At 43.6% G+C, this 565,937-nt stretch overlaps 2 protein-coding genes across 7 annotated transcripts; both read right to left on the reverse strand.

Moving 5' to 3' along the window:
* Positions 1–78,834: 78,834 nt before the first annotated feature.
* LOC141127179 (cyclin-dependent kinase 8-like) lies at positions 78,835–393,649 on the reverse strand. 6 transcript variants are annotated; one of them, XM_073613405.1, is made up of 16 exons: positions 282,692–282,871; positions 275,398–275,477; positions 213,015–213,097; positions 209,045–209,225; positions 206,269–206,344; positions 199,950–200,060; positions 191,454–191,594; positions 139,856–139,913; positions 134,367–134,498; positions 132,281–132,424; positions 121,015–121,084; positions 111,943–112,015; positions 110,239–110,336; positions 97,313–97,391; positions 95,963–96,121; positions 78,835–82,785 (listed from the first exon to the last, which is right to left on the reverse strand). In XM_073613405.1, exons 5-16 carry the CDS (start codon positions 206,290–206,292, stop codon positions 82,660–82,662), a joined length of 1,215 nt encoding a protein of 404 aa, XP_073469506.1. In that variant the 5' UTR covers positions 206,293–206,344; positions 209,045–209,225; positions 213,015–213,097; positions 275,398–275,477; positions 282,692–282,871; the 3' UTR covers positions 78,835–82,659. The 6 variants fall into 6 exon arrangements, with proteins under 6 accessions (XP_073469506.1, XP_073469508.1, XP_073469511.1 ...); XM_073613407.1 differs by lacking the exons at positions 275,398–275,477; positions 282,692–282,871 and adding an exon at positions 393,539–393,649; XM_073613410.1 differs by lacking the exon at positions 275,398–275,477 and having other exon boundaries at positions 206,307–206,344.
* On the reverse strand, positions 293,441–439,138 carry LOC141127178 (cyclin-dependent kinase 8). The gene is made up of 13 exons (XM_073613403.1): positions 438,854–439,138; positions 399,169–399,244; positions 393,539–393,649; positions 385,744–385,884; positions 348,157–348,214; positions 342,859–342,990; positions 340,765–340,908; positions 329,496–329,565; positions 320,719–320,791; positions 319,024–319,121; positions 306,262–306,340; positions 304,901–305,059; positions 293,441–297,392 (listed from the first exon to the last, which is right to left on the reverse strand). Exons 1-13 carry the CDS (start codon positions 438,979–438,981, stop codon positions 297,267–297,269), a joined length of 1,395 nt encoding a protein of 464 aa, XP_073469504.1. The 5' UTR covers positions 438,982–439,138; the 3' UTR covers positions 293,441–297,266.
* Positions 439,139–565,937: the final 126,799 nt, after the last annotated feature.

Here is a 565,937-nt window from a genome sequence, read left to right on the forward strand (position 1 = left end):
TTTTGACTGACATTCTTTGAACCATTAAAATTAAATGCAACTTAACTAATACACTGCCCAACAAGAATTCTCTTGCCTTTGTAGCTGTGTGTGGTGAAGAGTCTAAGGATGAGCTTGGGCGTGTTATTTATCCGCGTATAACACACACCTTCACTTTAAGAGGGAAGTATCAGGAGAAAACTTCAATTTTAAATAAAGAACTGTGAAGCAAAATAAGGGTCAGTGCCCATTAATGCAGCCTAATCAGTGCCCATCTACAGCCTCACCATTGCCATGAATGCAGCCTCTCCATTGCCATGAATGAAGCCTCTGAATGCAGCCTCACCATTGCCATCAGTGCAGCCTCGGAGGGGACAGGGAGGGGTGGGATGAGTGCCAACAGATTGCATACAGGGGGATTTCCTCGGCGGCCTCTTTAATACAAAGTCCCGCCTCCTATGATAGACAGAACAGTCATCCAATGCCAGCCCAGGAGACGGGACTTCCTATTACAGAGGCTGTCGAGTAAACAGGAGATTCTCCTGTAGGGGTGCAACGGATCGTTACTGATCCGTGATCCGTACGGGTCAACCTCCGTGGATCGGCACACCCGCGATCCGTGGAGCGCTCGGCGGCCTCGGCCATAGGAAAGGCGGCCATCTTGGTACACCCGGCGGCGGCTGCTGTATCGTCAGGAAGTGACGTTTCGTCGCCGCCATTTTGCTACACCCCACACTCCCTTGCACAGTACTGTAATGATAGAGTGAGAAGGGGGCAAGCGGACATCTTGTTACACCCACCGGAGTTTTAGATTTAAAAGCTATTTTCCACACAAAACGGAGCTTATATGCATAAATACAGTATTTGTAGATCGGACGGACTGTTTAGATGTTAAATTTTAAAAGCAGCAGCAAACCTGCTGACCTTACATGGTTGCTAATGTGACAGAACACCTCTGATTTTCACATTTAACATTAAATTCTGTCACTGCACTCATCCCGCCTCCTCCCTGTCCCCTCTGAGGAACGATAAATACAGTATATATCAGTACAGTATATATCTTTTGTGGCCTCCCAACAAATCATTGGAGGTCACAAAAGATATATATATCCAAATTTCCAGTGGGGCCTTATGAAACCGGAATACTTTGGACATGCCTGACTTAGAATAACTAGATTATTCTAAAGATTCTATCTAGAGGATAAAAATATAGCAATCCATCTATGGAACAGGTTGAATGATAAGAAGCTGACACCAGTAAGAACATTTTACCAAAGCTCTGCTATTGTTTAACAGCTGTAACAGTGACAACCACTTGCCCACTGGGCACTTAAACCCCCTTCCTAACCAGATCAATTTTCAGCTTTCAGTACTGTCACATTTTGAATGACAATTAGATTCTGTTATAAAATTTTGCAAATTACAGGGGGTCCCCTACTTACAAACATCCAACTTACAAACGACTCCTACTTACAAACGGAGGGAGACAACAGGAAGTGAGAGGAAATCTACCACTAGGAAGGGAAATTCACTCCTGTAAGAGTTAATATGGGTAAAAGGTGTCTCCACTGATGCTTTATCACCAATCCTTGTTTCCCTATTAACCCCAAATTTTCAAAATCCAATTGTCATTGGGACAGAAAGTGAGGTGAAATCTTCTGAACAGGGGCACAGACAGCAAAACAAATGTTACAAGGGTGATAACCCTTCCCTATGCTATCTACAAAACTTAAAAATAGATTTTTTGGCTGGAGCTACACTTAAAAAATTTACCTGTTCCGACTTACAAACAGATTCAACTTAAGAACAAACCTACAGTCCCTATCTTGTTTGTAACCCGGGGACCCCCTGTAGTAATTTTTCTTCATAAATTTTGGCCAAAATTTATACTGCTACATTTCTTTGGTAAAAATAACCCAAATCGGTGTATATTATTTGGTCTTTGTGAAAGTTATAGAGTCCACAAGCTATGGTGCCAATCTCTGAAAATTGATCACATCTGATGTACTGAAGGCCTATTTCTTGAGACCCTAACAAGCCAGGAAAGTACAAATACCCCCCCCCCCAATGACCCCTTTTTGGAAAGTAGACAATCCAATATATTTAGTAAGAGGCATGGTGAGTTTTTTAAAGTTGTCATTGTTTCCCACAATTCTTTGCAAAATAACAATTTTTTTTCCGCACAGAATTGTCATATTATCAGGTTATTTCTCACACAGCATATGCATACCACAAGTTACACCCCAAAACACATTCTACTACTCCTCCCGAGTACAGCGATACCACATGTGTGAGACTTTTACACAACCTGGCCACACAGAGAGGCCCAACATGCAGGGAGCACCATCAGGCATTCTAGGGACATCAATTACACATTACATTTTTTGACTACATCTTACACTTTTGAAGGCCCTGGAGCACCAGGATAATGGAAATGTCCACAAAATGTCCCCATTTTGAAAAATAAACACCCCAACATATATTCTTTGAGGCATAATGAGTCTTTTGAACATTATGGAAAACGTGGAAAGAAAATGAAAACGCATTTTTTTTAACACAAAATTGTATTTATAAGATATTTCCAACACATAGTATGTACATAGCAAAAATTACACCCCAAAATACATTCTGCTACTCCACCTGAGTATGGCGATACCACATGTGTGAGACTTTTACACAGCCTGGCCACATAGCGAGGCTCAACATGCAGGGAGCACCATCAGGGACATACATTTCAAATCTAATTTGGCTACCTTTTACACTTTTGTGAGACACTGATGGGCACTGTAGTGGCAAGGGTGCGGCATGGATGAGAACTGAAGTGGCATGGATGTGGCACAGATGAGCACTGATGTGGCACGGATGAGAACTGATGAGCCATGGATGGAGAACGGATGGAGCATGGATGAGCATGGATGGCGCATGGATGGCGCATGGATGAGCCAGGGATGGAGCACGGGTTGAGCATGGATGAATATGGATGAGCCAAGGATAGATGGAGCATGAATGGAGCATGGATGGAGCATGGATGAATATGGATGGAGTATGGATGGGCCAGGGATGGATGGAGAATGAATGAGCCAGGGATGGATGGAGCATGGATGAGCCAGGGGTGGATGGAGTGTGGATGGAGTATGGATGGGCACGGATGGAGCATGGATGAGCCAGGGATGGATGGATGTTACATAGATGGGCACAGATCAGCACTGTGGGCACTCCAAAGACAGCCCACAGCGCTGCTTCCCCCCGGCTCCCCCCTCTCCTCGCACACTGTAGCGATCACTGCTGGAAGAGGGGAGGAGCTGCACCGGACAAGCTCCGGTTTGTTGACAAGTGATCGCTGTCATTGGACGGAGCGATCGCGTGGTAAAATGCGTTACCCCGTTCCGTGACGTGCCGGGTCCAGAGGACCCGACGGTCACAGACATTCCAGGGTGCGTGCCCCATGGGGCGCGCGGGAGCGCGATTCTGGGAGGACGTCCATGGACGCCCTCCCAGAATAATCCGACCGCGATCTAGCCGTCTTTCGGCTATGGCCCGGTCGGCATGTGGTTTTACAGCAAGACATCCAGCACAATGAGCCAAACACATGGTACGTGTAAATAAGAAGTAAAACCTGACAGCCCAAGTCTCAGCTTAATTGGTGCATGACAACGAAATACACGCTGAGCTCTGCACACAATCCAGCAGATGAATGGTGACACTTCAGAATTAAAGACAGCAACTCATTTATTCCACATATTACTATTATACAATGTCACATGCTTATCTAACTGGCTTTATTTAAAGCTGCCAAAGCACATTAGGATCTGAACACAAGATTCTCACAGCACAGGAAAAATTAAGAAGAAATATGATCAGATTTAACTCCTAAGGGCTTGTTTAGACTAGCTGTAGCTCTCTAAAGAGCAATCTGCAGTGGATCACTTTTCAGAGGGAGTTTCAACAGGCAGTGAGGTAGTGTTATGTCTCCTCCTCGCCGCCTGTTTTAAGCCTATAACAGCGCAGCTCCATTCTCATTAAAGTGGTTGTAAACTCTGCAAAAACAAAAAAACCTGCAAGACAAAGACATAATGAGCTAGTATGTATCGCATACTAGCTCATTAAAAAATACTTACCTTAGAACTATGCTGTTGCAGCGGTCCCCATACATCACTGTGAGTGGCGACATGTCTCCGGAATGTTGCTTCCGGGTTCGTGGGCTCCGGCGTGTGATTGGCCGGAGCCGCAGGGAACGCTCGCAGGGAACGCTCGCAGGGAACGGAGCTCGGCACTGTGATTCATCGAGCGGAGACACGGCTCGCACACACAGCAGGGAGACATCGCAGGATCCTGGGGACAGGGTAAGTAACTGTACCTGGATCCTGCGATGCAATCCCGAGTGTGGCTTGGGGTTACCGCTTTTGGTACTGAAAATTCACCCCTACCCACACTCGGAAATACTGGAGGTGGAAAACCTCAACACTTTACAACCCCTTTAATGAAGATATTCCGTCACTCTAACAGTTTAGTGCCATTTTCATTTTTTGACCTTGTTGCTGGGTACTAGCTCTGATGATTGATTCTACATTCAGAGGCCTACTTACCGCTGTCTGTAGTTCATATGGGAGGGTGACAAGACTACGGTAGCAAAGTACCATAGATAATGTAAAAAGTGGCAGTTATACATTAGGTTCCCCCATCATACTGCCCCATACAGTATATCAGCTGCCCCATCAGAGTGCCCCCTTACATATGGTGTCCCCATCAGAGTGCCCCCTTACATATGGTGTCCCCATCAGAGTGGCCCCATACATCAGGTTTCCCCATCATTGTGCCCAGTCCGGATCTGGACCACGGTCCGCCATTTAGTGAAGGGTGATGTAGATTAAAGTGGTGGCAGGTTAATTTTTTTAATCTAACACAATAATTGCACTACTGTTTATTAAATCTATATTTTTAATAAAAAAATAAACTTTTGTTTTAAATATATTTCTTTTAAAATATAAAAGATGAGGTTGCACTAAAGAGATCAAATACCAAATATGTCAAGCTTCAAAATTGTCCATTGGCAACACACGTAAAGCCTTTAGCGTTCATCAGTTCAGAGTGATCAGTGAACGAAGGCCCTAAAATGATTGCCATTAATCAAATGTGCACAGCAATGCCTAATGGGTGTCGTTTTCATATGCATGTGTACCTTACTCACACATTTGAATTTGGATGTACGTGTATGTGGGGGTAAAATTTTTAGTTTTTTTTGTTTAAAAAAATTTAAACTTTAATAGTTAAAATTGAAGTAATAAAACTATAAGCCCTTTTGAAATTGTTTGCAAAGCACAGAACGCGAGTTCCAGGGGGCACTAGTTTTATAAATGTCATCAATGTTTGCAAAAAAAAGGTTGATTTCTCTCCACACATAAGGCTGAATCCACCATATATTCAGTACCTAATTATAACGATTGTTACTTGCCAAAGTTACCATTATTTTCAGCAGTGACACCAGATAGGCTCAGTTCACTGATCTATGATGCATGTAATATTTGCTATAATGATCGTTATGTTATAATCAACTCTTGTTGGTTTTTATTGCTAAAAATGGTTGTTTTGGCTGAAAATAGCAATCATTATGGAAATTATACTTACATGCATTATAGATTAAAGCAGAACTAGACCCTCCAATCCTTTACAGCCAAAGAAACTGCCATCTTAGCCTCAGTTTGGTCTGCAGTTGCCATGGTGCTGCACACGTGATCAATTCGTTTTTGAAAGCACACACAACCTTTAACAGTTATGTTACTGCTTAGGTAAGCAGTAAAAATCGATGGCTTTAGTTCTGTTTAATAAATGGACCCACTGAGCCTATATAGAAATGTGGTGTATTTAGACCCTAATTTTTAAATTGAACCCCTTCCCGCCAACCATACACACATATGCAGCCTCAGGGAAGTGGGTCCTTATTCATGGGGGCCGTGTAAATGCATATCTGTCTTTGTGCTAGGAGTGCACCACACAGCACACTCCCAGCATAGAGCTCTCCGGGAGCCCCCCGAATCCCATACTGATGATCGGGACACAGGACTCCCGCTTCCCGATCACCTGATCACTGTGATAGCCTCTGATTTGCTACCTCAGTGATCAATCACTGTGAAGCCCGCCCACGTGTTTTCTTTCTCTCTGATTGGAGAGGGAGATACATTGTATCTTTCTCTCCTTACAAGGAGAAAGATGTAAAACAAAGGCTCAGTATATTTTGGGTAGTTTTTTTTTTTTTTGTAAAAAAGCCTTTTTTTTAATTAGTATCAGTATCGGTGTGTTTTAGGTAGGATAAAAAAAAAAAAAAAAAAAAAAAGCAAAATGCGTTCCATTGTATTTGGCCTGTGCTACGGGTACAAATCAACAGCTAATATGCACATATGTGGTTCATCTGTGATCGTCGGGAGCAGGAGAATAATGATTTTTGGTGGTAAATTATTGTATTAGCAGAAAATATATAGCTAAACTTAAAAAAAAAAAATTTTTTTTTTTTTTACTATCTTGGGCCGGTATTCCTTTGCTAATAAAAAAAAAAAATCAGGAGATATCTGTTACCATTTACCACCAGAAGAAAGCCCAATCAGTCCTGAAAAAAAACAAGGTATAATTTACCTGGATACACAAAGCAGTTGCAATGATATGTACAGTTTTACTACAGTAATACATGTCAAAGCTGCAGAATTGTGTTCAGGCATGAAGGAGTTAAATTTTTGAATGATGTCAGTTGGTGATGTCATCATGTTGTCATGGCGATATGGAGATATTATAGCAGGCTGCAGGAGATCTCTGGTCAGTCCTTGTGTGACAGTGGAGGAGAGTAGACACACAAAGAGCCAGCTCGCGAGCATAGTCCAGATTTCTCTTCGAATTTTGGATTTTTGCATAGCTTAGCTATATATTTGGATTTTTTCTATATTTCCCTCAATCTTTAACATTGTTTAAAGAGCACAGGAGGGAAATGAGTGGGTTTAGTGGTGAAACCCAGCCTTTAGGGCTTGTAGACCAGATCTCACAGCCCTCTTATGTACTATTAAGACCAGTACTACATAACCACCCAGACATGGATATGCAATGGTCTCCTTCTGATATTGATGTTGGTTTCTATGCATTTCCATGGGAACAGTATGACCCAGCGAACGACAGCAACTGGGACATGCTATCTGAACTTGTGAATTTCCACGAGTCTCAGTTTACCCAGGCCAATCAAGAAACATCTTATTGGTTTGGGAGCAACATCTGCAACCTGGTAGGAGATCAGAACATCCCAGATGTGGAAGATAATACCAACACCCAATCTCCACAGCCAAGCCCAGCAAAAACAGCGCTGGAGCTACCTCCTACCCAATATGATTGTTCACCGGCACAGTTTGCCCCAGTGAACAATGAAGATCTCTGGGATGATATTTCTGAGCTTGTGAATGGCTATGAGTCAACTAGCCAGCCAACTAGCTCAGAAAAGGAGCAGGTCCCAGCTGATTGGATGCATAGATCCTTCTTAGACCTGCTAGGAGATAACAACATTAGCAATGTGGAAGTTGGAAGCAACAACCCATCTCCACAGCCCGGCCCAGCAAACCATCAGCCAACAGCAAACCCAGTGCTGGAGCCACTTGTGAATTTCCACGAGTCTCAGTTTGCCCAGGCCAATCAAGAAACAGCTTATTGGTTTGAGAGCAACATCTGCAACCTGGTAGGAGATCAGAACATCCCAGATGTGGAAGATAATACCACCCAATCTCCACAGCCAAGCCCAGCAAAAACAGCGCTGGAGCTACCTCCTACCCAATATGATTGTTCACCGGCACAGTTTGCCACAGTGAACATTGAAGATCTCTGGGATGATATTTCTGAGCTTGTGAATGGCTATGAGTCAACTAGCCAGCCAACTAGCTCAGAAAAGGAGCAGGTCCCAGCTGATTGGATGCATAGATCCTTCTTAGACCTGCTACTAGATAACGACATTAGCAATGTGGAAGTTGGAAGCAACAACCCATCTCCACAGCCCGGCCCAGCAAACCATCAGCCAACAGCAAACCCAGTGCTGGAGCCACTTTCTACTGGACATCAGAATCTACCAGCAGATATCAACAATGTCCAACACATACCTCTGAGTATTTCTCCATCACAAGCAGGTAAAAATCAGGATTTATTATGACAGTAAATTTAGCAAGTGACATGCAGAGTTTCCTAGGTAAATGCAGGCTAACTCCAGGACCTGCCAGTCCCTACTGCCATTCACCGTCATTCACAACATAAGACCTAAGTCTAGCCAATAGTGCCCAGGCTAGATAGGAAATGATATAGAAAAATCTTTTTTTTTCCTGTTTTATTGCTGGGCGCTACCGTTTGTTAATATTAATAGTGTCACATTAAAAAAGGTGAAATGGTAGGTTCATAGGGAAGCCCAAAATGCTTTTTAAAAAAAAATTAAAAATTAAATTTAAAAATAAAATAAACATAAAAATAAAAGTAAAAATGAAAATAAAAATGCAATGTCAATTAGGCATTAGGGCCTGTTCACATATGTGCATAGTAAAACTTGATATGCATTTTTTTTAAACACATATTGCATTTTTAACATGTTTTTGATGCACTGCATTTTTTTGAACCATGGCATTTTTTTAGTGCAGTGCATTTTTGGTGCGCTACCATAGACTTCATTGGAAGGTGTGTTTTTGGTGTGCTGTTCAAACCGGACACTAAAGATGCTGCAATCAGGACATTTCAAACAAAAGTGCAGCCCATTGGGTCACAAAACACACAGCACAGATTTAAACACTTACCGTATATACTCGAGTATAAGTCGAGTTTTTCAGCACTTTTTTTTGTGCTGAAAGTGCCCCCCTCGACTTATACTTGAGTCAAGCACTTTTCTGCAGCAAAAAATGTCATTTTTCGAACCGAATTTGGGGCCCCGTATCTCAGGACCACTTTGTGCTAGGAACCCCAAATTTGGTCTGCAAACCCAGTGGAACTAGCACCATAAAATATCCAAAGCTGGGGTTCCTAGCACTAAGTGGCCCTGAGATACGGGCCCCCAAAATCGGTTAGGAAAATGTCATTCTCTGCTGCAGAAAAGTGCTTGACATTTTCTGAACCGAATTTGGGGCCCCGTATCTCAGGGCCACTTGGTGCTAGGAACCCCATATTTGGTGTGCAAACCCAGTGAAACTGGTACCACCACATATCCAAAGCTGGGGTTCCTAGGACCAAGTGGCCCCAAGATACGGGGCCCCAAACCCAGTTCGGAAAATGTCATTCTCTGCTGCAGAAAAGTGCTTGACATTTTCTGAACTGATTTTTGGGGCCCTGTATCTCGGGGACACTTGGTGCTAGAAACCCCAGCTTTGGATATTTTATGGTGCTAGTTCCACTGGGTTTGCACACCAAATTTGGGGTTCCTAACGCTAAGTGGCCCAAGATACGGGGCCCCAAATTCGGTCAACTGTGTCCATCCGCAGCAATGTTATTTCGGGACCCTTTGGGCTCAGAGACCCCAAATTTTGCCTGCAGCTAGGGGGCATCTAGGAACCCTTAACTACCGAGTTTGAAGTTGGGGGGACCTATGGCTGCAAATGGGCACAGTGAGGCTGCAAATGGGCATTGTTGACCCTCTTTTCCACTTACAGTAGCTGTGCATTTCTCCATTGTCCATTTTTTTGTGGTAAATTAGGGCCTCGACTTATACTTGAGTATATACTATACGGTAGATAAGATTTAAAGGGGACTATTCTTCTTTTCTTTCTTTTTTTTTAAATATTAACAATTTTTATCATTTTTTCTTAAGAAATGAGAAAGAAAGAGCATTTCATAGGGCATTCGCCATGAGTAATATAAGACCCGGGTATAGCAACGAATCAATATTATAAAGCATACAATCAGAACAACTGTATAATAGAGGCACAGGTCTTCCCAGCTATAGATGCAGTAACAAACTGTATCTATAGCTAATAGCTAGCCCCCAGGACAGGGACAAGATGGCATCAATTTCTTTAGAGATGAAGCGTCTCCTTCTAGAATGAAGGGGACAATTTTTATGGGCTTTTGACGCACTGGGAAGGTGAATTTTAGCACAGGTGTGAACATGGCCTTAGTTTTTGCTGCTCAGGCACAGTACATTATTATCAACAGAACAGTACCTGCTGATCTTGTCCTTGTAATGTCCTGTGCAATGAATGAATATATCAAACAATGGTGTCAGCCTCCCCAGTTATCTTCTATGAACTGCATAAGAATGCCTCCTTATGTAATGGAGATGAGGTGGAGGGGGGAAGTCTGTAGGACAGCCTAGGGTGGCAATCCATGCCCCCTCCATATATACAGGAGGAGTGTTGTCACCCTCAGGACAGGAAGTGTGTTACTGGTGGGATCAGAAGGTGAAAATAAAAGAAAGAAAGGCCAGAGAAAAGGAACTAATGCAGTCACTACATCTAAAGACTGATAGGATGCAAAATATGTTTTTTTATTTTTAGCTTTAGATAGACTTTAAGTATTAATATCTTTATAAGATAGTCTGTAAGTGACTACCCCAGGTATAACCCCGTTCTTCTCTTTTCTAGGACTATCTGATGTGGCTTTCTCCGAGAACAAGAAAGGAAAAGTGAAACGCCCAATGAATGCCTACATGATCTGGGCCCGAATTCACCGTCCAGTTCTGAACAAAGCCAATCCTGACACCAAATTTGCCGTCATAAGTTCCATGCTTGGTGAGGAATGGAGCAAAATGTCCGAGGAGCAGAAACAGCCCTATTATGATGAGGCGGAGCGGATTAGAAAACAACACGCCGAAGAGTTTCCAAGTAAGTGGTCCAGACACAATTCTCAGGGTCCTAAGCCCCTCATTACAGGATTCATATTCCTATGGATGAAATCTACTTTAGTATTAGTACAGAAAAGTCAGTTCATTTATCTGATGGATTGGCCCTTGCATGACATATTACATATCTAAACCCCAGAATGGAATATGTCATCCTTATAATAGCACAGTACAGTGTTACCACCTTTGTACAATCATTTTTATGTCTCACTATGACATTTGTACATTTCCCTCTGTGATGAACTAACAAGAAAAAGCATCTTAAAGCAAATCTTCATCTAAAACACATTTTACTACTTTTAGCATAGCAGGACAGGGCCTGTTCACCTGAGGGGTGTTTAGGGGTTCCATGTGGGGTGATCACCCCCTTCATTGGCAGAGGTATAAGGCTGCTTACACTGGTGGCTGGGCTCAGTAAAAACACACAGCTGAGCTGCAAATGCACCAGCTATGGGTGTACACATAATGGTGGTGCCGGTTTTTAGGGGCTAAAACATGTGGTGGGGAAGCAACAAAATGCCTTACCTCCTGTCAAACACCCCCTAAAATGAGATCCACTGTGAATCGCCCTTCAGAGGGCAAAACTCATGTAAACGAGCCCCAACAGTTGCTACTAGAGTTTTAGTTGAGCCTCAGGAGTCATCAGATAAGTCCTCAATATATATGTATTGAGAATCCAATGCTTCGATATAGTTTTATGTGCTCTGCACCCTCTAAATATATATGGAGACGTCTCTTCTGCTGGTGACACAAAAGGCTTAGCTGAAAGGCAGAGTTCAGTCATGTGTAAGGTGGAATAAAATTCCCAATGTGGAATCCAAACCTGCTTCATTTCACACAAAACAGAAAATAAAGTGTTTTCTAAGTACGTCTCCTTTAAAGTGAATGTAAAGGCTCAAGGTATTTCACCTTAATGCATTCTAAGCATGAAGGTAAAAACCTTCTTTGTGCAGCAGCCCCCCCTAAAACTTACCTGAGCCCGATCTTCCTCCAGTGCTCTGCACGAGGGCCTTGGCTCTCTGGGGACCATCCCTCCTCATTGGCTGAGATAGCAGCAGGAGTGATTGGCTCGCGCTGCTGTCAATCATAACCAGTGAGCCAATGAGGAGAAAGAGAGGCGGGGCCGAGCCGTGGTTGTGTGTGTGAATAGACACGCAGAGCAGCGGCTCGGGAGTGAGCCTGCCTGGGTGCCCCATAGAAAGCTGCTTGCTGTGGGGGCACTCAGCAGGAGGGAGAGGCCAGGAGCGCCATCAGGGCACCCGAGAAGAGGAGGATTGGAGCTACTCTGTGCAAAACCACTACACAGAGCAGGCAAGTATAACTAACATGTTTATTATTTTAATGTAAAAAAATCCAAAGCTTTAATATCACTTTAAATATGTCCATACATGCAGCAAGTAAAGCTGTAGATGGAGCCATTTTACTACCAATCTACAGATTGCTACCTACATGTACGTTCCAATGTGCATTGTACAATAATGGCAAATCTATAGATCTTCACATCTGCAGATATAGGTATTACCCGACATAATTCATAGTCAAGAGTATTGGATAATCCCAATTCATCTGTACAAAGTACAATGCAAACCCAATCTGTAGGGTGTTCTGATTGTATCTGACTGATAATAGATGATTCTGCTTTTCCACACCAGTGTTTTCTCCATCTGTATTATACACGATAATAATCATTTGCCTCTTTCTTTAGATTGGGAATATCGACCTGATATCAAGAAAAGGAAGATATCCTATTCAGCACATGACACCATGCCAAGCTCTTCCAGGGATCCACCAGTGACCTCAGCCTATTCAACGCCACAAAATTGGTCATCACATTCAGGAATTGTTCCTCAACCCAACCCACCAACAGGTAAGTCATAAGTGTGTACTGAGTGAATGGAGCCTGACACTACACAATCGTATCATACTATACCAGCAATTAAAGAGAACCTATCCTAGTTCAAAGTGCCTAGGATAACAATGCCGAAGTGCAGACAATCTGCGATAGCAGCAGTTGTGTTGATCTTTAAATTGGTTCCTTAACCAGGCTTTAGCTGGCCATACATTATACTTACATTCTAACTAAGCCTAAACCTACTTCCACCCCCAATCTAAGATTATTCTTTCTACCCTGTAAAAGAAAAGAGGTCTATACTTACCTATTCTGAAGTCCCCCCGGTCCAGTCACATGATCGGGTCCCAGCATGGGCTTCAGTGTAGAGGAGAGGCAGAGACAATGGCTGCAGAGCCTGCATGATGACGTCACCCATAGGCTTACTATGGGGCATCCATTGTCAGCTGTCCCTCCTCTACAAAGAAGCCAGCGATGGGACCCGATCATGTGACCAGACCAGAGCGGCTTTGGAATAAGTAAGTATAGACATCTTTTCCTTTACAGGGTAGATAGAATAGTCTTATAAGACGCTGTACTAATGATCTGACATCAGTACAGTGATCTCCCCCCCGCTGAGCTGTTGTGTTCTGACAGGGGGACCCCCCCCCCGCCAGAACACTCATATTAGCGCTCTCTGCCATGAGCTGAGAGCGCTGATTGGGAGTCCGTCGGCTGTTGGTTTTCCAGAATGCACGTCCAACAGACCGTCATACACATGGGCCAAATGTTGGACTTTTTTTTTTTAACTAGCTGATGTCTCCCGACATTCGGCCCGTGTGTACCCGGCTTAAAGGGGTTGTAAACCCTCATGGTCTTTCACCTCAATGCATTCTATGCATTAGGGTGAAAAACCTTCTGTAGTGCTGCAGCCCCCCGTTTTACTTACCTGAACGCTGTCATCCTTTGTCCGGGAACGTGCACACCAGATGTAGCTGGTGTCTCGTGTCCTGATTGGATAGATTGATAGCAGCGCAGCCATTGGCTCCCGCTGATGTCAATCAAATCCAAAGACACGGCGCCAGGGGGCGGGGCCGAGTCCTGTATTTTGTGTGAATGGACACAGATGCGGGACTTGGGAGCACACCCGCATGGGTGTCTATCAAGGAGAGCACTTCTCCAACGTGGACACTCGATGCAGGGAGGAGCCACCAGCGCCACTGAGGGACCCCAGAAGAGGAGGACCGGGGCCACTCTGTGCAAAACAAACTGCACAGTGGAGGTAAGTATGACATGTTTGTTATTTTAATAAAAAAAAAAACGAGGGTTTTTAACCCCTTTAAAGTTAGAAATTGACTGGAATTTCACTTTAAGGCTGGGTTCACACTGGAGAACACAGTGGTTCACAGCAAGAGTCCTGTGCATCGACATTCACCATTTCAGGTCTGATTTCAGCACAAATTTTTGTCTGAATTTGGACCTGAAACGGACCAAAAGACACACAGGGTCCTGTGCAAATTCGCACTGGAGCCGCTGCGGAGATGAGTGAACCGGCACCATAGAGAGCCGGTCACAATCGCCTGCTATGCGAATTGGATGCAGGGAAACCTGCATCCAATCCGCAATACTGTGAACCCAGCCTAAAGGCCAGCCTTGGGCATTTTTTTTTGGGCAGATAGGGGTGTACACATCCTGGTGGTGTCAGTTTCTAGGGGCCTAAACAGGTGGTGGAGAGGCAACCAAATGCCTCCTCACCTCCTATCAAACGTCCTCTGAAAAGTGATTCACTGAGGATTGCACTACAGTGGGCAAAACCCATTTAAAAAAGCACTAAAATTTGCTGCTGACTTTTAAGCTGTGCATTGTACAATAATGGCAAATCTATAGATCACATCTGCAGATATAGGTATTACCCGAGATAATTCATAGTCATGAGTATTGGATAATCCCAATTCATCTGTACAAAGTACAATGCAAACCCAATCTGTAGGGTGTTCTGATTGTATATGACTGATAATAGATGATTCTGCTTTTCCACACCAGTGTTTTCTCCATCTGCATTATACACGATAATAATCATTTGCCTTTTTGTTTAGATTGGGAATATCGACCTGATATCAAGAAAAGGAAGACCTCCTCTTTGGCACATGACACCATGCCAAGCTCTTCCAGGGATCCACCAGTGACCTCAGCCTATTCAATGCCACAAAATTGGCCATTACATTCAGGAATGGTTCCTCAACCCAACCCACCAACAGGTAAGTCATAAGTGTGTACTGAGTGAATGGAGCCTGACACTACACAATTGTATCATACTATACCAGCAATTAAAGAGAACCTATCCTAGTTCAAAGTGCCTAGGATAACAATGCTGAAGTGCAGACAATCTGCGATAGCTGCAGTTGTGTTGATCTTTAAATTGGTTCCTTAACCACCTCCCTACTGGCCCCTGTATATACACGTCCTGGTAGGAAGGTGGTTATACCGGGATCATGGTTGAGGCTACAACCACGACACACTGTAATGCCCCGTACATACGAGCGGAATTTCCGACAGAAAAAGTCAGACGGGAGCTTTTCATCGTATATTCCGAACGTGTGTATGCCCCATCGTACTTTTTACGTCGAAAATTCTGACGGACCTAGAAAAAGAACATATTCTATATTTTTCCGACTGAACCAATTCCTATCGGGAAAACAGCTCGTCTGTATGCTATTCCGACATACCAAAAACGACGCATGCTCTGAAGCAAGTACGAGACGGAAGCTATTGACTACTGGCTATTAAACTTCTGTTTTCTAGTCCCGTCCTACGTGTTGTACATCACCGCGTTCTTGACGGTCGGAATTTGGTGTGATTGTGTGTAGGCAAGACAGCTTGAGCGGAATTCCGTCGGGAAAACCAGTCGTGTGTACAGGGCATAAGGGCTCATTTTAGCGTGACAAAAGTGCACAGGTGTGAACAGGGCCTTAGTTTTTGCTTTCAGGCACAGTACATTTTTATCAACAGAACAGCACCTGCTGATCTTGTCCTTGTAATGTCCTGTGCAATGAATGAATATATCAAACAATGGTGTCAGCCTCCCCAGTTATCTTCTATGAACTGCATAAGAATGCCTCCTTATGTAATGGAGATGAGGTGGAGGGGGGAAGTCTGTAGGACAGCCTAGGGTGGCAATCCATGCCCCCTCCATATATACAGGAGGAGTGTTGTCACCCTCAGGACAGGAAGTGTGTTACTGGTGGGATCAGAAGGTGAAAATAAAAGAAAGAAAGGCCAGAGAAAAGGAACTAATGCAGTCACTACATCTAAAGACTGATAGGATGCAAAATATATGTTTTTTTTATTTTTAGCTTTAGATAGACTTTATGTATTAATATCTTTATAAGACAGTCTGTAAGTGACTACCCCAGGTATAACCCCGTTCTTCTCTTTTCTAGGACTATCTGATGTGGCTTTCTCCGAGAACAAGAAAGGAAAAGTGAAACGCCCAATGAATGCCTACATGATCTGGGCCCGAATTCACCGTCCACTTCTGAACAAAGCCAATCCTGACACCAAATTTGCCGTCATAAGTTCCATGCTTGGTGAGGAATGGAGCAAAATGTCCGAGGAGCAGAAACAGCCCTATTATGATGAGGCGGAGCAGATTAAAAGAAAACACGCCGAAGAGTTTCCAAGTAAGTGGTCCAGACACAATTCTCAGGGTCCTAAGCCCCTCATTACAGGATTCATATTCCTATGGATGAAATCTACTTTACTATTAGTACAGAAAAGTCAGTTCATTTATCTGATGGATTGGCCCTTGCATGACATATTACATATCTAAACCCCAGAATGGAATATGTCATCCTTATAATAGCACAGTACAGTGTTACCACCTTTGTACAATCATTTTTATGTCTCACTATGACATTTGTACATTTCCCTCTGTGATGAACTAACAAGAAAAAGCATCTTAAAGCAAATCTTCATCTAAAACACATTTTACTACTTTTAGCATAGCAGGACAGGGCCTGTTCACCTGAGGGGTGTTTAGGGGTTCCATGTGGGGTGATCACCCCCTTCATTGGCAGAGGTATAAGGCTGCTTACACTGGTGGCTGGGCTCAGTAAAAACACACAGCTGAGCTGCAAATGCACCAGCTATGGGTGTACACATAATGGTGGTGCCGGTTTTTAGGGGCTAAAACATGTGGTGGGGAAGCAACAAAATACCTCACCTCCTGTCAAACACCCCCTGAAAAGTGATCCACTGTGTATCACCCTTCAGAGAGCAAAACTCATGTAAATGGGCCCCAACAGTTGCTACTAGAGTTTTAGTTGAGCCTCAGGTGTCATCAGATAAGTCCTCAATATATATGTATTGAGAATCCAATGCTTCGATATAGTTTTATGTGCTCTGCACCCTCTAAATATATATGGAGACGTCTCTTCTGCTGGTGACACAAAAGGCTTAGCTGAAAGGCAGAGTTCAGTCATGTGTAAGGTGGAATAAAATTCCCAATGTGGAATCCAAACCTGCTTCATTTCACACAAAACAGAAAATAAAGTGTTTTCTAAATACGTCTCCTTTAAAGTGGTTGTAAGAGCTCAAGGTATTTCACCTTAATGCATTCTAAGCATGAAGGTAAAAACCTTCTCTGTGCAGCAGCCCCCCTAAGAGCCCTTTCACACTGGGGCGGTTTGCAGGCGCTATTGCGCTAATAATAGCGCCTACAAACCGACTGGAAAGTGCTGCTGCTTTGTCTCCAGTGTGAAAGTCCCGAGGACTTTCACACTGGAGCTGTGCGCTGGCAGGACGGGAAAAAAAGTCCTGCTAGCAGCATCTTTGAAGCGGTGAAGGAGCGGAGTATATACTGCTCCTGCCCATTGAAATCAATGGGACAGCGCGGCTATACCGCCGGCAAAGCACCTCTGCAGAGGCGCTTTGCAGTGGTTTTTAACCCTTTCTCGTCCGCTAGTGGGGGGTAAAACCGCCCCGCTAGCGGACGAATACCGACGGTAAAAAGCGCCGCTTACAATAGCGGCGCTTTACCGTCGACGCCATCCCCGCCCCAGTGTGAAAGGGCCCTAATACTTACCTGAGCCTGATCTTCCTCCAGTGCTTTGCACGAGGGCCTTGGCACTCTGGGGACCATCCCTCCTCATTAGCTGAGATAGCAGCAGGAGTCATTGGCTCCCGCTGCTGTCAATCATAACCAGTGAGCCAATGAGGAGAGAGAGAGGCGGGGCCGAGCCGTGGCTGTGTGTGTGAATAGACACGCAGAGCAGCGGCTCGGGAGTGAGCCTGCCTGGGTGCCCCATAGCAAGCTGCTTTCTGTGGGGGCACTCGGCAGGAGTAAGGGGCCAGGAGCGCCATCGGGGCACCCGAGAAGAGGAGGATTGGAGCTACTCTGTGCAAAACCACTACACAGAGCAGGCAAGTATAACTAACATGTTTATTATTTTAATGTAAAAAAATCCAAAGCTTTAATATCACTTTAAATATTTCCATACATGCAGCAAGTAAGGCTGTAGATGGAGCCATTTTACTACCAATCTGCAGATTGCTACCTACATGTACGTTCCAATGTGCATTGTACAATAATGCCAAATCTATAGATCTTCACATCTGCAGATATAGGTATTACCCGACATAATTCATAGTCAAGAGTATTGGATAATCCCAATTCATCTGTACAAAGTACAATGCAAACCCAATCTGTAGGGTGTTCTGATTGTATCTGACTGATAATAGATGATTCTGCTTTTCCACACCAGTGTTTTCTCCATCTGTATTATACACGATAATAATCATTTGCCTCTTTGTTTAGATTGGGAATATCGACCTGATATCAAGAAAAAGAAGATATCCTATTCAGCACATGACACCATGCCAAGCTCTTCCAGGGATCCACCAGTGACCTCAGCCTATTCAACGCCACAAAATTGGTCATCACATTAAGGGATGGTTCCTCAACCCAACCCACCAACAGGTAAGTCATAAGTGTGTACTGAGTGAATGGAGCCTGACACTACACAATTGTATCATACTACACCAGCAATTAAAGAGAACCTATCCTAGTTCAAAGTGCCTAGGATAACAATGCTGAAGTGCAAACAATCTGCAATAGCTGCAGTTGTGTTGATCTTTAAATTGGTTCCTTAACCAGGCTTTAGCTGGCCATACATTATACTTACATTCTAACTAAGCCTAAACCTACTTCCACCCCCAATCTAAGATTATTCTTTCTACCCTGTAAAAGAAAAGAGGTCTATACTTACCTATTCTGAAGTCGCCCCGGTCCGGTCACATGATCGGGTCCCAGCATGGGCTTCAGTGTAGAGGAGAGGCAGAGACAATGGCTGCAGAGCCTGCATGATGACGTCACCCATAGGCTTACTATGGGGCATCCATTGTCAGCTGTCCCTCCTCTACAAAGAAGCCAGTTGTGGGAACTGTGTGTTTCCCAGAACACGGGGGGGGGGGGGGGGGCATTTGCAGCTAGCTATTCCCAGAAGTGGGCGCAGATACCTGTATTATACAGGTATCTGCACCCCCCTCCCCCCTGAAAGGTGCCAATTGAGGCACTGGAGGGGGGGAGGAATCCGATGAGCGGAAGTTCCACTTTAGGGTGGAACTCCGCTTTAACTCAGAATACTGAGAACATACTATAAAATTAGGGGGGTGGGCATGGCCATGTTTGTTGAGGGATGTCACCCTGATGCCCTATATTTATAGGGTATTTGTTCTGCCCACTGCTGGAGAAGATTGGGAGAAAAAGAAAAGTCTGCATGTCACGCCAGACGACTTCAGAAAAAGTATACTTAAAAAAAAAAAACACTGACAGCTTTTGGGGAGCCAGGATGGAAGGGGGCACACCCGGAGGGAAAGCCTGAAGTTAGACTTTAAAGAGAAACTTTATTTTTACTAGAAATTAATAGAATAATCAATCCCAGCATAGATCATACCTCTGTACCATGTTGCTGTGTTGTCTGCAGATCCCCTGATATTCTGGGTTTAGCTGTGGCTTTGTACCATGTGACAGTCTCTATATCTTGCTGATAGATTCTGTCACTTCCACAGCCACTTCCTGCAGCAACTAGAGCTTATAACACTCCCCTCTGTAGTCTTTCACTCTTCAAATGATGTAACTTCCTTCACAGCTCTGATGGTGGGTGGGATTGAATACATCTTAATTAGCATAACTAACTGCACAGAAAACGCATAAGTGTTCAAAGACTAAATGATTCCAGTGCGATTTCTAGCAGGCTATAGTGTATTTTTAGAGCTGATTTCCAGAGAGAGAGAATCGTAGCTGTATCCAAATCACATTGGAATTATACCTGAACCCGCATGAAGCGGGACTGGACATTATCCTTGAAATTGCACTAAAAACCTCAGTCAAATCGCACCACATAAGTGTGAACCTAGGCTAAGGGTTTGTTCACACAAGCAGTGTTGAACAACATAGTTTAAATACAGGCACAAGGAAAATAGCCTTGTTTCCTATAGTTTTAGTTCACACCAATGCCCTCCGTTGGTTTGCGCTGAAAAAAATAGGACATGGTGGATTATTTTCTTCAATGTATATTAATAGCATACAGTACAAAAAAGAGAAAGGGATAACAAAATGCACTGGAACACCTGAAAACAATGCATTCCAGTGCAACTTAAAAACACATGCCAGCATGCACGGGTACAACCATAACTTACACTGTTTTTTAATATTTTGCAGGCACACCCAGACATCCCAGCAGATGCCGTCATTCCTTAGCTCCATAGGAGCAAGAAGCATTCAAGTTTTGTACCCCGTTATGCAGAGACTTTTTATAGAAACCAGCAACGTCAAGCCTGTTTGTCAGAAGAGTTAGTAGACCGGAAAGCGGGCACATCAGGCTGGAAAGCGGGCATCGAGACATCAGGCTGAAAGGCAAACACCGGGACATCAGGCTGAAAGGCAAACACCGAGACATCAGGCTGAAAGGCAGACACCGGGACATCAGGCTGAAAGGCAGGCACCGAGACATCAGGCTGAAAGGCAGAACCGAGACATCAGGCTGAAAGGCAGGCACCGAGACATCAGGCTGAAAGGCAGACACCGAGACATCAGGCTGAAAGGCAGACACCGAGACATCAGGCTGAAAGGCAGACACCGGGACATCAGGCTGAAAGGCAGACACCGAGACATCAGGCTGAAAGGCAGACACCGAGACATCAGGCTGAAAGGCAGACACCGAGACATCAGGCTGAAAGGCAGACACCGAGACATCAGGCTGAAAGGCAGACACCGAGACATCAGGCTGAAAGGCAGACACCGAGACATCAGGCTGAAAGGCAGACACCGAGACATCAGGCTGAAAGGCAGACACCGAGACATCAGGCTGAAAGGCAGACACCGGGACATCAGGCTGAAAGGCAGAACTGAGACATCAGGCTGAAAGGCAGACACCGAGACATCAGGCTGAAAGGCAGACACCGAGACAACAGGCTGAAAGGCAGACACCGGGACATCAGGCTGAAAGGCAGACACCGGGACATCAGGCTGAAAGGCAGAACTGAGACATCAGGCTGAAAGGCAGACACCGAGACATCAGGCTGAAAGGCAGACACCGAGACAACAGGCTGGAAGGCAGGCACCGAGACATCAGGCTGAAAGGCAGACACCGAGACAACCATGTGAGCCGTCCAACTCAGGAGCATTTGTAACGCCATGGCGAACTGATCCATGCAGTGATCCAGTTCATCCAATCTGGAAAAAATATTAAAAACAAGTGGATTGACTGCATCTTCTGAATTCATGGCCTTCGCCTACTGTCAGAAATTATGAAATCAGGCCGAGACAGAAGTACACTTAAATCACACTTGTACTCGGAGTCAATCTGTGGATAGTGTAGGAAAGGAACAAAGAGCAACAGAGAACATAGACCTGAAGTGTGACTGGGTTATGTGGTCAGTATGCCTAAAAGGGGGCAAAAATAAACCCAGTAGGATGAAAGCTTTAACAGCCAGACTTATTACCCACTGAATAAACGTACAATCTGCCAAATTGACAACCGCTTGTGGCATCTCAGAAGTGGCTCTGGGACATACCCAGAGAAACAAGACGACCTCCACCTACCCAAATAAGGCCGGGGCCCCCAGCACGAATTCACAGAAGCTGCTCCTATCTTGAATGAATGCCAAAGTATGCCTTAGGGTCCAGACCCCGACAGATACGACACGAAAATATGACCCAAAGCGAGAAGTCTGTTGAGCACAGCAGGAGGGCTACTCTTCAGGATCCCTGAGGACAGCTTAATAGAGTGCGTAGAAAATAAAGAAAGGCCTGTCGGGGTCTACCAACAAGATGAAATGCTGAGTCCCAGCCAGATACGCCCTGATAGGGCTGTAGGCTGATATGAGTTGAAAGAGGCAAAAGCAAGTAGGAACTGGATGTTAACCATCAGGACTGGGAAATTCTGACTGGAAAACATCCCAAGCAGTGTCATGAGCCTTCCTGGTAATCAAAATAAAGACTTAACGATCAAGGCTGTTGAGACAGCCCAAATAGAAACCCCAATCCAACACAAATGCTGGAACCGAAGAGAAGGCGTGACGCCAGCATCTGCGTCCGAGACCTGAGCCTACTGGTACTGGCCTAGGCACTGAGAAGGTTCCGGAATCCACTAACGCCCCTGAGCCCGTAGAAGCTGCTGTAGCTGCCATAGGCAAAAACATGGGAAAAACAACAAATTGCATAAGAAAGCGTAAATTTCATGAGAAACTGTAACCTACATGAGAAAAAACTGCATGGAAAAAACAATAAAACTGCATGGAAAAACCCTAAAACTGCATGAGAAATCGTAAACACGAGAAATCGTAATTAACATGAGAAAACGTAAATTGCATGAGAAATCGTAAATTGCACGAGAACATAAATAGCATGAGAACATAAATAGCATGAGAACGTAAATAGCATGAGAACGTAAATAGCATGAGAAACCGTAAAATTGCACGAGAAACCGTAATTGACATGAGAAATCGTAACTGACATGAGAAACTGTAAAATTGTATGAGAAATAGTAACCTGCATGAGGAATCGTAAATTGCCTGAGAACATAAATTGCATGAGAAAAAACAAATATGAGAAAAGCGTAAAAACGCATGAGAATGTAAATTGCATGAGAAAGTAAATTGCATGATAAACCGTAAATCACACGAAAAAAGCGAAAAAACGTCATAAGAAAGCGTAAAATTGCATGAGATACCGTAACTACATAAGAAAGTCGTAAAATTGCACGAGAAAGCCCTAAAACTGCATGGAAAAAAAAGTAAAATTGCATGACAAAACCGTAAAATTGCATGAGAAATCGTAAATTGCCTGAGAACGTAACTTGCATGAGAAACATAAATTGCACGAGAAAACCGTAAAATTGCATAAGAAAGTAAATTGCATCAGAAACCGTAAATCGCATGAAAAAAGCGAAAAATTTCATAAGAAAGCGTAAAATTGCATGAGAAACTATATGAGAAAGCCGAAAATTGCATGGGAAACTATATAAGAAAGCCGAAAATTGCATGAGAAAACTGTAAAATTGCATGAGGAAACCGTAAACTTTGCATGAGAAATCGCAAATTACCTGAGAACGTAAATTGCATGAGAAAATCGTAAACGTAAATTGCATGAGAACGTAAAATTGCATGAGAACTGTAATTTGCCAAGTACCCTCGAAGAACATAATGCGATGACAGGCGACGAGCAAGTGCCATGTCTACAGTCTGAATAACCCCTGAAGACCCACACTGTTGACCACGTGGAGCTCGGGGGGGGAGGGAGACCCACTATGTGGAGCTCAGGGGAGGGGGGGGGGGACCCACTATGTGGAGCTCAGGGGAGGGGGGGGGGACCCACTATGTGGAGCTCAGGGGAGGGGGGGGGGGGACCCACTATGTGGAGCTCAGGAGGGGGGAGGGGGGGGACCCACTATGTGGAGCTCAGGAGGGGGGAGGGGGGGGGACCCACTATGTGGAGCTCAGGAGGGGGGAGGGGGGGGGACCCACTATGTGGAGCTCAGGAGGGGGGAGGGGGGGGAACCCACCGTGAGGAGCTAAGGAGGGAGGAGGCCCTGCCCAAACATAACTATGCTGCAACCTAACCAAGGCATCCCTGAACCTGCCAACAGATATATTTCTGATACATACAGTACACCATAACAAAACAACAAAGATGATGTTTTCCTATTTCCATGCTCCGTAATCAGTGGTAACAGTGGTTGTCCAGTAAGCTTAAAGAGCACCGTGTGGTAAAGACTATAAACTGTGGTGAACAGCATGGCTTAAAGAGTGTCAACTGATTTGTACTGATGAAAAAATGCTATCTGAAAGCACAGTGGGTGGAATATCCTGTGCTTCCACTCTGTAACACAGCTTCCACCCACCGCCGCTGCCTACCGCCGTCATCGCTAGTGGTTGGTTGCTAGGACTGTCCAGTGTCAAAACAACCAATCGCACGCTAGCCCCATCCCTAGGAGAGATCTGATGAAAAATGGCGGGAAGACAAACTTCCCTCTTACCAGCGCCCGCAGCGCACGAGACCCTCCGAGAAGACTGCCGTAGCCCTCGGTAAGCCGGGCCAGAAACGAGGCAGGGGGAACAAGCGTCCGTACATCTTCCACACAGCACCTGCAACCCGGAAGTGACCGAAGAGTCGCGCCGGAAATGACGTCACACGAGATCCTACGACCACAAGGAAGGAGGCAAAGGAGGGCAGGCTTTATGCAGCCTGACTCCTCCTACAATTACAGGCTGACCTGCGGTCAGCCTTACACTTGTTTAACCACTTGCCGGCCGCCTAACGCAGATATACTGCGTCAGAATGGCACGGGCAGGCAAAATCACGTATCTGATACGTGATTTTCCTCCCGGTGCCCGAGGTGGTCGGCTTCGTTCCAGGAGCAATCCGTGCTGAGGGGGAGGCCATTGATTCATGGCCACCCCCTCGTGATCGCTCCCGGCGAATGAAGATCTTCCTCTGCTGCTGTAATGTAAACAGCGGCAGAGGAAGTGATGTCATCTCTCCTCGTGTCTGTCTTTTTGTTCCGGCGCCGAGGAGAGAAGACATCAAGTAAGTCTGCACAACACTACACTTACAGTAGAACACTCTAGGCACACTTTTCACCCCCCAATCACCCCCCGATCACCCCCCTGCACCCCCTGTCACAGTAAAACCTATAGCAGTTTTTTGGTTTTTTACTGATTATTGCATTGATGTCATTTGTGACAGTTATAAGTGGTAGGGCAGTTAGTGGTAGGCCCCTTTAGGTCTAGGGTACCCCCCTAACCCCCCCAATAAAGGTTTAACCCCTTGATCATCCCCCGTCTCCAGTGTCGCTAAGCGTTCGTTTTTCTGATCGCTGTATTAGTGTCACAGGTGACGCTAGTTAGACAGGTAAGTATTTAGGTTCGCCGTCAGCTTTTTATAGCGTCAGGTACCCCAATATACTACCTAATAAAGGTTTTAACCCCCTGATTGCTCCCTAGTTAACCCTTTCACCAGTGATCACAGTATAACTGTTATAACTGGGTGATATAAGTTAGGTTTTAGGGTCAGATCGGGTCTGCATCGCACCAGGCAGCGTCAGGTTAGTGCCAGATTAGGCCGTCGTGCCCATAGTGCCCTTTCTGCTGCATTCGCCAATCCTAAATGGGAACCCACCACTTCTTCAGCACCCATACTTCCCCCATTCACTGGCCAACCCGGCATTCAGGTGGAAACAGTTGATTTTACGTCACTTGATCTTTATTCGCTGTTTTTCACCGAAGATCTTTATAGATCTATTGTGGACCAAAGCAATTTATACGCTGGTCAACACATCGCCACTTTTCCCCCTTGCCAGAGATTGGAGACCAATTATGGTTTCCGAATTTAACCACTTGACGACCGCCGCACGACGATATACGTCCACAGAGCGGCACGGGTAGGCAAAAGGACATACATATACGTCCTTGCCTTCCCCTGATCGGACCCCCCCCCCCGGTGCCAGCGGCGGTCGCCTTTGGTCTGGCAGCGATCAGAGATGAGGGGGAGGCCATCCGATCGTGGCCCCCCCCTCGCGATCTCTCCCAGCCAATGAGATTCTTCCCCTGCCTCTATGTAGTACACAGAGGCAGGGGATGTGATGTCATCTCTCCTCGTCTCGGCAGTTTCCGTTCCGGCGCCGAGTAGAGAAGACTTCAATGTGAGTGCACCAAACACACACACACAGTAGAACATGCCAGGCACACATTACACCCCCCTTTACCCCCCGATCCCCCCCCCCCCGTCACACTGACACCAAGCAGTTTTTTTTTTTTTTCTGATTACTGCATGGTGTCAGTTTGTGACAGTTAGTGTGGTAGGGCAGTTAGTGTTAGCCCCCTGTAGGTCTAGGGTACCCCCTAACCCCCCCTAATAAAGTTTTAACCCCTTGATCACCCCCTGTCGCCAGTGTCACTAAGCGATCATTTTTCTGATCGCTGTATTAGTGTCACTGGTGACACTAGTTAGGGACGTAAATATTTAGGTTCGCCGTCAGAGTTTTATAGCGACAGGGACCCCCATATACTATCTAATAAATGTTTTAACCCCTTGATTGCCCCCTAGTTAACCCTTTCACCACCGATCACCGTATAACTGTTACGGGTGACGCTGGTTAGTTCGTTTATTTTTTATAGTGTCAGGGCACCCGCCGTTTATTACCGAATAAAGGTTTAGCCCCCTGATCACCCGGAGGTGATATGCGTCGCCCCAGGCAGCGTCAGATTAGCGCCAGTACTGCTAACACCCACGCACGCAGCATACGCCTCCCTTAGTGGTATAGTATCTGAACGGATCAATATTTGATCCGATCAGATCTATACTAGCGTCCCCAGCAGTTTAGGGTTCCCAAAAACACAGTGTTAGCGGGATCAGCCCAGATACCTGCTAGCACCTGCGCTTTGCCCCTCCGTCCGGCCCAGCCCACCCAAGTGCAGTATCGATCGATCACTGTCACTTACAATACACTAAACGCATAACTGCAGCATTCGCAAAGTCAGGCCTGATCCCTGCGATCGCTAACAGTTTTTTTGGTAGCATTTTGGTGAACTGGCAGGCACCAGCCCCAGGCAGCGTCAGATTAGCGCCAGTACCGCTAACACCCACGCACGCACCGTACACCTCCCTTAGTGGTGTAGTATCTGAACGGATCAATATCTGATCCGATCAGATCTATACTAGCGTCCCCAGCAGTTTAGGGTTCCCAAAAACGCAGTGTTAGCGGGATCAGCCCAGATACCTGCTAGCACCTGCGTTTTGCCCCTTCGCCCGGCCCAGCCCAGCCCACCCAAGTGCAGTATCGATCGATCACTGTCACTTACAAAACACTAAACACATAACTGCAGCGTTCGCAAAGTCAGGCCTGATCCCTGCGATCGCTAACAGTTTTTTTGGTAGCGTTTTGGTGAACTGGCAAGCACCAGCCCCAGGCAGCGTCAGGTTAGCGCCAGTACCGCTAACACCCATGCACGCAGCATACGCCTCCCTTAGTGGTATAGTATCTGAACGGATCAATGTCTGATCCGATCAGATCTATACTAGCGTCCCCAGCAGTTTAGGGTTCCCAAAAATGCAGTGTTAGCGGGATCAGCCCAGATACCTGCTAGCACCTGCGTTTTGCCCCTCCGCCCGGCCCAGCCCACCCAAGTGCAGTATCGATCGATCACTGTCACTTTCAAAACACTAAACGCATAACTGCAGCGTTCGCAGAGTCAGGCCTGATCCTTGCGAGTTTTTTTGGTAGCGTTTTGGTGAACTGGCAAGCACCAGCGGCCTAGTACACCCCGGTCGTAGTCAAACCAGCACTGCAGTAACACTTGGTGACGTGGCGAGTCCCATAAGTGCAGTTCAAGCTGGTGAGGTGGCAAGCACAAGTAGTGTCCCGCTGCCACCAAGAAGAAGACAAACAGGCCCGTCGTGCCCATAATGCCCTTCCTGCTGCATTCCCCAATCCTAATTGGGAACCCACCACTTCTGCAGCGCCCGTATTTCCCCCATTCACATCCCCAACCAAATGCAGTCGGCTGCATGAGAGGCATTTTTATGTCCTCCCGAGTACCCCTACCCAGCGAACCCCCCCAAAAAAGATGTTGTGTCTGCAGCAAGCGCGGATATAGGCGTGACCCCCGCTATTATTGTCCCTCCTGTCCTGACAATCCTGGTCTTTGCATTGGTGAATGTTTTGAACGCTACCATTCACTAGTTGAGTATTAGCGTAGGGTACAACATTCCACAGACTAGGCACACTTTCACAGGGTCTCCCAAGATGCCATCCCATTTTGAGAGACCCGAACCTGGAACCGGTTACAGTTATAAAAGTTACTTACAAAAAAAAGTGTAAAAAAAAAAAAAATATATATAAAATAAAAAAAAAATAGTTGTCGTTTTATTGTTCTCTCTCTATTCTCTCTCTATTGTTCTGCTCTTTTTTACTGTATTCTATTCAGAAATGTTTTATTGTTATTATGTTTTATCATGTTTACTTTTCAGGTATGCAATTTTTTATACTTTACCGTTCACTGTGTTTTATTGTTAACCATTTTTTTGTCTTCAGGTACGCCATTCACGACTTTGAGTGGTTATACCAGAATGATGCCTGCAGGTTTAGGTATCATCTTGGTATCATTCTTTTCAGGCAGCGGTCAGCTTTCATGTAAAAGCAATCCTAGTGGCTAATTAGCCTCTAGACTGCTTTTACAAGCAGTGGGAGGGAATGCCCCCCCCCCCCCCCACCGTCTTCCGTGTTTTTCTCTGGCTCTCCTGTCTCAACAGGGAACCTGAGAAAGCAGCCGGTGATTCAGCCAGCTGACCATAGAGCTGATCAGAGACCAGAGTGGCTCCAAACATCTCTATGACCTAAGAAACCGTAAGCTACGAGCATTTCATGACTTAGATTTCGCCGGATGTAAACAGCGCCATTGGGAAATTGGGAAAGCATTTTATCACACTGATCTTGGTGTGGTCAGATGCTTTGAGGGCAGAGGAGAGATCTAGGGTCTAATAGACACCAATTTTTTCAAAAAAGAGTACCTGTCACTACCTATTGCTGTCATAGGGGGTATTTACATTCCCTGAGATAACAATAAAAATGATTAAAAAAAAAAAAAAAAATGAAAGGAACAGTTTAAAAATAAGATAAAAAAGCAAAAAAATAATAAAGAAAAAAAAAAAAAAAAGCACCCCTGTCCCCCCCTGCTCTCACGCAAAGGCGAACGCAAGCGTCGGTCTGGCGTCAAATGTAAACAGCAATTGCACCATGCATGTGAGGTGTCACCGCGAACGTCAGATCGAGGGCAGTAATTTTAGCAGTAGACCTCCTCTATAAATTTAAAGTGGTAACCTGTAAAGGCTTTTAAAAATGTATTTAGTTTGTCGCCACTGCACGTTTGTGCGCAATTTTAAAGCATGTCATGTTTGGTATCCATGTACTCGGCCTAAGATCATCTTTTTTATGTCATCAAACATTTGGGCAATATAGTGTGTTTTAGTGCATTAAAATTTTAAAAAGTGTGTTTTTTCCCCAAAAAATGCGTTTGAAAAATCTGTTGCTTCTCCTGAGTACGGGGATACCACATGTGTGAGACTTTTTGGGAGCCTAGCCGCGTACGGGACCCCGAAAACCAAGCACTGCCTTCAGGCTTTCTAAGGGCGTAAATTTTTGATTTCACTCTTCACTGCCTGTCACAGTTTCGGAGGCCATGGAATGCCCAGGTGGCACAAAACCCCCCCAAATGACCCCATTTTGGAAAGTAGACACCCCAAGCTATTTGCTGAGAGGTATAGTGAGTATTTTGCAGACCTCACTTTTTGTCACAAAGTTTTGAAAATTGAAAAAAGAAAAAAAAAATGTTTTTTCTTGTCTTTCTTCATTTTCAAAAACAAATGAGAGCTGCAAAATACTCACCATGCCTCTCAGCAAATAGCTTGGGGTGTCTACTTTCCAAAATGGGGTCATTTGGGGGGGGTTTGTGCCACCTGGGCATTCCATGGCCTTCGAAACTGTGATAGGCAGTGAAGAGTGAAATAAAAAATTTACACCCTTAGAAATCCTGAAGGCGGTGATTGGTTTTCGGGGCCCCGTACGCAGCTAGGCTCCCAAAAAGTCCCACACATGTGGTATACCCATACTCAGGAGAAGCAGCTAAATGTATTTTGGGGTGCAATTCCACATATGCCCATGGCCGCGTGAGCAATATATCATTTAGTGACAACTTTGTGCAAAAAAAAAAAAAAAAATTTGTCACTTTCCTGCAACTTGTGTCAAAATATAAAATATTCCATGGACTCAACATGCCTCTCAGCAAATAGCTTGGGGTGTCTACTTTCCAAAATGGGGTCATTTGGGGGGGGGGGGGTTTGTACTGCCCTGCCATTTTAGCACCTCAAGAAATGACATAGGCAGTCATAAACTAAAAGCTGTGCAAATTCCAGAAAATGTACCCTAGTCTGTAGACGCTATAACTTTTGCGCAAACCAATAAATATACGCTTATTGACTTTTTTTTTACCAAAGACATGTGGCCGAATACATTTTGGCCTAAATGTATGACTAAAATTGAGTTTATTGGATTTTTTTATAACAAAAAGTAGAAAATATCATTTTTTTTCAAAATTTTCAATCTTTTTCCGTTTATAGCGCAAAAAATAAAAACGGCAGAGGTGATCAAATACCATCAAAAGAAAGCTGTATTTGTGGGAAGAAAAGAACGCAAATTTCATTTGGGTACAGCATTGCATGACCACGCAATTAGCAGTTAAAGCGACGCAGTGCCAAATTGGAAAAAGTCCTCTGGTCCTTATGCAGCATAATGGTCCGGGGCTAAAGTGGTTAAGCTCTTTCTGGGCCTATCCCTCAACATGGGCATAACTAAAAAGAGTGAATTGCGGTCATATTGGTCCACTGACCCAATTCACCATATGCCGTGTTCTCTGCTACCATGGACAGAGCACGATACGAGTAGATCTTGCGGTTCATTCATTTTAACACTAATGAACTCTGTCGTCCTCGTGGAGAACCTGGATACGATCGGCTCTACAAAATTCGGCCCCTCGTAAACCACTTCAACCAACGTTTTGCAGACTTGTTTACTCCCCATCAAGTTGTCTGCATTGATGAGTCCCTGATTAAGTTTTCTGGACGCTTGTCATTCAAATAGTACCTTCCCAGCAAGCGTGCCAGATACGGGGTCAAGATGTATAAGCTCTGTGACAGGGTAACAGGCTATACATATAGTTTTATGGTTTACGAGGGCAAAGATAGTCACGTAGAGCCGACAAACTGCCCTGACTACATAGGAAGTGCTGGCAAGATTGTGTGGGACTTGGTGTCACCCTTATTCGGAAAGGGGTACCACTTGTACATGGACAAAAATTACACGAGCGTGCCACTTTTTAGTCACTTGTTTGATCATCAGATTGGAGCATGTGGCACCGTGCGATTTAATTGCCGGGGCTTTCCCCAGCGGCTTGTAGATTCCTGTCTTAGGCTGGGGGAGAGAGCCTGCTTGAAGTGTAATAACTTGCTCGCTATGAAGTGGAGGGATAATAAGAATGTTTTCATTCTTACCTCCCTTCATGCAGACACGACGGTCCAAATTACTATGGCGACTGTTGTTGTGGAGCAAACCCTCTGTGTCCACCACCATATAACCAAAATATGGGAGGGGTTGACCTCAACGACAGGTTGTTGGCGCCGTAGCTAGTTGCCCATAAGGCCAGACGCTGGTACAAGAAAGTGTCTGTTTATTTATTTAAATTGGCTTTGCTGAACGCTCATGTGCTATACAGAGCTTCAGGATGGACTGGATCCTTCCTTAAATTCCAGGAAGAGATCGTCAGAGCCCTTCTGTTTCCAGACGGTGCTCCACCTCACCTTCCCCAACCAAATGCAGTAAGCCGGCTGCATGAGAGGCATTTTCTTTATGTCCTCCTGAGTACCCCTACCCAACGAACCCCCCCCCCCAAAAAAGATGTTGTGTCTGCAGCAAGTGCGGATATAGGCGTGACACCCGCTATTATTGTCTCTCCTGTCCTGACAATCCTGGTCTTTGCATTGGTGAATGTTTTGAACGCTACCATACACTAGTTGAGTATTAGCGTAGGGTACAGGACTGCACAGACTAGGACACACTTTCACAGGGTCTCCCAAGATGCAACTGCATTTTGAGAGACCCGAACCTGGAACCGGTTACAGTTACAAAAGTTACAGTTACAAAAAAAACTGTAAGAAAAAAAAAAAAAAACCACCAAAAATATATATAAAAAAAAATAGTTGTCGTTTTATTGTTCTCTGTCTCTCTATTCTCTCTCTATTGTTCTGCTCTTTTTTTACTGTATTCTATTCTGCAATGTTTTATTGTTATTATGTTTTTTCATGTTTGCTTTTCAGGTATGCAATTTTTTATACTTGACTGTTTACTGTGTTTTATTGTTAACCATTTTTTTTGTTTTCAGGTACGCCATTCAGCTGCAGCACGGATTTATTTATCTTGACAGCAACAGCGTTTGCTCCCACGATTCGTAAAGTCGTGACTCCAGCGCTGTCGGAGGTGATTTCACCACCACAGTTAAAAAAAGAGCATATATGCCGAAGCATGGGGGCAGCAGGGGTGGAGCAGCGATTTGCTCCTACCTTTTGTGGGCACATGCCCCCATGCTTTGGCATATATATATTTTAGGCACAGATTGCGTTAAAAAATGTTTTATTTTTTACTATTTTTTTTGTATTTGCTTTGCAGGTATGGTATGTCTTACTGTTATACTGTAATGTTACTTTGTTTTATTGTTAACCATCATTTGCTTAGCAGGTACGCCATTCAGTTGCAGCGCTGATTTATTTATCTTGACAGCAACAGCGTTTTGCACCCACAATACATAAAGCCACGACTCCAGCACTGTCGGAGGTGATTTCACCACCACAGTTAAAAAAAAGAGCATATATGCCGAAGCATGAGGGCAGCAGGGGCGGAGGAGCGATTTGCTCCAAACTTTTGGGGCGGATGCCCCCATGCTTCGGCATATATAAATGGTGCAAGTATGTCCATCATTAAAAGTGGGTGGATGAAGGGAGGTATTCTATTGGTGGGCATACCCACCGATCAATCTCTTTTTTTCGTTCAGCCCACATGCTGGATGAAAAAAAAGATTACAATATATACCCAACAAGGACCAGCAACATACTGGTATGTTGCTGGACTTTGAGTGGTTATACCAAAATGATGCCTGCAGGTTTAGGTATCATCTTGGTATCATTCTTTTCAGCCAGTGGTCGGCTTTCATATAAAAGCAATCCTATCGGCTAATTAGCCGTTAGACTGCTTTTACAAGCAGTGGGAGGGAATGCCCCCCCCCCACCGTCTTCCATGTTTTTCTCTGGCTGGAACCTGAGAATGCACCCAGTGATTCGGCCAGCTGACCATAGAGCTGATCAGAGACCAGAATGGCTCCAATCATCTCTATGGCCTAAGAAACCGGGAGCTACGAGCATGACTTAGATTTCGCCGGATGTAAACAGCGCCATTGGGAAATTGGGAAAGCATTTTATCACACCGATTTTGGTGTGGTCAGATTCTTTGAGGGCAGAGGAGAGATCTAGGGTCTAATAGACCCCAATTTTTTCAAAAAAGAGTACCTGTCACTACCTATCATAGGGGATATTTACATTCCCTGAGATAACAATAAAAATGATTTAAAAAAATGAAAGGAACAGTTTAAAAATAATATAAAAAAGCAAAAAAATAATAAAGAAAAAATAAATAAATAAATAAATAAATAAGCACCCCTGTCCCCCCCTGCTCTCGCGCAAAGGTGAACGCAAGCGTCGGTCTGGCGTCAAATGCAAACAGCAATTGCACCATGCATGTGAGGTATCACCGTGAAGGTCAAATCGAGGGCAGTAATTTTAGCAGTAGACCTCCTCTGTAAATCTAAAGTGGTAACCTGTAAAGGCTTTTAAAGGCTTCTAAAAATGTATGTAGTTTGTCACCACTGCACGTTTGTGCGCAATTTTAAAGCATGTCGTGTTTGGTATCCATGGACTCGGCCTAAGATCATCTTTTTTATTTCATCAAACATTTGGGCAATATAGTGTGTTTTAGTGCATTAAAATTTTAAAAAGTGTGTTTTTTCCCCAAAAAATGAATGAATGCTGCACAAATACTGTGTGAAAAAAAAATGAAACACCCACCATTTTAATCTGTAGGGCCTTTGCTTTAAAAAAATATATAATGTTTGGGGGTTCAAAGTAATTTTCTTGCAAAAAAAAATATGTTTTCATGTAAACAAATAGTGTCAGAAAGGGCTTTGTCTTCAAGTGGTTAGAAGAGTGGGTGATGTGTGACATAAGCTTCTAAATGTTGTGCATAAAGTGCCAGGACAGTTCAAAACCCCCCCAAATGACCCCATTTTGAAAAGTAGACACCCAAAGCTATTTGCTGAGAGGCATGTTGAGCCCATGGAATAGTTTATATTGTGACACAAGTTGCGGGAAAAAGACAATTTTTTTTTTTTTTCACAAAGTTGTCACTAAATGATATATTGCTTAAACATGCCATGAGCATATGTGAAATTACACCCCAAAATACATTCTTTTGCTTCTCCTGAGTACGGGGACACCACATGTGTGAGACTTTTTGGGAGCCTAGCCGCGTACGGAATCCAAGCACTGCCTTCAGGGTTTCTAAGTGTGTAAATTTTTGATTTCATTCCTCACTGCCTATCACAGTTTCGGAGGCCATGGAATGCCCAGATGGCACAACCCCCCCCCCCCCAAATGACCCCATTTTGGAAAGTAGGACACCTCAAGCTATTTGCTGAGAGGTATAGTGAGTATTTTGCAGACCTCGCTTTTTGTCACAAAGTTTTGAAAATTGAAAAAAGAAAAAAAAAAAAACATTTTCCTTTTCTTTCTTCATTTTCAAAAACAAATGAGAGCTGCAAAATAATCCCCATGCCTCTCAGCAAATAGCTTGGGGTGTCTACTTTCCAAAATGGGGTCATTTGCGGGGGTTTTGTGCCATCTGGGCATTTCATGGCCTTCAAAACAGTGATAGGTAGTGAGGAGTGAAATCAAAAATTTACGCCCTTAGAAATCCTGAAGGCGGTGATTGGTTTTCGGGGCCCCGTATGCAGCTAGGCTCCCAAAAAGTCCCACACATGTGGTATCCCCATACTCAGGAGAAGCATCCGAATGTATTTTGGGGTGTAATTCCACATATGCCCATGGCATGTTCGAGCAATATATCATTTAGTGACAACTTTTTGTAAATTTTTTTAATTTTTTTTTGTCATTATTCAATCACTTGGGACAAAAAATAAATATTCAATGGGCTCAACATGCCTCTCACCAATTTCCTTGGGGTGTCTACTTTTCAAAATGGGGTCATTTGGGGGGGGGGTTGTGCTGCCCTGCCATTTTAGCACCTCAAGAAATGAGATAGGCAGTCATAAACTAAAAGCTGTGTAAATTCCAGAAAATGTACCCTAGTTTGTAGACGCTATAACTTTTGCGCAAACCAATAAATATACGCTTATTGACATTTTTTTTTACCAAAGACATGTGGCTGAATACATTTGTATGACTAAAATTGAGTTTATTGGATTTTTTTTATAACAAAAAGTAGAAAATATCATGTTTTCAACATTTTCGGTCTTTTTCCGTTTATATCGCAAAAAATAAAACCCGCAGAGGTGATCAAATACCATCAAAAGAAAGCTCTATTTGTGGGAAAAAAAGGACACAAATCTCGTTTGGGTACAGCATTGCATGACCGCGCAATTAGCAGTTAAAGCGATGCAGTGCCAAATTGTAAAAATTGCTCTGGTCAGGAAGGGGGTAAAACTTTCCGGGGCTGAAGTGGTTAATAATAAAAGTAAAAGGAACAAACGTAGTCAAAACATAGCCAAAGTTCAGTAACCAGAACAGATAGTCAGCCAAGCCAGAAGTCAGGGATCAATGTAGTGGAACAGCAAGCAGGACCTGGAGCCAGAAGGGATGTCAGATCGTTTCTGTGATGTTGACCAAGGCGAGAAGGGAGAGCTCCTCTGGACTGGACAGCTTAAGTAGGTAGGACTGACGAGCAGGATATCATCAACAGCTCAGTAACTGTGGAGAGAGATGGGAGATGGCATTGCAGAGAATTTTGATAGAAACCGCCAAGTCAAGCCTTTTTCCCTGTTCCGCAGAGACTTTTTATAGAAACCGCCAACAACAAGCCTGTTACCCAGCTTCGCAGAGAATTTTTATAGAAACCGGAAACGTCAAGCCTGTTACCCTGCTCTGTAGAGAATTTTGATAATAACGGCCAGCATCAAGCCTGTTACCCTGCTCTGTAGAGAATTTTGATAATAACGGCCAGCATCAAGCCTGTTACCCTGCTCTGTAGAGAATTTTTATAGAAACTGCCAACAACAAGCCTGTTTCCCCGCTCCGCAGAGAATTTTGATGGAAACCGCAAACGTCAAGCTTGTTACCCTGCTCTGCAGAAGCTTTTCATAGAAAATGCCAATGACAAGCCTGTTACCCAGCTCCAGAGAATTTTGATAGAAACCGCCAACATCAAGCCTGTTACCCTGCTCCGCAGAGAATTTTGATAGAAGCCGCTGTAAAATACATAGTTTAGTTAGTTAGGTTTTCTTCAATGTTCTTACTTCCACCTATTAGGTTCACATTTTGCATAGTACTGCGCAGAGAGCTGATTTAGATATTTTGGTATTCAGGTGGTCACACCTCTTTGTATATAACCCTTATTGGTATATACACTCACCGCCCGCTTAATTAGGTACACCTGTTCAATTGCTTGGTAACACAAATTGCTAATCAGCCAATCACATGGCAACAACTCAATGCATTTAGGCATCTAGATGTGGTGAAGGCGACTTGCTACAATTCAAACCGAGCATCAGAATGTGGAAAAAATCGGATTTAAGTGACTTTGAACGTGGCATAGTTGTTGGTGCCAGACGGGGTGCTCTGAGTATTTCAAAAGCTGCTGATCTACTGTGATTTTCACGCACAAACATCTCTAGGGTTTTTAGATAATTGTCGAAGAAAGAGAAAATATCTAGTGAGCGGCAGTTGTGGGGATGAAAATGCCTTGTTGATGTCAGAGGAGAATGGGCAGGTTTGAGATGATAGAAAGGCAACAGTACGTCAAATAACCACTCGTTACAACCAAGGTATGCAGAATACCATCTCTGAATACACAACACATTGAACCTTGAAGCAGATGGGCTACAGCAGCAAAAGACCACACCGGGTGCCACTCCTGTCAGCTAAAAACAGGAAACTGAGGCTACAATTCACACAGATTCACCAAAATTGGACAATAGAAGATTGGAAAACATTGCCTGGTCTGATGAGCTGTGACATTCAGATGGTGGGGTCAGAATTCGGCGTAAACAACATGAAAACATGGATCCATCCTGTCTTGTATGAACGGTTCAGGCTGGTGGTGTAATAATGTGGGCAATATTTTCTTGGCACACTTTGGGCCCCTTCGTACCAATTGAGCATCCAGGCCATTTCTGACACTTCGCTCCTACATGTCAAAAATCATCATTTCTTTGCTATAAAATTAGATAGAACCCCCAAACATTATATATGTTTTTTTAGCAGAGACCCTAGAGAATACAATGGCAGTCATTGCAACTTTTTATCTTGCACGGTATTTGCGCAGCAATTTTTCAAACGCGTTTTTTTTTTAAAAAAAACAGTTTCATGCTTTAAAAAAAAACAAAACAGCAAAGTTAGCCAAATTTTTTTGCATTGTGTGAAAGATGAAGTTACGCCGAGTAAATAGATACCTAACATGTCACGCTTCAAAATTGCACACGCTCGTGGAATGGCGCCAAACTTTGGTACTTAAAAATCCCCATAGGCGACGCTTTAACATTTTTTACTGGTTACATGTTTTGAGTTACAGAGGAGGTCTAGGGCCAAAATTATTGCTCTCGCTCTAACGTTCGCGGCGATACCTCACATGTGTGGTTTGAACACCGTTTTCATATGTGGGCGGGACTTACGTATGCGTTCGCTTCTGCGTGCGAGCTCACGGGGACAGGGGCGCTTTAAAAATTTTTTTTTTTTTTTATTGTTAATTTTACTTAAAAATTTTTATTTTTACACTTTAAAAAATTTTTTTTTTTTTTTTGATCACTTTTATTCCTATTACAAGGAATGTAAACATCCCTTGTAATAGGAATATGACACGATCAGTCCTCTTTACAGTGAGATATGGGGTCAATAAGACCCCACATCTCACCTCTAGGCTGGGAAGCCTAAAATCAAAAAAAAAAAATAAAACGATCGCCGCTTCACAGCCGAAGCGGCGCCGTTTTTTTGAATGCAGAGGCCGGGCGTGATGTCATAACATCGCGCCCGGCCTCCGAACGATCATAGAGACTCCGGCGACCATCTGGTCCGCCGGAAATCTCTATTGTGAACATCCGGCGCCGGCGGATCCGCTATCCGACTCACCGATCACTGAGGTGAGTCGGTAGTAGTACCGGAGGGCGGCGGGAGGGGGGGGACGTCCCCTCCCGCCGCCCGTAAGAACGATCAAGCGGCGGAACAGCCGCTATGATCGTTCTTATGGTGTACGGAATTGCTGGCTGAAAATGCCGGTATCTGAATGATGTCTGTAGCCTCAGACATCATTCAGATATAAGCCCTGAAAGTCGAGGACGTCATATGACGTCCTCCGGATGTCAAGCTGTTAAATGCCTCGGCCTACCTGAGTATTGTTGCTGACCATGTCCATCCCTTTATGACTACAGTGTACACATCTTCTGATGGCTACTTCCAGCAGGATAATGCACCATGTCACAAAGCTCAGATCATCTCACCACTGGTTTCTTGAACATGACAATGAGATCACTGTACTCCAATGGCCTCCACAGTCACCAGATCTCATTCCAATAGAATACCTTTGGGATGTGGTGGAGGATAGAGAGATTTACATCATGGATGTGCAGCTGAAAAATCTGCAGCAACTGCTTGATGCTATCATGTCAATATGGATCAAAATCTCTGCACAATGTTTCCAACATCTTGTTGAATCTATGCCACCAAGAATGAAGGCAAAAGGGGGTCCAAACCGGTACTAGCAGGTGTACCTAATAAAGTGGCCGGTGAGTGTACACTGTATGTAAAGCTATTTGGATTGGGCAGAGACATATCTTAAATCCCATAGCAAATAAGTGGCATAGAGTAGAGTAGTGTGTAGAGTAGTGTGTAGAGTAGTGTGTAGAGTAGTGTGTAGAGTAGTGTGTAGAGTAGTGTGTAGAGTAGTGTAGGGACTGGCCAGAAAGGGATTACTTTGACGCAGTTGGCCAGCTTAAACATGTCTTGCAACGCATGTAAACCAAAAATCCCTGTTTTTATGCAGTTTCCAAGAAATGTGTAACCGTGTATAGCAATGTGCAGAGGGTTATGCCTAAAAGTATATGTAAAGCAATTTGGATTTGAGCACAGACATTCCTATTTCTGTTCTACAGAGAAGTTAGTTTGATGAAAACCACCAAGCGCTATTTATCCTGTTCTACAGAGAATGTTAATTATTCTAATAAAAAATTAATTTGACCATTTATTAGTGAGAAAAAAAACTGGGGGACAGCCTGGTTATTTCACCTGTCAAAAACACATGACCAGCTCACCTCCAATCACAGAGCAGCTCTGCGAACTACCATGCTGCTTTTCACATGTATTATTTATTTATTTCAGGTACTTATATAGCGCCGTCAATTTACACAGCGCTTTACATATACATTGTACATTCACATCAGTCCCTACCCTCAAGGAGCTTACAATCTAAGGTCCCTAACTCACATTCATACATACTAGGGACAATTTAGACAGGATCCAATTAACCTACCAGCATATCTTTGGAGTGTGGGAGGAAACCGGAGTACCCGGAGGAAACCCACGCAGGCACAGGGAGAACATGCAAACTCCAGGCAGGTAGTGTCGTGGTTGGGATTCGAACCAGCGACCCTTCTTACTGCTAGGCGAGAGTGCTACCACTACACCACTGTGCCGCATACCAAGCTTTTACCTGTGGATATCTGAGCCTGGATCAAGGCTCGGACATTTGCAGCTAAACAAGCAGTATGTGGCTATATGAGAATAGTCGTGGCCACTGTTAGCCTGTCATTTGGTTAAAGAGGCTGACTGGCCACTGCTATTCGCATTACCTGGTCATGGTACTGGCAAGAATCTGCCGCTGGAATCCACAGAATGTTAGGGACACAGGGCTACCCAAGTGTCCCCATAGGACTTGTCAACCTCTATTACCATACCTCCCTTTCCTTCCTGTATTGAACTTCCATGGTTCAGAACTTTAATTGAATTAGCACAATAAAAAGGTACAGAATGGGGTAATGTCTGCCCACATTGGTGGGTGGACAGTGTTTATGGTGGTACCTGGTGGTTAGTACAGATTTTGGGTGCTGGAGTCCTGAAAGACTGAGCGGGTGGTTTGGTGAAAGTTTTAATGGTGGTATTGGTCTGTTTAGTGTTAACGGTCTGGTAAAATTAAAGGTTCAAGATTATTCATATTATGTTTTAAAACCCAAATGAAGGGCCGCGGTCATAATTGTCCACACACCAATCACAGCTCCAGTGTAACCACTGATAGGGTAATACAAAGTTTTGCATGCACGGGTACATCACTTTGCCTGTGCGGGCCACCCATCCACAGTACAATGCAGACAGGCGCCCCACAAGTGGTTATAGAAAGGGATGTACTCCAATTTAAAAACTAGATTTTAGATAACCAGGTAAATTGTTTAGAAAGGCCTAACAAATCCCATAAGTGAGATAAGCAAAGTGCCTAATAAAGTCAGCTGGCCCCTAACTTCTATTAGCCTTTTACTGGATATATAAACTATTATTCAAAGTTTGGAGTCTTCCAGAAATCTTCATGGGTCTGATAGAAATGGATACCAAAGCGGAACTAAACTCAATCAACATTAATTACCGTATTTATCGGCTTATAACACGCACCCCCCCCCCCCCCAAAAAAAAAATCAGGGGGAAATTGTGTGTGCGTGTTATACGCCGATTCCTGCTGTCTCTGAGTGGAAGGAGGGGGCGGGCGCTGCCAAATGACACAGATCAGCGATCTCCTGTGTACCCGGCACTCAGTCACACACAGTCCCCCTTTCTGGCCCAGGACTGGACCACTGTTCTGTCTATCACCAGGCAGGACTGATCGCCGGGTACACAGGAGATTGTGACGCTGTGTAATCCGGCACTGGAGAGGCTGCAGATGAGCAGGCTGAATTAATTGGCAATGGTGAGGCTGCAGATGGGCATTGGAGAGGCTGCTGATAGGCACTGGGCAGGTTGCATTAGTTTGCAGTGGTGAGGCTGCATTAATGGGCAATGGTGAGGTTGCTGATGGGCAATGTGCAGGCAGCATTAATGGGTAATGGTGAGGCTGCTGATGGGCAATGTGAAGGCAGCATTCATTAGCAATGGTGAGGCTGCATTGATGGGCACTGGTGATTCTGCAGATGGGCGCTGATCAGGCTGCATTGATGGACTGTGACCCTTATTTTACTTCAAAGTTCCTTATTTAAAATTTTTGTTTTTTTTCATGAAACTTCCCTCTTAAAATGGAGGTGCGTGTTATATGCCTGTGCATGTTATACGTCGATAAATATGGTATTTTTAATCCTTTTGATGCTACCCTTTTAAAATAGATAGTAAAGTATATTTACTTATTCTCATTTTTTTGTACATTTCTTCATTTAGTCCCCTTTTACACTGTAGCGCGGCCTCGTTAGCGGTAAAGCGCCGCTAGTTTTAGCGACGCTTTCAGGCCGCTAGCGGGGCGCTTTTAACCCCCGTTAGCAGCCGAGGAAAGGGTTAAAAGCGCCCGAAAAGCTCCGCTGCCAAAGAGCTTTGCAAGCGGTTCGGCAGAGCTGTCCACTGATTTCAATGACAGGGGCAGTTTAGGAGCGGTGTATACACCGCTCCCGCACTGCCCCAAAGATGCTACTTGCAGGACTTTTTTCCTGTCCCGCAAGTGGACTGCCCCAGTGTGAAAGCACTCAGAATTTCACACTGGGGTGGCTTGAGGGGCGCTTTTCAGGCACTTTACAGGCACTATTTTTAGTGCTAAAACTCCTGAAAAGCTCCTTCAGTGTGAAAGGGGTCTTACGTCTTGGTTTCCGGCCTAGGCCCAAAGGATGTCATACATCTCAGGAGTCTTATGAGCATTTTTCTTTCTCTTTTATCTGAAGGGGGAGGGGGGCTTCCTTCTGCCTGCATGTCTGAGCTAAGGGCAGATAGATTCCAGGAAGTAATTGCTACATGAATCATTTTCCCTTACCCATGCGAGTGAGGGGGGAGGTTTGTTTTCTGCCCCCCCCCCCTAAAATATTGAACACCAGCCGCCACTGCCCCCGAAGCATAAGACTCCAGTTGTTTAGCTGCGGGTTGGAGAGGGGCTGGGTGGTGCACCTAGTAGTGTGTACAATGCTGAGCACCACACAGCCCCATCCTGCCACAGCAGCTGTCAGCCACACATAATTCCAGAGCCTCATGTACGAGAGATAAATGCCCAGTGTGCATGAGGCCTATAAAGGAACAGCATTTTTTTTTAACCACAATGGGATGAATTATGTAATTACAGTAAAGTATTATCAGAATCACTAAGCACCCATGCTAAAAATTCCTAGCAATGACCTATCTCAATACAACATGAATATTGCTAAAATCATTACAATGTACATGGCTGATCTAAAGGGGATTTTTTCCTCCCAGTAACTAAAGGTTCACTTTAATCCTCACTTCAAGAGAGTGTATGGTTTGAAATACTGAAATTGCTACGAACACTGAATTATTTACAACCACGGTGAAAAATAATTCATGAGCCATCCGGAAGTCTTACAATTCAAAAATCAATCACAGCTTTTTTCGGAAAAGGGAGGAACTCTTATGCCGCGTACACACGGTCGGACTTTTCGTCTACAAAAGTCCAACGGACGCTGACGGACTAAAGCTGGCTGGTAATCCGATCGTGTGTGGGCTTCTCCGGACTTTCAACGGACTTTTTTAGCCTAAAATCCGACGGACTTTAGATTTGAAGCATGCTTCAAATCTTTACGTCGTAAGTACGACGGACCCCGAAGTCCGCTCGTCTGTATGCTAGTCCGACGGACAAAAACCCATGCTAGGGCAGCTATTGGCTACCGGCTATGAACTTCCTTATTTTAGTCCGGTGTACGTCATCACGTACGAATCCGTCGGACTTTTGTGTGGTCGTGTGTAGGCAAGTCCGTTCGTTAGAAAGTCTGCTGCAAGTCCGCTGAAAGTCCGCCGGAAGTCTGTCGGACAGGCTGTCGGACTTTTGTAGACGAAAAGTCCGACCGTGTGTACGCGGCATTACTGGTTTGCCACAAACAGCTGAGACTCTCACACTGTCAGTATCTGGAAAACCATCCTACATCCTTCAATGCAAAACAAATGAGATATGAATTGTTCTAAAATGACACCCTGCTGGGTAAAAGGCTGAAATAATAAACAGTTAAATTGTGTGCAATGCACAACCTCAATTCCATATGGAAAAAAAAACATGGAAAATTTCAGACATAAAAACATACTTTGTCAGTACAATAAAAACAAACACGTTCTTTAAAGTTTCCATTAATGCTCAAATACAGGTGGGCATTTATAAAACCATATTTACATTTTTTTTTTTTCACACATATATATATATATATATATATATATACACACACAGTATCTCACAAAAGTGAGTACACCCCTCACATTTTTATAAATATTGTATTATATCTTTTCATGTGACAACACTGAAGAAATGACACTTTGCTACAATGTAAAGTAGTGAGTGTACAGCTTGTATAACAGTGTAAATTTGTTAAAAATAACTCAACACACAGCCATTAATGTCTAAACCACTGGCAACAAAAGTGAGTACACACCTAAGTGAAAATGTCCAAATTGGGCCCAATTAGCCATTTTCCTTTCCCGGTGTCATGTGACTCATTAGTGTTACAAGGTCTCAGGTGTGAATGGGGAGCAGGTGTGTTAAATTTGGTGTTATCGCTCTCACTCTCTCATACTGGTCACTGGAAGTTCAACATGGCACCTCATGGCAAAGAACTCTCTGAGGATATGAAAAAAAGAATTGTTGCTCTACATAAAGATGACCTAGGCTATAAGAAGATTGTCAAGACCCTGAAACTGAGCTGCAGCACAGTGGCCAAGACCATACAGCGGTTTAACAGGACAGGTTCCACTCAAAACAGGCCTCGCCATGGTTGACCAAAGAAGTTGAGTGCACGTGCTCAGCGTCATATGCAGAGGTCGTCTTTGGGAAATAGACGTATGAGTGCTGCCAGCATTGCTGAAGAAGTTGAAGGGGTGGGGGGTCAGCCTGTCAGTGCTCAGACCATACACCGCACACTGCATCAAATTGGTCTGCATGCTGTCGTCCCAGAAGGAATCTCTTCTAAAGATGATGCACAAGAAAGCCCGCAAAAAGGTTTGCTGAAGACAAGCAGACTAAGGACACGGATTACAGGAACCATGTCCTGTGGTTTGATGAGACCAAGATAAACTTATTTGGTTCGGTTGGTGTCAAGCGTGTGTGGTGGCAACCAGGTGAAGAGTACAAAGAAAAGTGTGTCCTGCCTACAGTCAAGCATGGTGGTGGGAGTGTCATGGTCTGGGGCTGCATGAGTGCTGCTGGCACTGGGGATCTACAGTTCATTGAAGGAACCATGAATGCCAACATGTACTGTGAACCAGAGCATGATCCTCTCCCTTCGGAGACTGGGCCGCAGGGCAGTATTTCAACAGGATAACGACCCCAAACACACCTCCAGGACGACCACTGCCTTGCTAAAGAAGCTGAGGGTAAAGGTCATGGATGGGCCCAAGCATGTCTCCAGACCTAAACCCTATTGAGCATCTGTGGGGCATCCTCAAATGGAAGGTGGAGGAGCGCAAGGTCTCTAACATCTACCAGCTCCGTGATGTTCTCATGGAGGAGTGGAAGAGGACTTCAGTGGCAACTTGTGAAGCTCTGGTGAACTCCATGCCCAACAGGGTTAGGGCAGTGCTGGAAAATAATGGTGGCCACACAAAATATTGACACTTTGGGCCCAATTTGGACATTTTCACTTAGGGGTGTACTCACTTTTGTTGCCAGGGGTTTAGACATTATTGGCTGTGTGTTGAGTTATTTTGAGGGGACAGCAAATTTACACTGTTATACAAGCTGTACACTTAATACTTTACATTGTAGGAAAGTGTCATTTCTTCAGTGTTGTCACATGAAAAGATATAATAAAATAATTACAAAAATGTGAAGGGTGTACTCACTTTTGTGAGATACTGTATATACACAGACACACTATATTGCCAAAAGTATTGGGAGGCCTGCCTTTACATGCACATAAACTTTAACGCCACCCCAGTCTTAGTCCATAGGGTTCAATATAGAGTTGGCCCATCCTTTGCAGCTATAACAGCTTCAACTCTTCTGGGAAGGCTGTCCACAAGGTTTAGGAGTGTGTCTATGTGTAATTCATCCCAAAGTTGTTCTATTGGGTTAAGGTCAGGACTCTCTACAGGCCAGCCGTTTCTCCAACCCAAACTTGCTCATCCATGTCTTTATGGACCTTGCTTTGTGCACTGGTCCAAATCATTTGGTGGAGGGGGAATTATGGTGTGGGGTTGTTTTTCAGGGGTTGGACTTGGCCCCCTAGTTCCCGTGAAGGGAACTCTTAAGGCGTCAGCATACCAAGACATTTTGGACAATTTCATGTTCCCAACTTTGTATGGGGATGGCCCCTTCCTGTTTCAACATGACTGTGCACCAGTGCAGAAAGCAAGGTCCATAAAGACATGGATAAGCAAGTTTAGGGTGGCCTGCACAGAGTCCTGACCTCAACCTGATAGAACACCTTTGGGATGAATTAAAGCAGAGACTGTGAGCCAGGCCTTCTCGTCCACATCAGTGCCAGACCTCACAAATGCGCTTCTGGAAGAATGGTCAAACATTCCCACAGACACACTCCTAAACCTTGTGGACAGCCTTCTCAGATGAGTTGAAACTGTTAAAGCTGCAAAGGGTGGGCCAACTCAATATTGAACCTTACGGACTAAGACTGGAGTGCCATTAAAGTTCATGTGTGTGTGTAAAGGCAGGCGTCCCAAGACTTTTGGTAATATAGTGTATATATGTGCTGCGTGAATAGACCGCGCTATATAACCCCTTCACGTCGACCGTACGCAAATTTGCATTCATGACTTGAAGGGGTTATACCGGGGTGATGCCTGCAGCTATAGGCATCACCCAGGTACCGTTTTTTAGAGCGGGCTGTTGGCTCTTTAGTGATAACAACCAATGTGGCAAAAAGCTGCTCAGCGTTATCCTAAAGCAGCGGGAGGGGACATCCCCCCCTCCCACCGCCTTCCGCCGCTCTTTCCGGGCCTCTTATCCCACTGGGAGACCCGAACCACTAGCCGGGATGTCTGTCGGCTGTGTGGAGACCCGTACAAAGCCGGATTCCACTCTGATCGGGTCTCCAAAGTAAAATCCCGGAAGCGACATCACAACGTCACTTCCGGTTTACACGGCTGCCAATGCCGCCGATTTAAAAAAAAAAAATTACAGTATTCAGAATTGCCGGTTTTGGCAATCTAAATACTTTTAAGTGCAAAGGAGGAATTGGGGGTTTTTAGACCCCGATCCCTTCATAAAGAGTACCTGTAATCACCTATTACTGACACAAGGGATGTTTACATCCCTTGTGACAGCAATAAAAGTGATCAGATTTTTTTTTAAAAGGGACAATGTTAATTAATTAATTAATTAATCAATGTGAGGTGTTACCGCGATCATCAGAGTGAGAGCAATAATTCTAACAAAAGACCTCCTCTGTAACTCTATCCAGGTACCCATTTTTTTAAATGTCGTCTATGGAAATTTTTAGGTACCGTAGTTTGTTGCCATTTCATGAGTGTGTGCAATTTCAAAGCATGACATGATACATATCTATTTACTCAGCATTACATCATCTTTCACATTATACAAAAAAAATTGGGCTAACCTTACTGTTCATTGTTTCCACAAAAAAATGTGTTTGAAAAACCGCTGCGCAAATACCGTGTGACATAAAATATTGCAACGATGACCATTTTATTCCCTAGGGTTTTTGCTAAAAAAAAAATATTTATTTATATATATATATATAATGTTTGGGGGTTCTAAGTAATTTAAAATACTGATTATAACTTGTAAGCAACAAATGTCAGAAATAGGCGTTAAAGGGTTATGTACCTATAATAAATAAATAAAATATATATGTTTCAATTGTGTGGTTGTCAGATTGCCTAAAGTTCAGCTTTAAGATTCAACAGTCGTCAGGAAAACTATCACAACAAAGGAACCTCCAGGATTCAAACAAAAACTTAGGAGCTCTCCAATACCAACCCAGTTTAAAAAAGAAAAAAAGTAATAATTTATAAAGCTCGCCTCCAAAAAACCAAGAAGCTGGAATTTTAGAATAGCTATAATAAGCTTCAGATTTCTGTCAAGCAATGCTCACTTTGATCTGGTCAGCGTGCGGCATTTCAATTCTGCTGCTAAGGATTTTTGCAGTTTAGGCATACAATTACCATTTCAGTCAAGTATGAAAAAAGCTACATTTAAACCGACACGAGGAACGCGGCTTTCAGGTTGAAATTCTGTCACTTTCATCTTGGTAGTACCTGTAGTAATAATAATAATAATAATAATAATAATAATAATAATACTCACTTCACCCACCTGGCCGCCCACTGAAGCTTTGCTTTCGAATTCTAACCATAAGAGGAAGGTTGCACAGAATAAAGTAGTTGTAAAGGCACAAGGTTTTTTACCTTTATGTATTCTATGCATGAAGGTTAAAAAAGCCTTCTGTGGGCAGCAGACCCCTTCCAGCCCCCCTAATACTTAACTGAGTCCCCACTCGATCCAGAAATGTCTATGAGAGCCTTGGCTCTCTGGGGACTCGCACTCCTGATTGGCTGTCAATCACAGCCAGTGAGCTAATCAGGAGACGGAGGGGGTGGGGCCGAGCCGTGGCTCTGTGTGTGAGTGGACACACAGAGCTGTGGCTCGGGAGCACGCCTGCTTGGGTGCAGGAGCCTGGCAGGAGGGAGGGGCCAGGAGCGCCAGCATGGGACCTGAAAAAAGGAGGACGGGGCTGCTCTGTGCAAAACAACTGAACTGAGCAGGTAAGTATAACATGTTTGTTATTTTAGAAAAAAAAAAAAAACTTTAATATCGCTTTAAAGCAATAAGAGCACACAGCCTCAGCTACAAGTAGTGAAAGAAATCTTGATAAAGTACAACTAAAGGCAAAACTTTTTTCCCATGCTGGACGGAGTAAGGGAGGGTTATACCCGTCAGGATTTTTTTTTTTTTGCCATCCTTGTCCCTAACCCTTCACTTTCTGTCCTATGCAAAACCATTAAACAGCACGCATACCTCCTAACATTTTGAGATGAGGGACACCTACTAACAAACGTATGTAGGCATAGGACACGCCCCTTGCCACACCCCCTTAAAGGAGAATCAACAAAAAGTTAATGCTCGTCCTGCTTGTCTGCCACTTCCCCCTCTCCTCTACCATATTTGGAACTTCATTTTTGCGGGGGGAAGTTGACAGGTACTTGCTCCCACTTCGGTCAGATGGGACATTCGTTTTATTTTCAGGGTGAAGCCATTTTAAGTACACCCAATTTTTTAAAACATTCTATGGGCTCATTCATACGGATGGCCAGGGGGGCAGTAAAAGCAGGCTGTACACATGCTGCGGAAAAAAACTAAACAACACATTTGTCACATTTGATGGGCTGAATAGGACCCAATCAAAGTGTTCTTTGAAAACTTTTTTTTAAAGGATCCTTCCTTGTAAAAAGTTTGAGAAGGGTGGAGCTAGACTTTTCAGAGGGAGGTGTCTTTCCTGAATGTTGTCTGATCTCCGAAGGCCGCGCGTTCACCAGCCCTGGGTTGTTTTCTAACATTCAGACGTTTCTTTTGTCTGCTTATTTTGCCAAGGCCATGCTACGATCAAACTCTTCCAACTTTAACATCTCCGATCTAAACAATCTCCCATTACTTCTTTACACCAGGCACTTAGAAGCACAGATGTAATGGTTTTACTATGAAATATTTATGGCGAGTGCTGATTTCTGCATCATGATGTGAAGTCACAAATTGGCAGATTTATCTGTAGTGCTCGGTTCTCAATTCCCCAGACTTCTGAGGCTGCGGCGGCGATGATACTCGGTGGGAGGGATCAATCCCTAAACCGCACGCTGCACCTGCTCCACCACATCCATACACTTAAAAGGATTTCAGCTTGCTTCGCAATTTGCCTGCACACATGAAGTCATGCAGAACCCTTTCTATGCCAGACTTCCCACAATCCCATGCAAAGCCTTGCTGCCCTGTCTAGCCCCCCCCCCCCCTATTAACAGGCCATGTGCTGGACAAATGTGAAGCCAGATGACAAAGGAAGGCAGCCTGGCATTGGCCTCCTGCTCATTTACAAATAAGTCACGTGGGCGACATACATCCAGGACTCAGCATGTCATCAGGCACAGACCTCTAGGACAGCTGGTCAGCTAGCGAGAGCTACTAGCTCTAAACATGGCCAGTGCCTGGAAGCATAGGGGGGGGACAGGAATTCCTGAGGACACACTGGGGGGGAACATGAACCCCGGCCAGATGAATCTATTAGAATCTTCACACACGGCCATCACATCACATTGTTATTTACACCTCATTAGACTGAACAATGTAACAATGTGCTCCAGAGTATTATTCTATGCACACTCCTCTATAATACCCCACCGGTCATTTATTAACACTGAACAGATGTGGGGCTTATTTCATAACATGATACAAATAGAAATGGCCTCAGATTTTATACCCATGAGCTGCCCACAACTAGAGAGGATGTTTTAGTGCCCCAATGCCTGCAATTGTAATTCACCAAACTGAATTCTGACATTTAAATCACAGCTGAAAATGTTAAACAAAATCAAATACAGTTGGCTAAAGCATTGTAGATCATAAACTGCCATGTAAAAAAAAAAATAAAAAAATATTGGCTTCACCGTTGTGCATCTTTTGTTGCATCCTGCAGCCTCTTTGCTTCCACTTCCTATCTATAAGCACTCTAGCCATGGTGACTAGTGATGCGCTCGGGCATGCTCAGACCAGGATCCGAACCAAGGTGTGCAAGCCCACCGGAAGCTGCATTCCTCCTAACTGTCCCTGATTTGGAGGGACTGTCCCTGATTTGGAGGGATTGTCCCTGATTTGGAGCAATGGCCCTGATTTGGATGGATTGTCTCTGATTTGGAGGGACTGTCCCTGATTTGGAGCAATGGCCCTGATTTGGAGGGTCCCTCTGTCCCTCTTTCCTCCTCATTTGTTCCTCATTTTTTCTAATCTATATAGTTGTATATAAAATGCGCTTTTTATCTTTCAAAAAGTGTTTCTCAGTGCTAAACCTTTCATCCAATTTCTAAATTGCTGCATGTGCAAATGCCAAAAGCCAATATAAAGGAATAGTAGTGGTAAAAAAAGCACTTGTGCGTTTAAATAATCTTTTTTTTTAGTAAAATTCTCCTTTAAGAGGGCGTGACAAGGGGTGTGTCCTATGCCTACATACTTTTGGTAATAGGTGTCCTTCATTCCCATTTCAGAAAGTTGGGAGGTATGGTGACCTGTTCTGCGGCAGGGGCATACCCTGCCCTGGGGCTGCACATATACAAGGAGTGAAGTATACATGTGGCTGCTGGGCAGGAAATGTCCCACCCACAAATGATTGGCCTGCGCAGCTGACAGCTTCCTGGCAGACTTGAACACATGGGATCAGATCCTGGTCTAAACACGACACAAGCTCATCTCTAGTGACAATGTCCGGTCATGCCTGTGCAACGTGTGTCACCCCAATGGCTTCCAGCCTCCACCAAGGGTGTATGTGACAATGGAGGGGCACATCAGCTGTCACCCTATAACAGGAAATGCCTGAACAAGGACCATCATGGTAGGATGACCAGGTATTATTTAACCACTTTAATACCAGACACCTTCACCCCCTTCCTGCCCAGGCCAATTTTCAGCTTCAAGCACTGTCGCACTTTGAATGACAATTGCGCGGTCATGCAACACTGTACCCAACTACATTTTTTATCATTTTTGTGAGACAGATAAATCTTTCATTTGGTGATATTTAATCAGCACTGAGTTTTTATTTTTTTGCTAACATACACTATATTGTGAAAAGTATTGGGACACCTGCCTTTACACGCACATGAACTTTATTGGCATCCCTGTCTTAAGCCTCGTACACACGATCAGATTTTCCACAGACAAAGCCTCAGACTTTTGTCGGAAGGGCGTTGGCCAAAAACTTGTCTTGCATACAAACATGAACGTAGTGGCGTACTACGAGCTGATAAAGAGGAAGTTCCATTGTCATGCGCCACCCTTTGGGCTCCGTCAATTCGATATTCCAGTCGTACACATTCCCGGACAAATGGCAATAGAACATTAACGGGTGCTGTAATGATTACCAGTTGGGTTCTGGAAGCATCAAACAGAAGTACATCTTCGCCAGCACACGTGATTGCCTGACGAAGGGGTCCTGCACGGCCCCGAAACGTTGCACCTCCCCTGTGATGTGACCGTTTTCGATTTAAAACCTTTTTTTGGACAATCTTGCTTGCTGATCCATGGTGTGCTGGCGAAGATGTACTACCCTTTGGTCTCCTTCTGCTAATTTCGTGTTAGTAGAAGTTTGGTGAGCGTTGATTTGCGCTTTTCATTTCATGCTTTTCAGTTCGTCAACCTAGATGATTTTTGGAATTATCTCTGGATGACGGACCCCTGCTTTCACCAACTCTTGGTATTGGTGACCCCCTATATTAAGAAGCAGGACACATGCATGAGGCTTTTATTTTATTTTTGGGTTGAATAATAATGATTTGATTTGGTATATTTTCTATATTTTTGGATGCATATAATGCACTTTTTGGTTAAGTTCTATTGGCAGATAGCATGTCTAATTTTATTGGTTTTCTTTTTTTAATGCACAATAAAAAAAATTGTGGAGAATAATACTTGGCTATGTGTTTTACTTCAAATGACAGTTTGGGAGTAGGCAGTTACATTTAAAAAATACAATGTAAAATTGACAAGGGACATCAACATAGTTGTATCTTTGATCTTAAAAACTAGGAGATAATGGTGTTGTGGTAACTTGCCCAAACAAAAAAAAAAGCATAATAATATTATTCTTGATATCACTAGAAAATAAAAGCCTTTTAAAATACGTTTGCAATAACTCCATCAGTATCACCAGCAAAGCAGCTTCATTATTATCCCATTAAAAAAAAGAGAATTGTGCGCTGCATTTCGAGATTTCATAATTTGCCACGTCACAAATGTTAATTCTCCATTACAGACGCTAGTTTACAAGACCGATCGCTTCTGGCTCGTCCTTGCTTCCGAGCATGCGTGTTTGTACATTGGATTTTTGTCTGATGGACTTGTGTACACACGCTCGGAAAATCTGACAACACACATTTGTCCACGGAAAATTTTAAAGCCTGCCATCCAACATTTGTCTGGTGGAGCGTACAAACGGTCGGATTTTCTGACAACAGCCTGTCATCGCATATTTCCCGTCGGAAAATCCGATCGCGTGTACGAGGCGTTAGTGCGTAGAGTTCAATATTGAGTTGGCCCACCCTTTGCAGCTATAACAGCTTCAACTCTTCTGGGAAGACTGTCCACAAGGTATAGGAGTGTGTCTATGGGAATGTTTGACCATTCTTCCAGAAGTGCTTTTATGAGGTCAGGCACTGATTTTGGACGAGAAGGCCTGGCTCACAGTCTCCACTCTAATTCATCCCAAAGGTGTTCTATCGGGTTGAGGTCAGGACTCTGTGCAGGCCAGTCAAGTTCCTCCACCCAAACTCGCTTATCCACGAATGCACTTCTGGAAGAATGAGTAAACATTAGAGGTCGACCGATATGGGTTTTTCTCTGGCCGATGCCGATATTTAGAAATCGCGGTGGCCGATGGGCGATATAAGATGCCGATTTTTTTGGGCCAATATATTAGGCCGATTTTTTTTTTATTTTTTTTTTCCCTTCATCTCATAAAATCTAACAGTTAGACCCCTTTCACACTGGGGCGTTTTTCAGGCGCTTTTGAGCTAAAAATAGCGCCTGTAAAGTGCCTGTAAAACGGCTCCCCTGCAGTCTCAGTGTGAAAGCTCGAGTGCTTTCACACTGAGGCGATGTGCTGGCAGGATGTTTAAAAAAAGTCCTGCAAGCGGCATCTTTGGAGCAGTGTATACCTCTCCTCCACCACTCCTGCCCATTGAAATGAATGCGCACCGCTGCGAAGCGCCTGCAAAGCGTTTCGGCAGCAGCGCTTCAGGGGCGCATTTAACCGCTTCCTCAGCCGCTAGCTGGGTTATAAGCGCCCCGCTAGCAGCCGAATAGCGCCGCTAAAATGACGGTAAAGCGCCGCTAAAACTAACAGCGCTTCACCGTCAACGCATGCCCGCTCCAGTGTGACAGCAGCCTTAAGTAATACAGAAAATTTTTTACATTTAAACATTTACTAAACAAAACAAACCTCCAATCAGTTCACTTGTATGTAGAATTTAGATTAAAAAAAAAAACGATATCTTAAATATTAAATACACAAAAACAGGTAATCAAAACTTTTGGACGAAAAAAAATGGGCTAACTTTACTGCTTATTTTTTTTTTTTTATTTCATTAGTGTATTTTAAAAAAAAAAAAAAATTGGGTTTGAAAGACCGCTGCGCAAATACCGTGTGACATAAAATATTGCAACAACCGCTATTTTATTCCCTAGGGTCTCTGCTAAAAAAAAATATATATATAATGTTTGGGGGTTCTAAGTGATTTTCTAGCAGAAAATACAGGATTTTTACTTGTAAGCTACAAGTGTCAGAAAAGGTTTAGTCTTTAAATGGTTAAACTGAGAGCTTCTACACACAGAGTTCAGCTCATTGATAAAAGAACCTGAAAAGATACAATGTATCTTCTTATCAGACTTGGCAGGCTGCCCAGAGGAGGGGATTAGGCAACTTGCATTGACTTCTATTACAGAAGTCATTTGCAAGTCCCCCTGAAGTTATAATCGGCTTTTTTTATCAGCACAATCCACCGATTAAAGTGGGGTTCCACCCAAAAAACAAAAATACCTGTAAAAATTCTAAAAAAAAAAAAAACAAAAAAACATTTGGATATTTTATTTTTTTTCACTTACCTCTAAATGCCTGTTGCTAGGTGGTCCCTCGTAGTCTGCCTGTTCCTTTGCCTGGGCTGGTGACATCACTTCCCCCCAGGCACAGGAAGGTCTCCGCTCTGCTCCCTCCCTCCTGTCAATCATCTGGGACCCAATACAGGTCCCAGGTGATTGAGCGGCCAATCACGGCGCGCGGCGCCACTCGCGCATGCGCAGTGGGTGCCAGGCTGTGAAGCCACAGCCCGGCGCCCACAGTTGAAATGCCGGCGCCGACGAGCGGAGGGGGGGTACGAGGGGGGCTTCAATCCCCCGCATCGCTGGACCCAGGGACAGGTAAGTGTCCAATTAAAAGTCAGCAGCTGCAGTATTTGTAGCTGCTGACTTTTAATTTTTTTTTTTTTTGACGGCCCCCCTGGATGGAACTCCTCTTTAAGTAAAAAAAGCCAAATATCGTCCGATATATCGGTCGACCTCTAGTAAACATTCCCATAGACACACTCCTAAACCTTGTGGACAGCCTTCCCAGAAGAGTTGAAGCTGTTATAGCTGCAAAGGGTGGGCCAGTTCAATATTGAACTCTATGCACTAAGGCTGGCCATACATTATATAATTTTCTTGTATATTTTTCCTTTAGATTTACCAAAACCATATAATATGAGGTCAAACCTAAACACTTTCAATTTGCATGCAATCAGGAAAGCCCTTGTACTACATAGTTGAAGGTAAATCTAAAGAAAATTGAATAAGAAAATTGTATAATGTACCGTATGGCCAGCCTAAGACTGAGATGCCATTAAAGTTCATGTAAGGGCAGGCGTCCCAATACGTTTGACAATATAGTGTATGAAAAAGACCAAATCTTTTGAAAAATAAAGTGTTTTTCTTCGTTTGTTATAAAACTTTGCAAACAAATATTTTTTCTCCTTCACTGATGAGGAGCTACTGTTAGGCAGCACTGATGACCAGTGCCTTGATTCTGTGTAAATGTCCCCTACCACGCTTGCCAGTTAGTGGCTCTCCTCTCCTGACAGGGCGTGAGGAAAGGAATGCTGATAACCAGCAAGTTTGTTTACATGTCATCAACTGTGATTGGACACAGCTGATCACATGGTAAAGGGCCACTGTGATTGGCCCTTTACTGCACTCACAGGAGCGCTCCAGATGCCGCAGGGGGCATGGTTCTAGGAGGAAGTCCATGGACGCCCTCCCAAAACTATACAGCCGCACTGTAGCCGTCTTTCAACTATTGAGTGGTAATGAGATGGTTAATGAAGGTTGCAGATTTAAAATGATTGTCACAATTTCTAAAATGACGTTAACATGTTAAAGTAATGTATATCTAAAGCTAAAATTGTCCTTTTAAATAGAGCACTGATGGGTAAAAACTGCTGTCAGTTTTTCTTTTCTTCTTTTTTTTTTGGATAGGAGATTTCCCTTCACTACCTGTCCAGGAGATACAATGGGAAGTGAGGGGATCTCTTTCCAATTTGAGGGAAATCTATTTGTTGTCATTGGAACAAATGGCCCCTATTGGAAGATTTTCCTTCTATTCCTCTTCGGGTGACAATTCTATATTTTGGTTTCCCTTCACCTTCATTTCTGGGGACACTGGTGATCAGGACAATTAGAGAGGGAGTCTTCAGCACAGACAGTAAAAAAAAAACCCTTACCCCTCTATCCGAATCTAAAAAACAAGTGTTTTGCCTTCAGTTATCTTTTCCAGCTCCCATAAGGCAGTGATTGGGTTTACATCAATTTTAAAGGGTAAGTTCACCTTTTCAGAAAAAATGAAGAGGTGAAAAGACCCTCCGCTGGTCCCAGCTGCACTTACCTCCATGTGTGATTAGTGGGCCAGAGATTTGAAATCCCCATTCTTCTTCCCTTTCTTTCTATACGGCTTCTGGGACGGATCACAGTACTTCCAATTAGTTAAAGAATATGTAAACCCAACATTTCATATTCCTGATATGTGCCTGTTGTACCATGTACAAGAATCCTGTTCTCTTTGTATTACTTCCTTTATGTGAAATCCCTGGTGTTCCTGCCAGTCCCTCTGCTTTCCTATTAGACACTGACCACACTAAGCAGGAGAGCACAGTGTGGTCAGTCCTCTACCTGTGCTGAGAACTCAGTCTACTCTCTTCCAATGATCAGAATTGTCCTGACATGCCTCCCCTGCACAGCCATTCACTGGGAAGACCAGAGCTGCTGTTTCTCCTTCCCCAGCTCTCTGAGCTCCTTATGTAGCTGAGAATAGAGGGAATGTGATCACTTATTCAAAGGGGAAAAAATGTATTTATAATGTTTTTTTTATATCTATACACAAATGTTTTGCCTTTCGTTTCTATTTTAAGCTAAATGGGTTGTTTTACAAGGTGAGGGTTTACATATACTTTAAAAGTGGTCAGTTGCCAGCACTGTCCAATCAGAATCACTCTGATCCATCCCAGAAGCCCTACAAGAGGAAGGGGAAGTAGAGCGGGAATTTCAATTTCCTGAACTGCTACACTGGGCTGGGTGGGCAATGACAGCTCATCACCCACAAAGGACCGGGGACCGGGGGATGGGTTGGAAGAGTGTAGGTTGTAAGTTTACCTTTACATTTTTTTCCAAAAAGGTGAGCATAAAATTCTCCACTTCTATCAGTGCCTGGTTAACCACTTACCATCCGGGCCACTTCTGACACTTTACTCCTACATGTAAAAATCTACTTTTTTTTTGCTAGAAAACTACTTAGAACTTAGAACTACTTTTTTTTTTTAGCAGAGACCCTATAGATAAAAATGGTGAGTGTTGCAATTTTTGTCACACGCTATTTGATTTGCACAGCGGTTTTTCAAACGCAATTTTTTTGAAAAAAAGACACTTTCATGAATTAAAAAAAAAAAAACACTAAAATTAGCCCCTTTTTTTGTATAATGTGAAAGATGATGTTACGCTGAGTAAATAGATACATATCACGCTTTAAAACTGCATCTGCCCGTGCAATGGTGGCAAACTACGGCGCCAAAAATTCTCCATCGGCGATGCTTTAAATGCCTTTACAGGTTACCAGTTTAGAGTTGCATAGGGGGTCTGGTGCTGGAATTATTGCTCTCGCTTTGATGTTCGCGACAATACCTCACGTGTGGTTCGATCGCCTTTTACATATACGCGCGGGAGTAACGTATGAGTTCGCATTTGCGCGTAAGCATGGTGGGATGAGGGCGCGTTAAAACATTTTTTATTATTATTTATTTATTTTATACAAAATGTTTTTTTTTTTATACTTTTTTTTGTACTAACTTTATTGCTATCACAAGGGATGAACAACATCCCTTGTGTTAGCATGGGCCGTGACAGGTTTTCTTTATGGAGAGAGTTGGGGTCTATAAGACCCCAAATCTCTCCTCTGGCCTCCCACACAGCCGATCAGACCCAGATCGGTCTGATCAGCTGCTTATCTGACCGCTGGTGGCCAGATAAACAAAGAGGTGGAACTGGAAGTGACAAACTACCGTTCCTCCCGGTTCCCAGGGTTACTGAGGGAGGGGAAGGACGTCAGTTCCTCTCTCTCTGTACAGGGCAGCCACCGGCCTCATCGCTCCCGACCTCCGTGATGGGAAAGGAAAGCCCAGGAGAGGAAGCAGCGTGAGGGGTGTGGAACCCCCTTCCCCCACCCGCAGAAATGATCGAATGGTTAATTATCCACTCAGATCACTTCTGCCTTACTCAGAATCACCGGCTGAAAAGAATGATACCGGGGTGATGTCTGTGGGTGCGGGCGTTATCCGGGTATAACCACTGAAACCCAAGGATGTCCATTTATGTACCTTGGGCAACAAGTGGTTAAAGCTTGTAGGAGGAGTTTTCATTCTCCCCTGATTGTCCTATGAGGCTGTCTGGACAGTGCTGATTGGCCCTGTGCTGATCACATGCACCCTCCAAGGAAAAAAAAAAAACGCTCTAGCAATACACACCAAACTGAGCATGAGCAGAGTGCCCCCAATGCTCTGTTCTATCAGGGCATGGATTGGGGACTGTGGAAGAAGGGGAGGATCAGAGAAGACAGGATTACACAGGATTTTTTAAACAATGCAGGGAGTTAACCCCTTAGGCTCCACAATGAATATAACAAGCATGCTTCACTGCATATGCAGACTGCTTTTACTGTTGTGGGTTTAGTAACACTTTAACTGGAGTTCGGCTTCAATATTTGTTAGTCAAGACTAGTAAATATACTAGTGCATCTAACACTACACTTGTCCAAAGGTGTCTCCATTGCTCCTCCATACATAGAGGAGACACTACAGTACAGGAAGTCTTTTACTGGCTGCATCTCCAGGAGAAAATAAGGGGAAAAAAAGCTTAACCACTTAATGACTGGCTGCCCACAATGTACTGCTGTAGGCAAAGCGATGTACCCGTATGCTGCTGCCTAATTGGTATCGGGCGGCACCCCCTGTGATTGTACACAGCAGGAGCCTTTTAGCAAGTCCCAAACCAAGGATTCACAGCTGGGACCTGCTGATTGGTTGTGTACAATCACAGCCCAGAGCTCTGTGTTGACATTCAGAGGGAACGATCTCTATGTTTCTCATCCCTGCAAAGCAAGGCTGGGAAGCTAAAAGATCTATTAGTAAAAGCAGCACACTTTACACATATTACACATTGTTAGGCACACATTTAACCCCTTGATTGCCTTAGATGTTAACCCCTTCCCAGCCAGTGTCATTAGTCAGTGTATAGTATTATCACTGATCACTGTATTAATGTCACTGGTCATGTCAGTGGTCAGTTAGGCCCCTTTCACACTGAGGCGGTTTGCAGGCGGTATTGCGCTAAAAATACTGCCTGCAAACCGCCCCTAAACAGCCTCCGCTGTTTGTTCAGTGTGAAAGCCCGAGGGCTTTCACACTGAAGCGGTGCGCTGGCAGGACGGTGAAAAAAGTCCTGCAAACCGCTTCTTTGGAGCGGTGAAGGAGCGGTGTATTCACCGCTCCTACCCATTGAAATCAATGGGACAGCGCGGCTATACCGCGGCAATAGCCGCGCTGTACGAGGGATTTTAACCCTTTTCGGCCGCCAGCGGGGGTTAAAACCGCACCGCTAGCGGCCGAATACAGCTGCAAGAACGACGGTACAGCAGCGCTAAAAATAGTGCTGTTGTACCGCCGACGCCCCCACCGCTCCAGTGTGAAAGGGGCCTTAGTCAGTTCCCCCCCAGTGTCAGTTACTATCAGATTGCCCACCGCCAGTGTTCATTTTGGCAGCAAATTTCGATTCAGTTTTAGTCTTATGCCCTGTACACACGGGCGGACTTTTCAGCAACAAAGGTCTGACAGTCTTCCCGACGGACTTCCGAACGGACTTGCCACAATCACACCAAAGTCCTACGGATTCGTAGGTGATGACGTACGACCGGACTAAAATAGGGAAGTTGATAGCCAGTAGCCAATAGCTGCTCTAGCGTCGTTTTTCGTCCGCCAGACTAGCATACAGACGAGCGGATTTCTCGATAGGAACTGGGTCCGGCGGAGTTCTGACGTAAAGATTTGAAACATGTTCCAAATCTAAAGTCCGTCAGATTTTCGACAGAAACAGTCCGATGAAGCCCACACACGGTCGGATTGTCCGCTGGATTCGGTCCGTCGGACCAGTCCGGTCGAAAAGTCCGCTCGTATGTACAGGGCATTAGTATTAGGACTAAAATGGCATTTTAGTTTTAGTCCCATTTTAGTCTTCTGCAATTGTTTTAGTTTTAGTCATATTTAGTCGATTAAATCTCCAGTACATTTTATTCGACTAAAACTCATTTTAGTCGTCTAAAATCGAATGGGTGTAATTAAATTGTAATGTATTAGTTAACATTTCTCTACAATTTCCAAACTTATTATATACTGCTGGAGTGAAAAATCGAATATTATTATTATTATACAGGATTTATATAGCGCCAACAGTTTGCGAAGCGCTTTACAACATGAGAGCAGACCGTACACTTACAATACAAATGAATTACAGGAGGGATCAGAGGGCATGCTATTATTTAGGGTATTGCGGTATGAACATGACCAGTCTTCATTTGAAAGTCAAACTTAAATTTAGTTTTAGTCTTAGTTTTTTGACTAAAATGCCATTTTAGTTTTAGGCGTATTTTAGTCATCTCAATTGTTTTAGTTTTAGGCCCCATTCACACCTGAGCGTAGCATTTTCAAGCAGAAAGTCGCACGATTTTTGCTGTGTTTTTACTGTGGTTTGCCGCAGTTTTGACGCATTTTTGTACAGGTCAAAAGGTCACCAATGTAAAATGCAGAAAAACAACCAAATCTGCCTAAAAACAAAGTTCCAGAACTTGTTTGAGCTTCAGGCGTTTTGGAGCTTCAGGCGTTTTGGAGCTTCAGGCGTTTTGGAGTGGAGATGTGAACCATCTCCATAGAGAATAATTGATTTTTTTCCCCTCCAGCGTTTTTGTAGCTTCAGGCTTCAAGATACAAAACACTCAGGTGTGAATGGGGCCTTAGTCGTATTTTAGTTGACTAAAATAGTATTGACTGTCGACTAAAATGTTTTAGTTGACAAAATTAACACTGCCCACCGCACTATCGCAGTCTGTTATAAGTCGCTGATCGTCGCCATCAGTAGTATAAAAAAAATAAAAATTCTAGTATATATTCTATAGTTTGTAGGCGCTATAACATTCATGGAAACCAATCAATATACAATTGTTGGGATTTTCTTTTACCAAAACTATGTAGCAGAATACATATTGGCCTAAATTGATGAAGAAATTGGATTTTTACATTTTTTATTGGATATTTTATAGCAGAATTTTTTTTTTTTTCATTTTCTGGATTTTTGGTTTATATCGCCAAAAATAAAAAATCCAGAGGTGATCAAATACCACCAAAAGAAAGCTCTATTTGTGGGGAAAAATGATATCATTTTTATTTGGGTACAGCGTTGCACGACCGCGCCATTCTCAGTTAAAGTAATGAAGTGCCGAATAGCAAAAAGTGGCCTGGTCATGGAAGGGGAGCTGAAGTGATTAAAGAAAGAAAAGGAATGGAGCCACCACATCTGAGGACTGACAGGCTGCAATATAATACATGTCTGTTTTATGGGGGTGTAACATCAATTGAGGGGAAATAGAAATAAGACAAAGGAGACGATTTACTAAAACTGGAGAGAGTGTAAAATCTGGTGCTGCTTCAAACTTTTCTTGTTCTATTAAAGCTTTGACAAGAATAAACCTGGAAGCTGATTGGTTTCTATGGGGAGCGGCACCAGATTTCACACTCTCCAGTTTTAGTAAATCAGCCCCAAAATGTCTGGTTGTCACAACAATGTTTTCTCCAGGAAGAGCAAATCAAGGCAACAAATTCCTGCACTGGAATCACAGCAATGAAGAAAAGAAAGGAGCATAGAGGTGTCAGCCGGAGCATTAAACTGACCATACACTATACAATCTGATTGTACAATTTCCCTTAGATTGACCAAAACAATGTAATAGAAGATAAACCTAAACAACCCGTACAGTTTGTATCCAGGAAGACGATGGATTGTACAATCAGATTGATGGTGTATGATCACCATTACAGGACCTTCTCCCAGTACAGGATGGATGCTTCCATTTGTAATCGGAATTTCTAAGAACAAATACCAACAGCTCAGAATAAAACAAATCAACAACTGAATGATAAGAGGGAAATCTAAGATCTCTAATCATCCCATCTACTAAATGGAGCTCTATCAATCCAATGGAAGTAGTGAGAAGTCTGGGAATGATGGGGGGTGAGAAGGGGGATGATGAGGAGGTGATGATGGTGATGTCGGGTGATGATGATGATGGTGATGTCGGATGATGACGGGGGTGATGATGGGGGATGATGGGGGGTGAGATGGGGGATGATGATGATGATGATGATGATGGTGATGGGGGGTGATGGTGATGATGGGGGATGATGATGGTGATGGGGGATGATGATGATGATGGTGATGATGATGATGGTGATGATGATGATGATGATGATGATGATGGTGATGATGATGATGGTGATGGGGGGTGATGATGATGATGATGATGATGATGATGATGGTGATGATGATGATGGTGATGGGGGGTGATGATGATGATGATGATGGGGGGTGATGATGGTGAACACGGACTGCATGCAGATTGGACGGTTGGAGCCATCACTGGTAACCCCCATCCCCCCTCCCCCCCATGTATATGAATAGAGGGGCTCCCTTCACACACACTGAAGGAGAAGACATAAGAAGACGCACCGTACTGGCCGGCTCCTCGCTCCTCCGTCTCCCGGGAAGGTCAGCGGTCCCGGTGTCGGTAGACTGTCCTCTCCTCCCCCCCGGTAATCCTCTTCTCCATCACTGTCCTCCGCACGGCTCACTGATCACACACACAAGGATGTCGGGGCGGAGCTCACACTACATCGGCCAATTAGAAAGCGAGGAGGACACACAAGAGGACACGCCCTCTAGCTGAGATTGGTTGACGTTTGTGGGAGCCAATGCAAAAAGGAGAGGAACGCCTGTCAGCCAATAGGATGGTACAATGGAAGAGACGTAGAATCAATATTGTGTACGAGGAGGATTAGCGGTTTTAGTCCATTTCTGCTGAGGGAATGATGGAGAGGGAATGATGGGGGTGAATGTTCACATTCCATCATTCACACCTCAACATTCACATCTCATTATTCAAACTTCATCACTCACACCTCATTACTTACTCTGCAAAATTCACACTCTGACATTCACACCCCATCATTTACTTTCCATCATTCACACTTCATCACCCACACCCCATCATTCTCACTTCATTATTCACACTTCATCACCCACACCCCATCATTCACACCCCATCATTCACACCAGGGGCGGATCCAGAGTCTAGTCTCGGGAGGGGCACTGCCAGAAAATACTTTTTTGGGGGTAAATTTATCGGGGAAATGGTTGGTGTTAGCGCTTTAATCATCACGGCGCCATGGTTGTTATGGTGTCAGGATGATTGAAGCGCATTATTACTATAATTACATTGTTATAAAAAATGAAATGGTTCAACTCACCATAATGCAGAATCAGTGGGAGCCCCGAGCGTGTCACTTGCCACTGTCACCTGCCACACATTGCGGATTGTCACTTGCCACGTCGCCTGTCACAAGATGCAGATTGTCACTTGCCACGTCCCATACCACACGTTGCGGATTGTCACTTGCCACGTCACTTGCCATGTCCCATGCCACACGTTGCGGATTGTCACTTGCCACCAGATGCAGATTGTCACTTGCCACGTCACTTGCCACACGTTGCAGATTGTCACTTGCCACGTCCCATGCCACACGTTGCGGATTGTCACTTGCCTGCTATAATTGTCTCTGTCTTGCTGTGTCCCAGTGTCAGGCAGCAGATTACCAGTCAAGCAGCAGAGAGGTGATGTAATCTCTGCTGCCGCGGCTGCCTGCACACTGCACAGCGAGAGTGGAACTGCAGGGATGCAGAGCGTGCGCCGGGCGGTGAGAGATGATGTCATCTCTCTGCTCCCCCGCCCGCCGTATCCCTGATTGGCCAGCAGCCCGCTCACAGTCAAACACTGTCACGAGCCGCACAGCTGTTCACCTGTCTGTCGCTGTCTCTCACCAACAGAGCCGCCCGTGCTCTCAGCCGCGGAGCCGTCCGCCGGCTCTCTCACCCGGGCGGTGCCTGCCGGCCCACTCACTCACCCGAATTCTCGGAGGGGGCAATTGCCCCGTTGCCCCCCCCCCCCCCTGGATCCGCCCCTGCTCCTGCAGCACCGACAAAACCGAATTTAAGTCCCAAGGGCACAGAGGTGATTTAACGGGAGGCAAGAAGTGAGTCACTCCCTGAAGAAAAGTCCGGACCAGGGAATGTGAAGCCAAAGGCTTCTGGAAGCACAGTCTGAAACCCGTCCTTTAATTGTTGTCAAGGCTAATCCTTTATCTAAGCATGACTGAAGAAAAGAGAGAATTCTCTCTACCAAATATCTGTGAGGATGCCAACTTCTGGCCTCACACCACGCAATGTAAGCCTTCCAAAACCCTGTGATAAACCTTCCTGATGACTGCCTTCCTGGCATTCACCAATGTAGTTAGCACTGGTCCTGAGACACCATGATTTCCTAGCACCCTGGCTTCAATGGCCACAACGTCAAATTCAGCGAGTGTAAATTCGGGTGGAATGTAAGCCCCTGTGACAGTAGATTGAGCCGGAGTGGAAGCGTCCAAGGCTTGCCTACTGCTAATCTCACTACCTCCGGATACCAAGCCCTCCTGGTCCAGGCCGGAACTACCAGAATGACTGATGTCATCTCTTCTCGGATCCTGCGCAAAAGATGTGGCAAGAGGAATCAGGGGGAATGCATAAATCAAAGAGAACTGAGTCTAGGGAACTACCAGAGAATCTATACTGATCGCAAGTGGATCTCTTGCTCTGGATACAAACTGCTGAATCTTGCAGTTGAACCTGGATGCCAGCAGGTCTACATCTGGTGTACCCCACTGCTGGCAAATCAGCATAAACACCTGTGGGTGCAGAGACCATTCTCCTGGATGTATCTGTTGGCGGCTGAGATAGTCCGCTTTCCAGTTCTCTACCCTTGGAATGTGGATGGCAGACAGCACTGGCACATGCCTTTCTGCCCATGATAACACATGACTGACCTCCATGTGGGCCAGACGACTCTTGGTGCCACCTTACAGGTTGACATAGGCCACAGCCATGGCATTGTAGGTTTGCACCCTTACCGGGTGACCCTCTAACTTTGACATCCAATAATTCAGCATGAGGCATATTGCCCGAAGAGTCCATTTCCCCTGGACTGTGGAACTTTCCATGACTGCGCCCCAGCTGGAAATACTGGCATCTGTGGTCACTACCTTCCACGGTAGTGGAAGAAAAGACCTTCCCTGTACCAGATTCTGTTCTACTAACCACCAGATGAGACTTCCTTGGGCCTTGGGGGTTATGATCATGCAGGAATCCAAAGCCTGCATCTTCCTGCTCCATGCAGACAGAATGTTCTGCTGCAATGCCCTGGAATGGAACTGGGCATACAGAATTGCCTCAAATGAGGAAACCATCCTTCCCAGAAGGCTCATACAGAGTTGGACAGACGGGCGTCTCTTTCGGCTTACCTGCCGAACCTGATCCTTTAGGGCCTCGACCATTCTTGGAGGTAAGAACACTCTTGCCTGGACTGTGTTCATGATAAGGCCTAAGTATTCCAGACTTTGAACCGGTTTTAAGGCCGATTTCTTGGAATTTATGATCCATCTGAGATGTTCCAGGAATTGGACCGTAAAGGTCACATTTCTTATCAAAACCTGCAGTGATTGATCCCTGGGTAGGAGATAGTCTAAGTAGCCTGCAATCAAGATCCCTCGAGATCTTAGAACACCGGGTACGGGTGCCAGAATCTTTGTGAAGACCTGGGGTGCGGTTGCGAGCCCAAAGGGCAGAGCCACAAACTGAAAATATTGTTCCTCTGACAAAGCGCAAAAGCCTTTGATGAGGTTGAAAAATTGGCATGTGCAGGTATGCATCACTGATGTCTATGGATGCCAGAAAATCACTTTCTTGGAGAGAGGTCACGACAGAGCGGACTGATTCCATTCGAAAGGGCCATAGTCAGAGATAACGGTTCAGTGCTCTTAGATCCGAAATTGGTCTTATGTCGCCATTTGGCTTTGGAACCTTGAACAGAGATTAAAATAAAAGAAGAGATCAACCAGGAGAACGAAGCGGAGGAACTGCTACACAGTGGCAAAAACTGTGACCGTGCAATACCCTTGTAGGGGTGATGGGATTCGGTGAGTGTTTGCACAGTAGGAGCATTAATAAGCAGCACTGTCACTAAGGAACACTGGAATAAGAAGATTGATTTGAGCAATATTGTTTTACCAAGAGGAACAATTTTTCAAGCACAGCACCATTTGTGCACCCAATAAGATTATTTAAAACAATATTGTTTTTCTAACCAGCAACAACTAACTTGTTGTTCTGAGCACAAGTCACTTTATTATCAATACATTTTCTCTCCCCCTCAATCCCCCCCCCCCCCATTATTTCACTTCAGCAATTTTTTTATGCACTCTAGTAATGCACGATATGATGTAATGGACATATTTGTCATGATTGTATACTTGTATAATGTTAATATCACGCGGTAGATGTGAGTTGCATGGGGCCAATCACCTTTTGAAGAATCTGTCCCCTTATATATTGTCACTATTTTTGTGTGTAAAACCATTTATACGGGATACAGCTTTTAGGAAATCAATTATTCTACATATTTGCACCTCCTCCTACTCACTAGAGGCTACAACACCATGTAATTACATTGTCACAATACACTGCCAAATTACCAGAACAGCGTCACACCCACACCCAACCTTTTCTCTATCCCAGCATTTTCCACTCTAGTGGTGATTGCATCTGTGGAGGCAGCAGTTCTGAACCATAGTTGTACCTATCTCCATTGTGTGGATTTATTATCTTTTTATCCTTTTATTAGAGATTAGAATAAAACCTTGTTCCCCTTTCATGAACTAGGACCTCCATGATCACCCCCTGCCAACTTAAACGGTCTAGTGCTTGGAGTAATGAGCCCTTTCTTGAAAGGTCCGAGGGAACGCTTGACCTCACAAATCTTTGAGGAGGGTATCAGTCTAATTCCAGCCTGTACACCTGAGACACTGTGGAGATGACCCACCTGTCCTGAATTAGCGTTTCCCACAATCCCGCAAACTGCAGCAACCTTCTCCCCACCCACAGGAGTGGGGGCGTCCCTTTCCAAGGAAGGTTTGGTGCCAGTATTAGCAGACTTTCGAACCCACGGCCTCTTTTGGCCCTGGCCCTGCTGTTTACCTTTGGCAGCAGATCCCTGGTGCCGTCGGAACTGCCTAGGGCCTGAAAAACCTGAGAAATTAGCATGTGGCACCTTCAAAGAGGGCTGTGTAGCTACCTTTTTCACAGGAAGGAGGGGGAACTCTTTCCTCTAGATATCTTTTGGATGTACTTATCAAGATCATCCCCAATGTTCGCCATGAAAAGGAAAACCAGCTAGCATCCTCTTACAAGGGAGCTCTGCTGACCAGCTTTTTAGCCATAAAATTCTGCGCATGTGCACAGACAAAAGAGCCATGCGGGAGATTTGCTGCATGGAGTCTTTAAGGGCATCTATAGCAAGGCAAAGAGCCTGATGCAGATCTGCTCCATCCTGAACAGAATCTTCCGGTCTATTGGGCCGCCTAGCCTGGTCCTTCAAGGCTTGACAGACCCCCAATTGCTGCTACTGTGGATTGAATAGCGGAACCTGCCAGGGATGCCTTTAACAAGGCTTCCAGCTACTTATCCGCAGGATCCTTAAAGACCTGTGCATTATCCACTTGACAAGTAAAGGTCTTGCTCAGGGAGGAACCGCTGCATCCGCAACAGGTACACTCCACTTCTTGGTAAAGCTTTCCTCCATAGGATAGAACAGAGAAAACCTCCTAGGAGGCACAAATATCCTGTCTGGGTGCTCCCAGTCGGAATATACCACCTGCTTCAAGAGTGGGTGAAAGGGAAACACCTGTGTACCCTGCTGTGGTTTCAAAGAAGACAAGGAGGAACAAGGTGTTTCAGGGACCTCCACTGGAGGTAACTTAAAAGCTGTATGAACCATCTGTACAAGAGAATGGACGAGAAGCTTTTGTGATTGAGAGGCTGATATAAACTGAGCTCTGAATCATTTGAGGGAGATTCCTCTGTCTGGATATCAATTGCCTGACCCGCCATTACCTCTTCTACCTTGTCAACCCAATCCTGCTCCAATATAGGAGGAATAGGGGAAGGGGACCTGTCATGCTTCCTACCACTTTGTGTGACAGAAGCGATCATTTCGGCAATCTTGCCCTTTAACCACTTCAATATAGGACATTTATACACCCTTTATAGCCTAGATACACCTGTTGCAGGTGCATAAATAATAATTGGACCCTGGGTTTTCACAGGGCCACTTACCACTCCTGCCGCAGGACAATAGCCTAAGCCAGAAGTCCAGCCTTCACCCATCGCGCAGGTTCTGTCACACGGACCTTCAAGGACAGGGTAACAATTTTAGCATGAAGGTCCACTCCCTTGGACCTGTACAGCACTCTGCAGGAATGCCTTAGTGCTGTGGTGTCCAGGATTCCAATACGCAGGATCCAGCACCCGAAGGTTGCATTACAGGCAAAACCTTGTTGTTGATTCTTTAATCTTCTTTAGGAAATGGATCTTCTTTTTTTTAAATGGATCCAATCTAGAAATGCTGTCCCTTGATATTTAAGAACCTGTAAACTCACAAAGAGCTCAACAAATGACCGTCCACCATCCATCATTTTAGACACTGGTGAAAAAACTGGAATACTTCCTGTATGTGAAGGGTTATATAGGGGATCACTTCCTGTTTTTGGTTATTCTACCAGTGTCCATTCACCTAAAGGTGGCGCATAACCCAGGTAATAATGTATATGGCTGCTCTGTGTCCCGTGATATAGAAGAAAGAAATAACATTTTCTGATCCAAAAACTTTTGCTTGGGATTTGTCCAGGACCAGATACACGTCATCCAGGTGAACGGAAGGCTGGAGAGCAGATTTGTTGAAACTGATCATCTAGCCAAAATGCCTTGAGTATCCTAATTGTCGTGGATGTTTTCTGACAAGCTGAGGTGCTAAAAACTTTGTGAACACAAAGGATAGGCCAAGTACTACAAGCTGGAAGTAGTTGTCTTTCAATGTGAATTGTAGGGATGAGCTCGATGTTCGAGTCGAACGTAATTTCGACTTGAACATCGGGTGTTAGCCCGTTCGCCGAACAGCGAACATTATGGGGCGTTTGCAGCAAATTTGAGCACCGCGGAACGCCCCATAATGCACTGCGAGATCACAGTGCATTGCTGTATGATGATTGGCCAAAGCATGCACCTGACCTACACTTCAGGCGGTGTACACAGTATATAATACAGGGTGTTCAGTTTCTAATACACTTCTGGTGGTGCACACAGTATATAATACAGTGCAGCCGTTGTAATTTCTAATACAGTGCAGGCGGTGTACACAGTATATAATACAGTGGGGTAGATTTACTAAAGGGAAATCCACTCTGCACTTACAAGTGCACTGCAGTAGCTGTAGATCGCTGTAGATCAGAGGGGAAGCTCTGCTGATTTTATCATCCAATCATGTGCAAGCACAAATGCTGTTTTTTGTTTTCCCTGCATGTCCCTCTCAGATCTACAGTGACTACAATTGAAAGGGCACTTGCAGTGCAGGGTGGATTTCCCTTTAGTAAATCAATCCCACTGTATTATATACTGTGTACACCGCCTGAAGTGTAGGTCAGGTGCCTTTCGTAAATAACCCCAGTGTGTACAGTTTCTAATACACTTCAGGTGGTGTACACAGTATATAATACAGTGTAGCCTGTGTACAGTTTCTAATACAGCGCAGGCGGTGTACACAGTATATAATACAGTGTATGCAGTTTCTAATACACTTCAGGCAGTGTATTGAAATATATATATATATATATATATATATATTCTAATATAAATATATATATGTACAAGCTCTGCATTCAGTGTAATATATATATATATATATATATATATATATATATATATACACATACACACACACACACACAGTGCATTCTGTGGTGTACTGTTTCTAATACACTTCAGGTAGTGTACATAGTATATAATACAGTGTAGTGTGGTGTTACAAAAAAACATTATGTCCGGAAGGCCACCAAGGAGAGGCAGACACTCACAGGCCACTAAAAGAGGGCAAGCAGCCTCTGTGTCTACAGTCAACAATGGTGGTCATGGACATGGTGCATCCTCTGCAGGTGGTCGTGGTGCACGCTTGTCCTTTTTTTCTGCTGCTGGCCGTGTTAATGAGCCACAACATGCAGAAGAGTTGATGGAGTGGATAATGAAGCCATCCTCATCCTCTGTCAACCAGGCTCAGAGTAGTTTGCCTTCCAACGCAGCTGCCAAAGCGGCCTATTCCACGGTCACTCCTTCCGTAGCCCCATCATCATGCACGGAGTCCCCAGAATTATTCGACCACAGTGTCGGTTACATGCTGCTGGAGGATGCGCAGCGATTTGAAGGCTCCGATGTTGGTTCCCAAGTACAGGAAGGGAGTAACGTGAGGCTAGAGAGAGGGGGTGCCACAGAAGGACAAGAAACTGGCAGTCATGTTCCCCCAGCTGAAGCATACTGCCAAGTTTGCTCCAGTGACGAGCAGGGAGGGGATGATGAGGTCACTAACTGTACTTGTGCCTGAGAGAAGAGAGGAGGAAAGTGAGGAGGCACAATTCCAATGAGGCAGGATGTCCTTCAGGGGCAGCTACCCTATTGCATCACACCGCAGAGCTCCACAGGTGTGGGGCGCTGCTGACTCCCCACTGACTTTTAAAAGTTCCTTGGTGTGGGCCTTTTTTGACACGTGTGACCCATGTTCCATGATTGGCACACGTCCTGAATTTGGTGGTGCAGCGTTTCTTGACCAGGTAACCAGGCTTACAAGTCTTATTCCTGAGGTAGGCCAGAAAAGTTTGGTCATTTACGCCGGTCATACAATGCCAGTGCTCGGCTGGCTGACATTCAAAGGGAATGCAACCTACCCACCAACCGCCTCATTTGTGACATGCCCACCAGGTGGAACTCAGCGTTAGCAATGCTGCAGCGGCTGCACACACAGCAGAGGGCCATCAATGAGTACATGTGCGAGTATGGCACCAGGACAGGGTCAGGGGAGCTTGGCTTCTTTTCGCCATGCCAGTGGCTACTGATCAAGGATGCATGCACTGTCCTGTCACCATTTGAGGAGGCCACAAGGATGGTGAGCAGCAACAATGCATGCATCAGTGACACTGTCCCTCTAGTCTTCCTGCTGGAGTACACGCTTCATGGAATCATGGACAGGGCACTTGAGGCAGAAAGAACAGCGGGCGGAAGAAGACTTCCTTTCCTCTCAAGGTCCCCTTTATCCAGATAGCATTCCTGTGGGGCTGCCAAACACACAGGAAGGAGAGGAGGAGGAGGATTGTGTCAGCATGGATGTAGAGGATGACACACAGCAGTCTTCAAGGGATGGTTTTCAGTCCCCAGAAACCCAAGGAGTTGTACATGGCTGGGAGGAGGTAGTTACGGATAATGTGATCCTTAGTGACCCAGAATCGAACGCTTCTGCAAACCTACGCTGCATGGCCTCCCTGATTCTGCAAAGCCTGCAAAAGGACCCTAGGATTCATGGTATCAAGGAGAGGGATCAAAACAGCATGGGTCCCCCCCAGTCCAAACCAGGCACTTTGGGTCTAGTATAGATTTTAAAGGGGAATTCCACGGCGAAAAAAAATAAATAAAAAGCACACAGCGTGGGGTGTCCCCCCCAATCCATACCAGGCCTTTTGTGTCTGGCATAGATGTTAAGGGGAACTCCATGCCAAAATGAAAAATAAATTGGCGTGGGGTCCCCCCCAAAATCCATTCCAGACCCTTATCCGAGCATGCAACCTGGCAGGGTGCAGAAAAAGGGGGGGCGAGAGAGTTCCCCCCTCCTGAACTGTACCAGACCACATAACCTCCGGATGGGGAGGGTGCTTTGGGGTCACCCCCAAAGCATCTATTTCCCATGTTGATGGGGACAAGGGCCTCATCCCCATAACCCTTGCCCGTGGTTGTGGGGTCTGCAGGCGGGGGCTTATCGGAATCTGGAAGCCCCCTTTAACAAGGGAGCCCCAGATCCTGCCCCCACAATGTGAATGGTTAGGGGTACAATGTACCCGTTACCCAGTCACCAAAAAAAGCGTCAAAAAGTAAAAACCACAATACAGTTTTTGACAAGTCCTTTAATTAAAAAAAAAAGTGTCCCGTGATGTCCATCCATCTTCATGGCACAGACGGACCCAAAAAATTGGGAATAAAGAACAAAAAAACCTCCACCTCGATGGGAGGTGTATTGCCGACTGCTGTCTCTTGGCTGTGACAGCTGTTATACAGGCAAGGGCGGGGCCGCTCGGTGATGTAACTGAGTTACCCCGCCCCTTCTGATGACATGTGCCATGGGGTCATCCGGCTATGTCGGCGGGTGGCCCTGCCCTTGCCTATATAACAGCTGTCACAGCGATAAAACAGCAGTCGGCAGGACACCTCCCATGGAGGCGGAGTATTTGTTTTTTTTTTTTCTTCTGTTTTTCGGGTTCATCTGTGCCGTGATTGAAGATAGACATCGTGGGACACATATATATACATTTTTTTTTAAATACAGGAATTGTTAAAAATGGTTTCCAAGCGTTTTTACTTTGACACTTTTTTTGAATAAGTAGGGGTACAATGTACCCGATACCCATTCACATAGCGAGGGCCGGGATCTGGGGGCCACCTTGTTAAAGGTGGCTTCCAGATTCCGATAAGCCCCCACCCGCAGACCCCCACAACCACCGGGAAAAGGTTGTGGGGATGAGGCCCTTGTGTCCCTATCAACATAGGGAAAGATTCTTTGTTCCCCCTAAAGCCCATGTTGAGATTATGTGGTCTGTTACGGGTCGGGGGGGGGGCGCTCTCGTTCCCCCGCCTCTTTTCCTGGGGTCTGCGAGGTTGCATGCTCAGATAAGGGTCTGGACCCCCACGGCTTTTTTATTTTGGCGTGGGGTTCCCATTAAAATCCATACCAGACCTGAATGGCCTGGTATGAACTGAGGGGGGGGGGGGGGGGGGAACCCGCACTGTTTTTTTCAATGATTTTTTAACGTATATTGCCGGGATCCAGCGATACAAGGGGTTATCTGATGTGGGGAGGCACGAGAGCTACCGGGGGACCCCAGAAGACGAGGTTCAGGGCCACTGTGAAAAACAAGCTGTACAGTGGAGGCAAGTATGATATGCTTGTTATTTAAAAAAAAAAAAAAAAAAAGAAACCCTTACAATCACTTTAACATCAATGTTCAGTGACTGTAAAAGTGAGAGCTGTCACAGAGAGTCAGCCATTAAAATCAATACCAAGCTCACTGCTGCAGTAGTGAGCTTATTTTAACTCATTGAATACCAGGACATTTATAAACAAGGGGTTAAGGATACAACAGAGCATTTTGAGTTGACGTTAAGTCCAATTCCTCTGCAAGTAAGATTTCAAGACCCTTACATAGTTGCTAAGGTTGAATAAAATGCGCCTGTCCATCCAGTTGAATGTGTATGTGTGTATTATTGTCTTGACATATCTCTGTATATCGTGTTCAATAAGATGCCCATCTGAGAGTTAAATTGGCAACATTTACCATTGAAACCACCGATTGTGGAAGGGAATTCCACACCCTTACCATTCTAACAGTAAAAATCACCTTACGCAGTTTAAGGTTGAAACACTTCTTGTCCCGATTCATTGCTTGGCTACGTGTCTTCTTAGGTGGCCTGAGACTGAATAGTTTCCTCTCAATGCTGGAATCACCATGGTTTCTCCTCTACCCAAGGAGAGGCACATTTGCCATCATAATGTTCTCAAAAAGGACATCTGGTCCATGGCACATACTGTACGAACACAAATTGGAAAACAAAATATAATGAACTTTCTAGGTAGCCAGAATCTCAACTTCCACTCATGCTTATAATTACCCTGCTGGGGGCGCGGCTTGCGGCTGATGGAGTAGGTAGCATGGTGTGCTAGTTCCACTGAAAATCTGGGCCTTTCTCTATCCTAAGACTCCTGATTTACCCCTCATCTGCTCTGTGGAGACCCAAATCATTGGTGCTCGCGATCCCGAGGCGGACATGTCACGGAAAGGAGGAAAAGATTCACAGCCTGCAGCAGACTATGCGGGGCAAGATGGTGCCCGGGCCCAGCATTCAGCTAAAGAAGCAGCCATTAAGCTCTTTGCCAAGTCGCTAGGGAAAGACAACTACCCTAAAACACCATCCCTCACCCTGGAATCTGCTGACCAAGAACCCCTTGCATGAGGATCCGGCTGCTGCCTGGCCTGAGGACTCAGCCTGCATCCTTGTGGGACACTGAGTACTCCAGCCCCTGCTGACACAGCCAGCGATTCAGAAGGCCAAGAGTTGAATACTCTTGAACCTACCCTCAGAGACATATTTACTGCGGTCACCTCTTGTAAACATGTCCATTACCACCCTTACCTCTGAGATCAAAGGGGTAAAACTAGAGCTGAACCTAGTCAGACAGGACATGCAGAAGCTGCGAGACCACACTGGAGCCCTGGAAGATAGAATGAGCAATGTGGAGGACAAGGTAGTGTCCTTACAGAGAGAGGTTCACCATATGCAAATTTATCATAACAGGCCATGCTGCCCATTTGGAAGGCATGGAGAACAGACGCGATAACGTTTGTGCAGTAGGCATACCGGAGAAGGGGAAAAACCCTGTGGTGTTTATGGAAAATTGGCTCCTTGACACGTTTGGCAAAGAATCCTTCTCCCCCCTGTTTGCTGTAGAGAGGGCTCATAGAGTCCCACCCAGGCCGCCAAAACCTGGTGAACCTCCTAGAATATTCCTCTTCAAAATGCTCAATTTCAAGGATTGAGATACTATACTCTTTCAGGCCAGAACGAGGCTATAATAGTAATCCCTAAAGCAGGAAAAAAGACCCTTTACAACCTGAATCCTATAGGCCCATCTCTTTGCTCAATAAGCATGTTAAATTACTGGCACAGGTGTTGGCCACTAGACTGTCGGGCGTTGTTGCAGATCTGGTGCATTTGGATCAATCTGGCTTCTTCCCCGCCCAATCCACTGCATTAAATATCCATAGGCTCCTCTTAAATATTCAGGTCCCTTTGGATAAGCTGGGCAATTGGGCTATTTTTTCCCTCGACACTGCCATAGCTTAGAGTGGAATAATCTCGGGATGGTATTTTATCTATATGGCCTGGGCGAGGGATTCATTTCTTGGATACAACTCTTATATACTGCACCTACGGCAAGAATAAGGATTAATGACACCTTGTCAGAATCCTTTCGCGGTACACAACAGGGGTGCCCACTGTCGCCCCTGTTTGCCCTTGCATTGGAACCCCTGTCAGCTATGGTACGGGCCTCCCCAAATATTGTGGGCTTTCTAAGGGGACAGAGGGAAGATAAAATCTCACTGTATGCAGACGACACTCTGTTGTATCTGGGGGATACTGAGGACTTTCTGAAAGCAGTGATGCAGCCAATTGATCAGTTTGGGCAACTATCAGGCTTTCCCATAAATTGGCACAAATCAGTTCTTCTCCCTCTAGATCCTCTGCTGGCATCTTTGCCGAAGAGTGTATCCCAGATACAGGTAGTCACTTCATTCAGGTACCTGGGTATAGTGGTAATTGGAGACCCGTGGGAGTACATATCTCTAAATCTAAAACCGATACTTCAAAAATTGAAACAAACACGCCAGCTGGTGTAAACTACCGCTGACAGTACCCGGATGTGTAAATCTCATTATGATCTGGGCCCCGCAATTGTTGTATATTTTACATAATGCCCCAGTATGGATACCGAATTACTGGTTCCAGCGTATAGATTCGCAGTTCAGGGCTCTTGTATGGAGGGGAGGGGGGGAGGGGTCTCGCATTAAACTTGCCACTCTGCAGTTTCCTAAGGATCAGGGCGGCAAGGCTGTCCCACATTCACTTACTATTTTGCAGCCCAATTACAATTTGCAGGCTGGGATCTGAATACAACTGCAGAATATTCCAGGGGTCTACTAAATCAGTCCCAACACAAATTACACAGCCTTATCCCATATGGTTTACCTGGAGTCCCATCTCAGTGTCCCACAGTTCAGCTGCTGATGAAGATCTGGAAAGGTGTCAAGCATAGATTGGGATTGACTGGGTATCTACGTCAGACACCTATTTGGCATAACTGCTTTTACAAAGATTTGGCTAAGGTTGACAAACATCCAGAGTGGGAGAGAGTGTAGATCAAATAGATCAAGTGTTAAATAATTGTGTCTTGAAACCATATGACCAGCTAATACGGGAGTTTGAGGTTGAAAGGCCATCACTATATACAACTACATTATGCTATGAGGTGCCAGAGCAAACATTGTTTTGATCATCTGATCATCTCTCGAATCTACACACATCTCTTATCTCATATACTAGCCTCTGATCTTTTACCCTGGCGGGAGGTATGGGAGGGAGATGTCGGCCTCATTGATGGAGAACAGTGGGATCAGACTCTTGAAGTGGGACCCCTGGTGTCGGTATCCGCGGAGCAGAAACAGTCACACCTGTTTATACTGCATTGGGTATAATCGTACACTAGTGCAGCTACATAAATGGGGTAGGAGGGAATCTCCCAAACGTCCTAAATGTCAGGCTCATCCAGGTGAACTTATCCACATGCTCTGGAGATGTCCCAAGCTTGTGAGGTATTGGCATCACAACAATTAAAATATATCAAGTTCAACTGGCTAGGGACCCACTGATGTGTCTGTTGGGAGGTCTTGATGAGGAGTTGTACCCCCTTCCGGTGTATATTTCCCTCACGAGGATTCTATACCTGCCCAGGAATTGGATTGCCCGGCTTTGGCTTTCAGCACAATCCACGACGGAGGCACAGTGGATCAAAGTGGTTAATAGTACCCTTGTACAAGAAAGAAAGACCTATTACCATATCAACTCACCAACGAAATTCATAAATATATGGCAGAGCTGGCTAAATGCCCCAGAGGTAGCACCATCGCAGTTGGTCCTGGAAAGATTGTTGGGCTAGATGGCCATCTGCAATGGTCCCTGTAGAGTGACCATATGGGACTATTTGCAACCTAAACATGATGTTTTACTTTAACTGGTTCCCGACCGTCTCGTGTACATTTACTGCGGCACAATGGCACCGCTGTGAGAAACCCCATATACCCCATATACATTCAGGGTTCCTTTAAGAGCAACCCGAGGGCGCGCCCCGCTGCGCGAGGCCGGCGATCGTGTGCACAAGCGCCAGCACGGGGATTTGTGTGTGTAAACACACACACACAAATCCCTGTGCTGTCAGAGGAGACATGTCGTTTGGCCCTAGTAAGTAGGAACAGCAAAATGTCTCCTCTCCTACTCAGTCATATCCCCATACAGTTAGAACACACCTAGAGAACACACATTTAACCCCTTGATCGCCGCCTAGTGTTAACCCCTAGTGTTAACCAGTGTCAGTTACATAGTAATCAGTGCATTTTTATAGCACTGATCGCTGTATAAAATGTCAATGGCCCCAATAATGTGTCAGAAGTGTCCGATCTGTCCGCTAATACTGCTAAAAATCGTAGCTCACTGCCATTACTAGTAAAAAAAAAAAATTCCATAAATCTTTTCCATAGTTTGTAGACACTATAACTTTTGCGCAAACCAATCAATATACGCTTATTGCAATTTTTTTTACCAAAAATATGTAGAAGAATATATATTGGCCTAAGCTGATGAAGAAATTTGTATTTTAAAAACTTTTTGGGGATATTATAGCAAAAAGTAAAACATTGTTTTTTTCAAAATTGTTGCCCCTTTTTTGTGTATAGCGCAAAAAAAAAAAAAAAAAAAAAAAAAATGCAGAGGTGATCAAAAAGCACCAAAAGAAAGCTCTATTTGTGAGGAACAAAAAAAGGATGCAAATTTCGTTTGGGTACAGCATTGCATGACCGCGCAATTACCAGTTAAAGCGTTGCAGTGCCAAATTGTAAAAAGTGCTCTGGTCAGGAAGGGGGTAAAACCTTCAGGGGCTGAAGTGGTTAAGATCTATCTGACATGCTGGACTTAAGATTTCTTTAAAACAAAGTAACTGATGCCAGCTTGCAGTTGTTTTTCTTTTTTTTCTTCTTTAACTGTTTACCTTTCTTTAATAGTACATTAAACATTACATACATTAAAAGGTATTATGCAATGTCTATTCCACTTATGATAGGCTTGTTGGCTCTGCAGTCATTGCAGATCATTTTGCGACATGATTACATCTCTTTTTTTTTTTATGGACTGTATATGCCTACACGTTTGTACCATGTATTTGTGTTCTACTCAATAGAATTCAACTTTGTTGATTTAAAAAAAAAAATACCCTGCTGATAGCACATCAGTGTTTTTAAGTCAGCAAATCCACCATATAGCACCCTGTACATGTTTCAATTATGAAACGAATGGCAGGCAGGATCTTTAGCACACAGTACTGAACAGGAGGTAACTGGGTGAGAGTGTGGATTCCTGCACCTAACCTCACTTTCTACAAAGTTGTTTGCAACGGGAACCTCATAAACTGCTGTTGTAACAATGCCAACATTATATGGAGGAGATGATAAAAATATGAATGTTTATGCTATTTCGTTCAGTTGACAAACTGGCCCATCTACACCAGCACAAGCAGGTCCTCTAGTCATTCTTTTTCTGAAAACTGTATTAGCATGAATTTTTCCTGTAAAGTTTCAGTGATTGTTCAGACCATGTTGGAGACAGTATAGCTAGTATACACTTAGCCTGCCCTAGAGCTTCCTCCCAGCTGAGGGTATCTGGTATAGCTCCAGAATTCGCCTTCTGCACAAATAAACCTGGAACCTTGGTTCGAATTCTGGACAGGACATCTTCATGGAGATTGCATGTTCTCCCTTTGTAGTGAGGGAGGAAACCCACACAAGCAAAGACATGCAGGATGTTATTTGGCTCCTGTCTGAGATGGCCCTAGTGTGTGTATGTATGCATATGACATAGGGACAATAGATTGTAAGCTCCTTGAGGGCAGGGACTAATGTGAACTAACAGTATAATAAATATTCTTGATTACACTAGGAACAAATACACACAAAGTAACCTTTTCTTTTATGAAAAATAAATTTATTACTTAACACCTTGCTTTAACAATGTTGAATTAATTTGTAATCAGAATACTTGTCATTCATGTAAAATAGTTTGATACAGTACATTTTATGTTACAGCTTCTGTCTTTCCTTGAAAATCCTAAGGCTTTCCTACCCCTTATTCTCCACTGTAACAGGAGCCACCCTAAAATAAGGTGCCGACCAAATAAAAACAAATAGTTACTGATTTGAAATCCACTACACCAAGCCAGCTTTATAAGAATATCTGAACAGATGCTTTTTCTGGTGAGCAGCAGCTATCATGCTGGTTATTTCGGCATTGATACAACTCCATAGCATGCTCACAATTCAGCAACACCAAAAAGAAAAAAAAAATTCAATCAGTTTTACGGGTTTGCTGCAGCAAACGGATTCAAATCAGTTTCAGACTTATTAACTATCAAATAGCAGCTTTAATACCAGTCAAGTTAAGAATAGAAGCAAAATTAATATTTAAAGAAGGTTTGGATAAAGGAACATGGCAGTAATAGTTACAGGTTTGCTGCACAGTGGTTGCATCCGCATGGTTCCCCATGGTGTGTGCATGGTTTAGTATATATTAAAGCTTCTGATAACACACACCAACATCTGTAACGTATAACTTGACCTGTTAAAAGCTTTGATAGATATCCCCCTTTTGCCTGTGAAAATACACACCCGACTCTTATAATAATGTCATTCTGAGATGTTGGTGCATGTGTGTTAAAATGGCAATAAAATTGGACACTTTCTAAAATATTTAAAGTGTAAGTTAGGCTTAAAAGGTTTTTCCAGTTTTGGATAGAGCACAGAAGGATTACAAACCCTTTGTGTTGTGTTTTCTACTGCTGTCTGGGGCTCCGTCTTGCAACAGTAAAATCTGCAACAGGGACTCTGACAGGGGTTCTAGCATTCAAGCTGCTGTCAAAGTGTTATTAAACCAAGGACCCTGCATTTACAATATCTGGTCTCCCACAGTACACAGAACATGGAAATACAATTATTTTAGTAAATATAAACTGCTAATTACCTTTTCTCAGCAGTATATAGCAGTCTTGTGACTTCTATCAGTGTGTGGCCGAGCACTGGTTAAAGCTTGTAGGAGGAGTTTCCATTCTACTCTAACTGTCCTATGAGGCTGCAGGATCCCTGACCCTGTCTGGACAGTGCTAATTGGCCCTGTGTTGATCACAAGCACCCTCTCAAGAAAAAAAAAAACAAAAAAACCCCAAAACTCTAGCAATACACATCAAACAGAGTTTCTCCAAAGGCTCTGTCTTATGAGGAGATGGATTGGGGACAGTGAAAGAAGGGTGGATCAAAGACAGGATCAAACAGCATGTTTACATAATGCTGAGGATTAACCCCATAGGTTTATACAGTGAGTATAACAAGCATGCTTTACTGCATATATACAGACTGATTTTACAATTGTGGGTTTAGTGACACTTTAAGAGTTCCCTTCTCACTTTGGTAAATTGTCAGTAGGACAGAAAGTGAGGGCTAAATCTTACAGAACACTGGACAGCATAAAACCATGTCAAGGGTTCTAACCTTTCCCCACTTTATCCAAAACTAAATAAAAAAAAATTGGCCGAATAAATACTTTAAATGTGAATTTTTAAATATATAAAAAGCTTGCCAAAATTTCTAGTTTGCATACATGGACACCAATAATAGGAGCCAACCACTGATTTTATTAGACTACCTGAGGACTCAACTTTTATAAAAAAAAAAAAATAATAATAATAATAATTCTAATGTATGTGGTTAACATATGTAATATTTGGAATATAAATTACTTTTTATATTTCCACATTTGTCCCTTTTTTTTTGTCTACATTCAGACCAGCCTGTTCAGCAAAATTGTGAGCAACAGGGGTGAGGGAAAATGACCCACTGTCTGGGGGCTTACAACTGTCACCTGTAATTCACATGGTATAAACCAGGGATATGCAATTAGCGGACCTCCAGCTGTTGCAGAACTACAAGTCCCATGAGGCATAGCAAGACTAACAGCCACAAGCATGACAGCCAGAGGCAGAGGCATGATGGGACTAGTAGTTTTGCAACAGCTGGAGGTCCACTAATTGCATATCCCTGGTATAAACCTTCATTTAAAAAACAAAAAACATAAGAAAATCTGTTCCTGCAGCTGCTTAAGCACCCCAGCAATGTTTGGCCTCATGGCCAGACGTTTGCAGGCATTTTATATGCCAAATGAAAATTTCTGGCACTTTCCCGCACCCAGGGAATTGCAGCTAGTGCGTACAGACTGCCATACAAGTGAATAGCTGTATGCGGCCATAGTCTTGTAAACGCTGATGCTTCTGTGCATCAGGGGTTTACCTGCGCATGCTTGTGCAATGCATTTCCAAAACGTGAAAAATTCACTTTTCTGAACACAGCCTTGTATTCACTTGTATGAAAGCTGTATGCACCAGATGTGGCTCCCTGGGTGAGGGAACATGCCAAAAAATTACTCTAAGCATATAAAATGCCTCCAAACATCTGTGTGCATGATTGTCCCAAACCCCGTCACTTTTACTGGACAGCTTGGTTTGTATGTAAAAAGGAGAATAAAAATAAAAATCAAGACATGTGACAAACAAGCAATTCATGTGCTGAATAACAAACACATGCAATAACCACATACTTTTCTAAGAATACAATATTCATTTGAGTTTTTTTATAACGCAGTACCCAACAAAATTTTTTTTTTTTTTTTTTTTTTAAGGACAAGAGCTCCCACTCAACCATCTTTATTTTTTTGTAAAACATAATTCCATTGAAGATATTGAGGTCCCTTTGTGACAGCTATGACAACTTGGCGGAGCAGCCATTACTGCCAGAGGACTAGAAAAAGTTTAGGATGGTAGGTAAATCATCTTGCCAGCTTCCACTTAAAACTGCAATGGCACTGTTGAGCAGACTAAAGCTCTTAACAGCTCAAATTTTGGACAAACAGTGCCTGCATCCCATCAGCTTGCAATGAAGATTCTTCCATCCATACCCTAAGCAAGGATGGGGAAATTGATGCGGACTAAAAAGAGAAAGTCATGTATGGTCAGCTTCTTTCATACACACTAAAAAAAAATGCACTCACCGGGAGATTACCTGAATGTAGCTCATCGTGCAGCTATCGCATCCAATTATCAACTGAATGGCAGACTCTGTGTCCATCTATATTAACCCTTAAAATCTTTGGGAGGACCATACAAGAAAGGTTTTATAACAGGGATAAAATGTAACAAATTTTCTGGTCAACAAAAATACTGATCGTGATAATTCTTTGCTATCACCTAAGCATTAAAATGAAAGAAAGGAAAAAAAAAAAAAAAAAAAAAAAAAAAAAAGCTTATCTGACTAGGATTAGCCTTGAGCTTTGTGCGATGTTTATGAGCCATTACTTGAACATAGGGAAAAAAAAAAATATCAAGGTATTATTGGTCAGATAATATACTAATAGTCACCACATACAATAACGAAAAACAGTTTGTTCCAAGCATACTTCACAGCTTTAACTGTTAGCATCACTGAAAGAAATGCATTGGTCGCATTGAACCATTTTCAAGTATACTATGGAAGTAGCAAATTCACAATATGGACTGTGCTAGAACTTGCGCTCTCTTGAAACCTCCCCGTGGGATTCTACATTCTGAGAAATGTGTGACTTGGCTGCTGGACATTGTCAAGGTGTGGTTGTACAGTACATTCCAAAGCCAGGCTCCAGGCAGGCGGCTACAAGCTCAGTCCTGCAGCCCAAGCAACAGTGCATTTACGTTTTTCCTGGTACACACTCTAGTACCGATGTGTCTGATGGGAGTACTGTGGAGGCTGCTGGGAGGTAGTCGAATATCCCATGCTGCTCTGAGGTTGTGATGTGCTTGGTCCAGGGTTTGGATAGGCAGCATGTGGATTGGAACGCTGGAAAAAAAGAGAAAGAAAGAAAGAAAAAGATAAAACCGTGTTTGGTACTGAATATATGAAAAAAAAAAATACACAAAAAGGTTCAATTTACAAGGTTTACACTATTCTGTTCAGCCAGGTGACCAACTTTGATAATTATCACACTTGTGTAGAAAGAAAAAAAAAAAAACACTATTCTGTTCAGCCAGGTGACCAACGTTGATAATTATCACACTTGTGTAGAAAGAAAAAAAAAGAAAAAAAAAAAAAAAAAAAATCAGCAATAATTGAGGGCTTGTTTAATACATAAAAATTTTGAGTCCAGAAAAAAAAAAATCCACTGAATATGAAAATGAAATGTTTTGAAACAGATTACAGCAAACATACATTTTATTGGCCAACCAATGGTTTTGTCAAGAATTTTATGTCATGGAGAGCCCTGACAAAGCATAGAGTTGGAATTTGAAGGCTTCTACCCCTGTGAATAATGAAAGCTACAATGAGAGCATGTAAAGACCACAGATCCATTTCTTTTCCAGTTGCCAGTTAAAGCATTGCAGTGCCATATCGCAAAAAATGCTCTAGTCACGAGGGGGTGAAACCTTTTAGGGCTGAAAAAGTTAATAGTCCCAAAAGACTTTATTTTGCACTGACATGCATTTTTACAACAATTTTTGAGCATTGTCACTTTTGTGCCTTAAAGTGATACTAAAGTCAGTTTTTTCATGTAAAAATAACAAACGTGTCATACTTACCTGCTCTGTGCAGTGGTTTTGCACAGAGCAGCCCAGATCTTCCTCTTCTCGGGTCTGAAAGGTGAAGGCTTCTACCCCTCTGAATAATAAAAGCCACAATGAGAGCATGTAAGGACCATGGATCCCTTTCTTTTTGGATCCCTGACATAATCTGCATTTACACAACACTGGAAACACTGGAGCATTTCATCTTTTTGCCTGAGGGTTTTGTCATGTAGTCATAATTCACCTGTCATGATAGGCATATCCTTGAAAACGGTTTTTAGGGTCTGGGCTCCACAGGGATGGACCATGATGCTGGACCTGTAGAACACACCGCTGCTAGCTACAGATGTTGCACCAAGTGGGATGGATGCCCACATAGGATCTAGTTCACAAACCAACATTAACCACTTCAATACCAGACACATATACACCTTCCTGCCCAAGACAATATTCAGCTTTCAGCGCTGTCACAAATTGAATGACAATTGCGCGGTCATGCTACACTGTACCCAAACAAATTTTTTATCATTTTGTTCCCACAAGTAGAGCTTTCTTTTGGTGGTATTTGATCACCTTGTTTTAAAGAGAATTTTTATTGTGCACAGAAAAAAGGAAACATACATTACATCAGATAGGGGTTACATCATTAATTTTAGAGCAGAAATCACACACCCATTATAACAGTGCAGATATCCATCTATCCTAAATGAGCCATTTGGGTCTCTGACCCTACTCTACTTTGCAATATATATGTGTTTTTTTTTTCTTTTTTTTATTAAAACAGCAAAGTAATAAAAATAGATATCTCATAACAAAAAGATAACCCACCCCCCAACCAGGCAGGGGTGTCCAACCAGTGGACACCCCCACCTGGTGCCCCGGAATATAGGGAAGGGGGTCTGAAAGAATGCCATTAACCCTCAGTCTAATCAGCGGATCTGTGTACAAGAGCCGTACCCAGGAAATGAAAACAGGGCCAAAGCCATAGGACTCCAATAGGTGGAACAAATATGACCACTCCACGGAGTCAAAGGCCTTCTTTGTATCTAAGGAGGCTACTATTCTAGTCCCGGAGTTGTCATGGGCAGTTTGAAGATTCACAAAGAGTCTCCTGATGTTCATCTGTGCGCACCCTCCCTGAATAAATCCCGTTAGATCCGCATCTACCAATTTTGGGATAACTGTTTGTAACCTGCCTGCAAGTATTTTGGCCAGGATTTTTGTGTCAACGTTCATCAGCGAGATCGGACGATAGGAGTCACATTCTCGGGGGTCCTTCCCCCCCTTAGGGATCAGGACAACCAAGGCCTCCCTCATAGATGGAGGCAATCTACCGTCCAATCTAGCCGCATTGAACACCTTAAACAAGCGAGGAGCCAGACCATACCGAAAAGTGCAATACCATTCCGAGGGGAGGCCATCTAGACCAGGGGACTTCCTAGGGGGAAAAGAGGCAATCGCCTCCTCCACCTCCCCCACCGTAATTCCAGATTCCAAAGCAGTACTGTCGTCTTCCGTCAACTTAGGTAGATCAATGTCTGTCATGTAAGTCAGCAATTCCTTCGTCCCCAGAGGAGCCCGAGACTTATATAGTTCTTCATAGAATTGAACAAAAGTTTTTAAGATATCAGCTGAGTCGCAGACTTCCAGCCTGTCACCTCTGCGATTTTTAATTTTTGCGCAACAAATAAAAAAAGCCAGAAAATTTTGAAAAAAAAAGTTTTTGTTTGTTAAAATTTTTTGTAAATAAGTACGTTTTCTTCTTCAATGACAGGCACTGATATGGCTGCACTGACGGGCGCTGATATGGCTGCACTGACGGGCGCTGATATGGCTGCACTGACGGGCGCTGATATGGCTGCACTGATATGGCTGCACTGATATGGCTGCACTGATATGGCTGCACTGATATGGCTGCACTGACGGGCGCTGATATGGCTGCACTGACGGGCGCTGATATGGCTGCACTGACGGGCGCTGATATGGCTGCACTGACGGGCGCTGATATGGCTGCACTGATATGGCTGCGCTGATATGGCTGCACTGATATGGCTGCACTGACGGGCACTGATATGGCTGCACTGACGGGCACTGATATGGCTGCACTGACGGGCACTGATATGGCTGCACTGACGGGCACTGATATGGCTGCACTGACGGGCACTGATATGGCGGCACTGACGGGCACTGACATGGCGGCACTGACGGGCACTGACATGGCGGCACGGATGGGCATCACTGTTTTTATTGTGCCACAGAGGTGCCAGTCAGTGCCCATTTGTGGGCACTGATTGGCATATGATGGGCATCAATTTTCACATGTGGATAGCCATGGGGGATGTACCTGGCCATCCACATGTTAGGTGCTTCCCTGGTGGCTTCCCTGGTGGTCCAGTGTGGGCATCCGAGGGGGGGGGGGCAGCGCTGATAAACAATCATCGCAGACCCCCCGTCAGGAGAGACGCCGATTGGCTCTCCTCTACTCGTGTCTGTCAGACGCGAGTGAGGAAAAGCCGATCAAAGGCTCTTTCTATTTACATCGTGATCAGCCGTGATTGGACACAGCTGATCACGTGGTAAAGAGCCTCTACCGTGATCGGTGTAGAGGTGTGTCAGACTGACGGCATATGACGCCCAGTCAGGATAACTGAACCAACGCCCGCCCGTCATTCTGCTATAGGCCGGGCGGGAAGTGGTTAAAAGGCTTTCCCTGCAGTGTGCAGCACCCAAGGCTTTACGGATGTTGTGCGGATCCAGATGCAAAGCTTCTATTGTGGCTTTAAGACACAGTGAAGAGTTCATTGAAGAACTGATTTAAAGTGGAACTTCGCCCTCTCAATCAACATGGACTATTTTTAATCCTTATGCTGCTAGCATTAGTAAATAGGAAAGTATCTCATATTTACTTGTTTTAAACTTTTTTCTCTTTACATTTCTTCAGTTACTTGGTTTCCAGACCTAGGTAAATGATGTCATACATCCCAGGAGTCTTCCAGAGGGGAGGAGGGGTTTTCTCAGCTAAAACACACCCTTCTGCCTACATGCCTGAGCTAAAGGCAGACGGATTCCTGGAAGTAAATGCTACATAAATCATCTGCCCTTTCTCAAGATAGCCACGGACAGAAATGCTAGGGGAGTGGTTTTTCAAAGTGATTTCTCAGCAAAATAAAGCATGGAGGCATGGATGGATGGGAGAGTTTGCTTTGTATGTTAAAAATAAATTAAATCACATTTTTGGTTAGTGGGGCTCAGATGCAGTGTAGTTCTGCTTTCACAATCCAAAGTAAAATAATAAACTAGTCAAGAGCCATTTCTTCATAAGGGAGAAGAGGTCCCTCACCTTAGAACACTACCAAAAAAGTGAATGGGATAAGGTTATAGAGATGGTGCTTAGTGGGTGTGACCAGAAAGGTTTGCCAGTGCCCAAACACCCAAACAGGTACCAGGTCTGTAAATTATCAAGCCTTCTACTGTTCTTTATGAATAAAATTTTTTTTAACCTATCGGACCCCCCCCCGGTGCCATCGGCGGTCGGCATCTGACTGGGAGCGTCGGGAGGCGAGGGGGAGACCATCCGATCGTGGCCCCCCCCTCACGATCGCTCCCAGCCAATGGGAATCCTCCTCTGCCTGTGTGTAGTTTCACACAGGCAGAGGATGTGATGTCATCTCTCCTCGGTCTGGCAGTTTCCGTCCAGCGCCGAGGAGAGAAGACATGTAAGTCCACACAACACAAACACACACAGTAGAACATGCCAGGCATACTTTACACCCCCGATCCCCCCCCGATCGCCCCCCGATCCCCCCCCAATCACCCCCCCCCCTGTCACAAACTGACATTAGCAGTATTTTTTTTTTTTTTTTTTTCTGATTACTGCATAGTGTCAGTTTGTGACAGTTACAGTGTTAGGGCAGTTAGTATTACCCCCCTTTAGGTCTAGGATACCCCCCTAACCCCCCCTAATAAAGTTTTAACCCCTTGATCACCCCCCGTCACCAGTGTCACTAAGCGATCATTTTTCTGATCGCTGTATTAGTGTCGCTGGTGACGCTAGTTAGAGACGTAAATATTTAGGTTCGCCGTCAGCGTTTTATAGCGACAGGGACCCCCATATACTATCTAATAAAGGTTTTAACCCCTTGATTGCCCCCTAGTTAACCCTTTCACCACTGATCACCGTATAACTGTTACGAGTGACGCTGGTTAGTTCGTTTATTTTTTATAGTGTCAGGGCACCCGCCGTTTATTACCGAATAAAGGTTTAGCCCCCTGATCGCCCGGCGGTGATATGCGTCGCCCCAGGCAGCGTCAGATTAGCGCCAGTACCGCTAACACCCACGCACGCAGCATACGCCTCCCTTAGTGGTATAGTATCTGTACGGATCAATATCTGATCCAATCAGATCTATACTAGCGTCCCCAGCAGTTTATTGTTCCCGAAAACGCAGTGTTAGCGGGATCAGCCCAGATACCCGCTAGCACCTGCGTTTTGCCCCTCTGCCCGGCCCACCCAAGTGCAGTATCGATCGATCACTGTCACTTACAAAACACTAAACGCATAACTGCAGCGTTCGCATAGTCAGGCCTGATCCCTGCGATCGCTAACAGTTTTTTTGGTAGCGTTTTGGTGAACTGGCAAGCACCAGCCCCAGGCAGCGTCAGATTAGCGCCAGTACCGCTAACACCCACGCACGCACCGTACACCTCCCTTAGTGGTATAGTATCTGATCGGATCAATATCTGATCTGATCAGATCTATACTAGCGTCCCCAGCAGTTTAGGGTTCCCACAAACGCAGTGTTAGCGGGATCAGCCCAGATACCTGCTAGCACCTGCGTTTTGGCCCTCCGCCCGGCCCAGCCCAGCCCACCCAAGTGCAGTATCGATCGATCACTGACACTTACAAAACACTAAACGCATAACTGCAGCGTTCGCAGAGTCAGGCCTGATTCCTGCGATCGCTAACAGTTTTTCTGGTAGCGTTTTGGTGAACTGGCAAGCACCAGCCCCAGGCAGCGTCAGGTTAGCGCCAGTACCGCTAACACCCACGCACGCAGCATACGCCTCCCTTAGTGGTATAGTATCTGATCGGATCAATATCTGATCCGATCAGATCTATACTAGCGTCCCCAGCAGTTTAGGGTTCCCACAAACGCAGTGTTAGCGGGATCAGCCCAGATACCTGCTAGCACCTGCGTTTTGCCCCTCCGCCCGGCCCAGCCCAGCCCACCCAAGTGCAGTATCGATCGATCACTGTCACTTACAAAACACTAAACACATAACTGCAGCGTTCGCAGAGTCAGGCCTGATCCTTGCGATCGCTAACAGTTTTTTTGGTAGCGTTTTGGTGAACTGGCAAGCACCAGCGGCCTAGTACACCCCGGTCGTAGTCAAACCAGCACTGCAGTAACACTTGGTGACGTGGCGAGTCCCATAAGTGCAGTTCAAGCTGGTGAGGTGGCAAGCACAAGTAGTGTCCCGCTGCCACCAAGAAGACGAACACAGGCCCGTCGTGCCCATAGTGCCCTTCCTGCTGCATTCGCCAATCCTAATTGGGAACCCACCGCTTCTGCAGCGCCCGTACTTCCCCCATTCACATCCCCAATCAAATGCAGTCGGCTGCATGAGAGGCATTTTCTTTATGTCCTCCCGAGTACCCCTACCCAACAAACCCCCCCAAAAAAGATGTTGTGTCTGCAGCAAGCGCGGATATAGGCGTGACACCTGCTATTATTGTCCCTCCTGTCCTGACAATCCTGGTCTTTGCATTGGTGAATGTTTTGAACGCTACCATTCATTAGTTGAGTATTAGCGTAGGGTACAGCATTCCACAGACTAGGACACACTTTCACAGGGTCTCCCAAGATGCCATCGCATTTTGAGACACCCGAACCTGGAACCGGTTACAGTTATAAAAGTTAGTTACAAAAAAAAGTGTAAAAAAAAAAAAAAACACATACAAAAATATAAAATAAAAAAAAAATAGTTGTCGTTTTATTGTTCTTTCTCTCTCTATTCTCTCTCTCTATTGTTCTGTTCTTTTTTACTGTATTCTATTCTGCAATGTTTTATTGTTATTATGTTTTATCATGTTTGCTTTTCAGGTATGCAATTTTTTATACCTTACCGTTTACTGTGCTTTATTGTTAACCATTTTTTTGTCTTCAGGTACGCCATTCACGACTTTGAGTGGTTATACCAGAATGATGCCTGCAGGTTTAGGTATCATCTTGGTATCATTCTTTTCAGCCAGCGGTCGGCTTTCATGTAAAAGCAATCCTAGCGGCTAATTAGCCTCTAGACTGCTTTTACAAGCAGTGGGAGGGAATGCCCCTCCCCCCCCAACGTCTTCCGTGTTTTTCTCTGGCTCTCCTGTCTCAACAGGGAACCTGAAAATGCAGCCGGTGATTCAGCCAGCTGACCATAGAGCTGATCAGAGACCAGAGTGGCTCCAAACATCTCTATGGCCTAAGAAACCGGAAGCTACGAGCATTTTATGACTTAGATTTCGCCGGATGTAAACAGCGCCATTGGGAAATTGGGAAAGCATTTTATCACACCGATCTTGGTGTGGTCAGATGCTTTGAGGGCAGAGGAGAAATCTAGGGTCTAATAGACCCCAATTTTTGCAAAAAAGAGTACCTGTCACTACCTATTGCTATGATAGGGGATATTTACATTCCCTGAGATAACAATAAAAATGATTAAAAAAAAAAAAAAAATGAAAGGAACAGTTTAAAAATAAGATAAAAAAATAATAATAATAAAGAAAAAAAAAAAAAAAAAAAAAAAAAAAGCACCCCTGTCCCCCCTGCTCTCGCGCTAAGGCGAACGCAAGCGTCGGTCTGGCGTCAAATGTAAACAGCAATTGCACCATGCATGTGAGGTATCGCCGCGAAGGTCAGATCGAGGGCAGTAAGTTTAGCAGTAGACCTCCTCTGTAAATCTAAAGTGGTAACCTGTAAAGGCTTTTAAAGGCTTTTAAAAATGTATTTAGTTTGTCGCCACTGCACGTTTGTGCGCAATTTTAAAGCATGTCATGTTTGGTATCCATGTACTCGGCCTAAGATCATCTTTTTTATTTCATCAAACATTTGGGCAATATAGTGTGTTTTAGTGCATTAAAATGTAAAAAAGTGTGTTTTTTCCCCAAAAAATGCGTTTGAAAAATCGCTGCGCAAATACTGTGTGAAAAAAAAAAATGAAACACCCACCATTTTAATCTGTAGGGCATTTGCTTTAAAAAAAATATATAATGTTTGGGGGTTCAAAGTAATTTTCTTGCAAAAAAAAATTATTTTTTTATGTAAACAATAAGTGTCAGAAAGGGCTTTGTCTTCAAGTGGTTAGAAGTGTGGGTGATGTGTGACATAAGCTTCTAGATGTTGTGCATAAAATGCCAGGACAGTTCAAAACCCCCCCAAATGACCCCATTTTGGAAAGTAGACACCCCAAGCTATTTGCTGAGAGTCATGTTGAGTCCATGGAATAATTTATATTGTGACACAAGTTGCGGGAAAGAGACAATTTTTTATTTTTTTTATTTTTTTTTGCGCAAAGTTGTCACTAAATGATATATTGCTCAAACATGCCATGGGAATATGTGAAATTACACCCCAAAATACATTCTGCTGCTTCTCCTGAGTACGGGGATACCACATGTGTGGGACTTTTTGGGAGCCTAGCCGCGTACGGGACCCCGAAAACCAAGCACCGCCTTCAGGCTTTCTAAGGCCGTAAATTTTTGATTTCACTCTTCACTGCCTATCACAGTTTCGGAGGCCATGGAATGCCCAGGTGGCAAAAAAACCCCCCAAATGACCCCATTTTGGAAAGTAGACACCCCAAGCTATTTGATGAGAGGTATAGTGAGTATTTTGCAGACCTCACTTTTTGTCACAAAGTTTTGAAAATTGAAAAAAGAAAAAAAAAAATTTTTTTTCTCGTCTTTCTTTATTTTCAAAAACAAATGAGAGCTGCAAAATACTCACCATGCCTCTCAGCAAATAGCTTGGGGTGTCTACTTTCCAAAATGGGGTCATTTGGGGGGGGGTTTGTGCCACCTGGGCATTCCATGGCCTCCGAAACTGTGATAGGCAGTGAGGAGTAAAATCAAAAATGTACGCCCTTAGAAATCCTGAAGGCAGTGATTGGTTTTCGGGGTCCCGTACGCGGCTAGGCTCCCAAAAAGTCCCACACATGTGGTATCCCCATACTCAGGAGAAGCAGCTAAATGTATTTTGGGGTGCAATTCCACATATGCCCATGGCCTGTGTGAGCAATATATCATTTAGTGACAACTTTGTGCAAAAAAAAAAAAAAAAAAAAAAATTTGTCACTTTCCCGCAACTTGTGTCAAAATATAAAACATTCCATGGACTCAACATGCCTCAAAGCAAATAGCTTGGGGTGTCTACTTTCCAAAATGGGGTCATTTGGGGGGGTTTTATGTCATCTGGGCATTTTATGGCCTTCAAAACTGTGATAGGTAGTGAGGAGTAAAATCAAAAATGTACGCCCTTAGAAATCCTGAAGGCAGTGATTGGTTTTCGGGGCCCCGTACGCGGCTAGGCTCCCAAAAAGTCTCACACATGTGGTATCCCCATACTCAGGAGAAGCAGCTAAATGTATTTTGGGGTGCAATTCCACATATGCCCATGGCCTGTGTGAGCAATATATCATTTAGTGACAACTTTTTGTAATTTTTTTTTTTTTTTGTCATTGTTCAATCACTTGGGACAAAAAAAATGAATATTCAATGGGCTCAACATGCCTCTCAGCAAATTCCTTGGGGTGTCTACTTTCCAAAATGGGGTCATTTGTGGGGGTTTTGTACTGCCCTGCCATTTTAGCACCTCAAGAAACGACATAGGCAGTCATAAATTAAAGGCTGTGTAAATTCCAGAAAATGTACCCTAGTTTGTAGACGCTATAACTTTTGCGCAAACCAATAAATATACACTTATTGACATTTTTTTTACCAAAGACATGTGGCCGAATACATTTTGGCCTAAATGTATGACTAAAATTGAGTTTATTGGATTTTTTTTAGAACAAAAAGTAGAAAATATCATTTTTTTTCAAAATTTTCGGTCTTTTTCCGTGTATAGCGCAAAAAATAAAAACGGCAGAGGTGATCAAATACTATCAAAAGAAAGCTCTATTTGTGGGAAGAAAAGGACGCAAATTTCGTTTGGGTACAGCATTGCATGACCGCGCAATTAGCAGTTAAAGCGACGCAGTGCCAAATTGTAAAAAGTGCTCTGGTCAGGAAGGGGGTAAAACCTTCCGGGGCTGAAGTGGTTAATATATAACAGGACACAAAGAAACAGAAATCTTTAAACACATGGAAGGTGGTTCCCTGGTCATATGAGACTAAAAATGAATTGTTTTGGCCACCTTGGGAAATGCTATGTTTTTTTTAAAGGATACATTTTATTCATATTTCAAAAATAATGTATAATTACTCTATGCTTATTCATATGAAGTACAACATTAACGGTAATCAGTCATAGCCTTGTAGCATATGACCAGAATATGTGCATCATGTCATACATCTGCATCATCTTATTAACAGCTCTCAAAAATTCCACTCGCCTGCTCACATTTTGCTAGTGGAATTTAGTGAATGTCGAGTGAGGAGCAGGGGCGGACCAGGCTGACAGTTTCCTGGCTGATCGCTTCTGGTAGAAGTTGTGCGGCAATCAGAGCAGCCGGGGGGGGGGCTTGTAAAAAAGCCTGCACCACTACTGCCAGAAGGTTTTAGCTGGGAAACTGTCAGCCAGAGGCTGGACCGGATTGCCCTGGGGCCGCTTTAAGCTAAGCTGAGGCTGCAGCGCTCCCCTCTCTCTCTCCTCCTGCTCTTGTGTATCGCACACACAGCGGGCATCTCCCGCTGTGTGTCACGGAGCTGGGTCTGTGTTCGGCGGCGCTGTGATAGTAGATTGAACACTGATTGAATCAGTGTTCCGCCTATCACACGAGCCGGTCCAGGGGGGACGGGACCTTGTTACAGCGCCGCCGAACACAGACCCAGCTTCGTGACACACAGCGGGAGACGCCCGCTGTGTGTGTGTGATCCATCATCCATAGCAAGTCAGTATTCATGGGCACAGTGAAGCTGCATTCATGAGCACCAGAAGGCTGCATTCATGGGCATGAAAGGCTAGAAAAACAAAAAAACAAAAAGAACTTTGATCCAGAACAAAGGATCCCAAAACCCAGCCCCTCCACCCTGCCCTTAGCCCCAAACATTCCATAGGCTTTCACCCCGAACATTGAATAACAGTCACCCTAGAGGGGGGAAGTCTTCCTAGTCCAGCCAGACAGGAAGATTAAGGGGGAGTATGTTTTCAGCAGAGCATTAAATGAACCGCATTGCTTGAAGATCAATCTATAGTAGCCCGACAGTACTTAAAACAGTTAAGGATTTCTTAATCTGAAATAGCAGGAACTCCTCAGGACGTTTGCCTTCTGATCCTTCCGGGAATCCCAGGAATCAGAGGTTATTCCGGCGGAGCCATTCCTCAATATCTCCCAGTTTAGCCTCCTGTGACTTGTGGTCTGCCGTTACATCCCTCATCTGCACCATCAGTGGATTGAGGTCATCCTTTACCTCGCTAATGCGCTGTTCAGCATTAGTGACCCCGTGTCTAATTTTGTGCCCGTCATCCTTCAGGAGAGCAAAGTCCACCCTTACAGTTTCAATCTGTGTGAATAGCGAAGCGTGGTAGCTCTTAATATTGTCCATTATCTGCGTTCGTGTCGGATCTCTTACCTGTGCACCAGAGCCACCCCTCCCCTGGTTCAGGTGAGGGAGAGGGCAGGGGAATCGCCAATGAATCAGCTGGGTCCAACCATTCCGTGTCCCACTCGGGTCCACAGGCGGCTATCAGGGGCTGGAGAGCTGCATTGTTCTTCTGCTGATCATGCGCAATCTTGGCTTGCCTTGTGGGTGAACCGAGCGAGCCTCTAGCCGTATTTTACAATTTTCAGGTGCTTGACGTGTTCCCAAGTGAGGTCTGGTAGATGGGTAGCAAAATATCAAGACTGGGGCTTAGCAGGATAGTTGAAGGATCTTAGCGCGGTCCGGAGCTCTAAGAAAAGGCTCCACACATACTGGAAGTCGAACACGCCGCGCCCCCCCCGAAAATGCTATATGTAGTGGAACCCTATAACCTCCTATTACCCTAAGAACACAGTTTCCACAATGAAGCATGGTGGTTACAGAATCGTGCTGTGGGAATTTCTTTTCATCGACAGAGACTGAAAAAATGCTCAGGATTAAAAGTGATGGAAAAGAGACTGGGACTGGGAAGGAGGTTCACCTTTCAGCAGTAGAATGACCCCAAATATACTGCTAAAGCTAAACTGGAGTGGTTAAATAGGAAACACAATTATTTACATTGGCTCAGTGAAAGCCCAGTCCTCAATCCAACTGAGAACCTGTGGCATAACTTGAAGATTGCTGTACAGCAACACAACCCATCTAACTTGGAGATGGAGCAGTTTTGCCCTTAAGAATGAGCATTGGCTAGATGTGGCAAGCCAATAGTAATATACTGTACCCAGTGGCATAACTAGAACCTTCAGGGCCCCACTGACAGGACCCTTTCCTCTGAACCCGGTGGCGGAACAACAGGGTCCGGTCGCAAGTGGGTGGCTGCATATAAAGAAACGATTTCTCCATTTCCCCCCGCTTCTCCTCCTCTCCCTCCCACAGGCATTCAGGGGCTGCAGGAGGAAAATGGAGGGATTGGTTCCTCTATGCCAGAGTTTCTCAATCTTTTTGCATTCAGGGCACCCTTGAAGTATACCCCTAAGTAAATGGGGCTGCACTGCAACCACTCTGCAACTGTGTGCATTGCATGCAGTTGCAGCATAGTAATGCATTTAAGGGGTTAAAACAGGCGGTCAGGAGGCAGTGTTCAGGCAGTGTAAAATTCGGCAGTGCTTTACCTTACCTCTTCCTGCCGGGTACTACATTGTAGGGGGAGACGGATCGGGGAGCTAGGTTACAGCCACCCCTGCCGCTCCTCTTATCGAGGTATAGAGGGGGCCCTCAAGGGCCCCCTGCAGCATGGGGCCCACTATCGACCACTATACTTCCACCACTGACTGTACTCCAAGAGACTTGCGGCTGTAATTGCAGCAAATGGTGGCTCTACAAAATGTAGATTTTTGGGGGAGGGGTGAATACTTATGCATGATAAAGATTCTTCTTATGTTTTTTTTTTTCTGGGCTTAACTATTTTTTTAAAAGGTGCAAAATATTATTGTGACACAAAATCATAGGAATGCTGTATACATCACATGGTACAAACCCCCAGAAAATTCCATTTTAAGTCCAGATATTAAAGCAACAGTGTCAGTTCAAAGTAGAGATATACTATTCATGCTGTTACTCCAATGTGATGTAAAGAATTAGATTACAGTCCCAGTTTGCTAACTTGTACCTGATAATCTGAGGTCATGATGAGTCCACCTGAGGTAGTGGTAGGGGGGACAACTCTCACTTTCTTCAGCGGCGGTCCTTGTGCGTGGCTGTTGTCTTGGTTTCCTGGGTGCCCGGTCCCATTGGTATGATTATTGCCTTGCTGCTGCTGTTGGTTTTTCTTTATGGATTAAAAAAAAACAATAAAACAATGTCATGAATGGAATAATGCAATATCGATAGTCTGCAGCTGTACAGCATTTGCAGAACGTCAAAACATTGACGGCAGCAGCTGACAAAAAGGGTAAGAAAGCTTTAAGAAGGTGGTGTGAAGGAAAGACAAATTATAAAAAAACAAGTCCCCTTTTTTTCAATTTGAACCAGCAAACGGACAAGGGAAATCTGGATTCTATAGACAATACTTTAACCCTCCCACATTTTTTTAAAATATGGATGATGGCTTAAAGTGTTACTAGACCCAGAACCCTGCATTCACTATATCTGGTCTCCCACAGTAAACATGGAAAATGCAATTATTTTAGTAAATATAAACTGCTAAACACCTTTTCTCAAAACCAGTTAGAGCAGTCTTGTGAATGCTATCAGTATCTGGTTAAAGCTTGTAGCAGGAGTTTTCATTCTACTCTGACCATCCTATGAGGCTGCAGGACCACTGAGCCTCTGTCTGGACAGTGCTGATTGGCCCTGTGCTGATCACATGCACTCTCCCAAGAAAAAAACACTCAAGCGAGACACACACCAAACTGAGCATGTGCAGAGTAACTCCAAAGGCTCGGTCTTATCAGGAGATGGATTGGGGACAGTGGAAGGGGAGGATCAGAGAAGACAGGATCACACAGCCTTTTTACACAATGTGGAGGATTAACCCCTTAGATTCCACATTGAGCATAACAAGCATGTTTTACTACATCTACAGACCAATATTACTGTTGTGGGTTTAGTAACACTTTAAGCCTATCTCAATACAATGCAAAAAAGAGACATACCTTGCTCATGCTGGGCCAGCTATGAGCCAAGGGAGAGTATTAGTAGGTTTCATTATAGACATGTAAATATTACAAGTATAGCTAACAGATTCAGTTCCGCCTGATGTTAATGGATTGTGAATATTCTGTTTATAAACCTCAGGAGAGTAAAAAGTGTCAATTTTCTAATGAAGATTGCCCAAAAACACATGCAAGAAGGACTGTTTCATTATTATGATAAACTATTTACATATAAAAAGTAATCTGAAGCCACTGACTGGCACTGAGGAATACGCCACTTAATTTTAAGAATGCAATGCAAATATCTGGGATTTGTATACATGTAATGTATAAAAAAAAAAAAAGGAGCAATGCGTGACACATACTTTGTCTCCCTTATCCTCAGGCTCCTCTTCTGTCAAGAACTCCCGTTTAGGGTATGGTATCTGACAGCCTGCAAACACACTACAAAGAAAGCACTTGTTATAACAGGTTTTCACTCATACAGAAAACAGCACTAAAGTGTGCATACACTGGGGACAGTGGCTGACACTTCAGTACGTGGGCTGACTGGTGCTAAAAGTACACTTATAGCATGCTGTCCAAAGGGAATAATGAAAGTACCACCAGAAGAATATCTTTCACTTCACGGTCAGAGCTTTTAGACCAGAGATCTTCAAACTACAGCCCTCCAGCTGTTGCGGAACTACACATCCCATGAGGCATTGTCAAACTGAGATTCACAGACATGGCTAGGCATGATGGGAATTGTAGTTGCAGAACAGCTGGAGGGCCATAGTTTGATGACCCCTGTTTTAGACACTGAGATGTGTGACCCATTTCAATCCATTGCAGAAGTGTGAACTGATCATTGTACACCATATCAGCCAAATAGTGCCTTAGAATGGCCCGACAAAAAATAAGGTTCAGATAATGCCCAACTAAATTACTAACTAGTAGATACAAAGTTTAAATACATATGCATTATGTAAACTGTTTAACCTGGTATTTAACATGGTACTACTGTTTAACATGGTATTTGTGATTCTGTTCAGGTAGTCTTGTAATCCATACAATTATGCCACTCTGATGATGCAGACTAGGACCCAAATAATCTGGCTCTGCTTTCCTTTCGCTTCTCTGCCTCCAATATACTAAAAGGACAATTAAATCATCATTCTGCCAAATCCAATAAGCAGAACATAGTAGGCTGTAAAACTCCACTGGATGATCATATTGTCATCTCTCAGACTGAGTGTGACCGAGGTGTGTGAACACACAAGAGTGGCTGAAAATCTTACTAATCTTTTGGCACACTATACAATTTTCTGTAGATTTTTTCCTTCAGATTTACCAAAACCATATAATATGAGGTCAAACCTTAAGAGTTTCAATTTGTATTTGTATCAGGCAGGCCCTTGCACTACATGGTTTTGGTAAATCTAAAAGAAAATCAGACAAAAGTTGTAGTGTGTATGGGGTCTAACACAGATTACATACACATTTAAACTGGTTAAATTATGCTCAGATTTAAAAGGGCAAAGTAACAGGTTTGCTAGAACCCCTCATCCCTAGTAGAAAATATGTCCCTTTCCTTGTCCGCTTTTAACCACTTGCCGACCGCCTAACGACGATATACGTCGGCAGAATGGCACGGGCAGGCAAAATCACGTACCTGGTACATGATTGCCTTCCCGGGGGGTCCAATCGGACCCCCCCCCGGCGCACGAGGCGGTCGGCTTTGGTCTGGGACCGTTCAGAGATGAGGGGGAAGCCAAACATTCGTGGCCCCCCCCTCGCGATCGCTCCCAGCCAATGAGAATCCTCCCCTGCCTATGTGTAGTACACATAGGCAGGGGATGTGATGTCATCTCTCCTCGGCTCGGCAGTTTCCGTTCCGGTGCCGAGGAGAGAAGACATCTGAGTGAGTGCACACACAGTAGAACATGCCAGGCACACTTTACACCCCCGATCACCCCCCCCCCCCCCGTCACACTGACACCAAGCAGTTTTTTTTTTTTCTGATTACTGCATGGTGTCAGTTTGTGACAGTGAGATAGTGTTTGTTACTGTGTTAGGGCAGTTAGTATTAGCCCCCTTTAGGTCTAGGGTACCCCCCTAATAAAGTTTTAACCCCTTGATCACCCCCCGTCGCCAGTGTCGCTAAGCGATCATTATTCTGATCACTGTATTAGTGTCGCTGGTGACGCTAGTTAGGGACGTAAATATTTTGGTTCGCCGTCAGCGTTTTATATTGACAGGGACCCCCATATACTATCTAATAAAGGTTTTAACCCCTTGATTGCCCCCTAGTTAACCCTTTCACCACTGATCACCGTATAACCGTTACGGTTGACGCTGGTTAGTTCGTTTATTTTTTATAGTGTCAGGTCACCCGCCGTTTATTACCGAATAAAGGTTTAGCCCCCTGATCGCCCGGCGGTGATATGCGTCGCCCCAGGCAGCGTCAGATTAGCGCCAGTACCGCTAACACCCACGCACGCAGCATACGCCTCCCTTAGTGGTATAGTATCTGAACGGATCAATATCTGATCCGATCAGATCTATACTAGCGTTCCCAGCAGTTTAGAGTTCCCAAAAATGCAGTGTTAGCGGGATCAGCCCAGATACCTGCTGGCACCTGCGTTTTGCCCCTCCGCCTGGCCCACCCAAGTGCAGTATTGATCACTGTCACTTACAAAACACTAAACGCATAACTGCAGCGTTCGCAGAGTCAGGCCTGATCCCTGCGATCGCTAACAGTTTTTTGGTAGCATTTTGGTGAACTGGCAAGCAGCAGCCCCAGGCAGCGTCAGATTAGCGCCAGTACCGCTAACACCCACGCACGCACCGTACGGCCTAGTACACCCCGGTCGTAGTCAAACCAGCACTGCAGTAACACTTGGTGACGTGGCGAGTCCCATAAGTGCAGTTCAAGCTGGTGAGGTGGCAAGCACAAGTAGTGTCCCGCTGCCAACAAGAAGACAAACACAGGCCCGTCGTGCCCATAATGCCCTTCCTGCTGCATTCGCCAATCCTAATTGGGAACCCACCACTTTTGCAGCACCCGTAATTCCCCCATTCACATCCCCAACCAAATGCAGTCGGCTGCATGAGAGGCATTTTCTTTATGTCCTCCCGAGTACCCCTACCCAGCGAACCCCCCCAAAAAAGATGTTGTGTCTGTAGCAAGCGCGGATATAGGCGTGTCACCCGCTATTATTGTCCCTCCTGTCCTGACGATCCTGGTCTTTGCATTGGTGAATGTTTTGAACGCTACCATACACTAGTTGAGTATTAGCGTAGGGTACAGCATTCCACAGACTAGGCGCCATTTCACAGGGTCTCCCAAGATGCCATCGCATTTTGAGAGACCCGAACCTGGAACCGGTTACAGTTATAAAAGTTACAGTTACAAAAAAAAGTGTAATAAAAAAAAAAAAAAACACAAATAAAATATAAAATAAAAAAAATAGTTGTTGTTTCATTGTTCTCTCTCTCTATTGTTCTGCTCTTTTTTACTGTATTCTATTCTGCAATGTTTTATTGTTATTATGTTTTATCATGTTTGCTTTTCAGATATGCAATTTTTTATACTTTACCGTTTACTGTGCTTTATTATTAACCATTTTTTTGTCTTCAGGTACGCCATTCACGACTTTGAGTGGTTATACCAGAATGATGCCTGCAGGTTTAGGTATCATCTTGGTATCATTCTTTTCAGCCAGCGGTCAGCTTTCATGTAAAAGCAATCCTAGCGGCTAATTAGCCTCTAGACTGCTTTTACAAGCAGTGGGAGGGAATGCCCCCCCACCGTCTTCCGTGTTTTTCTCTGGCTCTCCTGTCTCAACAGGGAACCTGAGAATGCAGCCGGTGAATCAGCCAGCTGACCATAGAGCTGATCAGAGACCAGAGTGGCTCCAAACATCTCTATGGCCTAAGAAACCGGAAGCTACGAGCATTTTATGACTTAGATTTCGCCGGATGTAAACAGCGCCATTGGGAAATTGGGAAAGCATTTTATCACACCGATCTTGGTGTGGTCAGATGCTTTGAGGGCAGAGGAGAAATCTAGGGTCTAATAGACCCCAATTTTTTCAAAAAAAGAGTACCTGTCACTACCTATTGCTATCATAGGTGATAGCAATTCCCTGAGATAACAATAAAAATGATTTAAAAAAAAAAAAAAAAAAAAAAAAAAAAAAAAAAATGAAAGGAACAGTTTAAAAATAAGATAAAAAAGCAAAAAAATAATAAAGAAAAAAAAAAAAAAAAAAAAAAAAAGCACCCCTGTCCCCCCTGCTCTCGCGCTAAGGCAAGCGTCAAATGTAAACAGCAATTGCACCATGCATGTGAGGTATCACCGCGAAGGTCAGATCGAGGGCAGTAATTTTAGCAGTAGACCTCCTCTGTAAATCTAAAGTGATAACCTGTAAAGGCTTTTAAAGGCTTTTAAAAATGTATTAATTTTGTTGCCACTGCACATTTGTGCGCAGTTTTAAAGCATGTCATGTTTGGTATCCATGTACTTGGCCTAAGATCATCTTTTTTATTCCATCAAACATTTGGGCAATATAGTGTGTTTTAGTGCATTAAAATTTAAAAAAGTGTGTTTTTTCCCCAAAAAATGCGTTTGAAAAATCGCTGCGCAAATACCGTGTGAAAAAAAAAAATGAAACACCCACCATTTTAATCTGTAGGGCATTTGCTTTAAAAAAATATATAATAATGTTTGGGGGTTCAAAGTAATTTTCTTGCAAAAAAAAATAATTTTTTCATGTAATCAAAAAGTGTCAGAAAGGGCTTTGTCTTCAAGTGGTTAGAAGAGTGGGTGATGTATGACATAAGCTTCTAAATGTTGTGCATAAAATGCCAGGACAGTTCAAAACCCCCCCAAATGACCCCATTTTGGAAAGTAGACACCCCAAGCTATTTGCTGAGAGGCATGTCGAGTCCATGGAATATTTTATATTGTGACAAGTTGCGGGAAAGAGACAAATGTTTTTTTTTTGCACAAAGTTGTCACTAAATGATATATTGCTCAAACATGCCATGGGAATATGTGAAATTACACCCCAAAATACATTCTGTTGCTTCTCCTGAGTATGTGGGACTTTTTGGGAGCCTAGCCGCGCACGGGACCCTGAAAACCAAGCACCGCCTTCAGGCTTTCTAAGGGCGTACATTTTTGATTTCACTCTTCACTGCCTATCACAGTTTCGGAGGCCATGGAATGCCCAGGTGGCAAACCCCCCCCCCCCCCAAATGACCCCATTTTGGAAAGTAGACACCCCAAGCTATTTGCTGAGAGGTATAGTGAGTATTTTGTAAACCTCACTTTTTGTCACAAAGTTTTGAAAATTGAAAAAAAAATAAAAAATTTTTTCTTGTCTTTCTTCATTTTCAAAAACAAATGAGCTGCAAAATACTCACCATGCCTCTCAGCAAATAGCTTGGGGTGTCTACTTTCCAAAATGGGGGGGGTTTGTGCCACCTGGGCATTCCATGGCTTCCGAAACTGTGATAGGCAGTGAAGAGTGAAATCAAAAATTTACACCCTTCGAAATCCTGAAGGCGGTGATTGGTTTTCGGGGCCCCGTACGCGGCTAGGCTCCTAAAAAGTCCCACACATGTGGTATCCCCATACTCAGGAGAAGCAGCTAAATGTATTTTGGGGTGCAATTCCACATATGCCCATGGCCTGTGTATGCAATATATCATTTAGTGACAACTTTGTGCAAAAAAAAAAAAAAAAATTTGTCACTTTCCCGCAACTTGTGTCAAAATATAAAATATTCCATGGACTCAACATGCCTCAAAGCAAATAGCTTCGGGTGTCTACTTTCCAAAATGGGGTCATTTGGGGGGGGAGGGGGGGGGTTATGCCATCTGGGCATTTTATGGCCTTTAAAACTGTGATTTAAAACTGTAAGCACATTGTTTCCCTGGAAGCCCAGGTTCTGAATCTGGGGAAGCAACTGTCAGCACTGAGAAGTCCCTCCATACTAAAGGTGAGCCAGGAACGTACACGGCAGGTGCCGGCAGGGGCCAGCACAGAGGCGGGTGGAGACAAAGAGGTGCAGGCACTAGCAAAGAATAGATGGGTGACAGTCAGGAGGGGTAGAGGGGGAAGTGCCAGGGAGGCCGATCTAGGACTGGAGCATCCCAATAAGTACGCTACTTTGAGTGACATTGGTGAAACCAGTCAGGGACCAGCACTGCTGGAGATGAGGGACTCTCCTAGCTGCCGGGGGAAGAACTCCTCCAGTGAGAGTGGGGGGGCAGCAAAGGGAAAGGAAAGACAGATTCTGGTGGTAGGGGACTCAATTCTAAGAAGGACAGAGAGGGCAATCTGTAACCAAGACCTAAAGCGCCGAACAGTATGTTGTCTACCGGGCGCTCGGGTTCGGCACATCACGGATCTTGTGGACAGATTACTGGGAGGGGCTGGGGAAGACCCGGCTGTCATGGTGCACGTTGGCACCAATGACAAAGTCAGAGGCAGATGGAGTGTCCTAAAGAACGATTTTAGGGACTTAGGAGCTAAATTGAGGAAAAGGACCTCCAAGGTAGTATTCTCAGGAATATTATCGGTACATCGAGCCACACCAGAAAGGAAAGGGAGATTAGGGAAGTAAACAAGTGGCTGAAGAGCTGGTGTAGTAAGGAGGGGTTTGGGTTCCTGGAGGACTGGGCCGACTTCTCAGTCGGTAACCGGTACTATAGAAGGGACGGACTGCACCTAAATGAGGAGGGTTCAGATCTGCTGGGAATGAAGATGGCCAAAAAGTTAGAGGGGTTTTTAAACTAGGCGATGGGGGGGAGGGTCCAGAGGCAGAGATAGCCAGCGCGGAAGATATTCCAGAGGGTAGTATTGGGGGCATTAGTGTTAGGTTAACCAAAGCACAAAAACACAAGGTGAGTATAGTAGCAAGTCCTAGTTGCAATCTCGAAACACCCAATACGAGGACAATATGCGACCGGTCTAAACTATGTGGCATGTTCACCAATGCCAGGAGCATGGCAGACAAGATGGGTGAACTAGAGATACTGTTGTACAAGGAGGATTTGGATTTTGTGGGAATTTCAGAGACCTGGTTCAACAGCTCTCATGATTGGCTGGCAAACATTCAAGGGTATACCCTTTACCGCAAGGATAGGGAGGGTAAAAAAAGGGGAGGGGTATGCCTATATATCAAGAATAATGTACAAGTGAATGTGAGAGATGACATCACTAAGGGAGCTAGGGAGGAGGTGGAATCCTTATGGGTAGAGCTCCAAAGGGATGAAGCTAAGGGGAAAATAATACTGGGAGTATGCTATAGGCCCCCTAACCTGAGGGAGGAAGTGGAGACGGATCTCCTATCACAAATTGGATTAGCAGCAAGGATGGGAAGTGTTATCATAATGGGGGATTTTAATTATCCAGACATAGACTGGGTGGAGGGAACCGCGCATTCATTTAAGGCTCGCCAATTCCTTAATGTCTTGCAGGACAATTTTATGGGTCAGATGGTAGACACACCAACTAGAAATAAATCATTACTGGATCTACTGATTACCAACAATATAGACCTGATCACGGATGTGGAAATACGGGGCAATTTAGGTAACAGCGATCACAGGTCAATTCGTTTCAGTATAAATCACACAAATAGGAAACATAAAGGGAATACAAAGACACTGAATTTCAAAAGAGCCAACTTCCCTAAACTACAAACCTTGCTAAAAGGCATTAACTGGGATAAATATTAGGAACAAAGAATATGGAGGAGAGATGGGTTTGCTTTAAGAGCATATTAAATAAGGGCATTAGCCAATGTATCCCATTGGGTAATAAATTTAAAAGAGCGAACAAAAGTCCTGGATGGCTTGACTCCAATGTAAAAATGCATATAAAAGCAAAGCAGAAGGCCTTCAAAAAATACAAGGTTGAGGGATCATCCTCAGCATTCAGACTTTATAAAGAATGCAACAGGAAATGTAAGGGTGCAATTAGGACGGCTAAGATAGAACATGAAAGACACATAGCGGAGGAGAGCAAAAAAAATCCCAAGAAATTCTTTAAGTATGTAAACAGTAAAAAAGGGAGGACAGACCATATTGGCCCCATAAAGAATGAGGAAGGACATCTGGTTACAAAGGATGGGGAGATGGCAAAGGTATTGAATTTATTCTTCTCCTCAGTCTTCACGAGTGAATCAGGGGGCTTCAGTAACCAAAACTGCAGTGTTTATCCTCATGACACAACACAGGAAGCACCTCCATGGTTAACAGAGGACGGAATTAAAATTAGACTTGAGAAACTTAACATTAATAAATCACCGGGACCAGATGGCTTGCATCCAAGGGTACTTAGGGAACTCAGTCAAGTGATTGCCAGACCGTTGTTCCTAATTTTTACAGATAGTCTACTGACTGGAATGGTACCAGCTGATTGGAGAAAAGCCAATGTAGCACCAATATTTAAAAAGGGCCCAAAATACATCCCTGGGAATTACAGACCAGTTAGCCTAACATCAATAGTATGTAAACTCTTGGAGGGGATGATAAGGGACTATATACAAGATTTTAGTAATAAGAACGGTATCATTAGCAGTAATCAGCATGGATTCATGAAGAATCGTTCTTGCCAAACCAATCTATTAACCTTCTATAAGGAGGTGAGTTGCCATCTAGATAAAGGAAGGCCCGTAGACGTGGTGTATCTGGATTTTGCAAAAGCATTTGACACAGTTCCCCATAAACGTTTACTGTACAAGATAAGGTGCATTGCCATGGACCATAGGGTGAGTACATGGATTGAAAACTGGCTACAAGGGCGAGTTCAGAGGGTGGTGATAAATGGGGAGTACTCGGAATGGTCAGGGGTGGGTAGTGGGGTTCCGCAGGGTTCTGTGCTGGGACCAATCCTATTGAATTTGTTCATAAACGATCTAGAGGATGGGATAAACAGTTCAATCTCTGTATTTGCAGACGATACTAAGCTAAGCAGGGCAATAACTTCTCCGCAGGACGTGGAAACCTTGCAAAAAGACCTGAACAAATTAATGGGGTGGGCGACTACATGGCAAATGAGGTTCAATGTAGAAAAATGTAAAATAATGCATTTGGGTGGCAAAAATATGAATGCAATCTATACACTGGGGGGAGAACCTCTGGGGGAATCTAGGATGGAAAAGGACCTGGGGGTCCTAGTAGATGGCATGCAATGCCAAGCTGCTGCTAACAAAGCAAACAGAATATTGGCATGCATTAAAAGGGGGATCAACTCCAGAGATAAAACGATAATTCTCCCGCTCTACAAGACTCTGGTCCGGCCGCACCTGGAGTATGCGGTCCAGTTCTGGGCACCAGTCCTCAGGAAGGATGTACTGGAAATGGAGCGAGTACAAAGAAGGGCAACAAAGCTAATAAAGGGTCTGGAGGATCTTAGTTATGAGGAAAGGTTGCAAGCACTGAACTTATTCTCTCTGGAGAAGAGACGCTTGAGAGGGGATATGATTTCAATTTACAAATACTGGACTGGTGACCCCACAATAGGGTTAAAACTTTTTCGCAGAAGAGAGTTTAACAAGACTCGTGGCCACTCATTAAAATTAGAAGAAAAGAGGTTTAACCTTAAACTACGTAGAGGGTTCTTTACTGTAAGAGCGGCAAGGATGTGGAATTCCCTTCCACAGGCGGTGGTCTCAGCGGGGAGCATTGATAGCTTCAAGAAACTATTAGATAAGCACCTGAATGAACCTGAATGACCGCAACATACAGGGATATACAATGTAATACTGACACATAATCACACACATAGGTTGGACTTGATGGACTTGTGTCTTTTTTCAACCTCACCTACTATGTGATAGGTAGTGAGGAGTAAAATCAAAAATTTACGCCCTTAGAAATCCTGAAGGCGGTGATTTGGTTTTCGGGGCCCCGTACGCGGCTAGGCCCCATACTCAGGAGGAGCAGCTAAATGTATTTTGGGGTGCAATTCCACATATGCCCATGGCCTGTGTGAGCAATATATATCATTTAGTGACAACTTTTTGTAATTTTTTTTGTCATTATTCAATCACTTGGGACAAAAAAAAAAATGAATATTCAATGGGCTCAACATGCCTCTCAGCAATTTCCTTTGGGTGTCTACTTTCAAAAATGGGGTCGTTTGTGGGGGTTTTGTATTGCCCTGCCATTTTAGCACCTCAAGAAACGACATAGGCAGTCATAAATTAAAGGCTGTGTAAATTCCAGAAAATGTACCCTAGTTTGTAGGCGCTATAACTTTTGCGCAAACCAATATACACAATAAAAAATCGCAAGCAGCGTATATTGATTGGTTTTTGCGCAAAATTTATAGCGTCTACAAAATAGGGCATAGTTTTATGGCATTTTTATTATTATTTTTTTTTTTTACTAGTAATGGTGATTGATCTGCAATTTTTATCATGACTGCGACATTATGGCGGACAATTTTGACACATTTTTGGGACCATTGGCAATAATACAGTGATCGATGCTATAAAAATGCATTGATTACTGTAAAAATGTCACGGGCAGTGAAGGGTTAACTCTAGGGGGCGATCTAGGGGTTAACTGTGTTCCCTGGCGCCTGCTCCCAGCGAGCCGACGTATAACTGTGGCAGTTGGTCAGGAAGCGGTTAATCTCAAAAGTGATTTTCAATTTATTTAAAAAGAGAGTATATATATATATATATATATATATATATATATATATATATATATATATATATATATATATATATATATATATATATATATACATACATACATACATACATACATACATATATATATATACACATATATATATATATATATATATATGCACACATACATACACATACATACATACATATATATATATATATATATATATATATATATATATATATATATATATATACACATACATACATACATACACACACACACACACACAATGTAAAGTAGTGAGTGTACAGCTTGCATAACAGTGTAAATTTGTTGTCCCCTCAAAATAACTCAACACACAGCCATTAATGTCTAAATCGCTGGCAACAAGAGTACACCCCTAAGTGAAATAGTACAAATTGGGCCCAAAGTGTCAATATTTTGTGTGGCCACCATTATTTTCCAGCACTGCCTCAACCCTCTTGGGCATGGAGTTCACCAGAGCTTCACAGGTTGCCACTGGAGTCCTCTTCCACTCCTCCATGATGACATCACAGAGCTGGTGGATGTTAGAGACCTTGCACTCTTCCACCTTCCGTTTGAGGATGCCCCACAGATGCTCAATAGGGTTTAGGTCTGGCGACACGCTTGGCAAATCCATCACCTTTACCCTCAGCTTCTTTAGCAAGGCAGTGGTAGTCTTGGAGGTGTGTTTGGGGTCGTTATGTTGGAATACACTTCAGACGGGTGGGGCCACCTACATATCGGCGCCATGTTTCTGCACCCATCAGGTGACGTCTGTAGTAGCGGCGTCATCCATTTGGGTGTAGCACGTCATCACGGGCGGCCGGGAGATGACTGCGTATCTACACTCCCTTTTGACGGCTGCCTTTGGCGTCGGCGTGTCTCGCAATCCTCACATGGCGTTTGGGGTGGAGCCTGCCCTGCCCCTCCGGGGGTTCCAAATTGGGAGGTGGACATGGCTGGCATTTCCCCTCTCACTAGCTCACACTCTACAGTGGACTCTGCTGTTGTCAAGCCATTCATCCTGCAAAAGGTACATATATCACCTTTACTCAAGCACTGATCTTGTGCTGGACATCAATTATTTTTTTTCACCAATACACTTTTCCCTTTTTCTAGGGATCGCATCCCTAGATATTGTTTGGCATTTTGCACACTTACCCTTGGTCTCTACGTCCGTTCCATTATTGGATCAGGTCAGTCTTTATATGCTTTTCATATATACAAATATACAACCTCTGTCTACTTTGCCAATTTAGCTACTACTGACACATACAATTGTGTTATAGTGTATATGCTTTCGCATGTACAACTATACTATATCTTTGTCTACTCTGCTACTCCTGGGCATTCACTGACAAGCTGTAATGGTGGTATCAGGATGATGCGGGTGTCCTCCTCAGTGCACAAGATGCCTGCCATGCCGTCCTGACCCCTCCCCAACGCGTATCGATGCAGGGATTACTTCAGGGGAAATAGTGACCACCATTGGTATACAAACTGTACTTGCTCTATCGAGTTTTTCCTTTTTGATATTCCGGTTGGTGTATGCTGAGGAATTCAGGAGCCTAATACCATCATAGAGCCCAGAGGCGGTTCACATGCGTATTTTGACTTAGCTTAATCGCAAAGTCACACGTTCCAAGGTGAGAATTTATTACCTAAGGGGGGCACCTGAGTGATGACGCCTTAGCACCACTTGAATCACAGATCTTGGATTACACAGACCTTTATCAATACTGGATTAGTGACGCAATTGGTCGCTACTTGCATGCACATGAGCACTTTGTTATATGATTTAAATCACTTATAGGATCGTTTTTCAGCACAGTCATTATTGACATGTTTTGACACTGTATGAAAGCACGGTCATTATTCACTTATTTGGACACTATATGAAAGCACAGAAGCACTTTGATATATTGCTGCTTTTTTAATATATACGGTATATTTTTATTTTTTGGCTTGTAAAACACAGTTATGCACTAGGCACTTAACTATATCCATAGTATGATATATGTGTATTAACATTTATAATTCACTGGTTCATTATTTATTTAATTTGAGATTTACTGTGCACGTCTTATACATGCCTTTTAGCGCAGCGTATATATATTTATAATTGTTTTTGCACAATATATGTGACGTGTAACGCTAGCAGCTTTAGGTATTTTATTTACGTTTTAGCATCTATTATTATTATACAGGATTTATATAGTGCCAACAGTTTACGCAGCACTTTACAATATAAAGCATCTAGGAATTGGTTGCTCACAGGATTGTCTGTTTTTAACACTAACGAGTCACATGACACCGGGGAGGGAAAATGGCTAATTGGGCCCAGTTTGGACATTTTCACTTAGGGGTGTACTCACTTTTGTTGCCAGCGGTTTAGGCATTAATAGCTGTGTGTTGAGTTATTTTGAGGGGACAGCAAATTTACACTGTTATACAAGCTGTACACTCACTACTTAACATTGTAGCAAAGTGTCATTTCTTCAGTGTTGTCACATGAAAAGATATAGGACACAATTTGGGTGACAATGCTTATTAAGATATTAGGGTTACTCATATAAACAGGCTGATGAGAATACTTTTGCTAGGTAAACTGGTAACTCACTCTGACGTAGGAAGTGGATCTTCAAGGAAATACGGATCTTGCATAGCTTGCTCAGATGAAATTCTCTTTATTGGGTCCATTGTGAGGAGTTTCTGAAGCTTTATAAAACACGTTAGTTGCATTTCAATAAGGGTTAAAAATCTCATTAGACTTTAGGCTGAGTTTTAGCCCTGAATTTAAAAGTGTAAATATACCTTTGGCACAATTACACTTACATTGTGGCTCTCTCTGGCCCTTAGGTTGTGAAGACCAGTAAGACACAGGAAGGAGTTCACCCGCTGACCTCTAAGACACATACCCTGTATTTTCCCTTCCTCCCTCTGTGCACACATACAATGTCAAGGAACAACATTCTCACTGAATACGCAGCCTTAGATCTACCATCTATGTAGTGCAAAGGTATGTCTGATTGCATAGATGGTGTGTTCCCCTATTATATAGTTTGGTAAATCTAAATGAGATTGTATACTGTATGGCCACCTTTATGCACTGTGCTTTCGGTGCCATTATGTGTTAGTCACCCGAAATGCAGAAACAAAATACACATTTTGCCACGTAAAAAACCGAGTGACAAATTTGCAAAGGGCCACACGCCAAAATGTGCCATGAGCTACTTTGCCAAGTCTACACAAGTCCACTGAAATCAATGAGCTGCCCTGTGTGTCACAAGAAAAACAAGCCAAAAAAACACATGCACTCCCACTATGCTAGGTGTGAATGGGACACACCTAATAGTGAAATTGGTGTGTTTACACAAGAATAATGAGGCTCCATTCACATCTGTGCATTTACAAACTGCAAAGAAAATGTGTACTTTGCCTCAATGGCACCCCCCCAAGCGCGGATAGCAGGCATGCGTTTGCTGTGCAACAAACGCACCAACAAGTGTGGTAAAAATGCACCACGCTCCGCTCCTAAAAAATTCTGGAGCTTCTTTGGGGCAATTGTTGCAGGTAGGTCAGCCAATTCAAGTGAATAGGTTGCCCCTTATGTGTGATGAGAGAAAGCGCTCCAAAATGCCCCCAAAAAAATGTGAGTTCACGCTATGCAGAGATGTGAACAGGTCTTGACAGCCGAGTGTCTCTAGCAACTCTCCCCTATGTACGTGTGTAAAGCTGGCCATACGCAATCTGATTGTACAATCTCTGTAGATTTACCAGAACCTATGGAAAAGGACGACACACGTAAACAATCCATTCAATTTGTATCAAATCAGGCAGGCCCATGTACTACATAGGTGATGGTAGATCTGAAGGAGATTGTGCAATCAGATTTTATAGAAAGTGGGTGGAAGGTGACATAGTAATCAGGGAGGAGTGGAACACGCCACACTTTTCTGTGATTCAGTAAGGCAGTGCATGCTTTCAAAGCTTCCTGTATGCTGCTGATCTACAGGAAGTGATGGAATCAAAAAGCATTTTTAAAAATCCAAATAGACAGATGAAAAATGAACGCTTCTATAGTTAATTACAAAAATTTTATGAAAAGTGCAATTCTGCCTTAAAAGGTGAACTTATCCTTTAAGTTTAGGACAGCGGGAAAGAAGTTTTTATTGTGGCATGTGTCACCATTGGACTTATTTGCGCTTTTTTTCAGCAAAGCAATGCTGACAGAAACAGTTGTGGTCCTTTAGCAAGAATCTGACCTGACCCCAAATGACCTTAAAGTTATGCTATAAAAATCAGAACAAGAGGAAAAACTTACCAAGTGGAATGTTTTGCTGTCTGGTTTTACTTTATGCTTTTCCATGTATTTAATAAGGCTGCAGTTGGTATACCTAAAAAAAAAAAAAAAAAAAAAAAAAAAAAAAAGAGGAAATCACGTTTATACTTTGAGATTGGTCTAACAGCACAGTAAGGACTTTTTACACACAAATTGCACTATACAATATCTTATACATGTGATCTTTGGGTCTCATTCTCACTGAATACACTGGGGTGCATTTTACATCTGCAGCAAAATGTAAAAAATGTGGAAAATTGTTTTTAATCTTTCCTGCTTCTAAGACACCTTTTTATTAAAATCGCATTGTAAAAAATGTAGCTGCTCACAGCTTAAAATTTAAGAAAAATAAAGCAGGAAAAAAATACTAATACAACACATGCCAATGCCCACTTATGAATGTGATGCAGTTTATTTTGATTTACAGAGAGAATATGCATTTGTGATGAGTGGTTCCAGTGCTCTTCCAAACACACTGAGCAAAGAGTGTGCAGCCAAACCAAAACGCTCAGCATGACCACTGAAGCATTCACCAGTATTCATGTCATGTATAACCAAGGTGCTCCGTGTATGTGTACCGGTACTGGTGCAGATGTAAGTTGTTACTGCTTACCTTTGCTCCTTGGGATTGTTGTGACTAAACCACCTTAAGGCCCCTTTCACACTGGGGCGGTGGGGGCGTCGGCGGTACAACAGCGCTATTTTTAGCGCTGCTGTACCGTCGTTCTTGCAGCGGTATTCGGCCGCAAGCGGTTCGGTTTTAACCCCCGCTGGCGGCCGAAAAAGGGTTAAATCCGCTCGTACAGCGCGGCTATAGCCGCGCTGTCCCATTGATTTCAATGGGCAGGAGCGGTTTAGGAGCGGTGAATACACCGCTCCTTCCCCGCTCCAAAGAAGCGGCTCGCAGGACTTTTTCTACCGTCCTGCCAGCGCACCGCTTTAGTGTGAAAGCCCTCGGGTATTTTCAAGCGGTATTTTTAGCGCAATACCGCCTGAAAACCGCTCCAGTGTGAAAGGGGCCTAAAACAAAGGCATTATCTTCCCAAAATAGCCACACAAAAGCACCAATGAAACCACTAGAGCACTATATGAGAAAATGCAAATTAAAGTGGTTGTAAAGTCAGAAGGTTTTTGATCTTAATGCATTAAGATCTAAAACCTTCTGTGTGCAGCAGCTCCCCTCAGCCCCCCCCCCCCCCCCCCAATACTTACCTAAGCCCATCTCGATCCAGAGATGTTACAGGAGAGTTTTGGCTGCCCGGGATTCTCCCTCCTCATTGGCTAAGACAGCAGCACAGTGTCATTGGCTCCCGCTGTTGTCAAAGTCAGTGAGTCAATGAGGAGAGGGAGAGGGTGGGGAAGAACCGCGGCTCAGTGTCTGAATGGACACATAGAGCCACGGCTCAGCTGCCCCCATAGCAAGCTGCTTATTGTGGGGGCACTCGGCAGGAGCCAGGAGCGCTGGCGAGAGACCAGAGAAGAGGAAGATCTGGGCTGCTCTATGCAAAACCACTGCACAGAGCAGGTAAGTATGACATGTTTGTTATTTACATGAAAAAACTGACTTTAGTATCACTTTAAGGCACAAAAGTGGCAATGTTCAAAAATCGCTGTAAAAATGTATGGCGGTGCAAAACAGTCTTTTAGAACTATTAACCATTTGAGCCCTAAAAGGTTTCACCCCCTCCTGACCAGAGAATTTTTGGCGATACGGCACTTCGATGCTTTAACTGACAACTGAAAAAGAAAGGGATCTGTGGTCCTTACATGCTCTCATTGTGGCTTTCATTATTCACAGCGGTAGAAACCTTCCAACTGTATGCTTTGTCAGGGGTCTCCATGACATGAAATTCATGACAAAACCATTGGTTGGCCAATAAAATGTATGTTTGCTGTAATCAGTTTCAAAACATTTCATTTTCACATTCTGAGGATTTTCTATGTTTTGTTTTTTTCTGGACGCTGAACATGTAATCATTAACCACTTCAGCCCCGGAAGGATTTACCCCCTTCCTAACCAGGTCATTTTTTGCGATACGGCACTGCCTTACTTTAACTGACAATTGCGCAGTCGTGCGACACTGTACCCAAACATTTCTTTTGGTGGTATTTGATCACCTCTGTGGTTTTTATTTTTTGAGCTATAAACAAAAAAAGCGACAATTCTGAAAATACAATACTTTTTATTGCTGTAAAACATATCCAATTAAAAAAAAAAAAAAAAAATCAAAATTTGGGCCAATATGTATTCTGCTATATGTTTTTGGTAAAAAAAAAAATTCCCAATAAGCGTATATTGATTGGTTAGCGCAAAAGTTATCTAGTATACAAACTTTGGGATAGGTTTATGGACTTTTTTAAAATTTATATCTTTTACTAGTAATGGCGGCAATCAGCAATTTTTAGCAGGACTGCGGTGGACAAATCTGACAATCTTTTTTGGGGACCAGTACAGTGACACCAATACAGTGATCAGTGCTAAAAAAATGCACTGTCACAGAATAAATGACACTGGCAGGGAAAGGGTTAACATCAGGGGCGATCAAAAGGTATAAATGTGTGCCTAGGGGGTGTTTGCCAATTGTGTGGGGAATGGTTTGACTGGAGGAAGAGAGATCTGTATTTCTGCTTAGCAGGAACACAAGACCTCCCTCACTGAGAGAACGGCGATCTCCTTGTTTACATAGGCAGACCGCCGTTCTGTCTCTCTGCAAATGATCGCCGGGTTTTCAGCAGACATCGCGTCCATCGGACCCGCTGCGTCGCCGGCGGCGCACGCCCCAGTCCTGGAAGAAGCAAATAACGTACAAATACGTAGTTTCGCGCAGCTGCCCTGCCACAGTATATGTGCGGTCCGAAAGCGGTTATAAACCCCCCAAAAATAAGATTTTTTCATCATACTTACCTGAAAAATCTTTTTCTTTGCGTACATCACAGGACACAGAGACAGTTTTTATAACTACTTGGGTGATACGCCACCTATAGGTTAATCGGCACTGGTAGATCAAAACAAAGAGGAAGTCCTCCCCTATATAACCCCTCCTACACAGGAAGCACTTCAGTTTTGTACCAAGCAATAAATTCCCAAAAGAGGGGAGGGACCTCTGTGTCCTGTGATGTACTCAACGAAAAGGATTTTACAAGTATGACCTAAAAAAAATCCTATTTGCTTTATCATACATCACAGGACACAGAGCTGGTTATTATAACAACTACTTGGGACATCCCAAAGCAATATCCTTGAGGGGAGGGAGACACCATCATAGAAACTGCCACCAGAGAAGGACCTACTCTGCTATTTGTAATACGCTGAGGCCAAAGGCAGTATCCTCCACATTGACATCCACCTGGTAAAAATCCTGTAGATGTATAATCCAAAGACCAAATAGTGGTCTTGCACACTTGGGCCACTGACAGCTGATGGCGGATGGCCCAAGATACTCCCACACACCTGGTAGAGAATCTCTGCCAGGTGTGCAAAAATGCATTTATAGAACATGTATTTATGCACACACGTGCTCATGCAAAGGTGTTTATGCTAGTAAGCATGAATGTGTTTATTCAACATTTATGCAAATATAAGCATGTGTTTATGCAAAACATACATTTATGTGTAAATATATATATATATATATATATATATATATATATATATATATATATATATATACACAAAATGTGTCTCATGTAGTCATGTGTCTATGCGCCTTACGCAAACACAAGTCTATGCGACACGTGCCATACGCAGACACGAGTCTATGCGACGTGTCATACATTGTTCATTTTAGTCTTAGGACTAAAATGGCATTTTAGCTTTAGTTCCATTTTAGTCTTCTGCAATTGTTTTAGTTTTAGTCGTATTTAGTGGACTAAATCTCCAGTGCATTTTAGTAGACTAAAATGTCCTACGTTTTAGTCGACTAAAATCTCCAGTACATTTCAGTAATTGCAATTTAGTTTTAGGCATAGTCTTTTGACTAAAATGTCATTTTAATTTTAGTCTCATTTTAGTCTTAGGACTAAAATGGCTTTAAGTTTTAGTCGACTAAAATAGTATTCATTTAGCCGACTAAATTAACACTGGTGTCATGTGCCTTACGCAGACATGGGTTGAGTCTATGCGACACGAGAGAGTCTATTCGCCTTATGCAGACATGTTTTTAGCAACCTTGTGTTATTAGCAAACATAAGCCTTTTAGTAAACATAAGCTTCTCATCAAACATAAGCTTTTAGCCCAGTTTGCAAGTATGTACCTGTTCAACTGCACCAGGCCCCATACTGGTTTTGTGTCAAATGCACATTATTCTAGAGACACACCACTTTAAAGTGCACTGCTAGGGGTGTATCGACTTACAGTTATACAGGCCCCATGGAATAAGCAGTAAGTACGCAGTATATAATCATGACTTGTCTGGCCACACCGTTCTCCCATAGTAAATACTCGCACTTCACTTGTATCCATGGGCTGCTGTTATGTCTTAAGAAGCCCAGCTGAATCTGCCGAGCACATGGCCAATATGACCACCCCTCCACTTCCTGCCTATATAGAAATAGGCCCCTGTGCCCTCTAGTGACTGGAGGAGAAACAGCAGCCCATACCCCTAAGAAGTACACAGAGCAAGTTTCAAACAACACACTGCCCCTAGGGGCAACAGATAACACCAGACAGTCAGATCTTTTTAATAAAGAGAAACTGCAAACAAATGCAGACTTACCATTCCTGCTGCAGGACTCTGAACATAACAGGGGTCCAATCTTCACCCATCACGGCGAGCTGTCATAAAAGACCTTCGGGGGACTGGGTCCCCCTTAATGTGGGGTCCACTCCCCTGGACCTGTATAGCACCCTGCAGGAAAGCACCTTGGTCAGAACACTCACTGCACAGGGCTCCATTACACAGGGTCCGGCGCCATAAGGTTGCATTACAGAGAAAACCTCAAGGAATCTTCTATCCTTCCAATGAGGCTCAGGTACCATCCATTTTGGCTGACAGCCCTTTCGAATGGATCCGAATGAAGTCCATGATTCTAAATATTACCACCTGGACCTCCAAGTATACTCCAAGAGCACATGCATCCCACAACAGTGACCACCACCTTACAGACACTGGCAAAAAATTGAAGTGCTTCCTGTGTAGGAGGGGTTATATAGGGGAGGACTTCCTGTTTGATCTACCAGTGCCCATTCACTTAGGGGGTGGCGTATAATCCAAGTAGTTATAACAACCGACTCTGTGTCCTGTAATGTACAATAAAGAAAACAAATATACTACAGGGCTATAAAAGCGCTGTGTCCCCCCCCCCCCCCCCCCCCATTTGTGAGAATGAAGACTAAAATCAACCTGGTCTCCTGGAGGGATTGATACGTTAAAATCTGTACACCCCTTCTCCCATTTTAATAAAATGATTATTCAGACATCTCAGAAAGAGGCTGGATCACGCTGGGCATCATCCAAGCAAAAACTGTGATGGCAGCAGTAGAATCATTGATCACTAAGCTGATAAGTAACGTGGATAGGCAAGTATTAAACAGAGGAGCATATTTAAAAGGAGAAGTATGGACAAAGATTTTTTTGTCCTACTACTCCGGTGGATCACAAGAGTGCAGTTTGTTCTGCACTCCTGTGACCCGTTTTCAGCCAAACAGCGCGCTAACGCCTGTCAGTCTATGTCACTCAGCCAGTTCAGTCTCGTAAATTATCCCAACCATATGGCCGGGATTCGCGCAGATACCTGAACTGCCACCTGACTCTGCCTCTTAGCGATTCACCGAGAGCCTGAGCCAGCCCCTCCTGCCCCCTCCACAGCCCAGTGCTCCAGTGAGCGCTGGAGGGGAGAGAAAAGAATGGCTCACTGACAGTCCCAGCTCTCTGCTCGAAGGAGGGTTCTCACTACAGAGACGGCTGGGGATCGATGCTGCATCCGCCTATGTGAGTAGAATTGTTTTTTTTTTTTTTTTTTTTAACAATCCCAAACTTCTATTTTAAAGACAAGATCTTGGCAAGGGCCTCGTAGTAGTAATTATTAAAAAAACAAAGTATAACTAAAGGCAAACTTTTTTTTTGTTTTGTATAGAGTGGAGAGGGATTGGAACCCTTGTCATGTTTTTATCGCTGTCTGTGCCCCTGTTAAGGTGGTTCAGCCTCTCTATTTGTCCTGTTTACCATTAATATTGAAAAGGAAAGTAAAAGAAACCCCCAATTTTGGGTTGTCCCCAGAAAAGTAATAGAGGGGAAACTTCCGATGGGGAAACTAGTTCTGGTGACCTGGGGGTCTCCAAGGAATTCCCTCAATTTGCAGGGATTTCCCCTCACTTCCTGTTTGGCTATGGGACAGGAAGTGAAGGTATTTGCAATGGTACACAGATGGTGGGGAAAAAAAAAAAACTGATAGGGGTTATAACCTTCCCTTGCTCTATCCACAATGAAAAAAAAAAAAAAAAAAAAAAGGTTTTGCCCATAGTTCTACTTTAACCACTTCAATACCGGGCCAATTCTGACATTTCTCTCCTACATGTAAAAATCATTTTTTTGCTAGAAAATTACATAGAACCCCCAAACATTATATATGTTTTTTTAGCAAAGACCCTAGAGAATACAATGGCGGTTGTTGCAACTTTTTATCTCACACAGTATTTGCGCAGGAATTTTTCTAACGCGTTTTTTTGGGGAAAAAAACTGTTTTGTGTTTAAAAAAAAACCAAAACAGTAAAGTTAGCCCAATGTTTTTGCATTTTGTGAAAGATGAAGTTACGCCGAGTAAATAGATACCTAACATGTCACGCTTCAAAATTGCACACGCTCGTGGAATGGCGCCAATGTTCGGTACTTAAAAATCCCCATAGGCGACGCTTGAAATTTTTTTATTGGTTACATGTTTTGAGTTACAGAGGAGGTCTAGGGCCAAAATTATTGCTCTCGCTCCAACGTTCGCGGCGATACCTCACATGTATGGTTTGAACACCGTTTTCATATGTGGGCGGGACTTACGTATGCGTTGCTTCTGCGTGCGAGCACACGGGGACAGCGGCGCTTTAAAAATTTTTTTTTTTTTTTTATTGTTAATTATATTTTATTTTTTTTATTTTTTTATTTTGACACTTTTTTGAAAAATGTAAATGTAAAGAATGTAAACATCCCTTGTAATAGCAATATGACATGTCAGGTGCTCTTAATAGTGAGATATGGGGTCAATAAGACCCCATATCTCACCACTAGGCTGGGAAGCCTGAAATAAAAAAAAAAAAAAATAAAAACGATCGCCGCTTCCCAGCCGAAGCGGCGCCGTTTTTTTGAATGGAGAGGCCGGGTGTGACGTCATAACATCGCGCCCGGCCTCCGACGATCATAGAGACTCCGGGGACCATCTGGTCCGCCGGAAATCTCTATGATCTACATCCGGCGCCGGCGGATCCACTCTCCGCCTCACCGATCGTAACAGTGAGTCGGAGCAAGCACCGGAGGGCGGCGGGAGGGGGGGGGACGTCCCCTCTCGCCTCCCATAGGAACGATCAAGCAGTGGAACGGCCGCTATGGTCATTCCTATGGTGTAGAGATTCGCCGGCTGAAACCTGCAATATCTGAATGATGTCTGTAACTACAGGCATCATTCAGATATACCCGCCCAAAGCCCAGGACGTCATATGACGTCCGTGGGCTGGAAGTGGTTAAGAGATGGGCTTTAGGAAACAACATAATTCATAGCTCTTACATAGGGATTACTGGATAGGACGTTAGCTGTGTTTGATTTAAATTAATTTTATTCTGATAACTTTGTTAAAGTGGTTATTAAGCCACGCAATAACCTTGCAACAATGTCCACTGGGGAAATTTTTTAATATAGCAGAGGGGATTGTTGCAAGGTTATTGTGTTGTTATGATAGCAGCAGGAGGAGAGAGCTGGGGAGTAGACAGAGCTGACAGGCAGAGAGGGGAGAGGACAGGGAGAGGAGAGCTGCGTTTGATGGAGGCATGTAAACTGACCACGGTTGTCAGGGATCAACAGCTATGACAAACTGTGGTCAGTTTACAGGGGGAGGTCATAGCCAGGCAGGATCAGCCAAGTTTTTTTAGGTTATACAGGGGGCCAAATTACACAAACACTGTGCTGTACAACATGCTTTAAGGAAACAGGATCCTGTTTCTTGTTAGGGTAACAAACACTTTAAATGTTGTATACACATTTATCCCTAATGTAACAAACTTATTTTTTATCGCCTGGCTGATAAAAATGTCTCCATCATAACCTTTTAATTTATGCAGTAACAGCAAGGAAAGCTCAAGTGATAACTATAGTAAATAATATGTGGTATGGAGGTGAGGACACAAAACACTTGGGAAAAATCTTTTATATGCTGCACGCCAGACTGCTAAATGATAATTAGAAAGCACAGCCCGCTTCACACATGCGTAGTAGGGTACCCTCACCAGGAATGGCGGCGGCAGCACCCCACAGCCGATCCAAACATCGGCTGGGTTGCCGAAATCGCAGGAACCCTGGATAAGTAAGTGTCCTAATATTAAAAGTCAGCAGCTACAGTATTTGTAGCTGCTGACTTTTTTTTCGTGAGGGGGCCAGAACACCTCTATAACTAACAGTTCTTAGGGCTTTTTGCATGTGTGTGTGTGTGTACACATTAATAAATGCCCATGGTGAGCAAAGACCTCATTAGAAAAAAGGGAAAATTATGAAAAGGCATTTATCCTGACCACTCCTGAATTTGTTTAGCAGTCATTGGGGGTTGAAGGCATCCTCTGGCATGGCACAAATTTATTTCCATCAAAGAAGTTGGGTAAAAGCCACCTATTTAGACTATATTCTTTTACTCGCATTGCTCAATTGACCTCAGATAGACGGTTTCTGAATAGCATAAATTTGAGCAGCTCACTATGTAGACTTTATTTGGATAACATGGTGTGCTAGGAACGGTACAAAGTTCTAATATTTCAAGGCTAACAGCTCCACAGATACCCAAGCCTAGGTAGTATGTTCAGAATATCTTCTGCACAAACATTTTCAGACATCTAATGGGGTAGACTCATTAGATCACTTACGTGTTTCTGCGGAAATCCTTCATTAATGTAGAGTGTTCAGGCATCTTTTTGATGTCCTCCCAATCTTTTTCTAAACAAAGGAACAGAGAAAAGTCAGATACATTGGACCCTCATTTATGAAACAGATTGATAAACCTATCTGTAGGACGAATTGTTCTCATTACCCACACCAGCAATCCTGCCCTTTTTCCCCTTACAGTGCACTGTAAACATCCAAAAGAGGATTCGCCTGTGTTTTGTCAGCACAAAACAATTTGTTTGCAGCTACATAAAAATGTCTATTTTGAAGGAGCTTAGTAAACAGGAGTAGAAGTGTAGTCTGTGTCACCAACTCCTATGAGGACAAAACGAAGGTGCCATTTTCTAACTAGGACGACTCATTTTTTTCTGAATTATGGAAAATCCATTAGGGGGAGCCTGCCACCATCATTTGACTTTTTAAAAGACCATCACACAGCAGGGTGAACTAGGTATTTAAGTATGGATATCCCCCCACTGGATTCAACTCAAGATATAGAAGCCAGCATGTGATTTATCCTGCCTGCAACAACTTAAAACTAAAATATTAATTTTCAGTGAAATTGGTCATCAAGTGATGTCAGCCAGAGGTGCAGTGAAGAATGTGGCTTTGCTATAAAGGACAAGGAAGCTTAGAATAAAGAGTGATGCAGAGTGGTGGAATGTTAGAGGGATGGCTAAAAATATTGCAAATACATACTGCTGTGCTAAAGAACCTCTCATAGTGTGGTCCTTACTTTCAGTCTAACAGACTTCCCATCTTTGGACAGAATATATCCAGTTGTGCTAAAAAGTTTGCATCCCCTTGGAGAATTGGCAATATACAGTATGTACCATTTTTAAACATGAGCAAGCAAAACACATTTCTTTTATTTCTTATTGAATTTATATTCAATTGTAGGTCATAATAGAATGGCACATTCCCAAAACAAAAATGGCAACAAATTAAATTACCCCTGTTCAACAGTCTGCATACCCTTAGTTCTTAATACTGTGTATTGCCCCCTTTAGCATCAATGACTGTGTGCAGTCTTTTGTAATAGTGGTCTATGAAGCCCAAAATTTGTGCAGGTGGTAAAGCTGCCCATTCGTCTTGACAGAATGCCTCCAGGTCATGCAAAGTCTTTGGTCGTATTGCATGTACCTAATGTTTGAGGTCACCCCAGAGTGGCTCGATAAGGTCAGGAGACTGATGGCAACTCCAGAACCTTCACCTTTTTCTGCTGCAACCACTGGAGGGTCAACTTTCCTTTGTGCTTAGGGTCATTGTTGTGCTGGAAAGTCCAAGAGCGTCCCATGCGCAGCTTTCGTGCAGAAGAATGCAAAATTGTCTGCAAGTATTTTCTGATTACATGCTGCATTCATCTTGCCATTAATTTTCACATGGTTTCCCGTGCTTTTAGAGCTCACCCCCCCAAAACATGGAGTCACTGCCATGCTTCACAGTGGAGGTAGTATTCTTGTCGCTATAGGCCTTGTTGACCACTTTTCAAACATGATTGTGACCATAAAGCACTATTTTGGTCTCGTCACTACAGATTACAGTGTGCCAGAAGCTGTGAGGCGTGCCAAGATGTTGTCAGGAATAATAGGATTTTTGGCTTACCGTAAAATCTGTTTCTCTGAGTTCATTGACAGACACAGCGCTCCATTATTCAGAACCATAGGGTTATATCACCCCCTACAGGAGTAGGACACTAAGCAGGAAAATAGACTTGGCTACGTCTATGAGCAGTCCTAGGTGGTATACACCCCCCTCTCTGCTATAGACCTTCAGTTTAGTAACAAGCAGTGTCAGAAGCATTAAAAACTCCTTAGAGGGGTGGGTGCTGTGTCTGTCAATGAACTCAGAGAAATGGATTTTACGGTAAGTCAAAAATCCTATTTTCTCATTAGTTCATTGACAGACACAGTGCTCCATTATTCAGAACCATAGGGACGTCCCAAAGCAGTGCCAAACATGAGGGGTGGGACAACGAAAAATCCCAAGGCTAAAACACAAGAGCCAACCAGGTAACAGGAGCTCAACACAGAAACAAACTGGAGCCCAACCAGAACAATACACCTTCAAGAGAGAATAGACCCTCTAAACAGCAGCCCGCAACACCTTGCGTCCAAAAGAAGCATCCTCAGATGCCAGCACAGCCACGTTGTAGAATTTTGTGAAAGCATACACCAACGACCAAGTAGCCACCTTGCAAACCAGCGCAGCTGAAGCCTGATGGAAGACCCAAGAAGCAATAAGCAGCCAAGTAGAATGCGCCATAACAGGGAAAGGAGGAACCCAACCCCTGATACAATAGACCAGAGTCATGGTCTGTCTGAGCCATCTAGAAACGTTGCAGAAGCAGCAGACAGCCCCCTTTTTGGCCCGTCCATGATCACAAACAGTGAGTCTGATCTCTGAAAAGGCCCTGTGACTGCCAAATACACCCGAATCACCCGAACAAATCCAGGGAATATAAGGTAAATCCCTTAGGACATTTTGATCTGGGACACAGGGAAGGCAATACAATGTCCTTAATCAAAAGGAATCAGAGGAGGGAACCACTGACAAGAGCGAAGAACCACTTCATCTTTGTGGATCACCAGGTAAGGGAGTATGACATGGTAACTCCTTTAGTTTTGACACTCTGCGAGCAGAGGTGACAACAACCAAAAAAGCCACCTTCTGGGACAGAGCAAGCAGAGAACCTCCCGAAAATTTTCAAAGGGAGGCTCCTGTAGAAAAGAATGCACCAAGAGTAGATCCCACAGCGGTAGAGGCAACCGCACCGGTGGAGGCAGATGTCGAAACCCCTTGATTAAGGAGTACACACCAGGGGACGTCGAAGAAAATTGCCAAGGCCATCTGGCCCCTGATGGTACTCAAGGCCATGTTCTGCTCAACCCCCCCCCCCCCTGTGAAGGAAGGTCGAAATCCGAGACACCTGAGAAAGAACGAGGGTAAATGGCAAGCGCCTCACACCAGGATATGTATGCTATCCATGTCTGGTGGTAAATCTTCCCAGAGGAAGGCTTCCTAGCCTTCAGCACCGTCGTAACTTCAGCACCTGGCTCATAACAGCCAGGCCTTCAAAAACCAGAAACTGAAGCAGGATGGAAGATCAGCCCTTGGGACTATAGAACCTCCGTGAGAGGCAGTCGCCAAGGGACGTCAGCGACCAAGTGCACCAGGTCGGCATACCAAGACCGACAAGACCATCTGGGCCCAATAGAATGACCGGAATCCCTTCGGCCTCGATCCTACGTAAAAGCCGTGGCAGACTCTTGAGAGGAGGAGAGGTGTAAATTTGACTATACCGGCACCACCAGAGCGTCTGCAATGTCCACCAGAGGAGCCCGTAACCTTGCCAGAAACCTCAGTACCGTTCCGTTAAGCCGGGATGCCAACAGGTCTACCTCGGGAGTGCCCCATCAGAGACATATTCGATTAAACATGTCCTGGGTGAAGGGACCACCCTCGTGGACCAACACTAGCCGACTGAGGCAACCGCCTGCCCTTTTTCCACTCCTAGAATGCATACAGCGGAGAGTGCCGGAACAAGGCGTTTTTCTGCCCACAGGAGGATGCTGGCTACTGTCAGGGCGGCCAACACACTCTTCATTCTGCCCTGGTGATTGACATAGACCACACCGTGGCATCGTCCGACTGGATCCGTACCTGAAGCCCCCAAAGTTGATCTCCATGATCCATACATAGTCTGATCACTCAAAGTTCCAGGATATTGTCCAGCAGTTCGGATTCTTCCAGCGTCCAACGACCCTGAGCAGAACCCAGTCCCAGGACACCTCCCCACCCAGGCAGACTGGCATTGGTGGTGACCACTGTCCAATACAAGGGGAGAAAAGATGTGCCTGCCGAAATCCCAGAGAGCGAAGCCACCAGACCAGGGACACCCGGTTTTCTGGCTCAGCCAACTCTGAAAACCCAGAGATCTCGGGCACTTTAGGCCAGGATCTCACTTGAAAGGAGCTTGTATGGAACTGCTCAAATGGAACCGCCTCGAAAAAGGTAGATACCATCAGGCCCAACAACCTCCTGCAGGACCACAGGGAGGCCCACCTGCGAGACAGCAGTAGTTGAAACGCAGCATGCAAGTTCTGGAGTTTGACCAGAGGAAGAAACACTCAGGCCAGATAAAACCAGAGTCAGGCCCAGATAATCCAATTTTCTGGAAGGAGCAGACTACAGGTAGTATAGAAGCCAACTGAAAACTGAGGTCTGTATAGAGAGCTACGTCACCCCTCAGGGTAGCTGAGAACACTGCTCACAGAAGATCGTCCAAGCAGCCCAGGACCGCAATCCTCCGCTTACCTAAATGTGCCAGAACTGGGGGGCCAACACCTTTGCGAGTACGCGAGGGGTGGAGGCGAGATCAAAAGTCAACACCGCGAGCGGAAAATGCTCTTTTACCACAGTAAAGTGGAGGAAGTGTTGGTGTTGGGCACATCTTGAAGTGCGTAAATAAGCATCTGTGATGTCGACAGAAGCCCGAAAGTCCCTATGGAGGAATGCCCCCACCATGTGGATGGACTCTATTCTGCACCCACTGGAACAAGCACACCCTGAAGCAACAGGGCTTGCACAGCCCCAAAGAGAACTGCCAACATTCTGGTGACAGACACGAATTGGAAGGAAAAAACCCTTTTCAGGGTTCAAGGCCGGAACACTAGGACATAGGTGAGGGCGTGCCTTAGTGCTGAAGGGGCCTTCACCATGGGTCTAGGGAGCCCCGCTCTCGGCTCGCCAGACCAGGTCCATTGCGTGCCAAGAAGAAGGACCGCCCTTTTCCCCCCATTTCAGACTGTGGAAGACATTTACACTTCCCTCCTGTGAGACTCGCAACAATGTCATCCAGGGTAGCCCCAGACAATTGCCTTGAAATGGTAACCCAGTCAGAGCTTTTTGAGAAGCCCAGCCTGCAGACCAAACACTTAAGCCCCTCTGGAATAAGGTGTCCGGCATGCCATGCGGACTAGCAAGCCATGGCCTGAATTTTTGGCTGCCTGCCGCAAGTGCACAGGTCCGCAGGTGGATCGGACCAGGCTAGCCGAGGAAGGAGGGGGGCGGATGCCCGCAATGGAAGCGGCTACCTCCACCGCCCGCTCTAGGACCGCTCCGCACAATGCCCGGTTAAAATTTTTTGCGGCCTAAATTTTCGGCTGCCAGCCGCAGATCTGCAGATGCCTGGTCACCCACCCAACCATCAGTTGCAAAGGTGTACCCCCCTGGAGTGACAAACCTGGAGGGGAGGGGGGGGTGGACAGAGTGTCCGAAGCACCTAAGCCAGAGGCCTGGGCCTCACCGGGGGGGGGGGGAGAACCCCAGGAGGGACCGACCACCCCAGGGAGTACCCACGCCCCTTACTTACCGCTCCAGCGAGTGCACGGGTAACGCTCCCAGACAGGTTCTCCTCGCCACCGAAGTGGGGGGGGGGGCTGTCGGCCATAAGGAACGCTGCGACACAGGCCGAGACCCAGTCGTATGCGACCTCACAAGACGTTTAACTTGCAGGGCCAGCCCCCGTCCAGTGGGGCTATGTCGCGGCCGACCTAGCGTGTAGCTGTGGTCTGCACACGCACGCTGGCCAGACTGGGGAGACCACTGGATCTTAGTGTCCAGCCCGTCGCCCAGTCCGGCACTTGATTGTAGATTTCACATGAAAAAATCCAAGAGGAAAAAAAAAAAGTAGCTTAAAAAGCAAAAACAAAAAAATGCCAGGACCAGATATCCCAGCAGAGAACTAGGTCCTTACTCCTGACTAGGCAGCAAAAAAAAAACTGAAGGCCTATAGCAGAGAGGGGGATGTATATCACCTAGGACTGCTCATAGGCATAGCCAAGTCTTTTTTTTGCCTTAGTGTCCTACTCCTGTAGGGGGCAATATAACCCTATGGTTCTGAATAATGGAGCGCTGTGTCTGTCAATGAACAAATGGGAAATTGTAACTCTGCTTTTTTGTGGCATTGGTACAGTAAAGGCCTCTTTCTGGCAACTCTACAATGCACGTAATTTTTGCAAGTATCATCATATTGCTCTCCTTGAAACCACCACACCATCTTTTTCCAGAGCAGCCTGCATTTCCCCTGAGGTTACCTGTGGGTTTTTCTTTGTATCCCGAACAATTCTTCTGGCAGTTGTGGCTGCATTTTTTCTTGGTCTACTTGACCTTGGCAGCAAGAGATCCCTGAAGTTTCCTCTTCTTAATAAGAGAACAATACTGACTGGCATATTCAAGGCTTTGGATAGCTTTATATCCTTTCCCATTTTTATAAAGTTCCATTACCTTGTTATGCAGGTCTTTTGACATTTTATTTTGCTCCCCATGGCTCAGTATCTAGCCTACTTAGGCAATAAGTTTGTGAGCTCTCACGTGGACGCATTATTTATACACAGACACTAATTGCAATTTAAAAAGACACAGATGTGGGAATTAACTTTTAATTGCCATTTTAATCTGTGTCTCACCTTGTGTGTCTGTACCAAGGCCAAGCATTCCAGGGTATGTACATTCTTGATCAGGGCCATTTGGGTGATTACTGTTATTATAGTTTTAAAAAGGAGCCAAAACTACTATGTGATAATAAATGGCTTCATATTTTCAATATCAATGCAAAAATGTCACGATTTCTGCCAGGGTATATGCAAACTTTTTTGAGCACAACTATAGCAATGAATACAATTGAGAGCAGGTATGCACTGGTGGTAGACCATTACTCCTTAAAATGTGCAGAAAAACAGAAGCCCAGACTTACTCAACGACTCAAACGTCTTTGTATAAAAACAGGTTTTGTGGCATACATTTGCAATAATATGTAAGCCACATTGCTATGCCAAGGCACCACTGACCACTTATTCAGCCACACCGTCTTCACACTTTAACAATTTTCTGGCAGTAGGTCCCTTTAAACTTCCTACATCCAATTCATACAATCATTTGCAGTAATCTGGGTAATCTTACAAATACAGGTAGTTCCTACCATTGCCACAGCTATGGCTGCGACAGATTCTTAATGAATTACAGCCAGTTTGCATATTAGGAAATTTGCTATAATCAATACCAACTCTGAGGTGGAGTACACAGAGACACCAGCGCTCAGAGTGGTGCGCGTCTCTACTGGAAAGATGTCATGAATGTGACAGCTTTCGCACAAGGTATCACCTGGGAGGGGAGATTCCACACCCAAAGACTAAACGTAAACAAAGGGGCTTGGGATACTGGCGATGTCATTACCCAAACATTGCAATGCTCATATTTGGGAAATCACAAGTCACACAGGTGGGGGACCTGAGAGACTAGCTTCCTATCAGTCTCCTTTGCTTTTGATCAACAGCGTACAGCAGAGCATAGAGTTATTAGCAGTGGCTATGGAATCCACCCACTGCCATGCGCTGCCAATCATAAGTAAAATGGACCCGATAGAGAACTAGGGCTCAATTCACTAAAGGATATCATATGCGAGATTTGGGACATATTTAGAGATCGACCGATTATTGGCGATGGGGATTATCGACGGCTGATATTCACTTTTTTTTAAAGTATCGGGCACAAATTGCTTCAAGGGGTTTTACCGGGGTGATGCATGCAGCGGGAGGGGACGTCCCCCCCCTCCAGCCGCTCGCCGGGCTCTCCCGTCCCACCGGGAGGCCCAAGCAACCAGCCGGCACGTCCGCCGGCTGGCCGAAGACCCGAACCAAGCCGATGCTTGGTTCGGGTCATGGATCTAGTAACCCTGAAGCTAAGTCATGACATCACTTTCCGGATTACTGCCATCTTAAAAGGCACCAGTTTTATAACAAAGTATTCAAAAACACAAATCTTGACGTTTTAAATACTTTCAAGTGCAAAGGAGGGGTTTGGGGTCTTATAGACCCCTGATCCCTCCATAAAAAGTACCTGTCACTGCCCATTACTGTCACAAGGGATGTTTACATTCCTTGTGACAGCAATAACAGAGATAAAAAAAAAAAAAAAAAAAAGTTTAAATGTACACAATATCGGCTATCGGCCTGACAGGTGACCGAAATATCGGTATCATATCGGCAAAGAAAAAACAATATCAGTCAATCCCTAGCCATGTGACACATTTTAGCCAAAATATTGCATGCGATATGGAATATATCAATTCACTATAGGCTTATCTGGTATTTAAAATACAAAAATAAAAATACTTAGTATACACCGCAAAAAACCTGATGTGTGGTCCCTCCCCCAAAACCATACTAGACCCTTATCCGAGCATGCAGCTTGGAAGGCCAGGAGGGGGGGGGTTTGTGGGGAATGAGCGGGTGTTCCCTCAATCCTGAACGATACCAGGCCAGCAGCCCTGCACTGAACAGTCACATTTAGCAGTGGTAGGAATACCACAGCTGAATATTTAACTTCCAGCTGCAGCCAGAGGTCCAGTCTGCATTAAATTAGGAAGCAAAAAAAGAACCTGTTAACTTCCAGGAAAAAAAATTAATAAAATTAATGGCGGTATTTATTGTGTGTTTTTCTGTGAAATGCATTTTCCAGAGTTAAATACTGCATGAGTTATTTTCACGTATTTGATGCTTAGTGAATGGAGTCCCTAGTCTTTGTTCTCCATCAGGCTTGGCCCACCTGACAAGTCAAAGATGCTCTTTATTTATTAGCAGCTGTCACCAGAACAGAAAATAAATATTAACATAGGACACTCCAAAATTATAGATTAAAAAAAAAATGATAAATAAAATACATTTTTTATTTAAATACAGTTTTTTTTTTTTTTTTAAAGAAAATAGTACATTTTACTGTTAAAGCTTTCCTTTTCAAAGTTAGGACTGAATGCTGCTTTGTGTTAAATTTGTGTGGCCTTACAATATAGTTTAAATAATAGGCGTAAATTGTGCTTCCAAATTGTGCTTCCAAATTAATTCAATAAAAAAGTTGTGGCATTCTATGTGCTAAGTGCTTTTCAAAGGATGACTTATTTTGTTTTAGTGAGTAATTAATTTAGGCCACCATATGTTACCTTAGGAGTAGTTTACAATACATTTATAATCTTTCCTACATTAGTTGAATTGGTGAACACACCTGCACAATGCCTACAAATTTAATATGAAGTAAACCTGCATGGAACTCTGGGCTGAGCCTTCCAGAAAAGACACATTACTTGAAACATGCAATCGCTCCAATTCTACATTGGTGTTGTTGGTTTATAATTAACCACTTCCGGACCGCCGCACGCTGATATACGTCCTCACTTTGAGGACGAATATCATTGTTATAGCAGCAGCTATCTGCCATATCCCCGGAATTGCTGTGTTCGGCCGGCGGTCCGGTTTAAGACAAAAGTGGTCTCGTCACAAGATCACTTTTAATCGGGAGAGGGGCCCCCTCCCGCCGCGATTCGGTGCCCTCCGCTGCGGTGATCGGATCCTTTCACATGCTGTGCATGGAGACGTGAGAGGAAGATGGCCCCCACCCGTCTCCATGACACTGCAGGGCGGAAGCGATGTCAAAACGTCACTTCCGCCCATAGCTCCTAAAGGGCCATTTTTTTTTTTTCATTTTTTTAAACCACTTCACATCCCGCCCATGCACATATGACGTCCGCAGGAGGGATCTCCCATCCTGGGCGGGCATTATGACGTCCTGGGCTTCCCGGCCATCTGGGGGGTGCACGCGCGCCTCCCGCATTGTTCGGGAGCCGATACGCGTGCCCGGCGGCCTCGATGCCCGCCGGGCTCCCGCAATTGCCCGCTAACCGAGCAGGACCGTGGATCTATATGTGTAAATACACAGATCCATGTCCTGTCAGGTGAGAGGAGACTGATCATGTGTTTCCAGTACAGAGGAACACCGATCAGTCTCCTCCCCTTGTGAGTCCCCTCCCCCTACAGTTAGAATCACTCCCTAGGTAACACAGTTAACCCCTTCACCGACCCCTACTGTTAAACCCTTCACTGCCAGTGAAATTTATACAGTAATCAATGCATTTGTATAGCACTGATCACTGTATAAATGTGAATGGTTCCAAAATGGTGTCAAAAGTGTCCGATCTGTCCGCCGCAAATGTCACAGTCACGAAAAAAAAAAAAAATTATAAAAATGCAATAAAACTATCCCTTATTTTGTAGACGCTATAACTTTTGCGCAAACCAATAAATATACGCTTATTGCAATTTTTTTTTACCAAAAATATGTAGAAGAATAAATGTCGGCCTAAACTGAGGAAAATTTAAAAAAAAAAAAAATATTGCGATGTTATAGCAAAAAGTAAAAAATAGCGTTTTGTTTTTTTTCAAACTTGACGCTCTTCTTTTGTTTATAGCACACAAAATAAAAACCGCAGAGATAATCAAATACCACCAAAAGAGAGCTCTATTTGTGGGGGGAAAAAAAAATTATAAAAATTTAATTTGGTACAGTGGAGCACGACCGCGCAATTTTTATTCAAATTGTGACAGCGCTGAAAACTGAAAATTGGCTTGGGCAGGAAGGGGGTGAAAATGCAATTTAGTGTAAATATGAGATCTGAGGTCTTTTTGACCCCAGATCTCAGATTTAAGAGGTCACGTCATGCTTTTTTTCTATTACAAGGGATGTTTACATTCCTTGTAATAGGAATAAAAGTGACACTTTTTTTTTTAAATGGTGTAAAAATAAAAAAGGTAAAATAAGAGAAAAAAAATGTCTTTTTAAACGTGCCCCGTCCTGGCGAGCTCGCGTTCAGAAGCGAACGCATACGTGAGTAGTGCCCGCATATGAAAACGGTGTTCAAACCACACATGTGAGGTATCGCCGCGATTGGTAGAGCGAGAGCAATAATTCTAGCCCTAGACCTACTCTGTAACGCAAAACATGCAACCTTAAGAATTTTTTAAATGTCCCTTATGGAGATTTTTAAGGGGAAAAGTTTGTCGCCATTCCACAAGCGGGCGCCATTTTGAAGCGTGACATGTTGGGTATCAATTTACTTGGCGTAACATTATCTTTCACAACATGAAAAAAAAAAAAATTGTGCTAACTTTACTGTTGTCTTATTTTTTAATTCAAAAAAGTGTATTTTTTTAAAAAAAGTGCGCTTGTAAGACCGCATTGCAAATACGGTGTGACAAAGTATTGCAACGACCGCCATTTTATTCTCTAGGGTGTTAGGGAAAAAAAAATGTATAATGTTTGGGGGTTCTAAGTAATTTTCTAGCAAAAAACACTGATTTTAACACCACATCTAAAAAAGAGGCCCGGTCCTTAAGTGGTTAAAAGTATACTACCTACCTGCTGGAAAGCCCATGACATTAAATATTCTATCCAGCTGGTCGTGGTGGTAAGGGTTGCTAGTCTTTATGTCTTCTTGACGACAGTGAAATATTGGCTCTGACGTTAGAAGCTCTGCAAATATACATCCTATAGCCCAAATATCTGGGGAAAAAAAAAAAAAAACCACACATGCAATATGAAGGTTTGTTAGAAAAACCGAAAATAATCATAGTGGTCACATTTCAACACACACACGCATCATTTTTCTTAAGTCACACTGCTGTTACAAAGGTATTCTTACAATGCAAAGATAAAGCTTAATGATCAACCATGGGCACTTGTAATCAAATATCTGGAAATTTCCAACTAACGTTCACACATTTTGAACAGAACTGTGCTTGATTAGTGTGCAGGTCCATGCCACTAAGGAATAACCTGAATGACTGTCTGGGCATCATTCACCCTAGCAGAGTACTGGTGCTGGATTGCAGAGCGATTTCCCTGCGGAGCATAGCACAACAGGAGGGGGCGAGTATTGCAACAATTTTTTCTCCCTTTCATTTTTAGAGCTGTTGGGGGACCATTTAATATGTAATAAAGTGTAGGGGCTTTAAAAACTTCTCTGTGCAAAACACATGTGCACATTGGGGAACAACTGCCCTTCATCCCATGTTCCCACAAATGGAGGCAAATACACTACTTGGTGTGTCATTGTGCTTTAGTTTAAGTCATGTGCCTGGTGGGCTACCTACATTTTTTCTAGTAACAGGACATCATAAATAATTAAAAAAATAAAAATTAAAAAATAAGTACCAATGAAACAGCAAAACCATGCGACACAAACAATTTTGTCATAGAGGCAGTTTAGGAAATTTGATTACTCCACTTTCCAGGACCCTAAGCAGGCAAATTCTCTCCACAAACTGTCCAGAGACTTCCAGTGCCTATAAAAAGTATTAACCCCCTTGAACGGTTTCAAAACTTTTGAATCAGAATGTATTTAAATTATGCTTTTTTTGTTTTTACAACAGTCAAGATAAACAGATTTTTTTATGTCAAAGTAAAAATAGATCTTAGTAAAGTGATTTAGAAATACCACCCCCCTTCAAGTCAGTAATTTAGTAGATGCATCTTTGCCAGCAATTACTGCCTTGTGCAAAGCAGATAGAGACCTATATATACACAAACTTATCTGGACAGTGCAATTTTGCCAATTTCTCGCAATCTGCCAGGTTGGGTTGCATACAGATTGCTAACGGCTTTATTCAAGTCAGCCACAAATTCTCTACTGGGTTCAACTCTAGACCAAGTTAGGCTTGGTTCACACTGCCGCGACCTTAAAATGTGAAAGTCCCACAACTTACGGTGTGACTTTGCCAGGTGATTATCTGGCGACTTGAGTACTACTTGATGTGACTTGATGCGACAGACTCGGTTCACACTGCTGCGACTTGGGATCAGACTTGTGAGACCCAAGTTGAATGACATTTTAGTCAATGAGAGCCATCTTAATTAGCACTATTAAGGTCACTCTGAATTTAGAAAAGGTTCCTGTACTACTCCAAGGCAACTTCTATCCAAACTTGTGCCTATAGACTTTAATGGAAGTCGACTCCAAGTCGGATCTTCATTTTAATTGATGTGATTTGGATCAGACATTACAGGAAGATTACCCATGCATTCCATGACGTTGCTTCCAGTTGCACTATAAGGCGTGACTTTCAGATCACGGCAGTGTGAACGGAGCCCGAGGTGACTTTCAGGGAATGCCTAGGCAATCTTCCTGTAATGTCGGATCCAAATCACATCAATATAGATGAGGATGCGACTTGGAGCAGACTTCCATTAAAGTCTATGGGCACAAGTCGGATAGAAGGCACCTTGAAGTAGCACAGTAATCTTTTCTAAAGTCAGAGCAACTTCCTCACTGCTAAGACAGCTCTCATTGACTAACATTGGATTTCACATGTCACATATCTTAGGATCCCAAGTTGTGGCAGTGTGAACCTAACCTGAGCCATTCCAGGACATTAACAGTCACAAAAAAAAAAAAAAAAGGAAGAGGAAACGCACATGCCACAACAAAATACCACTGTTCACTCACCAATAGCTTTGGTATAATGCCTGGCCCCTAGGAGCAGCTCTGGAGCTCGATACCAGAATGTAACAACTACAGGATCTAAATCTGCTAAAGGCTTTAAAGGTGAATTAAATAATCGTGCAAATCCCATGTCCGCTGAAAAACAAAAACATACATTACCATAAGCACAAGTCATAAGGAAACAGATTTATTGACAAACATAATATTCTGGCTGCAGGATTTGACCAGCTTCTATAATTTATTGGAAAATACAGCAATAAATAATTGCTAAAACCAGAACAAAGTTAAACAAAATCGCTGCTTTTTTTTCCCCATCACAATAGATGGGGAAAAAAAAAAAACAACAAACTCACAACACTGCCCCACCTTGTCCAATAAAAGAATGCTTTGCATTTATTTAGAAAATCCAAAGCCATCTCTGAATGGCACCCGTGATGAGCGCCTGAGGACCGATGTTCATAATGTAGAAGGGCAGCCACTCGGCATGAGGCCCGGAAGTGAAGATCACTTGAGTAGTGGTGTCTACTTCAGTGTTTTGCAGCTTTGCATAGGCCCAAGCTGGACCAATGTAGCTATGTAAAAAAAATTAGAAATGCAGAATTCTACAGCTAGAAGCTAAATGGTTGCCATACAGCTGCTCCAAATTCTGTCTGCGCTAATCTTAGTAAATTATTCCCAATGTACTGTTTTATCAAGTTATACAGCACTTTTTTTTTTATGTAGGACTATACAAATAAAAGGAGTATGAAACAAACGTTTTAATCAGTGTAGAAGATGGTTTGTAAGTCATGATGCACATGAACACACGTATTGCATCTACACACTCTGATGTACATTATAACATGCATTGACATTCAATGCAGAACACATTACAAAATTAAAAACACAACTACACATGTTAACACGCGTTGACATTTGACATTTGATGTGCTTCCACTGATTTGAATTGAAAATGCATCAGGGGGAAAAAAAAAAAAAAAAAAACACAAAACAAAACATTGTTTATTTTAGATAAATATTAGCAAAAGTCTGCCAAATGCTATATGCAGAAGTATGTGCTGGTGTGATAATGGCAAGTGCAAAATGTTTGTGTCAGTGCTGGTGAATGCAAAAAGGCATGATAGTACAGTGTCGGCAACTGCAGAAATTGGTGTGATATCTGCAAACATGCATGCAACGGTTATCAACCAGTACAAAAATATACGGATATACGGTGTTCATTAATACAGATGTGCATGTCACTGTGGTGGCAGTGAGTGCAAAGGCCGGGGGTGTGTGCCAACCCATTCCCCCATCTCTTGAAGGGAAGGCTGTCACTTCCCCTCTTTGAAAAGGTATATAATTAAAGTCAGAGAGCTGGAAGGCCAGGCAGTGGGTGCAGTCTGATGTCCTTACTTTACTACACTGTACAGCAGGGGTCTCAAACTAGCGGCCCTCCAGCTGTTGCGAAACTACAAGTCCCATCATGCTTCTGCCTGTGGGAGTCATGCTTGTAACTGTCAGGCTTGCAATGCCTCATGGGACTTGTAGTTTCGTAACAGCTGGAGGGCCGCGAGTTTGAGACCCCTGCTGTACAGGAAGTGACAGGGGATTACTCTGCCGCACACTTCCTTTAGACATGCATGCACATGAAAGTGCCAGCGGACGATATTGTAATGGAAGCAACCTACCAAACCTTTTCACCTGCACATGCCTGGTACTCTGGCTGCTATAGGGTGGGCAAGAGCCACAAGACCTGTTGTGCACCTTGCTATTGCTCAGGAGTAAGGATGAGCCGAACACCCCCTGGTTCGGTTCGCACCAGAACTTGCGAACAGGCAAAAAATTTGGACGAACACGCAAACACCGTTAAAGTCTACAGGCCACGAACATGAAAAAAATTTAAAAAAAGTGTTCATTTTAACTGCTTCAGCCCCGAAAGATTTTACCACCTTCCTGACCAGAGCACTTTTTTGCGATTTAGCACTGTGTCGTATTAACTGACAATTGCGCGGTCGTGCGACGTTGCACCCAAAAAAAAAAAAAAAACTTGACGACATTCTTTTCTCCCCTCACAAATAGAGCTTTCTTTTGGTGGTATTTGATCACCTCTGAGGTTATTATTTGCACTATAAACAAAAAAAAGAGTGACAATTTTGAAAAAAAAAAAGCAATATTTTTTTAAATACCCCCCACCCCTCCCCCCCAGCTTAGGCCGATATATATTATTCTACATATTTTTGGTATAAAAAAAAACAAAAACAAAACCACAATAAGTGTATATTGAATGGTTTGCACAAAAGTTATAGCGTCTACAAAATAGGGGATAGTTTTATGGCATTTTTATTATTTATTTATTTTTTTATTAGTAATGGCAGCGATCTGTGATTGTTATCGGGACTGTGACATTATGGCGGACACATCGGACACCATTTTGGGACCATTGTCATTTATAAAGCGATCAGTGCTATAAAAATGCACAGATTACTGTGTAAATGACACTGGCAGGGAAGGGGTTAACCACTAGGGGGTGATGAAGGGGTTAAGTGTGTCCTAGGGAGCGATTCTAACTGTGGGGGGGGGGGGGATGGGCTTTAACTCACATGACCGGGAGCAGTGATCTCTGTCATGACACAGGGCAGAACGGGGAAATGCCTTGTTTACATACTTGCCATTCTGCGGCTCCATGACACGATCGCCGGAGACCCCGCACGCACGGTCACGCTGTACGCGGCGCGCGCACCTGCTAACCCCTGCCTCTTAAAGGGGACATACAGGTACGCCCATTTGCCCAGCGCTGCCATTGTGACAACTTATATCGGCGTGCAGCGGTCGGCAAGTGGTTAAAGGCTTATATGCAAGTTGTCGTCATAAAAAGTGTTTGGGGACCTGGGTCCTGCCCTAGGGGACATGTATCAATGCAAAAAAAAAATATTAAAAAAACGGAAATTTTTTCGGGAGCAGTGATTTTAATAATGCTTAAATTGAAACAATAAAAATGAAATATTCTTTTAAATATCGTGCCTGGGGGGGGTGTCTATAGTATGCCTGTAAAGTGGCGCAGTTTTCCCGTGTTTAGAACAATACCACAGCAAAATGACATTTCTAAAGGAAAAAAGTCATTTAAAACTGCTCGCGGCTGTAATGAACTCGGGTCTCGGCAATATGGATAAAACTCATTGAAAAAAAAAAATGGCATGGGTTCCCCCCCAGTCCATTACCAGGCCCTTTAGGTCTGGTATGGATATTAAGGAGAACCCTGGCCGCAGGAAGGGGGGGGGGGGGAGGTCGAGGGAGCACACCCCCTCCTGAACCGTACCAGGCCACATGCCCTCAAAATGGGGAGGATGTTTTGGGGACAACATAGGGACAAGGGCCTCATTCCCACAACCCTTGCCGGAGGTTTGGGGGGCTTATCGGCATCTGGAAGCCCCCTTTAACAAGAGCACCCCCAGATCCCAGCCTTCCTCCTATGTAAAATTGGTAACAGGTAACATTGTACCCCTACCATTTCACAAAAAAAAGTGACAAAAAAAAGTGTCAAAAATAGTAAAAAAAAAAAAAAAAAAAAAAAAAAAAAAAAGACAGGAGACACTTTGGGACAAGTACTTTATTAAAAGATAGAAAAATAAAAATGTCCCACGTTGTAAATCCATCTCACGCCACACTGACGAGCTAAAAAAAGAAAAAAAAAAGAAAAAAAAAAAAAGGCCGCAACAGCTCCGCCTCCATGGGAGGCTCCCGCTGAGTGGCGCTTCTCAGTGAAGGCTGTTATGACGACGAAGGCGGGGTCACCCGTTTATGTCACTGAGTGGCCCCGCCCTCAGCTGTCACCGAGAAGCAGCGTCCCATGGAGGCAGAGCTGTTGCGGCCTTTCTTTTTTCGGCACGTCGGGCGGCGTGAGATGGATCTAAATCGCAGAACATTTTTTTTTTTATCTTTTAATAAATGACTTGTCCCAAAGTGTCTCCTGTTTTTTTTTTACTATTTTTGACACTTTTTTGTGAAATGGTAGGTGTACAATGTACCCTTTACCAATTCACATAGGAGGGGCGGCCGGGATATAGGGGTCCCTTTGTTAAAGGGGGCATCCAGATTCCGATAAGCTCCCCACCCACAGACCCCCACAACCACCGGGCAAGGGTTGTGGGGGCGGGTGAGGCCCTTGTGCTTTGGGGGTGACTCCAAAGCAGACCCCCCCCCACTTTGTGGGCATGTGGCCTGGTACAGTTCGGGGGGGGCTATCTCGTCCCCCCTTTTCCTGCAGCCTGCCAGGCTGCGTGCTCGGATAAGGGTCTGGTATGGATTTTGGGGGGGACCTCTATGCCATTTTATATTTATACCAGTATTCATACCAGACACAAAGGGCATGGTAATGGACTTGGGGGCGACCCATGACGTTTTTTCAATGAGTTTTATCTATATTGCTGAGACCCGACAATTCATTACAGCCGCGATCAGTTTTAAATGACTTTTTTCATTTAGAAATGTAATTTTGCTGTGGTACTGTCCTAAACACTGGATAACTGCACCACTTTACAGGCATACTATAGACCCCCCCCCCCCCCCTCCCAGGCACGATATTTAAAGGAATATTACATTTTTATTGTTTCACTTTAAGCATTATTAAAATCACTGCTCCCAAAAAAACAGCTGGTTTTAAAACTTTTTTTTTTGCATTGATACATGTCCCCTGTGGCAGGACCCAGGTCCACAAACACTCTTTATGGCAATAAATTGCATATAAGCCTTTAGAATGAGCACTTTTGGTTTTTCATGGTAATGTCCCATAGACTTTAACGGTGTTCCGCGGCTTTCGAATTTGCCGCGAACACCACATAATTTTCGCTGTTCGGCGAACACCCGATGTTCGAGTCGAACTTCCATTCGACTCAAACATCTGGCTCATCCCTACTCAGGAGGCGAGAGGAAGAGTGGTGTTGGCTGGCCCTTCATTTTTTGGGTTTTCGTTTTTATATATACACTACAAAACTAGTTTTTCAATAAAGTGGCTGTATTAGTTATCCTTTTTCAGTTTTTAATTTTTATTTTCACTTGGCAACCCTGTAAAACACCACACTACCTGTCCCTGGGTGGCTATGCTTATTGCTCCACTCTATGAAGGGTGCCATGGATGCCACCCAGGCTTGACTTCAAACTTGTCTGGGCGTTTTCACCTTTATTACACATGGAGGGGGAAATTAGTAGCTTACATAAGAAAGATAACATTGTTTTTTTTCCAGTTTAGCTCACAGTAATGATGAGGGCATCTCTGGAAAGATCAACATTTTCTGCACTTGTCAATTTTTCTTAGCCTGAAAAAATTACATCTAAGCAATTTAAACTGCAAAATATTAAACTTTGTTATTGGGTTATTTATACTTTAAATAAAATCACCACCTAAATAGTGCATGACTTAACCTCTCTGGGTGGAGTGAGATAATGCAAAAACTATCCATAGAGGGGTACTACCATATGAAAGTATTTTAAAAGCGTATAATGTCTATACAAACCTATTTTTACTCGTCCTCGCTCTGGACCTTCACCCATGACTAAAATATTAGCGGGTTTCTGCATAACAGAAAAAAAGAATTACCACATAGGTTCTTAAATCAAATGATTTTTCAAACCAACAGGATTACAAAGCATGTACAGAGTACAATGAAATCATAAAACAGAAAATATTTTTATCTTTACAATTGTCCACCCGCAGACAATTCTTTGCGGTACAATGGCCTGAAAGGAGTATTTTTTTTTTTTTTATATTCAGTTTGGGTAAAGTGGAACAGGGTCTTATCCCACACAAGACCTTTACAGCTGCCTAGGAATAGGAGAAAATCCCCCGAAACCCTTATATGGCCAAGTTCGCCACCAATGCTTTCTCCAATGCAGAGCCCACACAAGGCTGTGCTATAGAGAAATGCTGAAACACTGCCTCGAGTGGATTCCTATCAGTAATACAGAGAGACACAATATATCAGCTCAAAGTCCAGCATTTGACCAGGAACAGTGAAGGCTTCCAATAAGGACTCCATACATTTTTATATAATCAGTGTATTTTTTAAAACTTGTCAAAATATCATTTGAAAGCTTACAGCTGCAAACAGCAGGTACAACATATGAAACAAAGGTTAGAAATGAACTGGCCCCTACAGGAAAGTTGTCAGTTTTACTTTTCCCCACATTTGGGAAGTATTTTGTTTATTTCAGTAACAGCATGTACTCAACACAGCACTAACAGAATATGGGCAAAGAGGAAAAATCAAAAATTAGCAACTACTACAAAAACTACTTTCAGAGATTTGTTAACATTTACGTGAACCCTCACCTTGTAAAAGAACCCACATTCAGTTAAAAATAGAACTGCAAGGCAAAACCTCAGTGTGCGCAGCAGAGTCTAGTACTTATAAACCAAAGGAGAGAGCGGAACTCACGGGTCTTGAGAGGCGAACACTCAGTGAAGATTTCAACGAGGCACAAGCTCATCTTCCGCAGGGCGAGGTGCTTAGAAAGACGCACTTGTAATTTTTCTAAAGAAAATCTTCACTGTGTGTTCAGTGCTCAAGACACGCCTGTGCCACTCTCCCTTTAGCGATATACACTATATTGACAAAAGCATTGGGACGCCTGCCTTTACACACACATGAACTTTATTGGCATCCCAGTCTTCGTCCGTAGGGTTCAATATTGAGTTGGCCCACCCTTTGCAGCTATAACAGCTTCAACTCTTCTGGGAAGGCTGTCCACAAGGTTTAGGAGTGTGTCTATGGGAACGTTTGATCAATCTTCCAGAGACGCATTTGTGAGGTCAGACACCGATGTTGGACAAGAAGGCCTAGCTCGCAGTGTATGTTGAATTCATCCCAAAATTGTTCTACTGGGTTGAGGTTAGGACTCTGTGCAGGCCAGTCACTTTCCTTCACCCCAAACTCACTCATCCATGTCTTTGTGGACCTTGCCTTGTGCACTGATGTGCAGTCATGTTGGAACAGGAAGGGGCCATCCCTAAACTGTTCCCACAAAGTTGGGAGCACGAAATTGTCTTGGTATGCTGACGCCTTAAGGAGTTCCCTTCATTGGAACCAAGGGGCCAAGCCCAACCCCAGAAAAACAACCCCACACCATAATCCCCCCTCCACCAAATGGATTTGAGCCAGTGCACAAAAGCAAGGTCAATAAAAGACATGGATGAGCAAGTTTGGGGTGCAGGAATTTGACTGACCTGCGAAGAGTCCTGACCTCAATCCGATAGAACACCTTTGGGCCTTCTTGTCCACATCAGTGCCTGACCTCACAAATGCGCTTCTGGAAGAATGGTCAAACATCCCCATAGACACACTCCTAAACCTTGTGGACAGCCTTCCCAGAAGAGTTGAAGCTGTTATGGCTGCAAAGGGTGGGCCAACTCAATATTAAATCCTACAGACTAAGACTGGTATGCCATTAAAGTTTATGTGCATGTTAAGGCAGGCCTCAATACTTATGGTAATATAGTGTATACGTATATATATATATATATATATATGTGTGTGTATAGAGGTGTGTATATATATATCCACACGCACGCACATATACACACAGTGGACATAAAAAGTGTACACACACCTGTTAAAATGTCAGGCTTCCGAGATGTAAAAAAAAAAAATGAGACAAAGGATAAATCATTGCAGAACTTTTTCCACCTTTAATGTGACCTATAAACTGTAAGACTCAGTTGAAAAACAAACTGAAATCTTTTAGGTAAAGGGAAGTAAAAATAAAATGAAAAAATATGGTTGCATAAGTGTGCACACCCTTAAACTAATACTTTGTTGAAGCACCTTTTGATTTTATTACAAATGAGTCTATCAGCATGGCACATCTTGACTTGGCAATATCTGCCCACTCTTCTTTGCAAAAACACTCCAAATCTGTCAGATTGCGAGGACATCTCCTGTGCACAGCCCTCTTCAGATCACCCCAACAGATTTTTCAATCAGACTCAGGTCTGGGCTCTGGCTGGGCCATTCCAAAACTTTAATCTTCTTCAAGTGAAGCCATTCCTTTATTGATTTGGATGTACGCTTTGGGTCGCTGTTATGCTGAAAGATGAAGTTGTTCTTCATGTTCAGCTCTAGCAGAAGCCTGAAGGTTTTGTGCCAATATTGACTGGTAATTGAAACTGTTCATAATTCCCTCTGCCTTGACTAAGGCCCCTGTTCCAGCTGAAGAAAAACAGCCCCAAAGCATGATGCTGCCATTACCATGCTTCAATGTGGGTATGCTGTTCTTTTGATGATATGCAGTGTTTTTGCGCCAAACATATCTTTTGACATTATGGCCAAAAAGTTCAACCTTGGTTTTATCAGACACATTTTCCCACATCTTTTGGGAGACTTAAGAGACTTGTTTTTGCAAAATTTAGCCGGGCTTGGGTGTTTTTCTTGGAAAGAAAAGGCTTCTGTCTTGCAACTCTACCCCTTAACCCAGACATATTTAGAATACGAGAGATTGTTGTCACATGTACCACACAGCTAGTACTTGGCAGATATTCCTGCAGCTCCTTTAATGTTGCTGTAGGCCTCTTGGCAGCCTCCCTGACCAGTTTTCTTCTTGTCTTTTCATCAATTTTGGAGGAACCTCCAGTTCTTGGTAATGTAATTGTAGTGCCATATTTTCTCCACTTGATGACGACTGTCTTCACTGTGTTCCATTGTACATCTAATGCCTTGGAAATTATTTTGTACCCTTCTCCTGACTGATACCTTTTAACAATGAGATCCCACTGATGCTTTGGAAGCTCTCTGTGGAACATGGCTTTTGATGTAGGATGAGTCTAAGAAAATGTCAGGAAAGACCTAGTAGAACAGCTGAACTTTATTTGAGGTTAATCAGAGGCACTTTAAATGATGGCAGGTGAGTACTGACTCCTATTTAACATGAGTTTGAATGCGATTGCTTAATTCTGACCACTGCATCCCCAGTTATGAGAGGGTGTGCACACTTATGCAACCACATTCGTTTTTTATTTTTATGCACATTTTTTATGCTGAAATAGCCCCCCTCGGCTTATACTCAAGTGAGGGTCTCGAGAGTGCAGCCTCACTGTGCCTATCTGCAGCCGTAGCTTTCATAACTAAAACAGCGGGCGTCTCCCGCTGTGTCATGCAGTCTGTTCGGCAGCCGTCCACTATAAAGCCCCGCCTCCTCCTCGTCCGTGATAGACATAACACTGATACAATGCTAGTAAACTGAATCAGTGTTCCGTCTAACATGGACAAGGAGGAGGCGGGGCTTTGTTACAGTGGACGGCCGCCGAACAGACTGCATGACACAGCGGGAGACACCCGCTGTTTTAGTTATGAAAGGTACAGCTGCAGATGGGCATAGTGAGGCTGCAGATGGGCATGGTTTACCCAGTAGCTGCTGCATTTCCCACCCTAGACTTCTACTCAAGTCAATACGTTTTCCCAGTTTTTTTGTGGTAAAATTAGGTGCCTCGGCTTATATTCGAGTTTATACAGTAAACAGTTTAAAAATCACACTAAAAAAGGTTGGAAAAGTTCTGAAATTAATCATCTTTGTCTCTTTTTTTTACATCACAGAAACATGACATTTTAACAGGGGTGAATAGACTTTTTATATCCACTGTATATTATATACACACACACACACACACACACACACACACACACACACACACACACACACACACACAGTATCTCACAAAAGTGAGTACACCCCTCACATTTTTTGTAAATATTTCATTATATCTTTTCATGTAACACTGAAGAAATTACACTTTGCTACAATGTAAAGTAGTGAGTGTACAGCTTGTATAACAGTGTAAATTTGCTGTCCCCTCAAAATAACTCAACACACAGTCATTAATGTCTAAATCGTTGGTAACAAAAGTGAGTACACCCCTAAGTGAAAATGTGCACATTGGGCACAATTAGCCATTTTCTCTCCCTGGTGTCATGTGACTAGTTAGTGTTACAAGGTCTCAGGTGTGAATGGGGAGCAGGTGTGTTAAATTTGGTGTTATCGCTCTCACTCTCTCATACTGGTCACTGGAAGTTCAACATGGCACCTCATGGCAAAGAACTCATGGAAAAGAATTGTTGCTCTACATACAGATGGCCTAGGCTAAAAGAATATTGCAAAGACCCTGAAACTCAGCTGCAGCAGGGTGGCCAAGACCATACAGTGGTTTAACAGGAGAGGTTCCACTCAGAACAGGCCTCGCCATGGTTGACCAAAGAAGTTGAGTGCACATGGTCAGCATCATATCCAGAGGTTGACTTTGGGAAATAGACGTGCGATTGCTGTAGAGGTTGAAGGGGTCAGCCTGTCAGTGCTTGGACCATACGCCGCACACTGCATCAAATTGGTCCGCATGGCTGTCATCCCAGAAGGAAGCCTCTTTTAAAGATGATGCACAAGAAAGCCTGCAAACAGTTTGCTGAAGACAAACAGACTAAGGATATGGATTACTGGAACCATGTCCTGTGGTCTGATTAGACCAAGATAAACTAATTTGGTTCAGATGGTGTCAAGCGTGTGTGGCGGCAACCAGGTGAGAAGTACAAAGACAAGTGTGTCTTGCCTACAGTCAAGCATGGTGGTGGGAGTGTCATGGTCTGGGGCTGCATGAGTGCTGTTGGCACTGGGGAGCTACAGTTCATTGAAGGAACCATAAATGCGAACATGTACTGTGACATACTGAAATAGAGCATGATCCCCCTCCACTTGCAGCCTGGGCCGCAGGGCAGTATTCCAACATAACGACCCCAAACACACCTCCAAGTCGACCACTGCCTTGCTAAAACAGCTGAGGGTAAAGGTGATGGACTGGCCAAGCAGGTCTCCAGACCTAAACCCTATTGAGCATCTGTGGGGCATTCTCAAACGGAAGGTGGAGGAGTGCAAGGTCTCTAACATCCACCAGCTCTGTGATGTTGTCATGGAGGAGTGGAAGAGGACTCCAGTGACAATCTGTGAAGCTCTGGGGAACTCCATGCCCAAGGGAGTTAAGGCAGCGCTGGAAAATAATGGTGGCCACACAAAATATTGACACTTTGTGGCCACTTCGGGGTGTACTCACTTTTGTTGCCAGCGGTTTAGACATGGATGGCTGTGTGTTGTATTATTTTGAGGGGGCAGCAAAGTGTCATTTTTTCAGTGTTGTCACATGAAAAGATAACAAAAGATTTACAAAATGTGAGGGGTGTAAATATAAATATATATATATATATATATATATATATATATATATATATATATATATATATATATATATGTATATGCAATAAACTGATCTTTCCCAGTAAAGAGCTGTGGGGGTCGGCACAAGTCTTGGTCATTGGAGGACAGGCAGGCTGTGCTCCCAGTACAACCAAATAACTGACCAAGTTGGGAAGGATATGCTTCCATGCCTAGCGAGGTTGGCTTGAAATAGGAAAGCAGGGGAGCTGGCAGAATGACCAGGTTATTCACACAAAAGGAAAAAATATAAAGAGAATAGGATACTTTTAACGTATATGGTACAACAGACACATCAGTAATACTTCAAATCTGAAATATTTACTGCCGTGTTTAGCAAAACTAAATGCAGCAAGTATTTTTTTTATTTTTTTTTTTTTTATGTAAAGGTTTCAGAGGATTAGTTGAATAGCTCTTCACTGTGTGTAAACTAAAGCTTTTCCAGCAAAGTTGATTCTAGAGAACACAACAATCCACAAAAGAAAAGCATCCAAACATCTGTTATTCAAGTAAACAAAGTATGACCTGAGATAAACAGCAATTCACCTCTTCCATAGATAAACTCTAGATGGAACACTACAATAACAGCTGGCAGTCAAAATCAGACACACGAGTTTACACCAAGTGTGCCATTTGAGACATCTGTACCAGAAATGCAAATGGTTGCTTTAAAATGACCATATATATGACATGGGTGCTCAACCTGTGGCCCTCCAGCTGTTAAGGGAACTACAAGTCCCATCATGCCTCTGCATTTGGGAGTCATGCGTATAACTGTCAGCAACTTGCAATGCCTCCTGGGACTTGTTCTGCAACAGCTGGAGGGCCACAGGTTGAGCATCCATGATATAGAACCTTTTGACAATTTTAATAAATGCTCAGCAAAGCATCTTACTACTGCATTAAACTACCGAAGAGTAGAATAGGAGGAAAACAAAGAGCTCATATACAGAGAACAGCTGCAGTGTAAAGCTGAATATGAAAAGACTGAAATACTTCATGAAGTGAGATAGGGCTGCAATCCAACTCTCTTTAATATAGACATCAATGAACTGGCAACGATCCTCAGCACCAAACTAACTCTACGAGGCATAAAGGTGAATTTCCTCCTGTAAGCAGATGAACTATTACTGTTACAATAAGGTAAGACATTATGGAAGGGCTGGAGAAATACAAGAGCTCTTCCTTTAAAACAAACTACCTTCTTGGTGAATTTATGAGCTGTACACACCTCTGCCTAGAAATGGAACAAATCGGGAGGTTTCAAAGCAGCCATAGAGGCCCTAAAAATAAGGCGTGCAGAACCTTCTCTGCCTTTAGTAAAAAGCTGTACACAAATATTTTTTTATTAGGGGTGTTGAATATAAAAATTGCAGCATCGATGCATCGCGATTCTACATCTGAGTCGGCCGAATCGATGACGCCATCCGGCGCTCCGTGCAGTGCTCTGCCTCTCCTGGAGAAACAAAGAGGCAGAGCCTGCCTGGTGGATAAAGATCCCTCCCCTTCCCTGCCCACTGCAGTATGCAGCGAGATGAACACTGAAGGGGGAAGAGCTTGAGGAGACCCCACGTCAGGAGAGGCATCACTGTAGGCACCAGAAGGGAGAAGAGAGGCAGAGACAAACTGAGCATGGAGGAGGGGAAACCCACTGACAGAGGTGGTAAGTACCAGTGTCACTGATCCCATCCCACCCCTCCGCCCCAATCCCATCCATCCCTCTGCCCCTGATCCCAGCCATCCCACCATCCTTCTGCCCCAACCCCAGCCATCCCTCTGCCCCTGATCCCATCCATCCCACCATCCCTATGCCCCTTATCCCATCCATCCCACCATCCCTATGCCCCTGATCCCACCCCACCACCATCCCTCTGGCCCTGATCTCATCTATCCCACCATCCTTCTGCCCCTGATCCCATCCCACCCCCCTTATCCCATCTATCCCTCTGCCCCTAATCCCATCCATTCCACCATCTCTCCATCTCTCTGCCCCTGATCCCATCCCACCTCCACCACCATCCTTCTGCCTGATCCCCACTCCCCACCCCCCCACCAGCATTTAGGAAAGGAATGCATTTCAGGTCTTTGGTAAAACAATCTATTGAGCAGCCCAGAATTAGTTTGTGAGAGAGTCAGTCTATTCCACATTTTCACAGCTCTTACGGCAAGGTTTTCCCTCTAAATGTAAGGAATGCCCCATTGTTCTCTGTAATGAACTGAACGTTTATAACTTGTAATCCTCTTTTGGGATGGTTATGAGAATTTCCCTACCCAAATAGGATATTGTGCTAAGAGCAAATGAAAGAGTTCATGTAACTGCTGTAATTTTTGGATAAAAACCATGGGCATTAATCGTGATGCATTGCGGAATCGAAACATTGAAAAGGATAATTGTAATCGAATCGTGAGACCAGTGAAGTAGCGCACCCTTAAAATATATACACACACATTGATAGATTGATTTATAGATATATATCTATATATCTTAATCACACACACACACAGTGGGTATAGAAAAGAACCATCCCCTTTAAAATAATCATCATGTTGCTTTGCAGCCTGAAATGGAGAAGACAGACCATTTTTGGTTTTATCCAACTGTGTTTACTCGGTGCAACATCCAAGTGAAATAAGAAAAGAAAAGAAAAAAAAAAAATCAGTCACTGAGAAATAGGATCACCCCCTCCTAAAAATGACTAAATCAGGTGTAGCTAATCTAGAGAATAAAATGGCGATTATTGCAAAATTTTATGTCACACGGTATTTGTGCAGCGGTGTTTTAAAACGCAACTTTTTGGGAAAAGGGACACTGATGAATGAATTTAAAAAAACAAACGGTAAAAGTTACCCCAATTTTTTTGTATAATGTGAAAGAGGATGTTACGCCGAGTAAATAGATACCAAACATGTCACTCTTTATAATTGCACACACTCGTGGAATGGCGACAAACTACTGTACTTAAAAATCTCCATAGGCGACGCTTAAAATTTTTTTTACGGTTACCAGGTTAGAGTTACAGAGGAGGTCTAGTGCTAGAATTATTGCTCTTGCGATCGCGGCGATACCTCACATGTGTGATTTGAACACCGTTTACATATGCGGGCGCGACTTCCGTATGCGTTTTCTTTGCTGCGTGAGCTCACAGGGACGTGGGCGCTTTAAACATTTTTGTTTTCTTATTTATTTTATATTTATAAATTGTGTTTTAAAAAAAAATAAGTTTTTTGATCACTTTTATTGCTGTCACAAGGAATGTAAACATCCCTTGTGACAGTAATAGGTGGCGACAGGTACTCTTTATGGAGGGATCGGGGGATGGAATTGTAGGCGGCGGAAGGGGGGGGAGGGGGGGAGACATCCCCTCCCGCATAACTGGATAGCCGATCGCTGGCTCTAAAAAACAGTACCAGGATATTGCCTGCAGCTGCGGGTATTATCCCGGTATAACCCCAAAAAGCCGAGTACACACATCTGCGTACGCTTGGTGGGAAGGGGTTAAACCATGGATCCCATATTTTGTCAAAGAATTGTGTGGAATTGTATAATGTGTGGAATATTTTTTCCAAAAGACTGATTATATTCACCCTTGCCTTCAACTGGGCAATAGGAAAAAGAGTTCCGCTGGAAAGCAATTTGCCAGTGAATTGCTACACTTATCGCCTGGATAAGTCTTGTGTGTGGTGTGGAAATACTAGGAATGGATGTAAATAATAAACAATTATTTAGGGAAAGATTAATGCATGTGTTAGAAATGGTAGAAGCTAAATTTTCTAGTAGGATCCAAATATGTGACATTTTATTACAATCCCAGAAAATGTGGGAAAAGGAGCCTGGGGATGGACAGCGTCAGAAACACGCTGAGGGAACCGTTGGAAAAATGGCATGCAATTTGGTGGGCATATAATACCATCTACTCTTACAGTAAAAAACCCTCTATGCAGTTTAAGGTTAAACCACTTTTCTTCTAATTTTAGTGAATGACCGCGTGTCTTCTTAAATTCCCTTATGCATTAAAGTTTTATCCCTATTGTGGGGACACCAGTACGGTATTTGTACATTGAAATCATATCCCCTCTCAAGCGTCTCTTCTCCAGAGAGAACAAGTTCAGTGCTCGTAACCTTTCCTCATAACCAATGTCCTCGAGACCCTTTATTAGTTTTGTTGCCCTTCTCTGGACTCTCTCCAGTTACAGCACATCCTTCCTAAGGACTGGTGCCCAGAACTGGACAGCATACTCTAGGTCCAGAGTCTTGTAGAGTGGGAATATTGTCATTTTATCTCTGGAGTTAATCCCCTTTTTAATGCATGCCAATATTCTGTTTGCAGCAGCTTGGCATTGCATGCCTTTGCTGAGCATGTCATCTACGAGGACCCCCAGGTCCTTTACCATCCTAGATTCCCCCAGAGGTTCTCCCCTCAGTGAGTAGATTGCCATCATATTTTTACCACCCATAAGCATTATTTTACATTTTTCCACATTAAAACTCATTTGCCATGTAGTTGCCTACCCCATTAATATGTTCAGAACTTCTTGCAAGGTTACCTCATCCTGCGAAGATGTTATAGCCCTGCTTAGCTTAGTATCGTCCATAATTACAGAGATTGAACTGTTCAGCCTATCCTCCAGGTCATTTATGAATAAACTAAATAGGATTGGTCCCAGAAGAGAACCCTGGGGGACCCCACTTTCCACCCCTGTCCATTCCGAGTACTCCCCATTTATTACTACCCTCTAAACTCACCCCTGTAGCCAGTTTTCAAACTATGTACTCACCCTATGGTCGATGCCAACTGACCTTACTTTGTACAGTAAACGTTTAGGGGGAACTGTATCAAATGCTTTTGCAAAATCCGGATACACCACGTCTACGGGTCTTCCTTTATCTAGATGGCAGCTCACCTTCTCATAGAAGGTTAATAGATTGGTTTGGCAAGAACAATTCTTCATGAATCCATGCTGATTACTGCTAATGATACAGTTGTCATTGCCAAAATCCTGTATATAGTCCCTTATCCCCTTCAAGAGCTTGCATACAATTGTGGTTAGGCTAACTGGTCTGTAATTCCCAGGGATGTATCTAGGCCCTTTTTTATATATTGGTGTTACATTGGCTTTTCTCCAATCAGCTCGTACCATTCCAGTCAGTAGACTGTTCGTAAAAATTAGGAACAATGGTCTGGCAATTACTTGACTGATTTTAAGTACCCTCGGGAGCAAGCCATCTGGTCCCAGTGACTTATACCTTCGCCATCTCTCCATCCTTAGTAACCAGATTCCCTTCATCATTCTTTATGGGACCAATATGATCTGACCTCCCTTTCTTACTATTTATGTACTTTAAGAATTTCTTGGGATCTTTCTTACTCTCCTCTGCTATGTGCCTTTCGTGTTCTATCTTAGACGCCCTGATTGCACCCTTACATTTCTTGTTGCATTCTTTGTAAAGTTGGAATGCTGATGATCCCTCAGCCTTGTATTTTCTGAAGGGCTTCTCCTTTGCTTTTATATGCATTTTTACGTTGGAGATAAGCCACCCAAGACTTATTAGCTCTTTTAAATTTATTTCACATTGGGATGCACTGGATAATGCCCTTATTTAATATGTTCTTAAAGCATACCCATTTTCCCTCCATGTTCTTTGTTCCTAAGATTTTATCCCAATCAATATCTTCTAGCACTGAAACAAATTAACCAGTGATTGCCATTTCCTAAATTGTCCTTTATTTCCACATCCGTGATCAGGTCTGTATTGTTGGTAATCAGTAGGTCTAGTAACGCTTTGTTTCTAGTTGGTGCGTTTACTATCTGACCCATGAAATTTATCCTGCAAGACATTTTGGAACTGGCGAGCCCTTAAATGAATGCGCGGTTGCTTTCACCCAGTCTATGTGTGGATAATTAAAATCCCCCATTATGATGACACTTATGAGTCAGCATTCACAATATTGTAGTATATTTCTGAAATTACACTTCTTCCTGCAAGATTTTTTAAACATATCCTTTCATAAAATGTAGAGGGATCTATGACTGTTTGGTAATGAGTATTGGAAAATTTGCCTGATACCTGTAGTGTTCATGATTTGTTATTTGGTATTTTGTTTTTAGGGATGAGACTGGGGTGCATGTGGAATTTTCAATTAATTTATGTAGAGATATTAAATCATTATTGATCCACCAGGAAAAGTTATCCAATTTATACAGTCCCTGAGGGAATTTTGGGTCCCCTAAGTATGTAGCTTGGGGAGGAGTTTTTGAGGTCAAATTGTATTTCTTATTATATAATCTCCAAAGATCTAAAGACCGAAGAACTAAATTGGTTCAGATCTGCTACGTTATTTTGTGGAACATTTTTAGACCATAATATGCCTGATAGTGAGTAGGGATAAATGGAATTACATTCAAATTTAAACCCAGGGGAACTTTGAATTAGAAATTCCATTGAGCCATTTGGGAAAAACGTGAGGCTAAAAAATACAGCCAGAAGTCTGGGAGGTCGAATCCACCTTTATGTTGTGAAGTATATAGAACTGTTAGAGAAGCGCGGGTGTGAGTCTGCCCAAATAAATGTATTGACTTCTCTTTGAAAGTTGGTTATGTAGATTTTATTTACTCTAATAGGCATTGATCTAAACAAGTATAATAGTTTTGGGAGTATAGTCATATTTATTGCTGCAATTCTTCCTAAAAAGGATATGATAGGATTTCCATAATTTAATAGTTCTTCTTAATATCAGTAGTAGAGGAATGTCGTTTTTGCAAAAAGAGATATTTTATGTCTCGGGTAAGGATGATCCCTAAGAAATAAAATCCATGGACCATGTAAAGGAGAATTAATTCTTTAGGGCATTGTGTATTAGGTATATTTTAGGGGTGCTGAAATTAATCGTTGCATCGCGATTCGGGTGTCCCCGATGCGGCATCGATGCATAAGGACCGGAAAATCGATGTCTGGTGATGTCATTACTAGCCCCGCCCCTCCCGGGAAAGCGCTCCGAGTGTATTTTTAAAATGACTTTATTTTAATAAATGTTGTATTACAATAGATGCTGTGACCCCCGCTGTATGTGCTTTTTATAAAACAATGTCGCTTTATACCGTATTTCGCCGTAGTAGTACAATCATGTGACTCCCAGCCCGTCCCGCCCCTCTCCACTCTCCTCTTCCGTCTCCTGAGTCCTGACGTCAGCGGGGATTTCTCAGTCCCGCCCGCCTCTCTTCTGACATGATAACTATAGTCAGCGGGCGGGACTGAGAATTCCCCGCTGACGTCAGGACTGAGGAGACACGTGAGAGGGGAGAGGAGAGAGGAGAGCGGAGAGGGGCTGGACGGGACGAGCCGGGAGTCACATGATCGTACTACTATGGCGAAATTCGGTATGAGCTGGCATTGTATTTTAAAAGCACATACAGCGGGGGCACAGCATTTATTGTAATATAACATTAATTAAAAGAAAGTAATTGTGGGGGGGTTAGTGATGGCTGCGTTTGACGGGCACAGGGGGCTGCGTTTGGGCACAGGGGGCTGCGTTTGACGGGCACAGGGGGCTGCGTTTGACGGGCACAGGGGGCTGCGTTTGACGGGCACAGTGGCTGCATTTGATGGGGGAGGTTCAGTATTTTTCAGTTTGTTTGCGCCCCCCCAAAAAATTTTGAGCACCAGCTGCCACTGGTCAGCACAGAGACAGTAGAGGGAACTTCACAGGGCTGTTTGTCAGCTGTGGATTCTATCCCTTCTGACCTCACAGCAGCAGTGTGTGTGTGAATCTCTGTACCCTGTAGTGCACCGGATTACTGCACTTTTTAGGGAGTGAGGTTATTTTTAATTCAAAGAGAAGTTCTAGTCAATTTTTTGTTTATTAGAAGTCAGCAGCTACAAAAAAGTGTATCTTCTGACTTTTAATAAAAAGACACTCACCTGTCCCACAATCCAGCGACGTGGCCACCCAAACCCTCCCTTCTCTCCCCTGCCTGTCCACAGCGCTGGCAATACTACTGTGGGCATCCGGCTGTGACAGCTTGCAGCTTCACAGCCGGGTGCGCATGTCTCACTGCGCTGTCCTGCATAGCCGGGCAATCTTTTGGGAACTGTGATGTGTCCCAGAAGATTGCAGGGTGGAAGGGCTGCCTAGGTGGCCCAAGCGGAAGTGGGAGCTCGTCGGTAATCGTGATGCATCGTGATGCATCGGGGAATCGAATCGAAGACCAGATAATCGAATCGAATCGTGAGACCAGTGAAGATGCGCAGCCCTAGTATATTTATGGGCATACCAATGTATTTTGAGATATTAAAGTGTTTGTTAACCTAAAAAAAAAAATAAAATACAGATTCTGTTCCCTTAAAGCATGTTATACTTTGCTTGTGCTGTGTAATCTGCCCCTCTCTAAGCTGTAAAAAAAAAAACTTCCTGTGTCCCCCTCTCTGCACTGACCACGATGTTAGAGTACGTCCCTCCGTCTTCCACAGCTGCCCTCTGTGCTCTCCTATCAACCCCTAATCCCTGCCTGTCATCAGCTCCATGTTCAGTGTCTTTGTCTCCACCAAGATCCCCCTCCCCCCGCCGCTATTAGAAATCAAACATGTACAAAGGTCACTACCAGCACCTCTATTATAGGCATACATAGCACACAGTGCAAGTCTTATTAAAAAGAGACATGTAAATACATTTTTAGAGCGATCTTCAGGCTGGCCATGTGACACTCAGCCAGTCTCCACGGCTTCTGCGGGAGGAGAAGAGTGGCCATGTGACCTCCCCAGCTGATGTCAGAGGGAGATCTTGGCCCCTCCTGCAGAAGCCATGTATCGGAGATGTAAAGCGGCCACGAGTCACATGACCGGCCTGAAGATCCCTCTAAAAAAAGTATTTACGTGCCTCGTTTTTATAAAAGACTTACAGTGTGGTATGCCTGCCTATAATAGGGGGGCTGGCAGTGATTTATACTTTTGCATTAACACACACTTTAATGGTTAGGCCTGAGAGAGATGCAAAATACTGTAATGTTTTAAGTTTGATAATGAAGTGATAGGTTGTGTAACGAAAAGGGAGAATGTCATCTGCATACATACTGAATTTGTATGTATGATTAAATAAAGTGTATCCTTTAATGTCTGAATGAGATAAAAGGACTGTGGCTAGAAGTTCTATAGCCAGAGTAAAAAGGAGAGCAGAAAGTGGGTACCCTTGCCTCATCCCTCTACTTAAAAAAAAAAACTTTGAATTACATCCTGGCAACCAAATTCTCATTTGGGGGTTATTGTATAATGTCTTAAATGCATGGAGAAATTTTCCTTGTGAACCATATTTTGGTAGAATAATATGTAGGAATTTCCAAGAGACATGCCTTGTTAATATCTAGGCTTAGAAGAACTAGCTCTTGAGATTGTGCCTTTGCATCCTGGATTATATTCATTGCCAACCAGATATCATCGGTTATCTGACGACCTGGAATAAATCCTGATTGAAAAGGGGATATTAGTGAAGAGATTACTGAGGATAGTCTATCAGCTAGTAGCCTGCTAAAATTTTTCAATTATTACAGAGATTGCCCTATAATTTTGGGGTAGTGTATGGCTTTTGTCTGGTTTAAGTATTAATGAAATATTGGCCAAATATCATTTCTTCTGGAAACAGTACTCCATTAAGAATGTTATTAAACAGGGAAGTTAATTTTGGAGTCAAAAGAGGGGCAAACGGTTTGTAATAAAAATATGCAAATACATCTGGGCCTGGTGCCGAACTTTTAAGGGATTTAATAATTTGTAAAATTTCCTCTTCTGTACAGGGGGCATTTAACTCCTCAATTTGAGCCGGAGATAAAGATTGGAATTGGTATGTTTTCTAGCCATGAAAGGGTCGAGGGTGGAATAGAAGACGTGGGGCATGAAAGGAGATCTAAATAAAAATTTTTGAAAATAGATAAGATGTCTTTTGGGTTTGTGACTATTTGGCTAGAGGCATTCTTTAACTTGTAAATATGGGGGGGGGGTCTAATAGATCGGTTAAGTTTGGATACAAGAATTTCAAAGGCTTTATCAATGCCTAGAAGCACAGTGAGGTCTATTACTGAGAAGTTAAAAGGTATTTGGTACAACACAGTCCCTCCCGGATCAGGACGTCGCTCCAAACTGGATAAAAGAGCCAGGAGGAAACTGGTCAGAGAGGCTACCAAGAGGCCTACAGCAACTCTGAAGCAGTTGCAGGAATTTATGACAAAGAGTGGAAATGTGCACATGAAAACAATATCACAAATTCTCCACATATGTGGCTTGTATGGGAGGGTTACAGGTTAAGGGTTGGTTTTAAGAGGAAAAAGGTGAATGTCCTTAAATGGCCCAGTCGGAGCCCATTGAAAATCTGTGGAATGACTTGAAGACTGCAGTCCACAAACAATCACCATCAAAATCACCTGAACTTGAGCAGTTCTGCAAAGAAGAGCGGGCAAATAATGCAGTCTAGATGTGCAAAGTTAGTAAAGACAATATCCCAACAGACTAAAGGTTGTAAATAAAGCAAAAGTTGGTTCAACAAAATACTGATTCAAAGGGGGTGATCCTTTTTCCAACTCAGTGATTCTGTTTTTTTTTTCCTTTCATTTGGATGTTACAAGTTGCAAAGACAGCTGGATAAAACAAAAACTTGTCTGCCTTCATTTCAGGCTGCAAAAGCAACAAAATGTGTTAAAAAAAAAAGGGGGGGGTGATTATTTTCTATACCCACAGTATTAAAAAAATTATACACACACACTAATATATATATAGATCTATATAATATACACATACGTTATGTATACTTTAACACATTCGCTAATCTCTTATTACAAGAAAAGTTGGCAAACGTTTGAAGTGGCTGTACTTTTTTAGTAGTTCCCTTTTTAAAACCCTACTCTGCTTGTCTGCCAATCCATTAGATTTGGAATTGTTATATAATTTTTACATGGCGATAATGACTCTGACAGAGCTGTATCTAATACTTGTATATATACTTCACTTGCTCTTGGTACAATGTGCTGTCATAGTACTGCCAAGAGAAATGGACCGCATTGCACAGGGTAGTCAACTACGATTGCAGCTGTTCGTAGAAGACGTCTCAGCCTCCACACACATTATGGGAAACCTAATCGAGGGAACGTGGCTTTAAACAAAGGGCAAGCTGTTTGGAACATGTGAGGAATGTGTATCATTTTACATGTACATAAAATCCAGCTTTACAAAAACGGTTTCTGGATATTAAATTAAAAGGGCAGTGGGCACAGAATGTTGTTACAAGTAGCCAATTGAAGTTAGTGTTTCCAAGAAAGCAGAAAATACAGTTTGTCGTAATTTTTAATTTTTTTTTTCCTCAGTGGCAGGAAAAAGCATATATACTGCATTTTGCAAGAATACTTTGTATAAAGAGAACCTCAGAGTAAACAGGCTGCATATTAACTGATCCTAGAGCAGCCCATCCTCAACCCTTTCCATGCTCTCTTCACACGACTGTGGTAAAATCTATCAAATTTCTGCAATGGGGTTAACAGGATTTGCCCAGGGACTGGCAGGTACGAAGGGTTAAATACACACAAAAAAAGGGGGCAACAATTCAAAACCCAATACTTGTTACAATGTTATTAACATGTTATTAACTAAACTTTCTGATAAGCTGTAGCATGTTCATAGAACGTCAAATAATGTACAATATCTATACATCTGCAGGTTACATGAAAAATACATGAAAAATAATAGCCAGTAATACAGCCATGAAGGTCCTTGTTCAGCCACTTCCTGTTAAAGGGTAACACTCCCCTCCCCATCTCCCCACTGTGCATTGTCACACAGGCTTCTGATGGCCATTTTAATACATTATGCAGGCCTAGTCTATTGTGGTCACCAGGGGGCCACGTAATGATTCAGTGCATGAAGACAAGAAATGGCTGCCAAAAGGCTGCAGGAGACCAGCAGTATTAAACATGCCAAAGGATGAAACAAACAGATTTAAAAAAATAAAAATAATAATGATGATAATCACATTGTTAGTTCAGTTAATGTTTACATATACATTGGCAGTCTCCTGAGAGCACTCCTACACATATCCCCTAACCTATGTTCTGGGTATTACCTGAATATAATCCTGCAGGGTCACGTGCCTATGATATCGGATATTGCTGCTTAAAGTGGGAGTAAACTCCCATCTCTGACTTAACTATAGGTAAGCCTATAATAAAAGCTTTACTGGGCACTGATTGGAGACGCTGGAGTTCAGGATGGTCTGGGCGGCTGATTCAAATGCCTAGACACCTGAGTTAAACAGCCGAAGGCTATCCCCGACATTGGAGCGACTTATCAAGCAGTAGCAAAGGTAGCTAAAGCAGGAGGAGGGTGAGATCGAGAGCCCCGGGAAGAAACGTCACCTGTGGAGTGCTGGGAGTGAGACCGAAGACGAAGCCAGGAGTCAGCGCGGAGACAGGCGAGTGCCTCGGCGTGTCTGCTCATGCAGGCGGCAGGGGCGGCTCGCTCGTGAGACGCACACTCCGGCGGCGGTACAAGGGTCTCAAACAGCAGTGATCAGGAGGACCGGGAGATCTACCTTCCTATAACCTACAGTTGCTGGGCTACAGGGAAAAAGTAAGGAGACTGAAGATGCCAGAGACTAGGTATGATTAAAGATGCACATGGTCTTATAAAGTAACGTTTAAAGTGGCATAGAGACTGCATTAAATCACAAATACTGTGGACTGAGACAACATTACTAGTTTCTTTTTGAAAAAGGGATGCTGTATGAACTAAAGGGATTGGTGCAAATGATTATAGTACTGGAAGAAGAGCTGGACAAATAATATTCTACAGTGTGTTTTAATAATAGAGTTTATCCAATAGAACTGTTCAGCATCTCTAATCTCAATCTAGGAGGTTAAAGGGTGATGTACACTACCCTATATAGTCTGGTCATCTAAAAAGGACACTAAAAGGTTAATAAGCGGTTAAAAAGGGAGAGAGAGGAGGGAGGAGAGAGAAGAAACAAGGTCTATCAGAAACATGGCACCCAAGAAAGGAAACAAAACACCACAATCTCAAAAAGAAAAGAAAGACAAAACAAAAATCAAAGATAAAAACCCTACAGGGGCACAAACTACACAAACACCTGATATAAAAGAGATTTTTCAACAACTGCAGCTACAATCCCCCCGTGTAACTCAAGCTCTACATACATCACAAGAAATTTCAAATATTGCGGAAGTCTCGGGGGCATCTAGATCATCAGAGGAAGAGCAGATAGATCACCCTAGAAACAGCTCACCAATAGACACAACAGGCTCACTTAATGACCCAAGAGAAGGGGGTAAAGAATATTGGGATTTGAGACAATACATTCAATCTCTCCCAACTAGGACAGATATGGATCAATATGTGCAAAGATTGGAAAACTCATATAAAGTAGAGATACAAGAACTGAAGACATCCATAAAAACCACACAAGAAAAAACAGCCATATTAGATACCAGAATCTCAAAAACAGAACAAGAACTAATTAACATAAAGGATAGTGCCCAAGATCAAGAAAAGCAAATAAATCAACTAATTAACTGCCTGGATGAGCAAGAAAATAGAAGTAGAAGATCTAACATCAGAATTAGAGGGTTAAAAGAAGACGTGAGCACAGAAGAACTGACAGCAACACTCCAGAAAATTTTTCAGGAATTAACCCAGGATATAGAAATAAAAGACCTAATAATTGACCGTGCTCATAGAGTAGCGGGGAAAAGGAGAACAGATCTGAGTAAACCACGGGACGTCATTTGCAAAATGCACTATGCTCAGATAAAGGATAGAATCATGTTTGCAGCACGTCAGAATAAAAATATCCAGCATGAGGGAGATCCACTGCTGCTATTTCAAGACCTATCAAAATTTACGTTGGACCGAAGAAGAGCTTTAAAGCCCCTGGTGGAACAACTAAGAAGAAATAACTTACAATATAGATGGAAATTTCCATTTCAATTACAGGCACAAAAAGAAGGACTAACGGCTGTATTTAGTGATTTGGAAGATCTACCGCAGTTTCTGGCAATGCTTAAGTTACCATCAGTAGAATTACCAGACTGGCCTATTTCGTTCACGAAAGGACTCAGAAAGCCCTGATAGGTCACTTGCAGACGGACTGGGGTTGGGGGAGGTTTTTTTTTTTTTAGTATATAATATGACATTATTCACAGGAGGAAGACTTAATTAACTCGGTGTGATTAAGATAGTGGGTAGATAGAGACTGTGAAGCAAGGGGAAGAGGGGGCCGCTTATTTATCATTATTATTATTATTTATTTTTATTTATTTATTTATTTATTCACTCATTTATTTATTTTTTGTAATATCTAGATCTGATTTACTACTTTAACATAAGTACAACTAATGGTTCAGATAAAGAATGTTCAACACCAATAAGGGAAATGATATAATGGGGTAGATGGGGTCTTTTTTTTTTTTTTTTTTTTTTTTTTTTTGGCACATCACTAGTGAATAGTTTTTAATATATTATGTTATAAAGAGCACAAACACTGGGGATAGGTTACTGGTAATAGTGGGGTTAGGATATGTGCACATAGCTGGGGGAATGAAACAGGCAGAGTAAGAGACATTTGTAAGCAATAAGCACGGATTAGGGAGGAGCAGAATTTTTGTTGCATACAGTGTCAAGTAGATTCACATAAATTATTACACATTATATTAGTCATTGGGGACGATAATAAAGACCACCCCTTTTTTTTTTTTTTTTTTTTTTTTTTTTTTTTTTTTTTTACAAGAAATATGGAATAATGAGGAATAGACCCTGGTTTATAGTTGTTTTTACTTAATCTGATGCACGAAATATATCATAAACAAGGTATATATAATAGGGATGTTAACAAGATTGTTTTGCAATATAGGATAACACGACGTATGATACACTACGGGGATAATAGATGGGAGGTGGGCTCTTTTTTTTTTTTTTTTTTTTTTTATTATATTTCAGGAAACATGGAACTGTGAGGAATGGATTTTGGTCTATGAGTGTTAGTTTGATCCACGATTTTATCACATTATAAGGTATAGATATTGGGGATATCAACAAGCTTGTTTCGCAATATAGGGCAACACAATTTATGATTTATTACAGGTATAAGGATGGGAGGAGGGGTTTTTTTTTTTTTTTTTTTTTTGATACATTTTAGGAAATTTGAAATAATATGGAACGGATTTTGATTTATGGGTGTGGTTATATAGTTTGATTCACGTATTTATCACATAACAAGGTATAGTTATTGGGGATGTTAATAAGATTGTTATGCAATATAGAGTAATACAATTTAGGATTTATTACAGGCATAAAGATGGGAGGAGTTTATTTATTTATTTATTTTTTTCTCTTATTTACTACAAGATGTACGGAATAGTGAAGATGAGATGCTGGTTTTTGGTTATTATAGTATAATTTGTTATACGAACTATCCTATACAGCAAGGTTGGAGCAATGGTTAGTAATACAACATATGATTTTCTCTGGGCGTAAAGATGGGAGGTGATTTAAAGGGGAAGGAAAAAGAGTAAAAGAAAGAGTTTTTTTTTTTTTTTTTTTTTTTTTTTTTCCCCTCTCCTCTTCCCCTCCCGCTACACCTCTTCCCGAGTTAAAGCAATTATAAGCAAATGTTATATAGGACAGGAGTGGGAAAGTATACCTCTGAGATGTCTCCCCCACCCCCTTTCTATCCATATGCTCCCTAAATTTTTTTTTTTTTTTTTTTTTTTTTTTTTTTTTTTGCCCGTTTTTGGAGGGGAGCAAAGAGAAAGAAAGAAGAGGGGATAGAAAGAAAATAAGAGATTAAAGATTTAAGGTAATAGCATCTAGAATGCGGCGTGCGATCGCTGCGGTCTCTGACTGAGCGGCAGATTTTGGTCGTCGGTGTCTGTCTCCCCTAGTAGAGGGAACTTACACTGTTTGTAAGATAGACTTTATATAAGTCAATAGTTTAGGGTTTTTGTGTGGGTGAGTGTGGGTGTGGTTGTGTTTGTTTTTTTTTTTTTTTTTTTTTTTTTTTTTTTCTCTCTCTCCCTTCCCTTCTCCCTTCTTCCCTCTCTTGGTATTAAAGAACAATGAAAATATGTTCTTATAACATTAGGGGTCTTAATTCAGCATCAAAGAGGTCTCAGGTTCTATACTCTCTCCATAAACAGAAGGTTGGGATTGTCTTTTTTCAGGAGACGCACTTCCGCACGGATCACATTCCCAATCTGCAAAATAGATATTACAATACATGGTATCATGATTCTTATCCTTATTCTAAGTCGAAAGGCGTATCCATTGCAATACATAAGACAATACCACATCAAGTGCTTGAAAAATGGTGTAATAAGGATGGAAGAGCAATATTACTTAAACTCAGTATATATGGTAAAAAATTTACTTTCATTAATCTATATCTACCCAATCAAAATCAGCTTAAAACAGGGTCACAATTGATTGGTGAGCTCATGGAAAAGGTAGAGGGGATAACTATAATAGGTGGGGATTTCAATTTTGTGTTGGATAAGAGTGTAGATACCACAGCACCCTCGATTGTACAGACAAGTAAAGAAAAAAAGAAATTTAAAGAACTTATGGCAAAATACCAACTGGTCGACATCTGGCGGGCGTTACACCCAGGGGTGAAGGATTTCACATTCCGTTCAAATGTCCATGGGTCTTATCATCGTATTGATTACTTTCTGATCAATCAACTGGGAGTGACAATCACTTCATCAGCCGAAATAGGCAGTGCTATATGGTCAGACCACACGCCAATATTTCTGACACTTGATTTACTCAAAGGCGAAACTGCTAGAGGAAACTGGAAGCTTAATGACAATCTGCTATACGATGAGGCGTGTGTACTAGAAATAAGGAAGGCAATAATGAATTTCCCACAGGACCATATTGGAGACACTACTCCTCTACCGATTCAATGGGAGGCACTAAAGTGTGTGATCCGTGGATTATTCATTAAACATGGGGCCAGATTGAAAAAAATTAAAAACAATAGAATAACTCATTTATTAAAGGAAATACCGGAAATAGAAGCTCAACATAAACAAAGCTTAACACGTGAAATTTTGTTAGAATTAACAGATAGGAAGACAGAATTGCAAACTCTGCTGAATGAGCATACACTACGTATAAGAGATAATAACCGTGCCCTTTACTACCAACAGGGCAATAAGCCAGGTAAACGCCTGGCAAGAGCCCTACAAAATCGGTGTAAAACCTCACCCATAGTTAAGATCAAGACAGAAGTAGGGGATATGAGATATGACCCAAAAGGGATCCTAAAAGAATTCCAGACATTTTATACAAAACTATACAATATATCTAATCACAAGGCTATTGATAACCCAGTGGGTTTGCAACAAGATATCCACCAATACATCAAAGAAACTGCACTCCCCATATTAACACCATCAGAAGTAACGCAGTTAGAACAGGAATTTTCAGAAAGTGAAATACAAAGGGTAATCGAATCATTAGTACCAGGGAAGAGCCCAGGTCCGGATGGTTTTACCCCAAGATTCTATAAATTATTTAAAGAAGAGCTCACCCCCATTATTAAACGGACGTTTAATGTAGTGTCCACAACGGTGCCTCTTGTCCCACAAAGTTTACAAGCATATATCTCACTCATACCAAAACCTGAGAAAGATCTTACTTTATGCGGCAACTATAGGCCAATATCCTTAACAAATATTGATTTAAGATTATATTCGAAAATAATCGCGAATAGACTCACCCCCATGATGCCCGCATATATACACCTAGATCAGGTAGGTTTCGTAAAGGGTAGAGAGGCAAGAGACAATACACTGAAAACACTCACACTGATGGAATTTGTACAGAGAGGCTCCATCCCATCCTGTTTACTTGCAATAGATGCTGAGAAAGCATTTGACAGGGTGGGATGGAGCTTCCTTAAAGAGACATTGGTACAATGGGGGTTGGGTCCGGTATTGTTGGACAAAATAATGGCCCTATATCAGAACCCAACGGCTAAGATTCGAGCAAATGGTGGCATATCGGAAGAAATTACTATAACAAATGGAACCCGACAGGGTTGTCCACTATCCCCTATACTATATATACTAGCGATGGAACATTTATTAATTGCGATCCGGGAAAATAAAGACATACAAGGAATTAAAGTGGGTGATGTAGAGTATAAGATGTCGGTGTATGCCGATGATATACTACTATATATTACAAACCCCCTGATATCATTACCAAACTTGATATCAGAATTTAAACGTTTTGGGGAAGTGAGTAATTTTAAGGTAAATTACAATAAATCTGAGGCACTGAATATTAATTTGTCAAATACTATGGTGGAGCTGCTTAGAAAGGATTTCCCCTTTAAATGGCAGGCTAATACAATTAAATATCTTGGTACATATATCCCCACAGATTTGAACAAATTACAGGAATATAATTACGTCCCGATGGTACAAAAAATAATAAATACATTACAAAAATATGAAAAAGGGACATTTTCCTGGATAGGTAGAATCAACATCATAAAAATGGATATACTCCCTAAAATATTATATACTCTACAAACAATTCCCATTTTTCCCGCAACAACGATCCTGAAAAAACTACGTAGAGCGATTGGGCAGTTTGTCTGGGCGGGCAAGACACCCAGAATCAGCAGAATAGTGCTAAATAAGACCAAGAAAGATGGCGGTCCGGCCCTACCAGACATAATAATGTACCTTAAAGCTATATTTATAACTAGAATAGTAGATTGGTTCCACAACAGGGATAGTAAACAATGGATAAAACTAGAGGAAGAGATTACAGGCCTCAAGTTGAAATCACTCCCTTGGATCAAAAGAGGGCAGAGACCTTCGGAGGGCACTATGCCCTCTTTAGTCGTATCAACATTGAAAGTATGGGATATTATGATAAAGAGAGGGTGGGGATCTACTTATAGAGGTCCTATGACCCCATTATTTAGCAACCCAGAATTTCCAATGGCACTAGAAGCCAAGTCATTCCTTAAATGGAGAAGATGTGAAGATACCAGAATAGTAGAAACAATGGAAGGAAATAGAATCCTTCCATTGGAAGCTATAGGTGGAGAATATAAAAAGGATTGGATGCAATATGGACTACTCCAACGATATATTTCATCTCTGATAAAAGAATCTGAACTGGATAGGCCCCTGACATCACTAGAGAAAGTTCTCATACAAGAACATAGACCCCTCCATGTCTTATCTAAGATTTACAAATATTTGAGCTCAGAAAATAAAATTCAGGAGTTACCATATATTAAGAAGTGGGAGGCAGAGCTTGGGATTGATATCCCAAGGGAAAAATGGGAAAAGGCTATTATGGTAACTCATAAACTTTCATTATCTACTAAACATCAAGAAAGGAATTATAAAATCTTAGCCAGATGGTATAAATGTCCTGTGGATATGCATAAGATAAATCCCGTTCACGGGGAAGAATGTTGGAGATGTCTTAAAGCTCAGGGCACAATGTCACATATTTGGTTCTATTGCTCTAAAATCCAACCATTTTGGCAAAAAATTTTTGAGATTTATAGTGGTATGACTGGGATCGATGCATATCCGGATATACAAGTAGCGGTATTATCTATGATCCCAGGATCACTGAAAAATATAAAGAAAGGATTATTGAAATATTTCTTGACAGCAGCACGAACTATTATAGCTAGAAATTGGAAAAGCACAAGTGCGCCTTCCATGATAGATTGGGAGCGGGAGATGGCGGAGATGCGTGCTCTGGAAGAGAGAAAAGTGTTAGAAGAAGGGTTAAGTAAACAGATATTAAGTACATGGTCTAGATGGAGAGAGTTTAGAGCCTCTACACAGCTCTTCAGAATGACTGAGGAACCTAACGAAACATAATAAGAGGGGACCCCTTGGGAGGGAGGGATAGAACCCCTTCTTTTTTTTTTTTTTTTTTTTGTTTGGTTGTGTATGATGGGGGGACGGGTTATGGTATGGTTGTTGAGTATATGGGATACACATCCATGAAGCAATTCTGTAACGACCAACATAGAGACAGAAGAGGATTCCGAGTTTGAATAATGGGTCCTTTTTATTGATTGGATGTGTATATGTTTTGCTTTGTATGTAAAAAATTGTAAAATTGTTTTGATAAATAAAGATTATAAAAAAAAAAAAATAAAAGCTTTACTGTACATGCAGCCAGTGACGTCACCGCCGCGTACCCTCTGAAGGAACAGCCGTCCTGTGTCATAAGCAGCAGTTCCCACGCACAAGTGATGTCACTCACACAGCCAGAGTCCCCAAACCTGGAACGAATCTTAGATCAGGCAAAGGTTCCAGAGGCTGCATTCATGGCAATGGTGAGACTGCTGATGGGCACTGACCCTTATTTTGCTTCACAGTCATTTAAAATTATGTGTGTGTACAATTCAATACAGGTGGAATCAGAGGGCCCTGCTCGTTAGAGCTTACAATCTAGGAGGGAGGGTCAAGTTATATAAAAGGGCAATAGCTGTGGGGGATGAACTAATGGAGAAAATAGTGCAGTTGTTAGATGGAGGCAGGATAGGCTTCTCTGAAGAGGAAAGTTTTCAGGGATCGCCTAAAAGTGGATAAATTTGGAGACAGTCTGACAGATTGGGGTAGGGAATTCCAGAGGATGGGCGAGGCTCGGGAGAAGTCCTGGAGGTGGATATGGGAGGAGGTGATGAGGAAGCTAAAGAGCAGGAGGTCCTGGGAGGAACGAAGAGGGCGATTAGTTTGGTATTTTGAGACTAGGCTAGTGATGTAGCTAGGGGTAGAGTTGTGGATGGCTTTGTAACTTGTTAGTATTTTGAATTTAATTTGTTGGGCGAGTGGCAGCCAATTGAGGGATTGGCAGAGAGGGGTAGCAGACGCTGAGCGGTTTGTAAGGTGGATGAGTCTGGCAGCAGCATTCATGATGGACTGAAGGGGGGATAGTCTATTTAAAGGTAAGCCAATGAGGAGGGAGTTGCAGTAGTCGAGGCGAGAGATAACCAGGGAATGAATCAGGAGCTTTGTGGTTTCATTGGTTAGAAAGGGACGTAGTTTAGAGATGTTGCGGAGGTTGAGGCGGCAAGCTTTGGAAAGTGATTGGATGTGGGGCCGAAAGGAGAGTTCAGAATCCAGGATGACACCTAGTACCCTGACATGTGGGGACGGGTGGATGGTTGTACCATTGCTCTTGACAGACAAGTCAGGGGAAGAGGCACATTAGGGAGGAAATATTATAAGCTCGGTTTTGGACAAGTTGAGTTTGAGGAAGTGGTGTGACATCCATACAGATATGTCGGTTAGTAAGTTAGTGATGCGTGAGGAGACTGATGGAGTGAGTTGAGGGGTGGAGAGATAGATTTGTGTGTCGTCAGCATAGAAATTATATTGAAAGCTGTGAGAGGCTATCAGCTGACCCAGGGAAGAGGTGTAGATTGAAAATAAAAGAGGTCCAAGAACAGAACCTTGGGGGACCCCGACAGAGAAGGGAAGAGGAGTGGAGGAAGTAGAATTGTAAGTGACACTGAAGGTGCGTTGGGAAAGGTAGGATGAGGGCCACTGAAGAGCACAGTCACGGAGACCGAGGGAGTAAAGTTCTTTGAGGAGGAGGGGGTGGTCAACCGTGTCAAAGGCAGCTGAAAGATCCAGAAGGAGGAGTACAGAATAGTGTCCATTGGTTTTTGCCGTTAGTAGGTCATTTGTTTAAAAGAGCAGTTTCTGTGGAGTGTTGAGGGCGAAATCCAGATTGAATGGGATCAAGAAGGTTGTTTTTAATGAGGTGGTCACTCATTTGGTTGTAAACCAGGCGTTCAAGGAGTTTAGAGGAAAAGGGGAGCAAGGAGATAGGGCGTAGGTTGTTAAGATTGGTAGGGTCCAAGGATGGCTTCTTAAGTATGGGGGCGACCAGTGCATGGAAAGAGAATTCTTGTTGGGCAGCGTATTAGTGCTCGAACGAACACACTTAGACCGAATTTTAATGGTTCAAAGAACATTAGGCAAAATGTTCAGCCCTCACGCATGTTCACTTCATCAAATCTGTCCCTCTTTGAAAAAAGTTTGGCCACCCCTGTCTTAGATTGTGTGCTCTAAGGAGCAGGGCCCTCTGATTCCTATTGTATTAAAGCGTATTGTATTTGTACTGTCTACCCCCAAAGTTGTAAAGCGCTGCATAAACTGTATAATTAAAAAAAAAAAAGGAAGACTGAACGAAGGTGACAGCATGGCGATAGAGGGCTTCGTTTTCAGGCAAGTCTCACTTAATGTAGTATGAGATGCATACTAGCACATTATGGGTTTACCTTGCAGGTTGCAAAAAACACACACACTGGTTTACTGCCGCTTGAACCACAAAAATATATGAATCTCTACAGCTGGCTGTCAGTCTTACTAGCGCGGTAAACGATAGTAACATGAGTTCATACAGTATGCAGGATTATCTATGCAACTCACTCTGGACACAAGTCTAAAGCTGTAAATCTTTGTTACAACGGTTTAATACAAAACCGGTGGCTGTTTTGATAAGTGGGACGCTACGATACTCGACCTGCAAAAATCCAGGGTGCTTCTAAAGTTGGACACAGATGGAAAGAATTTAGAACAAATATTCTTTAGAAAGAATGTCTAAAGCGAGTTATACATTATACAATTTTCTTTCCTGCGACCATGGGCTGAGGGAAAGATAATTGCTTGATTTCTCCATCAACACGGTCAATGTTGATGGGGGAATCCCTCCCGCTGTGCTATTGTATTCTTACAGAGGGAGGTTTCCCAGCTGTCAGAATACAATGATCATTGCCTGGAGCTATATCCGCTGGCAGCGATCACACAAAAAAAAAAAAACAAACAAAACAAAAAAAAACAGGCTGGTTGTACTGAAGTCAGTCCATGGATCAATTTCAGTACAACAAGCCTGCGCATAAACAGATCAAAAGGTGTCTGGTTCCTGCTGAACTGAGCGAATTTCGATCCATCTATGGCCAGCCTTAGGAAAATTTATATGAAAACTCTTAGAACATTCATTTGTCATTCAAAAGATTTTGTTTGCTTTTAACATTTGATCTTGGCATAAATGGACTTTAACGAACAAAAATCATATACATTGTTAGAAATTTGTTTGAGAAAAGTTTTCCATCTTACTTTTACTTCTTACTCTTTCAATTTTCTTGTCATTGTGGTCGAAAATGAACGTCAATTTGACCCACTAGGGATTATAAAATCAAACAAACTTTCTCAAAGGGATTGTAAAGGCAGAAGGTTTTTTTATCTGTGTGTTTTTTTTTTTTTTAAATCTCTGGCCAGCGATGTCCACAAGTCCCTCGGCCGTCCGGGACTCTCCTCCTGATTTGCTGAGACACAGCAGTGGAGCCATTGGCTCCTGCGGCTGTCAAAGTCAGTTAGCCAATCAGGAGAGAGAGAGAGCGAGCCAAATGGCAGCACCGTGTCTGAATGGCCACAGGGAGCTGCAGCTCGGCTCGGGTGCCCCCATAGCAAGCTGTTTGCTGTGGGGGCACTGGACAGGAGGGAGGAGCCAAAGGAGGACCTGAGAAGAGGAGGATCTGGGCTGCTTTGTGCAAATCCACTACACAGAGGAGGCAAGTATAACATGTTTGTTATAAAAAAAAAAAACAAAAACAAAAAAGAGACCTTACAATTACTTTAAGCGTCATTAAACCCAGGACTATGAAAAACTCTCATTACAGATTTTATAGCAGAGTGTGCATATCCACAAAGCCACTAAGGCATTCATTTGCCTTCAGCTGTCCCTCCCATCTTCTGTGTGCCCATTGCAGTCTGAGATTGTGTAGACCTGCTGTCATCTACTGAGCATGCTCCAGTTTCAGTTCCCTTCTAAGCTCTTCATTTCCTCTTTTTTATGTGTGCAACCCATATGACTATAGAGTGACATGTAGGCGTATACACAGTGGTAAATGACACTCCCCCTTCCTCCATGCCCTCCTATTGCTAAAGACTATGGAGACGGGATAAAGTATGCCAATTGATCACATTCACTAAGAAACTCACTAAAAAAAGCTTTGCTTTAATATGAATTGGTATTAAATATATCAAAGTTTGAGACCCCTGCTTTAAAGTCTGCTGAAGGCACACAGCCAGTCCAGGTTCTGGAAGGATCCCCACTTTAATGTCAGGATCCATCCAGATGTCTGGACCGGCAGGTGGCCCAGCCTCTCAGCGAGTCACTGAGAGCCTAAGCCAGCCACTCCAGTTCCCTCCAAAGACCGGCGCTTCAGTGAGCTGGTGACTGACTGCTCACTCAAGAACGAAAACTGAGTGTTCAGCGGTGTTCGATTGCTCAGGTCTCGGTCTTATGCTGGCAATACACGCATACATTTTTGTTTTAAGAAGGTACGTTCAATTTTCTAATTGTTAGTGGGGTCAAATCGACGTTCGTTTTCGAAGACAGTGATGGGAAAATTTGAAGGAGCAGAACAGAAAACTTCTCTCAAATAAATTTTAGGACAATGTATGTTTTTGTCCAGAAATTGCATTCACTTTAAAATCGAATGTTAAAAGCAAGTGAGGTTTTCAAACGACATTCATCCATTCATCGAATGTACAAATCATTTTATTGGGAATATTCGTACGAACAGTCTCATCCAAAAAATCTATACGTGTATGGCAAGCATTAGAGGCAGCAGGGGACCGATGCTGCATCCAACTAGGTGAGTGTTTTGGTTTTTTTTCGATTCCCATACTTTAACCCTTTCACTGCCAGGTCCATATTGGCCTACAGCAGGGGTCCTCAAACTTTTTAGACAGGGGGCCAGTTCACGGTCCCTCAGACTGTTGGGGGGCCGCACTATAGTTAAAAAAAAATATGAACTAATTCCTATGCACACATCTTATTTGTAGTGCAAAAAAAAAAAACACAGGAAAAAACAGTACAATATTCAAAATAAAGAACAATTGTAATCAATATGAACTTATCAGTATTTCACAGACTCGCCCCATATCACAGATACCCCCATAACAGACGCCCCATAACACAGATACCCCATAACAGACGCCCCATAACACAGATACCCCCATAACAGACGCCCCATATCACAGACGCCCCCATAACAGACGCCCCATATCACAGATACCCCCATAACAGACGCCCCATATCACAGATACCCCCATAACAGACTCCCCATATCACAGATACCCCCATAACAGACGCCCCATATCACAGACTCCCCCCCCATATATCACAGACACCCCCCCCCATATATCACAGACGCCCCCCCCATATCACAGACTCCCCCCTCCATATCACAGATACCCCCATAACAGACGCCCCATATCACAGATACCCCCATAACAGACGCCCCATATCACAGACGCCCCATATCACAGACGCCCCATATCACAGATACCCTCATAACAGACGCCCCATATCACAGATACCCCCATAACAGACGCCCCATATCACAGATACCCCCATAACAGACGCCCCATATCACAGACTCCCCCCCATATATCACAGACACCCCCCCCATATATCACAGACGCCCCCCCCATATCACAGACGCCCCCCCCATATCACAGACGCCCCCCCCCCCATATCACAGACGCCCCATATCACAGATACCCCCATAACAGATGCCTCATATCACAGATACCCCCATAACAGACGCCCCATATCACAGATGCCCCATATCACAGATACCCCCATAACAGACGCCCCATATCACAGACTCCCCCCCCCATATCACAGACTCCCCCCCCCCCATATCACAGACTCCCCCCCATATCACAGACTCCCCACCCCCCATATCACAGACTCCCCACCCCCCATATCACAGACTCCCCACCCCCCATATCACAGACTCTCCCCCCCCCCATATCACAGACTCCCCACCCCCCATATCACAGACTCCCCACCCCCCATATCACAGACTCCCCACCCCCCATATCACAGACTCCGCCATCACAGTCCCCCCCCCATATCAGACTGCCTCCTATCACAGATGCCCCCCCATCACAGTCTCCCCTCATCGATATTACACTGCCGCCCCTTCTATAATATCACAGCACTCCCACTCCCCTCTGTTACCTGTATCACACAAGACACGAAGCATGGTAGGTCCGGACAAAGGGCAGGACTTTGCAAGTGAAAGGCAGGTGATTGATTCCTGGGACCGCCCCAATGCCTAGTAACCAATCACCTGCTTCTTAACACAAAAGGTCCTTTGTCCAGACCTGTCATGTTTCCCGTCCTGTGTGATAAAAGTAGCAGAGGGCAGGGGGAGTGCTGCGATGTTAAAGGGGCAGTCCGCGGGTCGGATAAAAAACGCTGGAGGGCCGGATTCGGCCAGCGGGCCATAGTTTGAGGACCCCTGCCCTACAGCATTGCTTTCAGCTTGCATTCTTCCTTCTGCTATAAGCTCATGGTCAGTGCTTAGAGCAGAACTGTAAAGAACAAACAGCTCTGATCGGAGCTATTCACCTAAAATGCGACCCCCCCCCCTCTTCTCTGCCCTGTTTCCCCACCTCTTCACCTCCTGCCGCTGTGGCTGAAATCGGCCCCCCACGTGATGTCCTCTTCCCCTGCTGTTTGATCCCCCACAGCCCTCAGTTCACACCCCCCCCCGCCCATGGCTACCCTGCAGCTGCCGGCTTCCCCAACTCTGCTCTCCTATCGGCTTGGCTTCAGGTGCTGCTAGGGAGCCACAGGGGCTTTAAAATTATTCAAATGCAACCCCGTTGCCATTCTCCCCCCCACCTTCACCAACACCCCTCCCCGTAGTGCTGCTGCCCTCCTTTCCCTCCTCCCCCCAGCTACAGCTGGGGTGGGAGATCAGTTTTAGGATGAATATGTGTTTACCAGTCCCCTTCCTTTCCTAAATGAACAAAGTGAACAATAAGTACCAATTGCGTCTGTGTTCAGTCAACACAGAAGCATAGTAAACAGTGTTTACTATGCTTCAGTCCATGAATGAATAGGAGCCTTTGTATAGAGACTTCTATTCATTCATACGCAGGCCGAGCACGCTGTTTTCAGTCCCTTTCTCTATGACAAAAAAGAGACAGGGGTCCGTTTACTGATGAGAATTTTAATCATGCCCAGAGATCACCTTTAGCCCTCCTTCACACTACAGCGATTTGACAGGTCAAACCACCTGACAAGTCACAGCCTATTGCAATCGGTGCGAGGCCGACTTTGAAGCTGCACAGATGTCTTTCAAGTCGGACCCGAGGTCACACTGAAATGCGGCTTTGAAAACAGATTGAATTTCAGATGAAGTCACACAATTTCAAAGCCGTGTTCAATGTGAACGAGGGCTCAAAGACTAAACCACAGATTTAACTTTACAAAAAGAGGCAGTAGAGGAAAAAAAAATCCTCTATCAGTTCACCTTGTTCAATAATTTTGCACAGACATAAAGGGCTACAGTATGCAGTTATCTTGTGAGCCTCCACTAGATCACCACATGCCTGACGAAGGGGTCCTGTGTGACTCTGAAACGTTGCACCTTTTTGTGTTGTGATCATGCAATAAATTAAACCGTTTGGACGCCACCTTGTGCTGATCCTTGGTGTGCTGGCAAGTATCTACATTGTGATTTGAATAAGTATCCAGCTGGTTGTTGCTGCAGCACCCAACCTTTAGAGCTTATACCAGGAATGTGTGCGATGGGAATATGAAACATTCCTCCACTAGATTTGACACAAGCTTGGCTTGATCTCGGATAATGCCTGACGCATGCCTGATCCCAGACACTGCAAAACATTTTACTGGCAGTGCATCGGATATAATACTATTTCAGCTGGAAATGGGGGAAGATTACAAATCTGACTTTATGCCAATAATCCCTACTTTTTCTTTTATTGATCTTGCCAAAGGCCTCATTTGACATTTCAGCTAGTTTAAACAGGGAAGAAATAGAAACAAATTATTGACAGTAAAACATGATAAAGTTTACAATTTCAGCAAAATTTAATATAAATATATATGTTTTACCTCTGTCTGAAGTCCTATAAATAAACTATAATTATTAGTTTGGGAACGTAGCCTGCATTTAGCTAGCAGATATCCACTGATATAGCAAATTCCCAAGGTTAGTCTAGGCAAAATACCAAGCCAATACAATGCACTCTTTAACCTCTATACAACAGTCTCCCGGGCATGTGTTATATGCTGGAGTCTTGAAAGTGATTCCAAATGACTCAACAAACTGTGCACAGTCTAAAATGAAAGTCTACATCAGGGAAATCCAGGTCACATGCACACCAAATAAAACCTGACCACAGTTCCCTATTGGTTCTCCTAATGTGCTGCAGATGCTGACACTGGAGGTCCCGCTACTCTATCATGTTCTGACCTTCTAGGAATTCAGTAAGAAATTACTGACTCACCAGATACTGATCAGCTATGATGACCAGAGCATGCCAGTCTTCATTATGCAAGAATTCCGTTAGCTGTAAACTTAAGCATGCATGCCAAGGTTTCTGAACCAAGCAGACAAAAGAAGCAATTCCAGCAAACCACTGAAGGTTCATTATGGCCACTGACCATGTTAGTAGGGAAAACCAAATGACAAACAAAAAACGAGATGGCTTGAAACAGTTTGCAGGAATCTTCCATAACAGCAATAAAAGAAATGACTAAAAAAAAGAAACAAGCACAGGTATGAAAAAAAAAAAAAAATAGGGGAAAAAAGGTACCATCTGGGAAAATTTGAGAATTACCAGGTAAAATGCTTTTATATTAACAATCTCAGGGCAGCAAACGTTGAGACAAATAGATGAAAGACAGACTATATACTGTAAGAAGTCACAACTTTAACAGTCTTGGTTTCGGATAATGCCTAACCCCTTCATGCAGATGGTCCGCATATATGCGGCCTCACTGAACTAGTTTTTTTTTTCCCATGGAGCCGCATATATGTGTACCTTTGTGTTGGGCGTGCACTGCATGGTGCACTCCCAGCACAGAGACCGAGCTCTCACGAGAGCCTCACGTCTCATACTAACGATCGGGAACCGGGACTACCGTGTCACATAATCACTGTGCTAGCCTCTGAGTGGCTAACACCGTGGTCAGTCACTGTGCAGCTCGCCCTGTGTTTATCATCAAAAGCTTGTCCTGGAAAAAAAACAAGGTATAATCCACCTGGATGAAAAGTAGTTGCGGTATCTACAGATTTACTAACACATGTCAAAGTTGCAAAATTGTGTTAACATCTGTTTTACCCTCAGCCACAAAAGGGGTTAACAAAACATGAAAATGGGACAATGTGGCAGCTTTAAATATTAACCGAAAGCCATGGCTTTCTCTGCCAAAGTAGCTTCCTGCCAGGTCTGAAAATATTCCGATATTTAAAAGGACAAGTTCACCTTTTATACTATGTTACACCCATATCCCCCCCCCCCCCCCCCCACTGTGACAGCAGCTGCCTCAGACCGTTCCGCAGACCCGGACGCGTCATTCATTCACTTGGAGAATTACAAGTACCGTCAAGCCTTTGTGGCTGTTGGCTTGTAGTTCTCAATTAACTACCAGGGTGCTGTTGAACTCTCTAGGTAGTTCATTCTACGCATTGCACCTGCTATCTGCTGATTGCGGGTGCAATGCTTTACAAGCCCCCCCCCCCAAAAAAAAAAAAAAAAAAAAAAAAAATGCCCATTTTTTTATGCTCGTGTTCTAAACTCGTGACTCTGAAGAAGCGGCATACCCACGAAACGCATAGACCAATGTTTCCATTAAGTTATGTCTGTCGAAAATCTGGATCTTTAATATTATTAAAAATTGATTTTTTTTTTAAAATAGGTTTGTAAACTAGCATTTTTGATTTTATATATTCTGAGAAGGGTGTCACATCTATATTTTCCAGGTAGTTATTTGAAAAATCCCTTCTTCCTCATACTGTGTCTGCTTCAATATTAGGATGATAACCCTAGGAAATCAGCAGGCTATATATTATTTAGCGGCCTCCACACCTTTTGCGTAGATGTGGTTTTAGCATGTGTACAACCATGCCATTCGGGGAAGAGGATTTGGAGGACTATAAACACACATTTACCACCCTCCAACCGCAATAGTAAATGTACCCTTAGGCTCTGTTCCCACTAGTGCGGCTCCAAAGTGGCATGCTTTAGAGTCCGACTTTGATCCGACTTTACACTCTCTGGATCAAGGTTGCATTAAAAGTTGCAACAAAGTAGTGCAGGCACATTTTCTAAGTTGCACTGATTTGAACGGGTGCCATGAATGAATGGGCTGTGACTTGTCATGCGACTTTGGACACAGTCGTATGACAAGTCGCACTAGTGTAAACGGAGCCTTAGAGTGTCAGGTTGTCTTGGCAGTTGTGTCCCTTTGAGGGTTAGCATCCATTGAAGTCTTTATCTATGCAGCTTGGGTTCTTAAGGGAAACTTAAATGCCCTTGCAATAAAAAAATAAATAAAATAAATAACCCTACAACAAAAGGATCAAAAACACCTTAGTTTGACTTAAAGTGGATGTAAACCCAATGTCATCCTTTCTAAACTACTGCCATAGGGGTTATCTAGAAGGATATACATGCCTCCTGCATGTATCTTTACCTGTCAAATGTCTCCCCTCTTCTGAGAGCCGAAAAATTGCATAGTCGGTGGGTCTGTTGTCTGGAGCTCGGTGGGTGGAGTCGTGATGTCAGTAGACTCCCCGCCCACCTCTACACTCCCCTGGTCAATATGCATTTTCTCCTGTGTATTTTTAACATTGAACTTCTGCTATGATATCTAACATCCAGTGAAAAGACAGGAAAGTAACCACATGACTTCAGCATGCTAAATCATGTTGAGGTATGGAAAAGCCAATCCTTGCAGAGCTGCTGATGAAAGGAGTGGGGGTGGGAATTAAAAAATAATGCATGTCTTAGGCTAGTGCACAATATATGTAAATCACCTGTCACTCACAGCAAGGGGGAGGATTTGAAGTTTTTCTCTGTCAAGATTTATCTCACTGAACAATAAAAGAGGATTGCTCAGAGCTGGATTAACTCTTTGTGGCATGACTGGGCCCAAATGATAGGAAATCTTATACTCCACATTACAACAGCAAAACAAAAACAAAAAATAATAATTCGGGTTATTTTAGAAGACACTTTCTAACGTCCAGAGTATGGAAGGTTTTTTTCCCGGCCCGGAGGGCTCAGGGCAGAAAGTAGAGTATAAACTCCTGTGTGCGGTGGAAGGCAGAAGACACTTTTGGTAAGAAAGCTGGATCTGTCCTCAGCACTATCCTGTCTGGCAGACACCTCATGAAAGGCTCTTTGATTGACAATGCCTGAATTTCACTGATTCTACGTGCAGATGTTAATGCTACCAGGAGCATTGTCTTTAGGGTGAGAAATCTTAAAGATGCATTTTCTAGCGGCTCGATAGGCGGCTTAGTGAGCCCCTGAAGAACCAAAGATAAATCCCACTTGGGAAAAATAATAAAAAAGGTCTAGGCCTGATCTTTGCCACAGCCTTCAAAATTCTAACTATCAAAAAGGTATTTTCCAAGAAAACTGATGCAGCTACCTGCGTCTTGAGGGTACTTGCTGTTAAACCTTTCTCCATTCCTTCCTGGAGAAATTCCAAAACTGAAATAGTGCTACTGAAATTAAAGTTCCTGCTGGAACACCGGGAGTTGTAACACTTACAGATTTTGAAGTAGATTGCCTTGGTGACCTTCTTTCTACTTGATAGAAGGGTGTTAATGAGTTTTTCCAATAGCCCTCTTTTCCTTCATATTTTTTCCTCAGAAACCAGACGGTTAGCTTGAGGTATGCTGGATCTGGATGAAGAACTTGACCTTGCCACAGAAGGTCCTCCCTGCTTGGTAATTTCCAGGGAGGCTTTGCTGATAAGTTCATTAGGATTGAGAACCCGTTGTCTCTTTGGCCAATAGGGAGCAATTAGAATCAGATCCATGGACTCTGTTCTGAACTTTGCCAACACCCTCGGGGATCAACTGAAACGGGGGAAAAGCGCAAGACAGAGGGCGAAGTCCCATTTGTGAGCTAATGCATACACGCCGAGTGCCTGATCCTGTCTCTGGAGAGAGAAGAAAGCCGACGTCTTTGCATTTACTCAGTTTGCAAAGAGGTCCACCTGCGGAAGACCCTGCCTTTCGGTAACTGGAAAATCTCTTGGTTTAATGACAAATCTGATTCCCTTATTTCCCTTCTGCTGAGAAGGTCCGCTAGGGCGTTTTTCCGTGCCTTTTAGATAAACTGCGGCCAGTGAGGTCCGCCCAGGACAGAATTTGGTGAGCTAGTTCCATCAGGGTCTTGCTCCCTGTGCCCCCTTGCTTTGTTAGATATAGTACCGCTGTCATGTTGCCTGACAACATCTGAACGTGCTGTTTCCTTAGGGACTGCTGGAAGAAGGAGGCTTAGGTGGACAGCTTTTAAATTCCCTCCAATTTGAGGACCTTCTGGCCTCTCATTTGGACCATACGCCCCATGTCTGTTCTTCAAGATGCACTCCCCACCCCCGTGCACTTGCATCTGTCATTAATCGCCAGGTTACCGGGAAAGTCCAAGGGAATCCTTTTGGAGGTGTTCCTCTGATCTCTCCACCACCAAAGTAACCTTTTTGCCAGTGTTCCCATTTTGATTTTTTTCTCCAGAGATTCCTGATGTGACCATTTCAGGAGTATGTCTGACTGTAGACGACGAGCATGTAGCCTGGCCCACTGCACCGAAGGGTTTTCTGCCGTCAACAGGCCTAGTACTGACATGGCCTTCCTCACTGAAACCTCCATGTTGGATTGAAGTTCTCTCAGTGCTATCTGCATTTTTTTCTACCTTTTCTTGTGGGAGGAAGATTCTTTGTTGTGTCAAATCTATTTCGTATCCTAGGAACCTCACTCGCTGAGTCAGGGTAAGATTTGATTTTTTAAGATTTAGGAGCCAACCTAAGCTGTTTTTTTTAACGAGGAAAAGGTTTATTCAAATCTTTACATTACAAGCGATGAACATACACAGTTAGTATCATTTACATTACAGTAAGGATTATCGCAGAAAGCAATTTGCCGATATCCAGAGGGGAGCAAAACCCCTACATTACAGTAGGATAGTATTCCAATAGGTGCATATACCAATATGGCCACGGGGGGAAGGGAAAAAGGGGGGGGGAGGGAAAAAGGGGGGGAAGGGAAAAAGGGGGGGGAAGGGAAAAAGGGGGGGGGGGGGAGGGAAAAAGGGGGGGGAAGGGAAAAAGGGGGGGGGAGGGAAAAAGGGGGGGAAGGGAAAAAGGGACCTCATGTGATAAGATTGGTTACATATTTCACACGAGTATCAGCAGGCAAGAAGTCAGACAAATAAACTGTTATTGCGGTGTAGCTTCAAAACCAAATTCATCATCTGCAATCTCCGAGCCCCATGCATCTATCTAGCCTGACCAGATTTTATTGAATTTGCTAGGACAATTCCGATTAAGATAGGTGGCGATTCTATATAGTGGCAGAACAGCATTTAGAACAGAGCGCCAGGAGGACACTGTGGGTGGCGCAGCATCTTTCCAATAGAGAAATATTTCCTTATGTGCATAGAAAGTGGCATAGCTTAAGAACAACCTAGTGTGTCTGCCCCGAACGTTGGTGCCAAAGATGTTGAGCAACATAAACCTGGGGTCCGATCCAAGGGTCAGGGAGGTTATTCGGTTGAGATAATCAAGAATCTCTGACAAGTGGGCAGCAACGCGTGGGCAGGACCACACCATATGAAGAAAGGAGGCAGCCTGCAGATTACATCTGGGACAAAAGTACTGGGGTCCCAGGATTCATAATTGCCAATCGTTTTGGGGTGAAGTAGGCCCTGTGCAGGAACTTAACCTGCAGAAAGCTGTCCCTGGCCGAGATCATATTAGTCACAAAAGAGGATAGTCAAGGACGTCCATTTTCCACTTGTCAAAGATCTTTTCTAGTTTTTTAGTGGGAGTTATGAATAGGCGGAAGTGCAGGGAGGATAAGGGTTTGTCTATTACCTCGGCAATAAGCAATCCTTCTACACAGTCCGATTCTAGGGTGAGAGAGGGTGGGGAACTGCTTCCGATATGCGTGGCGAAGTTGGTAGTAGCGGAACAACATCCACCCTGGTAACATGTACGCCTATTTAAAGTTGGGGAACAATCGCAATTTGCCGCTGGAGACAACATATTTAACTTTGTTCAGATGCTGGAGATTGGGGTTACCCCATAGGGGTAGGAGGGAGGGGGCTGGGGGGGGGGGGGGACGTCTTGGGGGTAACTATAACTGTCCCTAGCCCTGTGCCATACCGAAATAGTGGTATGCATCAGGTCTCCGATACCGGGGTGAGATCTTGGTCCCCTGAACACCAAGTTGCTAAGGGAGGAGTATGACCCCATGATGTCCGCCTCCAGTGTTACCTTCAGGTTGTGAAAACCACCACCTGACCATTACCAGGACCGCCACCCAAAAGTAAGCCTGGAAGTTAGGTAAGGATAGGCCCCCTTGAGTGATAGGGAGCTGCAAGGTATAGATGGCCAAAGCCTTCCATTCCACACAAAAGAGGATACAATACCCCTTTGTTTGTAAAAAATGAAGCTGGGGGTACCAATGGGGGAATTACAGAAGAAGTAGAGAAACCTAGGCAGATATACCATCTTAACCAAGTTCACTCTACCCACTGGTGTAAGGGGGAGAGACCTCCAGGCCACACATTTCTGGGAGAAGGCCCTAAGCAACAGCAAGAGGTTCAGCTCAAAATATGAGGACAAAAAGGAGCTCAGTTACTTGCAGGTTGACTACTACTTGATCTTTTGATTCCACAAACAGTAGTAGATCATCCAGGTAAGGCACTATGGAGATCCCTTTCAGCCTCAGACTCCGGGGCCTCTGCCATCACTTTCGTGAACACTCTGGGAGAAGAGGAAAGGCCGAACGGCAGAACCCTAAACTGAAGGTGCCAACAAACCCCCCCCCCCCCCCCAAGTGATTGGGATGTGAGGAAATGCATCTTTCAGATCGATAGATGCCATGAAGCAGTTGGGGGTAAGTTCTTCAGAGAAAATACTGTCCATCCAGAACCTTTTGTACCTTATAGATCTGTTCAGGTTCTTCATCTTCAGAATCAAATGAAATTTCCCCGATGGTTGTTTGACCAGAAAAATGTGGGAGTAAAAGCCCCTCCCTTCCTGATCCTTTGGGACATGAGAGATAACACCCTGTTGAATCAGTTCTCTCAAAAAAGAGAACTCCTAGCCAGGGCTTTCTCCTGACCCCCCGGAAGGTTTGTAATGTTAAAGCGACTCTGGGGGCGTATGAGAAAATTCCAGCTGACAGTTTGTTCTAAATCTAATCAGACAAGGCTGACTTGTTGTTGCCCTTTCCCATACGGATAGGAAAGCTTGCAGTTTTCTGTCTACCGGGAGATGATCGTCATTGTTTCTTTGAAGTTTGTTTGGGGGGTCTAAAGAGTACCCCTTCTCTCCCTCTCTGGGGGTTCCAGGGTATTTTTTGAGCCTGCTCTTTTTCTTTAAGGGTTTGCTGAAAAGGACAAAAATTCTTCCTTGGCTGCACCCCTTTTTTCTGCAAACACCTTTTTCTTATCCGCCGTTCTATCTAGGATGGTCTCCAATTATGGCCAAAATAGCAAATCTCTTGTAAAGGTTATTCCGCACAACTTCACTTTCCATGTCAAGTCCCCTGACCAGGTTTTGAGCCAAAGAGCCCTCCTGGCCGAATTGATAAGGGCTGAAGACCTGGCCGACATCCTAATGGATTCCGCCGCGGCGTCCGCCATGTACTTGACCGCTTTTAGAAGGGTAGGGAAAGACTCTAGCAAATCTTTTCTAGAGGTATTTCTGGCTACCACTGTAGAGGCCATTGCTGGCTTTAGGTTAGACAAGGACGAATCCCAAGCTTTCCTCAATAGAGAGAGTCTGCCCTCTTGTCCATGGCATCCAAATACGTCCATGTCCTCAAATTCAACATCAGTCTGTCCTGACACCTGGGAAAGGCGGCATCAATTTATGGTCTTATTCCAAATCAATGCCTCGTCTTCTCCAAAAGGAAACCTCCTTTTAAGGGCCCTAGAAAAAAAATGGCCTTTTTCCGGATCCTTCCACTCCTTGTGTCGGCCAGTGCTTTATGAACCGGGAAAACTATGTTTGGCCACCTCTAGCCCCTAGTACATTTTGTCATGTAACAATAGTTGGGTTTTTTCTTCTTGAATTTCCAAGGTGGCATAGACTGCTTTCAGTAAGTCGTCCACCTCTAGCGTCAGTTAATATCTGGAGGCTCTTGTCCCCTCATCCTCCTCTGAGTCAATTGTTTAAGGGGGGGAGTGGAGACACTTTCTCTTCATCTGACGCACTTTTAATTGGTCTAGAAGTGGTAGGAAGAAGATTGAACTGGGAGCTCTGTCCTTGGCTGGAACTCTGGCACTGCTTCTTTATGAGGGAATGTACTGTCTCTACAGTCTCTGCCAATTCTCACTGAGGAAAAGAGCTCCTTACACTCCTGTGTGGACTCTTCCATTACTTGTCCTGCGATGCAAGACCTGAAAAGCGGTTTGGCCCATGAGTCCCTTAGTGGGTTCTTGCATTAAGGGCATTTTCTTCCTGTGGTTCTCTCTGTTTTGGCAGTGGCTTTCTATGAGCCAGGAAAAACCCACAGACCCCCCTATTAGGGCGAGATACTGCACCAAAAAACAAAGGACAAAGGAGAGAGAGAGAGAGAGAGAGAGAGAGAGAGAGAGAAAAAAAAAGGGAAAGGGTGCCCAGAGCAACCTCCACCAAGACGCCATAGAGTCTCCAATCCATGCTGAGCTACTAATAGGACGTGCCCCTATAACAGGCAGCTGCAGGTTTTATCCACACACAAAATATGCCCCAGTGAAGAAATAAGGGGGCACCTCTGCATCTCTCCTACCTGGGCCTGTCCGGGATTCTGGGCACATGCATCCGCCATCGCTGCTCGCGACTCTGCCTCCTCCATCACAAGCGCCGCAGCAGCCGACCTGTGTTTTTAAACGAATGCTCCTTCCGGCTACCCATTGCTCAAGGAGCGGAGGGAAGCCCCGGCTAGATGACCCGCCCCTTCTCCCTGCGTTCCAGCAGCCGCAACCACATGCTGCTACGCCCCGCCGGAAGTTTCCGCCCAATGGAATGATATCACCCACCATTAGGGACTCGGCACCGACATGGCAATGCACGCTCAGCCAGAGAACACCTGCAGCCCATTGGTAGACCATTACTCCTATGAGCCACCGGAGCAACCCCCCCTCTCGTGTGTGTGTGTGTGGAGGGGTGTTTGCTGGCCTGTCAAAAGAAACTGAAGGTACTGCTACAAAACCCCCACCTTGGAGAAAGCGCAGCCCCTCTGGTTCCCCAGCAGTGCTTCCACCATGGCAGAGGAAACACTAAAACTGATGGCATGGTGGAGGCAGCTGAATTTAAAGGGGCATTGTCACGCAGTGTTTCCTGTGAAGAGGTGGATCTACGCCCTCTCCAAGGTGCTGTCCTGAAAGGCAATGGGAGAAAAAGATTTAAGATTTAGGAAAAATTAAGACTACACAGTGACCCTTTAAGACAGTGAGATGTAATGAGCTTAAAATACACTCACAGCAATAGCACCATTTACTAGCAAAAGATATCCCTAATAACTAAAAAAAAAAAATCAGCAAAATAGAATGTGCACCAATAAAATGATAACAGGAGACAGCTGAAAGCCCTCAAACACTGACAGAGCTGCAGCTAATTGGAAATCCAGGATTTTCACGCTAAATATAGCAGGCGTCAGGTTTGCCATGCCCTGAGATACTGAGCACCTTGCCTTTGTCTGACAAAATCCTCATTAATGCTCACTATCTATGATGAAATAAGTGCCCCGATAAGCCTTTCAGAGTCCCATCTTCCTCCTTTCCTCTGCCCATGCAGTTTATAACCCTCATCTCACTACTCTTTATAAAAAGGTCTAGATGCACGTGTCTCAAGATCCAAAACAGTGGCCTACAGTGAATTTTTAGGGTCCCCAGCTAGTGATATTAACTTTTAATGATTTGATTAGGAAAACTTTTTTGCTCATTAAAACCATGCCAAACTGATAGTCATGGGTCCAAAATAGAGCACACGGATACCTGGGGCCTCAGTTTTCAAAATACTGAGCACCTCTGGTTTAAGAAATATAGAATAAACTTATAAAGAGCAACTGCTCAGACTCTGGTAACTTTCTAATCAGAAAGTCTGTAGTTCCAATGTGTTTAGAGAAATCTTTGTACTTTTAGATAAGAAATAAAATATGGGCAAGCTAATCAGTATCTATGCGGGTATTTAACAAAGATCAGACAAGTTTGCAGTTGGGTGGTCTTCACTCCATAAACAAAGGGTGCTTACAGAGATCTTGATCAAGGCAATAGAATGGTACCACAAGGCTTCATGTTACCGCTGTGCGGTAAGACATGTAAAGGGATCAGGTTGTGTGTTACAATGGGGAGTCAATGATTGCGTATTTCTAAGTGGAACACAGACAAAAAAAAGCCACACATTTAACATCAAGCTGGCTCTCTATTGTGAGGAAAATACAGTAAGTGACAGATGGTTTCCATATATGGTTGATAAATTCTTGCGGCAATCAAACTCACCCAAAACCAGGTTATTTATCAAAGTGTGTCTGGTCTTACAAATCAGATTCCAACCATCACAAAAAATGGCAGTTTGACGAAAAAAAAAATATTTGAATAGAACGGACTGATAAATTGTGCCATAGCTACCATAGTAGAGTGAATGCACAATTGCATAGTGGGAACATCGGATGGGGGAAATCAGATCATTTGTATTCTGGTTTAAAAAAAAATATATATATATATAATAACGAACGTATGGTCTGCCTAAAATTGCCAAATCCAAACCAGAATGAACATTCTCTCTCTCCCCCCCACCCCCCTACACCATGCACATACATTCAAATGGTTTTCTTTCCTTCAACCACTGAATTTCAATTCATCTATGGCCAGCCTTACACTATGCAATATAAACCATTCAAGCTTTCCATAGAATATACACTCTGGGCCCAACAAATTCCAGGATGAACAGTAGCACACCTGCAATCATTAGGTATGCCTCCAGATTGCCTGAGTTGGAACAGTTTGAAACATTACCCATTTAGACCCCTTTCACACTGCCAGCAGGCCACATTATTTTATTTTCAGGTACATTAGCGGTAAAGCGATGTTTGTCTTAGCTGCGTTTAATGTCATTTTAGCAGTGCTTTTTGAACGTTTTTACCCCCCGCTAGCGGCTGAAGAAAGGGTTAAATGCACCCGAAAAGCACCGCTGCTCTCGGACAGCGGTGCCCATTAATTTCAATGGGCGGTGGGAGGAGCGGCGTGTACACACCGCTCCAGTGTGAAAGCACTCAGGCTTTCACACTGGGGCTGCAGGGGAGACGCTTTACAAGGCGCTTTTTCTATCCCTTTAGGGCCTGAAAAATGCCTCAGTGTGAAAAGGGGTCTAAAGCAGCAAGCAAAAAAAAAAAAAAAAAGTACAAGTCAGGCCCCAGGCAGTATAGGTGCACTTCTTACTAGCACCTAATAACAGACTTGCCTGAAAACAAAGCACTCCAATGGCACGCTGTCACCACTGTAAAAGTTTCCATCTTCAACCAGTCTTCCTTCCAGGTTCGCAGGCTTCTGTGGTAGGAATGGACGAGCTGTGATGTCACTCCCGCACGGGAGTCACTGTTTACGGCACAGGGCTCTGAAGGATCGGCACGGGTATGCTGTTCCTTTAGAGCGCAAGCGCCGTTGACGCCACCAGCTGCATCTACAGTAAATATCTCTTAAGAAGATACTCACAGTACCTACAGGTAAACCTCATTATAGGCTGATAGGTAAAAAATCATGCATGGGAGTTTACTCCCACTTTGATTCTTTCAGTTCATTATAGACATCATTAATTTTGGGTCTCAATCAGGACAAAATTGCATTGGAGAACAGGTACACTTCATATGGCTTATTGGACTGAACCCAAGAAAGCCAGAGCACATTTTTAGAATAGTTCACTATGGGTCAAGTGCAACGCAAGAGAAATTTAACATACGCGGTTCCGCCAAAGCTTACACTGAACAAATGTTCAAAGCAAAGATATTCTGCCACACTTAAGCATCCAAAGTCAATATTGTGCAGTAGATTCCGATTTCAAGGACATGTATTCCCAGTCCTCAAAATTCTTCTGCATGTACTTGAACCCTCAATCGCATCCAAAAATTTGAAGTGTCGCTGTGGATTAACAAGAACTTATTGCACTGTTTTCCAGAAATGTACAGAAGCTGTTCTTTACGCAGATTATTTTTTCATCTCTCCGATTTTCCTCCCTATTCTTGGTTTGTAATTCCAAGAACTTAACATTAGCAGAAAAATGCAAAAATCAAAGTGGAGACCAAGAAGTGTATTAGAGATGGATTCAACAGAGCTAGTACAAGAAATGATGCAGAGGAAAAGTCAGTATTTATCGTGAAAGGAAAAGCAGCAAGTTCAGTGTAAGGTCATCGCTTACGGCACCTGCTTTGAAGTAGCTTTGTACACCACTGGTAGTAGCCCTAAGCATCTACAGTGAGGGGAAAAAAGTATTTGATCACCTGCTGATTTTGTACGTTTGAGGATAACAGATACTCAGAGTGACCTTTTGTAGAGACACCAGGGTTAAAAGGGAAAACATATACTTTATTGAAAACAATGTTACTTTTTTGCTACATTAAGATAAAAATACCACACTACCACCAGTGCAAAAGATTTTAAAAAACACAACGTTGTCAATGTGGATACATAGAGCTGCTAGCAGCACACCTCAATCATGCATGTCTTTCATTCACACCACCAAGACATGGGGGGGGGCAAACATACAAGACTTTATTTCCTGGTGGTACACATCCTGATTGGCTCCTTACAATTTGACTGTGAGGACTCCACCGGCACCCATATTTAATTGGACCCTGGGTGGGCCCCTGCTGTCGCTGCAATATAGGGCCCCTCCCTCTCTTTGGCTGACTATACATTCCACCCTTTCCTCATGTATGGTGAACTGGGCACTTATTGTGGCATTACCAACAGGATCCCCTAAAAGAGCCTCTGGCGAAACACATAGCAATCCATTGGTGCTATCACAGCGACTCTGGAGTTGGCCCCCACATTCATGTGTAGGATTACCACACATCTTATTTCATGTGAGATTGACTTGTGAGCCAATCCATATAGGTGTCTGCGTAGCCTTGTAATTTATACACATGGGGGAGATATTTAGACAGCATGTATACATTTCATGGTTTTTAATATGTAATTTTATATAAAAAAAATAAATATATATATACATACACACATATATATATATATATTACACACATACGCAGTTTCTTTTTTCAATTTGGGACCACAGTGACACCTTTAAAGTCCATTTTCCCCTTCCTCCCTTCTTTTTTGCAAAGGGCCAACGTGGCACCAATATTTAAAAAAAGGGCCGAGATATATCCCTGGGAACTACAGACCAGTTAGCCTAACATCATTAGTCTGCAAGCTTTTGGAGGGGATAAAGGACTGTAGACAAGATTTTAGTAATGAAAACAATATCATTAGCAGTAATCAGCATGGATTCATGAAAAATCGTTCTTGCCAGACCAATCTATTAACCTTCTATGAAGAATTGAGCTGCCATCTATTCAATTTTTCTTTATCACATGCACAGGTACTTCCCTTTTAACCCCGATTTCAGCCATTGTTGCTGCTAGTAGTTCACCTCCATCATCCCTCACTTTTTCACTTTTTCTCTCCCAGAGATGCCTTGGGGTCCCGTGCCCGTCCTGCTTGCTGCCTGCTTGGTCACCCCCGCTGAGCTGTCTACCACGGCTCCCGGTTGGAGGTGTTGCCCGATGGTCCTGGTACCCTGCCACTGCACCGTTTACCGTTGCGCCTCAACTGGTAGGTACGCCCTTCAGTGCCAATTAGGGTTATACTCTACCCCCTTTCACCTCCTCAACGATGACCGATTACCTCTCATATTATTCCCACTTTAGAATATCATGTGCATGCTCCTGATGAGTGGTGGATCAGCCACGAAACGCGTAGAGCTACCTGTTACCGTGTTTCCATTTGTTCATACCTAGATCTTCCAGTTACTATGTAATCTCTACCTCTACAGGTTTAGTGAGGCCTTAGGTCCTGCAGGCACTACCTCGCAACCACATTTGTATCTAATTTAGCTTTGTTGAACTTTGGGATATTATGGTCCTACCTATGACTCTATATCATCATATGTATCATTCAATTTGATTACATTTATCATCATGTTTAAACATTTTACTCTTGATAATTATGATCAAATTTGAGATATTTGTGTTATCATGTATGGATATTTATGTGATGGTGTTTACCATTTACTCTATTAACTTTATATGTATGACTACAAGTAATGTACATAAATAAAATTCCCTTGTTCAGCTTAATTCTGTTTTCGCTACCATGTGCTTCACACAAAGTCCCACTTCCTTTGCTCCCCTCCTCCTGAACTGCCATCTAGATAAAGGAAGGGCTGTGGTGCATCTAGAGTTTTCTAAAGCATTTGATACAGTTCCCCACAAATGTTTACTGTACAAACTAGGGTCTGTCGGCAAAGACCATAGGGCCAGTACCTGGATTGAAAACTGGCTACAGGGGCGAGTCCAAAGGGTGGCGATTAATGGAGAGTACCCTGAACAGTCTGGTGTGGAATGTGGTGCCCCCCTGGGTCCTGACCTGGGAACAATCCTGTTCAATTTATTCATAAACTATACGGAGGCTGGGATAAACAGCTCAATCTCAGTATTTACGGACAATACAAAGTTGAGCAGGGCAATAACTTCTACACAGGATGTGGAAACCTTGCAAAAAGACCTAAACAAATTAATGGTGTGGGCAACTACATGGCAAATTAAGTTTAATGTTGAAAAATGTAAAGTAATGCATCTAGGTGCCCAAAATATTAATGCAATTTACTCGCTGGGGGGGGGGGGGGGGGGGTGTATATCACTGGGGGAATCTAGGAAGGAAAAGGACCTGGGGGTCCTAGTAGATGACATGCAATGCCAAGCTGCTGCAAGCAAAGTCAGCAGAATATTGGCTTGCATTAAAAAGGGGATTCACTCCAGAGATAAAACGATAATTCTCCCACTCTACAAGACTTTGATCCGGCCACACCTTGAGTATGCCATCCAGTTCTGGGCACCAGTCCTCAGGAGGGATGTGCTGGAATAGGAGAGAGTCCAGAGAAGGGCAACAAAACTAAGGGACTGGAGGATCTCAGCTATGGGGAAAGACTACAAATATTGAACTTATTCTCTCTGAAGAGGGGATATGATATCGCTGTATAAATACCGTACTGGTGACCCTAGCATAGGGAAAAAACTTTTCAGTGAAAGGGAATTTAAAAAGACACACAGCCATTCACTAAAATTAGAAGACAACCTTAAACTGCGTAGAGGGTTCTTTATTGTCAGAGCAGCGAGGATGTGGAATTTTCTTCCACAAACAGTGGCATCAGCGGGAAGCATCGATAATCATATCAGATGGGTACCTTACCGACCACAACATACAGGGATATACGATGTACTATTAGCATAAAAGCACAAACACATTGGACTGGATGGACTTGTGTCTTTTTTCAACCTCACCAACTACGTAAAAGTATTTGATCCCCTATCAATCAGCAAGATTCCAGGCCCCTCTGAAGTTTGCTAATGAACATCTGAATGACTCAAACATGGAGGTGGCAACATTATGCTTTGGGAGTGTTTTTCTGCTAAGGGGACAGGACAACTCACTGCATCAAAAGGGCGATGGACGGGGCCATGTAGCATCAAATCTTGGGCAAGAACCTCTTTCCCTTAGCCAGGGCATTGAAAATGGGTCCTGGATGGGTATTCCAGCATGACAATGACCCAAAACACATGGCCAAGGCAAGGAGCAGCTCAATAAGCACATTAAGGTTCTGGAGTGGCCTAGCCAGTCTCCAGACCTTAATCCCATAGAAAATATGTAGAGAGAGCTGAAGGTTCAAGTTACCAAACGTCAGCCTCAAAACCTTAATGACTTGGAGGATCTGGAAAGAGGAGTGGGACAAAACCCCTGAGACGTGTGCAAACCTGGTGGCCAACTACAAGAAAAGCCTGACCTCCAATTGCCAACAAGGGTTTTGCCACCAAGTACTAAGTCATGTTTTGCGAAGGGGTCAAATACTTATTTCACTCATTAAAATGCAAATTAATTTATAATTGCTTTGAAATGCTTTTTTTTCTGGATATTTTTGTTGTTATTCTGTCTCTCACTTAAAATAAACCTACCATTAAAATGATAGACTGATCATTTCTTTGTCAGTGGGCAAATGTACAAAATCAGCAGGGGATCAAATACCCTTTTTCCCTTCAATGAATAGTCAGATTACAGAGGGCTGAGGGCCCTCTCCCTGTCCAACTGAAACAGCACTGGACCAACTGTTGTGTACCACTAGAGGGACCTCTAGTTTGAGTTATGTTGATCTCTTTCATGTATGGCCATTTCTGGTCTCTCTCGATTGTTGTTGGTCTACCGTGCTATAATGTGCATATTGAAGAGCCTGCAGCTGAATATATCAATAACCCAACTGCAATTACAAATCAGCACTGCCAAATAGGAAGATAGGAAGAAGCGAGTCACACGATCAAGGTACCCAGATATAGCAGGTATTTCTCTTTGCTCCCAAAGTTGAGTGAAGGGGTAGCAAAAAAACAAAAAAAGGAGTGGAATTAAAAAGTATAACCAAAGTCAAAAAACTTTTTTTGTAGTAGTATAGTGTATGGGGTATTTAAAATACCAGTCAGGGTTTTATTGCTGCCTTTGTCCCAATTTAGGGAGATTTACCATCTCTATTTGTCCTGGTAATTATCACTCACTTCCTGTTGCAGCTTTTAAACAGGAAGTGAAGGGAAATCTCCCTCAATGCCAACAATAAATGACAGGGGTTATACTACTTCTTTAATTTGCCCTGCATGATGGAAAAGAACAGTTTTAAGTGTTTCTCATAGCCTTCAGTTTTGCTTGAGAAGTTTTACTGCGACTGGTTATTAAGAATCCAGAATGCTGGTTTGAGAAAATATACTCCTAGTGTCCTCCTAATTAACCTGTATGGGGTGGTTTTTGTGCTATGCGATTGCGACTCCGGCCAATCATCACGCCAGAGCCCATGAACCCGGAAGCAACTCCAGGAAACATGTCAGCCCTGTCAGCAGTGTGCCGGTGTTGATCCAGGGCATCGTTCTAAGGAAGGTATTTCATAATGAGCTAGTATGTGACGCATACTAGCTCATTATGCCTTTGTCTTGCAGGTTTTTTTTTTTTTTGGAGGTTTACAACCGCTAAGACAAATGCAGTAAAATTTCTGATTTTTCAAAAGTTTAAGCTCTGGATGGTGTTGGTATGTCCAGTTGCCCGGAGCCGCCTTTTAAGTTAGGCTAAAATACAAACAGGTTATGAATATTTCAATTATTTATGGATTGCATATATCCAAAGCTTTACTTTAGTACACCAAGAAACGAGAGACACTTATTTTCCCTGCTACTCCATGCTGTTAAAGAAAATACATTTTAAATCATGTATTTAAAACTCCTAATTCTTTGTATGTCCTTACACTGCAAAAAAAAGTATGAGAGTCACATTGCTATTTACTAATCTTACTGATCTGATACAAGATCCGATTTTGGAGAAAAGAGCCTTGAAAGTATTTTTGACAAGAGACACATGATCACTTTACTTGTACACTATCCAACATGTGTTTATACACCTTAAAAAAAAAAAGAAAAGTGCATGTTAGCAATGTCCAGCCACTAATCAACTTACCAAATCTCTATGTAAAACCCAGTTGGCGTGCAGGTAGTGAATGCCATCTAAGATCTGATACAGTAGCGACTTCACCATTCCCCGAGGTAACTGCACTGGTTTTTTGTTGGCTTTAGAAGCTCTGTGAAATTTGATTATGTGCTGAAAGAAGCAAAAACACATTTGGCAGTGAGGAGAGAGACATGGGAAAAGGCCATTTCCATTCAACTCTGAAGCTTCCCTTTATTCCTGGAAATTTCATTCAATAAAGCAAAAGAAAAAAAAAATGGGCTGTAGGGCAATAGGAAAAAATGGAAAGGAAACCAAGACAATTTACTCTGCTGTCTGCTGAGGAAAGAAAACAAACATGCATAATGAGCACTCTGTATAACCCAAGATTTATTTTTCTAGCAGCAGAAATAGAAACACTGAATGCTGATCATAGATAAAGAATTAATAGGTTCATATTGTCTATCTAAACGTAGCACTGGGCTTGGCCCCAGGACAATTCCGCAGTTTAAATTTTCTGGGCACTGCTATGCACAGCATACTCTTTATATAAATACATGTCATATTCTGCATCTAAAATTTACACGGATAAATATGTTTTTAAAACATTAACAAGTACTCTTAGTATAGACTACTAGATAAAAAAAAAAAGGGGGGGATTTTTACTTTTTTGTCATACCTATGTAGGTTCAGGACATCAAAGCAATTCTTTTTAAAGATATATATATGAAAATATTGCATTTCACTTTTACTGCTTGCAGCAAGTAGGAGGTATTCTACAGTCAAAACCAACACAGCAGAGCAGGAGAGGACAGATTACACACACTGCTGAACACCTCAGGAGGACAGACACACATTTACCTATACTAGAAGTGCCTGCATTATGCTGAGCCAAATGGTTTTGCTATACAGTTCAAAGCAAATGAACAGGACAGGCCCCAAAGAGATGCACAGCACTCAGCAAAACAGCTAAATGAACAAGAATTCTGCAGGACTGTTGCTATTAATGAACCCTATAAGTGGCAGGGAGAGGGTGCAGGGCTGCAGCTACACAGAACCTGATGAAGCCTCTTAAATTGCTGTCTAAATTCTTCATAAAGGTGTTTCCAAGATTTGCATTTTTTTTTTTTTTTTGCATCTAATAAAAAAATAAAAATGTACAAAACTTAGTAACACCAAGTAAACTGCTACTAAATTCGCAATGCAGCGGTAGTCATTGCTGGGTTTACCATGGAAATGACAGCTGCCTACTTGTTCTAGGGCAGTGAATTTAAACATAATGAAGCCAGAAATAACCAAGCAACTAGCATGTTCAGGAGGTTAGCAATAACAACTTACATATTTCTTTTGGTGCAGGTTTCCTTTAGAATAAAATTGATTGACATTAGGTTTTGACCTGATTCACACTAGTACAGATGCCACTTGAAGTCGCACAGAACTACATGACCATGGAAATTACAATGTTCTCAATGTTGCCTGTTCACATCAATGCAACTCTGCTTGGTGTGATTTTGGAAAAGAGACCTCTACTAATTTGGTGCAATTCCAGCACAATTTTGGCCCTACAGAATATGCAAATCATATTCAAAAATGCAACCAAGTCGCACTTCATAAATCGCACTGAAAATTGGAAACGGTAGTGTGAACCTAGCCCAAATCTTCAAGCTGATTGCAGACTTACAAGGCTTACAGTTAGGCCCTCTGATTCTTCCTGTATTGAATTGTATTGTAATTGTACGGTCTTCCCTACTGTTGTAATGTGCTGCGCAAACTGTCGGCGCTATACAAATCCTGTATAATAATAATAATTACAGCTTTTAATTTCACAAAGCAACTGGGAGATCTGCAATAATGTCAAAGTGGAGACTTTTTTTTAAATCTTCAGCAAGTCTTATAACTTGATCAGCACCCCTAAGTTTATATGCATTTGCTCTGCAGCCAATATTTTTAATAACTACGAAAAGGCAAAAAAGTGGGTTAAAGTCCTTTAAAAGTGTCAGAAAGCCTTAGTTCTGAATAGTCTTTCAGTGAATCTTAGGAGTTCATTTAAAAAAGCAGCAATATAGCCTGTGTGCTAATGCAAATGTACACCGTGCTCGTCGCTGGAAAAGTCAAGGTCTTACAGCATACGTTGTACGTTGCGCTTTCAATTCATTCCTATGGCTGGGACCATACTCATTGAGGCCCCAGCTATATAAGTGATTTGGGCAAACAGGCAAGGACAAAGTTAAGTTGTCCTTTAACTGAGAAAGATGCAATTAAACATTAGAAAGAGGTTCCACTGTTCATGGAAAACGTTATAGAGACTTGCCTGGAAACGGGATCACAGGGTTAGAACTTTGCAGTTTTTTTTTAATTTATAAAAGAAACACGAGTTATTATCCGATAACTCCTTTTGCAGGAATCCTTAGAAAGTGTTTGACATTGACAGAAAAACTGTACCACTCTAACCAAACATTCTCCCTTTCATGTTTCCATTCAGTATTGGGGGGGGGGGGGGTTGGCCATATTAGGAAGGTTACCATGGGCAACAAGTACAGTGCTTTTACTAAAAACACCAATTACTTTTTCTTAATTTATTTCACTGGTTACTATTCTTCTGTGTGGTTAGTCCTTAAAAAAGGCTCTTTAGTGGTTTCAGAGGGAAAAAAAAAAATACTTTGCAGGGGATTGATCCCACCACAGACCTTATAAGCTTCTGCACGTCTCTGAGGAACACAGAAAGAGAGAAAAGAGTTGCTGAGAGGGCGAGTACTTGAATTGGACACCTGATAATGCAGGCACACAAAAGAATGCATTTAACACCCTGTGCCAGCAATGTGAATGCATTTTAGTTGTAGTCAGGCTAATGAAAGGCTAGACGCTGGAACACTGCCGGCTTAGAAGTGCACTTTCAAAATGCCTTTGCTAAGAATCTCAGCCAGGGCCGGAAGCCTGGACACTGCATTTGATATGGTAACACAGGGCTTCAGTATACTTGGCTGAAAGGGGAGCTGGATCCATTGAGCTCTGTCTGTGCGCCTATTCCACTATCTATATCTGGGCTGTTTATACAGAGCAAAAGCAAAACAAATAGATGGAAAAGGCCAATGAAAAGAGCCAAAAAAAAAAAATATGTTCTTTTGATGAATAAAAAAAGAATAGAAACCACATTAGGAAAGATGTGGGCATTGACTGGATTTTTAACAGCAAAAAGAATTGGATTCTGTTTATTCAAAGTACGATAAAGACACCTATAATAACTGGATAGATAGAGATATAATATTCTCTCATATATATATATATATATATATATATATATATATATATATATATATATATATATATATATATATATATATATATATATATACACATATACATATACATATACACACACACACATACATATACATACATATACACACACACATACATATACACAAACACACACACGTTAAAATGGGGTGCTAAATGTAAATCTGAGATACTCCATGTAGGAAAAAAAATTAGAGCATGTTTAAGTTCAGTGCACACAAACATTTATTAAAGCATTATTGCTGGACCCCAGGCCAGTTAAAATAATAATGCAATTATCCATGCTATGAAGCAGAAATCTAGCACAGAAATGAGGCCTGGGTGTAGAATTTCTCTTCTGCCTGCCAGCTTCTCTGTTTTAGATGACCCCTTGCACACGGGGCATCTACTTCCTGTACATGCAATCCTGAGATTTTAGTGCCCCTGGGAAGTAAAGATGCAGAATCCAGCCTCACTGCCTACAGTCTGTCAAAGACTATGGAAAGCTGAACATTGTACCAGATGCTACTCATGTTTAGGGCCCTATACATTCAGAGATAAATGTTTGGTGAGCAGAATATCTGTGTTCCAGCCATTTGATCTTGAACCTAAAAAGGACCCTAATGCGAGTACCACCCAATACAGCATTCAGCCGCAGCAAATTACAACCTGCCATAGACTCTGAACGCTGCACCTGTACCTCCTGGGCACACTAAATGGCCAAGATTGCATGCACAGGAGATGACCAGTGTGCAAGGAGCCTAAATGTAACCAAAGTCGTGCATGTGCATCTCAGCACATGTTGGTGCCATGATGAATTAACACATTGTGTAGAGTCTTCCATGGCTGGCCAATCAAAATGGTCAAAGACTGAGGAACTGGGAGACGACATGTGGCACTTCTATGGTCATTACTAAAGGGCAGGTAAGCTCTGCTTTAAAAATTAAGTAGAGACTGGCATACAACTTCAGCCATTTCTGGTTCCACTGGTAAATCTGATGGGTGGTTTTCACCAAAGCTGACCTATGCTAATCTTATTTCATAATGCTTTGTTTCACTTTTATATGAAGCTCCCCTCTAAAGCAAAACCTTTTATACTGAAAACACATGAGTTTCAAGTCTCTAGACTGCATCAGCTTTTATCCTGTTGGCACAAGCCAGATATGGCATCATCCTGTTCAAACCGACTGCACAATATCAGCAAGAGACAAGATCAGTGTGGCCACAAGCAAACCGTTTTCTTGCATTGCAAGAATATGATTTCCAATGTCTTCTCTATAGTGAGAAGCATACAGAAACACTGGGGAGTATATTTTTATGCAGCAGGACTGCTTAGGGCAATATATGCAAACCATGAGCTTGCTTCGACTGTAGTAACAGGGTATACAAGCTGTTGCTCCTTCTTAGACATACATATGTAAGCACTGCCATTCCTCACCCAGCACAGCATGCCAAGCCAGAATCCTAAACATTTTGACATTTGTACTTTTCCAGATGATAAGGGGCAAGAAACAACATAGTTATGTAGTCATTTTTAAGCAAGACTGCCATTAGATGCCAAACGTGAAACAGCAATAGGGTGGTCATACATAGATCTATGTCTGCAAGTGATGGGATAGATTTCAGAAGTGATCGATTTAAATCAACGGCAGGAGACCCTACAAAATGTTGGAAGACAGACAAACAGGAAAGAGTCATCCCATGTAAAGCAAGAAGACAGCAGTGCCTTCAGTAATGCAATTTGGGCGAGGAAAGGCAGGACCAATTATCACGTGTTATTCGCTGTGAGAATTTAAAGAGGAACTGCCGGCTGCTCGCATTTTTTGTAATAAAACATCTTTGCCATTCTGAAGCCTTCCTCAACCACTTTGCATAATATTTTATTTATACTGTGATTCTGTACTTGCCAAATATGCTGCAGAAATCTCCCTCCACTAAGTTTGGCTGCAGTTATTTTAACTATGGGCAGCTGAAGCTGCTGCCTGTTCACTTCCTGGATTTACACAAACACACACCTCCAGCTTTCATTGGCCCTCTTATGACTCATCTCCCTTCAGAGAAAGAGAGAGAGCGCTCTGTGCATGATGTCATACGCCTAGGCTTTTTACCAGACAAGAAAAAGGAAGGCATCTACTGGCAGAAAAAAAAAATGTTTTACTATCCAAAGTTAAAACAAGGGCAGAAAATTTAATAGGTGGAAAGTAAAAAAAAAAAAAAAAAAAAAGACTGAAGTTCCGCTTTAACTTGTGTATGCTGCTTATTCTCAGCTGCAACAAGATAGATTAAATTATTTGCAACAAACAGACGTGTGTTTTTAAGGAAGAGAATCAACAAAACTGATGAATTTTGTTCTGAGCAGAAAGTACCGTATTTATCGGCGTATAACACGCACCCCAAGTTTAGGAGAGAATTTTAAGGAAAAAAACTTTTAGGAGGGAAGTTTAAGGAAAAGAAACTTACATTAAAATGCCCATCAATGCAGCCTCATCAGTGTTCATCTGCAGCCTTGTTAGTGTCATTGCAGCCTTTTCAGTGTCAGTGCAGCTTTGCCCCAGTGCAGCCTTGTCCACAGAGCAGCCTTGTCCACAGAGCAGCCTTGTCCACAGAGCAGCCTTGTCCACAGAGCAGCCTTGTCCCCAGTGTCCCTGCAGCCTTGTCCCCGCCGCCGCCGCCATACACATACTAGTACTTTTAAATATGGCGCCGCGGAGTTCGGAGGGACTCGGGGCCGGCGGAAGTGAACGAACGCCGCCGAGATACACATAGCCGAGGGTTCTCGGCTCTTTCCGGCGCCACTCACAGTCCCGCCCAGTCCCGCCCTATGATGGACATAACACAGGTCCAATGGCGGGACTGGGCGTGACTGTGAGCGGCGCCGGAAAGAGCCGAATACACTCGACTATGTGCATCTCGGCTCTGTGATTTCGGCGGCGCTCGTACAGCACCGCCGAGTCCTTCCGAACTCCGCGGCGCCATATTTCAAACTACTCGCTATGTGAATGTCGGCGGCGATCGCCGAAATTCACATAGCGATAGCGTGGATCGGCGTATAACACGCACCCACGACTTTCCCCTGATTTTAAGGGGAAAAAAGTGCGTGTTATACGCCGATAAATACGGTAATAGCGATAGCATAGCTAGTGTAGGTATACCTATAGTCACAATATGCCATTCCATGGCCACAAATGCCCCTCCAGAGATTTCCTCTGCATGCCATACGTTCCTGTAGCCTGTTTATGTTCCAGATTGTTCACGGGATAATACGAATCTAGCACCAAATTTTAGGCATGGGTAACAAGAATGTGTCCAGAAGAAAGAATATCACAAAAAAAAAAAAAAAAATCACAGCATTGGAATCTCACACATTAGGACTTTCATGATGAGCATAGCTGTTTACATGCAGGTTGCCCCTTGCTTTCCAGCCAAAACGATTAAAAAAAAAAAAAAAAAAATTTGTGAAGATTTTTTTAAATCAAAAAGATCTCTCATTGACAATGCAGAGTGGGTGCCATTTTCATGGCTTAACTAATACACGTGAAAGTGTAAAAAAAGAAAAATTAAATAAAGGATTTTGCAGGATAATGTTGTCAATCAATCAATATGACTAGCTTTATTAGTTTTGTTGGGTACAGTGCCTTGTAAAAGTATTCACCCCCTTGGCATGTTTTGTGCCTCACAACCTGGAATTAACATGGATTGAGGAATGGCATCATTTAATTTACAGAATTCGCCCACAACTTTGAAGATTTGTTTTTTATTATAAAGCAAACAAATAGAATAAAATAACAGAAAAAGTCAATGTGCATAACTATTCACTCCCCCTAAAGTCAATACTTTGTAGAGCCACCTTTTGCAGCTATCACAGCTCCAAGTCACTTTGAATAAGTCTTTATGAGCTTGCCACATCTTACCACTGGGGTTTTTGCCCATTCCTCCTTGCAAAACTGCTCCAGCCCCCTCCAGTTGGATGGTTTGTGCTTGTGAACAGCAATCTTTAAGTCTGACCACAGATTTTCTATTGGATTGAGGTCTGGGCTTTGACCAGGCCATTCCAACACATTTACACGTTTCCCCTTAAACCCACTCAAGTGTTGCTTTAGCAGTGTGTTTGGGGTCATTGTCCTGCTAGAAGGTGAACCTCTGTCCTAGCCTCAAATCACACACAGTGGTACAGGTTTTTCTCAAGAATATCCCTGTATTTAGTACCATCCATCTTTCCCTCAACTCTGACCAGTTTTCCCAGACTGCTGAAAAACACAGCATGATGCTGCCACCACCATGTTTCACTGTGGGGATGGTGTTCTTTGGGTGATGTGATGTGTTGGGTTTGTGCCAGACATAGCATTATCTTTAATGGCCAAAAAGTTCAATTATAGTCTCATCAGACCAGAGCACCTTCCTCCATACATTTTGGGAGTCTTCCACATGCCTTTTCGCAAACTGAAAACGTGACATTTTGTTTTTTTCTGAAAGTAATGGCTTTCTTCTGGCCATTCTGCCATAAAGCCCAACTCGATGGAGCGTACGGCTTATTGACGTCCTATGTACAGATACTCCAGTCTCTGCTGTGGAACCATTTGGTTATGATAGATATGATGGTGCTCCTCGGGATCATCAAAGATTTGTATTTTTTTTTTTTTTTTTTTTTTATAACCTAACCCTGACTTGTACTTCTCAACAACATTATCCCTTACTTGTTTGGAAGGTTCCTTGGTCTTCATGGCAGTGTTTGGTTAGTGGTGCCTCTTGCTTAGGTGTTGCAGCCTCTGGGGCCTTTCAAAAAGGTGTGTATATGTAATGACAGATCATGTGACACTTAGATTGCACACAGGTGGACATCATTTCACTATTTATGTGACTTCTGAAGGTAATTGGTTGCAAGAGCTTTTTATGGGATTCATAACAAAAAGGGGGTGAATACATACGCACATGCCCATTATCATTTTTTTATTTCTGAAAATTAGTTTTATGTATTCATTTTTCTAATTTTACTGCACCGACTTAGACTATTGTGTTCTGATCTGTCACGTATAATTCAGATTAAAAAAACATTGACCTAAAAGCTGTAAATGTAACAAAATGGGTAAAAAGTCAAGGGGGGTGGATACTTTTGCAAGGCTCTGTACATTACTTACATATAACAAATGAATTGCTGAGCCTACACTGCTAATTTTTGGAAGCAAAAAGATTAAAAAAAAAAAAAAAAAAGTTAAAAGATAAAAACAATCTTACCCATAGGTCATGCTCCGCAAAATCAAATAAAAGATAGACCTTCCTGTCCGCATGGGAGAGAAATACTTTTTGTAGAGAAATGACATTTGGATGTTTCAATTCTCGTAGAAGCTGCAAAATAGGGGATGTAAAAGAGTTAAAATCTTCACTTGAAAGATGTTTAGTTTAATGAAAGGGCTATTACTAAACATTATGAGAAACTCAGTACAACATACTAAAATGGTAAGGACGCATATTTCTGAAATGCAGTAAGTGCCCCCTGATGCTCAGATGAACAATGTACATAGACGTTGAATAATAATGTGTACGTAAACCTTAAAGGCTCTTTCACACATGCGGACCGTTCAGGTCCGCCTGTCACGTTTTTCAGGTGGACCTGAACAGACGCTCCATGTACCTCTATGGAGCGGCGGATGTCAACGGTGATGTCTGCTGACATCTGATGCGCTCCCATCCTCTAAATGCAGACGGATGGAAACACTATTTTCCATCCGTTTGGCGGATCTGATGAAAACATCCGATTCCTCAGAGGATAGCGGGGCTATGACAGGTCCACCGCTGCACAGTGAGCAGAGACGGACCTGTCATCCGCTGGCTCAGCGGGGATCAACGGATCAATCCCTGCTGAGCAGAGTCCGTCAAAACGGACATATATGTGTGAAAGGGGCCTAAGGGTCCATTCACTCCAGAAACTAAGATTACATGCATTTAAAGCATTTAGCACTTCATTTAGCACTGCATTTTCTATACATTTTTGGGCTTGGCTATCTTGGACTTAAGGGGCGCATTTGTAGCACGTTCCCTACATTTGCGGTGTGTAAAAATGCAGCATACTCTACTTTTTTCTTTTTTTTAACTGCGCTGAACTGCACTGCAATGATGTGAATTATGCCCATAGGATTACCTTGATTTTGGGCGGTCTATGCAGTTGAGTGCAATTCAAAATGCATCCATCTGCGTTCTGTGTGAAAGGGCCCTTAATCAAAGCAACTGCCTCATAATTAGCAAAAGTTATCACTCAGAAGTACAAGCAGGCCAAGGGAAAAAAAAAAGTTTGCCACGGATTTACTAAAGAAAACTTTATACAGCGAGACGCTCCCCCTTAAAATATGTAAATTCGAGGATCAATGTTGGGATTATATATATGTTTGAGATAGAAGCGGTCATTATGGGCTTCATTATTTGACACAACATGATCATCATTTTGAAATAAATATACAGACCGTAAACAAGAAAAGCACCTGACTGCATGTAATTTCACACAATTTACAGACTACCCTTGGGAGCTCTGAGCTCCAGAGTGCTCATAATGCAGATAAGCACAGCTTTTCCCATCTCTGACCTCCTATACTGCTTTATCAGTCAGTAGATCTGCTCAGCATAGTGATAGGCCAAGTTGCCCAAACTGTAAAATACAACTTGCATTTTAGGTCTGTGAGCAAACACCTATCTAGAACAGCACAGTGGCTAAGTGGTTAGCATTTCCGTCTAGCAGCACTGGGGTCGTCGGTTTGCAACCCCAACCATGGCACTACCTGCCTGGAGTGTGCACGCTCTCCTGGTGCCTGTGTGGGTTTCCTCCAGGTACTCCAGGTTTCCTCCCACACTTCAAAGAAATGCTGGTATGTTTCTTGTCTCCTGTCGAAAATTGGCCCTAGTATGTGTATGTATGAATGCGAGTTAGGGACCTTAGATTTTAAGTGCATTGAGGGTAGGGAATGATGTCAAAGTACAATATATATGTAAAGCTTTGCATACATTGACAATGTTATATAAGTAACGGTAAGAATTAAATAGTTTTAACCAGCAAGTGTCTAGCATAACAAATTATGTTTCATGTTGTGTGGCTACAGAAGACTTCTTTGTAGCATTACAGGAAGGGGTGGCTTATTTTTAATCATTAACCTTGGGGGGGCCTGTTCAAACTTCAAAATACTCAACACTTCAAATATTACTCAACTACCGTGTTTCCCCGAAAGTAAGACAGTGTCTTACTTTCTTTTTATCCCTAAAAGCCCCACTATGTCTTACTTTCGGGGTATGTCTTATATTGGGAAAAAATTGTCGAATTTTTTGTTTTAACCATAAAATTAACATTTATTAACAACCTGAACAGTATTGTATTCACCACAAAACAGGTTAATAAAAGGAAGTGCCAAGAATGTCTTGTTACAACATTGCATAACATGTAAAACAATGAAAAATGGTAAGAACGAACAGTGGAATACTGGAAGATAAAACAGATTTATTCCATGACAACCATGTCATCATTCTCAGGGATATCATCATAAACATCCGCACTCTTAGGTTCCTGTGGATTTTCGTGTTTTGTATGTTGTCCATGGTCCTGATGGACCACGGCAAACATTATTGCTGCTCCAGCAGAGGAGAACTGTAAGCCCACACAGCCCGGTATGTTGGGACTTGTAGTCCTCCTCAGCTGCATCTTGCGGTTACAATAAGAGCTGCAGAGAATCTCTTCACACCCCCCTCCCCCTCCTTGGTCTCTCTCTGTATGACCAGCACTGACCTTTTTCCGGGAGGACACAGAGCCAGTGACACCTGTCGGCAGACTGATCAAAACGGCGCTGTCTCTTCAGTCGGAGGGGGAGGGCACTTGCCTGGCACCCCCCCCCCCCCCCCCAGGGTGCGGCCCGCACCCCCAGCCCCACTCTTTGTACCGCACGTCACTGGAGGCAAATCCCCCCGTGTTTCCCCGAAAGTAAGACATATGTCTTACTTTCGGGGTACGGCTTATATTAGCTGACCCCTCTGAAACTCCCGATACGTCTTACAATCGGGGGTGTCTTACTATCGGGGAAACACGGTACTTATGCCAAGTCTGCTTGAAATGAGATCATCCCATAGATGACTGCCAAGCGTACTTCAAATGCATCAAACCTTTCATGGAAGGATCAGCAAATAGTTTACAGTTCTAAAACAAATAAAATGTTAATAAAATCAAATAATCAATAGAATAGAGCTGCACGATTCTGGCCAAAATGAGAATCAATTTTTTTGCTTAGAATAAAGATCACGATTCTCGCAGGGTAACATCAACTTTCACATTATACAAAAAAATTCGGCTAACTTTACAAATATAGAAACAACCACCATTTTATTCTCTAGGGTCTCTGCTAAAAAAAAAAAAATATATAACGTTTGGGTGTTCTAAGTATTTTTCTAGCAAAAAATGATTTTAACTTGAAACCAACAAGTGTCAGAAAAAGGTTTAGTCTTTAAGTGGTTAAACTTCCCTCATTTACAGACCGAAATGTATTCCTTTGATCTAAAGAACAAAAGGTTACAATGTTTATCGTTAGCTCAGGGCTGAGGAATGTTGTGATACTTGACAGACTGCCTGTGTTTTTTTGCTTGTTTTACAGCTGTTGGCTTGAGCAGAGACTTCTCTGCATAGAAAGAAATTAGGAAAATGCTTTGTTAAGATCGCATTTTTTGGGAAAAAAAGAAAAGAAAATAATAAAAAAACAATAAACAAAACGCAATCTCGATTCTTAACGATTAATCGTGCAGCTCTACAATACAGTAAAAGGAAAAAATGATGAACAAGGACAAAGGCATTTGGGGCCACAAACGGGTACACCAAATGAAATGATTCAAATAACAGTAGTATTTAACTCACTCGTACTCTAAAATAAAACTGTACAATACTTTGTTTCTAATAAATCGATAGTGAAGAGAGCAATGGCAGAAGAGTCTGCAGAATTCTAAGGCTTCATTCACACCTGAGCGTTCCGAATCGCAGACAAATTCACCGCAATTCTCTTCAAAATCGCAGGATGCTTGTGCTATGCCATTACTTCTTAATGACACCACAAACGCGCCATGATAAAATCGAGCTGCAAATCGCAATGCGTGCCACTTGCAACACTAAAATAAATAATGCTATAGCACTGTGTGTGGTGTGTTAATTTGTCCGTAATACTCTTTTAAAACAAACACTCAGTCCATATACATAAAACAAAGAAAATATAGTCCCAAAACACAATGGTGAACTCTTCACATGTTTGGAATACTTTTGTTGAATCAAGCAAGCAAGTGCAGTGACGTGCCACAATCCGGGGACATTTCCTGTGTTTGGAGTGCATGCTGGACCAGGAAGTGGGCAATGGTCAGCCATTACTGTCTATTAGTTGCTGGAAACGCTGAGTGCTGGTTTTTACGCATTATTTCATGCGAGTTTACATCTGTATGTTTTAAAATGAGGAAAATACGTGTGGCGTGCAATGATCTTTTGTTTGAGACTTCCCTAGTTGATGTACTGAGCTGTGGTGAGGAGGCACCTGGAGCAGAGTGCTGGGATGGCAGGGCGGTGAAATATGACAAAGTCTATGGTCCATGTAACGGAGTGCAATTTGACCCGCATTACACCCCCCGCACATCTGCCCCACCACTGTACACCCCCCACACATCTGCTCCACTGCCGTACCCCAATGCTCTGTCTCGCCACTGAACCATCTTCTCATCTGTCTTAACACTGAACTTATCTGATCATCTGCCCCACCACTGTAACCCGTTTTCTCATCTGTCCCACTACTGTACCTCCTGTACATCTGTCCCACCTCTGTTCCCCCTGCTCATGTGTTCCACCGATGTACCTCCTTTCTCCTTTGCACATCTGCCCCACCGCTGTAACCCCCTACTCATCTGTCCCACCAATATACCTCCCTTTCTCCTCTTCCCCGCGACTGTCAGCCCCTGTACATCTGCCCCACCTCTGTACCTCCTGTTCTTCTGCCCAACCATTGTAACCCCCTGCTCATCTGTCTCACCAATGCACTTCCTTTCACATCTGCCCCACTGCTGTACCCCCTTGCTCTTCTGTTCCAACAGTGAACCCCCCTGCTCATCTTTCCCACCACTGTAACCCCGCTTTTCTGTCCTGCCACTGAACCCCCTTCTCATCCCTCCCACCACTGTACACCCCCTGCACATCTGCCCCACCACATCTGCCCCACCACTGTACACCCCCTGTACATCTGCCCCATCAATGTACCCCTTTTCTCATCTGCCCCACCACTGTACTTCCCTGCACATCTGCTCCACCGCTGTATCTCCATGCTCTTCTGTCTCACTACTGAATCACCTTCTCATCTGTCCTAACACTGAACCCTCTGCTCATCTTCCCCACCACTGTAACACGCTTTCTCATCTGCCCCACCAAAGCACCTCCTGCACATCTGTCTCACCTCTGTTCCCCCTGCTCTCCCGCCCCACCACTGTAACCCCCTGCTCATATGTCCCACCAATACACCTCCTTTCACATCTGCCCCACTGCTCTACCCCCTGCTTTTATGTCCCACCATTAAACCCCCTTCTCATCTGGCCCAACACTGAACTCTCTTGCTCTTCTCTCCCACCTCTGAACCTCTCCTGCTCATTTTCTCCACCGCTGTACCCTGCTGGTCATCTGCTCCACCGCTGTACCCTCTTCTCATCTATATGTGTGATATGCAGAGTGGTGAAAGGAACCAGAGATGAGACACATCTACCTGTCCCGGCACACTCATCCTGCTGATCCAACTCTCACATCCAGACCACATGCTTGTATGTGAATTATGTGATGTCACATTCAAGCATCTGGAAAATATGCGCAATGATGAGCTCAGGGGCATTTTCTGAAAGCAGTGGGCCTGTGTGCAGGATCAAAAGTTGGGCCCTGCAGCTGAGAAAAAAAGCGTGGCGCGAAGTGCCGCAGCAAAAGTTGGGTGTGATTTTCATTGCGCTGAATAATGGCTGTGGCTTAAAGGGACACAGAGTGCAGGGTTCAGTAGTAAGTGACACAAAGGTTCAGAAATCATTTCAACAAAGTTCCCAGAATCTCAACAGTAATTCCACATACTGTCACTTGATTGTGGTTTTCTCAATCACCGTGAAATCCCTTCTTTCTGAGATTGGTAGGGGCAACCAAGTGAGTTATCTTCCTCCAGATGGTTGGCGGGCCTAGCAGGGCTGATTGGCTTTAGCAGTGGCCAATGACAGTCCTCCTGAAAACAGGGACCGCGCCCCCCCCCCCCCGCCCCTCTGGTATAGCACTTATTTGTTTGTAGCTCATCCAGAGGGCTGATCAATTTTTAATACAAACACATTGAGCTTCATGCACCTGAATAGATTTGAAATAACCAGCTGCCCGGCTATAATAAAACCGAACTCTGTTAAGCCGGTCATACATGGATCGAAATTCAGCCAGTTCACAGCAGGGACTGGCCGAATTTCGATCCATGTATGTGCTAGCTGGTTCATGTTTTGTAAGGGTAGAAAGGAAAATTTACCAATGTAAAAGTAAAATTCTACTTACAGCTATTTCTCTGCATGCAGACATAGAAATTCCAGTACCTTCTATTTGTTTCAGAGCATAATCACGGTCATCTTTCCTAAGATGAAGCAAAGAGAAAAAAAAAAAGGCAGTTAGTACTGGTGTTGTATTTATTCACTTGAGAGATTCATGATTTAACCACTAAAGGAATATTTAACTGGTAGGTTATCCAAATTCTAAAACACACATTACACCATGTAAAACATCTGCCTTCAAAAGTTCACAACAGAAGCACTAAAATCACAGCTCCTTTTCTGATAGGCCCATGTCAGACTAAAGATCTTGTAGCTGCCAGCAGTAGGAACGCCATGCTGGACATTGCGGGAAGTGGCATAGTAACCCCTGCTAGCACACAATGCTCTATAAATGGTGACCTACATTCTGCTGCCTTTTGGCCAATGAGGAAACAATGCCACCATCATCCAGCTAATGAGAAAGTGAACACATACAAGCAAATGTTTTCAATACACATTTTAGCAATCCTGTCACAGGGAGACATGGGGCCTATTTTCGCTGGAAGCAAAGACTTGGCAGCCTGGCAGCCCTTTAATGTAAACATTAGGTGCTGTCAAATCCTGACGCAATGATCAGTATTGTAACAATGCATTGCAGTCCTGGTCCCCTGAAGTCACACGAGGAGGGAGGGGTACAAACTATTCAAGAAATGGTTAGGCAAGGAACGGGTTTCAAGGAATTTCTCCTTTTTTCAAGCCTGACATTATTTAAACATTTACCATTTTTAATGCACAGGATGAGTGCACTCTTTTTGCTTGTATGACTGAAAATTGTTGGACAAACTGAAGCCCAACTTCAAAGCCTTGACTGTGATCTTTGTGGATGAATTACTTCACAGGCCTATAAGGCATAGTATCTACAAGAACAAAAATCTGAAGCTTGAGGTCGGAGAGGGCTTGTTTCAAAGTACCTTGAGGCTTCATGTACACTGCTGCTGGTAAATGGAGCAGTTGGGCATTTTTTTCAGCTGCAACTGAACTCTCCTCTATGTTATCTTATCAGTACATGTAGACAGGGTCATTTAGGCCCCTTTCACACTGGGGCGGTGGGGGCGTCGGCGGTACAACAGCGCTATTTTTAGCGTTGCTGTACCGTCGTTCTTGCAGCGGTATTCGGCCGCTAGCGGTTCGGTTTTAACCCCCACTGGCGGCCGAAAAAGGGTTAAATCCGCTCGTACAGCGCGGCTATAGCCGCGGTATTACCGCGGTATAGCCGCGCTGTCCCACCGATTTCAATGGGCAGGAGCGGTTTAGGAGCGGTGAATACACCGCTCCTTCCCCGCTCCAAAGAAGCGGCTCGCAGGACTTTTTTTACCGTCCTGCGAGCGCACCGCTTCAGTGTGAAAGCCCGGAGGCTGTTTAGGGGCGGTTTTCAGGCGGTATTTTTAGCGCAATACCGCCTGAAAACCGCTCCAGTGTGAAAGGGACCTTATAGTAGTTTCTAGGCAGTTGAGTTTAGAAGCATTTTTTGGAAAGCAACAAAATGCGTTCAGGAGGGATGTTCAGAGGCATTTGAAACGCCTGTAACAGCTTGTAAGCACGTGCAAATGTGGTAACTCGCGTTTAGGCGCGTTTCATTTAGAGGCATTTTTAATAAAACGCTTCTAAACCGCAAAAGCAGCGCAGCAAGTAAACGCGGCATAACTGACGTTTTTAAACATCGGTTACTATCTGTCAAGTTAAATCATTCAGGAGCGGTTGTAAAACATCCCGTGTACATTAAGCCTAAGCGCTTGTTATGACTATGTAAATACTTTACAGCCGATTCACACATATGTCAACACCGCATACATACTATGGGTTACATTCATTTTAAATGGCACCCACACAGCAGAGCACCACAACGCACAGTTGCACACATGCTGTAAACCGTGATGCATGGTCAATTGAATAGGCTGCCTTGATACACCACGCATTAGTGTGCTGCATCTTTAAAATGTGAATAAGCTCCAATGTCCACAGTCTATGCACAGGTGCACCTAATAATAAACAGGTCAGATTTTGGGGTGGTGAAAGCTATGTACAACAGATATAAAAAAAAAAACAAAAAAAAAAAAAAAACAAACACTTTCCTTTTAAATAAAGGTGTCCAGTAAATGTCATACTGCTTAGGCCTCATATACACTGCAGCTGTCAAAGGGCTGTTTTACAGGCGTTTGACTTTTTTTTCTGCCCCTATACACCCCTCAATCTTAGCCTGTGTCCACACATAGGTGTTTACAGGCTTTTAGAGGCAGGGGCGTTTAAGGGCAGAAATATGGACACACCAAAATCATGTTCAGCAGAGGAGCGTCAGCAGCATAAGGCCTCATACACACAAGGCTCTTCTGATCGCTTTTCTCCTGACAGGAGATAGGAAAAGTTAAAAACACGCCTAAAAGCTTGACCGTTTATTCATTTCAATAAATATTCTGGGCAATAAAATGAATGTCCAAACGAGTCTTTAACGCTGCCTTTTCTCCTGTCATGCATAAACCAGAACGTTGTAAGGGGAAGATCAGACAAATTATTAATAGCTGTTTAGTTAAGGCTACAGTCACATAAATATGCTTATATAAATATATAAACATTTTTACAGATTCAACAAAATATATACAATCACCTGAGAATCATCCAGGCATTACTACACAATACCCATGGCAATGGACCCTTATGATACACTGGTAACCTATCTGCTACACGATACCCATGATAATGGACCTTTATGATACACTGGTGACTTATCTGCTACAATTCAAATGTACCTTCCTCAGCTTTGATCCTCAATTTTCCCAATTTTCTGTTTTTTTTTCCTTTTCCCTTTTCCAACTCTTTCTCTCCATCTGTTCCTTTCTTCATCCTAATCCTTCTTCTTTTTTCTTTTTTTTCTTTCTTTTCGTTCCCTTTTTCAATCGACACTTTTACTGATGCAAGCACTTTTCCCTACTGGGTTAAATACATTTACCATCATTTATCCATCACCTCTATTATGTTACATACGCCCCCCATAGTGCATGAATATGATCGAGCCCTTGTTGGACGGGCGCCATCTAGTGGGCCCTTGCAGCATTGATATCAATTTCGCAATGTACTGTTACTATTTGATTTTTGTTTGTTTTAGATGCTCTATTAAAGTCATATTTACTGGATGTTTTGTATATTACAGTAATCTGTTCTATGCTCCTGAAGAAGCGCTTCGGCGTGCAACATGTTGAGCAAGATGTAGATACCGATTACTACCAACTACATAGCTCCTTTATAACTATACAATAACCTCATGGTGGAAGGATTGGTATTCCATTCTGTTTATATGATATATCTTTACAATATAGAGCTATGTATGGAGTGTATAATTGTAATTGTGGTTCTATGAACTGATCTCTGTATCTGTCCTTTTCCTTTATACTTTTGTCTTTTTAATCATATTTTTGAATAAAATTAACTATTTTAATATACCCTAGTTATTATTGTGCCTATAAAGTCCAAAGCCCAAAACCTACTTTAAATATAGCATCATGGTTAACCATTTTGGGTAAATATGAAAACCCAAACTAAATAATATTCTCTATTTAAATTCATAACATAAGAGTTCAGTTTGGATCTGTCAGTTTTTCAGATGGATCTATACCGAACCACAGAGTATGTCTATGGATGGGTGGATATAAACAAATTTACATCTGAGTCATTTTATGTCTGCAGAAAACAGATGTAAATTGATGTAAACTGAACTGAAGCCAGATGTAATGGAAGTAAACTGAAATGAACTGAAGATGGACATACAAACTGATGAAGATTGATGTAACAAGAATATGTATTCATCATTTTTTTTCCCAGCAAAAAAAGGTGACTGGACTGATGATATCTGTGTGAAAGGATCCTATATGCTCTATTTAAACCCTACAGATTTCATTTAGGTTTTGGGATGGAGCACTACTTAAAGATGTAGTAAAGTCCCTTTTCTTCACTTGTACCTACAGGTAAACTTACAATCAGGCTTATCTGTAGGTATTTAGGGTAATATGTGATAGGGGGCGCTATTATAAGGTGCTAAACAATGTTTTTAACGTTTGTATAAATATTAATTAATAAGAGACATTCGTGATTGAGCAAACATAATAGAGTGCATAGTACATAGTGATAATACAAAAAATACAATTCATCAAAAATAATAATAACAGTCCTCCAATAGTGATGATAGTGATGCTATCAGTGAAACGGATATTCCATCAATTCAAAGTCAATTTGGGGGTCATGTACTAAAGGCAAATCCACTTTGCACTACAAGTGCACTAGGAAGTGCAGTTGCTGTAGATTTTAGCTTGCACATGATTGGATGATAAAATCAGCAGAGCTTCCTCTCATTTCAGATCTTCCGCTCAAATCTACAGCGACTGCACTTTCAAGCGCACTTGTAGTGCAAAGTGGATTTACCTTTAGTAAATCAACCCCTATGTCTTTTAGTCATGTGACTCTTGTCACCAATGGCAAATCTTTATAAATAACACCCGATGAGTGTGAGTAAAATGCCTACACACCAGACAGACAGAAGCGCTTCCTGATGACTTTGTAAAACTAAATGTACGTTGAGGCGTATCCCAGTCATGTCAGTTCTGGTTATCTTACCTCCGGTTTCTCATCACCATGACGGTGGAACGCACGCCGACTACCGAGCGGAGGCCGGGCGGCTGCAGATCTTGTCTGGTGATTCATGCTGATATCCCCAGTGCCGGGAAAAGGCACCTTCAAATGTAAGCAGTCACTTTGGAAATTTTTTTTAAATAAACTGCATTACGCAATGGTCCCGTTCATATTTATTTCCTAATGGGTTATCGTGGTGGAGAGGAGGATACAAATAAAAAGGTTTCCAGATACATCTCCATTGGTTTACCAGCACGCTCATTGATCTACATAAACAGCCTGTTTTGACCTTCTTTTTAGTTAAAGAGGTCATGTCTGTCTGGTGTGTAAACATTTTACTCACACTCATCGGGTGTTATTTATAAAGATTCGCCATTGGTGACGGTGCATGGATTAGAGTCACATCATTAAAAGACATATGGACTTTGAATTGATGGAATATCCCTTTCACTGATAGCATCACTATCATCACTATTGGAGGACTATTATGATTATTTTTGATGAATTGTATTTTTTGTATCATCACTAAGCACTATGCACTTTATTATGTTTGCTCAATCACAAATGTTTATTATTAATTAATATTTCTACAAATGGTAAAAACATTGTTTAGCACCTTATAATAGCGCCCCCTATCACACATTACCCCAATTACTTAAAGTCAGCACTTTGCACTTTGAGGGGAGCAACTTAATTCATTATTTTGCATACTGTAGCACAAGGTTGTTTCACTTTTTTACCTGTAAGTAGAGCTGCACGATTCTGGCTAAAATGAGAATCACGATACTTTTTGCTTAGAAGATAGATCACGATTCTCAAGAGTCTCACAGTGTAACACCATCTTTCACATAAAAAAAAAAAAAAAAGGGCTAACTTTACTGTTTCTTTTTTTGTTTCATTCAAGTGTATTTTTTCCCAAAAAATTGCGTTTGAAAGACCGCTGGGCAAATACAGTGTGACATAAAATATTGCAGCAATTGACATTTTATTCCTTAGGGTCTCTGCTAAAATATATAAATAAATAAATAAATAAATAAAATGTTTGGGGGTTCTATGTAATTTTCTAGCAAAAAATATTGATTTTACCTTAAGAAACAAGTGTCAGAAAAAGATTTAGACTTTAAGTGGTTAAACTTCCTGCATTTACAGTTGTTTAAAAACTTGGCAGACTGCCTGGATTTTTTCCTTTACACACAGAAGTTTCCCTTTGATCTAAGAGGGAAGTTAGTTACAATGTTTCATTTTATAAACTTGGCAGACTGCCTAATGTTTTCCTAAGACAGCTGAGTGAGCAGATAAGTCTCTCCACTTGTTATATGAAAGAATCGGCAAACTCTGCAATCGAGATCACGATTTTTTAACGATTAATTGTGCAGCTCTACCTGTAAGTATAATGAATACATATTCACGTCGACAATAACCGATTATGTCACCTGCACATGCACAGTGATGCTCTGCATTCAGGGCACACAGTATGCAGTTGAATGCAGAGCGCTGTGCGCAGGAGTGACGCCATTGCGGCTCTGTCCATTCAAACGGCCGGAGCCTGTGAACCCAAAAGGAAGACAGGGTAAACATGAAAGCGTGGGGGGGGGGGGGGATCTTTGACAGTGGTGAGCTGGAAGCCTCTGTGTGCAGGTAAGTGTGTAATAATGTGCTAGTATGCGGTACATACTATGGCTTAGACCTGCAGGGAACCCAGTTTTTGGGGCAGTTTACTACTGCTTTAACCTCATTAACTCTCCCACACACAGTCTGGCAATTTTTTTCTCTATAAATCTTTTTATTTTGAAATTTGTATAACGTTTAGAGCAAAAAGTAGGTAGCACAAAAGCCAGCCGCAGTCTGGCAATTTTCAAGAAATAGATTCTCCATACAATCTTCGGATAAACTAGATGGCATTAAAATGCTGCAAGCACACGCTTGAATTACTCCCCCCTCCCCAAAAAACAAAATCACTATAGAACGACAAAAACAAATAATGGGGTATGGAGTAGGAGTTCAGCTCCTGTGGATGTATTAATATGACAATTTTACTTGGTAGCATTCCTGAACCAAGCTCACAGGTTGTAAAAAAATCTCTGTATTTCTACTTACAAGTTTTTCTTCAAAATCCTTCAAAGGAAGCCAAACATTGGTTCTTGTGCTTGTTACTGATCAGCCAGTTTCAAGCGCAAATTCTAAAAGAGAGGAGAAAAAAAATGTATTAGATAATTCACAAAAAAGAAGCACATGGGCATTTTGTGCCTAGGTAAGAATGGCATTTCTGTTCCCGTTTCCCCTCCCTCTTGGATTCTGCATGTGTGCTCATGTGTTGCAGGGCTTCAAGTCTTGACTGAGCCCTGTGGCACATCTGCACAGGTATGGCTTTCCCACACATCTGCACAAGACAGCAGTGTTTGCACATGTGCAGAAAATCTCCTGCGCAGATGTGCCCTTCTAATGCCGCGTACACACGATCGGATTTTCCGACAACAAATGTTGGATATAAGCTTGTTGGTGGAAAGTCCGACCGTGTGTATGCTCCATTGGACATTTGTTGTCGGACTTTCCTCCAACAAATGTTGGCTAGCAGGTTCTCAAATTTTCCGCCAACAAAACGATCGTGTGTACACAAGTCCGTCCCACAAAAGTTCACGCATGCTCGGAATCAAGCAGAAGGAGCCGCACTGGCTATTGAACTTCCTTTTTCTCGGCTCATCATAGGTCTTGTACGACACCACGTTCCCACATTCGTAATTGTTGGCCAACATTTATGTGACCGTGTGTATGCAAGACAATTTTAAGCCAACAACCTTCGAACAAAAATCCATGGTTTTGTTTGCGGAAAGTCCGATCGTGTGTACGGGGCATATCACTTGAAGGCCAGACAGAAGCCTTCGGCACACCAGTGTACATGCCATCTTAATAAACACGGTTGCACCGAATAGGGGGACTGAGCCACACAAGAGGAGACTGAAGTTCTTCTTTAACTTGCCCAAGAATATTTGAAGGTAACTGATGTACAAAATACATTTTGAATTTGAAGAAGCAGAAATTCCCAGACTGTAATCTTTCAAGCTTCAATACCTAAAATATAACTATTTTTTATTTAGTATTGGATAGTGTAGAGCAGGATTAGAACACCTGGGTTTTTATTTCTGTTACTTTGATATAGGATTGTCCTGTTTACCTTTAACGCTGAGTGTCGGTTCACAAAGGGGAAACCCGACTTACAGCGCGACTTTGCAAGGCGACATGGAGGAGACTTCAGCGCGACTTTGAGCAACTTACAACGCAACTTAACCACTTCCCGCCCGCCGTACGCCAAATGACACCCTTGGCTTTGAGCGGGGATATCTGAGTGATGCCTGTAGCTACAGACATCATCCAGATATCGTTTTTTAGAGCCGTCGAATCTGCGCAGCATAAGAACGATCATAGCGGCTGTTCCACCGCTTGATCGTTCTTACAGGAGGCGAGAGGGGAGTTCCCCCCCTCCCGCCGCCCTTCGGTGCTTGTACCGACTCACCACTACGATCGGTGAGTCAGTCACAGGATCCGCCAGCCCCGGATGTTTAGCATAGAGATTTCCGACGGACCAGATGGTCGCCTCTATGATCGTTCGGAGGCCGGGCGCGATGTTATGACGTCATGCCCGGCCTCTGTATTCTGGGAAGCGGTGATCTTTTTTTTTTTTTTTTTTTTTTTATTTCAGGCTTCTAAGCCTAGAGGTGAGATGTGGGGTCTTATTGACCCCACATCTCACTGTAAAGAGCACCTGTCATGCTTATTCCTATTACAAGAGATGCTTGCATTCCTTGTAATAGAAACAAAAGTGATCAAAAATTTTTTTTTGGAAAAAAAGTGTCAAGCTTAAATAAAAAAAGTAAAATTAACAATAATAATAATAAAAAAAAAAAAAAAAAAATTTTTAAAGCGCCCCTGTCCCCGTGAGCTCGCACGCAGAAGCGAAGGCATACATAAGTCCCGCCCACATATGAAAACGATGTTCAAACCACACATGTGAGGTGTCGATGCGAACGTTAGAGTGAGAGCAATAATTTTGGCCCTAGACCTCCTCTGTAACTCAAAACATGTAACCAGTAAAAATTTTTAAAGCGTCGCCTAAGGGGATTTTTAAATAGCGAAGTTTGGCGCCATTCCACGAGCGTGTGCAATTTTGAAGCGTGACATGTTGGGTATCTATTTACTGGGCATAACTTCATACTTCACATTATGCAAAAACATTGGGCTCATTTACTTGTTTTGTTTTTTTAAAGACCAAAACTGTTTTTTTTCCAAAAAAAAAGCATTCGAAAAATTGCTGCGCAAATACTATGCTAGATAAAAAGTTGCAATGACCGCCATTGTATTCTCTTGGGTCTCTGCTAAAAAAACATATATAATGTTTGGGGGTTCTATGTAATTTTCTAGCAAAAAAATTATGATTTTTACATGTAGGAGAGAAATGTCAGAATTGGCCTGATAGGCAAGTGGTTAAAGTTGCCTCCAGGACAGGCGACTTTGGCTGTGGCCAATCACAGAATAATCAGCTCTCTGGGAGGGAGGGGTTTGCCTGAGTAAACTATTTTCTTTTCCTGTAAAGTCGCTTCAATATAGATGGGAGATCAGACTTGGAGGCGACTTCCATTGAAATCTATGGGTACAAGTCGCCTAGAAGTCGCCTTGAAGTAGTACAGGAACCTTTTCTGAAGTCGGAGTGACTTCAGTAGTGTACATTAAGACGGCTCTCATTAAAGTGGTGTTCCGGCCGAAATTATACTTTTTAAATAAAAATACCCCTGTAATACAAAAGCTTAATGTATTCTAGTAAATTTAGTCTGTAAACTAAGGTCTGTTTTGTTAGTTTATAGCAGTAGTTTGTTATTTTATAAACTTACAGCAGGCCGTGGCCATCTTAAGTGTGGGCATCTGAAGCCAGACTGTATTTCTTCCTGGAATTCATCCTTGCAGATCTCGCACATGCTCAATGCAGCACAAGCAGTGTAATAGATTTCAGGTCAGGTTTCCATAGCAACGGCAGTTTCAGAGGAAGTTGCCGCCCCTTCCCAGAAGGCATTGCAAACAGGAAATGATGCGATGGGCCGCGGCCAGGGAGGAGGAAGTGAAAAATGAATACAGCAGATATACAGTAGGTGCTGAGAAAAAAAAAAAAAATATCCAATTTGTTTACAGTGCACAGTTTAGTGAGGGATGCTGAAGAGTTGTAAAAGTGGGTGGAACTCCACTTTAACTACAATAGAATTTCTGATGTCAAGCGACTTGGGGCGACTTGAGGTCTGACAAGTCGGATCCCAAGTCGCGGCAGTGTGAACCGAGCCTGAGAGTACAAAAAAAAAAGAATCACAAATCAAAACAATTTTGTGTTGCCAAAAATCATGCAAATTATGTAAATCTGGGGCAGACAAATTATATAAAATTTACATGTAAGCACATTGAAACCTAGCTGCCAATGGCACCAAGACCAATAAAAGTTCAAAAAAGTTAGCTACCAGCTGTAGAGTTGTAAGTGAATTCTTCAGCTGACTCCTCAAATATGTCTAGCCTTAGGGTCCATTCACACAGGGGCAACTTTGGATCCGACTTCAAGTCGCCCCAAGTCGCCCCTAGTCGTGCTAGATGAAAAAATCAATGTAAGTGAATGGATCCATCTTAATGCACACTACTGCAGTCGCTCAGACTTCAGAAAAGGTTCCTCTACTACTTCAATCCGACTTCTAGGCGACTTGTACCCATTGATTTCAATGAGGCTCGGTTCACACTAGGACGACTTGGGATCCGACTTGTAAGCCCTCAAGTCGCCCCAAGTCGCCCCAGAAAGAGATTCACATTACAGTGAATGGGAGCGTCTTAATAGACACTACTGAAGTCGCTCCGACTTCAGAGCGTACTCCCTGTACTACTTGGATCCGACTTGGTAGGCGACCTGTACCATAGAAATCAATGGAAGTCGCCTCCAAGTCGGATCTCTCTCTACAGTCAAGCGACTTTGCAGGGAAAAAATTTAGTTTGCCCAGGCAAACCCCTCCCTCCCAGAGAGCTGATTATCCTGTGATTGGCCACAGCCAAAGTCGCCTGGCCTGGAGGCGACTTGAAGTCGTGTTGTAATTTGCTAAAGTCGCGCTGAAGTCGCGTTGAAGTCGCCGTACAAAGTCGCGCTGAAATCGTGTTGCCCCTATGTGAACCGAGCCTGAAAGTTGCCTCCAAGTCGGGTCCTCTGTCTTAACTGAAGCAACTTTCCAGGAAGTAAAAATAGTTTTCTAGGAAAAACCCTCCCTCCCACAGAGCTGATTATTATGTGATTGGCCACTGGCAAAGTCCCCGGTCCTGGAGGCAACTTCAAGTTGCTTGTAAGTTGCCCCAAGTCGCGCTGTGATTCATACTCAAGTCGTGTCCAAGTTGCCTCCCAAAGTCGCGCTGGAAGTCGTGTTGCCCCTGTGTGAATGGACCCTTAAAGTACAAAAAGCTGTAACGCCATATAAGATAATTGCACAGTAAGTACCATATTTGTTTCTTCAGTCTGAACTACAAACCTGACCAGGTCAGTGCTATCCCCCTGTCTTGTAAAGTTATAAGTCTACCCTGGACAGCCGAATGGCCACTTATTTGGTCTGTTTGAAGTCACCTCACCTGAAAAAGTTAAGAAGTAAGGAGACATAAGTCACTGTTCTTTACCAAGACATGCTGGATTCAAGCTTGGGAAAAGGAGGCTTCCATTCAATAGCATTTATAAATAGGAAAACTAAATCATATATGAATTCTCTTCAAATGGGAACCTGACATGAAGCAAAACAGCCACCAAGAATGCTTTAATGGATGCAGTTATTCTTCCAACTCAAGTGCAACACACTCATTTTGCAGCAGTGAAGTTAATCCTAATCAGACTCACGTTAAGTGAGCTTTCTGAGACCACAGCTTTGTGTCATGACATATTCCTCTTACTTATTCCAGTCACGAGGAGGCTGGATAATGCTATAAGTAAAAACAGAACCCCTTTTAAATCAGCACACTAAAAGAAACCTCATAGTTGTAAGTAACATGACGAAGAGTTATAATAAAATGCTTTGTAGATGCAGAACATTGCACACAGGTGCACACAAGATGCACTGATGACTAGCTGTTACCGTGGTGACGATAGGAAGAGTGGGCTCTAGAAATTATCACTTTGATTCATGGGCACACATCTGTTTTTATAATAGACAACATGGTAACACTTCACAATCACTTTAGTGCTGGTTCACACAGGGGCGACTTGTCAGGCGACCTAGTCGCCTGACAAGTCGCCTCCCGTTCTGTACAATGGAACCGTTCTAATCAGAGTGACGCAAGTCGCTCCGACTTAGAAAAAGGTTCCTGTACTACTTTGGGGGCGACTTGCATAGACTTCTAAACAGAAGTCGTTTTGCAAGTCGCCGTGGCAGTCGTGTGCAGGTCACCTCGGTGAAGCAACCTGCAAGTCGTGCCGCCCCTAGTGTGAACCGAGCCTAAGTTTAAACATAACTGAACAAGCCAATAAAGGACACACATCTGCTAGGCATGCTAAATGTGGCAAATCTCTAGAGAAAAAGTTCCTCTACAGGAACACTTCCAGTCTAATGGGACACTGCAGGCTAATGCACAGTTTTGGGCATGAATAATGCAAAGAAACCACTTCACAAGAAAGTCAACAAGCACCAAATGAAAGCGGAAAATGTCAGTCTTCTAGGAGTAAGAAAGTTGTCATGGTACAGTCCACTGATCTTTAGGCCCGGTTCACACTGATGCACTGTGATTATGTTCCGTTTTTTGTCCTTTGTGAGGTGCGAATTTACCGGGATTTTACAGCGAATTTCAGGAGTTGGACATAGCTGCGATTGATATTCTAGCCAATGGAATCATAATGTAAAAAAAAAAAAAAAAAAAAAAAAAAGGTGTTACATACTGAGAATTGGGGGAATTGAGAGGAAAACCCCTCACTGAAGAGAATCATCAGAATCTGCATGTCACTACACCGTGACACTATATATATTCCTGCCTAAATTGATGCCAGCAATTTCTCAGGTCAAACAACCTTTGGTGTCTTTCAACCGTGGCCCCTATTTAGGTGGATCTCCATGGGATCATCCTATACCTGGGGCACAGCCATCAACGACCTTGTCAGTCCGGTTCACTTTGTATTCATTGACTCTCTGTGGGTCTTTTCCTTTTACCTAAATGTATGAAGTCACAAGACACCGATGGATTTACTATATGATTGTAGTATTCTCTGTATAAACCCCTGAATAAAGGCGTTCAAGCCAGAAACGTTGGGTACACCAGAGACAAAATCACTATCTGCTTACATCGTACCGTACCTTCTGCATATTATCCATGTGTCTTTGCGTAGACATTTTTACTGTATTGTAAATTATTTTGTAATAAAATTTATACTTTTTAAAATAGTTGGTGTCCATGTCACCTTTAAAGTTCCATCCTGCCAAGGGGGTTATCTGTTTGTGCTTCCAGTCTAATGGGACACTGCAGGCTAATGCGCAGTTTTGCGCATGAATAATGCAAAGAAACCACTTCACAAGAAAGTCAACAAGCACCAAATGAAAGCGGAAATGTCTTCTAGGAGTAAGAAAGTTGTCATGGTACAGTCCACTGATCTTTAGAGGAATACATTCACAATATTTGTAAAAACCGAGTTGCTGTTCAGATTTTTGAAGACTAAATGTTCTGCCAAACTACAATCTACTGACAATAATATGTTCAATTGCACATGTTAAATGGAAGAGCTAAGAAAAGAGTATTGATGAAGTGTATTATTTAAATAGAACAACAGGTACTTAAAGAGACACTGAAGTGAAAAAAAGGACCTCAAAAGTCATCTCCAGTTAGTCAGCTCAGTTCTCCAATTCATAGCCAGAGATATTCCTAAGGCCCTGTTTGCATGGTATGCAAAAAACAACCAGACTTTCGCTTTCGAGTCTTATCCTTCCTGCTCCTAAACTGATGGCTATGATGGTCAATCTCACTGGCCAATAGCAAGGTTTAGGAATGAATACATTTTGCCAATTCAAAAAGGCATTAATCACAACTGTTCTTTACCCATGGAAAAATGATGTCAAACATACTGAAAAATAGAAGTGGGGTTTACATATACTTTAAAACAAAAACAGTAGAAATAAAACCCAAAATTTAAAAAGACCCTAACATACTGGTACACGTGTCGATGACATCACTAGGCCTTCTTCCTGGCAAAGCCAAGAATCATACTATACAAGATTGATGGCCTTCTAATTCCACCAGGTATCCAGAGTCCTCCATATACAAAAATAAACTGTAATACATTTTTATTACCAGTTTATGAGACTACAACAAACTGGCCACTAATCTAACACTTATTAACCACTTTAACTGCTACAGGGGGGCAGCTGTGGGCAGAATTATGTATTTATACATGATTCTGTATGTCTGCCTGCAGGAGGTGCACGCGCCCCCAGCAGGCCCCATCTGCTGTGATGATTCACAACACAGGCTGATCTACAGGTCCCGAGGACTCGAAGTTCTCTGGCACCCACCAATTGCTGGTAAAACACGGAGAACTGAGCTATGCCTGTGTAAACAAGTTGATCATGTACTGGTGATAAAATACCACCAAAAGAAAGCTCTATTTGTAGGGGGGAAATTACATAAAGTGTATTTGGGTATAGTGTTGCATGACAGTGCAACTGTCAGTTAAAGTAACGCAATCAAGAGAAAAGGAATCCGCTGCTCCAGGTGTGTGCAATACCTCAATTGGAACCAAGTAGGAGTGCTAGCCCAGGCCCGCCTCCTTGAAAACTTGAGAAAAAGAAGAAATGGCTGCACATCCAAAGGTTCCAAAACAAAATGCCTTTTATTGAAAACGACCAGGATACACCAGGTATTAGTCACGTAGACGCGTTTCACACATCTGACCTGTGCTTAATCATTACAAAGTAAAGCAATGCCGTATCTCAAGTCTTCCGAAGGTCAAGTGGTTAAATCTTTTTTTTTTTTTTTAAATAACTAGTGTATCAAGACTGTGTATCCATTTACAATCCCCATACAAGTTGTATTGCATAAAACCACTTAAAATAACCATAGTATCATTTACCCTTATTAAAATATGGTCACCCTTCATACATCTCTTGAGTTTGAAAAGACCCACATTAAAGTCTCTCAGAACAAAAAACTATACATATAAATCGCAAACTGCAATCTTAGTGAGCAAAAACAAATTGAATAGTTCCCTAGTTCAGGACAGTAGGGGTTATACAAGTTTGGCAATCAACTTTAAATCAACTTTAAATCCTCCATAACCAAAATGTAGTGTGTCCAGCGTTGTATATCCAAATGGAGCAATTCTGTGATATATAATCATAAGTAGTGAGAATGAGGGAGTTGCGATGAATAAACCTTTGAATGGAAAGGGGAATCTCAGATTTCAACTTCAGAGTCAGGTCTAAGGCCAGCCATAGATGGTTTGAAATTTGGCCAGTTCAGCAGATTTGAACCATGTATGGGCAGGCTGAATGTACCAAGTTGATCAGCTGATCAACTTGGGTATAGCAGGCCTGCTGGATTTTATTATGGCTAGCGGCTAGTATAGCCGCTAGCCATAATCACTGTCTTGTCTGTCATACAATGGCTCGGTGGGAGGGATTCTCCTGTCAACTCTGCCTCTGTTGATGGGGGAACTGTGGTTGCAGAAAAGAAACTTGCTCCTTGTATGGCCTGCCTAGGACATTCTCCCTTTTATCCAGTGCTTGTATACAGTGCTTTGTGGACACAGTCACTGGAGACTTGACAGATTTTTACAGAGTATCTGGGGGATAGTTTGACATGGGCTGAACACACCAAGTTTTATAAGAAATGAGGCAGAACTCTGAAAATTTTAATAAAACCATCCAATTATGATCGTGACATATTTATCATGGTATGTCAATATGCCAATGTCAACTTGGCGTACAGGAAGATAAAAAGGAGGTATTCAACATCATTGACTAGTCCTTTAAAAAGGAAATGATTGATAAGAAGGCAGTCAAGTATTTTTTTTTTTTTTTTTACCTGCTTCCAAAAGAGAAAAAAATATATACCCACCCGGGAGACATATCTCAGGGAGAGATTTCCTGACTGTACAAGTGAGTGAATATATTGATAAAATCCTTGACCCATTTATGCTGGCATTATGGACATATTATCATACAACATATCACAGGGACTCTACCCATCTTTTAGCTCATTTGAACAATTTTGTGGTCCCTATACGTACCTTGTTAGTTACGCTGGATATATATGGTGTGTGCTACTGTCAAGAACAGGGTACAGTGATGGGCATGAAATGTGTCCCAGGCTCTGCAGATATTTATTTGGGAAAATGGGTACAGGAAAGAAAACTTGTCAACATACCCATCTAAGATTAAAGCTTGGTACAGGTAAATCAAAGATTTATTGATATCACAGTTTGTAAAGCTATTGAGTCCTTGGAATGAGACAAAAAGAAATCTCCATTACCAAAGTTTTTTTAGAATGCCAACTTAAACAAGTAGCTTGTAACATGCAAAGAATTTTCACCTTAAAGAAGAGCATACTGGTGGGACACTACCTGCGGTCTCACAGGAATTGTTCCTTATTGGCAGAATTTGAGGAAGAAGCAAAGGTTTTGAAAACTAGATTTTTGTGAAAGACATACACGAAAAGTTGGCTTAAGAAATCACACCATCAAGTGAAGAACAGCTCTAGGGAGGATCTTTTGTACAAAAAGTGCCCCAGGACCAATGAATGAAGCAAACATGTTATGTTTAAACTATACCAATGCCTCCTCCACAAGGTGAGAATTATTTGCAAGAAATACTGATATTACTGACCAATAATGATACTGAAAATAATTTTCTGACACCAAACCCCAATATAATCTTTAGGAAAGTAAAATACAAATGTATTTGTATACATGCCATTTCCAATATTATGAACGAAAACTGGAATGGAAAAAAGAGCGGGGGGAGGAGGTAAATATGATCATTGTGACTTCATGTTTGGAAGGGGATGCTTTAAGACTGTCTACCAGAAGACTCCCTAAGTTCCACATTTCTGCTGACTGACACTCGGAGTTGTTTACATTTTGGTCTGTACCATTTATGTGGGAAATACCATTAGAACTGTGAAAATAAAGGTTTATGTGATCATATAAATATGATATTTGATGTATCCAGTGACAAGGCATTTGACATTTGAATGCATTGGCCATCTGGAATTTTTGAAAATCTAGGTCATACAAAAAGGCTGAAATAGATCCATGTAATGCCACGTACACACGATCGGCCTTTCCGATGGGAAATGTTGGATGTGAGCTTGTTGGCGGTAAGTCCAACCGCGTGTATGCTCCATCAGACATTTATCATCGGACTTTCCGCCAACAAATGTTGGCTAGCATGTTCTCAAATTTTCTGCCAACAAATGTTTGTTGTCTGACTTTCTGATTGTGTGTACACAAGTCCGTCGGACAAAAGTCCAAAGTACAAACACGCATGCTCAGAATCAAGGACGAGCCGGAGGCGCTCAGTCTTGTAAAACTGGCGTAATGGAGATATCACGTACGTCTTGTACAGCACTACATTCGTAATTGTTGGCCAACATTTGTGTGACCGTGTGTATGCAAGACAAGTTAGAGCCAACGCCCTTCGAACAAAAATCCACGGTTTTGTTGTGGGAAATTCCAATCGTGTGTATGGGGCATTAGAGTGATTCTGAAGAGATTATTGCAAATTAAAAAAGTAAATAGATCTTAGAACTGCAAGCAACTTGCCCACCGGAGATAAAATATAGTTTTAGCTTGAGTTCATTCTTGTAGAATTTTACATATATGATACCAGGATTAGTGCAACAGGGTTGATTTACTAAAGGCCTCTCTCACTCCTGGAGGTTCAATCTCTTCCATCCAACAGCTTTCACCCTTTGATCATTGTTAAAGATACAGAAAGAGGGAGTGAGTATCGGCTATAATGATTGCCCGTTCCAGCTAAGGAGGCCATGGTTTCCCTTCTTGTCCACACATCAGTGTCCTTCAATAAGTCTATGTGCTTGCAATCTGCTATTACCGGGGGAGCATTGTCACCCAGAGGCAGGTTGTCTAGCTCTGAGTGCTGGGAATATGAAAGGAACAGGCTCCAAGATATTAATGTGATTGTAAAGTCTCGTTTTTTTTCTATAAAAATAACAAACATGTTATATTTACTTGCTCTGTACAGTGGCTTTGCACAGGGCAGCCCTGATCCTCCTCTTCTCAGGTCCTTCTCCGGCTCTCCTGGCCTCTCCCTCCTGTTGAGTGCCCCCACAGCAAGCAGCTTGCTATGGGGATGCTTGCTATGGGGACCCCCGAGCTGAGTCACAGCTCCCTGTGTCCATTCAGACACGGAGCCACTTGGCTGACTTTGATTGACATCAGTGGGAGCCAATGGCACCACTGCTGTGTCTTAGCCAATCATGAGGGAGAGTCCCGGGCGGCCGAGGCATTTGTGGACATCGCTGGATAGAGATGGGGCTCAAGTACGTATTAGGGGGTGCTTGGGAGGCTGCTGCATACAGAAGGCTTTTTATCTTAAAGCATAAAATGCATTAAGATAAAAAACCTTCTGCCTTTACAACTACTTTAATGTCACCTTCTCTATGGTCTCAACTCTGCTGATTTCCAGGAAATCTTCTACGAATTCCACATATCATCCCTTCTGGAGTAAGTTTGAATGCTTTTCTTCTAGTTGTTTAAACTTCCAGTGTTCCCTTACCACCTTAATTTTTTTTTTTTAGGTGGACCTTTACAGTGGTTTGGGTTACAAAACACTCAATGTACACAGCTCAGTACTGACAATTACTCTGGGTTACTCTGCATCCCCAATAATTATCTCCTCATGGGTTGCAGACTATATAGATCGCCTACACAAAAGGAAGGTCTACCTGTTCCAGAGGAAATAAAGAAAACTCAACCAAAGCGATGAAAGCATGGTCTAAAGCAGCCTTGCTCAACCTTTTCAACACAAAGGAAAGAAATAACTTTCCATTTTTAGGGAATTCCTGATAAAAATTATTATATATCTACTTATGATACATTAGTGTGATGGACAGTGCACAGAATGATCCTTACACGTGTGGTCATTGGAAAGAATCCTCCTCTTACAAATAGCTAAAAAGATCAGTAGGGTCAGTGGGAACTTATCTGAGAGGCTCAGAAATTGCTCATTACTCAAGGAACCTCTAGCAACCTCTGGAGGAACCCTAGTTGAGAAACCCTGGTCAAAGAGACAACTGCTGGGACATTTTTTACCTTTATAAAGGGAAAGCATTAAGGTAAAAATATGTTGTCTTTAGAGCCTCTTTAATAGTTTGGGTTTACATATACATTAATTTAGGGCACAAAAAACCCCAGGCGCCAGGTCACCATGGTGACAAGAAGTTTCGTCCTGGCACCTGGGCTGCCTCCCGAATACTCCCCACACCCCACGTGCGCACCTCCCTGCTATGTATCCTGGGCTCCGCTTGCCCATCTGTGGGCCCGGGACCAGCATAGCGGGTGCTGCCGTCTAGAGGGAAGGGCCATCAAGGCCAGGAAAGAATGTAATGCAGTGCGATGTGCATTCCATTCCATTCAATGGAGCACAGGGGAGACACGCAGGGTATTTTAGACCCTGCGTGTCTCATTAAGTTAACCTCCCTGGCAGTTTTCCTGAGTGTGGCTCGGGGTTAAATTTCAGTACCCACACAGTAGCCACACTCGGGATTGCATTGCATCCTGGTGCTTTATACTTACCTTGTCCTTAGGATCCTGCAATGTCCCCCCCGCTGTGTCCGAGGGCTCTGTCCTCCGCCCGATGCCTCACTGTGCCGGGCTCCGTTCCCTGCGAGCGTTGCAACACATGGGGCGGAGCCTGTCGGCAAATTCAAAAAATTGAAAAATCATAATACATACAGTACACTGTAATCTTAATGATTACATTACTGTATGAAATGATTTCACATCCCTTTTGTCCCTAGTGCTTTGTCCAGTGCCCTGCATGCAGTTTTACATGATATATACTGTTATTTCTGCCTGGAAACTAGAGATTGTCCATAGCAACCAAAAAGTGTCCCTTTACATCAAAAGTGGTTTTAGACCAGCTAGAAAACAGCAATAGTAAATTAGAATCACTTGCAGATTTGAGCGATAGTGAATCGTGGGGAAATTCATTTTTTTATATTATTATTTTTTATAATTATTTATATTTATTTATTATATTATAATTTATGATTTTGTGTTTCAAACTTTATCATACCCGGGATATCTACTAGACTCTTGTTTGGACAGATTTAAGTGTGTTATTGCTAAGAATTACAGGCCTACAATATAAAATGCCAAATTTGTATGCAAAATAGTTGTACTGCTTTGAGACGCAAAAAATGTGACATAATCATACCGCCAGGAGGGCTACAGAGAACCCGTCACCAAAAAAAAAAATCATCACATAAGGGACTTTTTGTCCCCTATGTGATGTTAAACAAAAAAGTTAAGAAAAAAAAAAAAGTTACACCCCAGCACATAAACCCCCCCCCAAAAAAAATTGAGGCCCCCACCCCCACATATATACGCATGTACAAATGTAAATGCACTCGGCAGGGCGCCTAAACCTGAAAACATCAATTGCAATGCACGTTATATATCGATACGCACACCGGAATGAGAGCAATAATTCTAGCACCAGACTTCCTTCGTAATGCTAAACTGATTGAAACATCGCCTATGGAAAATATAGGGTATTGACATGTTTAAGCTTTGACATGTTGGGTATCTATTTACTCGGTGCAACCTTGGCTATTATATTTTACCACAAAATTGGGTAAATTATTGCATTTTGTGCACCCTAAAATTAATTTTAATGTGTTTTTTTACTAAAATGTTGTGTTTCCTAAAAAAAATTGGAACTACCACTATTCTATTCTCTAGGGTGTCTGCTTTCATAGAATATAGAATGTTTGGGAGTTTTATGTAATCTTCAGGCCTAAAATATTTTTTTAAATGTGTGCAAAAAAGCAAAAACTGCTCTGGCTGTGAAAAGGGTTAAAGGATGAGTTCACCTTCGGGAACATGTTACATGTTCTACCCGTAAGATTTTCTTACAATATCCGAACTGTCATAAAGGTGGAATTCCACGCACTATTATTTATAAGAAAAAAAAATAAAAAGGCTTAGTACAAATATTGAATTACTTAGAACAGGGGTGTCCAAACTTTTTTCAAAGAGGGCCAGATTTGATGAAGTGAATATGCGTGAGGTCCGACCATTTTGCCTGACATTCTTTGAACCATTAAAATTAAATGCAACTTAACTAATACACTGCCCAACAAGAATTCTCTTGCCTTTGTAGCTGTGTGTGGTGAAGAGTCTAAGGATGAGCTTGGGTGTGTTATTTATCAGCGTATAACACACACCTTCACTTTAAGAGGGAAGTATCAGGAGAAAACTTCAATTTTAAATAAAGAACTGTGAAGCAAAATAAGGGTCAGTGCCCATTAATGCAGCCTAATCAGTGCCCATCTACAGCCTCACCATTGCCATGAATGCAGCCTCTCCATTGCCATGAATGAAGCCTCTGAATGCAGCCTCACCATTGCCATCAGTGCAGCCTCGGAGGGGACAGGGAGGGGTGGGATGAGCGCCAACAGATTGCATACAGGGGGATTTCCTCGGCGGCCTCTTTAATACAAAGTCCCGCCTCCTATGATAGACAGAACAGTCATCCAATGCCAGCCCAGGAGACGGGACTTCCTATTACAGAGGCTGTCGAGTAAACAGGAGATTCTCCTGTAGGGGTGCAACGGATCGTTACTGATCCGTGATCCGTACGGGTCAACCTCCGCGGATCGGCACACCCGCGATCCGTGGAGCGCTCGGCGGCCTCGGCCATAGGAAAGGCGGCCATCTTGGTACACCCGGCGGCGGCTGCTGTATCGTCAGGAAGTGACGTTTCGTCGCCGCCATTTTGCTACACCCCACACTCCCTTGCACAGTACTGTAATGATAGAGTGAGAAGGGGGCAAGCGGACATCTTGTTACACCCACCGGAGTTTTAGATTTAAAAGCTATTTTCCACACAAAACGGAGCTTATATGCATAAATACAGTATTTGTAGATCGGACGGACTGTTTAGATGTTAAATTTTAAAAGCAGCAGCAAACCTGCTGACCTTACATGGTTGCTAATGTGACAGAACACCTCTGATTTTCACATTTAACATTAAATTCTGTCACTGCACTCATCCCGCCTCCTCCCTGTCCCCTCTGAGGAACGATAAATACAGTATATATCAGTACAGTATATATCTTTTGTGGCCTCCCAACAAATCATTGGAGGTCACAAAAGATATATATATCCAAATTTCCAGTGGGGCCTTATGAAACCGGAATACTTTGGACATGCCTGACTTAGAATAACTAGATTATTCTAAAGATTCTATCTAGAGGATAACAATCCATCTATGGAACAGGTTGAATGATAAGAAGCTGACACCAGTAAGAACATTTTACCAAAGCTCTGCTATTGTTTAACATCTGTAACAGTGACAACCACTGGACACTTAAACCCCCTTCCTAACCAGATCAATTTTCAGCTTTCAGTACTCTCACATTTTGAATGACAATTAGATTCTGTTATAAAATTTTGCAAATTAGTAATTTTTCTTCATAAATTTTGGCCAAAATTTATACTGCTACATTTCTTTGGTAAATATAACCCAAATCGGTGTATATTATTTGGTCTTTGTGAAAGTTATAGAGTCCACAAGCTATGGTGCCAATCTCTGAAAATTGATCACATCTGATGTACTGAAGGCCTATTTCTTGAGACCCTAACAAGCCAGGAAAGTACAAATACCCCCCCCCCCCCCCCCCCCAAAATGACCCCTTTTTGGAAAGTAGACAATCCAATATATTTAGTAAGAGGCATGGTGAGTTTTTTAAAGTTGTCATTGTTTCCCACAATTCTTTGCAAAATAACAATTTTTTTTCCGCACAGAATTGTCATATTATCAGGTTATTTCTCACACAGCATATGCATACCACAAGTTACACCCCAAATCACATTCTACTACTCCTCCCGAGTATGGCGATACCACATGTGTGAGACTTTTACACAACCTGGCCACACAGAGAGGCCCAACATGCAGGGAGCACCATCAGGCATTCTAGGGACATCAATTACACATTACATTTTTTGACTACATCTTACACTTTTGAAGGCCCTGGAGCACCAGGATAATGGAAACGTCCACAAAATGACCCCATTTTGAAAAATAAACACCCCAACATATATTCTTTGAGGCATAATGAGTCTTTTGAACATTATGGAAAACGTGGAAAGAAAATGAAAACGCATTTTTTTTAACACAAAATTGTATTTATAAGATATTTCCAACACATAGTATGTACATAGCAAAAATTACACCCCAAAATACATTCTGCTACTCCTCCTGAGTATGGCGATACCACATGTGTGAGACTTTTACACAGCCTGGCCACATAGCGAGGCTCAACATGCAGGGAGCACCATCAGGGACATACATTTCAAATCTAATTTGGCTACCTTTTACACTTTTGTGAGACACTGATGGGCACTGTAGTGGCAAGGGTGCGGCATGGATGAGAACTGAAGTGGCATGGATGTGGCACGGATGAGCACTGATGTGGCACGGATGAGAACTGATGTGGTGTGGATGAGCACTGATGTGGCATGGATGGGCATGGATGAGCCATGGATGGAGAACGGATGGAGCATGGATGAGCATGGATGGCGTATGGATGAGCCAGGGATGGAGCACGGATGGAGCACGGGTTGAGCATGGATGAATATGGATGAGCCAAGGATAGATGGAGCATGAATGGAGCACGGATGGAGCATGGATGAATATGGATGGAGTATGGATGGGCCAGGGATGGATGGAGAATGGATGAGCCAGGGATGGATGGAGCATGGATGAGCCAGGGGTGGATGGAGTGTGGATGGAGTATGGATGGGCACGGATGGAGCATGGATGAGCCAGGGATGGATGGATGTTACATAGATGGGCACAGATCAGCACTGAGGGCACTCCAGAGACAGCCCACAGCGCTGCTTCCCCCCGGCTCCCCCCTCTCCTCGCACACTGTAGCGATCGCTGCCAGAAGAGGGGAGGAGCTGCACCGGACAAGCTCCGGTTTGTTGACAAGTGATCGCTGTCATTGGACGGAGCGATCACGTGGTAAAAGGCGTGGGTCCAGACGGTCACAGACATTCCAGGGTGCGTGCCCCATGGGGCGCGCGGGAGCGCGATTCTGGGAGGACGTCCATGGACGCCCTCCCAGAATAATCCGACCGCGATGTAGCCGTCTTTCGGCTATGGCCCGGTCGGCATGTGGTTTTACAGCAAGACATCCAGCACAATGAGCCAAACACATGGTACGTGTAAATAAGAAGTAAAACCTGACAGCCCAAGTCTCAGCTTAATTGGTACATGACAACGAAATACACGCTGAGCTCTGCACACAATCCAGCAGATGAATGGTGAAACTTCAGAATTAAAGACAGCAACTCATTTATTCCACATATTACTATTATACAATGTCACATGCTTATCTAACTGGCTTTATTTAAAGCTGCCAAAGCACATTAGGATCTGAACACATGATTCTCACAGCACAGGAAAAATTAAGAAGAAATATGATCAGATTTAACTCCTAAGGGCTTGTTTAGACTAGCTGTAGCTCTCTAAAGAGCAATCTGCAGTGGATCACTTTTCAGAGGGAGTTTCAACAGGCAGTGAGGTAGTGTTATGTCTCCTCCTCACCGCCTGTTTTAAGCCTATAACAGCGCAGCTCCATTCTCATTAAAGTGGTTGTAAACTCTGCAAAAACAAAAAAACCTGCAAGACAAAGACATAATGAGCTAGTATGTATCGCATACTAGCTCATTATAAAATACTTACCTTAGAACTATGCTGTTGCAGCGGTCCCCATACATCGCTGTGAGTGGCGACATGTCTCCGGAATGTTGCTTCCGGGTTCGTGGGCTCCGGCGTGTGATTGGCCGGAGCCGCAGGGAACGCTCGCAGGGAACGGAGCTCGGCACTGTGATTCATCGAGCGGAGACACGGCTTGCACACACAGCGGGGAGACATCGCAGGATCCTGGGGACAGGGTAAGTAACTGTACCTGGATCCTGCGATGCAATCCCGAGTGTGGCTTGGGGTTACCGCTTTTGGTACTGAAAATTCACCCCTACCCACACTCGGAAATACTGGAGGTGGAAAACCTCAACACTTTACAACCCCTTTAATGAAGATATTCCGTCACTCTAACAGTTTAGTGCCATTTTCATTTTTTGACCTTATTGCTGGGTACTAGCTCTGATGATTGATTCTACATTCAGAGGCCTACTTACCGCTGTCTGTAGTTCATATGGGAGGGTGACAAGACTACGGTAGCAAAGTACCATAGATAATGTAAAAAGTGGCAGTTATACATTAGGTTCCCCCATCATACTGCCCCATACAGTATATCAGCTGCCCCATCAGAGTGCCCCCTTACATATGGTGTCCCCATCAGAGTGCCCCCTTACATATGGTGTCCCCATCAGAGTGGCCCCATACATCAGGTTTCCCCATCATTGTGCCCAGTCCGGATCTGGACCACGGTCTGCCATTTAGTGAAGGGTGATGTAGATTAAAGTGGTGGCAGGTTAATTTTTTTAATCTAACACAATAATTGCACTACTGTTTATTAAATCTATATTTTTAATAAAAAAATAAACTTTTGTTTTAAATATATTTCTTTTAAAATATAAAAGACGAGGTTGCACTAAAGAGATCAAATACCAAATATCTCAAGCTTCAAAATTGTCCATTGGCAACACACGTAAAGCCTTTATAGAGTTCATCAGTTCAGAGTGATCAGTGAACGAAGGCCCTAAAATGATTGCCATTAATCAAATGTGCACAGCAATGCCTAATGGGTGTCGTTTTCATATGCATGTGTACCTTACTCACACATTTGAATTTGGATGTACGTGTATGTGGGGGTAGAACTTTTAGTTTTTTTTGTTTAAAAAAAATGTAAACTTTAATAGTTAAAATTGAAGTAATAAAACTATAAGCCCTGAAATTGAAATTGTTTGCAAAGCACAGAACGCGAGTTCCAGGGGGCACTAGTTTTATAAATGTCATCAATGTTTGCAAAAAAAAGGTTGATTTCTCTCCACACATAAGGCTGAATCCACCATATATTCAGTACCTAATTATAATGATTGTTACTTGCCAAAGTTACCATTATTTTCAGCACTGACACCAGATAGGCTCAGTTCACTGATCTATGATGCATGTAATATTTGCTATAATGATCGTTATGTTATAATCAACTCTTGTTGGTTTTTATTGCTCAAAATGGTTGTTTTGGCTGAAAATAGCAATCATTATGGAAATTATACTTACATGCATTATAGATTAAAGCAGAACTAGACCCTCCAATCCTTTACAGCCAAAGAAACTGCCATCTTAGCCTCAGTTTGGTCTGCAGTTGCCATGGTGCTGCACACGTGATCAATTTGTTTTTGAAAGCACACACAACCTTTAACAGTTATGTTACTGCTTAGGTAAGCAGTAAAAATCGATGGCTTTAGTTCTGTTTAATAAATGGACCCACTGAGCCTATATAGAAATGTGGTGTATTTAGACCCTAATTTTTAAATTGAACCCCTTCCCGCCAACCATACACACATATGCAGCCTCAGGGAAGTGGGTCCTTATTCATGGGGGCCGTGTAAATGCATATCTGTCTTTGTGCTAGGAGTGCACCACACAGCACACTCCCAGCATAGAGCTCTCTGGGAGCCCCCCGAATCCCATACTGATGATCGGGACACAGGACTCCCGCTTCCCGATCACCTGATCACTGTGATAGCCTCTGATTTGCTACCTCAGTGATCAATCACTGTGAAGCCCGCCCACATGTTTTCTTTCTCTCTGATTGGAGAGGGAGATACATTGTATCTTTCTCTCCTTACAAGGAGAAAGATGTAAAACAAAGGCTCAGTATATTTTGGGTAGTATTGTTTTTTTTTTTTTTTTTTTGTAAAAAAGCCTTTTTTAAATTAGTATCAGTATCGGTGTGTTTTAGGTAGGATAAAAAAAAAAAAAAAAGCAAAATGCGTTCCATTGTATTTGGCCTGTGCTACGGGTACAAATCAACAGCTAATATGCACATATGTGGTTCATCTGTAATCGTCGGGAGCAGGAGAATAATGATTTTTGGTGGTAAATTATTGTATTAGCAGAAAATATATAGCTAAACTTAAAAAAAAAAAATTTTTTTTTTTTTACTATCTTGGGCCGGTATTCCTTTGCTAATAAAAAAAAAAAATCAGGAGATATCTGTTACCATTTACCACCAGAAGAAAGCCCAATCAGTCCTCAAAAAAAAACAAGGTATAATTTACCTGGATACACAAAGCAGTTGCAATGATATGTACAGTTTTACTACAGTAATACATGTCAAAGCTGCAGAATTGTGTTCAGGCATGAAGGAGTTAAATTTTTGAATGTTGTCAGTTGGTGATGTCATTATGTTGTCATGGCGATATGGAGATATTATAGCAGGCTGCAGGAGATCTCTGGTCAGTCCTTGTGTGACAGTGGAGGAGAGTAGACACACAAAGAGCCAGCTCGCGAGCATAGTCCAGATTTCTCTTCGAATTTTGGATTTTTGCATAGCTTAGCTATATATTTGGATTTTTTCTATATTTCCCTCAATCTTTAACATTGTTTAAAGAGCACAGGAGGGAAATGAGTGGGTTTAGTGGTGAAACCCAGCCTTTAGGGCTTGTAGACCAGATCTCACAGCCCTCTTATGTACTATTAAGACCAGTACTACATAACCACCCAGACATGGATATGCAATGGTCTCCTTCTGATATTGATGTTGGTTTCTATGCATTTCCATGGGAACAGTATGACCCAGCGAACGACAGCAACTGGGACATGCTATCTGAACTTGTGAATTTCCACGAGTCTCAGTTTACCCAGGCCAATCAAGAAACATCTTATTGGTTTGGGAGCAACATCTGCAACCTGGTAGGAGATCAGAACATCCCAGATGTGGAAGATAATACCAACACCCAATCTCCACAGCCAAGCCCAGCAAAAACAGCGCTGGAGCTACCTCCTACCCAATATGATTGTTCACCGGCACAGTTTGCCCCAGTGAACAATGAAGATCTCTGGGATGATATTTCTGAGCTTGTGAATGGCTATGAGTCAACTAGCCAGCCAACTAGCTCAGAAAAGGAGCAGGTCCCAGCTGATTGGATGCATAAATCCTTCTTAGACCTGCTAGGAGATAACAACATTAGCAATGTGGAAGTTGGAAGCAACAACCCATCTCCACAGCCCGGCCCAGCAAACCATCAGCCAACAGCAAACCCAGTGCTGGAGCCACTTGTGAATTTCCACGAGTCTCAGTTTGCCCAGGCCAATCAAGAAACAGCTTATTGGTTTGAGAGCAACATCTGCAACCTGGTAGGAGATCAGAACATCCCAGATGTGGAAGATAATACCACCCAATCTCCACAGCCAAGCCCAGCAAAAACAGCGCTGGAGCTACCTCCTACCCAATATGATTGTTCACCGGCACAGTTTGCCCCAGTGAACAATGAAGATCTCTGGGATGATATTTCTGAGCTTGTGAATGGCTATGAGTCAACTAGCCAGCCAACTAGCTCAGAAAAGGAGCAGGTCCCAGCTGATTGGATGCATAGATCCTTCTTAGACCTGCTACTAGATAAGGACATTAGCAATGTGGAAGTTGGAAGCAACAACCCATCTCCACAGCCCGGCCCAGCAAACCATCAGCCAACAGCAAACCCAGTGCTGGAGCCACTTTCTACTGGACATCAGAATCTACCAGCAGATATCAACAATGTCCAACACATACCTCTGAGTATTTCTCCATCACAAGCAGGTAAAAATCAGGATTTATTATGACAGTAAATTTAGCAAGTGACATGCAGAGTTTCCTAGGTAAATGCAGGCTAACTCCAGGACCTGCCAGTTCCTACTGCCATTCACCGTCATTCACAACATAAGACCTAAGTCTAGCCAATAGTGCCCAGGCTAGATAGGAAATGATATAGAAAAATCTTTTTTTTTCCTGTTTTATTGCTGGGCGCTACCGTTTGTTAATATTAATAGTGTCACATTAAAAAAGGTGAAATGGTAGGTTCATAGGGAAGCCCAAAATGCTTTTTAAAAAAAAATTAAAAATTAAATTTAAAAATAAAATAAACATAAAAATAAAAGTAAAAATGAAAATAAAAATGCAATGTCAATTAGGCATTAGGGCCTGTTCACACATGTGCATAGTAAAACTTGATATGCATTTTTTTTAAAACACATATTGCATTTTTAACATGTTTTTGATGCACTGCATTTTTTTGTTTTTTTTTTAACCATGGCATTTTTTTAGTGCAGTGCATTTTTGGTGCGCTACCATAGACTTCATTGGAAGGTGTGTTTTTGGTGTGCTGTTCAAATCGGACACTAAAGATGCTGCAATCAGGACATTTCAAACAAAAGTGCAGCCCATTGGGCCACAAAAACACACAGCACAGATTTAAACACTTACCGTATATACTCGAGTATAAGTCGAGTTTTTCAGCACATTTTTTTGTGCTGAAAGTGCCCCCCTCGACTTATACTTGAGTCAAGCACTTTTCTGCAGCAAAAAATGTCATTTTTCGAACCGAATTTGGGGCCCCGTATCTCAGGACCACTTTGTGCTAGGAACCCCAAATTTGGTCTGGAAACCCAGTGGAACTAGCACCATAAAATATCCAAAGCTGGGGTTCCTAGCACTAAGTGGCCCTGAGATACGGGCCCCCAAAATCGGTTAGGAAAATGTCATTCTCTGCTGCAGAAAAGTGCTTGACATTTTCTGAACCGAATTTGGGGCCTCGTATCTCAGGGCCACTTGGTGCTAGGAACCCCATATTTGGTGTGCAAACCCAGTGAAACTGGTACCACCACATATCCAAAGCTGGGGTTCCTAGGACCAAGTGGCCCCGAGATACGGGGCCCCAAACCCGGTTCGGAAAATGTCATTCTCTGCTGCAGAAAAGTAGTTGACATTTTCTGAACTGATTTTTGGGGCCCTGTATCTCGGGGACACTTGGTGCTAGAAACCCCAGCTTTGGATATTTTATGGTGCTAGTTCCACTGGGTTTGCACACCAAATTTGGGGTTCCTAACGCTAAGTGGCCCAAGATACGGGGCCCCAAATTCGGTCAACTGTGTCCATCTGCAGCAATGTCATTTCGGGACCCTTTGGGTTCAGAGACCCCAAATTTTGCCTGCAGCTAGGGGGCATCTAGGAACCCTTAACTACCGAGTTTGAAGTTGGGGGGACCTATGGCTGCAAATGGGCACAGTGAGGCTGCAAATGGGCATTGTTGACCCTCTTTTCCACTTACAGTAGCTGTGCATTTCTCCATTGTCCATTTTTTTGTGGTAAATTAGGGCCTTGACTTATACTTGAGTATATACTATACGGTAGATAAGATTTAAAGGGGACTATTTTTCTTTTCTTTCTTTTTTTTTAAATATTAACAATTTTTATCATTTTTTCTTAAGAAATGAGAAAGAAAGAGCATTTCATAGGGCATTCGCCATGAGTAATATAAGACCCGGGTATAGCAACGAATCAATATTATAAAGCATACAATCAGAACAACTGTATAATAGAGGCACAGGTCTTCCCAGCTATAGATGCAGTAACAAACTGTATCTATAGCTAATAGCTAGCCCCCAGGACAGGGACAAGATGGCATCAATTTCTTTAGAGATGAAGCGTCTCCTTCTAGAATGAAGGGGACAATTTTTATGGGCTTTTGACGCACTGGGAAGGTGAATTTTAGCACAGGTGTGAACATGGCCTTAGTTTTTGCTGCTCAGGCACAGTACATTATTATCAACAGAACAGTACCTGCTGATCTTGTCCTTGTAATGTCCTGTGCAATGAATGAATATATCAAACAATGGTGTCAGCCTCCCCAGTTATCTTCTATGAACTGCATAAGAATGCCTCCTTATGTAATGGAGATGAGGTGGAGGGGGGAAGTCTGTAGGACAGCCTAGGGTGGCAATCCATGCCCCCTCCATATATACAGGAGGAGTGTTGTCACCCTCAGGACAGGAAGTGTGTTACTGGTGGGATCAGAAGGTGAAAATAAAAGAAACAAGGCCAGAGAAAAGGAACTAATGCAGTCACTACATCTAAAGACTGATATGATGCAAAATATATGTTTTTTTATTTTTAGCTTTAGATAGACTTTAAGTATTAATATCTTTATAAGACAGTCTGTAAGTGACTACCCCAGGTATAACCCCGTTCTTCTCTTTTCTAGGACTATCTGATGTGGCTTTCTCCGAGAACAAGAAAGGAAAAGTGAAACGCCCAATGAATGCCTACATGATCTGGGCCCGAATTCACCGTCCAGTTCTGAACAAAGCCAATCCTGACACCAAATTTGCCGTCATAAGTTCCATGCTTGGTGAGGAATGGAGCAAAATGTCCGAGGAGCAGAAACAGCCCTATTATGATGAGGCGGAGCGGATTAGAAAACAACACGCCGAAGAGTTTCCAAGTAAGTGGTCCAGACACAATTCTCAGGGTCCTAAGCCCCTCATTACAGGATTCATATTCCTATGGATGAAATCTACTTTACTATTAGCTACTAGAGTTTTAGTTGAGCCTCAGGTGTCATCAGATAAGTCCTCAATATATATGTATTGAGAATCCAATGCTTCGATATAGTTTTATGTGCTCTGCACCCTCTAAATATATATGGAGACGTCTCTTCTGCTGGTGACACAAAAGGCTTAGCTGAAAGGCAGAGTTCAGTCATGTGTAAGGTGGAATAAAATTCCCAATGTGGAATCCAAACCTGCTTCATTTCACACAAAACAGAAAATAAAGTGTTTTCTAAATACGTCTCCTTTAAAGTGAATGTAAAGGCTCAAGGTATTTCACCTTAATGCATTCTAAGCATGAAGGTAAAAACCTTCTTTGTGCAGCAGCCCCCCCTAAAACTTACCTGAGCCCGATCTTCCTCCAGTGCTCTGCACGAGGGCCTTGGCTCTCTGGGGACCATCCCTCCTCATTAGCTGAGATAGCAGCAGGAGTGATTGGCTCGCGCTGCTGTCAATCATAACCAGTGAGCCAATGAGGAGAGAGAGAGGCGGGGCCGAGCTGTGGCTGTGTGTGTGAATAGACACGCAGAGCAGCGGCTCGGGAGTGAGCCTGCCTGGGTGCCCCATAGCAAGCTGCTTGCTGTGGGGGCACTCAGCAGGAGGGAGAGGCCAGGAGCGCCATCAGGGCACCCGAGAAGAGGAGGATTGGAGCTACTCTGTGCAAAACCACTACACAGAGCAGGCAAGTATAACTAACATGTTTATTATTTTAATGTAAAAAAATCCAAAGCTTTAATATCACTTTAAATATGTCCATACATGCAGCAAGTAAAGCTGTAGATGGAGCCATTTTACTACCAATCTGCAGATTGCTACCTACATGTATGTTCCAATGTGCATTGTACAATAATGCCAAATCTATAGATCTTCACATCTGCAGATATAGGTATTACCCGACATGAGTATTGGATAATCCCAATTCATCTGTACAAAGTACAATGCAAACCCAATCTGTAGGGTGTTCTGATTGTGTCTGACTGATAATAGATGATTCTGCTTTTCCACACCAGTGTTTTCTCCATCTGTATTATACACGATAATAATCATTTGCCTCTTTGTTTAGATTGGGAATATCGACCTGATATCAAGAAAAGGAAGATATCCTATTCAGCACATGACACCATGCCAAGCTCTTCCAGGGATCCACCAGTGACCTCAGCCTATTCAACACCACAAAATTGGTCATCACATTCAGGAATGGTTCCTCAACCCAACCCACCAACAGGTAAGTCATAAGTGTGTACTGAGTGAATGGAGCCTGACACTACACAATCGTATCATACTATACCAGCAATTAAAGAGAACCTATCCTAGTTCAAAGTGCCTAGGATAACAATGCTGAAGTGCAGACAATCTGCGATAGCAGCAGTTGTGTTGATCTTTAAATTGGTTCCTTAACCAGGCTTTAGCTGGCCATACATTATACTTACATTCTAACTAAGCCTAAACCTACTTCCACCCCCAATCTAAGATTATTCTTTCTACCCTGTAAAAGAAAAGAGGTCTATACTTACCTATTCTGAAGTCGCCCCGGTCCAGTCACATGATCGGGTCCCAGCATGGGCTTCAGTGTAGAGGAGAGGCAGAGACAATGGCTGCAGAGCCTGCATGATGACGTCACCCATAGGCTTACTATGGGGCATCCATTGTCAGCTGTCCCTCCTCTACAAAGAAGCCAGCAATGGCACCCGATCATGTGACCAGACCAGAGCGGCTTTGGAATAGGTAAGTATAGACATCTTTTCCTTTACAGGGTAGATAGAATAGTCTTATAAGACGCTGTACTAATGATCTGACATCAGTACAGTGATCTCCCCCCCGCTGAGCTGTTGTGTTCTGACAGGGGGACACCCCCCCCGCCAGAACACTCATATTAGTGCTCTCTGCCATGAGCTGAGAGCGCTGATTGGGAGTCCGTCGGCTGTTGGTTTTCCAGAATGCACGTCCAACAGACCGTCATACACACGGGCCAAATGTTGGACTTTTTTTTTTTAACTAGCCGATGTCTCCCAACATTCAGCCCGTGTGTACCCGGCTTAAAGGGGTTGTAAACCCTCATGGTCTTTCACCTCAATGCATTCTATGCATTAGGGTGAAAAACCTTCTGTAGTGCTGCAGCCCCCCGTTTTACTTACCTGAACGCTGTCATCCTTTGTCCGGGAACGTGCACACCAGATGTAGCTGGTGTCTCGTGTCCTGATTGGATAGATTGATAGCAGCGCAGCCATTGGCTCCCGCTGATGTCAATCAAATCCAAAGACACGGCGCCAGGGGGCGGGGCCGAGTCCTGTATTTTGTGTGAATAGACACAGATGCGGGACTTGGGAGCGCATCTGCATGGGTGTCTATCAAGGAGAGCACTTCTCCAACGTGGACACTCGATGCAGGGAGGAGCCACCAGCGCCACTGAGGGACCCCAGAAGAGGAGGACCGGGGCCACTCTGTGCAAAACAAACTGCACAGTGGAGGTAATTATGACATGTTTGTTATTTTAATTTTTTTTTTAAAACGAGGGTTTTTAACCCCTTTAAAGTTAGAAATTGACTGGAATTTCACTTTAAGGCTGGGTTCACACTGGAGAACACAGTGGCTCACAGCAAGAGTCCTGTGCATCGACATTCACCATTTCAGGTCTGATTTCAGCACAAATTTTTGTCTGAATTAGGACCTGAAACGGACCAAAAGACACACAGGGTCCTCTGCAAATTCGCACTGGAGCCGCTGCGGAGATGAGTGAACCGGCACCATAGAGAGCCAGTCACAATCACCTGCTATGCGAATTGGATGCAGGGAAACCTGCATCCAATCCGCAATAGTGTGAACCCGGCCTAAAGGCCAGCCTTGGGCATTTTTTTTTGGGCAGACAGGGGTGTACACATCCTGGTGGTGTCAGTTTCTAGGGGCTTAAACAGGTGGTGGGGAGGCAACCAAATGCCTCCTCACCTCCTATCAAACGTCCTCTGAAAAGTGATTCACTGAGGATTGCACTACAGTGGGCAAAACCCATTTAAAAAAAGCACTAAAATTTGCTGCTGGCTTTTAAGCTGTGCATTGTACAATTATGGCAAATCTATAGATCTTCACATCTGCAGATATAGGTATTACCCGAGATAATTCATAGTCATGAGTATTGGATAATCCCAATTCATCTGTGCAAAGTACAATGCAAACCCAATCTGTAGGGTGTTCTGATTGTGTCTGACTGATAATAGATGATTCTGCTTTTCCACACCAGTGTTTTCACCATCTGCATTATACACGATAATAATCATTTGCCTTTTTGTTTAGATTGGGAATATCGACCTGATATCAAGAAAAGGAAGACCTCCTCTTTGGCACATGACACCATGCCAAGCTCTTCCAGGGATCCACCAGTGACCTCAGTCTATTCAACGCCACAAAATTGGCCATCACATTCAGGAATGGTTCCTCAACCCAACCCACCAACAGGTAAGTCATAAGTGTGTACTGAGTGAATGGAGCCTGACACTACACAATCGTATCATACTATACCAGCAATTAAAGAGAATCTATCCTAGTTCAAAGTGCCTAGGATAACAATGCTGAAGTGCAAACAATCTGCGATAGCTGCAGTTGTGTTGATCTTTAAATTGGTTCCTTAACCACCTCCCTACTGGCCACTGTATATACACATCCTGGTAGGGAGGTGGTTATACCGGGATCATGGTTGAGGCTACAACCACGACACACTGTAATGCCCCGTACACACGAGCGGAATTTCCGACAGAAAAAGTCAGACGGGAGCTTTTCATCGTATATTCCGACCGTGTGTATGCCCCATCGTACTTTTTACGTCAAAAATTCTGACGGACCTAGAAAAAGAACATATTCTATTTTTTTCCGACTGAACCAATTCCTATCGGGAAAACCGATCGTCTGTATGCTATTCCGACATACCAAAAACGACGCATGCTCTGAAGCAAGTACGAGACGGAAGCTATTGGCTACTGGCTATTAAACTTCTGTTTTCTAGTCCCGTCCTACGTGTTGTACATCACCGCGTTCTTGACGGTCGGAATTTGGTGTGACTGTGTGTAGGCAAGACAGCTTGAGCGGAATTCCGTCGGAAAAACCTTCAGAGTTTATTCCGACGGGAAAACCAGTCGTGTGTACAGGGCATAAGGGCTCATTTTAGCGTGACAAAAGTACACAGGGCCTTAGTTTTTGCTGCTCAGGCATAGTACATTTTTATCAACAGAACAGTACCTGCTGATCTTGTCCTTGTAATGTCCTGTGCAATGAATGAATATATCAAACAATGGTGTCAGCCTCCCCAGTTATCTTCTATGAACTGCATAAGGATGCCTCCTTATGTAATGGAGATGAGGTGGAGGGGGGAAGTCTGTAGGACAGCCTAGGGTGGCAATCCATGCCCCCTCCATATATACAGGAGGAGTGTTGTCACCCTCAGGACAGGAAGTGTGTTACTGGTGGGATCAGAAGGTGAAAATAAAAGAAAGGCCAGAGAAAAGGAACTAATGCAGTCACTACATCTAAAGACTGATAGGATGCAAAATATATGTTTTTTTATTTTTAATTTTAGATAGACTTTATGTATTAATATCTTTATAAGACAGTCTGTAAGAGACTACCCCAGGTATAACCCCGTTCTTCTCTTTTCTAGGACTATCTGATGTGGCTTTCTCCGAGAACAAGAAAGGAAAAGTGAAACGCCCAATGAATGCCTACATGATCTGGGCCCGAATTCACCGTCCACTTCTGAACAAAGCCAATCCTGACACCAAATTTGCCGTCATAAGTTCCATGCTTGGTGAGGAATGGAGCAAAATGTCCGAGGAGCAGAAACAGCCCTATTATGATGAGGCGGAGCGGATTAAAAGAAAACACGCCGAAGAGTTTCCAAGTAAGTGGTCCAGACACAATTCTCAGGGTCCTAAGCCCCTCATTACAGGATTCATATTCCTATGAATGAAATCTACTTTACTATTAGCTACTAGAGTTTTAGTTGAGCCTCAGGTGTCATCAGATAAGTCCTCAATATATATGTATTGAGAATCCAATGCTTCGATATAGTTTTATGTGCTCTGCACCCTCTAAATATATATGGAGACGTCTCTTCTGCTGGTGACACGAAAGGCTTAGCTGAAAGGCAGAGTTCAGTCATGTGTAAGGTGGAATAAAATTCCCAATGTGGAATCCAAACCTGCTTCATTTCACACAAAACAGAAAATAAAGTGTTTTCTAAATACGTCTCCTTTAAAGTGGTTGTAAGAGCTCAAGGTATTTCACCTTAATGCATTCTAAGCATGAAGGTAAAAACCTTCTTTGTGCAGCAGCCCCCCTAGGAGCCCTTTCACACTGGAGCGGTTTGCAGGCGCTATTGCGCTAATAATAGCGCCTGCAAACCGACCCGTAAGTGCCGCTACTTTGTCTCCAGTGTGAAAGTCCCGAGGGCTTTCACACTGGAGCTGTGCGCTAGCAGGGCGAGAAAAAAAGTCCTGCTAGCAGCATCTTCGAAGCGGTGAAGGAGCGGAGTGTATACTGCTCCTGCCCATTGAAATCAATGGGACAGCGCGGCTATACCGCCGGCAAAGCGCCTCTGCAGAGGTGCTTTGCGGTGGTTTTTTGCCCTTTTTCGGCCACTAGCGGGGGGTAAAACCGCCCCGCTAGCGGCGGAATACCGACGGTAAAAAGCGACGCTTACAATAGCGGCGCTTTACCGCCGACCCTGCCCCAGTGTGAAAGGGCCCTAATACTTACCTGAGCCCGATCTTCCTCCAGTGCTTTGCACGAGGGCCTTGGCTCTCTGGGAACTATCCCTCCTCATTGGCTGAGATAGCAGCAGGAGTCATTGGCTCCCGCTGCTGTCAATCATAACCAGTGAGCCAATGAGGAGAGAGAGAGGCGGGGCCGAGCCGTGGCTGTGTGTGTGAATAGACACACAGAGCAGCGGCTCGGGAGTGAGCCTGCCTGGGTGCCCCATAGCAAGCTGCTTGCTGTGGGGGCACTCGGCAGGAGGGAGGGGCCAGGAGCGCCATCGGGGCACCCGAGAAGAGGAGGATTGGAGCTACTCTGTGCAAAACCACTACACAGAGCAGGCAAGTATAACTAACATGTTTATTATTTTAATGTAAAAAAATCCAAAGCTTTAATATCACTTTAAATATGTCCATACATGCAGCAAGTAAAGCTGTAGATGGAGCCATTTTACTACCAATCTGCAGATTGCTACCTACATGTACGTTCCAATATGCATTGTACAATAATGCCAAATCTATAGATCTTCACATCTGCAGATATAGGTATTACCCGACATAATTCATAGTCAAGAGTATTGGATAATCCCAATTCATCTGTACAAAGTACAATGCAAACCCAATCTGTAGGGTGTTCTGATTGTATCTGACTGATAATAGATGATTCTGCTTTTCCACACCAGTGTTTTCTCCATCTGTATTATACACGATAATAATCATTTGCCTCTTTGTTTAGATTGGGAATATCGACCTGATATCAAGAAAAGGAAGATATCCTATTCAGCACATGACACCATGCCAAGCTCTTCCAGGGATCCACCAGTGACCTCAGCCTATTCAACACCACAAAATTGGTCATCACATTAAGGGATGGTTCCTCAACCCAACCCACCAACAGGTAAGTCATAAGTGTGTACTGAGTGAATGGAGCCTGACACTACACAATTGTATCATACTATACCAGCAATTAAAGAGAACCTATCCTAGTTCAAAGTGCCTAGGATAACAATGCTGAAGTGCAGACAATCTGCGATAGCAGCAGTTGTGTTGATCTTTAAATTGGTTCCTTAACCAGGCTTTAGCTGGCCATACATTATACTTACATTCTAACTAAGCCTAAACCTACTTCCACCCCGAAATCTAAGATTATTCTTTCTACCCTGTAAAAGAAAAGAGGTCTATACTTACCTATTCTGAAGTGGCCCCAGTCCGGTCACATGATCGGGTCCCAGCATGGGCTTCAGTGTAGAGGAGAGGCAGAGACAATGGCTGCAGAGCCTGCATGATGACGTCACCCATAGGCTTACTATGGGGCATCCATTGTCAGCTGTCCCTCCACTACAAAGAAGCCAGTTGTGGGAACTGTGTGGAACTCCGCTTTAACTCAGAATACTGAGAACATACTATAAAATTAGGGGGGTGGGCATGGCCGTGTTTGTTGAGGGATGTCACCCTGATATTTATAGGGTATTTGTTCTGCCCACTGCTGGAGAAGATTGGGAGAAAAAGAAAAGCCTGCATGTCACGCCAGACGACTTCAGAAAAAGTATACTAAAAAAAAAACACTGACAGCTTTTGGGGAGCCAGGATGGGAGGGGGCACACCCGGAGGGAAAGCCTGAAGTTAGACTTTAAAGAGAAACTTTATTTTTACTAGAAATTAATAGAATAATCAATCCCAGCATAGATCACACCTCTGTACCATGTTGCTGTGTTGTCTGCAGATCCCCTGATATTCTGGGTTTAGCTGTGGCTTTGTACCATGTGACAGTCTCTATATCTTGCTGATAGATTCTGTCACTTCCACAGCCACTTCCTGCAGCAACTAGAGCCTATAACACTCCCCTCTGTAGTCTTTCACTCTTCAAATGATGTAACTTCCTTCACAGCTCTGATGGTGGGTGGGATTGAATACATCTTAATTAGCATAACTAACTGCACAGAAAACGCATAAGTGTTCAAAGACTAAATGATTCCAGTGCGATTTCTAGCAGGCTATAGTGTATTTTTAGAGCTGATTTCCAGAGAGAGAGAATCGTAGCTGTATCCAAATCACATTGGAATTATACCTTAACCCGCATGAAGCGGGACTGGACATTATCCTTGAAATTGCACAAAAAACCTCAGTCAAATCGCACCACATAAGTGTGAACCTAGGCTAAGGGTTTGTTCACACAAGCAGTGTTGAACAACATAGTTTAAATACAGGCACAAGGAAAATAGCCTTGTTTCCTATAGTTTTAGTTCACACCAATGCCCTCCGTTGGTTTGCGCTGAAAAAAATAGGACATGGTGGATTATTTTCTTCAATGTATATTAATAGCATACAATACAAAAAAGAGAAAGGGATAACAAAATGCACTGGAACACCTGAAAACAATGCATTCCAGTGCAACTTAAAAACACATGCCAGCATGCACGGGTACAACCATAACTTACACTGTTTTTTAATATTTTGCAGGCACACCCAGACATCCCAGCAGATGCCGTCATTCCTTAGCTCCATAGGAGCAAGAAGCATTCAAGTTTTGTACCCCGTTATGCAGAGACTTTTTATAGAAACCAGCAACGTCAAGCCTGTTTGTCAGAAGAGTTAGTAGACCGGAAAGCGGGCACATCAGGCTGGAAAGCGGGCATCGAGACATCAGGCTGAAAGGCAGAACCGAGACATCAGGCTGAAAGGCAGACACCGAGACATCAGGCTGAAAGGCAGACACCGAGACATCAGGCTGAAAGGCAGACACCGAGACATCAGGCTGAAAGGCAGACACCGAGACATCAGGCTGAAAGGCAGACACCGAGACATCAGGCTGAAAGGCAGACACCGAGACATCAGGCTGAAAGGCAGACACCGAGACATCAGGCTGAAAGGCAGACACCGAGACATCAGGCTGAAAGGCAGACACCGAGACATCAGGCTGAAAGGCAGACACCGAGACATCAGGCTGAAAGGCAGACACCGAGACATCAGGCTGAAAGGCAGACACCGAGACAACAGGCTGGAAGGCAGACACCGAGACATCAGGCTGAAAGGCAGACACCGAGACATCAGGCTGAAAGGCAGACACCGAGACATCAGGCTGAAAGGCAGACACCGGGACATCAGGCTGAAAGGCAGACACCGAGACATCAGGCTGAAAGGCAGACACCGAGACAACAGGCTGGAAGGCAGACACCGAGATATCAGGCTGAAAGGCAGACACCGAGACATCAGGCTGAAAGGCAGACACCGAGACATCAGGCTGGAAGGCAGGCACCGAGACATCAGGCTGAAAGGCAGACACCGAGACAACCATGTGAGCCGTCCGACTCAGGAGCATTTGTAACGCCATGGCGAACTGATCCATGCAGTGATCCAGTTCATCCAATCTGGAAAAAATATTAAAAACAAGTGGATTGACTGCATCTTCTGAATTCATGGCCTTCGCCTACTGTCAGAAATTATGAAATCAGGCCGAGACAGAAGTACACTTAAATCACACTCAAGATGACCTCCACCTACCCAAATAAGGCCGGGGCCCCCCAGCACAAATTCACAGAAGCTGCTCCTATCTTGAATGAATGCCAAAGTATGCCTTAGGGTCTAGACCCCGACAGATACGACACGAAAATATGACCCAAGGCGAGAAGTCTGTTGAGCACAGCAGGAGGGCTACTCTTCAGGATCCCTGAGGACAGCTTAATAGAGTGCGTAGAAAATAAAGAAAGGCCTGTCGGGGTCTACCAACAAGATGAAATGCTGAGTCCCAGCCAGATACGCCCTGATAGGGCTGTAGGCTGATATGAGTTGAAAGAGGCAAAAGCAAGTAGGAACTGGATGTTAACCATCAGGACTGGGAAATTCTGACTGGAAAACATCCCAAGCAGTGTCATGAGCCTTCCTGGTAATCAAAATAAAGACTTAACGATCAAGGCTGTTGAGACAGCCCAAATAGAAACCCCAATCCAACACAAATGCTGGAACCGAAGAGAAGGCGTGACGCCAGCATCTGCGTCCGAGACCTGAGCCTACTGGTACTGGCCTAGGCACTGAGAAGGTTCCGGAATCCACTAACGCCCCTGAGCCCGTAGAAGCTGCTGGAGCTGCCATAGGCAAAAACATGGGAAAAACGACAAATTGCATAAGAAAGCGTAAATTGCATGAGAAACTGTAACCTACATGAGAAAAAACTGCATGGAAAAAACAATAAAACTGCATGGAAAAACCCTAAAACTGCATGAGAAATCGTAAACACGAGAAATCGTAACTGACATGAGAAAACGTAAATTGCATGAGAAATCGTAAATTGCATGAGAACGTAAATAGCATGAGAACGTAAATAGCATGAGAAACCGTAAAATTGCACGAGAAACCGTAATTGACATGAGAAATCGTAACTGACATGAGAAACTGTAAAATTGTATGAGAAATAGTAACCTGCATGAGGAATCGTAAATTGCCTGAGAACATAAATTGCATGAGAAAAAACAAATTGTATGAGAAAAGCGTAAAAACGTATGAGAATGTAAATTGCATGAAAAAGTAAATTGCATGAGAAAAAACAAATTGTATGAGAAAAGCGTAAAAACGTATGAGAATGTAAATTGCATGAGAAAGTAAATTGCATGATAAACCGTAAATCGCACGAAAAAAGCAAAAAAACGTCATAAGAAAGTGTAAAATTGCATGAGACACCGTAACTACATGAGAAAGTCGTAAAATTGCATGAGAAAGCCCTAAAACTGCATGGAAAAAAAAGTAAAATTGCATGACAAAACCGTAAAATTGCCTGAGAATGTACCTTGCATGAGAAACATAAATTGCACGAGAAAACCGCAAAATCGCATGAGAAAGTAAATTGCATCAGAAACCGTAAATCGCATGAAAAAAGCGAAAAATTTCATAAGAAAGCTTAAAAATTGCATGAGAAACTATATGAGAAAGCGTAAAATTGCATGGGAAACTATATAAGAAAGCCGAAAATTGCATGAGAAACTATATGAGAAAGCCGAAAATTGCATGAGAAAACTGTAAAATTGCATGAGAAAACCGTAAACTTTGCATGAGAAATCGCAAATTACCTGAGAACGTAAATTGCATGAGAAAATCGTAAACGTAAATTGCATGAGAACGTAAAATTGCATGAGAACTGTAATTTGCCAAGTACACTCGAAGAACATAATGCGATGACAGGCGACGAGCAAGTGCCATGTCTACAGCCTGAATAACCCCTGAAGACCCACACTGTTGACCACGTGGAGCTCGGGGGGGGGGGGGGGACCCACTATGTGGAGCTCAGGAGGGGGGAGGGGGGGGGGAGACCCACCGTGAGGAGCTAAGGAGGGAGGAGGCCCTGCCCAAACATAACTATGCTGCAACCTAACCAAGGCATCCCTGAACCTGCCAACAGATATATTTCTGATACATACAGTACACCATAACAAAACAACAAAGATGATGTTTTCCTATTTCCATGCTCCGTAATCAGTGGTAACAGTGGTTGTCCAGTAAGCTTAAAGAGCACCGTGTGGTAAAGACTATAAACTGTGGTGAACAGCATGGCTTAAAGAGTGTCAACTGATTTGTACTGATGAAAAAATGCTATCTGAAAGCGCAGTGGGTGGAATATCCTGTGCTTCCACTCTGTAACACAGCTTCCACCCACCGCCGCTGCCTACCGCCGTCATCGCTAGTGGTTGGTTGCTAGGACTGTCCGGTGTCAAAACAACCAATCGCACGCTAGCCCCATCCCTAGGAGAGATCTGATGAAAAATGGCGGGAAGACAAACTTCCCTCTTACCAGCGCCCGCAGCGCACGAGACCCTCCGAGAAGACTGCCGTAGCCCTCGGTAAGCCGGGCCAGAAACGAGGCAGGGGGAACAAGCGTCCGTACATCTTCCACACAGCACCTGCAACCTGGAAGTGACCGAAGAGTCGAGACCCTACGACCACAAGGAAGGAGGCAAAGGAGGGCAGGCTTTATGCAGCCTGACTCCTCCTACAATTACAGGCTGACCTGCGGTCAGCCTTACACTTGTTTAACCACTTGCCGACCGCCTAACGCAGACATACTGCGTCAGAATGGAACGGGCAGGCAAAATCACGTATCTGATACGTGATTTGCCTCCCAGTGCCCGAGGCGCTCGGCTTCGTTCCAGGAGCAATCCGTGCTGAGGGGGAGGCCATTGATTCATGGCCACCCTCTCGCGATCGCTCCCGGCGAATGAAGATCTTCCTCTGCTGCTGTAATGTAAACAGCGGCAGAGGAAGTGATGTCATCTCTCCTCGTGTCTGTCTTTTTGTTCCGGCGCCGAGGAGAGAAGACATCAAGTAAGTCTGCACAACACTACACTTACAGTAGAACACTCTAGGCACACTTTTCACCCCCCAATCACCCCCCGATCACCCCCCTGCACCCCCTGTCACAGTAAAACCTATAGCAGTTTTTTTTTACTGATTATTGCATTGATGTCATTTGTGACAGTCATAAGTGGTAGGGCAGTTAGTGGTAGGCCCCTTTAGGTCTAGGGTACCCCCCTAACCCCCCCAATAAAGGTTTAACCCCTTGATCACCCCCCATCTCCAGTGTCGCTAAGCGATCGTTTTTCTGATCGCTGTATTAGTGTCACAGGTGACGCTAGTTAGACAGGTAAGTATTTAGGTTCGCCGTCAGCTTTTTATAGCGTCAGGTACCCCAATATACTACCTAATAAAGGTTTTAACCCCCTGATTGCTCCCTAGTTAACCCTTTCATCAGTGATCACCGTATAACTGTTACGGGTGACGCTGGTTAGTTAGTTTCTTTTTTATAGTGTCAGGGCACCCGCCGTTTATTACCTAATAAAGGTTTAACCCCCTGATCGCCCGGTGGGTGATATAAGTTAGGTTTTAGGGTCAGATCGGGTCTGCGTCGCCCCAGGCAGCGTCAGGTTAGTGCCAGTACCGCTAACACCCACGCATGCACCATACACCTCCCTTAGTGGTATAGTATCTGAACGGATCAATATCTGATCCGATCAGATCTATACTAGCGTCCCCAGCAGTTTAGGGTTCCCAAAAACACAGTGTTAGCGGGATCAGCCCAGATACCTGCTAGCACCTGCGTTTTGCCCCTCTGTCCGGCCCAGCCCAGCCCACCCAAGTGCAGTATCGATCGATCACTGTCACTTACAAAACACTAAACACATAACTGCAGCGTTCACAGAGTCAGGCCTGATCCCTGCGATCGCTAACAGTTTTTTTGGTAGCGTTTTGATACAGTCAGCTAACAGTCTAGGAGCTTTTTTACCTGTGAGTCTCACTTCTATACCACTAAATTTAGAGCCCAAAATGGCAAATCGAAGGTACACTGGTGAAGAGGCCTACACGTTTCTGAGCATGACAGATAGTGAAGAGGAAGTCAATCGTATGTCAGATTCAGGCTCAGAATACGATCCTGTAGAGGACAGCCCCTCCATGACAGATAGCTCTGACGACGGAGTTGTGGTCCCTGCCAAGGTCAGGCGTACCCGACCCCAAACTTCTTCTTCTGCCCTTGATGTGCAAGAACCGCAGGTCCCTCGTATGGAGCAGAGCAGTACTAGCACCGCTATTCCTTCTGGTGAACTGGCAAGCACCAGCGGCCTAGTACACCCCGGTCGTAGTCAAACCAGCACTGCAGTAACACTTGGTGACGTGGCGAGTCCCATAAGTGCAGTTCAAGCTGGTGAGGTGGCAAGCACAAGTAGTGTCCCGCTGTCACCAAAAAGACAAACACAGGCCCGTCGTGCCCATAGTGCCCTTCCTGCTGCATTCGCCAATCCTAAATGGGAACCCACCACTTCTTCAGCACCCATACTTCCCCCATTCACTGGCCAACCCGGCATTCAGGTGGAAACAGTTGATTTTACGTCACTTGATCTTTATTCGCTGTTTTTCACCGAAGATCTTTATAGATCTATTGTGGACCAAAGCAATTTATACGCTGGTCAACACATCGCCACTATTCCCCAGTCCGCCCTTGCCAGAGATTGGAGACCAATTATGGTTTCCGAATTTAACCACTTGACGACCGCCGCACGACGATATACGTCCACAGAGCGGCACGGGCAGGCAAAAGGACATACATTTACGTCCTTGCCTTCCCGCGGGTGGGGGGTCCGATCGGACACCCCCCCCCGGTGCCAGCAGCGGTCGCCTTTGGTCTGGCAGCGATCAGAGATGAGGGGGAGGCCATCCGATCGTGGCCCCCCCTCGCAATCGCTCCCAGCCAATGAGATTCTTCCGATGCCTCTATGTAGTACACAGAGGCAGAGGATGTGATGTCATCTCTCCACGGCTCGGCAGTTTCCGTTCCGGCGCCGAGGAGAGAAGACTTCAATGTGAGTGCACCAAACACACACACACAGTAGAACATGCCAGGCACACATTACACCCCCCTTTACCCCCCGATGATCCCCCCCCCCGTCACACTGACACCAAGCAGTTTTTTTGTTTTTTTGTTTTCTGATTACTGCATGGTGTCAGTTTGTGACAGTTAGTGTGGTAGGGCAGTTAGTGTTAGCCCCCTGTAGGTCTAGGGTACCCCCTAATAAAGTTTTAACCCCTTGATCACCCCCTGTCGCCAGTGTCACTAAGCGATAATTTTTCTGATCGCTGTATTAGTGTCACTGGTGACGCTAGTTAGGGACGTAAATATTTAGGTTCGAAGTCAGCGTTTTATAGCGACAGGGACCCCCATATACTATCTAATAAATGTTTTAACCCCTTGATTGCCCCCTAATTAACCCTTTCACCACTGATCACCGTATAACTGTTATGGTGACGCTGGTTAGTTCGTTTAATTTTTATAGTGTCAGGGCACCCGCCGTTTATTACCGAATAAAGGTTTAGCCCCCTGATCGCCCGGCGGTGATATGCGTTGCCCCAGGCAGCGTCAGATTAGCGCCAGTACTGCTAACACCCACGCACGCAGCATACGCCTCCCTTAGTGGTATAGTATCTGAACGGATCAATATCTGATCCGATCAGATCTATACTAGCGTCCCCAGCAGTTTAGGGTTCCCAAAAACGCAGCGTTAGCGGGATCAGCCCAGATACCTGCTACCACCTGCGTTTTGCCCCTCCGCCCGGCCCAGCCCACCCAAGTGCAGTATTGATCGATCACTGTCACTTACAAAACACTAAACGCATAACTGCAACGTTTGCAGAGTCAGGCCTGATCCCTGCGATCGCTAACAGTTTTTTTGGTAGCATTTTGGTGAACTGGCAAGCACCAGCCCCAGGCAGCGTCAGATTAGCGCCAGTACCGCTAACACCCACGCACGCACCGTACACCTCCCTTAGTGGTATAGTATCTGATCGGATCAATATCTGATCTGATCAGATCTATACTAGCGTCCCCAGCAGTTTAGGGTTCCCAAAAACGCAGTGTTAGCTGGATCAGCCCAGATACCTGCTAGCACCTGCGTTTTGCCCCTCCGCCCGCCCCAGCCCAGCCCACCCAAGTGCAGTATCGATCGATCACTGTCACTTACAAAACACTAAACACATAACTGCAGCGTTCGCAGAGTCAGGCCTGATCCCTGCGATCGCTAACAGTATTTTTGGTAGCGTTTTGGTGAACTGGCAAGCACCAGCCCCAGGCAGCGTCAGATTAGCGCCAGTACCGCTAACACCCACGCACGCACCGTACACCTCCCTTAGTGGTATAGTATCTGATCGGATCAATATCTGATCAGATCTATACTAGCGTCCCCAGCAGTTTAGGGTTCCCAAAAACGCAGTGTTAGCTGGATCAGCCCAGATACCTGCTAGCACCTGCGTTTTGCCCCTCCGCCCGCCCCAGCCCAGCCCACCCAAGTGCAGTATCGATCGATCACTGTCACTTACAAAACACTAAACACACAACTGCAGTGTTCGCAGAGTCAGGCCTGAGCCCTGCGATCGCTAACAGTTTTTTTTGGTAGTGTTTTGGTGAACTGGCAAGCACCAGCCCCAGGCAGCGTCAGGTTAGCGCCAGTACCGCTAACACCCACGCACGCAGCATACGCCTCCCTTAGTGGTATAATATCTGATCCGATCAGATCTATACTAGTGTCCCCAGCAGTTTAGGGTTCCCAAAAACGCAGTGTTAGCGGGATCAGCCCAGATACCTGCTAGCACCTGCGTTTTGCCACTCCGCCCGGCCCAGCCCAGCCCACCCAAGTGCAGTATCGATCGATCACTGACACTTACAAAACACTAAACGCATAACTGCAGCGTTCGCAGAGTCAGGCCTGATCCCTGCGATCGCTAACAGTTTTTTTGGTAGCGTTTTGGTGAACTGGCAAGCACCAGTGGCCTAGTACACCCCGGTCGTAGTCAAACCAGCACTGCAGTAACACTCGGTGACGTGGCGAGTCCCATAAGTGCAGTTCAAGCTGGTGAGGTGGCAAGCACAAGTAGTGTCCCGCTGCCACCAACAAGAAGACAAACAGGCCTGTCGTGCCCATAGTGCCCTTCCTGCTGCATTCGCCAATCCTAATTGGGAACCCACCACTTCTGCAGCGCCCATACTTCCCCCATTCACATCCCCAACCAAATGCAGTCGGCTGCATGAGAGGCATTTTTATGTCCTCCCGAGTACCCCTACCCAGCGAACCCCCCCAAAAAAGATGTCGTGTCTGCAGCAAGCGCGGATATAGGCGTAATAAAACAGATCTTGCGAGCCAACAATGGAACAGTACTATAAAAGTGAGCGCGTATCGTAACCAAGCTGCAAACGCTAAACACGTTTCATACTCGTGTAGGTACACTCATGAATTAAAATAAAGTTGCATTTGCGCTAGGAAAAAAAAAAAAAACAAATATATAAAAATATATATATATTAATATAAAGTGCTTAACTATCAAAAGGGAATATATTCAGAAATCTATTATAATCCGTGTAACATTAATGTTGTGATACAACTCATAAAGTGCAACATGTGAAAAATATTAAAAATACAGGTGCAAATTTAGGATAAAATGTCCACTCCTTCACCAGATTAATTAATAAAAACCATAAACGTTCATCAAAATTAAAGTTTCTAGTGCATAAATCCAGTGTTCATAAAAGCCTCCTTAAAACCAGTGAAGAACTTATAGCATGCTTCAGTGCTCTTCCAGTGTTCCCCAAAAGCCTATGCGCTCACCTCAGAGCGTGTGACACAGTACTTGAACTATGCCAAAACACGCTTGGGAGCCACTCCTGGGCTCTAACGATATGCAGGTGATGAAATCCAACTCCCTCATGTCGAGTCCATGGAATATTTTATATTGTGACACAAGTTGCGGGAAAGAGACAAATTTATTTATTTTTTTTTTTTTTGCACAAAGTTGTCACTAAATGATATATTGCTCAAACATGCCATGGGAATATGTGAAATTACACCCCAAAATACATTGTTTTGCTTCTCCTGAGTACGGGGATACCACAAGTGTGAGACTTTTTGGGAGCCTAGCCGCGTACGGGACCCCGAAAACCAAGCACCGCCTTCAGGATTTCTAAGTGTGTAAATTTTTGATTTTATTCCTCACTGCCTATCACAGTTTCGGAGGCCATGGAATGCCCAGATGGCACAACCCCACCCCAAATGACCCCATTTTGGAAAGTAGGACACCCCAAGCTATTTGCTGAGAGGTATAGTGAGTATTTTGCAGACCTCGCTTTTTGTCACAAATTTTGAAAATTGAAAAAAGAAAAAAAAAATACATTTTCCTTTTCTTTCTTCATTTTTAAAAACAAATGAGAGCTGCAAAATAATCCCCATGCCTCTCAGCAAATAGCTTGGGGTGTCTACTTTCCAAAATGGGGTCATTTGCGGGGGTTTTGTGCCATCTGGGCATTTCATGGCCTTCAAAACAGTGATAGGCAGTGAAGAGTGAAATCAAAAATTTACGCCCTTAGAAATCCTGAAGGCGGTGATTGGTTTTCGGGGCCCCGTACGCGGCTAGGCTCCCAAAAAGTCCCACACATGTGGTATCCCCATACTCAGAAGAAGCAGCTGAATGTATTTTGGGGTGCAATTCCACATATGCCCATGGCATGTTCGAGCAATATATCATTTAGTGACAACTTTTTGTAAATTTATTTTTTTTTGTCATTATTCAATCACTTGGGACAAAAAAATAAATATTCAATGGGCTCAACATGCCTCTCAGCAATTTCCAAAATGGGGTCATTTGGGGGGGGGGGGGGGGGGGGTTGTACTGCCCTGCCATTTTAGCACCTAAAGAAATGAGATAGGCAGTCATAAACTAAAAGCTGTATAAATTCCAGAAAATGTACCCTAGTTTGTAGACGCTATAACTTTTGCGCAAACCAATAAATATACGCTTATTGCCATTTTTTTTTACCAAAGACATGTGGCCAGGAAGTAATTGCTACATGAATCATTTTCCCTTACCCATGCGAGTGAGAGGGGGAGGTTTGTTTTCTGCCCCCCCCCCTAAAATATTGAACACCAGCCGCCACTGCCCCCGAAGCATAAGACTCCAGTTGTTTAGCTGCGGGTTGGAGAGGGGCTGGGTGGTGCACCTAGTGGTGTGTACAATGCTGTACACCACACAGCCCCATCCTGCCACAGCAGCTGTCAGACTCTGAGTTTGACAGGCTGCAGGCACTGGGGCAGGATTATTTGCTTGTGCCATCCAGCCACACATAATTCCAGAGCCTCATGTACGAGAGATAAATGCCCAGTGTGCATGAGGCCTAAAAAGGAACAGCATTTTTTTTTAACCACAATGGGATGAATTATGTAATTACAGTAAAGTATTATCAGAATCACTAAGCACCCATGCTAAAAATTCCTAGCAATGACCTATCTCAATACAACATGAATATTGCTAAAATCATAACAATGTACATGGCTGATCTAAAGGGGATTTTTTCCTCCCAGTAACTAAAGGTTCACTTTAATCCTCACTTCAAGAGAGTGTATGGTTTGAAATACTGAAATTGCTACGAACACTGAATTATTTACAACCATGGTGAAAAATAATTCATGAGCCATCCGGAAGTCTTACAATTCAAAAATCAATCACAGCTTTTTTCGGAAAAGGGAGGAACTCTTACTGGTTTGCCACAAACAGCTGAGACTCTCACACTGTCAGTATCTGGAAAACCATCCTACATCCTTCAGGCTGGGTTCACACTGCTGCGGTGCGGGAACGCAGCGAATTTACTGCGGGTTCCCGCATCGCACCAACTCGCACGGCAGTTCACACTGCCATATGCGAACTGCTGGGGAGTGTCATACAATGTTAATGACACCCCCAGTTCAGCCCGCATATCGCAATGCGAACTGACAATTCGGACATTTTCGGATCGCATAGGTGTGAACACCCATGCGATCCGATTTTGGTCCGAACAAAAAAAAAGGGTCCTGTGCGAGTTTGGACCGAATGCGGTGCGATATCAGCCATACTATCTGTATGGCTGATATCGCACAGCACAGACATTGCATGTGATGTGAACAGCAGTGCGCTGCGAATCACATGCGATGTCTGCCACCGCAGCAGTGTGAACCCAGCCTGAATGCAAAACAAATGAGATATGAATTGTTCTAAAATGACACCCTGCTGGGTAAAAGGCTGAAATAATAAACAGTTAAATTGTGTGCAATGCACAACCTCAATTCCATATGGAAAAAAAAAACATGGAAAATTTCAGACATAAAAACATACTTTGTCAGTACAATAAAAACAAACACGTTCTTTAAAGTTTCCATTAATGCTCAAATACAGGTGGGCATTTATAAAATCATATTTACATTTATTTTCACATATATATACACAGTATCTCACAAAAGTGAGTACACCCCTAAGAGCCCATTCACACAGGGACAACTTGTCAGGCGACCTAGTCGCCTGACAAGTCGCCTCCCGTTTTGTGCTATGGAACCGTTCTAAGGGGAGCGACGCAAGTCGCTCCGACTTAGAAAAAGGTTCCTGTACGACTTCGGGGGCGACTTGCATAGACTTCTATACAGAAGTCGTTTTGCAAGTCGCCCGGGCAGTCGTTTGCAGGTCGCCTCGCTGAGGCGACCTGCAAGTCGTGTTTCCCCTGTGTGAATGGGGTCTCACATTTTTATAAATATTTTATTATATCTTTTCATGTGACAACACTGAAGAAATTACACTTTGCTACAATGTAAAGTAGTGAGTGTACAGCTTGTATAATGCCCCATACACACGGTCGGATTTTCTGATGGAAAATGTCCGATCAGAGCATGTTGTCGGAAATTCCGACCGTGTGTGGGCTCCATCAGACATTTTCCATCGGATTTTCCGACACACAAAGTTGGAGAGTAGGAGATAAAATTTTCCGACAACAAAATCCGTTGTCGGAAATTCCGATTGTGTGTACACAAATCCGACAGACAAAGTGCCATGCATGCTCAGAATAAATAAAGAGATGAAAGCTATTGGCCACTGCCCCGTTTATAGTCCCGACGTACGTGTTTTACGTCACCGCGTTCAGAATGATCGGATTTTCCGACAACTTTGTGTGACCGTGTGTATGCAAGACAAGTTTGAGCCAACATCCATCGGAAAAAATCCATGGATTTTGTTGTCGGAATGTCCGAACAAAGTCCAACCGTGTGTACGCCCTATAACAGTGTAAATTTGCTCAAAACAACTCAACACACAGCCATTAATGTCTAAACCAATGGCAACAAAAGTGAGTACACCCCTAAGTGAAAATGTCCTAATTGGGCCCAATTAGCTGTTTTCCCTCCCCGGTGTCATGTGACTCGTTAGTGTTACAAGGTCTCAGGTGTGAATGGGGAGCAGGTGTGTTAAATTTGGTGTTATCGCTCTCACTCTCTCATATTGGTCACTGGAAGTTCAACATGGCACCTTATGGCAAAGAACTCTCTGAGGATCTGAAAAAAAGAATTGTTGCTCCACATAAAGATGGCCCAGGCTATAAGAAGATTGCCAAGACTCTGAAACTGAGCTGCAGCACGGTGGCCAAGACCATACAGCGGTTTAACAGGACAGGTTCCACTCAGAACAGGCCTCGCCATGGTTGACCAAAGAAGTTGAGTGCACGTGCTCAGCGTCATATCCAGAGGTTGTCTTTGGGAAATAGACGTATGAGTGCTGCCAGCATTGCTGAAGAGGTTGAAGGGGTGGGGGGCAGTCTGTCAGTGCTCAGACCATACGCCGCACACTGCATCAAATTGGTCTGCATGGCTGTCGTCCCAGAAGGAAGTCTCTTCTAAAGATGATGCACAAGAAAGCCCGCAAAAAGGTTTGCTGAAGACAAGCAGACTAAGGACATGGATTACAGGAACCACGTCCTGTGGTTTGATGAGACCAAGATAAACTTATTTGGTTCAGATGGTGTCAAGCGTGTGTGGCGGCAACCAGGTGAGGAGTACAAAGACAAGAGTGTCTTGCCTACAGTCAAGCATGGTGGTGGGAGTGTCATGGTCTGAGGCTGCATGAGTGCTGCCGGCACTGGGGAGCCACAGTTCATTGAAGGAACCATGAATGCCAACATGTACTGTGACATACTGAAGCAGAGCATGATCCCCTCCCTTCGGAGACTGGGCCGCAGGGCAGTATTTCAACATGATAACGACCCCAAACACACCTCCAGGATGACCACTGCCTTGCTAAAGAAGCTGAGGGTAAAGGTCATGGATGGGTCCAAGCATGTCTCCAGACCTAAACCCTACTGAGCATCTGTGGGACATCCTCAAATGGAAGGTGGAGGAGCGCAAGGTCTCTAACATCCACCAGTTTCATGATATCGTCATGGAGGAGTGGAAGAGGACTTCAGTGGCAACTTGTGAAGCTCTGGTGAACTCCATGCCCAACAGGGTTAAGGCAGTGCTGGGAAATAATGGTGGCCACACAAAATAATGACACTTTGGGACCAATTTGGACATTTTCACCTAGGGGTGTACTCACTTTTGTTGCCAGCGGTTTAGACATTAATGGCTGTGTGTTGAGTTATTTTGAGGGGACAGCAAATTTACACTGTTATACAAGCTGTACACTTAATACTTTACATTGTAGGAAAGTGTCATTTCTTCAGTGTTGTCACATGAAAATATAGTATAATAAAATAATTACAAAAATGTGAAGGGTGTACTCACTTTTGTGAGATACTGTATATACACAGGCACACTATATTACCAAAAGTATTGGGACGCCTGCCTGCTGTGTGAATAGACCGCGCTATATAACCCCTTCACGTCGACCGTACGCAAATTTGCATTCATGACTTGAAGGGGTTATACCGGGGTGATGCCTGCAGCTTTAGGCATCACCCAGGTACCGTTTTTTAGAGCGGGCTGTTGGCTCTTTAGTGATAACCAATGTGGCAAAAAGCTGCTCAGCTGTTATCCTAAAGAAGCGGGAGGGGACATCCCTCCTCCCACCGCCTTCCGCCGTTCTTTCCGGGCCTCTTATCCCACCGGGAGACCCGAACCACTAGCCGGGATGTCCGTCGGCTGTGCGGAGACCCGTACAAAGCCGGATTCCACTCTGATCGGGTCTCCAAAGTAAAATCCCGGAAGCGACATCACAGCGTCACTTCCGGTTTACACGGCTGCCAATGCCGCCGATTTAAAAAAAAAAAAAATTACAGTATTCAGAATTGCCGGTTTTGGCAATCTAAATACTTTTAAGTGCAAAGGAGGGATTGGGGGTTTTTAGACCCTGATCCCTTCATAAAGAGTACCTGTAATCACCTATTACTGACACAAGGGATGTTTACATCCCTTGTGACAGCAATAAAAGTGATCAGATTTTTTTTTTTTTAAAGGGACAATGTAAATAAATAAATAAATTAATTAAATAGGAAAAAAAAAATTAAATATTTTTAAAGCACCCCTGTCCCCGAGCTCACGCAGCAAAGAAAATGCATACGCAAGTCGCGCCCGCAAACGTTCAAATCACACATGTGAGGTGTTACCGCGAGCATCAGAGTGACAGCAATAATTCTAACAAAAGACCTCCTCTGTAACTCTATCCAGGTAACCATTTTTTTAAAGCGTCGCCTATGGAGATTTTTAGGTACCGTAGTTTGTTGCCATTCCATGAGTGTGTGCAATTTCAAAGCATGACATGATACATATCTATTTACTCAGCGTTACATCATCTTTCACATTATACAAAAAAAATTGGGCTAACTTTACTGTTCATTGTTTCCCCCAAAAAATGTGTTTGAAAAACCGCTGCGCAAATACCGTGTGACATAAAATATTGCAACGATGACCAATTTTTTCCCTAGGGTTTCTGCTAAAAAAAAAAATATATATATATATATATATATATATATATATATATATATATATATATATATATAATGTTTTCTAGCAAAAAATACTGATTATAACTTGTAAGCAACAAATGTCAGAAATAGGCTTAGGCGTTAAAGGGTTATGTACCTATAATAAATAAATAAAATATATATGTTTCAATTGTGTGGTTGTCAGATTGCCTAAAGATTGAACAGTCGGCAGGAAAACTATCACAACGAGGGAACCTCCAGGATTCAAAACTTAGGAGCTCTCCAATACCTACCCAGTTTAGAAAAAGAAAAAAAGTAATAATTTATAAAGCTCGCCTCCAAAAAACCAAGAAGCTGGAATTTTAGAATAGCTATAATAAGCTTCAGATTTCTGTCAAGCAATGCTCACTTTGATCTGGTCAGCGTGCGGCATTTCAATTCTGCTGCTAAGGATTTTTGCAGTTTAGGCATACAATTACCATTTCAGTCAAGTATGAAAAAAGCTACATTTAAACCGACACGAGGAACGCGGCTTTCAGGTTGAAATACTGTCACTTTCTTCTTGGTAGTACCTGTAGTAATAATAATAATAATAATAATAATAATAATACTCACCCCACCTGGCCGCCCACTGAAGCTTTGCTTTCGAATTCTAACCATAAGAGGAAGGTTGCACAGAATAAAGTAGTTGTAAAGGCACAAGGTTTTTTTACCTTTATGTATTCTATGCATGAAGGTTAAAAAAGCCTTCTGTGGGCAGCAGACCCTTCCAGCCCCCCTAATACTTAACTGAGTCCCCACTCGATCCAGAAATGTCTATGAGAGCCTTGGCTCTCTGGGGACTCGCACTCCTGATTGGCTGTCAATCACAGCCAGTGAGCTAATCAGGAGACGGAGGGGGTGGGGCCGAGCCGTGGCTCTGTGTGTGAGTGGACACACAAAGTTGTGGCTCAGGAGCATGCTTGCTTGGGTGCAGGAGGGAGGGGTCAGGAGCGCCAGCATGGGACCCGCGAAAGGGAGGACGGGGCTGCTCTGTGCAAAACAACTGAACTGAGCAGGTAAGTTATAACATGTTTGTTATTTAAGAAAAAAAAAAGCCCTCGGGGCTTTCACACTGGAATGAAAGCAGCGGCTGTTTCGGGTCGGTTTGCAGGCGCTATTATTAGCGCAATAGCGCCTGCAAACCACCCCAGTGTGAAAGGGCTCTAAAGGCAAAACTTTTTTCCCATGCTGGACAGAGTAAGGGAGGGTTATACCCGTCAGGATTTTTTTTTTGCCACCCTTGTCCCTAACCCTTCACTTTCTGTCCTATGCAAAACCATTAAACAGCACGCATACCTCCTAACATTTTGAGATGAGGGACACCTACTAACAAACGTATGTAGGCATAGGACACGCCCCTTGCCACACCCCCTTAAAGGAGAATTAACAAAAAGTTAATGCTCGTCCTGCTTGTCTGCCACTTCCCCCTCTCCTCTACCATATTTGGAACTTCATTTTTGCGGGGGGAAGTTGACAGGTACTTGCTCCCACTTCGGTCAGATGGGACATTCGTTTTATTTTCAGGGTGAAGCCGTTTTAAGTACAACCAATTTTTTAAAACATTCTATGGGCTCATTCATACGGATGGCCAGGGGGGCAGTAAAAGCAGGCTGTACACATGCTGCGGAAAAAAACTAAACAACACATTTGTCACATTTGATGGGCTGAATAGGACCCAATCAAAGTGTTCTTTGAAAAATTTTTTTAAAAGGATCCTTCCTTGTAAAAAGTTTGAGAAGGGTGGAGCTAGACTTTTCAGAGGGAGGTGTCTTTCCTGAATGTTGTCTGATCTCCGAAGGCCGCGCGTTCACCAGCCCTGGGTTGTTTTCTAACATTCAGACGTTTCTTTTGTCTGCTTATTTTGCCAAGGCCATGCTACGATCAAACTCTTCCAACTTTAACATCTCCGATCTAAACAATCTCCCATTACTTCTTTACACCAGGCACTTAGAAGCACAGATGTAATGGTTTTACTATGAAATATTTATGGCGAGTGCTGATTTCTGCATCATGATGTGAAGTCACAAATTGGCAGATTTATCTGTAGTGCTCGGTTCTCAATTCCCCAGACTTCTGAGGCTGCGGCGGCGATGATACTCGGTGGGAGGGATCAATCCCTAAACCGCACGCTGCACCTGCTCCACCACATCCATACACTTAAAAGGATTTCAGCTTGCTTCGCAATTTGCCTGCACACATGAAGTCATGCAGAACCCTTTCTATGCCAGACTTCCCACAATCCCATGCAAAGCCTTGCTGCCCTGTCTAGCCCCCCCCCCCCCTATTAACAGGCCATGTGCTGGACAAATGTGAAGCCAGATGACAAAGGAAGGCAGCCTGGCATTGGCCTCCTGCTCATTTACAAATAAGTCACGTGGGTGACATACATCCAGGACTCAGCATGTCATCAGGCACAGACCTCTAGGACAGCTGGTCAGCTAGCGAGAGCTACTAGCTCTAAACATGGCCAGTGCCTGGAAGCATAGGGGGGGGGACAGGAATTCCTGAGGACACACTGGGGGGGAACATGAACCCCGGCCAGATGAATCTATTAGAATCTTCACACACGGCCATCACATCACATTGTTATTTACACCTCATTAGACTGAACAATGTAACAATGTGCTCCAGAGTATTATTCTATGCACACTCCTCTATAATACCCCACAGGTCATTTATTAACACTGAACAGATGTGGGGCTTATTTCATAACATGATACAAATAGAAATGGCATCAGATTTTATACCCATGAGCTGCCCACAACTAGAGAGGATGTTTTAGTGCCCCAATGCCTGCAATTGTAATTCACCAAACTGAATTCTGACATTTAAATCACAGTTGAAAATGTTAAACAAAATCAAATACAGTTGGCTAAAGCATTGTAGATCATAAACTGCCATGTAAAAAAAAAAAAAAAATATTGGCTTCACCGTTGTGCATCTTTTGTTGCATCCTGCAGCCTCTTTGCTTCCACTTCCTATCTATAAGCTCTCTAGCCATGGTGACCATGATGCGCTTGGGCATGCTCAGACCAGGATCCGAACCAAGGTGTGCAAGCCCACTGGAAGCTGCATTCCTCCTAACTGTCCCTGATTTGGAGGGATTGTCCCTGATTTGGAGGGACTGTCCTTGATTTGGAGGGATTGTCCCTGATCTGGAGGGATTGTCCCTGATTTGGAGCAATGGCCCTGATTTGGAGGGTCCCTCTGTCCCTCTTTCCTCCTCATTTGTTCCTCATTTTTTCTAATCTATATAGTTGTATATAAAATGCGCTTTTTATCTTTCAAAAAGTGTTTCTCAGTGCTAAACCTTTCATCCAATTTCTAAATTGCTGCATGTGCAAATGCCAAAAGCCAATATAAAGGAATAGTAGTGGTAAAAAAAGCACTTGTGCGTTTAAATAATCTTTTTTTTTAGTAAAATTCTCCTTTAAGAGGGCGTGACAAGGGGTGTGTCCTATGCCTACATACTTTTGGTAATAGGTGTCCCTCATTCCCATTTCAGAAAGTTGGGAGGTATGGTGACCTGTTCTGCGGCAGGGGCATACCCTGCCCTGAGGCTGCACATATACAAGGAGTGAAGTATACATGTGGCTGCTGGGCAGGAAATGTCCCACCCACAAATGATTGGCCTGCGCAGCTGACAGCTTCCTGGCGGACTTGAACACATGGGATCAGATCCTGGTCTAAACACGACACAAGCTCATCTCTAGTGACAACGTCCGGTCGTGCCTGTGCAACGTGTGTCACCCCAATGGCTTCCAGCCTCCACCAAGGGTGTATGTGACAATGGAGGGGCACATCAGCTGTCACCCTATAACAGGAAATGCCTGAACAAGGACCATCATGGTAGGATGACCAGGTATTATTTAACCACTTTAATACCAGGCACTTTCACCCCCTTCCTGCCCAGGCCAATTTTCAGCTTCAAGCACTGTCGCACGTTGAATGACAATTGCGCGGTCATGCAACACTGTACCCAACTACATTTTTTATCATTTTTGTGAGACAGATAGAGCTTTCATTTGGTGATATTTAATCAGCACTCAGTTTTTATTTTTTTGATAACATACAATATATTGTGAAAAGTATTGGGACGCCTGCCTTTACACGCACATGAACTTTATTGGCATCCCTGTCTTAAGCCTCGTACACACGATCAGATTTTCCACAGACAAAGCCTCGGACTTTTGTCGGAAGGGCGTTGGCCAAAAACTTGTCTTGCATACAAACATGAACGTAGTGGCGTACTACGAGCTGATAAAGAGGAAGTTCCATTGTCATGCGCCACCCTTTGGGCTCCGTCAATTCGATATTCCAGTCGTACACGTTCCCGGACAAATGGCAATAGAACATTAACGGGTGCTGTAACGATTACCAGTTGGGTTCTGGAAGCATCAAACAGAAGTACATCTTCGCCAGCACACCATGGATCAGCAAGCAAGATTGTCCAAAAAAAGGTTTTTAATCGTAAACGGTCACATCACAGGGGAGGTGCAACGTTTCGGGCCGCGCTGGCCCCGAAACGTTGCACCTCCCCTGTGATGTGATCGTTTTCGATTTAAAACCTTTTTTTGGACAATCTTGCTTGCTGATCCATGGTGTGCTGGCGAAGATGTACTACCCTTTGGTCTCCTTCTGCTAATTTCGTGTTAGTAGAAGTTTGGTGAGCGTTGATTTGCGCTTTTCATTTCATGCTTTTCAGTTCGTCAACCTAGATGATTTTTGGAATTATCTCTGGATGACGGACCCCTGCTTTCACCAACTCTTGGTATTGGTGACCCCCTATATTAAGAAGCAGGACACATGCATGAGGCTTTTATTTTATTTTTTGGTTGAATAATAATGATTTGATTTGGTATATTTTCTATATTTTTGGATGCATAGAATGCACTTTTTGGTTAAGTTCTATTGGCAGATAGCATGTCTAATTTTATTGGTTTTCTTTTTTTAATGCACAATAAAAAAAATTGTGGAGAATAATACTTGGCTATGTGTTTTACTTCAAATGACAGTTTGGGAGTAGGCAGTTACATTTAAAAAATACAATGTAAAATTGACAAGGGACACCAACATAGTTGTATCTTTGATCTTAAAAACTAGGAGATAATGGTGTTGTGGTAACTTGCCCAAACAAAAAAAAAAGCATAATAATATTATTCTTGATATCACTAGAAAATAAAAGCCTTTTAAAATACGTTTGCAATAACTCCATCAGTATCACCAGCAAAGCAGCTTCATTATTATCCCATTAAAAAAAAGAGAATTGTGCGCTGCATTTCGAGATTTCATAATTTGCCACGTCACAAATGTTAATTCTCCATTACAGACGCTAGTTTACAAGACCGATCACTTCTGGCTCGTCCTTGCTTCCGAGCATGCGTGTTTGTACATTGGATTTTTGTCTGATGGACTTGTGTACACACGCTCGGAAAATCTGACAACACACATTTGTCCACGGAAAATTTTAAAGCCTGCCATCCAACATTTGTCTGGTGGAGCGTACAAACGGTCAGATTTTCTGACAACAGCCTGTCATCGCATATTTCCCGTCGGAAAATCCGATCGCGTGTACGAGGCGTTAGTGCGTAGAGTTCAATATTGAGTTGGCCCACCCTTTGCAGCTATAACAGCTTCAACTCTTCTGGGAAGACTGTCCACAAGGTTTAGGAGTGTGTCTATGGGAATGTTTGACCATTCTTCCAGAAGTGCTTTTATGAGGTCAGGCACTGATTTTGGACGAGAAGGCCTGGCTCGCAGTCTCCACTCTAATTCATCCCAAAGGTGTTCTATCGGGTTGAGGTCAGGACTCTGTGCAGGCCAGTCAAGTTCCTCCACCCAAACTCGCTTATCCACGAATGCACTTCTGGAAGAATGAGTAAACATTAGAGGTCGACCGATATGGGTTTTTCTCTGGCCGATGCCGATATTTAGAAATCGCGGTGGCCGATGGCCGATATAAGATGCCGATTTTTTTGGGCCAATATATTAGGCCGATTTTTTTTTTCTTTTTTTTTTTCCCTTCATCTCATAAAATCTAACAGTTAGACCCCTTTCACACTGGGGCGTTTTTCAGGCGCTTTTGAGTAAAAAATAGCGCCTGTAAAGTGCCTGTAAAACGGCTCCCCTGCAGTCTCAGTGTGAAAGCTCGAGTGCTTTCACACTGAGGCGATGTGCTGGCAGGATGTTTAAAAAAAGTCCTGCAAGCGGCATCTTTGGACCATTGAAATGAATGCGCACCGCTGCGAAGCGCCTGCAAAGCGTTTCGGCAGCAGCGCTTCAGGGGCGCATTTAACCCCTTCCTCAGCCGCTAGCTGGGTTATAAGCGCCCCGCTAGCAGCCGAATAGCGCCGCTAAAATGACGGTAAAGCGCCACTAAAACTAACAGCGCTTTACCGTCAACGCATGCCCGCTCCAGTGTGATAGCAGCCTTAAGTAATACAGAAAATTTTTTACATTTAAACATTTACTAAACAAAACAAACCTCCAATCAGTTCACTTGTATGTATAATTTAGATTAAAAAAAAAAACGATATCTTAAATATTAACCACTTGACCACTGGGCACTTAAACCCCCTTAATAACCAGACCAATTTTCAGCTTTTGGTGCTCTCACATTTTGAATGACAATTACTCAGTCATGCAACACTGTATCTATATGAATTTTTTGTCCTTTTTTTCACACAAATAGAGCTTTCTTTTGGTGGTATTTAATCACCGCTGGGTTCTTTATTTTTTGCGCTATAAAAGAAAAAAGACCGAAAAATCTGTAAAAAAATAAATTTTTCTTCGTTTCTGTTATAAAATTTTGAAAATTAGTAATTTTTCTTCATATATTTTGGCCAAAATTTATACCGCTACATATCTTTGGTAAAAATAACCCAAATTAGTGTATATTATTTGGTCTTTGTGAAAGTTATAGCGTCCACAAGCTATGGTACCAATATCTGAAAATTGATCACACCTGAATTACTGACGGCCTATCTCATTTCTTGAGACCCTAACATGCCAGAAAAGTACAAATACCCCCAAATGACCCCTTTTTGGAAAGAAGACATTCCAAGGTATTTAGAAAGATGCATGATGAGTTTTTTGAAGTTGTCATTTTTTCCCCACAATTCTTTGCAAAATCAAAGAATTTTTTTTCACAAAATTGTCATATTAGCAGGTTATTTCTCACACACAGCATATGCATACCACAAATTACACCCCAAAACACATTCTGCTATTACTCCCGAGTATGGCGATACCACATGTGTGAGACTTTTACACAGCGTGGCCACATACAGAGGCCCAACATGCAGGGAGCACCTCCAGGCGTTCTGGAGCACCCAGGCCAATTCTGACATTTCTCTCCTAAATGTAAAAATCATCATTTATTTGCTAGAAAATTACATAGAACCCCAAAACATTATATATGTTTTTTTAGCAAAGACCCTAGAGAATACAATAGCGGTCATTGCAACTTTTTATCTCGCACGATATTTGCGCAGCAATTTTTGGAACGCGTTTTTTTTGGAAAAAAAACTGTTTTTTGCTTTAAAAAAAAAACAAAACAGTAAGGTTAGCCCAATGTTTTTGCATAATATGAAAGATGAAGTTACGCCGAGTTAATAGATACCTAACATGTCACCTTTCAAAATTGCACACGCTTGTGGAATGGCGCCAAACTTCACCACTTAAAAATCCCCATAGGCGACGCTTTAAATTTTTTTACTGGTTACAAATTTTGAGTTACAGAGGAGGTCTAGGGCCAAAATTATTGCTCTCGCTCTACCGATCGCAGCGATACCTCACATGTGTGGTTTGAACACCGTTTTCATATGTGGGCGGGACTTACGTATGCGTTCGCTTCTGCATGCGAGCACACGGACAGGGGCGCTTTAAAAAATTTTAATTTTTTTTATTGTTCATTTTACTTTATTTATTTTAGTTTGACACTTTTTTCCAAAAAAAAAAATTTTTTGATCACTTTTATTCCTATTACAAGGAATGTAAACATCCCTTGTAATAGGAATATGGCATGACAGGTCCTCTTTACAGTGAAATATGGGGTCAATAAGACCCCACATCTCACCTCTAGGCTGTTCCTGAAATAAAAAAAAAAAAAAAAAGATCCTGGCTTCGATCATAGCGGTGAGTCGGTAGAAGCACCGGAGGGCGGCGGGAGGGGGGGCGTCCCCTCTCGCCTCCCGTAAGAACGATCAAGCAGTGTAACAGCCGCTACGATCATTCTTATGGTGTAGGGAATCGCCGGCTGAAAAAGATGATATCTGAATGATGCCTGTAGCTGCACCCATCATTCAGATATCCCCGCACAAAGTCAAGGACGTCGTATGACGGAAGGCGGGAAGTGGTTAAAACGCTTTTTTTTTTTTTAACACAAAGTTGTCCATTTATACAATATTTCTAACACATAGCATGTATATACCAAAAATGACACCCCAAAATAGATTCTCCTACTATTCCTGAGTACGGCGATACTACATGTGTGAGACTTCCACAGCCTGGCCACATACAGAGGCTGGGTACGGCTGAGCATGGCTGGGTATTGCAGAGTATCGCCGAGTATGACTGGGTATGGCAGAGTATGGCTGGGTATCACCGAGTATTGCAGAGTATGGCTGGGTATCACCGAGTATTGCAGAGTATGGCTGGGTATCACCGAGTATTGCAGAGTATGGCTGGGTATCACCGAGTATTGCAGAGTATGGCTGGGTATCACCGAGTATTGCAGAGTATGGCTGGGTATTGCAGAGTATGGCTGGGTATGGCAGAGTATGGCTGGGTATGGCAGAGTATGGCTGGGTATGGCAGAGTATTGCGGGTTATGGCAGAGTATTGCAGATTTTTGTGGGGTATTGCAGAGCATGGCTGAGTATTGCAGAGTATGGCTGGGTATCACTGAGTATTGCAGAGTATGGCTGGGTATTGCGGGATATTTCAGGGTATGGCAGAGTATTGCGGGGTATTGCAGGGTATGGCAGAGTATTGCGGGGTATTGCAGGGTATGGCAGAGTATTGCGGGGTATTGGCAGAGTATTGCGGGGTATGGCAGAGTATTGCGGGGTATGGCAGAGTATTGCGGGGTATGGCAGAGTATTGCGGGGTATGGCAGAGTATTGCGGGGTATTTCAGGGTATTGCAGGGTATGGCAGAGTATTTCGGGGTATTGCAGGGTATGGCAGAGTATTTCGGGGTATTGCAGGGTATGGCAGAGTATTGTGGGGTATTCCAGGGTATGGCAGAGTATTGTGGGGTATTCCAGGGTATGGCAGAGTATTGCGGGGTATGGCAGAGTATTGCGGGATATTCCAGGGTATGGCAGAGTATTTTGGGGTATTGCAGGGTATGGCAGAGTATTGCGAGGTATGGCAGAGTATTGCGGGGTATGGCAGAGTATTGCGGGGTATTGCAGAGTATTGCGGGGTATGGCAGAGTATTGCAGAGGGAATTGCAGAGTATTGCACAGCATTGCAGGGCATGCAGAGTAGTAGGGATGGCTGAGCATGGATGGATGGATAGTTGGATGTCTCTGTGCAGCGCTGTGGGCACTACAGATGCAGCCCACAACGCTGCAGCCATCCATCCATCCGCCTCTTCGGTCACTGTGTACCGATCGGTACACAGGAGGGGAGGAGAGGGGGAGGAGAGGAACCGGCGTCATCAGATGACGCCGGTTTGTTTACATGTGATCGCTCCGTCATTTGACGGAGCGATCACATGGTAAACGGCCGCGATCAGCGGCCATTTACCGGGATCTGTGATGCGCCGGGTCCTGTGGACCCGGCGATCACGGATGCTCTCGAGTGCGCGCCCTAGGGGGCGCGCGAGAGCAGAATTCTGGGAGGACGTCCCTGGACGTCCTCCCAGAGTTAAACAACCGCCCTGTAGCCGTCATTTGGCTATGGGCCGGTTGTTAAGTGGTTAAATACACAAAAACAGGTAATCAAAACTTTTGGACGAAAAAAAATGGGCTAACTTTACTGCTTATTTTTTTTTTTATTTCATTAGTGTATTTAAAAAAAAAAAAAATTGGGTTTGAAAGACCGCTGCGCAAATACCGTGTGACATAAAATATTGCAACAACCGCTATTTTATTCCCTAGGGTCTCTGCTAAAAAAAAATATATATATAATGTTTGGGGGTTCTAAGTGATTTTCTAGCAGAAAATACATGATTTTTACTTGTAAGCTACAAATGTCAGAAAAGGTTTAGGCCTCTTTCACACGGATGATCCGTATGTCCGTTTTTCATCCATCCGTTTTCGGATGAAAAACGGACATACAGTCATCCCTATGGAGCGTCGGATGTCAGCGGTGACATGTCCGCTGACATCCGACCCCGCTCCGATCCGAAAAGTGTAACGGAGGAAAAACCTACTTTTCCCTCCGTTTTCGGATCGGATCGGATGACGACGGACACTACGGACCGTCATCATCCGATCCCCCCATAGGGGAGAGCGGCGCTCTGACAGGTCCGTCGCTGCACAGCGTGCAGCGATGCACCTGTCATCTTCCTGCTCAGCGGGGATCGGCGGAGCGATCCCCGCTGAGCCAGCGTGTGTTCACGGGGCGGATCATGACTGATCTGCCCCGTGTGAAAGAGGCCTTAGTCTTTAAATGTTTAAACTGAGAGCTTCTACACACAGAGTTCAGCTCATTGATAAAAGAACCTGAAAAGATACAATGTATCTTCTTATCAGACTTGGCAGGCTGCCCAGAGGAGGGGATTAGGCAACTTGCATTGACTTCTATTACAGAAGTCATTTGCAAGTCCTACTGAAGTTATAATCGGCTTTTTTTATCAGCACAATCCACCGATTAAAGTGGGGTTCCACCCAAAAAACAAAAATACCTGTAAAAATTCTAAAAAAACAAAAAACAAAAAAACATTTGGATATTTTTTTTTTTTTCACTTACCTCTAAATGCCTGTTGCTAGGTGGTCCCTCGTAGTCTGCCTGTTCCTTTGCCTGGGCTGGTGACATCACTTCCCCCCAGGCACAGGAAGGGCTCCGCTCTGCTCCCTCCCTCCTGTCAATCATCTGGGACCCAATACAGGTCCCAGGTGATTGAGCGGCCAATCAAATCGCGCGGCGCCACTCGCGCATGCGCAGTGGGTGCCAGGCTGTGAAGCCACAGCCCGGCGCTCACAGTTGAAATGCCGGCGCCGACGAGCGGAGGGGGGGTACGAGGGGGGCTTCAATCCCCCGCATCGCTGGACCCAGGGACAGGTAAGTGTCCAATTAAAAGTCAGCAGCTGCAGTATTTGTAGCTGCTGACTTTTAATTTTTTTTTTTTTTGACGGCCCCCCTGGATGGAACTCCTCTTTAAGTAAAAAAAGCCAAATATCGTCCGATATATCGGTCGACCTCTAGTAAACATTCCCATAGACACACTCCTAAACCTTGTGGACAGCCTTCCCAGAAGAGTTGAAGCTGTTATAGCTGTAAAGGGTGGGCCAACTCAATATTGAACTCTATGCACTAAGGCTGGCCATACATTATATAATTTTCTTGTATAATTTTCCTTTAGATTTACCAAAACCATATAATATGAGGTCAAACCTAAACACTTTCAATTTGCATGCAATCAGGAAAGCCCTTGTACTACATAGTTGAAGGTAAATCTAAAGAAAATTGAATAAGAAAATTGTATAATGTACCGTATGGCCAGCCTAAGACTGAGATGCCATTAAAGTTCATGTAAGGGCAGGCGTCCCAATACGTTTGACAATATAGTGTATGAAAAAGACCAAATCTTTTGAAAAATAAAGTGTTTTTCTTCGTTTGTTATAAAACTTTGCAAACAAATATTTTTTCTCCTTCACTGATGAGGAGCTACTGTTAGGCAGCACTGATGACCAGTGCCTTGATTCTGTGTAAATGTCCCCTACCACGCTTGCCAGTTAGTGGCTCTCCTCTCCTGACAGGGCATGAGGAAAGGAATGCTGATAACCAGCAAGTTTGTTTACATGTCATCAACTGTGATTGGACACAGCTGATCACATGGTAAAGGGCCACTGTGATTGGCCCTTTACTGCACTCACAGGAGCACTCCAGATGCCGCAGAGGGCATGGTTCTAGGAGGAAGTCCATGGACGCCCTCCCAAAACTATACAGCCGCACTGTAGCCGTCTTTCAACTATTGAGTGGTAATGAGATGGTTAATGAAGGTTATGAAAACCAGGTATCCTATAAATTCACGCCCTCTGCACAAGAAATACCTCCACCGCGCCAGTAGCTCCCTGATTATCCTCAAAAGTAACTACATAAATGTGTACATACACTTGTGAGAATAATTTAAAAATTATTATTTCACAACACCAGTGACAGTGATTCAATAATAAGTAAATGGTGAAAAAAAGTTATTGAGCGGCCCCCCTAAAATACACAATATAATACAATAAAATATTTAATCCTAAATATCAGTTACAAACCAAAAAATGGTAAACCGACACAGAGGTTAAATGGAAGGCGCTTTTTTTAAAAAATGTATACCTTACGGTGTACACAAAATAGTGACAATCTCTTAATTATTAGCAGATTACCTAAGTGACAATATATAAATATATCAGTGCTTGAATTTGTGCAATAGTGGTGATAACCTCTATTCCTAAATATAACGTGAACATAAAAATAAATAAACATTAATAATTGCTAATAAAGTGATAAATGCGACAGCAATTAATAAGAACACATGCAAGTGTTTCAATTCGTGCTGTAGATGTAACATATAAAACTCCTGTAGACCAAAGCAATATCCAAACAGGTTGCAAGTGACAAAAATGGTGACGATAAGAGTGAAGATCAAATGTTCCACACAAATGATTCCTAGGTGATTAAATGTCACACGCTGAATGACTCCGTGCTTCTTTCACCACACCGCCGTGCTAGTGAAACACACTCTCCAGACATGCACTCACCGAAAAAACATGCCAGCACTCTCATGCACGGCAAAACACGCTCTCTTTACCACACTCCTGGGTAAATGGTGTATACGAGGTTCAATGATGGTATTCAATGGGTCCACATAAAAGAAAGTAAATGCTCCAATAGTGTAATTCAGCAACAACAACTTTATTAACAATCACTGCAATCCTCACACATGGCACTCACATTAGTGTAATAAAAAACGGGCATAAAACGTGTAGTAAACAGCAAGCCTCAACTTGTGGATAAAACAATAACTAATGGTCACGGCGGACCCGAGGTGTGCAGCTGCTGGGTATAATCTCACCCCTCCCTCGGGAAACCTCCGTCCTTCAGAGCACTCGTATTCCTCTCCTCCTGTATGGCTATCAGCGTGTACGTCACAGATCACAGCCACGCCCCAACATGTTTCGTCATGGATCGACTTCTTCATGGGATTGGCTCAATCCCAGCTGCACACCTCGGGTCCGCCGTGACCATTGGTTATTGTTTTATCCACAAGTTGAGGCTTGCTGTTTACTACACGTTTTATGCCCGTTTTTTATTACACTAATGTGAGTGCGATGTGTGAGGATTGCAGTGATTTTTAATAAAGTTGTTGTTGCTGAATTACACCATTGGAGCATTTACTTTCTTTTATGTGGACCCATTGAATACCATCATTGAACCTCGTATACACCATTTACCCTGGAGTGTGGTAAAGAGAGCGTGTTTTGCCGTGCATGAGCGTGCTGGCATGTTTTTTCGGTGAGTGCATGTCTGGAGAGTGTGTTTCACTAGCACGGCGGTGTGGTGAAAGAAGCACGGAGTCATTCAGCGTGTGACATTTAATCACCTAGGAATCATTTGTGTGGAACATTTGATCTTCACTCTTATCGTCACCATTTTTGTCACTTGCAACCTGTTTGGATATTGCTTTGGTCTACAGGAGTTTTATATGTTACATCTACAGCACGAATTGAAACACTTGCATGTGTTCTTATTAATTGCTGTCGCATTTATCACTTTATTAGCAATTATTAATGTTTATTTATTTTTATGTTCACGTTATATTTAGGAATAGAGGTTATCACCACTATTGCACAAATTCAAGCACTGATATATTTATATATTGTCACTTAGGTAATCTGCTAATAATTAAGAGATTGTCACTATTTTGTGTACACCGTAAGGTATACATTTTTTTAAAAAAGCGCCTTCCATTTAACCTCTGTGTCGGTTTACCATTTTTTGGTTTGTAACTGATATTTAGGATTAAATATTTTATTGGGTTAATGAAGGTTGCAGATTTAAAATGATTGTCAAAATTTCTAAAATGACATTAGCATGTTAAAGTAATGTATATCTAAAGCTAAAATTGTCCTTTTAAATAGAGCACTGATGGGTAAAAACTGCTGTCAGTTTTTGTTGTTTTTTTTTTGGATAGGTTTTCCATCACTACCTGTCCAGGAGATACAATGGGAAGTGAGAGGATCTCTTTCCAATTTGAGGGAAATCTATTTGTTGTCATTGGAACAAATGGCCCCTATTGGAAGATTTTCCTTCTATTCCTCTTTGGGTGACAACTCTATAGACAGTAAAAAAAAAAAACCCTTACCCCTCTATCCGAATCTAAAAAAAAAGTGTTTTGCCTTCAGTTATCTTTTCCAGCTCCCATAAGGCAGTGATTGGGTTTACATCAATTTTAAAGGGTAAGTTCACCTTTTCAGAAAAAATGAAGAGGTGAAAAGACCCTCCGCTGGTCCCAGCTGCACTTACCTCCATGTGTGATTAGTGGGCCAGAGATTTGAAATTCCCATTCTTCTTCCCTTTCTTTCTATACGGCTTCTGGGACGTAGCTGAGAATAGAGGGAATGTGATCACTTATTCAAAGGGGAAAAAATGTATTTATAATGTTTTTTTTATATCTATACACAAATGTTTTGCCTTTCGTTTCTATTTTAAGCTTAATGGGTTGTTTTACAAGGTGAAGGTTTACATATACTTTAAAAGTGGTCAGTTGCCAGCACTGACCAATCAGAATCACTCTGATCCATCCCAGAAGCCCTACAAGAGGAAGGGGAAGTAGAGCAGGAATTTCAATTTCCTGAACTGCTACACTGGTCTGGGTGGGCAATGACAGCTCATCACCCACAAAGGACCGGGGACCGGGGGATGGGTTGGAAGAGTGTAGGTTGTAAGTTTACCTTTACATTTTTTTCCAAAAAGGTGAGCATAAAATTCTCCACTTCTATCAGTGCCTGGTTAACCACTTACCATCCGGGCCACTTCTGACACTTTACTCCTACATGTAAAAATCTACTTTTTTTTGCTAGAAAACTACTTAGAACTACTTTTTTTTTTTTTTAGCAGAGACCCTATAGATAAAAATGGTGAGTGTTGCAATTTTTGTCACACGCTATTTGATTTGCACAGCGGTTTTTCAAACGCAATTTTTTTGAAAAAAAAAGACACTTTCATGAATTAAAAAAAAAAAAACACTAAAATTAGCCCCTTTTTTTGTATTATGTGAAAGATGATGTTACGCTGAGTAAATAGATACATATCACGCTTTAAAACTGCATCTGCCCGTGCAATGGTGGCAAACTACGGCGCCAAAAATTCTTCATCGGCGATGCTTTAAATGCCTTTACAGGTTACCAGTTTAGAGTTGCATAGGGGGTCTGGTGCTGGAATTATTGCTCTCGCTTTGATGTTCGCGACAATACCTCACGTGTGGTTCGATCGCCTTTTACATATACGCGCGGGAGTAACGTATGCGTTCGCATTTGCGCGTAAGCATGGTGGGATGAGGGCGCGTTAAAACATTTTTTATTATTATTTATTTATTTTATACAAAATGTTTTTTTTTTATACTTTTTTTTGTACTAACTTTATTGCTATCACAAGGGATGAACAACATCCCTTGTGTTAGCATGGGCCGTGACAGGTTTTCTTTATGGAGAGAGTTGGGGTCTATAAGACCCCAAATCTCTCCTCTGGCCTCCCACACAGCCGATCAGACCCAGATCGGTCTGATCAGCTGCTTATCTGACCGCTGGTGGCCAGATAAACAAAGAGGTGGAACTGGAAGTGACAAACTACCGTTCCTCCCGGTTCCCAGGGTTACTGAGAGAGGGGAAGGACGTCAGTTCCTCTCTCTCTGTACAGGGCAGCCATCGGCTCCCGGCCTCATCGCTCCCAGCAATGGGAAAGGAAAGCCCAGGAGAGGAAGCAGCGTGAGGGGTGTGGAACCCCCTTCCCCCACCCGCAGAAATGATCGAATGGTTAATTATCCACTCAGATCACTTCTGCCTTACTCAGAATCACCGGCTGAATAGAATGATACCGGGGTGATGTCTGTGGGTGCGGGCGTTATCCGGGTATAACCACTGAAACCCAAGGATGTCCATTTATGTACCTCGGGCAACAAGTGGTTAAAGCTTGTAGGAGGAGTTTTCATTCTCCCCTGATTGTCCTATGAGGCTGTCTGGACAGTGCTGATTGGCCCTGTGCTGATCACATGCACCCTCCAAGGAAAAAAAAAAAACGCTCTAGCAATACACACCAAACTGAGCATGTGCAGAGTGCCCCCAATGCTCTGTTCTATCAGGGCATGGATTGGGGACTGTGGAAGAAGGGGAGGATCAGAGAAGACAGGATTACACAGGCTTTTTTAAACAATGCAGGGAGTTAACCCCTTAGGCTCCACAGTGAGTATAACAAGCATGCTTCACTGCATATGCAGACTGATTTTACTGTTGTGGGTTTAGTAACACTTTAACTGGAGTTCGGCTTCAATATTTGTTAGTCAAGACTAGTAAATCTACTAGTGCATCTAACACTACACTTGTCCAAAGGTGTCTCCATTGCTCCTCCATACATAGAGGAGACACTACAGTACAGGAAGTCTTTTACTGGCTGGATCTCCAGGAGAAAATAAGGGGAAAAAAAGAAAAGAAAACAGGCTTAACCACTTAATGACTGGCTGCCCACAATGTACTGCTGTAGGCAAAGCGATGTACCCGTATGCTGCTGCCTAATTGGTATCGGGCGGCACCCCCTGTGATTGTACACAGCAGGAGCCTTTAAGGAAGTCCCAAACCAAGGATTCACGGCTGGGACCTGCTGATTGGTTGTGTACAATCACAGCCCAGAGCTCTGTGTTGACATTCAGAGGGAACGATCTCTATGTTTCTCATCCCTGCAAAGCAAGGCTGGGAAGCTAAAAGATCTATTAGTAAAAGCAGCACACTTTACACACATTACACATTGTTAGGCACACATTTAACCCCTTGATTGCCTTAGATGTTAACCCCTTCCCAGCCAGTGTCATTAGTCAGTGTATAGTATTATCACTGATCACTGTATTAATGTCACTGGTCATGTCAGTGGTCAGTTAGGCCCCTTTCACACTGAAGCGGTTTGCAGGCGGTATTGCGCTAAAAATACTGCCTGCAAACCGCCCCTAAACAGCCTCCCTCGGGCTTTCACACTGAAGCGGTGCGCTGGCAGGACGGTGAAAAAAGTCCTGCAAACCGCTTCTTTGGAGCGGTGAAGGAGCGGTGTATTCACCGCTCCTACCCATTGAAATCAATGGGACAGCGCGGCTATACCGCGGCAATAGCCGCGCTGTACGAGGGATTTTAACCCTTTTCGGCCGCCAGCGGGGGTTAAAACCGCACCGCTAGTGGCCGAATACAGCTGCAAGAACGACAGTACAGCAGCGCTAAAAATAGCGCTGTTGTACCGCCGACGCCCCCACCGCCCCAGTGTGAAAGGGGCCTTAGTCAGTTCCCCCCCAGTGTCAGTTACTATCAGATTGCCCACCGCCAGTGTTCATTTTGGCAGCAAATTTCGATTCAGTTTTAGTCTTATGCCCTGTACACACGGGCGGACTTTTCAGCAACAAAGGTCTGACAGTCTTCCCGACGGACTTCCGAACGGACTTGCCACAATCACACCAAAGTCCTACGGATTTGTACGTGATGACGTACACCGGACTAAAATAAGGAAGTTGATAGCCGGTAGCCAATAGCTGCCCTAGCGTCGTTTTTCGTCCGTCAGACTAGCATACAGACGAGCGGATTTCTCGATAGGAACTGGGTCCGGCGGAGTTCTGACGTAAAGATTTGAAACATGTTCCAAATCTAAAGTCCGTCAGATTTTCGACAGAAACAGTCCGATGAAGCCCACACACGGTCGGATTGTCCGCTGGACTCGGTCCGTCGGACCAGTCCGGTCGAAAAGTCCGCTCGTATGTACAGGGCATTAGTCTTAGGACTAAAATGGCATTTTAGTCTTCTGTAATTGTTTTAGTTTTAGTCATATTTAGTCGATTAACCCCTTCCCGCCGACCGAACGCATATATGCGTACTCGGCTTTCCGGGGTTATACCGGGATGATGCCCGCAGCTGCAGGCATCATCCCGGTACCGTTGTTTTCAGCGGGCGATCGGCTACCCGAATATAACAACCGATGCGGCTAAAAGCCGCTCGGTTTTTATACCGGAGGAGCGGGAGGGGACATCCCCCCCCTCCCGCCGCTGTTACCGGGCCTCCCGTGCGATCGGGAGGCTCAGTGTCCGTTCCGCTGCCTTCGGCGGCTGGGGGCGGACTGGAACGAAGCTGCGAGTGGCTTCGTTCCAGCCTTCTTGCTGTAAACGCGGAAGCGACGTCATGACGTCACTTCCCGTTTACTCGGCTGCCAATGGCGCCGAATTTAAAAAAGTACACAGTATTCAGAATCGCCGTTTTCGGCGATCTGAATACTTTGAAGTGTAAAGGAGGGATGGGGGGTCTTTTAGACCCCCCATCCCTCCATAAAGAGTACCTGTCACCACATATTACTGTCACAAGGGATGTTTACATTGCTTGTGACAGCAATAAAAGTAAAAAAAAAAAAAAAAAAATTTAAACACAATTTATAAAGTACAAAAATAAATAAATTAAATAAAAAAAAAAAAAAAAAAAAATTTTTAAAGTGCCCCTGTCCCCGCGAGCTCGCGCAGCGAAGAAAACGCATACGGAAGTCACGCCCGCATATGTAAACGGTGTTCAAACCACACGTGAGGTATCGCCGCGATCGTCAGAGCGAGAGCAATAATTCTAGCCCTAGACCTCCTCTGTAGCTCAAACCTGGTAACCGTAAAAAAAATTTTAAATCGTTGCCTATGGAAATTCAAAGGTACCGTAGTTCGTCGCCATTCCACGAGTGCGTGCAATTATAAAGGGTGACATGTTTGGTATCTATTTACTCGGCGTAACATCATCTTTCACATTATACAAAAAAATTGGGGTAACTTTACTGTTTGGATTTTTTAAAATACATGAAACTGTCACTTTTCCAAAAATTTGCGTTTAAAACACCGCTGCACAAATACCGTGTGATAAAAAATATTGCAACAATCGCCATTTTATTCTCTAGATTCTCTGCTAAAAAAATATATATAATGTTTGGGGGTTCTAAGTCATTTTCTAGCAAAAAATACGGATTTTAACTTGTAAACACCAAATTTCAAAAATAGGCTTAGTCATGAAAGGGTTAAATCTCCAGTACATTTTATTCGACTAAAACTCATTTTAGTCGTCTAAAATCGAATGGGTGTAATTAAATTGTAATGTATTAGTTAACATTTCTCTACAATTTCCAAACTTATTATATACTGCTGGAGTGAAAAATCTAATATTATTATTATTATACAGGATTTATATAGCGCCAACAATTTGCGCAGCGCTTTACAACATGAGGGCAGACAGTACAATTACAATACAAATGAATACAGGAGGGATCAGAGGGCATGGCTATTATTTAGGGTATTGCGGTATGAACATGACCAGTCTTCATTTGAAAGTCAAACTTAAATTTAGTTTTAGTCTTAGTTTTTTGACTAAAATGCCATTTTAGTTTTAGGCGTATTTTAGTCATCTCAATTGTTTTAGTTTTAGGCCCCATTCACACCTGAGCGTAGCATTTTCAGGCAGAAAGTCGCACGATTTTTGCTGTGTTTTTACTGTGGTTTGCCGCAGTTTTGACGCATTTTTGTACAGGTCAAAAGGTCACCAATGTAAAATGCAGAAAAACGCCCAAATCTGCCTAAAAACAAAGTTCCAGAACTTGTTTGAGCTTCAGGCGTTTTGGAGCTTCAGGCGTTTTGGAGTGGAGATGTGAACCATCTCCATAGAGAATAATTGATTTTTTTCCCCTCCAGCGTTTTTGTAGCTTCAGGCTTCAAGATACAAAACACTCAGGTGTGAATGGGGCCTTAGTCGTATTTTAGTCGACTAAAATAGTATTGACTTTGTCGACTAAAATGTTTTAGTTGATGAAATTAACACTGCCCACCGCACTATCGCAGTCTGTTATAAGTCGCTGATCGTCGCCATCAGTAGTATAAAAAAAATAAAAATTCTAGTATATATTCTATAGTTTGTAGGCGCTATAACATTCATGGAAACCAATCAATATACAATTGTTGGGATTTTCTTTTACCAAAACTATGTAGCAGAATACATATTGGCCTAAATTGATGAAGAAATTGGATATTTTACATTTTTTATTGGATATTTTATAGCAGAATTTTTTTTTTTTTCATTTTCTGGATTTTTGGTTTATATCGCCAAAAATAAAAAATCCAGAGGTGATCAAATACCACCAATAGAAAGCTCTATTTGTGTGAAAAAATACATAATTTTTTATTTGGGTTCAGCGTTGGATGACCGCGCCATTCTCAGTTAAAGTAATGAAGTGCCGAATAGCAAAAAGTGGCCTGGTCATGGAAGGGGAGCTGAAGTGATTAAAGAAAGAAAAGGAATGGAGCCACCACATCTGAGGACTGACAGGCTGCAATATAATACATGTCTGTTTTATGGGGGTGTAACATCAATTGAGGGGAAATAGAAATAAGACAAAGGAGACGATTTACTAAAACTGGAGAGAGTGTAAAATCTGGTGCTGCTTCAAACTTTTCTTGTTCTATTAAAGCTTTGACAAGAATAAACCTGGAAGCTGATTGGTTTCTATGGGGAGCGGCACCAGATTTCACACTCTCCAGTTTTAGTAAATCAGCCCCAAAATGTCTGGTTGTCACAACAATGTTTTCTCCAGGAAGAGCAAATCAAGGCAACAAATTCCTGCACTGGAATCACAGCAATGAAGAAAAGAGAGGAGCATAGAGGTGTCAGCCGGAGCATTAAACTGACCATACACTATACAATCTGATTGTACAATTTCCCTTAGATTGACCAAAACAATGTAATAGAAGATAAACCTAAACAACCCGTACAGTTTGTATCCAGGAAGACGATGGATTGTACAATCAGATTGATGGTGTATGATCACCATTACAGGACCTTCTCCCAGTACAGGATGGATGCTTCCATTTGTAATCGGAATTTCTAAGAACAAATACCAACAGCTCAGAATAAAACAAATCAACAACTGAATGATAAGAGGGAAATCTAAGATCTCTAATCATCCCATCTACTAAATGGAGCTCTATCAATCCAATGGAAGTAGTGAGAAGTCTGGGAATGATGGGGGGTGATGAGGAGGTGATGATGGTGATGGGGGATGATGATGGGGGTGAGATGGGGGATGATGATGGTGATGGGGGGTGATGATGGTGATGGGGATAATGATGGGTGAGATGGGGGTGATGATGATGATGATGGGTGAGATGGGGGTGATGATGATGATGATGGGTGAGATGGGGGTGATGATGATGATGATGGTGATGGGGGGTGATGATGGTGATGATGATGATGATGATGATGGGGGGTGATGATGATGATGGTGATGGGGATGATGATGGGGGGTGATGATGGTGATGGGGATGATGATGGGTGAGATGGGGGTGATGATGATGATGATGGGGGGTGATGATGGTGATGGGGGGTGATGATGATGATGATGATGATGATGGGGGATGATGATGGTGAACACGGACTGCATGCAGATTGGACGGTTGGAGCCATCACTGGTAACCCCCATCCCCCCTCCCCCCTCCCCCCATGTATATGAATAGAGGGGCTCCCTTCACACACACTGAAGGAGAAGACATAAGAAGACGCACCGTACTGGCCGGCTCCTCGCTCCTCCGTCTCCCGGGAAGGTCAGCGGTCCCGGTGTCGGTAGACTGTCCTCTCCTCCCCCCCGGTAATCCTCTTCTCCATCACTGTCCTCCGCACGGCTCACTGATCACACACACAAGGATGTCGGGGCGGAGCTCACACTACATCGGCCAATTAGAAAGCGAGGAGGACACACAAGAGGACACGCCCTCTAGCTGAGATTGGTTGACGTTTGTGGGAGCCAATGCAAAAAGGAGAGGAACGCCTGTCAGCCAATAGGATGGTACAATGGAAGAGACGTAGAATCAATATTGTGTACGAGGAGGATTAGCGGTTTTAGTCCATTTCTGCTGAGGGAATGATGGAGAGGGAATGATGGGGGTGAATGTTCACATTCCATCATTCACACCTCAACATTCACATCTCATTATTCAAACTTCATCACTCACACCTCATTACTTACTCTGCAAAATTCACACTCTGACATTCACACCCCATCATTTACTTTCCATCATTCACACTTCATCACCCACACCCCATCATTCTCACTTCATTATTCACACTTCATCACCCACACCCCATCATTCACACCCCATCATTCACACCAGGGGCGGATCCAGAGTCTAGTCTCGGGAGGGGCACTGCCAGAAAATACTTTTTTGGGGGTAAATTTATCGGGGAAATGGTTGGTGTTAGCGCTTTAATCATCACGGCGCCATGGTTGTTATGGTGTCAGGATGATTGAAGCGCATTATTACTATAATTACATTGTTATAAAAAATGAAATGGTTCAACTCACCATAATGCAGAATCAGTGGGAGCCCCGAGCGTGTCACTTGCCACTGTCACCTGCCACACATTGCGGATTGTCACTTGCCACGTCGCCTGTCACAAGATGCAGATTGTCATTTGCCACGTCCCATACCACACGTTGCGGATTGTCACTTGCCACGTCACTTGCCATGTCCCATGCCACACGTTGCGGATTGTCACTTGCCACCAGATGCAGATTGTCACTTGCCACGTCACTTGCCACACGTTGCAGAATGTCACTTGCCACGTCCCATGCCACACGTTGCGGATTGTCACTTGCCTGCTATAATTGTCTCTGTCTTGCTGTGTCCCAGTGTCAGGCAGCAGATTACCAGTCAAGCAGCAGAGAGGTGATGTAATCTCGCGGCTGCCTGCACACTGCACAGCGAGAGTGGAACTGCAGGGATGCAGGGCGTGCGCCGGGCGGTGAGAGATGATGTCATCTCTCTGCTCCCCTGCCCGCCGTATCCCTGATTGGCCAGCAGCCCGCTCACAGTCAAACACTGTCACGAGCCGCACAGCTGTTCACCTGTCTGTCGCTGTCTCTCACCAACAGAGCCGCCCGTGCTCTCAGCCGCGGAGCCGTCCGCCGGCTCTCTCACCCGGGCGGTGCCTGCCGGCCCACTCACTCACCCGAATTCTCGGATGGGGCAATTGCCCCGTTGCCCCCCCCCCCCCTGGATCCGCCCCTGCTCCTGCAGCACCGACAAAACCGAATTTAAGTCCCAAGGGCACAGAGGTGATTTAACGGGAGGCAAGAAGTGAATCACTCCCTGAAGAAAAGTCCGGACCAGGGAATGTGAAGCCAAAGGCTTCTGGAAGCACAGTCTGAAACCCGTCCTTTAATTGTTGTCAAGGCTAATCCTTTATCTAAGCATGACTGAAGAAAAGAGAGAATTCTCTCTACCAAATATCTGTGAGGATGCCAACTTCTGGCCTCACACCACGCAATGTAAGCCTTCCAAAACCCTGTGATAAACCTTCCTGATGACTGCCTTCCTGGCATTCACCAATGTAGTTAGCACTGGTCCTGAGACACCATGATTTCCTAGCACCCTGGCTTCAATGGCCACAACGTCAAATTCAGCGAGTGTAAATTCGGGTGGAATGTAAGCCCCTGTGACAGTAGATTGAGCCGGAGTGGAAGCGTCCAAGGCTTGCCTACTGCTAATCTCACTACCTCCGGATACCAAGCCCTCCTGGTCCAGGCCGGAACTACCAGAATGACTGATGTCATCTCTTCTCGGATCCTGCGCAAAAGATGTGGCAAGAGGAATCAGGGGGAATGCATAAATCAAAGAGAACTGAGTCTAGGGAACTACCAGAGAATCTATACTGATCGCAAGTGGATCTCTTGCTCTGGATACAAACTGCTGAATCTTGCAGTTGAACCTGGATGCCAGCAGGTCTACATCTGGTGTACCCCACTGCTGGCAAATCAGCATAAACACCTGTGGGTGCAGAGACCATTCTCCTGGATGTATCTGTTGGCGGCTGAGATAGTCCGCTTTCCATTTCTCTACCCTTGGAATGTGGATGGCAGACAGCACTGGCACATGCCTTTCTGCCCATGATAACACATGACTGACCTCCATGTGGGCCAGACGACTCTTGGTGCCACCTTAAAGGTTGACATAGGCCACAGCCATGGTATTGTAGGTTTGCACCCTTACCGGGTGACCCTCTAACTTTGACATCCAATAATTCAGCATGAGGCATATTGCCCGCAGAGTCCATTTCCCCTGGACTGTGGAACTTTCCATGACTGCGCCCCAGCTGGAAATACTGGCATCTGTGGTCACTACCTTCCACGGTAGTGGAAGAAAAGACCTTCCCTGTACCAGATTCTGTTCTACTAACCACCAGATGAGACTTCCTTGGGCCTTGGGGGTTATGATCATGCAGGAATCCAAAGCCTGCATCTTCCTGCTCCATGCAGACAGAATGTTCTGCTGCAATGCCCTGGAATGGAACTGGGCATACGGAATTGCCTCGAATGAGGAAACCATCCTTCCCAGAAGGCTCATACAGAGTTGGACAGACGGGCGTCTCTTTCGGCTTACCTGCCGAACCTGATCCTTTAGGGCCTCGACCATTCTTGGAGGTAAGAACACTCTTGCCTGGACTGTGTTCATGATAAGGCCTAAGTATTCCAGACTTTGAACCGGTTTTAAGGCCGATTTCTTGGAATTTATGATCCATCTGAGATGTTCCAGGAATTGGACCGTAAAGGTCACATTTCTTATCAAAACCTGCAGTGATTGATCCCTGGGTAGGAGATAGTCTAAGTAGCCTGCAATCAAGATCCCTCGAGATCTTAGAACACCGGGTACGGGTGCCAGAATCTTTGTGAAGACCTGGGGTGCGCTTGCGAGCCCAAAGGGCAGAGCCACAAACTCATGCAAGAACCCCTTGCATGAGGATCCGGCTGCTGCCTGGCCTGAGGACTCAGCCTGCATCCTTGTGGGACACTGAGTACTCCAGCCCCTGCTGACACAGCCAGCGATTCAGAAGGCCAAGAGTTGAATACTCTTGAACCTACCCTCAGAGACATATTTACTGCGGTCACCTCTTGTAAACATGTCCATTACCACCCTTACCTCTGAGATCAAAGGGGTAAAACTAGAGCTGAACCTAGTCAGACAGGACATGCAGAAGCTGCGAGACCACACTGGAGCCCTGGAAGATAGAATGAGCAATGTGGAGGACAAGGTAGTGTCCTTACAGAGAGAGGTTCACCATATGCAAATTTATCATAACAGGCCATGCTGCCCATTTGGAAGGCATGGAGAACAGACGCGATAACGTTTGTGCAGTAGGCATACCGGAGAAGGGGAAAAACCCTGTGGTGTTTATGGAAAATTGGCTCCTTGACACGTTTGGCAAAGAATCCTTCTCCCCCCTGTTTGCTGTAGAGAGGGCTCATAGAGTCCCACCCAGGCCGCCAAAACCTGGTGAACCTCCTAGAATATTCCTCTTCAAAATGCTCAATTTCAAGGATTGAGATACTATACTCTTTCAGGCCAGAACCAAAGGCACCCTTAAGAAAATGGATAATGTGCATATCATTTTATCCTGATTTTTCTGCTGACCTGCAATGCTGGAGGGCCAAGTTTACAGACGTGAAGAAGCGTCTCCGAACATTTGATGTCACCTATTCCATCTTGTATCCTGCCAAGCTACGAGTTGCAGCAAATGGCGAGACACAATTCTTTCATAATCCTGTTAATGCGTTCAACTGGCTGGATCGTATGGAACATACCCTTAAAAGAGCATCTCCATCCATGGCCTGATGGTCATGCTGCTTGTTCGTGATGGGTAAGAGTACCGTAGGAGAAGATTTGGAGTTTGTTAATCTCCCTTCTCCTTTAAATATACCTGCTACATTATTCCAATGACTTAGATTTTCAAGTCCCTTTGAATCAGAACTTGAACTGAGACCCCCCCTTGACTATACTGAGGATACAGGAATTTTTTTTCTAGTTATTCATTACTTTTTTGGCCTCTACTGACCCCTGCTGGTTGCAGGGAGATTGCTTCTGTTTTCTATGTTTGTTCAACTGGAATCAGCTTTTCCTGGGAGAAATTTTCACCCCCTTCATCCAGACTTTGTTTGGAGGATCCTTTTGCTCATAACTTTTATATGGAGATGCGGGAAATACCCTAGTATCTGCCTACATCTGGATGCATACCCACTTTTTATATGCTCTTTTACCCCTATGGCTAATGTATGTACTTTGATATCGTGGAATGTTAGGGGGCTGGGTGGAGTGAAGCTGGTGGCTTTTTTCTCTGCAGCGAAGGCCCACAAACCTGCTGTGGTGTGCCTACAGGAAACGCATTTGCAAGCGAATTCTACATCTACACTTAAACACCGCAGCTACCCGACCCAGTTCCACTCCACTCACACAGCCTACTCCAGGAGGTGTCAGCATACTCTTTTCACATGCAGTCTTTCAGTTATTGCACTCCCTGGTTGATAATCAGGGACGGCACATTTTCTTGTTATACAAGTTGGCAGGAATGGTGTGTATCTTTGCAAATCTATATGTCCCTCCCCCTTCTCTTTTGACAGTCTAAAATGTTTGACACAATTTATAGCTTCATACTCAATATCTCTATATGGGTTTTGGGAGATTTTAATAATGTTATGGACAAGCAAAATAGATTCTCCTACTCCTCCTGAGTACGGCGATATCACATGTGTGAGACTTCCACAGCTTGGCCACATACAGAGGCCGAGTACAGCCGAGTATGACTGGGTATGGCTGCGCATGGCTGGGTATGGCTGGGTATCGCCGAGTATGGCTGGGTATCGCCGAGTATGGCTGGGTATCGCAGAGTATGGCTGGGTATCGCAGAGTATGGCTGGGTATCGCAGAGTATGGCTGGGTATTGCAGGGTATTGCAGAGTATTGCGGGGTATTGCAGAGTATTGCGGGGTATTGCAGGGTATTATAGTATGGAGGGATGGCTGAATGTGACTGTATTTGTCACAGAGCAGCGTTGTGGGCACTACAGATGCAGCCCACAATGCTGCTACCATCCGATCCCTCCCCCGCTTCTCCCCCTCTGTACCGATCGGTTATGACGCCGGTTTGTTTACATGTGATCGCTCCGTCATTCAGAGCGATCACATGGTAAACGGCCGCGATTAGCGGCCGTTCACCGTGATGCGCCGGGTCCGGTCACGGATGTTCTCAGGTGCACGCCCCAGGGGGCGCGCGAGAGCAGGATTCTGGGAGGACGTCCATGGACGCCCTCCCAGGATAAGCCGAACGCGCTGTAGCCATCTTTCGGCTATGGCCCGGTCGGCATATGTTTAATAAATGGTACTTGGCTTTCTACACTATTGGAGTTCTTTTTCTTTTTGATATGGCTCACCCTCGCTGAAGTGTTTGCTGCATGAGTTATCCTGTGACCACTTTTTCCTGTGTGTCCTCTGCTGCCACTGACGAGCTATCCAGGAAGAAGGTCTGAGGGTCATCTGCTATATTCCTGATGGGACATCCGCAGTGATCTACTAAGCCTGTTTTGACCCCCCTTTGAGTAAGGGCGGTCGCAGGCTCTCTGGTAAAGCCTCCATTTTTTTCACCTGGTGATGGGTGGCACTATCAAGTGGAGTATTGATTTTGGATTTTGCACTCTTTTTTGGACATTTCTTTGGACTTTTTCACTTTTATTTGAACATTTTCACTATTTTATAGTTTGGCATTTATGAGCACTTAATTGCATTGATAGCAATATATTGGTGGATCATTATTATTGCTCACATTATTCTATTGGCACATTATCACTTGCATGTATTGTATTAATATCATCTTTGATTGGTATAGTAATTTATTTTGATATATGCCCAGCGCTGCACTGTTCAATATATAAACACTTCGGATACCTGAAGTATTCTCACACTTTTTCCAAGACCTTTACACCTCCAAGGATGAATCCCACAAAGGTGGCGCTGGATCACTTTCTGGATCGGTGCTCCCTTCCATACATTTCCAGGCAGGGTTTTGCTGCACTTAATGGCCCGGTAAAATTAGAAGAACTTTCATTAGCATAGCACAGATGGCCAATAATTAATTGCAGGGAGCTGATGTTTGCCCACTGAAACATAAGATGTATGGGGATGCTCTCTTGCCTGCTCTGTTAAAAACCCTGAATGACGCCCTTCAGGATGGTGGCTTGCCCATATCTATGAACGAGGCTATAATAGTAATCCCTAAAGCAGGAAAAAAGACCCTTTACAACCTGAATCCTATAGGCCCATCTCTTTGCTCAATAAGCATGTTAAATTACTGGCACAGGTGTTGGCCACTAGACTGTCGGGCGTTGTTGCAGATCTGGTGCATTTGGATCAATCTGGCTTCTTCCCCGCCCAATCCACTGCATTAAATATCCATAGGCTCCTCTTAAATATTCAGGTCCCTTTGGATAAGCCGGGCAATTGGGCTATTTTTTTCCCTCGACACTGCCATAGCTTCGAGTGGAATAATCTCGGGATGGTATTTTATCTATATGGCCTGGGCGAGGGATTCATTTCTTGGATACAACTCTTATATACTGCACCTACGGCAAGAATAAGGATTAATGACACCTTGTCAGAATCCTTTCGCGGTACACAACAGGGGTGCCCACTGTCGCCCCTGTTTGCCCTTGCATTGGAACCCCTGTCATCTATGGTACGGGCCTCCCCAAATATTGTGGGCTTTCTAAGGGGACAGAGGGAAGATAAAATCTCACTGTATGCAGACGACACTCTGTTGTATCTGGGGGATATTGAGGACTCTCTGAAAGCAGTGATGCAGCCAATTGATCAGTTTGGGCAACTATCAGGCTTTCCCATAAATTGGCACAAATCAGTTCTTCTCCCTCTAGATCCTCTGCTGGCATCTTTGCCGGAGAGTGTATCCCAGATACAGGTAGTCACTTCATTCAGGTACCTGGGTATAGTGGTAATTGGAGACCCGTGGGAGTACATATCTCTAAATCTAAAACCGATACTTCAAAAATTGAAACAAACACGCCAGCTGGTGTAAACTACCGCTGACAGTACCCGGATGTGTAAATCTCATTATGATCTGGGCCCCGCAATTGTTGTATATTTTACATAATGCCCCAGTATGGATACCGAATTACTGGTTCCAGCGTATAGATTTGCAGTTCAGGGCTCTTGTATGGAGGGGAGGGGGGGGGTCTCGCATTAAACTTGCCACTCTGCAGTTTCCTAAGGATCAGGGCAGCAAGGCTGTCCCACATTCACGTACTATTTTGCAGCCCAATTACAATTTGCAGGCTGGGATCTGAATACAACTGCAGAATCTTCCAGGGGTCTACTAAATCAGTCCCAACACAAATTACACAGCCTTATCCCATATGGTTTACCTGGAGTCCCATCTCAGTGTCCCACAGTTCAGCTGCTGATGAAGATCTGGAAAGGTGTCAAGCATAGATTGGGATTGACTGGGTATCTACGTCAGACACCTATTTGGCATAACTGCTTTTACAAAGATTTGGCTAAGGTTGACAAACATCCAGAGTGGGAGAGGGTGTAGATCAAATAGATCAAGTGTTAAATAATTCTGTCTTGAAACCATATGACCAGCTAATACGGGAGTTTGAGGTTGAAAGGCCATCACTATATACAACTACATTATGCTATGAGGTGCCAGAGCAAACATTGTTTTGATCATCTGATCATCTCTCGAATTTACACACATCTCTTATCTCATATACTAGCCTCTGATCTTTTACCCTGGCGGGAGGTATGGGAGGGAGATGTCGGCCTCATTGATGGAGAACAGTGGGATCAGACTCTTGAAGTGGGACCCCTGGTGTCGGTATCCGCGGAGCAGAAACAGTCACACCTGTTTATACTGCATTGGGTATAATCGTACACTAGTGCAGCTACATAAATGGGGTAGGAGGGAATCTCCCAAACGTCCTAAATGTCAGGCTCATCCAGGTGAACTTATCCACATGCTCTGGAGATGTCCCAAGCTTGTGAGGTATTGGCATCACAACAATTAAAATATATCAAGTTCAACTGGCTAGGGACCCACTGATGTGTCTGTTGGGAGGTCTTGATGAGGAGTTGTACCCCCTTCCGGTGTATATTTCCCTCACGAGGATTCTATACCTGCCCAGGAATTGGATTGCCCGGCTTTGGCTTTCAGCACAATCCACGACGGAGGCACAGTGGATCAAAGTGGTTAATAGTACCCTTGTACAAGAAAGAAAGACCTATTACCATATCAACTCACCAACGAAATTCATAAATATATGGCAGAGCTGGCTAAGTGCCCCAGAGGTAGCACCATCGCAGTTGGTCCTGGAAAGATTGTTGGGCTAGATGGCCATCTGCAATGGTCCCTGTAGAATGACCATATGGGACTATTTGCAACCTAAACATGATGTTTTACTTTAACTGGTTCCCGACCGTCTCGTGTACATTTACTGCGGCACAATGGCACCGCTGTGAGAAACCCCATATACCCCATATACATTCAGGGTTCCTTTAAGAGCAACCCGAGGGCGCGCTCCGCTGCGCGAGGCCGGCGATCGTGTACACAAGCGCCAGCACGGGGATTTGTGTGTGTAAACACACACACACACAAATCCCTGTGCTGTCAGAGGAGACATGTCGTTTGGCCCTAGTAAGTAAGAACAGCAAAATGTCTCCTCTTCTACTCAGTCATATCCCCATACAGTTAGAACACACCTAGAGAACACACATTTAACCCCTTGATCGCCGCCTAGTGTTAACCCCTTCACTACCAGTGTCAGTTACATAGTAATCAGTGCATTTTTATAGCACTGATCGCTGTATAAAATGTCAATGGCCCCAATAATGTGTCAGAAGTGTCCGATCTGTCCGCTAATACTGCTAAAAATCGTAGCTCACTGCCATTACTAGTAAAAAAAAAAAATTCCATAAATCTTTTCCATAGTTTGTAGACACTATAACTTTTGCGCAAACCAATCAATATACGCTTATTGCAATTTTTTTTACCAAAAATATGTAGAAGAATATATATTGGCCTAAGCTGATGAAGAAATTTGTATTTTAAAAACTTTTTGGGGATATTATAGCAAAAAGTAAAACATTGTTTTTTTCAAAATTGTTGCCCCTTTTTTGTGTATAGCGCAAAAAAAAAAAAAAAAAAAAAAAAAAAAAAAAATGCAGAGGTGATCAAAAAGCACCAAAAGAAAGCTCTATTTGTGAGGAACAAAAAAAGGATGCAAATTTCGTTTGGGTACAGCATTGCATGACCGCGCAATTACCAGTTAAAGCGTTGCAGTGCCAAATTGTAAAAAGTGCTCTGGTCAGGAAGGGGGTAAAACCTTCAGGGGCTGAAGTGGTTAAGATCTATCTGACATGCTGGACTTAAGATTTCTTTAAAACAAAGTAACTGATGCCAGCTTGCAGTTGTTTTTCTTTTTTTTCTTCTTTAACTGTTTACCTTTCTTTAATAGTACATTAAACATTACATACATTAAAAGGTATTATGCAATGTCTATTCCACTTATGATAGGCTTGTTGGCTATGCAGTCATTGCAGATCATTTTGCGACATGATTACATCTCTTTTTTTTTTTTTTTTTTTTATGGACTGTATATGCCTACACGTTTGTACCATGTATTTGTGTTCTACTCAATAGAATTCAACTTTGTTGATTTAAAAAAAAAATACCCTGCTGATAGCACATCAGTGTTTTTAAGTCAGCAAATCCACCATATAGCACCCTGTACATGTTTCAATTATGAAACGAATGGCAGGCAGGATCTTTAGCACACAGTACTGAACAGGAGGTAACTGGGTGAGAGTGTGGATTCCTGCACCTAACCTCACTTTCTACAAAGTTGTTTGCAACGGGAACCTCATAAACTGCTGTTGTAACAATGCCAACATTATATGGAGGAGATGATAAAAATATGTATGTTTATGCTATTTCGTTCAGTTGACAAACTGGCCCATCTACACCAGCACAAGCAGGTCCTCTAGTCATTCTTTTTCTGAAAACTGTATTAGCATGAATTTTTCCTGTAAAGTTTCAGTGATTGTTCAGACCATGTTGGAGACAGTATAGCTAGTATACACTTAGCCTGCCCTAGAGCTTCCTCCCAGCTGAGGGTATCTGGTATAGCTCCAGAATTCGCCTTCTGCACAAATAAACCTGGAACCTTGGTTCGAATTCTGGACAGGACATCTTCATGGAGATTGCATGTTCTCCCTTTGTAGTGAGGGAGGAAACCCACACAAGCAAAGACATGCAGGATGTTATTTGGCTCCTGTCTGAGATGGCCCTAGTGTGTGTATGTATGCATATGACATAGGGACAATAGATTGTAAGCTCCTTGAGGGCAGGGACTAATGTGAACTAACAGTATAATAAATATTCTTGATTACACTAGGAACAAATACACACAAAGTAACCTTTTCTTTTATGAAAAATAAATTTATTACTTAACACCTTGCTTTAACAATGTTGAATTAATTTGTAATCAGAATACTTGTCATTCATGTAAAATAGTTTGATACAGTACATTTTATGTTACAGCTTCTGTCTTTCCTTGAAAATCCTAAGGCTTTCCTACCCCTTATTCTCCACTGTAACAGGAGCCACCCTAAAATAAGGTGCCGACCAAATAAAAACAAATAGTTACTGATTTGAAATCCACTACACCAAGCCAGCTTTATAAGAATATCTGAACAGATGCTTTTTCTGGTGAGCAGCAGCTATCATGCTGGTTATTTCGGCATTGATACAACTCCATAGCATGCTCACAATTCAGCAACACCAAAAAGAAAAAAAAAATTCAATCAGTTTTACGGGTTTGCTGCAGCAAACGGATTCAAATCAGTTTCAGACTTATTAACTATCAAATAGCAGCTTTAATACCAGTCAAGTTAAGAAGAGAAGCAAAATTAATATTTAAAGAAGGTTTGGATAAAGGAACATGGCAGTAATAGTTACAGGTTTGCTGCACAGTGGTTGCATCCGCATGGTTCCCCATGGTGTGTGCATGGTTTAGTATATATTAAAGCTTCTGATAACACACACCAACATCTGTAACGTATAACTTGACCTGTTAAAAGCTTTGATAGATATCCCCCTTTTGCCTGTGAAAATAATACACACCCGACTCTTACAATAATGTCATTCTGAGATGTTGGTGCATGTGTGTTAAAATGGCAATAAAATTGGACACTTCCCTAAAATATTTAAAGTGTAAGTTAGGCTTAAAAGGTTTTTCCAGTTTTGGATAGAGCACAGAAGGATTACAAACCCTTTGTGTTGTGTTTTCTACTGCTGTCTGGGGCTCCGTCTTGCAACAGTAAAATCTGCAACAGGGACTCTGACAGGGGTTCTAGCATTCAAGCTGCTGTCAAAGTGTTATTAAACCCAGGACCCTGCATTTACAATATCTGGTCTCCCACAGTACACAGAACATGGAAATACAATTATTTTAGTAAATATAAACTGCTAATTACCTTTTCTCAGCAGTATATAGCAGTCTTGTGACTTCTATCAGTGTGTGGCCGAGCACTGGTTAAAGCTTGTAGGAGGAGTTTCCATTCTACTCTAACTGTCCTATGAGGCTGCAGGATCCCTGACCCTGTCTGGACAGTGCTAATTGGCCCTGTGTTGATCACAAGCACCCTCTCAAGAAAAAAAAAAACAAAAAAAACCCAAAACTCTAGCAATACACATCAAACAGAGTTTCTCCAAAGGCTCTGTCTTATGAGGAGATGGATTGGGGACAGTGAAAGAAGGGTGGATCAAAGACAGGATCAAACAGCATGTTTACATAATGCTGAGGATTAACCCCATAGGTTTATACAGTGAGTATAACAAGCATGCTTTACTGCATATATACAGACTGATTTTACAATTGTGGGTTTAGTGACACTTTAAGAGTTCCCTTCTCACTTTGGTAAATTGTCAGTAGGACAGAAAGTGAGGGCTAAATCTTACAGAACACTGGACAGCATAAAACCATGTCAAGGGTTCTAACCTTTCCCCACTTTATCCAAAACTAAATAAAAAAAAAATTGGCCGAATAAACACTTTAAATGTGAATTTTTAAATATATAAAAAGCTTGCCAAAATTTCTAGTTTGCATACATGGACACCAATGTTAGGAGCCAACCACTGATTTTATTAGACTACCTGAGGACTCAACTTTTATAAAAAAAAAAAAAAATAATAATAATAATTCTAATGTATGTGGTTAACATATGTAATATTTGGAATATAAATTACTTTTTATATTTCCACATTTGTCCCTTTTTTTTTGTCTACATTCAGACCAGCCTGTTCAGCAAAATTGTGAGCAACAGGGGTGAGGGAAAATGACCCACTGTCTGGGGGCTTACAACTGTCACCTGTAATTCACATGGTATAAACCAGGGATATGCAATTAGCGGACCTCCAGCTGTTGCAGAACTACAAGTCCCATGAGGCATAGCAAGACTAACAGCCACAAGCATGACAGCCAGAGGCAGAGGCATGATGGGACTAGTAGTTTTGCAACAGCTGGAGGTCCACTAATTGCATATCCCTGGTATAAACCTTCATTTAAAAAACAAAAAACATAAGAAAATCTGTTCCTGCAGCTGCTTAAGCACCCCAGCAATGTTTGGCCTCATGGCCAGACGTTTGCAGGCATTTTATATGCCAAATGAAAATTTCTGGCACTTTCCCGCACCCAGGGAATTGCAGCTAGTGCGTACAGACTGCCATACAAGTGAATAGCTGTATGCGGCCATAGTCTTGTAAACGCTGATGCTTCTGTGCATCAGGGGTTTACCTGCGCATGCTTGTGCAATGCATTTCCAAAACGTGAAAAATTCACTTTTCTGAACACAGCCTTGTATTCACTTGTATGAAAGCTGTATGCACCAGATGTGGCTCCCTGGGTGAGGGAACATGCCAAAAAATTACTCTAAGCATATAAAATGCCTCCAAACATCTGTGTGCATGATTGTCCCAAACCCCGTCACTTTTACTGGACAGCTTGGTTTGTATGTAAAAAGGAGAATAAAAATAAAAATCAAGACATGTGACAAACAAGCAATTCATGTGCTGAATAACAAACACATGCAATAACCACATACTTTTCTAAGAATACAATATTCATTTGAGTTTTTTTATAACGCAGTACCCAACAAAATTTTTTTTTTTTTTTTTTTTTTTAAGGACAAGAGCTCCCACTCAACCATCTTTATTTTTTTGTAAAACATAATTCCATTGAAGATATTGAGGTCCCTTTGTGACAGCTATGACAACTTGGCGGAGCAGCCATTACTGCCAGAGGACTAGAAAAAGTTTAGGATGGTAGGTAAATCATCTTGCCAGCTTCCACTTAAAACTGCAATGGCACTGTTGAGCAGACTAAAGCTCTTAACAGCTCAAATTTTGGACAAACAGTGCCTGCATCCCATCAGCTTGCAATGAAGATTCTTCCATCCATACCCTAAGCAAGGATGGGGAAATTGATGCGGACTAAAAAGAGAAAGTCATGTATGGTCAGCTTCTTTCATACACACTAAAAAAAAATGCACTCACCGGGAGATTACCTGAATGTAGCTCATCGTGCAGCTATCGCATCCAATTATCAACTGAATGGCAGACTCTGTGTCCATCTATATTAACCCTTAAAATCTTTGGGAGGACCATACAAGAAAGGTTTTATAACAGGGATAAAATGTAACAAATTTTCTGGTCAACAAAAATACTGATCGTGATAATTCTTTGCTATCACCTAAGCATTAAAATGAAAGAAAGGAAAAAAAAAAAAAAAAAAAAAAAAAAGCTTATCTGACTAGGATTAGCCTTGAGCTTTGTGCGATGTTTATGAGCCATTACTTGAACATAGGGAAAAAAAAAAATATCAAGGTATTATTGGTCAGATAATATACTAATAGTCACCACATACAATAACGAAAAACAGTTTGTTCCAAGCATACTTCACAGCTTTAACTGTTAGCATCACTGAAAGAAATGCATTGGTCGCATTGAACCATTTTCAAGTATACTATGGAAGTAGCAAATTCACAATATGGACTGTGCTAGAACTTGCGCTCTCTTGAAACCTCCCCGTGGGATTCTACATTCTGAGAAATGTGTGACTTGGCTGCTGGACATTGTCAAGGTGTGGTTGTACAGTACATTCCAAAGCCAGGCTCCAGGCAGGCGGCTACAAGCTCAGTCCTGCAGCCCAAGCAACAGTGCATTTACGTTTTTCCTGGTACACACTCTAGTACCGATGTGTCTGATGGGAGTACTGTGGAGGCTGCTGGGAGGTAGTCGAATATCCCATGCTGCTCTGAGGTTGTGATGTGCTTGGTCCAGGGTTTGGATAGGCAGCATGTGGATTGGAACGCTGGAAAAAAAGAGAAAGAAAGAAAGAAAAAGATAAAACCGTGTTTGGTACTGAATATATGAAAAAAAAATACACAAAAAGGTTCAATTTACAAGGTTTACACTATTCTGTTCAGCCAGGTGACCAACTTTGATAATTATCACACTTTTGTAGAAAGAAAAAAAAAAAAAAAAAAAAATCAGCAATAATTGAGGGCTTGTTTAATACATAAAAATTTTGAGTCCAGAAAAAAAAAAATCCACTGAATGTGAAAATGAAATGTTTTGAAACAGATTACAGCAAACATACATTTTATTGGCCAACCAATGGTTTTGTCAAGAATTTTATGTCATGGAGAGCCCTGACAAAGCATAGAGTTGGAATTTGAAGGCTTCTACCCCTGTGAATAATGAAAGCTACAATGAGAGCATGTAAAGACCACAGATCCATTTCTTTTCCAGTTGCCAGTTAAAGCATTGCAGTGCCATATCGCAAAAAATGCTCTGGTCAGGAGGGGGTGAAACCTTTTAGGGCTGAAAAAGTTAATAGTCCCAAAAGACTTTATTTTGCACCGACATGCATTTTTACAACAATTTTTGAGCATTGTCACTTTTGTGCCTTAAAGTGATACTAAAGTCAGTTTTTCATGTAAAAATAACAAACGTGTCATACTTACCTGCTCTGTGCAGTGGTTTTGCACAGAGCAGCCCAGATCTTCCTCTTCTCGGGTCTGAAAGGTGAAGGCTTCTACCCCTCTGAATAATAAAAGCCACAATGAGAGCATGTAAGGACCATGGATCCCTTTCTTTTTGGATCCCTGACATAATCTGCATTTACACAACACTGGAAACACTGGAGCATTTCATCTTTTTGCCTGAGGGTTTTTTTTGTCATGTAGTCATAATTCACCTGTCATGATAGGCATATCCTTGAAAACGGTTTTTAGGGTCTGGGCTCCACAGGGATGGACCATGATGCTGGACCTGTAGAACACACCGCTGCTAGCTACAGATGTTGCACCAAGTGGGATGGATGCCCACATAGGATCTAGTTCACAAACCAACATTAACCACTTCAATACCAGACACATATACACCTTCCTGCCCAAGACAATATTCAGCTTTCAGCGCTGTCACAAATTGAATGACAATTGCGCGGTCATGCTACACTGTACCCAAACAAATTTTTTATCATTTTGTTCCCACAAGTAGAGCTTTCTTTTGGTGGTATTTGATCACCTTGTTTTAAAGAGAATTTTTATTGTGCACAGAAAAAAGGAAACATACATTACATCAGATAGGGGTTACATCATTAATTTTAGAGCAGAAATCACACACCCATTACAACAGTGCAGATATCCATCTATCCTAAATGAGCCATTTGGGTCTCTGACCCTACTCTACTTTGCAATATATATGTGTTTTTTTTTTTTTTTTTTTTATTAAAACAGCAAAGTAATAAAAATAGATATCTCATAACAAAAAGATAACCCACCCCCCAACCAGGCAGGGGTGTCCAACCAGTGGACACCCCCACCTGGTGCCCCGGAATATAGGGAAGGGGGTCTGAAAGAATGCCATTAACCCTCAGTCTAATCAGCGGATCTGTGTACAAGAGCCGTACCCAGGAAATGAAAACAGGGCCAAAGCCATAGGACTCCAATAGGTGGAACAAATATGACCACTCCACGGAGTCAAAGGCCTTCTTTGTATCTAAGGAGGCTACTATTCTAGTCCCGGAGTTGTCATGGGCAGTTTGAAGATCACAAAGAGTCTCCTGATGTTCATCTGTGCGCACCCTCCCTGAATAAATCCCGTTAGATCCGCATCTACCAATTTTGGGATAACTGTTTGTAACCTGCCTGCAAGTATTTTGGCCAGGATTTTTGTGTCAACGTTCATCAGCGAGATCGGACGATAGGAGTCACATTCTCGGGGGTCCTTCCCCCCCTTAGGGATCAGGACAACCAAGGCCTCCCTCATAGATGGAGGCAATCTACCGTCCAATCTAGCCGCATTGAACACCTTAAACAAGCGAGGAGCCAGACCATACCGAAAAGTGCAATACCATTCCGAGGGGAGGCCATCTAGACCAGGGGACTTCCTAGGGGGAAAAGAGGCAATCGCCTCCTCCACCTCCCCCACCGTAATTCCAGATTCCAAAGCAGTACTGTCGTCTTCCGTCAACTTAGGTAGATCAATGTCTGTCATGTAAGTCAGCAATTCCTTCGTCCCCAGAGGAGCCCGAGACTTATATAGTTCTTCATAGAATTGAACAAAAGTTTTTAAGATATCAGCTGAGTCGCAGACTTCCAGCCTGTCACCTCTGCGATTTTTAATTTTTGCGCAACAAATAAAAAAAGCCAGAAAATTTTGAAAAAAAAAAGTTTTTGTTTGTTAAAATTTTTTGTAAATAAGTACGTTTTCTTCTTCAATGACAGGCGCTGATATGGCTGCGCTGACGGGCGCTGATATGGCTGCGCTGACGGGCGCTGATATGGCTGCACTGACGGGCGCTGATATGGCTGCACTGACGGGCGCTGATATGGCTGCACTGACGGGCGCTGATATGGCTGCACTGACGGGCGCTGATATGGCTGCACTGACGGGCGCTGATATGGCTGCACTGACGGGCGCTGATATGGCTGCACTGACGGGCGCTGATATGGCTGCACTGACGGGCGCTGATATGGCTGCACTGACGGGCGCTGATATGGCTGCACTAACGGGCGCTGATATGGCTGCACTGACGGGCGCTGATATGGCTGCACTGACGGGCGCTGATATGGCTGCACTGACGGGCGCTGATATGGCTGCACTGACGGGCGCTGATATGGCTGCACTGACGGGCGCTGATATGGCTGCACTGACGGGCGCTGATATGGCTGCACTGACGGGCGCTGATATGGCTGCACTGACGGGCGCTGATATGGCTGCACTGACGGGCGCTGATATGGCTGCACTGACGGGCGCTGATATGGCTGCACTGACGGGCGCTGATATGGCTGCACTGACGGGCGCTGATATGGCTGCACTGACGGGCACTGATATGGCTGCACTGACGGGCACTGATATGGCTGCACTGACGGGCACTGACATGGCGGCACGGATGGGCATCACTGTTTTTATTGTGCCACAGAGGTGCCAGTCAGTGCCCATTTGTGGGCACTGATTGGCATATGATGGGCATCAATTTTCACATGTGGATAGCCATGGGGGATGTACCTGGCCATCCACATGTTAGGTGCTTCCCTGGTGGCTTCCCTGGTGGTCCAGTGTGGGCATCCGAGGGGGGGGCGGCGCTGATAAACAATCATCGCAGACCCCCCGTCAGGAGACACGCCGATTGGCTCTCCTCTACTCGTGTCTGTCAGACGCGAGTGAGGAAAAGCCGATCAAAGGCTCTTTCTATTTACATCGTGATCAGCCGTGATTGGACACAGCTGATCACGTGGTAAAGAGCCTCTACCGTGATCGGTGTAGAGGTGTGTCAGACTGACGGCATATGACGCCCAGTCAGGATAACTGAACCAACGCCCGCCCGTCATTCTGCTATAGGCCGGGCGGGAAGTGGTTAAAAGGCTTTCCCTGCAGTGTGCAGCACCCAAGGCTTTACGGATGTTGTGCGGATCCAGATGCAAAGCAAAGCTTCTATTGTGGCTTTAAGACACAGTGAAGAGTTCATTGAAGAACTGATTTAAAGTGGAACTTCGCCCTCTCAATCAACATGGACTATTTTTAATCCTTATGCTGCTAGCATTAGTAAATAGGAAAGTATCTCATATTTACTTGTTTTAAACTTTTTTCTCTTTACATTTCTTCAGTTACTTGGTTTCCAGACCTAGGTAAATGATGTCATACATCCCAGGAGTCTTCCAGAGGGGAGGAGGGGTTTTCTCAGCTAAAACACACCCTTCTGCCTACATGCCTGAGCTAAAGGCAGACGGATTCCTGGAAGTAAATGCTACATAAATCATCTGCCCTTTCTCAAGATAGCCACGGACAGAAATGCTAGGGGAGTGGTTTTTCAAAGTGATTTCTCAGCAAAATAAAGCATGGAGGCATGGATGGATGGGAGAGTTTGCTTTGTATGTTAAAAATAAATTAAATCACATTTTTGGTTGGTGGGGCTCAGATGCAGTGTAGTTCTGCTTTCACAATCCAAAGTAAAATAATAAACTAGTCAAGAGCCATTTCTTCATAAGGGAGAAGAGGTCCCTCACCTTAGAACACTACCAAAAAAGTGAATGGGATAAGGTTATAGAGATGGTGCTTAGTGGGTGTGACCAGAAAGGTTTGCCAGTGCCCAAACAAGTACCAGGTCTGTAAATTATCAAGCCTTCTACTGTTCTTTATGAATAAGATTTTTTTTAATATATAACAGGACACAAAGAAACAGAAATCTTTAAACACATGGAAGGTGGTTCCCTGGTCATATGAGACTAAAAATGAATTGTTTTGGCCACCTTGGGAAATGCTATGTTTTTTTTAAAGGATACATTTTATTCATATTTCAAAAATAATGTATAATTACAGTACTCTATGCTTATTCATATGAAGTACAACATTAACGGTAATCAGTCATAGCCTTGTAGCATATGACCAGAATATGTGCATCATGTCATACATCTGCATCATCTTATTAACAGCTCTCAAAAATTCCACTCGCCTGCTCACATTTTGCTAGTGGAATTTAGTGAATGTCGAGTGAGGAGCAGGAGCGGACCAGGCTGACAGTTTCCTGGCTGATCGCTTCTGGAAGTAGTTGTGCGGCAATCAGAGCAGCCGGGGGGGGGCGCTTGTAAAAAAGCCTGCACCACTACTGCCAGAAGGTTTTAGCTGGGAAACTGTCAGCCAGAGGCTGGACCGGATTGCCCTGGGGCCGCTTAAAGCTAAGCTGAGGCTGCAGCGCTCCCCCCTCTCTCTCTCTCCTCCTGCTCTTGTGTATCGCACACACAGCGGGCATCTCCCGCTGTGTGTCACGGAGCTGGGTCTGTGTTCGGCGGCGCTGTGATAGTAGATTGAACACTGATTGAATCAGTGTTCCGCCTATCACACGAGCCGGTCCAGGGGGAACGGGACCTTGTTACAGCGCCGCCGAACACAGACCCAGCTCTGTGACACACAGCGGGAGACGCCCGCTGTGTGTGTGATCCATCATCCATGGCAAGTCAGTATTCATGGGCACAGTGAAGCTGCATTCATGAGCACCAGAAGGCTGCATTCATGGGCATGAAAGGCTAGAAAAACAAAAAAACAAAAAGAACTTTGATACAGAACAAAGGATCCCAAAACCCAGCCCCCCCACCCTGCCCTTAGCACCAAACATTCCATAGGCTTTCACCCCGAACATTGAATAACAGTCACCCTAGAGGGGGGAAGTCTTCCTAGTCCAGCCAGACAGGAAGATTAAGGGGGAGTATGTTTTCAGCAGAGCATTAAATGAACCGCATTGCTTGAAGATCAATCTATAGTAGCTCGACAGTACTTAAACAGTTAAGGATTTCTTAATCTGAAATAGCAGGAACTCCTCAGGACGTTTGCCTTCTGATCCTTCCGGGAATCCCAGGAATCAGAGGTTATTCCGGCGGAGCCATTCCTCAATATCTCCCAGTTTAGCCTCCTGTGACTTGTGGTCTGCCGTTACATCCCTCATCTGCACCATCAGTGGATTGAGGTCATCCTTTACCTCGCTAATGCGCTGTTCAGCATTAGTGACCCCGTGTCTAATTTTGTGCCCGTCATCCTTCAGGAGAGCAAAGTCCACCCTTACAGTTTCAATCTGTGTGAATAGCGAAGCGTGGTAGCTCTTAATATTGTCCATTATCTGCGTTCGTGTCGGATCTCTTACCTGTGCACCAGAGCCACCCCTCCCCTGGTTCAGGTGAGGGAGAGGGCAGGGGAATTGCCAATGAATCAGCTGGGTCCAACCATTCCGTGTCCCACTCAGGTCCACAGGCGGCTATCAGGGGCTGGAGAGCTGCATTGTTCTTCTGCTGATCATGCGCAATCTTGGCTTGCCTTGTGGGTGAACCGAGCGAGCCTCTAGCCGTATTTTACAATTTTCAGGTGCTTGACGTGTTCCCAAGTCAGGTCTGGTAGATGGGTAGCAAAATATCAAGACTGGGGCTTAGCAGGATAGTTGAAGGATCTTAGCGCGGTCCGGAGCTCTAAGAAAAGGCTCCACACATACTGGAAGTCGAACACGCCGCGCCCCCCCCCAAAAATGCTATATGTAGTGGAACCCTATAACCTCCTATTACCCTAAGAACACAGTTTCCACAATGAAGCATGGTGGTTACAGAATCGTGCTGTGGGAATTTCTTTTCATCGACAGAGACTGAAAAAATGCTCAGGATTAAAAGTGATGGAAAAGAGACTGGGACTGGGATGGAGGTTCACCTTTCAGCAGTAGAATGACCCCAAATATACTGCTAAAGCTAAACTCGAGTGGTTAAATAGGAAACACAATTATTTACATTGGCTCAGTGAAAGCCCAGTCCTCAATCCAACTGAGAACCTGTGGCATAACTTGAAGATTGCTGTACAGCAACACAACCCATCTAACTTGGAGATGGAGCAGTTTTGCCCTTAAGAATGAGCATTGGCTAGATGTGGCAAGCCAATAGTAATATACTGTACCCAGTGGCGTAACTAGAACCTTCAGGGCCCCACTGACAGGACCCTTTCCTCTGAACCCGGTGGCGGAACAACAGGGTCCGGTCGCAAGTGGGTGGCTGCATATAAAGAAACGATTTCTCCATTTCCCCCCGCTTCTCCTCCTCTCCCTCCCACAGGCATTCAGGGGCTGCAGGAGGAAAATGGAGGGATTGGTTCCTCTATGCCAGAGTTTCTCAATCTTTTTGCATTCAGGGCACCCTTGAAGTATACCCCTAAGTGAATGGGGCTGCACTGCAACCACTCTGCAACTGTGTGCATTGCATGCAGTTGCAGCATAGTAATGCATTTAAGGGGTTAAAACAGGCGGTCAGGAGGCAGTGTTCAGGCAGTGTAAAATTCGGCAGTGCTTTACCTTACCTCTTCCTGCCGGGTACTACATTGTAGGGGGAGACGGATCGGGGAGCTAGGTTACAGCCACCCCTGCCGCTCCTCTTATCGAGGTATAGAGGGGGCCCTCAAGGGCCCCCTGCAGCATGGGGCCCACTATCGACCACTATACTTCCACCACTGACTGTACTCCAAGAGACTTGCGGCTGTAATTGCAGCAAATGGTGGCTCTACAAAATGTAGATTTTTGGAGGAGGGGTGAATACTTATGCATGATAAAGATTCTTCTTATGTTTTTTTTTTCTGGGCTTAACGATTTTTTTTAAAAGGTGCAAAATATTATTGTGACACAAAATCATAGGAATGCTGTATACATCACATGGTACAAACCCCCAGAAAAACCCATTTTAAGTCCAGATATTAATGCAATAGTGTCAGTTCAAAGTAGAGATATACTATTCATGCTGTTACTCCAATGTGATGTAAAGAATTAGATTGCAGTCCCAGTTTGCTAACTTGTACCTGATAATCTGAGGTCATGATGAGTCCACCTGAGGTAGTGGTAGGGGGGACAACTCTCACTTTCTTCAGCGGCGGTCCTTGTGCGTGGCTGTTGTCTTGGTTTCCTGGGTGCCCGGTCCCATTGGTATGATTATTGCCTTGCTGCTGCTGTTGGTTTTTCTTTATGGATTAAAAAAAAACAAAAAAACAATGTCATGAATGGAATAATGCAATATCGATAGTCTGCAGCTGTAAAGCATTTGCAGAACGTCAAAACATTGACGGCAGCAGCTGACAAAAAGGGTAAGAAAGCTTTAAGAAGGTGGTGTGAAGGAAAGACAAATTATAAAAAAACAAGTCCCCTTTTTTTCAATTTGAACCAGCAAACGGACAAGGGAAATCTGGATTCTATAGACAATACTTTAACCCTCCCACATTTTTTTAAAATATGGATGATGGCTTAAAGTGTTACTAGACCCAGAACCCTGCATTCACTATATCTGGTCTCCCACAGTAAACATGGAAAATGCAATTATTTTAGTAAATATAAACTGCTAAACACCTTATCTCAAAACCAGTTAGAGCAGTCTTGTGAATGCTATCAGTATCTGGTTAAAGCTTGTAGCAGGAGTTTTCATTCTACTCTGACCATCCTATGAGGCTGCAGGACCACTGAGCCTCTGTCTGGACAGTGCTGATTGGCCCTGTGCTGATCACATGCACTCTCCCAAGAAAAAAACACTCAAGCGAGACACACACCAAACTGAGCATGTGCAGAGTAACTCCAAAGGCTCGGTCTTATCAGGAGATGGATTGGGGACAGTGGAAGGGGAGGATCAGAGAAGACAGGATCACACAGCCTTTTTACACAATGTGGAGGATTAACCCCTTAGATTCCACATTGAGCATAACAAGCATGTTTTACTACATCTACAGACCAATATTACTGTTGTGGGTTTAGTAACACTTTAAGCCTATCTCAATACAATGCAAAAAAGAGGCATACCTTGCTCATGCTGGGCCAGCTATGAGCCAAGGGAGAGTATTAGTAGGTTTCATTATAGACATGTAAATATTACAAGTATAGCTAACAGATTCAGTTCCGCCTGATGTTAATGGATTGTGAATATTCTGTTTATAAACCTCAGGAGAGTAAAAAGTGTCAATTTTCTAATGAAGATTGCCCAAAAACACATGCAAGAAGGACTATTTCATTATTATGATAAACTATTTACATATAAAAAGTAATCTGAAGCCACTGACTGGCACTGAGGAATACGCCACTTAATTTTAAGAATGCAATGCAAATATCTGGGATTTGTATACATGTAATGAATAAAAAAAGAAAAAAAAAAAAAAAAGGAGCAATGCGTGACACATACTTTGTCTCCCTTATCCTCAGGCTCCTCTTCTGTCAAGAACTCCCGTTTAGGGTATGGTATCTGACAGCCTGCAAACACACTACAAAGAAAGCACTTGTTATAGCAGGTTTTCACTCATACAGAAAACATCACTAAAGTGTGCATACACTGGGGACAGTGGCTGACACTTCAGCACGTGGGCTGACTGGTGCTAAAAGTACACTTATAGCGTGCTGTCCAAAGGGAATAATGAAAGTACCACCAGAAGAATATCTTTCACTTCACGGTCAGAGCTTTTAGACCAGAGATCTTCAAACTACAGCCCTCCAGCTGTTGCGGAACTACACATCCCATGAGGCATTGTCAAACTGAGATTCACAGACATGGCTAGGCACGATGGGAATTGTAGTTGCAGAACAGCTGGAGGGCCATAGTTTGATGACCCCTGTTTTAGACACTGAGACATGTGACCCATTTCAATCCATTGCAGAAGTGTGAACTGATCATTGTACACCATATCAGCCAAATAGTGCCTTAGAATGGCCCGACAAAAAATAACGTTCAGATAATGCCCAACTAAATTACTAACTAGTAGATACAAAGTTTAAATACATATGCATTATGTAAACTGTTTAACCTGGTATTTAACATGGTACTACTGTTTAACATGGTATTTGTGATTCTGTTCAGGTAGTCTTGTAATCCATACAATTATGCCACTCTGATGATGCAGACTAGGACCCAAATAATCTGGCTCTGCTTTCCTTTCGCTTCTCTGCCTCCAATATACTAAAAGGACAATTAAATCATCATTCTGCCAAATCCAATAAGCAGAACATAGTAGGCTGTAAAACTCCACTGGATGATCGTATTGTCATCTCTCAGACTGAGTGTGACCGAGGTGTGTGAACACACAAGAGTGGCTGAAAATCTTACTAATCTTTTGGCACACTATACAATTTTCTGTAGATTTTTTCCTTCAGATTTACCAAAACCATATAATATGAGGTCAAACCTTAAGAGTTTCAATTTGTATTTGTATCAGGCAGGCCCTTGCACTACATGGTTTTGGTAAATCTAAAAGGAAAATCAGACAAAAGTTGTAGTGTGTATGGGGTCTAACACAGATTACATACACATTTAAAATGGTTAAATTATGCTCAGATTTAAAAGGGCAAAGTAACAGGTTTGCTAGAACCCCTCATCCCTAGTAGAAAATATGTCCCTTTCCTTGTCCGCTTTTAACCACTTGCCGACCCCCTAACGACGATATACGTCGGCAGAATGGCACGGGCAGGCAAAATCACGTACCTGGTACGTGATTGCCTTCCCGGAGGGTCCAATCGGACCCCCCCCCCGGCGCACGAGGCGGTCGGCTTTGGTCTGGGACCGTTCAGAGATGAGGGGGAAGCCAAACATTCGTGGCCCCCCCCCTCGCGATCGCTCCCAGCCAATGAGAATCCTCCCCTGCCTATGTGTAGTACACATAGGCAGGGGATGTGATGTCATCTCTCCTCGGCTCGGCAGTTTCCGTTCCGGTGCCGAGGAGAGAAGACATCTGAGTGAGTGCACACACAGTAGAACATGCCAGGCACACTTTACACCCCCGATCACCCCTCCCCCCGTCACACTGACACCAAGCAGTTTTTTTTTTTTTCTGATTACTGCATGGTGTCAGTTTGTGACAGTGAGATAGTGTTTGTTACTGTGTAAGGGCAGTTAGTATTAGCCCCCTTTAGGTCTAGGGTACCCCCCTAATAAAGTTTTAACCCCTTGATCACCCCCCGTCGCCAGTGTCGCTAAGCGATCATTATTCTGATCACTGTATTAGTGTCGCTGGTGACGCTAGTTAGGGATGTAAATATTTAGGTTCGCCGTCAGCGTTTTATATTGACAGGGACCCCCATATACTACCTAATAAAGGTTTTAACCCCTTGATTGCCCCCTAGTTAACCCTTTCACCACTGATCACCGTATAACCGTTACGGTTGACGCTGGTTAGTTCGTTTATTTTTTATAGTGTCAGGGCACCCGCCGTTTATTACCGAATAAAGGTTTAGCCCCCTGATCGCCCGGCGGTGATATGCGTCGCCCCAGGCAGCGTCAGATTAGCGCCAGTACCGCTAACACCCACGCACGCAGCATACGCCTCCCTTAGTGGTATAGTATCTGAACGGATCAATATCTGATCCGATCAGATCTATACTAGCGTTCCCAGCAGTTTAGAGTTCCCAAAAACGCAGTGTTAGCGGGATCAGCCCAGATACCTGCTAGCACCTGCGTTTTGCCCCTCCGCCTGGCCCACCCAAGTGCAGTATTGATCACTGTCACTTACAAAACACTAAACGCATAACTGCAGCGTTCGCAGAGTCAGGCCTGATCCCTGCGATCGCTAACAGTTTTTTGGTAGCATTTTGGTGAACTGGCAGGCACCAGCCCCAGGCAGCGTCAGATTAGCGCCAGTACCGCTAACACCCACGCACGCACCGTACGGCCTAGTACACCCCGGTCGTAGTCAAACCAGCACTGCAGTAACACTTGGTGATGTGGCGAGTCCCATAAGTGCAGTTCAAGCTGGTGAGGTGGCAAGCACAAGTAGTGTCCCGCTGCCACCAAGAAGACAAACACAGGCCCGTCGTGCCCATAATGCCCTTCCTGCTGCATTCGCCAATCCTAATTGGGAACCCACCACTTTTGCAGCACCCGTAATTCCCCCATTCACATCACCAACCAAATGCAGTCGGCTGCATGAGAGGCATTTTCTTTATGTCCTCCCGAGTACCCCTACCCAACGAACCCCCCAAAAAAGATGTTGTGTCTGTAGCAAGCGCGGATATAGGCGTGACACCCGCTATTATTGTCCCTCCTGTCCTGACGATCCTGGTCTTTGCATTGGTGAATGTTTTGAACGCTACCATAAACTAGTTGAGTATTAGCGTAGGGTACAGCATTCCACAGACTAGGCGCCATTTCACAGAGTCTCCCAAGATGCCATCGCATTTTGAGAGACCCGAACCTGGAACCGGTTACAGTTATAAAAGTTACAGTTACAAAAAAAAGTGTAAAAAAAAAAAAAAAAAACACAATATAAAATAAAAAAAATAGTTGTTGTTTCATTGTTCTCTCTCTCTATTGTTCTGCTCTTTTTTACTGTATTCTATTCTGCAATGTTTTATTGTTATGTTTTATCATGTTTGCTTTTCAGGTATGCAATTTTTTATACTTTACCGTTTACTGTGCTTTATTATTAACCATTTTTTTGTCTTCAGGTACGCCATTCACGACTTTGAGTGGTTATACCAGAATGATGCCTGCAGGTTTAGGTATCATCTTGGTATCATTCTTTTCAGCCAGCGGTCAGCTTTCATGTAAAAGCAATCCTAGCGGCTAATTAGCCTCTAGACTGCTTTTACAAGCAGTGGGAAGGAATGCCCCCCCACCGTCTTCCGTGTTTTTCTCTGGCTCTCCTGTCTCAACAGGGAACCTGAGAATGCAGCCGGTGATTCAGCCAGCTGACCATAGAGCTGATCAGAGACCAGAGTGGCTCCAAACATCTCTATGGCCTAAGAAACCGGAAGCTACGAGCATTTTATGACTTAGATTTCGCCAGATGTAAACAGCGCCATTGGGAAATTGGGAAAGCATTTTATCACACCGATCTTGGTGTGGTCAGATGCTTTGAGGGCAGAGGAGAAATCTAGGGTCTAATAGACCCCAATTTTTTCAAAAAAAGAGTACCTGTCACTACCTATTGCTATCATAGGTGATATTTACATTCCCTGAGATAACAATAAAAATGATTTAAAAAAAAAAAAAAAAAAAAAAATGAAAGGAACAGTTTAAAAATAAGATAAAAAAGCAAAAAAATAATAAAGAAAAAAAAAAAGCACCCCTGTCCCCCCTGCTCTCGCGCTAAGGCAAGCGTCGGTCTGGCGTCAAATGTAAACAGCAATTGCACCATGCATGTGAGGTATCTCCGCGAAGGTCAGATCGAGGGCAGTAATTTTAGCAGTAGACCTCCTCTGTAAATCTAAAGTGATAACCTGTAAAGGCTTTTAAAGGCTTTTAAAAATGTATTAATTTTGTTGCCACTGCACATTTGTGCGCAGTTTTAAAGCATGTCATGTTTGGTATCCATGTACTCGGCCTAAAATCATCTTTTTTATTCCATCAAACATTTGGGCAATATAGTGTGTTTTAGTGCATTAAAATTTAAAAAAGTGTGTTTTTTCCCCAAAAAATGCGTTTGAAAAATCGCTGCGCAAATACTGTGTGAAAAAAAAAAATGAAACACCCACCATTTTAATCTGTAGGGCATTTGCTTTAAAAAAATATATAATAATGTTTGGGGGTTCAAAGTAATTTTCTTGCAAAAAAAAATAATTTTTTCATGTAATCAAAAAGTGTCAGAAAGGGCTTTGTCTTCAAGTGGTTAGAAGAGTGGGTGATGTATGACATAAGCTTCTAAATGTTGTGCATAAAATGCCAGGACAGTTCAAAACCCCCCCAAATGACCCCATTTTGGAAAGTAGACACCCCAAGCTATTTGCTGAGAGGCATGTTGAGTCCATGGAATATTTTATATTGTGACAAGTTGCGGGAAAGAGACAAATGTTTTTTTTTTTGCACAAAGTTGTCACTAAATTATATATTGCTCAAACATGCCATGGGAATATGTGAAATTACACCCCAAAATACATTCTGTTGCTTCTCCTGAGTATGTGGGACTTTTTGGGAGCCTAGCCGCGCACGGGACCCTGAAAACCAAGCACCGCCTTCAGGCTTTCTAAGGGCGTACATTTTTGATTTCACTCTTCACTGCCTATCACAGTTTCGGAGGCCATGGAATGCCCAGGTGGCAAACCCCCCCCCCCCCCCCCAAATGACCCCATTTTGGAAAGTAGACACCCCAAGCTATTTGCTGAGAGGTATAGTGAGTATTTTGCAAACCTCACTTTTTGTCACAAAGTTTTGAAAATTGAAAAAAAAAATAAAATTTTTTCTTGTCTTTCTTCATTTTCAAAAACAAATGAGAGCTGCAAAATACTCACCATGCCTCTCAGCAAATAGCTTGGGGTGTCTACTTTCCAAAATGGGGTCATTTGGGGGGGGTTTGTGCCACCTGGGCATTCCATGGCTTCCGAAACTGTGATAGGCAGTGAAGAGTGAAATCAAAAATTTACACCCTTCGAAATCCTGAAGGCGGTGATTGGTTTTCGGGGCCCCGTACGCGGCTAGGCTCCTAAAAAGTCCCACACATGTGGTATCCCCATACTCAGGAGAAGCAGCTAAATGTATTTTGGGGTGCAATTCCACATATGCCCATGGCCTGTGTATGCAATATATCATTTAGTGACAACTTTGTGCAAAAAAAAAAAAAAAAAAAATTTGTCACTTTCCCGCAACTTGTGTCAAAATATAAAATATTCCATGGACTCAACATGCCTCAAAGCAAATAGCTTCGGGTGTCTACTTTCCAAAATGGGGTCATTTGGGGGGGGGGGTTATGCCATCTGGGCATTTTATGGCCTTTAAAACTGTGATTTAAAACTGTAAGCACATTGTTTCCCTGGAAGCCCAGGTTCTGAATCTGGGGAAGCAACTGTCAGCACTGAGAAGTCCCTCCATACTAAAGGTGAGCCAGGAATGTACACGGCAGGTGCCGGCAGGGGCCAGCACAGAGGCGGGTGGAGACAAAGAGGTGCAGGCACTAGCAAAGAATAGATGGGTGACAGTCAGGAGGGGTAGAGGGGGAAGTGCCAGGGAGGCCGATCTAGGACTGGAGCATCCCAATAAGTACGCTACTTTGAGTGACATTGGTGAAACCAGTCAGGGACCAGCACTGCTGGAGCTGAGGGACTCTCCTAGCTGCCGGGGGAAGAACTCCTCCAGTGAGAGTGGGGGGGCAGCAAAGGGAAAGGAAAGACAGATTCTGGTGGTAGGGGACTCAATTCTAAGAAGGACAGAGAGGGCAATCTGTAACCAAGACCTAAAGCGCCGAACAGTATGTTGTCTACTGGGCGCTCGGGTTCGGCACATCACGGATCTTGTGGACAGATTACTGGGAGGGGCTGGGGAAGACCCGGCTGTCATGGTGCACGTTGGCACCAATGACAAAGTCAGAGGCAGATGGAGTGTCCTAAAGAACGATTTTAGGGACTTAGGAGCTAAATTGAGGAAAAGGACCTCCAAGGTAGTATTCTCAGGAATATTATCGGTACATCGAGCCACACCAGAAAGGAAGAGGGAGATTAGGGAAGTAAACAAGTGGCTGAAGAGCTGGTGTAGTAAGGAGGGGTTTGGGTTCCTGGAGGACTGGGCCGACTTCTCAGTCGGTAACCGGTACTATAGAAGGGACGGACTGCACCTAAATGAGGAGGGTTCAGATCTGCTGGGAATGAAGATGGCCAAAAAGTTAGAGGGGTTTTTAAACTAGGCGATGGGGGGGAGGGTCCAGAGGCAGAGATAGCCAGCGCGGAAGATATTCCAGAGGGTAGTATTGGGGGCATTAGTGTTAGGTTAACCAAAGCACAAAAACACAAGGTGAGTATAGTAGCAAGTCCTAGTTGCAATCTCGAAACACCCAATACGAGGACAATATGCGACCGGTCTAAACTATGTGGCATGTTCACCAATGCCAGGAGCATGGCAGACAAGATGGGTGAACTAGAGATACTGTTGTACGAGGAGGATTTGGATTTTGTGGGAATTTCAGAGACCTGGTTCAACAGCTCTCATGATTGGCTGGCAAACATTCAAGGGTATACCCTTTACCGTAAGGATAGGGAGGGTAAAAAAGGGGGAGGGGTATGCCTATATATCAAGAATAATGTACAAGTGAATGTGAGAGATGACATCACTAAGGGAGCTAGGGAGGAGGTGGAATCCTTATGGGTAGAGCTCCAAAGGGATGAAGCTAAGGGGAAAATAATACTGGGAGTATGCTATAGGCCCCCTAACCTGAGGGAGGAAGTGGAGACGGATCTCCTATCACAAATTGGATTAGCAGCAAGGATGGGAAGTGTTATCATAATGGGGGATTTTAATTATCCAGACATAGACTGGGTGGAGGGAACCGCGCATTCATTTAAGGCTCGCCAATTCCTTAATGTCTTGCAGGACAATTTTATGGGTCAGATGGTAGACACACCAACTAGAAATAAATCATTACTGGATCTACTGATTATCAACAATATAGACCTGATCACGGATGTGGAAATACGGGGCAATTTAGGTAACAGCGATCACAGGTCAATTAGTTTCAGTATAAATCACACAAATAGGAAACATAAAGGGAATACAAAGACACTGAATTTCAAAAGAGCCAACTTCCCTAAACTACAAACCTTGCTAAAAGGCATTAACTGGGATAAAATATTAGGAACAAAGAATACGGAGGAGAGATGGGTTTGCTTTAAGAGCATATTAAATAAGGGCATTAGCCAATGTATCCCATTGGGTAATAAATTTAAAAGAGCGAACAAAAGTCCTGGATGGCTTGACTCCAATGTAAAAATGCATATAAAAGCAAAGCAGAAGGCCTTCAAAAAATACAAGGTTGAGGGATCATCCTCAGCATTCAGACTTTATAAAGAATGCAACAGGAAATGTAAGGGTGCAATTAGGACGGCTAAGATAGAACATGAAAGACACATAGCGGAGGAGAGCAAAAAAAATCCCAAGAAATTCTTTAAGTATGTAAACAGTAAAAAAGGGAGGACAGACCATATTGGCCCCATAAAGAATGAGGAAGGACATCTGGTTACAAAGGATGGGGAGATGGCAAAGGTATTGAATTTATTCTTCTCCTCAGTCTTCACAAGTGAATCAGGGGGCTTCAGTAACCAAAACTGCAGTGTTTATCCTCATGACACAACACAGGAAGCACCTCCATGGTTAACAGAGGACGGAATTAAAAATAGATTTGAGAAACTTAACATTAATAAATCACCGGGACCAGATGGCTTGCATCCAAGGGTACTTAGGGAACTCAGTCAAGTGATTGCCAGACCGTTGTTCCTAATTTTTACAGATAGTCTACTGACTGGAATGGTACCAGCTGATTGGAGAAAAGCCAATGTAGCACCAATATTTAAAAAGGGCCCAAAATACATCCCTGGGAATTACAGACCAGTTAGCCTAACATCAATAGTATGTAAACTCTTGGAGGGGATGATAAGGGACTATATACAAGATTTTAGTAATAAGAACGGTATCATTAGCAGTAATCAGCATGGATTCATGAAGAATCGTTCTTGCCAAACCAATCTATTAACCTTCTATAAGGAGGTGAGTTGCCATCTAGATAAAGGAAGGCCCGTAGACGTGGTGTATCTGGATTTTGCAAAAGCATTTGACACAGTTCCCCATAAACGTTTACTGTACAAGATAAGGTCCATTGCCATGGACCATAGGGTGAGTACATGGATTGAAAACTGGCTACAAGGGCGAGTTCAGAGGGTGGTGATAAATGGGGAGTACTCGGAATGGTCAGGGGTGGGTAGTGGGGTTCCGCAGGGTTCTGTGCTGGGACCAATCCTATTGAATTTGTTCATAAACGATCTAGAGGATGGGATAAACAGTTCAATCTCTGTATTTGCAGACGATACTAAGCTAAGCAGGGCAATAACTTCTCCGCAGGACGTGGAAACCTTGCAAAAAGACCTGAACAAATTAATGGGGTGGGCGACTACATGGCAAATGAGGTTCAATGTAGAAAAATGTAAAATAATGCATTTGGGTGGCAAAAATATGAATGCAATCTATACACTGGGGGGAGAACCTCTGGGGGAATCTAGGATGGAAAAGGATCTGGGGGTCCTAGTAGATGGCATGAAATGCCAAGCTGCTGCTAACAAAGCAAACAGAATATTGGCATGCATTAAAAGGGGGATCAACTCCAGAGATAAAACGATAATTCTCCCGCTCTACAAGACTCTGGTCCGGCCGCACCTGGAGTATGCGGTCCAGTTCTGGGCACCAGTCCTCAGGAAGGATGTACTGGAAATGGAGCGAGTACAAAGAAGGGCAACAAAGCTAATAAAGGGTCTGGAGGATCTTAGTTATGAGGAAAGGTTGCAAGCACTGAACTTATTCTCTCTGGAGAAGAGACGCTTGAGAGGGGATATGATTTCAATTTACAAATACTGGACTGGTGACCCCACAATAGGGTTAAAACTTTTTCGCAGAAGAGAGTTTAACAAGACTCGTGGTCACTCATTAAAATGAGAAGAAAAGAGGTTTAACCTTAAACTACGTAGAGGGTTCTTTACTGTAAGAGCGGCAAGGATGTGGAATTCCCTTCCACAGGCGGTGGTCTCAGCGGGGAGCATTGATAGCTTCAAGAAACTATTAGATAAGCACCTGAATGCACCTGAATGACCGCAACATACAGGGATATACAATGTAATACTGACACATAATCACACACATAGGTTGGACTTGATGGACTTGTGTCTTTTTTCAACCTCACCTACTATGTGATAGGTAGTGAGGAGTAAAATCAAAAATTTACGCCCTTAGAAATCCTGAAGGCGGTGATTTGGTTTTCGGGGCCCCGTACGCGGCTAGGCCCCATACTCAGGAGAAGCAGCTAAATGTATTTTGGGGTGCAATTCCACATATGCCCATGGCCTGTGTGAGCAATATATATCATTTAGTGACAACTTTTTGTAATTTTTTTTGTCATTATTCAATCACTTGGGACAAAAAAAAAAAATGAATATTCAATGGGCTCAACATGCCTCTCAGCAATTTCCTTTGGGTGTCTACTTTCAAAAATGGGGTCGTTTGTGGGGGTTTTGTATTGCCCTGCCATTTTAGCACCTCAAGAAACGACATAGGCAGTCATAAATTAAAGGCTGTGTAAATTCCAGAAAATGTACCCTAGTTTGTAGGCGCTATAACTTTTGCGCAAACCAATATACACAATAAAAAATCGCAAGCAGCGTATATTGATTGGTTTTTGCGCAAAATTTATAGCGTCTACAAAATAGGGCATAGTTTTATGGCATTTTTATTATTATTTTTTTTTTTTACTAGTAATGGTGATTGATCTGCAATTTTTATCATGACTGCGACATTATGGCGGAAAATTTTGACACATTTTTGGGACCATTGGCAATAATACAGTGATCGATGCTATAAAAATGCATTGATTACTGTAAAAATGTCACGGGCAGTGAAGGGTTAACTCTAGGGGGCGATCTAGGGGTTAACTGTGTTCCCTGGCGCCTGCTCCCAGCGAGCCGATGTATAACTGTGGCAGTTGGTCAGGAAGCGGTTAATCTCAAAAGTGATTTTCAATTTATTTAAAAAGAGAGTATATATATATATATATATATATATATATATATATATATATATATATATATATATATATATATATATATATATACACACACACATACATACATACACACACACACAATGTAAAGTAGTGAGTGTACAGCTTGCATAACAGTGTAAATTTGTTGTCCCCTCAAAATAACTCAACACACAGCCATTAATGTCTAAATCGCTGGCAACAAGAGTACACCCCTAAGTGAAATAGTACAAATTGGGCCCAAAGTGTCAATATTTTGTGTGGCCACCATTATTTTCCAGCACTGCCTCAACCCTCTTGGGCATGGAGTTCACCAGAGCTTCACAGGTTGCCACTGGAGTCCTCTTCCACTCCTCCATGATGACATCACAGAGCTGGTGGATGTTAGAGACCTTGCACTCTTCCACCTTCCGTTTGAGGATGCCCCACAGATGCTCAATAGGGTTTAGGTCTGGCGACACGCTTGGCAAATCCATCACCTTTACCCTCAGCTTCTTTAGCAAGGCAGTGGTAGTCTTGGAGGTGTGTTTGGGGTCGTTATGTTGGAATACACTTCAGACGGAGGGGGCCACCTACATATCGGCGTCATGTTTCTGCACCCATCAGGTGACGTCTGTAGTAGCGGCGTCATCCATTTGGGTGTAGCACGTCATCACGGACGGCCGGGAGATGACTGCGTATCTACACTCCCTTTTGACGGCTGCCTTTGGCGTCGGCGTGTCTCGCAATCCTCACATGGCGTTTGGGGTGGAGCCTGCCCTGCCCCTCCGGGGGTTCCAAATTGGGAGGTGGACATGGCTGGCATTTCCCCTCTCACTAGCTCACACTCTACAGTGGACTCTGCTGTTGCCAAGCCATTCATCCTGCAAAAGGTACATATATCACCTTTACTCAAGCACTGATCTTGTGCTGGACATCAATTATTTTTTTTCACCAATACACTTTTCCCTTTTTCTAGGGATCGCATCCCTAGATATTGTTTGGCATTTTGCACACTTACCCTTGGTCTCTACGTCCGTTCCATTATTGGATCAGGTCAGTCTTTATATGCTTTTCATATATACAAATATACAACCTCTGTCTACTTTGCCAATTTAGCTACTACTGACACATACAATTGTGTTATAGTGTATATGCTTTCGCATGTACAACTATACTATATCTTTGTCTACTCTGCTACTCCTGGGCATTCACTGACAAGCTGTAATGGTGGTATCAGGATGATGCGGGTGTCCTCCTCAGTGCACAAGATGCCTGCCATGCCGTCCTGACCCCTCCCCAACGCGTATCGATGCAGGGATTACTTCAGGGGAAATAGTGACCACCATTGGTATACAAACTGTACTTGCTCTATCGAGTTTTTCCTTTTTGATATTCCGGTTGGTGTATGCTGAGGAATTCAGGAGCCTAATACCATCATAGAGCCCAGAGGCGGTTCACATGCGTATTTTGACTTAGCTTAATCGCAAAGTCACACGTTCCAAGGTGAGAATTTATTACCTAAGGGGGGCACCTGAGTGATGACGCCTTAGCACCACTTGAATCACAGATCTTGGATTACACGGACCTTTATCAATACTGGATTAGTGACGCAATTGGTCGCTACTTGCATGCACATGAGCACTTTGTTATATGATTTAAATCACTTATAGGATCGTTTTTCAGCACAGTCATTATTGACATGTTTTGACACTGTATGAAAGCACGGTCATTATTCACTTATTTGGACACTATATGAAAGCACAGAAGCACTTTGATATATTGCTGCTTTTTTAATATATACGGAATATTTTTATTTTTTGGCTTGTAAAACACAGTTATGCACTAGGCACTTAACTATATCCATAGTATGATATATGTGTATTAACATTTATAATTCACTGGTTCATTATTTATTTAATTTGAGATTTACTGTGCACGTCTTATACATGCCTTTTAGCGCAGCGTATATATATTTATAATTGTTTTTGCACAATATATGTGACGTGTAACGCTAGCAGCTTTAGGTATTTTATTTACGTTTTAGCATCTATTATTATTATACAGGATTTATATAGTGCCAACAGTTTACGCAGCACTTTACAATATAAAGCATCTAGGAATTGGTTGCTCACAGGATTGTCTGTTTTTAACACTAACGAGTCACATGACACCGGGGAGGGAAAATGGCTAATTGGGCCCAGTTTGGACATTTTCACTTAGGAGTGTACTCACTTTTGTTGCCAGCGGTTTAGGCATTAATAGCTGTGTGTTGAGTTATTTTGAGGGGACAGCAAATTTACACTGTTATACAAGCTGTACACTCACTACTTAACATTGTAGCAAAGTGTCATTTCTTCAGTGTTGTCACATGAAAAGATATAGGACACAATTTGGGTGACAATGCTTATTAAGATATTAGGGTTACTCATATAAACAGGCTGATGAGAAAACTTTTGCTAGGTAAACTGGTAACTCACTCTGACGTAGGAAGTGGATCTTCAAGGAAATACGGATCTTGCATAGCTTGCTCAGATGAAATTCTCTTTATTGGGTCCATTGTGAGGAGTTTCTGAAGCTTTATAAAACACGTTAGTTGCATTTCAATAAGGGTTAAAAATCTCATTAGACTTTAGGCTGAGTTTTAGCCCTGAATTTAAAAGTGTAAATATACCTTTGGCACAATTACACTTACATTGTGGCTCTCTCTGGCCCTTAAGTTGTGAAGACCAGTAAGACACAGGAAGGAGTTCACCCGCTGACCTCTAAGACACATACCCTGTATTTTCCCTTCCTCCCTCTGTGCACACATACAATGTCAAGGAAGAACATTCTCACTGAATACGCAGCCTTAGATCTACCATCTATGTAGTGCAAAGGTATGTCTGATTGCATAGATGGTGTGTTCCCCTATTATATAGTTTGGTAAATCTAAATGAGATTGTATACTGTATGGCCACCTTTATGCACTGTGCTTTCGGTGCCATTATGTGTTAGTCACCCGAAACGCAGAAACAAAATTTCTGCCACGTAAAAAACCGAGTGACAAATTTGCAAAGGGCCACACGCCAAAATGTGCCATGAGCTACTTTGCCAAGTCTACACAAGTCCACTGAAATCAATGAGCTGCCCTGTGTGTCACAAGAAAAACAAGCCAAAAAAACACATGCACTCCCACTATGCTAGGTGTGAATGGGACACACCTAATAGTGAAATTGGTGTGTTTACACAAGAATAATGAGGCTCCATTCACATCTGTGCATTTACAAACTGCAAAGAAAATGTGTACTTTGCCTCAATGGCACCCCCCAAGCGCGGATAGCAGGCATGCGTTTGCTGTGCAACAAACGCACCAACAAGTGTGGTAAAAATGCACCACGCTCCGCTCCTAAAAAATTCTGGAGCTTCTTTGGGGCAATTGTTGCAGGTAGGTCAGCCAATTCAAGTGAATAGGTTGCCCCTTATGTGTGATGAGAGAAAGCGCTCCAAAATGCCCCCAAAAAAATGTGAGTTCACGCTATGCAGAGATGTGAACAGGTCTTGACAGCCGAGTGTCTCTAGCAACTCTCCCCATGTACGTGTGTAAAGCTGGCCATACGCAATCTGATTGTACAATCTCTGTAGATTTACCAGAACCTATGGAAAAGGACGACACACGTAAACAATCCATTCAATTTGTATCAAATCAGGCAGGCCCATGTACTACATAGGTGATGGTAGATCTGAAGGAGATTGTGCAATCAGATTTTATAGAAAGTGGGTGGAAGGTGACATAGTAATCAGGGAGGAGTGGAACACGCCACACTTTTCTGTGATTCAGTAAGGCAGTGCATGCTTTCAAAGCTTCCTGTATGCTGCTGATCTACAGGAAGTGATGGAATCAAAAAGCATTTTTAAAAATCCAAATAGACAGATGAAAAATGAACGCTTCTATAGTTAATTACAAAAATTTTATGAAAAGTGCAATTCTGCCTTAAAAGGTGAACTTATCCTTTAAGTTTAGGACAGTGGGAAAGAAGTTTTTATTGTGGCATGTCACCATTGGACTTATTTGCGCTTTTTTTCAGCAAAGCAATGCTGACAGAAACATTTGTGGTCCTTTAGCAAGAATCTGACCTGACCCCAAATGACCTTAAAGTTATGCTATAAAAATCAGAACAAGAGGAAAAACTTACCAAGTGGAATGTTTTGCTGTCTGGTTTTACTTTATGCTTTTCCATGTATTTAATAAGGCTGCAGTTGGTATACCTAAAAAAAAAAAAAAAAAAAAAAAAAAAAAAAGAGGAAATCACGTTTATACTTTGAGAGTGGTCTAACAGCACAGTAAGGACTTTTTACACACAAATTGCACTATACAATATCTTATACATGTGATTTTTGGGTCTCATTCTCACTGAATACACTGGGGTGCATTTTACATCTGCAGCAAAATGTAAAAAATGTGGAAAATTATTTTTAATCTTTCCTGCTTCTAACACACCTTTTTATTAAAATCGCATTGTAAAAAATGTAGCTGCTCACAGCTTAAAATTTAAGAAAAATAAAGCAGGAAAAAAATACTAATACAACACATGCCAATGCCCACTTATGAATGTGATGCAGTTTATTTTGATTTACAGAGAGAATATGCATTTGTGATGAGTGGTTCCAGTGCTCTTCCAAACACACTGAGCAAAGAGTGTGCAGCCAAACCAAAACACTCAGCATGACCCCTGAAGCATTCACCAGTATTCATGTCATGTATAACCAAGGTGCTCCGTGTATGTGTACCGGTACTGGTGCAGATGTAAGTTGTTACTGCTTACCTTTGCTCCTTGGGATTGTTGTGACTAAACCACCTTAAGGCCCCTTTCACACTGGGGCGGTGGGGGCGTCGGCGGTACAACAGCGCTATTTTTAGCGCTGCTGTACCGTCCTTCTTGCAGCGGTATTCGGCCGCAAGCGGTTCGGTTTTAACCCCCGCTGGCGGCCGAAAAAGGGTTAAATCCGCTCGTACAGCGCGGCTATAGCCGTCCTGCCAGCGCACCGCTTTAGTGTGAAAGCCCTCGGGTATTTTCAAGCGGTATTTTTAGCGCAATACCGCCTGAAAACCGCTCCAGTGTGAAAGGGGCCTAAAACAAAGGCATTATCTTCCCAAAATAGCCACACAAAAGCACCAATGAAACCACTAGAGCACTATATGAGAAAATGCAAATTAAAGTGGTTGTAAAGTCAGAAGGTTTTTGATCTTAATGCATTAAGATCTAAAACCTTCTGTGTGCAGCAGCTCCCCTCAGCCCCGCCCCCCCCCCCCCCCCAATACTTACCTAAGCCCATCTCGATCCAGAGATGTTACAGGAGAGTTTTGGCTGCCCGGGATTCTCCCTCCTCATTGGCTAAGACAGCAGCACAGTGTCATTGGCTCCCGCTGTTGTCAAAGTCAGTGAGTCAATGAGGAGAGGGAGAGGGTGGGGAAGAACCGCGGCTCAGTGTCTGAATGGACACATAGAGCCATGGCTCAGCTGCCCCCATAGCAAGCTGCTTATTGTGGGGGCACTCGGCAGGAGCCAGGAGCGCTGGCGAGAGACCAGAGAAGAGGAAGATCTGGGCTGCTCTATGCAAAACCACTGCACAGAGCAGGTAAGTATGACATGTTCGTTATTTACATGAAAAAACTGACTTTAGTATCACTTTAAGGCACAAAAGTGGCAATGTTCAAAAATCGCTGTAAAAATGTCTGGCGGTGCAAAACAGTCTTTTAGAACTATTAACCATTTGAGCCCTAAAAGGTTTCACCCCCTCCTGACCAGAGAATTTTTGGCGATACGGCACTTTGATGCTTTAACTGACAACTGAAAAAGAAAGGGATCTGTGGTCCTTACTTGCTCTCATTGTGGCTTTCATTATTCACAGCGGTAGAAATTCATGACAAAACCATTGGTTGGCCAATAAAATGTATGTTTGCTGTAATCAGTTTCAAAACATTTCATTTTCACATTCTGAGGATTTTCTATGTTTTGTTTTTTTCTGGACGCTGAACATGTAATCATTAACCACTTCAGCCCCGGAAGGATTTACCCCCTTCCTAACCAGGTCATTTTTTGCGATACGGCACTGCCTTACTTTAACTGACAATTGCGCAGTCGTGCGACACTGTACCCAAACATTTCTTTTGGTGGTATTTGATCACCTCTGTGGTTTTTATTTTTTGAGCTATAAACAAAAAAAGCGACAATTCTGAAAATACAATACTTTTTATTGCTGTAAAACATATCCAATAAAAAAAAAAAAAAAAAAAAAAAAAAAATCAAAATTTGGGCCAATATGTATTCTGCTATATGTTTTTGGTAAAAAAAAAAATTCCCAATAAGCGTATATTGATTGGTTAGCGCAAAAGTTATCTAGTATACAAACTTTGGGATAGGTTTATGGACTTTTTTAAAATTTATATCTTTTACTAGTAATGGCGGCAATCAGCAATTTTTAGCAGGACTGCGGTGGACAAATCTGACAATCTTTTTTGGGGACCAGTACAGTGACACCAATACAGTGATCAGTGCTAAAAAAAATGCACTGTCACAGAATAAATGACACTGGCAGGGAAAGGGTTAACATCAGGGGCGATCAAAAGGTATAAATGTGTGCCTAGGGGGTGTTTGCCAACTGTGTGGGGAATGGTTTGACTGGAGGAAGAGAGATCTGTATTTCTGCTTAGCAGGAACACAAGACCTCCCTCACTGAGAGAACGGCGATCTCCTTGTTTACATAGGCAGACCGCCGTTCTGTCTCTCTGCAAATGATCGCCGGGTTTTCAGCAGACATCGCGTCCATCAGACCCGCTGCGTCGCCGGCGGCGCGCGCCCCAGTCCTGGAAGAAGCAAATAACGTACAAATACGTAGTTTCGCGCAGCTGCCCTGCCACAGTATATGTGCGGTCCGAAAGCGGTTATAAACCCCCCAAAAATAAGATTTTTTCATCATACTTACCTGAAAAATCTTTTTCTTTGCGTACATCACAGGACACAGAGCCAGTTTTTATAATAACTACTTGGGTGATACGCCACCTATAGGTTAATCGGCACTGGTAGATCAAAACAAAGAGGAAGTCCTCCCCTATATAACCCCTCCTACACAGGAAGCACTTCAGTTTTGTACCAAGCAATAAATTCCCAAAAGAGGGGAGGGACCTCTGTGTCCTGTGATGTACTCAACGAAAAGGATTTTACAGGTATGACCTAAAAAAAATCCTATTTGCTTTATCATACATCACAGGACACAGAGCTGGTTATTATAACAACTACTTGGGACATCCCAAAGCAATATCCTTGAGGGGAGGGAGACACCATCATAGAAACTGCCACCAGAGAAGGACCTACTCTGCTATTTGTAATACGCTGAGGCCAAAGGCAGTATCCTCCACATTGACATCCACCTGGTAAAAATCCTGTAGATGTATAATCCAAAGACCAAATAGTGGTCTTGCACACTTGGGCCATGTGTTTATGCAAAACATACATTTATGTGTAATCGTATATATATACACACACACAAACACACACACAAAATGTGTCTCATGTAGTCATGTGTCTATGCGCCTTACGCAAACACAAGTCTATGCGACACGTGCCATACGCAGACACGAGTCTATGCGACGTGTCATACATTGTTCATTTTAGTCTTAGGACTAAAATGGCATTTTAGCTTTAGTTCCATTTTAGTCTTCTGCAATTGTTTTAGTTTTAGTCGTATTTAGTGGACTAAATCTCCAGTGCATTTTAGTAGACTAAAATGTCCTACGTTTTAGTCGACTAAAATCTCCAGTACATTTCAGTAATTGCAATTTAGTTTTAGGCATAGTCTTTTGACTAAAATGTCATTTTAATTTTAGTCTCATTTTAGTCTTAGGACTAAAATGGCTTTAAGTTTTAGTCGACTAAAATAGTATTCATTTAGCCGACTAAATTAACACTGGTGTCATGTGCCTTACATGGGTTGAGTCTATGCGACACGAGAGAGTCTATTCGCCTTATGCAGACATGTTTTTAGCAACCTTGTGTTATTAGCAAACATAAGCCTTTTAGTAAACATAAGCTTCTCATCAAACATAAGCTTTTAGCCCAGTTTGCAAGTATGTACCTGTTCAACTGCACCAGGCCCCATACTGGTTTTGTGTCAAATGCACATTATTCTAGAGACACACCACTTTAAAGTGCACTGCTAGGGGTGTATCGACTTACAGTTATACAGGCCCCATGGAATAAGCACGCAGTATATAATCATGACTTGTCTGGCCACACCGTTCTCCCATAGTAAATACTCGCACTTCACTAGTATCCATGGGCTGCTGTTATGTCTTAAGAAGCCCAGCTGAATCTGCCGAGCACATGGCCAATATGACCACCCCTCCACTTCCTGCCTATATAGAAATAGGCCCCTGTGCCCTCTAGTGACTGGAGGAGAAACAGCAGCCCATACCCCTAAGAAGTACACAGAGCAAGTTTCAAACAACACACTGCCCCTAGGGGCAACAGAGAACACCAGACAGTCAGATCTTTTTAATAAAGAGAAACTGCAAACAAATGCAGACTTACCATTCCTGCTGCAGGACTCTGAACATAACAGGGGTCCAATCTTCACCCATCACGGCGAGCTGTCATAAAAGACCTTCGGGGGACTGGGTCCCCCTTAATGTGGGGTCCACTCCCCTGGACCTGTATAGCACCCTGCAGGAAAGCACCTTGGTCAGAACACTCACTGCACAGGGCTCCATTACACAGGGTCCGGCGCCATAAGGTTGCATTACAGAAAAAACCTCAAGGAATCTTCTATCCTTCCAATGAGGCTCAGGTACCATCCATTTTGGCTGACAGCCCTTTCGAATGGATCCGAATGAAGTCCATGATTCTAAATATTACCACCTGGACCTCCAAGTATACTCCAAGAGCACATGCATCCCACAACAGTGACCACCACCTTACAGACACTGGCAAAAAATTGAAGTGCTTCCTGTGTAGGAGGGGTTATATAGGGGAGGACTTCCTGTTTGATCTACCAGTGCCCATTCACTTAGGGGTGGCGTATAATCCAAGTAGTTATAACAACCGACTCTGTGTCCTGTAATGTACAATATAGAAAACAAATATACTACTGGGCTATAAAAGCGCTGTGTCGTCCCCCCCCCCCCTTGTGCAAGATTGCTAAATGTACGCCATCACATGTGAATTATTTGTGAGAATGAAGACTAAAATCAACCTGGTCTCCTGGAGGGATTGATACGTTAAAATCTGTACACCCCTTCTCCCATTTTAATAAAATGATTATTCAGACATCTCAGAAAGAGGCTGGATCACGCTGGGCATCATCCAAGCAAAAACTGTGATGGCAGCAGTAGAATCATTGATCACTAAGCTGATAAGTAACGTGGATAGGCAAGTATTAAACAGAGGAGCATATTTAAAAGGAGAAGTATGGACAAAGATTTTTTTGTCCTACTACTCCGGTGGATCACAAGAGTGCAGTTTGTTCTGCACTCCTGTGACCCATTTTCAGCCAAACAGCGTGCTAACGCCTGTCAGTCTATGTCACTCAGCCAGTTCAGTCTCGTAAATTATCCCAACCATATGGCCGGGATTCGCGCAGATGCCTGAACTGCCACCTGACTCTGCCTCTTAGCAATTCACCGAGAGCCTGAGCCAGCCCCTCCTGCCCCCTCCACAGCCCAGTGCTCCAGTGAGCGCTGGAGGGGAGAGAAAAGAATGGCTCACTGACGGTCCCAGCTCTCTGCTCGAAGGAGGGTTCTCACTACAGAGACGGCTGGGGATCGATGCTGCATCCGCCTATGTGAGTAGAATTGTTTTTTTTTTTTTTTTTTAACAATCCCAAACTTCTATCTTAAAGACAAGATCTTGGCAAGGGCCTCGTAGTAGTAATTATTAAAAAAACAAAGTATAACTAAAGGCAAACTTTTTTTTTGTTTTGTATAGAGTGGAGAGGGATTGGAACCCTTGTCATGTTTTTATCGCTGTCTGTGCCCCTGTTAAGGTGGTTCAGCCTCTCTATTTGTCCTGTTTACCATTAATATTGAAAAGGAAAGTAAAAGAAACCGCCAATTTTGGGTTGTCCCCAGAAAAGTAATAGAGGGGAAACTTCCGATGGGGAAACTAGTTCTGGTGACCTGGGGGTCTCCAAGGAATTCCCTCAATTTGCAGGGATTTCCCCTCACTTCCTGTTTGGCTATGGGACAGGAAGTGAAGGTATTTGCAATGGTACACAGATGGTGGGGAAAAAAAAAAAAAACTGATAGGGGTTATAACCTTCCCTTGCTCTATCCACAATGAAAAAAAAAAAAAAAAAAAAAAAAAAAAAAGGTTTTGCCCATAGTTCTACTTTAACCACTTCAATACCGGGCCAATTCTGACATTTCTCTCCTACATGTAAAAATCATTTTTTTGCTAGAAAATTACATAGAACCCCCAAACATTATATGTTTTTTTAGCAAAGACCCTAGAGAATACAATGGCGGTTGTTGCAACTTTTTATCTCACACAGTATTTGCGCAGGAATTTTTCTAACGCGTTTTTTTGGGGAAAAAAACAGTTTTGTGTTTAAAAAAAAAAAAACAAAACAGTAAAGTTAGCCCAATGTTTTTGCATTTTGTGAAAGATGAAGTTACGCCGAGTAAATAGATACCTAACATGTCACGCTTCAAAATTGCACACGCTCGTGGAATGGCGCCAATGTTCGGTACTTAAAAATCCCCATAGGCGACGCTTGAAATTTTTTTACTGGTTACATGTTTTGAGTTACAGAGGAGGTCTAGGGCCAAAATTATTGCTCTCGCTCCAACGTTCGCGGCGATACCTCACATGTATGGTTTGAACACCGTTTTCATATGTGGGCGGGACTTACGTATGCGTTCGCTTCTGCGTGCGAGCACACGGGGACAGCGGCGCTTTAAACATTTTTTTTTTTTTTAATTGTTAATTATATTTTATTTTTTTTATTTTTTTATTTTGACACTTTTTTGAAAAATGTAAATGTAAAGAATGTAAACATCCCTTGTAATAGCAATATGACATGTCAGGTGCTCTTAATAGTGAGATATGGGGTCAATAAGACCCCATATCTCACCACTAGGCTGGGAAGCCTGAAATAAAAAAAAAATAAAAAAATAAAAACGATTGCCGCTTCCCAGCCGAAGCGGCGCCGTTTTTTTGAATGGAGAGGCCGGGTGTGACGTCATAACATCGCGCCCGGCCTCCGACGATCATAGAGACTCCGGGGACCATCTGGTCCGCCGGAAATCTCTATGATCTACATCCGGCGCCGGCGGATCCACTCTCCGCCTCACCGATCGTAACAGTGAGTCGGAGCAAGCACCGGAGGGCAGCAGGAGGGGGGGGGACGTCCCCTCTCGCCTCCCATAGGAACGATCAAGCAGCGGAACGGCCGCTATGGTCGTTCCTATGGTGTAGAGATTCGCCGGCTGAAACCTGCAATATCTGAATGATGTCTGTAACTACAGGCATCATTCAGATATACCCGCCCAAAGCCCAGGATGTCATATGACGTCCGTGGGCTGGAAGTGGTTAAGAGATGGGCTTTAGGAAACAACATAATTCATAGCTCTTACATAGGGATTACTGGATAGGACGTTAGCTGTGTTTGATTTAAATTAATTTTATTCTGATAACTTTGTTAAAGTGGTTATTAAGCCACGCAATAACCTTGCAACAATGTCCACTGGGGAAATTTTTTAATATAGCAGAGGGGATTGTTGCAAGGTTATTGTGTTGTTATGATAGCAGCAGGAGGAGAGAGCTGGGGAGTAGACAGAGCTGACAGGCAGAGAGGGGAGAGGACAGGGAGAGGAGAGCTGCGTTTGATGGAGGCATGTAAACTGACCACGGTTGTCAGGGATCAACAGCTATGACAAACTGTGGTCAGTTTACAGGGGGAGGGCATAGCCAGGCATGATCAGCCAAGTTTTTTTAGGTTATACAGGGGGCCAAATTACACAAACACTGTGCTGTACAACATGCTTTAAGGAAACAGGATCCTGTTTCTTGTTAGGGTAACAAACACTTTAAATGTTGTATACACATTTATCCCTAATGTAACAAACTTATTTTTTATCGCCTGGCTGATAAAAATGTCTCCATCATAACCTTTTAATTTATGCAGTAACAGCAAGGAAAGCTCAAGTGATAACTATAGTAAATAATATGTGGTATGGAGGTGAGGACACAAAACACTTGGGAAAAATCTTTTATATGCTGCACGCCAGACTGCTAAATGATAATTAGAAAGCACAGCCTGCTTCACACATGCGTAGTAGGGTACCCTCACCAGGAATGGCGGCGGCAGCACCCCACAGCCGATCCAAACATCGGCTGGGTTGCCGAAATCGCAGGAACCCTGGATAAGTAAGTGTCCTAATATTAAAAGTCAGCAGCTACAGTATTTGTAGCTGCTGACTTTTTTTTCGTGAGGGGGCCAGAACACCTCTATAACTAACAGTTCTTAGGGCTTTTTGCATGTGTGTGTGTGTACACATTAATAAATGCCCATGGTGAGCAAAGACCTCATTAGAAAAAAGGGAAAATTATGAAAAGGCATTTATCCTGACCACTCCTGAATTTGTTTAGCAGTCATTGGGGGTTGAAGGCATCCTCTGGCATGGCACAAATTTATTTCCATCAAAGAAGTTGGGTAAAAGCCACCTATTTAGACTATATTCTTTTACTCGCATTGCTCAATTGACCTCAGATAGACGGTTTCTGAATAGCATAAATTTGAGCAGCTCACTATGTAGACTTTATTTGGATAACATGGTGTGCTAGGAACGGTACAAAGTTCTAATATTTCAGGGCTAACAGCTCCACAGATACCCAAGCCTAGGTAGTATGTTCAGAATATCTTCTGCACAAACATTTTCAGACATCTAATGGGGTAGACTCATTAGATCACTTACGTGTTTCTGCGGAAATCCTTCATTAATGTAGAGTGTTCAGGCATCTTTTTGATGTCCTCCCAATCTTTTTCTAAACAAAGGAACAGAGAAAAGTCAGATACATTGGACCCTCATTTATGAAACAGATTGATAAACCTATCTGTAGGACGAACTGTTCTCATTACCCACACCAGCAATCCTGCCCTTTTTCCCCTTACAGTGCACTGTAAACATCCAAAAGAGGATTCGCCTGTGTTTTGTCAGCACAAAACAATTTGTTTGCAGCTACATAAAAATGTCTATTTTGAAGGAGCTTAGTAAACAGGAGTAGAAGTGTAGTCTGTGTCACCAACTCCTATGAGGACAAAACGAAGGTGCCATTTTCTAACTAGGACGACTCATTTTTTTCTGAATTATGGAAAATCCATTAGGGGGAGCCTGCCACCATCATTTGACTTTTTAAAAGACCATCACACAGCAGGGTGAACTAGGTATTTAAGTATGGATATCCCCCCACTGGATTCAACTCAAGATATAGAAGCCAGCATGTGATTTATCCTGCCTGCAACAACTTAAAACTAAAATATTAATTTTCAGTGAAATTGGTCATCAAGTGATGTCAGCCAGAGGTGCAGTGAAGAATGTGGCTTTGCTATAAAGGACAAGGAAGCTTAGAATAAAGAGTGATGCAGAGTGGTGGAATGTTAGAGGGATGGCTAAAAATATTGCAAATACATACTGCTGTGCTAAAGAACCTCTCATAGTGTGGTCCTTACTTTCAGTCTAACAGACTTCCCATCTTTGGACAGAATATATCCAGTTGTGCTAAAAAGTTTGCATCCCCTTGGAGAATTGGCAATATACAGTATGTACCATTTTTAAACATGAGCAAGCAAAACACATTTCTTTTATTTCTTATTGAATTTATATTCAATTGTAGGTCATAATAGAATGGCACATTCCCAAAACAAAAATGGCAACAAATTAAATTACCCCTGTTCAACAGTCTGCATACCCTTAGTTCTTAATACTGTGTATTGCCCCCTTTAGCATCAATGACTGTGTGCAGTCTTTTGTAATAGTGGTCTATGAAGCCCAAAATTTGTGCAGGTGGTAAAGCTGCCCATTCGTCTTGACAGAATGCCTCTAGGTCATGCAAAGTCTTTGGTCGTATTGCATGTACCTAATGTTTGAGGTCACCCCAGAGTGGCTCGATAAGGTCAGGAGACTGATGGCAACTCCAGAACCTTCACCTTTTTCTGCTGTAACCACTGGAGGGTCAACTTTCCTTTGTGCTTAGGGTCATTGTTGTGCTGGAAAGTCCAAGAGCGTCCCATGCGCAGCTTTCGTGCAGAAGAATGCAAAATTGTCTGCAAGTATTTTCTGATTACATGCTGCATTCATCTTGCCATTAATTTTCACATGGTTTCCCGTGCTTTTAGAGCTCAACCCCCCCAAAACATGGAGTCACTGCCATGCTTCACAGTGGAGGTAGTATTCTTGTCGCTATAGGCCTTGTTGACCACTTTTCAAACATGATTGTGACCATAAAGCACTATTTTGGTCTCGTCACTACAGATTACAGTGTGCCAGAAGCTGTGAGGCGTGCCAAGATGTTGTCAGGAATAATAGGATTTTTGACTTACCGTAAAATCTGTTTCTCTGAGTTCATTGACAGACACAGCGCTCCATTATTCAGAACCATAGGGTTATATCACCCCCTACAGGAGTAGGACACTAAGCAGGAAAATAGACTTGGCTACGTCTATGAGCAGTCCTAGGTGGTATACACCCCCCTCTCTGCTATAGACCTTCAGTTTAGTAACAAGCAGTGTCAGAAGCATTAAAAACTCCTTAGAGGGGTGGGTGCTGTGTCTGTCAATGAACTCAGAGAAATGGATTTTACGGTAAGTCAAAAATCCTATTTTCTCATTAGTTCATTGACAGACACAGCGCTCCATTATTCAGAACCATAGGGACGTCCCAAAGCAGTGCCAAACATGAGGGGTGGGACAACGAAAAATCCCAAGGCTAAAACACAAGAGCCAACCGGGTAACAGGAGCTCAACACAGAAACAAACTGGAGCCCAACCAGAACAATACACCTTCAAGAGAGAATAGACCCTCTAAACAGCAGCCCGCAACACCTTGCGTCCAAAAGAAGCATCCTCAGATGCCAGCACAGCCACGTTGAAGAATTTTGTGAAAGCATACACCAACGACCAAGTAGCCACCTTGCAAACCAGCGCAGCTGAAGCCTGATGGAAGACCCAAGAAGCAATAAGCAGCCAAGTAGAATGCGCCATAACAGGGAAAGGAGGAACCCAACCCCTGATACAATAGACCAGAGTCATGGTCTGTCTGAGCCATCTAGAAACGTCGCAGAAGCAGCAGACAGCCCCCTTTTTGGCCCGTCCATGATCACAAACAGTGAGTCTGATCTCTGAAAAGGCCCTGTGACTGCCAAATACACCCGAATCACCCGAACAAATCCAGGGCATATAAGGTAAATCCCTTAGGACATTTTGATCTGGGACACAGGGAAGGCAATACAATGTCCTTAATCAAAAGGAATCAGAGGAGGGAACCACTGACAAGAGCGAAGAACCACTTCATCTTTGTGGATCACCAGGTAAAGGAGTATGACATGGTAACTCCTTTAGTTTTGACACTCTGCGAGCAGAGCTGACAACAACCAAAAAAGCCACCTTCTGGGACAGAGCAAGCAGAGAACCTCCCGAAAATTTTCAAAGGGAGGCTCCTGTAGAAAAGAATGCACCAAGAGTAGATCCCACAGCGGTAGAGGCAACCGCACCGGTGGAGGCAGATGTCGAAACCCCTTGATTAAGGAGTACACCAGGGGATGTCAAAGAAAATTGCCAAGGCCATCTGGCCCCTGATGGTACTCAAGGCCATGTTCTGCTCAACCCCCCCCCCCCCCTGTGAAGGAAGGTCGAAATCCGAGACACCTGAGAAAGAACGAGGGTAAATGGCAAGCGCCTCACACCAGGATATGTATGCTATCCATGTCTGGTGGTAAATCTTCCCAGAGGAAGGCTTCCTAGCCTTCAGCACCGTCGTAACTTCAGCACCTGGCTCATAACAGCCAGGCCTTCAAAAACCAGAAACTGAAGCAGGATGGAAGATCAGCCCTTGGGACTATAGAACCTCCGTGAGAGGCAGTCGCCAAGGGACGTCAGCGACCAAGTGCTCCAGGTCGGCATACCAAGACCGACAAGACCATCTGGGCCCAATAGAATGACCGGAATCCCTTCGGCCTCGATCCTACGTAAAAGCCGTGGCAGACTCTTGAGAGGAGGAGAGGTGTAGATTTGACTATACCGGCACCACCAGAGCGTCTGCAATGTCCACCAGAGGAGCCCGTAACCTTGCCAGAAACCTCAGTACCGTTCCGTTAAGCCGGGATGCCAACAGGTCTACCTCGGGAGTGCCCCATCAGAGACATATTCGATTAAACATGTCCTGGGTGAAGGGACCACCCTCGTGGACCAACACTAGCCGACTGAGGCAATCGCCTGCCCTTTTTCCACTCCTAGAATGCATACAGCGGAGAGTGCCGGAACAAGGCATTTTTCTGCCCACAGGAGGATGCTGGCTACTGTCAGGGCGGCCAACACACTCTTCATTCTGCCCTGGTGATTGACATAGACCACGCCGTGGCATCGTCCGACTGGATCCGTACCTGAAGCCCCCAAAGTTGATCTCCATGATCCATACATAGTCTGATCACTCAAAGTTCCAGGATATTGTCCAGCAGTTCAGATTCTTCCAGCGTCCAACGACCCTGAGCAGAACCCAGTCCCAGGACACCTCCCCACCCAGGCAGACTGGCATTGGTGGTGACCACTGTCCAATACAAGGGGAGAAAAGATGTGCCTGCCGAAATCCCAGAGAGCGAAGCCACCAGACCAGGGACACCCGGTTTTCTGGCTCAGCCAACTCTGAAAACCCAGAGATCTCGGGCACTTTAGGCCAGGATCTCACTTGAAAGGAGCTTGTATGGAACTGCTCAAATGGAACCGCCTCGAAAAAGGTAGATACCATCAGGCCCAACAACCTCCTGCAGGACCACAGGGAGGCCCACCTGCGAGACAGCAGTAGTTGAAACGCAGCATGCAAGTTCTGGAGTTTGACCAGAGGAAGAAACACTCAGGCCAGATAAAACCAGAGTCAGGCCCAGATAATCCAATTTTCTGGAAGGAGCAGACTACAGGTAGTATAGAAGCCAACTGAAAACTGAGGTCTGTATAGAGAGCTACGTCGCCCCTCAGGGTAGCTGAGAACACTGCTCACAGAAGATCGTCCAAGCAGCCCAGGACCGCAATCCTCCGCTTACCTAAATGTGCCAGAACTGGGGGGCCAACACCTTTGCGAGTACGCGAGGGGTGGAGGCGAGATCAAAAGTCAACACCACGAGCGGAAAATGCTCTTTTACCACAGTAAAGTGGAGGAAGTGTTGGTGTTGGGCACATCTTGAAGTGCGTAAATAAGCATCTGTGATGTCGACAGAAGCCCGAAAGTCCCTATGGAGGAATGCCACCACCATGTGGATGGACTCTATTCTGCACCCACTAGAACAAGCACACCCTGAAGCAACAGGGCTTGCACTGCCAACATTCTGGTGACAGACACGAATTGGAAGGAAAAACCCTTTTCAGGGTTCAAGGCCGGAACACTAGGACATAGGTGAGGGCGTGCCTTAGTGCTGAAGGGGCCTTAACCGTGGGTCTAGGGAGCCCCGCTCTCGGCTCGCCAGACCAGGTCCATTGCGTGCCAAGAAGAAGGACCGCCCTTTTCCCCCCATTTCAGACTGTGGAAGACATTTACACTTCCCTCCTGTGAGACTCGCAACGATGTCATCCAGGGTAGCCCCAGACAATTGCCTTGAAATGGTAACCCAGTCAGAGCTTTTTGAGAAGCCCAGCCTGCAGACCAAACACTTAAGCCCCTCTGGAATAAGGTGTCCGGCATGCCATGCGGACTAGCAAGCCATGGCCTGAATTTTTGGCTGCCTGCCGCAAGTGCACAGGTCCGCAGGTGGATCGGACCAGGCTAGCCGAGGAAGGAGGGGGGCGGATGCCCGCAATGGAAGCGGCTACCTCCACCGCCCGCTCTAGGACCGCTCCGCACAATGCCCGGTTGCCGTAAAAGCTGCGGCCTAAATTTTCGGCTGCCAGCCGCAGATCTGCAGATGCCTGGTCACCCACCCAACCATCAGTTGCAAAGGTGTACCCCCCTGGAGTGACAAACCTGGAGGGGAGGGGGGGTGGACAGAGTGTCCGAAGCACCTAAGCCAGAGGCCTGGGCCTCACCGGGGGGGGGGTGTGTGTGTGTGTGTGGGGGAGAACCCCAGGAGGGACCGACCACCCCAGGGAGTACCCACGCCCCTTACTTACCGCTCCAGCGAGTGCACGGGTAACGCTCCCAGACAGGTTCTCCTCGCCACCGAAGTGGGGGGGGGGGGGGCTGTCGGCCATAAGGAACGCTGCGACACAGGCCGAGACCCAGTCGTATGCGACCTCACAAGACGTTTAACTTGCAGGGCCAGCCCCCGTCCAGTGGGACTATGTCGCGGCCGACCTAGCGTGTAGCTGTGGTCTGCACACGCACGCTGGCCAGACTGGGGAGACCACTGGATCTTAGTGTCCAGCCCGTCGCCCAGTCCGGCACTTGATTGTAGATTTCACATGAAAAAATCCAAGAGGAAAAAAAAAAGTAGCTTAAAAAGCAAAAACAAAAAAATGCCAGGACCAGATATCCCAGCAGAGAACTAGGTCCTTACTCCTGACTAGGCAGAAAAAAAAAAACTGAAGGCCTATAGCAGAGAGGGGGATGTATATCACCTAGGACTGCTCATAGGCATAGCCAAGTCTTTTTTTTGCCTTAGTGTCCTACTCCTGTAGGGGGCAATATAACCCTATGGTTCTGAATAATGGAGCGCTGTGTCTGTCAATGAACAAATGGGAAATTGTAACTCTGCTTTTTTGTGGCATTGGTGCAGTAAAGGCCTCTTTCTGGCAACTCTACAATGCACGTAATTTTTGCAAGTATCATCATATTGCTCTCCTTGAAACCACCACACCATCTTTTTCCAGAGCAGCCTGCATTTCCCCTGAGGTTACCTGTGGGTTTTTCTTTGTATCCCGAACAATTCTTCTGGCAGTTGTGGCTGCATTTTTTCTTGGTCTACTTGACCTTGGCAGCAAGAGATCCCTGAAGTTTCCTCTTCTTAATAAGAGAACAATACTGACTGGCATATTCAAGGCTTTGGATAGCTTTATATCCTTTCCCATTTTTATAAAGTTCCATTACCTTGTTACGCAGGTCTTTTGACATTTTATTTTGCTCCCCATGGCTCAGTATCTAGCCTACTTAGGCAATAAGTTTGTAAGCTCTCACGTGGACGCATTATTTATACACAGACACTAATTGCAATTTAAAAAAGACACAGATGTGGGAATTAACTTTTAATTGCCATTTTAATCTGTGTCTCACCTTGTGTGTCTGTACCAAGGCCAAGCATTCCAGGGTATGTACATTCTTGATCAGGGCCATTTGGGTGATTACTGTTATTATAGTTTTAAAAAGGAGCCAAAACTACTATGTGATAATAAATGGCTTCATATTTTCAATATCAATGCAAAAATGTCACGATTTCTGCCAGGGTATATGCAAACTTTTTTGAGCACAACTATAGCAATGAATACAATTGAGAGCAGGTATGCACTGGTGGTAGACCATTACTCCTTAAAATGTGCAGAAAAACAGAAGCCCAGACTTACTCAAAGACTCAAACGTCTTTGTATAAAAACAGGTTTTGTGGCATACATTTGCAATAATATGTAAGCCACATTGCTATGCCAAGGCACCACTGACCACTTATTCAGCCACACCGTCTTCACACTTTAACAATTTTCTGGCAGTAGGTCCCTTTAAACTTCCTACATCCAATTCATACAATCATTTGCAGTAATCTGGGTAATCTTACAAATACAGGTAGTTCCTACCATTGCCACAGCTATGGCTGCGACAGATTCTTAATGAATTACAGCCAGTTTGCATATTAGGAAACTTGCTATAATCAATACCAACTCTGAGGTAGAGTACACAGAGACACCAGCGCTCAGAGTGGTGCGCGTCTCTACTGGAAAGATGTCACGAATGTGACAGCTTTCGCACAAGGTATCACCTGGAAGGGGAGATTCCACACCCAAAGACTAAACGTAAACAAAGGGGCTTGGGATACTGGCGATGTCATTACCCAAACATTGCAATGCTCATATCTGGGAAATCACAAGTCACACAGGTGGGGGACCTGAGAGACTAGCTTCCTATCAGTCTCCTTTGCTTTTGATCAACAGCGTACAGCAGAGCATAGAGTTATTAGCAGTGGCTATGGAATCCACCCACTGCCATGCGCTGTCAATCATAAGTAAAATGGACCCGATAGAGAACTAGGGCTCAATTCACTAAAGGATATCATATGCGAGATTTGGGACATATTTAGAGATCGACAGATTATTGGTGATGGGGATTATCGGCGGCTGATATTCACTTTTTTTTAAAGTATCGGGCACAAATTGCTTCAAGGGGTTTTACCGGGGTGATGCATGCAGCGGGAGGGGACGTCCCCCCCCTCCAGCCGCTCGCCCGGGCTCTCCCGTCCCACCGGGAGGCCCAAGCAACCAGCCGGCACGTCCGCCGGCTGGCCGAAGACCCGAACAAAGCCGATGCTTGGTTCGGGTCATGGATCTAGTAACCCTGAAGCTAAGTCATGACATCACTTTCCGGATTACTGCCATCTTAAAAGGCACCAGTTTTATAACAAAGTATTCAAAAACACAAATCTTGACGTTTTAAATACTTTCAAGTGCAAAGGAGGGGTTTGGGGTCTTATAGACCCCTGATCCCTCCATAAAAAGTACCTGTCACTGCCCATTACTGTCACAAGGGATGTTTACATACCTTGTGACAGCAATAACAGAGATAAAAAAAAAAAAAAAAAAAAGTTTAAATGTACACAATATCGGCTATCGGCCTGACAGGTGGCCGAAATATCGGTATCATATCAGCAAAGAAAAAACAATATCAGTCAATCCCTAGCCATGTGACACATTTTAGCCAAAATATTGCATGCGATATGGAATATATCAATTCACTATAGGCTTATCTGGTATTTAAAATGCAAAAATAAAAACACTTAGTATACACCGCAAAAAACCTGATGTGTGGTCCCTCCCCCAAAACCATACTAGACCCTTATCCGAGCATGCAGCTCGGAAGGCCAGGAGGGGGGGGGGTTTGTGGGGAATGAGCGGGTGTTCCCTCAATCCTGAACGATACCAGGCCAGCAGCCCTGCACTGAACAGTCACATTTAGCAGTGGTAGGAATACCACAGCTGAATATTTAACTTCCAGCTGCAGCCAGAGGTCCAGTCTGCATTAAATTAGGAAGCAAAAAAAGAACCTGTTAACTTCCAGGAAAAAAAATTAATAAAATTAATGGCGGTATTTATTGTGTGTTTTTCTGTGAAATGCATTTTCCAGAGTTAAATACTGCATGAGTTATTTTCACGTATTTGATGCTTAGTGAATGGAGTCCCTAGTCTTTGTTCTCCATCAGGCTTGGCCCACCTCACAAGTCAAAGATGCTCTTTATTTATTAGCAGCTGTCACCAGAACAGAAAATAAATATTAACATAGGACACTCCAAAATTATAGATTAAAAAAAAAATGATAAATAAAATATTTATTTAAATACAGTTTTGTTTTTTTTTTAAAGAAAATAGTACATTTTACTGTTAAAGCTTTCCTTTTCAAAGTTAGGACTGAATGCTGCTTTGTGTTAAATTTGTGTGGCCTTACAATATAGTTTAAATAATAGGCGTAAATTGTGCTTCCAAATTGTGCTTCCAAATTAATTCAACAAAAAAGTTGTGGCATTCTATGTGCTAAGTGCTTTTCAAAGGATGACTTATTTTGTTTTAGTGAGTAATTAATTTAGGCCACCATATGTTACCTTAGGAGTAGTTTACAATACATTTATAATCTTTCCTACATTAGTTGAATTGGTGAACACACCTGCACAATGCCTACAAATTTAATATGAAGTAAACCTGCATGGAACTCTGGGCTGAGCCTTCCAGAAAAGACACATTACTTGAAACATGCAATCGCTCCAATTCTACATTGGTGTTGTTGGTTTATAATTAACCACTTCCGGACCGCCGCACGCTGATATACGTCCTCACTTTGAGGACGGATATCATTGTTATAGCAGCAGCTATCTGCCATATCCCCGGAATTGCTGTGTTCGGCCGGCGGTCCGGTTTAAGATAAAAGTGGTCTCGTCACAAGATCACTTTTAATCGGGAGAGGGGCCCCCTCCCGCCGCGATCCGGTGCCCTCCGCTGCGGCGATCGGATCCTTTCACATGCTGTGCATGGAGACGTGAGAGGAAGATGGCCCCCACCAGTCTCCATGACACTGCAGGGCGGAAGCGATGTCAAAACGTCACTTCCGCCCATAGCTCCTAAAGGGCCATTTTTTTTTTTCATTTTTTTAAACCACTTTACATCCCGCCCATGCACATATGACGTCCGCAGGAGGGATCTCCCATCCTGGGCGGGCATTATGACGTCCTGGGCTTCCCGGCCATCTGGGGGGTGCACGCGCGCCTCCCGCATCGTTCGGGTGCCGATACGCGTGCCCGGCGGCCGCGATGCCCGCCGGGCTCCAGCGATTGCACACAGATCCATGTCCTGTCAGGTGAGAGGAGACTGATCATGTGTTTCCAGTACAGAGGAACACCGATCAGTCTCCTCCCCTTGTGAGTCCCCTCCCCCTACAGTTAGAATCACTCCCTAGGTAACACAGTTAACCCCTTCACCGACCCCTACTGTTAAGCCCTTCACTGCCAGTGAAATTTATACAGTAATCAATGCATTTGTATAGCACTGATCACTGTATAAATGTGAATGGTTCCAAAATGGCGTCAAAAGTGTCCGATCTGTCCGCCGCAAATGTCACAGTCACGAAAAAAAAAAAAATTATAAAAAATGCAATAAAACTATCCCTTATTTTGTAGACGCTATAACTTTTGCGCAAACCAATAAATATACGCTTATTGCAATTTTTTTTTACCAAAAATATGTAGAAGAATACATGTCGGCCTAAACTGAGGAAAATTAAAAAAAAAAAAAATATTGCAATGTTATAGCAAAAAGTAAAAAATAGTGTTTTTTTTTTTTTTTTTCAAACTTGACGCTCTTCTTTTGTTTATAGCACACAAAATAAAAACCGCAGAGATAATCAAATACCACCAAAAGAAAGCTCTATTTGTGGGGGGGAAAAAAAATTATAAAAATTTAATTTGGTACAGTGGAGCACGACCGCGCAATTTTTATTCAAATTGTGACAGCGCTGAAAACTGAAAATTGGCTTGGGCAGGAAGGTGGTGAAAATGCCAGGTATTGAAGTGGTTAAATGCCAATTTTTTTTTTTAATTGCAATTTAGTCTAAATATGAGATCTGAGGTCTTTTTGACCCCAGATCTCAGATTTAAGAGGTCACGTCATGCTTTTTTTCTATTACAAGGGATGTTTACATTCCTTGTAATAGGAATAAAAGTGACACTTTTTTTTTAAATGGTGTAAAAATAAAAAGGTAAAATAAGAGAAAAAAATTTCTTTTTAAACATGCCCCGTCCTGGCGAGCTCGCGTTCAGAAGCGAACGCATACGTGAGTAGTGCCCGCATATGAAAACGGTGTTCAAACCACACATGTGAGGTATCGCCGCGATTGGTAGAGCGAGAGCAATAATTCTAGCCCTAGACCTACTCTGTAACGCAAAACATGCAACCTTAAGAATTTTTTAAATGTCCCCTATGGAGATTTTTAAGGGGAAAAGTTTGTCGCCATTCCACAAGCGGGCGCAATTTTGAAGCGTGACATGTTGGGTATCAATTTACTTGGCGTAACATTATCTTTCACAATATGAAAAAAAAAAATTGTGCTAACTTTACTGTTGTCTTATTTTTTAATTCAAAAAAGTGTATTTTTTCAAAAAAAAGTGCGCTTGTAAGACCGCATTGCAAATACAGTGTGACAAAGTATTGCAACGACCGCCATTTTATTCTCTAGGGTGTTGGGGAAAAAAAATGTATAATGTTTGGGGGTTCCAAGTAATTTTCTAGCAAAAAACACTGATTTTAACACCACATCTAAAAAAGAGGCCCGGTCCTTAAGTGGTTAAAAGTATACCACCTACCTGCTGGAAAGCCCATGACATTAAATATTCTATCCAGCTGGTCGTGGTGGTAAGGGTTGCTAGTCTTTATGTCTTCTTGACGACAGTGAAATATTGGCTCTGACGTTAGAAGCTCTGCAAATATACATCCTATAGCCCAAATATCTGGGGGAAAAAAAAAAAAAAAAAAAAAAAAAAACACACATGCAATATGATAGTTTGTTAGAAAAACCGAAAATAATCATAGTGGTCACATTTCAACACACACACGCATCATTTTTCTTAAGTCACACTGCTGTTACAAAGGTATTCTTACAATGCAAAGATAAAGCTTAATGATCAACCATGGGCACTTGTAATCAAATATCTGGAAATTTCCAACTAACGTTCACACATTTTGAACAGAACTGTGCTTGATTAGTGTGCAGGTCCATGCCACTAAGGAATAACCTGAATGACTGTCTGGGCATCATTCACCCTAGCAGAGTACTGGTGGTGGAGTGCAGAGCGATTTCCCTGCGGAGCATAGCGCAACAGGAGGGGGCGAGTATTGCAACAATTTTTCTCCCTTTCATTTTTAGAGCTGTTGGGGGACCATTTAATATGTAATAAAGTGTAGGGGCTTTAAAAACTTCTCTGTGCAAAACACATGTGCACATTGGGGAACAACTGCCCTTCATCCCATGTTCCCACAAATGGAGGCAAATACACTACTTGGTGTGTCATTGTGCTTTAGTTTAAGTCATGTGCCTGGTGGGCTACCTACATTTTTTCTAGTAACAGGACATCATAAATAATTAAAAAAATAAAAATTAAAAAATAAGTACCAATGAAACAGCAAAACCATGCGACACAAACAATTTTGTCATAAAGGCAGTTTAGGAAATTTGATTACTCCACTTTCCAGGACCCTAAGCAGGCAAATTCTCTCCACAAACTATCCAGAGACTTCCAGTGCCTATAAAAAGTATTAACCCCCTTGAACGGTTTCAAAACTTTTGAATCAGAATGTATTTAAATTATGCTTTGTTTTTACAACAGTCAAGATAAACAGATTTTTTTATGTCAAAGTAAAAATAGAGCTTAGTAAAGTGATTTAGAAATACACCCCCTTCAAGTCAGTAATTTAGTAGATGCATCTTTGCCAGCAATTACTGCCTTGTGCAAAGCAGATAGAGACCTATATATACACAAACTCATCTGGACAGTGCAATTTTTGCCAATTTCTCACAATCTGCCAGGTTGGGTTGCATACGGATTGCTAACGGCTTTATTCAAGTCAGCCACAAATTCTCTACTGGGTTCAACTCTAGACCAAGTTAGGCTCGGTTCACACTGCCGCGACCTTAAAATGTGAAAGTCCCACAACTTACGGTGTGACTTTGCCAGGTGATTATCTGGCGACTTGAGTACTACTTGATGTGACTTGATGCGACAGACTCGGTTCACACTGCTGCGACTTGGGATCAGACTTGTGAGACCCAAGTTGAATGACATTTTAGTCAATGAGAGCCATCTTAATTAGCACTACTAAGGTCACTCTGAATTTAGAAAAGGTTCCTGTACTACTCCAAGGCAACTTCTATCCAAACTTGTGCCTATAGACTTTAATGGAAGTCGACTCCAAGTCGGATCTTCATTTTAATTGATGTGATTTGGATCAGACATTACAGGAAGATTACCCATGCATTCCATGACGTTGCTTCCAGTTGCACTATAAGGCGTGACTTTCAGATCACGGCAGTGTGAACGGAGCCCGAGGTGACTTTCAGGGAATGCCTAGGCAATCTTCCTGTAATGTCGGATCCAAATCACATCAATATAGATGAGGATGCGACTTGGAGCAGACTTCCATTAAAGTCTATGGGCACAAGTCGGATAGAAGGCACCTTGAAGTAGCACAGTAATCTTTTCTAAAGTCAGAGCAACTTCCTCACTGCTAAGACAGCTCTCATTGACTAACATTGGATTTCACACGTCACATATCTTAGGATCCCAAGTTGTGGCAGTGTGAACCTAACCTGAGCCATTCCAGGACATTAACAGTCACAAAAAAAAAAAAAAAAAAGGAAGAGGAAACGCACATGCCACAACAAAATACCACTGTTCACTCACCAATAGCTTTGGTATAATGCCTGGCCCCTAGGAGCAGCTCTGGAGCTCGATACCAGAATGTAACAACTACAGGATCTAAATCTGCTAAAGGCTTTAAAGGTGAATTAAATAATCGTGCAAATCCCATGTCCGCTGAAAAACAAAAACATACATTACCATAAGCACAAGTCATAAGGAAACAGATTTATTGACAAACATAATATTCTCGCTGCAGGATTTGACCAGCTTCTATAATTTATTGGAAAATACAGCAATAAATAATTGCTAAAACCAGAACAAAGTTAAACAAAATCGCTGCTTTTTTTTCCCCATCACAATAGATGGGGAAAAAAAAAAAAACAAACTCACAACACTGCCCCACCTTGTCCAATAAAAGAATGCTTTGCATTTATTTAGAAAATCCAAAGCCATCTCTGAATGGCACCCGTGATGAGCGCCTGAGGACCGGTGTTCATAATGTAGAAGGGCAGCCACTCGGCATGAGGCCCGGAAGTGAAGATCACTTGAGTAGTGGTGTCTACTTCAGTGTTTTGCAGCTTTGCATAGGCCCAAGCTGGACCAATGTAGCTATGTAAAAAAAATTAGAAATGCAGAATTCTACAGCTAGAAGCTAAATGGTTGCCATACAGCTGCTCCAAATTCTGTCTGCGCTAATCTTAGTAAATTATTCCCAATGTACAATTTTATCAAGTTATACAGCACTTTTTTTTTTATGTAGGACTATACAAATAAAAGGAGTATGAAACAAACGTTTTAATCAGTGTAGAAGATGGTTTGTAAGTCATGATGCACATGAACACACGTATTGCATCTACACACTCTGATGTACATTATAACATGCATTGACATTCAATGCAGAACACATTACAAAATTAAAAACACAACTACACATGTTAACACGCGTTGACATGCAATTTGATGTGCTTCCACTGATTTGAATTGAAAATGCATCAGGGGGAAGAAAAAAAAAAAAAAAAAACACAAAACAAAACATTGTTTATTTTAGATAAATATTAGCAAAAGTCTGCCAAATGCTATATGCAGAAGTATGTGCTGGTGTGATAATGGCAAGTGCAAAATGTTTGTGTCAGTGCTGGTGAATGCAAAAAGGCATGATAGTACAGTGTCGGCAACTGCAGAAATTGGTGTGATATCTGCAAACATGCATGCAACGGTTATCAACCAGTACAAAAATATACGGATATACGGTGTTCATTAATACAGATGTGCATGTCACTGTGGTGGCAGTGAGTGCAAAGGCCGGGGGTGTGTGCCAACCCATTCCCCCATCTCTTGAAGGGAAGGCTGTCACTTCCCCTCTTTGAAAAGGTATATAGTTAAAGTCAGAGAGCTGGAAGGCCAGGCAGTGGGTGCAGTCTGATGTCCTCACTTTACTACACTGTACAGGAAGTGACAGGGGATTACTCTGCCGCACACTTCCTTTAGACATGCATGCACATGAAAGTGCCAGCGGACGATATTGTAATGGAAGCAACCTACCAAACCTTTTCACCTGCACATGCCTGGTACTCTGGCTGCTATAGGGTGGGCAAGAGCCACAAGACCTGTTGTGCACCTTGCTATTGCTCAGGAGTAAGGATGAGCCGAACACCCCCTGGTTCGGTTCGCACCAGAACTTGCGAACAGGCAAAAAATTTGGACGAACACGCAAACACCGTTAAAGTCTACAGGCCACGAACATGAAAAAAATAAAAAAAAAAGTGTTCATTTTAACTGCTTCAGCCCCGAAAGATTTTACCACCTTCCTGACCAGAGCACTTTTTTGCGATTTAGCACTGTGTCGTATTAACTGACAATTGCGCGGTCGTGCGACGTTGCACCCAAAAAAAAAAAAAAAACTTGACGACATTCTTTTTTCCCCCCACAAATAGAGCTTTCTTTTGGTGGTATTTGATCACCTCTGAGGTTATTATTTGCGCTATAAACAAAAAAAAGTGACAATTTTGAAAAAAAAAAGCAATATTTTTTTAAATACCCCCCCACCCCTCCCCCCCAGCTTAGGCCGATATATATTATTCTACATATTTTTGGTATAAAAAAAAACAAAAACAAAACCACAATAAGTGTATATTGAATGGTTTGCACAAAAGTTATAGCGTCTACAAAATAGGGGATAGTTTTATGGCATTTTTATTATTTTTTTTTTTTTTATTAGTAATGGCAGCGATCTGTGATTGTTATCGGGACTGCGACATTATGGCGGACACATCGGACACCATTTTGGGACCATTGTCATTTATAAAGCGATCAGTGCTATAAAAATGCACAGATTACTGTGTAAATGGCACTGGCAGGGAAGGGGTTAACCACTAGGGGGTGATGAAGGGGTTAAGTGTGTCCTAGGGAGCGATTCTAACTGTGGGGGGGGGGGGATGGGCTTTAACTCACATGACCGGGAGCAGTGATCTCTGTCATGACACAAGGCAGAACGGGGAAATGCCTTGTTTACATACTTGCCATTCTGCGGCTCCATGACACGATCGCCGGGAGACCCCGCACGCACGGTCACGCTGTACGCGGCGCGCGCACCTGCTAACCCCTGCCTCTTAAAGGGGACATACAGGTACGCCCATTTGCCCAGCGCTGCCATTGTGACAACTTATATCGGCGTGCAGCGGTCGGCAAGTGGTTAAAGGCTTATATGCAAGTTGTCGTCATAAAAAGTGTTTGGGGACCTGGGTCCTGCCCTAGGGGACATGTATCAATGCAAAAAAAAAAATTTTAAAAACGGAAATTTTTTCGGGAGCAGTGATTTTAATAATGCTTAAATTGAAACAATAAAAATGAAATATTCTTTTAAATATCGTGCCTGGGGGGGGGGGTGTCTATAGTATGCCTGTAAAGTGGCGCAGTTTTCCCGTGTTTAGAACAATACCACAGCAAAATGACATTTCTAAAGGAAAAAAGTCATTTAAAACTGCTCGCGGCTGTAATGAACTCGGGTCTCGGCAATATGGATAAAACTCATTGAAAAAAAAAATGGCATGGGTTCCCCCCCAGTCCATTACCAGGCCCTTTAGGTCTGGTATGGATATTAAGGAGAACCCTGGCCGCAGGAAGGGGGGGGGGGGGCTGGGGGAGTCGAGGGAGCACACCCCCTCCTGAACCGTACCAGGCCACATGCCCTCAAAATGGGGAGGATGTTTTGGGGACAACGGCCTCATTCCCACAACCCTTGCCGGAGGTTTGGGGGGCTTATCGGCATCTGGAAGCCCCCTTTAACAAGAGCACCCCCAGATCCCAGCCTTCCGCCTATGTAAAATTGGTAACAGGTACATTGTACCCCTACCATTTCACAAAAAAAAGTGTCAAAAATAGTAAAAAAAAAAAAAAAAAAAAAAAAAAAAAAAAGACAGGAGACACTTTGGGACAAGTACTTTATTAAAAGATAGAAAAATAAAAATGTCCCACGTTGTAAATCCATCTCACGCCACACCGACGAGCTAAAAAAAGAAAAGAAAAAAAAAGGACGCAACAGCTCCGCCTCCATGGGAGGCTCCCGCTGAGTGGCGCTTCTCAGTGAAGGCTGTTATGACGACGAACGTGGGGTCACCCGTTTATGTCACTGAGTGGCCCCGCCCTCAGCTGTCACCGAGAAGCAGCATCCCATGGAGGCAGAGCTGTTGCGGCCTTTCTTTTTTCGGCACGTCGGGCGGCGTGAGATGGATCTAAATCGCAGAACATTTTTTTTTTAATCTTTTAATAAATGACTTGTCCCAAAGTGTCTCCTGTTTTTTTTTTTACTATTTTTGACACTTTTTTGTGAAATGGTAGGTGTACAATGTACCCTTTACCAATTCACATAGGAGGGGCGGCCGGGATATAGGGGTCCCTTTGTTAAAGGGGGCATCCAGATTCCGATAAGCTCCCCACCCACAGACCCCCACAACCACCGGGCAAGGGTTGTGGGGGCGGGTGAGGCCCTTGTGCTTTGGGGGTGACTCCAAAGCAGACCCCCCCACTTTGTGGGCATGTGGCCTGGTACAGTTCAGGGGGGGGGGCTCTCTCGTCCCCCCTTTTCCTGCGGCCTGCCAGGCTGCGTGCTCGGATAAGGGTCTGGTATGGATTTTGGGGGGGGACCTCTATGCCATTTTATATTTATACCAGTATTCATACCAGACACAAAGGGCATGGTAATGGACTTGGGGGCGACCCATGACGTTTTTTCAATGAGTTTTATCTATATTGCTGAGACCCGACAATTCATTACAGCCGCGATCAGTTTTAAATGACTTTTTTCATTTAGAAATGTAATTTTGCTGTGGTACTGTCCTAAACACTGGATAACTGCACCACTTTACAGGCATACTATAGACCCCCCCCCCCCCCCCCCCCTCCCAGGCACGATATTTAAAGGAATATTACATTTTTATTGTTTCACTTTAAGCATTATTAAAATCACTGCTCCTAAAAAAACAGCTGGTTTTAAAACTTTTTTTTTTGCATTAATACATGTCTCCTGTGGCAGGACCCAGGTCCACAAACACTCTTTATGGCAATAAATTGCATATAAGCCTTTAGAATGAGCACTTTTGGTTTTTCATGGTAATGTCCCATAGACTTTAACGGTGTTCCACGGCTTTCGAATTTGCCGCGAACACCACATAATTTTCGCTGTTCGGCGAACACCCAATGTTCGAGTCGAACTTCCATTCGACTCAAACATCTGGCTCATCCCTACTCAGGAGGCGAGAGGAAGAGTGGTGTTGGCTGGCCCTTCATTTTTTGGGTTTTCGTTTTTATATATACACTACAAAACTAGTTTTTCAATAAAGTGGCTGCATTAGTTATCCTTTTTCAGTTTTTAATTTTATTTTCACTTGGCAACCCTGTAAAACACCACACTACCTGTCCCTGGGTGGCTATGCTTATTGCTCCACTCTATGAAGGGTGCCATGGATGCCACCCAGGCTTGACTTCAAACTTGTCTGGGCGTTTTCACCTTTATTACACATGGAGGGGGAAATTAGTAGCTTACATAAGAAAGATAACATTGTTTTTTTCCAGTTTAGCTCACAGTAATGATGAGGGCATCTCTGGAAAGATCAACATTTTCTGCACTTGTCAATTTTTCTTAGCCTGAAAAAATTACATCTAAGCAATTTAAACTGCAAAATATTAAACTTTGTTATTGGGTTATTTATACTTTAAATAAAATCACCACCTAAATAGTGCATGACTTAACCTCTCTGGGTGGAGTGAGATAATGCAAAAACTATCCATAGAGGGGTACTACCATATGAAAGTATTTTAAAAGCGTATAATGTCTATACAAACCTATTTTTACTCGTCCTCGCTCTGGACCTTCACCCATGACTAAAATATTAGCGGGTTTCTGCATAACAGAAAAAAAGAATTACCACATAGTCAAATGATTTTTCAAACCAACAGGATTACAAAGCATGTACAGAGTACAATGAAATCATAAAACAGAAAATATTTTTATCTTTACAATTGTCCACCCGCAGACAATTCTTTGCGGTACAATGGCCTGAAAGGAGTATTTTTTTTTTTTTATATTCACTTTGGGTAAAGTGGAACAGGGTCTTATCCCACACAAGACCTTTACAGCTGCCTAGGAATAGGAGAAAATCCCCCGAAACCCTTATATGGCCAAGTTCGCCACCAATGCTTTCTCCAATGCAGAGCCCACACAAGGCTGTGCTATAGAGAAATGCTGAAACACTGCCTCGAGTGGATTCCTATCAGTAATACAGAGAGACACAATATATCAGCTCAAAGTCCAGCATTTGACCAGGAACAGTGAAGGCTTCCAATAAGGACTCCATACATTTTTATATAATCAGTGTATTTTTTAAAACTTGTCAAAATATCATTTGAAAGCTTACAGCTGCAAACAGCAGGTACAACATATGAAACAAAGGTTAGAAATGAACTGGCCCCTACAGGAAAGTTGTCAGTTTTACTTTTCCCCACATTTGGGAAGTATTTTGTTTATTTCAGTAACAGCATGTACTCAACACAGCACTAACAGAATATGGGCAAAGAGGAAAAATCAAAAATTAGCAACTACTACAAAAACTACTTTCAGAGATTTGTTAACATTTACGTGAACCCTCACCTTGTAAAAGAACCCACATTCAGTTAAAAATAGAACTGCAAGGCAAAGCCTCAGTGTGCGCAGCAGAGTCTAGTACTTATAAACCAAAGGAGAGAGCGGAACTCACGGGTCTTGAGAGGCGAACACTCAGTGAAGATTTCAACGAGGCACAAGCTCATCTTCCGCAGGGCGAGGTGCTTAGAAAGACGCACTTGTAATTTTTCTAAAGAAAATCTTCACTGTGTGTTCAGTGCTCAAGACACGCCTGTGCCACTCTCCCTTTAGCGATATACACTATATTGACAAAAGCATTGGGACGCCTGCCTTTACACACACATGAACTTTATTGGCATCCCAGTCTTCGTCCGTAGGGTTCAATATTGAGTTGGCCCACCCTTTGCAGCTATAACAGCTTCAACTCTTCTGGGAAGGCTGTCCACAAGGTTTAGGAGTGTGTCTATGGGAACGTTTGATCAATCTTCCAGAGACGCATTTGTGAGGTCAGACACCGATGTTGGACAAGAAGGCCTAGCTCGCAGTGTATGTTGAATTCATCCCAAAATTGTTCTACTGGGTTGAGGTTAGGACTCTGTGCAGGCCAGTCACTTTCCTTCACCCCAAACTCACTCATCCATGTCTTTGTGGACCTTGCCTTGTGCACTGATGTGCAGTCATGTTGGAACAGGAAGGGGCCATCCCTAAACTGTTCCCACAAAGTTGGGAGCACGAAATTGTCTTGGTATGCTGACGCCTTAAGGAGTTCCCTTCATTGGAACCAAGGGGCCAAGCCCAACCCCAGAAAAACAACCCCACACCATAATCCCCCCTCCACCAAATGGATTTGAGCCAGTGCACAAAAGCAAGGTCAATAAAAGACATGGATGAGCAAGTTTGGGGTGCAGGAATTTGACTGACCTGCGAAGAGTCCTGACCTCAATCCGATAGAACACCTTTGGGCCTTCTTGTCCACATCAGTGCCTGACCTCACAAATGCGCTTCTGGAAGAATGGTCAAACATCCCCATAGACACACTCCTAAACCTTGTGGACAGCCTTCCCAGAAGAGCTGAAGCTGTTATGGCTGCAAAGGGTGGGACAACTCAATATTAAATCCTACAGACTAAGACTGGTATGCCATTAAAGTTCATGTGCATGTTAAGGCAGGCCTCAATACTTATGGTAATATAGTGTATACGTATGTGTATATATATATATATATATATATATATATATATATATATATATATATATATATATGTGTGTATAGAGGTGTGTATGTATGTATATATATATATATATATATATATATATATATCTCTGTCCACACGCACGCACATATACACACAGTGGACATAAAAAGTGTACACACACCTGTTAAAATGTCAGGCTTCCGAGATGTAAAAAAAAAAAATGAGACAAAGGATAAATCATTGCAGAACTTTTTCCACCTTTAATGTGACCTATAAACTGTAAGACTCAGTTGAAAAACAAACTGAAATCTTTTAGGTAAAGGGAAGTAAAAATAAAATGAAAAAATATGGTTGCATAAGTGTGCACACCCTTAAACTAATACTTTGTTGAAGCACCTTTTGATTTTATTACAAATGAGTCTATCAGCATGGCACATCTTGACTTGGCAATATCTGCCCACTCTTCTTTGCAAAAACACTCCAAATCTGTCAGATTGCGAGGACATCTCCTGTGCACAGCCCTCTTCAGATCACTCCAACAGATTTTCAATCAGACTCAGGTCTGGGCTCTGGCTGGGCCATTCCAAAACTTTAATCTTCTTCCAGTGAAGCCATTCCTTTATTGATTTGGATGTACGCTTTGGGTCGCTGTTATGCTGAAAGATGAAGTTGTTCTTCATGTTCAGCTCTAGCAGAAGCCTGAAGGTTTTGTGCCAATATTGACTGGTAATTGAAACTGTTCATAATTCCCTCTGCCTTGACTAAGGGCCCTGTTCCAGCTGAAGAAAAACAGCCCCAAAGCATGATGCTGCCATTACCATGCTTCAATGTGGGTATGGTGTTCTTTTGATGATATGCAGTGTTTTTGCGCCAAACATATCTTTTGACATTATGGCCAAAAAGTTCAACCTTGGTTTTATCAGACACATTTTCCCACATCTTTTGGGAGACTTAAGAGACTTGTTTTTGCAAAATTTAGCCGGGCTTGGGTGTTTTTCTTGGAAAGAAAAGGCTTCTGTCTTGCAACTCTACCCCTTAACCCAGACATATTTAGAATACGAGAGATTGTTGTCACATGTACCACACAGCTAGTACTTGGCAGATATTCCTGCAGCTCCTTTAATGTTGCTGTAGGCCTCTTGGCAGCCTCCCTGACCAGTTTTCTTCTTGTCTTTTCATCAATTTTGGAGGAACCTCCAGTTCTTGGTAATGCCATTGTAGTGCCATATTTTCTCCACTTGATGACGACTGTCTTCACTGTGTTCCATTGTACATCTAATGCCTTGGAAATTATTTTGTACCCTTCTCCTGACTGATACCTTTTAACAATGAGATCCCACTGATGCTTTGGAAGCTCTCTGTGGAACATGGCTTTTGATGTAGGATGAGTCTAAGAAAATGTCAGGAAAGACCTAGTAGAACAGCTGAACTTTATTTGAGGTTAATCAGAGGCACTTTAAATGATGGCAGGTGAGTACTGACTCCTATTTAACATGAGTTTGAATGCGATTGCTTAATTCTGACCACTGCATCCCCAGTTATGAGAGGGTGTGCACACTTATGCAACCACATTCGTTTTTTATTTTTATGCACATTTTTTATGCTGAAATAGCCCCCCTCGGCTAATACTCAAGTGAGGGTCTCGAGAGTGCAGCCTCACTGTGCCTATCTGCAGCCGTAGCTTTCATAACTAAAACAGCGGGCGTCTCCCGCTGTGTCATGCAGTCTGTTCGGCAGCCGTCCACTATAAAGCCCCGCCTCCTCCTCGTCCGTGATAGACATAACACTGATACAATGCTAGTAAACTGAATCAGTGTTCCGTCTAACATGGACAAGGAGGAGGCGGGGCTTTGTTACAGTGAACGGCCGCCGAACAGACTGCATGACACAGCGGGAGACACCCGCTGTTTTAGTTATGAAAGGTACAGCTGCAGATGGGCATAGTGAGGCTGCAGATGGGCATGGTTTACCCAGTAGCTGCTGCATTTCCCACCCTAGACTTCTACTCAAGTCAATACGTTTTCCCAGTTTTTTTGTGGTAAAATTAGGTGCCTCGGCTTATATTCGAGTTTATACAGTAAACAGTTTAAAAATCACACTAAAAAAGGTTGGAAAAGTTCTGAAATTAATCATCTTTGTCTCTTTTTTTTACATCACAGAAACATGACATTTTAACAGGGGTGAATAGACTTTTTATATCCACTGTATATTATATACACACACACACACACACACACACACACAGTATCTCACAAAAGTGAGTACACCCCTCACATTTTTTGTAAATATTTCATTATATCTTTTCATGTAACACTGAAGAAATTACACTTTGCTACAATGTAAAGTAGTGAGTGTACAGCTTGTATAACAGTGTAAATTTGCTGTCCCCTCAAAATAACTCAACACACAGTCATTAATGTCTAAATCGTTGGTAACAAAAGTGAGTACACCCCTAAGTGAAAATGTGCACATTGGGCACAATTAGCCATTTTCTCTCCCTGGTGTCATGTGACTAGTTAGTGTTACAAGGTCTCAGGTGTGAATGGGGAGCAGGTGTGTTAAATTTGGTGTTATCGCTCTCACTCTCTCATACTGGTCACTGGAAGTTCAACATGGCACCTCATGGCAAAGAACTCATGGAAAAGAATTGTTGCTCTACATACAGATGGCCTAGGCTAAAAGAATATTGCAAAGACCCTGAAACTCAGCTGCAGCAGGGTGGCCAAGACCATACAGTGGTTTAACAGGAGAGGTTCCACTCAGAACAGGCCTCGCCATGGTTGACCAAAGAAGTTGAGTGCACATGGTCAGCATCATATCCAGAGGTTGACTTTGGGAAATAGACGTGCGATTGCTGTAGAGGTTGAAGGGGTCAGCCTGTCAGTGCTTGGACCATACGCCGCACACTGCATCAAATTGGTCCGCATGGCTGTCATCCCAGAAGGAAGCCTCTTTTAAAGATGATGCACAAGAAAGCCTGCAAACAGTTTGCTGAAGACAAACAGACTAAGGATATGGATTACTGGAACCATGTCCTGTGGTCTGATTAGACCAAGATAAACTAATTTGGTTCAGATGGTGTCAAGCGTGTGTGGCGGCAACCAGGTGAGAAGTACAAAGACAAGTGTGTCTTGCCTACAGTCAAGCATGGTGGTGGGAGTGTCATGGTCTGGGGCTGCATGAGTGCTGTTGGCACTGGGGAGCTACAGTTCATTGAAGGAACCATAAATGCGAACATGTACTGTGACATACTGAAATAGAGCATGATCCCCCTCCACTTGCAGCCTGGGCCGCAGGGCAGTATTCCAACATAACGACCCCAAACACACCTCCAAGTCGACCACTGCCTTGCTAAAACAGCTGAGGGTAAAGGTGATGGACTGGCCAAGCAGGTCTCCAGACCTAAACCCTATTGAGCATCTGTGGGGCATTCTCAAACGGAAGGTGGAGGAGTGCAAGGTCTCTAACATCCACCAGCTCTGTGATGTTGTCATGGAGGAGTGGAAGAGGACTCCAGTGACAATCTGTGAAGCTCTGGGGAACTCCATGCCCAAGGGAGTTAAGGCAGTGCTGGAAAATAATGGTGGCCACACAAAATATTGACACTTTGTGGCCACTTCGGGGTGTACTCACTTTTGTTGCCAGCGGTTTAGACATGGATGGCTGTGTGTTGTATTATTTTGAGGGGGCAGCAAAGTGTCATTTTTTCAGTGTTGTCACATGAAAAGATAACAAAAGATTTACAAAATGTGAGGGGTGTAATATTAATATATATATATATATATATATATGCAATAAACTGATCTTTCCCAGTAAAGAGCTGTGGGGGTCGGCACAAGTCTTGGTCATTGGAGGACAGGCAGGCTGTGCTCCCAGTACAACCAAATATCTGACCAAGTTGGGAAGGATATGCTTCCATGCCTAGCGAGGTTGGCTTGAAATAGGAAAGCAGGGGAGCTGGCAGAATGACCAGGTTATTCACACAAAAGGAAAAAATATAAAGAGAATAGGATACTTTTAACGTATATGGTACAACAGACACATCAGTAATACTTCAAATCTGAAATATTTACTGCCGTGTTTAGCAAAACTAAATGCAGCAAGTATTTTTTTTATTTTTTTTTTTTTTTATGTAAAGGTTTCAGAGGATTAGTTGAATAGCTCTTCACTGTGTGTAAACTAAAGCTTTTCCAGCAAAGTTGATTCTAGAGAACACAACAATCCACAAAAGAAAAGCATCCAAACATCTGTTATTCAAGTAAACAAAGTATGACCTGAGATAAACAGCAATTCACCTCTTCCATAGATAAACTCTAGATGGAACACTACAATAACAGCTGGCAGTCAAAATCAGACACACGAGTTTACACCAAGTGTGCCATTTGAGACATCTGTACCAGAAATGCAAATGGTTGCTTTAAAATGACCATATATATGACATGGGTGCTCAACCTGTGGCCCTCCAGCTGTTAAGGGAACTACAAGTCCCATCATGCCTCTGCATTTGGGAGTCATGCGTATAACTGTCAGCAACTTGCAATGCCTCCTGGGACTTGTTCTGCAACAGCTGGAGGGCCACAGGTTGAGCATCCATGATATAGAACCTTTTGACAATTTTAATAAATGCTCAGCAAAGCATCTTACTACTGCATTAAACTACCGAAGAGTAGAATAGGAGGAAAACAAAGAGCTCATATACAGAGAACAGCTGCAGTGTAAAGCTGAATATGAAAAGACTGAAATACTTCATGAAGTGAGATAGGGCTGCAATCCAACTCTCTTTAATATAGACATCAATGAACTGGCAACGATCCTCAGCACCAAACTAACTCTACGAGGCATAAAGGTGAATTTCCTCCTGTAAGCAGATGAACTATTACTGTTACAATAAGGTAAGACATTATGGAAGGGCTGGAGAAATACAAGAGCTCTTCCTTTAAAACAAACTACCTTCTTGGTGAATTTATGAGCTGTACACACCTCTGCCTAGAAATGGAACAAATCGGGAGGTTTCAAAGCAGCCATAGAGGCCCTAAAAATAAGGCGTGCAGAACCTTCTCTGCCTTTAGTAAAAAGCTGTACACACATATTTTTTTATTAGGGGTGATGAATATAAAAATTGCAGCATCGATGCATCGCGATTCTACATCTGAGTCGGCCGAATCGATGACGCCATCCGGCGCTCCGTGCAGTGCTCTGCCTCTCCTGGAGAAACAAAGAGGCAGAGCCTGCCTGGTGGATAAAGATCCCTCCCCTTCCCTGCCCACCGCAGTATGCAGCGAGATGAACACTGAAGGGGGAAGAGCTTGAGGAGACCCCACGTCAGGAGAGGCATCACTGTAGGCACCAGAAGGGAGAAGAGAGGCGGAGACAAACTGAGCATGGAGGAGGGGAAACCCACTGACAGAGGTGGTAAGTACCAGTGTCACTGATCCCATCCCACCCCTCCGCCCCAATCCCATCCATCCCTCTGCCCCTGATCCCAGCCATCCCACCATCCTTCTGCCCCAACCCCAGCCATCCCTCTGCCCCTGATCCCATCCATCCCACCATCCCTATGCCCCTTATCCCATCCATCCCACCATCCCTATGCCCCTGATCCCACCCCACCACCATCCCTCTGGCCCTGATCTCATCCATCCCACCATCCTTCTGCCCCTGATCCCATCCCACCCCCCTTATCCCATCTATCCCTCTGCCCCTAATCCCATCCATTCCACCATCTCTCCATCTCTCTGCCCCTGATCCCATCCCACCTCCACCACCATCCTTCTGCCTGATCCCCACTCCCCACCCCCCCACCAGCATTTAGGAAAGGAATGCATTTCAGGTCTTTGGTAAAACAATCTATTGAGCAGCCCAGAATTAGTTTGTGAGAGAGTCAGTCTATTCCACATTTTCACAGCTCTTACGGCAAGGTTTTCCCTCTAAATGTAAGGAATGCCCCATTGTTCTCTGTAATGAACTGAACGTTTATAACTTGTAATCCTCTTTTGGGATGGTTATGAGAATTTCCCTACCCAAATAGGATATTGTGCTAAGAGCAAATGAAAGAGTTCATGTAACTGCTGTAATTTTTGGATAAAAACCATGGGCATTAATCGTGATGCATTGCGGAATCGAAACATTGAAAAGGATAATTGTAATCGAATCGTGAGACCAGTGAAGTAGCGCACCCTTAAAATATATACACACACATCGATAGATTGATTTATAGATATATATCTATATATCTCAATCACACACAGTGGGTATAGAAAAGAACCATCCCCTTTAAAATAATCATCATGTTGCTTTGCAGCCTGAAATGGAGAAGACAGACCATTTTTGGTTTTATCCAACTGTGTTTACTCGGTGCAACATCCAAGTGAAATAAGAAAAGAAAAAAAAAAAAAAAATCAGTCACTGAGAAATAGGATCACCCCCTCCTAAAAATGACTAAATCAGGTGTAGCTAATCTAGAGAATAAAATGGCGATTATTGCAAAATTTTATGTCACACGGTATTTGTGCAGCGGTGTTTTAAAACGCAACTTTTTGGGAAAAGGGACACTGATGAATGAATTTAAAAAAACAAACGGTAAAAGTTACCCCAATTTTTTTGTATAATGTGAAAGAGGATGTTACGCCGAGTAAATAGATACCAAACATATCACTCTTTATAAATGCACACACTCGTGGAATGGCGACAAACTACTGTACTTAAAAATCTCCATAGGCGACGCTTAAAATTTTTTTTACGGTTACCAGGTTAGAGTTACAGAGGAGGTCTAGTGCTAGAATTATTGCTCTTGCGATCGCGGCGATACCTCACATGTGTGATTTGAACACCGTTTACATATGCGGGCGCGACTTCCGTATGCGTTTTCTTTGCTGCGTGAGCTCACAGGGACGTGGGCGCTTTAAACATTTTTGTTTTCTTATTTATTTTATATTTATAAATTGTGTTTTAAAAAAAAATAAGTTTTTTGATCACTTTTATTGCTGTCACAAGGAATGTAAACATCCCTTGTGACAGTAATAGGTGGCGACAGGTACTCTTTATGGAGGGATCGGGGGATGGAATTGTAGGCGGCGGAAGGGGGGGGAGGGGGGGAGACATCCCCTCCCGCATAACTGGATAGCCGATCGCTGGCTCTAAAAAACAGTACCAGGATAATGCCTGCAGCTGCGGGTATTATCCCGGTATAACCCCAAAAAGCCGAGTACACACACCTGCGTACGCTTGGTGGGAAGGGGTTAAACCATGGATCCCATATTTTGTCAAAGAATTGTGTGGAATTGTATAATGTGTGGAATATTTTTTCCAAAAGACTGATTATATTCACCCTTGCCTTCAACTGGGCAATAGGAAAAAGAGTTCCGCTGGAAAGCAATTTGCCAGTGAATTGCTACACTTATCGCCTGGATAAGTCTTGTGTGTGGTGTGGAAATACTAGGAATGGATGTAAATAATAAACAATTATTTAGGGAAAGATTAATGCATGTGTTAGAAATGGTAGAAGCTAAATTTTCTAGTAGGATCCAAATATGTGACATTTTATTACAATCCCAGAAAATGTGGGAAAAGGAGCCTGGGGATGGACAGCGTCAGAAACACGTTGAGGGAACCGTTGGAAAAATGGCATGCAATTTGGTGGGCATATAATACCATCTACTCTTACAGTAAAAAACCCTCTATGCAGTTTAAGGTTAAACCACTTTTCTTCTAATTTTAGTGAATGACCGCGTGTCTTCTTAAATTCCCTTATGCATTAAAGTTTTATCCCTATTGTGGGGACACCAGTACGGTATTTGTACATTGAAATCATATCCCCTCTCAAGCGTCTCTTCTCCAGAGAGAACAAGTTCAGTGCTCGTAACCTTTCCTCATAACCAATGTCCTCGAGACCCTTTATTAGTTTTGTTGCCCTTCTCTGGACTCTCTCCAGTTACAGCACATCCTTCCTAAGGACTGGTGCCCAGAACTGGACAGCATACTCTAGGTCCAGAGTCTTGTAGAGTGGGAATATTGTCATTTTATCTCTGGAGTTAATCCCCTTTTTAATGCATGCCAATATTCTGTTTGCAGCAGCTTGGCATTGCATGCCTTTGCTGAGCATGTCATCTACGAGGACCCCCAGGTCCTTTACCATCCTAGATTCCCCCAGAGGTTCTCCCCTCAGTGAGTAGATTGCCATCATATTTTTACCACCCATAAGCATTATTTTACATTTTTCCACATTAAAACTCATTTGCCATGTAGTTGCCTACCCCATTAATATGTTCAGAACTTCTTGCAAGGTTACCTCATCCTGCGAAGATGTTATAGCCCTGCTTAGCTTAGTATCGTCCATAATTACAGAGATTGAACTGTTCAGCCTATCCTCCAGGTCATTTATGAATAAACTAAATAGGACTGGTCCCAGAAGAGAACCCTGGGGGACCCCACTTTCCACCCCTGTCCATTCCGAGTACTCCCCATTTATTACTACCCTCTAAACTCACCCCTGTAGCCTGTTTTCAAACTATGTACTCACCCTATGGTCGATGCCAACTGACCTTACTTTGTACAGTAAACGTTTAGGGGGAACTGTATCAAATGCTTTTGCAAAATCCGGATACACCACGTCTACGGGTCTTCCTTTATCTAGATGGCAGCTCACCTTCTCATAGAAGGTTAATAGATTGGTTTGGCAAGAACAATTCTTCATGAATCCATGCTGATTACTGCTAATGATACAGTTGTCATTGCCAAAATCCTGTATATAGTCCCTTATCCCCTTCAAGAGCTTGCATACAATTGTGGTTAGGCTAACTGGTCTGTAATTCCCAGGGATGTATCTAGGCCCTTTTTTATATATTGGTGTTACATTGGCTTTTCTCCAATCAGCTCGTACCATTCCAGTCAGTAGACTGTTCGTAAAAATTAGGAACAATGGTCTGGCAATTACTTGACTGATTTTAAGTACCCTCGGGAGCAAGCCATCTGGTCCCAGTGACTTATACCTTCGCCATCTCTCCATCCTTAGTAACCAGATTCCCTTCATCATTCTTTATGGGACCAATATGATCTGACCTCCCTTTCTTACTATTTATGTACTTTAAGAATTTCTTGGGATCTTTCTTACTCTCCTCTGCTATGTGCCTTTCGTGTTCTATCTTAGACGCCCTGATTGCACCCTTACATTTCTTGTTGCATTCTTTGTAAAGTTGGAATGCTGATGATCCCTCAGCCTTGTATTTTCTGAAGGGCTTCTCCTTTGCTTTTATATGCATTTTTACGTTGGAGATAAGCCACCCAAGACTTATTAGCTCTTTTAAATTTATTTCACATTGGGATGCACTGGATAATGCCCTTATTTAATATGTTCTTAAAGCATACCCATTTTCCCTCCATGTTCTTTGTTCCTAAGATTTTATCCCAATCAATATCTTCTAGCACTGAAACAAATTAACCAGTGATTGCCATTTCCTAAATTGCCCTTTATTTCCACATCCGTGATCAGGTCTGTATTGTTGGTAATCAGTAGGTCTAGTAACGCTTTGTTTCTAGTTGGTGCGTTTACTATCTGACCCATGAAATTTATCCTGCAAGACATTTTGGAACTGGCGAGCCCTTAAATGAATGCGCGGTTGCTTTCACCCAGTCTATGTGTGGATAATTAAAATCCCCCATTATGATGACACTTATGAGTCAGCATTCACAATATTGTAGTATATTTCTGAAATTACACTTCTTCCTGCAAGATTTTTTAAACATATCCTTTCATAAAATGTAGAGGGATCTATGACTGTTTGGTAATGAGTATTGTAAAATTTGCCTGATACCTGTAGTGTTCATGATTTGTTATTTGGTATTTTGTTTTTAGGGATGAGACTGGGGTGCATGTGGAATTTTCAATTAATTTATGTAGAGATATTAAATCATTATTGATCCACCAGGAAAAGTTATCCAATTTATACAGTCCCTGAGGGAATTTTGGGTCCCCTAAGTATGTAGCTTGGGGAGGAGTTTTTGAGGTCAAATTGTATTTCTTATTATATAATCTCCAAAGATCTAAAGACCGAAGAACTAAATTGGTTCAGATCTGCTACGTTATTTTGTGGAACATTTTTAGACCATAATATGCCTGATAGTGAGTAGGGATAAATGGAATTACATTCAAATTTAAACCCAGGGGAACTTTGAATTAGAAATTCCATTGAGCCATTTGGGAAAAACGTGAGGCTAAAAAATACAGCCAGAAGTCTGGGAGGTCGAATCCACCTTTATGTTGTGAAGTATATAGAACTGTTAGAGAAGCGCGGGTGTGAGTCTGCCCATATAAATGTATTGACTTCTCTTTGAAAGTTGGTTATGTAGATTTTATTTACTCTAATAGGCATTGATCTAAACAAGTATAATAGTTTTGGGAGTATAGTCATATTTATTGCTGCAATTCTTCCTAAAAAGGATATGATAGGATTTCCATAATTTAATAGTTCTTCTTAATATCAGTAGTAGAGGAATGTCGTTTTTGCAAAAAGAGATATTTTATGTCTCGGGTAAGGATGATCCCTAAGAAATAAAATCCATGGACCATGTAAAGGAGAATTAATTCTTTAGGGCATTGTGTATTAGGTATATTTTAGGGGTGCTGAAATTAATCGTTGCATCGCGATTCGGGTGTCCCCGATGCGGCATCGATGCATAAGGACCGGAAAATCGATGTCTGGTGACGTCATTACTAGCCCCGCCCCTCCCGGGAAAGTGCTCCGAGTGTATTTTTAAAATGACTTTATTTTAATAAATGTTGTATTACAATAGATGCTGTGACCCCCGCTGTATGTGCTTTTTATAAAACAATGTCGCTTTATACCGTATTTCGCCGTAGTAGTACAATCATGTGACTCCCGGCCCGTCCCGCCCCTCTCCACTCTCCTCTTCCGTCTCCTGAGTCCTGACGTCAGCGGGGATTTCTCAGTCCCGCCCGCCTCTCTTCTGACATGATAACTATAGTCAGCGGGCAGGACTGAGAATTCCCTGCTGACGTCAGGACTGAGGAGACACGTGAGAGGGGAGAGGAGAGAGGAGAGAGGAGAGCGGAGAGGGGCTGGACGGGACGAGCCGGGAGTCACATGATCGTACTACTATGGCGAAATTCGGTATGAGCTGGCATTGTATTTTAAAAGCACATACAGCGGGGGCACAGCATTTATTGTAATATAACATTAATTAAAAGAAAGTAATTGTGGGGGGGTTAGTGATGGCTGCGTTTGACGGGCACAGGGGGCTGCGTTTGGGCACAGGGGGCTGCGTTTGACGGGCACAGGGGGCTGCGTTTGACGGGCACAGGGGGCTGCGTTTGATGGGGGAGGTTCAGTATTTTTCAGTTTGTTTGCGCCCCCCAAAAAAATTTTGAGCACCAGCTGCCACTGGTCAGCACAGAGACAGTAGAGGGAACTTCACAGGGCTGTTTGTCAGCTGTGGATTCTATCCCTTCTGACCTCACAGCAGCAGTGTGTGTGTGAATCTCTGTACCCTGTAGTGCACCGGATTACTGCACTTTTTAGGGAGTGAGGTTATTTTTAATTCAAAGAGAAGTTCTAGTCAATTTTTTGTTTATTAGAAGTCAGCAGCTACAAAAAAGTGTATCTTCTGACTTTTAATAAAAAAAGACACTCACCTGTCCCACAATCCAGCGACGTGGCCACCCAAACCCTCCCTTCTCTCCCCTGCCTGTCCACAGCGCTGGCAATACTACTGTGGGCATCCGGCTGTGACAGCTTGCAGCTTCACAGCCGGGTGCGCATGTCTCACTGCGCTGTCCTGCATAGCCGGGCAATCTTTTGGGAACTGTGATGTGTCCCAGAAGATTGCAGGGTGGAAGGGCTGCCTAGGTGGCCCAAGCGGAAGTGGGAGCTCGTCGGTAATCGTGATGCATCGCGGAATCGAATCGAAGACCAGATAATCGAATCGAATCGTGAGACCAGTGAAGATGCGCAGCCCTAGTATATTTATGGGCATACCAATGTATTTTGAGATATTAAAGTGTTTGTTAACCTAAAAAAAAAAATAAAATACAGATTCTGTTCCCTTAAAGCAGGTTATACTTTGCTTGTGCTGTGTAATCTGCCCCTCTCTAAGCTGTAAAAAAAAAAAAACTTCCTGTGTCCCCCTCTCTGCACTGATCACGATGTTAGAGTACGTCCCTCCGTCCTCCACAGCTGCCCTCTGTGCTCTCCTATCAACCCCTAATCCCTGCCTGTCATCAGCTCCATGTTCAGTGTCTTTGTCTCCACCAAGATCCCCCTCCCCCCGCCGCTATTAGAAATCAAACATGTACAAAGGTCACTACCAGCACCTCTATTATAGGCATACATAGCACACAGTGCAAGTCTTATTAAAAAGAGACATGTAAATACATTTTTAGAGCGATCTTCAGGCTGGCCATGTGACACTCAGCCACTTGGCCCCTCCTGCAGAAGCCATGTATCGGAGATGTAAAGCGGCCACGAGTCACATGACCGGCCTGAAGATCCCTCTAAAAAAAGTATTTACGTGCCTCGTTTTTATAAAAGACTTACAGTGTGGTATGCCTGCCTATAATAGGGGGGCTGGCAGTGATTTATACTTTTGCATTAACACACACTTTAATGGTTAGGCCTGAGAGAGATGCAAAATACTGTAATGTTTTAAGTTTGATAATGAAGTGATAGGTTGTGTAACGAAAAGGGAGAATGTCATCTGCATACATACTGAATTTGTATGTATGATTAAATAAAGTGTATCCTTTAATGTCTGAATGAGATAAAAGGACTGTGGCTAGAAGTTCCATAGCCAGAGTAAAAAGGAGAGCAGAAAGTGGGTACCCTTGCCTCATCCCTCTACTTAAAAAAAAAAAAACTTTGAATTACATCCTGGCAACCAAATTCTCATTTGGGGGTTATTGTATAATGTCTTAAATGCATGGAGAAATTTTCCTTGTGAACCATATTTTGGTAGAATAATATGTAGGAATTTCCAAGAGACATGCCTTGTTAATATCTAGGCTTAGAAGAACTAGCTCTTGAGATTGTGCCTTTGCATCCTGGATTATATTCATTGCCAACCAGATATCATCGGTTATCTGACGACCTGGAATAAATCCTGATTGAAAAGGGGATATTAGTGAAGAGATTACTGAGGATAGTCTATCAGCTAGTAGCCTGCTAAAAATTTTTCAATTACAGAGATTGCCCTATAATTTTGGGGTAGTGTATGGCTTTTGTCTGGTTTAGGTATTAATGAAATATTGGCCAAATATCATTTCTTCTGGAAACAGTACTCCATTAAGAATGTTATTAAACAGGGAAGTTAATTTTGAAATCAAAAGAGGGGCAAACGGTTTGTAATAAAAATATGCAAATACATCTGGGCCTGGTGCCGAACTTTTAAGGGATTTAATAATTTGTAAAATTTCCTCTTCTGTACAGGGGGCATTTAACTCCTCAATTTGAGCCGGAGATAAAGATTGGAATTGGTATGTTTTCTAGCCATGAAAGGGTCGAGGGTGGAATAGAAGACGTGGGGCATGAAAGGAGATCTAAATAAAAAATTTTGAAAATAGATAAGATGTCTTTTGGGTTTGTGACTATTTGGCTAGAGGCATTCTTTAACTTGTAAATATGGGGGGGGGGGGTCTAATAGATCGGTTAAGTTTGGATACAAGAATTTCAAAGGCTTTATCAATGCCTAGAAGCACAGTGAGGTCTATTACTGAGAAGTTAAAAGGTATTTGGTACAACACAGTCCCTCCCGGATCAGGACGTCGCTCCAAACTGGATAAAAGAGCCAGGAGGAAACTGGTCAGAGAGGCTACCAAGAGGCCTACAGCAACTCTGAAGCAGTTGCAGGAATTTATGACAAAGAGTGGAAATGTGCACATGAAAACAATATCACAAATTCTCCACATATGTGGCTTGTATGGGAGGGTTACAGGTTAAGGGTTGGTTTTAAGAGGAAAAAGGTGAATGTCCTTAAATGGCCCAGTCGGAGCCCATTGAAAATCAGTGGAATGACTTGAAGACTGCAGTCCACAAACAATCACCATCAAAATCACCTGAACTTGAGCAGTTCTGCAAAGAAGAGCGGGCAAATAATGCAATCTAGATGTGCAAAGTTAGTAAAGACAATATCCCAACAGACTAAAGGTTGTAAATAAAGCAAAAGTTGGTTCAACAAAATACTGATTCAAAGGGGGTGATCCTTTTTCCAACTCAGCGATTCTGTTTTTTTTTTTCTTTCATTTGGATGTTACAAGTTGCAAAGACAGCTGGATAAAACAAAAACTTGTCTGCCTTCATTTCAGGCTGCAAAAGCAACAAAATGTGTTAAAAAAAAAAAAGGGGGGGGGGGGGGTGATTATTTTCTATACCCACAGTATTAAAAAAATTATACACACACACTAATATATATATAGATCTATATAATATACACATACGTTATGTATACTTTAACACATTCGCTAATCTCTTATTACAAGAAAAGTTGGCAAACGTTTGAAGTGGCTGTACTTTTTTAGTAGTTCCCTTTTTAAAACCCTACTCTGCTTGTCTGCCAATCCATTAGATTTGGAATTGTTATATAATTTTTACATGGCGATAATGACTCTGACAGAGCTGTATCTAATACTTGTATATATACTTCACTTGCTCTTGGTACAATGTGCTGTCATAGTACTGCCAAGAGAAATGGACCGCATTGCACAGGGTAGTCAACTACGATTGCAGCTGTTCGTAGAAGACGTCTCAGCCTCCACACACATTATGGGAAACCTAATCGAGGGAACGTGGCTTTAAACAAAGGGCAAGCTGTTTGGAACATGTGAGGAATGTGTATCATTTTACATGTACATAAAATCCAGCTTTACAAAAACGGTTTCTGGATATTAAATTAAAAGGGCAGTGGGCACAGAATGTTGTTACAAGTAGCCAATTGAAGTTGGTGTTTCCAAGAAAGCAGAAAATACAGTTTGTCGTAATTTTTAATTTTTTTTTTCCTCAGTGGCAGGAAAAAGCATATATACTGCATTTTGCAAGAATACTTTGTATAAAGAGAACCTCAGAGTAAACAGGCTGCATATTAACTGATCCTAGAGCAGCCCATCCTCAACCCTTTCCATGCTCTCTCCACACGACTGTGGTAAAATCTATCAAATTTCTGCAATGGGGTTAACAGGATTTGCCCAGGGACTGGCAGGTACGAAGGGTTAAATACACACAAAAAAAGGGGGCAACAATTCAAAACCCAATACTTGTTACAATGTTATTAACTAAACTTTCTGATAAGCTGTAGCATGTTCATAGAACGTCAAATAATGTACAATATCTATACATCTGCAGGTTACATGAAAAATACATGAAAAATAATAGCCAGTAATACAGCCATGAAGGTCCTTGTTCAGCCACTTCCTGTTAAAGGGTAACACTCCCCTCCCCATCTCCCCACTGTGCATTGTCACACAGGCTTCTGATGGCCATTTTAATACATTATGCAGGCCTAGTCTATTGTGGTCACCAGGGGGCCACGTAATGATTCAGTGCATGAAGACAAGAAATGGCTGCCAAAAGGCTGCAGGAGACCAGCAGTATTAAACATGCCAAAGGATGAAACAAACAGATTTAAAAATAAAAATAATAATGATGATAATCACATTGTTAGTTCAGTTAATGTTTACATATACATTGGCAGTCTCCTGAGAGCACTCCTACACATATCCCCTAACCTATGTTCTGGGTATTACCTGAATATAATCCTGCAGGGTCACGTGCCTATGATATCGGATATTGCTGCTTAAAGTGGGAGTAAACTCCCATCTCTGACTTAACTATAGGTAAGCCTATAATAAAAGCTTTACTGTACATGCAGCCAGTGACGTCACCGCCACGTACCCTCTGAAGGAACAGCCGTCCTGTGTCATAAGCAGCAGCTCCCGCGCACAAGTGATGTCACTCACACAGCCAGAGTCCCCAAACCTGGAACGAATCTTAGATCAGGCAAAGGTTCCAGAGGCTGCATTCATGGCAATGGTGAGACTACTAATGGGCACTGACCCTTATTTTGCTTCACAGTCATTTAAAATTATGTGTGTGTACAATTCAATACAGGTGGAATCAGAGGGCCCTGCTCGTTAGAGCTTACAATCTAGGAGGGAGAGTCAAGTTATATAAAAGGGCAATAGCTGTGGGGGATGAACTAATGGAGAAAATAGTGCAGTTATTAGATGGAGGCAGGATAGGCTTCTCTGAAGAGGAAAGTTTTCAGGGATCGCCTAAAAGTGGATAAATTTGGAGACAGTCTGACAGATTGGGGTAGGGAATTCCAGAGGATGGGCGAGGCTCGGGAGAAGTCCTGGAGGTGGATATGGGAGGAGGTGATGAGGGAGCTAAAGAGCAGGAGGTCCTGGGAGGAACGAAGAGGGCGATTAGTTTGGTATTTTGAGACTAGGCTAGTGATGTAGCTAGGGGTAGAGTTGTGGATGGACAGTGTTTACTATGCTTCAGTCCATGAATGAATAGGAGCCTTTGTATAGAGACTTCTATTCATTCATACGCAGGCCGAGCACGCTGTTTTCAGTCCCTTTCTCTATGACAAAAAAGAGACAGGGGTCCGTTTACTGATGAGAATTTTAATCATGCCCAGAGATCACCTTTAGCCCTCCTTCACACTAGAGCGATTTGACAGGTCAAACCACCTGACAAGTCACAGCCTATTGCAATCGGTGCGAGGCCGACTTTGAAGCTGCACAGATGTCTTTCAAGTCGGACCCGAGGTCACACTGAAATGCGGCTTTGAAAACAGATTGAATTTCAGATGAAGTCACACAATTTCAAAGCCGTGTTCAATGTGAACGAGGGCTCAAAGACTAAACCACAGATTTAACTTTACAAAAAGAGGCAGTAGAGGAAAAAAAAATCCTCTATCAGTTCACCTTGTTCAATAATTTTGCACAGACATAAAGGGCTACAGTATGCAGTTATCTTGTGAGCCTCCACTAGATCACCACATGCCTGACGAAGGGGTCCTGTGTGACTCTGAAACGTTGCACCTTTTTGTGTTGTGATCATGCAATAAATTAAACCGTTTGGACGCCACCTTGTGCTGATCCTTGGTGTGCTGGCAAGTATCTACATTGTGATTTGAATAAGTATCCAGCTGGTTGTTGCTGCAGCACCCAACCTTTAGAGCTTATACCAGGAATGTGTGTGATGGGAATATGAAACATTCCTCCACTAGATTTGACACAAGCTTGGCTTGATCTCGGATAATGCCTGACGCATGCCTGATCCCAGACACTGCAAAACATTTTACTGGCAGTGCATCGGATATAATACTATTTCAGCTGGAAATGGGGGAAGATTACAAATCTGACTTTATGCCAATAATCCCTACTTTTTCTTTTATTGATCTTGCCAAAGGCCTCATTTGACATTTCAGGTAGTTTAAACAGGCAAGAAATAGAAACAAATTATTGACAGTAAAACATGATAAAGTTTACAATTTCAGCAAAATTTAATATAAATATATATGTTTTACCTCTGTCTGAAGTCCTATAAATAAACTATAATTATTAGTTTGGGAACGTAGCCTGCATTTAGCTAGCAGATATCCACTGATATAGCAAATTCCCAAGGTTAGTCTAGGCAAAATACCAAGCCAATACAATGCACTCTTTAACCTCTATACAATAGTCTCCCGGGCATGTGTTATATGCTGGAGTCTTGAAAGTGATTCCAAATGACTCAACAAACTGTGCACAGTCTAAAATGAAAGTCTACATCAGGGAAATCCAGGTCACATGCACACCAAATAAAACCTGACCACAGTTCCCTATTGGTTCTCCTAATGTGCTGCAGATGCTGACACTGGAGGTCCCGCTACTCTATCATGTTCTGACCTTCTAGGAATTCAGTAAGAAATTACTGACTCACCAGATACTGATCAGCTATGATGACCAGAGCATGCCAGTCTTCATTATGCAAGAATTCCGTTAGCTGTAAACTTAAGCATGCATGCCAAGGTTTCTGAACCAAGCAGACAAAAGAAGCAATTCCAGCAAACCACTGAAGGTTCATTATGGCCACTGACCATGTTAGTAGGGAAAACCAAATGACAAACAAAAAACGAGATGGCTTGAAACAGTTTGCAGGAATCTTCCATAACAGCAATAAAAGAAATGACTAAAAAAAAGAAACAAGCACAGGTATGAAAAAAAAAAAAAAAAAAATAGGGGAAAAAAGGTACCATCTGGGAAAATTTGAGAATTACCAGGTAAAATGCTTTTATACTAACAATCTCAGGGCAGCAAACGTTGAGACAAATAGATGAAAGACAGACTATATACTGTAAGAAGTCACAACTTTAACAGTCTTGGTTTCGGATAATGCCTAACCCCTTCATGCAGATGGTCCGCATATATGCGGCCTCACTGAACTAGTTTTTTTTTTCCATGGAGCCGCATATATGTGTACCTTTGTGTTGGGCGTGCACTGCATGGTGCACTCCCAGCACAGAGACCGAGCTCTCACGAGAGCCTCACGTCTCATACTAACGATCGGGAACCGGGACTACCGTGTCACATAATCACTGTGCTAGCCTCTGAGTGGCTAACACCGTGGTCAGTCACTGTGCAGCACGCCCTGTGTTTATCATCAAAAGCTTGTCCTGGAAAAAAAACAAGGTATAATCCACCTGGATGAAAAGTAGTTGCGGTATCTACAGATTTACTAACACATGTCAAAGTTGCAAAATTGTGTTAACATCTGTTTTACCCTCAGCCACAAAAGGGGTTAACAAAACATGAAAATGGGACAATGTGGCAGCTTTAAATATTAACCGAAAGCCATGGCTTTCTCTGCCAAAGTAGCTTGCTGCCAGGTCTGAAAATATTCAGATATTTAAAAGGACAAGTTCACCTTTTATACTATGTTACACCCATATCCCCCCCCCCCCCACTGTGACAGCAGCTGCCTCAGACCGTTCCGCAGACCCGGACGCGTCATTCATTCACTTGGAGAATTACAAGTACTGTCAAGCCTTTGAGGCTGTTGGCTTGTAGTTCTCAATTAACTACCAGGGTGCTGTTGAACTCTCTAGGTAGTTCATTCTACGCATTGCACCTGCTATCTGCTGATTGCGGGTGCAATGCTTTACAAGCCCCCCCCAAAAAAAAAAAAAAAAAATGCCCATTTTTTTATGCTCGTGTTCTAAACTCGTGACTCTGAGGGAGCGGCATACCCACGAAACGCATAGACCAATGTTTCCATTAAGTTATGTCTGTCGAAAATCTGTATCTTTAATATTATTAAAAATTGATATTTTTTTTAAAATAGGTTTGTAAACTAGCATTTTTGATTTTATATATTGTGAGAAGGGTGTCACAGCTATATTTTCCAGGTAGTTATTTGAAAAATCCCTTCTTCCTCATACTGTGTCTGCTTCAATATTAGGATGATAACCCTAGGAAATCAGCAGGCTATATATTATTTAGCGGCCTCCACACCTTTTGCGTAGATGTGGTTTTAGCATGTGTACAACCATGCCATTCGGGGAAGAGGATTTGGAGGACTATAAACACACATTTACCACCCTCCAACCGCAATAGTAAATGTACCCTTAGGCTCTGTTCCCACTAGTGCGGCTCCAAAGTGGCATGCTTTAGAGTCCGACTTTGATCCGACTTTACACTCTCTGGATCAAGGTTGCATTAAAAGTTGCAACAAAGTAGTGCAGGCACATTTTCTAAGTTGCACTGATTTGAACGGGTGCCATGAATGAATGGGCTGTGACTTGTCATGCGACTTTGGACACAGTCGTATGACAAGTCGCACTAGTGTAAACGGAGCCTTAGAGTGTCAGGTTGTCTTGGCAGTTGTGTCCCTTTGAGGGTTAGCATCCATTGAAGTCTTTATCTATGCAGCTTGGGTTCTTAAGGGAAACTTAAATGCCCTTGCAATAAAAAAATAAATAAAATAAATAACCCTACAACAAAAGGATCAAAAACACCTTAGTTTGACTTAAAGTGGATGTAAACCCAATGTCATCCTTTCTAAACTACTGCCATAGGGGTTATCTAGAAGGATATACATGCCTCCTGCATGTATCTTTACCTGTCAAATGTCTCCCCTCTTCTGAGAGCCGAAAAATTGCATAGTCGGTGGGTCTGTTGTCTGGAGCTCGGTGGGTGGAGTCGTGATGTCAGTAGACTCCCCGCCCACCTCTACACTCCCCTGGTCAATATGCATTTTCTCCTGTGTATTTCTAACATTGAACTTCTGCTATGATATCTAACATCCAGTGAAAAGACAGAAAATAACCACATGACTTCAGCATGCTAAATCATGTTGAGGTATGGAAAAGCCAATCCTTGCAGAGCTGCTGATGAAAGGAGTGGGGTGGGAATTAAAAAATAATGCATGTCTTAGGCTAGTGCACGATATATGTAAATCACCTGTCACTCACAGCAAGGGGGAGGATTTGAAGTTTGTCTCTGTCAAGATTTATCTCACTGAACAATAAAAGAGGATTGCTCAGAGCTGGATTAACTCTTTGTGGCATGACTGGGCCCAAATGATAGGAAATCTTATACTCTACATTACAACAGCAAAACAAAAACAAAAAATAATAATTCGGGTTATTTTAGAAGACACTTTCTAACGTCCAGAGTATGGAAGGTTTTTTTCCCGGCCCGGAGGGCTCAGGGCAGAAAGTAGAGTATAAACTCCTGTGTGCGGTGGAAGGCAGAAGACACTTTTGGTAAGAAAGCTGGATCTGTCCTCAGCACTATCCTGTCTGGCAGACACCTCATGAAAGGCTCTTTGATTGACAATGCCTGAATTTCACTGATTCTACGTGCAGATGTTAATGCTACCAGGAGCATTGTCTTTAGGGTGAGAAATCTTAAAGATGCATCTTCTAGCGGCTCGATAGGCGGCTTAGTGAGCCCCTGAAGAACCAAAGATAAATCCCACTTGGGAAAAATAATAAAAAAGGTCTAGGCCTGATCTTTGCCACAGCCTTCAAAATTCTAACTATCAAAAAGGTATTTTCCAAGAAAACTGATGCAGCTACCTGCGTCTTGAGGGTACTTGCTGTTAAACCTTTCTCCATTCCTTCCTGGAGAAATTCCAAAACTGAAATAGTGCTACTGAAATTAAAAGTTCCTGCTGGAACACCGGGAGTTGTAACACTTACAGATTTTGAAGTAGATTGCCTTGGTGACCTTCTTTCTACTTGATAGAAGGGTGTTAATGAGTTTTTCCAATAGCCCTCTTTTCCTTCATATTTTTTCCTCAGAAACCAGACGGTTAGCTTGAGGTATGCTGGATCTGGATGAAGAACTTGACCTTGCCACAGAAGGTCCTCCCTGCTTGGTAATTTCCAGGGAGGCTTTGCTGATAAGTTCATTAGGATTGAGAACCCGTTGTCTCTTTGGCCAATAGGGAGCAATTAGAATCAGATCCATGGACTCTGTTCTGAACTTTGCCAACACCCTCGGGGATCAACTGAAACGGGGGAAAAGCGCAAGACAGAGGGCGAAGTCCCATTTGTGAGCTAATGCATACACGCCGAGTGCCTGATCCTGTCTCTGGAGAGAGAAGAAAGCCGACGTCTTTGCATTTACTCAGTTTGCAAAGAGGTCCACCTGCGGAAGACCCTGCCTTTCGGTAACTGGAAAATCTCTTGGTTTAATGACAAATCTGATTCCCTTATTTCCCTTCTGCTGAGAAGGTCCGCTAGGGCGTTTTTCCGTGCCTTTTAGATAAACTGAGGCCAGTGAGGTCCGCCCAGGACAGAATTTGGTGAGCTAGTTCCATCAGGGTCTTGCTCCCTGTGCCCCCTTGCTTTGTTAGATATAGTACCGCTGTCATGTTGCCTGACAACATCTGAACGTGCTGTTTCCTTAGGGACTGCTGGAAGAAGGAGGCTTAGGTGGACAGCTTTTAAATTCCCTCCAATTTGAGGACCTTCTGGCCTCTCATTTGGACCATACGCCCCATGTCTGTTCTTCAAGATGCACTCCCCACCCCCGTGCACTTGCATCTGTCATTAATCGCCAGGTTACCGGGAAAGTCCAAGGAAATCCTTTTGGAGGTGTTCCTCTGATCTCTCCACCACCAAAGTAACCTTTTTGCCAGTGTTCCCATTTTGATTTTTTTCTCCAGAGATTCCTGATGTGACCATTTCAGGAGTATGTCTGACTGTAGACGAGCATGTAGCCTGGCCCACTGCACCGAAGGGTTTTCTGCCGTCAACAGGCCTAGTACTGACATGGCCTTCCTCACTGAAACCTCCATGTTGGATTGAAGTTCTCTCAGTGCTATCTGCATTTTTTTCTACCTTTTCTTGTGGGAGGAAGATTCTTTGTTGTGTCAAATCTATTTCGTATCCTAGGACCTCACTCGCTGAGTCAGGGTAAGATTTGATTTTTTAAGATTTAGGAGCCAACCTAAGCTGTTTTTTTTAACGAGGAAAAGGTTTATTCAAATCTTTACATTACAAGCGATGAACATACACAGTTAGTATCATTTACATTACAGTAAGGATTATCGCAGAAAGCAATTTGCCGATATCCAGAGGGGAGCAAAACCCCTACATTACAGTAGGATAGTATTCCAATAGGTGCATATACCAATATGGCCACAGGGGGAAGGGAAAAAGGGGGGGGGGGGGAAGGGGGGAGAGGAGGGAAAAAGGGGGGGGGGAGGGAAAAATGGGGGGGGAGGAGGGAAAAAGGGGGGGGAAGGGAAAAAGGGACCTCACGTGATAAGATTGGTTACATATTTCACACGAGTATCAGCAGGCAAGAAGTCAGACAAATAAACTGTTATTGCGGTGTAGCTTCAAAACCAAATTCATCATCTGCAATCTCCGAGCCCCATGCATCTATCTAGCCTGACCAGATTTTATTGAATTTGCTAGGACAATTCCGATTAAGATAGGTGGCGATTCTATATAGTGGCAGAACAGCATTTAGAACAGAGCGCCAGGAGGACACTGTGGGTGGCGCAGCATCTTTCCAATAGAGAAATATTTCCTTATGTGCATAGAAAGTGGCATAGCTTAAGAACAACCTAGTGTGTCTGCCCCGAACGTTGGTGCCAAAGATGTTGAGCAACATAAACCTGGGGTCCGATCCAAGGGTCAGGGAGGTTATTCGGTTGAGATAATCAAGAATCTCTGACAAGTGGGCAGCAACGCGTGGGCAGGACCAGACCATATGAAGAAAGGAGGCAGCCTGCAGATTACATCTGGGACAAAAGTACTGGGGTCCCAGGATTCATAATTGCCAATCGTTTTGGGGTGAAGTAGGCCCTGTGCAGGAACTTAACCTGCAGAAAGCTGTCCCTGGCCGAGATCATATTAGTCACAAAAGAGGATAGTCAAGGACGTCCATTTTCCACTTGTCAAAGATCTTTTCTAGTTTTTTAGTGGGAGTTATGAATAGGCGGAAGTGCAGGGAGGATAAGGGTTTGTCTATTACCTCGGCAATAAGCAATCCTTCTACACAGTCCGATTCTAGGGTGAGAGAGGGTGGGGAACTGCTTCCGATATGCGTGGCGAAGTTGGTAGTAGCGGAACATCCACCCTGGTAACATGTACGCCTATTTAAAGTTGGGGAACAATCGCAATTTGCCGCTGGAGACAACATATTTAACTTTGTTCAGATGCTGGAGATTGGGGTTACCCCATAGGGGTAGGAGGGAGGGGGCTGGGGGGGGGGGGGGGGGAACGTCTTGGGGGGAACTATAACTGTCCCTAGCCCTGTGCCATACCGAAATAGTGGTATGCATCAGGTCTCCGATACCGGGGTGAGATCTTGGTCCCCTGAACACCAAGTTGCTAAGGGAGGAGTATGACCCCATGATGGCCGCCTCCAGTGTTACCTTCAGGTTGTGAAAACCACCACCTGACCATTACCAGGACCGCCACCCAAAAGTAAGCCTGGAAGTTAGGTAAGGATAGGCCCCCTTGAGTGATAGGGAGCTGCAAGGTATAGATGGCCAAACGTGGAAGCCTTCCATTCCACACAAAAGAGGATACAATACCCCTTTGTTTGTAAAAAATGAAGCTGGGGGTACCAATGGGGGAATTACAGAAGAAGTAGAGAAACCTAGGCAGATATACCATCTTAACCAAGTTCACTCTACCCACTGGTGTAAGGGGGAAGAGAAATCCAGGTCACACAATTCTGGGAGAAGGCCCTAAGCAACAGCAAGAGGTTCAGCTCAAAATATGAGGACAAAAAGGAGCTCAGTTACTTGCAGGTTGACTACTACTTGATCTTTTGATTCCACAAACAGTAGTAGATCATCCAGGTAAGGCACTATGGAGATCCCTTTCAGCCTCAGACTCCAGGGCCTCTGCCATCACTTTCGTGAACACTCTGGGAGAAGAGGAAAGGCCGAACGGCAGAACCCTAAACTGAAGGTTCCAACAAACCCCCCCCCCAAGTGATTGGGATGTGAGGAAATGCATCTTTCAGATCGATAGATGCCATGAAGCAGTTGGGGGTAAGTTCTTCAGAGAAAATACTGTCCATCCAGAACCTTTTGTACCTTATAGATCTGTTCAGGTTCTTCATCTTCAGAATCAAATGAAATTTCCCCGATGGTTGTTTGACCAGAAAAATGTGGGAGTAAAAGCCCCTCCCTTCCTGATCCTTTGGGACATGAGAGATAACACCCTGTTGAATCAGTTCTCTCAAAAAAGAGAACTCCTAGCCAGGGCTTTCTCCTGACCCCCCCGGAAGGTTTGTAATGTTAAAAGCGACTCTGGGGGCGTATGAGAAAATTCCAGCTGACAGTTTGTTCTAAATCTAATCAGACAAGGCTGACTTGTTGTTGCCCTTTCCCATACGGATAGGAAAGCTTGCAGTTTTCTGTCTACCGGGAGATGATCGTCATTGTTTCTTTGAAGTTTGTTTGGGGGGTCTAAAGAGTACCCCTTCTCTCCCTCTCTGGGGGTTCCAGGGTATTTTTTGAGCCTGCTCTTTTTCTTTAAGGGTTTGCTGAAAAGGACAAAAATTCTTCCTTGGCTGCACCCCTTTTTTCTGCAAACACCTTTTTCTTATCCGCCGTTCTATCTAGGATGGTCTCCAATTATGGCCAAAATAGCAAATCTCTTGTAAAGGTTATTCCGCACAACTTCACTTTCCATGTCAAGTCCCCTGACCAGGTTTTGAGCCAAAGAGCCCTCCTGGCCGAATTGATAAGAGCTGAAGACCTGGCCGACATCCTAATGGATTCCGCCGCGGCGTCCGCCATGTACTTGACCGCTTTTAGAAGGGTAGGGAAAGACTCTAGCAAATCTTTTCTAGAGGTATTTCTGGCTACCACTGTAGAGGCCATTGCTGGCTTTAGGTTAGACAAGGACGAATCCCAAGCTTTCCTCAATAGAGAGAGTCTGCCCTCTTGTCCATGGCATCCAAGTACGCCCATGTCCTCAAATTCAACATCAGTCTGTCCTGACACCTGGGAAAGGCGGCATCAATTTATGGTCTTATTCCAAATCAATGCCTCGTCTTCTCCAAAAGGAAACCTCCTTTTAAGGGCCCTAGAAAAAAAATGGCCTTTTTCCGGATCCTTCCACTCCTTAATTGTGTCGGCCAGTGCTTTATGAACCGGGAAAACTATGTTTGGCCACCTCTAGCCCCTAGTACATTTTGTCATGTAACAATAGTTGGGTTTTTTCTTCTTGAATTTCCAAGGTGGCATAGACTGCTTTCAGTAAGTCGTCCACCTCTAGCGTCAGTTAATATCTGGAGGCTCTTGTCCCCTCATCCTCCTCTGAGTCAATTGTTTAAGGGGGGGAGTGGAGACACTTTCTCTTCATCTGACGCACTTTTAATTGGTCTAGAAGTGGTAGGAAGAAGATTGAACTGGGAGCTCTGTCCTTGGCTGGAACTCTGGCACTGCTTCTTTATGAGGGAATGTACTGTCTCTACAGTCTCTGCCAATTCTCACTGAGGAAAAGAGCTCCTTACACTCCTGTGTGGACTCTTCCATTACTTGTCCTGCGATGCAAGACCTGAAAAGCGGTTTGGCCCATGAGTCCCTTAGTGGGTTCTTGCATTAAGGGCATTTTCTTCCTGTGGTTCTCTCTGTTTTGGCAGTGGCTTTCTATGAGCCAGGAAAAACCCACAGACCCCCCTATTAGGGCGAGATACTGCACCAAAAAACAAAGGACAAAGGAGAGAGAGAGAGAGAGAGAGAAAAAAAAAAAAAAAAAAGGGAAAGGGTGCCCAGAGCAACCTCCACCAAGACGCCATAGAGTCTCCAATCCATGCTGAGCTACTAATAGGACGTGCCCCTATAACAGGCAGCTGCAGGTTTTATCCACACACAAAATATGCCCCAGTGAAGAAATAAGGGGGCACCTCTGCATCTCTCCTACCTGGGCCTGTCCGGGATTCTGGGCACATGCATCCGCCATCGCTGCTCGCGACTCTGCCTCCTCCATCACAAGCGCCGCAGCAGCCGACCTGTGTTTTTAAACGAATGCTCCTTCTGGCTACCCATTGCTCAAGGAGCGGAGGGAAGCCCCGGCTAGATGACCCGCCCCTTCTCCCTGCGTTCCAGCAGCCGCAACCACATGCTGCTACGCCCCGCCGGAAGTTTCCGCCCAATGGAATGACATCACCCACCATTAGGGACTCGGCACCGACATGCCAAGACCTGGCAATGCACGCTCAGCCAGAGCACACCTGCAGCCCATTGGTAGACCATTACTCCTATGAGCCACCGGAGCAACCCCCCCTCTCGTGTGTGTGTGTGTGTGTGTGGAGGGGTGTTTGCTGGCCTGTCAAAAGAAACTGAAGGTACTGCTACAAATCCCCCACCTTGGAGAAAGCGCAGCCCCTCTGGTTCCCCAGCAGTGCTTCCACCATGGCAGAGGAAACACTAAAACTGATGCCATGGTGGAGGCAGCTGAATTTAAAGGGGCATTGTCACGCAGTGTTTCCTGTGAAGAGGTGGATCTACGCCCTCTCCAAGGTGCTGTCCTGAAAGGCAATGGGAGAAAAAGATTTAAGATTTAGGAAAAATTAAGACTACACAGTGACCCTTTAAGACAGTGAGATGTAATGAGCTTAAAATACACTCACAGCAATAGCACCATTTACTAGCAAAAGATATCCCTAATAACTAAAAAAAAAAAATCAGCAAAATAGAATGTGCACCAATAAAATGATAACAGGAGACAGCTGAAAGCCCTCAAACACTGACAGAGCTGCAGCTAATTGGAAATCCAGGATTTTCACGCTAAATATAGCAGGCGTCAGGTTTGCCATGCCCTGAGATACTGAGCACCTTGCCTTTGTCTGACAAAATCCTCATTAATGCTCACTATCTATGATGAAATAAGTGCCCCGATAAGCCTTTCAGAGTCCCATCTTCCTCCTTTCCTCTGCCCATGCAGTTTATAACCCTCATCTCACTACTCTTTATAAAAAGGTCTAGATGCACGTGTCTCAAGATCCAAAACAGTGGCCTACAGTGAATTTTTAGGGTCCCCAGCTAGTGATATTAACTTTTAATGATTTGATTAGGAAAACTTTTTTGCTCATTAAAACCATGCCAAACTGATAGTCATGGGTCCAAAATAGAGCACACGGATACCTGGGGCCTCAGTTTTCAAAATACTGAGCACCTCTGGTTTAAGAAATATAGAATAAACTTATAAAGAGCAACTGCTCAGACTCTGGTAACTTTCTAATCAGAAAGTCTGTAGTTCCAATGTGTTTAGAGAAATCTTTGTACTTTTAGATAAGAAATAAAATATAGGCAAGCTAATCAGTATCTATGCGGGTATTTAACAAAGATCAGACAAGTTTGCAGTTGGGTGGTCTTCACTCCATAAACAAAGGGTGCTTACAGAGATCTTGATCAAGGCAATAGAATGGTACCACAAGGCTTCATGTTACCGCTGTGCGGTAAGACATGTAAAGGGATCAGGTTGTGTGTTACAATGGGGAGTCAATGATTGCGTATTTCTAAGTGGAACACAGACAAAAAAAAGCCACACATTTAACATCAAGCTGGCTCTCTATTGTGAGGAAAATACAGTAAGTGACAGATGGTTTCCATATATGGTTGATAAATTCTTGCGGCAATCAAACTCACCCAAAACCAGGTTATTTATCAAAGTGTGTCTGGTCTTACAAATCAGATTCCAACCATCACAAAAAATGGCAGTTTGACGAAAAAAAAAATATTTGAATAGAACGGACTGATAAATTGTGCCATAGCTACCATAGTAGAGTGAATGCACAATTGCATAGTGGGAACATCGGATGGGGGAAATCAGATCATTTGTATTCTGGTTTAAAAAAAAAATATATATATATATAATAACGAACGTATGGTCTGCCTAAAATTGCCAAATCCAAACCAGAATGAACATTCTCTCTCTCCCCCCCACCCCCCTACACCATGCACATACATTCAAATGGTTTTCTTTCCTTCAACCACTGAATTTCAATTCATCTATGGCCAGCCTTACACTATGCAATATAAACCATTCAAGCTTTCCATAGAATATACACTCTGGGCCCAACAAATTCCAGGATGAACAGTAGCACACCTGCAATCATTAGGTATGCCTCCAGATTGCCTGAGTTGGAACAGTTTGAAACATTACCCATTTAGACCCCTTTCACACTGCCAGCAGGCCACATTATTTTATTTTCAGGTACATTAGCGGTAAAGCGATGTTTGTCTTAGCTGCGTTTTACTGTCATTTTAGCAGTGCTTTTTGAACGTTTTTACCCCCCGCTAGCGGCTGAAGAAAGGGTTAAATGCACCCGAAAAGCACCGCTGCTCTCGGACAGCGGTGCCCATTAATTTCAATGGGCGGTGGGAGGAGCGGCGTGTACACACCGCTCCAGTGTGAAAGCACTCAGGCTTTCACACTGGGGCTGCAGGGGAGACGCTTTACAAGGCGCTTTTTCTATCCCTTTAGGGCCTGAAAAATGCCTCAGTGTGAAAAGGGGTCTAAAGCAGCAAGCAAAAAAAAAAAAAAAAAAGTACAAGTCAGGCCCCAGGCAGTATAGGTGCACTTCTTACTAGCACCTAATAACAGACTTGCCTGAAAACAAAGCACTCCAATGGCACGCTGTCACCACTGTAAAAGTTTCCATCTTCAACCAGTCTTCCTTCCAGGTTCGCAGGCTTCTGTGGTAGGAATGGACGAGCTGTGATGTCACTCCCGCACGGGAGTCACTGTTTACGGCACAGGGCTCTGAAGGATCGGCACGGGTATGCTGTTCCTTTAGAGCGCAAGCGCCGTTGACGCCACCAGCTGCATCTACAGTAAATATCTCTTAAGAAGATACTCACAGTACCTACAGGTAAACCTCATTATAGGCTGATAGGTAAAAAATCATGCATGGGAGTTTACTCCCACTTTGATTCTTTCAGTTCATTATAGACATCATTAATTTTGGGTCTCAATCAGGACAAAATTGCATTGGAGAACAGGTACACTTCATATGGCTTATTGGACTGAACCCAAGAAAGCCAGAGCACATTTTTAGAATAGTTCACTATGGGTCAAGTGCAACGCAAGAGAAATTTAACATACGCGGTTCCGCCAAAGCTTACACTGAACAAATGTTCAAAGCAAAGATATTCTGCCACACTTAAGCATCCAAAGTCAATATTGTGCAGTAGATTCTGATTTCAAGGACATGTATTCCCAGTCCTCAAAATTCTTCTGCATGTACTTGAACCCTCAATCGCATCCAAAAATTTGAAGTGTCGCTGTGGATTAACAAGAACTTATTGCACTGTTTTCCAGAAATGTACAGAAGCTGTTCTTTACGCAGATTATTTTTTCATCTCTCCGATTTTCCTCCCTATTCTTGGTTTGTAATTCCAAGAACTTAACATTAGCAGAAAAATGCAAAAATCAAAGTGGAGACCAAGAAGTGTATTAGAGATGGATTCAACAGAGCTAGTACAAGAAATGATGCAGAGGAAAAGTCAGTATTTATCGTGAAAGGAAAAGCAGCAAGTTCAGTGTAAGGTCATCGCTTACGGCACCTGCTTTGAAGTAGCTTTGTACACCACTGGTAGTAGCCCTAAGCATCTACAGTGAGGGGAAAAAAGTATTTGATCACCTGCTGATTTTGTACGTTTGAGGATAACAGATACTCAGAGTGACCTTTTGTAGAGACACCAGGGTTAAAAGGGAAAACATATACTTTATTGAAAACAATGTTACTTTTTTGCTACATTAAGATAAAAATACCACACTACCACCAGTGCAAAAGATTTTAAAAAACACAACGTTGTCAATGTGGATACATAGAGCTGCTAGCAGCACACCTCAATCATGCATGTCTTTCATTCACACCACCAAGACATGGGGGGGGGCAAACATACAAGACTTTATTTCCTGGTGGTACACATCCTGATTGGCTCCTTACAATTTGACTGTGAGGACTCCACCGGCACCCATATTTAATTGGACCCTGGGTGGGCCCCTGCTGTCGCTGCAATATAGGGCCCCTCCCTCTCTTTGGCTGACTATACATTCCACCCTTTCCTCATGTATGGTGAACTGGGCACTTATTGTGGCATTACCAACAGGATCCCCTAAAAGAGCCTCTGGCGAAACACATAGCAATCCATTGGTGCTATCACAGCGACTCTGGAGTTGGCCCCCACATTCATGTGTAGGATTACCACACGTCTTATTTCATGTGAGATTGACTTGTGAGCCAATCCATATAGGTGTCTGCGTAGCCTTGTAATTTATACACATGGGGGAGATATTTAGACAGCATGTATACATTTCATGGTTTTTAATATGTAATTTTATATAAAAAAAATATATATATATATATATATTACACACATACGCAGTTTCTTTTTTCAATTTGGGACCACAGTGACACCTTTAAAGTCCATTTTCCCCTTCCTCCCTTCTTTTTTGCAAAGGGCCAACGTGGCACCAATATTTAAAAAAAGGGCCGAGATATATCCCTGGGAACTACAGACCAGTTAGCCTAACATCATTAGTCTGCAAGCTTTTGGAGGGGATAAAGGACTGTAGACAAGATTTTAGTAATGAAAACAATATCATTAGCAGTAATCAGCATGGATTCATGAAAAATCGTTCTTGCCAGACCAATCTATTAACCTTCTATGAAGAATTGAGCTGCCATCTATTCAATTTTTCTTCATCACATGCACAGGTACTTCCCTTTTAACCCCGATTTCAGCCATTGTTGCTGCTAGTAGTTCACCTCCATCATCCCTCACTTTTTCTCTCCCAGAGATGCCTTGGGGTCCCGTGCCCGTCCTGCTTGCTGCCTGCTTGGTCACCCCCGCTGAGCTGTCTACCACGGCTCCCGGTTGGAGGTGTTGCCCGATGGTCCTGGTACCCTGCCACTGCACCGTTTACCGTTGCGCCTCAACTGGTAGGTACGCACTTCAGTGCCAATTAGGGTTATACTCTACCCCCTTTCACCTCCTCAACGATGACCGATTACCTCTCATATTATTCCCACTTTAGAACATCATGTGCATGCTCCTGATGAGTGGTGGATCAGCCACGAAACGCGTAGAGCTACCTGTTACCGTGTTTCCATTTGTTCATACCTAGATCTTCCAGTTACTATGTAATCTCTACCTCTACAGGTTTAGTGAGGCCTTAGGTCCTGCAGGCACTACCTCGCAACCACATTTGTATCTAATTTAGCTTTGTTGAACTTTGGGATATTATGGTCCTACCTATGACTCTATATCATCATATGTATCATTCAATTTGATTACATTTATCATCATGTTTAAACATTTTACTCTTGATAATTATGATCAAATTTGAGATATTTGTGTTATCATGTATGGATATTTATGTGATGGTGTTTACCATTTACTCTATTAACTTTATATGTATGACTACAAGTAATGTACATAAATAAAATTCCCTTGTTCAGCTTAATTCTGTTTTCGCTACCATGTGCTTCACACAAAGTCCCACTTCCTTTGCTCCCCTCCTCCTGAACTGCCATCTAGATAAAGGAAGGGCTGTGGTGCATCTAGAGTTTTCTAAAGCATTTGATACAGTTCCCCACAAATGTTTACTGTACAAACTAGGGTCTGTCGGCAAAGACCATAGGGCCAGTACCTGGATTGAAAACTGGCTACAGGGGCGAGTCCAAAGGGTGGCGATTAATGGAGAGTACCCTGAACAGTCTGGTGTGGAATGTGGTGCCCCCCTGGGTCCTGACCTGGGAACAATCCTGTTCAATTTATTCATAAACTATACGGAGGCTGGGATAAACAGCTCAATCTCAGTATTTACGGACAATACAAAGTTGAGCAGGGCAATAACTTCTACGCAGGATGTGGAAACCTTGCAAAAAGACCTAAACAAATTAATGGTGTGGGCAACTACATGGCAAATTAAGTTTAATGTTGAAAAATGTAAAGTAATGCATCTAGGTGCCCAAAATATTAATGCAATTTACTCGCTGGGGGGGTATATCACTGGGGGAATCTAGGAAGGAAAAGGACCTGGGGGTCCTAGTAGATGACATGCAATGCCAAGCTGCTGCAAGCAAAGTCAGCAGAATATTGGCTTGCATTAAAAAGGGGATTCACTCCAGAGATAAAACGATAATTCTCCCACTCTACAAGACTTTGATCCGGCCACACCTTGAGTATGCCATCCAGTTCTGGGCACCAGTCCTCAGGAGGGATGTGCTGGAATAGGAGAGAGTCCAGAGAAGGGCAACAAAACTAAGGGACTGGAGGATCTCAGCTATGGGGAAAGACTACAAATATTGAACTTATTCTCTCTGAAGAGGGGATATGATATCGCTGTATAAATACCGTACTGGTGACCCTAGCATAGGGAAAAAACTTTTCAGTGAAAGGGAATTTAAAAAGACACGCAGCCTTTCACTAAAATTAGAAGACAACCTTAAACTGCGTAGAGGGTTCTTTATTGTCAGAGCAGCGAGGATGTGGAATTTTCTTCCACAAACAGTGGCATCAGCGGGAAGCATCGATAATCATATCAGATGGGTACCTTACCGACCACAACATACAGGGATATACGATGTACTATTAGCATAAAAGCACAAACACATTGGACTGGATGGACTTGTGTCTTTTTTCAACCTCACCAACTACGTAAAAGTATTTGATCCCCTATCAATCAGCAAGATTCCAGGCCCCTCTGAAGTTTGCTAATGAACATCTGAATGACTCAAACATGGAGGTGGCAACATTATGCTTTGGGAGTGTTTTTCTGCTAAGGGGACAGGACAACTCACTGCATCAAAAGGGCGATGGACGGGGCCATGTAGCATCAAATCTTGGGCAAGAACCTCTTTCCCTTAGCCAGGGCATTGAAAATGGGTCCTGGATGGGTATTCCAGCATGACAATGACCCAAAACACATGGCCAAGGCAAGGAGCAGCTCAATAAGCACATTAAGGTTCTGGACTGGCCTAGCCAGTCTCCAGACCTTAATCCCATAGAAAATATGTAGAGAGAGCTGAAGGTTCAAGTTACCAAACGTCAGCCTCAAAACCTTAATGACTTGGAGGATCTGGAAAGAGGAGTGGGACAAAACCCCTGAGACGTGTGCAAACCTGGTGGCCAACTACAAGAAAAGCCTGACCTCCAATTGCCAACAAGGGTTTTGCCACCAAGTACTAAGTCATGTTTTGCGAAGGGGTCAAATACTTATTTCACTCATTAAAATGCAAATTAATTTATAATTGCTTTGAAATGCTTTTTTTTCTGGATATTTTTGTTGTTATTCTGTCTCTCACTTAAAATAAACCTACCATTAAAATGATAGACTGATCATTTCTTTCTCAGTGGGCAAATGTACAAAATCAGCAGGGGATCAAATACCCTTTTTCCCTTCAATGAATAGTCAGATTACAGAGGGCTGAGGGCCCTCTCCCTGTCCAACTGAAACAGCACTGGACCAACTGTTGTGTACCACTAGAGGGACCTCTAGTTTGAGTTATGTTGATCTCTTTCATGTATGGCCATTTCTGGTCTCTCTCGATTGTTGTTGGTCTACCGTGCTATAATGTGCATATTGAAGAGCCTGCAGCTGAATATATCAATAACCCAACTGCAATTACAAATCAGCACTGCCAAATAGGAAGATAGGAAGAAGCGAGTCACACGATCAAGGTACCCAGATATAGCAGGTATTTCTCTTTGCTCCCAAAGTTGAGTGAAGGGGTAGCAAAAAAACAAAAAACAAAAAAAGGAGTGGAATTAAAAAGTATAACCAAAGTCAAAAAACTTTTTTTGTAGTAGTATAGTGTATGGGGTATTTAAAATACCAGTCAGGGTTTTATTGCTGCCTTTGTCCCAATTTAGGGAGATTTACCATCTCTATTTGTCCTGGTAATTATCACTCACTTCCTGTTGCAGCTTTTAAACAGGAAGTGAAGGGAAATCTCCCTCAATGCCAACAATAAATGACAGGGGTTATACTACTTCTTTAATTTGCCCTGCATGATGGAAAAGAACAGTTTTAAGGCTCGGTTCACACATGGGCGGCACGACTTGCAGGTCGCCTCAGCGAGGCGACCTGCAAACGACTGCCGGGGCGACTTGCGAGACGACTTCTGCATAGAAGTCTATGCAAGTCGCCCCAAGTCGCCCCCAAAGTAATACAGGAACCTTTTTCTAAGTCGGAGCGACTTGCGTCGCTCCGATTAGAACGGTTCCATAGCACAGAACGGGAGGCGACTTGTCAGGCGACTAGGTCGCCTGACAAGTCGCCCCAGTGTGAACCGAGGCTAAGTGTTTCTCATAGCCTTCAGTTTTGCTTGAGAAGTTTTACTGCGACTGGTTATTAAGAATCCAGAATGCTGGTTTGAGAAAATATACTCCTAATGTCCTCCTAATTAACCTGTATGGGGTGGTTTTTGTGCGATGCGATTGCGACTCCGGCCAATCATCACGCCAGAGACCATGAACCCGGAAGCAACTCCAGGAAACATGTCAGCCCTGTCAGCAGTGTGCCGGTGTTGATCCAGGGCATCGTTCTAAGGAAGGTATTTCATAATGAGCTAGTATGTGACGCATACTAGCTCATTATGCCTTTGTCTTGCAGGTTTTTTTTTTTTTGGAGGTTTACAACCGCTAAGACAAATGCAGTAAAATTTCTGATTTTTCAAAAGTTTAAGCTCTGGATGGTGTTGGTATGTCCAGTTGCCCGGAGCCGCCTTTTAAGTTAGGCTAAAATACAAACAGGTTATGAATATTTCAATTATTTATGGATTGCATATATCCAAAGCTTTACTTTAGTACACCAAGAAACGAGAGACACTTATTTTCCCTGCTACTCCATGCTGTTAAAGAAAATAAATTTTAAATCATGTATTTAAAACTCCTAATTCTTTGTATGTCCTTACACTGCAAAAAAAAAGTATGAGAGTCACATTGCTATTTACTAATCTTACTGATCTGATACAAGATCCGATTTTGGAGAAAAGAGCCTTGAAAGTATTTTTGACAAGAGACACATGATCACTTTACTTGTACACTATCCAACATGTGTTTATACACCTTAAAAAAAAAAAGAAAAGTGCATGTTAGCAATGTCCAGCCACTAATCAACTTACCAAATCTCTATGTAAAACCCAGTTGGCGTGCAGGTAGTGAATGCCATCTAAGATCTGATACAGTAGCGACTTCACCATTCCCCGAGGTAACTGCACTGGTTTTTTGTTGGCTTTAGAAGCTCTGTGAAATTTGATTATGTGCTGAAAGAAGCAAAAACACATTTGGCAGTGAGGAGAGAGACATGGGAAAAGGCCATTTCCATTCAACTCTGAAGCTTCCCTTTATTCCTGGAAATTTCATTCAATAAAGCAAAAGAAAAAAAAAATGGGCTGTAGGGCAATAGGAAAAAATGGAAAGGAAACTGAGACAATTTACTCTGCTGTCTGCTGAGGAAAGAAAACAAATATGCATAATGAGCACTCTGTATAACCCAAGATTTATTTTTCTAGCAGCAGAAATAGAAACACTGAATGCTGATCATAGATAAAGAATTAATAGGTTCATATTGTCTATCTAAACGTAGCACTGGGCTTGGCCCCAGGACAATTCCGCAGTTTAAATTTTCTGGGCACTGCTATGCACAGCATACTCTTTATATAAATACATGTCATATTCTGCATCTAAAATTTACACGGATAAATATGTTTTTAAAACATTAACAAGTACTCTTAGTATAGACTACTAGATAAAAAAAAAAAGGGGGGGGATTTTTACTTTTTTGTCATACCTATGTAGGTTCAGGACATCAAAGCAATTCTTTTTAAAGATATATATATGAAAATATTGCATTTCACTTTTACTGCTTGCAGCAAGTAGGAGGTATTCTACAGTCAAAACCAACACAGCAGAGCAGGAGAGGACAGATTACACACACTGCTGAACACCTCAGGAGGACAGACACACATTTACCTATACTAGAAGTGCCTGCATTATGCTGAGCCAAATGGTTTTGCTATACAGTTCAAAGCAAATGAACAGGACAGGCCCCAATGAGATGCACAGCACTCAGCAAAACAGCTAAATGAACAAGAATTCTGCAGGACTGTTGCTATTAATGAACCCTATAAGTGGCAGGGAGAGGGTGCAGGGCTGCAGCTACACAGAACCTGATGAAGCCTCTTAAATTGCTGTCTAAATTCTTCATAAAGATTTGCATTTTTTTTTTTTGCATCTAATAAAAAAATAAAAATGTACAAAAAACTTAGTAACACCAAGTAAACTGCTACTAAATTCGCAATGCAGCGGTAGTCATTGCTGGCTTTACCATGGAAATGACAGCTGCCTACTTGTTCTAGGGCAGTGAATTTAAACATAATGAAGCCAGAAATAACCAAGCAACTAGCATGTTCAGGAGGTTAGCAATAACAACCTACATATTTCTTTTGGTGCAGGTTTCCTTTAGAATAAAATTGATTGACATTAGGTTTTGACCTGATTCACACTAGTACAGATGCCACTTGAAGTCGCACAGAACTACATGACCATGGAAATTACAATGTTTTCAATGTTGCCTGTTCACATCAATGCAACTCTGCTTGGTGTGATTTTGGAAAAGAGACCTCTACTAATTTGGTGCAATTCCAGCACAATTTTGGCCCTACAGAATATGCAAATCATATTCAAAAATGCAACCAAGTCGCACTTCATAAATCACACTGAAAATTGGATCAAAACCAGATCACGGTAGTGTGAACCTAGCCCAAATCTTCAAGCTGATCGCAGACTTACAAGGCTTACAGTTAGGCCCTCTGATTCTTCCTGTATTGAATTGTATTGTAATTGTACGGTCTTCCCTACTGTTGTAATGTGCTGCGCAAACTGTCGGCGCTATATAAATCCTGTATAATAATAATAATTACAGCTTTTAATTTCACAAAGCAACTGGGAGATCTGCAATAATGTCAAAGTGGAGACTTTTTTTTAAATCTTCAGCAAGTCTTATAACTTGATCAGCACCCCTAAGTTTATATGCATTTGCTCTGCAGCCAATATTTTTAATAACTACGAAAAGGCAAAAAAGTGGGTTAAAGTCCTTTAAAAGTGTCAGAAAGCCTTAGTTCTGAATAGTCTTTCAGTGAATCTTAGGAGTTCATTTAAAAAAGCAGCAATATAGCCTGTGTGCTAATGCAAATGTACACCGTGCTCGTCGCTGGAAAAGTCAAGGTCTTACAGCATACGTTGCGCTTTCAATTCATTCCTATGGCTGGGACCATACTCATTGAGGCCCCAGCTATATAAGTGATTTGGGCAAACAGGCAAGGACAAAGTTAAGTTGTCCTTTAACTGAGAAAGATGCAATTAAACATTAGAAAGAGGTTCCACTGTTCATGGAAAACGTTAGAGACTTGCCTGGAAACGGGATCACAGGGTTAGAACTTTGCAGTTTTTTTTTAATTTATAAAAGAAACACGAGTTATTATCCGATAACTCCTTTTGCAGGAATCCTTAGAAAGTGTTTGACATTGACAGAAAAACTGTACCACTCTAACCAAACATTCTCCCTTTCATGTTTCCATTCAGTATTGGGGGGGGGGGGGGGGGGGGGGTTGGTCCATATTAGGAAGGTTACCATGGGCAACAAGTACAGTGCTTTTACTAAAAACACCAATTACTTTTTCTTAATTTATTTCACTGGTTACTATTCTTCTGTGTGGTTAGTCCTTAAAAAAGGCTCTTTAGTGGTTTCAGAGGGAAAAAAAAAAATACTTTGCAGGGGATTGATCCCACCACAGACCTTATAAGCTTCTGCACGTCTCTGAGGAACACAGAAAGAGAGAAAAGAGTTGCTGAGAGGGCGAGTACTTGAATTGGACACCTGATAATGCAGGCACACAAAAGAATGCATTTAACACCCTGTGCCAGCAATGTGAATGCATTTTAGTTGTAGTCAGGCTAATGAAAGCCTAGACGCTGGAACACTGCCGGCTTAGAAGTGCACTTTCAAAATGCCTTTGCTAAGAATCTCAGCCAGGGCCGGAAGCCTGGACACTGCATTTGATATGGTAACACAGGGCTTCAGTATACTTGGCTGAAAGGGGAGCTGGATCCATTGAGTTCTGTCTGTGCGCCTATTCCACTATCTATATCTGGGCTGTTTATACAGAGCAAAAGCAAAACAAATAGATGGAAAAGGCCAATGAAAAGAGCCAAAAAAAAAAAAAAAAAAAAAAATGTTCTTTTGATGAATAAAAAAAGAATAGAAACCACATTAGGAAAGATGTGGGCATTGACTGGATTTTTAACAGCAAAAAGAATTGGATTCTGTTTATTCAAAGTACGATAAAGACACCTATAATAACTGGATAGATAGAGAGAGATATAATATTCTCTCTCTCTCTCTCTATATATATATATATATATATATATATATATATATATATATATATATATATATATATATATATATATATATATATATATATATATATATATATATATATATATATATATATACATATATATATATACACACACACATACATACATACACACACACATATATACACAAACACACACACACGTTAAAATGGGGTGCTAAATGTAAATCTGAGATACTCCATGTAGGAAAAAAATTAGAGCATGTTTAAGCTCAGTGCACACAAACATTTATTAAAGCATTATTGCTGGACCCCAGGCCAGTTAAAATAATAAATGCAATTATCCATGCTATGAAGCAGAAATCTAGCACAGAAATGAGGCCTGCCAGTTTGGCAGGCTTTTACTTTAGAAGAGACAATGTGTAGAATTTCTCTTCTGCCTGCCAGCTTCTCTGTTTTAGATGACCCCTTGCACACGGGGCATCTACTTCCTGTACATGCAATCCTGAGATTTTAGTGCCCCTGGGAAGTAAAGATGCAGAATCCAGCCTCACTGCCTACAGTCTGTCAAAGACTATGGAAAGCTGAACATTGTACCAGATGCTACTCATGTTTAGGGCCCTATACATTCAGAGATAAATGTTTGGTGAGCAGAATATCTGTGTTCCAGCCATTTGATCTTGAACCTAAAAAGGACCCTAATGCGAGTACCACCCAATACAGCATTCAGCCGCAGCAAATTACAACCTGCCATAGACTCTGAACGCTGCACCTGTACCTCCTGGGCACACTAAATGGCCAAGATTGCATGCACAGGAGATGACCAGTGTGCAAGGAGCCTAAATGTAACCAAAGTCGTGCATGTGCATCTCAGCACATGTTGGTGCCATGATGAATTAACACATTGTGTAGAGTCTTCCATGGCTGGCCAATCAAAATGGTCAAAGACTGAGGAACTGGGAGACGACATGTGGCACTTCTATGGTCATTACTAAAGGGCAGGTAAGCTCTGCTTTAAAAATTAAGTAGAGACTGGCATACAACTTCAGCCATTTCTGGTTCCACTGGTAAATCTGATGGGTGGTTTTCACCAAAGCTGACCTATGCTAATCTTATTTCATAATGCTTTGTTTCACTTTTATATGAAGCTCCCCTCTAAAGCAAAACCTTTTATACTGAAAACACATGAGTTTCAAGTCTCTAGACTGCATCAGCTTTTATCCTGTTGGCACAAGCCAGATATGGCATCATCCTGTTCAAACCGACTGCACAATATCAGCAAGAGACAAGATCAGTGTGGCCACAAGCAAACCGTTTTCTTGCATTGCAAGAATATGATTTCCAATGTCTTCTCTATAGTGAGAAGCATACAGAAACACTGGGGAGTATATTTTTATGCAGCAGGACTGCTTAGGGCAATATATGCAAACCATGAGCTTGCTTCGACTGTAGTAACAGGGTACAAGCTGTTGCTCCTTCTTAGACATACATATGTAAGCACTGCCATTCCTCACCAGCACAGCATGCCAAGCCAGAATCCTAAACATTTTGACATTTGTACTTTTCCAGATGATAAGGGGCAAGAAACAACATAGTTATGTAGTCATTTTTAAGCAAGACTGCCATTAGATGCCAAACGTGAAACAGCAACAGGGTGGTCATACATAGATCTATGTCTGCAAGTGATGGGATAGATTTCAGAAGTGATCGATTTAAATCAACGGCACGAGACCCTACAAAATGTTGGAAGACAGACAAACAGGAAAGAGTCATCCCATGTAAAGCAAGAAGACAGCAGTGCCTTCAGTAATGCAATTTGGGCGAGGAAAGGCAGGACCAATTATCACGTGTTATTCGCTGTGAGAATTTAAAGAGGAACTGCCGTCTGCTCGCATTTTTTGTAATAAAACATCTTTGCCATTCTGAAGCCTTCCTCAACCACTTTGCATAATATTTTATTTATACTGTGATTCTGTACTTGCCAAATATGCTGCAGAAATCTCCCTCCACTAAGTTTGGCTGCAGTTATTTTAACTATGGGCAGCTGAAGCTGCTGCCTGTTCACTTCCTGGATTTACACAAACACACACCTCCAGCTTTCATTGGCCCTCTTATGACTCATCTCCCTTCAGAGAAAGAGAGAAAGTGCTCTGTGCATGATGTCATACACCTAGGCTTTTTACCAGACAAGAAAAAGGAAGGCATCTACTGGCAGAAAAAAAAAATGTTTTACTATCCAAAGTTAAAACAAGGGCAGAAAATTTAATAGGTGGAAAGATAAAAAAAAAAAAAAAAAGACTGAAGTTCCGCTTTAACTTGTGTATGCTGCTTATTCTCAGCTGCAACAAGATAGATTAAATTATTTGCAACAAACAGAGGTGTGTTTTTAAGGAAGAGAATCAACAAAACTGATGAATTTTGTTCTGGGCAGAAAGTAATAGTGATAGCATAGCTAGTGTAGGTATACCTATAGTCACAATATGCCATTCCATGGCCACAAATGCCCCTCCAGAGATTTCCTCTGCATGCCATACGTTCCTGTAGCCTGTTTATGTTCCAGATTGTTCACGGGATAATACGAATCTAGCACCAAATTTTAGGCATGGGTAACAAGAATGTGTCCAGAAGAAAGAATATCACAAAAAAAAAAAAAAATCACAGCATTGGAATCTCACACATTAGGGCTTTCATGATGAGCATAGCTGTTTACATGCAGGTTGCCCCCTTGCTTTCCAGCCAAAACAATAAAAAAAAAAAAAAAAAATTGTGAAGATTTTTTTAAATCAAAAAGATCTCTCATTGACAATGCAGAGTGGGTGCCATTTTCATGGCTTAACTAATACACGTGAAAGTGTAAAAAAAAAAAAAAAAATTAAATAAAAGGATTTTGCAGGATAATGTTGTCAATCAATCAATATGACTAGCTTTATTAGTTTTGTTGGGTACAGTGCCTTGTAAAAGTATTCACCCCCTTGGCATGTTTTGTGCCTCACAACCTGGAATTAACATGGATTGAGGATTGGCATCATTTAATTTACAGAATTCGCCCACAACTTTGAAGATTTGTTTTTTATTATAAAGCAAACAAATAGAACAAAATAACAGAAAAAGTCAATGTGCATAACTATTCACTCCCCCTAAAGTCAATACTTTGTAGAGCCACCTTTTGCAGCTATCACAGCTCCAAGTCACTTTGAATAAGTCTTTATGAGCTTGCCACATCTTACCACTGGGGTTTTTGCCCATTCCTCCTTGCAAAACTGCTCCAGCCCCCTCCAGTTGGATGGTTTGTGCTTGTGAACAGCAATCTTTAAGTCTGACCACAGATTTTCTATTGGATTGAGGTCTGGGCTTTGACCAGGCCATTCCAACACATTTACACGTTTCCCCTTAAACCCACTCAAGTGTTGCTTTAGCAGTGTGTTTGGGGTCATTGTCCTGCTAGAAGGTGAACCTCTGTCCTAGCCTCAAATCACACACAGTGGTACAGGTTTTTCTCAAGAATATCCCTGTATTTAGTACCATCCCATCTTTCCCTCAACTCTGACCAGTTTTCCCAGACTGCTGAAAAACACAGCATGATGCTGCCACCACCATGTTTCACTGTGGGGATGGTGTTCTTTGGGTGATGTGATGTGTTGGGTTTGTGCCAGACATAGCATTATCTTTAATGGCCAAAAAGTTCAATTATAGTCTCATCAGACCAGAGCACCTTCCTCCATACATTTTGGGAGTCTTCCACATGCCTTTTCGCAAACTCAAAACGTGCCATTTTGTTTTTTTCTGAAAGTAATGGCTTTCTTCTGGCCATTCTGCCATAAAGCCCAACACGATGGAGCGTACGGCTTATTGACGTCCTATGTACAGATACTCCAGTCTCTGCTGTGGAACCATTTGGTTATGATAGATATGATGGTGCTCCTCGGGATCATCAAAGATTTGGATTTTTTTTTTTTTATAACCTAACCCTGACTTGTACTTCTCAACAACATTATCCCTTACTTGTTTGGAAGGTTCCTTGGTCTTCATGGCAGTGTTTGGTTAGTGGTGCCTCTTGCTTAGGTGTTGCAGCCTCTGGGGCCTTTCAAAAAGGTGTGTATATGTAATGACAGATCATGTGACACTTAGATTGCACACAGGTGGACATCATTTCACTATTTATGTGACTTCTGAAGGTAATTGGTTGCAAGAGCTTTTTATGGGCTTCATAACAAAAAGGGGGTGAATACATACGCACATGCCCATTATCAGTTTTTTATTTCTGAAAATTAGTTTAATGTATTCATTTTTCTAATTTTACTGCACCGACTTAGACTATTGTGTTCTGATCTGTCACGTATAATTCAGATTAAAAAAACATTGACCTAAAAGCTGTAAATGTAACAAAATGGGTAAAAAGACAAGGGGGGTGGATACTTTTGCAAGGCTCTGTACATTACTTACATATAACAAATGAATTGCTGAGCCTACACTGCTAATTTTTGGAAGCAAAAAGATTAAAAAAAAAAAAAAAGTTAAAAGATAAAAACAATCTTACCCATAGGTCATGCTCCGCAAAATCAAATAAAAGATAGACCTTCCTGTCCGCATGGGAGAGAAATACTTTTTGTAGAGAAATGACATTTGGATGTTTCAATTCTCGTAGAAGCTGCAAAATAGGGGATGTAAGAGTTAAAATCTTCACTTGAAAGATGTTTAGTTTAATGAAAGGGCTATTACTAAACATTATGAGAAACTCAGTACAACATACTAAAATGGTAAGGACGCATATTTCTGAAATGCAGTAAGTGCCCCCTGATGCTCAGAGCTGTGCTCAGATGAACAATGTACATAGACGTTGAATAATAATGTGTACGTAAACCCTAAGGGCTGTTTCACACATGCGGACCGTTCAGGTCCGCCTGTCACGTTTTTCAGGTGGACCTGAACAGACGCTCCATGTACCTCTATGGAGCGGCGGATGTCAACGGTGATGTCTGCTGACATCTGATGCGCTCCCATCCTCTAAATGCAGACGGATGGAAACACTATTTTCCATCCGTTTGGCGGATCTGATGAAAACATCCGATTCCTCAGAGGATAGCGGGGCTATGACAGGTCCACCCCTGCACAGTGAGCAGAGACGGACCTGTCATCCGCTGGCTCAGCGGGGATCAACGGATCAATCCCTGCTGAGCAGAGTCCGCCAAAACGGACATATATGTGTGAAAGGGGCCTAAGGGTCCATTCACTCCAGAAACTAAGATTACATGCATTTAAAGCATTTAGCACTTCATTTAGCACTGCATTTTCTATACATTTTTGGGCTTGGCTATCTTGGAGTTAAGGGGCGCATTTGTAGCACGTTCCCTACATTTGCGGTGTGTAAAAATGCAGCATGCTCTACTTTTTTCTTTTTTTTAACTGCGCTGAACTGCACTGCAATGATGTGAATTATGCCCATAGGATTACCTTGATTTTGGGCGGTCTATGCAGTTGAGTGCAATTCAAAATGCATCCATCTGCGTTCTGTGTGAAAGGGCCCTTAATCAAAGCAACTGCCTCATAATTAGCAAAAGTTATCAGCCAGAAGTACAAGCAGGCCAAGGGAAAAAAAAAAAAAAAAAAAAAGTTTGCCACGAATTTACTAAAGAAAACTTTATACAGCGAGACGCTCCCCCTTAAAATATGTAAATTCAAGGATCAATGTTGGGATTATATAAATGTTTGCGATAGAAGCGGTCATTATGGGCTTCATTATTTGACACAACATGATCATCATTTTGAAATAAATATACAGGCCGTAAACAAGAAAAGCACCTGACTGCATGTACCCTTGGGAGCTCTGAGCTCCAGAGTGCTCATAATGCAGATAAGCACAGCTTTTCCCATCTCTGACCTCCTATACTGCTTTATCAGTCAGTAGATCTGCTCAGCATAGTGATAGGCCAAGTTGCCCAAACTGTAAAATACAACTTGCATTTTAGGTCTGTGAGCAAACACCTATCTAGAACAGCACAGTGGCTAAGTGGTTAGCATTTCCGTCTAGCAGCACTGGGGTCGTCGGTTTGCAACCCCAACCATGGCACTACCTGCCTGGAGTGTGCACGCTCTCCTGGTGCCTGTGTGGGTTTCCTCCAGGTACTCCAGGTTTCCTCCCACACTTCAAAGAAATGCTGGTATGTTTCTTGTCTCCTGTCGAAAATTGGCCCTAGTATGTGTATGTATGAATGCGAGTTAGGGACCTTAGATTTTAAGTGCATTGAGGGTAGGGAATGATGTCAAAGTACAATATATATGTAAAGCTCTGCATACATTGACAATGTTATATAAGTAACGGTAAGAATTAAATAGTTTTAACCAGCAAGTGTCTAGCATAACAAATTATGTTTCATGTTGTGTGGCTAAAGAAGACTTCTTTGTAGCATTACAGGAAGGGGTGGCTTATTTTTAATCATTAACCTTGGGGGGGCCTGTTCAAACTTCAAAATACTCAACACTTCAAATATTACTCAACTACTTATGCCAAGTCTGCTTGAAATGAGATCATCCCATAGATGACTGCCAAGCGTACTTCAAATGCATCAAACCTTTCATGGAAGGATCAGCAAATAGTTTACAGTTCTAAAACAAATAAAATGTTAATAAAATCAAATAATCAATAGAATAGAGCTGCACGATTCTGGCCAAAATGAGAATCAATTTTTTTGCTTAGAATAAAGATCACGATTCTCGCAGGGTAACATCAACTTTCACATTATACAAAAAAATTCGGCTAACTTTACAAATATAGAAACAACCACCATTTTATTCTCTAGGGCAGGGGTCTTCAAACTACGGCCCTCCAGTTGTTCAGGAACTACAATTCCCATCATGCCTAGTCATGTCTGTGAATGTCAGAGTTTTACAATGCCTCATGGGACGTGTAGTTCTGCAACAGCTGGAGGGCCGTAGTTTGAGGATCCCTGCTCTAGGGTCTCTGCTAAAAAAAAAAAAATATATAACGTTTGGGTGTTCTAAGTATTTTTCTAGCAAAAAATGATTTTAACTTGAAACCAACAAGTGTCAGAAAAAGGTTTAGTCTTTAAGTGGTTAAACTTCCCTCATTTACAGACCGAAATGTATTCCTTTGATCTAAAGAACAAAAGGTTACAATGTTTATCGTTAGCTCAGGGCTGAGGAATGTTGTGATACTTGACAGACTGCCTCTGTTTTTTTGCTTGTTTTACAGCTGTTGGCTTGAGCAGAGACTTCTCTGCATAGAAAGAAATTAGGAAAATGCTTTGTTAAGATCGCATTTTTTGGGAAAAAAAAGAAAAGAAAATAATAAAAAAACAACAAACAAAACGCAATCTCGATTCTTATCGATTAATCGTGCAGCTCTACAACAGAGTAAAAGGAAAAAATGATGAACAAGGACAAAGGCATTTGGGGCCACAAACGGGTACACCAAATGAAATGATTCAAATAACAGTAGTATTTAACTCACTCGTACTCTAAAATAAAACTGTACAATACTTTGTATCTAATAAATCGATAGTGAAGAGAGCAATGGCAGAAGAGTCTGCAGAATTCTAAGGCTTCATTCACACCTGAGCGTTCCGAATCGCAGACAAATTCACCGCAATTCTCTTCAAAATCGCAGGATGCTTGTGCTATGCCATTACTTCTTAATGACACCACAAACGCGCCATGATAAATCGAGCTGCAAATCGCAATGCGTGCCACTTGCAACACTAAAATAAATAATGCTATAGCACTGTGTGTGGTGTGTTATTTTGTCCGTAATACTCTTTTAAAACAAACACTCAGTCCATATACATAAAACAAAGAAAATATAGTCCCAAAACACAATGGTGAACTCTTCACATGTTTGGAATACTTTTGTTGAATCAAGCAAACAAGTGCAGTGACGTGCCACAATCCGGGGACATTTCCTGTGTTTGGAGTGCATGCTGGACCAGGAAGTGGGCAATGGTCAGCCATTACTGTCTATTAGTTGCTGGAAACGCTGAGTGCTGGTTTTTACGCATTATTTCATGCGAGTTTACATCTGTATGTTTTAAAATGAGGAAAATACGTGTGGTGTGCAATGATCTTTTGTTTGAGACTTCCCTAGTTGATGTACTGAGCTGTGGTGAGGAGGCACCTGGAGCAGAGTGCTGGGATGGCAGGGCGGTGAAATATGACAAAGTCTATGGTCCATGTAACGGAGTGCAATTTGACCCACATTACACCCCCGCACATCTGCTCCACCACTGTACACCCCCCACACATCTGCTCCACTGCCGTACCCCAATGCTCTGTCTCACCACTGAACCATCTTCTCATCTGTCTTAACACTGAACTTATCTGATCATCTGCCCCACCACTGTAACCCCCTTTCTCATCTGTCCCACTACTGTACCTCCTGTACATCTGTCCCACCTCTGTTCCCCCTGCTCATGTGTTCCACCGATGTACCTCCTTTCTCCTTTGCACATCTGCCCCACCGCTGTAACCCCCTACTCATCTGTCCCACCAATATACCTCCCTTTCTCCTCTTCCCCGCGACTGTCAGCCCCTGTACATCTGCCCCACCTCTGTACCTCCTGTTCTTCTGCCCAACCATTGTAACCCCCTGCTCATCTGTCTCACCAATGCACTTCCTTTCACATCTGCCCCACTGCTGTACCCCCTTGCTCTTCTGTTCCAACAGTGAACCCCCCTGCTCATCTTTCCCACCACTGTAACCCCGCTTTTCTGTCCTGCCACTGAACCCCCTTCTCATCCCTCCCACCACTGTACACCCCCTGCACATCTGCCCCACCACATCTGCCCCACCACTGTACACCCCCCTGTACATCTGCCCCATCAATGTACCCCTTTTCTCATCTGCCCCACCACTGTACTTCCCTGCACATCTGCTCCACCGCTGTATCTCCATGCTCTTCTGTCTCACTACTGAATCACCTTCTCATCTGTCCTAACACTGAACCCTCTGCTCATCTTCCCCACCTTTCTCATCTGCCCCACCAAAGTACCTCCTCCTGCACATCTGTCTCACCTCCGTTCCCCCTGCTCTCCCGCCCCACCACTGTAACCCCCTGCTCATATGTCCCACCAATACACCTCCTTTCACATCAGCCCCACTGCTCTACCCCCTGCTTTTCTGTCCCACCATTAAACCCCCTTCTCATCTGGCCCAACACTGAATCCCCCTGTTCGCCTGACCCACCGCTGTACTCTCTTGCTCTTCTCTCCCACCTCTGAACCCCTCCTGCTCATTTTCTCCATCGCTGTACCCTGCTGGTCATCTGCTCCACCGCTGTACCCTCTTCTCATCTATATGTGTGATATGCAGAGTGGTGAAAGGAACCAGAGATGAGACACATCTACCTGTCCTGGCACACTCATCCTGCTGATCCAACTCTCACATCCAGACCACATGCTTGTATGTGATATATGTGATGTCACATTCAAGCATCTGGAAAATATGCGCAATGATGAGCTCAGGTCAGGGGCATTTTCTGAAAGCAGTGGGCCTGTGTGCAGGATCAAAAGTTGAGCCCTGCAGCTGAGAAAAAAAGCGTGGCGCGAAGTGCCGCAGCAAAAGTTGGGTGTGATTTTCATTGCGCTGAATAATGGCTGTGGCTTAAAAGGGACACAGAGTGCAGGGTTCAGTAGTAAGTGACGCAAAGGTTCAGAAATCATTTCAACAAAGTTCCCAGAATCTCAACAGTAATTCCACATACTGTCACTTGATTGTGGTTTTCTCAATCACCGTGAAATCTCTTCTTTCTGAGATTGGTAGGGGCAACCAAGTGAGTTATCTTCCTCCAGATGGTTGGTGGGCCTAGCAGGGCTGATTGGCTTTAGCAGTGGCCAATGACAGTCCTCCTGAAAACAGGGACCGCGCCCCCCCCCCCGCCCCTCTGGTATAGCACTTATTTGTTTGTAGCTCATCCAGAGGGCTGATCAATTTTTAATACAAACACATTGAGCTTCATGCGCCTGAATAGATTTGAAATAACCAGCTGCCCGGCTATAATAAAACCGAACTCTGTTAAGCCGGTCATACATGGATCGAAATTCAGCCAGTTCACAGCAGGGACTGGCCGAATTTCGATCCATGTATGTGCTAGCTGGTTCATGTTTTGTAAGGGTAGAAAGGAAAATTTACCAATGTAAAAGTAAAATTCTACTTACAGCTATTTCTCTGCATGCAGACATAGAAATTCCAGTACCTTCTATTTGTTTCAGAGCATAATCACGGTCATCTTTCCTAAGATGAAGCAAAGAGAAAAAAAAAAAGGCAGTTAGTACTGGTGTTGTATTTATTCACTTGAGAGATTCATGCTTTAACCACTAAAGGAATATTTAACTGGTAGGTTATCCAAATTCTAAAACACACATTACACCATGTAAAACATCTGCCTTCAAAAGTTCACAACAGAAGCACTAAAATCACAGCTCCTTTTCTGATAGGCCCATGTCAGACTAAAGATCTTGTAGCTGCCAGCAGTAGGAACGCCATGCTGGACATTGCAGGAAGTGGCATAGTAACCCCTGCTAGCACACAATGCTCTATAAATGGTGACCTACATTCTGCTGCCTTTTGGCCAATGAGGAAACAATGCCACCATCATCCAGCTAATGAGAAAGTGAACACATACAAGCAAATGTTTTCAATACACATTTTAGCAATCCTGTCACAGGGAGACATGGGGCCTATTTTCGCTGGAAGCAAAGACTTGGCAGCCCTTTAATGTAAACATTAGGTGCTGTCAAATCCTGACACAATGATCAGTATTGTAACAATGCATTGCAGTCCTGGTCCCCTGAAGTCACACGAGGAGGGAGGGGTACAAACTATTCAAGAAAGGGTTAGGCAAGGAACGGGTTTCAAGGAATTTCTCCTTTTTTCAAGCCTGACATTATTTAAACATTTACCATTTTTAATGCACAGGATGAGTGCACTCTTTTTGCTTGTATGACTGAAAATTGTTGGACAAACTGAAGCCCAACTTCAAAGCCTTGACTGTGATCTTTGTGGATGAATTACTTCACAGGCCTATAAGGCATAGTATCTACAAGAACAAAAATCTGAAGCTTGAGGTCGGAGAGGGCTTGTTTCAAAGTACCTTGAGGCTTCATGTACACTGCTGCTGGTAAATGGAGCAGTTGGGCATTTTTTTCAGCTGCAACTGAACTCTCCTCTATGTTATCTTATCAGTACATGTAGACAGGGTCATTTAGGCCACTTTCACACTGGGGCGGTGGGGTCGTCGGCGGTACAACAGCGCTATTTTTAGCGCTGCTGTACCGTCGTTCTTGCAGCGGTATTCGGCCGCTAGCGGTTTGGTTTTAACCCCCGCTGGCGGCCGAAAAAGGGTTAAATCCGCTCGTACAGCGCGGCTATAGCCACGGTATTACCGCGGTATAGCCGCGCTGTCCCACTGATTTCAATGGGCAGGAGCGGTTTAGGAGCGGTGAATACACCGCTCCTTCCCCGCTCCAAAGAAGCGGCTCGCAGGACTTTTTTTACCGTCCTGCGAGCGCACCGCTTCAGCGGAGGCTGTTTAGGGGCGGTTTTCAGGCTGTATTTTTAGCGCAATACCGCCTGAAAACCGCTCCAGTGTGAAAGGGGCCTTATAGTAGTTTCTAGGCAGTTGAGTTTAGAAGCATTTTTTGGAAAGCAACAAAATGCGTTCAGGAGGGATGTTCAGAGGCATTTGAAACGCCTGTAACAGCTTGTAAGCACGTGCAAATGTGGTAACTCGCGTTTAGGCGCGTTTCATTTAGAGGCGTTTTTAATAAAACGCTTCTAAACCGCAAAAGCAGCGCAGCAAGTAAACGCGGCATAACTGACGTTTTTAAACATCGGTTACTATCTGTCAAGTTAAATCATTCAGGAGCGGTTGTAAAACATCCCGTGTACATTAAGCCTAAGCGCTTGTTATGAATATGTAAATACTTTACAGCCGATTCACACATATGTCAACACCGCATACATACTATGGGTTACATTCATTTTAAATGGCACCCACACAGCAGAGCACCACAACGCACAGTTGCACACATGCTGTAAACCGTGATGCATGGTCAATTGAATAGGCTGCCTTGATACACCACGCATTAGTGTGCTGCATCTTTAAAATGTGAATAAGCTCCAATGTCCACAGTCTATGCACAGGTGCACCTAATAAACAGGTCAGATTTTGGGGTGGTGAAAGCTATGTACAACAGATATAAAAAAAAAAAAAAAAAAAAAAAAAACACTTTCCTTTTAAATAAAGGTGTCCAGTAAATGTCATACTGCTTAGGCCTCATATACACTGCAGCTGTCAAAGGGATGTTTTACAGGCGTTTGACTTTTTTTTCTGCCCCTATACACCCCTCAATCTTAGCCTGTGTCCACACATAGGTGTTTACAGGCTTTTAGAGGCAGGGGCGTTTAAGGGCAGAAATATGGACACACCAAAATCATGTTCAGCAGAGGAGCGTCAGCAGCATAAGGCCTCATACACACAAGGCTCTTCTGATCGCTTTTCTCCTGACAGAGATAGGAAAAGTTAAAAACATGCCTAAAAGCTTGACCGTTTATTCATTTCAATAAATATTCTGGGCAATAAAATGAATGTCCAAACGAGTCTTTAACGCTGCCTTTTCTCCTGTCATGCATAAACCAGAACGTTGTAAGGGGAAGATCAGACAAATTATTAATAGCTGTTTAGTTAAGGCTACAGTCACATAAATATGCTGCAATCCAAAAGATCACGATGAACAGGCTCCAAAGCGGTGTCATCAACAGGGTGATAATACGCTCTTCTTCTGAAAGTCCTAAAGTGGTACTTTTGAGCCAAAAGGGAAGGACTGAGTGTGGGAGATGAGCAAGTCTGCCCAACTCAGTGTTGTCCTATGTGTCCATACACATTAAAGCCCCATACACACGATTAGATTTTCTGCTGATTTTTGATTTACCAAAACCATGTAGTGCAAGGGTCTGCCTGATTGCATACAAATTGAAACTCCTAAGGTCTGACCTCATATTATATGGTTTGGGTAAATCTGAAGACAAAAATCAGCAGAAAATCTGATAGTGTGTATGGGGCTTTACAGGCAGAAGAAAAAAAAAAAAAAAAAGAAGTGCTCTGGTTTGCATTTTTAAGAGGTGTTTTCTGGCAGAAAAAACAAAACAAAAAAGAAACGCTAAGCGATTCTAAATACCTGTATTTATCGGCGTATAACACGCACATTAAATTTTAAGAGGGAAGTGTGAGGGGAAAAAAAAAAACTTTTTAAATAAAGAATTTTGAATCATAAGAGTCAGTGTCCATCAATGCAGCCTTTTCAGTGCCCATCATTGCAGCCTGATCAGTGCCCATCTGCAGCCTTGCCCAGCAATGCAGCATGATCAGTACCCATCATTGCAGCATGATCAGTGCTCATCTGCAGTCTTGTCCCTCTTTGCAGCATGATCAGTGAGCATCTACAGTCTTGTTATTGCCGAAATAGACAGAGGCGGATCTCCTTTGTACTTGGCTCAGCTCGAAGTCCCGCCCCTTGGCCCGGCTCCTGAGCCTGAATCTAGGACATTGTGCAGAATTAAGTGCACTCCTGTGACCTACAGGAAAAGTATGGCCATACTTCTCCTTTAAACTTTGAATACAAAATCTTTGTTATCATCCTCATACCTTAAAAGCTAAACTTCAGGCAGATATAAAAGACAACTAATTCTGTATTAACCAGTTCCTGCCCGCACTGTAGCCGAAAGACTGGGTCCATGACTGTCCTCCCCTGATCACGCTGCCCACGCACCCCTGCGGCGTGCAAGCGGCGCACTCTGAACACTGCTCCTTAGAACACAGCTGATCACGGTACGGGGTAAAGGGCCAATCACAACGCCCCTTTAACATGTGATCAGTTGTGTCCAATGACACAAGCCGGTTAACAGCATTCCTTTCCTCAAGCCGACAGTGTAAGGAGAGCGGATAACTGGCTTGCGTTAAAGGGACATCTACACAGATAATCAGGGCACTGATTATCAGTGCCGTTCCAACAGTGCTGCCCAATCAGTGCACACCAGTGCAGCCCAATCAGTGCCCACCAGTGAAGGAGAAAAACATTTTTTTTCCCCCTTTAGGTCTTTTTTTTTTTTAGCAAAAAATAAAAATAAAGTGGTGATTAAATGCCACCAAAAGAAAGCTCTATTTGTGTGAAAAAAAAAAAAAAAAAAAAAAAAAAAAATATTATAATAATAATAATAATAATAATTATATATATATATATATATATATAAAATGGGTACAGTGTAGCATGACCGCACAATTGCCATTCAAAGTGTGACACTGCTGAAAGCTGAAAATTGGCCTGGGCAAGGCAAGTGGCTAATACACACATTTTATTTATATATATATATATATATATATATATATATATATATATATATATATATATATATATATATACACACACATACATATACACACACACTCCAGCCATTTTATTAGGTACACCTGTTCAATTGCTTGGTAACACAAATTGCTAATCAGCCAAACACATGGCAGCAACTCAATGAATTTAGGCATCTAGACGTGGTGAATACGACTTGATGATGAAGTACAAACCAAGCATCAGAATGGAGAAGAAAGGGGATTTAAGTGACTTTGAATGTGGCAATGTTGTTGGTGCCAGATGGGCTGGTCTGAGTATTTCAAAAAGTGCTTATCCTACTGGGATTTTCACACAACCATCTCTAGGATTTACAGAGAATAGTGCGAAAAAGAGAAAATATCCAGTGAGTGGCAGTTTTGTGGATGAAAATGCCTTGTTGATGTCAGAGGAGAATGGGCAGACTGGTTTGAGATTATAGAAAGGCAACAGCAACTCAAAAAAACAAAAAACACTCATTACAACCAAGGTATGCAGAAACCCATCTCGGAATGCACAACACATACATCGAACCTTGAAGCAGATGGGCTACAGTAGCAGAAGACCACTTCTGTCAGCTCAGTACAGGGAACAGACTACGATTTCACACAGGTTCACACCTGAGTATTGTCATCTGCAGGTGTGTGTGTGTGTGTGTGTGTGTGTGTGTGTGTGTGTGTGTGTGTGTGTGTGTGTGTGTGTGTGTGTGTGTGTGTGTGTGTGTGTGTGCGCTTCTCTCCCACCAGCTGCTCCTGCTTTTAGAGAGCTTTTTACAGAGAGCGGGGAGGGGGCCAGTAAATATGTCCAAGTGTATGTCCTCTGTGTAGCACCTCCTATATGTCCGTTCCTGCAAATTCTCTTCAAGACCTTCCAACAGGCACCACACATATAAGAGTCATCAAAAATGGCCCTTTTTCTGTTATTGTGCTGGAAGAGCTCTTCATAGTGCGCTCCCAGCACAAAGACTGATCTGTAACCAACAGCTCCTGATCTCGTACTAACAATCAGGAGCTGGGAGGACCAGTGCTAAAGGCACTGTATAAGAATGAAAACCAGAGAAAATAGGACTACAGGGGGAGAAGGTTATGAATGCTATCACAAGCTGAGAGACAGAAAGCGAAGTGAAATCTCCCAACAGGCATGGGCAACAATATAAATTTGATACAAGCATTTCACTACTTCCATGGTTATCCATAAAAACAAAAAACAAAACAAAAACAAACCTTGGACTGGAGTTTGGCTTTATTGGTTGCACCAGGATATTGCACTCATCAATACAGCTCAGTACACCAGCCATACAGGTCATTAAGTGCCTAAGAACTTATAAATGTGAGAGAAGCAATGCATCATGGGACATGTAGTCCCGGGCAGGACGTGAGGCAGATTTTTTTTTACCTGGTTATAGGGGCACACTATACTATACTTTGCAGCCTGCTATTGGGGCACTCTGAGGGCAGGAGGAACCAGAAGCAGCGGTGGGGGACCCTAGAAGAGGAGGATTGGGGCAATTCTGTGCAAAACCATTACACAGAGCAGGTAAGTATAACACGTTTGTTTAAATAAAAAAAATCCAATCACTTTAACCACTTCAATACAGGGCACTGTCCCCCCTCCTGCTCAAGCCAATATTTAGCTTTCAGCGCTGTCTTTTTAAATACCGTATATACTCGAGTATAGGTCGAGTTTTTCAGCACTTTTTTGTGCTGAAAGTGCCCCCCTCGACTTATACTCGAGTCAAGCACTTTTCTGCAGCAAAAAATGTCATTTTCTGAACCGACTTTGGGGCCCCGTATTTCAGGGCCACTTGGTGCTAGGAACCCCAAATTTGGTGTGCAAACCCAGTGGAACTGGTAACATATCCAAAGCTGGAGTTCCTAGCACAAAGTGGCCCTGAGATACGGGGCCCCAAAATCGGTTCGGAAAATGTCATTATCTGCTGCAGAAAAGTGCTTGACATTTTCTGAACTGATTTTTGGGGCCCTGTATCTCGGGGCCACTTGGTGCTAGAAATCCCAGCTTTGGATATTTTATGGTGCTAGTTCCACTGGGTTTGCACACCAAATTTGGGGTTCCTAGCACTAAGTGGCCCCGAGATACGGGGCCCCAAAGTCGGTCAACTGTGTCCACCTACAGCAATGTCATTTCGGGACACTTTGGGTTCAGAGACCCCAAATTTTGGCTGCAGCTAGGGGGCATCTAGGAACCCTTAACTACCGAGTTTGAAGTTGGGGGGACCTATGGCTGCAAATGGGCACAGTGAGGCATGCAAATGGGCATTGTTGACCCTCTTTTCCACTTACAGTAGCTGTGCATTTCTCACCCTAGTCTTATACTCCGGTCAATAAGTTTTTCCCATTTTTTTGTGGTAAATTAGGGCCTCGACTTATACTCGGAACGACTTATACTCGAGTATATACGGTAACAATTGCACGGTCATGCTACACTGTACCCAAAAAAATTTTTATCAATTTTGTTCCCACAAATAGAGCTCTCTTTTGGTGGTATTTGATCACCTCTGGGATTTTTATTTTCTGCTAAACAAATAAAAAGACTGAAAATTGAGGAAAAAAAAAAAAAAAACAAGTTTTTTTTTCGTTTGTTACAAAACGTAAATAAGCAAGTTTTCTCCTTCACCGATGGGCACTGATAAGGTGGCACCGATGGGCACTAATATGCGGCACTGATGTACATTGATAAGATGGCACTGGCAGGCATTGGTGATGGGCACAGATTGTCATCAATTGTGGGCACCGATTGATGTGTGTGTTTATATTTATATTTATTTTAGTTAGGTACCTGGTAACTTTTTCTAAGAAGTCTTCCAGGGCAGCATCCGAGATAGGCTCCTCCTCCCTTTAACAGGAAACACATTAGTCCATTATACAATTTGTTAGCCTTACCTGCGTGCCTCAGTTATATTAAAAGCACTGAAGGAACGCTCAGTAAGCTAAAGCTCCCCACTATACCTGGTATTATTGCTTTAGGGTGGAAACTAGTGCTGCTCTGGAAGACTTTTTAGAAAAAACAGTTACCAGGTAACCAACTCTGTTTTCTCGCATTGTCTTCCAGGGCAGCATCCGAGAGGATGCATCAAGCAATACTTACGAGGGTGGGGATAAAGACTGGAGCATTTTAGGACCAAATGCCTGGTCTTGGTCGGACAGCTGGTCTATACGGTAGTGCCTTGCAAAGGTGATGAAGCTCGACCATGTCGCTGCCCTGCAGATCTGCTCCGGAGTTGCCCCTGCTTTCTCTGCAACGAGGTTGCCCAGGCTCTGGTTGCGTGTTCTCTGATCCAGCTTGGAGGGGTGAGGTTTTGTGCCTCGTAGGCCGTCTGTATGGCAATTCTTATCCATCTGCTGATAGTGTTTTTCAATGCCTGTTTTCCTTTATTGGTTCCTGCATAGAGGACAAATAGAGAGGTAGTTCTTCGCCAATCCTTCGTTCTCTCGAGGTATGCGAGTGTATCTTACATCTAGCTTATTGCAGGTGTCTCTTTTCTTGCTGACCATAGATTTTGGAAGCGATGGGATGATGACATTTTGGGTCATATGGAATGCCGAACAGACCGAGTAGAAAAGCCGGGTCTGGCGAGAGGATTATTTTGTCCGTTTGTATCAAGCAGTATGGTTCCATCATGGAAAGTGCTTGGATTTCGCTCACTCTTCTGGCCAATACTAGGTCAACTAGAAGTGCAGTTTTTATATAGTAAGGTTTTTGTCTGAGCTGTCTTCCAATGGTTTGAACGGGGGAGAGAGAAACCCTCTGAGCACTGTGGACATATCCCATGTTGGAGTTCTGTCAATTTTTGCAAATATAGCTCTTTTTAGTGACATTAGTAATCGCTTTATCAGCGGATCCTCTGCAAGCCTGGTGTCCATGGAGGAGGAGAGTGCTGCCACTTGAACCTTAAGCGTGCTCTGAGAGATGTTCTTGTCTGCTCCTTCCTGTAGGAAATCCAGAATCGTCGGAACCGGTTTGTTTTTATTCCAGGAGACAAACTTTTTCCTCACTTTCTCGTAGATTGCTCTAGTCATGGATCTCCTGCCGTCTAGGATGGTGTTGATCACTGTCTGACAGCACTTTGTTTTGTAGTCTTACACTTTCAGTAACCAAGCCAAAAGCTTCAGGAGTCTGTGGTTCGGATGGTTGACTGGTCCCTGTGATAAGAGATCTGGAAGAGCCGGCAGTGTTAGTTGTGGCTGGATGCTGAGGTTTTTCAAGTGGCTGAAACATGCTCTTTGGGGCCAGTGTGGTGCTAGGAGTATCACTGTTTTCTCTGCCTTTTTTTGAATCATTCTTGGTATGATGGCAGTTTGAGGGAATGCATAACGCAACTGCCATCCCCAGCTTTGGCTAAATGCATCTACTCCACTGTTGCCATCTGTGGGATCCAATGAAAAGAACGTTGGTAATTTTGTGTTTGCCTTGGAGGCGAACAGATCTACCTCAGGTACTCCACATGTTCGTGTGATCTGCGAGAAGATTGCTTGGCTTAGAGACCACTCTGTTTTATAGTCTTCCAGCTCAGAAAGTCTGGCAGCGTATTGTCCGTTCCTTTCAGGTGGATGCCAGATATTGATATTATGCTTGTTTCTGCCCATAACAGAGTTGTTTTTGTCAGCCTAATCAAGCTTTGGGATTTTGTCCCTCTCCTTGTCTGTTTTAGTTATGCCACCGTCGTGGCATTATCTGATTGAACCCTTACATCTCTCCCCTGTATTGCTGGTTAGAAGGCTTTTAATGTCTCTTCCACAGCTTTTGGCTCCCTCGTGTTCGAGGAGGCTTGAGACCATTTGGAGTTCCATTCCCCCTGTGTGCAGAGCTCCTCCATGTGTACTCCCCAAGCTAAGGCGCTGGCATCTGTGGTGATCCTGACAGGGTTGGATCTGTGCCCTTCGATGTATCGGAGCGGATTGAGCCACCACTGGAGCGTTTGTTTAACTGAGTTCGGAACAGAAATGGACATGTCTAGGGATGAATGGTTGCCATCCCACTGGGACAGAATATAATTCTGTATAGGTCTCATGTGAATCTGCACCCAGGTGATGGCTGGGATTGAAGACGTCATCAGTCCTAGCACTGCCATTCCTTGTCTGATCATGATAGAGTTGGTCCTCAGAGAGGCTATTGCCTGCGTGATTTTTTCCCTCCGTTAGGAAGGTTTTGGTTAGTCTGGAGTCCAGTACATAGCCCAGGTACACAACTCTCTGGCTTGGGGTCATCTGCAATTTTTTTGTATTTACTATTCACCCCAGTTTTTGTAGATAGGACATACTTGTGCGCAGGTTGGTCTCTAGGGTTCTCAGCTGAATCTGCAAAGATCAGTAGGTCGTCTAGTGGTATGACTCCAATGCCTTGTTGTCTTAGGCCCTTTAGAGTTTCTGCCATTATCTTTGAGAAGATCCTGGGCGCAGAAGAGATGCCAAAAGGGAGAGCTGTATATTGCAGGTGTAGGGTGGTTGGCGGTCCCTAAATTGCGAACCTCAGGAATTTGATGACCTTCCTTTATGGGGACATGTAGGTAGGCATCCTGTAGGTCTATTGTGGCCATGAATGTTCCTTGTGGTAGGATATTTCTGTCGAGTGGCTTGAGGTTCAGTATGAGCCTTAGCTTGGCTGACGGTTTTTTCTTTGCAAAGATATGCAAATAGAATCACGGTTGCTCCTCTTTGAGGGACATGGCGAATCACTTTCTGATTTGTTAGGTTTTCCAGGGACTCTAGAAAAGGCCTTTGTCTGATTTTCATCCTTTGGTAGGATGGTTACTAAGTACTTGGTTGGGGAGCGGGCAGAAAACTCTATTGCGTAGCCCTCCACTATGGTGCGGCAGATGAATTAGTTTCCCGTTGCATTCATCCACTGGTGGGTAAAAGCTGCGAGTCTGCCCCCCACCTGACGACCGTAATAGTTTTTGTTCTTTGGGTTAGGTGGATTGAGGATGAATTCTCCCTCGCCTTTTTTGTTTTGCTGTCCCCAGCACTTCTTTGCTCCCGGCTTGTTGATTTTTATTTTGAATTGCCGAAAGGGCACCTTCTCCCGCTTCTTTTTGGTTTGGGGGAACCCATTGTTTTTTGCTGCGGTCCTGTCTAGCACAGTTTCTAGGTCAGGCCCGAATAACATATCTACTGCGAATGGGATTCAGCATAGTCTGTTCTTGGAAGCGATATCACCTTCCCATGACTTCAGCCACAGGACTCTTCAGGCTGAGTTCACTAGAGCTGTGGCCCTTGAAGATACTCTCACGGTTTCAGCCTAGGCATCCGCTAGAAAAGCTGCCGCTCTGGTCAGTGTGGGGATGGTTCTTACCAATTCTTCTCTTGGTGTGTCACTTTCCAGTAGCTCTTGTAGCTGGGTCAACCAAACTAATAAGGTGCAGGCTGTGCAGGTGGAAGCTATTGCTGGATTCAGGTTTGCCGCCCCTGCTTCCCAGGCCCTCTTCAGGAGGGCTTTTATCTTCTTATCCATGGGGTCGCTTAAGGTACCCGCATCGTCAAAAGCTAGGTCGGATTCGTTTGTGACTCTTGCTAAAGAGGCACCTACTTTGGGGCATTTAGCCCAGGTCTTGGTATCTGCCTTTGCAAATGGATATCTGTGTTTAATCGCTTCTGGTATGAAGTTTTTTCTCTGGTTCTTCCCACTCTTTTTGACAATGTCTTTAAGAGTTTGGTGTACCAGAAATGTTCTAGGTTTCTTGGGCTACAGTCCTTTATACTTTGTCATGTAGGGTAAGCTCTGCAGCGTTTTGTTCTTTGATGCCCAGCGTGTCGGCTATAGCTTTTAGAAGACTGTCCATATCTTCACGTTGCCGTCTGCTGCCAGATCTTCTTCCTCAGCGTCTGAGCATATGCCTCAGATTCATCAGACTCTTCCTCTTGCCGTTATGCTTGCTCCCCGAAGGGACGCATGTCCCGCTGGTAGATGGGGTGCGGGTTTGACTAGCACTTTCCGGTGTCTCTAATTTCTCAATTGCTGAGTGTAGTGGCGCCATGGTGCTTTTTATTGCTTTTTTGAAAGAGCAGAGCAGGTCTTTAAAAAGGTAACCTTGCGATTCTTTGGCCACCATCTTGTCTATGCATTTTTGGCATAAAGGTTTGTTACAGTCAGGAGGAAAACTGTGGCAGCAAGAAGCGCATGCTTTGTTGCCGCTTTTTGTTCCTCTGGGGTCCTTGCCTGAAATCAAGCACAAAGGGTCCTGTCAGGTAGGCAATTTGCCAAACTGCATGTAAATAGACAAGTTTGTAGTGAGGCGAAGACAGGTGACTCCAGAGTACTCGGGCTCATCTTGGAGCTGTCCTGGCTTTCAAAGATCTGCAGGGCAGCGTGGAGAGCCAGACATGGTCACCCACCAGGGTCCTCTAAGCAGAGGGACCTATTTAACTGCTTCCTGCGTGAGCTCTGGCACCGCCCCCAGCTGACCCCGTGAAGGTTGGTGGACATACCTGCACATGCCACTTCTGCTGGTGTTCCTCCTTTCTATTAGGGAGGGGGACTTCCACTGTTGTTTTTTGTCCTTTTTTTTTTTTTTAATTTGCGCCGCCGCCCGGAAAATGACGTCACCAGAAGTGCCCCGCTCCATAGTTTTCTTGGAAGGCTTGCAGCTTGGTACACCCTGTGGGGCTTCCATGCGGGAAAGACTGCAAAGTGCAGCGGCTGCTGTTCGCGGTGGCAGTCGGGCGGACAAGTAGGCAGACCAGGGAGAGAGAGCTGGATGTGCATGGTCACCGTGGCGGTCAGATGGGCTAGCAGTGGGCAGACAGGTGGCCTACACCAGTGGAGAAAGCGGCATCATGGGGAAAACGCCAGTGGCATGACTTTTAGCTTGGTTGCAGACCCCTCTGTAGGGGTGAAACCTCAGGCAGAGCGATTTGCTCAAATTGCTGCCCCTGCTTGCCCTCCCAAGGCCCACTGGGCTGAATGGGATGCTGGACAGGGAGTCTCCTGCAAAAAGCACAGAGGCTTTGGAAAATAATAAACGTTTTGCAGCTCCTGTGGGTCCGGAGGAAACAAAACTAAACTACTGAGGCACGCAGGTAAGGCTGACAAATTTATAATGGTGGACTAATGTGTTTGCTGTTTCAGCAGGGAGGAAGAGCCTATCTCGGATGCTGCCCTAGAGAAAGATTCGAGAGTTTAAGTCAGGGCTCTGGCTGGGCCATTCAAGAACAGTCATGGAGTTGTTGTGAAGCCACTTCGTTATTTTAGCTGTGTGCTTAGGGTCATTGTCTTGTTGGAAGGTAAACCTTCGGCCCAGTCTGAGGTCCTGAGCACTCTGGAGGTTTTCATCCAGGATATCCCTGTATTTGGCCGCATTCATCTTTCCCTCGATTGCAACCAGTCGTCCTGTCCCTGCAGCTGAAAAACACCCCCACAGCATGATGCTACCACCACCATGCTTCACTGTTGGGACTATATTGGACAGGTAATGAGCAGTGTCTGGTTTTCTCCACACATACCGCTTAGAATTAAAGGCCAAAAAGCTCTACCTTGGTCTCATCAGACCAAAGAATCTTATTTCTCACCATCTTGGAGTCCTTCAGGTGCTTTTTAGAAAACTCCATGTGTCTTGCACTGAGGAGAGGCTTCCACTGGGCCACTCTGCCATAAAGCCCCGACTGGTGGAGGGCTGCAGTAATGGTTGACTTTCTACAACTTTTTTCCCCATCTGCATCTCTGGAGCTCAGACACAGTAATCTTTGAGTTCTTCTTTACCTCTCTCACCAAGGCTCTTCTCCCCTGATAGCTCAGTTTGGCCGGACAGCCAGCTCTAGGAAGGGTTCTGGTCGTCCCAAAAGTCTTCCATTTAAGGATTATGGAGGCCACTATGCTCTTAGGAACCTTAAGTGCAGCAGAAATTTTTTGTAACCTTGGCCAGATCTGTGCCTGGCCACAATTCTGTCTGAGCTCTTCAGGCAGTTCCTTTGACCTCATGATTCTCATTGCTCTGACATGCACTGTGAGCTGTAAGGTCTTATATAGACAGGTGTGTGGCTTTCATAAACAAGTCCAATCAGTATAATCAAACACAGCTGGACTCAAATGAAGGTGTAGAACCATCTCAAGGATGATCAGAAGAAATGGAACAGGGCCTGAGTTAAATATATGAGTGTCACAGGAAAGGGTCTGAATACTTAGGACCATGTGATATTTCAGTTTTTCTTTTTTAATAAATCTGCAAAAATGTCAACAATTGTGTTTTTCTGTCAATATGGGGTGCTGTGTGTACATTAATGAGGAAAAAAAAAATGAACTTAAATGATTTTAGCAAATGGCTGCAATATTACAGAGTGAAAAATTTTAGGGGGTCTGAATATATACACACACAATTATTATTATACGAGATAGATAGAATATATATATATATATATATATATATATATATATATATATATATATATACATACATACATATATACACACACACACACACACACACACACACACAGTATCTCAAAAAAGTGAGTACACCCCTCACATTTTTGTAAATATTTTTATTATATCTTTTCATGTGACAACACTGAAGAAATGACACTTTGCTACAATGTAAAGTAGTGAGTGTACAGCTTGTATAATAGTGCAAGTTAGTACACCCCTAAGTGAAAATATCCAAATTGGGCCCAAAGTGTCAATATTTTGTATGGCCACCATTACATTTCCCAGCACTGCCTTAACCCTCTTGGGCATGGAGTTCACCAGAGCTTCACAGGTTGCCACTGGAGTCCTCCTCCACAACGACGACATGGAGCTGTTGGATGTTAGAGACCTTGCGCTCCTCCACCTTCCGTTTGAGGATGCCCCACAGATGCTTAATAAGGTTTAGGTCTGCAGACATGCTTGGCCAGTCCATCACTTTTACCCTTCTTTAGCAAGGCAGTGGACGTCTTGGAGGTGTGTTTGGGGTCGTTATGTTAGAATACTGCCCTGCGGCCCCGTCTCCGAAGGTAGGGATCATGCTCTGCTTCAATATGTCACAGTACATGTTGGCATTCCTCAATGAACTGTAGCTCCCCAGTGCCGGCAGCACTCATGCAGCCCCAGACCATGACACTCCCACCACCATGCTTGCCTGTAGGATAACACTTGTCCTTGTACTCCTCACCTGATTGCCGCCACACACGCTTGACACCATCTGAACCAAATAAATTTACATTGGTCTTAGACTACAGGACATGGTGCATGGCGAGGAACCTGATGCGCGTGGTTGGCAGGCGCTATCGCCCGCCGGCCACACGCGATCGCGTGCACGGGGAGCAGGAACAGGGATTTGTGCATCTGTCAGGGGAGAGGAGACATATCGTTTGTTCCTACTAACCACCAAAAGAAAGCTCTATTTTTTGGGGGGGGGGGGGGGGGGGGGAGGACATCACTTTTGTTTGGGTACAGTGTCGCACCACCACTCAATTATCAGTTAAAGTGACGTAGCGCCATATTGCAAAAAATTACCTAGTCATTAAGCAGCCAAATCTTCCGTTCTGTAAGTGGTTACGTGAACAGGTTTTTTGTTTTTTTTGGGGTTAAACACTTTAAAAGGATATATTTTTACATGACTCACATTTTAACCCCTTCATGATATAAGGTAAAACAAACCTTATAGCCTGAACCTAGTTTTGCAACTTTGGCAAGCACTAGTAAAAACATACACATCATTGCAAAGATTTAAAGCGGGAGTCCACCTAAAAAAAAAAATTATTAAGTGTTCTTGCATAGCAAGACCACTTACTGTTATCTCACATATATATTATTATTCTTATTATAGCCAAATTTACCACCCTAACTCCTCCCACAGTTTTTACACTACATAGACAATATACTGAAACGTGCGGATTGTTCCCGAATGGTGTGCTATTACTTTGTGGAACGTTTCGCCGAATGGGTCACGAAATATCGTTTTTGCGACAAAATTAGTCCCATAGGAATGAATGGCGAAATGTTCAATGTCATTTAATTGGTGTGCTATTACCTTGTAGAAATTTGTGAAAAGCTGAAAAATACCAGTGTGAATCCGGAATCAATGTCATTTAATTGGTGTGCTATTACTTTGTGGAACGTTTCACCGAATGGTTCACGAAATATCGTTGTTTTTTCGGCGAAATTGGTCCCATAGGAATGAATGGCGAATTGTTCAAAACTAGAGTGGGAGGTGACAAAAGCTGACAACCCCATGATCATACCACCCTAACTCCTCCCACAGATTTTAAACTACATAGACAGCAATATACCGAAGGTGTGGATTGTTCCCGATTGGTGTGCTATTACTTTGTAGAACGTTTCACCGAATGGTTCACGAAATATCGTCGTTTTTGCGGCGAAATTGGTCCCATAGGAATGAATGGCGAATTGTTCAAAACTAGAGTGGGAGGTGACAAAAGCTGACAACCCCATGATCATACCACCCTAACTCCTCCCACAGATTTTAAACTACATAGACAGCAATATACCGAAGGTGTGGATTGTTCCCGATTGGTGTGCTATTACTTTGTAGAACGTTTCACCGAATGGTTCACGAAATATCGTCGTTTTTGCGGCGAAATTGGTCCCATAGGAATGAATGGCGAAATGTTCAAAACTAGAGTGGGAGGCGACAAAAGCTGACAACCCCATGATCAGCCAAAACATTATGACCGCCCCATGAAAAAAAAAAATATTTTTGGAAAAAATGTTCAGCTCTTTCAGCTAATGATGGGACTTCAACTGTTTTACTACTATTTATACTTTTAAAAATATTAAGCTTTTTAACACTTTTCACAGTTACTCAAGCCACTCCACCCCACCCAGTTACTCCGCCCACTCCAGTTGTAGAGGCAAGAACACTTTTCACAATTTCCCCAGAAATTGTAGCTTTTCTAGTATTATATATATTTTAAAAGCCAGCAGCTACAAATACTGCTGCAGCTGCTGACTTTTAATAAATGGACACAGGGTACAGCGATGTCGGCAGTCGAAGCCGATCAATCGCTCTGGTCTCCGCCGCCATCCTCGGAGAGGTTATCAGGAAGTGAAGCATTGCGGCTTCACTTCACGGTTCCCTACTGCGCACTACTGAGTCGTGCTGTGCGTCCTAACTGGCCCCTGCTATCTCCTGGGACCTGTGTGTTTGCGGGAAGGGGCGTGACACCCGTGGGAATCTATTCCCGGAAGTGGGAGCAAATACCTGTATTAAACAGATATCTGAACGCCCCTCCCCCCTAAAAGGTGCCAATTATGACACCGGGGGGGGGGGGGGAGCAATGGGATGAGTGGAAGTTCCACTTTTGGGTGGAACTCCGCTTTAAGGGCTGTATACATGGGCCAAACATTGGCCGATGTCGCCTTAAATTTCGACCCATGTGTATGGCAGCCGGTTCTACACAAACCGGCCATTCGGCATGACCAAAAAAGGTCTGCTATTGCCACCCGATCAGTGCTGACCAGTGTGTGTTGTGGCGGGGGGGGGGGGGCCTATCACTGTACTAACATCGGTTAGTACAGCAGCTCCTGTGCTCCTCAGCCTTTTTTTCATTCAGCTGGCTGGGTTAAACGATAAAAAAAAAATTGTTCCAGGTGAATTATACTTTTTTTTTTTTTTTTTTTTTTTTTTTACGAAGAACCAAGAGGATAACATTGCATTGTGGACTATGACACCTTGCTATTTTGGCTGACACATACACCTCTCTAACACCATGTATTTTCCAAATTTTAGGAGGTTTCTCTTATCCGTTGGTCAATTGTGACAAGTCCACTCTTTTTCCCACAAACATCCACTACTGCACCCCCCAGGCTGACTCTATGTCCCATATTAGACTCAAATATTTGGGGATACAGATCTCCAGGTATATTACTGAACACTATCTTTCTTATTCTTGGATTGCAAAAGTTTAGGAGAAAATTTACTGTTATGGGTAAAGTTAAAATGGTGTGGATAATAGTTACTATATTTTTTAATCACACCCCTTGCTGGATCTCTGAGTATTTAAAAAGTATTCCAAGAGCCTATTTGGAAGAAGAGGGCCCCTAGAAGTAACCCAATGACCCAGCAAGACCTTAAGGGCTAAGTTCACCTTTCCCCCCCCCCCCCCTAAATTACAGCTCCCTATGCACCAATATAGCATTCATGTACTTTTTTTGCATAAAATCCCAGAAACTTACTTTATTGTCCTCCATCCATGATTCCAAACGCATCTATTGCTTCTGTCTTGTGTCCTTACAGACTGTAGGTCATGGCGCAGGAAGGAGTTGACCAGCTGACCTCATTAGCACGCACCCTGTATTATCTACCCTCTCATTCCCAGCTGCACGTTTTTTAAATTAAATGCAATCAGTGATCACCCTTCTCACTAAATATACAATCAGATTGCATAGTGTATGGCCATCTTACTGAAACACTCAGCTGTCAAGCCCAATTCACATCTCTGCATAGCGAGAACTCGCATTCCCACATGCGTGTTTTTTTTTTGTTTTTTTTTTTAAGCAAGGTAGGGAGGTGTTTTGGCTATCTCCCGGGACCTGTGTGTTTGTGGGAAGGGGCGTGACACCCGTGGGAGTCTATTCCCGGAAGTGGGCGCAAATATCTGTATTAAACAGATATCTGCACGCCCCTCCCCCCTGAAAGGTGCCAATTATGACACCGGACGGGGGGAGGAATGGGATGAGTGGAAGTTCCACTTTTGGGTGGAACTCCGCTTTAAGGGCTGTATACACGGGCCAAACATCGGCCGATTTCACTTATCACACATAGGGCAGCCCACCCACCTGAATATGCTGCCCTACATGCAGCAATCGCCCCAAAGAAGCTTCAGAACTTTTTTTTTTTTTTTTTAAGAGCGGAGCTTGGTGCGCTTTTTACTGCACCGATGTGAATAGAGCCTCATCGTTCTTGTTTTCAGAAAAGGAAAAAAGTGCATGCAGGGCACTGGACAAAGCACTAGGGACAAAATTGAGATGAAATGGTTTGATACAGTAATGTAATCCTAAAAGATTACAATGTATTGTGTGTATGTTATGGTTTGAACTCCCCCCCCCGCGTCGCTCGCAGGTAAGGGAACCCAGATGCATCGGCCAGAGGACACAGCGTGAGGACATCAGGGGATTGTAGGGACAAGGCAAGCAACAGTACAGGCATACTATGGTGCAACCCAATGTGGTTATCGCTTTTGGTACTGAAAATTAACCCAGAGCCACACTCAGGATTACCGCCAGGGAGGTTAAATAGAAAACAAGCTGCACCTAAAAAGGTTTTTTTTTTTTTTTTTACCTTAAACCATTAACAGAGAATGCAACACTTAAAAAAAAATGTAACCAAAAATCTAAGTACTTGAAGCATTTATCCTTTTCATAAAATGTTTATACACAGGTAAATGTGCATTTTTTTTAATTTTGGATTTTACTCATTAAAAAAAAAAAAAAAAAAAAATAATATTAAAAAAAGATTAAAATCAGCAACAACAAAAATATGACTATCATCCACAACATTGTAAAGTGAACGTATCAATGTTATATATGCTTTGGTTTATTTGCAGTAAAGTCTTCCATGTTCATGAGCCTATTTACATTATAATATAACTTTAAAAAAAAAAAAAAAAAAAAAAAGAAGCTGTCCGAATATCCTCAGGATGATAGCTTGAACAAAACATGACAGAATTGTATTCTTATTCTCACAAACATGTGATTTAGGCCCCGTATACTTGTGTCAATGTGGGATCATGGGCAGGATTGCCGCAACTCCAAAAATTGCAATGCATTTATTTTTAATGACACCTCAAACGCGGCGCGGCTTTGTCGCAACTGTTGCTTAATAAATTGCGCCGTAATCTGCATCGCGCAAAGCTTGTCGCCTAAAATGGAGATGGAGCTTCTTTTGGGCAATAAGCTTTGCATGATAAAGTTTGCCGTGATTTATCAAATATAAAAATTGGTAGGTTTCTGACAAAGGCATAACTAGAACCTTCAGGGCCCCAGTGCAAAAAAACATGAAGGCCCCCCCCCCCTGACCCCCCTCATAAGGGCAATGTAGGAATTGGCAATGGCAGCACATGCGGGAACCTAAATAGGGAAGCAGTATAACTTTCTTCCCTGCTCCAGTCTTGGAACCATTTCCATTAGTCCCAGATACCTTCCCACTGATCCCAGAGCCCTCTACTCTAGTCGTGGGTCCCTTTATTACGGGACCGCAGAAAGACCTTTTTACATGTTCTGCAGTGGCCCCCATTCCTGCTGGCTTGGGGCCCAGTTCCAAGTGCAACCTTTGTGACCCTAGTAGTTCCGCCACTGACCAACACATAATGACTGACACACACACCCCATTCTCGTAATGACACATTCTACCCCCCACCATGCTGGTAATGACAGATTTCCCAGCCCCCACCTAGTCCTGCTGAAACGGACACTGTAAAATCTGGGGCCCCTGGAGCCCCCAGCCCCAAAAGGAGGCGTTGGGGGATTTTTAGTTATTTTTGGGGATTTTTTTCTGTCAGTGTCAGCAGGTTTTGTTTGGAGGGGGTGAGGCAGTGTATGTCCGTTCCTGGCTGTAGGGTTCTGGGTGAGCAGGGTTGGGGGAGGGGGCATCCCCAGGTAGGGGGTAAAAAGGGTCCCAGATAGGCAACACGGACCAGAGCAGTGTCTTACCTCACCAATGACAATGGGTTGCACTCTCCTCCCCTTGCCTCACTCAGCCCTGTGACAGCTCAGTGTCAGTCCTGCCAGGTTGTCAGCACTGACACTTCCCTCCCAGGCTGTTCTCACCCCGTCCTCCCTCTGCTAGATCCTCTCTAGCTCTCCGCTAGGGCTCGCAGAAGGGCGCCAAAAGCTTCTCATTCAAATGTGTTAGTGTCCAGGGAGGGGGTCATCTCCTGGCTACTGACATCACACTCTGACCCTGGATTCCACTTGCCCTGTCACAGTAGCAGGGAGGCTGCACAGGCCCCTTGGAGCATGGGTGGGGGTCGCAAGATGGCAGGAAGGGGGCCCGCTGTAACATGATGTTCTGCAGCAGGCCCCCTTCCTGCCATCCCGGGGCTCCTCACGGTGGTGGAACACTAGGGCCTAGTCGCGACCCTGGTAATTCTGCCAATGGTTTCTGAGTTGTAGGAGAAAACTCACATTAATACAGGTAATGTACAGGCTCCATGTACCTAGTATTCCAGTGCTTCAAGGCAAGAGTGCTTACCACTTTGCCACAATTCTAGTTTTGTAGAGGTTATAGCTATACTTGTAGATCTGTGCCAAGCAAGATCCTTCCTACATGCTGCAGGTGCATGTACTACTGCCAAAATAACCAGTATCTGGGCAAGCATCTCAACCAGCTGCCTAATATTTCAGATCTAGAACTACTACTACAAAAAAAAAAAAAAAAAAAAGGGAAGAAGAGACAATAAAGGCATGTCCCATCCACTGTAATTATGCAGCAGTCCAGAGAGATCAGTGAAAGGGTTACACACAGGATGCAGGCTTAGATATTTTTAATTCTGTGTCCAACTCCTAAGGAAGCCTGCCAAAACAAGACCTAGGAGCCTACTTGTTTCTCCTTAAAAGCTCATGTGGTAAACTCTGAAACCAAGATTTGGCTCCATAAATATGAGACTACCATTAGTGTTATTGCTTAAATTAAATTAAATATGCGCTCACACATTTAAATGTATTTTTTGCTTGGATAAAGAGTGTTCATATACAGTAAGATTTACCCCCAAGTTAAGTAAAAATGTAATACATGTCAAGTCTTGTCTTAATTGCATTTTACATATTAAATACAGTTGAAGCGGTTGTAAATGTTATTTGTTTTTTTTCTTAAAATATAAAAACCATGTTGTTATACTTACCCGAAAACCAAGATGTGTGTGAGCCTCACAGGTTTTAAAGGGAATGAAGTCCTTTGGCCACTACTGTGAGTGCTGACTGGGAATGGAGCTAGTCTATGCCAGGGGTCTTCAAACTATGCCCTCCAGCTGTTAAGGAACTACAATTCCCATCATGCCTAGTCACGTCTGTGAATGTCAGAGTTTTACATTGCCTCATGGGATGTGTAGTTCTGCAACAGCTGGAGGGCCGTAGTTTGAAGATCCCTGGTCTATGCTATGCTCCAGTCCACGCAATGGTAAAGAGTGATAGGTGTCAAGATAGTGAATGGCAGTCATAGCCTGGACCCCCGCTAGGCCACGCCCCAACGCGTTTTACTATGCCCTCCAAAGCTTACTAATGGGATAAAGTGAGGGAAAAAAGTAATTGATCCCCTGCTGATTTTGTATGTTTGCCCACTGACAAAGAAATGAACAGTCTATAATTTTAAAAGGTAGGTTTATTTATTTTACCACTGAGAGACAGAACAAAAATATCTAACAAAATTTAATTTAAAAGAAAAGTTATAAATTGATTTTCATGATTTAAATAAGTACTTGATCCCCTATCAGCAAGATTTCTGGCTCCCAGGTGTCTTCTATACAGGTAACGAGCTGGGATTAGGAGCACTCTTAAAAAGGGAGTGCTCCTAATCTCAGCTTGTTACCTGTAAAAAAGAGACACCTGTCCACAGAAGCAAATCAGAGTCCAAAGTCTCCACCATGGCCAAAGACAAAAGAGCTGTCCAAGGACGTCAGGGACAAGATTGAAGACCTACACAAGGCTGGAATGGGCTACAAGACCATCGCCAAGCAGCTTGGTGAGAGGGTGACAACAGTTGGTGCAATTATTCGCAAATGGAAGTAACACAAAATAACTGTTAGTCTCCCTCGGTCTGAGGCTCCATGCAAGATCTCACCTTGTGGAGTTTCAATGATCATGAGAACGGTGAGGAATCAGCCCAGAACTATACGGGAGAATCTTGTCAATGATCTCAAGGCAGCTGGGACCGTAGTCACCAAGAAAATAATTGGTAACACCACATCATGAACGATTGAAATCCTGCAGCGCTTGCAACTTCCCCCTGCTCAAGAAAGCATATGTACAGGCCCGTCTAACGTTTGCTAAAGAATATCTGAATGATTCAGAAGAGAACTAGGTGAAAGTGTTGTGGTCAGATGAGACCGAAATCGAGCCCTTTGGCATCAACTCAACTCGCCGTGTTTGGTGGAGGAGGAGGAGGAATGCTGCCTATGACCCCAAGAACAGGGCATAGGCAGCACAACTTCACCGCATCAAAGAGACAATGGATGGGGCCATGAACCGTCAAATCTTGGGCGAGAACCTCCTTCCCTCAGCCAGCGCATTGAAAATGGGTCGTGGCAATGAGCCAAGGCAAAGGAGTGGCTCCAGAAGAAGCACATTAAAGGTCCTGGAGTGGCCTAGCCAGTCATCAGACCTTAATCCCAAAGAAAATATGTGGAGGGAGCTGAAGGTTCGAGTTACCAAACGTCAGCCTCAAAACCTTAACGATCTGGAAAGAGGAGTGGGACAAAATTCCTGAGATGTGTGCAAACCTGGTGGCCAACTACAAGAAACGCCTGACCTCTGATTGCCAACAAGGGTTTTGCCACCACGTACTAGGTCATGTTTTGCAAAGGGGTCAAATACTAATTTCACTCATTAAAATGCAAATTTATAATTGCTTTGAAATGCTTTTTTTGTTGTTATTCTGTCTCTCACTGTTAAAATAAACCTACCATTAAAATTATAGACTGATCATTTCTTTGTCAGTGGGCAAACGTACAAAATCAGTAGGGGATCAAATGCTTTTTTTTCCCCCCCTTGCTGTACTGCACTGTGCACAGAGCAGCCCCAAACCTCCTCTCTGGGATCCCCCGTCAGCACTTTTGGCTCCTTCTCTTCTCCATGTGCCCCCATAGCTTGGTATGGGGGAACACGTGAGGGCATGCTCCTGAGCTGGAGTGTGTGCGTCCATAGGCACACACTGACTCAGCCCTGCCACTGGCTTCCTCCTCACATGATTTGACTGACAGCAGAAGGAGCCAATGGCTGAAAGAAGATCTGGGCACAGTGCGGGAACAATACAGTAATCAGGTAAGTGTTTGAGAGGGAGCTATTGGAATACGTTTTTATTGCCTTACTACAGAAAATGTATTAAAAGAAAAAAAAGAAAAAAAAAAAAAAAAAAAAACAAACTCACCACACACAAAACTTAGGTTAAACCCGCTAACATGTTTATTGTGATCCAATTGTCCTGGTGACAGTTGTCACCAAGAAAGAAACTGAGGAGCGATCCCATATTTCAAAGTTATGAGCACAATGGGTGAGCCAAATTACTATACAGTCTAATAAACTCTTATAGTGAAGACAACTTCTCACTTTCTCGTCCATCTCCAAAACAGGAACTGAAGGGAAATCTCCCCAGCAGGACACAGACAAGGTCAGGGATTTTAAGCTTAGAAAAACAAGCCACTAGTAGCATCTTCTATTGTTCCAATCTTACATTTTCATTTAATAGTATATACACAAATAGCCAATCTGGTGCTTTATTGGTGGCACAGTAGTCATAAAAGATTGGAATGTCTTTTCTGTCTATACATGGATATAGATCTATTTTATGTCTAATATTTTTTGTTTAGCTTTTGCAGTGTCATTTATGTGACAGACATAAAAATAATATACAGATGCACTTAAGTGTGAGAGGCAGAAACCACAGAGCATTTAATCAGGAGAGACCATTTACAGTTTCCACAAACTCCCACAGGATAGCTTCCATATATTACACTCATAATAAACCAAGCGCACGGAACACTGCGAATGTGCAGCCTTAAGCACAATGGAGGATGTTTTTTTTTTTTTTTTTGTTTACTACATCTCCCATTACAACCAGACAGAAATGGCTTTACTCTCTGAAAGGGCCAGTGATCAAGAGATTAAGATGCCTCTAGTACAACCCAACTCCAGATTGCAAACTGTAAGCAGCCAGGACTGCTTTACTTCCAATGGTTTAAGAGGGTCAGTAAACAGTAAACATTTTACAAGTTGGCTTATATAAAATAGTGTTTAAGAAAAAATGTTAATGCAACACATGGCTAATCCATAATCAAATGTCATACAAGAATTCAAAAGTAGCAGCTTCCTTCAATTTAAGGGTTAAAATCCAACGCGCAGGAGTAATGTCATTGCGGCTCCGACCAATCAGAGCCGGAGCCCTAAGAGCCGGGAAATAACTCCAGGAAGACATGTCACAGGTCACAGCAGTGTGACGGGACCACTACAACAGCATCATTCTAAGGTAAGTATTTTATAATGAGCTAGTATGCCATGCATACTAGCTCATTATGCCTTTGTCTTGCAGGTTAGTTTCTCCTTTAATCTGGGTTTACAACCACTTTAACCCCTTGGAGTCGTCACCTGCTGTCCCTTTAAGGGGTTTAGAATGCAGGGAGGTGGGGCTTATGGTCATGTGACTGGTGAGATTGGCTGTCACATGATCGGCATCTTTCTGTTGGCCAACGGTAACTGTGCCGGGAGCGTGCAAGGCTCAGCTCTATTTGCACTAATGCACGCAAATGTGCAGCTCGGAGCCAAAGCCCACCCACCGAGAAGCCGCATATTTGCGCGCGCTCAGTGGCAAGAGGTTAAGTTCTAATGCGTTCAAACAAATGAGAACCGAGGTGTGAATGCACCCTTGGAGAACCAACCATCTCCCAGGGTGGACTGTTTCCTTTAAAATAAGTCAACATCAGAAAGCTGCTCCTCTTGCACTGCCTATAATGGAATATTTCTGTTTAGGGTAGGTGGCCCAAAAAGACATCACAGAATAACTGGATCACACATGAATGTCCATCCGTTCACTCAAAACTACAGTCAGCTTAGGATGCTGACTAAGGGATGCCATTTCATGTGTGTGTAAAGGCAGGCGTCCCAATACATTGGACAATATAGCGTACATACACATTAGGAGGTGCACCGAAATTTCAGCCACCAAAACATTATTGGCCGAAAATTGTTTTTTGCATTCGGCAGAAAAAAAAAAGGTGCCAATATTGGCACCAAAAAGGGGGCAGTCCACCCCGGGTGCCATACATTGCGAGGGTGTCATCCTGGTGCGCCCCCATCAGAATCCTCCCCTCCCTCCTCCTCGTCACGCAGAACGGCGATCTCCCTCAGTGTCACGGAGCTGAATTGTTCAGCAGCCGCTATAACAAAGTCCCGCCTCCTGTGATAGATGGCACACTGATCCAAGGCTGGGAAATTGAATCAGAGTGGCGTGCATCATAGGAGGCGGGACTTTGTTACTATGGCCACCCGACTTGGGCAATTTAAATCAAGCTCTGTGACACGGCAGGAGATCGCCGCTCTATGTGATCCAGGCACTGGTGAGGCTGTATCTCTTGCATCAGGTCTGCAATCTCTGACCATCTTCTGTATCATGTCTGCTAAAGGTGCACCGAATGGAAATTTTGCTAATACTATTAGCAATGCATTTAGACCCCATTCACACAGGGGCAACACGACTTGCCGGTCGCCTCAGCGAGGCGACCTGCAAATGAATGGCCGGGCGACTTGCAAAACGACTTCTGCATAGAAGTCTATGCAAGTCGCCCCAAGTCGCCCCCGAAGTCGTACAGGAACCTTTTTCTAAGTCGGAGCGACTTGCGTCGCTCCCCTTAGAACGGCTCCATAGTACAGAACGGGAGGCGACTTGTCAGGCGACTAGGTCGCCTGACAAGTCGTCCCTGTGTGAATGGGGTCTTAAGTAAGAGATTGCAGATGTGCTACAAGAGATGGTCAGGGATTGCAGACTGCATTTTTCTTTAGCTTTCTTCTAGCAAACAATACATTTATATTAATTGAAAAGTCAGATATAATACAATTGTATATAAAAATATAATAAAAAAAAAAAAAAATTTCGATTTTGGCAACCAAAATTTCCATTCGGTGCACCTCCAATATATACAGTACATCCCATGTACTCCATTATGTGGGCAGGTTAAGAGCGAGGCTGGTGGACGATTTACTAAAGCATCAGAGAATAAAATTACACAAATTGTGTGGGTATTTACATCAGTTACCTAGTCACTTGCAGACTAAAGCCCCCTACACACGGACTAAATGTCAGGAAACAGCGGCTGGTAAAAAAAAAAAAAAAAAAAAAAAAAAAAAAAAAACACACAACAAACACTTCTGACATTCGGCCCATATGTACAATGGTCTGTTCGGCCGGCTTCTGTGGGAAGTGCATGCTGGAGAACCAGCAGCCGACCGCCTCCAGATCAGCACTCTCAGTGGCAGAGTGCACTGATTGATGAGTTTTGGCGGATGGGGGGGGGATTCTGTTTTTAATATAGTGTATACCAGGCATTTCTTTTCAAATGATTGCATAATTTAAGTGAATCTTCACACAACTTAGTAAATCAGTCTGAGCTATGTAACTGCTGCATTAGGGTGCACTCACATGTGCCATTAGCACACTGAATACCAGAGGCAAGATACACAGGTGGTTCCAACAATCTTTGGTCCGTCAGCACATACATGACAGACTGACAGCTGCTGCAGCCATCTGTGACTGTGTGCACAGTCAGCGATAACCTGTAGTTAGGGATAGAGGATTGTGGCTGGACGCCAACCATGGAGTAGAGTGAGGTTCCTATAATGATACTTATCAGCCTACATCTAAATCCTTGCTTGCTCAGACTGTTATATAATGCCTGTGGATGGGCTAGCTGGTGCCTACAGGTTCCTACTTTTTTTGTACATGATCCCTGTCCTTGCATCTACTTACTGACAAGAGTACTAACTATTGATTCCTACTTCCAGAAAATGAGCGATGAGCGTGCTGAAAAATGGACTGAATATTGCTGTAGTTTATTCATTAATTATCTGGCTTGGGAAATAAAGTTATTTGTGACAATGAAGGCAAGCTGTAAGCTTTCCATGGGGAGGAAGGTCCAGGGGGGCTGCCATTCACCTGCCTGGAAAATGAAATGATAGCAAGCTATGGAACAAAAGAAAAAGGGATGCCCAAGAGGAAAGCACACAGAAGAAGCAGGGCAGGTTGAGTCACGGTCGTCTGCTCCAACAATGTGATTTCTGCATTGTGTGTCTGACAATGAACAGACAATGTTATTGACTAACATTTACCAAGGCAAGAAATGTGACTGAAACCTGGTCACCAAGCGTTGGTTATTTAAAGGAAAGCTACAGACTTTATGATTTTCTTTTCTTATTTAGATACTCTGGTGGCAAATTATTAGCTTATTATAACCAGACTTTTATAAATGCACGTTTTAGAATCCAAACTCAACCATCTAAACTACTATATCTGCAGGACAGCTTGTTCTGATTAAAAAAAAAAAAAAAAAAAAAAAAAAAACAACACACGACAGACTTACTGGCCAGATCACCAGGTGAAAAAAAGCAAATAAAAGATATGGATATATAGTGGGGATGGAAAGTTCTCAGACCCCCTTAAATTTTTCACTCTTATATTGCAGCCATTTGCTAAAATCATTTAACCACCTCAATACAGGGCACGTACACCCCCTTCCTGCCCAAGCCATTTTTCAGTTTTCAGCGCTGTCGCACTTTGAATGACAATTGCGCGGTCGTGTTACACTGCACCTTAATTAAATTTTTATCATTTTTTTCCCCACAAATAGAGCTTTCTTTTGGTGGTATTTGATCACCTCTGCGGTTTTTATTTATTGCGCTATAAACAAAAGAAGAGGGACAATTTTGAAAAAACACAATATTTTTTACTTTTTGCTATAATAAATATCCAATTTTTTTTTTTTTTTTTTTAACAAATTTTTTCCTCAGTTTAGGCCGATACGTATTCTTCTACATATTTTTGGTAAAAAAAAAATTGCGATAAGCGTATATTGATTGGTTTGCGCAAAAGTTATAGCGTCTACAAAATACGGGATAGATTTATAGCATTTTTATTATTTATTTATTTTTTACTAGTAATGGCGGCGATCTGCAATTTTTATTGTGACTGCGATATTGCGGCGGACACATCGGACACTTTTGACACATTTTTGGGACCATTCACATTTATACAGCGATCAATGCTATAAAATTGCATTGATTACTGTGTAAATGTGACTGGCAGGGAAGGGGTTAACACTAGGGGGCGCTCGAGGGGTTAATGTATTACCTAAGGAGGTGATTCTAACTGTGGGGGAGGGGACTGACTGGGGGAGGTGACCGATCGCTGTCCCTATGTACAAGGGACACGCCATCGGTCTCCTCTCCTCTCTGACAGGACGTGGATCTGTGTTTACATGCACAGATCCACGCTCCTGCTGTGTTACCCGGCAATCGCGGGTGCCCGGCGGACATCGCGGCCGCCGGGCACGCGCACCGGGTCCCGAGTGACACGGCGGCGCGCTCGCGCCCCCTAGTGGCTCGGGAAGGCGAGGACGTCATATGACGTCCTCCCAGAATAACAGAAGCCTCGTCCAGCCGTCATACGACGGTGGGCAGTGGCTTAGTGGTTAAGTTCATTTTTTTCCTCATTAATGTACACACAGCACCCCATATTGACAGAAAAACACAGAATTGTTGATATTTTTGCAGATCTATTAAAAAAGAAAAACTGAAATATCACATGGTCCTAAGTATTCAGACTCTTCGCTGTGACACTCGTATATTTAACTCAGGTGCTGTCCATTTCTTCTGATCATCCTTGAGATGATTCTACACCTTCATTTGAGTCCAGCTGTGTTTGATTATACTGATTGGACTTGATTAGAAAAGCCATACACCTGTTTATATAAGACCTTACAGCTCACAGTGCATGTCAGAGCAAAAGAGAATCACGAGGTCAAAAGGAACCTCCTGAAGAGCTCAGAGACAGAATTGTGGCAAGGCACAGATCTGGCCAAGGTTACAAAAAAAATTCTGCTGCACTTAAGGTTCCCAAGAGCATAGTGGCCTCCATAATCCTTAAATGGAAGACGTCTGGGACGACCAGAACCCTTCCTAGAGCTGGCTGTCTGGCCAAACTGAGCTATCGGGGGAGAAGAGCCTTGGTGAGAGAGCTAAAGAAGATCCCAAAGATCACTGTGGCTGAGCTCCAGAGATGAAGTCGGGAGATGGGAGAAAGTTGTAGAAAGTCAACCATCACGGCAGCCCTCCACCAGTCGGGGTCTTATGGCAGAGTGGCCCGATGGAAGACTCTCCTCAGTGCAAGACACATGAAAGCCTGCATGGAGTTTGCTAAAAAACCACCTGAAGGACTCCAAGATGGTGAGAAATAAGATTCTCTGTTCTGATGATACCAAGATAGAACTTTTTGGCTTTAATTCTAAGCGGTATGTGTGGAGAAAACCAGGCACTGCTCATCACCTGTCCAATACAGTCCCAACAGTGAAGCATGGTGGTGGCAGCATCATGCTGTGGGGGTGTTTTTTAGCTGCAGGGACAGGACGACTGGTTGCAATCGAGGGAAAGATGAATGTGGCCAAGTACAGGGATATCCTGGACAAAAACCTTCTCCAGAGTGCTCAGGACCTCAGACTGGGCCTAAGGTTTACCTTCCAACAAGACAATGACCCTAAGCACACAGCTAAAATAACGAAGGAGTGGCTTCACAACAACTCCGTGACTGTTCTGGAATGGCCCAGCCAGAGCCCTGACTTAAACCCAATTGAGCATCTCTGGAGAGACCTAAAAATAGCTCTTCACCAACGTTTACCATCCAACCTGACAGAACTGGAGAGGATCTGCAAGGAGGAATGGCAGAGGATCCCCAAATCCAGGTGTGAAAAACTTGTTGCATCTTTCCCAAAAAGACTCATGGTTGTATTAGATCAAAAGGGTGCTTCTACTAAATACTGAGCAAAGGGTCTGAATGCTTAGGACCATGTGATATTTCAGGTTTTTTTTTTTTTTTAATTTGCAAAAATGTCAATAAGTCTGTTTTTTCTGTCAATATGGGGTGCTGTGTGTACATTAATGAGGAAAAAAATGAACTTAAATGATTTTAGCAAATGGCTGCAATATAACAAAGAGTGAAAAATTTAAGGGGGTCTGAATACTTTCTGTCCCCACTGTATGTCTCATCGCTTCACTTGCTGCACTGTAGACTCAACAAGAAGGGAGGGAAATCTTTTTAATGTGAAGGAAATCTCTTTTTTTTCCCTTTCCTACTAAAAAGAAAAAAAAAAAAAAAGTAACCAGTGTCCCTGTTGGTAAATTCCCCTCTATTCCTGCTCTGGTGGCAACTCAAGGTTTTAAATTTACCCTCACTTTTATTCCTGTGACACTGGAGATCAGGACAATTAGAGAGTAAATATTCCTAATGGGGACATAAACATCCAAACCTAGGAAAAAAAAAAAAAAAAAAAAAAAATGTTGCCTTTACTTTCAGAATAAATATCTTGAACCCTCAAAGTTTTACATATGTTGTGCAAAACAAATGGCAAAACATCCTTTGTATTGGTAAACCCTTTGAAAAGGAAAAGGGGCACTTATCCGGTTTACCTCTTTAGACTGACCTAATAGATCTCACCTCCAGAGATACAGTTACCTTGATCAGGCGGCTGCAGCCTTCCGGGATTGTTTACATCCTGAGCTTCAAATCCTGTGTCTCCTGGCTGCACACGTGTAGTCGATTTCTATGGGGCTCAGCTTCCTGCCAGAAGATGGTGGCAGATGGGCCCATAGGCTTCTATAAGGCAATACTGAGTACAGGCACGGCCAAGAGACAAAACACTTGCAGCACAGGATGTAAACAATCCTCAGACTGCAGCCATGGAGAGGTAAGTGAATCTCTGAAAATGCACTTAGGCCCCTTTCACACTGGGGCGGTGGGGGCGTCGGCGGTAAAACAGCGCTATTTTACCGTCGTTTTTGCGGCTGTATTCGGCCACTAGCGGTGCGGTTTTAACCCCCGCTGGCGGCCGAAAAAGGGTTAAACCCGCTCGTACAGCGCTGTCCCATTGATTTCAATGGGCAGGAGCGGTTTAGGAGCGGTGAACACACCGCTCCTTCACCACTCCAAAGAAGCGGCTCGCAGGACTTTTTTTACCGTCCTGCCAGCGCACCGCTTCAGTGTGAAAGCCCTCGGGCTTTCACACTGAACAAACAGCGGAGGCTGTTTAGGGGCGGTTTTCAGGTGGTATTTTTAGCGCAATAACGCCTGCAAACCGCCCCAGATTGAAGACCAAAAAATAAATAAAAAATTCCAAGGGGGTGAATGCCTATGGGAAGCATGGTACAATATATGCATTTCTATATATACTACAACAATGCCCCATTTTTAGTACATTAGATATATTATACATTAGTATGATATTATATGTACAGTATTAAACACTATTTAGAAAGTGGAATTTTTCTTCCTGCGCATCCAATATGATCACGTGTACTGTACATAGAGTGGGTGTCGAAAAAGAACCACCCCCTTTAAAATAATCACATTTGCTGCTTTGCAGCCTGAAATGAAGACACAGGTGTTTTATCCAGCTGTATTTCCTCAGTGCAGCTTATGACATCCAGGTGAAAGATAGAACACAAGCATGTCAGAAAATACAATCAAAAACAGAATCACAGAGTTGGAAAAAGGATCACCCCCTCCTAAAAATGATTGCAAAAACGCAAACAGGTGTAGCTAATCACCTTCTAAATGGCACACAAAGCCATTGGACTTTCAACTGTGATCAGCTGTGGTAATTTTGATTAGCTCAGCATGAAAACAGCTTTCCTGGAGCATTTCAGTCCCTGATAGTGCAACTGCAGCAAACAATCAATTATGGGTGGCAAGGCACTGCTAAAAGATCTCCAGGATAAAGTTGGACAGGCACAAGTCAGGAGATGGATACAAAAAGTTTCAAAGGTTTTATCAATGCCTAGATGCACAGTGAAGTCTATTAGGAAGTGGAAGGTATTTGGCGCAACACAGATCCTCCCTGGATCAGGACGTTACTCCAAACTGGATGAACGAGCCAGGAGAAAACTGGTCAAAGGCTACCAAGAGGCCTACGGCAAATCTGAAGCAGTTGCAGGAATTTATGACAAAATCAAATTCTCCACAAATGTGGCTTTTAAGAGGGGGGGGGGCTTTGCAAGAAAAAAGCCACTCCACAAGAAAGGCAAAACACATTCACGACTGAGCTTTGCCAAAACGCACCTTGAAAGTTCTGAGGCCACATGAAAAAAAAAAAAAATAATGGGCATTATGGTCAGATGAGACTAAAATCTAATTATTTGGCCTCAACACCAATCAATACAATGCCTTGAAAAAGTATTCATACCCCTTGAAATTTTCCACATTTTGTTATGTTACAACCAAAAATGTAAAATGTATTTTATTGGGATTTTATGTGATAGACCAACACAAAGTGGCACAGAATTGTGAAGTGGAAGGAAAATGATAAATGGGTTTCATTTTTTTTTTACAAATTAATATCTGAAAAGTGTGGCGTACATTTGTATTCAGCCCCCTTTACTCTGGTACCCCTAACTAAAATCTAGTGGAACCAATTGCCCTCAGGAGTCACCTAATTAGTAAATAGAGTCCACCTATGTGGAATTTACTCTTAGTATAAATACAGTTGTTTTTTGAAGCCCTCATAGGTTTGTTAGAGAACCTTAATGAACAAACAGCATTATGAAGGCCAAGGGACACACCAGACAGGTGAAGGATAAAAGTTGGGGAGAAGATTAAAGCAGGGTTAGGTTATAAACAAATATCCCAAGCTTTTAACATCTCACGAAGCACTGTTCAATCCATCATCCTAAAACGGAAAGAGAATGGAACAACTGCAAACCTACCAAGACATGGCCGTCCAAGGAGCGCATTAAATCAGAGAGCCAGCCAAGAGACCCATGGTAACTCTGGAGGAGCTGCAGAGATCCACAGCTCAGGTGGGAGAATCTGTACACAGGACAACTATTAGTCGTGCACTCCACAAATCTGGCCTTTACAGGAGAGTGACAAGAAGAAAGCCATAAGAAGTCTTGTTTGCGAGAAGCCATGTGGGGGGACACAGCAAACGTGTGGCCAGATGAGACCAATATTGATCTTTTTTGGCCTAAAAGCAAAACGCTATGTGTGGCGGAAAACGAACACTGCACATCACCCTGAACACACCATGCTGCTTTTCTTCAGCAGGGACAGGGAAGCTGGTCAGAGTTGATGGGAAGATGGATGGAGCCAAATACAGGGCAATTTTAGACGAAAACCTGTTCGAGTCTACAAAAGACTTGAGACTGGGGCGGAGGTTCACCTTCCAGCAGGGCAACGACCCTAAACAGACAGAGCTATAATGGAATGGTTTAGATCAAAGTATATTCATGTGTTAGAATGGATCAGTCAAAGTCCAGACCTAAATCCAATTGAGAATCTGTGGCAAGACTTGAAAATTGCTGTTCACAGATACTCTCCATCCAATCGGACAGAGCTTGAGCTATTTTGCAAAGTAGAATGGGCAAAAATTTCACTCTCTAGATGTGCAAAGCTGGTAGAGACATCCCCAAAGGCTTGCAGCTGTAATTGCAGTGAAAGGAGGTTCTACTAAATACAGACTTCGGGGAGGCTAAATACAAATGCACACCACACTTTTCAGATATTTGTAAAAAAAATAAAAAAAAAAAAAAAAAATCTTGAAAAACATTTATCATTTCCCTTCCACGTCACAATTATGTTCCACTTTAAGTTGGTCCATCACATAAAATCTCAATAAAGTACATTTATGTTTTTGGTTGTAACATGAAAAAATGTGGAAAATTTCAAGGGATTATGAATACTTTTTCAAGGCACTGTATGTCTGCCGAAAATCTAATACAGCTCACCATCCAAATACCACCCTTCTTACAGTAAAGTATGGAGGTGGTAATATCCTGTTATGGGGGTGTTTCTCTGCAGCAGGAACTGGAGCACTTGTCAGGATAGAAGAAAAATGGATAGGGCAAAATACTGTCAAATTCGTTGAGGAAAATCTGCTGCCCTCTGCCAGAAAGTGGTCAATGGGAAGACGGTTTACCTCCCAACATGACAATGACCCAAAGCACACAGAAAAAAATGACCACACAGTGGTTGAAGGAGAAAAAAGGTGAATGTCCTTGCATGGACTAGTCAGAGCCCAGACTTAAACCCCATTGAAAATCTGTGGAATGACTTGAAGACTGCAGTCCACAAATGGTCACCATTAAATTTAACTGAACTTGAGCAGTTCTACAAAGAAGAGTGGACAAATATTGCAAAGTCTAGAAGTACAAAGTTAGTAGAGACATATCCCAACAGACTAAAGGCCTTAATTAAAGCAAAAGGCGGTCCAAACAAAATACTGACACAAAGGGGGTGATCCTTTTTTCCAACTCAGCAATTCTGCTTTTTATTTTTTTTTCTGACATGTTGGGGTTATATCTTTTACTTGCATGTTATAAGTTGCACTGAGTAAATACAGCTGGATGAAACAAAACTGTGTCTGTCTTCATTTCAGACTGCAAAGCCACAAAATGTGATTGTTTTAAAAGTGTGTGTGTGTGTGTGTGTGTGGGGGGGGGGGGGGGGGGGGGGGGGAGTATTTACTATACCCACTATATACTTTGAATTATGGGTACCTAGCAGTGCAGTATACCTTTGTAAATTAGCTATACGTGCACCATTCATGGGCAGACCGTACAATATTTTAAATCGCACACAGTATGTTTTAATTAGCCCAGAGTGTATTTGTATAAAATACAGTATGTCATTCATGAGCATCTGTTATATGTGGATACTTTGTATTGGGTTAATTTCTTAAAATATTACTTTATAGGTCGAGTGCCTGATAATTCATGTGCAATTGTAGAACATCTTTTATATCGGAAATTCTGCAACAAAATATATTGCAGTAAGTGTGATCTGTTGATATGTAATACAATATAGTATGCACAACATTATTTGTGTATTAGGAAATCAAACCAGCATATTAGTCATACATGTTACAATGTGATATTTATATTCAGGGATGAGCTTGGGTTCGCTCTGAATCAAGAAGGAAGCGGTGAGCGCAGGCTAAATCAGCTGTGGGCAGGGCATTCCCTGCTACTGCATGTATACAAAGAGATGCTTGTGACATCATTGACCTAAAATAGCCACAATGCCACATTAGGTCAATGTCACTGACCTAATACGATCACATGGCTATATTATGGGAATGATGACATAAGCACCCCTGTCCTTGTACACATGCAGCTGCGGTGTGGGGATTGCACTGGATGCAGCCGATTGGCTCGGCATGGACTGCTTCCTTCTGGGTTTAGCAGAACATGGGTTATGACCAAACCCATTCTTATTTCTAATATGTTGTAGTAAGTGGTCCAATGTACAGCATAGTGTAACAGACAAGCTGCTGCTCCAGGTCTGACCGCCAGAATCCTCCATACTTTTCCTGAGTTCAGGTGACAGCCCAGCTCATCTCACTCCATGCAATGTAATATTCAAAAGTCTGTACATCTGCAATCCAAGACAACATTCAGCTTTACTGAGAAAAAGCAAGCAAATGCAATACCTCAACACCAAGGACAACAATAGTTAACTCATGACAGTAGGTGCTGAGATAGTGTGAAACACATTGACTGTTACTGTCCTCATGGTATTGTACTTCCATGCCCCGGAAGATGCCATTTGAAGGGAAACGCAAAAGCAGTCAGCCGTGATTCCCGCATGTGCTGCTTTTGTTTTTTTTTAACTAGGTTACTTGTTTTAAAATTAACGAGAAGCGCTTTTGATCAATTTTACACTATGCTTTCTTTTAATTATGTAACGGGTTTGAACTAGAGGGTGACCCATAAATCCTGACCTGAAGTGGAGATTGTGGGTGGCTCTGTGGTGGAAGCCTGGCCATATAACAAGTCATTTTGACTGCTCTGTAATAGGAGTCAAAGAGTTCTGGAAAGCAGAAGCCATTTGGTGTTTGGTGAAGGTACACACTGGTGTATGAATATATGGACACTTGCTGAAGATTTCACACCGTTCACATTTGGCAATTTATAGGACTTTTTTTTTTATTGATATAATTGAAATCACTAGTTTTCTTTGTTATTTATAGTTTGCACTATTTTGTATATGCACAGCACTTCTGTATATTAATATTTATTGCACTTGCTTGCTTTTACACAGAGTTGGATGTTGTCTTGGAGTGCAGCCATCCAGACTTTTGGATTTTACGTTGTACAATATCTTTTGGCCCCTTTCACACGGGGGGGGACGGATCAGGTCCGCCTGTTAGTTTTTTTTAGGTGGAGCGGATTGGACTCTATAGAGCGGCAGGTGTCAACAGACATGTGCCCGTTGACATCTGATCCACTAAAAACAGACAGATGGCAATCAGTTCTTCATCCATCTGGTGGATTGGATCTGATGGCAGTCGGGAGTAAATGAACAGGCGGTCCGTTTGCATCCAACCACCCATAGAGAAGAGTGGACTGTGTCTGTGTCTGTGTCCACTCTGCATAAGTATCCGCCTGCTCATAAGGGATCAGCGGAGAGATTTCCCCACTGAGCAGGCGGACTGCAACCGAGCCTGCCCTGTGTGGAAGGGGCCTTATTAACCGATTGCTGCCCGCCGACTGTCAAATGACGGCGGGGCAGTGCGGCTCTCGTTCTGGGACGACATCCTAGAATGGCCGTTTGGGCGAGCAGCATTGCAATCGCGCTAGGACATGGCGTGAACCCGATCTCTGGAAAGTGCTGCGTCCGCGGCTCTTTAACCATGTGATTGGCTGTGTCCAATCACAGCCGATCACATGTAAACAAGGAAGTGCCGTAATCGGCGCTCCTCGCCACACACTGACAGAGTGTGTGGCGAGGTGAGACGATCAGCGGCATCTCCACGCAGGGGGGACATCTAGCAATGTGATCAGGGCACTGATCATTAGTGCCCCGATTACAAAATAGTGTCACAAATCAGTGCCCACCACTGCCACCTATCAGTGCCCACCACTGCCACCTATCAGTGCCCACCAGTGGCAGCAGTGCCCACCAGTGGCAGCAGTGCCCATTAGCGATGCCAGTCAGTTCTTGCGATCAGTGCCGCCTATCAGTGCTGCCCATCAATGACCATCACTGCTGTCAACCAATGCCCATCAGTGCCCCCCTGCAATGCCTATCAGTGACACCTATCATTGCGGCATATTAGTACCTCCTCATAAGTGCCACCTCATCAATGCCCACCAGTTCAGCCTATCATCAGCGCACATCAGTGAAGGTGAAAAATTATTAGTTACAAAATTTACTGACAGAAAAAAAAAAAAGTAAAAAAATAAATAAATAAATAAATAAAAACATTAAAAAACCCAGCCGTGATTAAATACCACCAAAAGAAAGCTTTATTTGTGTGAAGAAAATGATAAAAAAATTGTTTGGGTACAGTGTAGTACGACCGTGCAATTGTCATTCAAAGTGCAACAGCGATGAAAAATGGCCTGGGCAGGAAGGGGGTGTAAGTGCCCGGTAGGCAAGTGGTTAAATGAAAGCATCTGTCTGGATGCACATTTCACCCCTTTTAATAAGCTACAAATACAGAAAAATACCTGTTGATGTGCCAGAAATACATTATGCTTCTATTGTCCTCTTTGACCTGGCAATACAGCTCCAAAATCCTAAGCATGTAGTGTCAGCCCTGCCTACTTCATTTCTGATAAATTGCAAAGAACACGGGTCGCTCCATATCCCCACAACCCCTCCTTCTGCCCAGGAACTTATTAGCTCCATGCAGTATTCTCTATATTTAGTGTGTTACCCTAAACCAAATATGACAATACAGAATGATATATATAACTAGTTACATTGTGTGAAGTTAATTTGTATACAATCACTTGACAGTTTAATTTTAAAAGATAATCTCTGCCTGACAAACATACTTATGCAATAGAGGACCCTATACATAACCTCCGATATGCACAGAAATATATGTAACAACGCAATATACAATTTCACAGGGTTAACCTATAGTGTTCCTTATTTATAAGTAATACCGTATTAACTCTATATAGTCCAAGTGTCATTGTAGAACAACTCATTATGTAGAATTTTTAGAGCATGTCATGAACTTGTGTACCAATATAATACACCAATTCTGCGTGTATACATTTACACACACACGATATATACCAGTTCTGTGCCTGAGCACACTATGGGGTATTATGTACATAACATATAGTATGGCACATACCAGCTCAATCTCTTGGGTCCCAATGGGGCATTATGTATTTTCTAGAAGACATATGCCAGCTCTGTGCTCAAACTGCAGGGCTATATATTATGATACATGCCACAGGGAATCACATCTATATTGTTGAATATATACCAGCTTTGCATCCAGGCACATCATGGGGCATTATAGAACTATAAATAGTTTATGAACCAGCACTGTGTCCAGTTTGGGGCAGCATTATGTATATGCAACCACTGATATATGCCAGCTGTGTGCCCAGATACAGCACAGGGCATTACATATAAATATTGTAGGATATTCTCTATACTAGCTCTGTTCCTGGGCACACTGTGGGGCATGGTATATACATTATATAGCTCGGTGTATCCTAGCCCTGTGCCTATGCACAATATGGGGCATTATGTATCTAGTCAGATATACATCACTGTGGGTTATGTATATAGTGGGGGTGCAGATATAATTATGGGTTATTAGTTATAGTGTGGTATAATGTATATATAATCATGGGGTGTTATGTGTATAGAGGTGAGTGTATATATTATTATGGGGTATTATTTATATAGTGGGTGTGTATATATTACTAAGTGGTGTAATGTGTACAGTGGGCCATCATTTTAGGGTATTATGTATATAGTGAGGTATAATGTACATATTAGTGGGGTGGTAGTAGTAGTAGTGTTGTTACGTATGAAGTAAGATACATATGTTTGTGGTGTATTATGTGGGATATATAGGACTATGGAGAATGGTGTTTGTTATAGGGTATTATGTATATATAGTGGGGTATATCGCTATGGGGTATAAAGTCAATATAGCAGGGTGTATGTGTAATTATAGGGTTTAATGTATGAAGTAGGATACATAGAATTATGGGGTATTATGTATATAGTGGAGTATTATATCACTATAGAGAATGGTGTTTGTTGTAGGGTATATATAATTATGTATATAGTAGAATATAGTACACACTATGAAGCGTTATGTATATAGTGAGGTATATATTACTGTGGGTTATTATGTATATAGTGGGGTGTAGATATAATTCTGAGTTATTTAGTGAGGTATAATGTATACAGTAGGATACATACAATCATGGGGTATTATGTGTATATATTATGTGGTGTAATGTTTACATTGGGGTATAATGTGGGGTAATATGTATATAGTGAGGTGTATGTGTAATTATGTATGAAGTAGAATACATATAATTATGTGTGAGTTATATATGGAGTATGGAGGATGACTATGAAGAATGGTGTGTATATAATTCTGTGATATATATATATATATATATATATATATATATACACACACACACACACATACATACATACATAGAGGTGTCCTCCTCTTCCCCGGGCTCGGTGTGGCCCCCCCCTTGCACACAGGTCGGGCCCGTCCATGTCTCTCCAGGGGCCCCCGGGCCTTCTCAGGGCCCTCACTCACTCACTCACCCATCTTTCCTCTTGGCTTTGAACACATGCCCGTAGGTGCCTCTTCCAACTTTGCAGCCCTCGTACTCAAACAGGTCCTCCACCCGCTCCCGCTCTCCGGTCAGCTTGAGCTTGAAGTCATAGTCCATGGTGAGGAGGAGGGAGGGAGGCGGCCGGGGAGAGGAGGAGAGGAGCCGCACACACACACACACACAGCCCGGGATCCAGCCGGTCTCTCCTGTCCTCACACTGCACACGCCGCTGCTGCAAACACCGCCGTAAAGAGAGACGCGGCACGACACGCCTACTACAGACTGAGCGCCTCCCGCTGGAAGGTGACGGCTGACCCCGGATAACCCGAGCCCAACACCCGGGTCACCATCGGGATCTGACATCCCGGGAGATCGATCGGTATAGTCTGCGGGAGATCATGTCCACCTACCTAATATCACATCTATATACACTCATCTGTCCTATGTCTACACATGTGTTTGTACAATCCGATCTGTCCTTTATCTACACTTCTCTACAATCGTATCTGTCCTGTATACACACATAAATCCGATCTGTCCTTTATCTGCACTTCTGTACAATCTGATCTGTCCTTTATCTACACCTCTATGCAATCTGATCTGTCCTATATCTAAACGTGTGTTTGTGCAATCCGATCTGACCTTTATATAAACCTCTGTACAATCTGATCTGTTCTATATCTACACATATGTGTGCAGTGGCGTAGCGTGGGTTGTCAGCACCCGGGGCAAGGCAAGTAATTTGCGCCCCCCCAACCTGCGGACTTTTAGCACTCCCAGAGTCCTGTCCCTTCCCTTCCTACAATAGTACTAACCAACCTGATTCCTATACTGACCACTACACTCTACTGTCCACTACACTGACTACTATACTGTCCACTACACTATACTGCTCACTACACTGACCGCTATACTGTCCACTACACTATACTGACCTCTATACTGTCCACTACACTATCCACTATACTGACCACTACACTGTCCACTATACTTTACTGTCCGCTATACTTACCACTGCACTATACTGTCCACTACACTGACCACTATACTGTCCACTACACTATACTGCCCACTACACTGACCACTATATTATACTGCCCACTACACTATACGGTCCACTATACTGCCCACTACACTATACTGCCCACTACACTATACCACCCACTACACTATACTGACCACTATACTGTCCACTACACTGACCACTACACTATACTGTGCACTATACTGCCCACTACACTATACTGTCCACTATACTGCCCACTGCACTATACTGTCCACTATACTGATCTCTATACTGTCCACTACACTATACTGTCCACTACACTGACCACTATACTGTCCACTACACTACCCACTACACTATCCACTATACTGACCTCTATACTGTCCACTACACTGTCCACTATACTGCCCACTACATTGTCCACTATACTATACTGCCCACTACACTGACCACTATACTGTCCACTACACTATACTGCCCACTATACTGTCCACTACACTGTCCACTACACTATACTGTCCACTACACTGACCACTATACTGTCCACTACACTATACGGTCCACTATACTGCCCACTACACTATACTGCCCACTTTACTGTCCACTACACTATACTGCCCACTACACTATACCCCTATACTGCCCACTACACTATACTGACCACTATACTGTCCACTACACTGCCCACTACACTATACTGACCACTATATTGTCCACTACACTATACTGTCCACTATACTGACCTCTATACTATACTGTCCACTACACTATATTGACCACTATACTGCCCACTACACTATACTATCCACTGCACTATGCTATCCACTATACTGACCACTATATTGTCCACTACACTATATTGTCCACTACACTGACCACTAAACTATACTGTCCACTATACTGCACTGACTACTTTACTGTCCACTACACTATCCTACCTACAGTATTCCTATACTGACCACTACACTGCATGACTCTAGCTGCTCTTCTACTCACTCTCTCTGGCTGGGTGCTCCCTCTTCCCAGACTGTCCCCCCCCCCCCCCCCCCCCCCCCCGGGCCAGCAACACGACTCTCATCACGAGGGAGTCTTACCTTTTCTTCTTTGTTTCCCATCGGTCCGGAGGGGAGCAGGAGGAGGAGACAGCGGCGCTCACAATCTTTTTGTGTCCCCCGCGCTCCGCCATGTTCAGTCTCCAGCGCCTTGTAATTGGGTGTATGGGGTCATGTGCGGCGGTGGGGCTGGCCTGTTAACGCTCGCGCTTGCTCCTGGAGTCCCGCCTCCGCACATGACCCCATTTACCCAATCACAGGGTGCCAAAGACTGAACATGTGCAGAGGCGGGACTCCAGGATGTACCGCGATCATGGATAGGCCAGCCGCGCCGCCGCACATGACCCCATACGGCCAATCACAGGGCGCCGGAGACTGAACATGGCGGCCAGAGCGTGGGGACACCGGGCAGTGAATTTAGGAGGAGGCAGCCAGTAGTCACACACTGGCACGGAATTGCGCCCCCCCTAAATGTTGCGCCCGGGGCCACGACCCCCTCCGCACCCCCCACGCTACACCACTGTATGTGTGTCTGTACAATCTGATCTGTTCTATATCTACACATATATGTGTCTGTGCAATCTGATCTGTCCTCATCTGCACGACCGAGTGCTGCATTTTTGGGCGGTCTATTTATTTTAATGGGCTGCCCAGTACATGGAAACTCGCAGATAGTTGTACAGACCCGATTTGTTTCAGGCTGGGTTCACACATGTCCAGCTGCGGTTTGTTGTCTGGAGTGCGGTGCGGTTTGTTCACCGGTTTAGGTGCGATTCAGGTGTGAATTTTTACTTGACTTCATAACTAAACCATACCCAATATCGCACAGGACCCTTTTTTAGTAACAGATTGTAGCCGCCCTGGACATGTGTGAACCGCCTCCATTGAAAGCCGGTCCGGTTCATGTTATGCAAATTGGATGCGGTTAAAATTGCATCCAATTCACATATTATTATTATTATTATACAGAATTTTTATAGCGCCAACAGTTTACGCAGCGCTTTACAATATAAAAGGGAGACAATACAGTTATAATGCAATAAGATACAAGAGGATTAAGAGGGCTCTGCTCAGAAGAGCTTACAATCTAATAGGGTGTGGCAGGTGGTACAAAAGGTTGTAACTGTGGGGAATGAGCTGGTGGAAGTGGTAAAAGATTAGTTGGAGACGTGATGGGCTTTCCTGAAGAGATGAGTTTTCAGGGATCACCTGAAGGTAGCAAGAGTAGGGGATAGAAGGACAGGTGGAGGTAGCGAGTTCCAGAGGATGGGAGAGGCTCTGGAGAAATCCTGGAGACGAGCATGGGAGGAGGAGACGAGAGAGCTTGAAAGCAGGAGGTCTCGAGAAGAGCGGAGAGGTTGATTTGGGTGATATTTGGAGACAAGATTAGTGATGTAGCTTGGGGCAGAGTTGTGAATGGCTTTGTATGTTGTGGTTAGTATTTTGAATTTAATTCGCTGGGTGATTGGGAGCCAGTGTAGGGATTGAAGTAGAGGGTTGGCAGACCTTGAGCGGTTGGTAAGGTGGATAAGTCTGGCAGCAGCATTCATGATAGACTGAAGAGGGGATAGCCTATGGAGAGGTAGGCCAATGAGAAGGGAGTTGCAATAGTCAAGGCGAGAGATAACAAGGGAGTGAATGAGGAGCTTGGTGGTTTCATTTGTTAAAAAAGGGCGAATTTTAGAGATGTTACTCTATTATGTGATTTCTACAAACTTTTGACAACGATTGGATTTGAGGCTGAAATGACAAGTCAGAGTCTAGGATTACACCTAGTACCCTGGCGTGAGGGGAGGGACTGATGGTTGCATTGTTGATTTTGATAGAAAAGTCGTGGAGGGGGGCACAGGTGGGGGGGAATATTAATAGCTCAGTTTTAGAGAGATTTCGTTTAGGGAAGTGGTGCGACATCCATGCTGATATGTCAGTTAGTAATGTGAGAGGAGACTGAAGGAGTGAGGTGAGGAGTAGACAGATAGATTTGGGTGTCATCAGCGTATAAGTGTTACCAAGGGAGGTACCAAGTGACCAAGGGAGGAGGTGTAGATAGAGAAGAGAAGGGGTCCAAGAACAGAGCCTTGGGGGACCCCCACAGAAAGGGTCAATGGAGAGGAGGAGACAGGGTTGTAGTAGTCACCCTATTAGATTGTAAGCTCTTCTGAGCAGGGCCCTCTTAATCCTATTGTATTGTATTGTATTATAACTGTATTGTCTCCCTTTTATATTGTAAAGCGCTGCGTAAACTGTTGGCGCTATATAAATCCTGAATAATAATAATAATAGTTGACACTGAAGGAGCGCTGTGATAAATAGGCAGAGAACCAGGATAGAGCAGAATCTCGGAGGCCAAGGGAATGTAGTTTATTAAGAAGGAGCGGGTGGTCAACAGTATCAAAGGCCGCAGAGAGATCAAGTAGTAGGAGTATGGAGTACTGGCTGTTGGTTTTAGCAGTTAGTAAATCGTTAGTGAGTTTTAGTAAGGCAGTTTCTGTGGAGTGCTGTGAGCGAAAGCCAGACTGTAAGGGGTCAAGAAGGTTATTTTCACTGAGGTAGGAGCTAAGGCGGTTGTAGACTAAGCATTCTAGAAGTTTAGAGGTGAATGGGAGCAATGAGATGGGTCTTAAGTTGTTCAGGTCGGTAGGGTCCAGTGAGGGCTTTTTAAGTATGGGAGTGATCTCTGCATGTTTTAGAGGGGAGGGGAAGGTGCCACTAGAGAGGGAGGGATTGAAGATGTGAGTGAGGGAGCATAGGATAGAAGAAGAGGGTGACCGTAGTAGTTGTGAGGGACCAGGATCCAGGGGACAATTGGTTAAGTGGGCATCTGAGAAAAGTTTTGTAACCTCTTCAGTAGTAGCCAATTCAAAAGAGGAGAGTGTTGACTGTGCTGTTAGGCAAGGAATGTTGGGCGGGGAAGATGTACACACAGTGGAGATGTCCTCACGTATTGCATCAATCTTGTCTTTGAATTGACTGGCAATCTCTTGGGCAGTGAGTGAGTTAGTGGGTAGAGGGGGTGGGGGACGAAGCAGAGAGTTAAAGGTTAAGAAGAGCCGACGGGGACTGGATGACAAGGAATTAAAAACATACATGTGAACCAAGCCTAAATACTACCACATCAAATCACATGATACTGTAATATGATGCACTGTGCTGGCCACAAACACACCAGTGTTTGCTAGATGCATGGGGGTGCCATTAGGAATGAATGACACTTGCACATGTCTGCAGACCGGTCAGGGTGCCCATGGTGACCCGTATCCACAGCCAAAAGCACCTACCATGGGCATGTGAGCCTCAGAACTGGACCACAGAGCAATAGAAGAAGGTAGGCTGGTCTGTTGAATCATGTTTTACATCATGTGGACAGCCGGGTGAGTGTGCATCACTTACCTGGGGAAGAGATGGCACCTGGATGCAGTATGGAAAGAAGGCAAGTCAGCGGAGGTGGTGTGGTGCTTTGGGTAATGTTCTGCTGGGAAACTTTGGGTTCTGCCATTTATGTAAATGTTACTTGACATGTACAACCTACCTAAACTGTTACTGACCGAGTAAATTCCTTTATGGGAACAGTATTCACTTATGAAAGTGGCCTCTTTCAGCTGCATAATGGTTCAAGAATGGTTTGAGGAACGCAACAAGTTTAAGGTGTTCACTTGGCCTTCAAATTCTCCAGATTTCAATCCAATCAAGCATCTGTGGGATGTACTGGAAAAACATGTCCGATCTATGGAGGCTCCACTTCGCAACTTACAGGATTTAAAGCATTTTCTACTGATGGTCTAGTGCCAGAAACCACAGTGTACCTTCAGAGGCCTAATGGCGTCCATGCCATGATGGGCCAGGGCTGTTTTGGCAGCAAAGGGGGACCTACTCAATTGGTCATAAAGTTATGGTTGATCAGTGTCTACAGTGGGGAAAATAATTATTTAATCCCCTGCAGATATTGTAAGTTTGCCCACATACAAGGAAATTAAGGGTCTATAATTTTTATCATAGGTGTATTTTAAATGATAGAGACAGAATATCAACCACAAATACAGAAAAAACACATAGTACAAATTTTATAAATTGAGTTGCAGTTCAGTGAATAAAATGAGTATTTGATCCCCTACCAACCAACAATAATTATGGGTCCCACAGACTGTCTACAGTATGTGGTCATGTGGTACACAGATTAGGCCTGTCAAGGTGCTCCTAACAACAATTCGTGTGTATAAAAGACACATGTCCACAGAATCTCTTTCTTCCATTCAAACCCACCATCATGAGCAAGACCAAAGAGCTGTCAAAGGATGTCAGGGACAAGATTGTAGACCTGCACAAGGCTGGAATGGGCTACAAGACCATCAGCAGGAAGCTTGGTGAGAAGGAGACAACTGTTGAAGCGATTATTCACAAATTAAATAAATACAAAATAACCGTCGGTCGCCCTTGGTCTGGAGCTCCATGCAAGATTTCACCTCATAGGGTCAGGATGATCATGAGAAAAGTGAGGGATCATCCCAGAACTACATGGGAGGAGTTTGTGAATGATGTCAAGGCACTTGGGACCACAGTCACCAAACAAACCATTGGTAACACAATACGCGCCATGGATTGAAATCCTGCAGTGCCTGCAAGGTCCCCCTCCTCAAGAAGGCACATGAACAGGCCTGTCTGAAGTTTGCCAATGAACATAGAAATGATTCAGAGAAGGATTGGGAGAAAGTGCTGTGGTCAGAGGAGACCAAAATGTAGCTCTTTGGCTTTAACTCGACTCGCCGTGTTTGGAGGAAGAAACATGTTGACTATGACCCTAAAAACACCATCCCTACAGTCAAGCACAGGGGTGGAAACATTATGCTTTGGGGCTGTTTCTCTGCTAATGGTACAGGCCGACTTTGTCGCATTGAGGGGCCAATGGACTGGGGCCATGTATTGTAAAATCTTGGATGAGAACCTTCTTCCCTCAGCCAGAACACTGAAGATGGGTCATGGATGGATCTTCCAGCATGACAGTTACCCAAAACATACCGCCAAGACAACAAAGGAGTGGCTCAAGAAGAAGCACATTAAGGTTATGGAGTGGCCTAGCCAATCTCAAGACATTAATCCTATAGAAAATTTATGGAGGGAGCTGAAACTTCAAGTTGCCAAGCGGCAGCCAAGAAACCTTAAGGATTTAGAGAAGATCTGTAAAGAAGAGTGGACCAAAATGCCTCACTGAACGGCATCTCAATTTATTACATTTGTATCATGTGATTTTTTTCTGGATTTTTGGTTGATATTCTGTCTCTATCATATAAAATACACCTATGATAAAAATTATAGACCCTTCATTTCTTTGTAAGTGGGCAAACTTACAAAATCTGCAGGTGATCAAATAATTATTTTCCCCATCATATCTATCTATCTATCTATCTATCTATCTATCTATCTATCTATCTATCTATCTATCTATCTATCTATCTATCTATCTATCTATCTATCTATCTATCTATCTATCTATCTATCTGTTCATAACCCATGTTAGATCATTTTTAATGTCCACAACTGACCTCCGGAAGATTTACTCCCCTTCATGACCATGGCATTTTTTGCGATCCGGCACTGCGTTACTTTAACTGACAATTGCGCGGTCATGCAACACTGTACCCAAATGAAATTTATGTCATTTTTTCCCCACAAATAGAGGTTTCTTTTGGTGGTATTTGATCATCATTGGGTTTTTTAATTTTTTGTGCTATAAACAAACAAAACATTTTTTGAAAAAAAAACAATTTTTTACTTTCTGCTATAAAACATAACCAATAAAGAAATTGAAAAAAAATAAAATTTCTTCATTAACTACTCGCCGACCAGCTGCCGTCATTATGCTGCGCCGGGTTGGCTCTTTCCCACAAATCACCGTCATTGTACGCCGGCTCGGGAGCTGTAGTTTGTACCCACTGGCCAGCAGGGGAGCCAATCAGCGGGTGGGTCAGACTCGATGTCTGCCGGCCACCCGCGATCATTCCCCGCAGTGACAGAACGGAGATCTGCCTGTGTAAACAAGGTAAATCTCCGTTCTGACAGGGGAGATCACACAGATCCTCTCTTTCTGCTATGAAGGAAGATGGATCTGTGTGTTTCCCCAGGCAGCCCATTCCCCATACAGTTAGAACACACCTGCAGGTAACACATTTAACCCCTTGATCGCCCCTGATGTTAACCCCTTCCCTGCCCGTGTCATTAGTACAATAACAGTGCATATTTTTAGCACTGATTACTGTAATAATGTCACTGGTTCCCAAAAAAAAGTGTCCGATCTGTCCACCGCAATATCACAGTCCTGCTAAAAATCGCAGATCGCCGTCATTTATAGCAAAAAAAAAAATAGTAAGGCCATAAATCTATTCCCTATTTTGTGGGTGCTATAACTTTTGTGCAAACCAATCAATATACACTTATTGCGATTTTTTTTTTTTTTTTTAACAGAAATATGTAGAAGAATATATATCGGCCTAAACTGAGAAAAAAATTAGTTTTTTTTATATTTTTTAGGGGATATTTGTTATAGCAAAAAGTAAAAAATATTGCTTTTTTTTCAAAATTTTCACTCTCTTTTTGTTTTATAGTGCAAAAAATAAAAAACACAGAGGTGCTCAAATACCACCAAAAGAAAGCTCTATTTGTGGGAAAAAAAGGACATTAATTTTATTTTGGTACAGCGTCGCAGGACCGCGCAGTTTTCAGTTAAAGGGACGAAGTGCCGTATCGCAAAAAATGGCCTGGTCATTAAGGGGGAAAAAAGTGGTTAATTTAGGCCAATATGTATTCTGCTACATGTTTTTGGTAAACAAAAATCCCAATATTAACTGGTTTGCGCGAAAGGTATAGCATCTACAAACTATTGGATATATATTGTAATTTGTATTTATTTTATTTTTTTCATACTAATAATGGCGGCGATTAGCGACTTATAGAAGGACTGCGATTTTGCGATGGATAGTCCGACACTAACTGACACTTTTCACAATTTGTGGGAACCAGCATCACTAATACAGTGACCAGTGCTTAAAATATGCACTGTCACTATGCTGATGACACTGGCTGGGAAGGGGATAAACATCTAGGGAGATCAAAGGGTTAAATGTATGCCTAACCAGTGTTTTTGTGTACTATGTGTGCTGTTTTTACTAAGGGATCTGATGGATTTTATTCCCTGCAGTTTGCATTATTGCAAGGAAAGAAATTCATTACATCCCTACTAATAGAACAGAGCTCAACCTTGCTCTGCTCTGTGTCTCGCCGATTAGCAGGTGCCAGCGGACATCCATTGGCCGGCACCCGCTGATCGGCTTGTGCTGTGTCAAATCACAGCACAGTTGCGGTGCCGGCCGCGCTCGCCCCCTTCCTGGAAGTGTCGGACCACGTACTAGCTACCTGATCCAGTTCAGGAGATTCGCCTTGCCCTGTAAATCTAAGTGATGCAGTCGGCAAGCGGATATCATAGGCAATCAGTGTGAAAAATATATGAAATTCCACTGCTTCCTCGCAGGAATATATTTTACGATATACAGTGCATTTGGAAAGTATCCACAGCGCTTCACTTTTTCCAAAGCCTTATTCCAAAGTGAAAGAAGTTTGTGTGAAATCTTTGCAAATTTATTAAAAATAAAAAAGGAAAAAAATACCATGTACATAAGTATTCACAGCATTTGCACAATACTTTGTTGAAGCACCTTTGACACCAATTACAGCCTAAAGTCTTTTTGAGTATGATGCTACAAGCTTGGCACACCTATTTTTGGACAATTTCTCCCATTCTTCTTTGCAGGACCTTTCAAGCTCCATCAGGTCGGTGGGGAGCGTCAGCGCACAGCCATTTTCAGATGTCTCCAGAGATGTTCAATCGGGTTCAAGTCTGGGCTCTGGCTGGGCCACTGAAGGACATTCACAGAGTTGTCCCGTATCCACTCCTTTGTTATCTTGGCTGTGTGCTTAGGGTGGTTGTCCTGTTAGAAGATGAACCTTCACCCCAGTCTGAGGTCCAGAGCACTCTGGAGCAGGGTTTTATCAAGGATATCTCTGTACATTGCTGCATTCATCTTTCCCTCGATCCTGACTAGTCTCCCAGTTCTTACCTCTGAAAAACACCCCTACAGCATGATGCTGCCACCACCATGCTTCACTGAAGGGATGGAACAAACATTTTGGAAAAAAAACTATATTTTTTACTTTCTGCTATAAAATAAGTTTATATTGATTGGTTTGGGTGAAAGTTATAGCGCCTACAAACTATGGTATAAATACTGGAATTAAATTTTTTTTTTATACTACTAATGACGGCAATCAACTACATATAATAGGACTGCGATAGTGCAGCGGACGATCTGACACTAACTAATGCTGGAGGAAACTGACTAAATGCATTTGACATAAATAGAGTGATCAGTGCTAATACTATACATTGTCACCGTACTAATGACACTGGCTGGGAAGAAGTTAACATCTAGTGGCGATCAAAGGGTTAAATATGTGCCTAACTATGTGTAATGTGTGTAAAGTGTGCTGCTTTTACTAGTCGATCTCTAAGTTTCTCGAGAAACACAGAGATCGTTCCCCTCGTACAGAGCTCTTGGCTGTGAATGCACACAGCTGATCAGCACGTCCCAGTTGTGAATCATTGACCGGGACTTGCTGATAGGCTCCTGCTGTGTTCAATCACAGCGGAAACTGGGGAGAGGGGTCACGTGCGCGCGCCCGAAACTCGGAGAAAGGCAGCGATGTACCAGTACGTCTGTTTGCCTACAGCGGCCGCTCGTCCGCGTTACAGGGCAGGCAGGCACTTGCTAAGTGGTTAACTGCTTCCCGACCGCTGCACGACGATATACGTTGACAGAATGGCATGGGTGGGCAAAAGGGCGTACAGTTACGTCCCCTTTAAGAAGCGGCACTGCAGGCACGCATGCCTCATTCTACGTGACCGTGGGTCCCACGGACTCAATGTCTGCCTGGTGCCCGCGATCGTGTCACGGAGAGGTAGAATGGGGAGATGCCTTTGTAAACAAAGCATTTCCCCATTCTGCCTAGTGTCATGACAGAGATCACTGCTCCCTGTCATCAAGAGCAGTGATCGCTGTCATGTGTGTTGAAGCCCATCACCCCCACAGTTAGAATCACTCCCTAGGACACACTTAACCACTTCATCTCCCCCCTAGTGTTTAACCCCTTCACTGCCAGTGTCATTTACACAGTAATCAGTGCATTTTTATAGCACTGATCACTGTAAAATGACAATGGTCCCAAAATAGTGTCAAAAGTGTCCGCCATAATGTCGCAGTCACGATAAAAATCGCTGCCATTACTAATAAATAAATAAATAATTATGCCATAAAACTGTCCCCTATTTTGTAGATGCTATAAATTTTGCGCAAACCAATCAATATACGCTTATTGCAATTTTTTTTTACCAAAAATATGTAGGAATCAAATTGTTTTTTTATATATTTTTGGGGGATATTTAATATAACAAAAAGGAAAAAATATTGCTTTTTTTTTCAAAATTGTTGCGCAAAAAATAAAAACCGCAGAGGCAATCAAATACCACCAAAAGAAGGCTCTATTTGTGGGGAAAAGGATGTCAATTTTGTTTGGGTACAACTTCGCACGACCGTGCAATTGTCAGTTAAAGCGATGCAGTGCCAAATCGCAAAAAGTGTTCTGGTCAGGAAGGGGGCAAATCCTTCCGAGGCTGAAGTGGTTAAAGATGAATTACGTGCATTAGTCATCATATTCCGTTGGGTAACATACTGTACCTAAAAGAACTAAGTTAAATCCTATGTGGCTAAATTGTAGTGTAAATAAATGAGAAATAACAGAAAAAACAGGCCTTTAAAAAGTACAAAATAGAACGGACACCCTTGGCGCTCCAGATTTACAAGGAATGCAAGGGAGCAATCCGAGAAGCTAACATAGAATATGGGAAGCACATTCCTGCAGCAAGTAAATGAAATCCTATTTTTTTTTTCAAATATATCAATAGTAAAAAGATGTGAAACAACAGATATGCCCCATAACAGATGAACAAGAGAAGCTGGTCACAAATGACAGGGAATAGGCAAATTTATTAAAACTTTTTTTCTCCTCAGTTTTTACAGATGAAAAAATGGGTTGTGATAGTCTTAACAGTAACACTAATGACATTTCACCGAAGGTACCTCTGTGGCTGACAAAAAAAACAGGTACAACAGAGACTAGAGAAACTTAATGTAAACAAATCACCAGGTCCAGATGGCCTACACCCACAGGTCCTTAGGGAACTTAGCACAGTTATAGCCAAGCCACTATTACTCATTTTTAAAGACAACTCACTGACTGGAATGGTACCAGTTGATTGGCGTAGAGCAAATGGGGTACCAATTTAAAGAAAAGGATCAAGCTGTATACAGTAAAACCTTGGATTGCGAGCATAATTTGTTCCAGATACATGCTTGTAATCCAAAGAATTTGTATATCAAAGCAAATTTCCCCATAAGAAATAATGGAAACTCAGATGATTAGTTTCACAACCATTTATTCATAGGTCTTTCAGTTTATAGTCCTTATAAAAAGAATATAGCAATGTGACCAGGTTGTGTAACCATAAAATGTCTATCCACAAATGGCAGCCTCCACAAGGGGATTAGAAGCAAAATTCAGCAGGAGATACATAGTATTAAAGAGAAGAGAGGCCTCTCTAAGTGTAGCAATATGTTGCTAAATGTTGTACCTTCATTAAATGTAACCATATTGCTACACTTAGGCGATTCTCTTCTCTTGTATACTCAGTTGTGACATGACACTACTTGTATATCAAGACATCGCTTGTTTATCAAGTCAGAATTTATTAAAAAATGTTGCTTGTCTTGCAAAACGCTCTCAAACCAAGTTACTCTCAAACCAAGGTTTTACTGTACCAGGAAACTATAGACCAGTCAGCTTAGCATCAATAGTATGTATATACCCAACCACCTGCGCTCAGTGTAAAAAAAAACTAAAACATCTAGTACTGTAGCAACCCAATATCTAAATACAAGACACACTATGTAAGACTTAAAGCAGTTGTAAACTGCTGGAGAAGAATAAAAAAAAAAACCTGTAAGACAACAGCATATAGTATGCATTGTATACTAGCACATTATGAAATACCCTAGAACAAAGCCTTTCTAGCAGCGCCCGCTCACCGCTGAGACGGCTGACATCTTCCCCCTGTGTTTCTTCCAGGTTCATGGGCTCTTGCCCTGTGAGTGGCCAGAGCCGCAATGACATCACTCCCGTGCATGCGCACCGCTGCTTCCGACACGGGCTCTAAAGGTCCTGCACTATAAGCTGGACCTTCAGAGTGCATGCGCCGATGATGTCCCTGGCTGCATGTACTCTGAAAATCTCCTAAACTATGCAAGTTTAGGAGAAATTCAAAGTACCTACAGGTAAGCCTTATTATAGGCTTACCAGTAGGTACAAGTTTTGTAACAGTTTACAACCACTAATACAGAATGGATTTGTTGTCTCTTTAAAGTGGTTGTATACCCATTTTTTTATTTTTACCTACAGGTAAGCCTATAATAAGGCTGTAGGTAAAATGAATATCTCCTAAATCTGTACAGTTTAGGAAATATTCACTTTGCATGTAGTCGCATGCGCTGTTAATTGGCTGGCTGAAGGTCCAGCAGACGCTGCCGGTTGCCGGGTAGAAGACTTCCGCTCACATGCTCGGGAGTGACGTCATTGTGGCTCCGGCCACTCACAGCGCCGGTGCCGCAAACCCGAAAGACACGCAGAGGGCAAAATGTCATCTGCCTCGGCGTGGACCAGCCTGTGATACAGGGACCTCGTTCTAAGGTATTTCATAATGAGCTAGTATGCGGTGCATACTAGCTCATTATGCCTTTGCCTTACAGGGTTTTTTTTTCTGAGGGTATACAACCGCTTTAAATAATATCAGACAAATCCAACGTGATAAAAAAAAAAACAGCTAATAAATAAAGACAACATTCTGTTAAAATACAGCAATCTATAAATGAAAATGTAATTTCAAAAACCTATATAAAAAAAAAAGTATTATCATACACCTTACAAAGTGAGTATAGTGCACAAGTGCATGAATGAAAAGAAATAAACATATATATAACTAAAAGTCCAAGCAAAAACGCATAGTCTACAAATCATCCCAAAACTGGTGCTGTGAAATCTATTATCACTTCAGTGCATCTCCACGTGCTCAACCACCTCCACATATGGAAACTCCTTACCAAAAATGGCAGACCTCATAGGCGGTCAATAAGGCATAAATTGAATAAGCCCATGATCTCAGCAGCAACAGATGCGTCTGGTCACTTCACACCACTAGATGGCTCCAACACAATCTTAAAGTGTTATAAAACCACAACAGAAAATCAGTCTGTATATGCAGTAAAGCATGCTTGTTAAATTCACTGTGGAACTCAAGGGGTAAAGGATAAGTTCACTTTAAAAAAATAAAATGCTAATTTTTTTTGTAGGTAAAAAAATGTGTTTTTATAATTTTTTGGTGCAGGAGCCTGTAAAGCATTGCACCAGCAATCAGCAGTTCACTGGTGCCATGCAGGTCTTCTGCAAATATGTCAGTGTATCGGCTTACTCGTACCTCATATGAAGAAGCCTATACATTCTTACTGGAAGACTCGATAAACTACCACAACGATCACAGCGCCGTGGTAGCTCATTGAAAACTTCAAACCGACAGTAACAAAGGGGGGCCAGCACGTTTGTAAAATGTTACATGTTGCACCCTGAATATGGGTGTAACGTGTTACGAAAGGTGAACTTATCCTTTAATCCTCTGCATTGTGTAAAAAAGGTTGTTTAATCCTGTCTCCTCTGATCCTCCCCTTCTTTCAGAGTCCCCAATATAAATCCTAATAGTACAGATGCTAGGGGAAAAGCTGCACATGCTCAGTTTAGTGTGTATTGCTAAAGAATTTTTTTTTTTCTTGGGAGGGTGCATGTGATCAGCACAGGGCCAATAAGCACTGTCCAGACAGAGGGTCAGAGATCCTGTAGCCCAATGGGAAAATCATGGGAGAATGAAAACTGCTACAAGCTTTAGCCAGACACTGATAAATGTCACAAGACTGCTCTAACTGCTGATGGGAAAAGTTTCTGTGTACCGTGGGTGACCAGAAATAGTGAATTCAGGGTCCTGGGTTTAGTAACACCGTAAAGGCTCCAGTGTTTGATCAGCTTTGTCTGTATATATCACTCGGTGAAAGAGAAAAACAAACTCCATGGCCCAATGTCATCAAAATAGGGAGTTTATTTTATTAAAAGGTACGCACAAGAGATTATGACACATCAAGCGCATTACTGGCATCACCACCTGACCAGTGCTGTGCGTGATGATGTCAAGATGAGTAGGCTCCGCCCAACATGTTTCACATTAGAACACGTCTTCAGGGAGCAGGAGTTCACTTGTGTGGTCCGTTACAGCTTTATACGGTGCAGCCCACTGAATAATCAAGTGCTACCCAGGGGATCTAACAGTTTGCAATTTAAATACCATCAATCATATTTATCAACAAAAACAACTATGAATATGTATATATTAAAAGAGAAGTATGGGATTACTTTTTATTTTGGAATCATACTTACCTAGGTGGATGCAGCATCGGTCCCATGCTGCATCTGTCCCCCAGTGCCTCTAAGACTGAGAACCGAGCAATTTAACTCCACCAATCGATCAGGGCTCCCTGAGCAGAGAGATGGTGACTATCAGTCACCGCTTTCTGCTCTGCCCCCACTTCCCCACCCGCTCACTATAGCGTTAAGCTGTGGAGGTGGCAGGAGCCACCGAATCAGGCTCTCAGCGGCTCGCTAAGAGGCTGAGCTGGGTGCTGGTCCAGGCATGTGGGCGGATCCCGACTCCATTGTCATGATCTTGCCCGAGCCTGGACCGCTCTGTGACATCTGGTGACAGCAGGCTCAGTTGAAAATGGGTCACAGGAGTGCAGAACGAACTTTTAAATTTTAATGTTGCTGTTAATATTATGCCTATTCTACTACTAACACCCATACTGGGCTCCTTGTGGACATAGATCAAAATGCCACATAAAGCACTGGATTATTCATCACAAATGCCTGCTCCATAAATAAATAAAAAAAAAACGTTTTATCAACCCTCAAATGATTGAAAAATCAAGTTTAAAAACAATCCAAGTACAATAAAATCATAAAAACAAAAATTATAATAAAAAAAATTAAAAAGGTAAGACAAATTAAATGAAATTAAAATGATTAATTCATGAAGAGAACTGAAGCACATAAACTGAGGAAGATTATCAGCTATTATGAAAAAAACAATTAGGTTCCACTCCACATTCAATCCATGTGGAGCGTGGGACCTCAAGTTATAGATTTAGCGGGTTTCCCGCTGAGAAACTTCCCTTAAAGAGGGAAGTTTTTGCTCCCTGTATAGCCTGCAAATTAAAAGTATAATGGGCTAGTATGCATCGCATACTAGCCCATTATGTGACACTTACCCGCAAAAGAATCCAGCGATGTCCCCTGTGTAGGCAGCATCCATCTTCAAGCCCCTCTTCCTTCTGGGCCGCGAACTCCGGCTCTGTGATTCGCCGGAGCCGCGTAACGGCACACACTAGGGAAGAACCAGCATGGAGTTTCGTCTCTTCCCCGCGCATGCGCCGTTTACTTTATCGGTGGACTACAAGTGAAATATCTCCTAAACGGCGCACGTTTAGGAGATATTTCCACTACCTATAGGCCTTATTCTAGGCTTACCTATAGGTAGAAGTCCCAAAAAAGGGTTTACAACCACTTTAATATTACAACCACAGCAGTGGGAAACATGTTTATCCAATCCTACAATTTTCAGAGAGGAGGGATCCTTCTTATGACCAACAGAATAATGCCTCGACAGGCTATGCCCTTTGAAGCCTTTTTTTTAATGTTGGCAAGATGTTCTCCAATTCTCACCTGGAGTGCCCGAGTGGTCTTGCCCACATATTGTAGACCACACAGGCACTCCAGGAGCTAGACAACTGCTTTAATTAAACAAGTAATGCAATCTTTAATAGTGTACGTTGTCTGAGTAACGCAAGGCGCAAAGCTTCTTGTACGGGCACTGTTGCAACAAATTGCAACCAACAGACTCCACATCTACGACCAGGGAAAAACCTAAGATTCTCCAAAAATACAGTCCGGACAGGACAATCATTTCAATTGGGAGCTATTTTATCATGCAACATTTGACACTTCTTAAAAATAACTAAAGGGCTATCTAGTGGATATTGTCCTAAAATGTTTCTGGATCAACCTCTTCACGGTTTCAAACTGATCTGAAAAGGAGGTGATAAATGTCGGATTCAAACTTCTCGCAATCTATCGCCCTTTTTCTGTACCAACAAAGAATCTCGCTCCACCTGTGACACATTATTAATAGTTTGTTTCAAAAAATCCTTTATGCCCCGTACACATGGTCGGACATTGATCGGACATTCCGACAACAAAATCCTAGGATTTTTTCCAACGGATGTTGGCTCAAACTTGTCTTGCATACACACGGTCACACAAAGTTGTCGGAAAATCCGATCATTCTGAACGTGGTGACGTAAAACACGCACGTCGGGACTATAAACGGGGCAGTAGCTAATAGCTTTAATTTCTTTATTTATTCTGAGCATGCGTGGCACTTTGTGCGTCGGATTTGTGTACACACAATCGGAAATTCCGTCAACGGATTTTGTTGTCGGAAAATTTTATAGCCTGCTCTCAAACTTTGTGTGTCCGAAAATCCGATGGAAAATGTGTGATGGAGCCTACACACGGTCGGAATTTCCGACAACAAGGTCCTATCACACATTTTCCGTCGGAAAATCCGACCGTGTGTACGGGGCATTAGAATAACCTTTATACAATAATCTGTGTTTCAATAAATCTGCCTAAAAAAGAAAGGCATCCTTATAGAACAATGGCGCATAATTCAAAGGAACTGGCTCTTATGCTGCGTACACACGGTCGGACTTTTCGGCTACAAAAGTCCGACGGACGCCGACGGACCAAGTCCGGCGGACAATCCGATCGTGTGTGGGCTTCCCCGGACTTTCAGCGGACTTTTCCAGCCGCAAATCTGACGGATTTGGAACATGCTTCAAATCTTTACGTCGTAACTCCGCCGGACCCAGAAATCTGGTCGTCTGTATGCTAGTCCGACGGACTAAAACTGACACTAGGGCAGCTATTGGCTACTGGCTATCAACTTCCTTATTTTAGTCCGGTGTGCGTCATCTCGTACGAATCCGTTGGACTTTTTTGTGATCGTGTGTAGGCAAGTCCGGTCGTTAGAAAGTCTGTTGAAAGTCCGCCAAAAGTCTGTCGAAAGTCTGTCGGACGGGCTGTTGGAGTTTTGTAGCTGAAAAGTCCGACCGTGTGTACGCGGCATTAGGGATGGCTTTCAGCCATTTCAGGGTTAAGATGTTTGCTTGCTGCCTTATATATCCAACAAATTTCAGATGCCATTGTAATGAGATAATCAATGTTTTTCAATTAACCTGCCAGTGGCCATGAAGTTGTGGCGGATCGTCGTAGGTAATTTGCTGTGATGTTAATGTATAAATTCCTGTATTAAATAACTATCTCATCCTGTTGGATTTTTACTTGCTCTCACTGACAAAGTACTTGTATTTGTGGAATGTTTAGTGTAAAGAGTGGTGCAGGGAAAGGGGCTTGTTAGGAGGAAAGGCCTTGGGTACTTTTATTATTTTGTTTTTAAAATGTATAAATACCAAGGTAGTTAAAGAAAGAAAGAGAGAAGGCTTACTGGATGAGTTGTGACTAATGGAGTTACATAGTCACAAGTCTACCTAGTTCAACCAGAAAAAAAAACAGAGTAGATTGAAAACCTTCATACAGGTATACAGAATCCTATACCCACAGTTGAATCAGAGGAAAGTGAAACAAATCCTATAGTCCATTGTGCTGCAGCACAGGAAAAATAAATTCCTTCCTGATACCCCAGAAGGCAATTAGGTATTCCTTCGATTAACGATCTCTGATGTTACTACATATAAATGTTAATATCCAGTTGAGGGTAGTATGAAATATTGCTGCATCTTTACAATCTGTGTCAGTTGTTTAAAAAAATGTTCTTTCTACATTATTATAGGGAAAACACCTTTGTAAGGGCCCTTTCACACGATCGGACCGTTCAGGTCCGCCTGTCAGTTTTGACGGCTGACCTGAACGGGCGATCCATGTTAGCCTATGGAGCGTCGGATGTCAGCGGAGACATGTCCGCTGACATCCGACCCCGTCCGATCCGCTAAAAGCAGACGGATGGCTCTACGTCCAGATCCGTCGCTGGCGGATCGGATCGGGGGAGATATGACGAAAACGGACACGTTGTCCATTTTCGTCCAATCCCTCCATAGGCGGCAGCGGCGCCTGACAAGCCCCTCCCCGCTCAGTGAGCAGAGAGGGACCTGTCATCCGCCGGCTCAGCGGAGATCAACGGACAGATCTCCCGCTGAGCCGGCGGACCGAGGCGGGCTCCGTAGAAACGGAGTCCGCCTCATGTGAAAGGGGCCTAAGGCTGAACACGAACAAATGTATCAGATTTTGGTACAGTGTTTCTGTGTATTTAGTCTGGATAAATACACAGCAATTCCAATGAAACCAAAGTTTAAAGTGATATTAAAGGCAATTATATATATTTTCTAAAATAACAAACATGTCATACTTACCTGCTCTGTGCAATGGTTTTTCACAAAGCAACCCCCGATTCTCCTTTTCTCAGGTCCTCCACTGGTGCTCCTCCTCCCTCCTGCCAGCAGCTTGCAGTGGGGGGCACCCGAGCAGGTTCGCTTCAGAGCCACTGTGATTGACAGCAGTAGGATCCAACCATTCCCTGAATCGTGATGGGACTCAAGTAAGTATTGGGGGGATCTGCTGCACAGAGAAGAATTTTTACCTTCATGCATATGATCTGGTAAATGGAATAGCCATTTATTTATCAAACATTTAGTTATGATTATCAAAACATGTATTTTGATTAAGAAGAGACACTTGTTACAAATGTCAGGCACAGGATGTATGTAGAATCTGTTTTTGTTTGTGGTCAAATGCCATTCATGCCTACAGCTATGAAAAGGCATTTTCCCAGAGAACTCTGGAAGTGATGTATAGGTGCTAAATGACCATCTGTTTATCAATGTAAATAACCAACAAATTGATTAGGACTTCAAAAGGGGCTCATTCAAGGTGCCCCCCCTGTAGAAAGTATAAAATGTACTGAGGCCCCCAGCCTCTTTAGAACAATTATATTGAATGTATACCATGTAGAATTTTGTTCTCCATGTTTGTGGTTAGTTACATGCTTGAATATTAAATACATCTTTTTGAATGTGGTTCAGCAGTCAAGATGTTATTAGAAACCCCTAAGATCTGGGATTTCCCTATCACATACAATGCATGAAGGTAGAAAAACCTTGAGCCTTTAGAACCACTTTAAACCAAGATGATCAAGAAACCGAGATGATTTTTATCTAAATGTTGTATAAGGCTGCATTCACACTATAGCATTTTATTAAAGTTACACTAAAGGTAAAGGGGTCCAAGAGGGCGACGTGAGTGGCTGCTTTCTCCTCGAGCTCCGCTGCTTCCTTGGCTAAAATCTGGATCCTTTGGACATAACTTACTCATTTCTGCCCTGGTACCACCTGGATAAGGCGCAGATCATCAGGTGCGCAATCTGGAAAGGGGAAAAGGCTCAATTTCCCGCCGATCATGGAGGAACCACGGCCGCTCTTCTGCACACACGTGGAGACATGCTCCAAGCGGTGCTTTCTCACATGCCCTTACAGACAGGCCCCTGCGACCGCCCTGGTTTGCTGAAGTGATGGCCACAATAGCCACTTGCCAATCCACGCTCATGGCTAAGATTGAGGCAGTACAGATGGATGTCAGCCTCATGCGCCAGGACATGGACAAGCTCCAATCCAGAGTGACGGAGGCCGAGCAGAGGGTCAATCAAACGGAGGATAATGTTATGGAGCACTCCGCTGCCCTCCGCATGCTCCAAACTAAGGTCAGGGCCCTGGAATATAGAGCAGAGGATGCAGAAAACAGGAACAGGAGGAAAAATCTGCGCATAATAGGTCTGGCTGAGGGCGCCGAAGGGGGAAACTCGACAGGATTTGTGGAAGATATTCTACGCTCTCTCTTGCCCAATGCCCGCTCCTCTCCCCACTATGCCGTGGAGAGAGCCCACCGAATCCCACCTAAACCAGCACCTCCAGGGCCCCCCCGCATACCTTCATCCTCCGCATGCTCAACTTTCATGTCGAAATTCTGCGGGCTTCCGGGATCCTGGGAGACTTACGCTTCCAAAACAGCAAGTTAATGATATTCCCTGACTACTCGATCGAAAAAACATCTGCTACAGCATGCTCTTCCCAGAGCGCCTGCGAATCCAGGATGTAGAGAGCAAGAGACGCCTCTGTTTGGCTGAAATCCCTGCCTCCTGCCCGCTGACCTGGAGATCTGTGAATTTCTCTTGAATTACACCTACGGGTTAAACTGCCTGGTTTTTGGTAGCGATGGCCTGGGCTTAGGAAATTGCGATTCACTCACATGCCACATGGAGAGGCCTCGATGCCCACCTCCATTGCACCTGTTGTGCCTGTTGAGGGATGCCCCTGTACCATCAGCCATGGCCCTTATACTGAACAGAACCTCCCTGTTTTCTTCCTTTCCAAACCATCCTCCACCTCTCCCTATCACACTGAAGCTCTGGGGTGAGCAGCGGAAAGCTTTCACTAGGAAGAAAGAGTAATTTGTCGGGGGTGACTGTATGGTTAGACTGTTCTTCAACAACACAAGTTTGTGCCCCTGACATTGTCAGGAGATTTGAACTGCCCACTCACCCTCCGCTGCTGGGTGGTGCAAGGATCTACATGTTTAAGGTCAAATATAAATTGGATCATCTTTTCAGTTGCTGGGGAAGTAAACGACTCATTCCATTCTGTGACTGTGCCACATCCCCACTAGCGTCCTCAATGGCCTGCAGAGGGTAGAGGAGTTGAGAACTTGAACGCATCCCCCAGATAAGATCCGGAGGGGTTCGGCACGCTTCTTGCACAGGTCCCCCCTTTGCAGCCGAAGTGCTGAGTTGGAATTTTGGATGGAAGCCCTCCTCAGTTTTGGGGGGGATGAGTGGGGTGGGAGGTGGATTAGTTGCCCAGTATGGGGTAGCTGTTATGTTTTTCCTTTTGTATACTTTTTAAGTTGTATGATTTAATGCACATATGCACATACAATCATTGTGTCAGCATTACATTTGCGAAGTGTCTGTGTCATCCGGGTCCGGCCGCTATACCCATAAAAGCCTCAACCCCATGATCCTATTCCTCATGTCCTTCACAGTACTCATGTCCTCCTTTTTTTTTGAAAATTATTTTTATTGCAGTATTTCAATTTAGGTACAGAACAGAGCCTATTGGGCATACCCAGGCTCGAACGTACAACAGCAAACATAGCTAAAACAAGAAAGAAAAATAGAGGAGAAAAAAGAAAAACACAGCCAATAAAACAAAAGGAACCCCCACCTATGCAGTGCAAACACACATGTTTGTCCAGTTAAACTTCAAAATTAAGTCCACTTGAAAGATAGTCCCTCTCTCAGACTCTAGTCACCCAGAAAATTTCCTGACAGGTGTAGCAAGAATTCAAAGTTACTCGTGTCCTCCTTTAACATTTTGTCATGGAACACCAGAGGGCTGAACTCCCCAATCAAGCGATCACTGGTGTTTCAATTTCTTAAAACTTATAACCCTCACATCTGTGTCCTTCAGGCGACCCACTTAGTGGGTAGCCGAACTCCGGCCTTGAAAAAACCCTGGGTGGGTTATCACTAGCACTCCACCTACTCTAATTTTGCACGGGGCGTTAGCGTTTTGGTGCTCAAAGCGCTCCCCTTCAGGCTCTTTTATCTGGCCCTGGACCCGGACGGTAGATACGTTATTATTCACGCAAGAATTCTCTCTCTACAATATTATGGGTCTATACTTGCCTCCCTGCCACTGTTGAATCAAATCATGGCCAAGATGGTGGAGTTTGCTTCTGATCACACCGTAGTCTTGGGTGATTTTAATCTGGTCCCTGACTCGGGGGTAGACAGACTGATGGCTGTAGGTCCCCAGTACTCTGGTTTGGCAGCCTGGGCAGAGACATACGGCCTGACAGACGTGTGGAAATGGAGGCACCCTCAGTCCTGGGCTTTCACTTGCCAATCTGCGTCTCACAGATCCTTCTCCCTTATTGATCTGGCCTTCACTGGGAGGACTGTCCTACCCAGAGTCCTGGACGTAAAGATACTGCCATGGAGCATATCGCACCACGCACCTATGTTCCTAAGTTTGAGCACTTCGGTGACACCCTCAGACACATTATAGAGGCTCTCTAGGTTCTGGGTCTCAGACCCAGGGGTAGATGCACATTTTAAGTGAGAACTGGAGGACTATTGCTGTTAATCCGGGCTCGGCAGACACACTGACAGTGTTGGATGTTTTTAAGGTATACGTTGTAGATCTGATTAAAGCCGAATCAGAGGCTAGCACTCAGGAAGCACTCTATATTAGATCTCGAGATCCCCAGCAGGATGCCCAACTGCAGTCTCTGACTAAGGAGGTACTATGCCTTCGTACCTCCCTCACTCAGAAAAAGTTGCTAGCTCAGTCCAAACACATTTTTGAGCAGGGGGAGAGGTCGGGTAGACTACTGGCCTGGCTCTCTAAAGAAGAGTCCGGGGGCATTAGTGTCCCACATATTCTTGGCCCTGATGGCGTCCTTCTCTATGCCCCTGAAGAGATTAACCACTTCCCGACCGCCGCACGACTATGTACGTCCTAAGTTTGAACGGGGATATCGTTGTTATGGCAGCAGCTAGCTGCCTAACCCCGGTATCCCCGTTTTCGTGTGGCGGCCGGCTTTCATATAAAAGTGGTCCCTGCGGCGGATTCGCCGCGAGATCACTTTTATCGGTGGCGGGAGAGGGGCCCCCCCCTCCCGCCGCGATCCGGTGCCCTCCGCCGCTTACCGGTGCCGTCGGTAGCGGCGGAGGCGATCGCGTCCTCTGCCGTGCTGTGTATAGAGACGAATGAGGCCAAGATGGCGCTCACTCGTCTCCATGACACTGCTGGGCGGAAGCGACGTCAAAACGTCACTTCCGTCCACGCCTCTTAAAGGCATATTTTTTCAAATGTAATTTTTCTAAATGACTTTTTTTTTTTTTTTTTTTTTTTTTTATTGCATTTTAGTGTAAATATGAGATCTGAGGTCTTTTTGACCCCAGATCTCATATTTAAGAGGTCCTGCCATGCTTTTTTCTATTACAAGGGATGTTTACATTCCTTGTAATAGAAATAAAAGTGACACAATTTTTTTTTTTTTTTTAAAGTGTAAAAATAAATAAAATATTGTAAAATAAATAATAAAAATAAAAAAAAAAATTTTTAAAACCCCCCTGTCCCGACGAGCTCGCGCGCAGAAGCGAACGCATACGCGAGTAGCGCCCGCATATGAAAACGGTGGTCAAACCACACATGTGAGGTATCGCCGCGACCGGTAGAGCAAGAGCAATAATTCTAGCCCTAGACCTCCTCTGTAGCGCAAAATATGCAACCTGTAGAATTTTTTAAACGTCGCCTATGGAGATTTTTGAGGGTAAAAGTTTGACGCCATTCCACGAGCGGGCGCAATTTTCAAGCATGACATGTTGGGTATCAATTTACTCGGCGTAACATTATATTTCACAATATAAAAAAAAATTGGGATAACTTTACTGTTGTTTTATTTTTTTATTCAAAAAAGTGAATTTTTTTCCAAAAAAAGTGCGCTTATAAGACCGCTGCGCAAATACGGTGCAAAAAAAAGTATTGCAATGACCGCCATTGTATTCTCTAGGGTGTTAGAAGAAAAACCATATATAATGTTTGGGGGTTCTAAGTAATTTTCTAGCAGAAAAACCTGTTTTAAACATGTAAACACCTAAAATCCAAAACGAGGCTGGTCTTAAAGTGGTTAATCAGTGTTTTGTCTTGTACTACCAATCACTTTATAGATCTAGAGCGACTTATGGGGAGGACAAGTTGACATCTTACTTGGAAGTCATAGACATCCCAGACCTGACTACAACATACCGAACTTATCATGGTAGAGGAAATTCTTAAGGCACTCAAAACTCTTCAATCTGGTAAAACCCCTGGCCCTGATGGCATTCCAGTGGAGTTCTATAAACAATATTCAGAGGACCTCGCCACTAGATTTCAAACCATGTTGGGTGCGTCGTTGGAGTCGGAGACCCTCCCCAAATCTATGGGAAAAGCGATTACAATAGTGATTCCTAAGCCGGGGAAGGACCCTTCCTTGTGCTCTTCCTATATCCCTGCTGAATGTCGACGCAAAGCTACTGGCCAAAATACTAGCTAATAGACTGAACACAGTCATAACGGCCCTGATTCACCCAGACCAGACGGGATTCATGCCGGGCAGAGGTACTGACATTAACATCAGGAGACTCTTTACTCATATTGATAGAGCACATCTTGACACGGTGGGAGTGGTGGCCTCTCTGGATGCCGAGAAGGCCCTCGATTCCATTGAGTGGGGATATCTGTGGAAAGTACTCTCCAAATTTGGCTTTGGCCCTAAGTTTATATTATGGTTAGGAATGTTATATGCCAACCTCCAAGCCAGGGTCCGCACGAACGGCAGCTTGTCAGAATCCTTCTCGCTGGGTCGAGGGGAGCGGCAGGGATGTCCCCTATCCCCAGGGTTATTTGCGCTGGAGTTGGAACCCCTCGCTATCCTCATTAGAGCCGAAAGGGAACTGCGGGGCTTACCGGTTGGACCAATTACAAAAAAAACTGTCTCTGTACGCAGATGATGCCCTGCTCTACTTGGCAGATGCCCCCATATCTCGTTGAACTGCTCTGCACCTGTTTGACCACTTTAGCGACTACTCGGGCATACGTATCAACTGGGATAAGTCAGTGCTGTTTCCATTACACTCATCGACTCCTCGACCTGATACCCAAACACAGCTTAAGTGCAGTGGCGTTGTTATGGGGGTGCGGCCCGCACCCGGGTGACACCCGCCAGAGGGTGACACCCGGCTCAGACTGGCACTGGCGCCGTATTGGGAGGGGCGCCGCGGCTGCTCCCTCCTTCCCTCCCGGGATCTCCTCTCCTCTGCTCCATGCGATCTGCGGGGAGAGTGGGGGAGGAGGGAGTGAGGCAGAGATAGACTGGGTGCCCAGGATCCGACCGTCCCCACACACACCTCCACACGTCACGGCCGCGGCTGCACTCACTGCCTCCTCCTTGGCTCTGATGTGTACACAGGCAGGGAGGAAGACCCGAGGATGTGGAGGGACACCATCCACGCTACAGCACCTGCCCTGAGGTATGCAACAGGAGTGTTGCAGAGGAGGGGGACATAGTGGTTGGGGGCATTGGCAGGTAACAATTATGCTGCCAGGAGTGATTTTAGGGGGGTTAGAGAATAAGTGCTAGGGGGTGCTCTTTGTTTTGGGTTGGAGAGGACTTGTACTAGAAGTAGGAGAGGGTAGATTTGAAGTTTGACCCCCTCCCCCCAGCACAATTCCTCTCCACTCCCCAGCACATATCCTTTCACCCCCCCAATCAAAGATCCCATCTCGGATCCATCCACCCCCAATCCCATTCTGGCTCCATCCATCCCCCTGATCCCATACCTGCGCATCCATCCCCCTTGATCCTGATCCCATCCCAGCTCCATCCATCCCCCCGATCCCATACCCGCTCATCGATCCCCCCTGATCCCATCCCAGCTCCATACATCCCCCAATCCCATTCCGGCTCCATCCATTCCCCCTGATCCTAACCCGGCTTCATCCATCCCCCCTGATTCCATCCCGTCTCCATCCATCCCCCTGATCCCATTCCGGCTTCATCCATCCCCCTGATCCCATACCTGCTCCATCCATCCCCCTGATCCCATCCCCAATCCCATCCCGGCTCCATCTATTCCCCTGATCCCATCCCCGCTCTATCCATTCCCCCGATCACATCCTGGCTCCATTCATTCCCCCCATCCCTTCCCAGCTCCACCCAGCCCCCAATCCCATACTCGCTCCAGCCACCCCCCCGATCCTGATCCCATCCCGGCTCCATCCATCTCCTCAATCCCATCCTGGCTCCATACATCCCCCCCTGATCCCATACCTGCTCCATCCATCCCCCCGGATCCTATCCCTTCTCCATTCACCCCCCCCGATCCCATACCCACTCCATCCATCCCCGCTGATCCTATCCCCACGTCATCCACCCTCCTGATCCCATCCCCGCTCCATCCATCCCCCCCGATCCAATTCCGGCTTCATCCATCCCCCCAATCACATCCCAGCTCCATCTATTGTGGTAGGTTAAGGGAGGGGGGGAGAACCACACACTGACCCACTAGCCTGCGTAGTGCCGGGGGTGGGGGGTGACACCATGTATTACCGCACCAGGTGACACCAACCCTAGTGACGCCACTGCTTAAGTGGGTAGATGAGTTCATCTGGGTATCAGAGTCAGCAGTGAGATAGGAGAGTATATGAGGAAACATATACAACCACTTATGTCACAGATCACTGCCAAATATGTAGCCTGGTGCTCTCCCACTGACACCTGTTGGCAGGGTTAACCTGCTCAAAATAGTATACCTACCCAAATTTCTGTACTTTACACTCCGTCACATATCCCCAAGAGCTTCTTCAGGAAGCTGGAGGGCCTGTTGGTCTCTCGTGTCTGGGCTGGGAAACCCCCCAGGGTGGAAAAAAAATACTGTACCTTCCCCTATGGGGAGGAAGCCTAGCGCTTCCAAAGTTCCAAATTTACTACTGGGCAGCGGTCCTTGTTATGGTGCGCTGGTGGTTTTGCAAACCCAGACAAAACCTGGCGGTCACATTGGAGGCGGCCACCTTGGGCTCCTATGCAGCCTTGAGTAATCTGGTCTTCCGGGGGGCTAGTCCCTCTGTGACAACCCCCATGGGGACCACGATAAAGGCCTGGCAAGAAGCTAGAGCAGTCTATAGGAAACCCTCCCATGTGTCCCCTCATATGTCCCTCTGGGAGAATCCAATGTTACCCCATTTCAATAGTATCCCGGATCCATCAGTATGGGCACAAAGGGGGATCACCACTTTGAAGCATATAACGAAGAGTAGTAAACTTATGTCATTTCCGGAGTTAAGAAGCCTATACTCGATACCTGGTTCATTTGAGTTTCGCCACTGGCAAATGAAACATGCCTTTGGGGCCGAATTTCCGACATGATAACTCTGGAGTCAGACTCGGTCGAGCGCCTTTTGACCTCTGGCGTGATGGGAAAACCACTCTCCTCTCTGTACCTTTACCTGACAGTAGCCTACGACTCTAAACAAACCCAGACTTTGGACAAATGGAGGTCAGACATACCGACTCTGGATGACAAGGAGTGGGAGGAATGCGTCTCTACTTTATACCCTCTATGATAGCTGCGAAAGACAGGTTTATTCAGCTTAAGTTCCTACACAGGGCTTATTACACCCTGCAGAGACTGGCCCGAATATACCCTCAGCGGGAGCCAGTGTGCCCCAGGTTCAGGCAGGAGGTGGGCTCATTCTGGCACATGGTCTGGTCCTGCCCCATGCTTCGACCTGATTGGGAGGCAGTTGCCACCACTCTAGGTGACATATGTGGTACAAAGATTCCATTAGACCCCTTGACTCTATTACTAAACCATTTAGAGGAGGTAGAGGGGGAAAGGTATACTAAATTATGCATAACATTCTCTTTGTTCTATGCCAGAAGGGAAATACTCTTGAGATGGAAGTTGGCAGAGCCGCCTACGTGCGACTCTTGGCGACTTTTGGTTAACTCAGTTCTGCCCTTATACACGCTCACATACGAAAGCAGGCAATGACCAGGGAAGTTTGATAAGGTCTGGTCCAGGTGGATAGATGCCTGTGGTTGATATAATTATAGCTAACCTAATAAATTCGATTGATGAAGTTGTTCATTAAGGGTTCCTACCCTTTCCCCTTCTTTCTCCCCCACCCCCCCTTTCTGTGCTGGTGCACCCCTCAGTTTTCTGCGGACTGAACACCAGGGTATGGGAAACTGGAAGACAATGTTGGGGAACACAATCTTTTGTTGTTAGGTATTGATCTGTTAAATTTTGGATGAATGACACATGATAGGGGATTAGATCCCCTACCAGTGACAGTCTTTTTTCCCTTTTTCTACTACAAACTGACATGTGATCTGATGTATGTCTCTTGATCATTGTTCTGTAATGCTGATTTGTTGTTTAAATAAACTCTTTTGCCTCGTACACACGGTCGGATTTTCCGACGGAAATGTTAAATGGGAGCTTGTTGTCGGAAATTCCGACCGTGTGTAGGCTTCATCAGACATTTTCCGTCAGAATTTCCGACAAACAAAATTTGAGATCTGGATCTCAAATTTTCCGATAACAAAATCTGTTGTTGGAAATTACAATCCTGTGTACACAATTCCGACACACAAAATTCCACGCATGCTCGAAATCAAGCAGAAGAGCCGCACTGGCTATTGAACTTCATTTTTCTCGGCTCGTCGTACGTGTTGTACGTCACCGCGTTCTTGACGTTCGGAATTTCCGAAAAGATTTGTGTGACCATGTGTATGCAAGACAAGTTTGAGCCAACATCCGTCGGAAAAAAAACATGGATTTTGTTGTCGGAATGTGTGATCGTGTGTACGCGGCATTTCTGTTAAAAAAAAAAAAAAAGGCAAAGTTTTTGTTTTAAATAACAAACATATTATACTTACCTGCTCTGTGCAATGGTTTTGCATAGAGCAGCCCCGATCCTCCTCCTCCTGGATCCTTCCACTGCTGAGTACCCCCATATCAAGCCACTTGCTATAAGCGCACTTGTGCCACTGCTCTTGTGCACAGCGCTGGATCAAGATCAGGCTCAGGTAAGTAAAAGGGGGTGGGAGGGGGCTTGGTAGGGAGGAGTTGCACACAGAAGGTTTTTTTCCCTACATGCATAAAAAACCTTCAGCCTTTAGAACTACTTTAATCCTGAATAAAATTGGGCCATGCATATCCACAGTTAAGGCGTTGTTGCGCTACATGTGAAGAACAGCCCATTCAATTCAATGAGCTGCCCTATTAGTGTCAAACATGGCAAAGTAGCTCATGCATCTTTTTAAGCATTGCGTGTTTTCACATATTTTGCTGCATTTGTCATTTAACAGAAAATGTGCCTCTGCCATACGGGATACAACTTTTTGCGATTTTCGTAATTGCACACAAAATCATGCAACTTTAGTGTGAATGTAGCCTAAAATTCCCTATTGTATTATCCATATATGAACTGTCCTATGGCATTCTAGGTATCTTTGTTTGTAAGGTTTATACCTTTGCCTGCCAGATGTATTATTATTATTATTATACAGGATTTATATAGCGCCAACAGTTTACGCAGCGCTTTACAACATGAGGGCAGACAGTACACTTATGCCGCATACACGCGGTCAGACTTTCCGGCAGGAAAAGTCAGACGGAATCTTTACATCGGACATTCCGATCGTGTGTGGGCTTCATCAGACTTTTTATTTTGAAAATTCTGACGGACCTAGAAATAGAACATGTTTCAAATCTTTCCGAAGGAATCAGTTCCTATCGGGAAAACCGCTCGTCTGTATGCTGTTCCGACGGACCAAAAACGACGCATGCTCTGAAGCAAGTACGAGACAGCAGCTATTGGCTACTCACTATTGAACTTCCTTATTCTAGTCCCGTCGTACGTGTTGTACGTCACCCCGTTCTAGACGGTCGGACTTTGGTGTGATCATGTGTACGCAAGACAGTTTCAGTGGAACTCCGTCGGAACTCAGTCAGAAAAAGCTTCAGAGTTCATTCTGACGGAAAAAACGGTCGTGTGTGCTCTGCATTTACAATACAAATCAATACAGGAGGGATCAGAGGGCCCTGCTCATTAGAGCTTACAATCTAGAAGGGAGATTATTATGAGATTAGTAGTTCCACAACAGCTAAAGTGTCTCTGACATCCTATCTTGTGATACAGTATGACTGCAAGTATGGTGCTATATCTTCTGGGCTAATTTTCCATCACAGATGATACGGTACCTATTAAAAAAAAGTAAAATATCCTAAATACTGTACTAAGTCTGCCTAGGCAGCGACACCATCTACACGTGGCAAAATCACAGAGTTATAAAAATTGTTGGCTCTGTATAAATGCTAATAATAATATTAATAATAATAATTTCTTACGTCATAATCTGCTGTTAAACAATGAAGAGAGACATGGAATGAATATAGTGATTAACCTGAGATTAGAATAAATTAGACATTGATTAATTCATGAGCAAGTGATAGTACATAAAAACATCCCTCTATATCTTTGGCATTTAGCAAAAACATTCATAGCATACAGAGTGATTCTCTTCTTAAGTAATGGCATCCAAGGACTCCAGATCTTGGTTAGCCACCTTCCTCTTGGTATTCTTTTTATTTCAATGTAGATTGTCTGCAAGTATACTGATACTGTTATTGTCTTTGTGTAAGGAGCCAAATGTCGAGTTCAGAAAGGGCTAATGTGGGAAATATAATATAATGTTTATTACATTTTTCTGTAATTACATAGTTTCATAGTTAGTCTGGTTGAAAGACACAAGTCCATCCAATTCAACCAATAAAAGGGGAAAAATATACAATCCTATATACACAGTCCTATACCCACAGTTGACCCAGAGGAAGGCAAAAAACCCCAGCAAAGCATGATCCAATTTGCTCCAGCGGGGAAAAAATTCCTTTGTGAACACCCAAGAGGCAATCGGATATTCCCTAGATCATTTTTACCTATAATCTGCCTCATTGTCTTATGTGACAATATTTTATGATTTTCTGTAATTATATTGCTGATCATATCTAAGGCCCGTTCCAATTTGAGATCGTGGGCGGAATCACCGTGATTCCAATTCTGAATGCAATGCAAGCAAAACGCAGTATGTGTGCTTGTGTGCCTTTGTGTGCCTTTGATTTTTAACCACTTCCTGCCCGGCCTATAGCAGAATGACAACCGGGCGGGGATTTCATTGTTCTGAGTGTACGTCATATAACGTCCTTCAGAAGAAGCTGCTCGTGCGCGCTCACAGTGGCACACAGTTCAGCGAACAGTGGTGCAGTGTGTCCCTCAGAAACACTGCATCTCTGATCACCATAAAGAGCCTATGATATAGGCTCTTTACCTAAGGTGACCAGATTTTTTAAATGACATCTGGGGACATTTTTTTTTATATTGGCAAATAGTTAACTATTTTATAAGCATATTTTCCTCAGATTATATATGCAGTGTATGTGGTTTATGTAATGATTGTATGATATATACAGTGGAGCAAAAAAGTATTTAGTCAGCCACCAATTGTGCAAGTTCATCCACTTAAAAAGATGAGAGAGGCCTGTAATTGTCATCATAGGTATACCTCAACTATGAGAGACAAAATGTGGAAACAAATCCATTGTCTGATTTTTGAAAGAATTTATTTGCAAATTATGGTGGAAAATAAGTATTTGGTCACCTACAAACAAGCAAGATTTCTGCCTCTCACAGACCTGTATCTCCTTCTTTAAGAGGCTCCGCTGTCCTCTACTCATTACCTGTATTAATGGCACAACTTGTTATCAGTATAAAAGACACCTGTCCACAACCTCAAACAGTCACACTCCAAACTCCACTATGGTGAAGACCAAAGAGCTGTCGAAGGACACCAGAAACAAAATTGTAGACCTGCACCAGGCTGGGAAGACTGAATCTGCAATAGGCAAGCAGCTTGGTGTGAAGAAATCAACTGTGGGAGCAATAATTAGAAAATGGAAGACATACAAGACCACTGATAATCTCCCTCGATCTGGGGCCCCATGCAAGATCTCACCCCATGGGATCAAAATGATCACAAGAACAGTGAGCAAAAATCCCAGAACTGCACGGGGGGACCTAGTGAATGACCTGCAGAGAGCTGGGACCAACGTAACAAAGGCTACCATCAAAGGCTACCATCAGTAACACACTACGCCGCCAGGCACTCAGATCCTGCAGTGCCAGACATGTCCCCCTGCTTAAGATAGTACATGTCCGGGCCCGTCTGAGGTTTGCTAGAGAGCATTTGGATGATCCAGAAGAGGATTGGGAGAATGTCATATGGTCAGATGAAACCAAAGTAGAACTGTTTGGTAGAAACACAACTTGTCGTGTTTGGAGGAGAGAGAATGCTGAGTTGCAACCAAAGATTACCATACCTACTGTGAAGCATGGGGTGGCAACATTATGCTTTGGGGCTGTTTCTCTGCAAAGGGAACAGGACGACTGATCCGTGTACATGAAAGAATGAATGGGGCCATGTATTGTGAGATTTTGAGTGCAAACCTCCTCCCATCAGCTAGGGCAGGGATCCTCAAACTACGGCCCTCCAGCTGTTGCGGAACTACACATCCCATGAGGCATTGTAAAACTCTGACAATCACAGACATGGCTAGGCATGATGGGAATTGTAGTTCTTGAACAACTGGAGGGCCATAGTTTGAAGACCCTTGAGCTAGGGCATTGAAGATGAAACGTTGCTGGGTCTTTCAGCATGACAATGATCCCAAACACACCGCCCGGGCAACGAAGGAGTGGCTTCGTAAGAAGCATTTCAAGGTCCTGGAGTGGCCTAGCCAGTCTCCAGATCTCAACCCCATAGAAAACCTTTGGAGGGAGTTGAAAGTCCACGTTGCCCATCGACAGCCCCAAAACATCACTGCTCTAGAGCAGATCTGCATGGAGGAATGGGCCAACATACCAGCAACAGTGTGTGACAACCTTGTGAAGACTTACAGAAAACGTTTGACCTCTGTCATTGCCAACAAAGGATATATAACAAAGTATTGAGATGAACTTTTGATATTGACCAAATACTTATTTTTCACCATAATTTGCAAATATCGTATATACTTGAGTATAAGTCGATCCGAGTATAAGTCGAGGCCCCTAATTTACCACAAAAAACTGGGAAAAACGCATTGACCCGAGTATAAGACGAGGGTGAGAAATACAGAGGGTCAACAATGCCCATCTGCAGCTGCATGCCTCCCTGTGTCCTGTGCAACCTACCTGTATCCTGTGCATGTGTCCTGTGTCCTGTACATGTGCATGTGTCCTGTGTCCTGTACATGTGTATGTGTCCTGTACATGTGTATGTGTCCTCTACATGTGTCCTGTACATGTGTATGTGTCCTGTGCATGTGTCCTGTACATGTGTCCTGTACATGTGTATGTGTCCTGTGCATGTGTCCTGTACATGTGTATGTGTCCCTGTGTCCTGTACATGTGCCCTGTACATGTGTATGTGTCCCTGTGTCCTGTACATGTGTCCTGTGTCCCTGTGTCCTATGTCCTGTACATGTGTTCTGTACATATGTATGTGTCCTGTGTGCATGTGTCCTGTGTGCATGTGTCCTGTGTCCCTGTGCAGCCTACCTGTGTCCTGTGCAGCCTCCCTGTGGCGATCTCCATCCTCCGATCAGCATTTGATAATACACTTCGGCGGCCATTCCACTGTTCAAAAGCCGCGCCTCCTCCTCGTCTGTGATAGGCAGAACACTCAGCAGTCAGTGGTCAACCTATCACAGACATTCTCTCATTCTCATACCACGGACGAGGATGAGAGAATGTCCGTGATAGGCTGTACACTGACAGCTGTTCAGCCTATCACAGACAAGCAGGAGGCGCGGCTTTTGAAAGCTGGAATAGCCTCCGAAGGAATTATCACACGCCGGCCGCCGTCTGCCTGCATGACACGCTGATCATGCAGACAGAGGGCGATGACTCGAGTATAAGTCGAGGGGGGACTTTCAGCCCAAAAAAAAAGGGCTGATAAATTTGACTTATACTCGAGTATATACGGTAAATTCTTTCCAAATCAGACAATGTGATTTTCTGGATTTGTTTCCACATTTTGTCTCTCATAGTTGAGGTATACCTATGATGACAATTACAGGCCTCTCTCATCTTTTTAAGTGGGAAAACTTGCACAATTGGTGGCTGACTAAATACTTTTTTGCCCCACTGTACGTTATTTCTGGAAATCATTTCATACCAACCCCATAGCATTATTATACCAGCCCAACAGCAGATCATCATTATTTTCTTGTTCATAAAAGGGAAAACCATGGATTTTAAAGCACATTTAAAGAGTGTATTATACTCATAAGTGTCCATCAGCTCAGCTTCACAAGTGCCAATCAATGCAGCTTCACCAGTGTCCATCAATGCAGCCTCACCAGTGTCCATCAATGCAGCCTCACCAGTGTCCATCAATGCAGCCTGTTCATTACCTAATAATGCAGCCTGATCAGTGCCCATCAGCTCAGTCTGTTCAGTGCCCATCAATGCATCCTGTTCAGTGGCCATCAATGCAGCCTGTGCAGTGCCCAGCAGCTCAACCTGTTCAGTGCCCAGCAGCCCTGCCTGTTCAGTGCCCAGCAGCTCAGCGTGCTCAGTGCCCAGCAGTCCAGCCTTTTCAGTGCCCAGTAGCCCAGCCTGTTCAGTGCCCAGTAGCCCCGCCTCTTCAGTGCCCAGTAGCTCAGCCTGTTCAGTACCCAGTAGCCCAGCCTGTTCAGTGTCCAGCAGCCCAGCCTGTTCAGTGCTCAGCAGCCCAGCCTGTTCAGTGCCCAGCAGCCCAGCCTGTTCAGTCCCTAGCAGCCCAGCCTGTTTAGTCCCCAGTAGCCCAGCCTGTTCAGTGCCCAGTAGCCCAGCCTGTTCAGTGCCCAGCAGCTCAGCCTGTTCAGTGCCCAGCAGCTCTGCCTGTTCGGTGCCCAGCCTGTTCAGTGTCCAGCCTGTTCAGTCCCCAGCAGCCCAGCCTGTTCAGTGCCCAGCAGCCCGGCCTGTTCAGTGCCCAGCAGCCCGGCCTGTTCAGTGCCCAGCAGCCCGGCCTGTTCAGTGCCCAGCAGCCCAGCCTGTTCAATGCCCAGCAGCCCAGCCTCTTCAGTGCCCAGCAGCTCAGCCTGTTCAGTGCCTATCAATGCAGCCTGTACAGTGCCCATCAATGCAGTCTGTTCAGTGCCCAGCAGCTCAACCTGTTCAGTGCCCAGCAGCCCAGCCTTTTCAGTGCCCAGCAGCCCACCATGTTCAGTGCCCAGTAGCCCAGCCTGTTCAGTGCCCAGCAGCTCAGCCTGTTCAGTGCCCAGCAGCTCTGCCTGTTCGGTGCCCAGCCTGTTCAGTGTCCAGCCTGTTCAGTGCCCAGCAGCCCAGCCTGTTCAGTGCCCAGCAGCCCGGCCTGTTCAGTGCCCAGCAGCCCGGCCTGTTCAGTGCCCAGCAGCCCAGCCTGTTCAATGCCCAGCAGCCCAGCCTCTTCAGTGCCCAGCAGCTCAGCCTGTTCAGTGCCTATCAATGCAGCCTGTACAGTGCCCATCAATGCAGTCTGTTCAGTGCCCAGCAGCCCAGCCTTTTCAGTGCCCAGCAGCCCACCATGTTCAGTGCCCAGTAGCCCAGCCTGTTCAGTGCCCAGCAGCTCAGCCTGTTCAGTGCCCAGCAGCTCTGCCTGTTCGGTGCCCAGCCTGTTCAGTGTCCAGCCTGTTCAGTCCCCAGCAGCCCAGCCTGTTCAGTGCCCAGCAGCCCGGCCTGTTCAGTGCCCAGCAGCCCGGCCTGTTCAGTGCCCAGCAGCCCGGCCTGTTCAGTGCCCAGCAGCCCAGCCTGTTCAATGCCCAGCAGCCCAGCCTCTTCAGTGCCCAGCAGCTCAGCCTGTTCAGTGCCTATCAATGCAGCCTGTACAGTGCCCATCAATGCAGTCTGTTCAGTGCCCAGCAGCTCAACCTGTTCAGTGCCCAGCAGCCCAGCCTTTTCAGTGCCCAGCAGCCCACCATGTTCAGTGCCCAGTAGCCCAGCCTGTTCAGTGCCCAGTAGTCCAGCCTGTTCAATACCCAGTAACCCAGCCTGTTTAATGCCCAGCCTGTTCAGTGCCCAACAGCCCGGCCTGTTCAGTGCCCAGCAGCTCAGCCTGTTCAGTGCCCAGCCTGTTCAGTCGCCAGCAGCTTAGCCTGTTCAGTGCCCATCAGCCCCAGCCTGTTCAGTGCCCAGCAGCCCAGCCTGTTTAGTGCCCAGCAGCCCAGCCTGTTTAGTGCCCAGCAGCCCAGCCTGTTCAGTGCCCAGCAGCTCTGCCTGTTCGGTGCCAAGCCTGTTCAGTGCCCAGCCTGTTCAGTGCCCAGCAGCCCAGCCTGTACAGTGCCAGCAGCCCAGCCTGTTCAGTGCCCAGCCTGTTCAGTGCCCAGCAGCCCAGCCTGTTCAGTGCCCAGCAGCTCTGCCTGTTCGGTGCCCAGTAGCCCAGCCTGTTTGGTGTCCAGCAGCCCAACCTGTTCAGTGCCCAGCAGCCCAGCCTGTTCGGTGCCCAGCCTGTTCGGTGCTTAGCAGCTCTGCCTATTCGGTGCCCAGCCTGTTCAGTGCCCAGCCTGTTCATTGCCCAGCCTGTTCAGTGCCCAGCCTGTTCAGTGCCAGCCTGTTCAGTGACAGCCTGTTCAGTGCCCAGCAGCTCTGCCTTACCTGTGATCAGTGAGGAGAGGAAAGACGCCGGATTACACAGAGCGGGAATCTCCTGTTTACCCTGCTGTCCACAGACAATGTCCCGCCTCCTGTGATAGATGTCACCAGTGTGCTGCCTTTCATAGGAGCTGGCCAAGGAGGCGGGTCTTCATCTGACAGCCGGGTAAGCGAGAGATCCCCGCTCTGTATTATCTGGCGGTGCTCGCCCTCCCCCCCTCCGAGACAGTCCCATGGTAGAGCCGGTCCTGGGCACCAGCTTCAGCTCACGGTGTACCCGCCCAGGGTCGGTCCTGCAATCCGAGGACAAAAATGGGGACCTCCTCCAGGGACAGTCTGCTCAAATCGGGTACTGTCCCCGGAAATCGGGGACGTCTGGTCACCCTACTGTACAAGATCCCTGTCATCTTCACCATCCATTATTATCTCCATCGCTGTCCATGACAGTCTGCCATCATGTCCTTATCACCATCCTCACCATCACTTTCTTACTCTCCTTCCATCACCTCCATTATCCTCCTAACGGTCATCCTCATCCTCATGATGATTCTTCTCTCCTACTCTCTTCTAACACTTCTCTCCTTCTCATTACTTTACAGTGCCATCCATAGGTGCGCGCAGCCCATTGCATTAGGGTGTGCACCCCAAAGACTCACACACAGACACACGTGATTGTGACAGGATCGCGTGGCAAACTGCTCCTTTAACCACTTTATAACCACTTTTATATATAGCCAAAAGACAGCTACAGTGCAGCTCTTTTGTTCCAGTAGGGCATTCATAGACGTCCTCCCGGAACCAGGCCCCCGAGCACCTGCTGGGGTGCACATCTGGTGCGCTCAGTGACTACTGTGCCCACAGATTGTGATTAGCCGTGTCCAATCACAGCTGATCAAATGTAAACAGACTTACTGGTTATCTGCAGTACTTTGCTCACAAGCTGTCACAGCCTGTGATCAATGCATGCCCATCAGTGCCCATTAGTCTCGCCTATCAGTGCCCATTCGTGCCACCTATCAGTGCCACCTGTCAGTGCCCATCAGTGCAGCCTATCAGTGCCCATCAGTGCCACCTCATCAGTGCCTGTCAATGCCACCTCATTAGTGTCCATCAGTGCCACCTCATCAGTGCAGCCTATCAGTGCCCATTATTGTCACCTCATCAGTGCTGCCTCATGAGCGCCCATCAGTGCCACCTCAGCAATGCCCATCAGTGCAGCCTATCAGTGCCCTTGAGTGCTGCCTCATGAGTGCCCATCAGTGCAGCCTTTCAGTGCCCATCAGTACCACCTCATGAGTGCCCATCAGTGTCACCTCATCAGTGCTGCCTCATCAGTGCCCATCAGTGCACCCTATCAGTGCCGCCTGTCAGTGCCACCGCATGTGTGCCCATCAGTGCCACCTATCAGTGCCACCACATGAGTGCCCATTAGTGCAGCCTATCAGTGCCGCCTGTCAGTGCCACCGCATGAGTGCCCATCAGTGCCGCCTATCAGTGTCACCACATAAGTGCCCATCAGTGCCGCCTATCAGTGTCACCACATGAGTGCCCATCAGTGCCGCCTGTCAGTGCCACCGCATGAGTGCCCATCAGTGCCACCACATGAGTGCCCATCAGTGCCGCCTGTCAGTGCTCATCAGTGCCGCCTGTCAGTGCCACCGCATGAGTGCCCATCAGTGCAATGATTAGTGCAGCCCCATCAGTGATGCCTGACAGTGCCCACCAGTGATGCCAATCAGTGCCGCTTATCAGTTCCCATAAATGCTGCATATTAGTGCTGCCTAGCCAGTGCAGCATCATCAGTGTCCGTCAGTGCACCCTCATCAGCAAGCATCAGTGAAGGAGAAAAATTACTTTTTATAACATACTGAAAAAAACTTTTTATTTTTTAAAAAATTTCGTTCTTTTTTCGTTTTTTAATAAAAAAACCCAGTGGTGATTAAATACCACCAAAAGAAAGCTCTTGTTAAAAATCATAAAAATTTTGTTTGGGTACAGTGTTGCATGACCGCACAATTGTCACTCAAAGTGCAACAGCGCTGAAAGCTGACAATTGGCCTGGGCAGGAAGGGGGTGAAAGTGGCTGATATTGAAATAGTTAATGGCACCTAAAACATGGTGCGGTTTTGCTGTATTGCACAAAGATTATCACCCAAAAGAAGCTCCTACTCCTTTTTTGGACGACAAGCTTCGAGTATTTCGGTTTGCTGTGATTGGCACCATTTATAGTGAGAGCAAAGCCGAACCACGTTTTAGCTCCATTGAAAATGAATGCCACCCGAACATGTGTTTTGCGCTTGCAGTGTGATTTGAGATTGCATGCAGAATCACAGAGATTCTGCCTGAGATCCCAAAATGCCAAATGTGAACGGAGCCTGTTGAAACATACAATATACAGTGATGCCGTGTACACACGGGCGGACTTTTCGACCAGACTGGTCCGACGGACCAAATCCGGCAGACAATCCGACCGTGTGTGGGCTGCAGAGGACTTTTTCAGTCAAAAATCTGACAGACTTGATTTGGAACATGTTTCAAATTTGTCCGACGGACTCGAGTCCGGTCGAAAAATCCGCTCGTCTGTATGCTAGTCCAACAGACGAAAACCCACGCTAGGGCAGCTATTGGCTACCGGCTATCAACTTCCTTATTTTAGTCCGGTCGTACGCCATCACGTACAAATCCGACGGACTTTGGTGTGATCGTGTGTAAGGCAAGTCCGTTCGGTCAAAAGTCCATCGGAAGTCCGTCTAAAGTCCGTCGGACCAGTCTGGTCGAAAAGTCCGCCCGTGTGTACGCAGCATGAGGGGAAAAAGTATTTGATCCCCTGCTGATTTTGTACAAATGATCAGTCTATAATTTTAATGGTAGACCCCTTTGCAAAACAGGCTTAGTACTTGGTAGCAAAACCCTTGTTGGCAATCACAGAGGTCATACGTTTCTTGTAGTCAGGAGGGATTTTGTCCCACTCCTTTGCAGATCCTCTCCAAGTCATTAAGGTTTCGAGGCTGCCATTCTGTAAAATGAACCTTCAGCTCCCTCCACATATTTTCTATGGGATTAGGGTCTGGAGACTGGCTAGGCCACTCCAGGACCTTAATGTGCTTCTTCTTGAGCCACTCCTTTGTTGCCTTAGCTGTGTGTTTTGGGTAATTGTCATGCTGAGATACCCATCCACAACCCATTTTCAATGCTCTGGCTGAGGGAACGAGTTTCTCACCCAAGATTTGAACCCCTCGTCCATCGTCCCTTTGATGCGGTGAAGTTGTCCTGTTCCCTTAGCAGAAAAATACCCCAAACAGCATAATGTTTCCACCTCCATGTTTGATGGTGGGGGATGGTGTTCTTGGGGTCATAGGCAGCATTCCGCCTCCTCCAAACACGGCGAGTTAAGTTGATGACAAAGAGCTTGATTTTGGTCTCATCTGACCACAACACTTTCTCCCAGTTCTCTTCTGAATCATTCAGATGATCATTAGCAAACTTCAGACTGGCCTGTACATGTGCTTTCTTGAGCAGGGGGACCTTGCGGGCGCGGCAGGATTTCAGTCCTTCACAGCGTGGTGTGTTACCAATTGTTTTCTTGGTGATTATGGTACCAGCTGCCTTGAGATCATTGACAAGATTCTCGTGTGTGTGTGTAGTTCTGGGCTGATTCTTCACTGCCTTCACGATAATTGAAACTCCATGAGGGGAGCCCTAGACCGAGGGAGATTGACAGTTATTTTGTGTTTCTTGCGAATAATCGCACCAACTCTTGTCACCCTCTCACCAAGCTGCTTGGTGATGGTCTTGTAGCCCATTCCAAGCCTTGTGTAGGTTTACAGTCTTGTTCCTGACATCCTTGGGCAGCTCTTTGGTCTTGGCCATGGTGGAAAGATTGGAATCTGATTGATTGCTTCTGTGGACAGGTGTCTTTTATACAGGTAACAAGCTGAGATTAGAAGCATTCCCTTTAAGGGAGTGCTTCTAATCTCAGCCCGTTACCTGTATAGAAGACACCTGGGAGCCAGAAACCTTGCTGACTGATAGGGGGTCAAATATTTATTTCACTCATTAAAATGCAAATCAATTTATAACTTTTTTGAAATGCGTTTTTCTGTTATTTTTTGTTGTTATTCTGTCCCTCACTCTTAAAATAAACCTACCATTAAAATTATAGACTGATCATTTCTTTGTCAGTGGGCAAAAGTACAAAATCAGCAGGGGTACGGATACCCCTTATTTCCCCTTACTCTTGTGTTACTCTCCAGTACTGATACTCCTTATTTCCACTTGTTGGTATGTCAAACCTGAGACAATGTATGTAGATCGAAACTGGAATGTATATATTGTAAATAAATTCTTTTTAATGTGAATAGATTCGGAAGGAAGTAAATGATATTGAGTGACATGGAGTGTCTAAGGAATCGTTACCTATGATCAATTTTCACACTATTGGGGATTCCTTTCCCAGCCTCCTAGCTGGTTTCAAGGAATGATATGGATGAGATTAGATGCGGGGCTGCTATCACTGTAGTTATGATAATGCGGGTCCCACCTGGCATGGTAATCATCTGTGGGCAAGGATACTATTTGCTTCCTTAGCCACACCATGGTGGTGGAGTTGAGGTGGAGGCGTCGGGGAGCTTCCCGCCGTTCATTACCGTCCACATGGTGAGGACGTGCTTTGATTAATAGGGTTCCAGCATCTGCCGTTTATTATTGTCAGTTTAGTGAGGACATATATTAGTGTAATAGGGATCCAGCGTATATTAATGAAATGTCAGTGATTATGGGCTGGTATATATATATATATATATATATATATGTGTTGCTGCCTATGAACCTGTTATATGGTGTGGTGGCCATGCCGCTGGCGCCTGTATTTAGTTTCGGTTTCGTTTTTGCTGAACAGGACGCTCTGTTTATGACGGCGCCTTTATGGATAGCGTTAACTCTGCATCCTGGTTCCGGCCTCTGCACAGCCCCAGCTGATGTGGATATGAGCAATCAGCTGAATGTTTTTTGGTGCCAAACTGACTATATAGTCAGTGTTGGTGGTGTGGTCTTGTGAGCTGTACCTTTCCTGTTGTGTAAAGATATGAATGGCAAGTCTGCCTTTATGGGCTAATATAATAACAGTGGTTGTTAATTGGAGCATTCTATGGCTAAGTTTATATTTACCTGACTTATTGTATATGTATATTTATGCTCTCTCATAGCTGGATATTGCTAGCAGGACTGATCTAGCAGGAGTGACCTGTCAATGTCTTGGCTGGACCCATAAGCACTAGGTGCAATACCTCTTTTGAATTAGATCGCGCCCTGTTTATGTGCGGGACGTTTCTTTTGGATGATAGGAGTCGCCCCTTTTGATAAGCTAACCAGGTACATCAATAACACTTTTTTAGTGTTTGCCCATTCCTCTCTTTTGTGATGTTTGGGGATGTATGTTTAATTATCTGATATGAGTTACCTTGTGGATTCTTTAGGTGTCCTACGTATATTATCCTCTTGGGGTTGGAACCCTGCCAGCTAATTATATTGAGCCACTATATATTGTGTAGCAGAGGTCAGTATAAAGGACTCTCATATTTTGTGATATTAATACATTTTTGAATGAATTGAAAGTATCTTGGAATATTATATTGGTTATTGTTCTCACCTAGGGGCTACGGTGAATTGGCATCCCCGCATCTGTTCATCCATCTATCCTCCCCCTTTGACATGGGCATATTGATTAATTTTTAGGTGGAGTAGGTGAAGCTATCTTGTGTAAGTTTATATGTCAAATTAAGTATACTTCTCTTTTCTCTTCTTTTTGAGTATATTTGATTATTATTATAATTTTCTTACATGGGATATGTGCACTCCATACCTGTTTGACAGGAAACGATCCTCAGTGTCATCTGTTTTTCCTCCAGGTCTTTAATATGAGGTTCTGTTGTTGCAAATCACCGAGTAATTGGTTCTGAAGAAGCTAATAAGTGAAACGCGTCAACCATCTATGTGATATTTTTTGTAACTATTGTGTTGAACCTTACAATTAATTGGATGTTTTTATCATGTGTTTTTTCCATGTACAAATTTTGTTACAATAAATTTATTCTTAATCAAGTCCGCAACAAAAGCAACCGGGTCACAGGGTACTATCTTCTGGTTGCATCGGCTAACGTGAATCCTACGCGTTACGTCACGTATCCTCGTGACTTCCTCAGGGACCTATCCAACATCTTTCGTGACCCTTCTTGGACAGAATTGTGTGCCCTAGACTGTGCCGTGCTGTACCCTAGACTAATATTCCACTAGTGTGTGGTAGCGACGGACGCAGTCTTTGAGGCAGAGACCAGGTTGGACAGGAGGGACAAAAATACTGGGTGTCACGTCTCATTCCTTGTTTACTTCAAACTCTTTTTTGGGGTGTCCTTTTGGTTGGGGTGTCAGGTAGGACATCTGGAAAATGCCTCTCAAGCAGCCTGCTACCTGTGTCTGGATTTTGGGTTTGGGCCACGGCACATTATGGATACAAAAGAGCTGTGATGATCGCTTCCTGAAATTTTAGGAAGGATCCACTTCTTCCAGTTGCTTTGTAAATTGACCAACTTATGTAAAACCAGCCTGTCGGATTTTCCCTGAATGATTATTGCTACTGGCTATGCTGGCAACACTAATCATTGTGTCCTGCCAACAGGAAAGGCTTCCTAGCAGAACACAATATTGCTGCGGGAGGGATTCACCCATCAACACTGATTGTGTTGATGCAGGAATCAAGCAAATTGCTTTCCGTCCACCCGTGGTGGACAGAAAGGAAATTACCTAATCTAAGGCCTGCCTTATCTTTATAGCTCGGACCGTGATCTACTACCTGTAAATTATCATAGAAATCGGTTGGAGCATACAGAGACATGTTGGGGTTGATTTACTAAAAGCAATTACTATAGGCTGTTTACTTTGCAATTTTCCTTTAGCTTGTTGAATGTAGTGAAAACTCACATTGCATAAAATACCCAATTACATGCAAGAAAATAAGAAAAAATATATTTTTACCTGCACATGATTGGATGTTGGAGATCAGCAGAGTTTCGCCTAACTCACTAAGCTTGCAGTGTGAAACAGCCCATTTGCCTTTAGTAAATCAACCCTCATGTCTCAGGAAGGTACTGACAGATTATCATGAGCTCTTTCCTAAACTGACAACACTAGTTAATTGTGTACCTTACCATTTTTGCAGGGACCTATGCTCCCCAGAGTGTGCAGAGCCCTCAGGGCTAGGATGTTTAGATTCCTTTTGTTAGGAGATTATCAGCTTCTAAGACCACCCAGATAGGTTCAGGTAATGCAGGAAGACCTCCGTTGACCCCCAGGCCTGGAGATATCAATAAAGTGACACAGGAGACAGGTTTGCTTAGCCACTTAATGACATCTAATTTGTATTGGTCAAAAGGGACAGTATTTATGCAGTTTGAGGGATGGGAGGAGTTTTACTAACCTTATACATGTCATTGAAATGAAAATAGGTTCAGTTAATATTTAACTATTAGCTGGTGTTATAAGACAAAATCTTGCATCATTTCTACTATATATGTATTTCTTAACAGGTGAAGGACACACTAATCTTATCAAGAACAAACATGAGCTAGGCCAAACTCCATATTCTAGCTAAAATGTATAGGCAACCTTGAGAAGGTTTTCTATAGATAACAACTTAAAGATAATGTGGGTTTCAGTTAAAACTCATATTTGAGTTTTCTCAATTTTCCTGTGAAACATAAAATGGTTCCCTAGAACTAAAATGGAGTCCCTCATGATATGTGCTATGTTCTTTACAATCCCCTCTTTGAGACATTATTTATATGGCTCACTATCTTTCACAGTTATGTAAATTTTCTTCTATCATAATACATACTCAGATAAATTCTATTCGCAGCAGCAGGATCAGGGGTTCGGGATGCCTTAACAATTATGCACATTATAAGCTTATAACAGGCATATAGGAACAAAACAAAAAGAGCAATCATAATTATAGTTATGGCAGCACTCTTTATCCATGCCAAAATTCCTATCCCAGAACTTAGGTTTGCAAAAGGATCCCATGTCTTAGCAATGTTTCTAGCTTCATCTTGTAATTTGTTTACTTCTTTCCGGTGTTGTGCAATTATATCATAATAATCTGGTACCTCCATACTTGTGTTATGAAACCAGGTACAACACTCATAATCTTCTGTGTTTTCACATAACCCAGTTAAGGCAGCACTCATGCTTTCTATGGCTAACTCGTGTAGTTCTAATTGTTTTCTAATTGCCCTAGTTTCTATATTTAATTTAGTAATATCATCAGAATTCTTTTCCATTATTTCATCAATGATTCCAGTGTAATTATTCAACCTTTTCATTAAGTCTATTCCCCACCCAGTCCATGAGGGGAACCAAGCCCATGCCTTATCCTTTGTAAGAAATAACTCCCTTTTATTGCGGTGTTTGAGGGGGTACCTAGGATGCATGCTAGCTTCAAGGAGGTGTCCTCCCTTACTATCTCCTACTACGCCCATGATGGGGACTAGGGATGCAAGATAACACCATCCTTGGGGTTCGGTGGGGATCCAAGGGTGACAGATTTTTCCACAACAGATATAAATACTGTTTCCTAGAGCTAAGGATCGTTTGTTGAATATTGTCATCATTTCATCAGAAAAACTGGAAAAAGTTAAACTCGACAATAATTGTCCTACTGTGGAAGTGGAACTGGAGTTAAGAAAGTTTATTAGAGTGGTGTTTAGGGCAGGTTCTGAAGTATGAAAGAAAGGGCTTTCAATTGAAGTCATTGAAAAGTTAATATTAGTTTGTTGGCAAACTTCAGCTCCATTTGTGGAGTTTCCCAGCCTAAAACACCAGTCTGGGGAATGACTTCTACCAGTAATTTGGAAAGTAAGGGTATTATTTGAAAGTGTTCTTATGACTTCTGTAAGGACGACAGGAGGTGTGCCATTAAGGAGTGGGGTGAAGTTTAGAGGTACTGCCATTAAGGGGATTCTAGCAGTGCTAGGATGGAGTTTACTACATATCCAACATTTTTCAAATCCAGATTTCTGGGCGTAGCTATATTTAAACTTCAACAATAACATTTTATCTGTAAAACTTTCTGAGTTTTCATTTCTCTTGTGTCTGTCATGTGTATTATTCTGTTGTAGAGTGTTAGAGGCCCCACAAATACCCTTTATGAGTCCCAAATCTTCAGAATAATAAATACAGTTAGTTATCAGCCAAGTTGGCAGGAACACAATCAGGGCAGCCCAGCATAGGAGGCACAAGGCTTTCCCAGAAGTCCGTGGTGAAATAAGCGACGTCATCTTGTTCAGAGTCTTGACCACCTGCTTCACTCTGTTTTCGAGGATTTATATCACCTGCTTCACCTCTCTGTGCTTTATCTTTGCCTTGCTTCTTAGGGTCCTGGTTGACCTTCTTTACGCGACTTGCATGAATCCAGGCCTGTTGTCCTTCTACCAAAATAGCTGTGCGGGTGACTGCGATCACTGTGGTTGGGGGTCCGAAGGGAAACTCTTGTTTCTTGGTGCGGTTCAATCTCTGGACCACCACGGTGTCACCCACCTGGAAAGGGTGTGTAGGTTCCTGTGAAGAAGAAGGAGAGGTGCGAGCAACATTCCTTTCAACTTTATCCAAAGTTTCAATAAGTTTTTTTACATATTCTTCCTGAATAAGATCTAGGTCCCCTCTTTCTAACATAAGTGGCTGTCTGGCCCATGGGGTGGGGAATGGCCTACCCATTAAGACTTCAAAAGGAGAGTATCCTGTCTTTTTAGAGGGTGTCATTCTTACCTCGGCTAGTACAGCTGGTAGGACCTTCTTCCAATTTGCATACGTACCTCCAGTGGCCTTCCTGATCTTATCTTTGATGGTTCTGTTCATCCTTTCCACTATACCTGAACTCTGGGGGTGGTAAGGAATATGAAACTTCCATTCTATTTTCAGTGTTTTTACCAGGTCTTGACAAACTTTGGCCACAAATGCAGGACCATTGTCAGAGTTGATCTGTAGTGGGCAACCCCACCTTGGGATAATTTCTTGTATCAGAATCCTCACTACTGTTTGTGCATCTTCCTTTGTAGTTACAAACAATTCTATCCATCTTGAAAACATGTCCACTATTATTAGCAAATATTCCTGTCTTTTACCTAGTTTGGGCATGTGTGTAAAATCTATCTGCAGATGAGTGAATGGTGTAGATGGATATATCAGATGTTCGTGTTTTGCTTTGTGAGGGTTGCTAGGGTTATTCCGAATGCATGTGATGCATCTGGAAACATATGCCTTAACGAGAGAGGGAAGACCTGGAATGTAAAAATCCTTATCCAAAAGTTCACATGTGACTTTCCACCCTCTGTGACCTATCCCATGGTATTGTGAAATAAAAATGGGTGCACTGGCTACAGGGATACATGGTCTCCCCTCTTGGCAGACAAGGTCAGTTTCTGGGTTTGTCTGCACACCTATTGAGTTCCATTGCTGGATGTCTTGGTCTGTGGCATATGCTTGGAGATCACGCAATGTTTGATCCAAAAGAGGAATTTCTGGTGAGAGTAATGGCATTTGTATGTTTGCAGGCTGTGTGGATGCTGCTTCTTTTGCTGCTTTGTCAGCTAAGGCGTTGCCTTTGGCTATGTCATCCTGTTGCCCTGTATGTGCCCTACAGTGTAGTATAGCTATGGACCTTGGTAATTGTATAGCTTCTAACAGACTTGTGACAAGCGTGGAATGTGAGATGGATTTACCGTCTGCTGCTATATAGCCCCGCCTTTTCCATATGACTCCAAAATCATGCGCGACACCGTACGCGTACTTGGAGTCTGTGTAAATGTTTACATCCTGCCCTTCAAAAAGCTGACAAGCTCGAGTAAGGGCTATAAGTTCTGCAGCTTGTGCTGATTGGAATGGGACAGGGTTTGCTTCCAGTATTTTATCAGGCAGCTGTACAACAGCATACCCTGCATGGTATGTGTTATCAGTTGGTCTTGAACAAGACCCATCCACAAAGACATTCTGTGCTCCAGGGAGAGCAGTTGAAGACATGTCTGGTCTCGGGGATGTGTCTTGGTGGATGAGGTCCATGCATTCATGTTGAGGCACTACCTCATCTTCTTCACCTTTCAAGCCTAGCAAGGCATTCAGGATTGGAGCTGGGCCAGAAGTGGGAGAGGCATATTTGATCTCAAGTTTTGGGTTAGAAAGTAAAATTACTTCATAACCGCTCAGCCTCTGGGCTGACATGTGCTGGGTATGGATGTTCTTTAGTAGAATGGATACATTGTGAGTGGTGTGTAGTGTGGTGGCATGCCCTAGAGTGAATGATGTAGCCATTTCCACCACCATCGCACAGGATGCCAGAGCTCTGAGACACGCCGGCATGCCCTGTACTGGCATCGGCACAACTTTTGAAAAAAACGCAATTGGGCGGAGTTTCCCCCCATGCTCCTGAGCCAGGACCCCCGCCATTGTTTTACAGTTGTCCCTTGCAAACAAGTGAAACATTTTACCATATTCAGGTAGTCCAAGTCCAGGAGATGTGACCATTGCAGTTTTAAGATACACAAAAGCATTGTACATTTCATCATTCCATTTCACACAATCTGGCATGTCAGTACCTGTGGCTTGCCTCAGGAGATTATCATAGTAGGAACAATCAGGTATCCATTGGCGGCAGTAACCAATCATTCCAAGAAAGGATAGCATGTCCTTCTTAGTAAGTGGGCGGGGCAGACCCATGAGAGCCGCAGCTCTCTTGTGACTGATTTTCCTTTCTCCTTTGGAGAGTACAAAACCAAGGTATTCAACAGTTTCCTGACACCATTGTAGCTTTTTCTTAGAAACCTTGTGACCATTGTCTGCTAACCAATGTAACAGATCTAAGCCATCATTTTTACATGCTTTCTGGCTTGGACTACACAACAACAAATCATCAACATATTGAAGTAGGACGGAACCATGGCGGGGTGTCCAAGACCGCAGGGTTGCCTGGAGGGCCACTGTGTATACTACAGGGGAGTCTACATAGCCCTGGGGTAATCTACACCACGTCATCTGGCGGTTTCTGAAATTGAATGCAAAGATAGGCTGTGTCTCTTCGTCAACAGGAACTGAAAAAAATGCATTACAAAGGTCAATGACCGAAAAATACTCTGCATCGCATGGTATGGAGGTTAAGAGTGATGGCACGTCAGGCACTATGGGAGCGATGGGTATCACTAGGTTGTTTATAGCTCTGAGGTCTTGTACAAACCTGTAAGAGCCGTCTGGCTTCATTACTGGGTTAATGGGGGTGTTGTAGGGTGACAGTGTCTCTTTAAGAATTCCTAGCTGCAGGAACCTTTCCACCATTGGGGCCACTCCTTCCTCTTTTTCTTTTGAAATTGGGTATTGTTTGTGGTAAACCGGCTGTGCCCATGATTTTAAAGCTGCCTTGTATGGGGTACAAGAAATAAGACCTACATCCAAGGAGCTTTTTGACCATACCGGATCATCTGGTGGAGGGAGATCACTATCCTCAGTGTAATATATTGGTATTACCTTGGAGTGTACGAAGACCCCTCCTTCAGTAGTCATTTTCAGTGTTATACCCAATTTTCCCATCAAATCTCTACCCAAGAGATTCACAGGACAATTTGGTATAATCCTGAAACAATGATGCAAGACTGTTGCACCTCCCCTTTCAACATCACTTACTGGTAAAGGTGGTGTTTTGTATGTTTTGGTAAGTATCCCATTAATTCCCATAGAAGGTTCAGCAATTTTAGTCTCACCTCTGTAGTAGTCCTCACTGAGGGTGCTCCGAGTTGCCCCTGAATCGGTTAAAAATGGAACAGGCCTATTTTTGATATATAGGGTCACAATTGGTTGTTCATTGTAAGAGTGTGAGATCAAAGGAAATGCTGGGATACTACCTTCCGGGCAGCTTCATTTCAGTTGCTGTTGATTCCACTGTATAGGGAATCGGGGACCCTGTTGCTTTGGGGCAACTTGATTCGGTTGGCTAGATTGGGGTCCCTGTGTACGCATTTGATCTTGATCTTGAGTATTTGGGTTATTCCATTCATAAGGACATTGATTTCTCCAGTGACCCTGTTGTCCACAGTTAAAACAACATGTGCGGGACTGCTGGGGTGGTCTGGAAAAACCATGCCCTCTCCCTCTTGTTCTTCCTCTTCCTCTGCCTCTGTTTCCACTGCCCCATTGTCCACCATTATCTTGGGGAGGCTGAGTTCGCACTCCACCCTGATAAAGGCTACTCACTGCTTTCTCTTTTATTACATCAAAACACCCTGCTGCTTCTTTCTGTATTAAAGTTTCCTGAAATTGGTCAATCGTCTGTGTGGTCCATTCAGATATCATCTGTTTCACCACTAAGGCGAACTGGGGTTTTAGATTATTCATAAAAGTTTGAATAAACAAAGCTCCCACATCAGTAGTTGTAGCTAATCCAGCTTCTGTTGTCCAATTTTCATGAAACCTTTTCCAGAATTCAACCACAGTTTCTCCTGACTTTTGTTTGCATGCTATGGCAGTAGGGAGGGAACTTTTATTTTTAAATACTCTCATCATTTCAGTCTCTAATTCTGTCCACATGGCGTCCCTACCTGGTACTGTGTTTAACCCATATGCTCCCGCGTTTCCAGTGTCAATAGTGTTTATACTTGGAACATTTGCCCAGCTCCAGGAACTGGTGTGTCCTATGATACCATCAATGATAAGACGCATGTCTTCCTGTGTGTAATTTCTACCCTTACAGGCCTTTTTTAAGTAAATTAAAGTGCCACCTGCAGAGGCGGTGGGTTTGGGGCAATGTTTTACTATCCTGTCAATGTCCTCAATGTCTATTACCTTTTTTAATAATTCATTTCCAATGGTCATGAAAGGTGTTTGAAGGTTAGTGTTACTATATACAGTTCCACTCTTTGTTTTAGGGGGACTAAGTATTCTATCCCCTTTAACGTCTTCTTCCTCCTGCTCTTGGCCAGGTGGTGAAACTACCCCTCCTATAGCTCCCTGATCATCTTCTGGTTCCCCTACCTCGACTCGGGCCCTCTGTGGGTGCTGTCTATCTTGTTGTGGAGCGGGAGGCATCTGCTGTTGTGGTTGTGGAGCGGGGGGGACCTGCCGTTGTCTGGTTGCATAATGTCCAGCCAGAAGATCAATATCTTCCTTTCTTAAACTTGGATAGACATGTACATATGCGGGTGGAGGATGACTGACTATTGGCAGGGGTGAGGCTATTGGGTCAGGGACAAATCTCTTTTTATCGGCTTCTTCTCTATGTTTCTGGGCATAATCTTCCTTACTTAAACATTTGGTGGGCTTTTTCTGTTTCTTATTATCCCTCTGAAACCAATATGGGGCGTATTTTAACCAGTTCTCTCCTCCCTTTTCCATATAATCCATATCCCATTGAGGATCCCCGGGGTACCAAGGGAAAGCTCTCTTATCTCCTAAACACAATCCTTTTATCATATCTATGTGAAATTCATCATTAGCGCCATCCCGGGGAAAGGGGTCTACACTGTGTATGGCTTCGGTCCATCCCGCTAAATTTGAAACCCATGGGACTATGAATTCATAATTAGTACCACAAATTCTGGCTACAAAATCCTTACACGTTTCTCCTGGATTGGGAAGAGGGGGAGGATCTTCTTTACCTTGTTTCTGACCCATATTGACAGTGGGAGTCGACTGTTCTTACCACCCAGTCTTCTGACCCACACACACACAACAGATTATCTTATAACTTCTAATGCGATAGATAAGAAAAAGCAAAGGATTTTGGGGTCACCGGAGTCTATTTCCTCATTAACCACTTCATATCCCTTCCCAAAAGGAATGTCTCTATATATGTGTATGCAGTACTGCTTATCTTTGTGGGTTTCCCAAAAACCCTCCAATATTAACCTCTGGCGTGGTTCTTATCCCCTACTAATTTACGGGTCTAAAAAGCTTTAATCAGAGCTGAGGCAAGAAATATTTCGTCAATAAAGACAAAATAGAGACTTACCTTCAGATGATTTTTGGCTTTTTTTCCCAAAGGACGAGCCCCCAGTTCTGTTAGGAGATTATCAGCTTCTAAGACCACCCAGATAGGTTCAGGTAATGCAGGAAGACCTCCGTTGACCCCCAGGCCTGGAGATATCAATAAAGTGACACAGGAGACAGGTTTGCTTAGCCACTTAATGACATCTAATTTGTATTGGTCAAAAGGGACAGTATTTATGCAGTTTGAGGGATGGGAGGAGTTTTACTAACCTTATACATGTCATTGAAATGAAAATAGGTTCAGTTAATATTTAACTATTAGCTGGTGTTATAAGACAAAATCTTGCATCATTTCTACTATATATGTATTTCTTAACAGGTGAAGGACACACTAATCTTATCAAGAACAAACATGAGCTAGGCCAAACTCCATATTCTAGCTAAAATGTATAGGCAACCTTGAGAAGGTTTTCTATAGATAACAACTTAAAGATAATGTGGGTTTCAGTTAAAACTCATATTTGAGTTTTCTCAATTTTCCTGTGAAACATAAAATGGTTCCCTAGAACTAAAATGGAGTCCCTCATGATATGTGCTATGTTCTTTACACCTTTTAATAATAAAGAGCCCAGTTATTCCACAATGTCTGGGGCCAAAAGTCTTTCCACAGGGCAAACTTCTATAGGTCCCCTTCCATCAAGGGGTTGTACAGAGGCTCTAAAACATTTAGTCCCTAAACGAATATCACCTATAGAGTCAGGATTCAGTTACCCAGTGGGGTTTGGGTCCAGAAATACTTGATTCGTGCATTGCATTTGCTTTGTGCTGTTTGCTACTGTTGCTATTTTTGTTGCATCGTTGGATGTGGCATTGCCATAAGGGGTCATTGCCATCTGGAATCAGGGAATTCATATTAGTGACTCCTTCTGGGGTAGATGCTACAAATTAAATATTGCTGCATATAAAAAAAAACATATCCTTACAATCTGTGTCAGTTGTGCAAATGAATTGTTCTTTCTACTTTATTCTGCAAATGCATTTCCAGTTAATACAGTTAATGCAATATTAGGCTGTAAAGTTTCTAGGGAAAGTGATTTTAAAGCACCCTTTGTAAGCCTCATCAAGTATAAAGGTGTTATGTATTATTGTGTTATACTGCTCTCATCCAGTAGGGGGAAGCATTGTAAATATGTTCACTTGTGTATATTTCTGGTAGAGCTATGCATTTCTTTAGCATCTATGGTTCCTGTGTTCCTGTGTGTGAATAAATAAAGAAGTCCTGTGAATGCCTGTCCATGTCTATGCTTCAAATTCATTTTAAATACACAAAACTGGCGACGAGGATGGAATTTCAGTGAATGGACACTGCAGAAACACATGAAATCAGTTGAGTGAAGAATCGGAACTTGCGTTTTAGAGACATATCGATAAATATCTCCAGCATGGCTTCTCTGGGACACGTGGAGGAATTTGATGTGGCTAATCCATCCTCATGGGACTCTTATGCTGACAGGTTAGAGTTTTTCCTAGAGGCTAATCAGGTGGCCGATGCTGTGCAGAAAAGAGCTGAGTGTTATTGGATATAAGACTTTTGATATTGTCCGCTCACTGATATCTCCTGCTAAACCAAAAGACTGCCCATATGAGGAAATACTGGCCCTGTTAAAAAAAATCATTTTTCACCCACTGCAAACAGTGAGGTGTTTCGATTTTAGCAGGTGAAACCAACAACTGGGTGAGAGCATTGCATCATATATTGCAGAACTGCACAAGCTGATGGAAAATTGCAATTTTGGTGCCAGTTTAGAATCCTTGCTGAGGGACAGGCTAGTGTGTGGAGTTCAAGATGAAGCACTGCAGAGGAGACTTCTAGCCAAACAGAACTTAACTTTTATTACTGCACAAGAGGAAGCGCTTGCATATGAGGCCGAATACCTTCATTCAAAAGAAATTCAATCTTCCTCCGACAAAGTTAAATCACCAGATATAAATCAAGTGGCAAAGGTAAATGTTAAATCAAAGGACTTTCCACCACACACTGATATCGCAGTTCCATTTACAGGGAACTGTTACAGCTGCGGCGGGAAACATAGGCGTTATACATGTTGTTTTAGAAATGCAGTTTGTCACACGTGCAAACGTAGAGGTCACATACAAACAGTCTGTCAGACTAAAGATCATTCTACAAATATGAATACAATACCAACGGCAGCACACTCCATTAATGCGCCAATTGTTGTTCTGAATGATAGAAACCTCTACAGGTGTTTATACAAATGACTATGGGGTTGATATACTAAAGGCAAATCCACTTTGCACTACAAGTGCAATGAAAGTGCACTTGGAAGTGCACTTGTAAGTGCGGTCGCTGTAGATCTGAGGGGAAGCTCTGAAATGAGGTGAAGCTCTGCTGATTTTATCATCCAATCATGTGCAAGCTAAAATGCTGTTTTTTATTTTCCTTGCATGCCTCCCTCGGATCTACAGTGACTTTACTTCCAAGTGCACTTGTAGTGCAAAGTGGATTTGCCTTTAGTAAATAACCCCCAATGTGTATAAAGTGGAAAACTCTTCATCAGGATCAGGACTGAAGATTTACACTGAAATTGTGTTACAAGATGTTCCATGCAAAATGGAAGTAGATTCAGGGTGTGCATATTTCTTGATTTTAGAAGAAATGTTTACCACATTATGGCCTCGCAATGCTTCTTCAATAGCACCCTGTGATATCCAGTTGGTAGACTACATCAAACAAGTTGTGGAAGTTGAGGGGGCTTGCTTTGTCCCAGTGAAATATGGAAATTTCAGAGGATGCTTATGCTTAATAATTACTAAGGGACAAACAGCAAAATTGCTGGGTAGAGAGTGGTTTGAACCCCTTGGAATTTCATTATTGGGAGTTCATAATGTATCTCCAGTTACTCTACAGAATATAAAAGAGGACTTTAGTGCAGTTTTTGAAGAAGGCCTTGGCATGTATAAAGGCACTCCTGTGTCTTTCAAATTAGACCCTACAGTAACCCCAATTCGTTTGAAACCATGCAAGAATGCATTACCTCTCAGGCCAAAAATTGATGCTGAGATTACACATTTTGTGGATCAAGGTATACTTGAACCTGTAACACACCCTAAGTGGTCTACCCCAATAGTTCCAGTATTGAAGCCAAATGGTGACATTAGAATTTGTGCTGACTATAATTGTACAATCAACAAAGCACTGTAGGGACATCCCTATCAAATTCCAGCTGTACATGAAATTCTGACTATGCAAAAGCGAAGGTATTTGCCAAACTGGATATAGCCCAAGCTTACCAACTATTACCTGTGGAGGATGACGCTGCAGATGCACAAACAATGTTCTGACTCAACTACAAGGCAATAACCTTATCTTCAGCTTCGTATAGGGCTTACACGACCTGGTGATCTATTTATCCCTTGCATCAATTCAGACAGCTTAACTCAGTGAATAAGCTCACTGTATGGAAAGACAGACGATGGATCCTCTTGAATGTTCCGTTTAATGATGGATTTTGATAGGTAGAAAAACGTTGGAGTTGTAAGCCACATGTAAAGATGTTACAGCAATGATGGTATACTGAGCAATAAATCAAAGAGAGGAAGGGGAGGGGAAATATACAGAACTACGGTGGAAGAGAGAGTTCAGATAGACAGAGGGAACAAATCTTAAAGGCACAGAGCGATAATAAATCACATAGTGTAACACAACACTCACAGTCTAAAATCTTTAGATTTCATAACCATAAACTAATATATATTCAATAAGTCCAATACTGTTAAATGTCCTGAAACCTGTAATGAAAAACATACAACAAGCAATAATAAACATAAGTCCAACAGGATTGAAGAACATGTAGTCTGACGTATGACGTCTTCAGAGAATTCCAAAGTTCCGAGTAGAACCTGAAGAGCAATGTACTCCCCGCCGTGCCAATAGCATGGCTAGTCCTTGCATAAGTCACTCACCTGCCAAAAGGAGTACTAACTCTGTAATTGGTCGAGTAAATGTTCGTGTCGATCCTCCCTTGGTTACCTTGACTTCTACCTTCAGGACCTTGTTATCGTCACTGGGCATAACCTTAGTAATAAGACCCATAGGCCACTCATTCCGACAAACTTCCTTGTGTTTTAGATGGATGAGATCTCCAACCTTAAGATTAGGCTTAGATGTTTGCCATTTGTTACGACCTCGAAGGTGATGAATATACTCCTTCCTCCAGCGATGCCAAAACAGATTGGCCAGATGCTGTACCTGCTTCCATTGACGCCTGTAGATATCCTTGCGTTCAAGCTCACTTGAAGATATTACAGCAGTCCCGATCTTTTGAGTAAGCAGCGAAGCTGGAGTAATAAGCCATAATAATGTCCTGAAGAACAGCAGATGATACAGTCTGCTCCCACAGTCAGCTGGGTTGAGTTCAGTGGGAACGTGATGCCAGAATCTCTTAATACGTTCAACCCTGTTGCTGAAGTACACATAAAACTGTTTTGTTTGGTTGTATATGTAACCAAGTACTACCTTACTGTTTGTATAGATGGTGAAAGAATCAATTCTAGTGTCCATTTCACTTTGTATGACTTCGGCAATTTCTACTGCTAGCACAGCTGCACAAAGTTCAAGTCTTGGTATGGTATGTGCAGGTTTGGGAGTGAGTTTTGCCTTGCCTAGGACAAAACTACAGTGTGATTCTCCATTCATTTCAGCGGTCTTGAAATAGGCTACTGTAGCAATAGCTTCAACTGATGCATCAGAGAAAATATGAATTTCTCTCCGGTTAACAGTTGAAATGGAACCTGGAACATAGCAACGGGAGATCTGAAGTTTTTCTAGTAACTTCAAAGAATGTCTTCACTTTTCCCACTTGTATTGATTCTCACTAGGCAAAGGATTATCCCAGTCTATGTTCTCAGTAGATAATTGTCTTAGCAGAATCTTACCTTGAATGGTAACTGGAGAAAGGAAACCCAGTGGCTCATAGATGCTATTCACCACCGACAGGACTCCTCTATTAGTAAAGGGTTTATCACAAGTTGACACTTGGGAGGTGAATGTGTCTTGTTTGATGTTCCACAACAAACCCAGACTTCGCTGTACAGGAGGCACATCTGTACCCAAGTCAAGGTTTTTTGGACTAGTGGCATAGTCCTCAGAGTGAAAGGCTTTCATAAGTTCCTTATAAAATACAAAAACTGTGCTAAAAAAGGAGTAAATGTCCAAAAAGACTTTATCTATGGGCAACCAACAGAAGCACAAAGGGTCTTCTAAACACTATAATGTGTACATAAAAAATAGGGTAAGGTGCCCGACCACCGTGGTTGTAAATTGCGCTTACCAGACAGCAAGCAGTATAAGCAGATGGCTTACAAACCAGCCAGGGCCTTTTTGATGTAATGAATATTTCCGCTCTCTCCAGGCTCAGATCACCGTTCCGTCAGTATAAGTACCAAAAAAGAGAGAAAACCAAAGTGATAGCCCAGCCACCGTAGCTTTAGAGTGTGCTTACCAACTCGCAAGCTTTATAGTCAAATGGCTGACGACTCAACCTGGAATCTTTTTAGATGATAATGGGAAGTGAGGATATTCATTCACTACAGCCAGGAGATCCGCTTTCTCAATGTGCCACCCAAAAAGGAGATAAACTGACCATAGTGTAATACATCCAAAAACAGCTTTAATAAATAAAGTAATGCACTTACAGTTAAAAGTAATATCGCGTGGTTGTGTACAAAAAACGCCGGCCGGCATAACAAACATGAGACGAAGCCCGTCCTCCTCCTCCGGTCATGTGGTAGCGTTATCTCCTTTTTGGGTGGCACATTGAGAAAGCGGATCTCCTGGCTGTAGTGAATGAATATCCTCACTTCCCATTATCATCTAAAAAGATTCCAGGTTGAGTCGTCAGCCATTTGACTATAAAGCTTGCGAGTTGGTAAGCACACTCTACAGCTACGGTGGCTGGGCTATCACTTTGGTTTTATGTGCACATCAGGATGTTTGCTGCAACTCGAGTGTCTACATTTGTAACTTAGACATACTACACTATGGCCATTTTTCTTGTTCTTTCTCTCTTTTCTGGTACTTATACTCAGGGAACGGTGATCTGAGCCTGGAGAGAGCGGAAATATTCATTACATCAAAAAGGCCCTGGCTGGGTTGTAAGCCATCTGCTTATACTGCTTGCTGTCTGGTAAGCGCAATTTACAACCACGGTGGTTGGGCACCTTACCCTATTTTTTATGTACACATTATAGTGTTTAGAAGACCCTTTGTGCTTCTGTTGGATGCCCATAAAGTCTTTTTGGACATTTACTCCTTTTTTAGCGCAGTTTTTGTATTTTATATTGGACTTTTTGTGTTGTCGCACTGTATGCTGCTGCTTTATTAATCCTAAGATATTTCCTCTAGCGCGTTTTTTTTTTTTCTCTATATTCATAAGTTCCTGGCTGTTGGATATAATCTTGTGCAGTCTAAGGTTTGCTGTAGCCAGCATCTCCTTTGTTCTGGGGAGGAGATCAATCGCTTCTTTAGCAGTTGGAAAAGACTTGAGTGCGTCATCAACATAGAAGTTTCTTTCAACAAACCGACGGGCATCAGATCCATATTCTTCTTCTCCAGTCTGAGCTGTTCTCCTTAGCCCATAAGTTGCCACTGCAGGGGAAGGACTGTTACCAAAGACATGTACCTTCATTCGATAGTCTATAACTTCCTTGTTGATGTCATTGTCTTTGTACCATAGAAACCTGAGGTAGTTTCTGTTGTCTTCTCTGACAATGAAGCAGTGAAACATCTGTTGAATGTCTGCCATTACTGCTACAGGCTCTTGTCTGAAGCAAATCAAGACTCCTATTAGACTGTTGTTCAAGTTGGGCCCTGTAAGGAGCATGTTGTTAAGAGAAACACCTTCGTGCTGAGCACTGGAATCAAAGACAACTCTGATTTGGTTTGGTTTGCGTGGGTGATACACGCCAAAGGATAGAAGGTACCAGCATTCTTCTCCCTCCTTTAGTGGGGGTGCAGGCTTTGCGTGATCTCTGTCAAATATATTTTGCATAAAGTCCACAAAGTGCCTTTGCATCTCTGGTTTCCTGCTTAAGTTTCGCTTTAAGGAGGAGAATCTACTGATGGCCTGCTGTAAGTTATTGGGCAATCTCTCTCTTGGGAGACGAAAAGGTAGGGGTGCTACCCAGTTATTGGAGTCGTCTTGAAAGAACTCATTGTCCATTACCTTGATGAATTCTTTATCTTCCATCAAAGGAGCCAGTATGTCATCTTCACTGGTTGTATTAAACACTGTAGAGCCAAAGTCATCATCGTGACAGGGGAAAGGGCTTGTGTTACCTGAGATACCATGTTGCCATCCATGGCTGGCTATCTTCTCTTTCACCCAGTAGTGATGTGGGCATGGCTCAAAGTAAGTGTTTTTCAGCCATTTGGCAGAACATTTGTCTTTTGCCTATACAGACATTGCCTATGAAGACCCACTCTAGATCCATGAGCTGGGCAAATGGGGCATCCCATTTGTCTGTGTACCTTGTGAACTTGTCTGTGTACCTTGTGAACTCTTAGAATGTCTCTCCCTAACAGAAGAAGGATCTGAGCATCTTTGTCAAGTGGCGGTATCTCATTTGCTATTACCTTCAGGTGAGGGTGGTGGAAAGCAGCAGCTGGAGTAGGGAGTTCTTCCCTGTTAGCAGGTATCTGATTGCACTCAACAAGTGTAGGTAGGGGTAATTGCAAGTTACCTTTGAGAGAAGATACCATGAGTCCATGAGCTCTTCTTCCACTACAAGTCCCATCATGCCTCTGTCTCTGGGTGTCATGCTTGTGGCTGTCAGAGTCTTGCTATGCCTCATGGGACTTGTAGTTCTGCAACAGCTGGAGGTCCGCTAATTACATATCCCTGCACTACAGGTACCCAAGGTGTAAGGATGAGCTTCGCCTTTTATTTCAAATAGGTTAAACAGTTCTGATTTTGCAAGTGATCTATTGCTCTGATCGTCTAGGATAGCATACGCCTTTAGAGTCTTTTCTGGTTGGTCCTTGTGGTATATGTTCACCAAGCATATTTTAGCACAGGACTTATCACAGCGGTCTTCTCCACAAACTTCAATGCAGGATGAAGAAATTATGGTAGAATTAGGCACTTGGTCTGTATTCTCCCCGCCATGCGTTAACCTGGGAGGAGAGTTAGCAGGTTGTGCAGAGCTGGGCTCAAGCGGATGGAGTGCTTGCACATGTTCTCCGGAACCACACTCTATGCACTTGATGGACACATTACAGTCCCTTGCAAAATTTTCTGTAGAAGCACAGTACCTGAAACATACCCTAAATGTCTTTAAAAGCTCCTTACGCTCTTCAAGATTGCTTTTTCCTAAAGCCGGTACATTTTTTGAGGGGGTGTGGCTTCTTGTGAATGGGACACTCTCTGTTATGCCGCATACACACGAGCGGACTTTCCGGCAGACTTGGTCCGGCGGACCGGACTCCGTCGGACAATTCGATCGTGTGTGGGCTCCAGCGGACTTTTTTTCCCCAAAAGTCCGACTGACCTAGAAATAAAACATGTTTCAAATCTTTCCGACGGACTCGTCTGTATGCTAGTTCGATGGACTAAAACCGACGCTAGGGCAGCTATTGGGTACTGGCTATCAACTTCCTTATTTTAGTCTGGTTGTACGTCATCACGTACGAATCCGTCGGACTTTGGTGTGATCGTGTCTGTCCAAGTCCGTTCGTTTGAAAGTCCGGCGGAAGTACGCTGCAAAGTCCGTCGAAAAGTCCGCTCGTGTGTACGCGGCATTAAGGTTTTCAATCTTCCTACTCTGTCTGTCCGTGGCCACAACTGTGGTAGGAGTGGGAAGGATGTCAGTCTTTTTCACGGATACTGGGCCTCTATGGCTTCTATAGTTGCCCTGAAGACTGGTACTCTTAGGAAAGGGTGAGAAGAGACTGTACTCACCGTAGGAAAAACTTAGATCGTTCTTGATCTCTGTAATTTTCCTGATGAATTCACAGAATAAAGAGAATGGAGAAAAGGAAACATTGTTCTCTTTTTTGTATGATGACCCCAGTGCAGACCATTTTTCTTGTAAACCATACGGGAGCTTGGAGACGATTGGGTTTACCCCTCTTGCAGTGTGAAGGTAACTGAGTCCGGGTAGTTTTGGGTTTGCCTTGGCTAGCTGAAGCTCAAGGAGAAGGTCGCTCAGTCTCTGGAACTCCTTGTTGTCTTTACTAGATATCTTTGGGAAAGTTTCCAGACGCATGAACAAGGCATTTTCTATAGCTTTTGGACTTTGCTCTAGTCGCTCCCATGCAGCTGTGAGGCCTGCTGTAGGATTGTCCATGAAAACTGATCTTAATGGCTTAAAATGTGCAACAGATAGAGGACTAAGCTATCTAATCAGCAGATCCGATTCTTCAGTAGCTGTAATGCCAAGATCACTGATTGCTGTTCTGAAAGCACATTTCCAACTTCTGTAGTTCTCAGGTTGGTCATCAAAACTTGTGAGACCAGTCTTTGTGAGCTCTCTGCCAAGTATGTACCTCACAAACTCTGCTGTCTCAGTTGCCTTCATGCAAGGTTGTGTTGTCTGAATGGTGCTGATTTGGCGTTGTTGTTAAAGGACACAGGTAAATATGGTGCAGCAGATGCTTTCAGGTAAGTTGCTTGCTTGAAGTCAGTTGTTCCAATGGTACATTGATTCAAGGCTGTACAGATGACTGGAAATTGATGACTTGCTTGCAGCTTGCTCTGATGCTCTGTGACGTAAGAAGGAAGGTTAGGTAGGCAGGCAGGAAATGCATTGGAGTGATTTTGCGTGCAGGAAGTTGCTGCAACCTCTTTAACTTGAAGCTGTGAAAGAGTCTCTATGTTGTCAGGAGCATTGGAGACGATGGAGTGTACACTGCAGTGGCTTAGGACATAGTCTTTAGTGCGTTTATGGGGATCTTCCATATCTGCTATGTTTAGGTTGACGCTGTCTTTCTCACTTGCACCTTCGTCTGCACTGATAGCTTGCTCTAGGACCCTTAGCGTTGCCATAGCTGCATCATGTTTACACTGTTCGTTTAAGATTTCTATTGTTGCTCTTTGACGTGCTGTCTTTTCTACGTATGCGACCTGCACCTTGCTGGCTTCCACTTCGGCGTGGGCACTAATAAGTCGCTCACTGAGTGTTGAGTATCTTGAACTATGACTTTTAGAAGACTTTTTAGAATGTCTGGTGGAAACAGATCTGTGAGATGCAGTGCCATGTAGCAGCTCTATCTTTGTTTCTGCCTTTAATTTGGTTTGCTGGATAAAACTGTCTCTTTCCAGATTAAGAGCCTTGAAATTCTTTAATTCCTCAAGTGAAAGTTCTGGGTAACTCAGTTGGCTCAAGATCTTGTGCTGGAGTTGCTGTGTGTTCGCATTCAGAGCTGTGGTAACTCATGGCAGATAAATGTCTGAGTAATAAGCAGGCAGGATCTGTGTGCTGTAATATGACACCATGCAGCCTGGACTAGTTATGAAGCTTTAATGTGCTGCTGTCTCATTCTTTCTTGCAATGAGGGCAGTAAATCTTGTCTGTATCAGTACTGTCATGCAGAAATCTCATAATTAGGCTGTGGTTCTCTCCGTTTTTCTACTGTTCTGACTCAACTACAAGGCAATAACTTTATCTTCAGCTTTGTATAGGGCTTACATGACCTGGTGTAATACACCTGGTGTATTTATCCCTTGCATCAATTCAGACAGCTTAACTCAATGAACAAACTCACTGTATGGATAGACAGACGATGGATCCTCTTGAATGTTCCGTTTAATGATGGATTTTCATAGGTAGAAAAACGTTGGAGTTGTAAGCCTCATGTAAAGATGTTACAGCAATGATGGTATACTGAGCAATGAATCAGAGAGAGGAAGGGGAGGGGAAATATACAGGACTATGGTGGGAGAGAGAGTTCAGATAGACAGAAGGAACAAATCTTGAAGGCACAGAGCGATAATAAATCATATGGTGTAACATAACAAACAATAATAACACACAAAGGAGCTTTCCTGAGCAAAATGGTTGCAGTTTGGAGTTTCCACTGCTCCTGGCATATTCCAGAACTTAATAGAGGACCTCTTATCTGGACTTCCAGGTGTAGTACCTTATTTTGATGATGTTCCTATTGGAGCGGATTGCATTCAGTCTTTGGCTTCACAACTACAACTTGTTTTAAAATGTTTTCTTGATGCTGGTCTGTGTTTATGGGGTAAATAGCGTGGATTTCCTTGGATACAGAATTGATGAACACGGAATTCATCCAACTGATTCTAAAGCCCCATACACACTATTAGATTTATTGCAGATTTTTGTCTTCAGATTTACCAAAACCATGTAGAGTAACGGCCTGCCTGATTGCATACAAATTGAAACACTTAACGTTTGACCTCATATTGTATGGTTGTGGTAGATCTGAAGACAAGAATCTGCAGAAAATCTAATAGTTTGTATGGGGCTTTAGGTTGAAGCTATCCATAAAGCTCCAGTCCCAACAAAAAAACAAGAGCTGCAAGCTTTTTTTTTGTTACTTAATTGTTACCATTCTTTTCTGCCTGACAAAGCCACTGTTGCTGAACCCCTGCATCATTTACTAGCTAAAGATGTTCCATGGAAGTGGACTGACGTTCATTCTACAGCTTTCAATGCTGCAAAAAAGCAGTTATCTTCTGGCAGTGTACTTGTACACTTTGATTTACAAAAAACACTCACTCTTACCTGCGATGCTTCTCCATATGGCATTGGAGCTGTTTTGAGTCATGTTTTGGAAACTGGTGTTGAGGCTCCTATTGCATTCTATTCAGCGACCTTGTCTACGACAGAGAGGAATTATGCTCAAATTGACAAGGAGGCTTTAGCTATTGTGTCCAGGGTAAAAAAGTTTCATGGCTATTTGTATGGGCGGAGGTTTACCATTGTAACAGACCATAAGCCTTTGCTGGGTTCACCAGAAGTACTCCCACTCCTCAAATTCTTTCCCCACAAATGCTCAGTTGGTCACTCATGCTGAATGCCTATGACTGTGATTTTGAATATCGTTCTGGCAAGAATAAAACTCATGCTGATGGGTTGAGCCGGTTGCCTTTGTTTTCTCCTGATTTCCTTGTCCCTCCTGTGCCTGAAGTTCTCATGTTGGAATCCATTCCAAACCCTCTGTTACATACTAGAGACATTGCTGGTATGACTGCTAAAGATCTCATGCTGGCCCGTGTGCTCAACTGGGTGTGGAGGGGATGGCTTGAATCAAAAGTTGAAGAGTCAAGTAAGGTGCAGTGCTTTGGGGATTATAATAAACTCATACATACATTTTTACATGGTTTTTCTTCAGATGGTCCCCCATTGGTAAAATAAAGAGAAGTCATTTTTCTTAATTGTGGTGAACTGTGATACGGGATGTTGGGGGGGGGGGGGTTAGGTATAAGATGTCACCTGTGTTAGGTAGACAAATGTTGGATTCAAGTCGACCATGTTGGTCAAGGAATGGCCGGTGTTGTGCCAGTCACTCCACTATTTTTGTATGTTTATATGTCCAAAAAATGTAATAAACAGAATTTTCAAAAAACAAAAACAAAAAAAATATATGTAATGTTAAATGCATTTAATTTCTTAATTTTCCAAACAATTGTGACAAAGAAATTACAACTTCAAAAAACTCAACATGCCTCTTACTAAATACCTTGGACCCTTCCAAAAGGTTGTAATTTGTAGGGTAATTGTACTGTTCTACCATTTTAGGGCCTGAAGAAATAGGATAGGCAGTCAGTACATCCAGACTGATAAATTTTCAAATATATACCATAGTTTGTAGACTCTAACTTTCACGCAGACTAAATAATAAACATTGATTTGGGTTATTTTTACAAAAAAAATTTAGCAAAATACACTTTGGCCTAAATCTACGAAGAAAGATTATTTATTAGCAAAATTTTTTTGTATTTTTTTTTTTAGCTCACATAGCTAAAAAACAGTAATGATTATATACCACCAAAAGAAAGCTATATCTGTCTCAAAAGATGCTAAACGTTTAATTTGGGTACAGTGTTGCAGGACTATGTAATTGTCATTCAAAGTGCGACAGTGCTGAGAGCTAAAAAATGGCCTGGAGTGGAAGGGATGAAAGTGTCTGGACTTGAGTTGGTTAAGCTGGCCATAGACTGTTATGCCGTGTTCAGGCGGACTCTTCGACTGGACTGGTCCGACGGACCGAGTCCGGCGGACAATCCGACCGTGTGTAGGCTCCATTGGACCTGCAGTGGACTTTTTCGGTCAAAAATCTGACAGACCTTAGATTTGAAACATGTTTCAAATCTTTCCGACGGACTGAGTCCGGTCGAAAAATCTGCTCGTCTGTATGCTAGTCCGATGGACGAAAACTCACACTAGGGCAGCTATTGGCTACCGGCTATCAACTTCCTTATTTTAGTCCGGTCGTATGTCATCACGTACGAATCCATTGGACTTTGGTGTGATCGTGTGTAGGCAAGTCCGTTCGTTCAAAAGTCCATCGGAAGTCCGTCAAAAGTCCGTCGAAAGTCCGTCGGAAAGTCTGTCGGAAAGTCTGTCGGACCTGTCCGGTCGAAAAGTCTGCCTGTGTGTAGTTAGTTGTTAGTTTTGTTCCATTGAAAGAGCTGCTTGAATGACCCAACCTCTGAAGCTGGCATCACACCAATCCTCGAGACCTTAAGCCTAAACATTGATCTGTTAGAACCATCTAGAAATGGTTGAAAAAGAAGTCAGGTCACTCTTTCCTGGGGCAATTCGGAATGACAAAAATAATTTATGGAAGGAGATACAGCAGGGAGACACTTGAAGAGCTCAAACCACATCCAGACAGTAGAGAGAAAGCTCATTAAATGGAGCTAGACACAGAGGGAAACACAACATCCTGGTGAAGAAGAAAGGCAGAGACCACATAAGGTAAGCATGCCTGAGCCTGAATACCATTTTAACTTTATTCAGGACTAAGGATGGGCGAACGGTTCGGCCCAAGCATGAGTTTGGGCCGAACTTTGGCTGTTTGGAAGTTCTCCGAGCAACCGAATTATAAGGTCGTTCGAACGTTTGTTCGGCCCCCCGAATGACCCCAATGCACTGCGCCACCGCACAGTGCATTGAAAGCCCTGATTGGCCGAAGCAATGAAAGCTTTGCCCAATCAGGACACAGAGCACTGTCAGAGCCATGATTGGATGATATCATGATGACTGTATCCAATCATGGCTCATTGCTCTTAATCCCGCCCCACACTATAAAAGTATTCTTTCCATAGCAGCCATTTGTAGTGTGATAGCGGTATAGAGAGAGATTGAACAGATAGACAGTTAGTGTGCTATAGTGTTCTATTCTGATTCTATTGTCAGTGTAGAATATGAGTTTAGTGTGTATCTAGGGATAGTTCAGTGTGAGTGTAGTGCAACCATTCATCTTTACATTAATGTGAATGTAGGGATAGTTCAGTCATTGTGAGTGTAGTGTGACCAATCATCTTTACATTAGTGTGAATGTAGGGTTAGTTCAGTCAGTGTAGTGACCGTTTAACACAGTATATTTTATTGCGTTACTGCAAGTTTAATGCCATATAGTTCTGTGTGTTACTGCAAGTTTAACACCGTATAGTTCTGTGCATTACTGCAAGTTTAACGCCGTGTATTTCATTGCGTTACTGCAAGTTTAACGCCATATATTTCATTGCGTTACTGCAAGTTTAATGCCATATATTTAATTGCGTTACTGCAAGTTTAACGCCATATAGTTCTATGCATTACTGCAAGTTTAACGCTGTATAGTTCTGTGTGTTACTGCAAGTTTAACGCCATATAGTTCTGTATGTTACTGCAAGTTTATTACCGGATTGTTTCTGTGCGTTACTGCAAGTTTAACGCTGTATATTTTATTACATTACTGCAAGTTCAACGCCATATAGTTCTGTGCATTACTGCAAGTTTAACGGTGTATATTTCCTTGTGTTACTACAAGTTTAACGCTGTGTATTTAATTGCATTACTGCAAATTTAACGCTGTATATTTCATTGCGTTACTGCAAGTTTAATGTCATATAGTTAATTGCGTTACTGCAAGTTTAACGCCGTATATTTCATTGCGTTACTGCAAGTTTAACGCCATATAGTTCCGTGCGTTACTGCAAGTTTAACGCTGTATGGTTCTGTGCGTTACTGCAAGTTTAACCTCATATAGTTCTGTGCATTACTGCAAGTTTAACGCCATATAGTTCTGTGTGTTACTGCAAGTTTAACGCTGTACATTTCATTGCGTTACTGCAAGTTTAACGCCATATAGTTCTATGCATTACTGCAAGTTTAACGCTGTATAGTTCTGTGTGTTGCTGCAAGTTTAACGCCATATAATTCTGTGCATTACTGCAAGTTTAACGCCATATAGTTCTGTATGTTACTGCAAGTTTATTACCGGATTGTTTCTGTGCGTTACTGCAAGTTTAACGCTGTATATTTTATTACATTACTGCAAGTTCAACGCCATATAGTTCTGTGCATTACTGCAAGTTTAACGGCGTATATTTCATTGTGTTACTACAAGTTTAACGCTGTGTATTTAATTGCGTTACTGCAAATTTAACGCTGTATATTTCATTGCGTTACTGCATGTTTAATGTCATATAGTTCATTGCGTTACTGCAAGTTTAACGCCGTATATTTCATTGCATTACTGCAAGTTTAACGCCATATAGTTCCGTGCGTTACTGCAAGTTTAACACTGTATGGTTCTGTGCGTTACTGCAAGTTTAACCTCATATAGTTCTGTGCATTACTGCAAGTTTAACGCCATATAGTTCTGTGTGTTACTGCAAGTTTAACGCTGTACATTTCATTGTGTTACTGCAAGTTTAATGCCATATTACAAGTGGGGAGGGGAGAGGGGATTTTTACAGTGCTTACAAATAATAATGGAAACCAATATATAAAAATATATCAGTTTAAGACTACAGTTAAAAGCCAAATAGAGCCAAATGTTCAATAATGTTCAACATTTCATGGTGGAAGTGGACATAAGGCAGATGTTCAAATTGAGACAGGTAGATTCAAGTTTGTATATTAATGCCATATATTTCATTGCGTTACTACAAATTTAAAGCCATATAGTTATGTGTGTTACTGCAAGTTTAACGTTGTATATTTAATTGCGTTACTGTAAGTTTAACACCATATATTTCATTGCGTTACTGCAAGTTTAACGCCATATATTTCATTGCGTTACTGCAAGTTTAACGCCATATAGTTCTGTGTGTTACTGCAAGTTTAACACCATATAGTTCTGTGCGTTACTGCAAGTTTAATGCCGTATATTTCATTGCGTTACTGCAAGTTTAACGCCATATAGTTCTGTATGTTACTGCAAGTTTATTACCGGATTGTTTCTGTGCGTTACTGCAAGTTTAACGCTGTATATTTTATTACATTACTGCAAGTTCAACGCCATATAGTTCTGTGCATTACTGCAAGTTTAACGGCGTATATTTCATTGTGTTACTACAAGTTTAACGCTGTGTATTTAATTGCGTTACTGCAAATTTAACGCTGTATATTTCATTGCGTTACTGCAAGTTTAATGTCATATAGTTCATTGCGTTACTGCAAGTTTAACGCCGTATATTTCATTGCGTTACTGCAAGTTTAACCTCATATAGTTTTGTGCATTACTGCAAGTTTAACGCCATATAGTTCTGTGTGTTACTGCAAGTTTAACGCTGTACATTTCATTGTGTTACTGCAAGTTTAATGCCATATTACAAGTGGGGAGGGGAGAGGGGATTTTTACAGTGCTTACAATTAATAATGGAAACCAATATATAAAAATATATCAGTTTAATAAGACTACAGTTAAAAGCCAAATAGAGCCAAATGTTCAATAATGTTCAACATTTCCGGGTGGAAGTGGACATAAGGCAGATGTTCAAATTGAGACAGGAAGATTCAAGTTTGTATATTAATGCCATATATTTAATTGCGTTACTACAAATTTAAAGCCATATAGTTCTGTGCGTTACTGCAAGTTTAACGTTGTATATTTAATTGCGTTACTGCAAGTTTAACACCATATATTTCATTGCGTTACTGCAAGTTTAACGCCATATAGTTCTGTGTGTACTGCAAGTTTAACACCATATAGTTCTGTGCGTTACTGCAAGTTTAACGCCGTATATTTCATTGCGTTACTGCAAGTTTAACGCCATATACTTCTGTGCGTTACTGCAATTTTAACCGCGTATAGTTCTGTGTGTTACTGCAAGTTTACCGCTGTATATTTCATTGCGTTACTGCAAGTTTAACACCGTATATTTCATTGTGTTACTGCAAGTTTAACACCATATATTTCATTGCGTTACTGCAAGTTTAACGCCATATTTTTCATTGCGTTACAGTAAGTTTAACGCCATATAGTTCTGTGCATTACTGCAAATTTAATGCCGTATAGTTCTGTGCGTTACTGCAATTTTAACGCCTTATAGTTCTGTGTATTACTGCAAGTTTAACGCTGTATATTTCATTGCATTACTGCAAGTTTAACGCCATATATTTCATTACATTACTACAGAGTTAACACCATATAGTTCTGTGCGTTACTGCAAATTTAATGCTGTATATTTAATTGCGTTACTGCAAGTCTAACACCATATAGTTCTATGCGTTACTGCAAGTTTAACACTGTATAGTTATGTGCGTTACTGCAAGTTTAATGCCACATAGTTCTGTGCGTTACTGCAAGTTTAACGCTGTATATTTCATTGCGTTACTGCAAGTTTAATGCCGTATATTTCATTGCGTTACTGCAAGTTTACCAAAGTATATTTCATTGCCTTACTGCAAGTTTAACACCATATATTTCACTGCATTACTGCAAGTTTAACGCCATATAGTTCTGTGCGTTACTGAAAGTTTAACGCTGTATAGTTCTGTGCGTTACTGAAAGTTTAACGCCGTATATTTCATTGCGTTACTGCACGTTTAAAGCCATATAGTTACTGCACGTTTGAGGCAGCATATTGCAGTATATTATAATGTATGCATGGAGTGTGTCTGTGTCGTGAATACTCAAATTAAAGTGCACCAAACACCACTTTCCTTTGATTAAAGTGCATTCGCATACACATTTAAACATTTTTATTACATTTTGTTAGTAAGCACCCCCCACTCCCACCATCATGTCTGGGAGGACAGCAAGGAGAGGCAGACGTTCCCATGGCACTGTAAGTGGGCCAGCAGAGTATGTGTCCACAGGCAAAGGTGGACATAGTCAGTCCTCAGGCAGGGCATCATTTCCTCAGTTTAGTGATGTTGCTCATGCTATCCAGCCACAACATGCAGAGGAGGCGGTGGACTGGCTTACTAAACCGTCCCCATCCTCCATCACCCAAGCAGAGACTAGTGCGCAGTCCCCTGCAGCTGCCCGAGTGGCAAAACTGGCCTCCTTGTCCACAGCTATTTCTGCCATAGCCCCAGCATCAGGCATGGAGGAGTCAGCGGAGATATTTGAACACAGCATCTGCCACTTGCTCCTTGACGATGCACAGCCATTACTCAATTCAGATGTTGGTTCTGACTCTGAGGTTGAGGAAGGCAGGAACATGAGCCTACAGAGAGGGGAGAACACTGGTACACAAATTGACTGGTACACAGCGTATTGCCAAGTTGTCTCCAGTGGTAATGAGGATGCAGGAGATGAAGATGATGAGGTCACTGACTCGACTTGGGTGCCGGAGAGAGCAGAGGAGGAAAGTGAGGCACAACCCCAACGAGGCAGCCATCATGGAAGAATAGAGAGCAGCCACCCTATTCCATCACATTGTGGAGCTGTTATCTCCCGGCTCACTTCCCACAGCTCAGCTGTCTAGGCCTTTTTTAGTAAATGTGCAGCCGATCACACTGTTGCTATTTGCAAACTTTGTCTCATGCGCATCAAGCGTGGTAAAAACACCAACCATTTGGCTACCACATGCTTGACAAGGCATTTAACCTTCCACCACTCAACCCGTTGGCAAGAGCACCTAAAAGCCACACAAAAGGGGCACAAATCTGTCCCTCCTCCTTACTCACCTCACTCTGTCCCTGCTATACCTCATGACCTCTCAGCAGCCTCCACTGACGGGTGATGGTATAGTGCAGGGTGTCCCAGGTCCTTGCAGCACATCTGCCAGCAGCACACCACTAGCTGTTGACTATAGCCGGCAAATTTCTCTGCCTCATCTGCTGCAGTGGAAAAAAAAAATATAGTCCCTGACACCCATTTGCCCAGAATCTAAATGCAAGCTTGTCACACTGCTGGCTCTACAACTTCTGACCTTCTGCCTGGTGGATTCTGCCCCCTTCCGTGAATTTGCAGAATGTGCTGTACCACAGTGGCAGGTTCCCAGTCGCTATTTCTTTTCACGTAAGGCCATTCCATCTCTCTGCCATCACGTGGAAGGCAATGTTGTGGCATCGTTGGGCCAGGCAGTCAGCCGCAAAGTCCATGTTACTGCCGACATGTGGCCAGCAAGCATGGGCAGGGATGATATATTTTGTTCACAGCACACTGGGTAACTCTGTTTGCAACTCAGAAGGATGCAGGACAGGGCTCAGTGCTGCAGCTTGTTGTGCCCCCACATCTCCATACAGCTGGTGATGATGCCAGATTTGTTATCTCAACCCCTTCCTCCTCCTCCATGCCCTCCTCTGCTGAATTGTCCTATGAACCTCAAGTACCCCCTAAGTGTTCAAAGGGCTATTCAGTGAGTCAGGCTAAAAGATGCCATGCAGTGCTTCAGCTGGTGTGTCTAAGGGACAGGAACCACACCAGAGCAGAGATTCTTGCAGCTCTGCAGGGACAGGCCCAGAGGTGGTTCACGACATGCCAGCTGGAGTCAGGAATGGTGGTGTGTGATAATGGCACAAACCTCCTGTCCGCCCTTAGACGGGGAAAGTTGACACATGTGCCATGTCTGGCACATGTCCTCAATTTGGTGGTGCAGCATTTCCTAAATAAGTACCCAGGGTTGGAAGATCTACTAAAGAAGGCCAGAAGAGTCTGTAAACATTTTAGGCGGTCATACACAGCCAGTGCTCGGTTGGCTGAAATTCAGTGGGAATTCCACCTGCCCGTAAACTGCCTGATTTGTGACATGCCCACCAGGTGGAACTCGACTTTGGCAATGCTGCAGTGGCTGCACATGCAGCAGAGGGCAGTCAACGAGTACCTGTGTGAGTATGGCACAACGACAGGCTCAGGCCATCTCGGCTTTTTTTCCCCATGCCAATGGTTGCTCATAAAGGATGCATGAACTGTACTGCCACCATTTGAGGAGGCCACAAGGATGGTAAGCCGTGACAATGCATGCATCAGTGACACAATCCCTGTTGTGTTCCTGCTGGAACAGACTCTGCGTGGCATTATGGACAGGGCACTCGAGGCAGAGCAGAGAGACGAAGAGGAGGACTTCCTTTCCTCTCAGGGCCCACTTTATGCAGACACCATTGTTCCTATGCCACAGAACACACAAGAGGAGAGAGAGGAGGAGGAGGATTCTGGCAGTTTCAGAGGCATTGAAGCAGAGGAAGACATACTTCAAACAGTAGATGGTTTTCCATCCGCAGAACCCTTGGGAGTAGTACGTGGCTGGGAGGAGGCAGTTCCAGATACTATAATCCTCAGTGACCCCGAGGAGTCTGCTTCTCATGCCTCTGCAAATTTGCAGTGCATGGGCTCCCTCATTCTTCAAAGCCTGAGAAAGGATCCAAGAACACAAGGCGTAAAGGAAAAGGATCACTATTGGTTGGCAATCCTCCTTGACCACTGTTACAAGGGGAAAGTCTCAGAACTCATCCCATCCCCACACAAAATGCAGAAGATGAAATCTATTGAGGACACCTTAAAGAGGCGTTTATCAAATGCTTTTCCCGACTCTGGTAGGTGTACAGTGTCGTGGAAAAAGTAGTTTTGAGGCTTCTGTTGGTCAAGAGAGGAGCGGTGGAGAAGGCAGCTGCTTAAGTGAAGCCTTTTTTCAATTTTTTTAGTCCTCACTGCCCAGGGCTGTCAGATTCCACATCCCATTGGCAGCATCTGCATCACATGGTGCACGATTATCTAGGGGAGAAAACCAAGATGGAGAGCTTTCCAGTTGACAATCCACTGGCTTACTGGGTCAGAACTTGCCCAGTATGCTATTGAGCTGCTGGGCTGCCCTGCATCCAGCGTGCTTTCCGAATGGGTATTCAGTGCTGCTGGAGGTTTTGTTACTAATCATAGAACACATCTGTCCACAGACTCTGTGGATTATCTGACTTTTATCAAAATGAATCAGTCCTGGATAACCAGCAGCAATGAAGCCCCTGATGCTGATGTCGCCGATTAAGTTTTTTTGGGATGTGGAATCTCTGCAGGACTTCTAGGCTGCCTAGTGTTGTGGGTATTGATTTCATCTGGAAGAATGTTTTTGGTGTAGGTTTCATGGGCACAATTAACACCCAACGACCAATGTTTACGCACCTGTTTGACAGGTGCATATCATTACAATTTTTGACAGCAAGGCCAATTCTTGCTTTCATCAAGAGTACCTCTATAGGGTTACAGTGTGAAGACGCCACCGACACCCAAAGAACAATCTTTCTGCACCTGTTTGATAGGTGCATATCATTGCAATTTTTGACAGCAAGGCCAATTTTTGCTTTCATCAAGAGTACCTCTATAGGGTTACGGTGTGAAGGCACCACCGACACGCAAAGAACAATCTTTCAGCACCCGGTACAGAAGTAGAAATCCAAAGTCTGTAGTAGAGACACCAGAATTTATCCAAAAAATCTCTAATCTTGTTCCCAGTGCACTACATTGTGGCCTCATCATATAGACTGGCTCCCCAAGCCATTGCTTACAAAATAAAGAAAGCTTGCAGGGAAAATGTCATTTTCCTGTCGCATCATGGCAGCATACACGTTGGGTTGTGACTCTGCCCCCACAACCTGATAGGACCACATAGCTATAAATTAGTGAGAAGACACCCATCCCAGTATTCTCTTATTTTTCCTCACCTGTCAGGACCGCACGGATCAGCACCCCCTTACCGCTTCGCCCCAGCCAGGTTCTAGCCTCTCCTGGGTGGAAGTCCTTCTTGTACAGCCTCTAAACGAGCTAAATGGAAGGAGCCCCGCTCTGGTGATCTCAAGGGCACTCTCTCTTCTCACTCAGCTGTCTGACCACGATATAAGCCTTAAACAGGCTTCATGTGCAGCAGCCAACAAAAAGCCTTAAACAGGCTTGCTGGAGGAATGGCCAGGGAATCTTCGGTGTGGCCTCATGAAATAAGCCTTAAACAGGCTTAGTTGTGTGCAGCGGTCTCCCCCCCTCCCCTCCCTCTCCTTCCCCGTCCTACCAGTGGTTTCTGCCCGTCTGCTGGGCTCTGTAGTCCTCCAGCCTGCCCTCTGTGAGCGCCGAGCGTCGTCGGCGTTCTCGTGCATGCGCAATGCGTCGTTTGGGGCGCTCCTATGCCTTTTTCCAGCTTCCAAGATGGCGCCGAGTGTCCCGCGGCGCTACTGCGCATGCGCGAGCGTCCGACGCTGATGGCAGCGATTTTAAAAGCCCAGCATCAGCTGTGATTGCTGCTGCTGGATGACTGCCTGTGACAGTTCGTTTTTTCCTGAAAAAACGCTCTACAAAGGTATGTGGCTGCCCTTTATTCAGCTATTAGCTTAGGAACCTTACTCCCTCTGCATGGCTCTTCTTGTTTTTACCTGCAGGTTTCCAGTCCACTCCCTCACCATGGAGACCGCTGCCCCAGTAGATCACCGCCAGCCTAATAGGTAAGGGGGGGAAGACTAGGGTAAGTAGTGAAGATTGAAAAAGAGAGCACTACTAATGCCTAAATTGGTCAGCCCTACCAGGTCCTCAAGAACGTCTGCTTCAAGACAAAGAGAGTCCTCGCACAGGAGAAGTCGCTCCAGACACAGACGGAGCCGTTCCTACCATAGGAGAAGCCGCCCGAGAGGAAGCCGCAGAAGAAGCCGCTCCAGGTCGCATTCTAGACATGGTCGATCCCGCCATAGAAGGTCGTCTTCATGCAGACATCATTCCCCTGCACGCCCTTCCCGTCCCGCCGGGAACGCATGCTGGATTTGCGGTGCGGCGGCTCTCCCGGATAAATTGGCCTGCCAAAAATGCCTGGAGGAGGCCACAAGAGAAAGAGCCTCGGAGATCGGAGATTCCGCTGGGGCCTTAGCCCCCCAGGCCCCGATACCAGACGTGGATTTCTCCACCACTACCTCTCCAGCCCGGGCCAGCACATCAAGGGAGCAAGACTCTCTGTCTGATAATGAGGGTCTGGAGGTATCGGCCGGATTCGATTTCTGTCTGATAGAGCAGTTTGTCAAATCGGTTAAGGAGGCAATAGGATGGGAGGAACCCCAGGAAGCTCAACCGAAGCAAAGGAAGTATTTTCCTCAGCTTAGAAAGGATCCAGAAGCTTTCCCGTTCATAGACGAACTAGAGGACCTAATTAAAGAAGAGTGGCAAAGGCCAGAAAAAAAGTCTAGTCTGAATAACAAACTTCTGAAACTATACCCACTCAAGGAGCCTAAAGTGAACCCTCTGGTGTCCCCTCCGGTAGTAGACGCATCCTTGATGCGCCTAGCCAGGCATGTTACCCTCCCGTTAGAAGACGCGGTAACATTTAGGGATGTCCTCAACAGGAAGATCGACACGGATCTCAAGCGGGCTTACCTGTCGGCAGGGGGCGCCTGCAGGCCTGCGATAGCGCTCGCTGCAGTAGGAAGAGCCATCTCGGGTCCCGCCAGTACAACGAGGCAATGGAATTCTATTCTCCACTATTCCTCGTCAGGAAGAAGTCAGGGGACTTTCGACCGGTTCTAGACCTAAAGAACCTCAACAAGTCCATCAGTGTGGAGTCATTCAGGATGGAAAGCTGGCAGTCTTTCCTCCAGGCCATAAATCTGGGAGACTGGATGCTCTCCATAGATCTCCAGGACGCCTACCTGCACATTCCAATCCACGTGGCATTCCAGAAATTCCTGCGATTCTCGGTGGGTCAGGGGCACTTCCAGTTTCAAAGCAATCCTTTCGGGATCTCAACAGCCCCCAGGACGTTCATGAAGGTTTTACTACCAGCAATAGCCCTTTTGAGGGAGAAAGGTCTAAGGGTCCACCATTACCTGGATGACATCCTCCTCCTCTCAAGCAGCCAGGAATCACTCGTGCAGCATCGCGAGGTCCTAGTTTCCACCCTAATGAGTCTGGGATGGATAATCAACTAGCAAAAGAGCAACGCCCAACCTACCCAAAGGATGGTCTTCCTGGGGGCCGAACTAGACACCCGAGCAAACACAGTGGAACTGCCTGGGGAGAAGTTGTCCCTACTAGTTCAGAAGGTGAAGGATGCTATTCCGGCGCCATGTCTACCAGCCAGAGCATACCTCAGCCTCCTGGGTTCCCTATCAGCAACCATTCCAATGGTCAGATGGGCGCAATGGAATTCCAGACTCCTGCAAGCCTCTTTCTTGCACCAGTGGGACGGATGGTCCATGTCCCAATCGATTCGCATCTCAGAAGAAGCCAGGCTATCTCTACAGTGGTGGACTCACCCCGACAACCTCAGCAGATGCAAGCAGATAGTCATCCTCCACCAGGAGGTGGTAACTTCGGACGCCAGTCTGGAGGGATGGGGGGCACATTACCTACATTATGCAGCTCAGGGCCGCTGGCACTTCAAAACCAAGGATATAGTATCAAACGTTCTAGAGATGAAGGCAGCCTTCCAAGCCCTCTTGGCATTCAACTCACCTCTGAGAGGGAAACAGGTCCTCATTCAAATGGACAACCGAGTGGCTGTAGCCTACATCAACAGGCAGGGGGGTACCAGAAGCATCTCCATGATGCGGGAGGTTGGTCCGGTGATGCGATGGGCTCAACTGAACCTGCGGGATCTGAGGGCGGCCTATATTCCGGGTGTTCAGAACCTTCTGGCAGATTCTCTCAGCAAAACATTCGTTTCCAACAACGAGTGGTGTCTAAGCCCTCAAGCATTTGCCCTCATATGCCAGACATGGGGTCATCCAGACATAGACCTCGCAGCAACGCCAGAGAACAGGAAATGTCAGAGGTTTCTGTCAAGGAACCCCTTTCCCTCAGCGGAGGGAATGGATTGTCTCCAGCGGAGGGAATGGATTGTCTCCAGCACTCCTGGAACTTTCGCCTAGGCTACATTTTCCCACCAATTCCGCTGATAGCCAAGTTCCTTCTGAGGCTCAAACATTCACCGGCTCTAGTACTGGCTGTGATTCCCTTCTGGCCACGGAGGCCTTGGTTCACCACCCTCCTGCAGCTGAGCACAACGGATCCACTTCCACTCCCGGTGACAACGGATCTACTAACCCAAGGCCAGCTACTTCATCCGAATCCGGAGAAATTACACCTAACGGCCTGGAGACTGAAAGGTCTAGGTTCCTAGACCAAGGCTGCTCTCAAAAGGTAGTTGATACCCTGCTCCAGGCTAGAAAACTCTCCACAAATAACACCTACGGGAGAATCTGGGGAAAGTTCTCTTCCTTTGCCCAAGAACAAGGTTGGGACCCTTCTTCCCCATCAGCAGTACAAGTGCTTGAGTTCCTCCAGTCACGTCTGGACAAAGGCCTTAGATCCAGCACCCTAAAGGTCCAAGTTTCTGCCATCTCCGCTTTGACAGGGGTTAAATGGGCACTTAACCTAAGCTAAGGCCTCCTAGAAAGCCTTCATTCCAGACATGGGATCTATCAACCGTCCTAGAGGCCTTATCCGGAGAGCCATTCTTCCCACTGGGATCTGACTCTAAAAGTATCATTCCTAATTGCCAACACATCGGCGAAGAGGGTCTCGGAAATACAAGCTTTGCTGATCAAGGAACCGTATCTGATGATTTACCCAGACAGACTAACCCCGAAGCCTTCAGACAGATTTATCCCAAAAGTCTCCTCTTCATTCCACTTAAACCAGGAGATTGACCTTCCGGCTTTAGTCACGGATCAGGGCATTCCCCATCCTCTGGATGTCAAGGGCAACATCCTGCAATACCTCTCTATAACCAAGCCATTCAGGAAATGCGAGAACCTTCTAGTCATCCCACATGGATTCAGGAAGGGCCAGGCGGCTTCTGCCCGTACCATCGCCTCATGGCTCGTGAAAGTTATCAAGAAGGCCTACTCCTTAAGCACCTTGCAGATTCCAGAAGGCTTAAGAGCACATTCCACCAGGGCAATGGCTACTTCATGGGCAGCTTACTGTAAAGTCTCAGCGGAAACCATTTGTAGAGAGGCCACTTGGTCTTCTAGAAACACCTTTGTGTCCCATTATAAAATAGACGCTGCACACTTAGCAGCAGTAGAATTCGGGAGGGCCGTTATACAGGCCAATTCTTCTGTTTCTTGTCAATAAATTTATTTTGCATTCCCACCCAGTTTGGCGAGTTACTCCCCAACGTGTATGCTGCCATGATGCGACAGGAAAACGGACAATTGTATACTCACCTTTCCGTAATTTTCCTTTCCTGTTGCATCTTCATGGCAGCATACAATCACCCACCCTTCTAAGGTGATTGTAATAATAATATATACAGAGAATACTGGGACGGGTGTCTACTCACTAATTTATAGCTATGTGGTCCTATCAGGTTGTGGGGGCGGAGTCACAACCCAACGTGTATGCTGCCATGAAGATGCGACAGGAAAGGAAAATTACGGAAAGGTGAGTATACAATTTTCCTTTTTTGGGCTTCATAAATGCAATTATTGCTGCAGCAGCTTCTAAACACAGTACAGATGTGCCACTTTACAGGTGGACTAAGGCCCCCCCCCCCAGGCACTATATTGAAAGGAATTTTTCATTTTTATACTTTCACTTTAACCACTTAAGGACCGAGCTTCTTTTTGACACTTGTTTTTTTTTTTTTGCTAGAAAATTACTTAGAACCCCCAAACATTATATATATATATTTTTCAGACACCCTAGAGAATAAAATGGCGGTCGTTGCAATACTTTTTGTCACACTGTATTTGCGCAGCGGTCTTACAAAGGCAATTTTTTGGGAAAAAACTTTTTTTACTTAAAAAATAAGACAACAGTAAAGTTAGCCCAATTTTTTTTTATATTGTGAAAGATAATGTTACGCTGAGTAAATTGATACATAACATGTCATGCTTCAAAATTGCGCCCACTTGTGGAATGGCGACAAACTTTGAGCCTTAGAAATCTCCATAGGCGACGTTTAAAAATTTCTACAGGTTGCCAGTTTTGAGTTACAGAGGATGTCTAGTGCTATAATTATTGCTCTCGCTCTAACGGTTGCAACGATACCTCACATGTGTGGTTTGAACACTGTTTTCATATGCGGGCACAACTTACATATGCGTATGCTTCTGTGTGCGAGATCAGCGGTACAGGGCGCTTTACATTTTTATTTTTATTTTTTTCTGATTTATTTTACTTAAAATTTTTTATTTTTACACTGTCCTTTTAAAAAACTATTTTTGGGTCACTTTTATTTATATGTAAACAACCCTTGTAATAGAAAAAAAGCATGACAAGACCTCTTAAATGTGAGATCTGAGGTCAAAAAGACCCCCTTTAAGACCATTGGGCAGAAGTGACGTTTCACGCTTCAGTCATCCAATGTTATGGAGCTTAGTGGGGGCCATCTTTCTCTCACTCAGCTCCAGGACAGTCAGGGGAGAGGACGCGATCGTCTCCGCCGCTACCAACGGCCCTGGTAAGTTGCGGAGACGACCGGAGCCTGGCGGGAGGGGGACCCTCTCCTGCCCCTGGTAAAAGTGATCTTACGGCAAGAAGAGGACCACCCGCCATTGCTGAAAATATCGGGGTTATGGCAGCTAGTTGCTGCCATAACAATGGTATTTAGAGTCAAAAATAAATATATACGATGTGCTTCCAAATATGAAATAGACTCTACACATTAAGTATATGCAATAACCAAGGTGCAAATATGCATGTGAAATGCACACAGTAATAAATGCAGTCTGTGCTGACTGTAGAAAAGTGACAGTAGTGCAACAAATAAATATAAATACTTAAAAATAAACACATAAATAACTTATTACTATAAAGTGCTGTAACGTGCATCCATGTGATAAATAATATCAAAATTAATGTCCATAAGATCATGTAGTGGACCTAATCCACCAAAGAAATAAATAAATAGAATAGTTCTCTGTATATTGGCGACGATTGGTGGGTGTCGAAAGACATTGAGTGCCTGGCATTATGAATTATCACAGCAGAAGCGGCCCCCGGCAGCACACGCGCCCCTTGCAGGTGGAAGTCCGGAATTAAGTATATATACGTGATCTGGCGCACAGCTGCCGCCCTGTAGAAGTAAAACTGCTATGGGGTGGACGGCAAGCGGTTAAGCTGCAATATATTACATTTTTGTTCCTGGATTTAGATTCACTTTTAAACCTTATTGCTTGTTCTTGAGAAAATGACGTTATGAAAATACAGTACTTCTCATTGAGTAAGATTCTGACTTTAATGCCTTGCCAAACTTGGTCAAGTCAAAGAGCTATTTTCTCCTCTTTTAGCATTGCTAGTTATAAATAATGGCCAGCGGAACAATGTTGTTGTTGTGCAGGCACTAATAAGCCATAGATCATTTCCCTAGATGTCTCGGCTTTCTCTGTAGGATTCTGTCATTCTTTTGTATTCAGTCAAAATGTGTTTTGGAAGGACTGAAACAGGTATGCTGTTATCTAACAGAGCAGAAATTAAGACAAAAGAGGCTTTGTGGAAATTCTAAATTTAAATTTACTTGCCAAAAAAACATTCTTGTGCAAGCAGAATGTACTTGACGTCAGTGCCCATATAACTTACTATCTAATGAGGGCATTGTGTACATGTTTACTTAGAGTGCAGACCATTTCCGGGATCCAACAAAAGTGTTTGGCCTTGTAAGCTTCAAATTCTCCAGAAACAATATCTGCATTGAGGTCCCGTATTTTTATGGATATGTTCCAGGTCCTTCAAATTCTCATATCACAAAAACATTATAGCAGGCTAACTGGCTTCTGCCCAAACCAGTCCTACTGTGTATGTGTGAGAGACTGAGGTACAGACTAGGGTTGCACACATACTGTTTTTTTACCAATGAGTACTAGGGTGACCACATTTCCAAACTGCCTTTCAGGGACCCCCCCCTTCCCAAAAAAAAGATGAGTAGTAGATGTAGTCTCGGGGTTGACTGGGAATTTGCCGGTGGGTGATTTATAGGGGCAATGGCTGGTGTTAGCACTTAAATCATCAGGACACCATGCTTGATATGGTGTCAGGATGATCAAATCACATTATTTCTATTATTACATTGTAATAAATAATGAAATAGTTCAACTCACCATAATTCAGAATCAGTGGGAACCCTGAGATTGTCGATTGCCAGCAGATGCAGTGTGCCACTGTTGCCTGCCACCAGATGCAGCATGTGACATGCCATCATTGCCTGCCATCAGATGCAGCATGTTACTGGCCACCGTCGCCTGCCACCAGATGCAGTGTGCCACTTGCCACCGTAGCCTGCCACCAGATGCAGTGTGTTACTTGCCACCCATAGCCTGCCGCCAGATGCAGTGTGCCACTTGCCATCGTCACTTGCTGCCAGATGCAGTGTGCCACTTGCCACCCGTAGCCTGCTGCCAGATGCAATGTGCCACTTGCCACTTATAGCCTGCCACCAGATGCAGTGCCACTTGCCACCCATAGCCTGCCACCAGATGCAGTGCCACTTGCCACCCATTGCCTGCCACCAGATGCAGTGCCATTTGCCACCCATAGCCTGCCACCAGATGCAGTGTGCCACCCATAGCCTGCCACCAGATGCAGTGCCACTTGCCACCCATAGCCTGCCACCAGATGCAGTGCCACTTGCCACCCATAGCCTGCCACCAGATGCAGTGCCACTTGCCACCCATAGCCTGCCACCAGATGCAGTGCCATTTGCCACCCATAGCCTGTCACTAGATGCAATGTGCCACCTGCCACCCATAACCTGCCACCAGATACAGTGCCACTTGCCACCCATAGACTGCCACCAGATGCAGTGTGCCACCAATAGCCTGCCACCAGATGCAGTGCCACTTGCCATCCATAACCTGCCACCAGATGCAGTGTGCCACTTGCCACCCATAAGTCCGACACACAGGAGTCCCAGGAAAGTGAATGCCCCTCCCACTGCTGGCTGCCAACGTGACTCATCCCAGGCAGGGGCCAGGGGTGTATCACATCCCCCAAAAGTGAAGGACTACAAGTTCCAGCATGAACCCCTGTTATCTAAGGATGTGTCCTCCTCCTCCCAGCCCACTACTTTCCCACCATTCAGTAATATCCCTTTTCCCCTTTCACAGAAAGGGTATCCCAATGTTGTGGCCAATAGGATATTAGAGGTCGACCGATATGGGTTTTTCTCTGGCCGATGCCGATATTTAGAAATCGCGGTGGCCGATGGCCGATATAAGATGCCGATTTTTTTGGGCCGATATATTAGGCCGTTTTTTTTTTCTTTTTTTTTTTCCCTTCATCTCATAAAATCTAACAGTTAGACCCCTTTCACACTGGGGCGTTTTTCAGGCGCTTTTGGGCTAAAAATAGTGCCTGTAAAGTGCCTGTAAAACGGCTCCCCTGCAGTCTCAGTGTGATATCCCGAGTGCTTTCACACTGAGGCGATGCGCTGGCAGGATGTTAAAAAAAAGTCCTGCAAGCGGCATCTTTGGAGCGGTGTATACCGCTCCTCCACCACTCCTGCCCATTGAAATGAATGCTCACCGCTGCCGAAGCGCCTGCAAAGCGTTTCGGCAGCAGCGCTTCAGGGGCGCATTTAACCCCTTCTTCAGCCGCTAGCTGGGTTATAAGTGCCCCGCTAGCAGCCGAATAGCGCCGCTAAAATGACAGTAAAGCGCCGCTAAAACTAACAGCGTTTTACCGTCAGCACATGTCCGCTCCAGTGTGAAAGCAGCCTTAAGTAATACAGAAATTTTTTTACATTTAAACATTTATCAAACAAAACAAACCTCCAATCAGTTCACTTGTATGTAGAATTTAGATTAAAAAAAAAAATGATATCTTAAATATTAACTAACACAAAAACAGGTAATCAAAACTTTTGGATGAAAAAAAATGGGCTAACTTTACTGCTTTTTTTTTTTTTTTATTTCATTAGTGTATTTTTAAAAAAAAAATTGCGTTTGAAAGACCGCTGCGCAAATACCGTGTGACATAAAATATTGCAACAACCGCTATTTTATTCCCTAGGGTCGATGCTAAAAAAAATATATATAATGTTTGGGGATTCTAAGTGATTTTCTAGCAGAAAATACAGGATTTTTACTTGTAAGCAACAAATGTCAGAAAAGATTTAGTCTTTAAATGGTTAAAGGGGTTGTAAAGATAAAAATTTTTTCACCTTAATGCATTCTATGCATTAAGGTGAAAAAACTTTTGACAGTACCGCCGCCCCCAGCCCCCCCGTTTTACTTACCTGACGCCTCGAATCTTCGCTGCTCGTCCTCATTGCAGCTCAGCCTGGTCGCTGATTGGCTGCAGTGGATGGATTGAAAGCAGCGCAGCCATTGGCTCGCGCTGCTGTCAATCACATCCGATGACACGGCGCCGGGGGGCGGGGCCGAGTGATACAGCGAGCGGCTATAGCCGCCGGCTGTATCACGGGAGCGCGCCCGCAAGCACTCACCACCATGCGAGGGAGCTCGCATTAAGGTGGTAAATGCTTGCGGGGAGGAGCTGAAACAGCCGCCGAGGGACCCCAGAAGACCAGGTTCGGGGCCACTCTGTGCAGAACGAGCTGCACAGTGAAGGTAAGTATGATATGTTTGTTATTTAAAAAAAAAAAAAAAATTACCTGTACAACCCCTTTAAACTGAGAACTTCTACACACAGAGTTCAGCTCATTGACAAAAAGAACCTGAAAAGATACAATGTATCTTCTTATCAGACTTGGCAGGCTGCCCAGGGAGGAGAGAATCCTCTCCACAGATAACTTTCAGGCAACTTGCATTGACTTCTATTACAGAAGTCATTTGCAAGTCCCGCTGAAGTCATAATCGGCTTTTTTTATCAGCACAATCGGCTGATGCCGATTAAGTAAGAAAAGCCAAATATCGGCCAATATATCGGCCGGCCGATATATCGGTCGAACTCTATAGGATATATCCTTTTCTTTGGAGCCACCCCCTCTGGCTGACAGCAGGTAGCTCTCAGATTCTGAGCTGCAAAGATGGTGGCCTCCTGGGGGAGGTTACTGGCGACAGGAGTGAGTGTGGGGAGTGTCATCTCATCTGTCCCTGACTCCCCTCCTCTTCTGCCAGTATACTCAACTGCCGAGTCCTGACCGTCCTGTGTGCACTGCAGTCAGTTCCCGAAAATCTTTCACCTGCAATGCATGCTGCTGGAGAACATACAAGGAGGAAGTGGGTGGAGCTAAGCAGTAGGCGTAGAGGAGGAGGAAGTTGAATGCTGGGGGCATTCTGTAATTCTGTAATGTCCACAATATCCACACTGTAATATCCACATCTCCCCACTGTTATAATCCACATCTCCCCACTGTAATATCCACATCTCCCCACTGTAATATCCACAATCTCCCCACTGTAATATCCACATCTTCCCCCACTGTAATATCCACAATATCCACACTGTAATATCCACAATCTCCTCCACTGTAATATCCACATCTCCCCACTGTAATATTCACAATATCCACACTGTAATATCCACAATATCCACACTGTAATATCCACAATCTCCCCACTGTAATATCCACACTGTAATATCCACATCTCCCCCACTGTAATATCCACATCTCCCCACTGTAATATCCACAATCTCCTCACTGTAATATCCACAATATCCCCACTGTAATATCCACAATCTCCTCACTGTAATATCCACAATATCCCCACTGTAATATCCACAATCTCCCCACTGTAATATCCACATCTCCCCCCACTGTAATATCCACATCTCCCCACTGTAATATCCACATATCTCCCACTGTAATATCCACAATCTCCTCACTGTAATATCCACAATATCCCCACTGTAATATCCACAGTCTCCCCACTGTAATATCCACATCTCCCCCCACTGTAATATCCACATCTCCCCCCAGTGTAATATCCACAATATCCACACTGTAATATCCACATCTCCCCCACTGCATTATCCACATCTCTCCCACTGTAATATCCACAATCTCACTGTAATATCCACAATATCCACACTGTAATATCCACAATCTCCCCACTGTAATATCCACATCTCCCCCACTGTAATATCCACATCTCCCCACTGTAATATCCACAATATCCACACTGTAATATCCACAATATCCACACTGTAATATCCAGAATCTCCCCACTGTAATATCCACATCTCCCCACTGTAATATCCACAATATCCACACTGTAATATCCACAATCTCCCCACTGTAATATCCACATCTCCCCACTGTAATATCCACACTGTAATATCCACAATCTCCCCACTGTAATATCCACATCTCCCCCACTGTAATATCCACATCTCCTGACTGTAATATCCACAATATCCACACTGTAATATCCAGAATCTCCCCACTGTAATATCCACATCTCCCCACTGTAATATCCACATCTCCCCCACTGTAATATCCACATCTCCCCACTGTAATATCCACAATCTCCCCACTGTAATATCCACAATATCCACACTGTAATATCCACATCTCCCCCACTGTAATATCCACAATCTCCCCACTGTAATATCCACAATATCCACACTGTAATATCCACAATCTCCCCACTGTAATATCCACATCTCCCCCACTGTAATATCCACATCTCCCACTGTAATATCCACAATCTCCCCACTGTAATATCCACATCTCCCCCACTGTAATATCCACATCTCCCACTGTAATATCCACAATCTCCCCACTGTAATATCCACATCTCCCCCACTGTAATATCCACATCTCCCACCACTGTAATATCCACATCTCTCCCACTGTAATATCCACAATCTCCTTACTGTAATATCCACAATATCCACACTGTAATAGCCACAATCTCCCCACTGTAATATCCACAATCCCCCCACTGTAATATCCACATCTCCCCCACTGTAATATCCACGTCATCTCCCTCACTGTAATATCCACAATATCCACACTGTAATATCCACATCTCCCCCACTGTAATATCCACATCTCCCCACTGTAATATCCACATCTCTCCCACTGTAATATCCAGAATCTCCTCACAGTAATATCCACAATATCCACACTGTAATATCCACAATCTCCCCACTGTAATATCCACATCTCCCCACTATAATATCCACATCTCCCCCACTGTAATATCCACATCTTCCCCACTGTAATATCCACAATCTCCCCACTGTAATATCCACAATATCCACACTGTAATATCCACATCTCCCCACTGTAATATCCACATCTCCCCACTGTAATATCCACATCTCCCCCACTGTAATATCCACATCTCTCCCACTGTAATATCCAGAATCTCCTCACAGTAATATCCACAATATCCACACTGTAATATCCACAATCTCCCCACTGTAATATCCACATCTCCCCACTATAATATCCACATCTCCCCCACTGTAATATCCACATCTTCCCCACTGTAATATCCACAATCTCCCCACTGTATTATCCACAATATCCACACTGTAATATCCACAATATCCACACTGTAATATCCACATCTCCCCCACTGTAATATCCACATCTCCCCCACTGTAATATCCACAATCTCCCTACTGTAATATCCACAATATCCACACTGTAATATCCACAATCTCCCCACTGTAATATCCACATCTCCCCACTGTAATATCCACAATCTCCCCACTGTAATATCCACAATCTCCCCACTGTAATATCCACATCTCCCCCACTGTAATATCCACATCTCTCCCACTGTAATAACCACAATCTCCTTACTGTAATATCCACAATATCCACACTGTAATAGCCACAATCTCCCCACTGTAATATCCACATCTCCCCCCACTGTAATATCCACAATCTCCCCACTGTAATATCCACAATCCCCCCACTGTAATATCCACATCTCCCCCACTGTAATATCCACATCTCCCCACTGTAATATCCACAATCTCCTCACTGTAATATCCACATCTCTCCCACTGTAATAACCACAATCTCCTTACTGTAATATCCACAATATCCACACTGTAATAGCCACAATCTCCCCACTGTAATATCCACATCTCCCCCCACTGTAATATCCACAATCTCCCCACTGTAATATCCACAATCCCCCCACTGTAATATCCACATCTCCCACACTGTAATATCCACATCTCTCCCACTGTAATATCCACAATATCCACACTGTAATATCCACATCTCCCCACTGTAATATCCACAATCCCCCCACTGTAATATCCACATCTCCCCCCCACTGTAATATCCACAATCTCCCCACTGTAATATCCACATCTCCCCCCACTGTAATATCCACAATCTCCCCACTGTAATATCCACAATATCCACACTGTAATATCCACAATCTCCACACTGTATTGTTCACAATCTTCCCCACTGTAATATCCACAATCTTCCCACTGTAATGTTCACAATCTTCCCCACTGTAATGTTCACAATCTTCCCCACTGTAATATCCACAAATCTCCCCCACTGTAATAGCTCACCGCCGCCGCCAGGTGTACCAAGATGGCCGCCACTCCAGAGCTAGGCCGAAGCCGCGGCCTTTCCCAAGGCCGAGGCAGCGGAGCGCTCTGCGGATCGCGGGTGTGCCGATCTGAACAGGGTGAACCGATCGGATCACGGATTGCTGATGATCTGTTGCACCCCTACTGAGTACCGATACTTTTAGCTGTGCAATTTGAGCCCATGCAAAATGCATGGGCTCAAATCGCACTGCAAAGAATCGCATGTAATTTGAACAGGAATACGGTACGATTCCTGTCCGAATTGCATGCGGTTTCCCGCACCACACCACTGTTTGAACCCAGGCTAAAGTCACTATGACAAGCCTGAGTTCACACAGGAGCCATGCGGAAAACCGCATGCGATTCAAACAGAAATTGGACCAAATTCCTGTTCAAATCGCATGCGATAATCTGCAGTGACTTGAGCCCATTCATTTTGTATGGGCTCAAAACGCACCGCAAAGGTATCGGTTTCGGGTATTGGAGCATTTGCACCAGTACAAGTACTCGTACAAATACTAGGTATTGGCACTGGTACCGATATGCATGCACCAGTATAATGTGAAACCAAGGGTGTTCCTTATGACATCATTGAAGTGCCAAAATTTTAGTGACTCAGGTTCAGTTGACCTATATAAAATTTGGCATTCCTGAAAACTATCCTCTGTGGTATGCATGTACAAAACAGCATACAGAGTTTGGTGGTTTGGGGAAGGTAATGTTTGGCACAATGTACAGTAATACAGTAGTTTTGGGTATGTCGTTTATAGCAGAGTGTACAGATTGTAGTGGTCCACAGCATACTGTTTAATATAAAGGTGTGGGTGGCAGGGGGATCAGATTAGCTGACCAAGAGTACCAAAAAAATCTTAAGAGTAGATTCACGAATCCCCATTTTCTGCCCTTCTTCCCTACCTTTTTTTCTGAGTGATCCACAAAAAACATATGCCCAGTAATACAGCTGTGTTCTATAGGGATCTGCCGTGCCCCTGCTGCACACTGGATTCCATCATGCTCTCCTATAATGTCATCATCAGACATCCCAACCTGCAAAAACGAATTTCAGGGAGGTGGCAACCTAATTTAAGGAGGTGAACATCTCCTCCTGTACCATGTCCACAGCCTCTGACATGTCCTCCTGTACCATGTCCACAGCCTCTGACCATCTCCTCCTGTACCATCTTCACAGCCTCTGATACGTCCTCCTGTACCATGTCCACTGCCTCTGACCATCTCCTCCTGTACCATGTCCACAGCCTCTGACCATCTCCTCCTGTACCATGTCCACAGCCTCTGACCATCTCTTCCTGTACCATGTCCACAGCCTCTGACATGTCCTCCTGTACTATGTCCGCACACCCTGTGACCACCTCCTGTATCATGTCCGCACTTTTACAATTTCTAACCCGAATTTGCTTATATATTAATCTTATGTGCTTTTATATCTGTCTTATCTATATATATTACACTCTTCAAATGTGTTTTAAAATGCATCGTTTTCCCTTTTATGAACAAGAAAATAATGACATTATGCTGTTGGGCTGGTATAATAATGCTATGGGGCTGGTATGAAACTATTTCCAGGGCTGATTTTATTCCTAGTCCAGCCCTGCTCTCAGTGGTACATGGTTTGTCTCAGCCCTCTAACTGCTACATCTGCAGGAGAGCTTGTTCTGTTGAAAAACAAGAGTCTTACTGGCAGGATCACTAGAAGGAAAGAATGTCTAAAAAATAAAACTAATGCAGCCATCACATCTAAGAACTAGTAAGCTGCAATTTAATAAATGTTTGCTTTTGGGTTTAATACCGCTTTAACCTTGTGACAAGGAAATGGTAAAAAAAGGTTGTTGATCCGCATTTTTTCTGCCCCCCGATTACAGCCCACCATCAGCTAGGGTGTTTGGTGCATATACTTTGGCCATAATGCTTAACTTTACGGATGCAGCAAATTTAACTTGGCAAGGTGAGTTTGACAACTGCCACCGCTTGTCACACTCACCCATAGGACGCAGCTGTGGTGCAGTATTTCAATAAAAAGCCCCCCTTAAAATTGGAAAAATGTAAAAAAAAAACAAAAAGCACACAAACAAGCTGCAAGTGAAAGGGGCTCAGGGTCATATCTAGGGATTAGGTTTTCATATAACGCCAAAAGCATTTGTGCCCAAAAAAGCTTTGCTCTATTCAAACTGGAATTATTAATTATATTTCCTCCATTGCCCGTTCCTCAGAAAGTTTAACAACATGTACAATTAGGTAAAAAGGTGACCTGAGGACAGAAAGTAGAATTCTCCTGACTTCAGCCCAACCAGGGTCTGGCAGCATCTTCTGGCTAGTTACACCTAAGCATGTATTTACAATAGCACACAAGATTGTTAAAGAGAATGCCAGGTCCCATACCACCATCTGTTTTGCTTAAAGTGACACTAAAGGTTTTTTTTTTTTTTTTTTTTTAAATAACAAACATGTCATACTTACCTCCACTGTGCAGCTCGTTTTGCACAGAGTGGCCCCGAACATCATCTTCTGGGATCCCTCGGCGGCTCTCGCGGCTACTCCCCACATCGTATTGAAGTAGGAACAGGGGTCAGTTTATATGGCCATAGTTATGTGTGTAGTAAGACTGATTTAGAATTTCAGCTAAGAATCATATTTCTTGTATTTTATGTTGAAGCTATTTGTGACTTCCTCATCACAGCAATTTGCTACATTTCTCTTTCTGTGCAAAAAGCTTGCTTGCTGACATCATTTAGGACAGATGAAGGAACCGCAATAGCATACTGCAGAGAAAAGAAAGTTTAGTAAAAAAAGCTAAAAATATATATTTTTGCAGAACTTGTCTGATTTTAGGATGCATACGTTGATTTTTAAAAGGTTAGAATGTCTGGTATAAAGAAGTGTACCGCCTGTTCGCTTGTGACATAATATGCTAAAAATATATATCTTCACTGTATTCACTGTATCTGGGACTCTTGGCATGTAGACGCTAGTCGGGTCAGGAGCTTCCATTCTTTTCTGGCCAGAAAGATGGAATAAAATCTTCCATACCAGAGTTCTTTGTCCAACTGTCATATACCTATATTCTGCTGCTTTATTTGGTGCATTTGGCCATGGGGGGGGAATATCGGTGTGACCTGTTGAGGCAGGTGGCACTGTTTTCCACCAGACCTACAAGGAGTGGTCCGAGAGGCCAGCCCTGTGGGTTATATCGTAGTCTCAAAAGGCGCCTTCTAGAACTGTTATCTAGGAGACTGCGCTGTGTCCCATTTGGTGGCCTGCTGTGGACGACCTTGGTAGCGTTAAAAGGACCTGGGAATCTGAGAAAAAGATAGCTGGAGCTCCAACGGGAACAGGTGAGAGTCTTTTTACTTCTGTTTTTGGATAACAGTCAGACAGCCAACCAGCCTCTCGACGGATCGAGAGAAGGGAAGCCTGATCACCTTCCGAGAGAGACGTCCATTCAGATGATTGTGCATCTTTCGGACGAGTCCTCAGTCAGTCAGTAATTTTTGGGTGGGAGTGTCTGGTATGATTGATGTGTGTATGAGACATCACTTTGTGGTGAAGTGACCGTGGTCCTCTTCTAAGTGCGGCTCCTGGCCGGGAGACCGCGCCCAGGCCACTGACCGAGGGAAGCGTTGTCTATTGTCCCTACTTGTGTCGAGGATTCAGACCCCTTACTGAATTCTCATCATCTACCCTACCCTCTGTGTCTGTCTTGGTGTCTTTTAGGTTATAAGAATGGGTGGGAAACCTAGTGTTGAATCTCCCCTACAATCCATGATCTCCAACTTTAGGAAGGGATTTGCTAAGAACTGCAATTTAAAACTTAGCCCTGAGAAATTTAAAACATTGTGTGAGAAAGATTGGCCCCGCTATGAAGCGCGGTGGCCCCCACAGGGAACCCTTGACTTAGAGACCATTGACTGATTATTTGAGACTATTATGTCAGACTCACAGAAACATGACCAAGACGCACCTTCCAGGAGGATTGTTCGTTCGGATGATTGTGCATCCCTCGAATAAATCCTCAGCCAGTCAGGAGGACTGTTCGTTCGGATGATTGTGCATCCCTCGAATAAATCCTCAGCCAGTCAGGAGGACTGTTCGTTTGGATGATTGTGCATCCCTCAAATAAATTCTCAGCCAGTCAGGAGGAATATCCATCCAGATGATTGTGCATCTCTCGGATAAATCCTCAGTCAGTCAGGAGGAATATCCGTCCAGATGATTGTGCATCTCTCAGATAAATCCTCAGCCAGCCAGTCAGGAGGAATATCCGTCCAGATGATTGTGCATCTCTCGGATAAATCCTCAGCCAGTCAGTCAGGAGGAATGTTTGTCCAGATGATTGTGCATCTTTCGGACAAATCCTCAGTCAGTCAGTCAGTCAGCTAGGAGAAAAAGTCCGTCTGGATGATTGTGCATCCTTTGGACAAATGGGAGATAAAGACCTGCAGTGGATAGAAGCCAAAAAAAAAAAAAAAGAGGAACAGTGTAGAATTATAGTTATGACAAGAGTAGTACCACTGACAAAACAAACAAAACACATATATTCTCAACCCGAAGAGACAGATCAGCCTCCCCCGTATGTAGATGAACGGACCTCAGATAGAGACAGGTCAGAGCCATGTCCAAATGCCCCGTCCAGTAAACAAGGGGACTCAAGTTGTTGTCCACCTACATCAGATTCAGCAAGTTTGTCAATGCCAAATCTCAGTAAATATACTCCGAACCGTAACACTCTGGGTATAGGCAGGACAGAAATAGGGAACTCAGTAGTAGTCAATGGGCTCCCCAATCAAGTGTCCACTTCCACTCTGAGAAATCCTGATGCAAATAGCCGGACCCTTGCCCCGTCTTTCAACATACCTCTGCAAATGCCCCTAAGAAAACAGGCGGTGGGGGAACTTCGGACTCTAGTCTACACCCCTTTTTACCACAACAGATTTACTGAACTGGAAGATTCATAACCCTGCCTACTCTGAGAAGCCCCAAGCCATCACAGATTTGCTCCGGTCAATAACTCAGACCCATAACCCCACTTGGTCGGACTGCCAGCATCTTTTATTGACCTTTTTTAATACTGAGGAGAGACACAGAATTAACCAAGCAGTGCAGAAGTATAAAGGCAAAAGACCATTCCTATTAGAAAGACTTTGTAGTTTTGGGGGGGGGGGGCATCAAGTCCAACATCAGTTCCTGTACATGCCGGATTCCCCTATTCCCTTGCTGGGCAGAGACTTACTTGCTAAACTCAGAGCATACATATACTTCCAATCTGACGGACAGGCTATCCTAACATTGCCCCATCCCTTTGAAGCCCGCATACTGCAAGACATCCCGGGACTATGGGCAGAAGACAACCCACCAGGATTAGCCAGACACGTTCCCCCAATCCTTATTGAATTAAAATCAGGAGCCACTCCAGTCAGCCTGAAACAGTACCCAGTCCCTCTAAAAGCCCTATTAGGAATACAAAAGTACTTAAACAAATTCCTACACTATGGAATTCTAAAACCCTGTCAGTCTCCCTGGAATACACCTCTACTCCCAATACAGAAACCGGAAACAGCTCACTGTCGTCCTGTTCAAGACCTCAGAGCGGTCAATCAGGCTGTAATGACCATGCACCCAACGGTCACTAATGAACTGTTACAATTACTGTGGGAGGCAGGTTATAAGGTGTCCCGGAGAAAGGTGCAATTTTGACAAGAGACTGTAAAGTACCTGGGATTCAGAGTATCACAAGGATAGAGACAATTGGGAGAAGGCAGGAAAGAAGCTGTTTGTCAGATTCCCACCCTGACTACCAGACGACAAGTACGTGAATTCCTGGAGGTGGCAGGATTCTGCCGAATCTGGATACCGGACTCTGCCACAAAAGCCAGACCCCTCTATGAATCCACAAAGGGGGGAGAAAAGGAACCCTTTCAATGGGGACAACAACAAAACAGAGCATTCCAAGACATTAAGGTCTCCCTAATGCAGGCTCCTGCGCTAGGCTTGCCAGATAGCCAAAAAGTCTTCTATCTGTATGTCAGTGAAAAACAAGGAATAGCAGTAGGAGTCCTGACACAATACTCTGGGTCTTGGCAGCGCCCTGTAGCATACCTTTCAAAACAACTGGACACTGTAGCTCAGGGATGGTCATCCTGCCTGCGGGCCATCGCAGCAACAGCCCTCCTTGCGGCGGAAGCTGATAAGTTGTCATTGGGTCAGGAGACTTATGTCCGAGTCCCACACCAAGTACAGGCATTAATGGATTACAAGGGGAATCACTGGTTCATTAACAGTCGAATGGTTAAATATCAAGCTATGCTGTGTGAAAACACTTTAAACCCAACCACTCTGCTCCCCACCTCACAGGAACCCCTAACTCATGACAGTCTCCAGGTAATGGATATGCAAGCCGACCAGACTTGAAAGACAGCCCCTTGGAAAATCCAAACGTTGAGTACTTTACTGACGGAAGCAGTTTTGTAAAAGATGTTTATCCCCAGATATAGGTTCAGACAATGGCCCTGCCTTTGTCCACAAGTGCCTCCAGGAATTAGCAACAGCACTTAAGATTACTTGGAAACTACACACTGCATATAGGCCCCAAAGCTCTGCAAAAGTTGAACGAATGAACTGCACGCTCAAGTCACAACTGGCACAAGCTCTATCAGGAAACCCAAATGAAATGGACCTTGATGTTGCCCATTGCTTTACTGAGAATTCGGAGTACCCCAACAAAGAGGACAAATCTGTCCCTTTTTGAGGTACTGTATGGTAGGCCCCCACCCATCATTAGAGGGATAAGAGGAGACTTGCATCAGATAGGAGGGGTAGTTAACTGTGAACTGATACAGAGACTTGGGGAGAGTAAGCAAGACATAGGGAAATGGGTTCAAGAGAAACTTCCCGTAAGCTTGTCGAACCCAGTACACCCCTTTAAACCAGGAGATACAGTGTGGGTAAAGGAGTGGAACTTAACCCCACTAGGGCCAAAATGGAGAGGTCCTTACACTGTTCTGCTATCTACTCCAACAGCCATTAAGGTAGCTGAGGTGACACCCTAAATACACCACTCCAGGGTAAAACGAGCTGCTGTCCTCACAGATTCCTGGCACAGTACAGTAGATCCCCAAGATCCTTTGAGACTGAGATTGACCAGAGAAATCAGAAGAAAGAACTCCAGCCCTGTGTTCAGCACACCCCTGGAAGCTGCTGAATTTAGGCACGGCAGAAGATAGACAGACTGCAGCCCTGCGTCCAACACACTTCTGGAAGCTGCTGGCTCAACGCACGGCGGAAGATAAAGGATATCTACTAAGCTCTGCTCCAACCACACCCCGGACGCTGGTTGGTCTATATATTCATCGGTGTAATGTTTACAAAAATCTTTATAATGAGACTGTTGATAGTCATAGCAGTGATACTGGCCGAGCTAAAAAGGGGGGGAGGGTAATTCATGTGACCCTTGTATAAGGACCACCAGAGTAGGATCCATAGCTACCAAGATGTTACTGTGGCACTCTCATTATCAATGCAAGGGCACAGAGACTGGTACTTGCATACATAATGGGACTACCTATTCAATGTGCTCCGTTGAAAATTAGATAACCTGTTATAACCCTACTTATGCTCCCTATAAAACTTGGCTAACCATCCGGAGCTTTAGCTCCACCGCTAAGCTGGTAAACCATACCCTGATCACCAACTCAAGTATTGCAGAGACAAGTTTTCATTATTTTCTGATTCTCCCTATAGTGTATGGAGTGCTAATATTTTTACTCTTTTTGCATTCTTATTGTTACCATGGGCCAAGGGTCACTATCCCAGTGTTTTATAAGTTAATGAGAGACCCGGCTGGAGCCGACAATGGGGAATAATCTCGGTAGAAGAATGTTTTGTGCCTGCTAGTGAGGTCATCATAGAAAAGAAAAAAAAAAAACAAAACTGTATGTTATCTAGTGATGCTTAATCTCGCTCATATTAATCGCTATGATTATGATCAAAGGGGGGAATGAAGTAGGAACAGGGGTCAGTTTATATGGCCATAGTTATGTGTGTTGTAAGACTGATTTAGAATTTCAGCTAAGAATCATATTTCTTGTATTTTATGTTGAAGCTATTTGTGACTTCCTCATCACAGGAATCTGCTACATTCCTCTTTCTGTGCAAAAAGCTTGCTTGCTGACATCATTTAGGACAGATGAAGGAACCGCAATAGCACACTGCAGAGAAACGAAAGTTTAGTAAAAAAAGCTAAAAATATATATTTTTGCAGAACTTGTCTGATTTTAGGATGCATACGTTGATTTTTAAAAGGTTAGAATGTCTGGTATAAAGAAGTGTACCGCCTGTTCGCTTGTGACGTAATATGCTGAAAATATATATCTTCACTGTATTCACTGTATCTGGGACTCTTGGCATGTAGACGCTAGTCGGGTCAGGAGCTTCCATTCTTTTCTGGCCAGAAAGATGGAATAAAATCTTCCATACCAGAGTTCTTTGTCCAACTGTCATATACCGATATTCTGCTACTTTAGTATAACCCCCTGGGAGAAGCACTCTCCCGAGGGGGTTACCTTGCAGGCGCGCTCCCAAATCCAGCATTCGGCGTCCATAGCCGCTGAATGTATGACTCGGCCCCGCCCACCCGGCGCTCGCGTCAGTGGATTTGATTGACAGGAGCGGGAGCCAATGGCTGTGCTGCTATCAATCTATCCAATCCACAGCCGAGAACCCCAGGCAGAGAGACAGTGCGCCCCCGTTGGACAAGTTCGAGGGTTCAGGTAAGTAAAACTGGGGGGGCCGGTCACTGACAGGTGTTTTTTCACCTTAATTCATAAGGTGAAAAAACACGAATCTTTACAACCCCTTTAAGACATCGGGAATTGGGTGTCTGTTCCAGGTTTTTCTTCAGGGGGCTGGCTGCAAAGTCCAGAAAGAAACAGCGAAATGGCCATCATTCCCCTACCCTCCCCGATGTTGTGCTATGGTGAACGTTGATGTGGTGCAAAATCTCTGGATTGCCCTAAAGTATCCTATGATGTGTGATGTGTGTATGTATATAATATTTACACAAGTATGTGAAAGGAGGCAGGATTGAGTAAGATAATTGAAAATACTAAAGGAGAGTAAAGGTCCACTTTAAAGAGGAACTGCAGTCTGCTCACATAATTTGTAATAAAAACATCTTTGCCATTCTGAAGCATTCCTCCAACCATTTTGCATATTATTTTATATATACTGTGATTCTGTACTTGCCAAATATGCTGCAGAAATCTCCCTCCACTAAGTCTGGCTGCAATCATTTTAACTGTGAGCAGCTGAAGCTGCTGCCTGTTCACTTCCTGGATTTACACAGACACACAGAGAGGCACAGCCTCAGCTCTGCAGCTCTCATTGGCCCTCTTATGACTCATCCCCCCTCCCTTCCTGGCAAACTCTGAGGAAAGTGAGAAAGAGAGCTGTGCATGATGTCATAAGCCTAGGCTTTTTTTCCAGACAAGAAGCAGGAAGTGGGCTGTATAAGGTATTTACTGGCAGAAAAAAACGTTTTACTATCCAAAATTAAAACAATAAGGGCAGAATATGTAATAGATGGAAACTTGAAAAAAATGACTGAAGGCAAGGCATGGGAAGATCACAAGAAAATTGCTGGAATACAGAATTGTATTCTGTGCAAAAACTACATCAATATCAGTATTCAGTAGAGATATATTCTTTAACCAGTAGATGGCAGTGTTTATAAGTTTGTAGCTGCTCTATGGTAAACTCTGTCTTTTCTCTGTATAATATAAAGTTCCTGTTTTATGTCTGCAGTTAAAGCGGAGCTCAACCCAAAAGGGGAAATTCCGCTTTAAGCATTCCTCCCCCCTCCTATGCCATATATGGCATGTAATTTGACATTTGGTATGTAATTTTTTTTTTTTTCTGGGGGGAGTGGTTACCTTCTGCTCAGGCTGCCTAGGGGATCTGAGCAGAAGTTCCCCTCTCCCCATCCCTCCCTGCAATCTTCTGGGACACGTCACAGGTCCCAGAAGATTGCACAACCATTGAAAAGGCGTAGTGCAACTCGCGCGTGTGCAGTGCGCACCCGGCTGTGAAGCCGCAAGCTGTCACAGCCGGGTGCCCACACATGTAATGCCAGCGCCGGGGAGAGGAGAGGGAGAGAACCTAGGGTTCAGGCAGCCACATCGCAGGATCGTGGGACAGGGGAGTGTGTGTTTATTAAGGCTGCATTCACACCTGAGCATATAGTTTTCAGGTCGAAAGTTGCGCTTTTTACCACAATTTTGCAGCGATTTTTTTACAGGTCACCAATGTAAAAAGTAGTAAGCACTTGTAGTCTACCCAAAAAGAAGCTTATGTACTTTTTTGAGCTTCAGGCTGCATTCACACCTGAGCGTTTTCAGCGCATAAAACGCCAGAAAAATGCCCGACAAGCAAAATGGCCCCTGTTCCCATCTGAGCGTTTTGTAGTCTGAAGTAAAACGACTGAAGCTCAAAAAAGCCATGAGCTTCTTTTTGGGCAGATTACAGGCGTTTTTCTGCTTTTTACATTGGTGATCTTTTGACCTGTGCAAAACGCGTGACTTTCTGCCTAAAAAGAAAACATTCAGATGTGAATGCAGCTTCAGGCATTTTGCTTCAGGCGACAGAATGCTCAGATGTCAACAAGGGCCATTTACCCTACGTTCACACCTAAGCAGTTTGAGAAACGCACTACAGTCCATTAACATGGTTTCCTATGGTACTAGTTCACATCTATGCATTTTGTGGCCAGTGCGTTTTTGAAAGGGTCTGGGACTTTTTTCCAGCGATTTGCAGCTAATAGACTTCAATGGAGCTGCACCAGAAACGCAAGTGGTGCATTTTTGATGCGATTTTTGATGTTTTGCGTTTCTTATTTTACCTCTGTATATAGCTGGTTGTTAAGCAGGGGGTCGGGAAGCTGGTCGCCGTGTCCTTAGCAACTAATGAGTTATCAGCTGTCAGCGGGGTTCCCTGCTGAAAGCTGAATGTAAAAAAAAATAAACAAAAAAAAATAAACAAAAAAAATGTTTTTTAAGAATTTTTTTAAAAAATGGCCTGGGGTCCCCCCAAAATCCATACCAAACCCTCAGATCTCGCCCCCCCCCCCCCCCCCATGTGAATGCAGTGTGAAAAAAAAGCACCCCCCCCCCCCCCGAAAAGCAGGGAAATGTAATAAAAACACAAGAGCCGGTTTTTGACAATTCCTTTATTAATAGCTGCCATATCACAAAAAATGGCCTGGTCATTAAGGGGGTAAATCCTTCCGGTCCTTAATTGGTTAACTCACCTAAATTCTGAACAAGAGGAATATGTTTTCCTTTGGGATTGATTTACTAACAATGAAGAGTGCAAACTCTGGCGCAGTTGTGTATAGTAGCCAATCAGCTTCTAACTTCAGCTTGTACTATTGTACTATTAAGCTTTGACAAGAAAACCTGGAAGCTGATTGGTTTCTATGCAGAGCTGCACTAGATTTTGCACTCTCCAGTTTTAGTAAATCAACTCCTTTGTTTTCCTTCTCTTTCAATAGCTGATATCAGTCCCTTGCAATCTTAAGCACACACCATCAGTGTACCAACATGCCCAGTGAGCATCAGTTATTCCCCCAGTGAGTGGATGCTGGTCTGTAATCAGACATATAAGCAGGTAAACATAGAAGTGAACTGTATGATGGCTATGACCTATTACTGTGTACAGCTCCCAGCAGCAATCAGCATGGGGTTGATGAGAAGACTTATTATGGCTTGATTTCGCTCAGTCAGTGCTAGGAGGAAAACTGCGCTCATCTGAACAGTAGAAAACACAATTCTAATACACGATGCAACATGAAAGATGTCAGGAAGAAACACATTGCTCCTGGTACAGTAAATTATCAACCTTTTAGAAATTATAGTTCAGTCCACTTTTGGTTGAGCCGCATGTTACACTCTGATTGTACGTTCTCCTTTCAGCTTATTAACCACTTCAGCCCCGGAAGAATTTACCCCCTTCCTGACCAGAGCACTTTTTGCGATTCGGCACTGCATCGCTTTAAATGACAATTGCGCGGTCGTGCGACGTGGCACCCAAACACAATTGACGTCCTTTTTCCCCACAAGTAGAGCTTTCTTTTGGTGGTATTTGGTTTTTATTTTTTGTGCTATAAACAAAAAAAAAGAGCGACAATTTTGAAAAAAACACAATATATTGTACTTTTTGCTATAATAAATATCCCCATTTTTTTTTTAAAAAAAGCAATTTTTTTCTCAGTTTAGGCCGATATGTATTCTACATATTTTTGGTAAAAATAAATCGCAATAAGCGTATATTGATTGGTTTGCGCAAAAGTTATAGCGTCTACAAAATAGGGGATAGATTTATAGCATTTGTATTATTTTATTATTTTTTTTACTAGTAATGGCAATGATCTGCGATTTTTACCGTGACTGCAACATTATGGCGGACACATCGGACAATTTTGACACATTTTTGGGACCATTGGCATTAATACAGCGATCAATGCTATAAAAATGCATTGATTGCTGTAAAAATGTCACTGCAGTGAAGGGGTTAACACTAGGGGGCGATCAAGGGGGAGGGGACTGACTAGAGGAAGTGACAGATCGTGGTTCCTAGCTAATAGGTACACACGATCTGTCACTCCTCTCAGAACAGAACAGAGAAGTCTGTGTTTACACACACTCGTCCCTGTTCTGTGTCTCCTGCTCATGATCGCTTGTGGCCGGTGGTCATCGCGACCGTCGGCCACGAGCATCGGCACCTCCGCTGTGCAGCGGGGCGCATGTGCATGCCTGCTGTCCCGATCCCCCGACATATAGCTACGACGGCTCTCGCAGGGGAGCCAGCCTGCCGCAGTATTAGTTGGGAAGCGGTTAAAGTGGTTGTACACCATGTACAACCACTTTTACCTACAGGTAAGCCTATATTAAGGCTTACCTGTAGGTGCTTGAAATATCTCCTAAACCTCCACGGTTTAGGAGATATTTACTAAAAAAGCCGAGCGCCGATGACTACGGCGCATGCGCCAATGTCATCGGCGCATGCACCCTTTCTAATAGGGGTCATGCCGTGACTGGTGGCTCCCTCGCGCATGTGCGAGAGTGACGTCACGTGACTCCGGCCAGTCACAGAGCCGGAGTTTGCGGCCCCGGAAGGAAGAGGGGTGAAGATGGACGCTCCCTGCTCATGGGGACAACGGAGACATCGCGGGCTTCGGTTTCAGGTAAGTGACACATAATGGACTACTATGCGGTGCATAGTAGCCCATTATGCTTTACCCTTGCAGGGAAATTATGCTTTACCTTTGCAGGGAAATAAAACCGACCAGGGTTTACTTTTTACTTATGGTGTGGGGTTGTTTTTCAGCGGTTGGGCTTGGCCCCTTAGTCCCAATGAAGGGAACTCATAAGGTGTCAGCATACCAAGACATTTTGGATATTTCATGCTCCCATCTTTGTGGTAACAGCTAGGGGATGGCCCCTTCCTGTTCCAACATGACTACGCACCAGTGCACAAAGCAAGGTCCATAAAGACATGGATGAGTGAGTTTGGGGTGGAGGAACTTGACTGGCCTGCACAAGGTCCTGACCTCAACCTGATAGAACACCTTTGGGATGAGTTAGAGCGGCAAATGGCCAAACATTCCCATAGACACACTCCTAAACCTTGTGGAAAGCCTTCCCAGAAGAGTTGAAGCTGTTATAGGTGCAAAGAGTGGGCCAACTCAATATTGAACCCTACGGACTAGGACTGGGATGCCATTAAAATTCATCTGCGTGTAAAGGCAAGTGTCCCAATACTTTTGTCAATATACTGTATATTGTGTAAGGGTCCGCCCGATGAGATAAAAATTAATGATTTGTTTAAGGCTGGGTTCACACCTTTGCGAATTGGATGCTGGTTTCTTTGCATTCAATTTGCATGATAAGAGATTCTGACCTGCTCTTTATGGAGCCGGTTCACATATCTCTGCTGCAGCTCCTGTGCAAATTCGGGCTGAAATGGGACCTGAAAGGTTGAACGGGGACGCACTGGACCCCTGCTGTGAGCCGCATGCGGCAATAGTGTGAACCCAGTCTAAAGCTGAACTGCAGACAGATATTAAAAGCAAGCAGTGCACAAAGCTGAATTTTACCTAATTAGCCCTTTAAAACCCCCCAACAGCAATGTTCAGATGGAGCAAAGGAGAAGCAGTGGCGCTGTAGTGCTCATGAGCAAATAAGAAACATGCTGCTAGAAAGAGAAAGCTAAGTGACTGGGAAATAAGCTTATCAGTCTGCTTCTTCTTCTACTGTCCAGTCAGAGGGTGGTGAGAAGACTTGAAAGTTATAGTTACATAGCTCCCAACTGTCCCTGATTTTGACGGACTGTCCATAATTTGGAGCAATGTCCCTCTGTCCCTCATTCCTCCTTATTTGTCCCTCATTTTGGTCTGATCTATATAGATGTAAATAAAATGCACTTTTTATCTATCAAAAAGTGTTTTCCAGCACTAAACCTTTCATCTGATTGCTGCATTTATAAATTCCAAAAGCCAATATAAAGGAATAGTAGCGGTAAAAAAGCACTTGTGGGTTTAACCAATCTTGTTTTTTGGTACAATTCTCCTTTAAGGGGGTGTGGCAGGGGGTGTGTTCTATGCCTGCATACTTTTGCTGATAGGTGTCCCTCATTCCTATCTCAAAAAGTTGGGAGGTATGTAGTTATAGTGCAGCAACTGATTCACAAAGGTTTTACAACTTGTCTGTTCAACAAAAGTCAACCACACACTGGTCAAAATTCAGTCAATCCCTGCTGATACAACCAAGTTTTGATCTGTTGATGGCCAGCTTTTCAGTTTCTTGTGCCCACACAGAGTGAGGTATACCTCATTAACATACAATGCAGAGCGGTTTTCTACATTTTTGTTAGGACAGACAATGTTTGAATCCAGCATAGCTGCTTGCTTTGGGGGCACTCTTGTGGGCTCGTTCCCGAGCTCCGCTCTGTGTGTCCACAAGGCCCTGCCCCCTACTCCCTCCTGACTGGTTGTGGTTGACACTGCTGTTAATGAGCCAATGAGGAGGGAGAGAGCCTCTGCACTCGTGAAAAGTGCTGAAATGCGATCAGGCTCAAGTAAGAATAAGGGGGGCTTTGGGGGGATCTGCATGCAGAAAATTGTTTACCTTAATGCATAATGCATTAAGGTAAAAAAACTTTCTGCGTTTACAACGCCTTTAAATATGGTAAACATTACTACACAGACCCCTGCTAATCATTACAAAGCAGGGAGAGTATGTAAGGATTTTTAAGCATGTAAAAAAACACATATAAAGGTAACCAGCAATTTTTTAATATATTTTTTTTTAAGTTATACTATGTTATTGGGAATGTGTAACAAATATAAAGTAGGTGCTATCCCAATTTAATTGCAAAAGTGGATATACACTTTAAAACTAGGTTGTACTTTGCAATATTCAATTGTAAATATATGTTAATTGTTTCTGTAAAGTGTGTGCCATGTTACAGTCTACTATGCTTGTATTGTATTACAGTTTGAAATAAAATAAAACAAAATGAAATAAAAGACTGTCAACTTTTTTCTACACACTAGCTCTGTGTGATTGCCCATTACGCTGATTCCACTCCTCCTTTTCCTCTTTATATTATAATTGGATAGAGTATGTAAACTTGTTTTATCATCTTTATTGTATAACTGACCTTTCATCTTGTACACTATGTAGGGCTGTGTACTAAAAAGACTACTTGCGCCATCTACAGATTCAATGAAATATTGCAGCAAAACCGCAAGTCTTACCTACTGTAACAGTTCTTCAACATTATTTGAAGTGTTTATAACCTTGTCCGTTTTGTTACAGACACACGTTTGCTAGTAATAGTAATTGGGTCGGTGTGCGGTGTCTAAACAAGGACCCCATATTTTGTATACAAAAAAATACTCCCCCAAACTTTTCTTTAAGTCTGTATTCTAAATACTGTTCATATCATTGACATTCCTGTGATCCAAAAAGGGATGGGGAGGAAAAAGAACAGAACGATATTTTATCCTATGCAGAATGTACCCTGAGCACACTACTGATAATGAACAGGGAAAAAAATGAAGTTGAGTATACTCATTCAGAAGCCACTATATGCACAATGGCTGTACGTACTGTACTGATTGTATGGCTGTACGTACTGTACTGATTGGCTGTACGTACTGTACTGATTGAATGGCTGTACGCTCCACGCAGGTATTGCATAAGAACACACACAGGTGTAAATCCTTGAATACAGTTTCTGTGCATCCATGGATTTACACCCATGCATGCGTTTACACATTAACTGTTAGTTAATGACCCTTACATTGGTGGCCACTAGGAACAATGCCCTCTTTACAGAGGGGGACCAAAAGTCATCCATTCAAACAGTTTAAAAGATAATTCTATGAGGTCCAGATGAAATCACCAGGAAGATTTGGGTGGCACTTTTTTTACACAATCAGGATATTTGCTTGGCTGTGGAGCTAGGTGCTACAGATACACTCATACTTGACCAAGCACAGATTCTTGTGACTCTGCTAGACTGGGTGTCCGCTGAGGGGATCACGCCAATATCCTGGAATGTTGATATGTTTTTACTGTTTGACATTATACATGGTCGCTTCCTAGTTAGTGATCCAAGTCTGTTCTCCTTTCAGGAAGAGTTGCTAAATACATTATATTGTCAAAAGTACTGGGACGCCTGCCTTTACGCGCACATGAACTTTAATGGCATCCCAGTCTTAGTCCATAGGGTTCAATATTGAGTTGGCCCACCCTTTGCAGCTATAACAGCTTCAACTCTTCTGGGAAGGCTGTCCATAAGATTTAGGAGTGTGTCTTCGGGAATGTTTGACCGTTTTTCCAGAAGCACATTTGTGAGGTCAGGCACTGATGTTAAACAAGAAGGCCTGGCTTGCAGTCTCCGTTCTAATTCATCCCAAAGGTGTTCTATTGGGTTGAAGTCAGGACTCTGTGCAGGCCAGTCAAGTTCCTTCACCCCAAACTGACTCATCCATGTCTTTATGGACCTTGCTTTGTGCACTGGTCCAACTCATTTGGTGGAGGGAGTATTATGGTGTGGGCTTGTTATACTTACCTGCTCTGTGCAATGGTTTTGCACAGAGCAGCCCTGATCCTCTTCTCAGATCCAACGCCCCTGCTCTGGGCCCCACCCCCTTGCAGAGTGCCCCTATAGCAAGTGGCTTGTTATAGGGGCACTTGTGCATGCTCGCTCCTGTGCCCCGCCCCCTGCTCCCTTGTCACTGGCTGTGATTGACAGCAGTGGGAGCCAATGGCTCCCGCTGTTGTATCTGAGCCAATGAGTGAGCCTCAGGTCTCGTGCACATCACTGGATTAAAATCTGTCTCAGGTATGTATTTAGGGTGGCTGGGGGGGGGGGGGGGAGCCGCATGCAGAATTTTTTTTACCTTACTGCATAGAAGGCAAAGTGAAAAACCCTCTGCCTTTTTAACCAAAATAGAGCAGGCCCCTCATCAGCTATTTGTCCCCATACAGGCCACCCAGTGCTGCTTCCTATCACGCCCCTCCCCCCACCAAAAATAAACCACAAGCCCCCCTGTCAGCAATCTGTCCCCACAAAGGCCACCACCCTCCACTTCTTCTTCCCCCCACAAAAAAATTGATTACAAAAAAAAACAGATAGCCCACCATCAGCCATTCGTCCCTATAAAGACCACCCACCGCCTCTTCCTATAACCGCGCCCCCCCCGCCACAATTTTTTTTTTTAAAAACCCACAAAAATATAAAAACAGGGCCATCATCACCTATTTGTCCTCATAAAGGCCACCCACCACTGCTTCCTCTCAGCCCCCAAATACCACCTCCCCCACAAAAAAAAAAAAAAAATGCCCCCCATCAGCCATTTGCCCACTTACAGGCCTTTCACCTCCCCAAAGAAAAGAAAAACAAAACCCCAAACCCCCCCCCCCAAAAAAACCCCACACAGGCCCACCACCAGCTATTTGTCCCTATAAAGGCCCCCCACCGGCTCTGCTTCCTCTCAGCCCCCAAATACCCCCCCCCCAAAAAAATCTATAGCGCAGGAAATGTGGTCAATTTACCTTTGAGCCCTCCTGAGTCCTGGTCGGGCCTTCACTTTCTCTCCACCTTGGCTGGCGGCCTGCTGGCTGTGCTTGAACACAGCTCCCTGAGCACCGTAGGCTGTCCCCGGACCTATTCCCCCTCTTTTCCTCTCTGTCGGCACACTGACAGCAGCCGGCTCTCCTTTCCTGGCATTGAGCCTGTGGCCTGAAGCAGAAGGAGAAGTAGCAGCAGCAGCTTCCTCTAACTCCACCACTCTGCTTGGGGGGGGGGGGGTGGTTTAAACCCTCAGCTAGCCATGCCCCCGCTTGCTATATTTGACAAATCACAGAGTAGATCAGAGCATGATGTGTCTGCCCAATGAGATACAAGGATGACAGAGAGGCAGGGGGAGGATACTACTATATTCTGGATGTTTACCCCGGCCTGGCGGTGCTGTGGCTTTTAACTCTGTCACTGCCAAAAGTCGAGTCCCAATGCCCAGGACACAAGCAGATTATCGGGATTTTTCCCGGGACACCATCAGACAAGTGTCTGATTCCGAGGTTTGGGACTGTTGGCAAGTATGCTGGTGGAGACGCAGCCAGGTGGGCTAGCATTTCCTGCAGTGGTAGAGCTGGGACCGTCTACAAGGGAGTTGAAGGTGCTCCAGGATGCAGTTCCCAACACATTTTGCTACTTTCTAAAGGGACTGACAGTTCCTAGTCTGTAAGGGGCTGTTGCTTTTCTAACCTGAGACTGTTAGCCACAAAAGAGGAATCAATCAGAGCTGTACAGACAGATGAATCAATTAGAGTTGTACAGAGCAAAGCAGAAGGATCAATTAGAGTTGTACATAGGGAGGAAGTTGTCCCTGGTTTTGTCGCTATCACGTTGGGCATTCCATAATTCCTATTCCCCATTCAAGTTATTACCCCCTAATAAACATCAAAACAAAGCTGAAAGACTGTCCCTTGTCTCTGAAGAAAGTGTGAAGTTACTGGTGGTCTGGCTGTGCAGCAGTGGGGAACCTTGTCATCTGCAACCCCTACGGGGGTAGTGCTACATAAATACAAATGGTGAAAAAATAAATTAAGGCTCCCCCATACACACCCAAACACCCAACACAAATTGTGCAGGTTTGCAGTTGTGATTATATCTGTAAGCAATAAAATGTAATCAAACATTATAAAAGGATTATAAAGACTTCAGTTTGCTCAGTGCTGGGCATTTTTTGTTGAATTACTGAATCAAGGTCTCAGTAATAATTCACCTGCTTTCAGAAATTGTGGCTTTTATGATAAGAACAACAGCTGCAGTGGTGACATCATGTTTACATTCTGTGTGTATTATGTGTGCATTATGTGTGTATTACACAGCTCATCCTTCATTAGCTCCATACACTGTTCTTCTCAGCCTGTCCGTGACAAGATTCTTCTATTTATCTTCCAAGCACAGGTAGAAGCAGGTGAGCACACACAGTCAAGAGGTCTTCTGGATCTTTTGTGTTTTAATGTCTTCCATTTACTGCCATAATTGTTTGCAGCTTATGAAATAAATAGACAACATATGCTGAGAATGGAAAATTATACACTACCACTGCTGGAAAGTGCATTATAGTTGAGAATGAAAAAAAAACACACCAGTTGCTACAAGACAGGGTGCAGAAGAGTGGCAAATGAAGGGCTGGGCACATGACAAGGCCAGGCATCTAGTGGGCCAAAAGCATGTCAGAACCAGAGAAGTAGAAGGCTGTCAGACTGTCAGGGCTAGAGAGGCAGGGAGCCATCTGGGGAGACAGGGGAACACCCAGGAGCATTAGAAAAACCATGGCCAAGTCAAAGATAGATTATTTGAAGATGCCATATTTACAGTCTCTCACAAAAGTGAGTACACCCCTCACATTTTTGTAAATATTTTTGTAGCCAGGAGCTGACTATTATGTCTGCAATTCAGGGACAGTGTACAGTGTAATTAATGTAAAGATGTCTTCCTCTAGTGTTGGCTTGGACTCCATGTGTCATTTCCTTTGAGACAAAACTCAGAGCAGAGCAAAGCATCGTGGGATGTGTAGTTCAGAATATTGGGGCTTCAATTCCAGCAGGACTGGTCTGAACTACTACTACCAGATTCCCACAGGAGAGGGGAACAGAATGCTGGAAGAGGGTATAAAAGGGCTGGTTGAGGCCTACATCGCTCTCTTGGGATGCCGGCTGGGATTTGCTAGCAGGAGCTCTGTGTCAGTGTGAGCTGCTGCCGAGTTGTGGCCTGCACAGCGGGGAGTCACACAGCTGAATCCAGTGGTGTATTTAGGTTTTGTGCTGCCCTAGGCCTGACTAAACTTGTGCACCCCCTAATTTAAATATGACCCATCCCTTTTTGTCAATGTCACGCCCCTTCCTGTTTAAGATCCACCCTGTCATCTGTTAACCACACGCTTTCCTCTTTAGCCTCCACCTTTTCCTCTTAGAGCCCCACTTCTTCCTCTCTGTACATTAAAAGTGGGTACCAAGTGCAGCCTCATCAGTGCCCATCAAGGCAGACTCATCAGTGCCCATCAAAGCAACCTCGTTAGTGCCTATCAGCACAGCCTCACCAGTGCCCATCAGTGCAGCCTCATCAATACCCATCAATGCAGCCTGATTAGTGCCCATCAATGCAGCCTCACCAGTGCCCATCATTGCAGCCTCACCAGTGCCCATCAATGTAGCCTCACCAGTGCCCATCAAAGCAGCCTCATCAGTGCCCATCAATGCAGCCTCACCAGTGCCCATCAAAGCAGCCTCACCAGTGTCCAGCAGCGCAGCCTCACCAGTGCCTATCAATGCAGCCTCAACAGTGCCCATCAATGCAGCCTCACCAGTGCCCATTAATGCAGCTTCATCAGTGCTCATCAATGCAGCTTCACCAGTTCCCATCAATGCAGCCTCACCAGTGTCCATCAGCGCAGTCTCATCAGTACCCAATAAGGGTCTCCAATTGCCTTCTAATCATACTAAATTATGTGAGCAGTCTGCAGGTCCTCTTTAAGCACCCGTTCACATCGGGCCGATTTGGCATGCGATTTGGTGCGATGCCGACTTTTAGCGACGCCGCACCGATTCCCAAAAGTAGTTCCTGTACTACTTTTGGCGACTTTGTGGTGCGATTTGTATAGACATCTCTGCATGAACCTGCACAGATGTCTGTCAAATCGCGCCCCGAAGTCGGACTGCATTGCCAGTTTGAAATTGTGCGAGTTCAGCTGAACTCGCACGATTTCTAACCCGCATCAGTGTGAACCTGGGCTAAATGTAGTCAGCAGGATGGGTAATAATGTCCAGACGGATCTATGATCAGAAATGACACTTTTCTTCATATGCCAGAAGGCAGCATTAGCCATACAGGTAGTTATGAAAGGTTACCACTAGCTATGAGCCGAACACCCCTCGGTTCGGTTCGCAGCAGAACATGCGAACAGGCAAAAAATTTGTGCAGACACCGTTAAAGTCTATGGGACTCAAACGTGAAAAATCAAAAGTAATTTTAAAGGCTAATATGCAAGTTATTGTAATTTTAAAGGCTAATATGCAAGTTATTGTCATAAAAAATGTAAAGTGGCGCATTTTTCCCGTGTTTAGAACAGTCCCTGCACAAAATGCCATTTGTAAAGGAATAAAAATCATTTAAAACTGCTTGCAGCTGTTATGTAATGTCGGGCCCGGCATTATAGATGAAAATCATTGAGAAAAATGGCATTGGGTACCCCCAGCCCATTACCGGGCCCTTTGGGTCTGGTATGGATATTAAGGGGAACCCCGCACCCAAATTACAAAAAAAGGCGTGGGGCCCCCAGGCCCAGGCCCTAACAGCAGTATACATGCGGTCCCCATGTTACAAACAAGATAGGGACTGTAGATTTGTTCTTAAGTTGAATCTGTTTGTAATTTGGAACAGGTACATTTTTAAAGTGTAGCTCCAGCCAAAAAATCTATTTTTAAGCTTTTTAGATAACATAGGGAATGGTTATCACCACTGTAACATTTGTTTTGCTGTCTGTGCCCCTGTTCAGAAGATTTCACCTCACTTTCTCTCCCAATGACAATTGGATTTTGAAAATTTTGGGTTATTAGGGAAACTGGGATTGGTGATAAAGCATCAGTGGAAACACCTTTTTCCCATATTAACTCTTACGGGAGAAAATTTTCCCTTCCTAAGGGTAGTTTTTCTCTCACTTCCTGTTGTCTCCCTCCGTTTGTAAGTAGGAGTCATTTGTAAGTCGGATGTTTGAAAATAGGGGACCGCCTGTATATACTATACGGCCTGCCCTATACACTCTGTGGAAAATTGGGCCTTAGGTGTTGGTGGAACCAGAACACTGTAAGCCCTCACAGTTACTCTTGGTGGGCACTGGAACGGGTCCTGCTGTGAAATATTATATCAAGAATGGTAATTACATGCCCCTGTTAAACAGGGGCAGAAAAATTGCGCCTTAGGTGGTGGTGGTGGTGGCACAACACTGTAAAGCCTCACAGATACTCTTGTTGAGCGCAGGAACGGGCCCTGCTGTGAAATATTAGAGCAAAAATTGTAATTACATGCCCCTGTTAAACAGGGGCAAAAAAAATGGGCCTTAGGCGGTGGTGGTGGTGGTACAACACTGTAAAGCCTCACAGATACTTTTGTTGAGAGCAGGAACGGGCCCTGCTGTGAAATATTAGATCAAAAATTGTAATTATGCGCTCCTGTTAAACAGTGGCAGAAAAATTAGGCCTTAGGCAGTGATGGTGGTGCCATAACACTGTAACCCCTCACAGATTCTCTTGTTGAGCGCAGGAACAGGTCCTGCTGTGAAATATTAGAGCAAAAATTGTAATTACACGCCCCAGTTAAACAGGGGCAGAAAAATTGGGCCTTAGGCAGTGGTGGTGGTGCCCTGAACCAAAAATATTCTTAGAAGCTATCATCATGAAGATTGAGGAGGAATAGGATAGTCACTCAGCATAATAGGATAGTCACTCAGCATATGCAGTCTTCAAGGGATCCCACATCCATAGAAAAATCAATTGGTTACATCAGCATCAGGTGCTTGGTAGCTGGGGATCCAAGACTAATTCATTCTTATGAATGTGAGCCGATCAACAGAGTCTGTGGACAAGCGCACTCTGTGATCGGTTACAAAGCCTCCAGCAGCACTGAATGTGCATTCAGAAGGAGCGCTGGATGCAGGACAGGCCAGTAGCTCAATTGCATATTGAGCAAGCTTTGGCCAGTGGTCCATCTTCAAGACCCAGTAACCCAGTGGATGTTCTGTTGGAAAGGTCTCCAAGTCTGATCTTGCCCCTAGATATTCCTGCACCGTGTAATTCAGATGCTGGCGATGGTTGCTGGAACCGATCAGACCTTGGTGCTGGGGACTGGAAGATAAATAAGTGTAGCGCTAAGATGAAAAGTGAAATAACCACATAATAAGTACAATGAAGACCATTACATCATCAGGTTGGCAAAAAATATGAGAGAACAAAAAAGAAAGAAACATCAAAGGTAAACTAGTTATAGTCCTCTGTAGGTATGTGGCTTCGTGCAAAGTGAAAGAATTAGAGTCCTTAGGTATGTGACTTCATACTTGAAACATGTGCACGTGACATCTGGAATAAAAGGAACACCACCACCGACAATAGGGGAGCTTACCGGAACGTTTGAACCCAAAAACATACGTTCAATTGGGTCAAACAAGCTTGATGGTAAACAGCTGGTAGGATTGTGGAGAGGTTGGGAGAAGATCCTGGAATGGTCGATGAACCGGTAGATCCCTCAGGGGTGATGGCCGGAATGCATAGTGATTACATCGGAAAAGAAGGAACAAAAGAGGGCCACATAGTGTAATTCCGTATAAAAATGTATGCCAAATTTATTAAAAAGAAAAAAATACACTCACATGGAAATGTATAAAACAGTGCTGTGTGAATTAAATGGCGGCAGTGGCATCCTACCCGACGCGTTTTGTCTCCTTGGACATCATCTGGGGGGCCCCCCCACTGCAGCCAGCAAGGTTTATATAGACAGTGTGATTACCGTGTGATGTGACATCTACAACTAGCGTCTGGAGCTTGCGTTCCAAAGTGCCGTGGTGTGTCGGTATATGCGCCGGGAGGAAGTGATGTAAACACTTCCAACTCAGTGAGAGGCGTGTCGAGAAATCTGTACTGCGCCGATGCAATTGTCGGTGGTGGTGTTCCTTTTATTCCAGATGTCACGTGCACATTGATCTGTTTCAAGTATGAAGTCACATACCTAAGGACTCTAATTCCTTCACATGGTGACATCCAATGACCAAATATGACAGATATGCGAATGTTATGTCCATCCCATTAAGAGGTACCTCCGGTACAGTACAGGCCCTATAGTGAGTCGTGGAACGCATGCCGAATGGCCATTTTTCCGAGTTACCGGAAGTAACATTATTTACGTGCCGTACACATTGGGGAGTGGACTCTCAATGTGGTAATCACACTGTTTATATAAACCTTGCTGGCTGCAGTAGGGGGACCCCCCAGACGATGTCCAAGGAGACGAAACACGTCGGGTAGGACCCCACTGCCGCCATTTTATTCACACAGCGCTGTTTTATCCATTTCCATGTGAGTGTATTTTTTTCTTTTTAATAAATTTGGCATACATTTTTATACGGAATCACACTATGTGGCCCTCTTTTGTTCCTTCTTATCCGATGTAATCACTATGCATTCCGGCCATCACACCTGAGGGACCTACCGGTTCATCGACCATTCCAGGATCTTCTCCCAACCTCTCCACAATCCTACCAGCTGTTTACCATCAAGCTTGTTTGACCCAATTGAACGTATGTTTTTTGGGTTCAAACGTTCCGGTAAGCTCCCCTATTGTCGGTGGTGGTGTTCCTTTTATTCCAGATGTCACGTGCACATTAATATATTTCAAGTATGAAGTCACATACCTAAGGACTCTAATTCCTTCACTTTGCATGAAGCCACATACCTACAGAGGACTATAACCAGTTTACCTTTGATGTTTCTTTCTTTTTTGTTCTCTCATATTTTTTGCCAACCTGATGATGTAATGGTCTTCATTGTACTTATTATGTGGCTATTTCACTTTTCATCTAAGGGCTACACTTATTTATCTTTCTGATTTATGCACATATCCTACTGACCGTGTAAGCTGCTCACTCTTTCGGGTAGTGCAGAATTATTTGTTATACTTTGTCTGCTGTTTTTGTGACCACATTTTGCCGCAGCCCAGTTGATTTCATAGCAATATGGACGTTTTTGATTACAGAGCTTCTCGCACTGTTAATACTGAAGGTGTCTTTACTGTCACAGGGAGTGACACCAAATTAGGAGGTCTATTTATGAGACTCAAGAATGTCATGTCCTCAGAGCTCCATTTACAATGGGACGTGGCATTCCTTGAGCAATACATTACAGACCGCATGGTCCCTAGAAGCCTGAGGTGGGATGTTTACCCACCACAGGGTGAACCTGAGATAGACTCTTGGTTTAAATATTTTAATGACGCAGGAATTAGTCTCCTTAGCGTCCTCATTACCAAGAAACAAAATAAACTATCCACATTAGACAGGGAGATCAAAGATATTAAGGATATATTTCTATCTCACAAGAACTCTCCTGAATACAATGCCCTTTCTTCCAATCTCCAGATTTTTCTGGAAAAGGAAGTAAAAGATCAAAAACAAAAAAACAAAAAAAGTACTCTAGAGACGTGGGCGATTATAAAAATGGAACCGTCTTTGGTTGGCAAAAACTTTTTCCTTCCAATTCGGCGGTAGATACCACTTCTTTCACTTTGGTTGGTCTTCCAACCGCCTCCACATCTGGAACAAGCAATACAGATGGTCCACCCACTGGTACTCCAGCCAAGAGACAGAATAGAGATGTCAGAGGGAATGAGTCATCCTCACAAAATAGAGTACACCATTACAGTCCATACACCCCCCATTCTACCAACAGGGGTAGGGGACACAACAGAGGTAAACTGGGGGGGGGAGGTCAAGGTGGTAGAGGCATGCAGCATTCCGATCCCTATTACAATTATAGGGATCTTTCTCCCTCTCGTCATAGGGAATATGCTGATACATATCACACCAATCCCCATCACTATAGACAACCCCCTTACAACAGATATAGATAACCACTTACAACCGGTTCTCTCCTCTCAGAAATGCATGTGAGAATGATTATAGAACTGAATATAGACCTGATCCCAGAGTTGTATATGAACAATCACCTCATAGATACAATCAATCCAATACCAATGAACATAATGGTCAGGTTTTTCACGAGGACCCAAGACTACGGAAAAGGGGTCAAGACCTAAGAGAGGCACAAGACGAGGGAGGAGAGTACAGAGGAAGAAAAAGAAGGAGAACTTGAGAGGCCAAGGTGTCTTCAATCTAAGTACCAAGACATTTACCAAAGAAGAACTTTCTGTCTTGGACAAGGGACTTAAATTTGCCCCCCCCCCAAAGAAATGAGACAGATTCTGTACTTTTATCAATGTTCATAAGTATATACGCAAACTGAACATTCAGCGCTACCTCATTTCCAATCCTTATAGGAATGGGGGTAGCGCTGCAACATCTGGAAATATTCATTCCGGACTGTCCAACCCTTCATTATTTAATCCATCTGTCCCTGCAGCACCAGCTATAGGCATCTTCAGAGACCTTGTTCTTAAAGATTTAGCTGAACCTCCAGAGAAACGTATACGCCACCCACCCATGTCTAGTGCCGGCTTCAAGTCCTTATGTCTACAGAAGGACTTGGTTATTCGCCCGGCTGACAAGGGGGGGTGGGATTGTAATTTTGGATAAAAAGGACTATGAGCTAGAGATGCATAGAATTCTTAAGGAACCCAATACTTACAAGGAATTACCCAATAATCCCACCTTTTTATTTAAGAGAAACTTGTCAAACATTATAAAGAGAGGGTATGAACAAAAGATTTTGAATAGAAAGGAGAGAGATTTTTTGGTGCCTTTGGCTCCCAGAGTTCCCACCATTTATTACCTGCCAAAGGTTCACTAAAACCCAACATAACCCCCTGGTCGGCCTATCGTGAGTGGGATAGACTCAGTCACCTCACGCTCTGGACACAAACAGGGAGTCCTTACTAGAAGAGAAACCTAAAGGAGAACAGGGGGACACATTTAAGTGGTCAATGTTGACCTCATTTTCCATCCAACACAAACAGGTCAGAGCTATCCTTTCTAAACATTGGGACATCCTCAAAAATGATCGGATTCTAAATATGGCTCTGCCCGACCGAGCGAGAGTTATTTTCAGAGGAGCTCCCACTTTGCAAAGTAAAATAGCTCCAAATATTATTAACCCCCCTATACGCCAGCCTCTCTTTCATGAGATGGAGGGTTTCTACTCATGCAGAAAATGTACTGTATGCCAGCACAACTCTGCGATAGGACGCAAAACTGTTTCTTTTACATCCTCCGTAACTCATAAACAATATTCCATCAAACAGTTTTGTACCTGCACTACCAGTCATATAGTATATTTTATCACTTGTCACTGCGGGAAACAATACGTGGGCCGCAGCATCCGCTCCTTTGCAGTTAGAGTGGCTGAGCACATAGCTCTAATTAAGAGCGGGGACATTAAACATACTGTCCCCAGGCACTATAAACTGCACCACAACCGTGTAATTAAAGGAACACAGTTTGTGGCGATCCATAGGTATGTTCCCCCCTGTAGAGGTGGCGCTATGACCAGAGGGGTCTCTCGTCTAGAGACTTTCTGGATCCACGAGCTTCGAACACTTTTTCCTTTTGGCATGAACGTGGAGCTAGACATTAATTCCTTTATCAATAAGGCTTGATGTCTAGACCCAACATGTTCATTCCCCCTCTTTTTCTCATTATAATTTTTCACATGTTGATATATAGGTTTTTATTTAATTAAAAAAAATTGTATTCAATGTTTAGGCCTCTAGTGGATTTATGTCTATAGATTTATGTTACACAGGCGTTTAGCTATATATAGATACATATAGAAACAGTTGAGGATCCTTCCTCTTTTGTATACATTGTAGTTGCTTCCATATGAACCCCTTATGAGAGTCCACTTCACATGTGGGCATTCAGGCTTTTTATTTGGCTCTTTAGCATATATTTTTCATTATTATATTTTTTACCATCTTTTCCATTGTATTTTTTATATACATGTTTATAGCATGTACAGATATATTTGCATTTTTTCCTATGGGTGGGACCACACATCAGATCTTTATCATTCACACACTGACTAGCCATTCATCCACTCTGTTCCTTTTTTGGATCGTTTTTTTCACAGGGTATGTTTGCCCGTCCCCGGTCTCACATTTCCACAGTTCTTTTTTAGAACATTGTTTCCTTGTTTGTTTACACGAATGTCACATGTTATTGCGCCGCACAAACGTCATTAGGGCATTACAGCTGGTGCCGGCTAGACATCTGACGTCACTTTGCATCGGCGCAGTACAGCCCCTTGGAAACGCCGGTTTGATGTTCGATGCCACTTTGCATCGGCGCAGTACAGTTTTCTCGACACGCCTCTCACTGAGTTGGAAGTGTTTACATCACTTCCTCCCGGTGCATATACCGATGCACCACGGCACTTTGAAACGCAAGCTCCAGACGCTAGTTGTAGACGTCACATCACTTCCTTTAGGACACTTTTACCATTTCTTCCACATATTTTATTATTCTGTTTGCACAGTATAATATAGACATGGTGACATCCAATGACCAAATATGACAGATATGTGAATGTTATGTCCATCCCATTAAGAGGTACTTCCGGTACAGTACAGGCCCTATAGTGAGGCGTGGAACGCATGCCGAACGGCCATTTTGCCGAGTTACCGGAAGTAACGTTGTTTACACGCCAAACACATTGGGGAGTGGACTCTCAATGTGGTAATCACACTGTCTATATAAACCTTGCTGGCTGCAGTGGGGGGACCCCCCAGACGATGTCCAAGGAGACGAAACGCGTTGGGTAGGACCCCACTGCTGCCATTTTATTCACACAGCGCTGTTTTATCCATTTCCATGTGAGTGTATTTTTTTCTTTTTAATAAATTTGGCATACATTTTTATACGGAATCACACTATGTGGCCCTCTTTTGTTCCTTCTTATCTGATGTAATAACTATGCATTCCGGCCATCACCCCTAAGGGACCTACCGGTTCATCGACCATTCCAGGATCTTCTCCCAACCTCTCCAGAATCCTACCAGCTGTTTACCATCAAGCTTGTTTGACCCAATTGAACGTATGTTTTTTGGGTTCAAACGTTCCGGTAAGCTCCCCTATTGTCGGTGGTGGTGTTCCTTTTATTCCAGATGTCACGTGCACATTAATATATTTCAAGTATGAAGTCACATACCTAAGGACTCTAATTCCTTCACTTTGCACGAAGCCATATACCTACAGAGGACTATAACCAGTTTACCTTTGATGTTTCTTTCTTTTTTTGTTCTCTCATATTTTTTGCCAACCTGATGATGTAATGGTCTTCATTGTACTTATTGTGGTTATTTCACTTTTCATATTAGCGCTACACTTATTAATCTTTCTGATTTATGCACATATCCTACTGGCCGTGTAAGCTGCTCACTCTTTCTGGCAGTACAGAATTATTTGTTATACTTGGTGCTGGGGACTGAAGAATTGTCTGAAGGCATCGGTCAGGGCCACCTCCTCCACCGCTCTTTCTGTGACTGTACGAAGCCCCAGCAAAACATTGTCCAGTACCAGGAAATTGTAACCTCCCAGGCTCTGGAAGCACATTGCACAAACCTTTCTGCAAGGCCTCCCAAAGATGTTTCATCCTCTGCTCCCTCTGCGAAGGCTGGATACGTTCTGCAACCTTACCCTTGTAACGTGGATCAAGAAGGGTTGCCAGCCAGTAATGATCCCTCTCCTTGATACCACGAATCCTAGGGACCTTTCACAGGCTGTGCAGGATCAGGGAGGGCCATGCAGCGTAAGTTTGCAGAGGCATTCAATCCTGGGTCCTCTGGGTCACTAAGGATCACATGATCCTCAACCACCTCCTCCCAGCCACGTACAACTCCATGGGTTTCTGAGGACTGAAAACGATCCCTTGAAGACTGCTGCTGATGCTGAGTATTATCCTCCACCTCCATGCTGACACAATCCTCCTCCTCCTCTTCTTCTTCCTGTGTGATCGGCGGGCCCGCAGGAATACTATCTGGATAAAGGGTGCCTTGAGAGGTAAGGAAGTCCTCCTTTTCCTCCTGCTGTTCTGCCTCAAGTGCCCTGTCCATTATGCCATGAAGCATGTGCTCCAATAGGAAGACAAGAGGGACAGTATCACTGATGCATGCACTGTCACTGCTCACCATCCTCGTGGCCTCCTCAAATGGTGACAGGACAGTGCATGCATCCTTGATCTGTATCCACTGGAGTGGCGAAAAAAAGCCAAGCTCCCCTGACCCTGTCCTGGTGCCATACTCACACAGGTACTCATTGATGGCCCTCTGCTGCGTGTGCAGCCACTGCAGCATTGCCAACGTTGAGTTCCACCTGGTGGGCATGTCACAAATGAGTGGTTTCTTGGGCAGGTTGCATTCTCTTTGAATATCAGCCAGCCGAGCACTGGCATTATATGACCGGTGGAAATAACCACAGACATTCCTGGCCTGCCTCAGGAGATCCTGTAAGCCCGGTTACCTGGTCAATAACTGCTGCACCACCAAATTCAGGACGTGAGCCAAACAGGGAACATGGGTCAAGTGTCCCTGTCGGAGGGCGGAGAGGATGTTGGTACCATTGTGCCATTGTCGCATACAACCGTTCCTGGCTGAAGCTGGCGTGGCATCAACCACCTCTGAGCCTGCCCCTGCAGAGCTGCCAGAATCTCTGCCCCAGTGTGGCTCCTGTCCCCTAAGCAGACCAACTCAAGCACCGCATGGCATCTTTTTGCCTGAGTGCTTGCGTAGCCCCTTGAACGCCTACAGAGTACCACTGGTTCAGAGGACAAATCTGCAGAGGAAGAGGCCATACAGGAAGAAGAAGAGGAGGGGGTGGAGGAGAGAGCTGTGGCAGAATCACCACCACTAGCATTTTGGAGGAGTTGTGGCGGAACAAGCTCCAACAATACTAAACCCTGTCCTGCATCCTTCTCAGCTTAACCAGTGCGCTGTGAAAGAAAGGTAACATCCCTGTCCATGCCTGATGGACCACGAGTCAGCGGTAATATGAACCTTACTGCTGACTGCCCTGTCCAATGAGGCCAAGACATTGCCTTCCACATGCTGGTAGAGAGCCGGAATGGCCTTCCGTGAAAAGAAATGGCGTTTGGGGACCTGCCACTGAGGTACCGCACATTCCACAAATTCACAAAAGGGGGCAGAGTCTACCAGCTGAAAAGGCAGCAGTTGCAGTGCTAGCAATTTGGCCAAGCTAGCATTCAGACGCTGAGCATGTGGATGGCTGGGACCGAATTTCTTTTGACGGTTTAGCAACTGGGGTAGAGAAATTTGCATGCTAAGATCGGATGTTGGTGTGCCGCTAGCTGATTGGCCGCAAGTACTTGGGACACCTATTTCTATACCTTCATTCCTCTCAGTGCAGGTTTCTGAGAGGACTGGAGGTATAGTGGGGTTGAAGATCCCAGCAGAATAACATTGGCGAACAGCCAATGTTCGACCCGAACATAAAGCTCATCCCTAGTTACCACATATAAAGCAGACACCAGGTGTTAAATGCCATTGATTCCAGAAGCACCAGCCTGCAGATTTTGAGCTGTAAAGAGTTAACCATATATGTAAGCTTCAGTGTACACGTGTCCATTGATGCAGACAGAAAAGCACAGTCCTCCCCTACCACCAAGGACACAGAGGGTTAATTATCAGAGAGTCCTCCCTATTTCAGATAACAGGGAGATAGGAGAAACAAAGTGAAAGCTGGAGCACAGATAAGAGGCAGTGTGAGGTTTGTAAGGAGAGACAATGAGGATGATTGGTATCTTAGTTACTCTCACCCCTCCAGGATATGCAGAATGTAGCTGGGTCTGCCAGCTGAAGCCACAGTCCGACCGGCCCTGGAGGCTCCATGTGCACCTGGAATCACAACACACGGCTACCAGTTCTCTCACTGCTCTCCTGTCTGTGTGGAGGGGAGGGGGGAACTGTGAGCACACACTCTGCTCCATGTGAGAGATGCTGCAGCCAGCAACCTCGGCAGTGAATGGACTGACTTGGGAGGAGGAGGGGGGGGCTTTTTTCTTCTGGGGGGGCGCCCCCCGCAAAGTGCCACCCTAGGCCTGGGCCTTGTCAGCCTAGGGCAAAATACAGCACTGGCTGAATCCAGAAAGTCCTCTGCAGACAGCATCGTTTCTCACCTACAGCGGACCAGAGACTGTTCCAGATCCTCCAGTGATGCCTGCATTTCAGATCTAGGTAAGCCAGGCGTGGTGTGACGGGTTCAGACGCCATTCCCAGAGCCAGGATTCAGAGGGAGTTCCTGAAAGAGTCTTCATCATCACCTGCATCGCTGCCAGCAGCTTCTGTTAACAGTGTGGTGAGCAGGCATTTGCTCATTTAGATTCTTTAAGACACTGCATATAGACATCCTTTATTCAACCCAGCTTACTGGTACTTGTGGTGCCACTGGAAGTTAGTTCACATACTATAACGAACACTGTATGCAGACATCTATATTCTGTTCATATCTTTACCACCAGCAATCTCATTGAATACAATAATATTCCAGCCATATAGGAAGATTGTGAAGTAAAATAAAGATACACCACAGATCAGCCACATTTGCTATACTCTATCATTAAAAATTACACTATTCTTAATGCTTCAAGGCTAGCTGAAGAATTGCCGGATTCCAAGGAGTAATGCCGCGTACACACGGTCGGACTTTACGACAGACTTTGCCCGGCGGACTTTTCGACGGACTTTACGACGGACTTTCTGAATGAACGGACTTGCCTACACACAATCCACCAAAGTACATCGAATTCGTACGTGATGACGTACGACCGGACTAAAACAAGGAAGTTCATAGCCAGTAGCCAATAGCTGCCCTAGCGTGGCTTTTTGTCCGTCAAACTAGCATACAGACGAGTGGACTTTTCGACCGGATTCGAGTCCGTCGGATAGATTTGAAACATGTTTCAAATCTAAGTCCGTCCAACTTTTCAGAAAACAAAGTCCGCTGGAGCCCACACACGATCGAATTGTCAGACGAAATCCCGTCCACCGGGCAAAGTCTGCCGTAAAGTCCGACCGTGAAGCATAACACTTCAACCCTTTTATCCTCTCTATTCATTCAAGTGACTAGAGTTGATTTAGCACAAAGGGTCTGCTCTCACTTTCTCTAGAACTCTATTTAAAGGAGCCAGCCAATTTAAACACAACAGTTGCATAATGTTTGTCATGTTGTACTAATGTTAATGGCCTGTGGGTTGAGGAAACAGAGCGGAGTGAACCTGACATAGCAAATTAAGTGTGGGTTCCCTACCCTTCTGCTGACCTGTTCACATAGGTTACTGTGATGGAAACAGGGTCTGGCACAGTTTATGTCATTCTGGATGCTTTGTATCTCTCTTTACTGCTAGGTTACTTATTGCAAATAGTACCTAGAAACAGTGCTATATTATTCAGATAAAAATACCTTTGCAATTTACAGTGTTATGTTTTACACTTTTATGTGTCACTTTTACCACAGTAAACAAACTTGAACTGTTTCACTGGTATTGTGTAAGTTTCTTATTATTGATGACAGTTGGTAAAAATTGCTGAACCCAGGTTGTCAGAGGTGACGGAGGATTTGCAGAGTCGGGGCAACCACCTTAGGTATAGATCCTATCAGCGGCCCTCACGAGGTTAGTGCTACATATTATTATATCTTTTTATGTGACAACACTGAAGAAATTACACTTTTGCTACAATGTAAAGTAGTGAGTGTATAGCTTGTATAACTGTAAATTTGCTGTCCCCTCAAAATAACTCAGCACACAGTTATTAATGTCTAAACTGCTTGCAACAAAAGTGAGTACACCCCTAAGTGAAAATGTCCAAATTGGTCCCAATTAGCCATTTCCCCTCCCTGGTGTCATGTGACTCAAGAGTGTTACAAGGTCTCAGGTGTGAATAGGGGGCAGGTGTGTTAAATTTGGTGTTATCACTCTCACTCTCTCATACTGATCACTGGAACTTCAACATGGCATCTCATGGCAAAGAACTTTCTGAGAATCTGAAAAAAAGAATCGTTGCTCTACATAAAGATGACCTAGGCTACAAGAAGATTGCCAAGACCCTGAAACTGAGCTGCAGCACGGTGGCCAAGACCATACAGCCGTTTAACAGGACAGGTTCCACTCAGATCAGGTCTCGCCATGGTCGACCAAAGAAGTTGAGTGCACGTGCTCAGCATCATATCCAGAGATTGTCTTTGAGAAATAGACATATGAGTGCTGCCAGCATTGCTGCAGAGGTTGAAGGGGTGGGGGGTCAGCCTGTCAGTGCTCAGACCATACGTCGCACACTGCATCAAATTGATCTGCATGGCTGTTGTCCCAGAAGGAAGACTCTTTTAAAGATGATGCACAAGAAAGCCCACAAACAGTTTGCTGAAGATAAGCAGACTAAGGGCATGGATTACTAGAACCATGTCCTGTGGTCTGATGAGAACAAGATAAACCTATTTGTTTCAGATGGTGTCAAGCATGTGTGGTGGCAACCAGGTGAGGAGTACAAAGACAAGTGTGTCTTGCCTACAGTCAAGCATGGTGGTGGGAGTGTCATGGTCTGGGACTGCATGAGTGCTACCAGCTACATTGCCCCCGGACTGTGTGGTATTGCCACCGCACCACGCTGCACTCACCTACTTGTGCATGCCCTGTGAGTGAGGGCTGTCAGATCATATCTGCTTGGCCATCCTATTAGGACTATGTGAACCCTAGTGTAGGGTAATACAATCAAAAGTGATTGAAAGAACGAAGGCCACTAACCATTAAAAAATGTAAGAGGCTGGCAAACTGCAATACATTTCATGGATTTAAACAGTTTTTTATACTTCAAAAGAATAATTGCAATGAAATAAAACGTTGGTTGAAAACTGGAACCATGTCAAGCAGTCTGATAGATGGCAATTAATTGTCCAATTGCCATTGAAACACAGTTGCTTATTCATTTGTTTTGTTTGTTGAATATTGGATCGTGACTGTTTGGATTTGTATCTCTATAGCCATATTTGGAGGAGATATAGATTTTCTACAAGGTAATCTAATCAGGAGCCCAGGGTCTGCTGAATGTCCATGGGGATTAGCTACAACTTTCATGTTTATGCACTAAAAAAGCACAACTGGTCAAAACTGCGCATCTGCCTATCATGCATTTGTTACTGAAGCCCCGCGTTTCCCTCGTGAAGACTGTTCTGGCTCCCTCCCCAGCGGTTGGTTTCTTACAGCATCCAGGATCAAACCCGTGTTAAGGAGACTCATAGCCTGGCTGCATAGTATGGAAGAGAAGAAGTTAATTGGTGAGGTCCACACTAAGCACACTGTGGGATCCCGCTCTGTCACTAGGAGTGTCCCTCCTAAATGCAACCTACTTCCAGTTAAAGAGTGTGGGGACACAGAGCAGTACTTTTACAGAAGGACCCTGTTCTACTTCTACTGCACACTGTATAAGACTCATTTCTAAGTCGGGGAACCGCCATAATGTTTGATTTTCACATGAACACGGTCCCTGCCTGATCCCAGGCATTGATGAGTGAGCTCCGTGCAAAAGGTACCCCCACATACAAGGCAACAGGCCCCGCCCACATAATTTTTATCCTTAAAGTGGCTGTAAAGCCTCTTGGTTCTTTACCTTAATGCATTATATGCATTAAGGTGAAAAACCTTCCCTGCTGCAGCTCCCCCCAGACCCCCCCTTTTTCTTAACTGAGCCCGATCCAATCCAGCGGTGTGCACGAGAGCAGCGGCTCCAGCCGCTGTCTCTCTCCTCATTGGACAGATTGATAAGTCAGTCAAACGCTGTGACATGGGAGCGGGGGGGTGGGGCCGAATCTCACTGTCTGCGTCAATGGACACAGCAGCGGGACTCGGGAGCACGCCCACACGGGTGCCCCCAGGGAAAGCGGCTTTCCTGGCGGCACCCGAGGGGCTTGGGGTGCCGTCAAGGGGACCCCAGAAGAAGAGAATTAGGGCTGCTCTGTGCAAAACGAATGTTTGTTATTTTTATTTAAAAAAAAAAAAACAAAAAAACAAGGGTTTGCAACCCTTTTAATGTCAATCAAAGGGGTGGGAGTAGAGACAAAGCTGCTAGGGCCCTATTTTGTCTCAATCTGTCTCTGCTTTAGAGACATGTCTTTATACCAAAATTTCCCAAAGTGGTCAATATTAACCCCCAAGGGTCAATGAGACTATCCAAAGAGTTGATAAGATGTCTTGGGACCCAAAGGGGGTCAGTAAATGTCTGGGGGGGGGGATCAAAAGGTGGTTAATACAATTTGAAAGGTTGATTGGGGTTATTCAATCTTTTGAAGTCTCTGTAGAACTCCACATTATTTCCTAGTCCTGAGGGTGAAGTGAATGGGGTGAGACAGTTTTACCCAGGGTTGGATTGGCAGCCACCAGTCAGAGCCGCCTTATCTCTACGAACTGCATGCGCTGATCAGCGGATATGTACAGCACCTGATCTGTGCTGCGATGATGTGACTCTCGTGCACATGAACAAGAGTGACATCATCATGGCCTGGCCATTTGGCCCAACAGACTGAACCAGGAAGGAGGACTGTGTGAACTGTGGGACTTACCAGGTTGGTGACAGCACATCGGTGGGGGGCTTCGCTAGACAGGTAAATCTGTCACAATGTGCTAATATTCAATGCATACTAGCACATTATGGCACAAACCACGATTAAGTGAAAAAAAAAAGAAAAAGGCTTAATTCCCCTTTAAAGTGGAACTTCATGCTCTCAATCAACACTGTTTATTTTATAATGCATTAGTAAATAGATAGGAAAGTACATCATATTTACTTGTTTTAAACTTTTTTTTTTTTTTTACATTTCTTTAGTTACTTTTTAATTTTTTGTCTAGGCAAATGATGTCATACATCCCAAGAGTCATCAGGAGGAGAGGAGGGGTTTTCTCAGCTAAGCACACTCTCTTTCATGCATGCTTGAGCTAAGGGCTATAAAAAGGAGAAGGCAAGGAGCAAGGAACAAAAAGCAAAAAGCCAGAAGGCAGTGGGACTTTATATGAAGCGGTGACCTGGTAAGGTCTAATGCCTCCATCCCTATCTAGTAAAAGGGGAGGGGAAGTGGGGGTGGGACTTTGAATGAGGCACGTGGGTATAAAAATATATAGATTTATTGGTGTATATGGATAATATGATGCATAATGCTAATCATGTCATATAATAAAAACAGTTGGTGTAAATACATATGTACATACAATGGAGGCAAGGAGCCACAGGATTGCACCCAGTTAGTCACATAATACTGAGCATAGTCTGGTAAAACATAAAATAGATTAGGCGGCATATAACATCTCTACGCATTTCGTAGATGAATCTATTCTTCAGGAGCAGGCACGTGGATTGAGTCTGAAATGTACTGATGAACTGAATTTCTATGAGGTCAGACCCTGTCAAGGAATAGGGGGGAGTTAAAATTATTAAGATAAAAGTTAAGCTAGTATAACCCCCACTCTCTATGATACTTACAGATATAGCTAGATTATAGGGATGTGGCACTGTTGATTGGAAATCCCCTAAGGGCATCACTGCCAGAAGCTGAGGTGGTGTGGGCGCTCAAAGTCCAAGAAGAACAACATCTGTGGAGGGCAAGTGTCCAGGAATTGAGAATGGTCATAAGTGACGTCATAAGTGGGTCGTGATTGAGTTCCTGTACCTCTTTTTAGAGAAAAAAAGCCCTGGTTGTTCTTGTTGGGCTTCGAGCGCCCACACCACCTCAGCTTTCGGCGGTGATGCCCTTAGGGGGTCTCCAATATCCAGTGCCACATCCCTATAATCTAGCTATATCTGTAAGTATCTTAGAGAGTGGGGGTTATATTAACTTAACTTTTATCTTAATATTTTAACTCCCCCCTATTCCTTGACAGGGTCAGACCTCATAGAAATTCAGTTCATCGGTACATTTCAGAATCAATCCACGTGCATGCTCCTGAAGAGTAGATTAATCTACGAAACGTGTAGAGCTGTCATATGCCATGTCCTAATCTATGTTATGTTTTACCAGACTGTGCTCAGTATTATGTGATTAACTGTGTGCAACCATGTTGCTCCTTGCCTCCATTGTATATACATATGTATTTACACCAACTGTTTTTATTATATGACATGATTACCATTATCTTATTATCCATATGCACTAATAAATCTATATATTTTTTTACCCACGTGTCTCA

Source organism: Aquarana catesbeiana, linkage group LG02 (assembly GCF_042186555.1).
Source record: "Aquarana catesbeiana isolate 2022-GZ linkage group LG02, ASM4218655v1, whole genome shotgun sequence".
NCBI classification, from domain to species: Eukaryota; Metazoa; Chordata; class Amphibia; order Anura; family Ranidae; genus Aquarana; species Aquarana catesbeiana.

Bases quoted from the DNA above. Each gene is read 5' to 3' on its own strand.
- LOC141127178 (XM_073613403.1), bottom strand. From the start codon at position 438,981: ATGGACTATGACTTCAAGCTCAAGCTGACCGGAGAGCGGGAGCGGGTG. The intron at 393,650-399,168 runs GTAAGTAGAATT...CCTATTTTGCAG, and splicing joins CTGCATGCAGAGAAATAGCT to CTTCTACGAGAATTGAAACA. The intron at 297,393-304,900 runs GTACAAGTTAGC...CTTTTTTTCCAG, and splicing joins TCATGACCTCAGATTATCAG to CGTTCCAATCCACATGCTGC.
- LOC141127179 (XM_073613407.1), bottom strand. From the start codon at position 206,292: ATGTCTGCATGCAGAGAAATAGCT. The intron at 96,122-97,312 runs GTATGTGTCACG...TAATCCATAAAG, and splicing joins CTGAGGATAAGGGAGACAAA to AAAAACCAACAGCAGCAGCA. The intron at 82,786-95,962 runs GTACAAGTTAGC...CTTTTTTTCCAG, and splicing joins TCATGACCTCAGATTATCAG to CGTTCCAATCCACATGCTGC.